Source organism: Carettochelys insculpta, chromosome 2, assembly GCF_033958435.1.
Source record: "Carettochelys insculpta isolate YL-2023 chromosome 2, ASM3395843v1, whole genome shotgun sequence".
Classification (NCBI taxonomy): Eukaryota; Metazoa; Chordata; order Testudines; family Carettochelyidae; genus Carettochelys; species Carettochelys insculpta.
Genome location: NC_134138.1, coordinates 214,317,373 through 214,887,495, shown reverse-complemented (window position 1 = coordinate 214,887,495; position 570,123 = coordinate 214,317,373). Strand labels below are relative to the sequence as shown.

General features: G+C 43.3%; 2 protein-coding genes across 10 annotated transcripts; one reads left to right on the top strand and one right to left on the bottom strand.

The window, feature by feature from the left end:
- Positions 1-92,326: 92,326 nt before the first annotated feature.
- On the bottom strand, positions 92,327-118,097 carry LOC142008310 (uncharacterized). The gene is made up of 5 exons (XM_074985492.1): positions 117,962-118,097; positions 96,549-97,829; positions 95,978-96,164; positions 95,643-95,875; positions 92,327-92,433 (listed from the first exon to the last, which is right to left on the bottom strand). Exons 1-5 carry the CDS (start codon positions 118,095-118,097, stop codon positions 92,327-92,329), a joined length of 1,944 nt encoding a protein of 647 aa, XP_074841593.1.
- A 19,870-nt stretch (positions 118,098-137,967) lies between these two features.
- CREB5 (cAMP responsive element binding protein 5) lies at positions 137,968-511,962 on the top strand. 9 transcript variants are annotated; one of them, XM_074984564.1, is made up of 13 exons: positions 138,015-138,054; positions 145,718-145,766; positions 199,774-199,814; positions 200,236-200,307; positions 203,351-203,444; positions 216,722-216,843; positions 265,035-265,207; positions 422,255-422,381; positions 424,828-424,938; positions 499,676-499,999; positions 503,444-503,671; positions 506,387-506,495; positions 508,465-511,962. In XM_074984564.1, the coding sequence occupies exons 4-13, from the start codon at positions 200,254-200,256 to the stop codon at positions 508,626-508,628; spliced, it is 1,506 nt and encodes a 501-aa protein (XP_074840665.1). In that variant the 5' UTR covers positions 138,015-138,054; positions 145,718-145,766; positions 199,774-199,814; positions 200,236-200,253; the 3' UTR covers positions 508,629-511,962. The 9 variants fall into 9 exon arrangements, with proteins under 9 accessions (XP_074840663.1, XP_074840664.1, XP_074840665.1 ...); XM_074984563.1 differs by lacking the exon at positions 145,718-145,766 and having other exon boundaries at positions 137,994-138,054; XM_074984565.1 differs by lacking the exon at positions 199,774-199,814 and having other exon boundaries at positions 138,019-138,054.
- The last annotated feature ends 58,161 nt before the right edge of the window (positions 511,963-570,123 follow it).

The following is a 570,123-nucleotide window of genomic DNA, read 5'->3' as shown; positions in this document are numbered from 1 at the left end:
TGCATCGTTGTTCACGGATCAGTTTTCTAATTTTCATGTAAATTAGCACTGATTGTCCCTCTATGTAGTATCGCTTCCAACCAAATAATTGTTCCCTGTGTATGTTTACATAATTGTACTGTTAAAAATGCACAAAATATATTTTCCAAAAATACAGATTCTAGGAAATTTCCTCTTCACTTCCACACTGTAAGACATTCCATATAAAAGTTAGACTTCTCCTGAACAATACATAGGTTCCTGATATTTAACGCCTGTTGTTTGATCTGTTTATATAAAGTATATTCATTTCAGAAGCCACTACTCTTTTCTTTTAAATCTGTCCTCAAGGCCCTCTTCTATGATCCTTACCAGAATTTAGTCAACTAATAATTGACTCAGTGGAATGGAAGTTTAGGAGACAGGTAACTTGCATTGAGACACCAGACCTTCAAACATTGATGCAGATGCTTAATTTTGCTACTAAATTTTATTGGATTACTCATGATAAATTTGTGTAGGTTTGGGATTTAGAACAACATGCCTTAAACATTTTTCTTAACCAGAGAGATCTGATTTGTAGAAGCAGATCCTAGTCTTATACAGATCTCTATTAAAATCAGTACAGCTCTATGAAGGTGCAGCAATCTACAGCTCAGTTTACAGCCTCCTGGCCTTAAGTATTTACTTTTACAGGTCAGGCTCTGGATCTTTTTTATGAGATAACATCTAGCAAAACATTGTAAATGCTATAGTATATAAATAGTGAAACTGTACAGTGACAGGACACTGATACTCAGTAGGATGAGTACTGTGTATGTGAATTGCATTAGGGGTTGATCCTGCATCATTAAAGTCAATGGGAGTTGTCTGTTATGTTCAGTGCAACATCAAGCCCACAGTGACACAACACTGTAAATACTACTGCTTTGTCAACACTTTTCTAGCATGCTTTCTACTTATAATCTACTGTCACTGGAAAAAACAAAGAAATAAGTAGGTGCTTATATGTTCCCTGGATTTCTAGAACTCCATGACTTCAAGAGAACACGATTCCCATAGAAGTCAGCTGGAGTTAGAAGTTCCGAGCATGCTTCTCAGGGCCACACAGTATTCCACAGACAATGAGCCACATAATGCCTTTGATTCAGTCAGTGCTCTCTAGTATTTTAGGGCCTGATTTAGCAGGTGTTAAGCAGTTGTAAGTTCTCATGATTCCACTGCAAGTTAAAGCAGGTCATCACACTAGGTCCTGATTAGTAACATACTCCGACGACATAGTCTTAGGGGGGTAGTTGTATTAGTATGTAGCTTCACAGATGACAAGCAATCCTGTAGCACCTTAAAGACTAACATTTACTAGGTCATGAGCATTTGGGTAAGACCCACTACTTCAGATGATTGTAAGAGAAAAGATGTAGACACTTTTTTCAGACCCATCTTCTCACTATTTTCAGACAATCCATTGTTTATTCCCAAAGTAACTAACGGCCTACTCATGTAAACTTCAATTAGGGAGGATCAGGACCTATATGCCAAAACTGCTTCTTTTGTTTCTTTGTTCATGTTTGTCTGCCACAAACGTCCCTGAGCTCACTTTTTCTTCATGTCTTCAGTTTGGGCCCCCAGTTACCTTTCTCTATAGTGTATAGGAGATGCTACTCCAACTCCTGAGGAAAACGGAGTCCGTGTGCCAACACTGTATTTATGAGGAAGTTACTCATCTTGTGCAGTAATGATGGTTCTTCAAAATATGTGTCCCTGTTAGGGATGTAAATTCTGGTTAATTGGTTAACCAGTTAAACAGTAGATGAACCTACCATTTGAGTGGTTAACCATTTAAAGGGGAGGGGGCAGCTGGGGAGGCTGGTCCAGCCAAGCTGGGGTGCGTTGGCCTCCCCAGCCACCCCCCCACCCATGGCACACCAGGGTCTGGGACCTAGCTGGAGCTTTCCTAGTCTGTGATGCTGCCAAGGGTGGGGGTAGTCCAGCCAGGCCAGAGCAGCCCTGGTTCCTGGCACCCTGGGTGCTCCACGTGGTGGCGTTCCAGCCGAGCCAAAGCAGCCCTTTTCCAAAGCCAGGGAGCTGCTGCAGCCTGGCTGTGCTGGAGCAGTCCCCCCGGCAACCACCTGTAGCGGATTTGCAGGCTTGGAACAACATCCTGCCTGTGTTTGCGGGGAGGGGCTGTTTCAGCCCCTACTGGTTAACCAGAACTGGTAGGCTGTTAACATCCCTAGTCCCTGTGGGTGTTCCGCTCTAGGTGTCGGTGCATCCTTGCACAGGTGATTGGAAATTTTTCCTTAGCAGTGTATGTGGTGTTTCCTGGTGCCATTGGCACCTGCTCACTCTGGCTGCATCTACATTACAGCTCCCTTTCTAAAGAATCGCTTTCAAAACTAAACGTCGAAAGATGGCCTTTCGAAAGGGAGTGTCTACACTGGCAAATGGGTAGCAAAGGTCTGACCCATCCAGTCGTAAGGCCCCCACCTTACTTTCAAAAGAGAGGGTCCACATGTCCCAGGACACCCTTTTGAAAGTACAGGGACAGGAAACACCATAGGCAGGATTGCAGAGTGGTCGAGCCATTCTGGGGCTGATGCCCCTTTGAAGCTGCCACCTCCCCTGAGCCTCGGCCTGCACACGCTGAGGGCCAGCTAGCTGTCCCTAGCCACGCACAGTGGGAGCAAGTGGAGGAGGCACTCCAGGGCCCCATGGACCCTGAGCAGCTCCCCCACACTGCCATCAAGGTCATGGCTGATGCACTGGCCATGGTCCTGTCCACTGTGCACCAGCAGCTTCAACTGGCCATCCTGGTAGCCACCATCCTGGAGGCTGTCCTCAGGGTGTGGTGCCCCATCTGTCCCCCAGGTCATCCACCACTTGTGGGGCTTTCCCACAAGCAATGACTGGTGGGACTGGCTGGTGCTGGAGGATGAGGACGATGACCGGTGGCTGCAGAACTTCAGGATGACCAGGGGGACGTTCGTGGAGCTGGGCTACTGGCTCGTCCCAGCCCTCCAGCACCGCAACACCCACATGAGGCAGGCGCTCCCACTCCAGAAAAGGGTGGCAATCGTCCTCTGGAAACTGGCCACCCCAGACAATCACTGATCTGTTGGCCACCAGTTAGGGGTGGGCAGGGCCACTGTCAAGGCTGTCCTCAATGAGGTAAACCATGCCTGGGTCACACCCACACTGCATGTGGGGGGCAGGGGGTACCCGGCCAAGGAACACTGTCAGGATACCCAGGGGCAGCCCTGGACGGGGTTGGGGATGGGGAAGGGTGAGCACATAGGGGCTGGGGGTGGGTGCCCCAGGGAGGCTTGCCCTCCAGGGGATATGGGGGACGGGTGGGCATCCTGAACCCCACCCCACACTCACAAGTGTGTCACCTCCCATGTCCTGCAGGTCGTCTGGCCATCAACAAGGTCCTCCTGTGGCAGTTGATCCATGTCAGGTACCTGGACAATGCCATCCAGGGCTTTGATGATCTGGGGTTCCCGAACTGCTTCAGGGCACTGGATGGCACACACATCATCATCTGGGTGCCAGAGCACAGTGGTGGACCCTATGTGAATTGAAGGAGCTACCACTCTATGGTCCTGCAGGCACTCGTTGACACCAATGGTCACTTCCAGGACATCTGTCTGGTCTGGGCTGGCTGTTCCCATAACGATGAGGTGTTCCAGAACTTGGGGCTGGGCCGCCAGATGGCCAAAGGGACCTTCATCCCCTGGCGGTAGCTCCCCGTAGGGGACACCACAATGCCACCCTGCGTCATGGTGGACACAGCCTACATCCTGCAGGCCTGGCTGATGAGGCCTTATACAGGACATGCGCAGCCTAGCCAGGACGTTTTTAATGAGCGGCTTAGCTGGGCCTGCAATACAGTTGAGCGGGCATTTGGCTGCTTGAAGGGGTGATTCAGATGCCTCCTAACCAGCCTGGAGGTGGGCCTCCACAGCGTCCTGATGGTCGTGAGGGTCTGCTGCACTCTGCAGAAGCTCATGGAGGCAAAACATGAGCCGTTAATGCGGGGGGGAGGGGGCTGCCGAGGTGAGGCAAAGGTACAAGCAGCTCCCTGCTGCTCTGTGCCACCAGGGCCAGCAGGACAGGGTGGGGGTATGGGAGGCCCTGTACCAAGCCTTCAGTTGGGGGCCACAGTGACCCACACCACTCCCATGCATACAACCCACACCACCACCACTCCCACACATGCATAAGGGGACATGAGGTTAGCCTCAACAATAAACTTTTCAATTGCAGCTGAAACCTGTCTGTGCCTCTGCCAACTCCCAGAAATAATATACAGGTGGGTGGGGGGACTGCAAATAGCGGACCTGGGAGCATGCCCTGCAAGCCCTGGGAGGGCTGAGGGTTAGGGTGGGGGGCTTTACCTGACAGCAAGTCGATGGCTGGGATTCCCATCGACTGCATCCGTCCTTTCCCCCTGTGTCCGGGGGCCCCATCAGGGCTCAGCCAGGGCCAGCAGCACAGGGAGGTAAGGATGTAGCTGGGGTGAGGCCCCTGCAGCCTCGCTGTGGTTGGCACAGGGGGGGCTGTGGGGTGCGGCCTCCTCCTGGCCAGCAACATGCATGCCAGCTGCACGAGACCAGCTGGTGAGAGGTGGGTTGGGATCAGGGCAGTGAGGTCAGGCTAGTGGGGGGAATCTACTGTAGAGGGTGGGGTGGGAGAGGGGACTGGGGCAGGGTGGGAGGTCAGAGTCAGGGAGAGTCACAGAGACTGGGGGGAGGGAGGAGGATGGTCAGGGGATGGGAAACGGTGAGGTGGGGGTGGGAGGGATGGGTGCAGGAGTGGCTCGTGATGGAGTGGTAGCTGGGGCCAGATGGCTGGTCACAGCCTGGGTCAGGGCATCCAGGTTCGCTGCCACCCGGTCCCAGGCCTGGCGCTCCATGGTGAGCCACTCCCACAGCATGCCAGTGAGGTCGCGCAGGGCTGCAGTGTGGGCAGCGTCCCCTGCCTCCTCCCCACCCTGGTGGCACTGGTGGCGGTCCTGCAGTGTCCCTGCTGGGGGTCCAGGCTGCTTCCCCTTGCCCTTGGTGGTGGGGCTCCCTGGGTCCAGAATGTGGATAGTCCAGCTGCTGGCTGCTGGAGCTGTGGAGATGGAAGGGGAGAGAGGAACAGGCTGTTAGTCCTGAATTCTGGCCCCTGTGTCTCTGGCCACCCTCTCGTACCAGGGGCCCTGCGATGCCCACATCCTGGGGTTCCCCATATGGGTGTCACAAGCACGGGTTCCTCTCTGCCCTCCCAGTCCCTCCAGGCCTGGGCAGCCTGTGGTGCTGTCCCACCCCCATGGTGCTGAGCACCACGCGTTGGCCCACTGGAGTCCAGGGAGTGTGGCTGTCTGGATTCCACGTGCACCAAGGCTGGCAGCCATGTGGGTGGCCTGCGACCAACCCAAATGGGACACAGCACCCCCTCCCCAGGCCCCATGGTGGCTGGTGTGCACACCACCTACCTGTGGGTCCCTCCAGGATTTCGGGTGAGGCACAGGTGGATGGGACCCGGCTAGACAGCTCAGATGCGATGTCAATGACAAGGGCCCCCTCAATTAAACCCTCATCATCACTGGTGGGGTCCAGGCGCAGGACTGTCCACAGATGCCTGGTGCTCGCTGCCAGTCCTGGGCGGTCCTTTCTTTCCATTGCTGTCTCTGGCCCGGTCTTGGGCTCCATGGCATCTAGGATGATGACCGGAGGTCCCACTTCCTTGGGCCCCAGGAAGCAGTGTAGTTCTTTATAATAGGAGCAGCTTACGGGCACTGCCCCTGACTGCCTGGCCATATCCTGGGCCCTGCCACAGTTCTTCGACTTTGGACCTGACCTGGTAAGGAGTGCAGGTAGGGTGACCCCAGCCAATCAGGCCCTTGGACAGGTACTCAAACACCATGGTGATGTGGTGCCGGACCCCCACGTGGTGAAGGATCTCCTCATCCTTCCAGAGGGAGAGGAGATCCTGCGGCTCGGCCTCCATCCCGGAGAGGGCCTGGCACTTCAGGGCCTGGCTCCCTCCTGGGAAGACTCCCTGGTGTCCTTCGGGGGCTCCTTGGGTGGGCAGGGGGGCTGGCTGGCTGGCTGGCTGGCCGGCTGGCTGGCCGCGCGTCTAGGTAGCATAGTGGCCTGACGGAGGCATCGTGCAAGGGAGTGGGCTGTACAGCAGCGTGGGCTCCCTGCTGCCTGAATGCTCTCAGCTTTCTGCCTGGGGGTTTGTGGGAACCTGCATCTTTAAACGCAGCCTCGACGCTGGATCCATACAGCTCTGCTTGTGCTGTGAGCGGCACCACCACCTGCCAGCTGATTGGGGCCATGGAGAATTCCCTCTTTCAAAATAGCCATCCATGCAGCACCTACACTTGCTCTCTTGCAAAAGAGTCTTTTGACAGAGGGTGCTCTTCCTATTGCAGGAAGGGAGGACCGGCTTCGACGGAACATCCCCATTCTTTCAAAGTTACATTTGAAAGATCTCACTGTGTGTGTAGCTGCTCTGCAGATAATTTCAAAAGAGGGCCATCATTCGAACCCAAATTCAAACACGTGGTAGTGTAGACACGGCTTGTGTGTGGCCTGGCTCCTTCTGTACTATGGAATCCTCTTGACAGTACTCCAAACCAGAGAGGTGGAGGAGGAGATAATGGAACACCTACAGGGGCACATATTTCAAAGAACTAAAATTACTGCACAGTGTCAGTGACTTTTCTTCTTAGAGTGATGTCCCTGTGCGTGTTCCACTTTATATGATTGTAGAGTGGATCCACGCTGAGGCAGTGGGCTTTTGAGCTGTGCCCACGTAATGCACAAGGAAATGGCCCATCCTGTTGTAGTTTGGGGGATTGGTCCATTCATAATTACATAGTTTTCTGCAAAAGTGTGTTTGGCAGGTTATGTTGCTTCCCTACATATATCTATCAATGGAGCATCTCTGAGGAAGTCTGTGAATGCTGCCATGGAGCGTGCCATTACTCTTTGCTGTGGCTGCTTATTGTGTATACTGTAACAAGTATGTATACTGGCTGAAATCCATTTAGAGGGAAGTTAAGCTGAGATCGCTTTGCCTTTGGAGCATTCAGCTGTGGGGAGGAGAAGCCCAAGGTACTTATGCCATGGTTTGGTCCTCTCTAAGTAAGAGGCCATCAGACATCAAAAATATGAAGAGAAATTTGTAGCGCATTCTCCTGTGGTTTGGGGAAGAAAATAGGTAGATAAATCAGTGTGTTGCTGTGAAATGTGAATATTACCTTAGGCATGAATTTGGGATGCCCGCGTAGTGTGAATTTGTCCCTGGTAAACACAGTGTATGGGAGGGTCTGCCATGAGGGCCACTATTACTTCCACCCATCTGGTTGATGTGATTGCCATGAGAAATGCCACTTTCATGGGCACATGGGGGAGGGATCCTGTGGTTAAAGGCTTGAATAGGGCTCTTGTGAGCCTCTTGAGTACATGGTTTAGGATGTTTCTGATTTCTGCAGATGGCGAAGAGGTCAATTTGAGTGTTTCCTCATTCATGTAATATCTTGTGGATGATGGGATCTTTTATTTCTCACTGGTATTGTTCAGAGAATGGTGACTGAGATCATATTCCATCACGTTAAGGGGTCCAGTAGGTAGCCGGCTGTTGGTGTGATGTGGTGAACACACAAATTCCAAAATCTGACGGCTTCTGGACAGACGCTCCCTGTTGTTGGTTTCTGTAGAACATGGACTCAGTATTGTCCGTTAGAATTTCATATAGTTCTGCATTGCTGGTAGAAAGTGTTGCTAGATGTTGTGTACTGCTCTCAGTTCCAATAGATTGATGTTGAACTGAGATTCTTGAGGTAACCATTTGCCTTGAGCTGTCAGGTTCCCCAGACACACTCCTCATCCCAGAAGTGAGGCACCTGTAATTATGACACAAATCACAGTGTCTCATGAAAAGTCTTGCATGATATTTTGTGGTTGCGTAGGGAAGAGAAGACCTTTGGGGGGAATTGTGACCCTTTTGTTTAGACCTGTTGTACGATAAGTATATATCATAGTGGGCCAACCTTGGAAGCAGCACATATGACACCTTGCAAAAGTGACAACATATGTAGTGGCTGCTGTGTGTACAAGGTTTTTAAAAAACATCCTTGTGGTGTTAAAGAGGCTGAACTGAACTGTAGTAATTGAGAAGTGAGGGTCAATAAATCTATAACGAGGGAGCGTTGCTCTGGCTTGCATGGAGCCTAGGTAGGAACACAAATTGTCAAGTAGTTCTGGCATCTATTTTTAGAAGTTGATTTTTAGGCCCAGGCTCTGGAACAGCGATATCACTGTTTGTATCATCTTCAGCATTTTTTGTCGGTGTAACTCTTGATTAGACAGGCATCCATGTAGGGGAATATTATTAACCCTTGTCTTCTAAGATGTGCCATAATCACAATCCTCGGAGAAGACCCTAGGAGCGGTGGATAGGCCGAATGTTAACACTTGGTTCTGGTAGTGTCCATTTCCTTCTGAGAAGCATAGGAAGCCTCAGAGAGCTGGATGAAAGGTAATATGAAAGTAGGCATCTTGGAGAGTTGAGAGCTGTCCAGTGGTGGGATGACAGTCATGAGAGTGATAATCTTGAATCTGTGGTTGTGTATGAACTTGTTGAGTCTTCTGATACCGAGTATTGATCTCCATCCACCAGATTTCTTCTGAGTGACTCAACCAGTGTCTCAAAACTGTTGTTTTTATATGAAAGGTTGATTCGCAGAGGTTTGGGATTGCAGGGGCCTATGTCTGTGAGACTGTTGCTTTGATCTTTGGTTGAATGGCCCATGTTGCTGATGATTATATTTGTTCCTGGGCTTCTGGTATGGAGTGTACTGCTTTTGTTTGTTTGGTGAGGTGTATATCGCAAGTGCTTTGGGGGGGGGCTTGAGAGTCTTTCATCATACATAGGGCTTCATCTGTTTTTGCTGAGAACAGCAATACCTTGTTGAAGGGAAGGTCCTTGACTTTCATTTGAAGGTCCTTCGGGATACGCAAGTCATGAAGCCATGAGGCGCTACATATCACCACTGCAGTTGCAGTGGTATAGGCTGCTGTGTCCACCACATCCATTGCAGCCTGGGGGGCTGTATGGGATATTGTCTAACCCTCCTGAATGATGGCTTAGGGTTGTGATCATTTGTGCTCTGTTAGGTGTTCCAGGAGCTCGTGCAGTTTTGTGTAGTGTTGTCATAATTTCACCCAAATAAGCACCGGCATTTATGGTCCTTATCTTCCAGAGTAGATCAGGGCCATGGCAGCTTTGAGTGGTTGAGGACTGCATCAATCACAGGGGAATTTCATTGTGGGTAAGAGAATAGGAAGTCCATATCCTTTATAGAGAGAAAGTACTTCCTGAAAGTACTACATTTACTTGCATGGGAGATGTCACAGGTGTTCACCATATTGTTTCCACTAGCTCCAATATGGCTTCATCCATGGGAAGTGCTATTTTCCTGTTGGTGGACGGTTGTAGGATTTTCAGGAGCTTGTGTTGCTTCATCTGCACTTCTTGAAGATCTATTTCCTGAGCAGCAGCAACCTTCTTGAAGAGGCCCTAAAACTTCTTCAAGTCATCTGTTAGCATCAGTGTACCCAGTTTCACTGCTTCATCTGGTGAGAAAGATTAATTGTCACAGGAGGACCTGTCATCAACTTCTGTTTGATCTTAGTCCTCTTCCTTGCAGGTGGGGTGGGGGTTACTCTTCCTTCCCCTTTTTGGATACTGTGCCTGGGGTTCAAGATGGGGAGGACCTGATGACTCTCCTTATTGGAATGGATGGTACCAAGTGGTGCCTATATGAGGCCGATGGGTCCCATGGTGGCCAGTACATCAGGTATGGGTGTGGTGGACATGGCCATGTTCGCTCATACTGTTGCTGAAGGGATGTATTGCGTTAATTCGGGATGTAATAGAGTATCCAGTGACATGAGTAACTGATAAGTATCTGCTTGTTAATTAGTGCTACCTGTTACTCACAGCCCCACTCCCCAGGTAGACAGGGAGTGGCTGGCTCTGCCTCTGTCCCTGCTTGTGCTGAGATCCATCAGTTCTCCCACTGCCAGTCTGCATTTAAAATGTAAATGCAGAGTAGCAGGGGAGGGGGGAAGAGCTTGATCACCACAGCAGGGACAGAAGCTGAGCCACCCTTTGTGCCATCTCAGCCTTTTACATTCAGCAGCGGAGGGCAGGGGCAGGGGTGTTAAAGGAGTAACCAACAGAAATTTTGGTAGTTATTTTGTTACCAGATGGCTCACTTTTTAACTTCCCTAATCTTAACGTGCCCCATCTCCCGCAGAGGGTGCCTTTGCATAAGGGATGAATGTTTTGAAGAGACCCTGCAGTCCTGTCCTCCAATGTCTGGTTCACTATGTGAAACCAACGGCAGGGAAGATGAAGGCAGTTGTTCATGTGTTCTCAATGGCGAATGCATGGTACTAAGGATAAGTGACTTCGGCAGCAAGTGGACTTTAATGTCCTTATCCTGTAGAAACTGAGTCTGTGCCAATGATTGTTTTGGTGTTGTGGGCTTAGGTGCCACTTTGGTAGTGGTCTGTGCTGTCTGTGGTTTGCCTGTTGGTTCCATATTTTGTTACAGTACAGGTGCTGGTGGAGCTGGTATGCCAGCATGGGTCGGCTTTGGTGCCATTCCCACATTGGCATCATCTGTGCCATAGTGAAGCTCCTATGCCTTGGATCTGATTCTGCCCGTTTGTGCACTGTCAGCACCGGTGCTGAGGCAATGCCAGTAGTGCCCTGTTTGTCACCAGATCAGTCTCTGGAAGTTGGCACCGTGGCAGTTGATTAGCCAGGGAAGCTCTCAATTCATGAGTCCTGCTCTGGCATAGGAGAGGCTTGTTTCCTCATACTGGAGGAATTTTGAGCTTTCTTCCTGGCACCAGTTTTGTGGTGGCTGGAGGAGTCCTCCTCTGTGGCTGAAGGAATTTCTCCAGCGGGATCATTTTGAGGCACAGCTTTGTGTTTCATCTGGCTCTGGCCTTCAAGTTATTACAGTAAGATCACTTCTGCAGTATATGGGTCTCTCTGAGACCTCTCATGCAGGAGGAGTACCTGTCAGAGACAGGCATTGTGTCCTTACAAGTGTCACATTTCTTAAACCTGTGTGAACCAGACGCAATGTGACTGAAGGAGATTGTAGGGGGTGGGGTGGGATTTTGAAGGCAGTTAGGCTCTAAGGACAGGGAAAGGGCACAAAACATTTTTTTTAAATGGCTGAAGTGGGAACTCAGAGAGAGAGAGATCTATGAAGAGATAAGGTATTTGAAGTTTCTATTTGTTTTTGCAAAACAAAGAGCAACTGGAAGGAGCTCCATCTGCTGCCACGTATGGTAGAGAAAGAACTGAGGGAGCCATGCCACATGCACAGGCAACAGGTACCAATTGCACCACAAGACGCATACTTCTCACGTACAGCTCAGCAGAGCACTGCTAAGGAGAAGTCTCTGATCACTGGCGCGAACAAGGATGCACCAACAGCTAGGTTACGTCTACACAACAAGATAAATTCAAAGTTATTAATATCAATTTTGTAATTCTGGAATTTATAAGTTTGAATTTACCATCTTCACTTCCCATGTGTTCCTCACAAAGTCGAATCATTGCTGCCACACTCAAATTGGCTAACATTGACTGTTGCAGTAGTGCATTGTGGGAAGCTATCCCACAATTCCCTCATACCCATAGCATTCTGGGTATGCTTACTGGTCTTGACATCATCTTCCCACATTGCATTTTCCACAATCCCCTCCTGATCCCTGAAAATATGCCAATCCCTGGAAATAATGCAGGGACCCTCAAAGTTAGAAGAAAGAGGATAGAAAAGTGTAGGAAAAAAGAATTTTTGGTTTTCCCCCACATTACATTGCCAACACGGTTACAGTGATTGTATTCTCAACTGGTCATCCACTGAATGTGCTACCTTTCATCATTGCATGTATGTGATCCCTGAAAATAATACAGGGGCCCAGACTGTATTTCAAAGTTAGAAAAAAGAGGATAGAAAAGTGTAGGAAAAAAGAATTTTTGGTTTTCCCCGTCCATTACATTGGGGAGGGTCTTTGGCTTTCCGCTGCACTGTAAGGCTTCTGTGCAATGAGCGTATTCTCAACTGGGATCATTGCATGTGACCCCTGAAAATAATTCAGCGGCCCGGACTGTATTTTAAAGTTAGAAGAAAGAGGATAGAAAAGTCTAGGAAAAAAGATTTGTTGGTTTCCCCCCTCACTATATGGCTGTGAAATTAGTCCCACTGGCAGAATGTTTACACAAGAGAGAAAATAATACAGAGGATAAGAATGATTTAAATCATCTGTGTTCTGTAAATGATGTCCCCGGAAGAACCTTTGCCAAGGTAGTTTTGGAACAAAACAGAACGACACAGAATGTCACTGTACATATAAAAACGTGATGGTGAAAGCCCCAAATCTCATTCATGGGGGGTCAGTTTGTGTTTTCGGGGGTGGGGGGACAAGTGCTGAGTGCCCAGTTGACATGGTCCCTTCATGGGGAATCAGCCCCCCAGCTCATGAGACTTCCCCACAAAGGCAGCAAAAAACCCAGGATCTTAGCCGCCAAGAGAGACTTTTCCCCAGCAGCAGCAAGTCCCACTATGGTCGTGGAAGGGTTCACTGGGAGGCCAGGTGAAGTGGTCCTTCCCTTCAGCAGCAGCAAAATCCCGAATATCTTAGCCTCCAGGGGAGACTTCCTCCCAGCGGCCGCAAATCCTGGTATGGGCAAGAGGGGGGCAGTTGAGATGGTCCTCCCCAAATACCTTAGCTGTTTGAGGGAGACCTCTCCCCAGCAACAGCAAGCCCCCAAATATCTTAACCACCGGGGTAGACTTCCCCATGGCAGCAGCAAAACCCCCAGTATCTTAGCTGCTGCGGGAGACTTCCCCATAGTGGCAACAAGCACCTGAACATCTTCCGCACCCTTGGAGTCCTAAATGCATGCCTGGCAGCTTGATCAGCGCTGAATGGCAAGCACATGCTTTTACTGGGTTGGGTTGAATGGGCAGATGTGCTCACAGCACCAGTAGCAAAGAAAGAAAGACATTTCTCAGGCTCTGATACTAACATGAGCCGACAGCTGAAGGCTCACTATTCCCTCTTGGAAATTCACCATCTTCTGATATTGGAGAGAAAGGGCCAGAGCAGATCGGTGGGAAGAGCCTTGTGGATTACATACGGGACGCCTCTGGAGGATAATGAATTTGATTTTAAGATGTGGCACTTCCACACTGGCCTTTCATCGAACTTCTGAATTTGAGCTTGACGCTGTACCTGTCAGGTAATTGCGATTTTTGTAATTTTGAGATTAGTGCAGCTTAAATCAAGCTAATGGTGTTTACAGTGAAGACAATCATGTGGTGATATCGAGCTAATTGCCTTAAATTCGATTTTATCTCATAGTGTAGACACAGCACTAGAATGGTGCACTCGTAGGGACGTCATTTGAATAAGAAGCACTCTTTCCCCCAAACTGTCTGGAAGACTGTTGTTGGATTGCCTTGGTGCTTCTTATAAAATTATTTTCTCTACTGCAGCAGCATATTTTGAAGTGCTATATCTTTATCATGAATACTGTTATGAATTCACTACACTTCTCACTCAGGCTTTTCAAACCATTCTAAACAGATAATGATACATGTCTATTTTTACTTTCCAGGTTTGGAAAACTAAACCCTGAGGTAATAATGACTGAACTCCCACTGACATATGTGGCAGAAGTATATTTAAAAAGATTAGGCCTAAAAATGTTGCAGAGTTGAAAATACAACCCAGTTCTTCCTGTACCTAATTTCTGCCGGAAGCACTAGTTACAAGTGCCTCCCTTGTAAGAATCTACGCTTGAAAAATACTTGTAACATCCCAAGCTACCAATTTCCTCCATCACTGTCCTTTATTTTAGAAATGTTGTTTTAGCTGTTGGTAACATTATCAATCTGTATTATTCTTCTGAAGAATTTATAATGGACAAATATGGACATACTTTCCATGCCCACTAAATTATATGTCTCAGGGTTTGTATGAATAATCCAGGAATGCAGAAGTCTTCAGAAGTTAGTAAGGGCTGTCTCCTTGTATCAAGTTCTTAAGGCCAGGACCCTTGCACATTCAGGATCTTCCCCAATTAGATTCCCAGCTTCAGTCAGTATTTCTGTTTTAGGCATCATTAGGGAAGCCTGAGTCCACTCTCTCCATTTGACTGCAGTCCAAGACCTAGTGCTAGTCAACTGAGACCTGAATTTACGATACTGTGCAGCTGCCTCCTTGGATTGCCTCCTGCCAGTGTCCCCCATTTTCCTGGGAGGAAGTACAGAGCTAGAACACACAATTAAAATTTCTGACTTTTCTCCTTTGCAAACTTTGTCAGGTCAGTGTCTCCAAGCCTCAGCTAGCAAGAGCTCCCAGGGCACACCTTCACAGGAGACAGGTCTCCTTCCTTCCACCCTCTTCCTCCTTCTGATCTTCAAGTCTTCCCATTTTAAGTTCTGCCTCCAGCTTGTGCAGGCTTTGCAGATGTGGTGAGGTGGGGATGCAGGGGTTCAGAGCTACTTTTTAGCCCTTTCATATACCATTTGGGGTTTGTATAGGCCATCACAACCATGGCTTTTATGTAGGCAAAAGTTTAAATTAGGTGTCTTCTGAAGAGTGTAAAGAAAGTGTCTTGAACATTAGAAGTGGTAACCAAGTAAAGAATTATTTTTAGAAATAAATACAGTGACCTTGGAGAGTTGGAGGATATGCTACTAGAGGGAAAGGAAAACTTAACCAGTTGTGTGAATCCTTAATTAAAGAGATTCAATAAGAGGCAGGTAACAGAAGCATGTTCTGGAGGTAGCAGGTGGAGGCATGGATCAAATACAGGCAGAGTTTTAGAAGGTCAGGAAGGAACTATAATGATAATTTAGAGTAAGATAAGCATCAATGTATATATCAGTACAGGGCTGCTAGTAGATAATGCTAATTATGAAGATTTAGAAATATGTACCATCCACATTGTTACACTATAAATAGACAAAAAAACCCCATACCTAATGAGCGAGCAGCATAGGATCTGAGTGCCAAATTAGGCTTTTATCCAGTAAACAATTACCTTTGCTCTGATAGACAACACTGGTGCTACTCCTAGTAATAATGTTAAGTGTTTGCATAATCAGAGCCTTAACTCCAATCTTGTGTTTTTTTCTGTTCAGGCAGTCTGCCTGCATGGAACAAGTCACAGGGTAATTTAAAATTGTGATATTGTTTAAATATTTCTTTCCTTAGTCATATGTGTATTGTGGATGGAGAGGGCTTGGTGGTAAAGTGTAGTGGGGACACAGTTCAAATTGTTTCTAAGGTTACAGACAATAACAAATAATACTGAAAATATTTTTTTCAGTGCACCTCACAAAACCACTGCATAGTTTAGCCATGCTGGCAATTTCTGCTGGTTCCAGGCTGCAGTAACAGGGTTGCAGCAAATCTGTAATGAGGTGTGTTGGCAAAGCTGTTTTGAAGGCTTGCAGAAACTGAGCTGGATCCTATTCTCATTGAAGTCAGTGAAGCCTTTCCATTGACTCAGTGGGAATTGGATCAGGTCTTGCACAATACATCTGGCTGAAGTCAGCACTATTCTTCTCAGCTTTTTGGGTACCTAGCACTAATTTCATTCAGAAACTTTTTTTAAGAAGTATGTGAATAAACAGTCATTTCATTTGTTCATGGTAACTTATTGGAAAACTTTTTCCATGCTTCACACCATTTTGCACTGATTCAGTACAAAAATATACTGGTTTCAAAAACTTGCAACTCATATAGTTGCTTTCTGTCTCTGAAGTAGAATATTGGCAATTTCCAAATGAAGTGTTTTCTTAATTTTCATCTAATGCAGTCAATAATTTGGCTTCTGTTTTGTTTCAAAGGTTATATGCACAAATATTTTAAGTAACATATACAGATTGGATCAGATTTTACTTTTGAGCCCTAAAGAATTTGTGAGAGAGCTTCTATTTCTGTGGTTTTATTTACAGGGGATGTGATATTGCTTATTGGAAAATCCTAGCTAATATAAAAAATGGCAAATTAATCTTGATACTAAGACAGTTTTTTCTGTAGCTGTTATTCACTTCAGCTGGTCTCACTTAACAAAAAATATCCTTGCCCTTAGCTTTTTCATATGAGACACTCAAAGGCTTTTATCCTCATTTGTGCACATTTAAGGATCTGGGACAAAGTGCTCTGCAAATGTTGATAAGTATTAACCCCATTTTGTAGTTATGTATGTAAATAAGACATGAAGAGATGGAGTGGCTTGCTCACAATGAGCTCGAAGTTCATTTGAGACTACTGTTCCCAGTGTCTTTCCTAGTCATGAGAGCATGATCGGAGGTCACAGTGATGCAGTTATCCATAAGAGAAAACCTCAGATGGTTTGTGATGCAATCCAGGAGTAGAGATGAATAAAAGAGATTATATTGGTTTTGCAAAGTATTTTGGAAATTTTACCAATTTTTCTTTTACCTGTTTTTGTTGTTTTGTCTGTATCAGAATGTCACTTGAATTAATGAAGTTTGGTTCATTGTGCAGATGAAATTAAAAAATAGTTTGGTGACTATTTTGGATGCTCTTTTGGGCAGAGAAAGCACAAAGGGAGAAAAATAAAAAGACAAAGGAAGAAAATCATGGGGTGAGAGGAGCACAGAGAATGTTGGGAAAATATATGAGCCCATTTCAGCGTTTGAAGGGGATAAGACCTGGAACCTAAAGTCTGCAACTGATTATACACAGATAGGGGTCGGCAGCCAAAATAGCAAGAAAAGCCATTTTTCGGAATTCAGTAAAAAACCTCAATAATTCAAGAGCCACAATACATGTGAATACAAGACAGTCCTAAATAAATAACATCAAACCATACTTTTTATAACCCCTATTTTAAGAACAGCGTACACAGTGATTTGTAATGTGATATATGTTTACTGCAGGACATTCACAAACTTACTGCATATTCTCTCAAGATTGCATTTTTTGTTGGCGAATTTCTCATTGCAAGGGATACACAAAGGGAGCTCGGCCAAACTTGTCATAAATGCGAAGGACTGGGTTCAGTCACTTTGAAATTCTTTGTTTTTATCTCTGCTTTTCTTATTTTTTGAAGCCATTCCAACCTCACTTTAATTATGCCAATTCTGTTTCACGTTTAATTTCAGTTGTCTTTCTTAAAACGCGTGTTGCCCTTCACAGCAGGAATGACATGTTTCTTTTTCAAAATCAAGACTATTTTTGATTATCAAAATACAAATGCAGTATCATATCCTATAATGCACAGCACATATTAAAAGGGGATTTATCCAACATTTTGAGATCACATATTATTTGCTATTTAGATATGAGTTGTTCAGTTTGGGCTTTTAGATGTTCACCATTTATTGGCCATAATCAGAAGGGTTTTTTGTTTGTTTGTTCATTTGTTTGTTTGTTTTACTTTGCAGTTATAGCACAGCGAGCCACAAAGAAGTCCTTGAAGAGCCACATGTGGTTGCAGGTACATAGACAACCAACTGAGGGTAGCCTGTAACTAGGCTCGATGCGTGTTTAAGGGTCTGCCACGTGGATCCAGTTACAGGACAGAGACATATTTGACGGAACAGTAATTCTGAGTCAGTTTTTTTTTAAAGTTTAAAATTCTTTATTTAGGAAAAAAAGTTAAATGTCTTTTTCTAGTTACTTTTTATCTCACTTAGGTTCAGTAAATCTCATAGTTCCTTATGCTTCTTGGATGCTAGGAGAATGCCTTTGTCTACAGAACTTAAGCAGGAAGAACTTGAAATCCTAATAAACAAACACAACCATGACATAATTAGTATCACAGAAACTTGGTGGGATAATACACATATTGGAATATTGGTGTAGAAGGGTACAACTTACTCAGGAAGGATAGGCAGGGTAAACAGGAAGGAGGTGTTGTCTTATATATCAAAAATGCACACACCTGGACTGAGGTGGAGATGGATGCAGGAGACAGACATTTTGAGAGTCTCTGGGTTAAGTTAAAAAGGGTGAAAAACAAGGGTGATGTGATAGGGGTCTATTACAGACCACCTAGCCAGGTAGAAGAGGTTAGACTTTCTCTAAACAATTTAAAAAGTATCCAAAATACAGGATTTGATGGTGATGAGGTACTTCAGCTATCCAGACATATGTTGGGAAACTAACACAGCGATGCACAGACTATCCAGAAAGTTTTCGGACTGCATGGATGACAATTTTTTATTTCAAAAGGTGGAAAAAGCTACTGGGGAGGAAGCAGTTATAGATTTGCTTTTAACAAATAGGGAGGAACTCGGTGAGAATTTGAAAGTGGAAGGTAGCTTGGGAGAAAGTGACCATGACATCAGAGAGTTCATGATTCCAAGAAATAGCGAAAGGGAGAAAAGCACAAGAGACAACGGATTTCAGGAAAGCAAATTCTGGCAAACTCAGAGAGCTGGTAGGTAAGGTCCCATGGGAAGCAAAATTAAGAGGAAAAACAACTGAGGAGAGTTAGCAGATTTTCAAAGGGATATTATTAAGGGTCCAAAAGCAAACTATACCACTGCATAGGAAAAATAGAATGTATGGTAAAAGACTGCTTTGGCTTAGCCAGGAGATCTTGCATGATCTCAAAATCAAAAAGGAATCATATAAAAAGTGAAAATTAGGAAAAATTACAAAAGATATATGCATCTAAGGAGACAATGCATGTATGCAGAGGCAAGATTAGAAAGGCCAAGACACAGAATGTGATCAAATTAACTAGAGACATAATGGGTAAGAAGAAGTCATTCTATAAATATATTAGAAGCAAGAGGAAGACCAAGGACAGGGTAGGCCCACTACTCAGTGAGGAGGGAGAAACAATATCAGGAAACTTGGAAATGGCAGAGGTACTTAATGACTTCTTTGCTTTGGTCTTCACCAAGAAGGCCAATGTAGAAATGCCTAGCATAATGCATGCTAATGGGAAGAGGGCAGGTTTAGATAATTGGCGCAGAGAGTACGCTTATTAAATTTGCAGATGATACCAAGCTTGGAGGGTTTGCAACTACTTTGAAGGATAAGCTCATAAGTCAGAAAGATCTGAACAAACTGGAGCAATAGTCTGAGGTAAACAGGATGAAATTTAATAAGGACAAATGCAAAGTACTCCACTTAGGAAGAAACAATCAGCTTCATATGTGTACAATGGGAAGCGACTGTCTAGGAAGGAGAAATGTGGAAAGGGATTTAGGGGTCATAGTGGACCACAAGCTAAGTATGAGTGAACAGTGTGATGCAGTTGCAAAAAAGGCAAACATGATTCTGGGATGTATTAACAGGAGTGTTGTCAGCAAGACACAAGAAGTCATTCTTCCACTCTACTCAGCGCTCATTAGGCCTCAGTTGGAGTATTGTGTCCAGTTCTGGGCACGACATTTCAGGAAAGATGTGGAGAAATTGGAAAAGGTCAAGAAGAGAGCAACAAGAATGATTAAGGTCTACAGAACATGATCTATGAGGGAAGACTGAAAGAACTGGGCTTGTTTAGTTTAGAAAAGAGAAGACTTAGAGGGGACATGATAGCAGTTTTCATGTACCTCAAAGTGGGTTACAAGGCGGAGGGAGAAAAATTGTTCTCCTTGGCCTCTGAGTATAGGACAAGGAGCAATGGGCTTAAACTGCATCAAGGGAGGTTTAGATTAGACATTAGAAAAAACTTCCTGTCACAGTGGTTAAACACTGGAATAAGTTACCTAGGGAAGGTGTGGAATCTCCATCTCAGGAGATATTTAAGAGCAGATTAGATAGACACCTGTCAGGGATGGTCTAGATGATGTTTGATCTTGCCAGGAGGACAGGGAACTGGACTCGATGCCTCTTGAGGTCCCTTCCAGTTCTAGTGTTCTATGATTCTATGCATTTTATAGCCTTTATGGATAAAGCTCTGTTATCTGGCATGTTGCCGGCATAGGGGTGCTGGTTTATCAAATAATCCGATTAGCTGAGAGTTCTACTTTACCAATGGAAAACCAATTTTCAAAGAATTAGTATATAGTAAAATGCATAAAGTATAAAGTACAGGCTGATTCTCTCTAGTTTGGAACCCTTGGGACCTCACTGGTTTCAAACGAAATAATTTGCCAGACCATGGGAGGTCAGTATTGTCTAGCAGCATTACCAATGCTTCCATTGCTTACTGGGCTCTTCGAAGACATCTAAGGGTAAATTACAGCTGAGTAACAGCACAGAACACTGAAAGCCAGGACTGGTGGCTGTAAACAAATTTTATGGAACTACAGGAGGCTTGCCCACACCCATGATATGTGGTGCTCCCAGGTTACTACCGTCATGTTGGATTATGGATGTTGCCAGGTGAGAGAATGCTGGATTAAAGAGATTCAACCTGTAGTGTATAGGTAGTCATGAGTCCTGCAGCATGGGGCTGGTTTCTTGAAGCACTTGGGTACACTTTTGCACATAGTAGGTCAGTGGTGTCCAATAGGATTTTCACAATCACCACAGCCCCTCCCAACCAAGCCACGTACCAGTTACCCCTCCTCCCCTGAAGATCCAGCAGGCACCATTCCCCAACCCCCACAGAATCAGGCACCCCCCACCCCCCAAAAAAGCTGGTGACTCACCAGAGCTGCCACAACTCTGGAACTGCCAGACCCCATGACTGGAGACCGCTCTGGTCCTGTGGCTGGTGCTGTGGCTGGAGCGGCACTAGCCGTTCCAGGCCACAGCTGGAGGCACACCAGCTATACCAGGCCGGAGCTGCCACGTGCTTTTCCCACAAAGTGGTGAGGCACATGCATGGAGTGGGCAGAGGGCAGGCAGAGGGTGCTCCATTCACCACACCACGGCATCCCATTCGCCCTATGTGGTGAACGGGAGATGTATTGGGCACCATGGGAGTTGGTTATATGGCACTGAATATCACTCTGGTATCACTATGGGCAAAAGGTTAAATCAGGACACACCTGGATCACTAAAAATACAATCAAATACAATTAACACTTAAACTATAGTGAACATCATTTGGTCTTTCGTTGGTTCAAAGGCACTTCAGGGTCTTGCAGAGTCTCAGAGTCATCATCATCAACATTGTTTCTTATAGATGTAGAAAGTGTAGGAGATTGGGCTGAATCTGTAATGATCTTTTGATACACCCTGTAAGCTGGTTTTCAAACTAAATTCCTGATATCAACTTGTTCATATGTCTTCTGGTTTTTTTTTTTTTTTTTTTTTTGCTTAAAATTAGAATTCAGATTGTACAATTGCATAGCATACAGTATAACATGCAGTATAATATATAGTTACAGTTAACATACTGAAGATTTGTATTGGGAGATAACAGAAATATTGTTTAATTGAGCTTTCTGGTTAACTGAGTGCTGGGTAACAACTGTACTGGTAGTATTATAATTGCAATTTAATAGCTGACTTGCAGTAAATTAAATGTAGGGACTTATTTGAGGCTCCATATCCACTATCTTCTTGCTGTTCTGGGTTGCTGAAGCCTGATAGTATTCTAATGCTCCTTGGACGTCAAAAGTCCTGTTTGAAGCATTCTGAGTTTCTTTTCTGATGCCTTCTGAGTGACAAAACCTTTGCTCCTGGCATAGTTTATTCTCAAATAGCAAATACATCTTTGTATTATAATTTATAGCTTCCTTTAAACTGGGATATAAATGCATGCTTCAGAAGAACATATACTAAAACTGGAACAAGGCAAAGACAAGGATGATGTAACTTTGTGAAGCAGTTTTAAGAAAAACTATTATTACAGCAGTGGATGTTATAATATTGCAGTTATACATGAAAATGGTTTTTGGTTTTGTTTGGTTTGGGGTTTTTTTATTTCATGTCTTTAAAAAAAAAGAAGAGAGTAATTGCAACAATAAAATGTAATTTTATGCAATATTGCCATTAAACAGAGAAGATAAATAGCGTCTTTTTGATTTAAAAATGCCATTTCCACTTTGCTATCTGCCACTGAATGTTGGCTATATATGATGCCTTTCCTCTCATGACTCAAAAGGCAATAGCAGAGGCTGTTAGTGCTGCAAAGTCATTAAACAACTAAGATATGTTTATGCAGTTTGCGTCATGGGAATCTTATTTTAATTTATACTATTGAATTAGTTTTCTCTTGGTGCTGCGTGCCATGGCTTCAGGGTGCAATGGAAGAACAAAATACTAAATTGGACTAGCACTGTATCCCCCAACAGTTCCAGATGACTCAAAACAGTAGACCAAAACTATTTAGCTGAAGTTTTGAGAGACTATGCATTTTCAAAAATACTAAATTGTGGGTAAACATGAGCTCAAACCCTGCAAGGCATTGCTTGGTGGGAAGGAGGTTGTGGGGGAGAGGGGATGACTATATCCTGTTACCTGTGGTCCAGAACAAAGAAATCTCTCTACTTGGTTTTGATTACTTTAGACTAAATTTGGAGCTGAACATTACATTATTGTTACAGAATTAAAATGATAAAAGACAAGCTTTTACAAGGGCATCTCAAAGATTTGTAAACTTACAAATATAAACTTACCCACTCTATTCTTATTGCAAGCAATATTTGGAATACTTAAAAAATTAAGCTAAATCAATTTGTTTATCTAAGGGATTGTCTAAAACAATTGGTAAACTTTTTAGAGTACCCACTGGAGTTGAACTTGTGGTAAAAATGTTTGCAAATTGCCTGTAATAAAAGACAAATTTGCTTTTAGTAATTATTTATAAGTTCATAGTAAGTTTTTCTTTCAGTGTAATTACATTATAACATTTTAATACAAAAGTCTGGTACATAGCAATTGGAAATTTTTGCTGTTTCTAATGTATTCTTTTTGTTTTCAGTTCATTGAAAGGAACTGTATGACATGTCCTCACATAATTGACAAATGTACCCCAAAATTAACTAGACATAAGAGAGCTGTAATTGATTTTTTTTTAAGAAGAAAAATCTTAAGATAGAAAAGCAGTTTCTCCTATCATAAAAAGAAGGATTGGCTCATGTTATCTATCATATGGTATTTGTAATTCATATTCTTTACTTGTTTACTTCAGACTTTTTTCTTTAACCAGTAAAGCCAGCCAAATCTGAATAAATGTTGCACTTGTCTTAGAAGACAATGAACTTCTATCACATTCTAGAAAATGTATGGATCACCAGGAGATTATAAGTAGTTGATAAATATGTTTCTTATTTAGAATGGTTTTCCTCGTTTTCCTGCAAGTTGCTTCAAGCTGTCCAGGGAAGAGTTAAAAATATAATCCAGGGGAAGCAAGTGGTAATGTGTACACAAACATCACATATGGAAGTTGTATATATGTGACAAATGTAACTATGTGTCTTTGTCTACTTCACTTGTGCTTTGCCTATTAATCTACAGCCCCAGGACATATTCTAACATTGCAAATCCTCCCAAGCAGCTTCAGACAAGCACTTTTGTTTCTAAAAAATCAATTTGTGGAGGAAACGTTTCCTATTTCTCCCTTCAAATGTTCAATTTCTTCTTCATACTTACACCTCTTGAGCCCCATGATTAGCAAAATTTGGCTCTGGACCTCTAGCAGGTATGAATATCAAGTCTATTCTCTATTTTTCAATATTGGGGGATGGAGCACGTGACTTATGAGGAGAGGCTGAAAGATTTGGGATTATTTAGTTTGCAGAAGACAAGAGTGAGGGGTGGATTTGATAGCAGCCTCCAGCTTCCTGAAGTGGGGTTCTGAACAGGATGGATAGAGGCTGTTCTCCATAATGACAGATGGCAGAACAAGGAGCAATGGTCTGAGGTTACAGTCGGGGAGGTCTAGGTTGGATATTAGGAAAAACTATTTCAACAGGAGGATGGTGAAGCACTGAAATAGGTTACCTAGAGAGATGGTGGAATCTCCATCCCTAGAGGTTTATAAGTTCCAGCATGCCAAAGTCCTGAATGGAGTGATTTAGTTGGGAGTGGTCCCACTTTGAGTAGGGGGCTAGACTAGATGACCTCTTGAGGTCTCTTCCAGTCCTAGGATTCTATGATTTTATGATCTGTAGACAATCATGGGAGTCAGACCATAAGATAGAGCACTCCTGAGGCTTCTCTAATTTATACCAGTGGATTGAGGGCCTCTGCAAGGACCCAGAACACAGGAAGCACAAAATTGTTTTAGTGTTGTCTTACATTTTTCGATTTCCTACCATCTCTTTTCTGCCCCAAATACAGCAATGAAGTAATTAAGAAGATCAGACCAAGTCTTTATATCTACCAGTTACACAGAGAACTCTGTAGTTTAAAACCTGCAGTTCCAGCACAGTCTCTCCTCTGTTTAGCCTGAGAATATCTCAGTTAGATAGAAAATTCTGCATTGAGCCAAAAATACCAATTACAAAGAGAATTCCGCACTGACCTATAGATTCCAGTAGAATTTCCCTTCTGTTTAGCAAGTGAATAGTATATATAGTCACAAGTCAGAACATTTCCCAGTTACATAGGAGATTGTATATTTGGTATACCAGCAGTTACACAGGAGAAGTCCTCTCTTAAAACAAAAATTCCTTTAATAGATTAGGGGAAAGCAGAAGATGTGAAAGAAATCAGATGACAACATAAGGCACTAAGAGATGCTTTGCAGTCCCTAACAAAATAAGGAAGTCTCAGGGCTTGACAATTCCTGTAATCTTTGTGCACATTGACAATAATGTTAGTGGAGGATGCTGTGCGGAAACATTCACAAACTAATGTTCAGTATAAGTTCAGTTTCCAAACAAAATACAAGATCGGCTTAATAAACATATCAAATGATCCTTAATATGTGATGAGAATCCACAAGGCAAAGAGAGTGTCAGAGAAGATCTCAAATCAGTTGCAATCACTGCCAGCTGGGGCTTGTCAAGTGAACTTGTATATTTTGTGACAGCTTAAGCTGGTGATACAGAGAGCATGCCACTTGTCATCAGACTGATCTAGAGAACTGACTACTGGAACTGAAGGGCAGTAACAGGACGTTATATCTTCAACTGGTGAAAATTGACATAGTTTCAGTCCAACGTAGGCTTAAAGTCTAAATCCGTGACTAGATCTTCCTCTCAGTTGAGCAGAGTATTGACATTAAAGAAAAAATTAGCCTTTAGTTTCTTTAACAGTTTTTCCTCTTTTTGTGCCATACTAAGGTCTTTTGGAATCACCAGTGTAGATTAATGAATACAATGCCTCTTAGAAATAGAATTTATAAAATTTAGAGGGGAAATGTCTTGCACATAACTGAAGCTGAGCCACTGATTTGTCAAGAAGATGAGAGACACAAATTACAGAATGAACAGAAAGCTGTCATGTTTGAACTAAAACCCTCAGGCCTATATAAAGTAATACCACGGAACAAAGTATAAAGGAAAATACGATCCAATATGAGGGAACATGCAGAGTGTAGAGCTGAATGATACGGGAGAGAGCAGGTGTAGTAAAACAGAGTTAATACCATGGCCAGAAACTTACATTGCTTTCTGTCTCCATACATGAAACATGCCACTCCATGTCATAGGAAAACTACCATTTAACTTATGCCTGCCCATAAGACTCAAATGTACATTCACATCTTGACCATTTATCATATTACTAATATAACTAATTGTAAGTAGCTTGTAGCGTCCTGCAAGATATTTTCTGTTCCTCATCATCATGGCCATATATCCCTAAACAAGGGCTGGAACATTTGAGCTACTGGCCAACTTTCGTCTCCCAGGCTACGTCTACACGTGAAGCCTACATCGAAATAGGCTATTTCGATGAATAACGTCTACACGTCCTCCAGGGCTGGCAACGTCGATGTTCAACTTCGATGTTGCGTGGCACCACATCGAAATAGGCGCTGCGAGGGAACGTCTACACGCCAAAGTAGGACACATAGAAATAAGGGTGCCAGGCACAGCTGCAGACAGGGTCACAGGGCGGACTCAACAGCAAGCCGCTCCCTTAAAGGGCCCCTCCCAGACACAGTTGCACTAAACAACACAAGATACACAGAGCCGACAACGGGTTGCAGACCCTGTGCCTGCAGCATGGATCCCCAGCTGCCGCAGCAGCAGCCAGAAGCCCTGGGCTAAGGGCTGCTGCCCACGGTGACCATAGAGCCCCGCAGGGGCTGGAGAGAGAGCATCTCTCAACCCCCCAGCTGATGGCCACCATGGAGGACACCGCAATTTCGACGTTGCAGGACGCGGATCGTCTACACGGTCCCTACTTCGACGTTGAACGTCGAAGTAGGGCGCTATTCCGATCCCCTCATGAGGTTAGGGACTTCGACGTCTCGTCGCCTAACGTCGAAGTTAACTTCGAAATAGCGCCCGGCGCGTGTAGCCGCGACGGGCGCTATTTCGAAGTTAGTGCCGCTACTTCGAAGTAACGTGCATGTGTAGACACAGCTCCACTGATGTAAAGGGTACTTGTGGGTACTCATCATGTTGTAGCATCCCATCTGTAAGCTTAAGGTGTTCCCACTTTACACTCAACAAGAACTATACTCTTGCAGGCTCAAATAGACATCTGGTGGGGCCTGATTTATTAAAAGCAACAGCAAAACCAAATCACCACACACCTAAGCCTATCCATCCCTGATGAAATCTTTGGAGATAAAAATACAAATCGTTAATTTTTTGGAACATCTTCCATGATCTGATCATCCTTTGTGAGAAATGAGTAAGTAAAAAGTCTCACTGTCTATAAAGCATAATTAATGCATCAATACTGACTATACTGTCTTAATTCATGATCTTTTGAACCAGAAATTTTGTGGTGACAGATTCTGGTGGCAGGTATGACATGCTAGCTGAATAAACTGTTCCTGTTAGAAAGCACAAACACACCTGTGAGTAAAAATATCCAAAAGTCTCTTGCAGCTTCACTCTGATGTTTATTTCTGTACCTTGGAAATACCCCCTATTTCAACCAAGAATACTTACTATTCAATCACAAACTAACTCTGCCATGAAGCCTCTAGGGGTTCCATGCTAGTCCCAAGCCTGGATAAAGGAGGAGGGTTGGTCAGATGAGTGACAATGCACTGACCGTGAAACAACAATACAAATGAAATCTGATGCCAGTACAACTAAATGATAAAAGATGCTGGCTCAGACGTCACCCGGATAAACAAGGTCTATGACACCAATCAAGTGATCAGGGTTGGGTCAATAAGTTGGCTACCAAAAGAAAATTACAACTAACACATAAGCTATTAATTGGAACATGGAATGCCTGAACACTTTAGGTGACTGGAAAATTAGAGCTGCTTCAGAAGGAGATGGAGAGATACCGATGTGATATTCTTGGACTGGCGGAGATGCGTTGGACAGCATTGGGAGAGATGTGTGGTTGCAAAGTCATTTGATCAGGGAACAAAACAAAGCATGAGGCAGGAGTTGGATTCCTTCTTAACAAAAGAGCTAGAAGAGCATTGTTAGGATACAAAGGGGTGAGTAGTGAGATTCAAAGAAAAACTGTTTGACATCTTGGTCATTCACATACCAGACAGTGTGGAGGTAGAGATTGAGCTATTTTATAAAGACTTGACAAAGATGCTGGAGGGAGATGCCAGAGAGAGATGTGTTGATCGTTGGAGGAGATTGGAACATGAAGGTCACAACAGGTGACGAAGGATGGGAGAGAGTCATAAGCTGCGTCTACACGTGCACACTACTTCGAAGTAGCGGCACCAACTTCAAAATAGCGCCCGTCGCGTCTACACGCGTCGGGCGCTATTTCGAAGTTAACTTCGACGTTAGGCGGCGAGACGTCGAAGTCGCTAACCTCATGAGGAGATAGGAATAGCGCCCTACTTCGACGTTCAACGTCGAAGTAGGGACCGTGTAGACGATCCGCGTCCCGCAACGTCGAAATTGCTGGGTCCTCCATGGCGGCCATCAGCTGGCGGGGTTGAGAGATGCTCTCTCTCCAGCCCCTGCGGGGCTCTATGGTCACCGTGGGCAGCAGCCCTTAGCCCAGGGCTTCTGGCTGCTTCTGCGGCAGCTGGGGATCTATGCTGCAGGCACAGGGTCTGCAACCAGATGTCAGCTCTGTGTATCTTGTGTTGTTTAGTGCAACTGTGTCTGGGAGGGGCCCTTTAAGGGAGCGGCTGGCTGTTGAGTCCGCCCTGTGACCCTGTCTGCAGCTGTGCCTGGCATCCCTATTTCGATGTGTGCTACTTTGACGTGTAGACGTTCCCTTGCTGCGCCTATTTCGATGTTGGGCTGAGCAACGTCGAAGTTGAACATCGACGTTGCCAGCTCTGGAGGACGTGTAGACATTATTCATCGAAATAGACTATTTCGATGTCGCAACATCGAAATAAGCTATTTCGATGTTGGCTGCACGTGTAGACGTAGCCATAGAAAGGTTTGGACACGGAGAAAGAAACAAATGAGGTGAGAAAACTACTAGAGTTTGCTATGGAGCACAAGATGGTGATCTGGAATACTAGAGTCCCACAAAAGGACTGTAGGAAGTGGACACGGCAATTGAAAGACAGGAAGTCCAAGAACATGACAGATATGATTTTGATAAGGAAAAGATGCGTAACATCAGTACAGCAGCACCGAACTTTCCAAGGAACAGATATAGACTCGGACCACAGTCTAGTGATTGCAAACATCAAGATAAAACTGAAGAGAAAGTGTAAGACACAGGAAATGTAAAGCCAAGGAGGTGTACAAGATGATTAAGAATATTAATGGGAAGTGGTACCCGAAGCAGATGGTGATCAAAGATGAGAACAAAAAGGTGTTCATGAACAAGGAGAAGATTGTGCAGCAATGGACAAGATATTGCACAGATCTATACAAAGCACAGCTGGACCAGAGTATCTCAGAGAGACTGATAGAAGAACTGAAAGAGATATCTCCACTGAGCATCAAGAATGAGACTGGTATTTCAAAAGAGGAAGTAGAAAGAGCAGTGAAATGACTAAAGAATAACAAGAGCCCTGGAAATGATAAGATCACAGGAGAGGTGATTAAATATGGCAGAAAAGTATGATTCAGGAAAGAAGGGAGGCACCTAAGGAATGGACAAGTTCCATGCTAGTGACAATACACAAGAAAGGAAGTACGTCGGAATGCACAAACTACAGAATGATTGCCCTAATGAGTCATATAGGCACGGTGCTGATGATGATACTGACGGAGAGACTATGATTGTAGATTGTAAGATTGTAGCAGATGAACAACCAGGGTTCAGGAAAGACAGAAGTACCATACAGCAGATATTGGCACTAAGATTGATAGCGGAGAAAGTTCGGTGAAAGAACCAGAACATCTATACTTGCTTTGTCAGTTTTCAGAAGGCATTTTATAGTATAGATCAGAAAGTGACTTGGGCAGTGTTGGAGTTGTATGAAGTGGATAGCAGACTGATATGGTTGTTGAAGGATATCAGTGACGATGTGGAGGCAGCAGTGAGAACATGTGGAGAGTTGTGAAGTTGGCTCAGAACGAGTAGAGGTACAGAACAAGAAGATCCAATATTGCCTAGTATCTTCATCACACATCTAGAGGGTGTGATGGAGAAGATCAAGGAAGAGGTAGAAGTGATAACTGTGCACAGGATAAGAATGAACAGCTTGAGGTTTGTAGATGATATAGTTATAATTGGGGAAGATGAGAAGCCAGCAAAAACGGTGCTAGTGCTAAACAGGGAAGGGAAGAGGTATGGACTGATTATGAACATTGATAAAGCAAAAACAATGGTACTTGGAAGTAGGAAGGAAATTCAGCGTAGATGGGATTGAACTAGAGAACATAGAGAAGTTCACATATCTGGGGAGCAACATAATGTATGATCTAGACTGTAAGAAGGAAATAGCAACTAGAACAGTGAAAACAAGAGGAAGTTTGCATGTGATGGATAAGATCTGGAAAAGCAAAGTAATTAGCTTAGGGATGAAGCTGAGCATCTTGAAAATGTGTGTATTAAGCAGCATGTTGTAAGGATGTGAGACATGGGTGATAATGAAAGATTTGAAGGGAAGAATATTGGCATTTGAGAGGAATTGTTATAAAACGATCTGAGAACAGGATGGATGCAGAAGGTCACCAACGAGGAATTATATAGAAAGATTCAGCCAAAAGAGAACCTACTGCAGAAGGTTATACAATGGAAGTTACAGCTCTTCGGGCATATTTGCAGAATGAACGACAAATAAAAAATCAAGACCCTGGTATTTGGCATAATAGACTGTTTGAATAGAAGAGGTAGACCCCACAAAGAATGGGTAGATGATATTGTGGGTTGGTGTGGAGCTAGTCTACAGAAAGTAAGGCACTCTGCACTGGACAGAGAAAGATGGAAGGAAGTAGTGAGAGAGACATCAGGCACGAATGGGCACTGAGGCCATGGTGGTTGTTGATTAGAGCTGCGTCTACACGTGCACGCTACTTCGAAGTAGCGGCAGTAACTTCGAAATAGCGCCCGTCACGTCTACACGTGTTGGGTGCTATTTCGAAGTTGAAATCGACGTTAGGCGGCGAGACGTCGAAGTCGCTAACCCCATGAGGGGATGGGAATAGCGCCCTACTTCGACGTTCAACATCGAAGTAGGGACGTGTAGACGATCCGCGTCCCGCAACATCGAAATAGCGGGGTCCTCCATGGCGGCCATCAGCTGGGGGGTTGAGAGATACTCTCTCTCCAGCCCTTGCGGGGCTCTGTGGTCACCGTGGGCAGCAGCCCTTAGCCCAGGGCTTCTGGCTGCTGCTGCTGCAGCTGGGGGTCCGTGCTGCATATACAGGGTCTGCAACTAGTTGTTGGCTCTGTGTATCTTGCACTGTTTAATGAAAGTGTGTCTGGGAGGGGCCCTTTAAGGGAGCGACTTGCTGTTGAGTCCGCCCCGTGACCCTGTCTGCAGCTGTGCCTGGCTCCCTTATTTCGATGTGTGCTACTTTGGCGTGTAGACGTTCCCTCGCTGTGCCTATTTCGATGTTGGGCTGAGCAACGTCGAAGTTGAACATCGACGTTGCCAGCCCTGGAGGACGTGTAGACGTTATTCATCGAAATAGCCTATTTCGATGTCGCAACATCGAAATAAACTATTTCGAAGTTGGGTGCACGTGTAGACGTAGCCGATGAATCACAAATTACCAATTTCCAGCTACAGAGAGAGGTCCATGGAGCTAAGGGAAACACACCTCTGTCCATGGACCTAAGGGAAACACAGAGAAGAAGAATTCATTCCTTCAGGAAAAGGGAAAACATTACTAGAGAGTCCTGAGACCAATGTGTTATAGCTACACTGATGAAATATTAATAGGCAGTTTATATCCTAATTTGTCAATCAGTAATTAAAAAAAACAACACAAAATGGGAAGAGCTGATCATAAGTGTTGCTGTAGGTCTACCACATATATACCCTGATGCCGTAAATTACTTTTCCCTTTGTATTTATTCATACTCTTGTATATATAACCAGCTAAACCGGGGGTCAGTCTCCCCTGGCACGGGTGCACTGAGTGGCACATGACCCAATTTTCATTGGCTACCAAGGTGGGAGCTTGGCCTTGCCCCTGCCTCCCTGCAGTTGGGAATTAGCTCAAAGCCATGTTATCTGTGGATTAACAAAAGACCAGCTAATGTTACCTACCACTGTCTAAATGGTAAAGCTCTGCATCTTCATTTATTTATTCATGATGCTCATGTAAGTAGGACTATTAGTGTCTTTAAAAATGATCATGGGCAGTTGGACTGTACATAGAGGTCAAAAGGTCAAATTTTGGCACTCCAGTTTGGAAATATTACTGACCCTGAACAAGACTGAAGCCAGTCCTCTCTACCCTCCCATCCCCCGAACTACTAAAGTGAGACATCATGCAGGGCTCTTTTCACACATGTTCAAGCGGTCAGACATGACGGCTGTCCTTAAGGTGCTCTATAGAATTTCTGGCTCCTTGTTCTGTGCTTGCGTCATATCAATGCTCCACATAATTCCTTCCTCACAGCCTAGAATACTCACTCCTTACTCCTGTTCAGGAAAAAAAAAAAAAGACTGCAGAGGGCTGGGGAAGGGGGAGGCCTGCAAGGGACTGGAGAAAGGGGCCAGGCAGGAACCTGGGAGGGAGGCTGCTGGCCACACACTCAGAGCCATGCACTCACGGACGTGTCTGTCTTGCACCCGATGGTGGTCATCCAGGTGATAAACACCCTCCTCCTGTGCCAGGTCGTTGCTGTAGGGTACCTGGAAATCACTGTTGCCAGCTTTGCGCAGCTGGACTTCTTGAACTGTTTCAGCTCTCTCAATGGGACACACATAGCCATCTATGCCCCAGACCACGGCATGGGCACTTTTGTGTACAGAAAGGAGTACCATTGTGTGGTCCTCCAGGCTCTTGTCAAGGCCCAGGGCTGGTTCATGTATGTGTGCATGGGGTGGTCAGGCAGGGCCCATGACAACTGGGTGTTTAGGAACTCATGGCTGGGGCTCCGGATGCAGGAGGGCACCTACCTTCCCTCACAGAAGCGCCTGGTGGGAGACATCACCATGCTCCCCTGCATCGTGGCTGATGCCGCATACCCCCTACACCTGTGGCTCATGAGGCCCTACAGTGGACACGCCGACCCATCCCAGGACATGCTCAATGTGTGCCTGAACCAGGCCAGAAATACCACTGAGTGGGCTTTTGGCTGTCTCAAAGTACACTTTCACTGCCTCCTGATGAGGCTGGAGGTCAGCCTCCCTAATGTGTGTGGGGAGGAAAGGCTGATGACCTATGAGGAGAGGCTGAGAGTTTTGGGCTTGTTTAGTTTGCAGAAGAGAAAACTGAGGAGTGATTTAATAGCAGACTTCAACTTCCTGAAGGGGAGCTCTAAAGAGGATGGAAAGAAACTGTTCTCAGTGGTCACAGACTGCAGAACAAGGAACAATGGTCTGAAGTTACAGAAGGAGAGGAGTAGGTTGGATATTAGGAAAAACTACTTCACCAGGAAGGTGGTGAAGCACTGGAATGCGTTGCCTAGGTAGGTGGTGAAATCTGCATCCCTAGAGGTTTTTAAGTCACAGCTTGACAAAGTCTTGGCTGGGATGACTTGGTTGGGGTTGATCCTGCTTGAAGCCAGGGGCTGGACTTGATGACCTACTGAGATCCCTTACAGCCCTAACATTCTATGATTCTATGTACTCACAATTGTTGCAGCATGCTGTGCTCTCCACAATATGGTGGAGATAAAATAGGAGCCCTTCACCCAGGGCTAGACTGCTGAGACCAGCACCAGGTACAAGCAGCCACCTGGTGCCCCATGCTGCCAGACACAAAGGGATAGGGTGCAGGTCAGGGAGACCTTGTGTGAGGCCTTCACCTGGGGCCCACAGTGATCCACCCCCAGCCATTCTCCCCCAAGACACACCCCTTGCTGCACCCCCTACCCCTCACTGCTCCCACATGACACACCCTCTCCCACACTTCTCACCGCTCCCCTAACACGCTATAGGGGCATGGGAATAGGAGTGGAACTTCTACTATATAAAACTAAATTGTAGCAAAAATAAACTTTAGATTACAGACTTTATATCATGTTCTGTCAACTATATACAAGGGAGGAGCTATATATAAGAAGGATCCAGGGATGACATTGGGGGAGGGTCCAAACTTGGGGGAGGGCACCAGGATGATGGAGGGACTCAATCATCCATCTTGGTAGGGGACCAGGAGCCACAGTGGCTGCAGTTGTCTTTACTTCCCTGGGACTAGGGTCTCCTGTGGAGCTGGGACAGGGGCGGGATCATGGGGAGGTAGGGGCGAGTGGGGGGTGCTATGGTCTCAGCCTCACCAAGATGTGTGGGGCAGGCCAGGAGGGCTTCAGACGCTTGTGCTGGCGGCCTGCACTGGCCACCAACCACCACACCAGTTCTAGGCTGTCGGCTGGGGAGAGGTCTGGCAGGATCAGGACAGCACTGGGAGGAGCACGTGGGTGGGGGGAGCTGAGGGCAGAGGCTGAGGGGTGGGCTGGCGAAGGAGGCAGAGGTTGGCTGAGGTGGGTGGCCACAGCCTGTGTGAGGTTCTCCAGGCAATCTGTCACCTGCACCCACACCTTCTGCTCTGTCACCAGCCAGTCCCAGATCATGGCCGTTTGTGTCCCGCATGGCAGCCTGGTTCACTGCCACCTCCTCATCCCCCCATCGGTGATGGCATCTGGCCCAGTAGTGACTCCGCACTGCCTCAGGATGGGGTGGGGTGCTGGCCTCTTGTCCCTCAGCTGCTGGGTGTGGTGGACCTGTGGAGGCAGAAGGGGCCAGAGGGATGGCCCGTAAGTCCTGCATCCTGACCCCAGGGTCTGGGGCCCCCACTCCAATGGCCTCCCACTCCCTGATGGTCTGGGGGGCCCCATGGGATACTGGATGTGGATGGGTCCCCGCATGGTAGGGATCACCCTGGGGGTGGGCACCCCCCACTTCTCTCTGTGGCCAAGCAGAATGTGGGCTGTGCAGGGGGGGTGGGCGCTGAATATTATGCAGGTGAGTGGCTGCCTGCCAGCTGTGGCAGGGACAGGGCCCCTCTCCCCAGCCCCTGAGGCATCCTGAACACCCATCCTGAACTTGCTGCTTGGAGATGTTCATCTGGAGAGGTCCAAGAGGGATGATCCAAAGGGGATTGTGATGATGAAGGTCCCATTGCTGGAGCCTTCATCATCACTGCTGGTCCCTTGGGTGGGGGGTGGTGTGGCACCTGTGGGTCCCAGCTCCTCCTCCTCCATGGCCACCTCGGTCTCAGTCTTGGTAGGGGGGATGGCTGTGTCCAGCACGTGCTCAGGGGGTGGCACCTGCGTGGGCCCCAGGAGGAGGTCCAGCTCCTCACAGTGTGGGCACTAAGTGGGAAGTGCCCCGATTAGCTGGCAGCATCTCTGCTGTGGCAGGATGCCTGCCTCAGCTCTTTCACTTTGAAGTGCATCTGGTCCCCGGTGCAGCTGGGGTGCCCCTGGCACTGAGGCCTCTGGAGAGGCAGTTGAAGGTGTCTGTACTGCGGCAATACAGCCTGATCCGGAGGAGGATCTCCTCTTCCCCCAAGAGGCTGAGGAGGCCCTTGAGCTCTTCCTCAGACCAGGAAAGGTCCCTTTTGGCTCACCACTGGCTCACCTTCTGGAAGCCCTGGGAAGATTCACCAGGGGACTCCTGGGGGGCACGGGGCTCCTGGCTGTTTGCCATTGATGCAAGGGAGGGTATCTATCTCTGCCTTGTTGTCTGTGGGAGGGAATGCAGCTGGGAGCTCATGCTCTTCCCGGTGCTAGCACGCTTTCAGCTTCCTGCCACAAGTTGCTGGGTGCATATTTTCTTAAACGTGGATGGCGGTGACCATAGATGCCTGCCTGGGGCAACTAGAGCATCTCTGTGCTCCTGAGAGCTGCTGCCATGGTGGACTTGCTAATTTGAAAGAGCAGACTGCAGAGCGTCTACGCACTTCCTGTTTCAAAGTTACACTTCGAAATAGGGCACTATCCCCAATATTGGAATGGAAGAAAAACTTTGAAATGCGGTCCTGTTACCTCGATCCCAATTTCGAAGTAGCATATAATGTGTGTAGATGCTCTATGGGACTTTTCAAAAATGGGAACGTATTTCAAAGTTATTTTTGAAATAAATTGCTAGGGGAGACATGGCCCTAGAGATGATGCAAAAGAAACATCAGCACATCTCAGTTTGTTTTTCACATGCTTATGTTAAATATTTCTGTTGTATACTGGATATACACCTAGCTGTAGTTTAAAAAATTCCAAGTTCACATTTTTTTGCTTTGAAAAGAAAAACTCTAAGTACACACAAATAGTTGTCTGACAAAGTTACTCAAAAATAACCCTTTAGGATTATAACAATAACAATGACCCTGACATAGACAATGACAATGCCAGAAAAAGGATAGATAAAAACCCACAGCGCTCAACAGCTATATCCAGCTGCTTCCTCATAGGGTTGAGGAGTGAAGAACCAGCAGGACGTGACTGTTGAACACTCTTTTTAATGTATACTTTCCTTTGAGGCTTACAACTCTAGTTTTAATATTTTGGACTGAAAAAGAATGTTTAAACATGTTGTACAAGGTGACTCTGTATGTGCACTTAGATTGGAGAAGGCCCTCAGCTACTGAATAGTGACCTAGTGCCATCAAATTCAATAGACCTACAACACTTAACCCTTGGACATATTTTTCTTCCATGTCTGGCTTGTTAGGCTCTGTGATGGGGTGGATATCACAAGGGTGCAGGAACAACTCTGGGTTGAGGACGTGGGCACATGTGGAGGAGGGACATAAAGGGAATCTATTCAGTGCCGGGGAGAAGGGGAGGAGGGAGTGGATGAAGAGAGACAGACTTGTGCTCACAGTCACTGCAGAACTATACCAGCAGGGCATTCTTAAGGGGAGGTCTGTTGCAGATTGCCAGGGACAACCGAAAACCACAATGCACTAGAAGGGGTGGGACAGAGCCTTATGAAAAGACCTAGGGGAAGGTATTAGCTAGACCTCAGAAAGCAGATGCCTGGCTTATGGTGCTCTTGGGGACTCCTGGATTGAGAACCCATGAAGTGGGAGGGCCCAGACTCCCTTACCCCATAACTTCTAGGCAGGGCTGTGGCCACAAACTCTTACCCCTGGTGGGTAGGCTCAACCCACTTACAGGCTTGAGCAATCTGCATCAGTTTAGATGATCTATGGAGCGCATGTTTTTGGATAAAGACTTCTTCTGTCTGAAGCCATATACATTTAATTTAATGAATGCCAAATTTCACGTGGTTTTTGTGTTCTCTTTTAATTAAACCCATGTGGGGGAAAAATTACAGTGGTATTTTAAAAGGAAAGGCATGTGTGAAAAAAACAGGAATAATTTGTTCACCTCATGTTTTCGTTAAAGAAAAGGAACATGGATTTAAAAAAAGATGAAGAAAAGCAGTGATTCTTGAAGAATTTTATAGTGGAGGTGCTGAAAGCAGGAAATCATGAATTTGATGGTTGTTACTACTTCAAGATGGGGGTAATGCTGTACCCTCAGCACCCTAGTTCCAGGACTTATGACAAAACAGGCAAACTATGAAGCATATGGATCTTGTAAACTTAGGCATGTTGAAAACGACCTTTAAAAATTCTCTGGTAGGCTTCACAAACTCCAGGTGGTGCTCTGCCATGCTTCTGGCCCTGCAGTAATAATAATATGGTGACTTGCTTCTGACTCCTAAATAGCTGTTATACTAGCATTACTGAGAAAAAAAAGTTGTTTTTGTTTAACTTTTGAACTACATTTTAAAATAATGATGTTTTATTATTCTTAAAGCAGGATGGAGTTCTTTGGGCAGTGGGGAGTTTAGCAGTGTGACGTCAGGCACTCATGTAATGTCACATTGCAACAAGATCATTGTCAACAGAAATTAAAGAAAGTCCAACTGTAAATACAGTTTTGGTCTGTGCTGTACAATGGCGTTTTCATAGTGAAGAGCAACTCCTACCTTTGGTACTTTCGGTAAACTGGGCTGAGGAAACTGGGAAGTCAGCTTAACCTCTAAGGCTGAGTCTACACGATGAGATAAATTTAAATTTATTAATATTGATCTTGTAATTCTGGAATTTATAAGTTCAAATTTCACCATCCTCACTTCCCACGTGCTCCTCACAAAGTCAATTTATTGCTACCACACTCAATTGGCTAACATTGACTGTTGCAGTAGTGCATTGTGGGAACCTATCTCTCAGTTCGCTCATCCCTGTAGCACTCTGGGTAAACTCATTCATCTTTGACATCATCTTCCCACATTGCATTTTCTTCATTTCCCTCCCATGGTAAGCAAGCATCCACTTTTCCTGTTGGAAGGAAGGAAAAGTAGGGCGTCCACAGAGATGGCAAAAAAGTTAACAGAAATGTCTTTCTTGTGTAGCTGAATTCTCAAGTGGCCGTCCATTGAGTGTCCCCCCTCCCGTGATTACATCCGGTCCCTAAAAGTAATACAGGGACCTTGAAAAGCTAGAAGAAAGAGAAGATATGAAAGTTTTTGAAAAAAGAGTTGCTGAGGGGGAAGTCTTGGCTTTCTGGTTCACTATAAGGCTTCTGTGCACAGGCTGTGTTCTCAACTGGCCATCCACTGAGTAGACCCCCCTCCCATGATTCTATCCAGTCCCTGAAAATAATACAGGGACTCTGACTGTAGTCTCAAAGTTAGAAGAAAGAGGAAAGAAAAGTCTAGGAAAAAAAATTGACTTCCCTCTACTACACAGACACTGCCAACAAGGGGGATAGCAGATCTAGAGAAGTAGTTATTCCTCTTTATTCGGCACTGGTGAGGCCACATCTGGAATATTGTGTCCAGTTTTGGGCCCCCCAGTATAAAAAGGATGTGGATTTGCTGGAGCAGCTTTAGCGAAAGGCAACAAAAATGATTAGGGGTCTGGAGCACAAGACCTATGAGGATAGGCTGAGGGATTTGGGCTTGTTTAGTTTACAGAAGAGAAGACTTAGAGGTGATTTAATAGCAGCCTTCAACTTCCTGAAGGGGAGCTCTAAAAAGGAGGTTGAGAAATTGTTCTCAGTGGTTTCAGATGGCAGAACAAGGAGTAATGGTCTGAAGTTGAAGAGGGAGAGGTGTAGGTTAGATATTAGGAAAAACTACTTCACCAAGCGGGCGGTGAAGCATTGGAATGCGTTGTCTAGAGAGGTGGTGGATTCTCCATCCCTTGAGGTTTTTAAGTCCCGGCTGGACAAAGTCCTGGCTGGGATGACTTAGTTGGGGTTGATCTTGCTTGAAGCAGGGGGCTGGACTAGATGACCTCCTGAGGTTCCTTCCAGCCCTATGATTCTGTGATTCTATGATTCTGTGATTCTGTGATTCTGTGAAATCTCATACGCTGAACTTATAATGGAAAGAGGAATCTCAACTAGCCCTCCCCCCTGTGTTTGCGGGGGTCAAAGGATAAAGACAGATAGGAAATGTTAGGAAAAAGATTTTATAACAAATATCAAACCAGCAGGTGTCTGCAATGGACAGCAAGTCCCGGAAATATTTTTGGTGGGTGGCGGGTACTGTGGTTTGCGACTTCAGAGTCGGTTGGAATGTTGAAGTAGCTGAAGTAGTTCACCCCCTCCCGACTATCTTAGCCACTGGGGGAGACTTCTCCCAGTGGCTGTAAGCCTCAGTGGTCCCTTGCTAGGGAAGTGGGGGGGTTCAGTGAGGGACCACTTGAAGTGGTTCCCCCCCCACTATCTTAACTGCCAGGGGACACTTCCCCCTGGCAGCTGCAAGTCTCTGAAATTCTTTCCCCCCTTTGGAGCCCTAAACGCACGCAAGCTAGGACATGGTGCTGTCTGGCAGCATGGTCAGCACTGAACGGAAGGCATGTCCTTTTATTGGGTCAGGGGCTACCCACGTGATGTGGCTGAGTGCACGAAAGACCTCGACCGTCTGCGGTGCCTGTGAGGGAGGGAGGAGGGTTTGCACACAAATGTAAACTTCCCAGAAGAAGTTCCTCGGTGTCTTATGCAAGCACGACCCCCACAACAGCCCCACGACCCCCACAACAACATGGTGTGGCGGGGCAGCGGCTGATACCAGGCAACACAGAAAAAAATACCAAACGTAGAGACAGACCCATGAACTCCTTGCAGGGAATCTTTGTAAGGGGTAGATGTGCTCACAGAGCTAATAGCAAAGAAATAAAGACATTTCTCAGGCTCTCATACAAACATGAGCCCACAGCCGTAGGCTTGGTGCTCCCGCTTTGAAATTCATGGAATTCCTGTTATGTAATTCTGGTGCTCCAGGAGAACAGCAAGCAGAGCGGAGCACCTAGGGGCATTGTGAGTTACATGCGGGACACCTCTGGAGGCTAATAAATTCAACATTAAGATGTGGTGCTTCCACACTGGCCTTTAATCGACCTTTTGAATTTGAGCTTGACGCTACGCCCATGAGGTACCAACGATATTGTAATCTCAACATTAGCGCTCCCTCAGTTGAGCTAATGGTATTTGAAGTGAAGACAGTCACGTGGTAATATTGAGTTAACTGCCTTACATTCAAATTTATCTCACTGTGTAGACATACCCTGAATGTTTAGGTCCTGCTTTCTGTTATGAATTCCATGCAGTCAGTCCCCTGAGCCTCCACAGAGCCAGACTTAGATTATGTTCATACTCGATCAAGAAAGTCAACCACAGATACACAATTCTAGCTAAACCGATTATGTAGCTAAAATCAATGTATCTGCACTTGACTAACTTGTCTGTCTATTCAGGGGAAGGTCGATGGGAGAGTTTTTCCCTTTGACCTCTCGTACCCCTCCCCTCCCCGCATCTCACAAGGAGTATAGGGGCTGACTGCGACCGCCTGAGAGCTCAATTTCACACATCCAGACTAGATGTGCAAAATCGACCCCCAGAAGATTGACTCTGAATGGGTTGATTTTCTGTGGTAGTGTAGATAAGCCGTTAGTGAACTTAAAAGGATCTCCACACATGCATAAACCCATAACATTGTGGCCTTTATCTTTTCTGACAAAACTGCTTGTTTTTGACCTCTGCAGACACCTGAAGTCAGTGGTGAAATTCACAAGACAGGCAGACAGGAATTTATTTTATAAACTAGGATAACGCACTTTGGTCGTTGCCAAAAGCCACTAGAGCAACCAGGCTTTATAACCCAAATTTTGGTGTGTTTTATGATTTGTTCAAAAGATACTTAACAACTACATAGACCAGATCCTCACCTCTGCTATGTGTGGATGGTAATAAAATACCCATAACATTGTCTTAATCTGATTTGTGAGAATTCCATCCAGCTAGAGGAATCATCCAGTAACAACCATATTGATTCCTCCCTACCCCTTTTAGCAAGAGCTTGGGAAAGCTTAAAGGGAAAGAGGGCAAGGCTGGAGTACCCCATGCTCTGGTGAACCCCGGTTCCTATATTAGCCTCTCGACATCCACAGACAACTGTTGTTGAGTATTCCCCAGGCTGCTTTAATTGTGCCAGGAATACAGATTGGTGTAGATCAGTGGCCAGAATAGAATCAAAGTTTGCAAAGGAAGAAGCTTAAGGTCATGTTGGTGCTCAGTTACAAGCATGGTTTGCTCAGACCAGAGAAATGGACTCTCCATTGCAGAACCATTTGACATGCATTTTTATACAGGCTGTGGCCACACTTGGCCAAAACTTCAAAATGGCCATGCTAATGGCCAAATCGAAGAATAATAATGAGGCACTGAAATGAATATTCAAAAGTGCCGCTTTCAAATGTGCATGGCTCGGCTACACAGGGGTCCATTTCAAAAGGACCCCACACATTGTGAAATCCCCTTATTCCTCGCAGCTGAGGGGATTTTGAAATATGTGGGATCCTTTCGAAAAGGACACCCCATGTAGCCGAGCCACACTTGTTTGAAAGGTGCATTTTCGAAGCGCTGCAGCTGGCAGCATGCTAATGAGGCACTGTATATTCATTTCAGTACCTCATTAGTATTCTTTGATTTGGCTATTAGCATGCCCATTTTGAAGTTTTGGCCAAGTGTGGCCGCAGCCATAATATGTGCACCAGAATGACCATCTGTCCTTGAAAACTGGGAATTATGGTTAATGGTACATTTCACAAAACAGTGTTGTGTGCCAGCAGGCTACTGAGTTCAGGATTTTGTGCTGGCATGCATCACCTTAGTTGGCTTGTCCATCAACAGGAGTAGTCAGTTTGCTGAGTCAGCAAAAGCGAACATAGGCTGAAAGTGTTTCACAGACCACCAGCTGACACCATTCCTACCTTCTTGCAAGATCAGATTGACTCTAATACTTGAGTCTTCAAGCCAGACCTCCCAGACATGGGATATGTCTGCCCTGGAGTGGGAAGTATAATTTCTAGCATCAATAGATACACCACCGCCAACTTTGATTGAACTACATCTCTAAAAACAAAAGGGTAGCCTCAGTTGCAAGTGCAGTGGGAAGAGCTAACAACCCAAATACATATAGGAGTTTTGGATGGGAGCATACTCAGGGTAGCTAGCCAGTCCCACCACTGCAGCTAGCTTACTTTTCTTACCACACTTGGTTGCCCAGCTAGTGAGGGCATGTGTACCCAACGTGGAAATTACGCCTTCCGGTTCCAGTGTACTTATTTACAGACCCATGACCACTAGCAGTGCGGGTTTGCTTCTACCACAGCATCTGCAAATCTTATCAGATTTGGTTCTGATGGAAGATAAGCTCTATGAATTCAAGTTGTCTTTGCTCTACAGCTAATTCAATAACCTTCCATTTCCAAAAAACAAAATAAAACAAAACAAAACCAAAAATCAAACCAAAAAACCCCAACCCTCCCCTTATATTTCGTGGATCAAATTGCTCTGATTGAATAAGAATTGTTTGCTTCTGTGGGAGCAGAGTATGGAGCTGACAAATGCCAAACCCACTTTGCCTGAGGTCATGTCCACACTACAAATTTTGTATCAGAGAGGTAGCCGTGTTAGTCTGTAGCTTTGAGAACAAGAAGTCTTGTGGCACCTTATAGACTAACAGATATTTTGGAGCCTAAGCTTTCATGGGCAAAGACCTGCTTTGTCAGATGCAAATACTTCATCAGATACAAATTTTGGTTAGCACAAATTAGGTCAGCATACAGTTGCCAAAGTTTGTCTTTTGCTTGTGCACATGAATAGTCGCTTCCATTGGTGTGGTGCATGCCCACAAAGAATGCTTGCACTTACGTAAAGTGTGGTGCACCGCAGCGAAGTTTCCCATTATGCCCCATGCTGCTGTGCCTGTCGGGATCCTTTCAAAATGTATTGCGGGATAGAAATGACTCACCCAGGGATCTCTGGGATCTAGAGGTCAAGTTCCAAGCACGCAATTTTCTCCATCCCACAATGCCATCTATATACCATAATTTGTGCCCTTTAAAAAAAAATATCCCACAGATCTTGGGTGTGGGAGCTTTGTGTGTCTACCATCTTTAATGGAAGCATAAAGCCTGCAGAGCTCTGCACAGTTCTCATGCACGTGTAAATACAGGATGGCAGCCATGCGATCATCCTGTTCCAGGTGCAACATTTGTTAAACCCAGCCCTGGGAGAGTCTGTGGAGCCAGCGGCTGAGCCAGTTAGCTGCTAATTAGGGCCTGACTGGGGCTGAATAGGTAGAGGCTCAGAGAGAGGAGGGGAAGAGAAGACTCTTACTCCAGCAGAGGAGCAGGAGGGCCTAGCTGCAGAGAAGTTACAGAGGCTTCCTGTGACAGAGTAATGCTAGGGGAAGGCTGGTGGAGCTCTGGCCTGATCCTCCTTCCAGGCTATAGAGCCTGAAACAAGGCCTGAGGGTGTGAGGGCTGCAGGGAGGCAGCAAAGGCAGGAGAAAGCAGCAGGCTTATAGCCCCATGCCAATGATGAGTGACCATTTCAGACTGCAGTTTGCCCTTGAGGTCAGGGGATAGATAATAATTGGTAGTGGGTCACTGAAGCAATATGGATACATGGGATTGAGGGTCCCCTACCAGGGGAGGACCCCAGAGGTACTGACAGATGGCAGTGTCCTGAGGGAAGGGCACCACAGGGAGGGATATGGGTCCTGATAAAAGGAGGTAGAGAACTGATGGTAGGTAACAGCAGTCAAGACACCTGCCTGAAGGGGAAACCTCAGAGGCTGCGTTGAATTAATTCCCAGGTAGACCATCTTGTATTTGCAGACCTGCAGGAAGCATCACAACAACCAAGGCCATGAGAATTTTTTCAAGATGGTTTGCAAAGGACATAATGAAAAGCAATTCAGGATTGCTAGTGGCATTCACAGAATACATGTGCTTGATGGATTGTCACTTCTGTGTTTGCAAAATGAGCACTGACTGGTGAGACCACATTGTAATGCAGGTTTGAGGTGACAAGTGCAGTGGCTGAAGAACTTTCAGATGCAAAAGGCCACCTTCCTGGCATTCCAGGGATGTCGGAATGAGAATGGAAGTGACAGTGGAGAAGCAAGTTACAACTGCCTTCTGGAAGTTAGCAGCACTGGATTGCTACTAGGCAAGAGTGTTCCCTCTAATTTTTGAATGAATTTAGTTGTGTACCAATAGGAGATGGTGCACAAAACGTCCTCTTCGTATTGGAGCATGTAACAGAATTCACATGGTGGGAGTGGGGCCAAAGGGGTCAGAATGTGGAAGCGGGGTCAGGCCTGGATCAGACATTTGTGGTGCAGGAGTCTGGGGGCTCCAGCTGGGGGGCGTGGGATCTGGGGAGGAGCGGAAGTTGAAAGGCTCAGAGTAGGCTTAGAGGTTTGTGCTGCTGGGGGTGTGGGCTCTGGGACGAGGCCGAGATGAGGGTCTCAAAGTTGGGACCGAGGTTGTGGTGCAAGGACACTGGCGGGGGAGGTGGCTGTTGGGTAGAGCAGAGGATCAGGAGCAGGGTGTGAGTTGGGGCTGTAGTGCCAGGCCACAGTAGGGGGACTCCAGGAACAGGCCTTCACAGCTGTGGTGGGGAACTCTGGGGACAGGCCACCTGCAGGCTGGGGCAGAGGTGCCAAGTTCAGGCCATTCCTCCCACAGCCATGGCAAGCTGGAGGCCAGGCTAATATGGGGTAGGGCAGCCTTCTTCCCTGGCTTGGGCAGGTGCCTTGAGCATCTGCACAGCTGCGCAATCACACAGATTACTTAGTTAGCAGGTGAGTGGGAAACCACTTCAGAACTGGGGAATTCATGGTGGAGACTGTCATGCAATTGTATATGGTCGCTGATAGTTCCTATGTGATTCCTTAGCAGTGTGGAAGACAGATCGGATGGTTTTACACTGATACCGTTCATGAACTGTGGTGAGGCAACAGATGATGTGCAGATCCCTATTTTGGCACTAGCCCGTCTTGCCTCAGCATGCTGCTTCTGGAAACTGCTTCAGGAGTGAGAGCAGGCAGGAGCCTGCATCCCACCCAGAAACCCATTCCTGATTCCCCTTCAAGTCCCCTGGTTCCAGCCCAGAGCCTCCTCCTGTACCCCAACCCCTCATCCGCGGCTCCACTCAGAGTTGCAACCCACCCTCCCCAAACTGGAGCCCTCAACCCCACCACCCCTACACTTCAGTCCCCTCCTCCAGCCCTGCTCCCCCTTCTGTCTTCTCAACCTGCAAGTCCTAACCCAGACCAATCTCATACACCCTAGAGCCCTCGCATTCCATCACCCTACACTCTAACCCCCAGCTCCAAGCCCCCTTCCATCTTCCACACCCTGCTGCCACAGCCCAGAGTTCCCTCCCACACTGCAAACCACTCATCCCCAGATCCACCCCAGGCAGACCCCCACCATACCTGCCTTCCACCCCCGCCCCCCGCCTCAGAGCCCCGTCCAACCCTGAATGCCTCATTTTTGGCCCCACTGTAGAGCTTGCAACCTCAGCCAGAGACTTCACCAACTCCCATACGCCAATCCCATTTCAGAAGCATTCATGGACATCCATACAATTTCCCTACCCTGATGTGGCCCTAGGGTTTGCCCACCCCAGGCTAGACTGTGGAGTAGTCTCAGAAAGTTCTTTGCTCTCAGCGTGACTGGAAATTCCCCACTGCACCCTCCCACCCGGCCTCTCCCACTTCATAGTAGCACTGTCTCAGGCTCCTTTGGGGATCTCCAGTAGTCTGTGGGGCAGGCCAATACTGTACAGGAGATGATAGGTGGGAGCAGCAGGTCTGTAGGGCACCACCAAGTCTATGTGGCTTTGTGCTATCCTGACAAGGTGCCTTTGCTTTTGTACAGCGTTGTTGCTGATCTCTGTCACACCCTTTTGCCTGCATCCCCTGTGCAATCTGTCCATGTTTTTACAGCTGTTCTGTAGCTCTCTTTTCATGGTCCCTTTGCCTTATACGTTCAGGTTATCCACCACACCTGTCTATTCCAGGCAGAAACGTGTCTAGCAGATGGAGCCAGCATGGTTGCTTGGGCAGTTGCAAGCAAGGATGAGCTCATGGAGGTGGGCACTCAGTAAAGGTCATTTCACTTCAAGAGATACATCTGTCAGCATGGACCAATAGATTCATCAGCACAGGGCAAGCCTGCCAACCAACTGAGTGTCAAGTCTTCCATTTTGGTGAAGATTGCTGAAAAGGTCATCTATCTGTTGCAGCTTCAAAACACCTTGACCCTTATCATTCTAGTTGCTGACTTGGTTACAGTGCAGACACAGCTCTGGTGGATAACTCCCTCCTGGCAGTGGATAAAGATCAGGCCGGGGTGGCAGGTTTTCAAAAACTTTGGTGTGCCCAGAGTCCCCAGAGCCTGCACCCTCCCCACACTCAAACTCTCCCCCACCCACCTGCCTAAGACACTGAGAAGGAGTTTGGAAGAGAGAAGGGTGCGGTGCTGGAGGGAGTTTGGATGCTGTGTGTAGGGTCTGGACTGGGGCAGGTTATTGGAGGCTAGGAGTGGGGGCAAGCCTGGGGAGAGAGTTTGTGGATTGAGAGGCAGAAAGGGTACATGATGCAGGCTCCGGGGGGGAGTTTGGGTGCCTGTGGGGTTCTGTGGTGCGAGCTTTGGGAGGAACTGTGGGTGCAGGTGTGGGGTTTGCGGCAGTATTCTCTCTGAGCTGGGCATCTGTGCAGCCACTCAGGAGAGATTTAAATGCTGCCCAGCTCATTGTCGGAGAGCCTGCAGCTTGGGTTTTTTGTGCACACATTTGCACATGCCTGGATGCTCTTAAAATGTTTATTCTGCGTATGGATGGAAGACGTGAGAGGGAACATTAATGGGGGTGCAGGATCTGGGAGGGAAAACGGGTGTGGCTCTGGCCTGGGGCAGGGAGGGTGGGAGTCCTGGAGGCAGGTTGTGGGAGGAAGTTGGGGAGCTGGAGGGGAGAGGGTCCAGGCTCTGGAGGAAGTGGAGGTGTGGGGGTAGTGGATGGGGGATGCCATATTACCTTTGGCAATGGCTTTTTGGGATGTGGGGGGTCTCCAGGTGTGGCTGCCCTGGTGTGCTCCTCTGGCCCTCGTTCTGCCCCTCCCCATGCACTCCCTGAACATCATCCAGCCCCGGCTGATACTCAGGGCCATTTAAAAGGCATGTTGGCAGTACAGCAGGGGTAGAGCAGGTTCTGGCTGCTTGCTCACCCCTGCTGCCGATACGTATGTCCCTGCGGTGGGGGGAAGTGGGAACAGCACCTCTGCTGTGCACTGCTCCACATCTGTGTCTTCACAAAGCAAAAAAAAAAGCAGTCCAGTAGCACTTCCATAATATAATTTATTAGGTGAGGAGCTTTCGTGGGACAGACCCACTTCTTCAGATCTGGAAAATTCTGATAAATGTAAACAGAGACAAAGAGAATTTAACGGAAGCATAGGGAGAAAAGTTGAAATAAAAACTGACAAATCAGCTAGATAAGAGAGAAAGAGGGTGGGGAGGGAAGGGGAAGAAAAATAAGTTTTTGCAAGTGTCTATTATGCTGCCTGGGATCTCTATGAATATCAAAGATGGGGAAACTGTCTTTGTAATGTGTAAGGTGTTGGAACAAAGTCTGGATACTGTATGTGAAACAACGAAGGCTTTATTACGAGCAGCTGGCAGAGTGATTCTGAACTTTCTTGATTTTCAGAATGCATTGACAGGCATCACGTTATAATTGGTTGTATAGAGAGCTGATAGGCGGAGGAAAGAATAGGAGCAGACAGTAAGGAAATGAGCATAATCAATGAGCAATCCAGGTGAATTAACAAACATTCTGGGAGTTACAGAGAGTTTCCGCGTGCAGTTTACAGAACGTTTTATCCATAAACAACAAGTCATTTGAAGAGTGCAGTCGTCAACACCATTGTGTACAGCCATGACGTCTTCTCTCGCATCCTGCACAGACATACCCATTTGTGTTATCTCTACAGAATCAAAGCAAGCGGGCAATGCAGGATCAAAGCAGAAGGTAGTGAAAGAATCATGTCACTTGCCTTTTAACTATAGTCCAGTTCCCCTCCCTGCAGGGTCCCTTCCTGGAATGTGGCTGCCTAGGGAGCTATTTACACTGGCTGGGATGCCCTCCCTAGATGTCCAAGGGGCTGGGAGGGGGGGCGCTTACCAGACTCCATTTTGGAAGAGGGTTCTTAGCAAATATCATGGCCTGCTTAGGTAATTGTTACCTTTGAGTCCAAGGTGAGAAGTACCAAACCTGCGAATGAACTCCAATTCAGATGTCTCCCTTTGCAGTCTAGTGTTAGTCTTCTTGTTTTAGAATGCAGACCTTATAAATTTTGAATGACTTAGAGTGGGTGTCGTTGCTAGAACATAGAGGGAGCGCATACAATTCTGTGCCCTAGAAACAAGAGTACATCTTTTCTTTTCTTGCAATCATCTTCTTTTATCACTGTCAGTCCTCTGCACCGAATGAGGAAGGGATCCTGTGGAAGTAGTATAAAGTGTATGTATTGAATGTGCACGCCTGGCAGGTAGGCGGCAGAGATGAGGTTGCTGGAGTAACATTAATTCTCGTAGATAATTTTAACAAAAAATACACCTAAATTATGGCAAACAAACTGAACACAGGGTTTTGGAGGGAAAATATTAGGCAACTTCATGTATAAATATCACTCCTACTACAAAAAAAAATGAACCTTATGTGTGACATTACGGGGTTTTTAAGTAGATATGAAAGCCATTTGTCACCTTTGTATATATCGACTCCAAATCTTGTGCCAGAGAGGTCAGGTAAGGTGTCTAATGAAAGCTGGTAATGCCCTGAATCTTTGTGCTACTTGTATGTCTGTGCCATGTTTGTATGTGAAGTTACAGATATTGGCTCTAGCTGTATTAGAAATGTTTTAAAGCTAAGCAGGAGATGTGGTCATCCTCCTAGCTAGAATGGTGGACTAAACAACAAAGACCCAGATATCGATTCCACATACTATCTAAATGGATTGGGGCTTGCTGGCGAACTCAGCAGCCAAGGGCAACATGCCACAGAAGCCCATCTGGTCAGGTGATACTCCATTGCCTATGGAAGAAGAAAGGGTTTTTTCCCTTCTCCTGTCAAGCTGTAAGATGGACTTGGCAGTGACCATCTTTGTTCTTTCAGTCCTTATGAACTAAGCTGATGTGGACTGAGGCCCATCCCTCAGAAGGATGTACCTTCAGAGACTGTCAAGAAATCTGCATACAACATCTCCGGCGTGCATCAATAATTGTAATTGATGTAAGTAATGTACCACTTTAACAATTATTCTCTCACCTTAGTCTTTCTTTTTTCATTCATAAACTTTTAGATTCTAAAGGATTGGCACGGTGTGCTGTTTTGGGTAAGGTCCAGGTATATATTGACCTGGGAATGTGGCTGGACCCTTTGGGGCCCAGAAGAATCTGTGTGGATTTGGTGAAATAGATTTTAGTAATCTCTCCCCTGAGTAAAGGGGGCTGCTGGTCTGGCCTTTTGAAGCAGCTGGAGAATCTGTGGGTTTGCTTGTCTGGCTTCTGGCTGGCCAGTGGAGCTGACAGAGGTACTTTTGTAGCTGATTTGAGTTGTCTTAGTAAGAAGGAAATCACAGCCTGGGCTGTAAGTGGCCCAGTTTTAAGCAATATACCCTGGATTGGTTCCTTCAGCTGTGCCCAGAACCCCAGTCATATTACACTATGTAATTAGAGTCATTAAGTAATTTAAAATACATTATTTATATAGCCACTGCAGTTGTTTCCTAACTAGGAATGAATCCATATCTTATTCCAGGGTTTCTCAAACTGGGGGTCAGAACCCTTCAGGAGGTCTCAAGGTTACTAAATGGGGGTCATGAGCTGTTAGCTTCCACTCTCAAATCTACTTCACTGCCAGCATTTATAGTAGTGCTAAACTTGAAGTGTTTTTAATTTATAAGAGGTAGGTCACACTCAGAGGCTTACCCTCTGAAATGGGTCATCAATATAGACGTTTCAGAACCACTCCTTCACTTCCTACCCTGAATTAAATATGCTACGGAATTCACCTCTCATGCCTGTCTCATTCCTTTTCCTTCGCTCCCAACCGTAGGGCTATGTCTACACTAGACCCCGCCTTTCGAAAAGGGGATGCTTTGGGATATGCTAATGAGGCACTGCCACAAATATGCAGCATCTCATTAGCACAATGGCAGCTGTGGCGATGCGAAAGTGCTGCTTTCGAATCGTGCGCAGCCCATGTAGACAGCGGGCTTTTCAAAAGGAACCCCCGGTCTTCAAAAGGCCTTTATTCCTAACACCAAATAGGAATAAGGGGGCTTTTGAAGACTGGGGGGTCCTTTTGAAAGGCCGCTGTCTACACAGGCTGTGCACGATTTGAAAGCGGCACTTTTAAATTGCCGCGGCAGCCATTATAATAATAAAATGCTGCATATTTGTGGCAGTACCTCATTAGCATATCCTGAAGTGTCTCATTAGCATCCCGCTTTCAAAAAGGTGGGAGCTAGTGTAGACATAGCCTAGGTGAAGATTCAGCAGTCCTGGTGGTCTCTCCCATCTTGGTACTGCCACTTTTTGAGTAGCTATATAATGCAGCTGAGGAAAATATTATTATTATTATTCTCCCCATGAAAAATAATTCCATGTTGGGCTGAGAGGGTGGCTGGCTTCTTCCTAATGATTTGGCCTTCATATAAGAAGATTGCAGTGTGAGAGAATGAGTAAGCAGTTCCTAAAGAAACCCTCCTAATGTCTCCACATTCTGTTGAAGTGCAGAAAAGCTGAGTCCTTGCTGAAGGCTCATTCATTGCTTCCCATATAACCCAATTATGATGTGCTCCTTAAAACATTTTTTTATTGAATTTAGTATTCATGAAAAGTGCCAGACTGATAATCCTCTAGATCAGAACAAGTATCATGCATAAGCTTATACATTGCTCTATGAATGTTCCTCGACCCTGATCTGGAGAGGTCTTCTCTGAGGGTATGAGAAGAGTTTAATCTTCAGGCCCATTCATTCTTCAGCCTCTCAGCTGAAATTGCCCCAGTAGGGGCCCAGCTGTTGTGGTGATTTTGAGATATGGACAGTTGTTTACTAGTAACTGGGCTAAGACCAAACAGATTTCACATATATCTCATATTAGTCATCACATGGTAAATCAATGTTTGATCATCATCTACCTATACCAGACTGGAACGAGTGACTATAGTTGAAAGGTCACAGGTCCCATCATCAATAAAATGAGCTATTCATTCCCTGACTTGATTTTTTTATATGTATTATATCATTAACTCATTTTACAGTTAAATCATTTTACATTGGGTTCAGCTACACTAGCTAAGGAAAATTCTGAAATATTGTGGATCAAATATTAGTTAGTTACACCATTTTAAATACCATCAAAACAAAAAAGCAGTCAAGTAGCACTTTAAAGACTAGCAAAATAGTTTATTAGGTGAGTTTATTAGGTGACTAATAAACTATTTTGCTAGTCTTTAAAGTGCTACTTGGCTGCTTTTTGTTTTGATAGTGTATAGACTAGCACGGCTCCCTCTCTGTTACATTTTAAATATCTGTAAGGAAATACAGTTTCTGGATTTAATACAGTGTAAATGAGACAAGCCTTTGGTCTTTTTATTTTTTGATTTTATTCTAATTTTCAAGATATGTAAAATATACGACGTGTTACTTCTGGAGGGCATTTCCTCACTCAGAACTCGTGTGTCCTTTCCAAAGAATTTGTTGTCTACTCCCAACACTTGCAAAGTTGCTGCCATTAAATTACGTTACGTTGGAAATATTTGTCACTAACTTCATATGCTTTCCTGGATATTGAAGTGAACTGTGTTAAAACACACACATAAATGTTGGCTTTAGTTTAATATAGTTGTTTGTCTCTTATACTCCGATTTAGAACCTGTTGCCCTCCCCCAACACCCATCAAATCAATGGACTTCAAGAGGACTTGGACTGGATCCTTAACTTACTGAAGAAGGTTATGCCACTTGCTGTGCTTTTATATTATAGAAGTTTAAAGATAGAGGACAACTGCATTTTTATAAATATTGAGGGAAATAGTTGTATGAGAATACAGAAATCCACATGTGGGAATAAAGGCTCTGAAATTGGGAACTTTCCATACCATGGTCAAATGCATTTGCAATAAGCAACACCTAGCTTGTGGGAAATATGGGCATGAGGGTGTTATGATGCTCAAGTTATATAATACATCCGCAGAAAACAGCAAAATCAGTTAGTGATGTCAAGTTAGACTGGTGACTTGGAAATATTTTATTAGGTAACCATATCTTTCTTTCTTTCTCCTCTGTTTTCCTACAATTCATAAAATCACTGTGATTGGATAAAATTAATCATTCTTTTTCTAAGAGCGCTCCAGGATTGCCATCCTTCGGGATGGACAAAATTGTCCCCAGGGACCAGATCCAGCCCACTGAGCATTTCTTTCTGGCCTGCCCAGCTGATTAGCAGGGTGTGGCTACTTACAGCAAGCAGCATGTGTTCAGCTGTCCCTCCCGCACCTTGTCCCATCTGCCGCACAGATGCTTCTTGGGTTCTCCTGCCAGCTGTGCAGAGGGAGGAGGGGAGAGGGTAGTGCTGAAGTCAGGATGTTCCCCTGCCCTGTACCCCATCTCTGCAGAGCAGGAATGGGGGAGAGAGACACACAGCAGAGCTGCTCTAGTCCAAATCATGGATGGTAAGTGAGTCAGGAGTGCAGAGCAGGGGAGAGAGGGAGACAACAGACCAGAACAGGTGGCTTCTCTCAGAAGCTTATCCAGCAGCAGCCAGCGTGCACACTCTGTGTTACTGTCACGCATGCCCAGTCTGTGCCAAACACACACAGTCACTGTCACATAAATGCTGCAGCACACACTCAAGCTGTGTCACAAAGTCTGCCGCACTCTCACACACACACTTTCTCTTTCATACTCACACACCCTCTGCCTCTGTCAATAGCTCCAGCCCCAACCCTTCTGCCCAAGGCCCTGCCTCTTCTGGACAGGGGCTGGGGGGAAGGGCAGAGGCAGCCTGCACCCAGTACCAAAATTAATGGAGTGGCCTCTCAGTGAGAATTATTGCCCAGCCTTGCCATAGAGGCATGTTACAAATCAAGGCACCATTTAGGGAGGGCAGGAGGGGCTACAGCCCTGCATATGGGAATGCTGCTTTTTCTTCTTCCTCTTCCCTTCGTTATCGGGGACCGAGAGGAAAGTTCAGCTCGTGTCACTTATGCCCCTGCCCCATCCCCTCACCAGCTGGGAGTGAAGGGAATGCCCACAAACTGTGCATTTTCCCCGCACGCCCTGACCATGAGGGACAGGGAAGAACAGCAAGCAGCATCTGGAACACACAACTGTAGTCCATCCCACATCGTCTCAAATTGGCACCATTGGCTGCAAGTGAGGACTGAGGCCATTTAGCAGAAATGAGTTGAGACATTTTCAGTCTCTGCTCACAGAACGTCTGAGCACGAAATACCAAAGCTATGTCTACACTAGCATTCCTCTTTCGAAAGAGGCATGCAAATGACAGAAACTGAAAATGCAAATGAGGCATGGATTTACACATCTGGCAGCTCATTTGTGTGTTCTTTTGAAAAAGCATCTTCTCTGTTAGTTTTTAGGAAAAAGGGCTCTTTTGAAGATAGGGTTTACTTTTGAAAGAGCTGCTTCTACGCCGGTTTTCTTCTTTTGAAAGAAGCTCTTTCAAAAGAAGAATAGGCAAATGAGGTGCCCCATAGGTAAATCTGGGCCTCATTTGCGTTTTTGATTTCCTTCATTTGCATGCCTCTTTTGAAAGAGGAATGCTAGTGTAAATGTAGCAGAACAAAATAAGAAGACCGGTCCAGATCCTTAACACATTCAAGAAGAGAGGACGCATCCAGAAGAGAGGATCAGCTGCTATACTACTAGAAAAGACTTGGTGTTGGTATGTGTAGCATTCTATGAGGTACTCTAGGTAAAGACATGGTATCTTGGCCCTATTGAAGTCAAAGACTATGTCTACACTAGCCAAAAACTTCGAAATGGCCGTGCCAATGGCCATTTCGAAGTTTACTAATGAAGTGCTGAAATACATATTCAGCGCCTCATTAGCATGCGGGCGGCAGCGGCACTTCGAAATTGATGCAGCTCGCCACCGCGTAGCTCATCCAGATGGGGCTCCTTTTCCAAAGGACCCCGCCTACTTTGAAGTCCCCTTATTCCTATGAGCAGATGGGAATAAGGGGACTTGGAAGTAGGCAGGGTCCTTTCAAAAAGGAGCCCCATCTGGACGAGCCGCGTGGTGGCGAGCTGCGTCAATTTCGAAGTGCCGCGGCCGCCTGCATGCTAATGAGGTGCTGAATATCTATTTCAGCGCTTCATTAGTAAACTTTGAAATGGCCATTTGCATGGCCATTTTGAAGTTTTTGGCTAGTGTAGACACGGCCAATGTGAACTTTATTCTTTTCTGACTTCTGATGGATTACTGAAGCCTGCTGGGACTTCAGTGTGACAGAATTTGGCCATCATTCAAGATTTATGATTTGATTCAGGCAAGTTTAAGCATTTTAATCAGAAAACCACTACCGCAACTCGAATTAATTGGGACCCTACCTCACTGTCTCTGCACGGAGGTCAAGAACTCCAAAAAGAATATGAGTGAAGCTGGCTCTGTTGTATAAATTGACAATACCTGGAGATAAGCAGAGACTTCAGAGTCTCCATAGCCATCAGTACAGCACTTGTCAAAAAGGCCAGAAATCTCTCAGGAAAAATTATATGATTCCTTTCATGTCCTTAACTTCTATCTTTTGCATAAGGTCACACCACTTCTTCAGACAAGGTTTCTCATAATCTGTGGGACACCTTACTTTTTTTCCCCCTGCATGTAATCAATTCATCCCCTAGGAGATTGTCTATCTGCCCTCTTGTGGTCTTCTTTTTGATCTTTCCAGTTTTACATTTCTTGGGGACTTCTTGACTATTTTAATATTCCCTATTTTCAGACTGCTAGATGAGCTCATGATTAAAGCAACACCATCCTACAGCGTTTTCTAGTTCAATTGATTCTATAGTTCATTTTTAGTATTCGATGAGCGTAAGAATTATTTGCAGTCATTAAAAGAAGGACTTATTGTATTATTCACTGAGGTGAACAGTTAGGCTAAGTTTAAAAAGTGCTTCAATTTTAAATGACTCTTTCTGTTATAACTGCCCGGAAAAAAATCCTTCAAGAATGAAACTTCACATTTCACATGGCAGGATGATTCTGATGCAGTTCAGGGTTCAATCCAGACCAGTAACAAGTTGAGTCATCACTTGCCCTTACAATGGTTTGTTGCTTAGCTCCCAACCAAGAACTCCCAGAACCACCCCACAAGCATGCAGGTCAAAGCCTAAGGATCTATATGCTAAATCTCCCTGGTTCAGCAGCTCTGATGCCAGCAGCATGTCTACAGCTCCACTCTGGCTTCCACCAGCCTCCGTTACTATGTTCAGGGTGAGCCCAACGTTAGGGTGACCACACTGCCCTATGGCAAATACAGGACACCAGCCTGTGGGGATGGGGGATCTGCTGTCCCATGTCAGGGCTCCTCCACCAGTGGGGGCTGCTGCTATGTGGCGTGGCACTGTGGATAAGGGTGTGCAGCCTCCAAGCAGGGGGGAAACTAGGGAATGTGGCAGCCATGACAGAGAACAGGACAGTTGCCCCAGAGAGGCGCTCCCTGCCCCAAGGCACAGGGCACTGGGGAACTGTGCAACGGCCCTGCAGCAGATCTCCTCAGCAGTGGAGACTGTCACCCCAAGACACCAGCTGCAGGGGAACAGGAGCCCCACAAAATATGGGGACAATCTGTCCATTTTCTTCAAAAAGTCAGTATGCCTGTGAGACAGCTTAAATAAGGGACTGTCTTGGGAAAAACAGGATGGGTGGTCACCCTACTCAACATGCTCCCAGTCCCAAGTCTCAGCTGCCCAGGACCAATGGGGGCTGCCCACCCAGGGAACCACTCCCTGCCAGCCTGCAGCCTGCCACCAGGAGCCAGCCACCATCATTTCAAAAAGGATCCAGGCAGCTCCCCCTCCCTGCACGCCTCCCCTTTCATGACCCTCCCCGTATCGTAATTTTCAGGAAGAAGGGGCTTCCAGAAGGAGGGTTTCCTTCTGGGAGATCCCATGGGGACCATGCTTCTACACGCTGTTTGGAGTCCAGAAGAACTTCTTCCGAACTCCAAATCATGTGATCGTATGCTAATGAGGCGATGGAAATTTACATCCATGCCTCATTAGCATTTTCTGGACCGTTTATTAGCATGTTGCTTTTGGAACAAGTGGCGTGTGTAGAAATGGCTATGCTGTTTGGAAATAAATTCAAAATAGCCAGAGCATTGTTTTAAAATAGCTAAATATCATTGCAGGAGGAATAGCACCTATTGGCTACGTCTACACGTGAAGCCAACATCGAAATAGCTTATTTCGATGTAGCAACATCGAAATAGGCTATTTCAATGAATAACGTCTACACGTCCTCCAGGGCTGGCAACGTCGATGTTCAACTTCGACGTTGCACGGCACCACATCGAAATAGGCGCTGCGAGGGTACGTCTACACGCCAGAGTAGCACACATCGAAATAAGGGTGCCAGGCACAGCTGCAGACAGGGTCACAGGGCGGACTCAACAGCAAGCCGCTCCCTTAAAGGGCCCCTCCCAGACACAGTTGCACTAAACAACACAAGATACACAGAGCTGACAACTGGTTGCAGACCCTGTGCCTGCAGCATGGATCCCCAGCTGCCGCAGCAGCAGCCAGAAGCCCTGGGCTAAGGGCTGCTGCCCACGGTGACCATAGAGCCCCGCAGGGGCTGGAGAGAGAGCATCTCTCAACCCCCCAGCTGATGGCCGCCATGGAGGACCCAGCAATTTCGACGTTGCGGGACGCGGATCGTCTACACGGTCCCTACTTCGACGTTGAACGTCGAAGTAGGGCGCTATTCCGATCCCCTCATGAGGTTAGCGACTTCGACGTCTCGCCGCCTAACGTCGAAGTTAACTTCGAAATAGCGCCCGACGCGTGTAGCCGCGACGGGCGCTATTTCGAAGTTAGTGCCGCTACTTCGAAGTAGCGTGCACGTGTAGACACAGCTATTCTGAAATAGCTATTTTGAAATAGGTGCTATTAAGACAGGCTGGCTGTATCTACACTTGCATTACTCTTCTGAAAGAGGCATGCAAATGAGGGAAATCAAAAATGCAAACAAGGTGCAGAAGAAATGAAGAAAACCAGTGTAGAGGCAGCTTTTTTTAAAGTAAATCCCATGTTCAAAAGAATCTCTCTTCCTTTTTTTATGGAAGAAGGATTCTGTTGAAGATGGAGTTTACTTTCAAAAGCGGGACGTCTACACTGCTTTTCTTCTTTCAAAAGAAGAACATACAAATGAGCTACCAGATATGTAAATCTGCACCTCATTTGCATTTCAACTTCCCTCCTTCAAATGCCTCTTTCGAACAAGGAATGCAAGTGTACAAACAGTCACACAGAATAGTGTTATTTCAAAATTAGCCATAATGGCGTTCAATGGCACAATTTCGATATAGCGCTATGGCTATGTCTACACTTATGAAAAACTTTGAAATGGCCAAACCAAAGAATACTAATGCATCACTCAAGTGAATATTCAGTGCCTCATTAGCATGCTGCTGGCCATGGCACTTCAAAAGTGTCGCATTTCGCTCACTTGCGGCTTGTCTACACAGGGGTCCTTTTCAAAAGGACCCTGCAAACTTCAAAATCCCCTTATTTCTATCAGCTGACAGGAATAAGGGGATTTTGATGTCTGTGGGGTCCTTTTGAAGAGGACCCCCATGTATCCGAGCTGTGTGCGAGCGTAACACAGTGCTTTCGAACTGCTGCGGACAGCAGCATACTAATGACGTGCTGAATATTCATTTCAGCACCTCATTAGTATCTGTTAATTTGGCCATTAGCACGGCCATGTCGAAATTTTGGCCAAGTGTGGCCACAGCCTACATGTTTGGAACTGCTACTTTGAAATATCTGGGTCCTATTTTGAAATATATTTGTGTACATCTACAATAGAAGCATCTGTTTAGAGAGGTTGCTGTTGGAAGAGATATTTCGACAAAACTTCTGTCGACAGATCACATCTACACATAAAAGCAGATTGATCTTTTGAGCCTCTCTGTCAACAAAAGAGCACCTGGAGCATCTACATGGCTTTTTGTCAACAGGTTCTGTCAACAAAATGTATTTTATGCGTAGATGTACCACAAGTTTGGTCTACAAAACCCCAGTTTGGTCTACCAAACTCTCTAGTAGAGAAGTAGCCTTTGTGTGTAGCTGTGTTATTTTGAAATATGAAAATAGCTGTTTCAAAATATCTTATTTCAAAATAACTCTGTAATGTAGACATAGCCCCATTGTTTTGATTCCATCACACTTAATTTACATAGGAGACAGGTATATAGCTGCCTTTTCTCCTGTTGGGGCTGAAACCTGTTACTCCTTGTTTGACTACAAACTTTAAAAGGCAATATCACTAAGTATCCATGTCTGCCCATATACTGTTAATATGTGCGTTTGACAATTATATTATTCCCCAGTGTTACTAGCTTTCAGAAAAGACCTCACTGTATATATACTTTTTTCAGATGACTCAGTTGCTAATCACTTGGGCTATGTCTACATTAGCCAAAAACTTTGAAATGGCCATGCAAATGGCCATTTCAAAGTTTACTAATGAAGCGCTGAAATACATATTCAGCACCTCATTAGCATGTGGGCGACCGCGGCACTTCGAAATTGACGAGGCTCACCGCCGCATGGCTTGTCCAGTTGGGGCTTCTTTTCGAAAGGACTCCGCCTACTTTGAAGTCCCCTTATTCCCATCTGCTCATAGGAATAAGGGGACTTCGAAGTAGGTGGGGTCCTTTCGAAAAGAAGCCCCGTCTGGACAAGCCGTGCAGCGGTGAGCCGCATCAATTTCGAAGTGCCGTGGCCGCCCACATGCTAATGAAGCGCTGAATATCTATTTCAGCGCTTCATTAGAAAACTTCGAAATGGCCATTTGCATGGCCATTTCGAAGTTTTTGGCTAGTGTAGACATGGCCTTGATGTTCAACCCCATATCTTTATAGACAAGAAAACTTAAGCAATGGATTCTTCCATGACTTACCCCTCAAAGTAAAGTTTATTCATGCTTTTAGAACAGTAACAGGAAGTCTTGTGGTGAAGTAAGCACTATGTTTTTTGTTTGTTTTTATTTTGCTGAAAAGCAACTGGTTCTTTTTCTTGACATCTTCTTCCCCTACTGTTTTGATGGTCCTATTTACTGCTTATGTAAAATGAGGTAAACACAATTCCTTTGTGTATATAAACAGGTTTAGCAACTTACAAGCATACCTAGTTTACACACATTCACCATAATTCCAACATACGTTCATAATTCTAAATATACATCACAGGTACACACCTTGCAAGAATATTAATACTCAAGAAGACATGAGTTTTCAAAGGACACCTCACAAGACATATTTGACAAAGATTATTGTAATTGTGTGTAGGATGTGGACATAGGGGTATTTAGAGTTATCATGATTTATTATTATTTGTTACTTGTCTTACCGTGGAGCCTAGGAACGCTACAACAACATTGCCCAAGAAGAGCTCACTAAGTGGGGAATGGGTGCTAGATGAATTCAGCAGTTGCAGATCACAAAAAAGCAGCAGTGGAACTGGGAAATTTGCATGCAGCTGCTGAGATGTATTGCAAATAGAGATGCTGACGAGGAAATGGGGTTCAATCTATGATCTCCCACGCTCAGTCTGAACCTTTATTCACATGGATTAGTACTAGGCTAGTTAAAATCTCATGGTAGACAGTGGGGCCAGACTGTGCAAACCTCACTCACGCTGAGTAATGCCTTCCTCTCAAATACTTCCATTCATTTCAATGGTACTGTCTGAGAAGGAAATGTAGTAGGAAAGTGTCAAGTGTAAAAAAAAATTAATAAAAAAGGGGGTAGGGGGTAAAAAAGGAAGTGTAACAGCTTGACTACCCTATCCCAAGTATAGTGCTGTTCATGAAGGTTAGGTTATAAGGGTGATCTGACCCCTAGATTATTATTTTAATTTTTCCATAGATATTTTCTCTCATTATTTTTTTCCTCCCAGGTGACAGAATGACATCATCATGCAAATGTCTGTCGGCTGCCAGGGAAGGCTTGTGGGAGGTTATTACTGACAGCTCCAGCAGGGCAGTAAGGAAAGTGGGGTGGATCTGGACCACCTCTGGCCATGGGCAATCAGAGGAGCTGGAAGCAGCCTCCAGGAAGCAGCCACCAGGCCATGGTGGGGAGGGAAGGTGATGCTCTGAGCTGAGCTCTGGCTGCTGCTACTGATCCCCCTGCTTCTGGGCTGGGCAGCAGGAAGTGGTTCCCCATCAGGAGCAGCAGCCACAGCTTGTCTCAGAGCGGCACCTTTCCTTGACAGCAGAAGAGACCTGGTCCTGCTCAGAGCCCAGCTCTGGCTGCCACTGCTGATGGGAGCTGCGTCCTGCTGCCCAGCCTTGGGGTGGGGGCAGTCAGTAGTGGCAGCCATAGCTCAGATCTAAGAGGCACCTTCCCTTTCTGCCATGGCCCCACAAGTAGGACCCATATAAAAATATTCACTGCTAGCAGCCTACACATCAGAAATGTAGTGTTTAAGGAAGTAATATAACCGGTACTCTGTGAACAATACCGCAATTAACTGGTGTTTTCTACACAGCTTTGTTTCTTCACTTCTCTATATAACCAGTGCAAGATTAACAGGTATTCTCTTAATCTAACCCAAAACTAGTGTTCCCGAAGCTGGTGCATTGCTTCCAAGGGCAGGCATCAACACAAATAGACATAATCCACCACATTTCAACTTTTGTTTAACTTTAGTAAATCACAGGTGGCTGTTATCTGTGATTGTTTATTGTTCAGTAGAAGGTCTTTTAGAATAAGATCCCTAAAAAGAGCACATAATTCTTACTCCTCTTCCTTCTGCAAAGCAAAAATGAAGTGATGGCATCAGAGAGAGACACACTTCTATATGAAGTTGTTCAGGCATGTGCTGGAAAATGCAGCATTTTCTATGAAGACAGATACTGGAAGTACGTAGGTGTAGGAAAAGAATCATGCCATCTGGGGAATTGGTAAACAAAACACAAAATAAGAAACCCAGCCAACCCAGATCCCTCTTTTTCAGTTTGTTTAAAAAAAAAGGCAGTATTTTTTGCTGTTTCACCATTAAGCTTTTATTGTTGGCCACCAAAATGAGGGAATAATTTATGTTGGGAGAGTAGGGGTACACAGACAAAATATTAATTGTGAAAATCTATTTTCACAGCAAAAATAGCATGCCTGAAAATGAGTAAAAAGTTGTGCAAGGCAGGAACTTAACTGTAAACTCCCATTCCTCCTGCCTTGAAAAATCCCTATGGCCATAACTGTTGAAATGGTGAAATTTTATCCTTAACTGCAGTTGTGAAAATGGACAGAAATTTTAGCTTTCATATGCAAACATTTGTGATGCAAAAGTTAAGTTACCTGTAGGGAAACAAACAAATGTAATGTGAAAAAAATCGTAGGCTGAAATCTCTGTGGATATAAACTGGGACACCTATGCTGACTTCAACAAAAAGTCAGCCATATTTAGTACCTGTATCACACAAATTCATTCTTCTAAAATTAGGTTCATTACAGCGGGGTGAGCAAACTTTTTACGTCAGGTCCCCACCTGTCTAATGTAATCCAAATCGAGAGAAATTTTGGTTATGTTCATATCCAAAAAAAAGCCCTTTTGGCAAGTGTAAGAAAATAAGTATGTAAAAACGTCATTAATTGGTATTAAATATGAATACGCATACATAAAAACAGTAACATATTCGAACATTTTTAATGAGATGGATGAGGCTGACACCCTGCAGCTGACCATGCTGTGCCCCCGCTTAGAAAATTTCATGCCCCGCCGAGGAGGCCCACTCTCCACTTTGCTCACCCCGGCATTACAGCTTCTTTGGCTTTTATAAATTCAGCAGTGATTTTTCTAAGCAAAAGTGAACACAGAAACTCTTTCTTATCCAGTGGCCCTGGGACTGGGAGGGCGCCAGATATTCAAATATTCTGGATAATAGAGAGGTCTACCTAGCAATGCATAACACGAAAGAAAAACAAGATTAGGTATTAAGAAACAAAAATGTATGCAGAGTACTTTATTTACCAACAACAGTAGTATTGAACACCGTAAACTTACATTGTATTTGCTTTCACTATTTTGTACTTATGGAAAATGTAGCTAACATTTACTTATGGTTAAAGTGCTGGTTATTTGAGAGTTCCAGTAGAATGGCAGTTAAGTCAGAGTTTACTGCAGTATTCATGCTCAGTTTCTCCTTTGACAGTCCCTTGGTAAAATATGGAGTTTATACAATATTTTAATCCAGTGCATGACTACCAGGGTAATTTATCTTTGGCTATATGTGGTTTGTATGAAACCAAGCACCTAGGAAGAGACAGAATGCGAAACATTGTTGTGATGTTCTTCTAGCTTGCCTTTGTGTTCAAACTGGAAACCTTTAGAGCTGCTTCTGAGATTCAAGGCTGTTGAAGAGGCTGCACTGTCAGAATTTGTTCTCCAGCTTTTAGCAATATTTTTCTCTGCTTAAACAGATGCTGCACATTTATTGAAAAAATACAAGTGGCTGCTCTGTGATCAATATACACCTTTGATTATCCAAGGCCTCTTTGCAAGCTGTCATAAACTGGTGAGGTCAGACATACTCAAATGATCACACTTGGTTCATACACCAACTCAAGTATTCAACATTGGGCTTCTTGAAGGCTGATTAATAGGATATAACAGCAGATTACTTTAAAAAGGAAGCCACATTCTGATCTACTTTATAGTAGAAAACTCACCCTCCAAATACATAAGCACCACACCAAGAAGTAGAGAAAATGTCCTATATATGAAATCATATAAGATCAGTGTACAAGTAGTCCACCCAGTCTACACTTAGTGCCAGTGGCCCCACTTCCATTCCCCCCAAATCTGGCACCATTCATTTGGCAGCAAAAGTATCACGCACAACACTGCACAGTGAGTGTCTCCATAAATGTCTGTAATCATAATGGAATAAAGGGACAAGGATAGCTAAAATTTCTTGGGCAAGTGTTTGCAGCACCACAAAACAATGAGGCAATGTCCACGCTACAGCGGTCCTTTGAAAGAAGTTCTTTCAAAATATCTCTTCTGGAAAAAGCTTCTTTCGAAAGATCATGACCACACACAAAAAGTGGATTGAAAAATCAATCTGCTCTTTCAATAGAGAACAGCCACAACCCATCTGCTCTTTTGAAAGAATGGGCTAGGAAATCGAGCAGATTGAAAAATCCAGCACCATGGAGGCCTGCTGTTTTGGAAGCAGAGCCCTGGGGCAGAACGCAGAAGCATTCGCCTGACTGGCCGAGGGCCTGGCTGCCTGGGGTCACCCTGCCCGCACTCCGGATCATGTCCAGAGTAAAGTGAAGGAGCTGCGGCGGGGTACGCCCCGGCCCAGGACTCGGCCAGCTGGTCTGGGGCTGCCCCTGCCACTTGCCCCTATTACAGGGAGCTCAGGGACACCTCCTCCTCCCCCCCAGCCACCCTTGACACCATGGCCGACGAGCCCCAGCAGGCCTCGGAGCCGGAGTCTGGCCCGGAGGCCAGCCCTGCACCCCAGGACCCACCTGAGGAGCCCCCCCTTGAGACAGCAGAGAAGGGGTCCAGCGGGGTCGGGGGGGTGGGGGGCTCTCCCCATCGGCCTCCCCTCCTGGAGCACCAGCTGGGCATCCGCCCACCGGGCTTCCCCCGACCGCGGCAATAGATGGTCAGGTACTTACCCCACAGAGCACACACCCATGGGCCACAGGGCGGGGGCACCAGCCACGACCGGGAGCCTCACACACCCCCAGCGGACCCCAACCTGCGAATGCCCAGCCACAGTACGGTCCCAGGACGGCAGCACGGCCATCAGCGCCCGTCAGCACCTGTACCCATGGACAGAACTCAGTCTTGACCCCGGGGGTGGGGGGACAATGCCATGGCGACAGCCAACAGGGACATCAAACCCACTGACAGGGACGGAGACCCAGCACCCAAGAGAGGGCGGGGAGGATGGACCATGGGCCAGGGCACTGGACTAACAGCCTTCCCCTCCCTCTCTCCCTCTCTCCAGCTGCAGCATCTGACGCCCCATGCAGCCAGGCACCCTCTGTTGTCCCCAACAGCCCCTTGGAGGCCAGCCACTGCCAGCACCCGGAGACACCCTCAAGGCCAGCAGGACGGTCCCGCCACCGCCGGACTCTGGGGATGGCCCTGGTGGACCCAGCAGCTCTGGAAGCTCTCCAGCAGCCAACAGAGGTGGCAGAGGGAAGACTCCGCTTCGAGCGGGAGGAGTCCACCCGGCGGTGGGAGGCATGGGAGGACTTTATGGGGGTTTTCAGGGACATAGCCGGGTCGATCCGGGAGGCCATCGCCCAGCTCCCACCCACCGCTGCCCCCTGGGCTGCCCTCCCTGCCGCTCCACCTGCCTCGCCGCCTGCTGCCACACCTGTCGCCCCACCCGCCTCACCGCCTGCTGCCCCGCCTGCTGCCCCACCTGCCTCACCACCGGCAAGCTCCACAGAACCCACTGGGACTGAAGACCGGCCAGTGGAGGCATCCCGGCCATACCTGCTGGTCCTCTCAGCCCCCAGCCGGCCACGCCGGGGACTGCGGACATGGGGAGGGGGGTTGCGAGCCATACCTGCCGGGGTTCGCACCCCTCTACCCCAACCCTGGACTGATGGGGGCTCGGCTGTTGGCCCACGTACATAGCTGTCCCCCTTTTTGTACATAGTTGTCCCCCTTTTTGTATATAGTTGTCCCACTTTGTGTAGATTAGTTGCAGTTTCTTTGTTGACCCAAACAAGTTATCCGGTTAAAAAAAAAAAAGGTTTTATTTTCCAAAAAGCTGGAGGTGTGTGCTTGTTGGGGGGGGTGGCATGCGGGTGTTGGGGGCGGTGTGCGGGCATTGCGGGCTGTGTGTGTGGGGGGGTCTTCTGGGGAAGGCCAGGGAGGTGCTCAGGGGTCTTCCTGATTGAAGTGGGCCCGCAGGGCCTTGTGGACCCGTATCCCCTCATGGTGGGCCTGGTGGCTGGGTGCGGCAGCCAGCTGGGGGAAGCCCGTGCTGGTGTCAACCGCCCACCCCTGGATGAAAGCCTTCCCCTTGCTCTTAACGATGTTGTGGAGCGTGCAGCATGTGCCCACAACCTGGGGGAAGTTCTGGAGGCTGACATCCAGTTGGGCAAGGAGGCACCAGCAGCAGCCCTTCAGACGGCCAAATGTTCTCTCCACCACCTGGCAGGCGTGGTTCAGGCGGGCATTGAACCACTCCTGGCTGGTGTTGAAGTAGCCGGTGTATGGGCGCATGAGCCAGGGCTGGAGGGGGTAGGCCGCATCCGCCACGAGGCAGAGAGGCACGGTGGTGTCCCCCAGAGGGATCTCCCTCCGGGGGATGTAGGTCCCTGCCTCCAGCCGGCGGCACAGGCCCGAGTTCCTAAAAACACAGGCATCATGTGTGCAGCCGGGCCAGCCCATGTACACGTCCTGGAAGTGGCCCCGACTGTCCACCATGGCCTTCAGGACCACGGAGTGGTAGCCCCTGCGGTTGATGTATCTTTCTCCGCTGTGGTCTGGGGCACAGATGGGGATGTGGGTCCCATCCAGGGTCCTGAAGCAGTTCAGGAACCCCATGGAGGCGAATCCGGCAATGGCTGTGTCCAGGTCCCCAAGTCGGATGACCCTCTGGAGCAACATGGCATTAAGCGCATGGACCACTTGTTGGGAGGGAACACAGTTGCCCATGAGGCTGTGCACAGTGCCCCAGCGCCCTTCCCCCAGGCCCCCCTCCCAGGCACCTCCCCGGGTACCCCACTAGCCCAGTCCGTCCCTCCCTGGTACCCCTCCTTTTCCAGCCCCACAGCTGGCCCCTCCCTCCCCAAGCCCACAGCCAGCCCCCCCACCCGCCAGTGGGTGCATGCCTGGGCCTCTTTACCTCCATGACAACAGTGCCAACCGTGGCCTTTCCCACTCCAAACTGGTGTCCCACGGAGCGCTAGCTGTCTGGAGTGGCCAGCTTCCAGACGGCTATTGTGACCCTCCTCTCGATGGAGAGGGCACGTCGCATCCGTGTGTCGTGGTGCCTCAGTGCTGGGGTGAGCCACTGGCAGAGCTCAAGAAAGGTCTCCCGGCGCATGCGGAAGTTCCAGAGCCACATATCGTCGTCCCAGTCCTGCATGACAAGCTGCTCCCACCACTCGGACCTGGTGGGGTAGCTCCAGAGGCGGGGGAGCAGCTGGTGAGGGAGGAAGAGGGGAGCCCAGTGGTCAGGGGCGTCCCCGTCTGCCTCCAGGGTGGGCTCCTCTGGCAGGAGCCACTGGGCAGCCTCCTGGGCAGCACCTAGCAGGGCGCTTGCCCCCTGGATGACTACCTGGAGGGCCTCTGCTTCTTGCTGCTGCTGCTGCTGCTGCTGGGTGTCCATATCTGCTGTGACTTGGTCTGTGAGGGAGTGGCTACTGCTCTGCAGACCTCATGCTGGGCAGGCTGGGTGTGTCTGGGAGGGGCCCTTTAAAGGAGCGGCTTGCAGCTGCCCCGGAAGGGCTAGTGTGCTCTGTGACACAGTCCGTGGTCTTTCCTGGCCCCTTATTTCGACGGGGAGCGCTTGTGTGTGTGGATGCTCTGCATTTCCTTCCAGGGCGCCTCCTTTCGATGTTCCCTGTCACTACTTCGATGTTGAACATCGACGTTGCCAGCCCTGGAAGACGTGTAGACGATAATCGTCGAAGTAGCCTATTTCGATGTTCTTACTTTGAAATAGGCTACTTTGACGTAATGTGCTAGCGTAGATGTAGCCTTTGTGTGTAGATGTGTCACACGATTTTGCGAAAGAGCCCCAGTTTTTTTTAAAACTCACCACTGTAGACATAGCCTGAGAGTAAAACACATAAGTAAAGCAGTAGCTAATTGGTTTATAATAAACTGGGCTAGCTAAGCATATTTATATAGGCAAGTAATGTAATCTTAAATTGGCACAGTTCTATCAACTACAGTGGGGCTGTATAAATTACAGCACATCAGAGAATGTGGCTCTTAAACGTCAGTGGAATCAAAACTAAGTTAACGTGTGTTCTTTAAAATCATGTTTATTGAAAGGTACATGAAGCAAGCTGTGAAGGTTTTTTATTATGATTTTTATTAGGAAATAACCAACCTCAATGTCCATTTTCAGTATGGTGTAGATTTATCAGCCACATGTCAGAGCACAAAGGCAATATCTGGTAACTAATCTGAAAAATTCTGAATTGCTGTCTCAAGAGATTCAAAATATCCAAGGACAATATTTGAGAGAGTTGATATTTTCTCTCTGAGAAGTTTAATGTCAACATTCCAACTGGATAAAATGCCATTTAAATATCGTAGCTGCATACTTAAGATAACAATTAATTGATCTTTCCACTGCTGGCGTGAGTCCCGCCTTGGCTTGTAGTGATCAAATATTGTTGTATTTGATGACTGTTTATAAAAGAACTGTATACTCTCATTTTTCACCTTTCCAAGATCTTCTCTGGGGACTTCCAGTTCTTCCCATGAGCTTGCTCTCTTCCCACCAAAACCATAAACACACACACACACACACACACCATTTGATAGACTATTAAATTGTATCTTTACAATGTACAACCTTCTTTAGAAATATCCATTCAAGTAACACCAGACCAATTACAGTATATTATCATTCCTTTTCTACTAGCCTAATCAATAATTTCATATATAACTTTGTACTTGATGAAGTGGGTCTGTGCCCATGAAAGCTTATGGTCCAATAAATCTGTCAGTCTATAAGGTGCCACAGGACTTCTTGTTGTTTTTACAGATAATTTAAATACCAAAGTTATCATTAAATTTCAGAATTAACAGTTTATTTAAATTAATTTGAATTTTATACCTCCTAGAGTCATTTTTAAGTCTCTCAGTTGGAGGATCCCAAGTAACAGCTTATTTGGTTTGTATTTATATGGTTATCCTCCTCAGTTGAAAGGACTTGAAATTTAAATGGAATCTTAAAATACACAGAAAACACTATCAGAAGGAAAGCGTATTTTCCCAGCCATATATTTCACTTTGTAGTAGAAGCAGTTTCCCCAGCCAACTCAGTGAGTTTTAGGGTGGTTTGTATACAAAGGATTAACAAACCAGCAGCAGAGCTTATTACGAACATTTTAGACATGTGAGTATAGCAAACAAAATAGTCACTCAAAATATTTTTTTTTCTGTGAGCGAGAAATAACGCACCAGGTACAGGAGAAAGATGTTAAAGTGTTATATTTCATTTTCACACACAATAGGTCTGCTTTCTCTCCCCAAAGCATAAAACCACTAAACCAGTGTTTCCCAAAGGCTGGGTCTACACTATGGAGTTTTGTTGACAGAAGTTACTGTTGGGGCATATTTACTGACAGAAGTTCTGTCAGCAGAATGTGTCCATACCTAGTAGAGCATCCCCTTGTCAATGCTCTCTGTCAACAGAGGGTGGCCAGACTGCCCAGGCCTCTGTCAACAAAACAGCCAACCAGAAGCTTTGCAAACAGGGCTGTCCAGTGAACTGGAAGCCCCTCAGTCGACAGACGTCCCCCAGAGTGTCTACACTATTTTTTGTTGACTGAATTTGTCGACAGAGGCGTTATACCTCGTATGGGAGCAGCTTAACTCCACTGAGAAAACTGGTGCATTCTGTCAACAGTTTCTTGACAGATCACATTTGTAGCGTGGATACTCTGTGGCTGTGGCCACACTAGCAGCTCATTTTGAAAATTATTTCGAAATGAGGGGCAATTTCAAAATGAGCAGGAGAGCGACTACACGGCAATTGCACATTTTGAAATTAATTTTGAAATTAAAAGGTGTTCATTTTGAAATGGTTATTCCACTCCTGTTTTGGGAATAACGCCTCATTTTGATGTTACTTTTGAAATTAAATGTGTGTAACTGCTCCCTGGCTGCCATTTCGAAATGAAAAGTCCTCCACGGAGCCAGACTCTCCCACGAGCAGCCAGAGCTCTATGGCTGTCAGCTGCGGGTGCCTTAAAGCTGCAGGGACACAGAAACCCCCTGCAGGAAGCTGAGAGTGTGCCGGCAGCCATAGGAGCATGAGGTGGCCAGACGACACTCCCTAGCACCCCCCCAGGAAGTGACACCCCACTGTGGCCGGACCAATGGCCAGCAGCCAAGACTCCCAGGACCCCCGTGGAACCAAGAGGTCGAGGCAGCAGGGCTCCCAGGGCTCTGGGCAGCCCCCAAAGGGGGGGGGGCCTCTGGATGGAAGCTGAAGTCTAGGACCCGCAGGCTGTCTGGGGGGAGGAGGACATCCTGCTCAGGGTGGAGGGGTGAAAGAGAAATGTGGACATCTTTGCCTGCCTCGCCAGCAACCTCGCCACAAGGGGCCACCCCCTCTGGACCCCCGACCAGGTCCGCTCCAAAGTGAAGGAGCTGTGGCAGGGCTATGCCCGAGCAAGGGACTTAGAAAGGCAGTCAGGGGCAGTGCTGGCCACCTGCCCCTGCTTCAGGGAGCTCCACCAGCTGCTGGGACCCAGGGAGGCTGCACCACTCGGGGAGACCCTGGACACGGGGGAGCTGGAGGGGCAGGGCGAGGAGCCCCAGCCAGGACCCTCAATGCCCCCACCACTGCAGGCCCCAAAGTAACTGCTGGCACCAGGCACAGCAACAACGAGAGCGAGGAACCACTGAGCACGGCCAAGCCCTCCGAGGGCCCTAGCTAGGCTACCTCCACCCAGGCCTCCCATGAACCACCCGAGGAACCCTCAGGTAGGACTGGGCGTGGGGTGCCCTGGTCATGCGGGGGAGAGGGGAGGGCGGTCCCCAACACAGCCGGTTACAGGCCTGGGCACATGGCCATGGGCCAGGGACCCAGGGATGGCTGTCGTCGTTGCGGGAGGGTGGCAGGGCACGTAGGACCCGCAAAGGGCCATGGCCTGCCATGAGGGTCAGAAGCCCGGGAAGGCTGGGGCAGCCACTCTAATGGCCTGACATTGACAGACCCCACAGAAGACGGGCTGCCCCAGAGCCCCTCATCACAAGCAGGGTGGGATGGCCGTGGGGATAAGGCCGCTGTCCCACAGTACCTGGGCCCATGAATGACAGGGCACCACCCTCTCACCTTATGTCTTCACAGCCTTGGCATCTGTCAGCCACCCCAGCCCCCTGGACATGCCCGGGAGCCCCACAGCAGCAGAGGAGGGTGAGGGGTCGACACCTGCCCAAACCGGGTGCTGTGGTGGGAGGAGCCGCTGCCGCAGCTGGGCAGATGATCTGGCGGCAGCCCACACGGCTGCATGGTGGGAGCAGAACCGCTTGCTGTGGGAATGGCTCTCCATAGCGCGGGCGGCCTGGGACTGGGTGGCCAGGTATCTCGACACCCTGACCCAGGCCATTGCCAACCGCCTGGCCCAGCTGCCTGCCCCATGGATGGTCTTTCCTGCAGCACCCCCCCCACCGCACCAGCCCACCCTTCCTCCCCGGTACCCTCCTCTTCCCCAGCCCTCTTGCCCCAGCCTCCCCTTCTTCCCCCCACTCTCTCAGATCCTACCTGTTCCCCAGCCCCCCCGTGCCGCTTTTGCCCCCTCGGCCCTTGCAGCTCTTCTCCTAGCCAACATACCCCAGCCAAGTGGCAGGAGCTGGCACGCTGGCTGTGGCCAGGCGAGCCCTGCCTGTCTGTGGCTCCCCTCTGTCCTCCCGGCGAGTCCGAGCCCCTAGATACCCCGGTCTAGCCCTACCTCTCTGCTCCACCTGCCCCATCCTCGCCCCGCTGTGGTCCCTGGACCAGGGGTGGTCACGGCTCCAGGGGCCGTCGTGGCTCCCAAGCAGCCACTCCGATGGAGGATTGAGGCCCCCCACCTCCTAATGTATATAACTCACCCCCACCCCTATGTAAATAGTTCACCTCCGCTTCCCCATAAATAGTCACACATTCTTTATGTTCCAAAACTAGTGGTTGAATTTATTTAACAGTGCTATGTGTCCTGCCTCAGGTGGGGATGGCAAGGGGAGTGCTGGTGGGGCAGGGGTGAGAAAGGAGAGCGGGGGTTTACATGGAGTGAGCCGGGCCAGGTCTTGGGGGCCCCCGGGCAAAGGTCTCCTGGAGGGCCTCCTGCACATGCACCCTATCCCAGTGCACCTGGTGACACAGGACTGCACCTGGCTGCTCATAGTGCGGCATGGCCTTGGCTGCCCAGTGTGCCACAAAGAGCTCCTGCTTGCTTTCCACGAGGTTGTGCAGTGCACAGCAAGCACACACGACTGCGGGCATGCTGGGCAGGCCTACCTCCAGGTGCATCAGGAGGCACCTGAAACACCTTCAGACAGCTGAATGCCCGCTCCACGGTGTTCCTGGTCTGGTTGAGGTGGGCATTGAAGAGGTCCTGGATCTCATTGGTGTGTCCCGTGTAGGGGCGCATTAGCCAGGCCTGGAGTGGGTAGGCAGCATCTGCGATGATGCCCGGGGGCATGATCACGTCCCCCACCGGCAGCTCCCATGGGGGGATGTAGGTGCCTTCTGCCATCCTGCGGCTGAGCCACAAGTTCCACAGGATACGGGCATCGTGGGCCCTGCCTGGCCAGCCCACGCAGATGTCAGTGAAATGTCCTCAGGCATCCACGAGGGCCTGGAGGACGACAGAGCAGTAGCCCTTTCGGTTGATGTACCATCCCCGGCTGTGTGGTGGGGCCCGGATGGCGATGTGGATGTTGTCCAATGCACCGATGCAGTTGGGGAATCCCACTCCCCGGGGCCCCACACCTTGGGACCCTCCCCCGCAGGACCCTGATGTGGGTGTGTGGCCCTGGGTGCCTTACCTCAAGGAGGACAACCCCAACGGTGGCCTTCCCCACCCTGAATTGGTGGCTGACCGAGCAGTTGCTATCCGGGGTGGCCAGATTCCACACAGCGACAGCCACTCATTTCTCCAGGGGGAGTGCGGGCCGCATGCGGGTGTCCTGGTGGCGAAGTGCTGGTGCCAGCCAATGGCACAGCTCCATGAAGGTGGCCCGAGTCATCTGGAAGTTGTGGACCCAGTGGTCATCATCCCACTCTCCGAGGATGATATTGTCCCACCATTCTGGTGGGGTACCGCCAGAGGCGACGGTGGGCCTGGAACAGGGGGTGCTCCGGATGCACCATGGGGGGAAACCCGCGGAAGGTTGGCCGCTTGTTGGGCAGCACGCAGCCTCATATGGCATGCTGTCAGGATGGCCATCAGGCTGGCCATGGTGTCATAGAATACTAGGACTGAAAGGGACCTGGAGAGGCCATTGAGTCTAGTCCCCCCCATGCCCCAATGGCAAGACCAAGTACTGTCTAAACCATCCCTGATAGACATCTATCTAATCTGTTCTTAAATATCTCCAGTGTTGGAGATTCCACAACCTCCCTTGGCAATTTATTCCACTGTTTGACCACTCTGACAGTTAGGAACTTTTTCCTAATGTCCAACCTAAACCTCCCTTGCTGCAGTTTAAGTCCATTGCCTCAGAGGCCAAGAAGAACAAGTTTTCTCCCTCCTCCTTATGACACCCTAGCTGCATCAACACGTGCACGCTACTTCGAAGTAGCGGCACCAACTTCGAAATAGCGCCCGTCGCGTCTACACGCGTCGGGCGCTATTTCGAAGTTAACTTCGATGTTAGGCGGCGAGACGTCGAAGTCGCTAACCTCATGAGGAGATAGGAATAGCGCCCTACTTCGACGTTCAACGTCGAAGTAGGGACCGTGTAGACGATCCGCGTCCCGCAACGTTGAAATTGCTGGGTCCTCCATGGCGGCCATCAGCTGGGGGGTTGAGAGATGCTCTCTCTCCAGCCCCTGCGGGGCTCTATGGTCACCGTGGGCAGCAGCCCTTAGCCCAGGGCTTCTGGCTGCTGCTGCAGCAGCTGGGGATCCATGCTGCAGGCACAGGGTCTGCAACCAGTTGTCAGCTCTGTGTATCTTGTGTTGTTTAGTGCAACTGTGTCTGGGAGGGGCCCTTTAAGGGAGCGGCTTGCTGTTGAGTCCGCCCTGTGACCCTGTCTGCAGCTGTGCCTGACATCCCTATTTCGATGTGTGCTACTTTGACGTGTAGACGTTCCCTCGCTGCGCCTATTTCGATGTTGGGCTGAGCAACGTCGAAGTTGAACATCGACGTTGCCGGCCCTGGAGGACGTGTAGACGTTATTCATCGAAATAGACTATTTCGATGTTGGCTGCACGTGTAGACGTAGCCCCTTTTAGATACCTGAAAACTGCTATCATGTCTCCCCTCAATCTTCTCTTTTGCAAACTGAACAAACCCAGTTCTTTCAGCCTTTCTTCGTAGGTCACATTCTCTAGACCTTTAATCATTCTTGTCGCTCTTTTCAGGACCCGCTCTAATTTCTCAACATCTTACTTGAACTGCGGTGCCCAGAACTGGACACAATACTCCAGCTGAGGCCTAACCAGCACAGAGTAGAGTGGAAGAATGTCCAAGGTGTCCTCGTCAGTGAAGTGCTGCAGGTCCATGGCAGGCAGTGGTGTGCTGGCTAACCAAGGCTCTGCCAAGTGCTGTCCTGGAGGTTGTGTGCTGCAAGCAGCCAGGGTCCTCAGCATGTGCACGCGGGATGTGTTTGGGAGGAGCCCTTTAAGGGGTTGGCTTGCCCGTGCTCCAGGAAGGGCTTGTCTGCCATTTGACCCTGCCCTCGCTATTTCCTGCCCTGTTATTTCGAAATGAAGCTGTGGCTGTGTAGCCGCTCCATTTCAAAATGACTGGGAGTCTTTTTAATGTGGAGCACAAAGTCAAGCCGCATTTCATGTGTAGTTGCTTCCATTCCACTTATTTTGAAATAGCTTATTTCAAAATAACGGACAGGGATAAGCCATTTCGATGTCACTCTCTAGTGTGGCCACAGCCCATGAGTTTTGTCGACATACACTGTGTAGTGTAGATGCAGCCAGACTGTGTTCCATACAACACTGGCATTCTGTGCAATGTAAATAGGTGATTCATGAAAAAAATTTCGATTCTAGCTGTATTTTTCCTTCTAAAATATTAAGTAAGAAATTATGTGTGTATCAAAAACATTAACTTTGTGTCTACACGTGCCCCTTCCTTTTGAAAGGGGCATGTTAATGAGCAGGTTCGCAAGATGCTAATGAGGTGCTGCAATGAATATTCAGCAACTCATTAGCATAATGGCAGCTGCGGCAATTCGAAAGTGTGGGTTTTCAAATCGTGTGCTGCCTGTGGAGACGGGACCTTCCGGAAGGACCCCCTCCCACACACTTTTCGAAAGCCCTTCTTCCTTTATTTAATGGGAAGAAGGATTTTTCGAAGACGGGGTTTACTTTTGAAAGAGCAGCATCTACACTGGCTGTCTTCTTCCGAAAGAAGCTCTTTCAAAATTAGAATATGCAAATGAGAGGACAAATACACAAATTTATACCTCATTTGCATTTTGATCACCCCATTTGCATACCTTTTTCAAAAGAGGAATGCAAGTGTAGATGCACCCTAAGGCATTTGAATAGTATTTAAATTGTAGGTATATTAATATATATAACACATTCGTAATAGTATAGTTGTTCTTATGCAACTCATGCTGAAACAGAGGTGCAAAAATACTGTTCCTGTTTAAAAAAACTGTCAAATGGTGCTTATTTGTATTTTCCATTATTTTACTGTAAAAATAACAAATGTATAAAAACACAAAATTTAAAAATAGTTTCCATACCTAATTTGTTTTGTGTTGCTTTGTCATAAAAATGTTTTTTAAGCTTTAAGGAAGGACAGTTCTTTTTTGAACAACAGTGTCCGTCCTATTTTTGTAAAAAAGAACGACACTAACTTCTTCTTCCTTCCAGCTGTTACATTGATATTTTGTTTAGGGTTTCTACTTAATTTTTAATTCTTATGCTTAATTATAGGGTTGCTAACTGTCCTCCTGTGCGAAGGACATTAGTTGCTCATTCAGATGATTTTCTCTTGTTATTTTTTGTTCTTTGTAAAATAAGACAGCTAAAAAAACCTCTTTTAAATCAACTCTTTAGCATTATGTGCAGCAATTTTGCAGTATGAAACACACACATGCACGCGTGCGCGCGCACACACACACACAGACACACACAACATAGACCACCATGTATGTGTTCCGTCAATGTATTCCAGCTCAAAAGTGTTCCATGGACAAATTGGTTTTGGAAATGCTACACTAAACAAATACAAGTAAAAACAAATGCTTGAGACTTAAGAATAGCAAAGGAGCTCTAATCTTATTAACTTCAATGTACACAAGTGCCCACTCCATTAAAAAAAGCCACCACAGCAGCTGATGCTACAGTGGGCAGTCTCAGCAGCCGAGAACAGACTGGACAGGGAGAATGAACTGCCTGTTCATCTCAAGAGAAGGTCCCTCCTGGCCAGCTGAGGGCTGATGTGAATTGAAAAGGTAAGGAGCACTTTCACCACATCATCCCCGGGGCACAGGGGAAGCTAAGATAAAGTGCTGCCTACCTAGGCTGGAGGGGAGAGGGGAGTTCTCCGCCACTTTAAGTAGAACAGGACAAGTTATATTTCCCCCATTTGCAGGGCAGTGAAAAGGAGCTTCTAGCATGACCACTGCCCATGCTGTCATTCTTTTGTGCCTAACAGTCGTCGGCCTCTAGAACATCACCCAAGCACTAGTTCCAGGCCTGGCCTGTGGGCAAGGCAAGCAAGTCAAATGCCATGGGCTCCGTGCCTTCAGACCCTGTGTTCAATTCACTATAGCATCCACCACCCACTGGCCAGGCCTTGCTGTCAGCGTGGCACTGCCCCACCCGCTGGCCGGCCACACTCGACTAGCTCTGACTAGTTCCCACAGCCACTGAGTTCCCACAGTGAAACAACAGAGAAAATATTTATCATCTGTGATCAATATACACCTTTGATTATTGGAGGCCATACCTCCCTCTGTGGAAACTGGCATAAACTGCTGAGGTCAGATATACTCAAATGATCCTACTTTGTTAGTACACCAACACCAGTATTCAGTACGCTCATCCCTCACTATACGAGCACAGTTGGCTCCTAATTTTTTGCTTGTAGGTGAAAACTCGTAAGAGGGACACTAAATTCCTATTAAAATACTTGTAAAAGACTCTGATGGGTTCCAAGTGCTTGGAGGGGTAGCAGGTGGCACTGCTTTTGAAAACTATGTGAACCTGGGGTTGGGAGGGGGTTAAAGGTTGGGGACAGCCTGGGGACATGAGCGGGAGGGAAAGTGGGTTAAAACCTGTAGGCAGCTCAGGTGGAGGAGGTGGCAGCTTGTTACTCCTGGCTGCACCAGAGGTACCTGCGGTGGGGGAGGCCAGGGGGTTTGGAACTGAACAGGATGGGGTGGGTGTTGGGAGTGGGCTGGGGCGGTGGGTTGTGCGGGGAGTTGTGAGCTGGGGGGGCTGCGGATTTCCCCGTGCCCTGGCTAGGGACCCCATGGCCGGCTCGGCTCCAGCCGTGGGGCTGCGGCTCTCCCCATGTCCTGGCCAGGGACCCTGCGGCTGGCTCGCTAGAGCTGTGGGGCTGTGGGTCTCCCCATGCCCTGGTCAGGAACCCTGAGGCTCGAGCGGAGCCAGCCACGGGGCTGCTGGACTCCTCCACCCCCGCGGGAACCCTGCTTCTGCAGCAGAGCCAGCCGCAGGGCTGCCAGTCTCTCCACTCCATCCCCCTCCCGGGGACCCCTGGGGGCTACCAAACTCACCACCTGCCGGTGACCTTGCGCCTCGAGCGCAGCCAGCCACAGGGCTTCCAGTCTCTCTGACCCCTGCCGGGGATTTAGCGGCTGGAGTGGAGCCAGCTGGGGGGCTGCGGAACTCACTGCCGCCCTCCCCCCAGAGACCCTGCGGCTGGAGTGGAGCCAGCCACAGGGTTGCTAGTCTCTTCGCTCCCTGCTGGGGACCCAGTAGCTGGAGCAGATCCAGCCACAGGGCTGCTGGTCTCCTCACCGCGGCCCGTAGCTGGCTCATATTAGCAGGGGAAGTTCACTTGTCTAGTGAACATTGGTAGGTATACGTCTCCCTTGTTTTAGCCAGTACTCGTAAGTCAAGTACTCATTAAACAAGGGATGAGTGTATTGGGATTTTTCAAGGCCTGATTAATAGGATAAATCAGCAGATTACTTTAAAAAGGAACCTACATTCTGATCTATTTTATAGTAGGAAACTTATCCTTCAAATACATAAGCATCACAGCAAGAAGGAAAGAAAATGTCCTGTATATAAAATCATACAAGATCGATGTACAGGTAGTCCACCCAGTCTACAGTTAGTCCCGCAGCTGTGATTGTACCATGCACAGACACTGGTCACCATTATGTACTGCTCTTCTAGGCTACGTCTACACGTGCACCCAACTTCGAAATAGTTTATTTCGATGTTGCGACATCGAAATAGGCTATTTCGATGAATAACGTCTACACGTCCTCCAGGGCTGGCAACGTCGATGTTCAACTTCGACGTTGCTCAGCCCAACATCGAAATAGGCACAGCGAGGGAACATCTACACGCCAAAGTAGCACACATCGAAATAAGGGAGCCAGGCACAGCTGCAGACAGGGTCACGGGGCGGACTCAACAGCAAGTCGCTCCCTTAAAGGGCCCCTCCCAGACACACTTTCATTAAACAGTGCAAGATACACAGAGCCAACAACTAGTTGCAGACCCTGTATATGCAGCACGGACCCCCAGCTGCAGCAGCAGCAGCCAGAAGCCCTGGGCTAAGGGCTGCTGCCCACGGTGACCACAGAGCCCCGCAAGGGCTGGAGAGAGAGTATCTCTTAACCCCCCAGCTGATGGCCGCCATGGAGGACCCCGCTATTTCGATGTTGCGGGACGCGGATCGTCTACACGTCCCTACTTCGATGTTGAACGTCGAAGTAGGGCGCTATTCCCATCCGCTCATGGGGTTAGCGACTTCGACGTCTCGCCGCCTAACGTCGATTTCAACTTCGAAATAGCGCCCAACACGTGTAGACGTGACGGGCGCTATTTCGAAGTTACTGCCGCTACTTCGAAGTAGCGTGCACGTGTAGACGCAGCCCTAACATGAGTATCACTGCACACACTGCCAGTCTTTGTAAACAGGAAAAGAGAAGTTACATACTTACGGGATTAGCTGCACTTCTGTCCCCTGACTCCAGTTATTCTGCATGTGTTCCTTCACACCTTTCCTCTTTCTAGGACAGAATTACACAGTCCTCCCTCTTTTTTTGGCCTAGTCCTTGAGCCACAATACCTTGTATAGTCACTGTGCTTACGCAGCTGGTGGGATGAGTTCACGTGCCTGCAGTTCTGTAGAGAGTTAGTGATCGGACACCCTTACTGAAGCCAGCATATTGTTTAGTGAGAACACTAGGAATGTACCACCTGTAAAAGAAAGAAACAGTCCAGTAGCACTTTAAAGACTAACAAAATATTTTATTAGGTGATGAGCTTTCACCTAATAAATTATTTTGTTAGTCTTTAAAGTACTACTGGACTGCTTTTTTGTTTTGATAGACTAACATGGCTAGCTCTGTTAGTGTAAAAGAAAAAGCATTTTAACACCCTGGTCTATGTATATGTCTGTCTTATCTAGGGGTTTACAATATCCCAGTGGAAGCTTGTGAAGCCTGACTGTTTTAGAGTCGCAGTGAACACCTGTGTATGTCAGTCTGATACCTTCAACATCTCTCTGCCAATTGTCAGCTATTACACTAAGCCATCATATTCCAATAAAACCAATATTTAATCCAGTCTTTATCCCAAAATAGTCATGTTGTAAACACCCCAATAACCAGAGCGTCTGCAGTATAAAGTATGATAGAATAACTCCTCTCTTGCTCCAAGAATGGGTGGAATCCCAACTTCATCTATGAATGATAATATAGCAGCATACGTTGGCCATAGTGGAATGCCATTCTTAATTTTAAGCCATTATTAAAAGAGTTAGTCAATGCCAAAAGAACAGTTTAGAGGTCAAATGGGATTGCATGCATTATATACATCTTAATTTAGCACTAGTCATTCAAATAGTGAACAGTGAAAGTTGTGTATTATCTGTCCAAGAAGACTTCTTTATCTTTGAATCTCTGCCACTGAATGTTACAGATATGTAAACACAGAAGCTCTCAGCTGTTCTTTTGTTTCAACTGTTATCACAAATGTTGGAATACAGGGGTGAGTCTCTGGCAGCTGAGGATTCTGAAGCAAGAAAGGTTTCTGTCGGCTTTTGGAAAACAAAATCGAAAAGGAAATGATTTACTAGAAAAAACTTTATTTTCAATATATTTGTTCCCCTGCTCATAAACTCATGGACTTTAAGGTCAGAAGGTCACCTAATCTGACCTCCTGAACATTGCAGGCTACAGAACCTAGCCCATCCACTTCTCTAACAGACACATAATCTCTGGCTGAATTAACAAAGCCCTCAAATTTTAGATTTAAAGACTTCAAGTTATAGAAAATCCACCATTTATTCAGGTGTAAACATGCAAGTGACCCATGTGCCATGCTCGGGGGGGGGGGGGGCGGGGATAGCCTTGCCAACCCCTGGACAAGGTGAGGGGCTGCCAGCTTTGCATTCCCAGAAGGGGCACGGGGCAGCCAGCTCTCAGATCCACCTGGAGCATGCTGAACTGCACACATAATCTTCTCCCCAGCCAGCTCTTGGTGCTTCCTGGAACCTGTGCTGTACATCACTCCAGTGGTGCTTTAAAGGGCCTGGTGGGGTCTGGCCACCGCTGCTGCCACAGGAGCAGCAGCAGCAGCTGGGAGCCCCTGGGGCCTTTTGAATTGCTGGGCACCAGGGCAACCGCCCCCTTTGTGTCTCCCACCCCTCCTTTGTCAGGCATGCCTGTGCTGCAGAGGAAGATGAAAATCCCCCAGGGTCCTTGCCAATCTCACCCATGGGAAAAATCCCTTCCCAAAATATGGTGGTCAATGGATTCTGATCATTTCAGTAAGACCATAGCCAGAATGTACTAACCCAGAGACCTCCCCATGTACTGTCCCCTCTCTGGCTGTTGGGCATTTTTTGCTACTAGCAGTTACACATCACTTGCATAGCACTGAAGGCAGTCACAGCATATTATCCCCTCTATAAACGTATGAAGTTCAGCCTTGAAACCAGTGATGTATTTTGCATACACTGCTCACCTTGGGAGACTGTTCCAGAACTTTACTCCTCTGATGGTAAGAAATATCATCTAATTTCAAGATTAAACTTGTTGATGCCCAGTTTACATCAATTTGTTCTTGTGTCAACACTGGCCCTTAGCTTAAATAACTCTTCTTTCTCCTTAGTACTTATCCCTCTGATGTATTTATAGAGAACAAACATATTCCCCGCCCCCACCGTCAGTCTTCATTTGGTCGGGCTAAGCAAACCAAGTACACTGAATCTCCTTAAACTATAACTGGTTTATAGCTATACATTTAAACTGCAGCATTTCATTGTCACATGGACTTTATAAACTGCTGAAGACATGTTACTGCATGACTAGTTTATCCAAATGGAATGGAAATGTGACTTAAGAACCTCCGCAATATATTTACTTTTTTACTGTTAATTAAATCTCTTTTACCTAACAGTGCAATTCTAGAAAAACAGCCATTCTGGTTTGTCATAAAGGCATTGCACAAACAATACCGGTGTCTTTCATCATATGAATTTGCTACCACTCAGTGAATCAGACTGTGCAAAACTCCCCAAGAATAATGGGTTTCAAACTTAAACATGTAACTCTTCAGTGGCATTGTAGCTATTTGTCATATTTCCAGTTGCTGGAATTCATGCAGCTTCTTCAGTAGAGTCTATTCAATGCTCTGATCTTGAATATCAGATATAATAATAAGTATTTAAATCTAAAGCCACTACCTAAACTTGCCTGAATCCAGCAGGGCTGAAATTAGCCCACTTCTCTGCCGAAACACCCATGGAAATTAGTTCTGGGACACGTAGAAAACCTGCAGAAGGAGTTTGCTCTCCTTCTGACGAGATAGTGGTTAATACTCAAATCCTATGGATCTCAAGTGTGTATGTGTGGGACACAGAACTTCAGAGATCTCTTTACATAGGCCCTGTGCCTCTGTCTGGTTCAAGGGCTCCCAGAGTCCTCTCTGGTCACCAGACATGGCTGCTTTGCAGCCCAGTTGTCAGGATTTCCATTTACTGCCCTTTCCCCTCAAGTCATCTTTTACCCATTGTGGAAGGGGTTGCCATTAACTCTGTCTCTCCTTTTACAGAACTTCCTAGTTTAGCTCTTGACTTTTTCTGTTATAACCATGGCTCGCCCTGATCCAAATCTGCCCTTTTTGTAGCCTCATATTCTTGGCCCTGTGTAGGGGGCTGTACAGGGTTGATTGAATGAGTTGATTGTTAGGGAGAAAGCTTTGAATACAACTATTCCCTTCTTTTGTGCATGAAGACCTATTAATGGGGAGGCAACGCTCTGAAACTGGAATTGACCAGGTGGTCTGGTCCCTTTTGATTTAGTGTTTCATTTCAGCACATGAGCTAACAAAATAAATTATCTAATTTTTCCAGTGTAAGTGCCTTCTTTGAAATTAGTAAATCTGAAGCACTTATTCAGAGCACAGTATTAAAGAACCATTAGTGGCTCCAAAAGTTGATCCTTCTTATTACTGGACAATTTGGTCTTGGACATATGTTTTCTTTAAAAAATGATTAGTTGAAATAAACCACTACAGTTTGTCAGAAAACAGAACAGAAACATAGAAATAATTTAAAAATCATTTGTGTTTTTATTAACATTTAATATTATTTTAAATCTTTTAGACCATTTACACCTATGACAGTAGGGAAATAACAACCCCCGCCCCATCTTATCCTGCCCACATCCCCCATGTCAGTTTTTCGAGTTGTAATGTACTCTCCCTCTTCCCCCCAAAAAGACCAATTGCAATTGTATCTTACTAGCTAACACTACAAAATAATGACTAAGGATAGTGACCCAGAATAGCCTGTTGGAATAGACTAGAACTAGGTTGGATGATGTAACTAAATTGCTATACTATAAATACTTAAGACAGATTATAGGTTTCTGTAAGACTCCTTGTGAAGTCTGGTTCATATGAGCCACCTTACAACAACAATTCAGACAATGCCCCATTTCCTGTTTGGGTTCCAAGACGGGAAAAAAAATCCTGTTAAGAGTCTGAAGCATAACAAAAGTAGATTACCACTGGCTGGCACACTGGATAGCCTGCAGAGAAATGCCTTGGTTTACCATCACTTGAGAGAAGGAGCGCTTATTAGGTGATGTACTGCATTGGCTGCTGCAGCTCGCTTTTCATATAATATTTTCTGTATTGCTTTAGGAAACGTGCTAACCGTACATTTGGCAGGTAATTTGGGAAGATGAAGAGTAAGAGGTTTTGGGCAGTTTTCACTGTCTTGGAGGAAGTTGTTTTGGAAGACAATCCTTGCATGAAGTGTGTAAATCATAAATTGCTGCTGAACCATTACGAACACAAGCGCTACAAATAAAATATTGATAGCAAATCGTGACACCCTTGATAGGTTGCCATTGTCCTTTCTTTCCCTTTCAAGGAACAGTGCCACATAAATCTAAGGTTTTTGTTGCTTAATTTAGGGCTAGTATCATGCATGAGGCTTTGATTATAGGGTGCTCAGAATTTTAGAATACTTCAGTCTGTATCATGCAGGTAACTTATACCTTAAATGAATCTATTTCTTTCATGAGTGTTCAGAGGAGGGTGGAGAAGAGGAACTAATTCTCAGGACAGACATATCTGCAGGAAGACTGCTTCCTCTCAGGGGTATGGTGCCCTCTCTGCACGCTACCAGCCATTTCAATAGGTATGAATGCCACAACCTGAATCTGATTCTCAAAAAGACCAGGGATGGTGGCTGGGGGTGAACTTGGTGAACCAGGAGACTTGTGTTCAACACATGGTTTCCTGAGTTTGATCTTAGAAAAGCCACTTCATTTTTCAGAGCTGATGTTCCCTTTCTGTGTTAGAGAAATAGAACTATTGTTATTTCCATAGGTTTTGTTTGTCTTGTCTATTTATATTATATTATAGCTCTTTGAGGTAGGGGCTGGCCATTATTATGTCTCCTAACACAACCTTGCGTGGATGGACCCTGATCTTAGTGTGGCCTCTAGACATTAGTGCAGTAATAAATCTACAGTACCATTCGTTTGTCTGAGAATATGTATATTATTTTATGCCTCACTTTCATTACACTATAGCTACGTCTACACGTGAAGCCTACATCGAAGTAGCTTATTTCGATGTAGCAACATCAAAATAGGCTATTTCGATGAATAACGTCTACACGTCCTCCAGGGCTGGCAACGTCGATGTTCAACATCGACGTTGCGCAGCACCACATCGAAATAGGAGCTGCGAGGGAACGTCTACACGCCAAAGTCGCACACATCGAAATAAGGGTGCCAGGAACAGCTGCAGACAGGGTCACAGGGCGGACTCAACAGTAAGCTGCTCCCTTAAAGGGCCCCTCCCAGACACAGTTGCACTAAACAACACAAGATTCACAGAGCCGACAACTGGTTGCAGACCCTGTGCATGGAGCATGGATCCCCAGCTGCAGCAGCAGCAGCCAGAAGCCCTGGGCTAAGGGCTGCTGCACACAGTGACCATAGAGCCCCGCAAGGGCTGGAGAAAGAGCGTCTCTCAACCCCTCAGCTGATGGCCACCATGGCGGACCCCACAATTTCGATGTTGCGGGACGCGGATCGTCTACACGTGCCCTACTTCGACGTTCAACTTCGAAGTAGGGCGCTATTCCCATCCCCTCATGGGGTTAGCGGCTTCGACGTCTCGCCGCCTAACGTCGATGTTAACATCGAAATAGCGCCCAACACGTGTAGCCGTGACAGGCGCTATTTCGAAGTTAGTGCCGCTACTTCGAAGTAGCGTGCACGTGTAGACATGTCTTATGTGTGGTTTTTCACAGATACAGGTTGAACTTCTCTTATCCAGTGCCTGCAGGATCTGAACGGTGCTGGGTGAGAGAATTTGCTGAAATATAGAGGTCAATGTTATCTAGCAACATTGCCAAAACTTCTGTGGCTTACTGGGCTCTTAAAAGACATTTATGGGTAAGTTACAGCTACATAACAGCACAGACCACTGAGAGTCAGGACAGTTGGCTGTAAACAAACTTAACCGTGTGAAACTTGGCCACACCCATGATAAGTGGTCATCTAGCTAACTAAAATCATGTCAGATTATGGATATTGTCAGATAAGAGAGTTCCAGATTAGAGGGGTTCAACTGGTGTCATTGTTTCCAGAAGGAAAAGTATTGCTGGAATCCTTCCCTGCACAGCAGGGTACAAAACAGTGGAAAGGCTATTGAGAGTGACCTGCACAGGACCTACCTGTGCTATCCACCTGCTACTTGTCTGCTATAGCCAGTGCTCCATGTTCCCTTTGCAAAGGGCTCGAGGGAAGGGCATGGAGACACTATTGTGAAACAAGGACATTATGTTGTTCTGCCCATAATTGCTGCTACAGGGAAAAACAAACAAACTCTGTCTCCTTTGGTTGAAATGCATGGCAACCTGGCAATCCACAGGGCCAACTGGGTTCTGTTTTTCATGCTCAACACTTGGAATGTTATTATAATATTATTATAAACTCTCTAAAAAGGAGTTGTACTACCATCTGCTACAGTGACTACATCTCACCAAAATCATGTGCAGCGCACGTGTTTTGTCAATTTGGTATCTATGTGGCATTACAAAGTGAAAAAACTTCTCTTAATAAAAGATATCTAAAAGCAAAGCTCTCTTTGCAGATTCCTGTGCATGGAAAGACGGTGTTACACTAGAGTGCCAGAAGTCTCAAGAGGGAATTTAAAGGATTAACAGAGACAGGAAGAGGCTGGAGCAAAGAGAACCTAAAGAGACATGAACTGAGCACCGGCTTTCTCGTTTGGGATCCTTTATAGGGATTTCCAAGAAAGAGTAGAAGGACAGTTCTCCAATGTAATTTTATAGACGTGTGGGGGGTGGGGAGAAGCGGTGGAAGACTGGACAAACTCACTTTGTCACAGCTACACTGTTTCCTCCCATTTGACTGTCTTCTTACCGCCCCCCAAAAACACCCCACATTCTTCCCATCATCATCATATTTGACCCATCCTCATTCAACTTCCCATTCTCTTCTGCATAAAACTTACATTTTGTCAGTCTTCTCCCTTATAGATCTCTTTCAGCCCTCACCTTCCTTTTAAGAACCCTATTAAAGTCCTGGTCTTCACAACATCCTCTGACAAGGAGTTCCACAGTTCGATTGTGTGTTGTATGAGAAAATACTTCCTTTTGTGTTTTTTTAACCTGATACCCATTAATTTCTTTTGGTGACCCCTAGTTCTTGTGTTATGGGAATAATTAAATAACTTTTCCTTATTCACTTTCTCCACACCAGTCATGATTTTATAGACCTCAGTCATATTGCCCCACCACCAGTCTCCTCTTTTTTAAGCTGAAAAGTCTCAGTCTGTTAAATCTTTCCTCATATGGCACTGATTCCAAATCCCTAATCACTTTTGTTGCCCTCTTCTGAACTTTGTCCAGTGCCAAGATATCATTTTTGAAACAAGGCAACCAATCAGCATGCAGTATTCAAGATGTAGGTGTACCATGGATTTGTATAGCGACAATAAGTTATTCTCTGTCTTATTCTCTATCTCTTTTTAAATGATTCCTAACATTCTGTTTGCTTTTTTGACTGCTGATGCACATTGAGAGGATGTTTTCAGAGAACTAACCACAATGATGCCAAGATCTCTTCCTTGAGTGGTAACAGATAATTTAGTCCCCATAATTTTATACATATATATATATATTCTTGCATCTTGCTCCTCTCTGCCCTTTCCATCTCACAAGCTCAGGGGCACAGACAGTGTAACTCTACAGAAGAAATAATTCTTCCACGCTGCTTTGTGATGATTAGGCCTCAACTGGATCATGGTATCCAGTTCTGGGCACCACATTTCAATAAAAATTTGGAGAAATTGGAGAAGGTCCAGAGAAGAGCAACAAAAATGATTAAAGATCTAGAAGAAATGACCTATGAGGGAAGACTGAAAGAAGTGGGTTTGTTTCTGACACATTTGATGAAGTGGGTCTTTTCCCATGAAAGCTTATACTCCAGTAAATCTGTTAGGCTGTTTCTACACATGCCACTTTCTTTGAAAGTGGCATGCTAATAAATGGCCCAAAATATGCTAATGAGGTATGGATGCAAATTCTCTGCACCTCATTAGCATAAGGTCATGTGATTTAGAATCCAGATGACGTCCTTCCGGACTCCAAAACACCATTTAGAAGTGCGGCCCCCGGGGGGAGGGAGGGTTTTCCAGAAGGAAGTCCTTGGTCTGGAGGCCCCTTCTTCCTGAAATTTTTGGGAAGAAGGGGCCTCTGGAAGAAGGACTTCCTTCCAGAAGACCCTCCTGGGGGCTGTGCTTCTAAACAGTGTCTTGGAGTCTCGAAGAATGTCTTCTGGACTCCAAATCACATGACCTTATGGTAATGAGGCACAGGGAATTTGCATCCATGCCTCATTAGCATATTTTGGGCCGTTTATTAGCATGCACTTTCTTTGAAACTGGCATGTGTAGAAACGGCCTTAGTCTATGAAATATGTATATATCTCCATATTTTATGTAGAAATATATGATCTGTGCAATACCACAGAGTATGTAGTGCAGCTGACTTAGATGTATAAAACTGGCAGGTCATGAGGAACAGACAATTAAACATGTTGCTTATGGTTACACTGCAATGATCTGTCAACAGAAGTCACTGTCAGAAGAGATTTCCCACAAAACTTCTGTTGACAGAGTGTGGCCACACACAAAAGCCAATCAGAAGAATACTCGGCAAAACAGGCACCAGGAAGCACAGCAGACAGGGCTGCCCATTGTTCTGGATGTCCTGTCTGCTGAAAGAAGGCCCCCCCCAGTGTCCACATAGCTTTTTGCAATGTTATGCCTCATGGCAGAGAGGTAGAACACTGCCAGGGAAAGTGCTGAGTTTTGTCGAACAACTGTCGGCAAAACACATTTTGTATGTGGATGTTCCACCAGTTTTGTCGACAAAACCAGGGTTGTGTCAGCAAAACTCGCTAGTGTAACCATAGCCATTATGTATGAATGCTAACCCCACTGTCTTGGAAAGTTCCCACCTTACATATAAGCCCACCTAATTTGTCTCTGACATTTCAATTAGATATAGCGACAGAGTCTCTGTTCTGTTTCAGTCAGCATAAAAAGGAGTGGAGACCGATATCGAACCTATTGGCGATTAATTTCCCATCCACTCTGGAGGTGTAGATCCAGTGAAGCCACCTCCTACAGCAGAGAGAGTGGCAGTAATATGATGCACTCTGGCAATCCTCAGTTGACATACGTCCTTTGGTTTAACTTGCATTCAGGGATGGGCAGGAAAAAAAACAGAGTTGTAAATGACTCTCTGACAAGTTCTGATGGAGCCAGGTATTTAAATAAATATTTAATTCCTTAGTGTTAGGTAGTATTACTCCCTGCTGTTAAACAGGTCCTGTTTTTTATCCTAGAACCACTTGCAATGGGCACACAACTGAAACATGAAGTTGTTTTCTGGTTGAATAAGCTCTGTGAATACAGCGTTAGGGTTGCACAGTTACACATGAAGAAGACCTAGGACTGAGGTGATGTTATACTTTTTCTCCTGTTGTACAACACTAATTTTGTTTCATGGGCAACTAAGACACTTCACATTCTTACACTTCTTGTTGCTTTGGAAGATACAGACTACTCGGCTACCCCTCTGATACTATTAAACTGTTTCACAATTCATATGCAATTCATACATTAGCTTTAAAGATACATGGTTAATTTTTGTATTTCCTATTCTCATATGTGCAGCCTTAATATTGCGTTAATGTGATACTGTGCAATTAACTTGATGTATTAAAAAAGAAAACAGTAAGCTCCCCCTTTAAGTAAGAGGCACCAGTCAGACAAAGGCTGACTGCCATCTGTTGGAAATCCAGAAGCATGCAGCTAAAACTTGTACACTGTACTTTATGTTGCTCATTTAACACCACCTGGTTCCTTCCCACGAAAAGCTGATCTCATTGCAGTATTTGGAAGGGACACAAGTTCCTTGCACAGCAGATTCCGCTTCTATGCACATCTGTCCTACCTATGTAGCTAATAAGCTCATCCAGAAATGTGATTAACATTTGCCTGGGTCTGCAGCTAATGGGCCATTTACCTGCTTTCATATTTGTACTATATCCTGGGGCATGCACAGGAATTTAAATGTGACCACTTTTGGAGTGTCTTGTTGGAGCAGAGGCTGGTGGCTGGAGCAGAAGTACATATTTTGGATGAATGTGGGTGGGGGGGAGGAGGAGGAGGTGGTTTGTGGCACTGCCTCCCTAGCCCCATGCATGACCCTGCATCTTTAAGTGCTAGCAGTTTAACTGAATTTGCAGCTGTGTATGCTAGGTCCCACTCTTTTAAATATTAAAAAAAATTACAGTCAAATATTTTCAAACTTTTCAAAATGTCCGACTTCGACAATTTTTTTCTCCAGTTGTCTGTGTTGGTGAGGGAGGACCAATGATGTCCATAATTGCTTTCTGAAATATTAATGCTAAATTCACTGAAGTTAAGCGATTTAAACTTAGGATGCTGCAACTCCAGGAATGGAATTGGCCCACATTCTTATTTATTTTTTTATTTATTATGTTTATTTTTCCTGCCCACATTCTCAACTTCAAACTGTTAAGTTTTCCGAAAGTGCAAACACGTACATTTAGACAGCGCCTTTTTTGTGAAAAAAAAATGAGGTGTTGGTACTCGGGGGGGCTCCCCGCTCACTCCCGCCAGCCAATCCCATGGCTGAGGCTGCCAAGGTGTTGATACTCAGTTCCAGCCAAGTACCAGCACTAAAAAACACTGCATTTATACTGAGGGAAAATAACCCCTGTCATTGGAGGAAAGTTGCATAAGTCATGTAAAAAGTTCTTCCTCCTTCTGAGAAGACCTTTACAGAAAGGAGGCATGCTTCCCTTTCCTAACACTGTTTAACAGTGGGCAGATTTTTCATATAGAAAAGTCACTAATCTTGTGACTGTTCACTTGTCTAAAATAACCTACAACTGTTTTTCTGCACTGGTGACAGTGCCGTTTGAGACAGGGAGATGTGCAATTTGATAGTGGAAGACTGTGTCAGTCCTGGCTCTCCGTGATCAAGAGGAGTTTGAAAGCTATTCTAAATTATGGCAGTTGCCAGTGGCTATAAGGGGCGAATTATAGCAGGTGGAGCCAACTAAGAGGCAGGAATTGGGGATTTCAGCCATGGCTCTTTCTCTAACCACATCCTCTATGCTGGTTAGAGAAGGAGAAGGAGTGATGTTGAAGCAGCTCTTCGTATTCAGCAGACCCTGTGAAACAGCATGGCTCAAAGCCCAATAATGCTGGTGAGGTTCTGGGCCTATATTTGTAATCTTGCCTCATAATTCCAAAGTTAGTTAGGAGGCAAGTGCTCTTGTTTCCCAAAGGAAGGCTTAAAGGCTCTAGGGTCTATTTTCAAAGTCCTGTGCAGGGTTTCAGCCATATGACTCATTAATGTCAATGCAAATCATATTGTTAAAACACTGTGCAATGCTTGAAAATGTGTTGTATATGTGAATTCTCCTTTTGAGCAAAGTTATCAAAAATAGACCCTCTGGGCCACTTTTTAAATTAAAAAAAGTGTTCTTATATGTTAATAAATCAACTTTTAGCAGGCTTGAGCTGACCTCTTCCTCCCCTCATAGGCCATTTAAATCAATAACTTTGATAGGCTGCAGAACTATAACAGGCAGTTCCTGCAGACATTGCCTGCAGAGAGGCTGTTGGAGCCTGAGAGGTGGATTCATGTAAAAAGGAAGAATTATTGTACAGAGGAGCAGCAGTATTTTGTTCTACCACCTCTTCTATAAAGCAGAACCCATAACAGATAATGCTTTAGATTATATGTGATTAAGTACATTAACAACTATATCAAATCCCACAATTGGACGTACTTTCTAAATACCCTATTGCCTTCTTTGTTTGCATTTCATAGGTAGCACTGGGATATACTGAGTAACAACAAAGTGTTACATGACATGAGCATGCAAAGCATAAACCAAACCTATGTGATAGAGCACTGAATTCCCCTAAGAACTGATGCCTCTTTTGTCCTCAGCTGCGTCTACACGTGCACGCTACTTCGAAGTAGCGGCACCAACTTCGAAATAGCGCCCGTCGCGTCTACACGCGTCGGGCGCTATTTCGAAGTTAACTTCGACGTTAGGCGGCGAGACGTCGAAGTCGCTAACCTCATGAGGAGATAGGAATAGCGCCCTACTTCAACGTTCAACGTCGAAGTAGGGACCGTGTAGACGATCTGCGTCCCGCAATGTCGAAATTGCCGGGTCCTCCATGGCGGCCATCAGCTGGGGGGTTGAGAGATGCTCTCTCTCCAGCCCCTGCGGGGCTCTATGGTCACCGTGGGCAGCAGCCCTTAGCCCAGGGCTTCTGGCTGCTTCTGCGGCAGCTGGGGATCTATGCTGCAGGCACAGGGTCTGCAACCAGTTGTCAGCTCTGTGTATCTTGTGTTGTTTAGTGCAACTGTGTCTGGGAGGGGCCCTTTAAGGGAGCGGCTTGCTGTTGAGTCCGCCCTGTGACCCTGTCTGCAGCTGTGCCTGGCATCCCTATTTCGATGTGTGCTACTTTGACGTGTAGACGTTCCCTCGCTGCGCCTATTTTGATGTTGGGCTGAGCAACGTCGAAGTTGAACATCGACGTTGCTGGCCCTGGAGGACGTGTAGACGTTATTCATCGAAATAGACTATTTCGATGTCGCAACATCAAAATAAGCTATTTCGATGTTGGCTGCACGTGTAGACGTAGCCCTCATGTGACAAATACATGGGAGCTCTCTGTCTGAGCTAACAGCATTTGGAGAGCCACAGTGGGAAAAAAATGAGTAAGTTTTCACTCATGTCAGTGAGTGCTGAATTACTGTAGTATTGTGTATATTTCAAGTCCTCACATTTTGTAGCTGTGTAAAATAGACAGTGATGACATATTAACCTTCTAATGGGCCAACATTTTCAGCATACAGAGAAGTATCACTTTCTGCTACTGGGGCTACAAAACATTTCGTTTCTTAGAACACTGGTTCAGAAACAGCCCAGGGGCCAAATCTTATGTGCCTTTCTTACATGAGCAGTGCCAAAGATGTCAGCTGTACTACTTACGAAGAGCAGGCTTTGGCCTTTGCGACCTGTCCAGTGGCATGTTCTTCTACTTCCACTTCCTAGAAGGCAGATGTTCTGTTTCAGTTACCTCTTCTAGTAGTCATAGCAACAGTGGGAGCTTGAATTACTCTCATGAGGTGATTGCACCAAAATGGTTTTGAAATACAGTGGTTGGCCAGTGTAAGGGAGCTTGTGTGGCTACTGCCTAGTAATCTAATTGTCTTGGTCTTCAGAATTACTGACTCCTTCTCACACATCCTTTCTGTAAAAAAACCACCACCACAAGAATTTCTTAGACAAGAGCAATTATGGACAGAGGCACTGAAAAATTCAAGGAAACAGAATTTGTTTGTCCATTTCCCTATGTTAAAGTTAATTTGCGCTTTCATCACCATGGAGATGTAATCTTTCTTCCAGAAAGAAAATTCATAATTCCTAGTTCATGATGCTTCTCAGCTTCTTACCAATACCAGATGTTAACCCACCTGCATGTCCTTACTTACCAGAGCAAAGTTATCCCAATTCATATGTTTTTCTACTTTGTGCTTCTAGGACCTAATGTCTACAGCTCTGAAAACGTATTTCTTTCAGTGACCTTACTGATGACATAGTGACATGGAAAACTGGTTAATTTGAAAGGAGGTGTGAGCGAAGATTTGGAATTTCAGAGCAAATAAAAGAACAACAGCTGTTACTTCGAAGAGACAAGTCCCAATACTTCTTGATGCCAATAATGTTCCTCCAAATAGTTGTTCATCATTTACAACAAAATGAGTCTTTCTGTTCTGCACTAGAAATTAGTGCTGCAGTAATATTATAGCAGTCTGTCATAAAACAGCAGCAAAGGAAGGTAGATTGTTTTGTATTAAGAACAGGAATAATCCTGGAGTCAAGACCATGTTAGATAACAGACATTACACTATGATACAGTTGCTATACTTACACCTTTCAGTATGCTTAACCTGCAGTATTTCACAAAGTCCATCCAAAAGGTTTTTCTTCAAGTTTAATATTGATTTTAGGGAAGATGTTAGCAGTTTGTTTATAGATCAGTCCATGGAAGTTTTGTAGATCGGTCACTGGAAGCAAGTGCACCCAATAGACATTAATGATTAAATGCAGAAATATTTCTTAGAATGCCTGGGAACAGCTGAGTAGGAAGTATTTGCTTGGTGCTTGGGGGAAAAGTATTGCCAGTAGCAGTTACTTAAACTGGCACTGTAGTAATGAGAGAAGCGAGAATAAATCAGGATGGAAGGGCTACAAAATATTGGTCTTTGTAAAGAGTAAATTAATGCAACAAACTTATAGTGTAGTCTGGTTCTTGACAATTCCTGCAAGCCAGGCATCTATGCATATTTTTACACCTGACAACACATCTTGCCTTGCTCAATCTACAAGACTTCTATCATGGCTGCGTATGTGATACTGTTATTTGGTAAGAATGCCATTTCCAATGCAGGCAACGTCTACTAGCGTGTTCCTAGTTTCTGACTGCCAGAAGCTGAGAGTGAGTGGCAGGGGATGGATCACTTGAAGGTTGCCTGCTCTTTTCATTTCCCCTAAGGCATGTAGCATTGGCCACGGTAGGTTTTTAAAAAATAATTGGTGGTTTGTTTGTTTTTTCATATTGCACCTATCAAGATTATAGGTGCACTATAAACTTGAATGGGGGGCAGGAGAGGAGGAGGTAGAGTGGGAGAGAGAGAGAGAAGTAAGAGATGTGAGGAAGTTGATTTTCCAAAAATGGGATCCAGTGAAAAGCTTTGAAGATTTGTGTGTGATGGGATTCAAAAAAAATCACTTTTCTATAGTATTGGCGAACTGTACTTTCCTTAGTCTTTCCTCTTTGCTTAATTAAGCTTACTGCAGTACTTCCTGTCCTGGGAGGTACCTGCCATGGCAACATTACTTACTTTCAGCCAGGCACTTTTAATGACAACCTGGTAGAGGACTTCTAGAAATGACACATGCACACAAAATCACGTAGAGCTATGTAAGTTAGGTTTGGGGAGGCTACCAGGTAACTATGTTCATCACTGGTCATAGACCTCACTCAAGTAAAGGCAAGAACTACAGAATTCCCCAATGGGAGAGATAAAGGACTGAGACCAGACGCCTAAAGAGGTGTACAGTCTTCCCCCGCCTTATGAGAGTAATTCGTTCCTGAAAAACCCCTCTTAGGGCGAATTCTCATAAGTTGAAAATGTAATTTCCATTCATTTCAAAGGGGAAAAAAAGTTATGCGTTCCTGAGCACCAAAATTTACACCCATTTATGATAAAACAACACCAAATCCCATTAAATCTGGTGCAAGGGGGTGGGCAGGGCAGAGCAGGGCACGGGGAGGCAGCCCGGCCTGAGCGTAGCTCAGGCTAAGCGGGGAGTGGGCGCTGCCAGGGGCTGGCCGTGCAGGGAGCTAGGCATGCACAGGGGGCCCCCAGCTGGTGAGGGGCAAAGCCTTTCTCATGTGGGGCTGCGTGGTGGAGAGGCCCCACCAGTGGCAGCTGAGGCGGCAGCGGCAGGCGAGCCAGGCGCTAAATGGGAGGGAGCACCGCAGACAGCAAGCGGCGCCCGAGGCAGAGCTGCACAGGGTGGGCGGCAGCGGCACCCTAGCCCCCCCAAGGGTGAGTAGCAGCAGTGGGGCTGGGATGGGCTGCACACCCAGCATCCACGTCTCGCAGAATAGCGTGATCTACTGCCAGGACTTGGACGAGTCTACCTCCCTGCACCAGACTGCCACCCTCTCGCAGAGCGCCACCGCGCCCCTGCACGGCCTTTTCATCAAGACCAATGCAGCCAACTCCATCTCCTCGGTGCTTGCCTACCAGAGCCACCAGCCTCCAAACTGGTCCTCATAAATGTGAAGAAATGCCTCGTAAGCTGAAGTAGGGGTATTAAATGAAACTCCTTGTAAAGTCAAATTCTCATAACTCGAATGGGCATATCTCGGGGTATGACTATACTCAGAGAGACTTGGAAGGGGCCAGAATTATAGCTAGCCCTGCAACTGTGTCGGTCCGTCCTGGTTCTATGTGCTCATCCGGTGATTTATCTTAAACCATTTTTTCCCTTTCCTCCTTATATTCCCTAAATTCCCATTGATTTAACTCAGTATAATCATACAGTAAACAACCCACTAAATAGGTTAGCAGACAGCATCTATAAATGATTACAGTGCAGGTCCATGTCTACGATGGATCAAACTACTTGGGATAGCACATATACAATTAGATTTATGGTTTAGCCATGAGAACACTGGAGTATGTGAAAACACTGGGGAGCAATAGCAGATGGACTTCACATTTCAACCTGAAATAATAATCAGCCCCTCTACCCTCAATTTTTTATTTGGAGGGGAATGATCATTGTGTCAGTGCAAAAGAACATTTTGATGCAGATTAACTCTATGTTGAACAATGCAGATCACTATTAATTGCTATTAATTACTATGTTTGATTTGTTATACAATGTGAGATGTTTGTTTTGCCATTACATGCATTACATTACATACATGCATTACATTACATACATCTTACTTAGACTTAGACTTAGGTCTGCCTGTGCATCTGGGCACATTGGGCAACAAGTGCTCACCAGCGATTTCGGTCATCTGCAAATAATTCCGCCTCCTCCCATGATATATCAATGTTTAATAACTCTTCCTTAAATGTGGTGTGCCAGGTCTTGAGTGGTCTGCCTCTCTTCCTTCTTCCCTCTGCCGGTATTCATCTCATTGAAGTCTTTGGGTGCAGTTGATCTTGCAGACGCAGAATGTGTCCAGCAAACCGCACGCTGCGCTCTGTCACAATAGCCTGCAGTGCCCGTGACCCGCATCTTTTTAGTATCTCCTCATTGGTAACATGATCACGGTAGGTGACACCCAGGATCTTTCATAAGCAACGCTGGTGGAATACATTGAGCTTTCGTGCTACGCTTGACGTTATTTTCCACATTTCGCTAGCGTAAATGGCGACTGGCATGATGATGGTGTTATACAGTCGAATTTTTGTTGCAGTGTCGATTGTTGGTGCAGACCAAATTGGGCACCGTCTTTGGAACACGGCTGATGCCTTACCGATTCTGCAGTTAACATCTGCCTCGACACCTCCGTCATTAGACAGAGTGCTGACAAGATAGGTGAACCGCTGTACTTCTTCTATGGGTTGGCGTCCGACCACTAGTGGTGTGTTTGTCTGAGTGTTCCCAACCCACATCAACTTTGTTTTATCACTATTTATCCTCAGTCCAATTTTGCTGGCTTCTGCTTCCAAATTTGTCGTCATACCTTGCAAGCATTCACTCGTTTCTGCTAGCAGTGCAATATCGTCTACAAAATCCAGATCCGTGAGGCGACGCTGATCTTTCCATAAGATACCTAGATGTGCGTCGTTCATCGCCTTTCTCACAATGAAGTCCACCACCAGAAGGAACAAGAATGGAGACAGGATGCACCCTTGACGCACTCCGGAGTCTATGTTGAAGAAATCTGTCATCCCATTATCGGTCCTCACGCAGCAGCTAGAGTTTAGATAAAGATTTCGGAAGATGTTGATGTAGTGTTGTGGGATGCCATATGTTTACACTATGTTCCATAATGATTCTCTATGAATGCTGTCAAACGCCTTTTTAAAGTAGATGTAGTTAATTAACAGCGGCCGTTGGAACTCGATACTCTGTTCGATGATGTTGCGCAACATGAAGATCTGTTCACTATGATTGTCCGCAGTGAAATCCAGCTTGCTCTTCACGCAGTGTTTTATCCACCATGCTCTGCAACCTCCTGAGTAGGATGATGCAGAGACCTTACCTGGGACCAAAAGGAGCGTGCTACCTCTCCAATTGTTACAATCAATGACATTCCCCTTCTTTGGTAACATGACAATCATTCCCTTTCTCCACTTGCCTGGGACGCACTCTGTTCTCCAACATTCATTCGACAGCCCTGTCAGTTCCTGCACCATGGAGTTTCCACCATACTTCAATAGTTCAGCTGCAATTTGGTCTAGGCCAGCAGCCTTGTTCTTTAGCACCTTTATCGCTCTATGTGTTTCCTCAATCGTGATTATGTCTAGGTCTACTTCCAGCTTGTCAGGAAGATTGAAGTTACTGAAGTCGTAGGTTGCGGTTGGGTTCAGTTGATTCAGTGTTTCTTTGAAGTGTTCTACCCAGTGCACATCTTGCTCTTCTTTACTGAGTAAGATCTTCCCATTCTTGTCTTTGATGGAAGCGTTGCTATTGCTTTTTGCTCCTGTTAACTCCTGGACAATACGATATAGTGTCTTGGTGTCGCATTTCTTCGCTGCCTCTTGTGCTTCAGCACCTTTATGTTCTGCCAGTTCTTTCTTGTCAGTGCGACAGCTTTTCTTGACTCTAGGATCCAGCAACTGGTACTTCACCATAGCTTCCGCTTTCTCACCTGGCGACTTTGCCTGATCTCTTTGCCTCTTCGCAAACTTACGTTCATCAATCAACTGCCAGGTCCTGTCCTGTATCCAGCGTTCTTTTTGTGTGCCTCTCCTTCGACCAATCATCCCTTCTGCGATCTCAGTCACTGCTCTTTTGAACTGCATCCACTGGTCTTCGAGTGAAGTTTCACGTTGCATTTGTTGAAATCGGTTTCTAAGTTTAAGTTTGTACTGTTCAGCTATGGCTTGGTCTCTTAACTTTTCAACAGCATAGGGCCGAGCTGTTTGCCGTTCTTGTTTTCTTTTAAGGTGAAGACGGAGCAATGCCAGCAAAAGATGGTGGTCTGACCCAACATCAGCTCCACGGTATACTCTCACATCTAGTAGAGCTGGTCGCCATCGTTTGCTGATGCAGAAATAGTCTATTTCATTGTTAGTAATACCATCAGGAGACCGCCATGTTTTCTTGTGGATATTCTTGTGTGTGAAATAAGTGTTTCCAATGCACAAGTTGTTCATGCTACAGAATAGTAGTAAGCATTCTCCATTGTCGCTCGTTTGTGTTGATAATCTGTATGGGCCAATCACATGTTCCCATCCCTGTCTTCTGTTATCTATTTGTGCATTCATATCACCTATGAGTAACTTGATGTCATGATTGGGAAAATCACTGATGGTGTCTTGTAACAGATTGTAAAATGCGTCTTTTTCAGCTTCATCAGCATCCTTGGTTGGTGCATACACTTGGATAATTGTAGTTTTCGCATGCCTTGACTTGAATCTCACTGTGATAATACGTTCGTTCACTGGCTTCCATCCAACCAATGCTCGTGACGCTTCCTTACTTAATATCAGGCCTACGTTGTGTGTATACTGACTATTGTTCCCTGAATAAAGAATGGTTTTCCCATCACTAACTAGCCTATTACTTCCTGTCCATCTCATCTCACTAGTGCCTAAGATGTCCATTCCATAACTGTCAAATTCACAGAGTAATTGCGCTAGCTTTTCACATTGGTATAAGGTCCTTACATTCCATGTTCCAATTTTTGTTGTGGTTTTGGGCACTCAAAATCGAGCTCTGCATCGGGTACTGAACTTCCTTTTGCCTTTCATTCAGCACCGTCGTAAAAAAAGAGTCGATACCTTCGAGCAGAGTTAATTTTTGTTAATTTTGTTTGGTTGCACTTGTTGTGTCTGTAGCCATCGGTAGGTTTTACGGCATTGAGTTGCTAGCCCGACGCCCAACCTTCCTCCTTTTCATCCAGGCTTAGGACCGGCAATGGCGGAGTTATTACATACATACTTTACAATTAAAGATGTTTATTACATACATACTTTACAATTAAAGATTATACTGTGAATAGAAAACTTTTACACACTGTTTCAGAAAATATACAGACTAGGGCCGTGTCTACACTAGCCAAAAACTTCGAAATGGCCATGCAAATGGCCATTTCGAAGTTTATTAATGAAGCGCTGAAATACATATTCAGCACCTCATTAGCATGCGGGCAGCCGCGGCACTTCGAAATTGACGCGGCTCGCTGCCGCGCGGCTCGTCCAGACAGGGCTCCTTTTTGAAAGGACCCTGGCTACTTCGAAGTCCCCTTATTCCTATGAGCAGATAGGAATAAGGGGACTTCGAAGTAGCCGGGGTCCTTTCAAAAAGGAACCCCATCTGGATGAGCCGCGTGGCGGTGAGCCACATCAATTTCGAAGTGCCGCGGCCACCCGCATGCTAATGAGGCGCTGAATATGTATTTCAGTGCTTCATTAGTAAACTTTGAAATGGCCATTTGCATGGCCATTTCGAAGTTTTTGGCTAGTGTAGACATAGCCTAAGAAAGGAAACTGGCATACAACTAGCATTCTAAGACAATGAACATTTTATTACATTTCTGACCCTTTATGAAAAAAAGAAAACAAAAAAAAATAAGCTTTTAACCTTGGTTTTCTACCATTTTCTTTCTTACTTCATACCTTTTTCTCTTTGTTTCTATGCATCTTTGTGTCTTCTGAGACTTTATTATCTCCACATGATTGCTTTGCTCCACTTAATTTTATTGTTTTCTTAAAATTTTGCTTCTCAGCCTTTTTGCTAAGATCACAACCCCTTCATTTTTCCCTATTTACTCTCTTGGCACTAGAGATAAAAGTCCACATGACATTCCCTCCAAAATAAAGAAAAGCATAGAATTTACTACTGAACATCTAAATCTGGGTAGACTTCTGATTCCCTGTACATAAAGTTTTCACGTCTCAAACTGGGTATTAAAAAGATAATACTACTGACATTTCAAATGAAGGTTTCTGTCTGCTAGAGGAGACTGAGTTGGGTAACTGAATTACTTTGTTTTCCATTTTCAGTAGGGGTTTTTGCCAGCCTGATTTGGTTTCAAGTATTTTTGAGCACTGTTTCCCGTAATGACTGTTATTACATTTAATTTGTTCCCATATGTCAGAAACTGCTAACCAAGAGATCAAAAGTAAAAAGCTATTCTGTGCAACAAATTATTTAAATAGCTGAATGCTCCTTATGGTTCTGCCTCTACCGTACACATCTGAAGGACTCAGTATCCAATACAGGCAAGTGCCATCTCATTTATTATTTGGAATTCACTTCTGAGAACAAGTCAGCTCTTCAGATGGCAACTTTCCATAACTACATTCAGTTTTGGGTACTGCCATTATGTCTGCTTTTTGGTAAATGTTATTTGCAAATTTCATTTTCATTAAGGTTCTTTCATGCCATTTCCATTATCCATCCCAATGGAGAACCACTCCCTAGGAGCTTTGAAATACTAACAAACAAAAACTACAATAAATATAATACAGAGACGTGGATTTTTAGTCTCTCTCACCAGTCGAGGAAATTATTTGATAACTGATCCAAAGCCCATCAAAGCTGAATGGAGGAAACTTCTGTCGACTTCAACGAGTTTTAAATCAGTTTCTTGGAAATTTGTTTCCATATTCTTTGTACTGATAGTGGGTTTGTGAGGTTCAGGCTGTGGGGGTGTTTTATTGTGGTGCAGTTTCAAGCTGTGGCTGTGTCCCAAGTTCTAAGACCCTCCTACATTGCAAGGTCCTCGGTCCCAGGCTGCATCCCAAGCCTGAAAGTACACAGTGCTGTTAAACAGCCCTTTAGCAAGAGTCTGCTGGAGTGAGTCAGCCGGGGGCATTTAACTGCAGTTTTGACAAACTTATTGTGTCCTAGCTCCCCTGGAGGGGCCTGTGGTTGGCTGTCCTCTCACACTTCTATTAACTGTTCCAGGTGAACTGCCCATCACAGACCCTAACACTAATGACACTTAACGAAGCAGATCCTCAGTGACATAAACAATCATTATTGTCAATGAAGAAATGCAAATTTACGCTTGCTGAGGAGCTGTACCCATACATGTCCTTTCCTGATATGAGAGTAAACCACACAGCCTTGACAGTGTCAGACATGTGGGCCCATATTAAGCTGACAAGGAGTTGCACCCAGTTACACCAGAAGCCACACCCTGATCTCACTTAGACCAATAGACACTTGTAATAACTGCACCAATAGACACTTGTAATAACTGAGTTCAGAGTAGTTGCTTCAGATTTACCTCAATGTAATATAGCAGATTTTGGCCTCAGGTCTGAGTCTTCATTATAGTGCTGTGACCATAATAAATTACTGAAGCTATAACGATAACAGATGCCTAAGCATATTTAAACTAATATATTTTATGACGCTGTTTTCTTTCAAAAACGAATAATTTGAAACCCCCTGGAAATGTTCATTTAATCTGGCAAAAGCTAAGCTGTAACATTTAGTTCCAGTCAGCATGCAGCGACTGATAGGTCAGTTCCACCCAAAGCAGAAGCATGTCAAGCCTCTTATAATTTGGCCATAGGTTTCAGAGGCCATCTGCAAATCGTTGTGTGAATCAGAAAAGTACAAATTCACAACAGCTACACTCTCTCAAGTTGTGTTTGATATTTCCTGTTTTTGAGGTTTCCTTGGTGTCTAACACATAGGCTGCTGAGCACCAGATGCACCAAATGACTCAGACCCTTTGATCAAGTATCTTGTCATGATTAACCAATGTCTGTATAATTGGAGAGGGAGGGGCAATACTTTATTTTAAATTTTTAAATATAAATATTCCTAGAGCTTTCTATGAAATAGGAGCCACGGACTTGCTGCAATAAAATTTGTCCATCACATTAGTTTTCTATATCTAGGGATATTCTGCTAGAACAGCTAGACCTCTTCCTCCTAGTTATACTAAATCTTATTAGAATGGCTCTTAGCATTGGATTATTCTGAGCCTGAAATATTGTCAGTGATAGATTGGTGATTTGTGACCTATGTGGGTCTGCTGTTGAGGCTCTCTATTTTGGTGGGGTGAGGAAATGGAGAGCTTGTATTTGTTTTTGTCTTGGATCACTTCATTTATATGTTGGGGCTCTTCTCTGAAAAGGGAACGGAAAAAAAGGTAAGTGAGATAACGGTGCCATAATAATTTAATCTTGCTTCTGGGATAAACTATTCCGTTTTTCATTAACTGAAAGCTTTCTGTATAGAGTGTTCTGAAAACAGGTAGATAATGTTTGCTGCTTACAGCTATAGTTAGTCTGTTAATGATTTTTCCGTATGTCTCAGAATGTCCTGAACATTTAAGCGGTAACAGATCTTTCAATATATATGTGTCACAATTTTCCCCCTGAATAACTCAAATTAAATTTCACTGGATAAATCAGACATGACTATACCAGATTGTGGAGGGAATTTGTCTGTCTAAAACAGCATGAATTCATACGAGAGTAAAGACAGCCAGCTTCCCAAGTGGCATTTTTAAGTTCCTTAAACCAACTTAATCTAATACATTTACTGCTAGATGCTTTTATAAACTTAATGACTTTTTATTGTGACTACTCAGTATGCAATTTTCCAGTGGTTAAAGCTTGGATAAATTGACCTTTTTTTCAGATCAGAGAAAACATTGTTCCTCAGTGAAGAGCGCATGCCTGCCAAATATCTAGATTTAGATATATCTAAAGTTTAAAAAAAATTGCAAAGGAATAAAGTGCATTTTTCACTTGCTTGAAAAGACTCCTCAGCCTTTAAAAATACAGAAGTATAGTACTACACAGAACAAGCATTAGCCCCAAATGTGAATGCTTCAGCAAGGTAGGAAAACAGGGCATTATAATGGAAACCATTTTGCACTGCTGTGTGTGTTGTTGAACAACCGCCATAAGGGACACATGCTGGAAAGATGGGTTTGAACCACTAAATCTGAAATGCATCTCCACACTTTCAAAGCCTTCAGGTAGGTATTCAAATACAGGATGTGGCTTTCAGCCTTATGATAGTTACATGGCAATTCCCTCTCAAGTGCACCCTTCCAGAGAGGGTTGGCTTCCTTCACCTCTATTAAGGTGACCAACCATTCTTGGATTGGATCTTTGGGTGGCTTCTCCTGTATTTCCCAACCACGTTACCACAACATACCCATCTGTGTTTGGCACCTCTAATCTCTTTTTCCTTTGTGGGGGGATGAGGAGAAAGGATGCTGTCAGCAGCAGGTGGTTTAAAGTGACTCAAACAGTTTCTTCTAAACCAAACTTTAGTAGAGAAAAAGATAAAACAACAGATGTGTATGCATTTATTGCATCTTACCTAACTTTAACCTTTCCTTGCAAGCTTTGGTAAATTCTACGCAACAGAACTGTAACAACAAAGGTAATTCCTTTGTACCTTGCTGGGAGAGACAAACTGTCCCTACAGTTTCCTCTTAGTGTCTTTCTGCATCTCTCCTGGAGCAGTTGCTGACAACCTCCTCATCCACCCCTTCCTCTCTTTGGCTACATTTACACTACAGAGATCTTTCAAAAGAAGCTCTTCCGGAAGATCTCTTCTGAAAGAGCTTCTTTTGAAAGACTGCAGGCCAAGGATCGAAAAATCAGGCCCCACAAGGACTGCACTTTTGAAAAAAAAAAAAAAAAAGACCTGCAGAACATCTACACATGTTCTCTTTTGAAAGATGCTTTTAAAAGGAGGCACTCTTCCTGACACGGGAAAGGAAGAGTACTTTTGAAACGAGCACCACGTTCTTTTGATTTACTTTCAAAAGAACACTTTTTGTGTGTAGACGCTTTCAAAAGAGCTCCCTTCTTTTAAAAACTCTTCTGAAAGAACTTACTAGTGTAGACGTAGCCTTTGATCCCAGGGAAAAATAGATTTTGCCATCCTGGTTGCACACGAATGTGGGCAATGTCTCATTAATAGCTTCCTTCATTGTTCCCTTAAGGACTGTTTGTATTCTCTCTGTCACTCTGTCATTTTTTCATTTCCTCTTTATTTCTCTTAACAGCCTCCTTTGACAATCAAGCTAGCATTGAGAACATAAACTGAACTACAAGAGGATGTTTATAAAAATAATACAGCTATTTCTCTCACAGTTAGTCTTATTGCCTGAATTCTCAACATTCACCTTCACCCTTACAAAAGGAACTGAGTGGGTCACCTAGGGAGGTTCTGGCATCTGCTTCCTGGATATACTATCTGCTATTATGTCCACTCATCACAGATGACACCTCTCAAGGCTGCCTCCCCACTCTGACGTTCCAAGTACAGAAAGTGAGGAACCACAACAACCTTAAAAATACATTGCTTCTATAGGCTCTGCTTAAAAAAGGCTCCCCAAGGTCACAGATCCCCTGACCTTGGGAGAAAGCTGCCCCCAGCCGAGTAAGAAAACCCCTCTTTGGAACCCAGGAAGAGACACTTGGGATGTCTCCCTGTGGGGTAACCCCAAGCTCTTAACCCTCCTTTAGGAGAGAGTTTGAAAACAAAGAGGAAGAAATTAAGATGTAACCTGACAGCTGACCTTTCAGTCCAAGGCATGAATATACACAGAACCTTCTCTAGGACACAGGAATCAAATTATTTCCTTAAAAATGTAATTTATTCACAAAGGCCATTTCTACACAGGCCACTTCCTTCAGAAGTGGCATGCTAATACACAGAGCAGAAAATGCTAATGAGGCATGGATGCAAATTCCCCTGCCTCATTAGCATAACATCACATGATTTGGAGTCCGGAAGATCGTTCTTCCTGACTCCAAAATGCTGTGTAGAAGCGTGGCCCCGGGTGGGGGGTGGAGCGGGGGGGCTTCCGGAGGCCCCTTCTTCCCCAAAATTTTCAGGAAGAAGGGGCCTCCGGAAGAAGGACTTCCTTCTGGAAGCCCTGCCCCCAGGGCTGCGCATCTACATGGCGTTTTGGAGTCCAGAAGAACGGTCTTCCGGACTCCAAATCATGTGACGTTATGCTAATGAGGCACAGGGAATTTCCATCCGCACCTCATTAGCATCTTTTGCTCTGTGTATTAGCATGCCACTTCCGAAGGAAGTGGCCTGTGTAGAAACGGACAAAATGAGAGATGGAAAAATAACAACAAAGTAACTAAACATACTTAGTTGCTTGATGTAATAAAACAACTCAAGACATTATGGTTGCAGCACAGGAAATTACTTCCCTGGGATTCAGCTTACAAGTTATAGAGTACAGGGGAAAGAATCAACCATCAACCGGAGAAACTCCCCACTAAGTCCCAAAATAAAAATAACCTGATCATGTCTAACTAAACATTTCCTTTCTACTCACATATCCATGCTCTGATTATGATGTAGCCAGGAGAGTTACTGGATTCATTCCAGCTGTTAAGGATCATTAATTTCTGCCTGCCTCCTCTGCATCTGCCACACAGACAAAGACCCTTCACACTGTAATCATCCTCAGTTCCAAATAATTTCTCTTCTTCCCATTGGCTTACCTGGCTGCCCCCAAGAGAAGGAGGCCTCTAAGGGTTAACCCTTTTCCTGCATTCATTCATGACACACACCTCTTCTGGGAATCCTTGGGATTAGCTCTGCCAGAGTGTGCTCTTCCTCCAAGGTTGTCTTTTCCATCCAATCTCACTCTACTGCCCCACTCAATCCCAGCTTCTTCTGTGTGGTTTAGGCCTCTGGCCAGGTCACTGAAGTCCTCCCCTTCCAGAGCATTCAGTCATTATAAACCTGCTTGCTGGCCGGCATCTCCAATGCCTGTGCCACTCCCAAACCATTAAGATTGCCAAGCATCCAGTTTTCAATTGGAATACCTGGTTGAATGAAAGGGGACCCTGGTGACTTCAGTCAGCACAGAGGACCAGTCCAATGTTGGCTGCAGCAGCTGGCTCTGCAAGGCTCCTGGAAGCGGTTGGCATGTACCTCTGGTTCCTAGGCACAAGGGCAGCCATGGAGGCTCCATGAGCTGCCCACTCCCATGGCACAGGCACCACCCCAAGCTCTGGCACTGCAGCTTCCACTGGACGGGGTCAGTGCGTGGAGCTCCCTGGCCACATGCATGCCTAGGAGCCAAAGGGGTATGTCAGTCACTTCAGGGAGCTACCTGAGGTTAGTGCTGCCTGGAGTCAACACCCCTCATATCTCAATTCCCTGCCTCAGCTCTGAAGCCTTCAGCCTCAGGCTGAAGCCCCCTTCTTTGTCCCAAACCCCCTCATCCCCAATACCATCCCAGAACACACATCCCCAGCTGGAGCCCTCACCCCTCCTTATCCTTTGCACCTTTGCTGAAGCCTGGAGCCCCTCTTACACCCTGAGGCCCTCACTTCTGGCCCCATCAATGAGGTCTTACCTGCAGCCCAGAGTCCATACCCCTCCTGCACCCCAATCTTCTGCTCCATCCTGGAGCCAGCTCCCACACTCTGAACCCCTCAATCCCACCTCACAGCCCAAGGCCCCTTCCTGTACTCCAAACACCTCATACCTGGCCCTCTCCTTGGCCCCATCTCAGAGCCCGCAATCACCCAGTCAGAGCCCTCCCTCCCTCTCACACCCAATCTGCTCCACCCCTGTGAAAATGAGCAAGTGAGTGAAGTTGGTGGGAGATGGGGAAAGGAATGACACAGGAAGAGGGGACAGAGGAATTCAGCCCAGGGCCCTCATAACAACCTGCCATGGTGCAGCCTACCCCTTGCCACTGTTTTCCTGAGCTTCTTCCTACATACCCGGCTTCTTCACCCTGATTTCTGGGTTCGCCTCCCTCCACTCAGCGTGTGACTGACATATTTCCCTGCAGCCTGAAAGGTAAAACCAGGAACTCAAAAAGTCCTAATGGGGCAGTAAATGCCAGTTTAGCTTGAGCCTCCAAAGATGCCTGCCAACTGACAGCCTTTTGTGAGGTGAATCATGGTAAGATTTTGTGAACACTCCACTTTGTCTAGTACTTCATCTGCTTTAGGCATGTGGTAGGCATGACATGCTGATGACAATGAGCTTCTGTAATCCATATGGAATCTGGTAAACCTAACCTTCTTGGGTGCCTCCATCGCAGGGGACGTTCAACCACTGTTGGATAGAAGAAATATTCACAAACCCAGCACACCCTTGATTTTTTACCTCCGGGTTTTGTGCTATTTGAAGATCTTTGTGCATTTAGAAAACTGATCCCTCCCTTTCATTAGGGCCAAATCAAAGAAATGCAGGATTCCACTATGATGAATATGATTCACATCCTGGGTTTTGATCATCTTAGATAATTTTAGACAATTTTTCAAGATTTGTTTTTCTTTATGAACATCTGTTTCACAGACTCAATTTTTAGAATTAGTTGTGGAGTTTAGGGATTTCCACAGCAAATGAAATCTTTTCTTCTGCAAGCATTACATTAATCATGCAGTCTACAGACAAGTGAGCTTGCATGTCTGTGAATGAGAGTAGAGTATGGCCATTAATATTTCAATAATTTAAAAAAATATTCATTAACATATGAGAATTCTCTCAGTGCTCCCAGGCCAATTATATTTTGAAGAGTAGACAAAAGTTTAGCACAGTTTCATTGGGTCCCTTATAATTTCAGGATCTGGAATCTAGTTGAAAATGTTTGTCCTTGTTTTTTAAACCCTTGAACTTGCTTAAGTGAATTTCTAGTATCTTTGTTTTCTGCATCCATCTTTCCCTTTCCACATGTGCTCTTGCCATAATATTACCACTGGTGGTATGAGGCCTGATCTGTAGTTTCTTTTGCTCAAACTTTTGCTTTACTATATTTTGCAAGCTCACCAGCTTCCCATCTAATTTAAAGTATCAAATGGAAAACATATTTACACCTTTGTCTAGCCTTTTCCCTTCAATTCCTATGACTATTACATATTGTCTTACTCTGTATCTGTATCATCTAAGTTTATTTAATGTTAATAACATTTTGGATAAAACTAATCTCATGCAATTAAAGATGCATCATATTTGTAGCAAGTGACGAGTAAAGGAGAAAAAATATAAATGAACATCCCTAATATAAACTTCAAAAGAAGGAATTCTAGTCACCAGAAATAGCTCTGTTTTGTAAACTTTCTTGAGTATCACTTTGAGGATTATGTTTCCAGTAAAAATTACATAGCCAAGATTTGGTTTGGTGACCTGCTAACAATATATATGGAGATCAAATGGTTGAATTATGACAATGATCGTCAGATAACTGTAGATGGTTCCCAACAATGAAGCAGTGTCTCCGTTCTGAAAAAAGATCTGTTCAGCTGGCCAGAAAAGTAGGAAAGTAGCTTAAAAGTTGATACATTGATGTTTGGGAGAAGCTAGATCAAAATCCTCTCCTCTGAGAAGATGACTGATTAGATGAAAGCCAGGTCTACATTAGATCTTAAAGTCATTTGTAGATACACAATTCCAGCTACGGTAATTGCATAGCTGGAATCAACTTATCTACAATTGACTTATCTAGCTGTCCTCATTTTCTCCTGTTGACCTCCCTTACTCCTCATGATATTGAGGAGTATAAGGATCAACCCCTGGCAGTTTCATTTTGCACATCCCTATTAAGCATGCAAAATTGAACTCCCAAAGATCAGATTTGACCAGGTCATTCTTCCAGGCAGTCAAGCCATACTCAAGAACTCTCTAATCAGGAGCAGGGAAAAAAAGGCATTTTCTTGCAAGAGGCCTCATAAGGTGCTGACATAGGAGAAAAAAGCTTTCCTAGGATGAATGGTAAAGCAAAAGTTTTCCTCTAAGCAAAGACTAATGTCTTAAATTACAACATCAGGTCGTATTTTCACTCATACAGGCCTAGGGAATGGTGAGACAGAAGGGCCAGATTCAATGGTGGTTTATGATGTCTGTGGAAAACATTGCTTCTAAGATTGTTTATGATGTCTGGAGATAATACTGGTCCTAGCATATTTTTTCTTAAAATAACTTCTTTTAACAGAAAGATATCTTAGAGAAAAAGTAAATTCAGCACTCAGGCATTTTTAATCTTCTTCTAGCGGACATGCTACTCCTTTTGGAATTCTACTTAAAAGCCTATCTGTAAAATCTATTCTTCTCCATATTTCAATATGGCTGCTTTTATAGCTATGTGATACCATAACTTATGACCATAGATTAATGAGTAGATTAAAAGTCTGTTGTAACCTGATGGAATAAAGCTAATCCAAATCAATTACACACCATGATTTTATGACAGCCAGTTATTTAAAAACACAAGAATCATTAAGTGGAAACATAGAAGTGGAAGCATTTTCTGAGCTGAGGGGTTGTCACGGCATCTAACACCTGATATGGTTACTCAGAATAGCAGGTCCAGTGCAATCACACATTTTATTTTACTTTCTAAAGGAACTGTGGCTGAAGTAGTCCATCAATTAAATTCATTCTGAAAAAAAATGACAGATGTGGCAGTTTTACAACAGAGGTGCCTTGTTTCACTGAGTGACACTAATTATAGATAAGAGTTTTATAAACACACCTCTCTGTTCTCAGGACACTGAACAACATACAGTGAAAATGGCAGAGCAAAAATGATGTCTATAAATAAATAGAAAATCACTATACTTAGCTAATTGAACACAGATATAAAAATAAATCAGGAATATAAGCTCATTTTTTATACTAAGTGTAATTTTCTACTCTTTTGACAATGCTAAAAGTGACCGGTTCCATTGGAGTTCTTCCATTTGTGGTATTCCAAAGCCTGGTGTACATACTAACATGAGCTCTTTTAATTAGATTCGTTTCCTAAAAGTGATTTGGTTATTTTGGTGCAAGTCTATGTATGGACACTCTTCTTTTAGAAAAGATGTGGCAAAGCACCTTTAACCACTTTTAAGCTGAAATAAGTGTCCACACATAGATTTGCACCCCAATACATAGATTAGGCACTAGAAAACTAACTTGGTTAGATCAGTGTAGGTATTATGGAGACTAGGCCTGTGGCTCTCAACCTCTTCAGACTTCTGTACTCCTTTCAGGAGTCTGATTTGTCCTGAATACACACACAAAAGTTTCACTTCACTTAAAAATCTACTTGCTTACAAAATCAAACATAAAAATAGAGAAGTGTCCTCACACACTGTTACTGAAAAATTGCTTACTTTCTTATTTTTACCCTATCGCAAAATAAATTAATTGGAATAAAAATATCGTACTTCCATTTCAGTATGTAGTATATAGAACAGCATAAAAATGTCATTGTCAGTACAAACTAAAATGTCATACAATTTGGCTCGTGTGTAGTTGCTTCTGAAATTATGATGTGTAGGAAGAAGACTTCCCTCTTCTCTCTGTCTGTCTTTCTCTTCTCTTTCTGTATCAGATCTATTGAGTGGCTACTCATCAGTTTTGAACAAGAGCTGTAGCCTGCAAACAAGAAGAACCTAATGCTTACTTCCAAGGGTTATGCAGAAGAGGTCTGAGACAATCTGGCAACTCAGTGTTTCCCTGACCATTAGTATGCAGTTTCACTAATATGCATACAGTGTGGCACAGAGCATTGGTTACTAAAGTGACCCCAATCAGCTGTGGGGGCGGGGTGCTTCCTCTAGGGGAACTCACTGCAGGGGACTCCTTAGTATTAGAGGAAACATAGGAAGAGATGAGACCAGTTCTATACAAAGCTGGTACAGCAAGTACAAGGGGACAAGTCTGGGCTAATTGTTTTTTGGAAACACAAGGCTATGCCAAGTTTCTCTGTTTCTTAAACTGAGGAAGTACAAAGTTTAATGTCTTTAAAATTACACTATTTTATTTGAAGAGGAGCAGTATTATTAAAACAATATGCCCTAGTTATTTCTTATATAATATAAGATTTGGGATATTGACAATTCTTTTTAATTACCTTTCAAACACTGATAATCTTACATGTTCTATTAAGGGCTTTCTCAAAACTCTGTGGTGTTACTTGTGGAAACATATTGACTAGCTGACCTGAGTTCTTATCTGAAGAGATGAACCGTGTTTAAGGTTAACCAAGAGACAGGATAGGGCATGCATTGTTTTCTACAACTGCATGCTTTTAGTGTGAGCCAGGAGGTCAAAGGATAAGTGTATTTAATTATCTGAGAAGCACAATTGCAGGTCAACATATTCCAGAACACTTTATTGGAATCAGAAAATCAGTTTGTGCTATTTTGGAGTGTGGGGGAAACAGAGAAGAAGATTGATAAAGTAAAATTATTTCAGAATCTATATTGCCACAAGCTTGCTGCACACAGCTTTAATATTCACACAGCTTTAATAACCCATGATTAACCAGTTAAGTTATCCAATTTCCAAATAAATTTTTACAACATTTAGGTTTTTTGGTTCTCTAATATGTGAGTACAGCACTCTAAAGAAATTGTAAATGAACTTCACTATGAGATAAGGTAAAACAAGGCACTTAGCTTGACAAAGACCTAAACAACTGAAACACTGCCAGCCCAGGCAGCTTGCAAAAAATGTTGTTTCTTTGATCTTTGTTACACAGAAGTAAACATGAAGTTCCATGTCCCTTTTCTATAATATTAAGAAGTTTATTTTAAACTCCAGTTTGCCCTGGAGTTGTAGAGACCCTTAAACCCATGCCATTTAGAAATATGACTGTTTACTTTGATTTACCTCTGTAAATGAAAGCCACAAATAAAAACATCAAGGGGGAAATTCATTAGAATAGAATAAGTGCACAATAACCCTTATATAAAAAGGGATGGTTTAAAGAAATGCTAAATACTTTAACCTCATTCTATAGCTTTTGATTCATTATGTCTAGAATGGTCATAACTTAAAATGCTCTATATATTTCAGTTACTATTTTTAGACAGAAAACACCTCCCCCCAGTTTTTTCAAACCTTATTTTATTGAACTTGTCTTTGAGTTTTTGGAAAAGTCATTCTATCATGTCTAGAAACAATTTTTACTGAGAACAGGTATCTGGGGAAAAAAAGCAAACAACTATTCGTTCCTTCTCTGGTGCATCATTTCAAAACTCTTTAGACCAATATAATTAATTCTTGAATATAAAAATCCTCAAAATGGAACAATATGAGTTCACAGTTATGAGCTGTGAGGTGTTATTTTATCTTAACTGCTTTTTCTACACCTGCATCATCTATTCAGACAAAAAAAGCAGCCCTGTAGCACTTTAAAGACTAACAATTTATTAAGTGATGAGCTTTCATGGGACAGACCCACTTCTTCAGATCTGGAATCTATGCATATCAAGTGACTGAATTCTGCAACAAGCTCATCAGGTTGAAAAACTTCTGAAAATCTGATGAGGTGGGTCTTACCCGCAAAAGCTCAGTACCTAATAAATAAATTTGTTAGTCTTTAAGGTGCTACAGGACTGCTTGGTTTCTACTCAGTGTTTAATATACAGTTTTAAATTAGTGCACCAGTAAAACAAATTATTAAAGCATTGTGTCAGCTGCACTAAGTACATTTGGGATGATCTGAGTGAATTACCTTAGACTGATGCTGGTAGAAAGGAGATTGAGGGAGAGGGCATTCTCAGTGGAGGGCTGAGGGATGCAGAACTTGTTACTACTGGAGATGAAGCAGAGCCACAATCAGATGTAACCTGTATCCTCAGAGTGGTGAAGTGCACCTGTTCAAGAAGACTTTTACCAAATAGCTGAGTGATAAATCAACCTGACTATGCAGCATTCACTGAGGAAGACTGAGGAGAAGGTTGTCCTTTTAGGATGATCTGTCAAATGTTTGTGAAACCACAAAACTCCCCAGTGGTGAGCACAATAAAATTTGTGTCTAATTGCAATTTATGAAAGAAAAAGTAAACATTTTATAACCTGAAATTTTCTATGTTGCAGTAGTTTTGTCTTACATAAAAGTTACTTAATAAAGAATATTTTTTGAATTTTTTTGAAGTAAAGATAGAAGGTCAAATCCTCAGCTGATATAAATTGTCTTGGCCCCCTCATTATCAATAGAGCTACACTGACCTACGCTACCTAAAAAGTCATTAATATTACCCTTTTAAAAATACCTTAGATAAACAATTTAACATTATTTCTGTCAAAGACATTCATATTGTCAACATGGTCTACAATGAAATAAGCAGTTAATCTCAATGCACCACAAAAAAGAAAACAAGAATCCATCTGAAACACTGTTTGCCATAGGCAGGGAACTTATTCTGGGAAACTTGAAATAAAAGAAGGTATGTATTTAGCTCTGAAGGTGACAGGAGATGTGGTCAAGGGCTGACAGACCATTGCTAAATCTGATCCTGTGTATTGTATACGAGCGTCTTAGGAAACATACAGTACACTGTACCTGAAGGTCACAGCTGCTGAGGCAGGTCATGATAATAAGATGTTTCTCAAATATCTGTCAAAACAAGAAGCAGTCAAGTAGCATTTTAAAGACTAGCAAAATAATTTATTAGGTGAGCTTTCGTGGGACAGACCCACTTCTTCAGACTTTGGTACCAAAGTCTGAAGAAGTGGGTCTGTCCCACGAAAGCTCACCTAATAAATTATTTTGCTAGTCTTTAAAGTGCTACTTGACTCTTTTTGTTTTGACAGTATATAGACTAGCACGGCTCTCTCTCTGTTACTACTCAAATATCTGATGAAGATCATGGGTTAAATACCTGCCCACTGAAATCAATAGAACTCAGGAGTTTAAATTATATTTGGTACCTGCCAGAGGACAGAGATGTACATGAAGCACTGCGGTTTTGGTGGATAGGGTGAAACTTTTCATGTGAATTCTAGATATTCTTGTGCAACTTAGAAATTGACTCACTTGTGCTTGTAATGTCACGACCACTAAACAATAGTGATCTCATTTAAAGATTTAAAAACATAGAGTAGCAAAAATATATATTGAATACTGCCATTAACTTAAATAAAATAAAAAAACCATAGAAATATTGGTTATCTAGGAATAATTTTATAATGAGCCCAATTATAGGAAAGTTGTGGAAGGTCTAAAGAATAAAAAATATTCTTTGGCAATGTAATTAAGTTTTATCTTTTGTCTAATATTGTCTGTGAATTTCTCTTGCTAAAATGTGGAACACAAAAGATTGTTAGGTGTTGAGTTTTACTGTAGAGGGTGCTATTGTTAATGACAACCATGCTGAGAAGTATAAAGTATAGACAAAAAAGAAGAGGTAGAACTATTTATACGTGCTCTTTTCCTTAATAAACATGGCTCAGCTGTTTTTTGTCTGAAGAGTGCTTATGATTTTTTTTCCAAAGACTTGTTTTTCTGGACTGTACTAATAGAATGCTTTATGTCCTGCCTTTGTACTGTATTTTATGACCATTGTAACGTGCTGAAAGATTTGTTCATCACTGAGAGTCCAATTACTCTGATTAATCTGGAATTCTTATTACAACAATGATTCAGTAAGAGTCAGTGACACGGTAAGCTATTTTATGTCAAATGGATTTTTTAAAAAAGTATTAATTTTATATTAAAATACAGGGCACAGCAGATTGTTATGGAATATTATGGATGAATGAACAATTTATTTCTTTATTTTTAGCATTTTGCTTTTTAATATTTAATATTTAGTTTTTTTGCTCTCTGTCATTGGTAGCATTGATGCAGAAGCGTGACAACAGGTTTGCTTGTTGCTTTTATTCTCTTCAGAAAGTACATTTTTTATTCTTTGTGTCTTATTGGCATCCCAGACAAAAAAGTCATACTTTATTACCTTGGATGGCTGCATCTACACTAGCAAGTTCTTTCAAAAGATTTTTCAAAAGAAGGAGGCTCTTTTCAATCTTGCGGAGAGGATAGAAGTGTTCTTTCTGAAGTAAATCAAAAGAATGCAGAAGCATTCAAAAACACTTTTCTGTTCCCATTTCAGGCAGAAAGCCTTCTTTCGAAAGCTTCTTTAGAAAGAAAATGTGTGTAGATGCTTTTCAGGGCCGTTCTTTTGAAAGAGCCGTCCTCATGACAGCTGATTTTTTTTTTGATCCCTGGCCCATTCTTTTGAAAGTGTAGGGGCTGTGTGGATGCTCTCTTTTGAAAGAGCAGCTCACTCTCTTTTGAGTGTGGATGGACTCCTTTGAAAAAAGATCTTTTGAAAGATCTCTGTAGTGCAGACGTAGCCAATATGTCTATACAGCAGCCTTATACCAAAATAAGCTATTCCAGAATAGCTATTCCAAAATACAGTAAACTTTCAAAATGCACAATTTCGAGTTGTGCTTAACTCGCATTAACATGAGTTAAGTGCAACTCAAAATCCCCCTCTCCTCCCCGCAACCCTGGCTCAACCTCCCTGTCCCTGCATGGCCCCAGTTCAACTCCTCCACCTTGCACGACCCCAGTTCAACCCCCACTGCCTCAGTTCACACTCTCCATGGCCCAGCTCACTGCCCCGCAAGTGGTGCTGGCTCACTCCGCCTCCCCCAGCCTGGCTTACTACCTGAGCATGGCTCTGGCTTACCACTCCCGTGCATGGCTCTGGCTCAACTTCCCTGCACCAGTTCAACCCCCCGTGCATGGCTCTGGCTCACCATGCCCACCCCAGTTCAACCCCCTTCTCCCCCTGTGACTGGCTTCAGCTCATCTCCACCCCTCTGCAGCGCTAATCCACCCATGGCTTAACACCTCTGCCCTGCTCCCATGGCCTGAACCCACCACCAGGCTTAACCCCCCCAACTGGTCCCACAACCCGAGGACTTACGTTTGAAAAGGAGCACCAGGTGCTCCTCCTGCTTCCCCAGCTTCAGAACGTGCGTTCCACCAGGAAAAGAGACACCTCCCCCAACTTACATGAAATTTGAGTTATACAAGGGTGCATGGGAATCTAACCCTCCCATAACTCAAGGGACTACTGTAGCTTATTTTGAAATAGCACAGTTGCACACAAACTTGCATTATGAAATAGCACTTAGTTATTTCAAAATACATTGTCCACATACATAGGCTGCATCTACACTACCGCATGCTTTTGAATGGTGATCTTCCAGAAGACATCTTTTGAAAGAGATCAGGTTTTGAAAGCATGTGCATACACCCAAATGTGGACCAATCTTCCGATCTATTCTGTCAAAAGATCGAGGTGCTCTTTTGAAAGAGCGTCCACATAGCAATGGTTGCCCTTTTTAAAGAACGAGCCAGGAAATGCCGCAGACAGGGTCTCATGGCAGACAAGCCCTTTTGGGCTCTACAGCCAGCTCTTGAGCCAGGATGTTCTCTCAAACACCCCACCCAGCACACGCTGAGGGTTCCTTGGCAAGACACAGCACCACAGACCCTGTGCCGAGAGCTAAGCCAGGATCCTGCAGACCCCCATGGATCTACTTCAGTTTCCTGATGGGGATGCCACCGAAGACCTGGTCAGACTGCTGGCCATGATTGTCCTCGCTGTCCTCTACCTCTTCCTGCAGCTGACCTCTCCTGCCCCAGTCCTGCAGGCCCTTGCCACGGAGTACTTTCTGTGCCTCATTCCCCATGTCACTTACACATGTGGTGCTACCCACAAGTGCCAAGTGGTGGGGCTGGGTGGTGCTGCTTGAGTGGGACGATGAGTGATGGCTCCAGAACTGGTGGGTGAGGAAGGAGACATTCCTGGAGCTATGCCTCTGGCTGAGCCCCACCCTTCAGCACCAAGACAAGCGGATGCAGCATGCGCTCCCTCTGGAAAAAAGGGTTGTGATCACCATATGGAAGCTGGCCATCCCAGACAGCCACCACTCAGTTGGCCACCAGTTCAGGGTGGGCAAGGCCACCACTGGGGCCATCCTTCTGGAGGTAAGCGATGCTCAGCTCACATACCCACTATGGGGGGATTGGGGAACAGGGGCTCCCAGGTGAGGGGAACTGTCGGGGACTGGGGGCAGGGCCCTGGAGGGGTCAGAGGAGGGGGAGGGGCCTGGGGGGCAGGGGCTGGGGATATGGGCCTCCATGACACACACTCTCAGTGTGCACACCCTCCACTCCATGCAGATCAGCCAGGCAATCAATGACATCCTCCTGCAGAAGTTCGTTCAAGTCAGGGACATTCAAAGCCACTATCAAGGGATTTGTGGCCTGGGTTTCCCCAACTGCTTTGTGGTCCAGGATGGGATCCATATCCCCATCTGGGTCCCAGAACACCGTGTGGGGGCAATATATCAATAGAAAGGGGTAACACTCCATGGTACTCCAGGCCCTCATGGATGCCAAGGTCCAGTTCATGGATGTCTGCATGGGCTGATCTGAGTGAGCCCACAAAGCCCGGGTTTTCCAGAACACCTGGCACAGCTGCATGATGCAGGAGGGGACCTATATCCCCCTGCAGGAGCTCCCCATCAGGGACATCACCCTGCCTCCCTTCATTGTGGCCAATGCTGCCTACCCACTAAACCCATGGCTCATGCGGCCCTACATGGGACAAACTGATCCCACCCAGGAGCAGTTAGATGGGTGCCTGAACTGGGCCTGGAGCCCATGGTTGGAGGTCAGCCTCCGGAACTTCTCTGTGGTGGTGCAGGCATGCTGCTCTCTCCACAAAATTGTGGAGAATAAACAAGAGCAATTCATAAAGCGATGGGCCGCTGAGGCCAATTACACGAGGATGGGGTGCAGGTCAGGGAGGCCTTTGGTGACCTTCACCAGGGGGCCTCGATGACCCTCTGCCAGGCACTCTCCATCATGACTCCCCCACACATGCCCCACTTCTGACCCACACACACAACCCTCACAACTGCCCTGCCCACCCTTCGCTCCCCCACCTATCACATGGGAGTTGTTGTAAATAAACTTGTTAATGCTCATTACATAATGTCTTTGACTAACTACATGAAGGAGGGGGCGATATACAGGGGTGAGTGGGGGGAACTATGCATAGTGCAGGGGTGGGGGCAGGGAGGTGGGGGTGGAAGGGGAGGTGGGGGCCCTCATTCTTCCAGAGGGGTGGGGGGCTGTGACCCACATGCACTGCAGAAGCCCCTACACTGGCCCAGGTCCAGAGTCCCTGGCAGGGTTGGGACAGGGCTGGGACTATGGGGAGGTAGCAGCATGGTGGGGGTACTGCAGCCACAGGCTCAGTGGGAGGGATGGGGGGCCGGGGGGAGTCAGACTGGTGTGGCCTGCATTGGCCATGAGCACCTGAGCCAGTTCCAGCAGGGCAGCTGGGCGGAGGTAAGGTGGAATCAAGGAAGTGAGGTCAGAGGCTGCAGGAGGTGATGGCAGGTGACGGGGGTAGTGGCAGGATAGGTGATGGGGGATGCTGCAGGGGGCAGGGGGCAGCAGGGATAATGGCAGGTGGCAGGGGTGGGTGCTCAATGTCACCCCAGGCCTTCTGCCACCACCCTATATCTGCCTCCTCCAGTTCCAGCCACCACCGGAGCATTGTGGTCTGCTCCTGGATGGCTGTGGTCTGTGAGGTGGCCTCCTCCTCCTTGTGGTGGCAGCAGTGTGGCCTCTGGGTACAGGCCCTCCTGGACTTCAGGGGTTGCAGTGCCCTGGCTCCCTTGGCACTTGGTTGGGGGCTCCCCTGCCACTGGACAGGGCTTGCCTGGCCCTTAGATGGTGGTGTTGTGGAGACAGAAGGGGAGAGGGGGCAACCCATCAGCCCTGTGACCTGGCCCCAGGGGCCGTGACCCCGGCCCCCTGTGGCCAGTCTCCCCCCTGTAGCCTGGAGGCCCTGGGGGATCCCTGCACGGGTGGGTCACATGCCAGGTGTGGTCTGTGCCCTCCCCTGACTCCCATCTCTGGGCTCCTGGGTTGTGGCACTGTCCCAGGAGGGGGTGCTGACTGGCATGCATGGGCCACTCTGTGGCTGGGGGCTGCAGCTGGCCAGGATGTGTCAGGACGGGGCTGGTGTCCATGTGGCCAGCCCACTGCTGGCTGTGCTGGGGCGGCCCCACCCCCAGCCCAGGGTGTCTGAATTTCCAGTTACCTACCTGAGAGTCCCTCAAAAATGTTGGGGGTGGCCTGTATGGAGGGGGCCTGGCTTGAGGAGCCAAAGGGTATGTCTATCACCAGGGTCCCCTGCTCATCTGAGGATGTCTCCGGCTCCTGGGCCTGTGTCCTGGTCATGGCTCCCGACCAGTTGTCTGGCACCAGCTCAGGCTCCACTTTGGGTGCTGCTGGGTCCAGCATCCTTTGGCCCCAGTAGCTGATTGAGGGCCTTGTAGTGGGAGCAGCTGGTGGGTGCTGCCCCCAAGCAGCTGGCTGCATCCGAGGTCTGGGTGTATGCCTCCTGCAGCTCCTTTACCTTCAACCTAACCTGGTTGTCCATGCAGGGGGGAGGGGGTGGCTCCAGGTGGTGAATCCTGTAGACAGCTGGACAAAGGCCATAGCATTCTGGCCATCCGTGGATTTGGAGGAACACCACCTCATCCACCCACAGTCCAAGAAGGTCTTTAATCTCACCCTTGCTCCAGCAGTGGACCCTCTTCTTCAGCCCCTGACTGGCCTCCTGGCTCCCTCTGGTGGGTCAGTGGGGCGGGGCAGGGACACGGGTGGGTCCTGTGTGCTGGCGATGGGACTGGTGAGGCACCTCACTGGGCTCTGGCGTCGCCAGATGAGCGTGCTTCCTGCAGCCAGAATGCTCTCAGTTTCCTTCCGTAGGGTTTCTGGGTCCCTGCATCTTTAAAGGCAGCTGGACACGGTGACCATAGAGCCCTGCTTGTGCTGGCAGAGGTGTCTCTGCATGCCAGCTGGCTGGCACCATGGAAGACTGCTCTTTTGAAAGAAAATTTTGAAATAAGGGGCTCTTCGTGAAATGGGAATGGAAGACCAATTTTGAAAGGAATGCTTCGTTTTTTCAAATTTACTTTTGCAAGAACACTTTTTATGTGTAGACGCTCCATGGGATCTTTTGAAAGGGGCCCTCCTTTCGAAAACTATTTTGAAAAAACGTGCTAATGTAGATGCGGCCATAGAGTCTATTTCAAAATACAGCCATTGGCTATATTATGGTTTATTTCAAAACAGGCTCTACTCCCTGTCCATTTCTACACAGGCCACTTTCTTCGAAAGTGGCATGGTAATACATGGCCCGAAATATGCTAATGAGACACGGATGCAAATTCTCCGCACCTCATTAGCATACAGTCATGTGATTTGGAGTCCGGAAGACCGTTCTTCCAGACTCCAAAATGCCGTGTAGAAGTGCAGCCCTGGGGGAGCTTCCAGAAGGAAATCCTTCTTCCAGAGGCCCCTTCTTGAAGAAAGGGCTTCTGGAAGAAGGACTTCCTTCCAGAAGACCCCACCCCCGGGGGCCGTGCTTCTAAATGGCATTTTGGAGTCCGGAAGAACGGTCTTCTGGACTCCAAATCACATGACTGTATGGTAATGAGGCATGGGGAATTTGCATCTGTGCCTCATTAGCATATTTTGGGCCGTGTATTACCACGCCACTTTCGAAGAAAGTGACCTGTGTAGAAACGGCCCCTGTCTTAAGACCCCTATTTTGAAATAGCTATTTTAAAATAGGTGCTGTTCCTCCTGAAATGAGGTTTATCAATTTTGAAATAAGTCAACCACTATTTTGAATTTATTTTGAAATAGTGGCTGTGTCTTGTAGACACTGGTACAATTATTTTGAAATAATGGCTGTTACTTTGAAATAACTTTGCTGTGTAGATCTACTCCTTGTTTCCCTATAGTAAATTATGTTAATATTTCTCAGAATAGCATTTCTTTGTGAGGTTGGACTTTCCTTTAGTGGCTGATTCTGAGAGAGCATAGCATAAAATATTTTTCTTATGAAAGATACATTTAACAACAAAATCTCAGATAGTACAGTAGTTGCTTGACTAAAACAAAATTTGGAGGATGTTACTCTTCAGTTTTAAAGCACTTGAAATTTTGCTCTGAAATTAATCCAATTCTCTAATTATGTGTTTGATTTTATTTTGCTCTTTTTACATTAATACTTTACAAATAACAAATTTTGACTTAGACTAATACAAATGGAAAAGGTTCTTTTATAAATGTGAAAAGTCATTACAGACTTCTACATTATTTTAACAGCAAATAAATGAAATTAGGAACTGACCATTAACCATTCTGTAAGAGGAAAATGGCCATTAAGTCTAAAAAAAAATACAGTAGTGTTATTTGGTAAGCATGCTAAAACAAAGTATATAGGAATATCCTGATGTGCTGTTGCAGGCTGTACCTACACTAGCAAGTTCTTTTGAAATATTTTTCAAAAGAAGGGGCTCTTTCAAAATATCCAATGAAGCATCTACACACAAAAAGTGTTCTTTCAAAATGAAATGGAAGGAATGCAGTGCTCCTTTTCCGCAGTTCTCCTTTTCCAAAGTGCTCTTCCACCCCCTTTTCAGGAAGACCACCATCTTTTGATGTCTTCTTTCAAAAGAAATATGTGTAGATGCTCCACAGCACCCCCCCCCCGCTTTTTTTTTTTTTTAAATAGGAGTCTGCATAGCACCTGGTTTTTCCATCCCTGGTCCGTTCTTTTAAAAGGGCAGGGGCTGGGTGGACACTCTCTTTCAAAAGAGCAGGTCGCGCTTTTGATCGACTTTTTTGTACGTGTGGATGCACTCTTTCAAAAGAAGTCCTTTCACAAGAGATCTTCTGGAAGAACTTCTTTCAAAAGATTGTTGGACTGCATCGACATGTGCCCCTTTTTCTGCAAGGGGCATGGTAATGAGCAGCCCAGAAGATGCTAATGAGGTGTGGATGTAAATTTCCCACAACTCATTTGCATATGGCCAAATGATTTGGAGTCTGGAAGAACCTATTCCGGACTCCAAAAGACACACGTAGATGTGTGGCCCGCAGGGATCTTCTGGAAGGAAACCCTCCTTCCAGAAGCCCCCTCTTTCTCAAAAAGAGGAATGCAAGTCAGGGAAACCAAAAATGCAAATGAAGTGCTGATTGACAAATCTCATGCTTCATTTGCATAATCTCTTCTGATTGCTTTTTCGGAAGAATTTTTTGGGTAAGTTTGATGGCTTGTTCTGTATACAAGATCAGATAGTCACAATGGTTGCTTCTGGCCTTAGAACTATGAATCTCACACTAGCTAACCATTCCCTTTCCATTCTGGCTCCTGTGGTCTTTATAGCCTCATATATTTCAGATGCTGTTGTGATGAGTGTTTTGTTCAAATGGACTGTTCTGGCATAAAAATAACGTCAGTCTCCCCCTACAAGAGTCAGCCGTGTTTATCTCAACTACTAAAACAGAAATACAATGCAGTTTAGTTATGGAACTTCAAACAGATCAGTTCTGTCTCTTTTCCCCACGGCGATCCAGTTGTCCCTACAGATCTATCAAGCCAGCCCTGGCTGTAGAATAGTGTTGCCTGATTTTCAGATGCAGTATATGGTTAAAGGCCCACAAGCAGCCAGATTAACAGAGCTCCAGCCTGCAGACAAAACTTGAGGATATTTAGGTGCATGCATCTTCTCTAGCTTTCCTCACTCTACAATGATACTTAGTTCTCCATTCTAGGTTCTATTTGTACCCTAATCTTTCTCTCTGAACTGAGCAAGTAGTTTCATTGGGCCTGATTTTCACAATCCTTAAAGCAAAATTCCTTTGAAATCAATGAGAGATTTTTCTGAGATGGGATTTCAACTTGATTTTATCATGTTGAATTTGTGCTATTCATTAATATCTTCTACAAATCCTTCTCTATTTCATTGTAATGCAAATGCGTAACCCCTTGAGAAACTTATATATAACATTACATTCTTGTAATTTTATTCTTGCTTATGAGAAGTAAATGCATCACTTCCAAAAGGGGATCATAGTTTACTACTTTGTTCTGGTGTATCTATTTGACAAGTGAAATATTAGAATTTGTTTCTCCTTTTATTTTAAAATGCCACAGCATGTTACCATCTCCTTTGACTTTGCTAATGACCAAGGTTCAGTTATTTCTGGATGGTAGTCTATCATTTGCAAAGTTTGAACAACTCTTTGGAATGCGCTATTTTCACAGCTTACACTGTGGTTTATTCCATTTCAATGTTTCTTTAGGTAATGGACTTTATAATCTCATTGATATAAGCTTTTTTATGAGTTCTTGCATGGCCTTTTCATCTGCTCATCTTAAATTCTGCATTGTTAATGCACTGTCTTCTGGATATGCAACATGTTCGTTGATGTAGGGATTTGCAGAAAAAAAAATCAGAGAAAAAGAGCACATCCTGTACAGCTTGTGCAGCTGTTTTACTGCCTGCTTTTCTGTCATTTTCATGCCTTGTTTTAATTTTCTCCATACTACTGCAGTCACGTTGTCAGGCAAACTTTCTGTTGCAAATCACTGCAGTTACAACTCTGAGGAAAGCAAACATCTGGCCTGCACTATTTTCAGGTATTACCTACTGCAGGTAACCAAACCCATGAATACATTATCTTCCAGGGTACTTGAAAATACCTAGGTAGGCTAGATATTTCTCCACATCAGCCCAAGAGCAAAAATGTTATGCGGTTGACAATGATTTACACAGATTACAGTAAGGCTAACATATGTAATTTAACATAACATAGGAATTTTGAGAGATGTTTGTTCATTATCAGCTATTTACAGATACAGTATGTTCTGTAAAGAGTCCATTTTACGAATAAACTGGGCATGTTTGATGTCTACAATTTTGAAACAATGTTCTACAAATATAAATCTAAAATTCAATGTGTACCTCACACACAAGTATCAATTTTCTGTAATAATATTCTAGGAGTAAGAATAGTGGGATTATTGCTAAAATCTCTGTTCTCAAGTATTTTGCTTTATTTTTTTCCTGTGTGGTCAGTAGCTAAACATTGTCACCTCATAATGATTGATTGCAAACTTGGGATGATACTTTTCTCCATGGAAGTTTGTGGAAGTTTTCTTATAAACTTCAGCAGAGGCAGAATTTCACTGATGGATTTGTGGCAGTGAAACAAATGTGATTATATAATTTATTTTAATAAAAAAGCTTCCAGAGGTATGATGATGTTTTTGGACAGAATGTAGGTCTTTTTTTTCTCTCTAGCTGTCATTTTTGTATGTGTTGGAGGGACATATAAAAAAAAGTCAAACGACTGTAGAGCAGCTGTTTTCCTATGTGAATTTAATACTACAACCCTACAGCAGATCATGCTAAATTAAAAATTGTAAATTAAATATTTTTCATAAACTAGTAATATGATCTCTGTCACAAATATGCAAGCAGCGTGTAATTTATATGGTGATGATGTCAATAGTATATTATTTAAGTTATTAATGGGAGATGAGGCTTAATGATACAGGCACAGTTTTACAATGTTTTCTAAAAAATGGAAAAGAACTTTAAATGCTAGTCTACCACTATTTCTTTTTTCATAAACTGAAAACTGTACATCAATTTTGAGTGAAATCTGGTCCCACTGAAGTTAATGGCAAAACTCCAATTAACTTCAATGTGCCAGAGCATTATCCTTATGTTTCTGATATTTTGTTTCACACTGACTGTTGTAATTGAACGTTGATTCTTGAAGTGTCCTACTTCAGAGCATTGACTTACACTAAAGAATATGGGATAAATGCAGTGCCCTCTCTGAAAAGCCCAACACAACAGACTGTACAGAGAACTGTAAAAGAGGTGGTAAATTCACCACTTCTAGGCTACATCTATATGAGAGGGTTTTTCCAGCAATACTGGGCTTTTGTTGGAAAAACCCAGAGCGTCTACACATAGAATAACAAAAAGTCCTGTGGGACCTTATAGACTAACAGATATTTTGGAGCATAAGCTTTCATGGGCAAAGACCCGCTTCATCAGAGGCGTGAGTGGGGGAATGGTTTCAGAGGGGTAGTTAAAGAGTGGGGTCCCAGTAAAAGGGAGGGCCAGAGCTGACGAGGTCTATTCAGTCAGGGTGGAAAAGGTCCTTTATCCGTAGTATGTAAGAAGAAAGGAAAAACACGTCAGATAAGACGGCCGGGGTAGGGGGGTGGGGGAATATGGCCCATTCTCAGTCTAATGTGGAGATGTTAACACCTAGGGCAAAGAAGCTCCTTTTGTAAGGTGCGAGCCACTCCCAGTCTCTGTTTAATCCTTGCTTAATGGAATCAATCCTTGCTTAATGGAGACAGAAGTGACTGCAACAACTACCGTGGAATCTCCCTCCTAAGCATCACTGGTAAACTGTTCGCTCGCGTCATCCTTGGCAGACTCCAGAAGATTGCTGAGAGGGTGTACCCCGAATCGCAGTGCGGATTCCACACAGAGAGGTCAGCCGTTGACATGGTCTTCTCTCTAAGGCTACGTCTACACGTGAAGCCTACTTCGAAGTAGCTTATTTCGAGGTAGCGACATCGAAATAGGCTATTTCGATGAATAATGTCTACATGTCCTCCAGGGCTGGCAACGTCGATGTTCAACTTCGACGTTGCGCAGCACCACATCGAAATAGGCGCAGCGAGGGAACATCTGCACGCCAAAGTAGCACACATCGAAATAAGGGTGCCAGGAACAGCTGCAGACAGGGTCACAGGGCAGACTCAACAGCAAGCCGCTTCCTTAAAGGGCCCCTCCCAGACACAGTTGCACTAAACAACACAAGATCCACAGAGCCGACAACTGGTTGCAGACCCTGTGCATGCAGCATGGATCCCCAGCTGCAGCAGCAACAGCCAGAAGCCCTGGGCTAAGGGCTGCTGCACACGATGACCATAGAGCCCCGCAGGGGCTGGAGAGAGAGCGTCTCTCAACCCCTCAGCTGATGGCTGCTATGGCGGACACCGCAATTTCGATGTTGCGGGACGTGCAATGACTACATGGTCCCTACTTCGACGTTGAACGTCGAAGTAGGGCGCTATTCCCATTCCTTCATGGGGTTAGCGGCTTCGATGTCTTGCTGCCTAACATCGATGTTAACTTCGAAATAGCACCCGACACATGTAGCCGTGACGGGCGCTATTTCGAAGTTAGTGCCGCTACTTCGAAGTACCGTGCATGTGTAGACACGGCCTAAGGCAGCTGCAGGAGAAGTGCAGGGAGCAGAGGAAGCCACTCTACATAGCCTTCATCGACTTGACCAAGGCCTTTGACTTGGTCAGCAGGGATGGTCTGTTCAAACTGCTCCACAAGATAGGCTGTGATCCACGGTTACTCAAGATGATCCAGTCGTTCCACAAAGACATGAGAGGAACCATCCAATATGACGGCGCATTATCGGATGCTTTCAGAATCAGGAGCGGCATCAAACAAGGATGCGTGCTTGCTCCAACATTGTTCGGGATCTTCTTCACACTCCTCCTGAAGCATGCCTTTGGATCTTCAACAGAGGGCATCTTGCTGCACACAAGATCTGATGGGAAACTGTTTAACCTTGCAAGGCTGAAAGCTAAGTCTAAGGTGCAGGAAGTCCTCATCAGAGACATGCTGTTCGCAGACAATGCTGCTGTAGTGTCTCACACAGAAGACCAGCTTCAAAAACTGCTGGATCAGTTCTCCAAAGCGTGCAAGGACTTTGGGCTTACCATCATCCTAAAGAAGACAAACGTACTCGGTCAGGATGTTGCTGAATCCCCATCAATCAGCATTGACAACTATACGTTAGAGGTCGTCCACGAGTTTGTTTACCTGGGTCCACCATCACTGACACCCTGTCATTGGACACTGAGCTAAATAGGAGGATCGGAAAAGCGGCCACAACTCTGTCCAGACTCAGCAAGAGAGTGTGGAATAACAACAATCTGTACAATCACACCAAAATGCAAGTCTACAGAGCCTGCATCCTCAGCAACCTCCTTTATGGCAGCGAGACTTGGACCCTGTATGCCTGCCAGGAAAAGAGGCTGAACGTCTTCCACTTGTGCTGCCTCAGGCACATCCTTGGAATATCATGGAAGGACAGAGTGACCAACACCGCCGTCCTTGAGCAAGCTGGAATCCCAACCTTGCACTCCCTCCTCAGGCAGCGTCGGCTCCGCTGTCTTGGCCACATCCACCGGATGAATGATGGAAGGATTCCAAAAGACATCCTGTATGGTGAGCTAGCCTCTGGCAAAAGACCTCCTGGACGCCCCCAGTTGCACTACAAAGATGTCTGCAAGAGAGACCTCAGAGAGGTAGACATCGAGCTGGACAACTGGGAAGAACTAGCAGATCACCGCAGCAGATGGAGGCAGGGGTTACACAAGGGCCTTCAGAAGGGCGAGATGAGGATCAGACAGCTAGCAGAGGAGAAGCGAGCGCACAGAAAGCACACTAAGGACTTGCCAGACACCCACTACATCTGCAAGAGATGCAGCAAGGACTGTCACTCTTGTGTGGGTCTTCATAGTCACAGTAGACGCTGTAAATGAAGTCCTCAATTGAAACTATAAAAGGCACGATCCATAGTCTATGCAGACTGAAGGATGCCTACTAATGGAGTCAAATTTGCAAATAAATTGCAGCTCAGAGATTTCTCTCTCCATTTGATTTTTGAAATTTCTTTGTTTCAGGACTGCCACCCTAAATCTGCCACTGCGTGTCCAGGGAGACTGAAGTGTTCTCCCACAGGCTTCTGTACATTACCCTTCCTGATGTCTGATTTATGTCCATTTATTCTTTTACAGAGAGACTGTCCAGTTTGGCCAATGTAAGTTGCAGTGGGGCATTGCTGGCACACGATGGCATATATTATGTTAGCAGATGTGCAACAAACCTTGCTGCCAACTCTGCTCACATATCTACACCAGTGATATCATCACAGGACCTAACACCAACCACACGATCAGGGGCTCCTTTACCTGCACATCTGCTAATATAATATCTGTGTGTAACTGCAACCTGCCAGCCACACTTGGGGTACGCTCTGCTTTTTACCAGCTTTGGTTATTTCTGCAAGTTCACTTCTCCACTCCCCACAGTCTGGGTTTTCCCCGAAAACGTGTGCCTTGTACTGCTCTCTTTTAGACAGTAACTATATGTATTAAGTCTGTTATTCCTTTAAATTAAGGCTCTCAAGCTATGGGACAAGCCTCCCAACGGAGGTTTGGAAATGTGTCAAGGGAAGCATGAGCTGTGTGCTTTGCTAACCAGCAAGCTATGAGTTTTCAAATGATACCTCATGAGGCATATCTTGTGCAAAATTTATTACAGTAGCACGTAGGGTGCAAAGACAGGAGCAGTGCATCACATCCAGCCTATCTGGTCCTCTGTACCTCGATGCAGTGCACAATTCCCTTTGGCTATGACAGAAGTCTGCCACTCAGGGAGCTCTCTTCTGACACCCTGCTACTCCTTGTTCCACAGCTCCTTTGGTAGACAGTGCCAAATGTTGGGAAAGCTTCTCCCGACAGAACCACTGGCAGGAGATACGCAAATGCTTTGCACAAATTCCATCTTTTCCCAACAGATCTCTCAAATCTAGACATAGCATTCCTGATTTGCAATGGTCTTTCTGAAAGTCTACTCTTGATATCCCACATACACAGTGCTTCTGTACTGATGCTGTAGACAGGAAGGCCTTGTATGGGCCTTCAACAAGGGGTGTTTTTTACCCAAGGGAAATTACAAAATTCATTTCTGACCTAGTTAGTTTGTGCAGGAGTTTGAGACAACATGTGTATGTGTGCAGATTTTCATAAAGAACTTCTCTATTCCCTTTTTGATACCTCTCACACAAAATGTAGGATTTTTCACAAAATTCTGAGGTAATGATATTTTTTCTATCGAATCATGTCAAAATTCAAGCAAACCATCTATCTTCACAATATATTTTGGGAGGAAGACAGTGGTATAGCAAGTATGATATACAGTTTGTGATTTTTGTTACATTTTTCCAGCCACTTATGACCTTTCTGTGTAAAGTAGCAGCTAAATACAGCTGTGGGTCAGCTGCATTAAAAGTTAGAGAGAGGACAGGCTGAGACAGATTTGAATTCATGAAACAATGTGACTTCCAAAGTAGGCATGCAGATGCCAGACCAACTGGTATGCTACAAGGACCTAATTAGTATAGAAGGGGGAAAAATCCCGCTTTCCTCATTTCGTTATCTTGTCTCTAGAATGTCAAGAACAATAAAATATACAAATGTGGACTCTGATTACTGTTACTACATTACCTAAAAAGCATGCCGTAAACCAGCCTCTCCATGCATGTAACAGTAAACCAGTGCTTAGTCACAAACAAAACTGCAGCTAGGAATACTTGTTAAATCAGCCTCACATTGCAAAAAAGAAATATTAAAGAGTGAATTAAATATATATTTATTTTACAAAACTGGTCATCTGGCAGCTATTTTGAGGCAATAGCAATGCATTCTTTTGTATTTGACAAATGCCCAACAAATCATCCGTGCTGCCAAAAACATAATATATAATAAAAGACTCTCAGTGTGCAGATAGGCATTCAAATGACCTGATATTTCAGATACTTCTCTGAACTGTCTGAACTTCCTTGAACTCAGTTAAAACCGAAAAGATTTTGGTGAGAATTTTTAGTTGAATACTTGTTCTATGGGGGAGAGAAGTAATTTTTTCACAATTTTTTCAAAAAATATGACCATCCTTGCGTGTGAGTAGTCCCTTTGACTTTTGGCAATACAGTACTTGGATGCTTAAACTTAGGCACATGCTTTTGCCTTTTGTAGAGAGAATGAATTGTCTGCTACACCCTTTCATCCTCTTCCAGTGGCTTCAGAAAGCATGTTAAAATGACCTCTGCTGGTCACATGGAACTGTCTCACTCAGTCAAGGACCTTCAGAAAATATAGAACCATGGATTAAATCCAACTGTCCTAATTGTCCCAATCAAAAATAATTCTCAAAATATCCTCACATTAAAATAATGCTAAATAAGAACTTCTGAAGGCAGATTTTAAAAAAATAGATAACATGATTCCTTAAGCATAAAACTGATTTACCCTTAATCTAGCATTTCAAGATTGATGATGTGCAATAGTTCTTTTAAAGGATCTTGGAACCTATCAGTCATAACCAGGAACCTGCCAAGTTCTTATCTAATGCTCAGCAGGAAATATATTTCAAATTGCTCCGCTTAAAAGGATTCAGAAGAGATGTCTTCTATTTACAATAAAATCAGGGGCAATAAAGATAAAAATATGCATTCTAGTCACATATAGAGCAAAACGTTAGCTGTTAAAAGAATTGTACGACACTCATTCCTTGTTTAACGAGTACTCTACTTACGAGTACTCACTAAAACGAGGGAGGGACACATATATTTACAATTGTTCACTATGCGAGTGAACTTCCCCGCTTATATGAGCCAGTTGTGGGGTCCCTGGCTGGGGTACAGGGAGACCTGCAGGGCCTGCTCCCACCATTCCCCTGTGGCCACTCCCCGCGCAGCCCCCCCGCCCAGACCCAACATTACCCCAGCCCACCGCTCCCCACACAATGCCCCCAGCCCATTCCCAACACCCCCCCATCCTGTTCCGAACCCCCAACACCCTGCACTCCCTCCCCAGGTACCTCTGCTGCAGCCAGAGGGAACAAGCACCCACCTAGTCCACCTGAGCCGCCAGCAGGTTTTAACCCTCCCTCCCGCTCATGGCCCCAAACTGCCCCCAGCCTTTAACCCCCTCCCAACCCCACATTCACTTACCTTTCAAAAGCAGCACCACCTGCTGCCACTCCAAGGACTTGGAACCAATCAGAGACTTTTAAACATATTTTAATAGGAATTTAGTGTCCCTCTTATGAATTTTCGCCTACGAGCAAAAAGTTAGGAACCAATTGTGCTCATACAGTGAGAGATGAGTGCACTGTTGCATATGTCTTTTACTCTCTTATGATGTAAATTTAGCTCAACTGTACCCTCAATAGCTCTTCCAGTTTTTTCTTTGCATGAGGCAGCACACATCACTGGATTACCAGAAACATAACACACACAACATTCAAAAATTATAACAACTCAGCACTATAGTTCAGTGCCATCCCTGCCATCCCTCAACCAGTGCTTAAGGTTGAATCTCACTTTCTGTTCAGAGGATGATCATTCTAAGTCAGTGGTGGGCAACCTAGGCTAGTGAGTGAGTCACATGAGAGGCCCTTCTTCATCTCAGTGGGCCGCAAGATTGTAACCAAGATGATCCCCCAAAATAAGGTAGTTTTGCTAACTGTGCTTGTGTATCTAGAATCCGAGGGACATGCTGATTGAAGTGGAACAGCACTTTGACTGGATTCAGAGCGCACAGTTCCCACAGTCAAGTAGCGTGCCATTAGCACTCAGCTCACTTCACATGCCATTGTTTTATGTGTGTGTCACTTTAGAAATATTGGTAGAAAAAAGTGACGTGGATGAAAACTAGCTGAATCTGGCAATCCTGTGCATAGCCAATGGTAAACAAAATACCTCACAGGCCACACCCCGCCCCAATAGGATCTACAAGTATTACATCACTCTTCTAAGTGCACTAAAATCCACATGCTTACTCTGTCTTGAAATTTGCTGTGCTTCATAAGAGTGTGGTGGTATGGTTGTGGTCCACATTTGAGGTCTTTTGAAGAAAGTGTTCCTGATAGACAGGCCCCCTCAAATAATCATCTGTTTACAAAGTCATCCAGTTCTTCTGATTGTTATTTCACACATCCCATGGTTCCAAGCCTGGCTCTTATCTTTCCCCAAACTAATTTCAGCCACTCTTGATTTCACTCAGCTATAACTCAGCACCCACTGCCCCTTCAGGGAACCAAGCATTGTGGGGGGGTGTAAAGTTGGAACTCCAGGTTAGCATGAGCTACATTTATATGGTTAGGAATGTGAAATGAAAGTAACAGCAAGAGTAGGGCTCAGTTAAAAGTCTTAGAAAACTAGCACACAATGGCTCAAAGTTAAAAACTGAGCAATACCTCTGGACTGTGAGTTTGAGCCCAATGCTTTGGAAGCCTTCAGAGAAAGTGTGCTGTGGGTGTCTATTTTTCTCTGCCTGCATTCTGCATAAGTTTCTTTGGGAAGCTGTGCACTGAGACCCAAATTTTTAGTTTAAGAGCAATATTTTAAAGGGTTCTACAGTCCACATGTAGACTCTGAATTAACTTAAGTAAGTTTTCAGGAAATTAGTTTTAATTAAATAGAAGGAAGATGAAATACTCTAGTATGTTTTTAGGTTAATATAATTATACTCTACTCATACATACGTTAGCATGATCAGAACAAAGCAAATTGCTGGGTCATTTGGTGACAGGATTCCTCACATGCAGTTCAATGTTGCAGCAGTTCAGCATGTTAACCACTACATCGTCCTTCCTCTCTCTATATTGGTATAACCAAGAGTAAATGTGTCGTCCAAAGGATTTTGTGGCAATTTCAAAAAGAATGTGAGATGAAAGGAAAGCAGTAAGCAAAAAGGGATTTTGTGTTGATTTTTGGCTCATTCTCCACCTCATTTCTCACCCTTGTTTCATATGGCAAAGATTACTACTGTACTTCTCAATGATCTCCTGAGATCAGAGAAATTAATTTCTTCCCTTTCCTGGTACCCATGTTAACTGGATAATTTGTTTATTAACACGGCTAAAGTTAAGCAGAAAGGGTAAGGGGATCTGTTAATGCAGATCTAATATTCAGGGTGTGGTTGTGTGCTGTCTAGAGTTTGTTGCATAATAACAGTCTGTTCACATTTGCTCAGGAAATTGCAGGTTTAACTAATTACCAAATAGCATCATTTATATCCCCCTTTAAAACAACATTTATTATAAATATAGACTGAGTATTTTAAAAAGGGGAGCAAAAAACCTTTCCTCCTAGCCTTTCATTTCTATAGCTTTACTTTTATTGTGACTAGTATGGATCTTTGATAAAATTTCACATGCTATAAATGTCACTGCAAAGGATTTGACAGATGTGAAATGTTTAGAGGTTTGTAAAGAAGAGAATGAATTACTGTTCGATTAGGTTAAAAGCTGCTGAGATTCTAGTGAAATACTAGATCGTAAATGCCAAAATTGATGAGGGTAACACTCAGCACTGGCACCACCTTGCTTAACCATGTGTTTAATGATGTTATGAGAAGAACAGGTATGTAAAATATGAAACTAAGACAGACAGCACTAAATAGTCATTTTATGTGACATCAATAATGTCTTAGTGAAAACGGATTTTCAACCCACACAACTCAAATAGTTATTGTAATACCTTTACTTTATGCCCACCATTGATTTTACTGGAATGACTAAGATTCTGGGTGTTTGCTGAAACAGCATTCCTGTCCTTTACCTTTACTCACATTGAGCGTCACCCCAATTCATCTCAGCAGACTGCAAAAATCTGACTAGTTTCCATTATCATTAAGCTTCTTTTTATTTCTTCTCTCCTTTCACACACTGTATGGCTACGTCTACACGTGAAGCGTACATCGAAGTAGCTTATTTCGATGTAGCAACATCGAAATAGGCTATTTCGATGAATAACGTCTACACGTCCTCCAGGGCTGGCAACGTCGATGTTCAACTTAGACGTTGCGGAGCACCACATCGAAATAGGCGCTGCGAGGGAACGTCTACACACCAAAGTAGCACACATTGAAATAAGGGTGCCAGGAACAGCTGCAGACAGGGTCACAGGGCGGACTCAACAGCAAGCCGCTCCCTTAAAGGGCCCCTCCCAGACACAGTTGCACTAAACAACACAAGATCCACAGAGCCGACAACTGGTTGCAGACCCTGTGCATGCAGCATGGATCCCCAGCTGCAGCAGCAGTAGCCAGAAGCCCTGGGCTAAGGGCTGCTGCCCACGGTGACCATAGAGCCCCGCAGGGGCTGGAGAGAGAGCATCTCTCAACCCCTCAGCTGATGGCCGCCATGGCGGACCCCACTATTTCGAAGTTGCAGGATGCACAATGACTACACAGTCCCTACTTTGACGTTGAATGTCGAAGTAGGGCAGTATCCCCATCTCCTGATGAGGATAGCGACTTCGATGTCTCGCTGCCTAATGTCGAAGTTAACTTCGAAATAGCGCCTGACGCGTGTAGCCATGACGGGCGCTATTTTGAAGTTAGTGCCGCTACTTCGAAGTAGCGTGCACATGTAGACACGGCTTATATGTGGTATTTGCACCTCTACCATTTCCCTTCTCCATTGTTTGTTCCTTTAATACAAGTAATCAACAGCATTCATAAGAAAACACAATGCAGATGTAAAAATGTTTTAAAAGACACTTTCATCCACAAGGACAGACAAGCAATTCATTTCTACATAATTGTTTCAGAAAATCTGATGAGAGAAAAATGGGAAAAGGCTGGGTTGCTTTATACGTGCTATTACTTATGGAACACCTCCATAGTGGTATAGATTAAGTGAGCAGAACTCTTTAATTAAGGATACTCAACAGTTCCCAGTATAAGGCCCTATTTTAGCTTTAACTGTTTTGGGTGAAATTTTCTATGATGGGTGTCTGCCTCAGGCTGAGTTTCTTTGGAAATTTTCTGCTAAAATGATTCAGCCATTTCTGAGAATCATATTGCCTAAATTTTGTTTATTAGAACATGAACTTTCATGGGTAAGATCCCCTTCATTAGATTATCCACAAAAACTCATTACCTAATAAATAAAATTGTTAGACTTTAGGGTGCTACAGGACTGCTTGTTTTTTTTTTGTGAAGCTACAGATTAATGTGACTGTTGACTCTGCAACTATTTACCTAAATTGTTTTCCCCTTATTAAAAATAATAAAACTAATTCTACAATTGTTTACTGGAGTAGGTAGGTTTTATGCCGCCATAGTTTGTAGCAGGAACTTGAAATTTGACAGGATGGAGATCCTGGAGTCAGTGTATACCTTTTGCCATCCCAGATTTGGCCAAATAATTAAAATTGCAGTTTGCACATATTTAGTAGAAACCTAGTAGAGTTTTGCATCTAAATTTGCCAAAGATTCCATCTGCACTGAGTATGCTCTAAACTGGGACCACAGGGATGGAGCAGGACTTTGCTTGCACTTGTTCCTCCCAGCTGCCAGCTGCTGCTATAGCATAGGTGCTGAGCACATGGGAAATACAATTTCTTCTATACTCTATGCTCCTATGCAGACACCTAGAAAGCAGGAGTTAGGAGGACTAAGGAGCAGAACTCGAATGCAGGTAGGCGTGAAATTTGCAGGCAGAGCCATCGCTTGGGTATGGCAAATTGGGGCGATTGTTCTAGGCCCTGTGATTTGATGGGCCCCCACAATTCAGTGTGTGTATGTTGAGCAAGGACTGCTATGCCACTACAGAGAAGTGGGGTTAGTATGTGGGGTGTGCTAGGATGGCTTGGAGGATGGGCTTAGGAGTACCTGGGGGTGTAGGCTGGCCAGGGGGACGGGACTAGAGCTTTGGGAGGCCAGGCCAGCCTGGGGGATTTGTGGGGCTTGATGCCAGTGGCAGGGGTTGACCCTGCATCCACTGGTGACAAGTGCACATTTTATTTCTTTTCCTTATTTAGCATGGTGGAGCTTGGGCTCTGTCTCTGGCAGTGGCGGCAATGGCATTAGCCTGCCCCACTCTGTCCACTGGCTCTTGGTGACACCCACTGCCGTGGAGTTGCCAGCAACCTTGTGCCACCTATGGCACACTCACCAGTGCTATGCTGACCCTATCTGTTTCCTTTCCATCCTAGAACCCTCCATCTTTGGGACCCCCCAGCACACAGGGCCTGCTCACTCCTAATATGAGCATCACCTTTTGACTCTCCATTGTCCCTCACGTTCCAGCACTGGCGTTCCCTCCCCGATCAGATTTCACTGTATAAAAATGTTAAGTGAGACTTATACATGTTGATTTGTCCTGGACCCCGTATCCCTGTAGGAGCCAGAATTCAGGGAGAAGGTGGTAGTTGGGAGACTGCTAAGGGGATGGGAAAAATCATGGAGAGTGGTAACTGGATAAGTTCAGAGTCTGAAGAAGAGGGGAACATATAGGCTGAAATGGAGATGATATATGTATCATTGTTTTTTGAGTGGTGTATTGGAGCTTGCAGATATGGGCAACTGGGAAAAAGCAAGGCCTAGATTTAAATGATGTGGCTTCTTGGCTTGATAAGCTTCATATCTGGAGTCTGGTCTAATGAAGTCAATGGAAGGACTTTTGTTAATACAAGTGGGCACAAGACTGGAAAGATAGATCATTAATACCCTGAGCCAAATTTGCATTGAATGTCCAGTTATTTCATAACCAGTTATTTCATTTTCTATTTTATATAATAGAAAAGAATCCATGAAACTGTTCAAGTGCAGTGAATTCATGCCCACAACACACTGGATCGATTCTACTTAATGCCAAAGTAAGTTAACCAAGGTGACAGCATGCAAAATATTTGAGCAGTTATAGCTAGCATTCTTAGCACAATGCTAAACAGAAAATGACAGTTAGTATAGACCCCAAATGGAATCTAATTTCTATTCATTACAGTCTAGCAGTAAATCATTTGGGCTCTAAATATAACTCTGAAAACAAAAACAAACCTACGTTCAATTATAAAACTCATAATAAATATTGATCAAAGATAAATATTAGTCACAATTTTATTCTGCCCCCGCATGCCCCAGCCCAACCAAAACCATTCCCACAGCTAGCCTCATTCCTGATGCCATCACCAAAGATGTTGCACTTCAGGAGGGAGCGAGATTAGTGCCAAAAGAATAACCAGCTAATGATCTGTTTTATTTTGGGCTCTTGGAAAAAGAAGCTCTTATTTCACTACTCAAATGCCATGAGTTTGGCATCGGTACATGGAAGAAGTTTTCCGAGAATATCAATTGTATGATAACATAACATTTCCTGACTGACAAAAAGATGGTTCCACTTTGCCTCCCTCTACTGGTCCTAATATATAGTCTTAATTGTTCAGCATTCCTGTGTGCTGTTAAATGACTGCCATGTTTCACCCAGAAGTAGCCACAATTGTGAACAATTCTCTTGTTCTAGTTTGTAATATGAATTGGGAACATGTACAATTAAAGGCCTTTTATAAGCATAGGCTTATTTATCAATTCCCAAGAATAATACCAACAAAATAAAGGCAAACTATACTGCAGATAGTTCCTTCACCCATACCCTAAACAGCTAAATTATCTCAAAGTCCATGATCAGGATATCTGTTTCCTTCTATGAGCTTTAAACCCCATATAAAAATTCTGGTAAAAGTCAAGGACAGTAAGCATTAAGTAGGTGTATAGCAATGCAGAGCTTTTATGTTGAATCATGCTTGGCTAAGGTGTGGAAAGCCTGCATCGAGAGTCTGAATAATTAATGCTGAGTCATAATGGTGGGCTCCTCCAATTAGCTCCAATCAGGATATATGGAGGGTGAGAGTATCTGTTTGGGTCAGAAGAAACTAGAACATGGGTAGTTAGGTTGCTCCAGGAACACCCAGGCTTGGGGAGCAAGTTTAAAGAGGGTGGTGTATTTTATTGTTGTGTTAGTAAGAAGGCAAGCTACAGCCAGGGAAAGGGTTGGGACCGTTCTTCTGTGTACTAAATGGGGTAGGATCTCACATGTTCAAAAGGCAGCAGAGTCAACTATATCTCCAGATAATTAGAAGGATCCAACGCTGACCACTATAAATAAAAATTAGTATCTGGGATCACTGGCCAGAGGTACCAGGGCTATAAATTGCCAAGCCTAGAAGTGCTGGGAATCGGCATGTCCTGTGTGTAACTTTAGTCCTTGGAGTAGTCTAACCGACTCCTGGGACTAAAACTCACACATATGCTTACACACACTGTTTGCAGCCTTGGGGCAAACATTCTATTTTTTTACATCTTTTCTGACGCTGATCATGTTGGTGCTTGTGAATAGATAAGGTACTATCCTCACAGAACAACAATTAAGGAAATTGAGTCTACAGAAAAGTTAATTGATTTGCCTAAAGTAACACAGCACCATAATAATATCAGGAATAGACCCTAGACCCCCACCTGATTCGTGTTCCTTTCCGTCAGCCATTCTTCCCCCGGCTCCCACTAAAAGGCTGATCCAACCCCTACCGGGAGCCAGTAGCAGTTGTTTGTGTGGTAGCAAGGTAGCTGTAAGAAAGAGAAGGCAATGCACTTTTTTTTTTAACTTTTATTTTGCCATTGTGCCCTTTAATGCTGCACATGCAAGACTAAAATGCCTTCTCTTTCTTGCACCGTGAATGGTCAGAGTTGTAGCCAGCCGTGTTAGTCTGCATTTTCACAAAACACCTGCAGCACTTTAAAGACTAACAGTATAATTTATTCGGTGATGAGCTTTCATGGGACAGACCCACTTCGGTGCTCATCACCTAATACGTTATTTTGTTAGTCTTTAAAGTGCTCAGGACTGCTGGTTTGTTGTCTCCCTTGCCATAACGTCTGATCTCCCCAACTATATCACTTCTAGGAAGAACAGCATGTTAATAAAAGTCCTATTAGAAGCCCCCTTTGTAAGGGAAGTAGTTGCGTGTATCAACAGCGGCTGGTAAGGAATGAACTGGATGTCGAAACTATAATCCCCTAGCAAACCCCCTACCCCGCAAGTTCAGATATGGGGGTCGACAGCGCTCTTTGAAAGACAAGTGTCCTTAATTCCCCCAGGAGGTGGGGAGTTCGCTTCCTTCGGGCCCATCAGCCGACACACTGGCAGCCCAGGAGCCTGGCATCCTTCTTGATCTAGGGCAGGGGAGCGGAGCGCCCAACCCATCCAGTTCGGGAACCTGCCCTTGCCCAGCCCCGGCGATCAGTGCAGCCGGGCAGGGAACCCGCCTCTTTGGACTCGTCCCTGCTTCCTCCCGAACTCCGTAAAGCAGATTTTTTCCAAGCTGACTCACGCGCCTAATGTCAGTCCTGTCACAGCCAGCTCGGCAAGCTTCAGCTTGCAACACTGCTGCTTCGCGCTCGCCTCCTCTCCACCCGCCCGCTCTGCTGAAGAAGGGGCGGAGCCCAGGGAGGACACGCCCCTCATGCCCGCCTATCGCCTCCACTTTCCCCCGGAGCAGGGACCGCAATGATTTAGAAGTTCAGGAATCCCACGTGACGTCACGGAGGGTGATGTAATGCTTCTCTAAATAGAACGTATTGTAACCTTCTCTCAGTCCAACGTGGTTCCTTCACCCAAGCTGCTGGTCCTTTCCCTTCTACACTTGTTTGGTAAGTTCCTCTAAACGCTGCGCTGGCTTTAGGAAACTTACTTTGCAGTGCATGTAAACCCGCGCGTCCTGGACGCTTCCAAGCACTTGTGTGCATGGGACTGATCTTCTGGGGACGGGGGGGCAGGTGATAATTGACTGGGGAGCGGGGGGGACGGGGGACGGACGGACGGGTCTACAGTCAGGAGGGAGACATCAAAGGGGGTTATTCCGTGGGGGTTCTTTTGGGGGGTGTCTGGTGAGCAGTTTGTGCTACTAAGCCTGGGACTGCGCCGGCGGGGGCAGGGGGGGAGCTGTTATACACTTATATTTAGTTTGTTTTCAATTTACGCTGGTACCCGTTAGAGCCACCCACCCCCAAGTCCCCAGTGTTTCGTGGCTGCGATGCCGGCTCAGGCGATGCTGCTCTGAAGATGGCTTTTTGGACGAGTGCGTGATCGCTCCCCCTCGCTCCTCCAAGTGCCTGGGCGGGGGTGTAACGAATCGGGGCGGGAGGGGGCAGCGGAAAAGTTGCAGCAGCCCCGGAGAGCAGTCGGAGGGGAGGGCGAAGCAGCAAACGCTGAGATGGTTCAGTTCAGCACAGCGACCGACAAGTTGGAAAGTTCGGAAACTCTCCGGCTGCGTGTGCGTGTGTGTGGAAACGAGCGCTCGTCAAGCCATCAGTATGCGGCCGAGACCGCATGCATCTGTGCCGGGCTGCTGAGACTCAACCGCCGCTGCCACCTCCCGCTGCCTGCCCGGAGCATGTAGGTGCCGCCCGGTGCTCGCAATGGGCGCTCCTGGTTTACGCGCTGGGGGGGAGAGGGGTTGTTCTTTTAACTAGACACAACAGTCTGGTAAGCTAACGCTGACCCCCTCCCCCAACCCCATCTTCGCCTGATTTCTTTCCGGCATGACATCTTCCCTTGCCGCTGCTGCAAGGACAGCTCTTTGGCTGCTGGAATCGCTCTGCGGAGCCCCCCTCCCTTCCTCAGGCTTTCGCTTTCTTCGGAGCTGAGCTTGCTTTCAGCCGCGGCAACTTTGCTTCAAGTTTGGGAAGAGGCATCTGAAGCCAAAGTACCCGAGGCTGAGCGGCGCGCGGCTTGCTGCTTCCCGTGTGGGGACTGTCTCTTAAACGGACTTTTAGGGGTAGCCGCACAACAAACTGAGCTTCGCCCAGCCCCTTCCTCAGCTCCAGCCACCACAGGATGGCTGTTGTTGAGGCTCAGCCCTGGACTGGGCTGTGTGTATATTTCGTTGTTAGGTGTCTGCATCTCGATGTTTGGTTGTCTCAGCCCCCTTCTGACATATCTCTGGGAATAAGGTTGGATACTGGGCCATTACGTCATTCTGCAGGCTAGTAAGTGTTTGATTAACAGCCTTAGATACTGTAGAGTTCAGAGGGTTAGAAGTGCTGACAAAGCAACTCTCCCTTTTAGTCCCACTGGCTAAACACATCGCTTTTACCCCCCCCCCCATCCCCCAGTTCAGTGCAGATCTCCTTTACCCCACCACTGATTTAGATTTCTCTCTTCTCCTTGGATAAGTTTTGTCCTTACGGAATTATAAGGGCTCCTGGAATGTAATGGGAATACCTGCAAAACCCTGCCTTTTCTGCTATTTATGTCCAGGCATGATGAGTGATTCCTCATCTCCAGAGTTTAGTATAATAAATGTTACAGTCTGAAAGACATGGCTCAAATATATAATATAATAAAATGAATGTCCACGTGTCTTTTATAATTAAACACCTAGAGAGTACTTACTTTAAACAGCATGACCAGAGGATTTCTGAACTGTATCAGTAGGAAACAATATACAGACGGATGAAAACAGAGGCTAGAGCAAAAGACAACAGAGTTCTTGGGTTTTCCTTGAGACCATACATTTCAAAGATAACTCTTCTCCTAACTCATTGAATTGCACCAGAGTTCCTTTGCCTGGTTACTTGGAGAAAATACAGTGTGTCAAATAAGACTGGAGGAAGAACTTTCTTCTAGGAAACTGTCATGCAGAAATAATCCAGAAACCAGACTGTAATTATTTTTAACAGGCTGAGAACAAAATAAAAGAAAATCTCTGACATACTTTGTGGGAGTTTGTCTGAAGTAGATGCACTTTGGTAGAAATTAAAAAAAAAAAGTAGAAAATGTACAAGTTTGAATGCCCCCTTTGGCATGTCTTTGGATGAATTCAGTACTGCAATGTTAAAAATACTTTAAAAATGTTAATTTTTCATTTGTTACTCCTTAGTCCTAAAGGGAGCAGTGCAGGTTGCAAAGTACTAGAGAAAAGTGTGGTTAACGATCAGTGATTAGTGATAAGTGATTAGTGGTTTTATTCAAACTGTTACCTCTGACCAGAAGCACACATCAGAGGATTAACAGGCTCTTTAGATAAATGCTCATTAGTGGAAGGAGAAAAATGAAGATAATAGGCGTGCACACAGGGACAACTTTCTAGGAAAATCATTCCTGTCTCTGGAATAATAAGCTCTATTAGCAGAAAGCCTCTTTAGTTTAAAAGTTGCTTTTATCTTGTAAATCAAAGTTAGATGCGGAAGGTCACCCTGCTATTATAAGCTAAATTTTCCCATATCCACTGGATGTGGATAATCCCAGCAGTGATATTTACTTAAATGAATAATTGAATCTTTAAAGAAACTGAAAATTCTGAAGTGCCAAAGCTCTGTATTTTAAGGTAACCACTTCTAATGTAGAAAGTGAAGCCTGCTGTCAGCTAACTAGATGGTGTAGTACTGTTCTCTGTGAACACATAGCTGTGGATTATAAACTGAGCAAGTTGCTCCTTGCTAGATGTCCTTCAACACTTACTACAAAGTTGATTTTGTGCTGGGTTGGAGGCTAGACAGTTTGACAAGTTTTTAGTCACATTTTCCACATCAGTTAATCTAGTGAGTTAAAGGTTATTGGAAAAATTAGTCTCATTACGAAAAGAAACTGTTAGAAGCAAGTAGAACTACCTGCGGTTAAAACAAAAAAGCAGTCATGTAGCACTTTAAAGACTAACAAATTTTGTTAGTCTTAAATGTGCTACATGACTGCTTTTTTGTTTTGAGATAACACAGACTAGCACGGCTATCTCTCTGTCACTATTCTACCTGGAGTTAAGCTCTTGATTGTAAAGTATGAGACCCATCCTTTATTGGGTTAACAAAATAAGATTCTGATGGTCTTCTCTTAAATACAAACCCAACACCTTTCCCCTGGTTATCACAGGCAAACTGCGCCCCTTTTTTTTTTTTTAAAGTCACTAAGCGGGAAAAGTTGACTTGGTGACTGAACAAAACAACTCATCCTAATTTTACTCTACGGATAATGGTAAGGAGTCTCTTACTTTCCTGTTAACTAAGCAATCTTTAATTATTGATAAGAAAAGGATAATGGGTCAGCTTTGTTCATGTGTGGTTTGTAAAGAATTAGTGACCGTTACAAATTCTAGGGACAGTAATGTTTCTGTTGTCTTTATGTGTATCCTATCAAACTTCCAAAATTTAAATTATTTCATGTATGCATTTATGGAATAGATAAGAGAAATACTAAAAATCTGAACTGAACAAACTGAAATGGTCTGCTTAATTGGACGCTTGTGAGTAGTCAGGTTACATTTTATGTGACAAAGAGATTTCGTCTAAAGACAAAGAAATTTCTTGATATTCTGGACACGAGGTTGAAAATAACTTGGCCTACTTGGAAGGACAAAAACATTTATTTGCCTTGGACTACTGAATATTGGATGCTGTTTATTCTAGATACTTACTGTGTTCCCAAAACTTAACATATATTAAAAAAATAGCAATCAGAGAACCAAAACTATCAATTGATAATATGGGCTGTTTTTACAGAAACCCAATTCTCGGAACAAGGGAAGGTCTGATTTCTTTATTTAACCTATGGGAAAAGAAAGGGAAGAAAAACAAGCATTCCCACTAAAAAAGAAGGTAAAATGGGAAGAGGTTGTGTCCGTAACTGCGCTCACCTTCGAATGCAGTGGAGCTGCTGAATAAGAGGAGGAAGATTTGGCCCTGTGTGTATAAATTTTGTATTTTACGCACTGAGCTTATAAGAGGCTCTGAAGCATGCTGAAATTTCCTAAGGTTGTTCTTATCCTTCACAGGAGTCTTCTACATGATAGTGCGTCTGTGAGGCCTAGCGTTCAGTCGAATAATGTGGATCTTGAATTGTCTTGAGAAAACAACTGGGGTTCAATCCTTCTGTCCTCACTCAGGGAAATCCCTTAGGGATATCTCTGAGAGTTTTAAAGGAGGATTTGACCCTTAACTATTAACAGGGCTATTTTAAGGCACTTTTTACTTCCTTCTGGGACCCGTCGGCAAAATGTGGATCTCTCCAATTATGCAGAGTAGTATTGTTGCCCGACTTCGGACTACGCTCTTTTTTCATCAAAGATCTTTTTCCCTAGAAATCAGTCACTTTGTATTTCTTTTACTAGTTAACCACCAGCTGACCTGTTGCTTTGATTTATTAATAAACCTTGAAGTTTTATTTTAGCTCAAAGGAACTTTTTATGTTTAACTCTCTGCATACATCAAATCGTTTTGCTTTTTTGTGAAATAAGAGAATAAAATTTTCGTCTCTTTAGTGTTCAGTTAGTTGCTAAGGTCTGCATCATGTGATCTTTAACATGGGAATTGTTTCTCGATAGAGATTATACAAAATTTTAGCTACTTGTATACTTTGCTGACAGAATTGCTGGAGACATGGGTCTGTATATAATAGCAACAGGTCTTTCAATTATGCATACAGCTCTTTTCTATGACTAAATGAATTTGTAAATAGCTGACTTAAATTTTCTTTGGACCAACTTTTCACATTCATCATGTAAGACAGTATCTTCTTTTAAGTGGAACCATTGAACATGTTTTTGAATTCACCCTCTTGCAGACTTAGTCATAAGAGACATTGTCACGGCTGATTAATTGGTTAGTTGTCTAGAGGGCCATTCTACTTTATCCCAACACACTATTTCTGCAGGTTGTTCCTCTCTGACAAAGTGCAATATATTCTCTCTGAAAAAGTTTGGCAGCAAATTAAATGTAAACGCTATACGATACAGTAGTTCTTTGCTACAGATGTACTTGAAGAGTTCTCTGTTTTAAGGAACTATGGATTTTTCTTGTTTGATAATAAATGGGCACATTAATATAACTTTAGCTTTTAGTAATTTCTAGCATTAACCATGAGCACATCTTTCCCTCTTGCTACAAATTGCATTGTTACATCAATTTAAAATCTTTAAAAGCTTGTTCTTTAACGCAGACAAAACAATCATCTCAATTTATTTTCTTACTTAATTTGAATATTAACTATGCTCAAGGAATAAGACTAGCACTTTTATAATTTGAGATACATTTTACGTGCTTTATATAATATTTCTAGAGAACATCTCAAATATTACATTTCTACAAAAATAAATGTATGTATACTGTATGACATACATAATGTATAAATAAGTGTTGTAAGAATGGTTGCTGAAGCAAAAACTGATATGTTAGTTTAGCCAAGTAATTATTTTGTTTGTACGCTGATCATGTTTAAACATTGATCAACCTATGCCATGAGACAGATTGAAGCGGTCACTTGGATACTTTAGTGAATGCCCTAGATGTGCTATCATTTAAAAAAGTTATATTACTGTATAATTAAAATATTTGCAGTCAGCATTTTTTCTATTACCCATCAAAGGTTCATTACTGGGAACTGCAGCTGCAAATCTGGGTTTAGAGATTTTATAAAGGAGATGCTTGTATCTGTTTGGTAGATTTCAAGATGGAGATACCAAATACTATTTTATAAACAAGAAGAGATTTGACTAAAGATTTTACTGAGGGGTGTAGGATTTTCAAAGTAAAACATTCAAAGCTTAGTACAATTTCCCTAGCTTATTAGATGTTATGCTTTGGTTTTTGTTTCTGCTTTCTTTTTTGAGAATCCACCCAAGAAGTCAATCCCACACATACTTCAAAATAAATATTTCCGAAAGTTACACTTACTGGGGTTTGTTTAATTTTCCTGCTTAGAATGTCATATTTTGAATTAATTAGGACTTGCTGTCATGGCAATAGCTCAAGGAGATCTTAGGATGCTATATAATCTTTCACAGTAAGAATGTATGTCAGGTGCTTTTATGCATACATTGGCCATTTGATCACCCTTTAATATAGATTCAATTTCCTATTTAAGAATGCTCTTTAAATAAGAATTGGTTCAGCTTCCACTTCTTTTCTGTCTTCTACAAGTGATGGTTGCTAATACTGCCACTCTCATTTGCCCTCCATTTCAATTCCTTTCCTTCCCAAGGATTTCGATGCCCTGCACTCCATTTCAGTGGAGTAATCTACTTGACCCCCAATTACTGATTCTTGAAGTTTCCCAACTAGTAATCCCTGGTACTCGGGTTACTCTCTTTGGGCATGTCTACACAACAGCCTTATTTCAAAATAAGCTATTTTGGAAGGCTACACACAAAGGCTATGTCTGCACTAGAGAGTTTTGTCAAAAAATGTCTGTCAACAAAACTTGGCACTTCCACCCGCAGCATTCTGCCTCTCCGTGATGAGGAATGACACCTTTGTCGACAGCTTCTGTCGACCAAAAAGCCTTGTAGCTCCTCTGGGGGGCCCCTCTGTCGACAGACAGGGCCTCCAGTTTACTGGGCAGCCCCATTTGCTAATCTTCTGGTTGAGTGTTCAATCAAGAGAGCGGTCGAGCAGTCAGGACACTCTCCGTCAACAGAGCAGATTGCTCTTTTGATTTGCTTTTGTGCATGGACGTGATCTGTTGACAGAAGTGTTGCTGGAAGATATCTTCCAATAGTAACTTCTGTTGACAGATCACTGTAGTGTAGACATAGCTAAAATGCATTTTGAAATGGCACTTGGCTATTTTGAAATACAGCGTCTATGCACATAGAGCCTATTTCGAAATGGAGCCATTGGACATGCTGGCTACGTCTATACTAGCATTCCTCTTTCGAAAGAGACATGCAAATGAGGCTCAGATTTACATATTGGGCACGTCATTTGCATGTTCTTCTTTTGAAAGAAGAGCATTGTAGATGCAGCTCTTTTGAAAGTAATCCCCATCTTCGAAAGAATCCTTGTTCCTATTTTTTTTAGGAAGAATGGTTCTTTCAAAGATGAGGTTGACTTTTGAAAGAGCCATGTCTACGCAGCTTTTCTTCTTTTGAAAGATCTTTCAAAAGAATAATATGCAAATGAGGTGCCAGATATGTATAGCTGCACCTCAATTGCATTTTCAATTTCCCTTATTTGCATGTCTCTTTCGAAAGAGGAATGCTAGTGTAGACAAAGCCACTATGGCTTATTTTAAAATAGGTTCCATTCCCTGTTTTAACAGCACCTCTTTTGAAATAGCTATTTTGAAATAGATGCTATTCATTGTGGAATGAGGTTTACCTATTTGGAACAAGCCAACTGCTATTTCAAAATAGTGGTTGTGTTGTGTAGATGCTAGGATACTAATTTTGAAATAATGGTTGTTGTTTCAAAATAACTTCACTGTGTAGACCTACCCTTTGGCTCAGTGACGTGTTTTTTTTTAAGCGTGTGTGTTTCATTGGGTAGGAAACAGACGGCTTCAGAGAAATTGTTTAATTAAGCTGAAAAAATCTTTTTCTTACAGCAGAACAGTTGCAGCCTTTTTACCTGTTGGACATCAGGACACCACTGCTGTACGTTGTGTGTGATATGGCATCACTTATAACCTGCTTCTTTGTAACTCGTTGCAAGTACTTGGAAATTTATTTGACTACTGTGGGAAATATACAGGGGCCAGCAGTTCCCAGATTTTTGTTCTTCAGTACCTGAGTGGCAAGACTAGAGTAATGGTAGCTGAAATAAAACATTCAACAAAGGGGGCATGGTAGTGCAATAAATTGAACTTAAGATTAGGCTGTGAGGATATGTTACATGAAGTGGCTGTAACAAGATGAGCTAAACTGCAGCATTACCTTGTGCAATCAAGTAAACTGTGGTTTGTTCATATTGTACTTGCTGCTTATTAAGTGACCATATTAGGTCACTTTTCAACTTTAGAATATGGATGTGTTGTGTTTGGAAAATTACTATCAACAACAGAGTTACCTCATGAAGCAGCAGTTATTATTATACATACGTTTATACACATATCATAGAGCTAGAAGGGACTTTGAGATGTCATCAAGTTTAGTTCCCTGCCCTCTTGGCAGGACCAAGCACCATCCCTGACAGATTTTTTTTTTAATCTAATTTTTTTTAAATTATATCTATTTGCCTCAGGCCCCATATGGCTTCCTTAAGGATTGAGCTCACAACCCTGGGTTTACAAGGCCAATGCATTGTATAAATTTCAGTAATTTGTACTCTGTGTGCTCCCAGACAGATACCTGAGTAATGAGAGGTGGGGTGGGGGCGACTGCTGGGTATTTTATTAATTTGGACTGTGTATGTTGAGCTTTGAGGTTACAAACTAATTGCTTTTAGTGCAACGAGGTGTGAATTGGTTCACCATTATTCACAATTAAGTGTTTACAGCAACTAGATAATTAGATTTTTAAATAGCATTTATATTTGCTTGATGAAATTCATAAATTGCAAGTAGTAAATAGCTCAGTGGTCTGAGCATTGGCTTGCTAAGCCCAGGATTCTGAGTTTGGTCCTTGAGGGGGCTATTTAGGGGCCTGGATCAAATAGGTTTAAAAAAAACTGTTAGGGAGGTTGATAGGGTCTGTTGTAAGGGCAATAAACTGGATTTGATGACCTCTGAAGGTCTCTTCCAGCTCTATGAGATAGGCATATCTCCATATAAAATCCTGGTATATTTATAGTCACCACTCAGAATTATTTTTAGTCAATCATATCACTCCCAATGAAGTCAATGGGCGTAATAGTCACTAAACTCAAATGGCAGGAGGTGCAGGCTATTAAGGTTGACCTGTATAAGGCCATATGGATATATGCATGTGCGTATATATATGAAGTAAATCTCTATGCTTAGATATTAAAGAGTTTAGGAGGGTTTTTGTATATGAGAAATTAAAATCTTATCTACTGTGGAACAAACTGTGGTCACTGGAGAAACAGCAGAAGAAAAATACATAAAGAAAGTGAAAAATGAGCAGTTGAGAGAGGAAGGGAGTTTTAGTCTGATTGTTTAAAACTCTTTTTTGTTGCTGTTAACCTCTGACCATTCAGCTTCAATGTTTAATGAATTTTTTTAGGGAAAATTCATCTTTGTTTAAAAATTCAACATACTCACAAATTCAGAAAACTCCCTCAAGTCTAGAGACTTCCCTTGCCCAGGTAACCTAGCAAGGCTACAAAGGACTAAATTTTAGAACTTTATGCTGAACCCTCCCCCCTCCCTCCCCGCAAGCTGGGGAATTCTTACAGTCTTGCCCCCATTTGCTTCTCCCCAAAGGCACAAACATGTGCATGCACACACATGCACGCATATCTTGTGTCTATATCATTTTAAACAGATAAACAAAATAGAAAAGGGTTTAAAGAACAGATTAAAAGTTTAGGAAGCTCAAAATGCTGACATGTCTCTCATTACCTTTTCTTAATAAATTAGGCTGTTTCTACACAGGCCACTTCCTTCAGAATGGCATGCTAATACACGGAGCAAAAGATGCTAATGAGGCGCAGATACAAATTCCCTGCACCTTATTAGCATAACATCATGTGATTTGGAGTCCAGAAGACCGTTCTTCTGGACTCCAAAATGCTGTGTAGAAGTGTGGTCCCCGGGGGTGGGCTTACGGAAGGAAGTCCTTTTTCCGGAGGCCCCTTCTTCCCAAAAATTTTTGGGAAGAAGGGGCCTACAGAAGAAGCACGTCCTTCCGGAAGCCCCCCGGGGTGCACTTTTACATGGCATTTTGGAGTCCAGAAGAACAGTCTTCCGGACTCCAAATCACATGACATTATGCTAATGAGGTGCGGGGAATTTGCATCTGCTCCTCATTAGCACCGTTTGCTCTGTGGGTTAGCATGCCACTTCCAAAGGAAGTGGCCTGTGTAGAAATGGCCTGAGTGTGTACACATGAGATGGAGAGAAAAAAGACTTAACAAGGAAGCAGATTTTAATTTCAGGTGTCCAAATCAGGGATGGTCAATCTAGCCGAGCTAGTAGGCTGCCCGAGTGGCCCTCCTTCATCTCAGTGGGCTGCAAGATTGTTGTAACCAAGATGGCCTCCTAGGATAGGGTAGTTATGCTAATTGCACTTGCATATCTAGAATGTCTGGAATGTGCCAGTGGGACAGTGTTATGTGCAATCAGCATGCACATCGCCTCATGTGCCCTTGCTTTACCTGCATGCGTCTTTCATAATACCAGTAGAAGAAGCACCATGTGGACGGAAACCAGCAGAATATGGCAACCCTGCATGTAGGCAACAGTAAACAAAATATCTCATGGGCCACACACGTAAAAACCTGATGGGCTTCAGGTTGCCTACCACTGGTCCAAAGTGTAATTACAGAAAGTAACGGAAAAGAATGTTTTTAATATTTTGGAAACTTCCTTGACAGGGACCTTTAAATGATGGAAGTGTTTTGTTAGTGACATATGAATCCAGGAAGAATCAAAGGTAGACCTATAGAAATGTACAGATACTAGTCTTGTGGTAGAAACCCAAAATATTTATGATAATAGCACATGACTCCGATTCTCTTCCTTTCAGAAGAGTTGCTCCTGATTTGTATCTGTGTGTGAACACTTCTAGGCTCTATCTTCTCATTGTGGCATACTTTGTCAGTTGTATGTTTGTTTGTGCAAATGCTATTAAAGCAAAAGCCTGACTCATCAAATTGAGGATCTATGTGTTTTCTAGTTGAACATGTTTATGTAGCTCTGCTTCTGTTGTGACTAGTCTTACTAGCTAGGTCTTCTGGAAGCAGCGTGGTAATGAGCTGTCTGGGAGATGTTAATGAGGCACGGATGTAAATTTCCCACACTTCATTAGCATATGGGCACATGATTCAGAGTCCAGAAGAAACTCTTCTGGGCTCCAAAATACATGTGTAGACGCGCAACCCATGGGGATCTTCCAGAAAGAAACCCTCCTTCTGGAAGCCCCTTCTTTCCTCAAAATTTTGAGGAAGAAGGGGCTTCCGGAAGGAGGGTTTCCTTCTGGAAGATCCCTGTGGGTTGCATGTTACATGTGTATTTTGGAGTCCGGAATTCCGGACTCCAAATCACGTGCCCATATGCTAATGAGGTATGGGAAATTTACATCTGCACCTCACTAGCATCTTCCAGATGGCTCATTACCATTACTGGAAGCATGTGTAGACCTAGCTACTATGTTTGGGAAGAGAGAAACATTGAGAATACATATTTGGTGCTCAATTCAGATTCCTTGCACTCTCCCTATTCCTCTCACAGGCTTTATGTGCAGGTGCTCCATTTACTTATACTGGCTCTCTCTGATAGTCACCACTCTGGCCTCATGCTTGTATATCATACACCAAAATCCCACAAAGTTTTTCTGTTAAACGATAGGAGGTGAATTTGACTCTCACCACAGGTGCAAATTTTGCTCTTAATTACACCCTGCTAAATTGGGGGGCAGCTCTACTGACTTCAGTACAATCATATTTGTATGTGGAAGCCGGTTAAGTAAGACAGAGATTGCGCCTAATGTGATCTTGTTTGGAAAGCTGGTTCACTGTCCTGTAGCCCCAGAGATTTGGTAAATTATAATATTTTGATTAGTGGCAAAAGTTTTTCACTCTTTGGAAGGAATGCTTTTGCTCTATTGTATTTCTACACCAGGGGTCAGCCACCCCTGGTATGAGTGTCAAGAGTGGCATGTGAGCTCATGTTAATTGGCATGTGAGGTGGGAGCTCAGCCCTGCTCCTTGCCTCCAATGCAGCCGGGAGCTTGCTTAAAGCCATGATGCCTGTGGATTAACAAAAGACCAGCTAATGCTACCAACCACCACCTAAAGAGTAAAGCCTTGCATCTTCATTTATTTATTCCTGAAGCTGTTGTAATTAAAACTATTAGTGACCTTAAAAAGTATTACTGGTGCTTGGACCCTACGTAGAAGTCCAAAGGTCAAATCTCAGAAAGATTGCTGACCCTGGTCTATGCAGTTACGACCCAAGACATTTACAAATATGACATTCTCTACAAGCTCAAATTGCAATCCAGATATATTTACACAGCAGACTTCGGTGTGTGCTGAAGCAATGGACCTGATGCTCTGATATACAGAGTCAAGATGAGAAATTTTAACATAAGTGGTATCTCTGTAGCTCTGTTGGCTTAAATGAAACAACACCAGCTGAGGATTTGGCGTCTAGTGTTTGCCAAATTGCATACAATTGCTAGATAACTTTTGCGCATTCTCTGTTGTAAGAGGATCCTATGAACAGTTTTAGGCATCAGAAATGAAAATCTTTAAATCTGGAGGACTTTCTCCCATCAGTCTAGATGCGATAATAATAAACTCTATTATTCCGTGCCAAAATGTTTTTAAAAGCACTATTTAAGTGCACATTGTTTTGTGTTCCCTCTGCTGTCTCTGTATTTGACTAAACCATTATTCTCAGAGCAATGCTGTGCTGAGGTCATCAGTGATGATACTGTGAAAACAAACAAGTTTTAGCAAGAGAAACCACTATATAATTTAACAGGGATGTTGTGTACTCCAGAACATCCATGTTAATTTCAGCTCCAATCTAAGCAAAAGAAGAAAACAGATTGGCTGACTCATAACAAATACATATTCTGTTCTCTGCTATGCTAATGTAAATCTAAAATGACTCCACTTGGAGAAGTTTGTTCAGATTTATACTAATTAGCTGAGAACAGAACTTGACCCCATGCTTTTATCTGAAAAATAAAAACAGAATTCTGCTTCCATTAATGTAGTTGTAAATCAGGACCAGTTCTTCTGACTGTTCTATTTTACACCAATGAAACCAAGAACATAGCTTCTTCCCCATTCACTTTTAAAGGTAGTAACTCAAAATAAAGTGTTGATTTGAGACAGAGGAATTGCACTACTCATATGAATCAGAGAGGTAGCCATGTTAATCTGTATCTTCAAGAACACCAAGAGGTCTTGTGGCACTGTATAGACTAACATATTTTGGAGCATAAGCTTTTGTGGGCAAAGACCTGCTCTGTCAGATACATGAGTGCGGGGGAGGGATTTCACTCTTTCTCTGAAATAGTCCTCTGAAACCTCCCCCGTCCCCATGCATCTGATGAAGCAGGTCTTTGCCCACGAAAGCTTATGCTCCAAAATATCTGCTAGACTACTCACAGAAGTGTGTGATAGCTTTGAAACTTGATTTTGTCATTAAATGTTTCCCTCGGTATTTTCTGATAAAATATTTACCCATGTTCTTATTCATTGTGGTGGGTTAGATATATGGGCATTATTGGGTGGATAATTATAGTGGAAGTTAGTGGGATGAGATACATGGATATCAAGACACTTCATTTATAAATGTCAAGTCACTTCCTTCTTTCTGAGGACAAACTTGGAGAGAAGATACATCTCCCTTATGCCACAAACTGAAACTGAACATCTGTGCCAAAATCCCAAATGCATCTGTTGTGGATGCTAAAACTAGCTGCTGCCCTTTGCTTGGATATCAAGCTTTTCCGTTTGAATCTCACAACTTCTATTATGCGTTGTCAATACAAAATCTTGCAGTACATTGAAGAATTAGGGGTAGCACACTAGAAAAACATTCCAAAATGTAAGCTTAATATTAAATTCGAAATACCTAGCACAAGGGATATTACAGTGACTTTATTATTTAAATACAGAATGAATATAGATACAAGCTTGTTTGTTGAATTCTTTGTTTTAATAGTGTTGGGTATTTTCTATGTGCTGCAGAGTACATTACCAATATTCCACAGAAGCTAGGATAGCTTACAGGAAAATTTAGGACCAGTGTGCTACAGAGGAGATGGTAGCTGCTAGTTTGCTCTCTGTTAAAAGGAGTACCCGTTACATGATGCTGGTGTATTCTCTTCCCTCTGCACTACAGGTCTTCAAATTACATTCTTATTTGTAGCCAGTACCCTCCCACAAAGATATTTATTGTGTTTTCTGATGGGCAGTTCTAGAGCCAAATCATGGTTCCACCATGAATATGCGTAAGTGAGAACAGTGTGATCGGGCCTCTAAATGTAAAGAATTTTACAGCTTCTCTTCTATTGCCCATCCACATTACTATCACAAATAGGATCTTCTACCTCTAACGCAGGAAGGGAAGCTGACTTCCTCTTTACCTAAGCCCAGTCTCAACAGATAGGACTGCACAGGATTAATGATCTGTGACTGGAGACTTAGCTAGAGCTGTGGACTTGAGGGGGAAGACCAGTGGCAGGCCTCCCTAAACTGCACAAATAATCTACTAAGGAAATCAGGCTTCATTAACTTTTTCTTACCCCTTCTTCACTGAATAATCCCATTGGACTGAATGTGTTTGATGGTGGGCAATTTAAGCTCATTTCCACACTATTGTGGAGGATTGACCCATGGTTTTGTTTTGTGCTTGTGCAAAATGGTGCTTTCTGGGGTTGAGGTCAACCCCAGAACTCTTCACGAAAGGCACAGATTAAGGAAGGTTGATGGGAGAAATGTTCCATTGACCTTCTTCTGTACAGGTCAACTCATGTAGCTAAATTCACGCTATGTTTAGTGTAGATATAGCCTAAGTCTGGTGAAAGCATCTGTGAAATCATATTGAGTGTGAGGTGACTAGAGTGGGGGTGCACCCTCAGATGCAATAGAGACTCTGTTTCCAACAGATTCCCCCCTGCACCCCGCAGAGGTTTTTTTATTTGCCCCTATGGTTGGGGCAGGAGGGAACTACCTTCCGTTGTTTAGCCTAATGGGCTTGGGAGAATCTGTATATATGTTGTATCCCAAAATAGCTGCCCTGCGTCTATGCAATGTGCCAATCCTTCTGAAATATTTTTTGAAATGACGGGCATGCTATTTCGACATCCCTGTACACCTCATTGCAGGAGAAATAAGGGATTCCTTGAAACAGAACTTTATTTTGATATGTGGTGCTGTCTAAACAGCATCACATGATGAAATAGCTTATTTTTAGTCAATTTCAAATTGACTCAAAATAAGCTATGCAGTTTGTACTACACAAATTGCATATCTTATTTCGAGTTAAAGCTGTCCTGTAGACATAGCCTGTGAGACTTGTGTCATTGACTTCAATGGGACCAGTATTACACTTATTACCTTTTAATTAAGTTACAGTTAAATGGATCATACAATATGTACTTCATAACCAATGTTTACTTTTGGTGCTGTAGCTTCCTTACCTCAGATATACGTCCATTTTTTTTACTATTCAGAATATGCTGAATTCTTCTAGACATTGTTTCAAAAATTAAGAACATAAATGGACTGGAAACATTCATGTAACATTTTTCGTTTGATTAATGATGTGGAGTTTCTTTTGGTCTATGATCTTTAAAGTACCAAGATTGCAAAGTCACACACCATTTAAAAAATCCTCTGCCAGTACATGGAAAGTATTTGACCTTATTGGCATGGATATTGTTTGAAATTTAAAAGAGAGGAGGGTATATGCTTTTTCCCAAAACCAAAATATTTAATAAAGGTTAAGGCACCATCCAGGAGGCTTAGTGGAATGCACAGAGATTTCCAACTTGATATTTTTAAAAGTGCCTAGGGGATTTAGCAACATACCTTCCATTAAAAATTAATGAAACACCCTTTAGAGTGCTTTGAAAAAATGTTAACCCTGGGTTTTATCAGTGGAGAGTGCTGATTTGTGTGCGATTATCAATTATTTACTGTATCTTGTACCTGACTCTTTCTTTTATGTTTGTAGATTTAGAATGTATGTAAAATGGTGGTGCACCTTTCAAATATTTGCATAAAAGAAAAAAGTCAACAACCTAACAACAGAGGTACAAAACAGCTGACTGAAGCTTAATTTCAAGTTGACAAAATAGTCCCTCTTATCTTTAGAAAACAAAGTTTGGTTGAAGATTTGAAACAACTTCCATTTCTTGATTGTGTTTCAACCTATGATTCATCTCAGGCGGCCAGGGTATGTCTACACAGCAAGGTTATTTCAGAATAACAGCTGCTATTTCAAAATAACTTTGTGAGCATCTACACAATGTAACTGCTATTTCAAAATAATTTTGCAATAGCGGTTGGATTATTTTGAAATTTGTAAACCCCATTCCTTGAGGAATAACACCTGTTTCAAAATGTGTATGGCAAAATAGGGGCTGTATAGACAGGGAATAAGGGCTATTTTGAAATTAAGCTATTCCAGAAAAGTTTATTTAGAAATAAAGCTGCTGTGTAGACATAGTGTTTCAGATTAGAGACCCTGCAAGCACTGCTTCCAGGGTCTCTACTCAGAAATAGGCTGTACTGTGTGTGGACACACTCTTTCAGAATAAATTCTCCTATTTTGGGACTTCCCTTCAGTGTAGATGGGTTTTTCTGGAATGGCTTATTTTGGAATAATAACTCCAAAATAAACTGTTCTGGAGTAACTCTGGGTTTGTCTACACTTGCCCCCAGCTTCGAAGGGGGCATGTTAATCAGGGTGATGAGAGATTGCTAATGAAGCGCTGCAGTGAATATGCAGCACTTCATTGGGCTAATTCTCTCCTGCGGCATCTTTGAAGTGTCAAACTTCGAAGTGTCGGCATGCGTGTAGCTGTGGGCACTTCAGAATGCCCACACTACTTCAAAGTGCCTTTACTCCTCAAAATTTTGGGGGGTAAAGACGCTTCGAAGTAATGTGGGCACTTCGAAGTGGCCGCGGCTTTACACACATGCCGGCACATCAAAGTTTGATGCTTCGAAGTTGCCGCGGGGGAGAATTAGCCTAATGAAGTGCTGCATACTCACTGCCATCACCCTGATTAACATGCCCCCTTCAAAGTTGGGGGCAAGTGTAGACAAACTGTCTGTGATGTAGACATACCGCTTCTGAACAGAGCATAGTAATGAGCGGAATGGAAGATGCTAATGAGGCACGGATTAAAATATCGCCCACTTCATGAGCATATCCCCATGACATCTTGCTTCTAGAAGATCCCCTTCCAGAAGCAAAGCTGCAGTATAGATGGGGCTCTTTGGAAGCACACGGGGGTCCTTTAGAAGGAAATCCCCTTTCTGGAAGACCCTTCATCTGCAAATGTTTGTGGAAGAAGGTCTTCCAGAGGGGGGAATTTCCTTTGGAAGGACCCCTGTCCACACAGCATCTTTGCTTCCGGAAGGGGATCTTCCATAAGTGAGATCTAGTGGGGATATGCTAATGAGATTTGAGATATTTTAATCCAGGCCTCATTGGCATCTTCCACATGGCTCATTACCATGCCCCTTCCAGAAGGTAGGTGGTGGGGGTGAGGGTAGATGTGGCCAATGGCTATCACACTCTTTTCTTAAAAGAAGCTTAAATCAGTTTTTCCTGACACACTTGAAAGCTGCATCAATACCATACAAACTAGTGCATGAAATTAGTTTAAATCATTTTTGTAGCATTCAGCACTATCTTCATGTGAAGGAGAAGGTTGTGTACTGTCAAGAAAGTTCTTGTTTGGAATAAAATCAAAGGGTGGTTGTAAATAACTATGAAGAAATGTCACAGAGAGGGAACCGTCTGGATTTCTTGGAAGATGAGGTACAAGCAAACAGTACTCCTTGCCACATGGCTAGAAGTAGATGTATACATTTGGGAACAAAGGATGTAGGCCACATTTACAGAACTGGAGACTCTCCTGTGTGAAGTAGTGACTGAAAAAGATTTAGAAGTTCTGGTGGATAACCAGCTGGATGGAAACTCCTAGGCCATTTCTACACATGCCACTTTCTCTGAAAGTGGAAAGCTAATAAACGGTCCCAAATGCTAATATGGTGCTGGTGTAAATTTCCCAGTGCCTCATTAACATAGGTCACATTTTCAGGAAGAGGGGGCTTCCTCAAGGAGGATTTCCTTCTGGGAGATCCCCCAGGGGCAACACCTCTACACTCTGTTTTGGAGTCCGGAAGAGCTTCTTCTGGATTCCAAATCATGTGACTGTATGTTAATGAGGCGCCAGGAATTTACACCAGTACCTCATTGCATTTTTGGGCTGTTTATTAGCATGCCACTTTCTCTGAAACTGGCATGTGTAGAACAGCCCTAGTGTGAGGATGTGGGTGAATGAAATACTGTGAACTTGAAATGTATACACAGAGAAATCTCAAGTAGGAGTAGAGAGGTTATTTTACCACTATCGACAGCATTGGTACAACCATTGCCGAAAAATTGTGTTCAGTTCTGACGCCCACAATTCAAGAAGGTTGTTTATAAATTGGAGAGGGTTGAGAGAAGAGCTATAAGAATGATTAAAGATTTAGAAAATATGCCTGATAGACTCAAAGAGCTTAATCTGATTAGTTTAAGAGAGTCTAAAACAGTGACTTCATTAGTCAATAAGTATATGAAGAACAAATATTTAATAAGGGGTTCTTCAGTCTAGTAGAGACTTGGGCTGCTAAGCCAAGGGTTGTGAGTTCAGCCCTTGAGGGGGGCATTTAGGGATCTGGGACAAATAGATTTAATAAAAAAAAAAAGATGGTGCTTGGTCCTGCCAAGAGGGCAGGGGACTGGACTCAATGACCTCCCAAGGTTCCTTCCAGCCCTGAGATGTGTATCAAATAACTGGAAGCCAAAGCTAAACAAATTCAGACAGGAAATAAGGCAGATATTTTTAAAAGTTTGTGTTATTAGCCATTGGAACAGTTTACCGATGACTGTGGTGGATTCTCCATGACAGACCATTTTAAAATCAAGATTTGATGTTTTCTAAGAGAGATGCCCCAAAATTATTTTGGCGGACTTCTCTGGCCTGTGTTTTATGGGAAATCAGACTAGATGATCACGTGGTCCCTTCTCGTCTTGGATCTCTGAATCTGTGAAAATCAAGAACTGAATGAATAAATAAGAACAACTATACTTATATAAAACGTTAACACAGAAATAAAAATATTTATTGTAACCAGTGCAAAATATATAAAGATGGAACCGCAACTTCCTTACTATGCCATAAAGCTTCTTTATACTGTGTTTCTGCTTCCTGTCAGCAACCTTCCAAGTAAATAAAATCAGGATATCTGGTCACCATAGGATAGATTAAGTGGAAGAATTTGCCCAGAAGTCAAAAGACCTTTGTAGGGAGTGGTGGGGAACAATGCACTTATGTTGGACCCAAACAAACCCTGTTTAAACATAATCTACTCCTACAAAAGCAGTGGCCTTAGAGAACCCTAAATTGGTATAATGGACTCCATAGTAGGATTTATACATGCTAAGCTGTAAAACTCTGATATTCAATAGGGTGCTACCAAAATATGCAGAGGTTTTATTCCCCCATGCCAACCCCCTTAGCATCCTGCTACAGCAAATACATGTAACTTGTGTTAATAGAGAGATAGTGGAGAATACCTGATTTACAGCATTTCAAAAAAAGAGTTTAGGAATTTTTTTTCCAAGCCAAATAACCAGCTCCTTCTGGTGCTGTTCCGTTTATGTCCAGGGAAATTCCATGTTGTGAACAATTATAGGAAAGTTCCTAAAGCCAATAATTCAAGAATGACCTGTACCTAGGAAAAATCACTCTCTCACACTTGTGCTTTCTCACTGGCTGTTGTTTTAGATGATCATATATAAGCATTGCCAATCTTTAATGTTTGTTGTTGGAGGGGCTAACTGTATTCACATGATGAAGAGAGTTTGCATCAATTTCGTCATCTGTAGCAGACTAGACAGACACTCTGGCACTGTGAGCAAACTATGATTTAAAAGCAAACACCTACATATATTACTTTTCTCAGCCAAATTCTAGGTGGCACACAGCCTTGCATCAAACCCACTCTATATAGTCTGAAAAGAATCTCCTGTGAACAAGTAAACCTTTTATTAACATGGGAAGATTATGAAGCTATAAATGCCGAGAAAGTGGTTGAAAGGCCAGAACATTTTAGGAGTGTTTTCTGTAACAGCACAGGGAAAGACATCTGGGAGTGTGGTTGGGAGAAGATGAACATTCTTCTTCTTAAACCCATGTAATCCAAGTGGAGCATAGGTCATCCACAGGTCTCTTCCAGTTCACTCTGTCTGAGGACAAAACCTCTAGCTGACTCCAGGAATACCCCAGTTGTTGACCTTCAGTCTTAGTAGATCTTTTCCACGTTGTCCAAGGTCTTCCTCTTTTGTGTTTTTCTTACAGGTTCTGTTTGAGAGCTTGACAGACTATGCTGGATGATGGTTTTCTGAGAGTGTGCCCTAACCATCCCCACTTTCTTCTCTTGATTTGAATGTCAAGTTGTTCTTGTCCTGCTCTGTTCCAAAGCTCTTCATTTGTGACCAAGTCTTGCCATTTGATATGAAGGATGTACCACAGGCATCAGTTTACGTATGTTGTGATCTGAAGACTTTTTACTACCCCAGGTCTTGCATCCATACAAGAGCACACTCTCCACACTTGTGTTGAAGGTCCACAGTTTTGTCTTTGCAGATATTATTTGTGAGCTCCACATGGGATGAAAAAATCTTGGATGTCGCTGTTGCTTTCCCTGTCCTGGCATTGATATCCTTGTCTGTTCCTCCATCTCTGCCTCAAATATTCCTCAAGTAGGTGAGCTGCTCCACAACTTCCAGGTCATCCCCTCCCAGTGTGATGGTGGTGTTGTTGGACTGGTTGATCCTCATTATCTTGGTCTTTCCCTTGTTAATGCTCATTCCAGTCACTGTGGCAGTTCTGTCTAGTGTCACGACCTTTTCTTCCATTCATTCATGCTGGTGTGAAAGGAGGATGACATTGTCAGCAAGCAGAACAAGCTGCAGGATGGAGAAACTTGAAAGAGCCCTATGGTATCACACACAAGCTAGCTGAGTCACAGTGTACAGTGGATCAGCCAGTACAGGATAAGGAGGGGCATGTACTAATAAACCCAGGCGAGCAGCTTAGTGGATGGAAGGAAGACTTTGAAGAGCTACTGAACTACCCGACCCATATGGAACTTCTGGATTTACCACCTGCAAATATACCTCTGCAAATTACCAGCAACAGATCTACAAAAGAAGAAATCAGAAAAACCATTGCCCATCTCAAGAGCAGAAAAACACCTGGTCCAGACAATATCCCTGCAGAAGCAATCAAGGCAGGTAGTGAGACATCAGTCAACATGATGCATAAGCTGTGTGGGATATTGAGGAGATCCCACAAGACTGGAAACATGGCTACCTTATCAAGCTTCCCAAGAAGGGCAACCTGAAGGAATGCAAGAGCTGGAGGGCATCATGTTATTGTCTATTCCAGGAAAAGTGCTCAATAGGATTTTCTTGGAGCGAATAAAGACAGAAATTGATATGCAGCTCAGGGAAGAACAGGACGGCCTCTGAAGTGAGAGATCTTGTACTGACCAAATAGCAGCTCTCAGAGTGATCACAGAACATACACTTGAGTGGAACTCCCTCCTTCACAGACTTTGAAAAAGCCTTCGACAATGTTGATAGAGACATTTTATGCAACACTGTGGCATCCCATCCAAAATTGTTAACCTGAAGATGAATATCCTGGATGGTTAATTTTTGTGTCCTTCTGTTCAGCAGAAACTGGGTCAGCTTGAAAATATACATTTTAAATATGCTTTAAAGAGCTTTTGTAAAATCCGTATAGATGGAAAAAGTATATCTGCAAGTTTGCCATATGCTTGTATACACCAAAGAAACAGGCATATTTTCATTGTGGTGTTCATGCCATCTTTTTTGCAATGTGCGCTAAAAGCAATATGTTTCAAAAACAATCACAGGGCTCCAAGTTCCATCAATATTGCATTTAGCAGAACAAAGCACTGTTAGCTGACTGGAAACTGAAAAATGGCAAGCTAGTTTTGCCCAGCTCTGAGCTCACTCAAACCTGGAGAGGTCAAAATTAGGAATGCAAATTGAATCTGTATTCTGTTTACAGCTGGCAAAACACAGTTATGGGCTGCTGGAGCCAAAGAAGGTTGCAGTTCTTGTTCTCAACACATGTTCTACTCATGACTTAAGTAGAGTGAAAGCTAGAGAAGTGTATATGTATCCCCAGTTTCCTGTGGGAAAGGAAGAAAAGACCCCAGTTAAGACCCTCCTCCTCATAAAGCATCCCTCTAAGGGGGCTTGAGGTTACCTCTCTCATTCTTTTGTTTTCTGAACTGCTTGATTGCCAAGACACTACATCTCTGTTACTACTTTCTTTCTTAACCCCTGATTACCAGGAAGGTCTAATGTCTCGTCAGTCAAAACAGATATCCTCACAATAAGAATAAAAGCTGGAAACCACTCTTTCTCCAGCTCCCTAAGGACAAGACCTTTCTGGAGCACTGAAAAAAGGGTGAGTTCCAGAAACTTCCCAGAGTTAGTGCGTCTTCTAAGAGGAGTGTGCAATGAAACATTTCTGTCCTAGCGTGCAGAAAAAGCCAGAATAGTGAAAGGGCAAGTTCTTGTAAGTTTCTCAGAAATGGAGGGCTGTATGGGGGATGGGAACGAGTATGTGTGCAGACGTCTGCTTCTCAGGAACTTGTTTCTGGATTAAAGGTGGGAAGTAGGCTTTCCCTTCTTGGTGGGCCCCATCCAAAAGAGGGAGGTAGTTTGTGCCCCAAGAAGATAATGGAAGGGTGAAGTTGTTTCATTAGCCACCTTCTTCTCTGCCCTCCAGGAGACCACTGACAAAAGTAATGTGAAGTGTTAGGAATGAGGGAGGGCAGGAGATTTCAGGATCAACACATTCAGCTCTTCCTGACTTGTTAAGATCAAGTTCACCCATCCAGGTTAATATCCCTTGCAATGGAACTTCCTCCACAGTGGGCAGAAGGCACTGAAACAATCTCAGTCTTTCACTTCTAAGCCAAGTGTCGTGTTGGTTAAAGTGAATCTCTACAATGTTGTCAAAAAACAACCAATTTCTTCACTGTAAAGAGTAAACAAGATTTAATATCAAGTACTATAAAAGTACGTCATTATGAAATAAATATTTTAAATGTTTTTATCTGTTTTTTTTTGTAGTAGATATCTTGGATTAAATAACTTTCTTGTGCTAGATGAATAAAAAAATTGAGTTGTAAATTGATTTACAATTTACAATTGATTTGGTAGTAAATCAATTTGCTGCTATTTCTATGGTTGTGCTGACCCTGATCACTACGGCTGTGTCTGCACAGTAGCTTTATTTTGAAATAATCCATTCCAGAATAGTTGTTCCTAAATAGCTTATTTCAAAATAATGTAGCTACACACAAGAATGTATTTTGAAATATAATGTCTGGACACATAGTGCCTATTTTGAAACAGCACCATTGGACACCATTATGACTTATTTCAAAATAGGACTATTCTGCATCTTAATGGTGCCTATTTTGAAACAGGCATTATTCCTCCTGAAATGAGGCTTACAGCATTGGAAATAATGCACCCACTATTTCAACTTTATTTCAAAATAGCATGTGTGTAGCATAGATGTTTGCAAACTTATTTTAAAATAATGACTGTTTTCTCAAAATAACTTTGCTGTGTGGCCATAGCCTACAATATTTTTAATTTCTGCATTTCCAAAGCCATGAAAAAATATTCATAGTGAAAACCAAACTTCAGCGGGTAATGAAGGTTAAAATTATTTATACAAATCACATGAACTGGAAAAATTATCTTCATTCAGCAATTCGCTGCCTATCAAATTAAAGCAACAATGAACACATTGGTATTGGAATGTGTAATCAGTAGCTTTAATGAGCCTTTGTTGTCTGCCTTACATTTAATATCAGTTTGCTTGAGTTAGTAACTTGCTTCCCCATCCATGTTCTATCTAAAATAAAATAAATATGTGTGTTCTTGTAATCTGATACTGAATGCCAAATCTAGTAACAAAATCAATGTTTGTTGCTTAGGCTTCCAAGATTGTATGTGTGTGTCCTTGCTTCGTTTCTGTTTCCTGGCATCTCTTAAATGTAGTCTTGATCCCTGCCACACCTGTACACAAAGTGCATTTTTACCAATTAGTTTGGAAAGAGCTGAAAGCCTAGTGGACTTTGCTTTTAGTGATCCAAGTTTGTCACCCCAGTCTTCTCACAGGCTGCTTCCTTTGGAGGTTGGAAGAATTGTAGCACTTTTATGCAAACTCTTGTTATTCCTGACTAATGTAAACATAAAATTGGCAAAACTTCATAGCAGACTGGTTATTTCTTTCAGTTCTTTCTTCATGAACATAAAGATGCCCTGCCTATATAGCACAAAGTCATTTCTTGAATTTACTCTATGAAGTGGATTATAAATGATGAAAATAAAGCAGGTTACTTTTTTCTTGTTACCCAGATGTGACATTTTTTGTGCACATATTCACCAGCAGAGGCTGCTGCCACCATGTACTTCACTAAATAAGTGGGCACGCATGGCATTGAAATTCATCTACAGGAGGAAGCTAGAAGTGGGAATGAAACAGGGTTTCTTGCTTAGTCAGGTAAAATGCACTCCAGCTGAGCTAAAGAAACAACTTGGTTAGAATCCTGTGACAAAGAACTTTTAAATTAGATTATCCACAGTACCTGTCTGAGACTAAAATACTTTCAGATACAGTCATTTAGTTTCAGAAATTAAGTTTATCAGTTGCATTTCTCTGTACAAATAACTATTTTAAACATCAACCAACAACTGATTTCCAGGTCAATTTAGGAAACTCTGGGCATTTTCTCCCATATATATTTTAGTTATGATTCATGATTAGGCTGTGAATTTTTGCAGTAGGACTTAGTCCAAACATGATTAAAGTATCCATTTCTTGCCTACATACGTTCTAGCCCAGATCTTGCCAAGACTACTCATGCTGCATAAAGTTAAGCACATGTGAAAGTCCCTCTAAAGCCAGTGAGGCTGTTCATAAGCTGCGTCTATATTAGAACAATCTTTCAAGAGAAGTTCTTCTGAAGAGATCTTCTGAAGAAACTTCTTCCAAAAGATCAGGTCCACAAACAAAAAAGTGGAACAAAAGATCAAACTGCTCTTTCAATAGAGAGCATTCATGCAGCCCCCGCTCTTTGAAAGAATGGACCAGGGAATCAAAATATCTGGCACCATGAGGACTGCTCTTTGGGGAAAAAAGGGCCCCTGGGGCATCTACACATGTTTTTTATCAGAAAGAATCTTTAGGAAAAAGACGCTCTTCTTCATCTGGGAAAGGAAGAGCGGTGCTGGAAAAAGTGCTGCATTCTTTCAATTTGAGATTGAAAGAGCGCATTTTGTGTGTAGATGCTCCATGGATTCTTTCAAAAAAGGCCCGTTGTTTTAAAAAGAACTTGCTAGTGTAGACACAGCCATAGTGAGTAAACTTAAGTACATAAAACCATAGAAACAGAGTTTTGGAAGCCCCACACAGGTTAATCTAATCCAGCCCCATGCACTAAGGAAAGACCAAGTAAACCTAGACCATCTCTGGTATCTGGTCTTAAAAACCTCCCATGAAAGGTCTTGCATCTGACAAAGCAGGTCTTTGCCCATGAAAGCTTATGCTCCAAAATATCTGTTAGTCTGTAAGGTGCCACAGGACTTCTTGTTGTTTTTGACGATACAGACTCACATGGCTACCTCTCTGATACTTGCTCCCATGAAAGGGATTCCTTAACCTCCCTTGGAAGTTTACTCAAGTGTTCAACTATCATTATAGTTAGAAAGCTATTCCTAATATTTTACCTCAATCTTTCTGTCTGCAGATTAAATCTGTTACCTCTTTTTCTGCCTTTAGTGCACGTGGAGAACTATTGATCGAAGGCCTCTTTATAACAGCCCTTCACTGTCCTTGTAACAGCCCTTAATACAGTTGAAGACTGACATGTGGTCCCATTTGTCAGCTTTTCTAAATGTGCCCAGTTTGTACAAACTGTGCTCATATGTCAGGTTTTCTAAACCCGTTATTTTTTGTGTTGCTAGCCTTCAAGCTGTCTTCAATTTGTTAACATCTTTTTTTTTAAATTTGATGCCCAGAACTGGATAGAATACTCCAGATGAGGCCTCACAAGTGCCAAACAGAGGAGACCAGTTACCTCCTGTGACTTATGGGTGTTGCTCCTGTAATAAATTTTGGAATGATATTTTTTGCAGCTGCATCATACTGTTGATTCATTTTTCTATTTGTGATTGAATATAACCCTCAGCTCCTTTTCAACAGAACTACCACCTTGCTGGTTATTCCCTATTTTGTAATTGTATATTTGATTTCTTTTCCTTCTGAAGTGTCATGCTTTGCATGTATGTTCAGTGATTTTTATCTTGTTTATTTTGGAACTTTTCTCCAATTTGTTAAGGCCGTTTTGAATTCTAATACTGTCCTCCAGAGTGCTCGCAACACCTCACAGCTTGGAGACACTTGCAAATTATATACACATGCTCTCCACTCCATTATATAAGTCATTAATAATAATATTGAATACTACCAGACCCAAGACAGACTCCTGTGGGTTTCCACTGCCTCCCTCCACAGTTTGATAGTGAATCAGTCATAACTTTTTGAGAACAGTCTTTCAACCAATTATGCACACTCCTAGTAGTTGTAATGTAGACAAAATTTCCTTAGTTTTTATAACTTTTTGGAGGACTGAATGTTGTCGTAGAGCCTAGTAGGCAGTGGAGGTGTTGGTGATGCTGCTAGACAATATTGACCTCCGTGATCTGCCAAATTCTCTTGTTCAGCATCGGTGAGGTCTTGAGGGTGCTGGACTAGAGAGGTTCAACCTGTAGTTTATCATAGCTTTAATTGTCTTTCTCAGAAACTTCCACATCTCCTGAACAATTTTCGTTTAGACTTTTGTCCAATAGGCTGTTGTCATAGTGTTCAAGGTCTTTTTCTGGAAGATTCTTTTTAGAAACCCATTGTCCTTATTCTGCTGTTTTCCCTCATTGCTTATCATGGAATCATGAAATCTGTCATGTGGAAGGGAACATCAAGTTCTGTTTGTTTCCTGTATACCTTGCATTGGTACATAAGCTTCTAGATATTGAGCATATTCTCCTGCTGTTGTATCTTTTGCACCCGTAACTCATTGTAGCTATCAACCCCCACCCATTTCCTACATTTAGGGTGCATCTACACTAGCCAGCTACTTCGAAGTAGCCAGCTCAACGTTGAAATAGCACACGTCGCGTCTACACGTGCTGTGTGCTATTTCGACATTGAAATCGACGTTAGGCGGTGAGACATCGAAGTCGCTATTCCCATCTGAAGATGGGAATAGCGCCCTACTTCGACGTTCAACGTTGAAGTAGGGCGTGTGTAGACGATCTGCGTCCCGCTACTTCGAAATAGCGGGGTCCTCCATGGCGGCCATCAGCTGAGGGGTTGAGAGATGCTCTGTCCAGCCCCTGCGGGGCTCTATGGTCACCGCATGCAGCAGCCCTTAGCCCAGGGCTTCTGGCTGCTGCTGCTGCAGCTGGGGGTCCATGCTGCACGCACAGGGTCTGCAACTGGTTGTCGGCTCTGTGGATCTCGTGCTGTGCAGGGCAAATGTGTCTGGCAGGGGCCCTTTAAGAGAGTGGCTTGGGGCTTTGCTGGCCCCTTATTTCGGCGGGGAGTGCTTGTGTGTGTGGACTCTCCACATTTCCTTCCGGGGAGGCTCCTTTTGATGTTCCCTGTCGCTGCTTCGACATGGAACGTCAATGGCACCAGCCCTGGAGGACGTGTAGATGACACACATCGAAGTAGCCTATTTCAATGTCCTTACTTTGAAATAGGCTACTTCGACATAGTGTGCTAGTGTAGACGTAGCCTTAGTCTTTTTTTTTTTTTTAAGGTCACCTGCACGCATAAGTCTTTGTGGGATGCAGGCTTAGGTTATTAAATTATTTTGTTATCCTACATGTTCATCCTAGATACTATAAAAAGAAACACTGAGGCTACGTCTACACTAGCCCCAAACTTCGAAATGGCCATGCAAATGGCCATTTCGAAGTTTACTAATGAAGTGCTGAAATTCATATTCAGCGCTTCATTAGCATGCGGGCGGCCGCGGTGCTTTGAAATTGACACGGCTTGCCGCCGCGTGGCTCATCCCGACGGGGCTCCTTTTCGAAAGGACCCTGCCTACTTCGAAGTCCCCTTATTCCTATGAGCAGATGGGAATAAGGGGACTTTGAAGTAGGCGGGGTCCTTTCGAAAAGGAGCCCCGTCGGGATGAGCTGTGCGGCAGTGAGCCGCGTCAATTTCGAAGTGCCGTGGCCGCCAGCATGCTAATGAAGCGCTGAATATGTATTTCAGCGCTTCATTAGTAAACTTCGAAATGGCCATTTACATGGCCATTTTGAAGTTTGGGGCTAGTGTAGACTTGGCCAGAATATCCTGAAATAGCCCATAACAAAAATGTTAGGCAATATGTTTCCCCTTTTAAGGAACAGTGTATGGTAGATGGTAATGACTGTTCTGCAGTATAAGAGTACATGAGCTCTATTCTTCCCAGGAGTGCATAGAGTTTAATCATCTAGACTTAGATCTCGGGCTTGTAAATCACACTAAGAATATGTGCCACAATTTCTGCTGACTATCAATGCAAAGCTTTACATCTCACAGTATTGATTTATTTAAGTATATGTTCTGGGCCCTTTGAGAGCTTACCATCTGCTTAGATTGTGTTTACTGTATGTAAAAGTCAGCGTTTTACTAACAAATGGTAGAAAAATGATAGCTTTATTTATTCTTTCAGTGAAACCTTGTTACAAATAATCTGTTACTACTTGGGATTTGATTCTTGTTTCCTTCTATTTAATAGGTTTAGTTAGTATCACTGAGAGAATAGCTACTCTAATGCAACAATAACGTCTCTTGATTACCTACTGCAGTTACTGTAGTTTGCTTGTGGTGTTCAACTCTCTTGAAGGAAAAAAAGCTGTATTTTCAACTGGTGTAAATTAACATTGGTTCATTTAAGTCAATGGCACTTCAGTGCTTCACAGAGATTATAGGACGAGATTTGATACCACAATGGCCCAGTCCTGCAAGCTGTCCTCATGTGGAACTCACACAGAGGACAATGCAATTTTATACAAGGAAAGTTTATAATGATAGGCCCATATGTTCAGTATTCTCAAATGGCATAGCACATCAGCCTAAATCCTGAAACTTGGACCCATAAACGTCTTTTGTTTAGTTGCTAGAATGTTAACAGTTGAGCCATGTAGCTAGCACGCTATGAAAAAATTGTGCTATAATATTTTTGTGAAGTCTTACAGATTCTCCTCTTACTGTACATCTGATGCACAGCAAAAGTGTTTGAACTGTTTGAGAACATATTAAAATAATGTTCATGTGTTTTTGTTGCTGTTAGTAGTGCTTACTTAGCATGTGTCAGAATGGTGCCTCTAGAGAACTAAAGACTGAATAATCTTTATTTTTTGGGGTAGGTGCATATTCACATCACTAATCTTGTCAAGAAGACAATGGGTCTCATTTTCACAGGTGTTATGTACCAACTTCGGTGAGAGTTGTGTGAAGGCCCTCTGAAAATCAAACCCAGGGAAGACCACTTCCAAGACCAGGTCTAAATACTAAATAGCCAAATGTTTGTACTTAAAGTAGAATTGCTTACAATTGTAAATATGGTAGGGTAGTTTTATTGCCATGTGTTTAGTGAATGTTATTTTTCTTTACACCATTTGTATGAATAACTACAACACTTTGTATCACTTTATAACAATGATATGCAGACATATTGCAATGCATAGAAGGGCGTTTCAGTGCCACGCATGTGCAAGAATGTGTTCACATAAGCCGCGTCTACACGTGCCGGCTACTTCGAATTAGCCACACCAACTTCGAAATAGCGCCCGCCATGGCTACACGTGGCAGGCGCTATTTCAAAGTTGACATCGACGTAAGGCGGCGAGATGTCGAAGTTGCTATCCCCATCAGAAGATGGGAATAACGCCCTACAGTAGGGAACGTGTAGCTGTTGCGCGTCCCGCAACATCGAAATAGTGGGGTCCGCCATGGCGGCCATCAGCTGAGGGGTTGAGAGACACTCTCTCCAGCCCCTGAGCTCGATGGTCGCCGCGTGCAGCGGCCCCTTAAAGGTCCCTGCCCCCTGCCTTCCTGTGCAGGAAGCTGAGAGAGCGTGCAGGCGGCAGCCCAGCCACGCGGCCAGCCTGCACGTCTCTGAGCAGCCACACCAACCCCCCACCGCTGCGATGGCCACCCCCCAGCCCCCTAAGCGCCCCCAGGGCACCCCCCCACAAGGGGAGTCAGGGCTCCCAGACCAGCAGCCAGGCTGGGAAGGGGCAGTGGGGCCCCTCATGGATGGAGGCTGAGCTTCGGGACCTGCTGGGGCTCTGGAGTGAGGAGGAGGTGCTCCAGGTAATGGGGAGCAAGAGGCGGAACGCGGCTGTGTTCGCTCGGCTGGCTGAGGGCCTGGCTGCCAAGGGTTATCCTGCCTGCACTCCTGACCACGTGAGGAGTAAGGCGAAGGAGCTGCGGCAGGGTTACGCCCGGGCCTGGGATGCAGCCGGCCGATCTGGGGCCGCCCCCATCACTTGTCCCTTTTACAGGGAGCTCAGGGCCATCCTGGGCCCCCGGCACACCTCCTCCCCTCCGGCCACTCTTGATACCTCAGCCAACGAGCCCCAGCAGGCCCCGGAGGCGGAGTCCACCCTGGAGGTAAGCTGCGCACCCCAGGGGCCCCCCCAGGAGCCCACCCCTGGGGCATCGGAGGAGGAGGGGGAGTCCTCCTCCAGTGACGCTGGGCTCCGGACCCACATCCCGTCCCGGAGCTCCAGCAGGGCATCCGCCCACCGGGTGTCCCCCGACCGTGGGAGTGGACCATCAGGTATGTACCCCCCGGCGCACACCCCAGGGTTGAGGGGTGGAGGTAACAGATATGACCAGGGCCCTCCCCATGTCCAGATGACCATGGCCCCAAGGACAGCAGTGGCATGTCCCTCAGAAGAGTGTATCAGCCCCAGCCCCCCCAGCATGACAGTGCCATGCCCCATCCCTGGGGATGGGGGGAGCGGAACCTAGGGTCCCCCGGGGGGAGGGGGTGGGACACCCATCATCATCAGCAGCAGCAGCAGCATCTCCCGGGGACAGGGATGCGGAACCAGCAGCAGAGGGGTGGGGGGACAAGGGCCACAGCTCGGGGCCCACACTAACAGCTGTCTCCACTCTTCTTCCCCCCCGTGTTCCGCAGCTGCACCATCGGAAGGACTGGAGAGTGCCGGCGAGGTGTCAGTGGTCCCGGAGAGCCCACTGGGGCCATCACTCCAGGCCAGCCCCTCAGCGGAGCACCGACCGGCCCCAGGGCGGGGATGACGGCGGAGCCAGCACCATCCGAGGACGGCGACAGACCCCCAGCTGCTGGCCATCCTTCGTCGGCAGCTGGAGGTCTCCGAGCAGTGCCTGCGGGTGGAGGAGCGGCGCCTCCAACTCCAGGAGCGGGCGCTGGCCTGGCGCCAGGAGGCATGGGGGGCCTTTATGCACACATTTGAGCGCATCGCAGACTACTTGGCCCCCCCATGCCGCGCCGACCACTGCTCTGCCAGCCCTGCCTGCTCCACCTGCCGCTCTACCCGCTGCTCCACCCGCCGTCGCACCGCCGTCTGCCACCGAGGGCCCTTCCGCCGAGGGGGACCTGGGGCCAGCTGACACCCGCCGGCCTTATCTCCCGGTCCGCCCGGCCCCCAGCCAGCCCCGGCGTGGGCTGCGGCCGAGGCGCGGCTCGCAGCCGCCCACCCCCAGCGCTGGACATTAGGGGGTGTGGGGCCCAGGACGTGGCCCCCCCCTTCCCCTTTGTATATATCCCCTTCACCTATTTTTTGTAAATAGTTTGTATTAGACCCCTGTTCTGTTATGTTATGATGATACCTGCCTCCCCATGTAAATAGTTCTCCCCTTCCTTGTCTTCCCCTTTTTTTTCCTTTCATCTTATAATACGTATATATATAATATTTATTTTGGCTGTACATAGTTATGATATGATAATGAGTTCAACATATATATTCTGGTTTCACGAAAAACATGTCTGTTTTTATTTACAAGAAAAGTGGGGGGGTGCTCTTGGGTGCTCTGTGGTTTGGGCGTAGGGGCAGGGAGTGTTGTGGAGGATGGGGGGGGTGCAGTGGGGGGCCTGCCAGCATTCACCCTGCGGCCTCCTCGAACTGGGCCCGCAGGGTCTTCCGGACCTGGGTCCCTTCGGGGTCCACCTGGTGACTGGGGGCAGCGGGTGGCTGCACATCGGCCCTGCCGGCCTCCACAGCCCAGCCCTGAAAGAAGGCCTCTCCCTTGGTCTTGACAAGGTTGTGGAGGGCACTGCATGCGCCCACAATCTGGGGGATGTTGGTGGGGCCCGCATCAAGGTGGGTGAGGAGACACCTCCAGCGCCCTTTGAGGTGGCCAAATGTGTGCTCCACCACCTGGCGCGCGTGGTTCAGGCGCATGTTGAAGCGCTCCTGGCTGGCTGACAGGTGGCCCGTGTAAGGGTGCATGAGCCAGGGTCGGAGGGGGTATGCCACGTCTGCGATGATGCAGAGGGGCATGGTGGTGTCCCCCCCAGGGATCTCCCGCTGGGGGATGTAGGTCCCTGCCTCCAGCCGGCGGCACAGGCCCGAATTCCGGAATACCCGGGCGTCGTGAGTGCTGCCAGGCCAGCCCACATATATATCCAGGAAGCGGCCCCAGCTGTCCACCAAGCCCTGGAGGACTACTGAGTGGTAGCCCTTCCTGTTTAGGTAGCGTCCTCCACTGTGCTCTGGGGTGCGGATGGGGATGTGGGTCCCATCCAGAGCCCTGAAGCAACTGGGGAAGCCCAGGGTGGCAAAGCCCGCGATGGCGGCATCCGGATCCCCAAGCCTCACGAGCCTGTGGAGGAGCAGGGAGTTGATGGCACGGATGACCTGCAGGGGAAGCACATGGGAGAGCACCAGTGAGGGGTGTGCAGGGTGTGTGTGGCCCTCCCCTGCCAGGGCTCCCCTCCCCTCCCCTCCCCTGCCAGGGTCCCCCTCCCCCCGTGGGTCCTCTTACCTCCATGAGGACAGCCCTGACAGTGGCCTTGCTGACGCCAAACTGCTGGCCCACGGATCGGTAGCTGTCTGGAGTGGCCAGCTTCCAGACAGCGATGCCGACCCATTTCTCCACACTGAGGGCACGCCGCATGAAGGTGTCCTGGTGCCTGAGTGTGGGGGTGAGCCACTGGCATAGCTCCAGAAATGTCTGCCGGCTCATGTGAAAGTTCTGGAGCCAGCGGTCGTCGTCCCACTCTCCGAGCACCAGCCGCTCCCACCAGTTGGTGCTCGTGGGGTAGCTCCACAGCTGGTCGTGTATGAGGCTGGAGTGGGGGGTGCTGCAGGGTTGGGGGTTGCTTCCTCCTCCCCTGCGGGCAGCTCCTCCTCTGTGGCTAGGATGTGATCAGCTGCCTCCTGCATGGCATTGAGCAGGGCGAGCACTGCTCCTACAGGGGCGGCTGGGTGGACCTCTGGCGGCTGCTGCTGCTGCTGCTGCTGCTGGGGGTCCATGACTGCGTCACTGGAGGTGTGCGTGCCTATGGCTCTGCAGACCGTGTGCTGTGCAGGCTGCGTGTGTCTGGTAGGGGCCTTTTAAGGGAGCAGCTAGCTGTTGCCCCAGAAGCGCTAGTCCGCCCTGTGACCCTGTCTGCAGCTGTTCCTGGCACCCTGATTTCGATGTGTGCTACTTTGGCGTGTAGACGTTCCCTCGCAGCGCCTACTTCGATGTGGTGCTGCCCAACATTGACGTTGAACGTTGATGGCACCAGCCCTGGAGGATGTGTAGACATTATTAATCAAAATAGGCTATTTCGATGTCGCTACATCGAAATAGGCTATTTCGATGTAGCGTTCACGTGTAGACGTAGCCATAATGTATAAAAGAAGCTATAACTATGGAATAATAAACTGACAAATAAATACATACGTGAAAGTATGAATAGAAAGTAATTGTGTTGTGGGAGGTGGGGAAAGTACCACCCACAATATACATCTGCTTAGCTTCCCAGACTTTGGGAACTTTTTGTTAAGGTAGCTTGTGTAGTTCTCTAGCTAGTACGGAGGAGAGAATGCCTTGTGTCACTCAGTCTTGTATACGTAAACATGGAACAGCGCTGACACGCTCGAGAATAATTTCTCTTCAGTTCCATGCTGGAATGGGGGAGTGGCCACTCCAGAGGACAATGAGCATAGACAGTGAAATAGACCATCTATTTTTTGATGAGAGACAGGGAATGATAGTGGGAGGGCCTGTTAATGCCAGGGAGCCCAATTCATCATTGCTTTGCATTTTGTTTAGTCACTTATGTCTGGTAAAGTGGGAGTAAAGTCAACTTCTATCCTCTCTCTCTCTCTCTCTCTCTCTCTCTCTCTCTCTCTCTCTCTCTCTCTCTCTCTCTCTATATATATATATATATATATATATATATATATATATATATATAAGGCCCCAACTCATCAAGGATTTAATTATTTGCTTAACTGTGAGCATATGAGTAGTCCAAAATGAAGTCAATGGAACTACTTGTGTACTTAAACATGTGACTAAGGGTTTACTGAATCCGGAACTAATGACTCCACAAAGACAAGGCAATACTGAACTGGGATCAGAATTTTTAGAGCCCCTGCAAGGTTACGGACAGACCAAATCAAACTGCCAACAATACAATAAATTACAAAGCAGTGATACTTTGTTGATCTGACTAGGGGACTGGTCCTGCAAACACGTGTGGTTGTCCTTGGAAGGCTGGTCACATTAGTGTAGGTTTGTTGGACTGAGCTCTAACTCGTTCTTCAAAATCTTTTTGATTATATGGTCTAAAAAGGTCTTTGAGGCTCAACAGAATTTTGTTCTAATCTATTCTGATACTGTTGGGGCTTTGAGAAAATCACTTTTGCCTGACGTGCACAAGTCTGTAAAATGGAGACAATACGTGCATATGTTCCTTGGGCAATGTGAGTGTTAATATATGTATAATGTTTTGGCATAACTGTGTAAGTATTATTATTATTATCAGGCATGACTTAATCCTCAGATCCTGGAAATCTGGTAACTTTCCAAATGTGCATTTCTCCTGCATTTGCAAAATATTAAAGTGCACTCCAGAGTCATACCCAGCGACATTATCCCTGTTAGAACTTGCAAGGCAGAAGAACTGGGCTCTGCAATGACGTTCAGCAACTGGAACTTCTTGGCCCTTTTCTGAACACCACTTAATATAACAGCCTTGCTACAGAAAGGAAAGCAATTCGCTGAAAATAATCATTTCTTTAAAAAAATTAAAAGTCATGATGCTGATACTCTTTAAGGGTATCATATTTTCTTTATTTTAAATAATTAAAAATAATTAAAGATACACACTACAAAAGCTCTCGGTGCTGTTGCCAGGCCTTCCACAGCACTGATTGCATTGTTTGCAAAGGCCATTTGTTTTAAATAAAGTTTTATTTCTAGTGAGGGCTGTGGCCATCCATTTTGTACACAGAGAGATTAAAATCTCATTGTTTATATATCTTAAAGATGAACGTCAGTTACATCAGGAGAATGGAAATATTCCCCTGCGTTGGATGGGTATATATCCAGAGAGTAACTAGGCCAGGAACGCTTTCAAAATTCTAAATCTGTTTTATGTGGTGTACAAGACACCTGTCATCACTCAGATGCAGGAAGTGCCAGTGCAGGATGAATGGGGGACCAAGAAAATTTGACAGTGGACTGAAAAGAAAAATAAACAGCTAACCAGTTTTATTGCTTGAGATTTCTCTTGCTTTAACATTCACCTTCATTTATCAGACTTCTGCATCACATCTACATCAAGCCTCAAACTCATTCAAACTTAGTTTAGGATCAAGGTTCAATTTAGTCTATGTAAATGAGGATTTTACGTATCCATGCAACCTTCCATTCTATTCAGCCTTCTCTCCATGTCCCAGAATGACTCTCTTGCATCACTAAGTTCCCAAGATAACTTACTATATATTTTTAATTTTGGATATGTGAGATCTTAGAAATTGTAGGAAGTTAAACAGTGGGGTAGGGTGGGGAAAAAAGAAAAGGAACTCAAAGGATGAAATTTGGGATCAGCACTCCAAAATAATCTGCTATATGTATTCTCCTTTAACCCCTAGCCTAAATAATTCAGTTTGCAAAATCCTCTCAGAAAACAAACCCCACAACATTTGCACAACTCTAAAATCTCTGTTGCCCAACCTCATTTGTACAATCAGGACAACTAAAAACTGGCATGAACCTCATGTTAAGTAAGGTGTCCTCCTCCTTCCATTTTTCCAATAGCACTTATAATTTTTAGCTGCCCCACAACTAGTCACATACAACTGGCATTTGGAACAGATTTGGAAAGGTCTTTTGCCAGCTAGAGGATCAAAATTATTGAAGCCTTGGGACCACAAAATAAGTTTAGAAACTTGTTGAAGTTCCCCAGCACAGTTTGTGAGTGTAGCTTTATCACTGTATCATAAGAAACAAATTTTTTCTTAAATAATCAGTGAAAAATAAAGGAATATAAATATTGTAAGAATCATAGGTGGTACCTTCTACAGTTATCTATCAGGAAAACTGCACATTTGGGAAGGAAGGAGATATAGATTCTCTTTGTTTTTGTGGGGATGTTTTGTCTTGTCTTCACCCATTTGAGCATGTGTCAGTCTCTTTGCATCCTCCCATTCCACTCAAGGCCTGCAACATAGCTGCCATCCACTTGCATGAGATTGGCACATACCTCCCTTCAAAGACTTTCCTTTTTCCTTGGGTAGATGGGTCACTCAGAGCTCTTGTTTCTACTCAGGTTGTACAGAATGCATCCATCTATGGCTATCGCTACACTAGAGAGTTTTGTAGACAAAACTTGAGGAGTGGCTACTCAGAAAGGCTAGTGCTACACTCACCCCTTGTGCCAGCAGTGTGATGCGAATGAGCAGTCTCAAAAATGCAAAATGGACACTCATTTGTATATTCGAGCAGCTCATGTGGATAGTTGTGGCAGGGGAAAAAAAGCAGGGAAGATGTGGTTCTGCTGCAGAAACTCACTTTGTTGGCAGCCCCTCATCCCTGATGTTTTTCCAGGCATAAGAGACTGGCAATGGAGTGTTTTGCCAGCAGAACCACATCTTCACTGCTTGTTTTCTTCTGTGAATATGCAAATGGACATCCATTTTGCATTTTTGAGACTGCTCATTTGCATGAAGCTGCCAGCACTGAGAGTGTGCTTAGCACTAGCCAAATATGTTTTCTTAACAGAAACTGTCGACTAAAAAGCTGTGTAGATGCTTTGGGGAACTTTTTTGTCAACAGAGCGGATAAAAGCGGATTGATCTTTTGATATGTAGATGCAATCTGTTGCCAGAAGTCTTGTTGGAACATCTTTCTGACAGTAACTTCTATAGACAGATGCTTCTAGTGTAGAGGTAGCCTATTAATGCTAACCAGTGCCAGAGATGATTCATGGAAGTGTGATGAGTATTTTAATAAATTCTGCTCAGTTACAGATAAAACACAAATTACTTTAGAGAGGCTCTCAAAATTTTAATGAGGTTTTTAATTCCTCCCTTTGTATTAATAATACCACTGCTTTGCAGTTGTTTAGCACTTTTCATCTGTCATCTAAAACCCTTTTCAAGCAGAAGGGTTGGGGTTATCCCTGTTTTCAAACTGGCAGAACAGAGACGCCAAGTTTTGGCCAAATAATAGGGAAAAATGGGAACAGGCATAGAACGTGGGTCTCATGACATCGGCTGTGCCCTTCTCACTTCACTACTTGAGATGAATTCAGAGCCTCTCCTTAGAATCCGCAATTAAAGAATGTGCTGATTTGTCTTAATGATAAGCAGAAACACTTATTGTGTGACCAGAAGGTGTTTGGTGACATGTAAGTCTGGCTTTGTGGGGTTAGTAATGCAGCCTCCTGGTCCAGCGAAGCATTTACACATGTGCATAACTTTAAGCATACACATAGTTCTATCGCACATGCACACCCTTAAGTCTCTTGCTGGACTGTGGTCATAGGTACCTGGGCCCCATTTCCCTAGGCGCTCTAACAATACGTAGCATATCCCTACTCCAAATAGCTTATCAGTTGATATTTACATAGTACCACAAACGTTCACAGTGCTCTACAAATCACACCTTAGGTATTTGTTTTTGGACACTTTGGCTATGTTTCCACTAGCATTCCTCTTTTGAAAGAGGTATGCAAATAAAGGAAATTGAAAATGCAAATGAGACACAGATTTACATATCTGGCACCTCATTTGCATATTCTTCTTTTGAAAGAGCTTCTTTCAAAAGAAGAAAAGCAGTGTAGATGCAGCACTTTCAAAAGTAATCCCTATCTTTGAAAGAACCCTCCTTCCTTAAAAAAAATAGGAAGAAGGTTCTTTCGAAGATGGACATTTCTTTCGAAAGAGCTGCAGCTACACCGCTTTTCTTCTTTCAAAATATATGCAAATGAGGTGCCAGATATGTAAATCTGGCACCTCATTTGCATTTTTATTTGCTTCATTTGCATGCCTCTTTTGAAAGAGGAATGCTAGTGTAGATACAGACTTTATCATCCAGAGTATATGGATGAAGCCTCGAGAATTTAAATAATTTGGTAGTGTGTTGGGTGGATAAAGTTCTTTAAGTTAATCAATGATCATTCCAACTAACCATGTCCATTTTTCCTACCATTTAGGAGAGTTAACTCCTCTGCTTAAAAGTTGATTCAAAGCCCGCTAAACTCAATGGGAAGACCCCAGTTTACTTCAGTGAGCTTTGGTTCTGGCCTTTAACCTAGACATTTATGCTTAACTGCCCGCATCTGAAATGAAGAGATGCAGGCTGTGTCCACACTTACTAAAAACTTAGAAATTACCATGCTAATGGCCAAAACGAAGAATACTAATGAGGCACTGAAATGCATATTCAGCACCTCATTAGCATGCTGCCGGCTGCAGCACTTCGAAAGAGCTGCGGTTTGCTCACCTGTGACTTGTCTACATGGGCTTCCTTTTTGAAAGGACCCCGCCAACATCAAAACCCCTGTGAACATCAGCTGGTAGAAATAAGGGGATGTCAGTGTTGGTGGGGTCCTTTTGAAAAGGACCTCCCGTGTAGACGAGCTGTGGGCAAGCGAACCACGGCCCTTTCGAAGTGCCGTGGCTGACAGCGTGCTAGTGAGGCGTTGAATATGCATTTCAGCATCTCAGTTTTCTTGGATTTGGCCATTAGCATGGCCATTTTTCGAAGTATTTAGTAAGTGTAGACATAGCTGCAATGTAGTGTTTGGGGCTTTTTTTATTATTATTATTATTATTTATTATTATGACATCAAAACAAACTACAGTTAGAGAAAGGGACCAATAGATCATCTTGATAGGAGTGTTTCAGCTGAATTGTAATGGGCAGAGAAAAAATGGGGGTGACTGAGATAGAACAAGCACAGTAATCAGAATGGGATATAATTGGATTATGAACCCAAGATAGGTAGAAAGCACCCTGGGAAAGGGAGATGCATAGTCACATGGCGATAAAGAAGATAAACGCTGCTCAGCCCTCTTGATTTATTCCATATCTTTCATGATGGATTTAAAAAATGGATTTTTTAAAAATTAATTGGATTTTTTATTTTAAATTACACATCTTTTTTAAAATAAAATTATTTAAAATACATTTGAGAAAAAATAAAAATATATTAAGATAAGAAATTAAATTACATTAATAGACTGTACTAAATTAAAATGAAAATTAAAATTAAGTAATATATTTTTACTGTTGAAGTTTTAAAGAAAGTCAGATTTGGTCTAAACTGGACCTTACAGTTGACTTCAGATATGCATTTCTAGCTATGGCAATTGTGTATCTAGAGTGGATGCATCTGCAGTCAACTGTAAGGTAAGTCCTCACTGATGGGGGCTGATGGGAGCATTTCTCCTGTTGACCTCACTTGCTCATCGCAGCAATGAGGAGTATAGGGGTTCAACTGCTGACCCCAGAGAGATCGCTTTCATGTGTCCTTATCAGACATGTGAAATTGAACTCCGGAAGATCGACCCTGAATGGGTCAATCTCCTGGTAAGTATAGACAAGTCCTCAGACCACTGAAATGACAGAAGTCTCTGGTTAATCAACTAGAAACAGAGTTTGTTGATGTGCTAAACCAGCTTTGGGGGTGGACTGATTAAAATGATCAAGTGGAAAGCCTTGATTTTAAATAATTTTAATAAATATTTCCATTTGTAGTTGTTTTCTAAAGGAAGTTGCATTTTTATTGTTTGCACATTTATTTACAATTACAAATACCTGTGCATTTATTTGTACCAGGATATGCTTAACATTTTCATATTCTTATTATTGTGTATTTTTAGTATGTTAGAAAATGGTGAATGATGGGTGGAATCATAAATATTCATAATTTTGAGAACTAAGCCCATCAGAGCTCAAGGAGGGAGAAGCTATAAAACATGAGAACAAGATCTTAGTGGATTATCCTCATGAGAGATATGATAGTGTCTCCTGGTATGGGCAGCTAGGTTCCAACTCATGTGGTGACTTTGCCAGTCTCTTGTACCCTGTAATACAGCCCTGGGATCCCCCATAGGATCAAGCCCTTAGTATGGTGCATGACTTATTGTGACATATTTATAAAGCATGATCTCAAAAGTTTAGGTATTTTCCTCCTGAGTTTGTCTTTATAAAGAAGAGCAGCCTTTAACTCAAGTCTTTGATGCAGACTCATGGATTCACCATATCCATTTTTACTTAAATATTTTAAGTTATACTAATAAGTTTAGACATTAACACATTTATATTAAATTTAGATTTTATTTTACACTGGTATATTTTTAAAAAGCCACTTTAAATACAAAATAATTTTTGTCAAGAAAATCATTTTTTAATCCACTCTGTTAATTTTTGACTAAAGTAACTTTTGACAGTGAGGAGAAAATATTTTCTTCATTTCAACTTATTCGGCTAGTGCAATTCAATAACCACTTCATTTAAAAGTGAGAAATTGATTTGGAATTTAAAAAAGCTGGATGAGAGGTCTTGTTTTCTTCTTTCAATTTCTGAATAAAAACTGCATGTGAATGAATGAGATTTACTAGTCCTAAAATCTTGAGGGCCAGTGTTTCAGGCACCATCAATTCAATTCACTAATTTCAGATAATATTTTCTTTGTTCCTGAGATCAATTTTAAATGTAAAAAATGTTTTGGTAAAACTTTCTTAGCTATCCTCCACACTTAAGACTTTTATTTTACTAATTTGACTAATATTGGTTAAAATTAACTAATTTCTGGCTACATCTACACTAGCACACTATGTCAAAGTAGCCTATTTCAAAGTAAGGACATCGAAATAGGCTACTTCGACGTGTATCATCTACATGTCCTCCAGGGCTGGTGCTGTCAACGTTCCACGTCAAAGTAGCGACAGGGAACATCAAAAGGAGCTGTCCCAGAAGGAAATGTGGAGCATCCACACACAGAAGTGCTCCCCATCAAAATAAGGGGCCAGCAAAGCCCCAAGCCACTCCCTTAAAGGGCCCCTGCCAGACACACTTGCCCTGCACAGCACAAGATCCGCAGAACTGACAACCAGTTGCAGACCCTGTGCGCGCACCATGGACCCCCAGCTGCAGCAGCAGCAGCAGCCAGAAGCCCTGGGCTAAGGGCTGCTGCATGCAGTGACCACAGAGCCCCGCAGGGGCTGGACAGAGCATCTCTCAACCCCTCAGCTGATGGCCGCCATGGAGGACCCCGCTATTTCGAAGTAGCGGGACGCAGATCGTCTACACACGCCCTACTTCGACGTTGAACGTATGTATGTAACGTTCAACGTTGAATGTAAATAAACATGTTTTAGTGGTTACTGAAGGGAACCAACTTTTCAAATATTTGCCTAAAGACTAGGTAAAAATGATTATTTCAATCAAGGTTTCCTGCGTGTTGATCTACATCATGATTAAAACTGATGATTTAAAGTACCTTGATTTTAAAAGAATCTATCCTGTTTTCTTTGCCTATAGAGTAGCACCTATCATGGAGCACATGCTAGATCACAGCAGAGAGAGCTGTGCTTGCAAGCTGTTGTTGTAAAATCCCCTTGCCTTTTTGGCAGGTTTTCTATGGTATAGTATTTATTACATATGACCTTAGAGAATGCCATGGATCATGTTTTCTAACCTTTCTGCAAAGAAAGGAAATATCCTTTCATGTGGTCCTAGCAAGAGTATTGTGGCAATTAACCTTCACTTCTTTAAAAAGAAGCAAAAAAACCTCTCCCACCCTAAACAACCCCTGACAAAAACCCTATAGAAGATATGAATGTTATGGTCTGTTTAGAGGAGCCATATGCTTAAAAGTTTCCAGTTATTAGGCAGTCAAAGACGTTTGGCTTTGAAATCAGTGTTCATCAACTGAATGCCAGTATGTTCAGAGAAGTTGACTTATTCTGTGTTTTTTATTTCTAATGACAAAAAAGCTCTCTGCACCCTGACATCAACTAAGATTATGCATATTTAAAAAAATAAAATAAAAAATAGAAACCACATCTACACTCCTTTTGAAAATCTCTGCTTTAATCTTTGTGCTTCGGATCCTGGCTTGTGTTAATGTCCGTATTTTACAATTTGGCTTCAGAGCAGGCTGTGGAAAAGAAGGAAAATATATGTAGAATTATGTATGGAATAATATATATACCTCAGTTTGCCTGTAATATTTATTCTGCCTGACTATGTGGAGGTTCTCCCTCTCCAAAAGATTAGAGCCTACAATCAAAAGAACACAGCTGTTAACCCCTGTTCCTCCCCAGTAGAAAAAGCATGTGTGGGAGCTGAGTGAGCTGCAGCTCAGGGACAGGCTCTAGGGGTGGGAGTGAGAATAAGAAACTTCAAGAGGACAGTGTGTCTCTTCCCACACAGAGGTGGAGGTAGCTGGGCTAAGTGAAACTGAGGCAGAGAGGCATGTCTGAGGCACCTCAACTTGCCTATGCATTGAGGAGAATGATTGGCTTCAGGCAAGGCTCAGGTATGCTGACCTTCTTCTCTGTTTACTCTTTGGGTGAATGAATAAGATGGTTATCTGGAATCAACTGTTTTAAAAAACTTTAATCAGCCACTGCTCAGAGGCCCCGGGAGAGAAGGTTCCAACAGGTACCAATTACAGTTCAGCCTATCATGTGAAGGTGCTCCTATGTGGGTTTCAGAATAGTTGAAGTGTGGGGCTTCACCTAGGGAGAAGTGAAGGTAGCAAAGCTTGTCATATGGCAGGTTCGCTCAAGGGAACGCAAAAGGGTCAAATCTAAAGAAATGAAGTCGAAAGAGAGATGAAGTGTGGATTGAGAGGTATTCTGAAAATCAGTCAGCGTTTCTGAGGGAGTTAGAAATTGTGGTAATGACAAGGGGGAAGGATATAATTAAGCAGAATCAAACCAGCAGTGCAAACAAGTCTTCTCTTGTATCTGAGAGGTGCATTATTTTCCTCTGAATGCGCTTGAGAGGTACTACATTGCATGGAGTACTTAACAAATGTCATGTGAGAAGGTGGCTGAAACGTAGGATGTATTTTTTGCCACACGGGTACTTCTTTTGTTTCCAGTTAATAAGCTTCAAATCAAGTCTGCACACTTCACTAAGCACTTGATTCATAAAGACAGACTGTGAATTTTCTATTGCATCCCAGTTTCAGATCTACAGTCCTTTAAAAAGAGTCTCTACCATTTTTTCCCTCAGTGCTTTCTTTGTATTTCAGGGAAAAAAAACTATGTGGGCAATTTGACTGGGTACAATAATAAATAGCCTGGTGTTTTCAGCAGTGGTCCAGTGTTTCTTCTTTCCTAGTAGATGTAGGGCCCAGTCAAGCAAGCTGTTGGAGGATCCCAAAAACTCAGTATCAGAGAGGTAGCTGTGTTAGTCTGTATCTTCGAGAACAACAAGAAGTCCTGTGGCACCTTATAGACTAACAGATATTTTGGAGCATAAACTTTCATGGGCAAAGACCTGCTTTATCAGATGCATGAGGTGACTGATGAGATGAGATGAGATGACTCATGTCTTTGCTGAAGTGGGTCTTTGCCCACGAAAGCATATGCTCCAGAATATCTGTTAGTCTACAAGGTGCCACTGGACTTCTTGTTGTCCTAAAAACTCAGTGACTTCTCTGGGAGCTGGGGGGTGCTTGTTTCCTCTCAGGAGGCCCTGGATATCTGATCAAACTTTAGTCCCCAGGTAACAAAAGCCTTTGCTGTACATGTATCAAATAGAGAGGCTAGCTAAAGTTGTAAGTAACTGCTACAGATGCACCATATTTTTCCATTATATTCCTGTTATAGATACTATGACTTCAGGAAACATTCAGCTTTTACCCTTTCTAGGCTTCTGGCTCAAGATGAATTCTCTTGAAATTTTTAACCATAGTTCCTTCATTTTTTTTCTCCAGTAACAGGGGAGTGAACAAAACTGAACTTTTCCAATTATTTCTTTAAAATAAAGACTCTGTAAGACTCTGTAAGACTCTGTTTCTGATCTCTTCGGAGGGAGTTGCTCAGTACTTTCTGAAAATGAAGCCCCCTTAAGGTGCTTCAGGTTGGGACCCTAGAAAGTGAGGTGCACAAAACGATGAGTTACCCTTCATAATCTTGGCTGAGAATTTTTTCTTGAAGAACTACAGTTCTGATGGCTGAGACTTGAAAGCTGCGGGTTTACATAAGGACACATTACAAATCTGGCTTTTAGAGAGGTTTGAATTTCACCACTTTACACTTGCAGACTGTGAATGTGCAGTCTGTGGAGGAATTATGCCCAGTGTGTTTCCTTATCTTCTGGAAAGTGAGACATTTTCTCATGGGCTGTTTTTAACACTCCTTTTCCTAGTAATAGCTTGGTCACTACCAGAAAGTTGGGGCTACTCACTAGCTGAGAAGTTGTTTCATTGTGATGAACTGCTTTCTTAATTCCTTTAGCAACAATGGCTGCTATTTAAAAAAAATCCATTTGGCAATGTAGCAATCTTTTCTGATCAGGAATTCTGAGCAGTTTTACAGCTAAGGCTGTGTCTACACTTCAGGGAAGTTTGACTCTCCCGTTGACCTCCCCCTGTGGTGTTGGCCAGGGAAGCCAATTACAGATAAGTTGATTCTAGCTATGCAATTGCCATAGCTAGAATTGTGTATCAGCAATCAGCTCACCAGCCTAGTGTAGACTTAGCCTGAGGCATATTTGCAGTTGTTCAGGGTGGTTGATGAGGGGTGGGGAAAGAAAATGCCTTTGTGCATACATGCAGGGCAAAAAGCTGCAGCACCAGCAAAAATCTCCTTTCAAATCTGCCTCGGGTGCCAAGTGGATCTGGGTGTTGTGGATGTGACTTTGGGAGCAGCTTTTGGATCTGCTCCAGCATCTGCACTGTGTCCAGGCACTGGCAAGTGCCATATAAACACTTGAGCCTCCAGGGCAGATTTTTCCGCATTCATAGTAACCATAGTCTGGGTAGCTGGGTTTGGAGGAGTGGTTACTACACAAGAGTGGAATGACAGGACCCTTCCCAACTTCTTTCAGGTTGCTAAGGGTATGTCCACATTACACAGAAGATCGACCCAGAGAAGCGCAAAATCTGAACTATCTGGTGTCGGCAGTCGACTCCTGTACTCCTCAATATTGCGAGGAGTAAGGGAGGTCAACGGGAGAATTCCTCCCATCGAGCTCCCTCTGTGGGATGGTAAATTGATTGTAGATAAGTCTCTTTTAGCTTCGCAATTGCCGTAGCTAGAATTGCATATCTACAATTGACTTTAATGTCTAGTATAGACCTGACCTAAGTGACAGTAGATTTGCTTCTGCATTTGTGCACTTTCCCTCTGTTTCCCTTTTTCTAATTTGAGGTGAGGAGAAGGGAAGGGAGAATAATGGCCTATGGACCTTCTTAGTAAACTAGTGCCCTGAGTGAAGAAGGTCAATATGTTAACTGGATAGCTTATCTTTTTAAATTACTATAATATGCGTAAGGTAATTCCAAAGGTCTTACCTACATGCCTCCAACTTCCATCCAGAACATGTCACATGGTCCATTGTTTATAGTCAAGCCCTTAGATGCGACTGCATCTGCTCCAATACTACTGACAGAGACCAAAAGCTGCAAGATCTTTACTGGGCATTTGTAAAACTTAATTACCCACTGGGAGAAATAAAAAACAGAATGACAGGACCAGACAAATACCCAGAAATCAGCTACTTTTAGCTAGGTCCAAGAAGGTAAATAACAGAACACCACTTGTCATCACCTATAGCCCTCAACTCAAACCCCTCCAGTGCATTATCGACAATCTACAACCTATAATGGAAGATGATTCTGCACTTACAGGCCCTGGATAACAGTCCTGTTCTTTCCTATAGACACGCACTTAACCTCAGAAAAATTCTCACCATCAATCACATGCCATGCAACAGAAATACCCATCCTGGAAGCTTTCCTTGCAACAAACCCCATTGACAACTCTATCCACATATTTACACTGGAGACACCATCGCTGGACCTAATCACATCAGTTTCAGGATCAGAGGCTCATATTCCTGCACTTTCACGAATGTTATATATGTCATCAAGTGCCAGCAATGCCCCTCTGCTATGTATATTGCACAAACTGGACAGTCATTTGGCCAAAGAATGAATGTTCACAAATCAGAGATTAGGACTCTGAATGCACATAAACCTGTCAGTGAGCATTTCAGTCTAGCAGGTTATAGCATCCAAAATTTGAAGGTGTGCATTCTAAAACAAAGAGTCTTTAACACCAGATTACAAAGGGAGATGCCTGAACTGGAGTTCATTCTCAAGTATGACACTTTTCTCGTTGGACTCAACAAAGGTATCGATTACCTTATGTATTACGAGGACAGTTTCCACACTTTTGATGTTCGTAGTGATCCCAGGAAGCCCACTTAACTTAATAGACACTTGGGCTGTGTCTACACTAGCCCAAAACTTTGAAATGGCCATGCAAATGGCCATTTCAAAGTTTACTGATGAAGCACTGAAATACATGTTCAGCACCTCATTAGAATGCCGGCAGCTACAGCGCTTCGAAATTGATGCGTCTCGCAGCCGTGCGTCTCTTCCAGACGGGGGTCCTTTTCGAAAGGATGCTGGCAACTTTGAAATCCCCTTATTCCTAACAGCAGATAGGAATAAGGGGATTTCAGAGTTGCCGGGGTCCTTTTGAAAAGGAGCTGTGTCTGGACAAGCCGCGCGGCAGTGAGCCGCATCAATTTCAAAGGGCCGTGGCTGCCAGCATTCTAATGAGGTGCTGAATATGTACTTCAGCGTTTCATTAGTAAACTTCGAGATGGCCATTTGCATGGCCATTTCGAAGTTTTGGGCTGGTGTAGACATAGCCTTGGAGAAACTATTTTCCCCCCTCTTTCTTCCCCCTTGTCCTAGCTGGCTGATTCGTCAGGTTTTATTTCATTTTTTAATATCAATGGGTTAAATTTCACGGGGGAGGGATAGCTCAGGGATTAGGGCATTGGCCTTGTAAACCCAGGGTTGTGAGTTTAATCCTTGAGGGGGCCTTTTAAGGTTCTAGGGCAGCTTACAGTAAAAAAAAACAACTGTTAGGGATGATAGGACCTGCTGAGTGCAAGGGACTGGATTTGATGACTTCTCAAGGTCCTTTGCAGCTCTATGAGGTATGTGTATCTCTGTGCCTCAGTTATCATTCATCAGGATTTTCCAGATCTGAAGAAGTGGGTTGGTCCCACAAAAGCTCATCACCTCATAAATTATTTTGTTAGTTTTTAAAGTGCCACAGAACTTCTGTTTTGTTTTGTGAAGATAGCGACTAACACAGCTATCTCTCTGAGACTATTCATCGACTTCAGTTGAGTTAGGTCAATAGAGCCTGATCCAAAGATCATTAAAGTTATGGGCCCAATCCATAGCCCAGCAATATCAATAACAAATTTGGCCCATAGAGATTTTGAGCCAAGAGGAGAGCATGGAATCTCTGCAGACCGGAGAAGCTACCACTTACTGAAGTGTGTACATACCAGAGGGCTTTTGAGACAAAGTGATTTTCATGCTTTGTAGCTTCCATGAATATCTCTGTATAAAACTCATACACAATCGTACCTATGTGATTGTCTTCTAGGGTCTAGTCCTGGCCATCTGTACTCAACAGTGAAATTACAACTGATTTGCACTGGACACAATTACATTAGCTGTTTGGGTGGCTGCTAGGATGGTTTTAAAACTTAAGCTTCTACCTGAATGAGATGAATTGCAATGGATAATTAAATTGTTCTGCATTTCTATGCATATCTGCCAGAACTTAAACCCTGTGTCTACACATGCCCCTTACTTTCAAAAGGGGCATGTTAATGAGCGGGTTCAAAAGACGCTAATGAGGTGCTGCAATGAATATGCAGTGCCTCATTAGCATAATGATGGCTGTGGTGATTTGAAAGTGCGGCTTTTTGAATCGCATGCTGCCCATGGAGATGGGACCTTCCAAAAAGACTCCCCCAGTTTTTGAAAGCCCTTCTTCCTATCTGGTGATCGGAAAAAGGGCTTTCGAAAACTGGGGGGGTCTTTTGGAAGGTCCCGTCTCCACGGGCGGCGCACGATTTGAAAAGCCGCACTTTCAAATCGCCGTGGCCGCCATTATGCTAATGAGGCGTTGCGTATTCATTGCAGCGCCTCCTTAGCGTCTTTCGAACCCGCTCACTAACATGCCCTTTTCAAAAGGAAGGGGTACGTGTAGATGCAGCCAAAGTGAATAAGGTTTAGATGACAGAGGCTATTATGCTGGTATTTGTAATGTTAAATTAAGAGTATCTTAATACATGTAGGCCGTGTCTAAACTAGCTCCTTCCTTTTGGAAGGGGCATGGTAACGAGCCACATTGGCAGATGCTAATAAGGTGCTGCCATGAATATGCAGCATCTCATTAGCATATTGCGGGCTGCATGCGGTTTGAAAGTGCTGCTTTGGAATTGCGCGCTGCCTGTGTAGATGGGGGGCCTTTCGAAAGGACCCCCTGGACTTTGAAAGCCCCTTCTTCCTAAAACTAAATAGGAAGAAGGAGCTTTCGAAGTCCAGGGGGGTCCTTTCGAAAGGCCCTCTATCTACACAGGTGGTGTGTGATTTGGAAGCAGCACTTTCGAACTGCATGTGGCCGGCGTTATGGTAATGAGGTGCTGCATATTGATGGAGCAGCTCATTAGCATCTGCCGATGTGGCTTGTTACCATGTCCCTTCCGAAAGGAAGGGGCTAGTGTAGAAGTAGCCCTAATGTGCATCAGTGACTCCCAGACATATGTGTCATATGTCTGGATGTCAAGGCCAGATTTGGAATGGATGTTTTAATTTTTAATGTAATGGTTTGTGGTGCTGAATATTGCCTGATGAGAGTTGAGGATTGTCATGGCTCTCGGGAAACAATCAACACCCCAAGGAATTGTACCCTATGATACTATCATTAAATGTACACACTGAGGAATTTTTACACTGCAGCGGACACCTGCATCTGGCTTGTACTAGCTGAATAACACTTGTGTCTGTTTAACTGTGGTGTAGGCATTCGGGGTCGGACAGGAGCCCAGGCTTTGGGACCTTGAAATGTGGGAGAGCCCCAGCGTTTGCACTGCGGTCTGAACTAGAACATCCTACACTGCAGTTAAGTGTCCCCGTAGCTGGGACTCTTTAACCTGAGCTCCTTAGCCCAAGTCAGCTGGCTCCAGTCAGCTACAGGTGTCTAATTGCACTGTAGATAGAGTCTGATTCAGATCTCACTGAAGTTAATGGGACCCTTTCAATGGCCTTTGAAATATTTTGGTCATTTTAAATGGAGTGGGTCTCATTCTTTTATACGATATAAAACTATATTCCTCTGACATGGCACAAAAAATGGTTAAAGGCTGGGGCTGAGTTATTCATACTCCCCTTTTCCTACATGAAAAAACATTTATTTGCCACTTAAGAGTTCAGTTATGAAGAGGTTGGTCTGTGTTTGGAGGTGTTTAGATACATATCATGGTGAATAGACTGTGTTACTGTCTGATGACAGAATTTTTGTTTAGGACTATTTCATAATAAACCAGATGGAGAATTTTGGCTGGCAAAGTTTTGCTGGCATGAAAGTCAGCTAAACAGGCTCTTGTTGTTGTTTCCCCCAGGATGTCTTTCATGCATTTTTTTTCTCTTCCCATAACAATACCATTATTTATTTGCATGCAAGGTTGGTGATTTCTTTTATCTATTTGTGTATCATAAACCAAACAATTAGTACACTGCAGTGACAGTGTGCTTAAAAAAATCCAACCCTTCCAAACCCTTTAGTCAATATTATGATTGGAGGACAAACTCTTGAGTAACTGTATGCAATCAACAACAATAAGCAGAGTTGTTTGGTGTTTAATAATAAATGTTGCTCTGGAAAACAAAAGAAAGTGACTTCTAGCACAGAGCTCCACATGCCGTGAACCCAAGGATAGAAATAGGAGGTCAGGCTTTGAAGGGATGGACAACACTGGAAAATCCCAAAGGATTAGTTTATTTGCCAGATGTTATTGGGAGTTCATCACTGACACCCTCTGCTTTATAGTCTTCATCTCTCCCTGTGGTTGCTTTCACTGCCCTTTGCAAAGTTCCTATTGCTCTCTTCAGTGTGCCTCACTCAACTTCCTCCTCGAAGTTGATGTTTTTGCTTCATAGCAATAGACAAGTTGTCCTGTGGACTTATGAAGATGATCTCAACTCTTTCTTGTTTTCTTTAATACACCCACAATAACTCTCTTGGCATTGGCATATGCATGAAAGGACCACTCTTATGAAATGTTCTTCAGCTTCTTTTGGTTCCTAAAGCTTTGCTGTGCTTGTGGGCTAGGTGGGATTACACTGCACACAACTCTGTGAGGCTGGGTGGTCAATGTGTACATTGGGTTGGGTTATGTCTCATAAGGTATAAATCTGCTCTGTCTTTTTTATTAATAATCTTAGAACCTAATCCACTAATCCTGCCCATCTCCAGTAATCAGTTTTATGCTGCTGTGGATTGCAATCCTCTTGAAAGTATATGAAGCATTGTTCCTTACTGGGTGATACTGATCAGAATACATCAAAACCTGATATTGAGCATAGGGAGTCTCAGACCAAATGACAGCAGACAAAAATGTTTTAAAGACAGGAATCTGCTTATATATTTCCTCCTTAAACCTGCAGGAGTTTAGTGGTAAATATTTCAACTAATAGAAGTTTTAATTTTGCTGCCTCTGGGCTTATGTCCCAGATAATTATGTCCCAAGGTAAAGGCTTGCTTAGCAAAAGAACAAAGTGAAACATACCTCTCTTTAAGGTGTCGGCTGGTGATGGTTTTTCTTAGTAGAAGATTGTTGTTGTTGGTTGGCTACCTATCAGAATTGTTTAAAAATGGGGTGAGCAAAGTGTGTGTGTGTACGTGTGTGTGTGTAGGGGGAGGGGGTCAGGCCCCCTCCCGGGGGCGTGAAATTTTGTAAGAGAGGCTCAGCATGATCAATTGCTGCATCTCAGGCCCATCCATCTCATTAAAAATGTTGAAGTATGTTACTGTTTTTTTGTGTGTGTGTGTGTGTGTGTGTGTGCTCGCATTTATATACTGATTCATAAAGTCTTTACGTTCTACATACTTATTTTCATGCTGAGAGGGTATTTTTTCATACAAACATAACCAAAATTTTCATCTGTTTGGATCACATTAGACAGATTGAGGGTCCCTCCTAGTTGCAGGGATGAAAAGTGGGGTCTGACTTGAAAAGTTTGCTCACCCCCAGTTTAAATATGTAGAATAATTTGAGAGGGAAAGGCTGTATAATTGTGTCATGATGAGTTGAATATGAGATTATGATTTTGTATGATTGCCCACAGATATGTAAAAAAACACTTTGCTTAACTGTGAGCATATTGGGTACCGAAGCTGCCACTTCTAGTGACATCACTCCCGGAAGAAAGTCCTGTAGCTCTTCCAAGAGAGGCAGTCAATTCATTGAAAGAGAGAGCGAGAGAGAGAGAGATGATTACCTCACTCCCAGAAGGATTGCTTGCAGTGTTAGAGTCATGTCTCTTTCCTTATAAAGAATCAGTTTGCATTTTAAAATACTTGTGTGCTGAGGCAACTTTCATGAACAGTTTCAGTGCCCATGTAACTTCTTTCTTAACCTTTAACCTCCATTTGTCTTACTGTTTTGTGATCTATCTCCTATTAGTTAATAACTCTGTAATCATTTCTAATAATAAAACATCTTTCTTCTGTATACATTTTAAAAAATAATAGTCTACTGCTTTGTGTGTGTCCTCACTTGAAATGGCTTCAGTAGATCATCAAAGCACCCATGCTTCTCATAGGCACTGAACTCCAGTGTCTGGGTTACACAGATGCCATATTTTGTCATGGTTCTGAAATATTCCAAAAGCTGTCAGTGGTGGGAGACTGAGCCAAGAGACACGATGGTGGGGGAAAACCAAGAGTCTAGATAAGTAGCCTGTGCTTATGTCTATATTTGGCACTAACGAGGCTGCTGCTGGAATGCTGTGTCCAGTTCCTCTGTTCACAATTCAAGAAGGATGGTGACAAATTGGAAAAGGTTCAGCGAAGAGCCACAAGAATGATTAACGGTTTAGAAAACATGCCTGACAGTGATAGGCTCAGGGAGCTCAAAGGTTCTTCAATCAAGCAGCTAAGGGTGCAGCACAATCTAATGGCTGAAAATGGAAGCTAGAGAGAGTCAGAGTGAAAATAAGGCACAGGTTTGTAACAGTGAGAGCAGTTAACTATTGGAACAATTTACCAAGGTTGGTGGTGGTTTCTCCATCACTGATAATTTAAAATCAAGAGCGAGTTTTCTTCTAGGAGAGATGCCTTAGGAATTATTTTGAGTAATTTTGATGTCCTTTCTTGCCTTAGAATCTAAAAACCAATGAACTTGTGAAGTCTCCCACCAGACTCTGGGACCCTCCCATACTCAATCACTGGTCACTAAAGCATGGCTTCGTTTCCCCCTGCCTGATATTGTCTTCTTGGGTGGGGTGAAACATAGTGGCAGTCTCTCTCTGTTTGCTGCCACCAGGCTGACTGGCAGCAATCCTGGGCCCCAGGACAGAACAGTTAATGGGCCCCCAGCAAGTACAAACTGTTCCTGCTATTTGGGTGGTGCTGGCTGTGGGAGAGATTTTGTGCGAGGGACGCAGGTTCTAGGCTGGGGCAGGAGATAAGGTTTCAGCGCTTGCTTTTGATCACTCCCCACAGCGACCAGCATATCTGTCCGGCAGGAGCTCAGAGGAGCAGGAGGTCTTCATGCACCATTGCCCCCGCCCTCCACTGGCTGCTGTGGGAGAAGCAGAGCCAATGCTTAGGGTGGGGGAAGTGCCTCTGCAACCATGCATGGAGACCACCTGATCCCACAGGGGCTGCAGGGACATTCTAGCTGCTTCTCATAGCAGTGCAGAGTTGGGAGGGCAATCTGCCCTAGCCCAGATGTGCTGCCAGCAGTGGCTGGGGGGTTGGGGGCCCTTTCAGATCACCCTGGGCAGTTGCCCTTCCTCCTCACCTTGGTGGGCCTGCCTTTGACCGGACACAAACAGTAGATACGCGGTTTCCTACAGCATGTTTGTTCCCCATTTTTCTTTCCTTTCCCTACCCACATCACTTCTTCTTTCACTTTTGGTTCACTCTCCCTATCCCTCCTTGCTATTTCACTCTCCTTTCTCCCTTCCTCTCTTATTTTCTGGGAGTTTTACAGTCTTCCTCCCCACTCTCCCTTGGAGCTCCTGCCTTTGTCCCCTTCCCTATTTGGCTGTCTCCAGGGTTCATCCTCCAAAGCCACAACATGGAGTAAAAACTGAAGAAATACTAGAGAGAGCAAGCAGTAGCTGCTTTTTCACATAGAGCAGGAACAGTGGCTCCCAATAATCAAAAACAACGGTAGCAGCAAACATTTTGTATCTCTTCTATCCCAGTTGACATGGGAGAGACAAGCAGACCAGGAACAAACAGGGCAAAAATTCAGGACTGTGGTAAAGGGCTACGTACCCTGTATTCTATTTTGTCCAAGCCAGTAGTAAATAAATTAAATCACTGAGTGCTCATGTAGTCGCAGAAGTGGGAATCCTTATGTGCACATGTATTTTGGAATTCACAGTGAATTATGTAGCTGGTCACATACTTCACAAGTAGCTGTGGGGAGAGGGACAGCTCAGTGGTTTGAGCATTGGCCTGCTAAATACAGGCTTGTGAGTTCAGCCCTTGAAGGTGCCATCTGGGACAAATAGGGTGTGTGTGTGTGTGTGTGTGTGTGTGTGTGTTTTAAATCTATCAGGGATGGTGATAAGTCCTGCTGTTAGTGCAGGGAACTGGACTTGATGACCTCTGAATGTCCTTCCAGCTCTATGAGATAGGTGTCAGTGGCTGAATGCTATTGACACACCTTTCCTGTGACACAGAAGAGGTGTTCTGTGGGGTTGAGTTTTTTCCATATAACAAATGTCCTGTAACAATAATCACAACAATGTCACTAAAGCACTATTGAAGATCTGAACCCTTGCAATCTATCCTGTTAAAGCCTACTTGGGGGCTGCAAACTACTTTCCAGAATGCAAAACCATTTGGGAATGTCGTAATTTTGAAAACAGCAGGTTTCTATTGGAAATGCCAACAGAACCTTCTCTGTAGCAGCCCAAGCAGTCAGTGCAATAACAATTAGTCGTGTATGTGGAAAGCATGATGCTAGTGTTAGAAAACAAGCATGTTGGCTGAACAGACTGAGAAGGAAAAACACCATATTCCATTTCATTGCAGTGAGCCTGAAAATTGGCAGTTGGGTTCATTCAGGCAAGGAGAAATTGGTAAGAAAGTTGGTCATTAACCCAGTGCACACGGTATTTCCAAAAATAATAGTTTGTAATAGTGATTGATCCTAAAAGAGCTGGTATTGCCAGCTGGGGCTGTTCTTTCCACTTTAAAAATCACCATGGTCAGGAAGTAGCTTTTTTATCCTAGTGTGTTTTTTTCCCCCAAGGTTTAATTTAGTTCCATATTGCATAGTTCCCCAGCCTCTTCCACTGCTGCTTAAATTGTGTGCGTGACTCGGTGAATAATTACAGGTTATGCTTCTCTAGTCTGGCATTCTCCAGTTTCACAACATCCGTAATCTAGCATGCTTTTAGATAGCTGGACAACCAGTTATCATGGGTATGACCAAGTTTCCCGGGGTCCCATAAAATTTGTCTACAGCCACCACTCCTGGCTCCCAGTGTTCTGTGCTGTTATTTAGTTGTAATTTACCCATAAATGTCTTCTAAGAGCCCAGTAAGCAGTGGAAGTGTTGATAATGCTGCTAGACAATAGTGATATCCCAGGGTCCAGTAAATTCTTTACTTTGGCACCCATCAGATACTGAGGGTGCCAGACTAGAGAGGTTCAACCTGTAATACCAGATGTAGAGCTTGCTACCATGAGTACTGCCACAGATGTCTGTGACATACTTGTGCTATCATTTTGAATTCTCACTGTCATTAGTCTGTTAGGGGAATAAGCAGTACCCTCACAGATAATTTCAGGATTGGGTCCTATACTGAGAATGTTAGTCTGTATGCACCCTACCCTCCCGCGAGCATTCATACAGGTGAGTAATGTGAACGGTCTGTATCAGTGAATGTAATTACATGTCTGAGTAAGCATCTGTAGAACTTGGGCCTTGACTTACCTTCACTGCAGCAAACAATCTATCTTTTCTCATTGTTCATCTCAGGGTTGAAAACTGCAATGTTCAGTCAGTCTGTGATTGAAGGCTGAAAAGTCACTGTTTAAATGGTCAGAAAGGTCGCACAGCTGCAAATAATAATGGCCCAATGAAAATCAGATTCTGACTGTAACCCACTTTAACAATAACACTGAAACAGGAAACAAGCCTGCTTGATACTTTTAGCAGCTAAAGCAATAAGAATACCATTGACCTTTATTTATTTATTTATTTATAAAGTGAGAGAGAAAAGAGAGCAGACTTTCTGGATGTGAATTTCTTGAAGTGTTTTCCTAATTGTAGAAACGACAATGATAAAGCTCTGTGCAACATTGTTGAGAAGACTTTTAGGCTACTTCTACACTACAGAGTTTTGTAGATAAAACTGGGGTTTTGTTGAAAAAACTCACAGAGCATCTACACACAAAATGCGTTTTGTCAACAGAAACTGTCAACGTAAAAGCTGTGGAGATGCTCCAGGGATCCTTCTGTCAAGAGAGTGGATCAAAAGATCAATCCACTTTTATGTGTAGATGTATTTTGTTGGCAGAAGTTTTGTCGGAACATCTCTTCTGACTGTAACTTCCGTAGACAGATGCTTGTAGTATACATCACCAAAGTGTAGCAGAAGAGGATGCTGCAAAGAGGAAATGTTTTGCTTTATTTTGAGGGTAGTTCTTTTTTTGTTTTTTTCATTCTGTGGGATTCAGTGTTATTAATTATTCTAAAATGTGTTTGCAAGTACATAATGTACAAACTGAAAAACAAAGCCAAACCCTTTTCTGACCCAGAACTTTGTTTCTCTGATAGGTAGCATTGGCTGAAGCAGCCTCTGCATGTTTGTGTTTTAATCTTTTAATATGACAGCCTCAGCTTCTCCTAGGCACAATGATATTTCCGGGGAATGGAAGGCTACAACAATGTAGCAGATTTCCTCACATATGTATCCTGCCAATAAGACTCTTTACGCAGTCACACTAGGGCAATAAATGTTGACAGATGTTGTTAACATCGCTATTAAAACTCAGCCTCCTTTTCAGACACATAATACATTCAAACCCATGTTAACGATAGCAGAATGATGGTGATATGTCAGTATCAGTTGTAAGTACTCACTTATATTAATAATTCCTATGTGCAGCTTTGAAGCTGCCAGATAGCTGAGGAATTGATAACAACAGAAGCCAAGAATCCAGACTTAGTAACTTTTTAACCAATCATTCTGGATTCATTTGATGTTCATTGTATGAATTAATTTGGTGGTATGGTGGGTTGTCACAAGAAATTCTATAGAAAATCCATTGCAAGTGTAATTTGAGTTTTAAAGGCATTAAAGGTTAATTTAGATGGAGGTGTTAATATGATTTTTATTAGATGCAGCAGCCCTTGGTGGGTTATATTCTCATGCATTCTGGTGCACCTGCACACATTTGTAAAGCAGTTGAATTACATTCGGTTGTGATGCTCATGCATAAAACTTACACTAGGAACCATATGCTATAGGTGTATGCAGCTGTCACTTCTCTGAACTTAGGGTTATGAGACCTACAGCCACACCTTGACAAGCATTCTGTATAACTAGCATTCTGTAAAACTTCTCCGAAGTACAACGGAGAAAAAAATCTTTTTACTGAGAGTTGTTGGTATTTTTCAGTTTTAATGATTATCACACAGGTAGCAGTGTAGCTACACTGCAGAGTGTAATTTGACTCTAGAAGTTTGCAGTACTTGATAGCACATTTTTAGGGATTTTAATAATCATCTAAGTGACTAATTGTGGGTTTAAGTATTTAAACATTTGGCTTTGAAAAAAATTGGCCTGATTAGCGTACAAAAACAACATTTGATTAGAGAAGGAAATGGAATAAGAATGGCTGGTAGGATTTTTAAATTCACTTGTACGCTGGGATCAAAATTATTTCACTCTGTTCCTTTTCAATAAGCATTATCCATTCTTCTATTGAAAGTGCCATTGTCTGTCTCCCTTAAGGATGAGGGAAAGGGGTGTCTCGAGTGTTTACTCCTGGAACTGAAGCAAAATCAATTGTGATATAGATGAAGTCTTTCATAATCCATGCATGGTGTTTTGTGTGGAAAATTCTTTCTAGCATTCTCCTTAAAAGCACTTTGGGGAAAAAAGCAACATTCCAGCAGCAAAGAAAGGAGTTTTAAATTGAGTTTACCAGTGCTATTTTTTATCTACCAATTTTCTCTATTGCTTCATTGCGTTAAGATGGGACAGTAGAAAAATCCTCTGAATCCTCCATCTTTAGCTCACTAGGTAAAATCTAAAGGGCTTGTCTACACACAAACTAGACTATGCACAAATAGCTAAAATTGGTTGTAATTCATTTTACATCTTCACTTATGTTGGTACAGATCTGTATATGGATATTATTTCTTATTTTGGATTGACTACCCCCTTTCAATTTAATTTAAAAGTGATTTGAGTTAAATCAAATTAGGACTTTCATAGCCTGAAATAGGAGTGCCCACACGCAGATTTATACAAAAAAAATTGACTGTGAATTGCAACTGAATATAGTTATTTCAGTTTCAGTTTGTGTGTAGACATGCCTGGACTTTGGTCTAAAATATATACACTTCTGCTGACAATTCAGCAAAATAAGTTGCTGGTTTCAGTCCACTTTAAGGGCGTATTTGTCCACTTCACAAAAAACAAATGACACTGATTGTCATCTTACGGACAGCCTTGGCAGAGAGGTTAAGGGCTTAATGGAAATGGCAACTGACTTCTTATTCATAGCAATTGTCTGTCTGGATCAGGTTTGAAACCCACAGGCTCTGTGCACACAAGAGGGCCACAGAGTGTTTACATGCCAGATGTGCTTTGTCAACAGACTGTTGATAAAACCCAGCACATCCACTGGCAGCATTTGACTCTTAACATTAAGAATAAAGCCTTTGTCAACAGTTGCCTGTTGACAAAAAGTCTGCATAGAAACTCCCAGGGCTCCTTTGTTGATAGACAAGGCTTCCAGTTCCCTGGGCAGCCCTGTTTGCACCACTTCTGGTTGGCTGCTCTGTCGAGAGAGTGGATGGGAAGTCTGGCTGCTATCTGTTGACAGAGTGGATTTTTGTGTATGGCCGTGATCTGTGGACAGAAGTTTTGCCAGAAGATCTCTTCCGACAGTAACTTCTGTTGACAGATAGCTGTAATGTAGATGTAGCCACAGACAGGACATCATGGGAAAGTTCATGCTGCTGTCTGGTATGTAGTATCTCGTCTGATAAACAGGGGAATATGCCTCCCTGCCAATTAAACCAGCACGGTTTAACAGCACAAAATTAATTTAAAAGAAGAAAAAGCTGGAATAAACTAGGAATCTACTGTCTGGAATTTTCACTGCTGCAGTAAATATAATGGGGAGTAAGTGCTGATAGGTACAGGCTAGTAGTTCTGTTCAAGGCAAGAATACAAACTGTTTACAGGATATTTACGGTTCTTCAGGGTGCTCTCCGAACTTATAAGTGAATGATGCTATTTTGAAATTAGCATTTGTTCTATTTGGTTGTATATTTGTAGATTCCTATTTGTTATGATAGTGATAAAGGGATATATTTAACTTGAAGTCTGCTCTGTTTTTTCTTTAAAATGGGTTCAATTTATGGGTTGATATCTGCCCTGGAGGCCCTCTGCCAATTTTGGAATCTTTGTAGTCAAATTTTCCTACTTATTAAAATGTCTTTTTCCCCTCTTTCTTTGGATAAAAGATTTACAAACACAAATAAAATTACCAGCTAGGCAGAGGTAGAGTAAAACTGAATGCACTCAAAATGCTGTCCAGTTAAAGCAAACTGTGAAAGGAGTGTGTTTTTGTTTTCTAATGTAGTTAATTATACTCCCAGCTATTACTTGTAGATATAGTAGATTCAAAATAGTGTGGTAATTATCCATTTTTTAAAAAAAGGCTTTATAAAATAATTAAAGCTATGTCTACATTACCTGGAAGATGGACCCGCTCAGGTTTGATCTTCCAGGGTTTGATTTTGCACACCGGATGGAGACGCACAAAATCGACCTATCAGGGGTCAGCAGCTGACCTTAGTACTTCTCACATCAAGGAGTGAGGGAGGTTGATGGGAAAAACTCTCCTGTTGACCCTCCTTAGTGAGGACAGCCAGGTAAGTCGATTGCGGATAAGTTGATTCTGGCTATGCAATGGGTGTAGCTAGAATTGCATATCTGCAATTGACTTTCCTTCGTAGTGTAAACCAAACCTATGTCCAAATCAGTCAGAAGCACTGCTTGAGTACTGATACAAAGTCAGCTGTAGTATTGCACTCTGAGTTGCATACTATATGGGGAGACAAATATTTATTTCCATACCTCTTATTGTTCTTTTCTCATCTGCTAACCCAAGAGCTCTCCCCCAGTGTCTGGTCCATAATTAAAACAGCCAGACTTCAATGTCCTATGGTAGCATTCAAAAACAACAAGAAGTCCTGTGGCATATTTATAAACTAACAGATATTTTGCAGCATAAGGTTTTGTGGGCAAAGACCCGCTTCATCAGATGCCTGAGTTTGGGGGTTCTGGAGGAGAGTTTAAAGAGGGAGTTTCAGTCAAGGGGAGGACCAGAATTGACAAGGTCTGTTCAGTCATGGAGCACGTGGCCCATTATCAGCAGTTAAAGTGGAGTTGTGAACATGAAGAGCTGAGAAACTGCTTTTGTAATTGGCCAACCACTCCCAGTGTCTGTTCAATCTGTGGTTGATGGTGTCCAATTTTCAAATGAACTGCAGCTCTGCAGTTTCTCTTTGGAGTTTATTTTTGAAGTTTTCTTTATTGTAGGACTGCTACTTTTAAATCTGTTACTGAGTCCAGGGAGATTGAAGTGTTCTCCTGCAGGTTTTGTATGTTACTGTTCCTGATGTCTGATTTATGGCCATTTATTCTTTTACTTAGAGACTGTCCAGTTTGACCCATGTAAGTTGCAGTGGGGCATTTTTGGCACATGATGACATACATTATATTAGTAGATCTGTAGGTGAAAGAGCCCCTGATGGTGTGGTTGACGTGGTTAGATCCTGTGATGATATCACTGGTGTAGATATATGAGCAGAGTTGGCACCAAGGTTTCTTGTAGGGGTTGATTCCAGGTTTAGAGTCACTGTAGTCTGGTCTGTAGTTGCTGATGAGAATTCGTTTAAGGTTGGCAGGCTGCCTGTAGGCGAGGACTGGCCTGTAGGAGAACACTTCAATCTCCCTGGATACAGTCCTAGAACAAAAAAACTCCAAAAATAAACTCCAGAGAGAAACTGCAGAGCTGCACTTAATTTGCAAATTGGACACCATCAACCAAGGATTGAACAGAGACTGGGAGTGGTTGGGTAGTTACAAAAGCAGTTTCTCTGCTCTTGATGTTCACAACTCCACATTAACTGCTGATAATGGGCCACATCCTCCGCGACTGAGTAGACCTTGTCAACTCTGCCCCTGAAGCGGGTCTTTGCCCATGAAAACTTATGCTCCAAAATGTCTGTTAGTCTATAAGGTGCCACAGGACTTCTTTATTGTTTTTGAAGATACAGACTATCTTGGCTACTGCTCTGATACTATACAATTCTGCTTTCTGCTAGATTTCAAATCTTCTGATCTTTAGGATCTGGCAGGACTTCATGAACAATGCTGTATGTTAAATATTTACCTAAAACAATTCACCACTCAAAATGTGGGCTCTTCCATTAGAAGAATTCCATTTAGTCTGGCTTAAATGTTGTTCAGTCAGGAACTGCAGGAGGAAAAGTGAAAAGGCTTAATTTCAGGATCTTTGTGAGCAGGCATGGTCTTATCTAATAATAACATGGAACATGTGTTTTTTCCCCTCGGCAGGCTTTCTGTTCTAACAGCCTAACGGCTTTTTTCTTTTTTCAGAGTAAATATATGCCCTGGAAAGAGCAATAAGAACTTAGACTGTAAGTAGCCTGATGAATAGGTGTAAGTTAGGACCCTGAAATGATGATCAGTATCGGAGGGGTAGCCGTGTTAGTCTGGATCTGTAACAGAAACGAAGGGTCCTGTGGCACCTTATAGACTAACAGAAAAGTTTTGAGCATCAGCTTTCGTGAGCACAGACTCACTTTTTCAGATGCTGGAGCATCTGAAGAAGTGAGTCTGTGCTCACGAAAGCTCATGCTCAAAACTTTTCTGTTAGTCTATAAGGTGCCACAGGACCCTTCGTTGCTGAAATGATGATGAATTTTTTCCTGTCAGTTTTTGTGGTTTTGAAATTAATTTTTTTAAACTCTAAAAATGCTTCTATTTTGCATGTTTCCTGAAGTTTAGGGTGCATATATTTATGGGTTCCCTTTTCTTCCCCCACGTTTTAACATGTAGATTTATGAGGAATCAAAGATGAACTTGGAGCAGGAGAGGCCTTTTGTCTGCAGTGCCCCAGGCTGCTCACAGGTGAGTGGAGTCAGCGGCAATATTAACTGAGCCTTCAGCACTAGCTCTGGCTTGTATAATGCCTCCTGATATATTAACACAGGCCTAATAATAGAGTTTTCCAAAAAGCCCTGGCTTTTCCCAGAAAGATATTATTACGGAATAATGAAAACAAATATGCAGCTATTCACATCTTTCACTAAATGTTTTTTTCAAACCTTTCTCACCCCCAAACTCAAACCAAGTATTTAAAGTAACGCAGCACGCTCATTTAACTGTTCAGGTGATAGACAACATTGAAAGGGAATGTGCTGGCTGAGTAGGGCTACAGCTCTTGTGATATTTGTCTTTGCTTCTCATACATTTGTATGAACATGTAAGTTGTGTGTGTGTGTGTATTTATTGCTATTTCTATAGATAATGCATATTACCTTATAGGACATCTTTATATTGAATATGCTGCATTTAATATGCATTTCATGGCCAAATCCTGACCCCTATTGTAAACATGGGATTCCAGCTGACTTGAGTGGCAGCCCCATGTATGCACCTGAGGACATAATCTGGCTCATAGCATTATGTGTTTGATCTTTCCTCTTTAGTAGTGAATTGACAGGTATTTTACCCACTGAGTTTTACCCACTTAGTTTGGAATTCAGTGTTTCTCTGACACATTTGATAGTCGGTAACAACATCAGTAATCCCTAAAGCAATTTAGGAACCTCCATCCCTTGCATTTCCCTGTACTAGTTTAGTCTAGTGACTAGAGTCCACAACTAGGAGTAATTAGATATGGGCTTCCTTTCAGGTGCTATCATAGACCTGCTGTGTGACCTTGGGTAAGTCATTTAACTTTGCCTGCATCAGTTTCCCTATCTGTAAATGAGGCTAATACTGCCCTAATTTGGTGGGGTGTTAAGTCTTAAGGTACAGTCCTTAATGTCTGTAAAATCCTTTGTGTTATTCTGATGTGAGCTATAAGAGTGCAGTGTATGTTATTACTATAGTTTTAGATGGAGGTAGTTTTGTCACAATTGGAGTACAAATGTGGAAATCTTGAATTCACATGTTGGCACATAACTAATGTGCTCCGCCATTTAAATTAATAGGTGTCTTACTAATGACTTCCATTGATTTTTTTTGGATCAGCCCCTAAATTAGGAAGATGTCCATTTGTAGTTTTAAGTCTGTGTGTACACAGCTGAAGCATCATTAGAGGCTCTGCCTCTAAGAGATTAATTTTAAAACATCTCCAAAGTCTTCAGAAAAAAAATTATTTACTCTTTTGAGGAGTTTGGGCCAAGTTCACAAGAAGCACTAATGGACTGACCTTTCATTAAAATAAATGAATTTGAGCCCACTTATGGCTGTGCTGATTTTTGCTTCCACCTCTAGCGGACAAAGAGGAGGGAAATCAAATAGTCTCCTTATTGTCTATTTAATTAAAAATCTTTTAAATTCACTTTTAAGTTATAGGGCATCTTCTGTTTACTGTAAAACATCAGTTGCATATTGTAGTAATTCAAAGTAGTTCCTGCTCAATCAATCAGTTTAACTATTTGAAGAATGGGTTAGCCAGCCTTATGTACCATGAAGGAACTGTGTTTACAGAAAAATCACAAGTCTGGATTAAAAGGAACGGCTCCCTCCCCCAAGCCCACCAGGCTTTCTTTAGGTCCTGCTGATTTGCACACTGAAGATGGAAGTGTAGCATTCCAGGGTGGAGATTTCATTTCAGCAATGTGTTTCTGCTCACAACATTAAGCGTGGAGAGGGTTTCCCACATTCCATTTGCTCACAATGTAAATTTTTAGTGCTTTTACTTCTTCCAGATGAGTAAACACCGAACCAGGATTTCACAGTGAGAAAAAGCCCCTTCCCCGCCTTTCTTGGATCTTTATATACATTTTTGACAACTCATCCACATTATGTATTCTCTGTGAATACCTATAGGCATATACGTGCTGCAGAGTATAATGTACTGTAGCTGTGTTTAACATGCCATAGCCACCAGCAGAGGTACTTAGTCTGGGTTATGTCATTTTAAAAGCACCAAATCATCTCAATTTCTACCAGTTGTTGTTGGTCTTCTAGGGATCTGTTGCTTTAAAATGCCACTCTTTACAAAGGTATTCAAACCCATCTTAGTATTCTTTCCTACTCCTTGACTAGTCCTGTTAAAACAAACATTTATCATAACTACTAGCAAAAGTATTCCATTTGGCCAACATGTGCAAAAATGTTTTCCCAGATTCTTTCACTTACATATTTTCCTCTCTCTACTTAGTAAAGTTGTGCCCACCTGCTCTTTCACCAGTAAAAAGTTTTTAATAGGCACCATTCAGAACACAGTGTGCCCAGATGAAATTTTTTAATTATTGTGTTCATTCAAGTTTTTGTTGTTTTATTATTTTAAAAGAAATAGTTGAGATTTATAATTCTTTTATCAGGACTAGAAATGCAATTTCATGCATTAGTATGTTGTGTAAGGTTTCTTATAAAACATAGCCTGACATCTTGTCCTCTGTGCAAAGAAAAGGAAATTAGTTTAATATATCTTCCTGGTTGTAAATACCCAGTAGAAATCAAATACCACTGTACAGTGGCTGGATTAAATCAGGTCTGATTAGAACCAAGTTGATCTGTTGCAGACATAAATCACATGGTAACACAAATTGTGTGATACCTGGGTACTTTTGGGTAGCGGAAGGCTTCCTGTTTTAATTATATTTTTATTCTTCTGGACAAACAATTTGAATTTTGCTACTTCTGGTGTGTATTTTGGGTATATGACTAGATAGGCCATCTGCATTTTAACCCTTTTACTTGGACATTGTCCAAGAGATCACTGCAGCAAATTTGCTTTCTCACATAGAGTACAAAGATAGTTCTTACTTACGCTCACTTGCATTTTAGAATTGTTTTTGGCTGTTCCTATGCCATTTGGATGTCCGGATGCTTTTTTTCTTTTCTTTTCTTTTTTTTTTCAAATCCGGTTTGTTGTCAACATTTATTAGAGAACTAAATACTTCTTTCTTCCTTTCTCTTTGTGCTTGCCTGACAGCGTTTTCCAACGGAGGATCATCTGATGATTCACAGGCACAAACATGAAATGACTTTGAAGTTTCCTTCAATAAAAACAGATAATATGTTATCAGGTAAGAAGACATGAAATATAAGAATCAAGTGAGATGCCTAATTTGATGTTGCTACTATGACTTCTGCTGGAAAGCTATTGCCAAAATAGATTAGAGATTAATTTCAAAGTTGCTCCAATGAGATGGAACAAACTATCTGGGAAAACTCTGGATAAGGTAGTAGCTGCTATTTGTTTGTCTTGAGGATTAGTGTGAGAGAGATAGGGGAGACTGATGAACTTTAGACACACTGGTTTTGCCTCTGTACCAGGTCTATGGGGTAGAAGGTGTACCACTGGTGTGTGAATTTGTCGGCATTCCAGTGAAATATACACACTTACAAGTGGCACTGCAGAAATCAGCACCAAAAGGGTTACTGAAGTACATTTGTGAAGTTCCTACAGGAGTCATTATTTTAATTTATGACAAGCTCACCTCAGTACTCATTGTATTCTTTTTATAATAGCCCCCTTCTTAAGATACTGACATACTTCCATAGCTATGAATCAGGCCATTGAACAATGTTAAAACAGGTTCAATAGCTAAAGTGCTTCTTGGGCTAAAAACATTACTAGCTAAAAAAAATCATACTTGCATTCCTTTAGTCTTCAGCTACTTGTGAATCTTTTACACTGGGGTGTGTACATCAATGCCCATAGACACATTGGTAGCTTGCTAGCATTGCATATTTATAGTAGTTTCTGCGTCTTTCCCTTTTGTTTTCCCTGTCTCATGTTTATCGTGTGTACTTTTAAAACGTTGAGCATATGCTTCAGATTTTATGCATATCATCTTTAAACATCTTGTTTTTCACTAGCTGAAGATTCCAGAAGAGAAATGTAAAAATAAATGTACTAAATGATGATGCCTAGGCAGGGTTTGTATTAACAATTCATGGAGACAGGTTTTCTTAAGTGGGCTCCTTCTGAGTAGGTAGTACCATCTAAAAATAGTAATGCATCTGTTGCATACATGAATTCTGTCCAAGTGTGTTCACTGTAGGTACATCAATACAGCAATTGGATAAATATGCAACAGGCTCAGACTCTGTGTGCATAAAATCCAAAATCCCCATTTTAAAGTATGACTCTAAGCTACGTGTGCATTGAAGAAAAACTCAAACCCTAGTAGTAGTGGTAGAAGAGGACTTTGGAAACAATAGTGAGGCAATTTTTCTTCACATATTCTCCTTAAATAATTAATATTCCAGGAAATATATGTTTACTACTCTACTTCACTGTTTTGTTTTTTTCACAGTGAATCCCTTAAAAATATTTAGCAGAGGTACTTTGCACTGAGGAATAAGAGTGTTCACAGGTATTCAAACTCTCATCTCCACTGCTGTGACGAAGTAGTCTGGAGCTTGGCCATTGGGCTTTATTAGGAGGGGCATGGAAAAGATGGGCCAGGTCTTGTTATATGTTTTTCCTTAGAGCTGTGCTTGTTTTAGTCGCTAGTATTCATGTTTCTTTAGTTTTGCCTTTACAGGAAGAGACATATTTAAAAAGGAGAGGGCAAGCAATTCTAAGAGATTAGCTTCAGGCCAGCCAATTCATATTGCTCATCACTTCTAAGGAATCACTTCCTCATTCTCTGTGGGTGAAATAAATGTTGTAATCCAGTGTCTTGCCAAAATGCCACAGGTGTGCACCATATAAGCAGATAAAAATGTATTTGTAAGAGGTAGAATGACATAATGTATTTTGCCAAGGTGCCCCTCTGTATCTATTATATGCAAGATTTATTGAGCTGCTAATAACTTTGAAGATATTTAACCTAATTAAAAGACAGTTAAAAAAAATGAAGCATTAACCTGAGCTGATGAGTATCAGAGAGATGACAAGTACTCAGCTACGTGCTATTAGGAGCAGTAAAATAAACTAGGTAGATTGAGATTACACATTTACTCTACATATACATTATGGAACATTAAGGGCGTGTTTACACGTGCACAGTATTTCGAAAAGACCAGCCCTCTTTCGAAAGAGTGAAGGGAGCGTCTACACGTACCATGCACTCTTTCGATGTGAAATCGAAGGAACGCAGCCCAGACATCAAAAGGTGGACCCCGATCCTGCATGGGAAAAGCGCCACCCATCGAAAAACAACATCGAAAGAAGGCACATGTAGTCACGCCATGGCCCGCTTTTTTGAAAGAAGAGTCCTCCACGGCATCCAGTCCATGCGCGGAGATGCCCTGCACCACCAAGCGGAGCTCTATGACCTGTGCGTCCAGCTGCTCTTAAAGCCGCATGGACCCAGAAACCCCGTGGCAGGAAGCTGACAGCGGGCAAGCTGCGAAAGCATGAGCTCCAGGCAGCACGCCCTCTCAGCTGCACCTGACAACACTGACAGGCACATGGCCCGCGTCCAGCAGTCCCCTGAGCCCCAGGGTCCCCCCTCCGAGCCCCCACGGGTCTCCCAGGGGTCTGTCCCCGAAAAAAAGAAAAGGGCTCCCTCCTGGATGGACCATGAACTGAGAGACCTCCTGGGCCTCTGGAGGGAAGAGGACATCCTGCGGGAGATGGGGGTAAAGCGGAGGAACGCCGTTACCTTTGCCCACCTTGCCCGGGGACTGACCAGCCAAGGCCACCTGGAGCGGACACCAGAGCAAGTCCAGAGCAAAGTTAAAGAGCTCCAGCAGGGCTATGTCCGGGTCTGGGGCAAGGCCGGGGCGCTCTGGGCGGGCCCCTCCACCTGCTCCTACTGTAGGGAGCTCCGTAGCATCCTGGGGCCCCTGGGACAGCTCCCCACCAAAAGTGGTCCTGGACAGCTCGGCAGACCAGCCCAAGCTGAAGGAGCTGCAGGAGCCAGGACCTGCCAGCCCAAGCCAGGGGGCAGACACCACCCAGGACTGGTCCAGTGAGAAGGGTGACCTCGTCATCGATGTCCGCTTGTAGTCGTCCAGACGGGCCACAGGGAGCTGGGCGTCCCTGGAGATCCTTGAGGTCCCCCCAGTAAGTGCACAGTGGGGCCAGCACGCCTGCAGGCAGGGCAGGGGTGGCACCCCTGACAGTAGCCTGGGCACAGGCCTGGAGGCCCAGAGCCACACACCCCGGCCGGCCACAGCCCGGAACACGCCCTCTGCACCTGCCACGCCACCCAGCACCCGGACCCATGAGCAGTTCCAGGCACCCAGTTTCCCAGTGGGATGCCTGCGCCAGCCCATACCTGGGGATGGTTCCACCCGGGGGGAAGCCCATGTGCACTTGATGCCACAGGGGTGCCATGTCCACCATGGCCAGGCCCTGGGAGGGTCAGAGAAGGTGGGGCCCCAGGGGGTCAGGGTCCCGGTGGGAATGGGGACGAGGTCCTGCTTGGAGACTGACATGCTATCCATCACCCCTTGCAGGTGCAGCAAGTGAGGGCCCACACAGTTCATCGGCGTTGGTGGTCCCTGAGTGTCCCCTGGAGGCATTGGACAGGGACCGGGCACCCTCAGCAGCAGCGTTATGCTGGGCGCGCAGCCGGAGGTCACAGCGGCGCCCAGTGGATGACCCCACCAGCCTCCGCCAGGGTGGAGGAGTCTGACCTGGCGTGGCAGAGGGAGGCCTGGGACAGGCTCATGTCCTGGCTGGACACCATTCATGGGACTTTGCAGGAGCACGTGGGCAATGTGGCCCAGCTCCTGGCCCTCCGCACCCCCCCAGCTACCCAATCCCCTGAGCCCCCTGCAGGACCCCCCCAGAAAGGTCCCACCCAGGTTCCCCTGCTCACCCCACACCCTCCACAGAGTCCTCCACTCCACCTCACACAGATGCTCCCTCTACTGTCCCACCACGCCCGTACCTTCCGGTGCTCCCCGCCCCATCCCAGCCCCACTGTGGCACCCGCTTCTGGGGGTAAGGGGATCTCGGGGCTGGCATGGCTCTTGGCCCACAACCCCCTTGCCTGAGTGACCCTCCCAAGTCTGGCCCCCTCCCCACCCCCTTCCGAGTTCAGGCCCCCTCTATCAGTTCTAGCCCCCTCCCCACCCCCTTCCAAGTTCAGGGCCCCTCTCCCAGTTCTAGCCCCCCCATACCCCCCACATTGTACATAGTTGTTGAACTTTTACACCAGTTTTTTACAGTTTATTATTTATAAAGGTTTATATTGTGCACGACTACCTGTGTCCCGTGGTCCCATGGGGGGCAGGCACAGCACGGTGGTGGTGGTGGTGCATGTGGTGGGGGGTGGACGCATGGGGGGAGGGGGAGGTGTGGGCATCGAGGTGCTCAGTGCGGCCCCGGGGCAAGACTTGCACGAAGGGCCTCCAAGATCCAGACACTGTCGTGGTTTGCCTGGTGGCTGGCGACAGCAGCCAGCCGCTCGAACCCCATGGTGGCCTCAGCTGCCCACCCCTGTATGTAGGCATCCCCCTTGACCGCAGCAGGCGCCCACCACTTGTGGGACATTATGCATCCCCACCTTGAGGCAGGCAAGAAGGCACCGCCACCGCCCCTTGAGGTGCCCAAAGGCCCTCTCGACCACGTGCCGGGCCTGGTTGAGGTGCGTTTTGAAGGCCTCCCTGCTGGGGTCAAGGTGGCCAGTATAGGGCCGCATCAGCCATGCCGGTAGGGGGTATGCTGCATCCACAACTATGCATAGCGGCATGGTGGTGTCCCCAACTGGCTTTTCCCGCTGGGGGATGAAGGTGCCGGCCTCCATATGCTGGCACAGACCAGAATTGCAGAAGACCTGGGTGTCATGGATTGTCCCCAACCAGCCCATGTAGATGTCCATAAACTGGCCTTTGCGGTCCACCAGGGTCTGGAGGAGCACCGAGTGGTAGCCCTTCTGGTTGATACAGTGGCTGGCGCTGTGTGGTGGGGCACGGATGGGGATGTGTGTCCCGTCCAGAGCACCAAAGCAGTTCGGGAACCCCAATGAAGAGAAACGCTCGACGATGGAGTCCAGATGCCCGACGCAGATGACCCGGTGCAGAAGCATGGTGTTCAGGGCATGGACACCCTGCAGGGAGGGAGGCCGGGCACTCTTGTGAGGGTGTGTCAGGGTGTTTCCAGCTGGCGACCCTCTCCTGCCCCCCCAGCTGCCCCCAGCTGGCGACCCCTGAGGGGTCCCTGTGTCCATGGGCCCCCTTCCCGTGGTGGGAGTGTGCCCTGGGCCTGGCTTACCTCCATGAGCACTGCTCCGACAGTGGCACCCCCCCACTTGTCCACCCCAAACTGGTGACCCACTGAGTGGTAGGAGTCCAGGGTGACCAGTTTCCATACCACAATGGCGACTTGCTTCTCGAGGGGAAGCGCAGGCCTCATGGTGGTGTCCTGATGCCTCAATGCAGGTGCCAGCCAGTGACAGTTCCTGGAAGGTGTCCCAGCTCATGCGAAAGTTCCGGAGCCAGGTGACAGCATCCCATTGCCCCAGCACCATTCGCTCCCACCAGTCCGTGCTGCTGGGGTGGCTCCACAGGCGCCGGGGTGCAAGGGGGCAGGGGGCAGGCTGGGTGTGCTCTGTGTCCTCAGGGGGGCTGTTCTGTCTCCCAAGGAGGAGGGGAGCGGCTGCGGCGACCGTGCAGACAACATGGGCAACAGTGCCCACAATGTCCACATCCAGTGCGAGGAGCAGGGTGTCGTCGGCCATGGTGCTGCTGCACTGGGGTCCTGCGTTGCTCCTGACAGCTCGGCAGGCCTTGTCTAGTGCAGGGCTGGCGGGGCAAAGGGGGGACCTTTAAGGTGGCGGCTGGCTGCGGGCCCCGGAAGGGCTTGGCAGCCATGTGAACCCATCCACGGCATCTCTGCCTCCCTTCTTTTGAAAGAGCGCTCGTACACGTGTGGACGCTCTCTTTAGAAATAATGGGATGGGGTCTTCGAAAGAGTGGGTCGGAACTGCGATCCGCCTTTGCCGTGTGGTCGTGTTCTTTCGAAACATATATCGATTTCTGAATTTTGATTTTGCTCTTTCAGTGGTGGGCTCCTGTATAGACACAGCCTAATAGTTTTGATAGTGTATAGACTAGCACAGCTCTCTCTCTGTTACTATTCATTATGGAACATGTAGTAAATGAATAGGATATATGTCAAAGGTAGCTGAGGTATACGTTCTATATTTCATTCCGTTCAGATCAAATATTTCAGAACATCTCCCTCCCTATTACAAATAGCAACTGCTTGCAAACATTTCATTTGGCTGTACATGTTTCTTTTTCTTTTTTCCTTCTTCAAAAAAAAAAAACAAAACAGTCATGCCTTTGGTACTTAACAATTCAAGGTTGGCAGATGCCAACACTGAGTGGATTCTTCTCTCCCCTTGAAAACTACATTTAGGAAAAAATTTCAACTCAGGATAGGCAAAAAAAGACATTGCACAAGACACTGAAAAGCAGGACACACAAAAATGCATAGCTGCTTGCTGTGTCCGTGGATTTAGAACAAGGTGAGAAACTGTTTTCTCATCTCACAAATGTTTTGAGATTTTGCAAAACTTTCCTGCCTTTGAGAGAGAAAAAGATAAAACCTTAAAGACTTTTTGTGAACCAGAATTATGAAAAATATTCAGTGCAGGTCAGTTGAAACATTGTGTGTTGATAATTTCAAAATATTTTGTTTCAATTTTGACTATTTTTAAAACTAAGATTAGCTTGCACTTGTAAACAAAAAGGCCCTTATAAACTGGTAAGTTGGAATTTTTCACTGACAATTTTGAGACATTTTCCAAAGATTTGTGGTCCAAGAAATTTATTGAAACTGACCCTTCCCTATGGGGGGAAAAATTTATGCAGCAAATTATTTATGCAAATTGGCATTTTTTGAAAAAAAAAGGAGAAAGTTTTTAAAAATTCTGTCTTTGCAGGTGACAGTGTCCTCTGGCAGTAGACGTACTTCTATCCACTGTACTGGTGTGTGTACACTCCCAGTGAAATGCGGAGTTCAGCTTCAAGAGAGCTGCCTATCATGCAAGGCATGTTTGAGGAAAGTTGGAGTGAGAGGAAAGACTAGGAACTTCAACATATGCATTCCTGGTCTTTTCTTCCCTACTCCAGTCAAATTAGAAGCTATATACTGTAGGGCCACAGAGTTGGCTCCAGCCATCTGGAGTAACCTGAGTGGAGTGGCTCTCTTGCTACTCAGCATCCTCTGGAGTATGATTCCTCCATTTGTTTCCTTGGGCTGATCTCTGAGGGAAGACGTGGCTGATTGTTGGGAACTAGCTATGCACCCAGACCAGTAGCTGTGTTCCCAAGGCACATGGTTGCTCAGCATATATGTGGAAGTGCAGAGCTTTGTGAGCTCAATGGACATGTGATCATATTTGAGGGACTCACTTTTGGGTTTTAAAAAACAGCCTGGTATCGGTAAAACCAGGGAGAGCGTAAGGATACGTGTGCGTGCACAAATTAAGTCTGTATGTGCATGTTACCCCAACCAGGAAAATATCTAAATTTTTCTGTAGGAAAGTCACCCTGTCTGTCAGTTAAGAGGTTGTTTTTGTTTTGTTTTTTTCTCTTTTTTTCATACCTTTTGCATCCTCATTGCAGAAGAGCTGATAGTTTTCCCACCCTCTGGAAAAAAACTGAGGTGCAGTTATTTCATCATCCAGCAAAATCCTGGGGAAATTTAAATTCCTTAATGTTCAAGATGTTGTATTCTTGCATTTCACAAAGAAAAAGAAATGAAATGATATATGGGAGGAGGAGACAGGCTTTCCCCTTAGACATTTGTCTGCCACCCCCCTTCTTTTTTTTTTTTTTGGCAAAGTTGTTCTAGTCATTAGTATCTTTCAAAGATTTGAGGCTGCTTGTGCCTTATAGCAAAACCAGGTGCAGCATTTCCAACAGTATAGTCAGAGTCAGGCTTTTCCATTGTTTCCCAATATAACATGTATAAAATCCTTACGAAAGAACAACCTTTTAACATGTATTTATACATTTGTGACTTCCAATCTTCCAAAACAAAAAAAGAAAAAAGAAAAGGAAGAAAAAATAAGCTGGTCATGAACGTTTCAACAAACCATTTTATTATCAGAAAATGTTGATTCAGTTTTGAATAAATTTTCTCAGGCCTAGGATGATTTTAGCGTGTGAGATGGGCAGCCGTTCAAATCTCTCAGTACTAGTGCTATTACTCTGACTTTGTTATCATTGCATGAAAGTAAAACATCAATAGGTATATAACTTTAGTGCTGTTCCACAGCTGAACTAGCCAAATTCCAGTTATTAATGCACAGAAGACTAAACATTTTTTTTTGAGAAATGAAGCATCAAGTTACAGCCTTTGGCTCAGTGCCGCTCAATAGCTATATTATGGATGAATAATATTTGCAGTGGTTTAGTGGTCAATATAAACTTGAGAAAGCTGGGGCTCTGTAAACTACAATGACCATGATTTAATTTTGCAGTATTTTCCCCAGCTAGCATCATGCTGAAATATTTCCATTTCCATCTTGCTGGATGATATCTTATAAGTTTTGGGGTTGCAGAACACATTTGGGTTGACAGTTCAAATAAGTGCTCAGCAGAGCAATCTAATGATGCATTTCCTCCTAGCACGATGCTTTACTGGGACTGCTGCCCATTCTGGTTGGCCCTCCTTTGGCGGAAGAGGGAGGCACAAATTTGGCCATTTCAAAAAATGGAAGAAAAAATGGAATATGTAATAGTGGGTTTTTTTAAAAAAATTTTGATTAAGACCACAGATCTCCTGTCACCTCACACCGTGAATTTTAAACGAGTCTGGAGAATCCAAGTGCCAGATTTTCAAACACTGAGTGTGCATAGTTGTCACAACGGTTTCAAAAAGAAGTCTGTTCCCATTTACCCAATCAGATAAGGGCTAGATATTCAAAGAGGTCAGCACCCCACCCGCGCTCCGTGTACTGCATATGGAAAAAAAATCAGCCCAGAGGAGTGGGTACTGCGGCCCGAAGGGTGAGAGGGGGTGAGATGGGGTGGTGTCCCCATGCTGTGCACAGCTCTAGCTGCTGGGAACAGTGCACGGAGACACCCCCTCATTTGGGCTGCAGAGACACATGCTGGCAGCCCTGTGGAACAATCAGCAGGAAGCTGCTCTCGCCCTGTTATACAGTCAGCGGTGGTGATAGGGCACCTCCCCCTGGGGCATTTTATATCATCTAGGGGTGGCAGAGGGACCAAAGGGCTCATGGGGAAAAGCATGTGGGGGCAGCACGCAGACTGACCACCTCCTCCCAGGAGCCCCTGCCAGAAGGGGGTTCTCACAGATAAGTGTGGCACTCCCCACATATCCCCCCCACACTCTTGTGCACTCTGCTCTCTCTAGAGCCTGCCCCCTTTCTTCTCACTCCGTCTCCTGCCCCCAAGCTCTCTCACAGAGCCTGCACCCAAGACCCCCACTCCCTGCTCCAGGCCACAGCCTGCACCCTTGACCCCAGCCTGCACCCAAGACCCACCACCAGAACACCACCCCTCAGCTCTCCTGTACCCAAATTTCCAGAGCCTGCCCTCGTCGATCCCCTGCTCCAGCCCACAGCCTGAACACAGGACCCAAACTGCTATCCACTCCCCAACTCCCTGACTCAGACTCCTTCTCAAAGCCTTAGGTAGGTGATGGTAGGAAGAAAGATTGAGTGAGGGAGGGGTAAGGGCACTGGGCATTCAGGGCACCACTAAAATTTCTGCAAACCTGCCACATTGCTAGTGGTCTCAGAAAGTCTGTTTTAAAGATATATCTGGTTCCAGATGATACCCAGGAAGACTGTGAATCTTTGTGAGAAATCCTGATCTTGTCAATTTGCTACATCACAAAACTCCAGTTGGCATTGCTTGTCATAGACCTGTTGACGTCAGCAGGTGCATGACAGTGTATACCAGCTGAGGAACAGAGCCCAGACCTTTGGATAATTCAATATATCTTCCAGAAGGGCAGATTCTGCCACCCATACTCACACTGAATAATCTCGCTCCATTTCTTTACCTGGGCCTGCTCTTGAGGCATATATGCACCATTCAACCCATGTAAGGGTAGCAGAGTGTGGCTGTCAATTCTGTGAAGTTACTTCATCACTGCCGATCACTTCTAAGCTTTTGACATGATGCAATACTTAATCTCAGTCTCCTACTCACAGAATACTTACTGGTGATGCTACTCCTTGGCAGCGTCTACTTGCTGCATTCAGCCATGTGTGCCTTAGAAATGCTTTGTTATACACCTGACCTAACAAAGCAGATTGAAACAATGCATAACTTCTCGACCAGTCATGTATCTTAATGACACACGCCCAAACCTTAGCTGCACCTATTCTCTTCAGCTTTTGTTTTCTAGGTTCTGATGTAGGTAGAGCAGGGAGGGCAATTAGAATTGCTGTCTGTTTGTTCATTTAATCTGATTTCTGTATTTATTTATTGCTAGTGGTCTAAGTCTGTTACTGTGTGATGGAGGCCGACCTGTGATCCCATGTTAATATTTGATGATAGCTATTTATGAGGTTTGCTTAAAAAAGCTGATTAACTTATTTCTGAAACTCTGCTTTTTGGTGCTGATTCAAATGGAATGGTACCTCCCTCATTTAATATGAACATATCACTGAAGAAGCTCAAAAGATATTTCATGTGTTTACTACAGGTTCTGGATGGAATGCCTCCTTTATGCTGAGGAAGGTTTGATAGTCCTCGGCTTGAGTTACATAACAAAGTAAATTGCATTTCAGTAACTTGAGTTATTGTTCATCCCTTTGGATATAAAACCTGCTCCTCCCTTCTTTTAGAGCACTTCCAGGCTGTGTGCCAGATTCCTCCCTGTGTAATACCACTGAGTTCAGTGTGGTTAGTAGTTTGGTTTAATCCTGAAGCATCCTCAACTCCCACTGCTATCAGTAGCTCCTGAAATGAGCTCTCTATACCCAGATTTCAGTGAAAATGCTTGAAAGCTTCCTGACTCTGGTATAATATATACACATATTCATAAACACTAGGTTTTTCTTTACTTTCTCATTGTATGTTAATTAAAACTTACAGACATAACACATAAGCCAAAACTAGAATTTGAAGGATAAAGATTTGCTATTTATATTACATAAATATGTTCCATCAAATCAGTATCTTAACAGGGTGTGTATCGATTTCAATTACAAACTGAAGCCACTAAACTTACCACATTTAAAAAATAAATCAGAATTCAGGCCATGTCCTCTCCGGCTGTGAATTGACTTGTTTGAAATCAGTTTACTCTGTGCTTTACACCATTGCAGGATCTGGGCCCTGATATACAAGTGGAACGGCTAATTCCTTTTGTGTTAGGCATCACTACATGTGTCTGTGCTGGTCATATAACATTCACTCTGTCTGGCAACAGAGATGTATTAGAATCTTGACTAGATCCAAAGCATTAAAATTTTCCCATAGAACTTACTTAGATTGGATGTTTCTAAACCAAGATCTGAATTTGACCCATTATATGCTGGTGGGATCATTGAGTGTGACACTTGTTTTCATCCATTATGGGATGATTTTAACCAGTATGGGAGTTGACAATGACCAAGTAGGGTAACAGGTTACTGTATGAATGTAGGTCAAAACATACAAAGGAACTAAGTAGCTGCTTGAACTAGACAAGTATCGGAGGGGTAGCCATATTAGTCTGTATCTGCAAAAAGAATAAGAAGTCCTGTGGCACCTTGTAGACTAACATTTTTTTGGAGCATAAGCTTTCATGGGCAAAGACCCACCTCATCAGATGCATGTTATTTTGGACTAGACAGGGAGTCATGTAGGGAAAAAAGGGGTTGGGATTTTTCTGGATATTTGGATTTAACAGATATGAATTTCTCCCACGTTGTTTATCCCCTTTTGAGTATGAATGGATGGTACCCATGAAATTTATAAACTTGCCACTGTACCATGCCAGTTTACTGTTAATATGATACTGTAGTGATTTCATTGATGGGAAAACAGAGGCAGATAGGTTAAAGATCTGCCCTGACCACAGAGGGAGGTGGTATCAAAGCTAACATTAGAATTAGGAGTTCTTGCACTCATTGAATTAGACTATCTCCTTGAAACTGAGGATGATTCTAGACCAGATTCCCAAACTGTAATTCTCTGTATTTGTGTGTATGGGGTGAGTGGGGGAGCACATGTGTCATGAGAAGCTCCTTGTGGTGGTGCTGACTTCAGAGCTGGACATCTGACCAGCAGCCACTGTCTTCCAGCCACCCAACTCTGAAGACCGCACCAGCAGCAGTATATAAGTAAGGGTGGGTTGGTATGGCATCGCATATATACTTAAATGGCCCTGTTAGAATCAGTGCATTACTATTTTGAATATTTAGTGAGAGTTGCTTTTTATCTTTTGTAAGTATTTTTACTTATGTAGAGGTGTGTGTGTGTGTATGTGTGTAAACTACTGTAGACATAGAGTAGGGGAGATGATCAAATAAGTTTGAGAACCACTGTTTTAGAGGAATCAGAAACTTGGGGACAGTCCTGTCACTGGAGGTGAAGCTTTCAGGGCACTTTGCAATTGCCTACAGGAAAAAAAAAATCAGGATCTTCAAATCAACCCTGAAGGCTATTTCCAGGCCACTTACCTTTTTTCAACCCTTTCTGGGTGAACATTAAAGAGAATCCTGTCCTGCTATTAATTATTCTGATGAGGGTGGGGGAGAAGTGCTGTGGGATTATTTAAATCTCATAAATTTTTAAATGAATGACAAGACAAGTTGACCCTTTCTCCATATATTCTTGGTGTGGTCAGTGGCTCAAAAATCTTTTCACAATGTTTCTGGCATGATCTCAACCCCTCCCTCAAAAAAAAAAAAAAAGAAAAGGAAAAAATCTGGACCAACTCACTCAGTAATACTCCTCAGCATTGCTGCAACTTGACTGCATGGACAAAACTATGCATGAAGGAGCCAATTTTCAGATAGTTCAGGTACAGAGTTGCATAGTTAATCTGCACATTCGCTCATTGCACCGAAACTCGTGCATCAAGTCTGCCTCGAAGTGCATTTAAATCAATTATCTGCACACAGTTATTGGAGTTTTATGCACACATTCAATGTAGATGTGTCCAAATTAGGGGTACTCATTTATCCATCTGTATTGTCAGGGCTTCTGGCCCTTATTCTCTTTATCTGTAGCAGCCTTCAGCTTGATATAAGAAAGTATGGCACACCTTGTGAAATGCTTCAGCCAGCCCTGCATCTCACATACTTGGTCAAAAAGCATAGTCTTCTGTTTTTAATTCTGAGAGGTTGCAAGGGGGGACAACAAGGAGCAGGTAGATATTTATGTGTCTGCTGGGAAAATGTCATCTCGGTGTGTATTTTACTTACCCTTGTTTTACTGCAAAACATCCATTGTAGATCCTTTTGATATCTGTTCTCAGACCAGACTCCTACACCAACCCGATTCCTGAAGAACTGTGAGGAAGTGGGCCTCTTCAATGATATTGACTGTTCCTTAGAACACGAGTTTAGAAAGGCACAAGAAGAAGAGAACAATAAAAGGGTATGTTTTAGTGCAATGGACTCTTTCCCTTTTCACACCCTCGAAGTGTTTATGGATGCTGTATGAAACCACATAGGTCTCCCTTAGCTGGCAGACACCTTTTTGGTTGGAAACTAGGTGGCACTATAGATTGTGACATGTTTTCTAACCATTGTAATCATTGATAAAAATGTGTAACCAAGATTAAATTTCCTGAAGTGTGTTAGCCAGTTTTTATTACTAGGTCCCATATGTAAGTAAACCAGTGCAAGTCACATGGTTCTTGATGGAGAGACTTGGTAACATCTAATGTTCTGACAAATAGGATTGCTCACTTGATTCCTTTCATTGGTTAAGAGTTGTTTTGGGAGAACGTGGAGAGGACGCAGGAGAATGGAATTGGCACAGAAGTAGCTCTGACCTCATTTCAGCTCTTATTAAATATCTTCCCACTCTACTTCTAGATTTAGTTTTCTGCTACTTTTGTCTGATACAGAGTGTATTTTTGGTAAAATATTCAGAATTGAGGAGGAATCCTTCCTTAAGGGTGGGATGTAGGTAAGGAGAAACTATGGTTCATTAGGTCATGCTTCCTATTTCCATAAGTTGGAGAATCCACATCACTTTACAGTGGGCTAAGTAAGCTAACCTAACCTGAACCAACATCCTTGTATATGGGTTCTCATGAAGTGTTGTCATAATTAAAAGGTGGTTACAATGAATTTCAATACAGTTCAGGGCGAGAAAGAAAGATGGATGAGCTTCTAAAATTTTCAAATAGACACCCAAAGGTGTTGTTTGCTTCCCTGAACTGAAACATGCCTGAATACTGTGAGGCTTACAGCCTCCTCCTCCTCCTGTGGGATCTCCTAGTTGACCCACAGCTTCCCTGAACCTCCCTTTGGGCCTCAGTTGCCTTTCAGCAATCCTCACCACTTCATCTTTAATCTATCACTTGGCAAATAGGCCTCCCTACTACTGAACTTCTTTTTACAGGCCTGGCTAGTTTGATGGTGGTCTGTATTTGTTAGTCTAATTTAGGTCAATATTTGAGGCTAAACTAAAGGATGGGGGATAGAAATTGCTCCCCCCCTCACTGCTAAAAGCAGCAGAAGACCTACCCATACCGCTCAAGCTCTGTCTTGACTAAGCAACAGTCCCCCATAGAGCCCCTGCCTCTTTGGCTGGGATAGTGACTGCTTACAGTTTATGCCAGGTCCATATTAAGCTCTGTGTGGTGTCAGTCATGCCGGGCCTGGCTGCTGCTGCATTCAGACTCTAGAACTGTGCATGTGGAGGGCTAGAGTTATGGGAGTTCTTAGAAGGGGACCGGGGCTTTTTGCCAGGCTGTGAAGAGGAAAATGAGATGTGTTGAAAGGTCATCCAAGGGGAGTCCAGGGGGTTATTTGAGACTGGTTTGGAGGCAGGAAGGTGGCTGGAGTGAGATACTGGAGAGGAAGGGAGTCACATTCAGGATGAGGGCAGGAAGGGGCATGATCCAAACATGAAGACACCTAGGGTCTGGTTAGGGAATGGGAAAATGTTCCAGACAGTTCAGTTATTACAGATTCATCTCTGCGATGAGTGCTATGAAACAGCCATGAAGAGAGAGTATAAATGCATCTCATCTTAGACTGAATTCAGGATTAGTGCTACTATACAGAATGTTTGCAGAAACAGCAAATTAGGACACTTTTATGAGTTAATATTTCTTTACAAATTATCAGTGCTGAGGAAGATTCTCATGCAGCACCTACAGCATGGTATTTATCTTTCAGCAATACGAGACAAGTGGCAATCTCGTGATCTTGAGCTCTGTGAAGTTAAGCACAAATGATACAGTATGATGTTGCAGGGTCAGTTTCAGCTAGCTAGGGGTAGCTGCAAAATCTGATTAAAACCTAGACGAGGGCATCATGTTACTTGATAATTGCCAGTTGTTTGAGGTCCTCTGGAGGTCTTATTCTGCCTTCCTTCTGTCAGCCACTGGAGCTGCCATGAGCTATCTCCAGGGAGCACAATGTGTGTTTTTTCAAAAGAAAAGCAAAAGTCACAGTGGCAAGTTAACATGGAACATTTGTTCTGTGTTTCCAATTAGCCAGCTACACATTCATTCCTGCATTACCAGCCGACTGTGAGATATGAATCTGAGCTGGCCTCAGTAGGGACATACGCAAATGCAACAGACAAAGGGTACAAAGGAACGTGACTCCTTCACATGTATTACTCATGACATGCTCTTAAGAGTTCCACTCTGAAGTGCAAATGTCGCTTGTGTAGCCGTCTCAGATGGTAAGTAAGTACATTTAATCTGAGCAGCACACAGATATGTTGCTCATGACTTAGAAAAGGCTTCCAAAATATTTTTGATCAGGAAGATTCTTTTTTTCATCACCTGATGAAAAATATATGTTTATTTTAGTTCATTTCCCTGTGTCGAAGACAGAGCATAGTGTGGCAGAGATTCTGTGAGAAGACACTGTTTTGTTTTGCTTTTAAACCTGCCAGTTTCCTTATTTGAAAACTTCAAGGCTACAGTCCAAGAAATTATATTCTTTTTAAACCATGAGACCATGTGCAGTCTGTAGAATCATAGAAACAAAGGGCTGAAAGGGGCCTTGAAGTCGTCTAGTTCAGTGTTTCTTAAATGTTTTGGCCACGTCTTCTGGCAGATCGTGTCCACGTGTAAAACGCGGTCCAAAAGAGCTGTCCCTGCTTCTGGAGGATGACATCTACAAATCCATGGATGCTCTTCCAGAAGAACAGGGCAGGAAATGCCATGGACAGTCTCATAGCCCGAGAGCTCTCCCGGGGCCGCCGGCCACTCAGCGCGTTAAAGGGACTCTCCCAAACAGCCCCTCCCTGCACAAGCTTCTGAGGCCTGCTGTGATGCTTACAGCAAGGCTGAGCCAGTCCCTAGTCTTGACTCCCAACCATTAGTCATGGACCCCCAGCAGCTGGTGGGACAGGGTGGTCATGAGCAAGTGGGACAATGTGTGCTGGCTGAAGAATCTCCTGATGAAGAAGGAGACCTTTCTGGATAACTGCAGCTGGCTTGCCCCCATCCTTTGATGGCAGGACACTTGGATGTGGTCAGCCCTCTGTCGAGAAGTATATGGCCATTACCATGTGGAAGCTGGCCACCCCCGACAGCCACCTCTCTGTCAGGCAGCAATTCGGGGTGGGCAAGTCCACCATCATTGCTGTCATCATCGAGGTAAGTCATGCTCCGTGCCCTGGCCCGGCTTGGGGAGCAGGTAGGGGGCTGTTGGGCAAGGGGAACCCTCGGGGTTTGGGAGGGGTGAGGGCTTGGACCAGCGGGGCAGGGATGCCTAGACCAGGGGACCCTGAAACTCCACCCATACACAGGCCTGCTGCCAGAGGGGTGCTCAACTTGGGGGACAGAGGGCCCTGTAGGGCAGGATGGGGGCCCAAGGAGGGGGTAGGGGCACCCCGTGCATACCCACAAGTGTGCTTGCTCTCTGCCCCCTGCAGGTGATGAGGCTCATGCGCATCAGGGACCGGGATGTGGTTGTCATGGGCTTCGCCAACCTCAAGTTTCCCTGGTGCTTTAGGGCTATTGACGGGACACACATCCCCATCAGGGCCACGGGCCACAGCGTTGGCCACTACATGAACCGCAAGGGGTATCATTCCATTGTGCTCCAGGTCTTGGTGGACTATTGAGGGCATCATGGATATCTATCTGGCCTGGCCGGGGCTGAGCACATGATGCGCATGTCTTTCATAAGTCCACTCTACCACCAGATGGAGGCTGGCACCTATATCCCCCCAGTGGAAGTGCACCATCAGGGACATCACCATGCCGTTCTGCTTGGTGGGTGACCCAGCCTACCTCCTGCAGCCCTGGCTTATGCGTCCGTACACAGGCCGCCTCACCCTCTCCCAAGAGCTGTTCAATGCCTGGCTCACATGGGCCCAGTGACCCATGGAGTGTACCTTCTGTCGCTTGAAGGTTAGGTTTAAATCCCTCCTCACGTGCCTCTAAGTGGGGGTGGAGACTGTCCCCCAGGTTATGGGTGTCTGCTGTGCCCGCCTTATCCTCATCGAGGCACATGAGGAGACCCTTCCCCAGAACTGGCTAGCCGAGGCTGACCCTGGATATGAGCAGCCCACTGTGGCCCCAACTGCCAGCTCAACCACAACAGGGTCAGTGTCCTGAAGGCACTCTGGGAAGCATTTGCCTGTGGGAAGCACTGACCCTCACCCAACCCTGCCTTACCACAGACCCCTTTCCACCCATTACCGTTCATCCCCTGCCCCAAGAATCTGAGACACAGGGTTTTGAAAATGTTAAACATTGTTTTTTAAAAACTAGAAATAACATAACAGAAAATGTTTAACCAATAACTCAAACAATAAACATATATGTTACAACTAGGGCGTCTTAACTATGTACATAGGGGGTCACAGAATGGGGGGAACTCCAACTTGGGTAGGGGGGACAGGGACGGGGATGGAGGGGGACCTACTCAAGGGATGGAACGGAGGGCTGTGAGTGCTGGCACCCACAGGTGCCTTTCCTGCCCTGGGTTAGCAGTCCCCATCAGGTCATTGAAGGGACTGGGAGCTCAGGGAGATAAGGGCATGGGGCCGTGGCTTTGGTAGGGGGAGGATTTGTGGGATGGGGTCCCTCTACAGGGCCCACCATGGCCACAAGCCAGTCCCTGAAGCTTCTCCGGGCAGCCATAGAAAGGCCACCTGGCAGGAGGGCAGCTAGGGCCTCAGGGGCATCTGGGGGGCAGGAGCAGCTGCAGGGGTGTGGGTGGGAGGCTGTGGGGGCAGCTCTGCGAGGGCCCTGCACACCATGTGGAGCATTACTGCAGCTTCCCTCCACATGTCCCGCTGCCAGGCCAGTTTGGCATCATCCAGGGCCAGCCACCTCTCAGTGGGTGTTTTTTGGTGCTGCAGGGTAGCTGAATAAGCTGCAGCCTCCTCACCGCAGCCTTGGTGTCGGGACCTCCAGACGTGGACCCATTGGGCCGTGGGTGCTGGGGCTGCTCCAGGCCTGGCTTAAGGACAGGTGGGCCCCCTGGCCTGGATGGGGTTGGTGGGCCTTGAGCTTCTGGCACAGCTCTCCCTTCCCTCAGATAGTGCTGCTGTGAGACATGGGGGGGCAGAACCACCTCCTGGCCCTGGTTGCCAGGCTCACCCTCCCCCGCAAGAGTAGCTATCCCTAACCTAAAGTACAGGCATGTCCCAGGGATGCCACCATAGTAGTGGCCCTTGTTCCCAGCACGCTGGCCCATGCAGCACATGGCCTTGGGGATGGTGCTGGTTTGGTGCCCCCCAATGGAACAGGCTAGTGGGTGAAGGGGGTGTGTTTAGACACGAGGAGTCCCTGCCCAAGGGGTGGGTGGGCTGGATGCAGCTGTGCACCCCAAGGTCCCCAGTGCATACGTGCAGCTCGCAGGGCTCTCCAGGGAGGGTGCCGGATGTTACCTATGGGTTTGCCTAACGCCCCAAGACACACACTGTGGTGGGGCATCTGGGGTTGGGTCATCACGTGGAAGCCCAGGTGTGCCCCCTCTAGGGGATGTGCCATGGCATGTGCTTATCTAGGCACCACCAAAAAGATCTGGGGATGCCCAGCTGGAGGTGGTCTGGCTGTTGGAGGCAGAGAGCAGCTTGATGATTAGCAAGCCCTTGGAGGACTCATCCCCAGATGGGACCTCCAGCTGCAGGGCACTAGGCTTTGGGGCTGATCCAGATTGGTCCAGACTTGCCTCCCCCTCTGTTGTGGTCTCCATGGGGGTGCAGGGTGGGGAGGTGTCATCAGGAGCTCTTATAGCTCCTTGGAGTAGGGGCAGCTGGATGGGGCATGGCTGGAGTGGCAGGAGCTGTCCCAGGCCCTCATGTAGCCCTGCTGGAGTTCTTTTACCTTACACCGGACCTGGTTGGGGTTCTGGGAAGGGTGGCCTTGGGCAGCCAGGCCATTGGCAAGGTGGACAAGTGCAGCGGCATTCCTCCAGTGCTGTGTGGTGTCCCGGAGCACCTCCTCATCCTTCCCGAGCCCCAGGAGTTCCTGGAGCTCTGGCTTTGTCTACAATGGGGCCCTCCACTTTGTGGGCTGGTCAGGGTCCTGGCTGCCCTCGGCCGGCTCCTTTGGGGTGCCCTGGAGGGGGCGCAGGGTGGATGGCTGCTGGCCATCTGTTGGGCTCTGGTCACTGCAGAGGTGGCTGTGAAATGTGAGCTTCAGCCCTGCGTGTGTTGCCTGTCTCCATGCTCTCAGCCTCCTGCCAGAGGGTCTCTGGATCTTTGCAGCTTCAGAAGCAGCCAGAGACCATCCAGCCCTGCTGGGGCTGCCTGGAGCATCTCTGCACTCCAAATGACCACCTCCATGGTGGACCGCTCTTTCAGAAGAAGTGGTCATGGAGCATATATACAAGCCTTCTTCCAGGAGAATTTGTGGAAGAAGGCACTCTTCCTGTTTTGGGAGTAGAGTACAGAATCTGGAGGAGGCAGTGTGGATTCCTCCTGGAAGAGCACCTGTTACATGCAGACACTCCAGCAATCTTCCAGAAGGGCACCTTCTTCTTCAGAAGATTGTGCATGTGTAGGCACAGCCTTTGAGACCATGGAACACCAAGCAATAATACTTCTTTATGCAGAACACCTATGGAAATTATTTTCAAAACACTGTCATACAAAACAACCCCCCAAAACAAACAAATAACCCAGAATATCATAGTAATTCAGAAGTAACATTGTATCCAGTTTTAATAACAGAAAATGTATACTGTAGCCCCCCTAGATATGCAAGGATAGCATTCCAGGCAGCCCTCAAGTACCTTGAATTTCACGTACGTTGAGGGGCTTGGGCGGTGGGTTGGGGCATGGGACTTAAGCCTGGGGTGGGTTAGGGCTGAAGGGAGGACAGGGGGCGGTGGAGCTGAGATGGGCTATGGCGGGTTGAAGCTGGAATGTGGGGATTTGGGAGGGGTGTTGAGCCGGCCAGGGGGTTGGAGCTGGGTCCGTGGGAGTGGTGAGCATGGGGTAGGAGCCAAGCTCTGCAGGTGCATGTGCGCTGGGGGGGCTGGAGCCTGATCCCTGTGTGCAGGTTGGAGCCAGAGCCCTCAGCATGGGTGGGGGTGAGGTGGGGCTGTGGGGGGGTTGAGCCTGGTGGGTGGGAGGAAGGGGGTTTTAGACCTCCTTGTTGCCTGCAGCAGTGGGCAGCTAGGTGGGCTAAAACCCTTCTCCCTACCTTCCCAGAACAGCTCCGCTGTCACCTTGGCAACAGCACTGCTCTGAGAAGGGGGTTTTATCCCTCCTGGCTGCCCGCAGTTAGGTGAGCTAAAATCCTTCCCCCACCTTCCCAGAGTAGCGCCTAGCTTGGGGAAGGGGCTCTTAGCCTGAATAGCTGCCCGCTGCTGAGGGCAGCTAGGCAGGCTGACAGTCCAGCAGCTTTACGTTGTGTGAAACTTACATTTAAAATGAGTTCCATGCACCATGAAGACCGTGAGGCGAGGGTTTACTGTACCATCAGGGTATTTTTCCAAACGCACATGGCACACCTGCGAGTTGTTCACAGAGCACCAGTATTCCATAGATTACAGTTTAAGAAACGCTGATCTAGTCCAGCCCACTCTTCTGAGGTGTTACACCTAGGCCATCCCTACCAGCCATTCATCTAAGCTGTTCTTAAAGACGTTCAATGATGAGGATTCCACGGCCTCCTTTGGAAGCCTTTTCCAGTGCTAAACTTTCCTTATAGTTGGAAAGGTTTTCCTAATATCTAACCTAAATCCCCCTTGCTGCACAGTTTAAGCCATTTTCTACTTGTCCTGCCTTCAGAGGATGTACAGAATAACTGATCAACATCCTGTTTTTAACAGCCCATAACATTTCTGAAGACTGGTATCAGCCTTCCTCCGGCCCGCAGTCATCTTTTCTGAAGACTAAACTTTAATCTTTCCTAATAGGTCAGGTTCTCTTAACCTTTTATCATTTTTGTTGCTTGAATCTAGCCTGAATAGTCTCCATTTTGGTCACCACCTTGCTAGAGTGTGATGTGAAGAACTGGATGCAGTACTGCAGCTGCAGCCTGACCAGTGCAAAATAAAGAGGGAGAAGTGTCTTTTGTACATTACTTATGACACTTCTGCTAACATGCCCCAGAATATTAGCCTTTTTGGTAACCACATCACAATATTAACTCGCATTCAACTGGTGCTCCATTATAACCCCCAGAGCTACTACCTACCCAGATATTCCCTCATTTTGTAGTTACACATTTGATTTTTTCCTTTCTAAGTGTCGTGTTTTGCACCTATTTTTATTGAATTTCATTTTGTTGATTTCAGGCCAATTCTCCAATTTCACACGGTTGGTTTTGAATTCTAATTTTGTCCTCCAAAGTGCTAACAGCTCCTCTCAGCTTGGTGTCATCCACCAACGTTACACAGACCACTTCAAGTACCAGACCAGGACAGGTCCTTGTGGGACCTGACTAGATACATCCCCTCTCCTTTTCCCTCTAGTCTGACAACAAACAATTGATGACTCCTTGTTGAGTTCAGTCTTTCAACAAGTGTTTCACCCACCTTCAAAAATGTCAACGCTAGACTATATTTCCCTAGTTTGCTTATGAGAATGTTGTTTGTGACTGTGTCAAAAGCCTTACTGAAAGCAAGGTATATCACATTGGCAACTCCATCCCCTCTCCTCATCCAGCAAGCCATTAACTCTATTAAAGAAGGAAAGAAGATTGATTTTGAAGGATTATTTCCTTATAAGTCCATATTGCAGAGGTGGGGAACCTTTTGCAGTTTGGGAGCCAATGATTCATAGAAAAATCAGTTGGGGGCCACACACAAGTGAGAAGCAAAAAAAAAAAAAAATTAAAACAACCCTGCACACAACCCTCACTGGACTGGGCCCAAAGTGAGAAAGAGAAAAACCATTCTTCACAGATGTGGCCTCCAACTGAGAAGCAGGAAAAAAGACACTCCCTTCAAGTTTCAGCCCCACAGAATAGGGTGGAGGGAAGGCACCAAAGCTCAGGGATTACCCTCAATGCTGGGTTAGCTCTTCCGAATGCTCAGAACTAGTGCATTTCATGGCCCCCCCCCCGAAGCTCAGATGTGCGGCCAAAATGAGGGTTTCAGTGTGCAGAAGGAGAATTCTGGGGAGCTGGCAGGAGATAGGAGTAAGTGATCTGCATGGGAGGTTGGATGCATGAGGGGTATGGAGTCCAGAGTGTGGTGGGGTTGTAGGGCTTGGGTGGACATGGGGTGTAGGCACAGGCTGTATGGGAGGGGTGCAGAGGCTAGGAGGGAGGGAGGGTGCAGGTGTAGGCTGGGGTTGGGGGTGCAGAGTCTGGACAGGAGGGGGATGCTGCAACTGGGTAGGGGTCTTGGGTCTGGGCAGGAGGGGACACCTAGCTGGCACAGCTCATGGGGGCACAGGTGTCTTCACATGTCTCCGCCTGGTGTGGGTTCTTGGCCAAGAGGAGCAGTGCAGGTGATGCCTTCGGGGAGCACTTCCCTACAGCTTGTAGAGCTGCTTCCTCCTGCTGCCCCGCCAGTCAGAGCCCACAGGCTGGATCCAGCCTGGCTTGCCTTGATTGGACTTGTGAGGTTCAGGCTTCAGCCCCCATCACCCTGCAGTGGCACGAGCTGGTGTTAGTGCCACTGGTGGTAGAGAGGCGAGCCCTGTGCCTTGCAGGCCAGATCAAGGCAAGCCAGGGGCTGTAGGTTCCCCACCTCTTTTGTATTGGCTAATCCTTAGAACCCTCTTGTCTTCTAGATGCTTAAAAACTGATTGTTTAATATTTAGGTCCAATATCTTTCCAGTGTTCAGGAAATTATGGGAGGTCAGACAATAATTTCTTAATGACAGTAGGCCTGTGTCTACACTAAGACAAAACTTTGAAATGGCCATGCTAATGGCCATATCGAAGAATACTAATGAGGCACTGAAGTGAATTTTCAGCGCCTCGTTAGCGTTAGGATGCTTCCGGCTGTGGCGCTTTAGAGCTCCGCTTTTGAATGCGTGCAGCTCGGCGCGGCTACACGGGGGTCCTTTTCAAACAGACCTCGCACATTTCAAAATCCCCTTATTCCTCTCAGCTGAGAGGAATAAGGGGATTTTGAAATGTGCATGGTCCTTTCGAAAATGACCTCCGTGTAGCTGTGCGGAGCCGCGCGCGTTTGAAAGCAGTGCTCTGAAGTGCTGCGGCCGGAAGCGTCCTAATGCTAGTGAGGCACTGAATATTCAGTTCAGTGCCTCATTAGTATTCTTCAGTATGGCCATTAACAAGGCCATTTCGAAGTTTTGTCTCAGTGTAGACACAGCCTAGGTATTGAAGTTCAGAAAGTAAAAGCTTTATAACTATTAAAACACAAATTGTCAATATCACATGTCAAAAATCTATAAAATATTTAAAAAGTCATAATGTAATAAATTCTCAAGCAGCCATTTTCTTACTTTGCCTATCTGTACATTTCAATTATTAATGGCAGACATATTTTTTCATTGGTTCGTATGTGGGCTGTGAAATTGGTATTTACTGACCTCTAGCATTAAAAAAATGTAACTCTTCCAAGTCTACGTATGCCACAGCGAATGCACTGACTCTTTTAAAGGACAGTTAGTCTTGTAGTCACTGCACTGGACAGGAACTCAACATCATAGTTCTATTCTCAGCTATGCCATAAACTTCCTGTGTGACTTTGGCCAAGTCAGTCACTCTCAACTTCAATTCCCCATCTATGAAATGGAACAGCAGTCATGTAGCACTTTAAAGACTAACAAAATAATTTATTAGGTGATGAGCTTTCCTGGGACAGACCCACTTCTTCATGAAAGCTCATCACCCAATAAAGTATTTTGTTAGTTTTTAAAGTGCTACATGACTGCTGGTTTGTTTTGTTAGAATACAGACTAACACAGCTACCTCTCTGTTACTATTCATCTACAAAATGGGAATAATAACCCTTTCTTTTTCCCTGTGTGTTGAAGCCTTTTTAAACCACCCTCTCACTATGTGTTTATGACAGAACCTAGTAGAGTGGTCTTCAATTTTAGTCAAGGCCATTGGTGTAGTATAAATAGTAATAATTGAGCTCCAAGACCTGAACAGGAGTGAGAAAAGGAAAGTAATGAGTAGAAGTGAGTTTGTGGTTTCTTTCTATTCTCCCTATGTACTTGTTGTCAAATTGCCTGTGTAGTCTGGCATAATTTAATGTAATGGGAAGTCCGTGCTCAAGAGAGGCTGAGCCCTGGAAGACCAGGGATGCTGCAGGTCAGAATTAAGTATATTGACAGAGCCATGTGGAAGAAGCTTTCACCGCATCTGGCTGAACTGTTCCTGATTCAAACATCCTGGCCACTAAATTCAATAACAAAATTTAAAAAAAATTAACTTCCAGGAGCAGGAAAAAGAAAAACTTAAAACCTAACAGTGCCCAAGCCATGGAGACGTTGTGTCTTTGACACTAGACAGCAATTCATGGCTCTGCCTCAGAGTCTGCAACACAAACCACAAGCCAACAAGGTAGGCAGTGTTGGCAGATCAGATGATCATCTCAGCCTGCAAGCAGCAGGTTTTAGGTTTACATTGATCTGAGCATTAAGTATCCAAAGCTTTTGTCAGGGATTATGTCTGCAGCCATATGACCTTTGCTGCTGGTAGATAGGGCTTGCAGGCAAATCTGCTCATGAGCATGTGTCTGAGAGATCAGTGTCAAAGATGGAAAGAACCAATATGCCTCTCCTACCACTTAAATGGAGCTAGCGCGTTAAAACTCACCTTACCTGCATTTTGTACAGGTTTAAACTAAGTTGTATTTAATGCATACCAGACCTGTGAAGCATGTTGTAGGTCAGCACATAGTGTAATTCTGAATTTTTCTATCCAGCATCTCTGCGTATATTTGCACAGTGACTAGATACCTGTGGCTGGCCTGTGTTTGCAGGGCTTAGGCTGCAGGGCTGTTTCACGGCTGTGTAGACTTCCAGCCTTGTGTTGGAGCCTGGAATCTGTGACCCTGTGGGAACTCTACATAGCAAAGAAACAGCCCTGAAACCCATATGCCGTGAGAGTAGGTTGGCTGATCTGGGCCAGCCATGGATTTTCTTTGCTGTCTAGACATGGGACAGGTCTATACAATAAGGACCGGTCGATCTAAGCTACACAATTCAAGTTGTGTTAGTAGTATAACTCAAATCAACATAGCTTAGTTCTACTTACCACTGGGCTCCACACTGCAGGTTGACCAAAAAAACTCTCCTGTCTACTCGCCTTACTCATCTTGTTCTGCAGAAAAACCAAAGTTGACATGAGGGTGATCAGTGGTTCATTGATTTAGTGGGTCTTTTCTAGACTTGCTAAATCGACTACTGGTGGATCAATGCTGCAGCATAGTGGAGACAAGCTAATTCCCTCTGTGTTCCAGGAGTATGTGCAAGCCCTGGAGGTGGGGTGGGCAATGGTTCTATGGTAACATCATTTGTTATCCCATCAACTCAGGAAGCAGAAAGTTAATACTCCCTTCTTCTATTGCATTAGCTAGGATTATTGTATTCTTTTCTAGGCACTTCATTACTAGAAAGGTATTGACAATTTGGCAGGAGTCCAGTAAAAAGAAACCCAAAAATGACTTATTGGTGGAAGAATGACTGAACTGTAACAAAGGATTTTAAAAAACTAAATATATGTAGTTTGGCTAAATGCCAACTAAGAGAGGACACAGCAATCTAACATGCAACCATATAACAGGGCTTCTTCCTAGCTCTCCCAGCATATTCATTATATCAACTGAGATTCTTACACACTGGTAGATGGTAATTAGATCTAGTGAAAGCTGCATCTTTCTGATGCCACCTTACCCATCAACAAATGGTCAATAAATTTGACCTTATGATTCTGTGTTCACCAGAAAATACAATATCAGTATCAAATATTCTATGAAATCTTCACAATAGCATACATCACAGCAAGGTGTGGTGGGGGAAGTGAGGGGGCTAGGGGAGTTGGAAGTTTAGCACCAGTTTGCAGTGAAGAATGTGGAAACGTCTTTAAAGTATCTAAGGTAGATGGTATGGACCTAAATAGGAAAGAACAAACAGATACTTTTGGTTGTTGCAAAATCATTTTTAAAGGCTTTTATTGTGGTCCATTTAGGACAGTTATATTGGTTTGCAGTTAGTACTAGTTTCATACTATAATCTTGATTTGTCACAAAATGCAGCAAGGTTTTTTGTATGATGCTCTCAACGCTGCTTGTTATAATAGTGAACTGCTTGTGGGGCTGAATGAGTAATACTTCTACAGTTTCAGAAAGGAATTGCGAATGTTCTGATCAATGTTGTTTAAGGGCTAGTCTGCGCTGATGTAGCTTTGCCACTCCAATGTCTCTGGTGCAGACTTTCTGTGCCAGCAGGAGAGAGCTCTCCCTTTAGCATGATAAATCCACCTCTGCGAGAGGCAGTAGCTTTGTTGGCAGGAGAAGCTCTCCTGTTGACATTGTGCTGTCCATGCCGGCACTTAGATTGATGTCATTTTTGTAGCTTGGGGGACCCTGGAGCGATGTAATTATACCACAGTAAGTTCCTGCCCCACACATGCTGAGAGGCGTTATGGGTGTGTGTAATATTCTTTTTGTTTGAGGCAAACCTTTCTTTAACCATAACCCATCCACGTTCTTCTGAATTCCACTTGATGAGTGCCAGTGCTCTGAGTAAGGTAGCTGGGTTGACTTTCTTTCTCCCTTTCATTTTTCCTCCGTGTCCATGATGCAATTGAGAAATCCTCTTCAAATGTCCCTACTTGGTTTGCTTGCTGCAAAAAATGAGCCTGCTGATTTCATCCCAAGATTTCTTTCATGACCATGTAGCATGTTAATGAAGCCATTCAACCGGGCTTTCTCTATGTGATTTTTAAAGGATAGCTTTCTTATTACCTGTTGATATTTCAGCAGCCTGGACATACTGGGGGTAAACCTTTGCTGCAATCGCTTACTGGTAAGACTATCTCTTGGCTAAGGCTCTTAAATCTTGGCACTCTCTTTATAGTGAACACTGTGCTATTAAACACAAACTCTTCACTCCCCAGAGCCAGATTGTAAGTCGAGTAAATGCAGCATACGTGGTTGGGTAATAGGATACTGCTGATACATTTTAGAGCAAGGTGCACTTTTACTTTATTTATGAAGATAGACATGGTGGTTGAGGGCTTAATCACAGCTGATAAATCATTTTAAGAAAGCCTATTAGAACCATATGCTGATTCTTTGCATTAATCTGATATGTCTGTTGCTAGTCTAATAAAACAAGGTTCTCTCCCTCTCTTCCTCTCCCTTCACCCCCACTCCTGCCTGTGTGTGAGCTCTTTATCTGTTTAAGTGGTATCATTAATAAAATGAGGTAAAAGGAAGAGGGACAAAATGCCGGCATAAGCAAGGTATATGTATTCTGTCCATCTTTGTTCAGATGGAATTCCAAAGCCAATGTAAAAAAGCTGAGAACAGGAAACATATCAAAGTTTTGGAGAACAGCGGAATGGCCTTTGCTCAGCATGAGGTAGTCATTTTAGCCCAGGTGGTTACAATACTCTAACAAGAGAGCTGGAGAGGGAGCTGGACACACTAACATTTCAGTTACCTCACCTTTCCTGCTCTCCAAGAGGTCTGTTGCAGGAACAGGTTCCATGGCTCTCTAATGAGAGACACATTGGTTCAGTTCGTCAGTGCCAAGCCTTAGTCGTTGCTAATTGGTGCATTTGTTTGCCGATCCTTTCTGTTATTTCCTGATTATCCCCTTACAATTTTTACTATCTTGCCAAAATTCAAATGCTAATGATTGCACAATTTATCATTCATTTATAGCTTTGTCTAATGCATAAATGAATATATTTAAAGGATTTGAAAACAGGAACCACTCTTGTGTGGACTGGATTTGTTTCATTCTGAGTACCTAACAGTCATCTCTTTGTAGATCTCTCTGGGGACTATTAAAGCTTTACAGTTGGGATCTCTACTCTGCCTCCCCTCTCCCTACGTTTGTTACTATAAATAATGGTGCTTGTTATTATATGGAGAGACTGTGTGGGTAAGGACCTTAATTTGTGCTCCAGGCTCAAGGCAAATCTAGTAAAATAAATAAACAGGGCACATCGTAAATCTACTGGTGCAAGAGCATTTTCACGGCAAGATAGAAGATCCAAATCTGAGGCACTGGGGGTCTGTAGCAGTGCAGAATAGGAAGTTTGAGAAACTAGCCTTGAGCCATATTTATATACAAATTGGAATAGGACTGTCTTTTTCAACTAGCCTCTAAAACCTTTGCAAGATACATGTGTGAAAACTAGTGGAGAGATTGTATTGTACCCTCTATAGCAGTGGTCCTCAACCTGGGTTCTGCTGCGGGGCAGTCTCTAAAAAAAATAAAAATTAAATGATCATAGGAGACAAGTTTTAAATAAATTGCAAAGTTTCAATCAAATATTATCTTTAAATGAAATATCTTTCAAAGTTATTAATTGCTGTCTGAAAGTCTGTTTTGGTTTCCTTTTTCATTTAAGGAAGTGTACACAGGGGCTAGAATTAGCTTTGATGGGGATCTGTGAATCGTTTGGGGAGATGATTGGGGGACCAAGAATAGTTTGGGGGTTATTGGGGATCCACAAATGGTTTTGGGTGGGGAACTGGGAGTCTGCGCTAGTGAAAGGGTTCAGAACCATTGGTCTGTAGAATTTATTGGAGAAGAACAAGTAACTATATTGTCCCACCCGCTGTCACTGTTGTCACCCCCACTGTTCAGTCAGCATCACTCCACTGTAGGTGAGATCCTTCTTGCACACTGGGGTCATATAACAATGCCTGAAAGGGTGTGAGATTGCAGTATTGTTCCCCATGTCTGACTTTGGTCAGACATTTTTGTAACCTAGCCATGGACATCCATGAGCATTTCTAGTGACCTGTGCCTTAGTCTAGTTCTTTCTAGGTGAGTGCTAAATTGGTTTACCTGGTCTGTACAGAGAGGAACTAAGAATAAAGAGCTTGGGTCATAGGCCCTGTGAAATGTGCAGTAGATATCCAGAAATACAGAAGGTCAAATCGCGCAGAGTTACTTTACTCAATGTCCTCTTGAAGAGACATGTTTCCTCTGGTGTCCTGGTGTTTGTTCTGGGAGCTGTTATGTTTCTAGTGTAGCATAGGAATTTGGGGACTGATTTCCAGCACCGAGATTAGGACTAAGGAATACTTTAAACTGCCTTTTGCCCACAACCACCTGATTTGCATTTGTCCTAATATTGCTGCTGCATATCCCACCCTCCTTAGGCTGTGCTGGAATAGCCCACAGGCTGCTCTAATTTATGCCAACTTTCACTAGCCACAAGGGGCTGCTGTAGTAGTCCAGGGACAGTGTGATGAACATCTCTGTTCTCTGACCACGGCCCATTTTGTTGCCAGGCTCACAGCAAGGAGGGCATGTGCCCGATCAGTAAGGGTAATACTCACACACAGAGCAGCACATGCATACTGGAAATAGGCTCCAAGCTCAAAAATCAGATCCAAACTCCAGACTGGGTTTCTGTTTGCTGCCACCCATTGTGAAGAGGGGTTGGATCTGGGATTTTGGTGTAGCCTGTTATTACACAGAGAAGGCAAGAGTAAGGAGTGTTCAGATCTGACTAGTTGGGTTAAGTCCATCTCGAACCCATATATTCAATCTCTCTTGACCCCATTGACCTTAATCCCAAACATCCTTTGAAGTGGTAATAATTCATGTAATTTTCAAAAATAGTATAGTATACCCTCAATATAGCAGGCCCCGTTTTACTGGACATTGGTAATAATGGATGTCCACTATCATCCCCCCAAAAGAAAATAGGATCGCTGCAGCTGCAGGGTCCCTGGCTGCAGCTGGGTGAGCCACCACTGCGGCTGCCAGGTCCCTCCACAGCCCCCACGGCTGGGATACCCACTGTCATGGCGTCTCTCCCTTCCCGCGCCCCACGACTGGAATCAGAGCCTGAGGAGCCACCACTGCTGTCAGAGTAAACACTCGGGATATAACACACTTTCTGTTTTAATGGACTCCCCTCCCCACTATTAGTCTGATATATCAAGGGGTTACTGAATTTCAGTCTGGGATTTATCTTGTCTTTTATTTTCCCTTACCACCCCCCAAGTGGACTGCTGAGAATGAGCTTATGGTTCTCATGGGCCACATTGACACTACAGTGATCTCTTGAAAGGTGATTTTCTGGAAGATCTTTTCTGAAAAATCTTCTTTCCTTAGATCACATCCATGCACAAAAATGCAGATCGAAAGGTCTCTCTGCTCTGTTGAAAGCGAGCGGCCACACAGCCCTGGTCCCCCTTCCGAAAAAAGAGCCTTTCCGTGAGACCCGGCCAGCCACTCCCTTAAACACCCGCTCTCTGCACATGCTGCCGAGGCCTGCCCTGCTACACACAGCACAGCAGAGCCTGGGCACGGTCCTGAGGCTCACAGCTGAGAGCCAGGAAGTGACAGCAGCTCACCCTGGCTGGGCTGCTGGCCCCCACCATTGGGGCTGCCCTTCACTTCCTTGGGCGGCACAGACCTGTCCCTGGGGGCCCCAAACCACCCCTCACTCCTCTCGCCCATCCACCCCTCATTTCCCTCCCCCCGCCCCCAGTAATGAGGGACATGGGAGCGTTGAACAAAGAAACTATTTACGAACAGAAACGAAACATTGCAAACATGAAAAATAACCTGACAGCTATTTACAAGGGTGGAACTATATACAAGGGGGAGGCTTGGGGCAGGGCGTGGGGTCACCTGACCCTAGAGGTGGGGCTTCAGACAGGAGGTGTGCGGGACTCAATCTTCCAAGGGCCTTGAGCTGCTGTGGCTGCCAGACGCCCTCCCGCCCCGGGTGCAGGGGCTCCGTCAGGGCTGGGATGGGACAGGAACCACGGGGAGATACTGGCTTTAGAGGGTGTGGCGGGCTCTGAGCCATTTGGCCAGGCCCTGCATCGCAGCAGGGGTGAATTCAGGTGGGAGCAGGGCAGCGAGGGCAGGTGGAGGCTCACGGGGGGCAGATTGGTCCCCAATGGCTGTGCAGACGTGGCGCAGGGTGAGCCTCTCCCCACACCTCCCACTGCCATGCCAGATCAGCGCAGTCCAGGACCAGCCACTCCCAGAGCAGCTGCTTCAGCTCCCAGAGGGCAGCTGTGCAGGCCGTGGGCTCATCGGTCTGGCCGTGGTGATGATCCCTCCAGGTGTGGCCCCATCCATGTGCTGGTGGTTGGGGTGGCCCAGCTTGCTCCCCTAGCAACTGTGAGCTCCCTGATTCTGGGAGGTGGACAAGGCTCTCCTGGCCCTCAGGTGGCACACCTGTAGGGATGGAAGGGGAGAGAGAGGGGTCATTCCCGCAGGCCAGCCCTGAGGGCCATGTCCCCCACCCTCTGTGGGGAGCAACCCCCCGCCCCTGGACTGAGGGATGGGGATGTCCCGGGAGCAGTGGCGTGTATGCCCTGCATGGCATTCCCTGCTGCACATGGACTCTGCTGTGCCTTGGGGATGGGGCTGACTGTCATGGGTCCCCCTCGCCTCCCCGGGGAAGTGGACTAGAGGGGAGTTGGGGGTATGTGGCCACAGAGGGGGTCCCCAAATGGGTGGTGGGTGAGCCGGGCACAGCCTGGCCTTTCCTGGCCCCCCTCACATCCATGCAGCCTGCGGCAGTGTCCATGGAGGTGGGTGCTGAGTGTCACCTGTGGGTATGCCCACATACTGGGGGCACACTCCTCGATGGTGTGTCCAGGGTCAGGCTATCGCCCATGTAGCTGACCCACTTCCAGCTGTGGCAGGGGCAAGCACACACAAGCCCCAGGCTCAGGGGTGTGTGAGGCACTGGGCACTTACTGGAAGGTCCCAGGGTGATGTCCAGTGATGCCTGGCTGGAGGTCACCTGTCCGGATGTCCCCAGTGGGATGGTGATCATGAAGGTCCTGTCGGTCAACTAGATGGGGCCTCAGTCTCTGGCTCCTGGTGGCTGCCCTGGATGGAGGGTCCCGGCTGGTCTGGGGATGGCCTGGCTCCTCCTTGCTCACTGCCGCTGGGGGCTCCTCTGCCACCAAGTCAAGGAAGGTGGGTGGGGGGAACTTCCCTCGTGCCTGAGGAGGGCATGGAGCTCCCTGTAATAGGGGCAGGTGGTTGGCCTTGCCTCCCGAGCACCTGGCAGTGTTCCTGCACCTACCCCACCTCGGTTCTTTTATCTTGGAACAAACGTGCTGTGAGGTGCATGCAGGGTGGCCTGAGGTATAGAGGCCGGTGGCCAGATGGCCATATGTGGGGGTGTTCCTCCTCTTGCTGCTGCTTGTGCAAAGGACCAGCTCCTCCTGCGAGAGCACCAGCAGGTCCCAGAGCACAGCTTCTGTCCAGCAGGGTGCCCTCCTCTTTGTGGTTGGGGCTGGCTCCTGGGATCCCTCAGCTGGCTTGTTGGGGGACAGCTGCGGGCTGGCTGCTCACCATGGGGTGTCTCTCGGCTGCAGGGGATGGCTGGGAGGGCCTGCTGCTGAGCACCTCATGTCTGTACTCCGGCCATGGTCTCAGCTTCCTGCCCTGGGTTTCTGGGTCCCTGCGGCTTTAAAAGCGGCCAGATGCTAGACTATAGACTGTAGAAACCTGGGGCTGCTGGCCAGGGCGTCTCCGGCCTCTAGGTAGCTGGTGCCATGGAGGACTGCTCTTTTGAAAGAACGGCCTGCGGATATTCTAAACATTCTTTTTTCGACAGAATCTTTCAAAAGGAGGTGCTCTTCCTGATCCATGCATGGAAGAGCAATTTCAAAAGAAGAGCAGCATTCTTTTGATTTTCTTTTGAAAGAACTCATTTTGTGAGTACGTGCTCCGTGGGATCTTTCCAAAGAGCCCCAGCTTCTTTGCGAGTGTAGACACGTCCATGCTGTCTCCACCATTTTGGTTGCTTAAATTTTGCTTTTATGATGGTTTTATTGCAGAATTAACTGGTGAAGATTCCTTGGCCAGCAAACAAAAAACAGAAAAATTACGTAACAAATAAGGCAAATTTTGTTTACATTTGTCAGACTGCAAATACTGCTTTTCAAAAGTCTTGGCTGTGGGGGAGAGTAATTTTTATCTCTTGTTTAGGCTGAGAGAAGGTGGTTCAGCAGGTGGACATTGTAGGAGTTCTGTTAACTTTATTTTTAATTTTGTAGTGCATCATGGTAATAAAATTAAAGGACCAAAGAGAAGTGCAGCTACTGGCACTTCTGCAGCTTCTGAGAGTGAGCAATAGCAGCAAGAGAACTGTGTGAGTGATGCCTGTTGCTGGGGGTTTATTGTGTTGGTGCCTTTGGACTGGGTTATATTTATCACTGGGGCAACTCTCCTGGCTTCAGTGGAGTTTCACAAGGAATGAATTTGGCCTAGCACAGCCTAAGGAAAGATGGGAAGGAAAAGTCCTCTCAAAGATAAAAATGATGATCAGGTTTGGAAGAGTGCGGTGGCTGAGTGTTTTAGGGAACCGGTGAGCAAATCTTTTTTGCCAGGCCCCAATTTTCATCCCTGCAGTTAGCAGCGCCCCCCCGCCCCCATCCCCGCCACCTGTCTAATGTCATCCAAACCGACGGACATTTTGGTAATGTTCATATTTAAAAGGAAAAAAACCTTTCAGCATGTGCATGAAAATGTCTGTAGAATGTAAAAACTTTAGTAATTGATCTATAAATGTGACTACAAATACATAAAAAAGTAACATGTATCAGAGAGGTAGCGGAGTTAGTCTGTATCTTCAAAGACCACAAGAAGTCCTGTGGCACTTTATAGACTAACAGATATTTTGGAGCATAAGCTTTCGTCTCACGCATCTGACGAAGCATCCCACAGAAGCCACAGGACTTCTTCTTGTTTATAAAAAAGTAACATAAGTCAACCTTTTTTAATTAGATGGTTGAGCCTGTGACCCAGCAGCTGATCGTTCTGCACCCCCTTTATGAAATTTCCTGCCCCCCAAAGGAGGCTCACCCCCCACTTGGTACACCCCTACTTTCTGGATTTTCTGGAAACATGTGCCGCTAAACATATAACTGCATCAGAAAGCAAGAAGAGTCCATTGCAAATGCTATTTCCCTGTTCCAGCTTCACTCTCTCACACACACTTCAATAAAATAAGAGCCTCTTGTCAAAAAGAGAGTAGCTTGCTTTCTTCCCTGAGATGAAGATGACCCAGGAGTGTGACTTAGGTATAGTCTCTGGGAAGGGAGTATGTATTGGCTCATCATGTGAGTGTACATGTCAAAGTGCAGATCTGCCTGTCTGCGTGGGGCCTAAGCATTGGAACACTTAAATAGTGGAGACAGAATGCATTCAATGGTACAAACAGTCTCTTTTGAATTTCTACAACCTATTAGTCACAGCAAGGTGCCCTTATTGATTTTGGGAAGAGAGGTCACTTTTAATCCTCTAAAGTGAAAAAACCTGCATACGTGAGCTCTCCATGGCATGACATTAAAATTGACGTTTCTGGCTCTAGGAAAATTCCCTAACGCTAGCAGGATTATGGCCTTGTCTTTCAATGGGTACAAGCTCCCATCCATAACACACCAGGACAGAATCAGCACGAAAGGTTCAAAATGCTCGTGAAGAAAAGTGCAACCCCCCACCAAAAGCTGAGAAAACATATGACCGCACTAGAAAAGCTGCCCCTGTGGAAATGGACTATTAGTCTTTTTTTTTTTCCTGTTTCTCTTTCTGTGTTAAAAAAGTCAGTATAGAGTTGTGATTACCATATAAAAGGATAAGTTAAAGCTGACCTTTCCCTGTGATTATGAGGCAAGCTTTATCCTGGCTCTTGGCCCGTGCTAATTTTGTTTATATTCTTCAGAATACTGAACCTTTGAATGCAATTTGAATAGTCCTACTCAAATCATAAGTGAGTCTCAAAATAAACAGGAGAGATGAACTCTCAATAGCTGCCTTTTCATCTCCTTCACCCCTGCCCTGGCCTTGTACCCTTTGCTTAACGATATTCTGTGGCATCCCATTATTAAGAGAAGATCTTCCTGAGGAAAAATGTGCTTAATGAGGTTAGGAAATACCTCATGGTCATGGAAAAGTTGCTGATCTTTTTTCTTTCTTTGGAGATTAGGAAACCATAACTGTCCATTTTGATTTTATGCCAGATTTTATTTGGAAATCTGTTCTTGAAGGTCAACAAGATTTTTAAGACTCTTGGTAAAAATGTATATGCTAATCTTTAGGAATGTTTATTTGGCTTATCGTGTAAGCTTTGCATTCCCTCTCTGTTTTCACTAGCACTAGCTTCTTTTTTATCATCCCCTCCAGAGGAAGGATTCTCTGCCTTATTCAAACACTGTGACAGACACTTGCACCTGCTTCTTTTCAGAAGAGTCCTATAAAACTTTGTGCTGTCCCCCACTGGAAGGGGAGATGCTGCTAACTTTGGCACAATAAGTTGTGAGGCACTCTTAGCACTGGAGAATCACCACTTGCAAATCACTGTGGCTTCTGTAGAAGACTAGAGAGGGAAAAGCAGCCGACTTGAGACCCTGTTGAAAGGTGGTGGTGACTCCCAGAGACAGGTGATGGTGTGGATCTGTGGCTCACAAGTTGAGGGCCCTTGTCCTAGTGTTTCTAGTTAGTAGGTTGAAACTTGCCTTCCTGAATGAGGGAAATCTGGAATAAAAATCACCCCAAATCTTGAAACCAGGGAAGACAAGGCCACATGGACTCTCTTGAAATTCCATGTATTTATTATCATACTTGTGACCTCAGGCGGAAGCCTAGCTTTTTTTATAATTATTGCTTAAATAAGCCTTTCAACATCCTTGCTGTTAGAGTTTAAAATAAGAGGCGAGGTAAGAGTTTTCCCTTCTCTGCTAAGAGAGAGCACCTCTCTCTCTCCTTTCCCTCTCACTGCTCCTTCTTTTCCAGTCTGCTGAAGGGAAAACGAGAGTCTGAAGAAGGAGCAGCAGTGGGAGCTGGTGACTGGGATAACGCAGCAGGGATAGAGGATAAGTTGTTCCAGCTGCAAGTGCTTTGTCTAGTGGTTACTGTGGACAGGAAGCACTATTCTCTCTTCCTGCTTCTTTTTCCTTTCAGGATGGGGGAGACTACCATCTCTTCTCCCTCCCCTGCAAAGGGGACAAAGGACAGAAGACACCTTGCCTCATTGCCAGTTTCCTCTTGTCTCAGAATTGAAAAGACAGACTAACCAGGTCTTTTAGTTCTTTCTACCTCACCTTGCTGGTATGAATGGGAATGGAAGTCAGGGTGGAAAGGCATTAAGGGGCAGAATGGAGAACAGCCATCAGCTTTAATGCTGAACTGGCAACCTCTACCCTTCACTTCATGTGTCAAGATGAAAGGCACAGACAGGCAATCCGGGATGGTAAGGGGAAAGAACTGAACAGAACACTCAGGTATACACCAAACAAATCAACTTTTTATTTGTATTGGAATGGTGAGGCCAAAATATTGGAAGACTGGGAGGTCACAATTGTGAAAATGCTGTTGATATTTTTTTCCTTTTATCAAAGATTCCAGTTAAGATTATATTTGAAAAACTGAAATTCTGAAAATTTCAAAACTTGCTTTTCTTGTGGATTTGTAGTTTAAATGTGAGGGAACAAGACTGCACAGGAAAGGAAGTGACATGAGACCTGATGAGGGATGGCAGATAAGAATGAATTTCCTGCATTAAGGGAAAGGAAGAAGTTGCTTTGATTTTATATACACAAAACAAAGTAAACACTCCTGTAGTATCTTAGAGACTAGCAATATTATTTATTAGGTAATGAGCTTTTGTGAGAAAAACCTATTTCTTCAGATTCTCGGTTCTGCTCTAGAATGTGAAGAAGTGGGTTTTTGCCATGAAAGCTCATTACCTAATGGATAATATTGTTAGTCTTTTAGGTACTAGAGGACTGATTGCTTTGTTTTGTGATGATACAGACTAACACAGATACCGCTCCGATTTTATATTGTTTAGGTTTTGTTATGTGGGTTGTTATGTTTTTTTTTGTTTTTGTTTTTTTATTCTTCCTGTTTTTCTTCCCATTCTATATGGAGCATATGTTCATGTGCATGTCTCAGGGAACATAGGAGTGTATTTTGTGCCTAATGATTTAAAAAGCCAGTAAAATTTGCCATTGGCAAAGAGTTACAAATAAATACCAGTAAACGTTCTTTGCAGTTGACTTTTATGTGTGCATGAAGTCTTTTTAAATGTCTCCCTAATACAGGAATGTGCATTAGGTTTTTCAGAATTTTCAGAAGAGCCTTTAATCCTCCTGTCCATTCAAAATCCTGTTAGCAATGGTACCGATTTTCCATTTTGGTCAAGTCTGAATGATGGAATGTGTAGGGACAGGGGCCAGAAGCACTGGGACTGTTCTGCAGTATACTGTCCTCTTTGGACATACTCTTCTTTGGCTGAATATTGGAGTGAATCTCTTCCAGGAACATTTCTTCTTTCTTGTTGCATCTCATCCTAACTACCCTTTCTGCAAAGCAGCTAAACATATGCTTAAGTCCTATTTGTTTACATGTTTCTTAAGCATATTCTCAGCTTTAGACATGTGTGAATGCTTTGCTGAATGGGAATGGACAGCTGAAACAGAAGTTTAGTATTGAGACCTGTAATGACAGAACCCAAACCGGATTGTGTGTCTGTTTTTTTTTTTTTGTTTGTGTGTCAGTATCATCAACCATATCAACACAATACAAGAAATGCATGATGTCTGCGCTCATCCCTTGTACAAATCATGTATATTTTCTTAATTCCTTAGCGAGGAAATGAAATGTTTATTGGCCAAATCCTGCCCCAGCATGCAAGGTGACAGGTACCCTGTATTTTCTTGCCTCAGCTACCCGTGGCACAGACAATAGCATGGGGGTAGGAAACAGGCTGATTAGAGCTATTATATCCTTCCACTATGCAGGTGAGTGGAGGAGTCAGGGAGCAGAAAAACAGCTCTCATGGCTGGGTGTTTAAATAAACGTCCTGCCCGTGGACAGGGACAATGGCAGTCTGTATGGAATGAGTATGTTTTACATTTTTTGGAAAAGTGTTCAATCTAATGTTAAAAAAAGAAAAAGAAATGCCATTGTTTTGTTTTAAATTACTAGGGTTTCTCTTTGTTTTCCTGTCACATTTCAATATTTAATTCCACTCATCCTATCTCAAGAACAGCTAATCTGTATCCACCACTTGAATAGCATTATCCTGGCAACATGGCAGTGAAAGGAATCCAGACAACAGGGCTTCTAACAATGCCTGTGGGCCCCAGGAATAGGAATGCCCTGAAAAAATGTGCTCTAATCCAGCTGCCCTTAGTATTGTTGTCCCCCCCGATCCAATTTACTAGAAAATTTCCCACTGGCTCTTGGCTTGTTCCCAAATGAGAGTGTAATCTTTAAAAGATTACACTGCATAATGAAGGGACAAGGAGCTCTTTATTAACTGGAATGGGGAGTCACTTGCTGTTAGGAAGGGCAGATGGATGGACTGTATCATTGTCTCTCAGCTCTGCTCCCTACCCGGTCTTGTCTCTGTGATAGGATGGTAAATTGTGTGTGGGTAACCACTGCAACCAGACTGTAGGGGAAAAAATGGAATGTAGGTTATGATTAAGGCATACTCCTACAATGTGGTGGATTATACCATAACTATTATATTGCCAGCAGAATTAAATTACTAGCATAATACCACAGCATGTTTAAAATTTCCCTTCATGTTCCAAACTTGATCCAGTCAAGGTTAATATCATTTAAAGAACCTGAACGCGTTATGAAGGACTGAGAAGATAAGTAATTTACAGCACTGTCTTTATACATACTGTGTGGGCCAGATCTTTTTCATCTTGTCTTCAAGAGATTATTTATGCCATTTGAGGGTCTGGTCTCCTTCTGGAGAGGTTTTTCTATACTTTCAGAACGGGATGTTTTTAAAAACTCAGTGAAAGGGCCAAACTCTCTGTGTCATTGGCTTAATAGTTGCACCCTGAGAGAACTGGTTCCAAGACTTGTACAGCAAAATATGTTAATGCTGTATTCTTCATTAAGTGTCTTTCAGAATTGTTATTTAATGCCATGAAATAAGTCTGGTGCCAGGTCACTTCCAGGACATTGTGCCTTTCACCACCACTTCTGGACTTTCTACAGCCTGCAGCATGATTTCAGTGTCACTTCTTAGGCAGGTCTCAGGTAGGACTGTGTCTAGGAAAACTTGAAGCTACTATTTCCAATAGTATAGACTGTGCAGGGCTGGGGATGATGAGCTAAGTTAATTCTTCAGGGGTGCTGATTTCTTCTTGTTCATCAACTTACAATGACTATGTAATACCCATGTGCAAACTTCAGAAACACAGCACAGAATAACTGTATGTGTTGGTTAAGGCTGTGGGCATCATGGAAACACCTACTGACACCTGAGAGAGAGTGGTGGGAGGTATCTTAAAAGCCTCTCTCATTCACTGTTGCCTGTAGGTTGAAAACCACTGCCATGAAGGGACTCTTTCTAAAGATGAACTAGAGTTCTGAACATCTGGCAGCTGAGTGGGTCAGGGAATGTCAGTGCTCTTCCTGTTTCTAGGGCTGGATTTACCTATTGTAATTTTTTTTCCTTTTTTTCTGTGTGAGTCCTTAACAAAAGTTCCCAGGACACTTCAGGATCAGTGTCAGATGAAGTCAAGTTGTCTTGTAGAGAACAACTGCAGCTAGTGCCATTGTGGCTGCACATTCTCAAAGACAAACCAATCTGTATTTTGAACTTGCTGTTCATGTGACCTTCAAAGTGATGTCTGAAGCAAAATCTTCTGTCACTATTATGCTGGAATTAGGGAATTTGGTACTTCTGATATTTCCAAAGTTTGTTTTACAATTCCCATTGCATAATTTTACAGTTGTCTATAACTAGGGTAAGAATTTTTTTTCTGAATCTTCTGATTTTTTTTTATTATATTACATCATTTATATGGACTAACTCATCACTGGTGTCTCTCTGTCAGGTAGGCATTTCTTGCCATGCCTTGCTTTACATTCTGCCCATTTGTTCTAAATGTAATGTAAGTTCATCCAAAGGTCTTTTAAGCCAGGTTCACTCCTGCTGTACTATAACTTTTTGATGACAAAGGCATTGCATAATGTATCAGTTTGGCCCCTCATGTGTAATGACCATATGTTTAGTTAGTCAGCTTGCTTAGTCCATGGTGGTTGCGCTCCTTCACACTGGTGATGTAGACCTAGAGTCCGTCTTGGCTTTCTGCCAATGTACGGAAGAGTACAGAGTCCTAACAGTGGCAAAACTGCACAGTAGGGGTACTTGTGATGCAAGGAGCATGCTCCTGTCATGAGTCGGGGCTTGAGGCTGACCCATGCAGTCTCAGAAGAGGGGAAGTGCTGACTTGGGGGAGGTGTGACCAGGAGGTGGAAGGTGCAGCCCTTGCTGCCTGGTCTGTCCTGGGTCATATAGAGTCCTAATCAGAATATAGCAACTTTACCTTGCCCTAAAAGACATATAATAGATATGTCATATATGTATATATGTGTGTGTGTGTGTGTGTATATATATATATATAAAAACATAAAAGATTATATATAATAAAGTTATAGTATATATAAAAATATATAATATATAAATATATATAAAATATAAATATAATATTTTATATTTGTCTATCTATCTATCTATCTATATATACGAATGATAAAAATGGATTTTTTTTCTTAGTTTCAAGCTATTTGAGATGCCAGCCTCCCTTTCAGACACCTCTCTTTGGTAGCAGGAGATTTACTCACTTCTCTGTGATGGGTGAAGGTGCTTAAGAACTTTTCTAAAAACCTACCTTCATAACGTGGCCCAGTATTCTAACCACATGCTGTAATAAAATAGAAGAGGCTGGCAATTTTGAAGGCTGTTGTTATACAAATATGTGTGGACTTTTGTGTGTTCCTTCTCACTGTTAATAAGTAGTAAAGCTTTTTTGTGTGTTTTTATGCTACTGTGCTTTTAATTGTTGTAAAGCTAGACATAACATTTTCCCAACCGTATGAAATAACATTGTAAATCCATCTGTAGCTATTGATAACTTCGTAAGATATCACATGAGAGCTAGCGTGATTTTATTCTTGTTCCCAGAACACAAAGATAGAGGGAAAGCCTTAATTTACTCTGGGCCAGTTTTTGGCATATGCGATTTAAAGTTATTTTCTAGTGCAACTGGTAGATTATTTTTCTGTAAAGTAACTGTAATTGAAAAATTCTGGTTTGAATCAATATATGTATCAAAATTGCTATTGAAACCATTTTCAAAATACATGACTGAAATGTTTGGTTTATCCCAAACCTGGCTTTCAGTTTAAAAAAAAATTGGGTGGTGGGAAATCAAATAGTTTGGTTACAATAATTTATGAAACAATTTCTGTTTTAAAATAATGACATCATTAACCTTTTTGATATAAAATCAGAAATATTTTTGAAAATAGAGAATTGCAGCCATTTTGAACCCCACAAAACAGAAATAACTAATTGTGTGTGTGTGTTTGAGAGAGAGAGAGAGAGAGGTCTCTCATTTTCTATACTTCTATCTTAGAGCCCCGCAAATCCATGGGTATCCGCTTTCTATCTGTAGGTATCAGCGTCCTCAGATGTGGATGTGGGATAGCCTCATCTCATTTTTGTGGATATGGATGTGGATGTGAATGTGAATTCAAATTTTGTATCCACACAGGGCCCTGTCTATACTATAGCAGTTTAAACAAAAACTATGTCCCATAGTTTGTCACTTTGTATCAGCTTCATGCATACTCCAGGGCTGGAGCACTCCAGGTGGCCCTACCCATTGGTGGCCCCCCCAGTCAGCTTCTCCCCCTCCCTCCCAGCACCTCCTGCCTATTGGTAGGCCCTGCCAATCAGCTCCTCTCCACCCAGTGCCTCCTTCCCACCTGTGATCATCTGGTCAGCAGCATGCAGGAGGCAATAGGGGAAAGGCAGAGGAGGGGTATGCTCAGGGCAGGAGCAGAATGGCAAGGGAAGACGCAGGGTGAGGTATGGCCCTGGTGAGGAGGTGGGGGTAGGGTCTGGGGTGACATAGGAGAGTCAAACAGCCCTGGGGAAATTACAAAATCAGTGGTTATAACTTGGTCTTTCTTTCTTTCTTGAGCTTTACAGCTCTTGAGTTTTAAAATGTTCCACATTCTTAGGAATTCTATGTAAAAATGAGTTTTATTTTATAATTTATTCTGTAATTTTCTGCTCTCATTTTTATTGGAAGTCAGATATTGTACAGCAACAAAGACATAGACTGGGACTGTCAGTTGATTCTAAGGGAGTTAGGCACTCTAATCCCACTTAAATTCATTTGCAGTATTTATTTCCTATCCCTTCTCCTTTGAAAATTATAGCTGCAAATATTAAGCATGGGTAAATCAATTCTGATAAAATAAGAACTGATCTAAGCCTTTCCCACTGCTGGAACAAAACCTTTGAGGTCCAAAGATTTCAGTTAACTGGTTAAAGTATGTATTTTTCATTCTTATTCTCCTCTGAACCTCTGAATCCAGCTGGGACTAAAAGCTGAAATAAAGCGATGCTGGGAATAGAGCTCCTCCTGTACTCCCAACATGACTGAAATCAGAAAGTCCTGCAGATTGTTTGTGAGACAGAAGTTGTGGCTTTCAAGGTCTTATATCTCAGTTAACTTTTTTTGGATGGGTGGCAGAACCAAACTTCTTTAATTTTGTTCGTAGTACAGTATAGATTGTCAGTTCTTTTGTGGGCATCTGTTTTCTCCTTCATGTTAGTGCAGCAGCTGTCACATTGGGCCCCAAACTATAGTGCTACTTTAATATGTCATATATAAAAATAAATATTTGATGGGCCTTACTTGCATGAGCAGATTCTTTGAGTTGGTTTAGTTGCAAGAGTAAGATTTTGCATAACCAGGCCCTACAATGGCATCTAGTTTCACAATAAAATACTGGTACGTAGACAATTTAGCATGCTGCAGCTCTATCACTGTGCCTGATAGATGCTAATACCATATAGCTATAACAAGCTAATACAGTCAAGTGAAAGGATGTAAGAAATCATACAGGAACACAGGGAAACAACTATTGCCAAGAGTGTGTTTCCTTAGACTGAGGGAAAAAAAGTAGTTGTTTATGAGAAGGGGAAGGTAATGCCTGGACATGTCTTCTAAAAAGAATAGAGCTGCAAGTACAGAGCTGTTTCATGTAGATATTGCCCTGTAGAACTATAACAAGAAGGAGACAGAGAGAAAGAGAGATTAACGTACATAGTCTGCTGATTAGAATACACAGTATAAATCTCTGTCCTGTTCTGAGACGTGAATGCCTCTGCAGGAGTTATAGTCATAGACAAATTAGCATAATGTAATTGGCTGGCAAGGTCAGCCGCTCTCCAGGAGTATTAGCAATGTGTACTGTAGGAAGAGACAACATATTGTAGAATAGTATTTTGCCTGCTCCTTCTTGAAGGGACAGTCGTCATTTTAGATTTCATAGTTCACAGTAGTCTTTACAAAACCTTGGTAATATGTTAACTATCATATTTCTTCCATAAAGCAAAACAAGAACAGCAAAAATTTCCCGCCCCGTTTCTCACAACTTTTAAAGTGAAGACAGGGATATTTTCCTATTCAAAAATTTTTGGACTTGTATTTTTCTCATGAACAATTGTTCTCAGATGATAAACTAGCATCCTGTCTGATGACTGGAAAACATTGTCTTGGAGCCTTACAATTTCAGATCTCATGGTTTAAAGTTTCATTAGGAAAGCTGGTGAATGCAGCCAAATCTGCACTGATGTATTCTGGAGCTTTTTAAAAAATATTTGTAAGCTTCAGAGACATGTGAATTTACACAACTGAAATCTACTAGATTAATTCACAAAAGTCACTCAAACCAAACTGTTTTATCTCATGCAGAAATTTAAGATATGATCCCACACCTTGCAAGTGGCACTATATTAAGGTCTACCTTCTCCAGTTTATTATCCTTTGGTTTTTGTCTTGATCAGATTGACAAGCAAATAAATAGTTTGAACTGACTACTAGTCTATATTATTTCGTTTCCTATAGATGACCAGCTGCTTCAAGCAGTTTTGGAAACATCACTTTTTGGGATACTCTGCTTTCTGACCCTTCTCTTCTGGTGTGCCTATAAGCTATTGTCTCCATGGTAGACATTGTGTATAACCTCTTCATGTAAATGGCTGACGTCAGTGAGGTATTGTAATAGGGAAACCCTTTCCCATAATACACCTGAAGAGTGATCAGATGGATCTCTAAAGCAGACTCCTCTAGCAGTTTGTTAAACACCTAAGAGGGCCTGACAACACCCATGGGCGGGGGGCGACCCAATGGCTTGAGGAGGCAAACACCCCAGCCTCACCCCTTTTTCCTGAGGCCCCACCCACACTGTGGCCATGGGCCTCTGCCCCGTCCCCACACTCACACAATGGGATAGTGTGGCCCTGGGGCTCTGGGGAGCTGGTGAGCAGCATGGCTGCAGCCTGTCCCAACTCCCAAGCTCCAGGAAGCCAGTAGGCAGAGCCGTGGCAACCTGCCCTCGTCCCAGAGCTCTGGGGAGCTGGTGGGTGGTGTGGCAGCAGCTCCCAGCTTGCCTGCGCCAGCCTGCGCCAGCCTCCGCCACCCTAAGAACAGGCTGGGGGAGGAAGACTGGGGTCCTCCAGTAGAGCACAAGTGGCCCCAGGAAAGGCAGTTTGGGGAGGCGTTGTCTTCCTATGTCTACGATACCCACCAGCCATGACAACAACTATAGACTTGGTCACAGGTAGTTTTACAATAGGTACTTTAACTACTTCTGTTGGTCTCAGTACACTATTTGCTTTCTTCTTACACAATCAGGAGTCTTTTGAAGACTGGTTTGTTATCTTTAAATATCTGGTCACAGCAGTAACCCACTAATTCAGCCAAAATCTGAGGCTAAGAGGCTGTCCTGTTCATACATTATTAAACTGTCCTTGGGTATGTTATTTTATCTGGGCTGCAACAGTTAGAAGAAAATATCATTCAGCCGGAATGATGTGGGCTGTTCTGTTGATATCTCCTTTATCAAAGAAATGTAACTACCCACCTCGTCCTCACTTGAAACTCTGGACCTGAATCGTGTTCTGTTCTCCCAGATGAGAGTGTATATCCAGCTACAGCACAACATTCTGTAAGCTGACAAGTTATTTTCTTTTTATGGAGGTGTGAAAAATGATTAACTGGTTCCTCTGTAAAAATCTTCTGTTTTCAGTGACTTTACTGTGTTTAATTGATTCTGTAGGTATTTGATGTTGTGTTCAGAATACGTTAATAACTGCTTTTCATCCATTGCTTTCTAAGTGCTTTAGCAACATTATTAGTTGTATTTTAAATTGTAGCACACCAGCATTAAGTGACAGTGACTTCCCCAGGGTCATGCAGTGATTCTTAGCTGAGCCAGGAATACAAGGCAGATCTCTGTTGCCCTATCCCTCATAGTATATTTGACGTTTGACAGCTTTCTTGTGTTTCTTTGAACCAGCCTCATGATCTCAAGTTCTCAAGTACACTTAATAACATCTCATTCCATATTACTTTCTGATTATTGATCCAGCTACCTTTTACTAACTCCTCCCTCAGCAATCTCCAGCTAGAATGTGGCCTTTCTGATATACTTTGAGATCCAGATTGGAAGGACAAATGAAAGACAGAATTGATAACAAACAGCCCATTGGCCTGGAGGCTTTTAACTCCTTTACCTGAAATAGAGATGAAAGAGGGTTGTACTCATGCATTTTCAGTTCTTTCAACTATATTTATTTCCTCACTGCTGTTAGCCAGACTTTCTCCTGGCTTCCAGTATTGTGGTTAACAGTTCAAATAGTTCATTGATAGGATGTACCAACATTTTTTCTCCTTGGCCTCCTAGAAGTTGTTTCTAAGTTGGTTACTGTATTTGAGTATTTCCTGTATTTCCTTTAAACCAAGTCAGGAGCTGTGAAAGCACCCTAAAAGTGCTGGATCAGAGGTACCTGAACCATCATGCTGCTCTTGAGATTGCCTTCTCCCTGAGATCCCCACCTTGTGTCACCTCTTCTTCCCAAATCCTGACCCTTGAGCTGCCTCTTCTCCCCACAAGACTCTGCCCCCTTCTCACTCCTCTCTTGCCCATCCTCCATTGGTCTTCCTTACAGCTGGAAAAAAGTGAGAGGTCCATGGCCCCCTGTTCCTCCTTTCTGGTGCCTCTGGACTGTATATGGCAGAGGTACAGTTCTGTGTGGCTGGAAATTGGCACCTTGCTTTCCTGCTGAACTTAGGGCTATCAGCACCTCCAGTAAGGCATGGATTAGAGAGGTATTGCTATTGTGCTGATGCGTGATGCAAGGAAGTGACACTGAGTGTATGCACAGGGCTGTTAAATGCGTATTGAAAGGAAACTGGAAAAATGTTTTTTCCTTAATAGTAGTAGCGCTTGTAGGCATCCTTCAGCCTGCATAGACTATGGATCACGCCCTTTAAAGTTTCAATTGAGGACTTCATTTACAGCGTCTATTGTGACTATGAAGACCCACATGAGAGTGAGAGTCCTTGCTGCATCTCTTGCAGATGTAGTGGGTGTCTGGCAAGTCCTTATTGTGCTTTCTGTGCGCTCGCTTCTCCTCTGCTAGCTGTCTGATCTTCATCTCGCCCTTCTGAAGGCCCTTGTGTAACCCCTGCCTCCATCTGCTGCGGTCGTCCGCTAGTTCTTCCCAGTTGTCCAGCTCGATGTCTACCTCTCTAAGGTCTCTCTTGCAGACATCTTTGTAGTGCAACTGGGGGTGTCCAGGAGGTCTTTTGCCAGAGGCTAGCTCACCATACAGGATGTCTTTTGGAATCCTTCCATCACTCATCCTGTGGACGTGGCCAAGCCAGCCGAGTCGACACTGCCTGAGGAGGGTGTGCATAGTTGGGCTTCCAGCTTGCTCGAGGATGGCGGTGTTGGTCACTCTGTCCTTCCATGATATTCCAAGGAGGCGCCTGAGGTAGCACAAGCGGAAGACGTTCAGCCTCTTTTCCTGGCGGGCATACAGGGTCCAAGTCTCGCTGCCATAAAGGAGGGTGCTGAGGATGCAGGCTCTGTAGACTTGCATTTTGGTGTGAGTGTACAGCTTGTTGTTACTCCACACTCTCTTGCTGAGTCTGGACAGAGTTGTGGCCACTTTTCCGATCCTTCTATTTAGCTCAGTGTCCAATGACAGGGTGTCAGTGATGGTGGACCCCAGGTAAACGAACTCGTGGACGACCTCTAACGTATAGTTGTCAATGCTGATTGATGGGGATTCAGCAACATCCTGACCGAGTAAGTTTGTCTTCTTTAGGCTGATGGTAAGCCCAAAACAAAAAAAAAAGTTTTCCTTAAATCTCCCTTATAATAAAAATCGGTGTTGCTTATAACAATGATTGCATATAAAATGTTCAGGCAGAAAGGTGAATTTTAAGTTGGTGTCTTTTAATTGAATTTTGAGGGTGATGTGACTTTATGATTGAAACAAAACATAATTATATCATCGTATGCCTCCTTGCATCTCCACAGACCATTAACATCATTGTCTGTCCTATCAGTTTATCTATCCCCAGCCCTAACTATACTTGTTCTGAGCTAAGAGTGCTTCAGTGACCAAGTATCAGAGGGGTAGCTGTGTTAGTCTGTATCCGCAAAAACAATGAGAAGTCCTGGGGAACCTTATCAACTAACAGATTTATTGGAGCACGAGTTTTTGCGGGCAAGCACCCACTTCATCAGATGCACCTGACAAAGTGGGTCTTTACCCACAAAAGCTTACGCTCTAATCAATCTGTTAGCCTATAAGGTGCACCAGGACTTCTCTTCATTGAACAGTGCCTCTAACCAGGAGAATTTAACTCCTGAAAATTTCCATTCCAGTTCCCTAGACCTAGGTAATCCTGTCACCATCCTGCACCAAAACATTTTTAAAAAATTGCTTGTGACTAAAAAAATTACTTGAACCCTCAGTTTGTGCTCATGATTCTAAAAGTTCCCATCAAAACAATAACTGCAAATTGGCTAGACACTGGATCTAGGATGTAAAGTCCATAAAGTGTCTTCATGAATCCTACTCTGGATCTAAGAAGACTGAGAGGTGAACTTAATCCTCAAAGACACAGCAGAGCAACAAAATTTGGCCCTGTTCAGTTTCACCTTAAGAGCATCCCTTGACTCACTGATCCTTAGCTAGCCCAGTCCTTTGACTTCTGGACCTTTGAACAGTAGTTAATAGTGACCGATGGTGTTTTTGGTCAACTTTTGGAAACTCTCCCGATCCTCCTCTGCTTTTCATTGAAGCCTATGCTGCTTCATGCTGCCAGTTCCACCAAAGGACTTATATAACCAGAGGAGCTCAAGAGATTTTTTAGTTTGAGAAGTTAATCATGGCCCTAGAAGCATTTCCACTGGACCTCTTATCCGAAAAATTACAGTTATTGGTTTGCTGTATGCAACTGCCCGAATAAAAAATCACGTGTGTGTGTTGTAGCTACCAAGCTCACACTTCTTGACCCAGCAATCTGCCGGAAGAATGCTGTTGGCCAAGGGTGATTAGTGCCTACAGCCAGAGGTTGTGCATGGGAGGGCCACTCAAAAAGGAAGGGAGGGGGCATGTGGAGGCACCCCATTTAGCAATTAAAATTTTGGCAGGGGCATACGAGGGTGCTGCACTTCCTGGCTACGTCTACATGTGCACGCTACATCGAAATAGTCTATGTCAATGAATAATGTCTACACATCCTCCAGGGCTGGCAACGTCGATGTTCAACTTCGACGTTGGGCAGCACCACATCGAAATAGGCGCTGTGAGGGAACGTCTACATGCCAAAGTAGCACACATCGAAATAAGGGTGCCAGGAACAGCTGCAGACAGGGTCACAGGGCGGACTCAACAGCAAGCCGCTCCCTTAAAGGGCCCCTCCCAGACACAGTTGCACTAAACAACACAAGATCCACAGAGCCGACAACTGGTTGCAGACCCTGTGCATGCAGCATGGATCCCCAGCTGCCGCAGCAGCAGCCAGAAGCCCTGGGCTAAGGGCTGCTGCACACGATGACCATAGAGCCCCGCAGGGGCTGGAGAGAGAGCGTCTCTCAACCCCTCAGCTGATGGCCGCCATGGCGGACCCCGCTATTTTGATGGTGCGGGACGCAGATCGTCTACATGTGCCCTACTTCGATGTTCAACTTCGTATGGCGCTATTCCCATCCCCTCATGGGGTTAGCGACTTCGACGTCTCGCCACCTAACGTCGATTTCAACTTCGAAATAGCGCCCAACACGTGTAGCCGTGACGGGCGCTATTTCAAAGTTGGCGCCGCTACTTCGAAGTAGCGTGCACGTGTAGACACAGCCCCTGTGTGCTACCATAAGTCACCTGTCCTGGTGTGGTACACAGTCAAGGAGTCACTGCTGTAATTCAGGCATAATGCCAGTAAAATCAGTTAAGTGAAATGTCCCAACATTTCTGAATAAAGGTTATGAAAAGAGATGCCATAATGTAATCCAGTGAATTTGCTAATAGTCTAGAAATTACTCACCTAACATTGAAAAGCACACCTATAGCTGGTGGTTACTAAAGGTTTATAATCTTAAGATTGGCCCAGGATTCCCACTTCATGTGGATAAGACACAAACTTCTCATAAAAGTGAAAGGAAAGTCAGTTTTTCAGCAAGCTGCTAACTGGTTTCCAAATCGGGCAGTCACTTCTGTGTGTACACAAGCACTCAGTTCACAGAAAACAGGGGCACAAACCTAGACCACAGTAGCCTGCTGCTCACTAAATGTCTATGTGGGCCCTGCAGCTGCACAACAAACATTCCCTAATGTGCTTTGATCTACTCCATTTTGAAATGGGAGTGTGTGATGGTGCTGTTCACATGGACATTTAGGGTACTTGTATGCAGTGAAACCAGACCCACTGTGCTAAGTCTCAGAGCCCAAGGAAATTGATTGGACTGAGGCCAGGACCACTCCCCCTCACCCTCGGTAGTTGGGCTCCTTGGGCCTGTTGCAGGGCTGGTCCGGCTGCTGGTTGCTGGATCTGTGGAGACATAAGGGGAGAGAAATGGACCATTAGTCCTGGTGAGGGACCCTCTGAACCCCTCCACCCGAGCCACCCCATCCTGGTGGTCCTGAAGGGATCACATCCAGGGTTCCCCATCTGGGTTGCAGGAGCGCTGACTCTCCTCTTCCTCCCTCGGTCTCTGTGGCCTGGCAGCCCATGGTGCTGTTCGGGCCGCATGGTGCTGGGTGCCACATATCAGCCCTGTGAGGCTGGGGTGGTGGGGCCATCTGGCCTGCCCCTGCCCTGGGGCTGATGTTCTTGTGGGTGGGTCTGCGGCCACCCCGGGTGGGATTGCGCACCCCCTCCCGCAGCCACCAGCATGCATGGTACCTACCTGTGGGTTCCTCCAGGAACTCGGGTGAGGTGTGGTCGGAGGGGGCCAGGCTGGATGGGCCTGAGGGGATGTCGATGATGAGGGCCACCTTGCTCGAGTCCTCATCGTCGCTGGTGTCCTGGATCCATGGGGGGTGCCTGTGGGTGGCTGGTGGTCTGGGGTGGTCCTCCCCCTCAGTGCCCATCCCCATCTCCTCTGGCTCGGTCAGGGGGTCCAGCATGTTGAGGTACACAGCCGGGGGTCCTACCTCCTTGGGCCCAAGGAGGTGGTCGAGTTTTTGAAAGTAGGGGCAGCTGGTAGGCGCTGCTCCTGATTGCCCAGCTGTGTCCCAAGCCTGGCAGTAGGCCTGCTGGAGCTCCTTGACCTTGGACCTCACCTGGTCCGGGGTCCAGGTGGGGTGACCCCGTCTGGTGAGGCCCTTGGCCAGGTGCTCGAGCGCCGCGGCATTCCAGCACTGGACCCCCCGTCTGCCACAGGACCTCCTCATCTTCCCACAGGGTGAGAAGGTCCTGTAGCTCAGCCTCTATCCAGGAGGGGGCCCAGTGCTTGTGGGGGGCTGGCTCTCTTCCTGGGAGGACTCCCTCCAGTCCCTGGATGGCCCCTGGGGTGGGCGGGAGTCCCAACTGCTGGCCTTGGTGCCGGAGGTGCTGCGGCTTCCCCTGAGGCGTTGCGGCTGGGAGCGGTCGGAGCAGCAGCGTGAACTTCCTGCTGCCTGCACGCTCTCAGCTTCCTACCTGAGGGCTTCTGGGCCTGCGTGCTGAAAGGTGGCCGGATGCTGAAGCCATAGAGCTCCGCTTGTGCTGTGAGTGGCGCCGCCACCTGCCAGTTGATAGCGGCCATGCTCTTTCAAAAGAGCAGGCCGCGGAGCATCTACACTTGCTCTCTTTTGAAATTGTCTTTTGAAAGAAGGCGCTTTTCCCATCCCAGGGAGCGGAGGACTGACTTCGAAAGAACGGGGGAGTTCTTTCGAAATTAATTTCGAAAGAGCGCCGTGTCAGTGTAGACGCTCTGCAACTTCTTTCAAAAGAACTCGGTCTTCCAATCCTAATTTCAAATGTACTTGCTAGTGTAGGTACACCCATAGTGATGTAACTACAGTGTCATGTTGATGACTGAGTGATTTAATTACATTAGGCATTGGACTGGGAGTCAGGATCCTTGAATTCTGTTCCTGACTTTGTCCCGGACCTGCTGTGTGATCTTGGACTAGTCCCTTCCTCACCTATACCCGCTTTCATCTTTTGTCTCCTGTCTATTTATATTCTAAGCTTTTTGGGACAAGTACTGGCTCTCTTAATATGACTATATCCTCCTAATTGAGTGGGGATCTGATGTCAGTTGAGGTCTTTGGATGCTAAAGTAGTATAAATAATAAATAATAAGCTAATAAGGTGCTAGCAGATTTCTTTTTCCTTTAATTTTTTTTTACACTGATCTAATGGGGCCATGTTCAGCCCCTCAGTATAACCTTATAGTTGTAAACAAGGTTTTATACAGAATGCATTTTCTTTTTAAAAAGGGTTGTTTGTTTGGTGCTCAGTCTGCTGAAGAAAGTAGATGTTTAAAGAATTGAACTCCAGCATGGCATTTAGTGTTTCATTAGCAGACATAACCTTGTTTATTTGCTTTTGAAAATTCTATTTAGAAAAGGAAATCAGTTTGCACCACTGACATATTGCCAGATCCCTATTTGTAAATGCTACAATACGCACATTGGAAAAAAATACCCAGCTTATTATTATTAAGTTTGACAAAATTTGTGTACGGAACCATGCAGCTAGTTGTATTTGCCCTACTCTGCAGCCTGCAATTAACAGGATGCAGTGCAATATCCTAGTGCAACATACACTAAATGACCCTAATTGTACCATGTACGTTTAGTGTTATTGAGGTTTATTTGAACATAAGAAGCTCTTTGTTTTCTGTACTGTTTGAGTGACTATCCCAGGCAATTGATGGCATGTGAAATAAATAACTCTTAGAAAAATGCAGCATAGCTGTAGTAAACTTCACATCATTAACATGCAGTATAATCTTCTTTTGCCCCATAGGAAATTGTTTTTTCTTTTAAAATTTAATCTGTATTATTGACATTGGTGAGACCTAGCCCTGCTGTTCCAAAATTTCTTCTTCCTTTAAATGCTTCCACTAATTTCTCCCATACTATGTTTCTTTTTATCTTTCCTGTAGTGTAATGGCTTATCATAGGTATATCTGGTGCATACTGCGTCTTGCTGTCTGTGCAAAGAAGGCTTCAAAACATATGTCAAAAACTTAGTCTGCAGAGACATGCCAAAAAGGGCAGGGGGTGGATTTTGTGTAGGGGGAGAGAGCTGGAAGACAAGGGGCATCTTTCACTATTCATTTCCACTAGTAATTAGAGGGCACAACTGAATGTCTGTAATTAGATCATGTCACAAAAATTAAGATAAAAGACCAAAACCACTAAATCCCTGGCATTTTCATCAGGATAGTGGAGGAGTCAGAGAGCATTTGGTTAGGCCTAGTAGCCACAGTGGGAATCCAAACACACCATGGGAAGGAGTTTTCTCATGTAAAAGTTTTCTCTGGAGGGCCCAGAAGGAGGAGCCCAAGGGAAGTGACTGTGCGATGCAAAGGTAGGAAGCCCAAAGGAAGTGATCGTGTGATGCAAAACATACCAAGGCAATGGGAAATCCTGTGGCACCTCATAGACTAACATATTTTGGAGCATAAGCTTTCGTGGGCAAAGACCTGCTTCTTCAGGTGCAACGTAGTGGAAATTCCAGAGGCAAGTCTAATTATACAGGCTCATGAGAAGGAGGGAGTCCCAGTCGAGAGGAAGGCCAGAGCTGACAAGGGCAATTCAGTCAGAGAGGGAGTGGCCCACTTCCAGCAGCCACAGGACTTCTCATTGTTTTTGCAGATAAGGACTGACTCGGCTACCCCTCTGATACATACCAAGGCAGATTCTCAGCTGGTGTAAATCAGCAGGGGCCCAACAGAGCTACACTGATAGACAACTGCTGCGCATCTGGCCACAAAAGCAATTGTAAAACGACTGATATTGGGAGACTGGTGATCTGGAGAGTGGGGTTGTAGCCTGCCAGAAACAACCATTGCCTTGGCTCTTTAGTTCATTGGCAAATTTACCAACACCTTCTGAGGGCCTGCTCCTGTCCCACCGAAGTAAATGGAAAATTGCATTTGAGCGAGATCCCTTTGCATTGTCTAAAAATGCTAGAGCAGCATAAAGGAGCCCTAAAAGCCCCAGCTGCTCCCAGGTGAGAATTCTGCCAGCACAGCACTGGGGAGAGAGCTACAAGGCTGCCTCTGGAGAGAAGCGACCCCTTCCCAAGCCCTGGTGTAGAGGATATGCTAGTGGGAGGAGGTGTTAAGAGAAGCGTGTTGGGGAGGAACTACAATATGCAGAACTGCAATGGTTCCAAGCAGCCCTGTATCCTATAGGACTGGATGAAGAAGATTTCTGTTCTAAATTATGATGGCAGCATCTCCAGACCCCTGAAGTGGTCCAGGTTTGGAAGGGCACAAAGGCGACTTAAACCTCTTTTGCTCCTCCTCCCCCTGGGCTAAGAGGTCTGTGCTCTGTGCTTCTGAGTGCTTTTATTGCAATGGTAGCTGGAGCTGTGGCTTGGCATTTCCCCTTAACCCACCTTCCCTCGCACACAACAATCTCTAGCTTGAGTTAGGGGTACCTTCTAGCAGGCCCATCAGGGGCAAGGATTGAAGCTCCACAGCTGCTAGTGCACCAGCTGCTGGTAATGTAGTGGGGCTTCAGCAGCTCCAACAACTCATCTGCTGCTAAGCCAGTCACACTGGGCTGCTAAAAAATCACTGTGTGTCACTAGAGTATCGCTCTGCGATGCGGTCATTCTCACTTGAGCTAGATGAGGCTGGCGAATGGAATAGCCCAAGTGTGGTAAGACTAGCTGACTTTTTCAGTGAAGAGATGCAGCGCAGAATCTCACCTGCTGACTTCAGTGGAGTGGGAACAGGCATTGGTTTTTACGTGGAGAAAGATAATTTCAGTATTATTAGAGGATGTCTTAAACTGACTTTTGCCCTCAGAAGGTGGTTTGCTTCAGGAAGGCTTTCTGATAATATCTGGTAGAATGTATTATGTAACCCAGCATATAATATATTTTACAAGTGCACGCATGCAACATCAAGGATAAAAAGAAGAACTTTCAAAAAGAGTTCCTTGTTTGTAATGCCTCACAGTAAACTGCTATCTCATAGCACTTAGGGACTGTTTTCTAAAATTATTGAACTTTGCTTTCTCCGCCACCTTTAAATGAAAAGAGAATTTCCCACAGGGTCTATGATGGATTCCTAGGGTACAAATTTCAGAATTGCTAGAATAACTTAGCCTGCAAAATCCCATTTTTAAAGTAATTTGTTATCTAGGCTTCTGAATCCTTTGGCTTTCAGTGAGAGTTGGGCTCTTTAGACTGAGCAACTTAGGTGTTTTTGAGACTGTTATCTCTCATGTCCAGATGCAGGTTGATAAGCATAGCTTCAAGGCCTAATGGTTTCAATGAGAGTAGGACTGGTCCTCCTCTGCCCTGGTATATCTGCTTATTGCCTGTGGTTCTGGAGAATACAGTTTATTTTGTAACATTTTCCCTCCTCTATAAAATCATATTTGTAACATCTGACTACAGTCTCGCCAGAAGTTCAAGAAAGCAGAAACACAGTTATTGCTCCTGGCCACTGAATCTTCAAGCAGTTGTACAGCTAACTGTGATGTGTATTCAGGGAGAAAATACCTCTCCACAACCCACCCTTAAAAAAGCATTTCTCAGTTCTGTGATGTGTCACTAGCAGCTTCAAAAAAAGTGTCACTTTTATATTCTGCCTATTTTGTAAGTATTTCATTCTCTTTGAAACGTGTGAGAAATAGATCCTCTAGCATCACCGTGGTACTTTTATGTGTCGACCTCTTTTAATGACTTCATACCTAGCGCTAAGGAAGGGAATTAAGTGGATTTAAGCAGGCTGCAATAGGATATTCCTAGTGCTCTCTCCTTATGCTTAATGTTACTACACAGCATTTTTGAAAAGTTCTTTGCTATGTGCTTAATGTCCTTTTCACCTTTTTAGTGCCTTTTCCCATACAAATGGTACAGATGTTATAGTTTGAAAATGTATTTTATTACACAATTCATCTACTAACCTCTATCCTGTTTCCTGCATGCATTCTTTTCTTATTTCCTATAAACTTTAAATTGACTTTTTCCCTGTCTCCTTTCCATAGCATTAGCAAAAGAATTTTTACTTTATTGCTGTCAGGTTTTTTTGTGCCAGTAGTTGGGATTATTCAGGGTGTACGGGCTCATGCATAGTGGTAAAAAATTCAGTCCCATGTTTGTGGTACTTCAGTGGAGGGGCTTTGGAAATGGATAATGCAGCTGTATTCTTTGCCTTTACCACCTTGTCTTAAACAATGAGGAGTTAAAATATCAGTTTTATCGCCAGGCAAGTGTAGTGAAGAGATTTGGTATCTGGATTTTAAAACACCTTCTTTCCCCAGTCCAGATAGAGAGAGAGAGAGAATTAACATAGTTAGTTAGTGATTCTGGTTTCTAGTTACATATGGCTGAAAGCACTCTGGTGAAATATGCGGCTATTAAATTACCTTAGTTACTCTATAATTTTATTTGACAGTGGTCTCTAAATTCCTGAGAGAGAAATCTGTACTTGTATTCTAAGCAGGTCACATTTAATGACAATGGTACCTGGTTTCTAATCCAAGTCTTCAAGCAGAGAGAAAGAGAGAGAGTGTGTGTGTGTGTGTGTGTGCGCACGCACGCACGGACACAGTTGAGGTTGTGTTGACAATTCTGTTTTAAATCTTATTTGGAGGTAATCACACACACTTCTCTTGTTTAATCTCAATAAGTTAACAATTTGAAAATATCTTTGTATAAAGTAGGTTAGAAGAATTTTTCAGAGTTATGAGTGTTGGGAGGATGGTGGTGACTTAGGATGTTTTTCCTTAATGGTATATATGGGCCTTAAGGTTGGTATCAGAACTGACTATGTAATCTTACTGTAGCTTGTGATTTCCATCATTTTAATGGCTTTCAAGTGGTACATTTTCACTTGAGTTATGCTTAACAACCTTATTGATATTTTCTGGTTTGGAAAATATCTATGCACGTGATCCATTTATTGCAGAAAAATATGAAGTTGCATTGAACCAGATTCCATTAATGTCAATGGCAAAAATTCTACTGACTTTAATGCGTATACAATATTTTGCAAATACCCATAAGTAGCGTGCAGATGGCCTGTCTAGGTTAGAGGTGGGAGTCTTCTTTCTGGAAGATGGGACTCTTCAATCACTGAAGAAAAGCTCACTTTAAAGAGGAAACTCCTATACAATTTGTTGCCCATTTATATAAAGGAGGTATGTGCTATACGTAAGGGTGCAAATCCATTACAGAGGTCATGGAAATGATGGATTCTGTGACTATGACCTCCATGACTTAAGGAGCCATTGGAGTGGCTGACTTGGAGGCTACTTCCGCTGCTCAGGTGGCTGCCAGGCAGGCTGCACCAGCCCCTGCTTGGGCAGTCTTGGGCTGCCCAGCATTGCCCCTTCCACCTGAGCACTGCCAGCAGCCCTGGGCTGTGCACCTTATGCACAAGTGGCAGTTCTGTGCTGTCCCCTGTCCCGGAGCATCGAGAGCACCCATGGGCTGCCATCCACCCCAAAGCACCTCCAGCGCCTCTTGAACCTCACCTTCAAAGCACCCAGCGTTCAGTCAGAGGTATGCAGTACAAGTCAGGGACAGGTCACAGGCTGTGAATATTTGTTTACTGCCTGTGATCTGCCCATGGCTTCTACTAAAAATACCCATGACTAAATATTAACTTTAGCTATACTCACTAAAACCACGTTCTGAAGGCTAGATAGCACAAGGGAATAGTAAATGCAAAAAGAGTGAGTCTGTGGTCTAAAGTCCAGGTCCAGAAGTAGCAAGCAGTGACTGAAAGTCAATGTAATCTGATCAGCACTTAGTGGCTAATAAACAATGAATCCCTGTTCTGTGTTCTGTGTGCTAATGGACAGTGCCAGGTTATATTGCAAATTATATCAATTGGATGCCTATTGGCAGTTTCACCAGAGAAGTCAGTGTTCATTGGTACTACAAAGAAAGGAAAGAGTAGTTTATCCTCTGTGAATGTTGAATTGCATGGAGCCCATGAGACTTCTGCCACTAGAAGAGTTATCTATCAAACAAGCCACTGAGCATGGGAGAAAAGTGTCTCTTGTGGACAGGACTTCAAATGAGGTTAGAAACCAATGAACACTGAATTTAGCCCCAAATCAGTCTTATTCTGTGATCTATCCTCTTCTTCCTGGAGACAGGGATTTCTCATTAGTTTCACAGGTTTAGTTTATATGGTCTCATTGTGCACCAAGTTTATGTACAATCTAAGTATCTGACAACATAATTAAAGGCTAAATAATATTAAAAATGCAATGGAGAATATCTGGTCAGGGGCCTACAGTACAGACTTTATGTTGTTACCCAGGGAACAATGGAGATCTAGTTTTTTTCATTTCCACTCCTAGCCTCTCTTCCTTGTTGAGAGTTACTGGGAACTTGAGCTGAGGCACTGTCTTTAGCCCCATGAGAAAAGTAATCTTCATGTAGCTCTTCTGGGCAGAGACTGTCTTTTTCCATGTCTCTTAATGGCCTAGGTCAACAGATCCCATTCCTGTTGGGAATGCCAGGTATAATAAAATGATTAATAATAATGTAGCTCAAAAATGTCCTCTCGTGGATGATCTGGAATCGTGCCAGTGAGAGCTAGCTGAGAACTTTTTAACATAATAGCTTTTCCTTGGGAAAGGTTTCTCAGGACAAGAATGGGATTACTGGTATGAGAGAGGGACCAGAACAGGCAATAGCCCATCTGTTAGCTCTCTCGTCTCTCAAGTGAGTGCGTTGTTCACCAGACTGTTGTCTGTGCTGGGTGATCTCTCTCTCTCTCTCTCTGCGTCAATAAACTTCAGCAAAGGATTCAGTTGGGATGTATATTTTGGGAACCCACAATATGCAAAGGGAAACAGGCCAACAAGCTAAAGTGTACTAATCAGTCACTGGGAAAAAAGACACTTACTGATCCTGCAACAAGCTCCAGACATGCAGACCCCTGTGTCTGTGCAGATCCTTGTTGGATTTTACATCTGCTCTACATAGGAGGAGCTCATTGCAGGATTGAGGTCAGAGTTTCTGTTCCTTTATTCAATATTTTATTTTCTTCCACTTGTCTCACAGTCTCTGTTAATTTCATCCTTCCATGAGAAGGAACCCAATGCTCTACTTGGGTGGAATGGGCAAAAGCAGAATTGGAGTGTGGAGAAGAAAGTGTTTCTGTTGCTTTCCTCCCTGCCCTGAGTCCAGGCAGCACTACCCAGCCAAACCTGCAGGGCATCCTCAGGCAGGAGGAGGAGCTTAAAAGGAGTTCACCTGTGGGCAGCTGGTGGAGGGGAGAAGCTCTGCAAAAGGAGCACTGTGCATGGATTCTTGAGGGTCTACCTCACCTGCTGTGGGAAAAGGATCTTGGGGACTGACAAGGGTGGAGGCTTCTTCTTTGATCTGTGTTGTTTACATGTGTTTGCTCTTCCCTGTTGCATGGGATGGCTGGTAAGAAGTGATTGAGGGAGGCAGTTGCATATTACTCCAGGGCGCAGGCCTCAGCCCCCTGCCCTTAGGCCCCATATTGGAAATAGGTGGACTGGGAGGCTCCAAATTCCCCAGCTCACCCGCTGATGGTGCTGAAGGAACAAAAGGCAGTCCCTGATACTAGAGACTCATGACTACAAACAGCCATATCTCAAAGAGCCTTGACTCTGGTACTTTGCCCAGATGAAGCCGGAAGCTGCCTGCTGAGCAGTGAAACTAATATTTCTGGGGCTCTACAGACTCAAAAAGTAGGGCAAAAATTATGGGTCAGCTGGAGGCCTGGGTCACAGAAGATCCCTGCAGATCCAGAGTGGCTATCAGTTATGGGCACTAAGACAGAAGGTTGCCTATGGCATCCTCATCAGACCACTAGCAGCGTTTGTAGGGAGCAGACCCCTTCCTAGGCCTAGTGAGCAAAGGTTGCCTGAACTTCAGAGATCTGAGTGGGAATGTATGCTGCTGCTTCATGAAGTTAGCTCCTTCTTGACAGGAAGTATATGCAGGGAGAGGAGTCATACTGCCAGTGACAAGAGGAAGCCGGGTGGCATGGCAGAGGGACCTCATGTTGCGAGGATTATATGTAATTTCTCCGTAGCTCCTACTTAGATCCCCAGGGTAGGAACGTCATACCTCACTCCCACTCTTTAAAGCACCAGATCTCTCTACAGAGAGGGAAATATTTGTCGAACTCCACAAAGGGAACAGGGATCTGTGTTAGACCTGATTGCATGTAGCATTGCCCGTGAGCTAGAACAGTGAATAAATGTCATGTTAATAAAACTTGTAGGTGATACTAAATTGCATGGAGTTGCACTAAAGAGAACTGAAAGAAAGCAGAGAGACCTGGAGACATTAGAAACATTGGCAGAAAGTTAATTGAAATTCAGCTAAAAAAGCTCAAGCAAATACTACTTACTGGTGGAAGACTAATGCAGGAAGAAATCCTGGAAGCTGGCAGTGCTGAAAGAGACTTCAGCATGACAGTGGAGAGCAAATTAGACATGATTTTTCAGAATGACATGGCAACAAAAAGGTCAGCATAGTTTTGGACTGCGTATAGAGTGGCATGGGAAACCCTGCTATGGAAGGAGGAGGGAACAGGGGCACACCCCCACCTCAGCTAGAGGATGATTGGGGAACTCTGATATAGGTGAAAGAAAGGAATGGAGGGGAGAGTAAGGGTGTAGACAGAGCTCTGTCATTGGTGGGGAGGGGAAAACAAAGGGGGCCTTGAAATGAGGGAAGAGGAACTATATGTCATTGGGAAGGGAGGTGGCAATGGGGGCACACACAATTACTGGCAGGAGACCAACTGCAGGGAGTCCCGGAAAAAATGGCACGGTGGCAGACAGAGAGATTGTAAGGGGTGGAACAGAGGGATGCAAGAAGCTCCCGGAGTGCATTGCGAACGCAGTCTACATAAGCTGCCTAGCCTGGTGACCCTTTATTAGCGGTAGGCAGAAGTGGAAGGCTACTGCTGAGCCTCTTGCAAAACAGTCCATCGACTGGTGGTAGAAAGTGCCCTCACAAGTTATTTTTTTTTCATCACCTTCAATGGACTCTAGGACATTATTGCTGTAAGACACTTCCAACAGCTAGAAGAAATGGCTCTCCCACGAAATATCACATACTGTTTGTTGCGCTAAGACTAGAAAACTCAATTCCCTTGTCATTCTAAGCAGGTATAGTTCTCAGTGAACAGCCAGAATAGTAAATCAAAGTGCCATGTACTCACCCAAGAAAATAATTTTCAAAGAGAAATATATATCTCATTCAATCATGGGACTATGAGCTACACATCCCCATGATAAATCATGAGTCAGAACCATGGAAGAGTGATTGGTCAACTTCCAAGTAGTTTCCATTTGCATTGCCCTGTAAAAGCGAATAGATATTTTTCATTTCTTTGTAGTGGTTAGAGTAAGATATATTGATGGGAGGCATGCCAGAAGCTAGTAACTTTTCACTTTTTGTTGATCCCTGATTTCAGGCATACAGAACATGCTAACAAAATAGAATGTTTATTTTTCTCTCTTCCCACTTCTCTGCCTTTCACAGAATATCTCAATGCATAACACAGTTGGAGGAGCAATGGCAGGGCCTGGAACCCACCAGCTCACAAATACTAGGATGCCAAATCATGACACCAGCGTTGTGATTCAGCAAGCCATGCCATCTCCACAGTCCAGCTCAGTCATTACACAAGCACCTTCCACTAACCGTCAGATTGGGTAAGTCCATTCTCTTTGTTTCTGTTCTTTCTCCCTGGCAGTTGTGGCACAGGTTTGTATGTTGTGCTCTAGCTCCTTAAAGGGTATATATAAGCATGTGTTGATCACATCACCACCCTGGAGAGACTCCTGTTGTATGTGTTGCACGGTGTGTAGACAAACAACCCCAGTTCATGCCACTGTTCTAAAGCCAATGTCTTTGGTTCTCAAATACTGGATCGCTGTATTTGGACGGACTTTCTGCTTCATTTCCTCCAGTTTTTTTTTTTTTTATTTTATGCTATTAAATTCCAAGTTTAAAACTGTTCTTAAAACTCTATTGGGAAGAAGGAAGACAGATGATATCTCTGGATCTAATCCTTACAAGTGCTGAATACCCTTACTTCCCATGTACTCAGCTGGGAGAAGAGGATGATGCTCAGCACATGGCAGGACCACTCAACATCTTGCAGGATTAGATGCTCTGTGTTCAGAGTGCTATGTTTATCTGAGGTTTGCCAAGAGACAAAGTACAAAGGCAGTCTAGGAAATATTAAGGTAAATGCGGTTTTGTTACTGACCAGCAGCCAAGAAAACAAGCAGAATGTTAGGAATTATTTTAAAAGGGATAGACAATAAGACAGAGAATATCTTGTTGCTGCTGTATAAATCCATAGTATGCCCACATCTTGAATACTATGTACAGACATGATTGCCTCATCTCAAAAAAGATATATTGACATTGGAAAAGGTTCAGAAAAGGGCAAAAATGATTCAGGATTTGGAGCAGATACCATATGAAGAGAGATTAAAAAGACTGGTACTTTTCAGCTTCAAAAAGAGGAGACTAAGGGGGGATGTGATAGAAGTCTATAAAATCATGACAGGTACAGAAAAAATTAATAAGGAAAAGCTATTTATTTGTTCCCATAATGTAAGAACAAGGGGGTCACCAAATGAAGTTAGCGGGTAGCAGGTTTGAAACCAACAAAAGAAAGTTTTGTTTCATGCAGCGCACACTAGGCCTATGGAACTCCTTGCCAGAGGATGTTGTGAAGACCAAGACCTTAACAGAGATTTAAAAAACAGAAACAAAAAAAAAACAACCCAACCCTAGATATATTGATGCAGGTTAAGTCCATCAAAGGCTATTAGCCAGGAGGGGTAGAAATGGTATCCCCAGCTTCTGTTTGTCAGAGGCTGGAAAGAGATAACAGGAGAGGGATCACTGGATGATTACCTGCTCTGTTTGTCCCTCTGGGGTATCTGATGTTGGCCTCTGTCAGAGACTGGATACTGGGCTAGATGGACTTTTGGTCTGACCCATTGTGGCCATTCTTATGCTCTTATGTTTAATATTTATTCCCCCACAGGATGATCATCCATCCTGTTTTTAGCGGGATCAGCCCTGTATTTTGGGTGCCAGAAAGGCGTTGCGACTTATTTTAACAAAGGGGCTAGTTGACCTGTATTCAGCCCCCTGCTGGCGTGCGGGAGCAGCTGCTGGCCGGAAAGCAAGTACTCACGTGCTCTCTGGCCGCACCAGAGGGAGTCGGCAGGGGGCCGTGCATAGAGAGAGGTATGTTAGGGCACTGGGGGTGTCGGCCTTCTCCTTCCCAGCTCCCTGAGGCTCAGAGAAGCTGGGAGGAACACCAGTGCGGCTACTGCCTCCTTCCCAGCTCCCCACACCTTAGGGAGCTGGGAGCCCAGCTATGCCTTGGAGCACTGGTGCGGCTGCTGCCTCCTTCCTGATGCCACAGGGCATGGGGCATCTGGGGCCATCAGCCGGGGTAGCAACCCTTGGCAACCACAGCTGGAGAGCCGCCCCCCACCCCATGTCTCCCTGTCCCATATTTGAGATAGGGAGATATGGTCACCCTATTACCACATGACTGTGATTATAAGTTCTTTTGCTGACTATCGTCATGCTATGAACTGTTATGGTGTTCACATAAGCTTCATGTTATCTGTGTCTCAATTTTCAGAACTGCGTGCAAAAAACATATGCAATGTATTGCAGTCTACTTTAATTACACAGAAAGTCATCATTACTTAAGATAAAGAGACTAGTTATTAGCAAATGTATACACGTGATATATGCCAATTGTGTGCATGATTTTGCACATACAAGTCTGAAAACTTGGGCCAATGTACTTGTGCAAAATATAAAAACAGGCATAAAAAGCTGTAAAAGCGTGAGTGGCTCCAGAGAATGGAACAGCATTAGAGAGATATTGTGGTTTATCTTTTGTAGTTGGACAATGCCTATTATATGCTTGGCACAGTCCACATACATGAAGACAGTAATTGCCTTAAATTGTGGTCGAAGTAATAGTTTATCTACTTGCAGATGCCTAAAAGTAAAATTTTAGGGTGAAATCCTGGCACAGAAGACCACAGGTATAGTCGTACGGTACAGCTTCACTCTGCTGGATTGGGGAAGCTGTGAAGTGCCGGACTCAACATGTTTGCCCTTTTGTACTAGAAAGCAGTGCTCCAGAGGGACCCTATCTGTGGAACTGGAGAAGGAGGTTTGTGGTCTGGCAGGATATGGCTAGAGGGTCTTCAGACAACGTAGATTCACCATAGTGCTGGAAAGTTTAGGCAATCTGCTAGAGAGGAGTCCCTCACCCTAGCTACGCAATGGGGAAGAAAGTTTTAATTAAAAGCCCAATGTGGATTCTCCACACAAAGCTCTCTTATTACTCTCCTGGAGATTTCACTGAATGCAGAGGTGTTTTAATGTATGAGTTGTAGGCGTATATTCTATGTAAAGAACCCAGCTATAGTCCATGGATTTCCATTAACTGTATTTAGTATATATTAATGTTGGCTCATGTGGTCACTCAGTGATGTAGGATTTAAATACCTTCCACCTGCATCTCCCTAGATGACAGCACTTCCTTTTCCATGTTCTGTCTTCTAAATACTTCACAGGGGTGCTGGTTTCCAGTGCGAAAGATTTGCAGTTCTGATACTCTTTTTCTATTTTAAGAAACAAAACAGGTAGTTACTTTATTTGTGTACGAATAAGCCAGCCATTCAGCTTCTATTTTAATGTCTCTAAGGCCGTGTCTACACTAGCCAAAAACTTCGAAATGGACATGCAAATGGCCATTTTGAAGTTTACTAATGAAGCGCTGAAATACATATTCAGAGCCTCATTAGCTTGTGGGCGGCCGCGGCACTTCAAAATTGACGTGGCTCACCGCCACACGGCTCGTCCAGACGGGGCTCATTTTCAAAAGGACCCCAGCTACTTCCAAGTCCCCTTATTCCTATGAGCAGGTGGGAATAAGGGGACTTGGAAGTAGCTGGGGTCCTTTCGAAAAGGAGCCCCGTCTGGACGAGCCATGCGTCAGCAAGCCGCATCAATTTCGAAGTGCTGCGGCTGCCCGCATGCTAATGAGGCGCTGAATATGTATTTCAGTGCTTCATTAGTAAACTTCGAAATGGCCATTTGCATGGCCATTTCGAAGTTTTTGGCTAGTGTAGATGTAGAGTTATTATGACTCTAATTAGAAAATGAGTCTTCAGTGCTCAGTGATTGTGTTTCATATTGCTCTGATCTTGACTTCCAAGTAACTGTTTAAGAACAATGACCAAGAATTAAATGTGGTTTTGCAAGATCCTGTCAACGAGATTTTGGGTTTGCAATGGTTGGGATTCAGGTTCAATATTCCCAAAGTTCAAAAAATTTCAGATAAAAAGACCTGTTTCCTGAACAACTACAGGTGTCTGCACTGGGGGGACCTTATATAATGATCAATATCTCAGTTCTGTCAGATTGTATCTGTTGTTTTGTTCTGCAATAATCATACCATGCCGTAAAGTTTGGGAATGAATTTTACAACCCATTCATGGTCCTTTGTAAGGTTTCAATACTAGGTGTTGAACAGGGTTCCCTCTAATTTTTTTCTTCCATGGATGGAGTAAATTGTCATGTACACCAAGACATGTACGGATGTGCACCACCAATAGAAACACATGCTGTTAACTGTGGACACTCTGCTAGTGGGCTCGGCAGCTCCTGAATCTCTCCTGTTCAGCCTCCCATGGACTCAGCTTACAGGGAACACTGGTGCCAAATCTGAAAAGCTTCATTTTCTTTACTATGCACTTGAACCTCTTTTATCCGGCAACCTTGGGAAAAGATTTTGCTTGGTGAGGTGTGAGGGTGCTGCCGGTTCTGGCCATGAGGGGGTGAGGATGGGGCACTTATCTGGCACCTTGCTCCTGGTGACACACATAGCGCTATGTCTCCCGCTGCTTCCAGGCACTGCCCCACACTGCTAGGGGAGCAGGAAGGAAAAGCCTAGGGGGAAGCAGCTCTGTGTGCTGTGCTTCCCCCAGCTGGCGGGAAGGGGAGCCAGCAGTGTGCAGAGCCACTTCCTCCTCTGTACCACAGGGGATTCTGGATTAGGGACACCTGGAGTACAGAGGTTCAAGAGTATTACATTAAACACCCTGGGGAGGTATTAAAGCCTGGTCCCAATGTATCATGTATCAGAATGCATTTATCTTGGTCCCATCTCTACTTGCATTCCTGCGGTGTGCCTCCGTTGTAGTCTCAAAATAGCAGATGTTATTTTCCAAGATGCTTTGATACCAGTTAGAGGATTTTTCATTTTTTGTGCATGTCAGCTAATATAGGCTATCAGTGTCTTCAACCATCGCCGTTACAATCTGAGTTCCTGATCTTCCCATTTTGGCTAATAACTGCTATCTCCCATACATGCCAACGTGCGATGCCAAAGACCACCTCCACCCTGGCATGCACCAGAGGAAATCTCTGGCTCTTAGGGCTTTGGCAACCACATTCCCACTACTCACCATTCTGGCACATGACTGATAGGAGAGTGCAGAAAGCTGTGCTAGAGATGCTCTCTTGAGCGACATTGTCAGCATCTTTGGTTCCTGTGTGAATGAGGCCAGTGACATGACTCCAGAATATCTCATTCTTCCCTCACTGATTGAAGGTGTTTTTTCCCTGCCCCCGCCCCTGCCCCCGCCTCCGCCTCCCACCCTCCTGGTGTATCCTAGGACAGGGGCATGCAACCACAATAGCAAGAAGAGCCATTTTTTCAAATTTGGTTACAAAATCTATTTTTCAAGAGCTGCAATGAATGTGAATTTGAGACCGTCCTTAATAAATAACATCAAACTGTACTATTTGTAACCCCTGTTTTAAGAACGGCACTCACACAATAATTTATACCAGTTAGAAATTTTAAGTTACTTTCACCCCTGGATTGTTGAGCAAATGAGGACAAGGAAAACAATGCGCCTGGGGATAGGCTCTTAAGCAGGAAGGAGCAATGTTTGCATCAGCCCTCCACACTGAGGAGGAAAGGGCCAGCAAGTTCCCTGCAGGTGGCACTCAGTGTCACGCCTGTTCTCCCTGCCGGAGCTGAAGTTCTGGCCCCACTTGGCATCCCAGGAACTGATTCTGCTGCTGGTTTGAGGCAGCCCAGGTTCCTGCGCTCCCAAGAGCAGCAGACCATGGATGCAGCAGCTGCTCTGCACGAGACCTGGCATAGCTCCCTGCCTGCCACCTGCAGCAGCTTGCCCTTCCTCCTCCCTGCCTGTGCGCTGCTGGCAGAGTGAGGACCCAGCTGAGGCGAGCTCTGCAGCCAGGCCTTGCCCAGGGGACTCTTGTTGCCCACAACAGAGACAGGAAGGCAGAAGGGCCAGTTCCCTCTCCATGTACCTACACCAGTTCCACCTTCCCCTCCCCTCTCAGCCCCTGGACCTGCTGACCTGCACCAGGTGGAGGGAGCCGGCCAACTTGGAAGATGAAGGTGGGCAGGGGAGGGAGAATGATAGAACTGCTCCCTCTAGTTCCCCCTCCAGTGCCAGACCTCTCTCTCCCAGGGCCCAAATGGTATCATTGCAGCTCTGGATGCTGCTGCAGCTGACTCTTCTGTGGCTCCCTGCCATCACTGAAATAATAGAACTAAATTCCTTTGGTTTAATGGCCAGCAAGGGCAGTGGGAGGAATCTGGCTGTTAAACCAGCTATATTTAGTTTTACTGTTTCAGCGGTGGCAGGACAGGGAGCTGCAGAGGGGTCAGTGGCAGTGGGGTCTGGAGCCGCAAATGACTCCTTAAAGAGCTGCATAAGGCTCCGGAGCTGCAGGTTGCCGACCCCTGTCCTCGGAGATAATTGCTGCATTTTGGATGTCATCCATTTTGTCAAAATCTTGAACACCCTTGTCAGATGCCTCTTTTTGGTTAAACTCTTCCGTGTGGGGTTTGCTGCCTCAGCTCAAAGAACATATCTTATTATTTCCATTACCTTCATTTTACCAATTCTAAATATGGTAAAAATTGTCACCAGAACCTTTCTTGGAGGAATGCAGACTAGCAAATGGTGTAATAGTAGGCAACTGATGGTAAAGTTAGTGATTCAGAAAATTCAGAACCTAATTACAAGCACACTGAAGTTTGGTAGTTTGGGTTTGGACCTTAAAAAAAATTAAGATCAAGATCCTGGTTGAGACTTTGAATGCTCCAAAGTCTGACTTGTTTGGCGCTTGGGAGTTGGCTTGGGCCCATACATGTGTGAAACTTTAGGAAAGTTTGCTCCCTCCTTCCCTTGAAAGGGAAGCAAATACTTACCTTAAATATGAGAGAATGTGCCTCTTAATGAACGTTAACAGTAAAGTGAGCAACCAAATAAAATTTCTTTGGCTTCGGTGGGAGCAGAAGCAGGCCCCAAAGGTTTTATAGAACGGTCTTGTAGCAATATTCTGATTTTTATCACAACCACAGATATTTAAGTGTCAAAATATGGCCAAGCCACCTGCAAATGTTTTCAATGGCTGGAGTCCAATGAAAACAGCAAAGAGCAATGAAAGTCTGCCTTCAGACCCTGCACTTGGGCTCTGATCCAGAAAGAGAGGCTGGGACCCACCTGTGCCCATGCACGTTTTGGTTCATCCTGCAAAGTGCATGTGTTCACAACAGCTGGGACTCTTGATGGGGTGTTGTTTGTCCTCCTTCCCGTCCCCCCACTCTCTCCTACTGCTGTCCCATGCTCTCGCTTGGACGGCTTGCAAATAAAATCAGAGATAGACCCAAAGCATGGAAAGCATGACAGGATGAGGATAGTTAAGAAAGGCTGACTGAGACAATATCTACACATTGATATTAAATAGATGCTACCACTGAATGGGCACTGAGCCAAATCAATCAGAATAGGGGAGAAACATGCAGAGTAATAGCTTAAAAATGCAGGGCATTGAGTAATACCTTACCCACCACATACCCAGTTGAGAATATACAGCAGCATTATTATTGCAACAAGCTGGCAGGCAGGTATAAACATCCCAGATAGTATTTACGTGGTTAGGCAGTCCTTACCCAAGGGAAAAAATAACGTGGGCGGGATCCTGTAACTAGTAACTACTTGTGCTATAGAAAATCAGTCAAGGAACTCTCAACAGTGAAGAGTGTCTTAAGTTGATTAATAGCGCATTGTTCAGCGCTTAGCTACACAGTGTCACAACGGTAAGGCATACCCAGTGAGGGGAGAGAAATCATAGAAGATCAGCATTCGTCAAAAGTAGGGAAAGACAGATCAGCTGAATCAGCACCCTACTCCAGCTGTGAGACTTCATATTAGAACATACAATGGCTGAGTTTGTCATTTTATTATAACTACATTTCATGCAGTCTGTTCAGTTCCATAAGAGCGTGTTAACCTATGAATGGAAAGGCAACCTACTTGAGAACACAGCATTCTTAGTGCTTTGTCTGTGGACTTCTTTGGCTGGTGTCAGACAGATTTTTCCATAGTCGTTAACAGTCTGTTTAATAGGTGGCTACAGCTTTCCTGGAAAATGTAAGTTTCTTTTTTTAAAACTGTGTGGGAGACATAACTAATGCTGTCTCTGTAGCAGAACCACTGGTGCAGCTCTACAGCTGAAATGGAACAAAAAGAGAGGATTTAGTGTTGTTGTCGATGGGGAACCAACAGTACACTTAGCACTTTACTAAACGTAAAGGGAGACCTGTCCCATACACCAATGAGCTTAGAGTCTAAAAATGCAGTTCACATAACGTTAACAGAGGAACATTTCCAAGACAGATGGACACTTTTAATGAAGACAAGATGGCTATTTGTCACAACATTGTGAAAGAAATTGTAGCAATATCTGGCAGAATGGAAGAGAGTGAAGCGAGATAAATGGAAGTTATTTTAGGAGAAATCTCCCATGTAAGTGTTTTTATCCTTTGAGTCTGATATCCTTTTGTGTACAGTGGTGCTGTAACTTTCTCAGCCTTCAGCCACTGTTCTTCCTCCATTTATCTATACAACTGATGCTTTCTATTTCAGGCTTGGCTGGCATGCCTAGGCTTGGTCTCAGTCTGCCTGTGGAGAAGAGAACTTTAAGTTTCCTGTTTATAAAACCTGTTCTGACACTCAGCAATACTGTGATGTTGTTAAAATGTACTTGACCTGTTACCATGTCCGACCTAAAGTAGAACTCACAAAATACCTTATAAAATTGGGTCAATTCTCACATCTCAGTAACAGTTATAATGTAGATGATGCATTTGACAGTCATGGAATACAGATTTACTTAACTCTAACAATCTGTACCTCTTACCTACATTGAGTTGGATATGTGCGCTATACAAAGTTCTTCTAAAGGTGTCCTCAAAAATTATAGTCATAGCTTCTGATTCACGCAATTCTTTGGCCTAAAACAGATGCAAAATCAGTTTTGGGGAGAAAGCATCTTGGAGTCTCAGTGGGTTTGATACAGTAGGTCACGTTTTTCCTAGACCAGGGAAGATCATTAGATTTCTGCACAGCTGAAGCACACAGCATTGTTCTTCATCCCACAGGCTTCCACTTAACATGTTCTAATGTGTGATCCCAGTATGTGATTTATCCAACTGTCAGCCCCTTTTGATTTGTGCCTAATCTGAAGTAAAATGCTAACTTAAACAATATAGACCTTAGTTTTGGGTCTACTGCAGTTTTGGGGTCTGTTCTACCTTTCTGCAGCAAAGAGAATTCATTTGTAGGTTCCAGATAGCACGCATGCCTTGAATGCTTCCTCATACCATATAATTTCAAAAAAATGATAAAAAGTATGGTGCTGTTGGCTTGTTGTAGAAGAGAAGGTACAAAGCAGAGAGGTGATTTATGTATTCTGGAAAACCCCGATTATTTTCTCGTTACAATACTCAGTAAAAAGTTATAGACTACTTTGTTTTTCCAAGAAAGGAATAGGATTCAGCATTGATCCAGTGAATAATAATACCTGCCTGTCTCATCAGTGGATCTTAAAAGACTTTACAAAGCACATAAGTATCATTCAGTAAAGCCTTAATGATTATTTTCTATCTGTATGTGATTGAAAATGAGTGGTGATTGGTCATAGAGAGAATCTAAGAAAAAGATGGGTCTGTGAACGTTTATGGGTCCTATTTTACTATCTGCTCCAGGAATTATTTGGGGGAAGTTCTTTGGCTTGTGTTAGAGAACCAGTCAGACTAGAAGATCACAATGTGCCCTTCTGGCCTTGGAATCTATGAATAAATATAACTCCCCATAGATTTTAATAAAGTGTACTGCTTAAAGATCAATCACAGCATGGCCCATACGAAGAAAAGTTTGGTATGGGAGTTATGGATAAGTTAAGTATGCATTTTGCAAAGCACAGTTTAGTGGGTATGAGTTAGCATGTTTATCAGACAATTACATCAGATGAATATTTTTTAAAAATTAGACAACTATTAGTGATAGAGAACAAGTATGTTTATTATATATGTTTTCAGGAAACTTTTCTCAAATTTCCACAGGAAGGGTTAATATTTTAAACTGTCTTCATATGGTACTGACTATTAGGAACCTGATGGTGACTTTAAATATGTGGATTCTTGATGAATGGAAGGCTGGTGCCCATCAGAGAGAACTAACTTTAGAAGCGGGGCAGTGTGACTGTTTTTTTTTTTTTAAGAACACTCTCCTCCCTTAATCTTCTTCCTGCTGTCACAGGATCTTACTCATGTGAACACAGTAGAACTGTTCCAGGGCATAAGATTTCATATTTATTTTAAAGAAAAAGAAAGGGAGAAATTATTTGGTTGTTACCAACTTTCTCTGCTGTAAGTGAAGTACTATGATAAGGTCCAAAGCTATTTAGCAGTGCTTCAAAATGTTTTCAGTAGACATTTCTCCAAATAAGCTAAGGAGCTGGTTTCCACTTGGCTGTCAGCCATTGGAAAGTTGTGTGTACTTGCTGGGAAATTCTTTTTCTTTTTCTAGCTGTGTAACCATAGTATCCCACATAGCCAATAATATAAGATAGCCATCCACCCCTTTTCCCTAAAGTAAATGAGGTATAGGATGCATGTCAGGAAAACATAATAAAGGAATGTGGAATCAAATTCACTTTCCTAAATGTTGTTTTATTTTTCATCTTCCATGCCTAATCATTGTACCTTCTCTTCTTCTCATTCTAGCTCCAGTTTTGTTCTGACTAGATAGAAATAATATCATTAGCATCAAACTGTTCTATACTTGAAGATTCTGTAGCCTGCTTTCAGTTTCTCACACCTGTGCAGCTGTTAGGGTGGACAGCGAATTGTTTATTTGATTAATATGGCCAGATTTTCTTTTTTCCTATTTCCTCAAGTGGCTTATGATATGGAACTTGGAATTACTGTTGAACCAGATTATTTCATTGAATGACTCTTCTTCTCTAAGCTGTTGTGCTCTTTTGAGAGTACTGTAGTTTGTAGAGAACTTGATCTTGCAGTCACTGAAGTCAATGGCAAATTATATCAGTGGGGTGCAGGATGAAGGCCAGACTTAGATTTCTGGTTATCCTATTTTAGTTTGTGAATTCATAATTTTCTTTCTCTGAAGATTCTCTAGAGTAGTATTTCTTAGGCTACATCTACACGTGCACGCTACATCGAAATAGCTTATTTCGATGTAGCGACATCGAAATAGTCTATTTCGATGAATAACGTCTACACGTCCTCCAGGGCTGGCAACGTCGACGTTCAACTTTGACGTTGGGCAGCACCACATCGAAATAGGCGCTGCGAGGGAACGTCTACACGCCAAAGTAGCACACATCGAAATAAGGGTGCCAGGAACAGCTGCAGACAGGGTCACAGGGCAGACTCAACAGCAAGCTGCTCCCTTAAAGGGCCCCTCCCAGACACAGTTGCACTAAACAACACAAGATCCACAGAGCCGACAACTGGTTGCAGACCCTGTGCATGCAGCATGGATCCCCAGCTGCGGCAGCAGCAGCCAGAAGCCCTGGGCTAAGGGGTGCTGCACACGGTGACCATAGAGCCCCACAGGGGCTGGAGAGAGAGCGTCTCTCAACCCCTCAGCTGATGGCCGCCATGGCGGACCCCGCTATTTCGATGGTGCGGGACGCAGATCGTCTACACGTGCCCTACTTCGATGTTCAACTTTGAAGTAGGGCGCTATTCCCATCCACTCATGGGGTTAGTGACTTCGACGTCTCGCCACCTAACGTTGATTTCAACTTCGAAATAGTGCCCAACACGTGTAGCCGTGACAGGTGCTATTTCGAAGTTGGCGCCGCTACTTCGAAGTAGCGTGCACGTGTAGACACGGCCTTAAAGTTAAAACTATATTCTGTGGAACACCAGTGTTCTATGAACAACTCATACGTATGCCATGAGCCTCTGACACTTTTTTGATATCATACCCTGATGGTGTATATTTTCAGTTATCAAAACCCAGATACAATGTGCGTCTTCATTGTTGTGATATCTGATTAAATTACTTCATTTTGTTTTTGCTGTATATGTTGTTGCTGGGTTTTATTTTAGGTGGAAGTAGGGCTTTTTGGTCTGTCAACAATTATTTTGAAAAAAATTTTCATAAGTGTTCAGCATAAAAATATTGTTTGGTGTTCCGTGGTCTCAAAAAGTTTAAGAAATACTGCATCTTGAAGTTCCTGTTTCTGTGAATTTTATGGCTAACGAATTTATTTGTATGTAATATTTTCAGTAAAGTAACACAAAAGAGAAATATACACCATCAAACTAAGCTCCTCAGTGATTATTTTTATGCAGCCAATTGTAATAATTACATAATAATGAACTGAACTTTTTTACCTCTAACGAAGATGTAATTGGTTCATTTATAGTATACAGTGCACTGGTTCAGTTGAAATGTATAACATAGGGTTTGAAAGTATTCAGAAATCAATTAAGCGCATGTTTCTGCACAGAATCTTGTGTTAATGAAAATCATATCAGTGCTGGAGCCATGGGGAAGTAACAGATCCCACTGAACATACAAGACAGAACTTTGGTGAATAATATATGGACTCTATTTCCTTTTCATTCAGTGCTGATGTTAAACTCAATGGGATTCTCACACAGCTCCCATAAGGAAAGGAAACAGCACGTTGTATCAATAGGGAAGAGGTTCAGGGTTTTCTTTGTTACAATGTCTAATATCTACTGGAATTTTTTTTATCTTGGACAGCGTATAGAATGTTTTAAATCTTACAGAGTTGGAAATTTACTGAAAACTATAATCAAGTGCAGTTTCTAAGGCCAGCTTATATTAGAAATATAGCACACCAATAATTTAGATTCTGATTGAGTTTATTAATGGAGGGGAGCTCGATATTCTCACATGTGCTCCCAGGGAATATTTGTCCACAGCACGAAAGCACCACAAGTTTAAGCATGGCTAGGCCTGCCAAGGGGGAAGGGGGCAAATGGGGCAATAGCACAGGGCCCGGAGATTCAAAGGGGTGAAGAGCTCCTGTCTGTGGCCACCTCTCATGCGGCAGTGGCCAGACCCCTGGGTCCCATTGAATTTCCACTGGAACGCTGCTCCGCATGTCTCTGCAGACTGGATGGGTAGAATGATACTGTGGGCTGACTGCCCTTGGCCGTGCCCCTTCTGCTGTTGGCCCAGCAGGGCCTGTCTTATGATGACTGGCATTCGCTGTAGAAGAGAGGTTGGAGATTTGAATGACATGGTAATATGGAGGTATATAGGCAGAGTTTTGGGTGGAAAGTATAACACCTCCGTGCACTGGGTTTGGCCTATGTTCTAAATTCCCTACTTTGTATTGTACAGATACAAACTGTGAGTTCAGTGTTCCTGTAAAAGTTTCCTCTTTTGATATGCTGAGCTTCTTCTAGAGACTATTAATGCTTCGGGGCATGTTAATAAGCATCAGATGAATGGGCCAAAGATAGTAAGAGTCGTTAGTAGTTAAAATATTTATTGTTAAATTTAATTAGCCATTATATTTAAAATATTTATATGCAATTTTGAGAAACAAGTCACAATTTAAATGTGTAAAAATGTGGTCAAAATTGAGCCAATTTCCTTTAGAAACTCATTTAATATTTTGGACTTGAGTTCATTTCAGGTGATTTTTTGGCCTGAGGTTACACAGCACAGGTTTTAAATTCAGCCTGGAGGGAACACACACACTTTCGAGGTTACTAAAATGAGAATTAGGTCATACACTAGTGCATCTAGAGAAAACTGTGGTGGAAATCTTTACCTCTTCTTGATTTCTTAAAATTTCCTTGCAGCACATTTTAATCTTGTCTTTCCTTTCCACCAGGAGTTCCAGGGCCATAAAAGAAAGAGAGCTAGAATATCCCTGAGTTTTTATATGCTGTCTGGGACATCAGAAATAGAAGTAGGATAACATTTCTGCAGTGAAGTAGCAAAGCAGCCCACTGCATGCTGCACAATTACAAAGCCCAGCACTAGATGAAAATTGTGTTAGTGGGTTCTCTTGTCTGTGTCACAACACTTGCTGAAGTGATGCTAAGAGGGATTATGAGGTATGAATTCTGGGCTCCATGACAGAGATGAAAATCTGTGCTTTCTGCCAGCTTTCCCTTGGGCACTTTCATAGTTCCATTGTTCTGATATGGAGTTTGTGACTCAAAGGATTTGTTCAACACCGAGTTAAAAAGGAGTAAACAAGGTTCGGCCCAGTGACCATGAGAAAGTGGGTGTCAGTTTGCAGTCTGGGTTCTCTTTCTGAAGTTGTCTGGGGCTAACTTGCCCCTTTGGGTAGGTTGAGGAGCAATTCACAGAAAGTTGTTAGAGAATTTTTCGCCTGTTCAGTTTGCCTTGGGTAACAGAAATTCCTCTTTCACAGGTAAGATAGAAGAGTTCCTCTCATCAATCAAAGCCACAGGGTCTGCAGCTGCCCATTTTCCTCAGTTCCAGAATTTAGATGAAACAGAGACAGAATTCTTACACATGTCTGGTACTGATTATCTCTTGCCAAACAAAATATTGAAGATCATAACAACATTTTAATTTCATTTTGGTTTATAATTTTGTTTAAATTACTAGTAGTGAGGAGTAAATGAGAACTTTAGATGTTCTCATAGGACTTCATACAAGAAATCTGGTATCGGTCAAGGGGGCTGACTGCTTCCCCAGGCAAGGTGTATGTGGGGGACAGTTCTGTGCTCTGGAGGGAGCAGGGCTTCAGGCGGAAGGGGCAGTGGTGGAGGCAGCCAGCCCTCAGTACCACCCAGACCACAGCGCTTGTCCTCCTTCTTCCCTCAGGTTTCAACATGGATTTATCAGAGACAATTACATTGGATGAATGTATTTTTAAAATGAAAATAATTATTGGTGATAGAGAACAAGTAGGTTTATTATATATTTATTATATGTCAGGAAACTTTTGTGAATTTTCCACAAGAGGATTATTATGTTAAACTGCTTTGTCCCTCTGTCTCCCCCAGCCTTCAGAGCTATGTGGGGCATGTGGCAAGGTGCTCCTGGGACTCCAGCCAACACCACTGCTGCAGCAGCAGCAACAACATTCAGGTGCCCCAGGCCCTTTTGAAGTGCCAGGCCCTGGGGCAACTGCTCCAAGCCCTCTTTCCCCCCTCCCCCTGCAGTCAGTGGGCCTGCTGGCAGTGGGGCTACATCTACACTAGAGAGTTTTGTAGACAATACTGGGGTTCTGTAGACAAAACTTGAGGAGGGTCTACACACAAAATACATTTTGTCAACAGAAAAGTTGACAAAAAAGCTGTGTAGTCACTCTGGGGGCCCTTTTGTCGATAGAAAGGATCAAAAAAATGATCAGCTTTTATGTGTAGATGGGATCTGTCGACAGAAGTTTTGTCCGGACATCTCTTCCAACAGTAACTTCTGTAGACAGATGCTTCTAGCATAGATGTAGCCTGGTGGTTCAGCAGGAAAGTGTGGATGTTTACTGAAAACTTGTTTAAAGCAAGTGAGTCACCAAAATTAAATTTGAAAACCCACAGTAAGAGTCTTTCCAGTTTAATTCTTGTGCATCCAGTCTACTAGACAGTGAGTTTGCTATGGCAGGGATTGTCTTTAAATTGCTACTTCCTTTTACACCTCTGTTTTAGACCCCGAAATAAGTCCTGTAATGCAAACAAAATATAAACATATCAATCCCCACAAAAATGTGGAGCACACCAAAAATTAGATGGGAAAAATACAAGGAAAAAGCTAGTAATGTTTTCTAACCTCAAAAAAAGGTCATTTCAGATTTCGTTTGAAAAAAGGGTCCTCAAAGACAGCAGAATAATCCAAAGCCAACAGGCTTTTACCAAAGTGGCATTAGATAATGAATAATACTTATCATTGTTGCATTAATGTGTTTTCAGCCCCTGCCATGCTTTGACATGATTCAGGCAGATACTCCCGCTATGTTTACTGACTTTTCTGTTGCATGGCTCTATAGTGGACAGAATGCCAAAAACAAGGTCGCCTAGAATGCTTATTTGAAAAAGCTTGTGAGTTTAGTGGTAGAGCTGTGCAATGGTAAGAGCATGTATTTGTGTGTCTATGCACAGTAGGAAGTGACTCTCTGAAGAAACTCACTATTAGAGAGGAATGTTTGATAAGAGACTCCCAGGACACTATGGATAGACACATTTTGGTAGATTTGTGATGAAAGATTTAGAAGTTTTACAAAAGTTTAGAATTTTTGTTTTGAAAAGCAAACCATTTAGTCAGGTGTAAAAATTCCTTTTACTAAACTAGATGACTTTCTGCAATATTTTTTCACCATTACTAATTTCTTTGGACCTGATCATGCATCTGGTTAGCTGGATAAAACTTTTTGTAACTGGAATAGGTACTTTAGCCAAAGTGAGGACTGCAAGATCAAGTCTATAACTTCTAATAAATAAATCTTTATCTTTAATTTCTATGAGCCTTTAGAATAGTGTGAGCTGTTCTAATTTCTATGAACCCTCAATTTCTAGACAGTTCCTAATCGGGGTTTTAAGGTGACCAATAGTTTTCAGTATTGGATATTAAACTAATTATTTGTTGCTATCTCCACTGAGTTTTTCTTTCTACAGTAGAGGAGTCCCAAAATAATTATGTGTACCTTGAATATTTTTTCTACCATGCTTCAGAAATAAGTATTGCCTGTTCCAAAAATCAGAAAGCATCCTGAATCAAAACAACTTGCAGTACTTCTACTGTTCATGTGATTTTTCAGAGCATCAAGAAACTGTAAAAAGATGGCCAAAGAACGTCCTGTAACCACATAAAGCTCATCTGATGCTTCTTATAAGCTTACCAGACTCTGTTCAGAATTGCATCAGAGGTATTCTAACATGCAGACATACTCTGCATCATAACTGGATTACAGTGTAGCAGGGAAGTATGAAAATTCCTTCTTCAAACAATGAGAACAACGAGAAGTCCTGTGGCACCTTCTAGACTAACAGGCTATGTCTACACTAGAAACATCTGTCGACAGAAGTGTCTACACTGCACTTTTGTTGACAGTACTTTGTCCACAGATTGTTAGGCCTCTAAGTTTTGAGGGATAATACTGTCGAGAAAAATGCAGATTTCTGTAGAGACTTTGTCGACAGAATGCTTTAAGTGCATGGACACTCCCTGTGTTATGTCGACAGAAGGCCCCTTCTGCCAACAAAACTCTGTAGTGTAGACCCAGCCACAGATTTATTGGAGCATAAGCTTTCATGGGCAAAGACCCACTTCTTCAGATTTATGTGACATGCAAGTGACATGCATCTGACAAAGTGGGTCTTTGCTCATGAAAGCTTACGCTCCAATAAATCTGCTACTCTAGAAGCTGGCAAAGGACTTCTCATTGTTTTTGCAGATACAGACTAACACGGCTTCCCCTCTGATGCTACTTCAGTATGCTTAACTTTTTAGTAGAAGGCATAAAGACCCAGCACACAAGCAGAACTACTAGCTACAGAAGAGAATCGGGGGGAGAAGAGACTACAGCAGAGGAGAAGGGACGAACAAATAATGAGTAACACTCTTCGGGCAATATGGGCTACGTCTACACGTGCAGCCAACATCGAAATAGCTTATTTCGATGTTGCGACATCGAAATAGTCTATTTCGATGAATAACGTCTACACGTCCTCCAGGGCCAGCAACGTCGATGTTCAACTTCGACGTTGCTCAGCCCAACATCAAAATAGGCGCAGCGAGGGAACGTCTACACGTCAAAGTAGCACACATCGAAATAGGGATGCCAGGCACAGCTGCAGACAGGGTCACAAGGCGGACTCAACAGCAAGCCGCTCCCTTAAAGGGCCCCTCCCAGACACAGTTGCACTAAACAACACAAGATACACAGAGCTGACAACTGGTTGCAGACCCTGTGCCTGCAGCATAGATCCCCAGCTGCCGCAGAAGCAGCCAGAAGCCCTGGGCTAAGGGCTGCTGCCCACGGTGACCATAGAGCCCCGCAGGGGCTGGAGAGAGAGCATCTCTCAACCCCCCAGCTGATGGCCGCCATGGAGGACCCAGCAATTTCGACGTTGCGGGACGCGGATCGTCTACACGGTCCCTACTTCGACGTTCAACGTCGAAGTAGGGCGCTATTCCTATCTCCTCATGAGGTTAGCGACTTCGACGTCTCGCCGCCTAACGTCGAAGTTAACTTCGAAATAACGCCCGATGCGTGTAGACGCGACGGGCGCTATTTCGAAGTTGGTGCCGCTACTTCGAAGTAGCGTGCACGTGTAGACGCAGCTATGATGTATTGGCAAAAAAGAGTAGAAACTCAAAAGTAGTTGTAATCCAGAACGCCATTCAGTGATTGCAGATTTCAAGTTTGGCTGCAGCTGTTGTTTCCAACTGGTCCTGTTTGCATTGCAACAGAGAACATGTCAATGTGTGACTGATATTTGATGCATGATATTTGATGATCTAAACCACTCTCAGAGGGGTAGTCATCTTAGTCTGAATGTGCAAAAAACAGTGAGGAGTCCTGTGACATCTTAAAGACTAATAAATTTAGCACTCTGATTATGCACACCATACACACATGCTCTGAGACTGCAGGGTTGCACAGGAGCAAGGCCTTTTCTTTCTAGATGTGACACGCACTACTTCCAGTTTGATGGTGGCTGTAGCCCTAAAAGAATCTGAATTTGTAATCTCAAAAGGGACCAGATTAAAGTGCTGTTACAGTAAAGTGGAAAGCCATGTACAGTAACAGTACGAGCAGTTCAGACTGTACTCTCAGATTCTTTGTATTAGCCTTATCAGGCTGGGCCATCAGAGAGCAGATAGGTAAGTCTGAAAGACCGCTGAACCCAATTAAAGTTATACCACAAAGGAATCAGATTCATGTGGTTTGCATTTCAGAAAGTTACATTTGCTGGGTTGTTCTTACTTTTATTCAGTAACCTAATCTAGACCATGTGAACATTCAAAACGCCTTTAATAGTTAAACCAGCTCAAATAACACAGAACCAGAACAGCAATAAAGAATGAATTAAGACTGATTGCAACTGAAGCCAATATTTTTTCTCTGTTCCTTAAAGACATATTTATGTTTGTTGTAATTGTGTCTTCAGCTTTTAGCAATGCAATAAGTATTCTTTATCTTTTAAATAGATGTTTCAAATGACTAGTTTGAAATTTGGCCTCAATCAGCAATTAGTTTTTATTTATGCATAGTTGGAGGATAAATCTGGATACACTGTGGAACCAACGGTTTGTATTGGTGGTCAAACACCTGTAAAATGCTGGAGTTGAAAATCTTGAGCAGAATAAGAACAAAAGTATGTGAGGCTGAGAAAATTGGTGTTTGGTTTGCAATATATACATATATGTGCTTGGTGATTTTCTTGTTTCATAAGTGCTTTTAGTCCTCTGTCACTGTCCATTCATTTCATATACATAACAAATTAATATCAAACTGGTATTGGGGTATTTAATTTCACATTTTTCTTGCAAAGAGTAATTGCATAAAGATATAAAGCTCTTCCCCTATGCAGAATATTGTGGTGGGATATGTGAAAAGCCAGATAATTATAATGCAGGTTGAACCTCTCTAGTCCAGCACACTCTTGCTTGGAAACATCTGTAATCCTGCATGATTTTAGTTATCTGGACAATCTCTAATCATGAAAGTGGCCAAGTTTCCTGTGATCCTATAATGTTTGTTTACAGCCACCAGTTCTGGGTCTCAGTGTTCGGTACTGTTATTTAGCTATATTTTAACCCTAACTGTCTTCAAAGAGCCTAGTAAGAAGTGGAAGTGTTGGTAATGCTGCTAGACAATATTGACCTCCCATGGTCCAGCAAATTCTCTCATTCGGCACCAGTCAGGTCCTGAGGGTATCAGACTAGAGAGGTTCAACCTGCTGTGCTTCTCATAGGTAGACTTCAAAGGTCTTCACGCCATTTAATACATTTACCCTCACTATACTCCTTCAAGGTAGGATAGTGCCCATTTCACAGATATGGGAACTGAGGCATAAGGAGACTATGTAGGCCTTGCCCAGTTTCACATAAGAAAGTTTACTGATGCCTGTGGAATCAAACCCAGCTCTCCAAAGACCTATCCTTGTGCCCCAGCTACTGGACCTCCCTCTCTCTGTTGCTATATACCTTGCCCCTGCCCTAGTGCTTCTAACTTTGTAAGGTGATATGGTCTACAGTGGAAGACCAAACTGCTCAGGAAGGATCTTCTGGGGTTTCATTTCACGCATGCACAAAATGACACTCCCAGGGGTTGACATTGACCCCTCTACTCCTCACGAGAGGCAAGGAGTGAGGAAGGTCGAAGGGAGAAATGCTCCCTTTGACCTTCTGCTGTGTGGACAGACATGGAAGTCAACTGCAGATAAATCTATTTTAGCTATGCAATTGGCTTAGCTAAAACTGTGTATTGGCAGTCGACTTCTATGTCTAGTGTAGACACAGCCTTAATTTCCATCCAAAGGGAATAGGCAGAGCCAGTGTTAGGCATAAGCAGCTCAAGGACGCCCCATTTTGGGTTGTGTGTGTGCATGTGTGTGTTTGTGTGAGCACGTGTGTGTGAATTTCCCCTCCACCTTCTGTCTGTCTCCAAAAATATTCCCGATTAGCACGCTCGCTGCCTCTGGGAGGAATACAGGGGCTTTCACTGGGTAAGTTTCACATTATGCGCTGTCTTATCCTCTGCCCCACAAAAACTCCCAATGATTTCAGTGAGAGTTTTATCTGATTAAGAGAAGAGCATCAGGCCTGCAAATTTTTGTAAAATGTGGATTGGTCTCATAGATTCCACCCTGAAGGAAGAATTTTTGGGAGGGGAAAAAAATGAGAGACTTAAGGGGGCAAATTCCCCTCTGTTCCATGGCACAGAGCCAGTTGGAGATCAGTGAATGAGCCAGACTTCCTCACTACAGAGCGTAACTCCAATCCTGGGTAAGAGCTATTTCCCTCAGAAGCTGTCTTGATACGGCTTTGTAATAGCTGTAGTCCAACTACTGCCCCACGTGTGAAGTCTGGAACTTTTATTTTCTCTATCCCTCTCAGGCCATTGGGGATGCTGGAGAAACCCTGCACATGCACAGAACTTCTAATTTAGTTTCAAAATTGGCCTCCTTTTCAATTGCTTCAATTGGAGGCGGATTGATCTCTGCATTTAAAGTATGCACCTTGCGTGACTGAGAATTTTGTTTTAATGGCTGTTCTTTTTAATGAACTTGCAAAATTAATGTTCAGAACTCCCCTGCAGACTCTTCCAGACCACATGCACACTCAGGTCCTAGAACTGTACTGATGTTTGTTTCCTTTGGACAAACAAGTCAGTTAGAAACTTTTTGGATGGGGAAAAATCATGCTTTTCAGGAAATATAACAAACCATCAAACCATAATAAATAGCAAGTCATTTGTAGAGTTCACTGTTCTCTAAGCCTTTACTGAGGATCATGCTCATTCCCATAAATGGAACTGATTCCATTAACTGCAAAGTATTTTTACTCTTTCTTTATCATCTTTACTGAAGACAAGGTGATGTGATTAAACCTGGATGCTGGACACTGCGCCTGATTTGTCATCTAGTCTTGCACAGGTCACTTAGGCTAAGATTTCAAAAGTGCCGAAAATACTGTCAGGCCCAAACATCCAAAATCATGAGGTTGGTTTAAATATCAGGAGATATTATAACAAACAAACCAGGAGTGTTTTAATTTGCCTTTTGGCTCTTTAGAGCACACTGAGAGGACATATGGGAGATGGGATGGATCACTTGATGATTACCTGTTCTGTTCATTCCTTCAGCTCCACTTGTTTCTCTGGTTAAAATTAGTGGATCTGAGATAAGAATTGGGTCCACAAGGGTGTTATGACTTTTCCAAGACCACACAGTGAGTCAATAGTAAAATGGCATTTGAACTCCTAACTTTATGCTATAAAGCAAGCCTACAGTATAGCTATTCTTGAAGTATTGTCTTCCATTGCATACAAATGCTACTTTTTCTGTCCAGAACATACAAGCTGCATCTACACTAGCATGGTCTTCCAGTCGGTAAATAAAAAACCAGGGGCACTTTCAAAGGAGCACACGGAACACCTATACACAAAATTCACTGTTTTGAAAGTAGATTGAAAGAATGCTGCACCCCTTTCAACAGCACTCTTCCAATGCCGGATCAGGAAGAGTGTCCCCTTTCGGAAGATTCTTCTGCAAGAAAACGTGTAGGCACTCCACAGACTGCTCTTTCGAAAGACAAATCCTCAGTGGTGCCAGCCAGCTGGCACACGGAGATGCTCTGGCCAGTGGCAGAGGGGTTCTGTGATCTCTGTGTCCAGTTTCAGAGGGGTAGCCGTGTTAGTCTGTAGCTTCGAGAACAACAAGAAGTCTTGTGGCACCTCCCAGACTAACAGATAATTTGGAGCATAAGCTTTCGTGGGCAAAGACCCCCTTCATCAGATCTGATGAAGGGGGTCTTTGCCCACGAAAGCTTATGCTCCAAATTATCTGTTAGTCTGGGAGGTGCCACAAGACTTCTTGTTGTGTCCAGTTGTGTTTACAGCTGCATGCACCCAGAAACCCCAAGGCAGGAAGCTGAGAGCATGCCAGCAGCAGGGACAGCATGAGCTGCACTGAGCGCAGCCTCACATCCGTCACTGCAGGCCAGACTCAAGACAGCCAACAGCCAGCGACGTGAATGCTAGCATCCATACCATCATCAATGTAAGCATTTTCAGAAAAACTGAAACAATCAAATCAAATCTTTTAGCAGGGAGGGAGATCCTGTTTTAGCAGACAAGGAGATCCTGAGCTTTTTGTTACTTTATGAGTAAGAATATTTTAGGAATACATGGTTGGATTTTCATATATGGAAGCTCTCAAGAAAATGCACTGAGCACCCATTTTCAAAAAATCAGATCCCTTTAAGATTGACACTGTAAGAGCCTAATACTGGAGCGCTTATAATATAGTATCCTATTGCTAACTTTCATGAGAATCCTGGGACTTTTAATATTTTTCTTAAAGTACTCGTTTAAACACTGAGCATTTGAATTATTTTGTTTCTTTGAAGTGCTACTGGACTGCTTTTTTGTTTTGAAGAATTATAGTATTCCTTCTGTCTTCTACCAACAAAATGATTTAAGTTTCGAAGTCTCTCACAGAGATTGAGTGTGAGAGACTATTTGGCTCATATCTCCTTATTTCAGCAGATGTACCTTGGGAATAACTTTAAATACTTCATTTCAGACCTGTTTTGCACACAAAGTGAAGTGGAACAAAACTGAAGCTTTTGTATTGAAGGTGGGGGGAGGGGTAGTAGGAAGGAAGTTTTGTTAATCTTTCATTTTAGTTCTATCTGAAGTTTACTGGATTCATGAACATAGCAAACAATATCCCAAGGATTACCTGGCTCTCTGGGAAATCTTCAGCTGAATCTTTTTCATCACATCTACCACATTGTGGTATGCCAAGTTACCTAATCAAGACTTAATGCATTCTAAAGCTTGCAGTGGGGCATATGGGATCCTTTGAAAGGGGAAAAAGTGTTTCTTTAGACTGACTAGCTATGCTCAAATACTGTATGTGGAGAGGCTGGTGGCGTAAAGGGGGCACTCTGATAAAAGTGAATAGCTGCAAAACATTTGGAAACACTTGTTTGAGCTATAATGCTCTTCCACACTCACCCCTCTCAGCTTCCCTTTCGACATGCAAGGCAGGAATGGGTGAAAGGTTGAAATGAACTCCTTTGGGGTGGGTTTATGTTTCATCAGATTTCAGTTTCCTGGAGCAAAGCAATATTGTTTGAGGGAAAACCAGAAGAAGGTATTTTATTTAGAATTAGCTCTTTCTTAAAAGAGAGCTTATTTCAGATACCTTCCTCCCCCTCAAGGAATGGGAAGGAAGCATCAGTCTGGTATAACCCAGTGTCCAGATTGCAGCTCACCTGCTGAGCTGCACTGAGCAGGAAATCCCCACTCACTTCCTTTCTCACTGACAGGCTGCTGGCTGGCCCAGGGCACAGAAACTAACATCTCCCAATGTTTTAAATGGGAGAAGTAGTTCTGTGGACTGCTGCTACTTGCACCCCAGTATATTGAGCAATAGAAGTTGGTAGTTCATAGAACTGAAATAAAGCTGCCAGGGAACAAGTTCATTTGGATTCTTTCTCATCCATCAAATTGGAATCAATTTGTACTTGGCACAGCAACTAGTTAGATACCAGGAACAGTAATTACTCTGTGATCCACAGCATAGCCACTATGCATTCACAGAAATCCACACACAGCCTTGAATTTTAGTGCCTCTTTCAATAAGTGAAGGAGTCCTGGGCAAGAGACCAGGTTTATACCCCATGCTGCAGAAAAAGGGCCATAGACTGGTAAATTTCCATGTGAATTGTCAGAAGGGACCTCAGTTTAATGTCTCACTGTAGAGTCAGCATCTATAATCATATTATATATTCCTTCTCACCTACTATTGTAATGCAGAGTCAGCACTGAAAATAAGCCCAAATCTTCATGTGGAATTTGAACCTTATGACCTACTTGGCCCAGAAATGAATGAAAACAACAGAGGTATTGTGACAATAAAACAAACAAACAAACAAACAAAAACACATGCACAAAAAATACACACCCAAGAATTGTAGATCAAATTAACTCATTTGCACCTGCAGTCCCAGCGTTTATCTTTGTCAGCAATTGGATGCCTGGTGAAAAGAGAGAGCTGGTGCCAACGGGCTGCATAAATGGGAAGTGGTGAGTTCCGCTACATGATCCTTTATCTTTGTTTGTTGGTGAGGTGTAGGCCCTTGGCTGTTACAGATAGACATCTCTCGGTATCAGAAGAGTCAGAGAGTGCAGTGCTTTCTAAACAGAGGAAAGCTGATCTCTTGGGATAGTTTGCTTCACCGCATTTTTAATGCAGCCAGGGATCTCTATTCTATGTCATCTTCATATCTTTATCCACCAAAAAAAGTTGGTTACAGTGCCTAGCGAGTAAGTCACCAATCATGGGAAGAGGAAGAAAACATGCAACATTTATTCTATATTTTAAAATTATTGATCAGAATATGAGTGAGTACCAAAACTGGGGACTAGAACAGGCAGGTGTTGATGGAGGCTGGCAGATGTTTGGTCCTAGGTTCCAAGGCCAACAGACACCTCTGTAATCATATTATTTGTTCTCCTGTATAACAAAGATCATAGGACTGCCCCAAAATAATTCCTCGAGTACATCCTTTTAGAAAAAAAATAATCCAGTCTCCTAGTAATACAGCTCAGTTGTCACTGTTCCAACTCTGGGCCTCTCTTAAGTGGCAAGCGCCTCCATGGTAACAAATCCACTGTTTTTCCTTGATGACATTCTTTGTAGCAGAGCCTTCAAGCTTGGCTTCCTGCTGAAGGTGTGAAAGGGGGTCTCACTTGGCAGGGCAGCACACGTTTACTTTTTCTCTTAACATTGTGTTTCATTAGTCCACTTCTCTCCTTTTTAATGAAAGAAAAATGAGGCCATGGTTAAATATGTGCTACAGAGGAGTTTGCCTTTCAGTAAATTAAATTGAGCTATATGTGAGCCATCACTGATTCGTGCAAAGCACCACAGAGGAGTACACCTCCTAATGCCGCTGCATTTGCCACAGTGAAAAAACTTCCGATGTTTGCCTGCTAAAGTCAATTGTATGAGATTAGACATGCTGTAGGGTCATTTGGTTTTTTTGTTTTGGTGATGTGTTTGAAGTTTGAGCTACACTACCTTGATTGATGGCTGGGTTTCGTTTTTAACAGTGTAAATGTCTGACTGATGATATTGTTATAAAGTGCATAAGGAAAACACCAACCCTCTTCCATACCTATAATATCCTCACAATCATTATATATTTTCAGGATTATTTACAAATAGGGCTGTCCTCTGAACATGAAAACCAGCACATTCTTTCCTTCTCCACAGGACTGAAATGTATGCCAACTTGTGGCCATTTCGTGCTCCAATTGACATATACTGGGTGAATTTCTGATTCCACTGAAATCAAAGGGCGCTTTGCCATTCATTTGAGTGGGACCGAGATTTCAACCTCTCATGCCTAGATAATACAGTGATGAATGCAATAGAAAAACTTAAGATTGATGGTGTTGCCCCTTTTTGTCCCAAATGGCTTGCTCATGTTCGAAAGACTGTTGATGTTCTTAGTTGGAGCAGAAATTGGTGGTAGTCAGATATTGTTTTGATGGTTTGTTTTTCATGGGCACAGAAGGCACAGTCCTGTGTTTCTGTGTGTAGAAAGCTCCAAAAACTGTTTCTTAGTTGATTAGACTCTTTAACCAGTGAGAGGCCCAGAACCTCTCTCACTTTTTTCAGGTGTAATCTACAAAACTACTAGGCATGGTTGATTGTCCCATGTAGTGGCACCTAGATCTCTTACACAGAGAGAGACTAAGTCTCCTCTACAGCCTTATTTTTGGAATATGGGGAATGTTAGAGCCCCAATGTGTACAAAAATTATTCACTACTAGCTGTTCAAATGTTACATCAAAATGGTACAATTTCAAGAGCAGCGTATGTAGTTACTCCACATTATCTGAGGTAAAAATAATTAGAGGAGGAGAATAATGAAAATTTTATTTTACATCTTCAGCTTTTTCCAATTTATCCCAGTGAAGGTTTTGCATTATTAACATGTTCACTAATAGTGCTTTTGTAAACCTTCAGAGAATTGGTATCTTAATCGGCTATGAGTTATTTCATTTTATTCATGGTTGTTAGTGACTGGGATTCAATCTCTGTGAAGTACATTGGCTACCAGGTAGAATAGGAGCATATAAAATGCATCCCTAAATCAGGGGCAGTTTTGTAAGTGTCTGTCTTATGTCTCTTGTGACTTGTACAAAGTTCAGAATGACTTCTGGGTATGTACAGAATGCTAGTAGTCCTGGATACACTTGCAGAGTTCAGAGCCAGTTGGTTCCGGTGAGGGCTTTGTCAATAATGCATGGATTTTCAGTAACCATTTTTGTTTTCTTCAGTCAGGCAAAAGTGTCATGTAAATGCCTATACGAAAAAAATGTTTTGGTTTTTAGCTACGTTTTTGTGTATGATGTTATATAACAAAATTATGTTAAAAGAATGCTATTAGTTTGGGTTGTCCATGCAGCTTGAGTTCCCTGTAAGCTGTGTGGCCATGCAGCAGCTTAGTTAATGCCATAAAGGCACTCAAGAAATCTACCTGCTGTACCTGTGGGAAGGCTGCCTCACACCTGGCCCCAACCTAGTCGAACCCTCCTTCTTGCTGTAGTCCAAGCTCCCTCCCATGGTTAGAGCACCGTGGCCACACTCCCACCACATAAAAGAATTCTTTCCACTCTGGGGTGGGGAATATTAGAGGAAACACTTACAAAACTTCTACTTCTACCCCACTTTGTGCCTATATTTTGTTACATACTTTAATTACAAGCTCACACACAATTCCCACAGGCTCCCACCTCAGCTGGTACACTGAACGTACTGTTTCGTACTGAGTCAATCTGGCCAAGTGTCTGAGAACAGCATCTGCCATAGGACAGCCAGATGTCCATCCTGATATTAGGGATTTTGTCTTAATAGGCAACTGTTTAATCCCTGATCCTTCTCCTCAACAAAGTGTCCTGATTTTTCACACTTGTTATCTGATCACCCAGTCTTCCAAAGTGGAGAACTAGCTTCTCTGCGTGGATTGGATAACCTGAGATATCTTGCTTAATATTAAAGATAGGGGAGAGTATTACTTAATAGAAATGAGCCTGTCCTTCCAGTTGCTAGTGCAGTGCTTTTTCCCTTACATGTAATCAGCAAAATGTAGGGAGTGGGGGGACTGCAAGTCAGTCTGCCAGCTGATGGGTATGAAAGAATATAATAAGAATGGACACAGAGGGCAGGTCTACATTACTGAGAAAAGTCAATGTAAGCTTCACAATTTGAGTTACGTTAGTAGCACAACTCAAGTCGATGTAGCTTTCTACTTAACATGGGGTACACAACACACTGGGTCAAGAAGAGAAGGTCTTCCATCCACTCTCTTCCTCTTCTCCCTTACTCTGATGAAGTAATTGAGTCAATGGAAGAGCGGTTGGTGATTGATTTAGGGGGTCTTCACGAGACTCACTAAATCAACCCCGATGGATTAATGGTCACAAAATCAATCCCATGGATAATAGAGACAAGCCCTTAGTCTTTCTACTGCAGCAGAAGGACATAGATCAGTGAATCCTGCAAAACCGAAGTCATAGCTCTGTCTGTAACATGACCAGCTCTTAGACGAGATTGAGAGGGCTCCAGGAAATCTGAGGGCTCAAGATAATGCTCTAGATAAAGCCAGAGCTGCTTCTCAGTGACCTTTTGGATAACCTTCGTCCAAAAAAGAAAGGTTGCAGGCAGTGTGACAATTGAGAAGATTAGCTGTGTTGATATGACAGCATTAGGATGTTTTAAAAAAAAATAGCTCAGCTCATGAATCACAACATTTTGCTGATGTTACTGGACTGGGACAGCTTTAAGTGGTTGTCATAGCCCAGAAGACTGGTGGGAAATACTTTATGTTTGTGTCCTGTGTTGTTTTAATTGTTCTTCATGTGTTGTTACCAGATTGTAACCGGTAACTGATATGATATGCAGTGTTTTTGGAATAGTCTGTCACAGTAGTCTAGAATCCATACTAGTGAAACTTTCTAGAAGAAGCTATTTTTTCTGAATAGTTCATTTCAAATACCTATAGATATCCTTGTATAAGAATTTATGTTTGGTTTGTAGTTTCTCCAAAGAGCAGGGCATTTTCTAGCATTTGTTTTATTTTGTATCCTGACTGAAAGTGCAAATCCTCTGTTTTGAGGGTGTGACAAGCACTTTTTTGTATTCTCATTTAGTTTTTAGCTGCTCAATAAAGATTTGATCTAATGTCCATTGAAGTCAGTGGAGAGAATGCTATTGCGGTCAGTGAGTGTTGGATCAGACTATGTGTGGATAGAACAGTAGTGAAAAATACACCAGAGTTGATTTTGACATTGGGGGAAATTTAATCCTGTTCTGTGTAGAAGATCTTGGATAATTCAGATGGTTTCACAGAGATGCCACATTAGAGTTTTATTAACTGCTGTTGCATTTCATGACCAGTCCCATTTAGAAAACAGAATTTTCAATAAGGGAAAAGTAAATTCCTTCTTTTTTTCCTTTTTTTTAACATTGCCATAGTTGCCCTAGGTCTCTTGCCCCACCAAACAGTGTGTGTCTGGGTGATTTTTGGGAAGGTAACAGGAAAAATTGTGTAGTCTGTGTGTGTGTGTGTGTGTGTGTGTGTGTGTGAGAGAGAGCGAGAGAGAGGAGATCTTTGTGACGGATAGCAATATTGTTACCTTAGACCAAAGTACCGTAACTCTTGTCTGAAGGGAAGGCATTTTCAGTTGTTTTGTATAGAATCAGACACAGCAAATGCTGTTTTATGTCATTCTAGTTATGTAACAAAAATGTGGGGATTATCTAGCAAAAGGAGATCATCATCTGCAAATAGATAAGATGGTTTCATTTGTACGCTTCAGAACCTGGAATCTCTAAATTTGTGGCTGTGTCTGAGGTATATACTTGCACACTATCTCTTCCTGACAAGTATGGATTATTTTATCTTGCCGTCTTGTTTTTTTACCAATCGCAGCACCAGAGTATTTCAGTGCCTGAAAACAGTGAAGGGTTTGACTGAGAAGAGAAAAGTAACAGTGAGAAGTGATAGCATTGCCGCACAGCCTTCATAAGTGGACATGGATTAGCCTGTATCCTGTTAGTGATGAGCAGCGTAGCATTTGAATGTGATCCAAAACCTAATCCCGTCTCTTTCTCAATCCCAGCCAGTTTGTGGATCATGGCAAACAGAAAATCTGTCTCTTGCCTGGGAAAGTACAGACACTGAAAAAAAGTGAAAATATATGTGTCAAGGTGTAAAAAGGAGAATAGAGTATGTGGAAAAGCAGATCAGAATAAAAGGGGAGGGTTATATTTCTTTTAGACAGAGACCACATCTCCTCACAGTGAGTAATCCATTGAGGATCTGATTGGAATCTTGGTGCTATTATAATATAAATAAGTAATGATAATGATAAAGGGGAAATGAGGATGATATAGTACTCTACTTTTTAAAAAATAGTTAGTGGAAAATTTATTTTATGCAGCATTTTTGAATCTATGGTTTACCAATAAATTTTCCATTTAAAAAAATCACACATCCACATATGTATGCACACACAATCTAAAAATTGACCAGGCTCTAAAGAGCTGCTTTTCCTTCCAAATGTTTTGTTGTCTTATTCTGTTGAGTCTATAATTTTGAATGGAATTAGTCATGATGTATAGTTCTGGTGTATTTATGATTAATTAATATTGCTGTTTACCAGCTTTTTCATTTCCCTTTAGATGAGCATTTCTTCTTGAGCAAGTTTGTTATAAATCAGTCTGTTTCTCACTCTAGTCCAACCATATTGTGTCCTAACCTCCAACTCTTACTGCATCAATAGTGCATCACTCTAGAAATCAATACTCAGTGCCATAATTCTGCCTAATCACTGTGGCTGTGTCTGCACTACAGCTCATTTTTGAAAGGCAAACTTTCAAAAGCCACCTTTCAAAAGATCAGCTTTCAAAAGTGCACCTCTGCAAACCAAAAGCGGATTGAGATTGTGATCTGCCCTTTTGAAAGACTGGCTCCCTCTTTCAAAAGGGAGCATCCACACATTCCAGGGTGCTCGTTTGAAAGAACGCATCAGGAAATGCCACAGAGAGAGCTACATTGCAGACAAGCCCTTCCAGGGGCTGCATCCCGGCACTCCTTTAAAGGGCCCCTCCCTGACACCCTGACTTGCCACCTAGAGCACTGCAGACCCCAACCATACGGAAGAGCCACTTCAGGGCACACAATGGACCCCAGCAGCTCCCCATGCCCTGCCATGGAGGACCCACTCTTTTGAAAGAATGAAGTGCGGAGCATCTACACAGGTTCTCTTTTGAAAGAGCCTTTCAAAAGAAGGCACTCTTCCTGGAATGGGAAAGGAGGAGCAATTTTGAAAGGCGGGCTGCATTTTTTCAAAATTGCTTTGGAAAGAGTGCGTTTTGTATATAGACACTCCACAGTATATTTTGAAAGGGCCCCTCCTTTCGAAAACTAATTTGAAAGAACTGGCTTATGGAGATGCGGCCTGTGACAGAGAACTATACATTTAGAATGTTTCTTCATGTAAGAATTACTAAAATGAATAAGACTGGCCAAATTCTAACTTCCTTTATTGTAGTACAGGGGTCAGCACATGGAGTGGCACATGAGCCGGTTTTCTTCGGCACTTGAGGTGGGAGTTGAGCCCCGCGCCCTCCCATCTCATGCAGCTATGAGCCGGCTCAAAGCCATGCTGCTTGTGGTGTAACAAAAGACTAGTGAATGCTACCAACCACCACTGAAATGGCAAAGCTCTGCATACTAATTTATTTATTAATGAAGCTGGTTTAAATAGGAATATGAGACAATGTCTATGCAGCAGCATTATTTCAGCATAAACTATTTCAGAAGAGATTATCTGGAATAATAGCTTGTCTACACACAAAATGCATATCAAGTTTACGCTCAGTTATTTTGAAATAGAACCTTCACACTGGCTGGCGGGGCACACTGATGGGGCTAGAAGATCCCTATTTTGAAATAGCCCCTATTCCTTGTGTATACAGCCTTATTCTGAAATATCTATTTTGGAATAGGTGCCATTCCTTCTGGAATGTGATTTACAGAATTCAAAATAAGCCATCCACTGATTTGAAATTATTTCAAAATAGCAGTTTTGCTGTGTAGACACTTGCAAAGTTATTTCAGAATAATAATGGCCATTATTCCAAAATAACTTTGCTGTGTAGACACTCTTTTAGTGACTTTAAAAAAGTATTACTGGCACTTGGACTGTACATGAAGGTCAAAAGGTCAAATGTCATCACTGTTACTTGGAAAAGTTGCTGATCCCTGCTGCAGCAGCTAGCTATCTTTAATGTGTTTATCTTCACAACACCACTATATAGTAGGGAAGTGCCGTTCTGCAAGTGGGGAACTGTGGCAATGGCTCAGTTACTGATGTGCAGTGTAGTACAGGAAGTCTGTGGTGCAAGGTTTTGCAGCTAGCTTCCCTGAGTCCAAGGTAACCTTCCTTACTGTCTGCCAGCCAAAGCCTATCTGACTTGATTTATTTTAGACTTTTCTCTTGTCACCACTATCGCAGCATCTAAATGACTCCCATATAAACAAGATTGACTGAATGAGCTCGATAAAGTTTTCTGTTCTTCTCCCCTCGTTTGTAAGAGACTTTGCTTGGATAATATAGAACATTTTTCCCTTTAAAATTCTTATTATGGTGGAGGTACTTTATCAGAGACGAGGATTTTCTACTATGTCCTAAATTGGTTAGGGCAGGTCTACACCCAATGGGATGGTCAAATTAGCATACGCCACTCCAGCTACTTTAATCGTGTAGCTGGAGTCAATGTACCTTAATATGAACTTCCATGACATGTCTGCTGTGGGAGGTTGACAGGAGCAAATGTTCCTGTCATCTTGCCTTACTTCTAACAAGGAGCAGGAGCACCAACACCAACTTGGGTGCCCTGTAATTTTGATTTTTAGCGTATCCCAGGTCTGCAGTGTCAAAGCCTGGAAAATCAACCACAGTAGCATCTATCTTTCTAGAAGTGTAGATGTAGACTTAGGCTTTGGATAAGACAATTCTTTTCTGGAAACTACTTTAAGGCTGTGTCTGCACTAGCCCCCTTCTTTTTAAGGGGCATTGTAATCAGCCTGAGAGGGGAATATCAATGAGGTGCTGCAATAAATATGCAGCACCTCATTAGGCTAATTCTCACCATAGCAACTTCAAAGTTGCAAACTTTGAAGCATTGACATGCTGTGTAGCTGCGGGCACTTCAAAGAAGTTTGCAATTTTGAAGTGTCCATGGCAAGAATTAGCCTAATGAGGTGCTGCATATGCATTGCAGTACCTCATTGCTATACCCCACTCGGGCTGATTACCATGCCCCTTCAAAGAAGGAGACTAGTATAGACACAGCTTACCAGTTAAACCCCTTAACCAAAAAAAAAAACCCACCCAATCTGTGCCTTTTACTGAACCATGACATCTTTATTGTTCCAGAGAATAAAGCACTTTTGGTGGGTAATATATCTTAAAAGAATCTCCGTTAAAGTCAGTAAATGTTTGGTTTTGTTCTGTTTCTTTTACTGTATCCGCCACCATGACAATTTTTTGTATGCACATCTCATGGCAGACTTTGGTCCTCTATTAATGTCAGTTCATATGTACGTATTTATTTACTCTTCGAAAGAATGTGCTGTAGAAAACTGAGTAATATTTGATATCTGCTCATCCTACCAAAAAAGGCTGGAATGAAAGTTGTTATAGTTAAGAATCCAAGGAATCTAGAAGAGTTTTCTAAGTGAGGATTGTAGGATCGGTTCCAATATTACTGTTACTTCTGAAAATATGAGGATAACCTCTACCTTCTACTTTTGAAAAAACAGTGTCAGAGAAAAACAAGAAAACACACCCTTGCCTTATTACACTGACCTTCCTTACATACTGCATGATTTGCCCTTTTTTGAGCAAAACAAATAAGTAGTAATGACTGCCTGAGGTTTACTCCCCATTTGGTTTTGGCTATAGAGAAAAGTACACTCTTGCGGTTTCCAATAGGGTCATAGGCAAGGCCTCTGCAGTTGTCTCTTTAAAAAGTTTAAGTGAAAATTCCTTCTTGTCATCTCTTTCTAAATCTTCAGGCACACCCAGCAGATGTAAGTTTGATTCAAGCCTGTACTCTAAGTCTTCCATGTTTAGCTGGAACTTAACCAGGACATTTACTGAGCACAGAAACACGCTCCACACAGCCTGCCTTTCCTTACTCTATCCCAGAAATACTGTTACTAAATGTTTTAAATCTAGAATCCTTTTCCACAATCCTCTCCATAAACTCACTGACTTTTCTTGCATATTTTTATTTCTTTTAAAATGTCCTTAAAAGTAATTTCTTGTGCTTCCACATTAAGATATTCCATGCACCTGCATCATTTCAGTGTAACATATTAGTTGCACTGAAGGAATGAACCCACCCTATTCATGAAAAACCTTGAGTCAGTCATAAGATGATAGATTTGGGATATTATTTTTACTTTGTTGGTCTGGCTTTTGCTCATTTGGGGAAGAGTTTGGTCATGTTTTCAAGCTTTCCTCCTCCAAAATCCGTAGCAAATGGGTTTCTCTTTACATGAAAGCAGAGATTCTCAAGTTATCCCTCGATTCCAGTGCTGGGGCTTTAAGAAGAACACTAAGGCTGTGTCTACACTATCATCTTCCTTCAAAGGAAGGATGGTAATTAGGGTGTTGGGAGTTTACTAATGAAGTGCTGCTGTGCATAGGCAGCACTTCATTAAGCAAATTCCCCCCCGCGGCAACTCCGAAGTTTTAAACTTTGAAGTACCGGCACGCGTCTAGCTGCGGCGCACCTGCCGATACTTTGATGTGCCGGGACAACTTCAAAGTCCCCTTACTTCTGAACTGAGGGGACTTCGGAGTTGCCCCGGCACTTTGAAGTACTAGTGGGTGCACCACGGCTAGATGTGTGCCAGTACTTCAAAGTTTAAAATTTCAGAGTTGCTGCTGGGGGGGAAAGGGGAGAATTTGCTTAGTGAAGTGCTGCCTATGCACGGCAGCACTTCATTAGTAAACTCCCAACACCCTAATTACCATCCTTTCTTTGAAGGAAGGTGGTAGCATAGACAAGCCCTAAATATCATGAGACTCACAGTAAAGTGATGAACCTTTGACGAAGTGGGTCTTTGCCCACGAAAGCTTATGCTCCAAAATATCTGTTAGTCTAGAAGGTGCCACGAGTCTTCCTGTTGATTTTGTATGTAGAATAGCTCAGAGGTAGCTTCCCATATGCTGAGTTTACTCTGAACTAATTCTGAAAACTAATGGTAGGTTATAAACTCATACATCAAGGATCTCTCCCTCTCTTTCTCTCTCATCAGTACAAAAGGAAATTTTCATTTGGAAAAAAACAAAAATGGTGTAAAATATAGTTCAAGGGTTCTGATTCGGGCAAGTTTCCAATCCAGGTCCTGTGTTTGTGAACACGTACTGTGTCTTTTATATACAGACTTCTTCTTTAGATTGTTTTCCACCCAAATTAAGGAACCTTCCTTCCACATAGGATGATAGAATGGAAAGAGTGGTGGCACCTGCCTTAAAATGCAGCACTGTCTGTAAGGAAAAACAGACAAGTAGGTAATTCTTGCTCATTAGGCCAGAAAGCTTGGGAGTATTGCATGCCCAGCTCTGGTAGGCAGGGCGTGACTTTGTGTGGCTGACACAGTGGCCCTGGCATGCTGCAGATGGACCTGTGTCCACACTTCCTTGTCCAGAGGGAGAGTTACAATGAGTCAGAGGGCCTTTGGGAATGGGTGGGAGAGCGCAACAGGATACAAGTGAAAACATGGTAAAAGTTCCTTCTTTCCAACTTTGCGAAAGACCAGAAAATTAAAGTCATGTATATCTGCAGTAGACATGAAATACTGCAGTGTCTCATTCAAAACAAACTTTGCTGGCATTTAGAAATACCATCTGAATTACTGTACATGTAAATATAACTGGGTTGTGGCTTTCAGGAGGATAATTAGCTGAGCCCAATAAATATCACTATGCTATCCATTTTGGAAGTGTTTTTCTTGGGCCAAATATTGGTCTCATTGAAGTCAACAGCATAGCATTTGCTGGCTTCAGTGGGATCCAGCTTTGTCCCTTAGGGTCTTGTTCTGCCAGCACATTCAATGGGATGCTCAATGTGGTACATTTAAGAATAGGTGTAAGTGCGTGCAGGATTTGGGCATTGTGTGCACATTTTAAAATAACATAGCCCTTGAATGAACACTTTTTGCTATGAAACTGGTTGCCTTTTTTGATAGCTCAGTTTAGTAGACCTAACTGAACTCGCAAAAAACTTGAGATTCTTGGAATCCTGCTGGGAAACAAAATCAACCTGTGACTCAACAAAAATTCATCAAACTCAGAAAGTTTCCATAGAATCATAGAATGCTAGGACTGGAAGGGACTTTGAGAGGTCATCGACTCCAGCCCCCTGCCCTCATGGCAGGACCAAGTACTCTCTAGACCATCCCTGACAGACATTTATCTAACCTGTTCTTAAATATCTCCAGAGGTGGAGATTCCACAACCTCCCTAAGCAATTTATTCCAGTGTTTGACCACCCTGACAGTTAGGAACCTTTTTCCTAATGTCCAACATAAACCTCCCTTGCTGCAGTTTAAGTCCATTGTTTCTTGTTCTATCCTTGGAGGCCAAGAACAAATTTTCTCCCACCTCCTTATGACACCTTTTAGATACCTGGAAACCACTATCATGTCCCTGCCTCAATCTTCTTTTTTCCAAACTAAACAAGCCCAGTTCTTTCAGCCTTTCTTCATAGGTCATGTTCTCTAGACCTTTGATCATTCTTGTTGCTCTTTTCTGGACCCTTTTCTCCACATCATTCTTGAAATGCAGTGCCCAGAACTGGACACAATACTCCAACTGAGGCCTAACCAGCGCAGAGTAGAGCGGGAGAATGACTTCTCGTGTTTTGTTCACAACACACCTGTTAATGCATCCCAGAATGATGTTTGCCTTTTTTGCAACAGCATCACACTGTTGACTCACATTTAACTTGCGGTCCACTATAACCCCTAGATCCCTTTCTGCCGTACTCCCTCCTAAACAGTCGCTTCCCATTCTGTATGGGTGAAACTGATTGTTCTTTCCGAAGGCGAACACTTTGCATTTGTCTTTATTAAACTTCATCCTGTTTACCTCAGACCATTTCTCCAATTTGTCTAGATCATTCTGAATTTTGACCCTATCCTCCACATCAGTTGTAACCCCTCCTAGCTTGGTATCATCTGCAAACTTAATAAGCATACTTTCTATGCCAATATCTAAATCGTTGATGAAGATATTGAACAGAACCGGTCCCAGTACAGACCCCTGTGGAACTCCACTTGTTATACCTTTCCAGCAGGATTGAGAACTATTAATAACTACTCTCTGGGCTTGTCTACACTGCCACCTTCCTTCAAAGGAAGGATGGTAATTAAGGTGTTGGGAGTTTACTAATGAAGTGCTGATGTGCATAGGCAGCACTTCATTAAGCAAATTTCCCCCCGCAGCAACTCCAAAGTTTTTAACTTTGAAGTACCAGCATGCGTCTAGCCACGGCGCACCAGCTGCTACTTTGAAGTGCCAGGGCAACTCTGAAGTCCCTTTAGGCCTCAAAAAAAACAAAAGTTGCCCCGGCTCTTCGAAGTACCAGCGGGTGAGCAGCGGCTAGACGTGTCTTGGTACTTCGAAGTTTAAAACTTCGGAGTTGCTGCGGGGGGGAATTTGCTTAATGAAGTGCTGCCTATACACGGCAACACTTCATTAGTAAACTGCCAACACCCCAAATACCATCCTTCCTTCGAAGGAAGGTGGTAGGGAAGACAGAGCCTCTGAGTAGTGAAATACATTGGGTTCAACAAACTGGGATTTTCCAGTGAAACGGAGTTTCGTTGGATAATTTCCGATGAACTCTAAAAGAGGTAACGCTATATTCTCAGTCTACTCTCATCTCTTTGGTCTTTTATACAGATTTTACTTGATGAAAATAACATCACAGGATACAGTATTTTCTGGATATCATAACTGACTGTGAGCTTTGTCTATCCATCATGATATTAAGGGATTGGAGATTTTCCTGTATTATTTCATCTTCCACCAGACAGATTGCACAAAAAACTTTGTGTATTTAATTTCCATTCATATCTGTTGTTCCTCTTTAGCAGTAATGGATTGATTCAAAGTACCATTAGCACTTTTTCTTTTTCTTTTATTCTGCAACTTCTGAGAAACTTAATTAGTGTAAAGGTAGAGAAAGTTAAAATATGGGATTAAATAGCATGTTGCCTTTGTGAACAAGGAGCTAAAACATTTGGGTTGTTTTTGGAAGAGGATGTTTATCAAACAGGGTTTGGATAATTTTAATACAGTTGGAATCAAAATGAATTAAACATCTTCCAAACAAACAAAAGTTGTATTAAAGTATGTCTGTGTCAAGTGCTGTTAGCTTTTCCCTCTCAGCTCTGTACCTCCCAAAATTACATTTTATTTATACAAACCCCCAAAACAAAAAAGCTCAAGGCATGGCAGTAAAGTCCATTTCCTGCAGAAGTCATTGCAGATTGAGAGCCTAAATACGAAGAGGAAAACTAAGTGATCCAGTCAGTTCCTCACTGTTATTCAGTCCCACCAAATTCATACTGTTGACTAACCTTAAGTTTGGTCCCTTATATCCGGAAATATTTTCGATGTTCTACAGAACTCAGTTTTTTAATAATGTTGCCAGAGAATATTGATTATTTTAAGCACTTTTCATGCATTTATCCATTTCAATTTTTGTATTTGTACATAATTATGGGTTTAAGCAATTTTTATTTATCAATTTACATGTTCATGATTGTGTGAACAGACAGTAGACCTTGAGCTGCAAAATTTTAAAGTTTTGAAGCTATTTAAACTCAAATTGTCAGCATCATATTTCAAAATATACAAAGTTCTCAGGCAGCACTGTTCTTACTTTGCCTATTTCTAAATTGTGATTGGTTTGTTTGTGTGCAATGAAATCACTCTTTACTAACATTTACTAATAAAACCTCATGTTTCCAACCCTAAAAGACCGTATCTACACTAGCCAAATACATATTCAGCGCCTCATTAGCATGCGGGCGGCCGCAGCACTTCGAAATTGACACGGCTTGCTGTCGCGCGGCTCGTCCAGACAGGGCTCCTTTTTGAAAGGACCCCGCCTACTTCGAAGTCCCCTTATTCCTATCTGCTCATAGAAATAAGCAGAAATAAGCAGTGTAGACACGGCCCTTATGTTGTAAAAATTTCAAAAGGGTTGAAAAATGGGACAAAAAGTCACCAGAAAGGTTTAGCTAATTGGAATTTATTAGATCCTGTTCAAGTTACATTTAGAATGTTCGGGTTTTTTTCATTCTGAATTGTTTACTTGAATTACATGTATTTCAAAATCAGGAAAAGTATCAAATTAGACCATATCAGCTTCAAAAAAACCAGCCATAGCCCCATCCTGCCTTTCCATAAGCATGTTCATAACTTTAGTCATGTGAGTAGTTTCATAGGTAATTTGTTTAAGGGCCTCAATGAATTATGTTTCCAAATCCCATTTTCAGAAATAGTTTAGGCACCTAGTAGTCTAAATCCTTTTAACTTTTAAAGAAGTTTCATACATGCTTAATTGTTTGCAGAACTGGGGGTCAAGGTCCCTGAGTCAACAAATTCTTGAGCATCAGCCTAACTTTCATTGCATGTGTAGTCTCAGTGACCTCCACAGGTATAGCCCCAACTCCAGCTGAAGTCACTGTTTGGCCGTGTCTACACTAGCCAAAAACTTCGACATTGCCATGCAAATGGCCATTTCGAAGTTTACTAATGAAGTGCTGAAATACATATTCATCGCCTCATTAGCATGCGGGCAGCTGCGGCACTTCGAAATTGATGCAGCTCGCCACCGTGCGGCTCGTCCAGATGGGGCTCCTTTTCAAAAGGACTCCAGCTACTTCGAAGTCCCCTTATTCCCATCTGCTCATTCCCATTTGCATGGCCATTTCGAAGTTTTTGGCTAGTGTAGACATAGCCTTTGTTTGTTTTTTGATTGAAGTTAGACTGGCACTTCAGTGCCTTGCTCGTAGACTAAGAATTCAACATTTCACATTGGCTGTACATGAAATACCCTTCCCCTTCAAGACAACACCCAGTAATGCCAATGCGAGGTGTGTATATTTATCAATGGCAGTAGACTGTTATTATTTGTCTTGTACAGTTCTTGGAACAGTGAAAATTCTTTCCCCAGCTTCTCTTATTTTGTGCGTTAATCGAGTATTCTGAAAAGTGAGACACTGACAGAGACTTAGCTGTACTGGGAGATAGTGCAGACTGTCACTGCAGACTCACTCTACTGTTGCTACCTTAGGGTTGCACCTTTAGCACCTTTCAGTCCTGATCTTTGATGAGCTAATTGTCACTCAGCCTAAATTGTGCCAAATTGTCTTCTTGCACAATATTGCTGGACAAAATGTCATGTGAAACAGCTGCTCTTTGTGGTTCTCTGCTCCTCATGACACGAGAGTACATTCATAAGAGGCGTAAGTGTGTATTAATCTGCATATGAAGATCCTTTTCTAAACAAAGTGAGATACAATGACTATTCATGACTCTTTAACCCTAGGGAATAACAATAACTATGATATAATAGTAGTTATAGAGCATTTTTATTCATATATCTCAAGTGCTGGTGAATGAGAGAAAAAGCCAATTCCCTTCAATGTATTTTGCTACATAAAATATTTTAATGTATAGCTTCCGTAGGATTTCTGTTAGCAGAACCTGCACTAAAATGAGCTACTTTTTTTCACTGTGTGAGTCTAGTCTGGCAGGAGCCATCCAGCACTCATAAAATGAGGTGCATTCGTGGTATTTAAACATTTTGAAATGCTGAGCCATAAACCTTGGGTACACCTTGACCTCAGCCCAGAGCCATTATGTGCACCAGCCTCTTTTTGTGGAGTTAAAATTAGTGGGGTCCATCATGAGTGCCAGATAGGGGAAGGTGGGTGATTGTTGAGAGAAGGGGAGAATGGAGGGATGAAGCCTGGTGCTGCCAATTGCAGAACTGTGTCATATGGCAGGAATCTCTGCCCTGGGTGACAGACAACACTGATTAGAAAGGCTAAATGTCAGCATTGTTCTGGACTGGTAGTTGGAGGTATTCCAAGAACATTTTAGACAAGAGACTTTGGAGTTTTTCTTCTCCAAAACTTCTTCTGTGCCCCTTCCTCCCTCCCACCCTGCAGTGCTCTAAGTCATACTGTCAAGTTCTGAGTGCCGTCTCTTCAGACCTTCAGAGAAATTCTTCAGAGCACCAATTATAAAAGCAGCAATGCAGTTTCCCTCCCTTTTTCTTATATTTTTCACCCTTGTAAATTTATATGGCCCACTTTGCCAGCCTGGTAAGGTGGGGAACGTGGTATGGAGGGGGAGAAGGCAGTGGAGTGAAAGACATGTTTTGACATATGGGACTTCGCATTTTTGCAGAGGTCGATAGCTCTCTTCTTAGTGACCACAATTTGATTACAAACACTGCATAGCTGTGACACTTTGCCAAAAATGCTTTGAAAGGTAGCCTGTGTTTTTGTTCCCCTTGTCTGATTCATTTTTAAATATATTTTTACCAGAAAGGTTTAAGGACAAATTTATTGCTTGCAAAGAGGATCCAAAATCCCCAGGGCTGAATAAACCAAATGAAAACATGAGAAGTGCATTTATAGGCCACTTGAAAATAGGACTGCAATCTTAAAAAGGTTTCTTTAAAATGAAAAATGAATGGACTGAGTTGCCAGCTGCCATTGCTTTAGAAGTGAGTGCCTTTGTAGCTATGCCGGTTGTAATGCCAAAATCTTTAGCAGCGCTATTCGGTGGTAGGGCAGGAGGGTTTCGGAGAAAATGTGCTCCCCTTTGGTTTAGAAACCATGCCTGTATATGGAATAAATGCAGCAGAAGTAGAGTGTGTTTTTCACTGCTCTGTTGTTTCTTGTGAGTGTGCACATGTAGTGTTGGGGCTGATACTTTCAGATTTTTCAGGAGTCAATCCTTGCAGAACTTATTTTATATGGGGAAAGCTTTGATGTCTAAAGTTCAGAGCAGGAGTACAGGGTTGCCTGGTCCTTTTGCTGGCTCTCCCGATGACTTATTCTGCAAATTTTGATGAACCACATCATTTCTCTGTACCTAAGTTTATCTTTGTTTAAAAGGGGTATGATAATATATGCTTTGCCCCATGTTCTGAGACTTCTGTTATAAAAATCTGAAAAAACAGTTGGAGTTCCTGAGATGTCATGTACTAGAAACTGTACATTACTGTACCATGACAAGTTTGAATCTGAACATTTTTCCCTCACAAGGGAGGAAACACCATGGCAGAAAATAACTTATCTTTTCCTTGTTTATTCAGTTTTATGGCATTCTAAAATATTATGGGCCAAGTGTGGTTTACATTTTTGTTAGTAGGGGTTTTGCTCTTGACTTCAGTCTAGTAGAATCTGCTCTATGTCTGTAGGTCTTATGTCCGCTACAAGATATGATTTCAAGGATTGGACTAGCATGGCTGAGGATCAAAAGCATCAGTCATTATCAGATAAGTAAAATTCTGAGTAGCCAACATAGTAGTAGGTAGTCCATCGTGTCTGACGATGACATCTTGAGCTTGCACAGGCTCATCGGTTGTGGACTTGCGTGTGGCTGAGGAGTCCAAGCTTTGAACGGCATGGGCATTTGTAGCGTGGGCAAGGGAAATGTTCTGGCTCTGTTGGTGTGGCTGCTGCTGTTGCTTTCTTCCTCTCACGAGCATCAATGAGGCGTACGCGTTGCTGCTTTTCAAAGTTGTCATATGCGTGTCGTACGAGAGCACGCCAGCCTGTTCGGTCTTTTGCATGCTGCTCTAGCTGATCTGGTTTTAAACCAGCATCAGCAATGTTGGCCTTCATGCAGTCTTTATATCTCTTGAGAGGCCTACCTTGATTCCTTTTACCCTGGAAGAGTTCACCATAGAGGAGGTGCTTAGGGATTCGCAACTCCTCCATTCGTGTGACGTGCCCTGTCAAGAGAATCAGGTTTTTCAGAATCAGGGCTTTGATGCTCATGGTTCCTGCTCTGTCCAGGACTTCCAGGTTCGTAACTCTGTCCTGCCACTGAATATTCAGTATTGACCTCAGGCTGCGTGTATGGAAGCGCTGCAGCAGTTTTATGTGTTTCTGTACAAGGTCTAGGTTTCACAGCCATACAAGAGACTGGTCAGGACTAAAGTCTTGTACGCTTTCAGTTTAGTGGACTCTCAGATATTGTGCTGATTCAACACTCGCGCTGTCAGACGTCCTAATGCCTGGCTGGCCTGGCAGATTCTGACATTGATTTCTTTGTCAAGGGAGCCAGCATTGGCTATCACGCTGCCAAGGTACTTGAACTCCTCTACTGTTTTTAACTCTGTTCCACCCAACATAGGTAACATCTAAACCATAATATTTTATTTTCAGCATTATTTGCTATTCTGTTTGAACCATATCGTCTCTCATATACAAGCCATCCTGCTCTTGGGAGAGCCCCAATACAGCATGGAGGCCAACAACTCAGGTTTCCTTACAAATACTCTAAGAAAGGAATTTAGATGAGCAGATATTAAGTGGGCTGGGGAGCCAGTGAAGATGGGGTTAATTTGAACTCCATGATCCAGCTGTCAGATTTTTTTAAAAGAGCAATGAGATGTGACCGGCAATGAAGAAGACAATATATATCTCCTCACTAGAGATTGTTTGTTTGTCCTGTGCAAAGAGGAGGATTCTCTGTGTGATATTTTTGATTGTACCCTAAAAGGGAGAAGACATTTTATTATTGTTATTTGCTTGTAGATTAAAAAGGGGATTTTTTTAAAAAAGTGAAATATAACTCATTAAAGGGGAAAAACAAAACTTTATGGTGGTTCCTGGTTAGTTTCGTGAACTACCCTGACTGTACTTGAGCGAAGGCCCAAACTGTGACAATGTAAAATTCATTCATTTTGTCACGTATTGATGGACTACATCTCTTTTTGTTAATGAGATGTACAGTGACTAACACAAGGGCGCTTGGATCCACAGTGAAGTACCCCTAAGCACTTTCACAATGCAATTAAGAATGATCCCCTATGTCAATTGACATTTTGAAGTTGACAGTGCTGATAGTAGGAAAGTAAACAACTCACTAGGAGCCACATCTGTAAGTGTAAAGTCACAAGGATAGTTTTGCAGAAGCAGGGTTTTAAGACAATATACTGCATAATAACACAATATATAGTTTTGATTGTCAATTTCAGTCAGTCCAGCCTGAAGCCATACAGAAAATCCATGGCCAGTCTGGTAATGGAACAATCCCTTCTGCCCAGGTGCAGTGAAATTAACTCAAGAACTGTACTTATATTGTAAGTTTGCCTAATGCGTCTCTGACAGGTTCAATCACAGAGGTTCCTTTGGGGCTGTTGCCTGCTATGCTGATTAAGCCACTCTACCCTCTGCCATGTGCCCTCTGAGGCTTCCTCCCACACTTTGCTCTTCTGAGCCAGAAGCTCAGGCCTCCCCCTCAAGCCAGGACACAGAGTTGGAGGTAACATTCCCCCACCTCCCAGCAGAGCAACTCGGGTGCTTAAACAGCTCAGCTCTGGGGGGGCTCAGCTATAAGGCCTTATCAGCGCCCATGAGCACAAAACCCAAAAGGGACCAAAGCTTCAAATCCATCTTACTCTGTGTAAAACTTTACATATAGAAAGCTCATAAAGATGTTCACCCCCTTTATCAGTGAGAGATGTACACAATGATTGCTCCCCCACATAACAATTATTTACACTGATTTTGATATTAAAGAAGTCTTTGTATTATGTATAAGAAGTAGGATTTAAGTGATTGCAAAAGAAAATAGACTGATCAAAGTAAGTTACTAAGCCAAAATAAACAAAACATATAATTTTAGCCTAATACACTAAGAAAGAACATAATTCTCACCCTGCTCCTTGTTCCAAGTAAAATCCTTTAAGACTGAGATGTTCTTTTCTCTCTGGCTTAATTCTGTAGCTCCTTGTGTCCTTAGAATTCTTTGTTTTCAGATTTCTTCATGTGTGTCCTCTTAGGGTTGGGAGGTCGTTTCAGAGACCGGCTGAAGACAAAAGATTGATTGCTTTCAATTCCATAAATAGAATTTCCCAAGAATGGGGAGTTCATGAATCTTGGCTTGTGATGTTCTGTTGCGTTTTAACCCTAACCCTCTACCTGTAATATCCCCAGTGGTGGTGCTTGAATCCTGTTGGGTTGTGTGATAACTGAAAAAGGCATTGTCCTCTTCTGTTGGTCTTTATATGTTTGCATAGGTAGGAAATTATTTTGTATTTCATGCTAATTAGTAGCATGACTTGATTTGATTCATGAGGCCTCTAAATGAGTCACAGACACAAATACACATAAGGTAAAAGAATCTGTATTTCATAAGGGCTGAAAGCCAAAGCAGAATATCATTATATACCAAAGACAGCCCTTTAGTTTATGAGAGTCTGAACCTGTGGCCCTCTTTGTTAATGAGCTGCATAGAAATCTAATGGCATATAACGGGTTGTAAGCAGTAGCTTGCTGGAACGGTCATGTTAAATTCATGTTTACTTGATTGAATTGCAAACTAGCAGACATTTATTTAAAATGTACGCCACATGAATGTCTGAGATAATAGGTGGATCTTGTAATGTTTGTTTAAAATATTTTACTAGGAGCGTCTTTGGAGGTGAAATATTTCATTTTCAAGTGTGTCATGGGTATTAGAAGAAGAGGAGGGGGAAATAAAGAGGCATCTGGGGAATGTAAAATACCACAGAAAGCAAGATTTTCCAAGGAAAACATGAGGAAGCTTGGTATGACCATTTAATGCATGCTACAGTTTTTAAAAGGAAACATTAATGGTGAAATGTGCCCTCAAAGGACAAGTCAGTCATAAATTTCATGTCACAAAATTACCTGTCAGTGAGATTATGTTAAATAATATAGAATTGTTACTAGTTTTTGAGGGAGGGGAGGGAAAACATTATAACTTTACGGGAGAACGTTCAAAGTGTTTGGAGCATACAAATCCCATTATTGTTAATAGGATTTGTGCGCAAAACTCCCCTGAAACTGCATTAAAAATGTAGCTGTTGCAGTTCATTCCTAAAATATGGATATAGCAAGAGAGCAATGATAGTCAAAATTTTTCACTTCAGGAATTTTTTATTCTGCTCTGCAGACAGTATCTTACTAGCAACTATGCGTACTGTAACATGGTTAAAGACTAGAGGCCTGTCTTTCCCCTATGTACAGAAGTACCTAAACAAACAAAAACTGATTTGACATGCAAAGAAAAAAATCAATTAATATTACCTACAAAAGTGAGGATTATTATTAAATAATTAATATTTTTCATCTCCACAAGTGGTTTTACCCACAAAAGCTCATGACTTAATAACTTCATTAGTGTCTAAGGTGCCAGTGGACTGCCGGTTATTTACCCCAGCTACAGTGAGAGGTACGGTGTTGAGCACTTTCGTCTTCTTTGACTCAAGATGTTCTAGCACGGTAGGATTAGAATTGTTAAAACATGGTTGAGGGGCACATGTTGTTATATTGTGACTAGAACTAAGACCACTTTCTAAGTCAGAGATCAGACTACAGCAGAGAACGCTATGTAGGTGGAAGGCAAAGGAGGAAGGGGGGGATAAAAAACATACAATTAAGGCTTAAATATGAATGAACATATCACCCTGGAATTTGATCTTATCCTCTTTACACGGGGAAACTTATGACTCATGGGTGTTAAATGATCAAGTCATTACTCATTTTGGGAATAACAAAAAAAAAAAAAAGAACAACAACCACCCCCTTGATGCCTTTTATGGGATTTTTATAAATAATGATTAATGCCCACTGTTCAGGTATATGAATACCACATAAAGATGTGCTGCAGTCTAAAGTTCACTACATGCTTTACTTTTCCTGTATGATTGTTGAGAAATATCTATGGTTTGTATTGTTGATTGATTAATTACCCTCATGTTCTTTTTGAAAGCTGGTTTATTCATTCATGCATACCATGTTAAAGTATTTGCTAAGGAGCACACAGCTTTTAACTCAGAAGGGAGCTGTGCAAAGATAATATGTAAGCTACCTTCCCCTTGCCCAACACTAGGCTGGCTGTGCAGTCTTCCAGATTCTCTAGCAGAACTCCAACTGCCTGAAGAGCTGATGCCTCATTTCCCACAGCAGTGCTATCCGTGTCAGTTGAGGAGGATGGGAGCAGGTGCCATTATGTTGTAGGATTTCCTTACATTGAATCCAATTGTGTGCTGCTTTGTGCTTCTGGTGTAGCATGGCTTAGCTGCAGCTCAGCCTATGAAATGGACTAGTTGATGCTTTGTTTTTGCTCTAGAACTATTCACATTCATGTGGTTTTTAAAAATCTGCTTCAGTTCAATTTATGATGCTAACGTTTATGTACAGGAAGGGGGCCAACTTATCGTAATGCCATATGGTCCTCCTGTGGATTCCGTGGATTTCTGTAGATAGGGTCCAGATTTATACTGGTGTAACTGGAAATTAAAACTGACACCTGATCTTCAGGAAGACCTCACTCTCCTTCCTTTCCCTTTTTATCTTCTGGCAGCCTTTCATGCCTCTTTTCCAAATGCACACTGTGTCTTCTGGCTCCTGGGCAGGTATATATAGAGAGAGCATTCATCTCTTGAGCTGGCCAGGAACCACTGCAGCAAGTTTCATTTGGTAGAACTTCTGCCAACCACATTCTCACCTGCTTCTTACTAGGCAGCCATAGTTTTGTCCTCCTTTTTCTCCCCTGTTCAGAGCAGTCTCTTCTGCTTCTACTGCTCTTTCACTTGCCTTAGCTTTGCTGCTACTGTAAGGAACCCACTTACCTGCCCATCTTTGCACCAGTATCACTGACTTTCTTGTTCATTTCAGCCTCCTTCTAACAGGTTACCTGAATCTTCACTAGTTTACCCCTGCTGCACTGTTGCTCTCCCATCTCCATTACCCCTTTGTCCTTGGCCCTCCAGATTCCTTGTATATCTCCTCACTGCATGAAACAACAGCCCCACCACTGCAGCCATTACCTCAGCTCCCTTCCCTTTTCACCTCCTCCCAGCTGCCCCTGGTTTTATACTCTCCCCCCTTCAGTCCTGAACTTAGAGGAATTAAAAATTAGGAAAGAGGAGTGAAGAAGAGGTGTAATGGTGGAATCTCTGGGGGTCGGGGCGGCAGTGGGGAAGAGAAAATGGTGAACTTTTCAAGTGCTTGCACCATTTTCCAACATGACCCAGAGAAGATGTGAACCTTGGCCATGATGATCTTTCAAGTTCAGGTTTGCTGAAATTAGGCAAATATACCTAACCTTATGTCTCAGGGGCTTATCTGCGTCATGAATTGCAAGCTGATTCGGTAGGGGAAACATTTAGTTGTGTGCTTCAGCAGTCCATAGCACATGGATGCTCTGGAAAAGCTAAACCTCACAAGGTTTGGTATGTGGAAGCTGGGTATATTTATTACAAAATAGGACCCTTAGGGCTTGTCTATGTTTTCCCCCATCTTCAAAGGGGTATGTTAATCAGGGTGATGGGAGATTACTAATGAAGTGCTGTGGTGAATATGCAGCACTTCATTAGGCTAATTCTCCCACGGCATCTGTGAAGTGTCAAACTTTGAAGTGCTGGCATGAGTGTAGCTGCGGGTACTTCGAAGTGCCTTTACTCCCCAAAATTTTGAGGAGTAAAGGCACTTCGAAGTAGTGCGAGCACTTCAAAGTGCCCACGGCTGCATGCATTGCAGCTTTGAAGTTTGACACTGTGAACTTGCCACAGGGGACAGTTAGCCCAATGAAGTGCTGCACATTCACTGCAGCAGTTTATTAGTAATCTCCCATCACCCTGATTAACATGTGCCCTTTGAAGTTGGGGACAAGTGTAGACCCAGCTGTAGTGTGGCACAATTGACTACATTTACTCTTTCACCTTAATAATTCACTTTGCTGCAACTGAGATACTGTGTTATGACATTCCAAATGAGATCTAAACTTATCACAGATTTATAGAGCCATAAGACAGGAAGGGACATTGAGATGTCAGCTAGTCTAGTCCCCTGCACTCATGGCAGGACCAAATATTATTTAGACCATCCCTGACGAGAGTTCGTCTAGCCTGCTCTTAAAAATCTGCATAGACTGAGATTCCACAGTCTCCCCAGGCAATTTATTCCCATGCACAGCCACCCAAACAATTAGGAAGCTTTTCCTAATGCCCAACCTAAACCACTTGCTGTAATTTAAGCCCATTGCTTCTTCTCCTATCCTCAGTGGGTAAGGAGACTATTTTTATTTCCTATTCTTTATAACAACATTTTATGTACTTGAAGAGTTTTATCATGTTCCCCCTCCCAGTCTTCTCCAGATTAAAGAAACTCCATTTTTTTTCAATTTTCCCTCATAGGTCATGTTTCCTAGACCTTTAGTACATTTTTCTGCCCTTTCTGGAATTTCTCCAGTTTGTCCATATTTTTTCTGAAATGGAGAGCCAAAACTGGACATAGTACTCCCTCCATTTGAGGCCTAATCAGCACAAAGTAGAGCAGAGGAATTACTTCCCATGTCTTATTTACAACACCCCTGCTAATACATCTCAGAGTGCTGTTTACTTTCTTTTTTTTTTTTTTGAAACATAGTTACACTGGTGACTCATATTTAGCCTGTAATTTGTTATCACCCTGAGATCCCTTTTTGCAGTACTCCTTCCTAGGCACTATTTCCCCATTTTATATGTGTGCAACTGTTTGTTCCTTCTGAAGTGGAATACTTTGCATTTGTCCTTAATGAATTTTATCCAATTTACTTCAAACAATCTCTTTACTTTGTCCAGCTCATTTTGAATGTTAATCCTATCCTCCAAAGCACTTACAACTGCTGCCATCTTGGTATCATCTGTAAATTTTTACATGTATGCTCACTTCCGTTATCTGACAAAACAAAAGCGCAGTCCAGTAGCACTTTAAAGACTAACAAAATAATGTATTGGGTGATGAGCTTTTGTGGGACAGACCCACTTCTTCAGATCATAGCCAGACCAGAACAGACTCAATATATGAAACACAGAAGTCCAAGAATTGTTATCAGGGTTGACAAATCAGAAAAATTGTTATCCAGGTTGGCAAGTCAGAGGAGCAGAGGGGTGGCAGGAGGTGGTGTGGGGCTGGGAAGCTAAGAGTTAGATAAAAAAGCATATAAAAGAGTCCTCATAATGGGCCAGGTAATCACTGTCCCCGTTGAAACCATGTTCAACCACGTTGAAACCATAGTTGAATCTGAATATAAATGACGGTTCTGAGGACTCCCTCTTTTTGGGACCTATGTGCTTTATATATTGAGTCTATTCTGGTATGGCTAAGATCTGAAGAAGTGGGTCTGTCCCATGAAAGCTCATCACCTAATAAATTATTTTGTTAGCCTTTAAAGTGCTACTGGACTGCTTTTTTCTTTTGATAGAATACAGACTAACACAGCTATCTCTCTGTTGCTATTCCATTATCTGAATCACTGATGAAGGCCCAAAATTAATACCTATGGGACCCCACTTGATAATGGTCTTCCAGCACCACTGTGAACGACTGTGAATGGCTCCCAACCAGTTATTCATCCACCTTATAGTAGCTCCATCAGATTGTATTCTAGTGCTCTGGTCCAGGCCTTCTCTGGAGATTATTCTAAGTTGTGAATCACTTCAGAACTATTCCATAGTTTTGTGTGGCATGTTCACGTGTTTCATTTAAATCTGGGGTTTAAGTCCATCTCTAATTTTTATGCCATCTTCAAATTCATGAAAACGACTCTTCAGGAAATCAAACCCCTAGTATCTTCAAGGGATTCTTGAACATGGTTAAGGACTGTAAGGTTAGGAGTTGGTCATGTCAGGCAAGGGATTGTGATATTTTTTCAAAGTTTGACCTGCATTTCTCAGGAGGAAAAAACATTTAGCAGGAAATCTGTGGAACCAGTATTCTTGTCAGTGAATAATTACCAGAAACTGGGATGTTAGAAAATCCTTACTGATATTAATTACCACCCCCTTGTTAATTAGTATTTAATCCAATGCACAAACTGTATTTTTAGGTCAACCTATGCTTGATGCCAAAAAATTTATCTGATACCTGTTTTCTTAGTGTGCAAGTGTGTGTGCTAGGGTGACCATATCTTCCTGTCCCAAATATGGGAGATATGGGTGGAGAGGCGGCTCCTCCTGGCCGCACCAAGCCCCAGGGAGCTGGTGCCCCCCGCTCAGCCCCGGGAAAGTGGCGGTCATGGGCACTCCCCTCCTGGAGCCCCAGGGAAACAAAGGCTACAGGCGCTCCCTGCCTGGACCCCCAACAAAGTGGCAGCTGTGGTGCTCCTGCCCCCCACCCCTAGCCCCCAAGCTCCTACATACAGGACACTTTGTCCCTTTAAAAAATAAGTAGGGATGCCTTTTTGGCATCGCAAATATGGGACCTTCCCACCCAATATGGTACGGTTGATTATCCGTGTGTGTGCGTGCGCACGCATGTGTGTGTGTGTGTGAGAATCTGTGTGTGTGTGCGTGTGTGCACGTGCACATGCGCACTCGTGGGGGATAATGGGTTTTAAAATATTGGACAGCAAAATCTAGTACTTTTCTCAATGTGAGCCTACCTAGCCTACAATATCCCAAGTGGTAATTATTGTGATTGTTCTAATTTGTACAATCAGACATGAAGATGAGTGCCTCTATCAATGCACCGGCGGAACCTCTGATACTGAGAATTTGACAGGTGTCTATTGGTGATAAGTATCAGAGGGGTAGCCGTGTTAGTCTGTATCCACATAAACAGCAAGAAGTCCTGTGGCACTTTATAGACTAACATATATTTTGAAGCACAGGCTTTCATGAACAAAGACCTGCTTTGTCGGATGCATGTAGTGGGAATTTCTACTTCATGCATCTGACAAAGTGGGTCTTTGCCCATGAAAGCCTGTGCTCCAAAATATATTTTAGTCTATGAGGTGCCACAGCACTTCTTGTTATTTTACAGGTATCTTTGTAAGTACATAGAAGATACATATTTCATTGTATGAAGTGCAAAAAGTAGAGAATCCATTGGAATACACAGAAAATAATTTATGGGAGACCGTATATAAAATACAGTATATAACAGAGAAAAGAGAAACAATACCTTTCTTTTCACTTGTTAGGAAGACCTCATGTGTTGAAATTCATACAGACTATACCAATGAAGAATGATGTGCTCATTGAATGCTTTACTGAAAAAAAGCGTCTTTCAGACTTTTAGCATAAGAGTGCTCTCTCTGTTGATACATACCTAACACCGGCTGTCTGGTTTTTGCTGCTTGTGATCGCAAGATCTGTTGGTGTTGGATGAGATTTAGAGAGACAGAAAAAATGTTGAGAGAATCCCTTGTTAAAAGTTTGGCAGCATATTGCTGTAACAGTCTTTCCCAATTAAACAAAGTAGTATTGCATGGTTTCTTGCTGAACAATGAACAGATAATACTGAGATTATTTTTGTGTCTGCTCCCAGTGCTCAGAGATGCATTTTGTAAATATAGTAAGAATTAAAACATCACACGTACTGTAGCTGCAGGATGTTGATGGAATCTGTTCTACTCTGTAAGTGTCACACCAAATCCAATCAAATTATTAGGCCTCCTTGACCTTTATTAAATATGGACAAAAACTTTATCTGAACTACCAAACTCATATTTCATAGCTGTCCTCATTAGGTCATGTGATAGCTATATCATTGCAGCCTAAAGTGTTTTAGCATTCAGTTGAGCAAATGTTAGTTGTGTTCAGAGTGGCTGTTGGCTATCCCAGCCAGGCCAAAAAGTGAGAATTTTTTTGTTGTTGACATGAAACTTAAAAGGTAAAAAAAAAATTAAACATTCTCATGCAAAAGCAAATTTATAATAAGTAGAATGTACAATAATACATATACTGAAAAGCCAGTCTTGCACCTGTATTTAATGCAAAAGGTTTTTCTTGTCACACCCCGTGGAATAAGTACTATTATATTTCATAGAAGGAGATGACTTCTATACCTGTTTTTTAATCAGCTCCTAGGGACCAGATTCCCGTGTATACAGAGGTCCAATTAGGTAACTCTGGCAGCTTAAAGGGGCCTTAGTATAAATGAGAATCAGGCCCAAAGAAGTTGAATAATTCATTATTAAATTCTGTCAGGTAGTTTAAAAAATATACTGAAAAAATATATCATCCACTCTAAAAAGTAATAGAATGTTACCATCATAACTATAGAATCCAATTGTTTAATTCCTTTTAACTTCCGGGTTTTTCCATATGGAATAACTTGTGTAAGCTATTGAGATTTAAAGTACAGCACAAAAAGACTGAGAATAGGTCTCTGTAGATTTGGCAGTATGTTATTCAAATGAATCTTCAAACTGGTTTTAGAGGCAAATCCTGCTGGCTTTACTGATTTCTATTAATGTTATGACAAAACTGCATTTGGCTTGTACTCACCTATCTGTGTTGGTAAATCATCATCTGATTAAGAATTGTAGCTGTGACACAGATATTTGACCTTGATTCATATTAGTAATGTGGCTGAACCCTTTTTTCCCTTTTGCATTTTTCTGAATATTTTATACAACTCTCCAACTCCTAATAATAGTACCTTAAAGAGCCCTCATATTATGATACTGTTGAAACACACCATGAATCACTTCTGCATATACTGCTTAAAAGGATGCTGAACTGAAGTTGTTGCATCTCAGGGTATCTCCATTACACTGCCTTTAATTTGCCACAGCTAGGTAAGATGAGAGGCAACTTCATTTAAGCAGCTGGAATGGTAAGAGCTGACGTTGGATTTAAATCAGGGTTCTTGTGGTTAAAATCAGACCTCTACTACAATTACTTGATAATATCTTTTCACTGTTCTGCAGATGAGTCATTAAGTTGTGTTTAGAAGCAAAGGTCCAGACCTAATTTAAGCCTGATTCTCTGCTGTCTTGCCACTTATACAATGTGGGTGCGTCTACACTTGCATTCCTCTTTCGAAAGAGGTATGCAAATGAGGTAGATCAAAATGCAAAAGCTCTATAAATTTGCATATTTGGCACCTTATTTGCATATTCTAATTTTGAAAGAGCTTCTTTCGAAAGAAGAAAGCTAGTGTAGACACTGCTCTTTTGAAAGTAAACCCATCTTCGAAAGAATCCTTCTTCCGTTTATTTAATGGGAAGAAGGATTCTTTCAAAGATGGGGTTAACTTTTGAAAGAGCAGCGTCTACACTGGCTTTCTTTGTTTGAAATTAGAATATGCAAATATGGTGCCAAATAAGCAAATTTATACCTAATTTGCATTTTTATTTACCCCATTTGCATACCTCTTTTGAAAGAGGAATGCAAGTGTAGATGCACCTTGTCCCCCCCTGTGTCTACATGAGCTCCTTCCTTTTGGAAGGGGCATGTTAACGAGTGGGTTTGAAAGATGCTAATGAGGCACTGCCATGAATATGCATAATGGCGGCTGTGGCGACAGGAAGGGGCTTTCGAAAACTGGGGGGTCCTTTCGGAAGGTCCCCATCTCCACGGGCAGCGTGCTAGATACAAATAAAAATGCTTGTGTAGACCCAGCCTGTAAGTATAAAACATCACAAGATCAGAATGGTAATGGCACTTTACACTCCCTTTGCGGGGATATAAATAATGACATATTGGCTGTGTCTACTCTATCCCAAAACTTCGAAATGGCCATGTAAATGGCCATTTCAAAGTTTACTAAAGAAGCGCTGAAATACATATTCAGCGCCTCATTAGAATGCCAGCTGATAGGAATAAGGGGATTTCGAAGTTGCTGTGGCCCGTTCGAAAAGGAGCCCCATCTGCACAAGCCGCGCGGCGGTGAACCGCAGCAATTTCGAAGTGCCGCAGCTGCCAGCATTCTGATGAGTCGCTGAATATGTATTGGCCATTTCAAAGTTTTGGGATAGTGTAGACGTAGCCATTAAGGGTCAAAGGAGTGGAGCCTCAGGCCCTATGGATGTGCCTTGCTGAAGGGATCACCTTTGCTTCAGAGCCAGATTCTAATGCAAATAAAACTTCATACAGATTAGAAAAAGTGTTCCTAGTAATTGTTGAACTATAGTATGTTAGGTGATCTTGAAACAGCATTAAATTTGTGCTTTTTGTATTACATCTGTAGGTAAAGGAAAATATATGCACACACTTTTGATGGGGCCTCGTCTGACGGTTTGTAGATGATGCTATTACAAGTACTAAATTTAAAAATGCTACAAGTTTGAAAACAGTAAAATGAGTCAAGGCAAAATGGGTCCAAATGGAAGCAGTCTATCTTAACTGAACCCATAATCCAATACAAGCATGTGTACTCTTGTACCTTTTGTTGGTTGCTGGTGGAAGTGTAAGTATTGCCAATGGCTGGATTGATGTAAAACTGGATTTAGGAGAATTAACTAAACAGTCCCTTGTAAATGTCCTATAGTGGTCTATCTGCATATTTGTTTTGCTTTTGCATTTTTAGGGGAATAATAATAATAATAATAATAATAATAATAAATTAAAAAAGGAAATGATCACTAGATATTAAAACATACATGATATAAATATACGGTAAATAAAAAATAAGGGATTATTTTTGCTTATTGTTGAAATTATGACACACTGTCAGCCAAACCTCATCCAGATGCTATTGTGTGGTCATGCATTTCTGTCTGCTGAATTCCATAGTGTCAATGTAATAGTCTTGCTGTGCAGAAGATTGACTGTGGAAAAAAAAATTACATGTACAAATTTAACTCCCCTCGCCCTCTCCCCACCAAAAAAACAACAAAACTACAACCCTGAATAGAACCCTGTAAGATTAGATTAGATCTCTTTTGGTTGGGAATTTATGATACAACATTGCCTGCATGCATGGAAAACATACCACTCATAGAAGTGGTGATTAATACCAGCCATCTCAACTGGTAATTGGTAACTTTTCATTTTGTTAAAGCAGCATAACCTTATATATCAGAGACGTGTCTGGTACATGAAGAACGCTGCAACAGTGAAATTTTGTTAATGTGAAATAATATCCTTTATTACAAACTTATGGCACTTTTATAAATACATATGTTGTGCATATTGCCCCTTTTCCATGTCTAATTTCACACAAAATACATCATGTTGTTGTCATCTGAGGCTATATGGCTGCGGATACGCTACAGCTATCTGTCAACAGAAATCACTGTTAGGAGCGTTTTCCTGACAAAACCTCTGTTGACAGATCGTGTGTACACATAAAGCAAATCGGGAGAGTGCTCTGCTCTGTCGACAGAGCAGCCAGACTACCTGGCTGCTCTCTCCACAAAACAGGCACGCGGAAGCACAGAAGACAGGGCTGCCCATTGCTGTGGATGCCCCGTCTGTCGAGAGAGGCCCTCTGGGGGCGTTTACATGGGTGTTTAGACCACAGAAATCTGTCAACAGCAGCGTTATGCCTTAAAGTTTTGAGATAGAATGCTGCTGGTGAAAGTGCTGGGTTTTGTTGACACACTGTTGACAAAATCCATTTTGTGTATAAATGCTCCACGAGTTTAGTCGACAAAACTCTCTAGTGTAACCGTAGCCTATTATTTACACAGCAAGTCCCAACAATAATTTCATTATGAGTTAAATGGACATACTGGCTATGGTTACACTAGCAAGCGTTTGCAGGCAACACCATGGTTTTTCTCAACAAAATGCACAGAGTGTGCACACGCAAAATGGGATTTGTTGACAGCATCTTGACAAAACATAATACTTTTGCCAGCAGTGTTCTGCCTCAAAGCTTTGAGGCAGAATGCGACTGCCGACAGATTCTGTTGACAAAGAAGCCGTGTAAATGCCCCCAGGGGCATTTACAGACAGGGGATCCACAGCAATGGGCAGCCCTGTCTTCTGTTGCTTTCAGGTCTCTGTTTTGTCGCGAGAGCAGCCAGGCAGTCCAGATGTTCTGTCGACAGAGTGGAGAGCTCTTCTGACTGGCTTTTGTGTTTGGTCCCACTCTGTCAACAGAAGTTTTGTTGGGACATCTCTTCCAACAGTAACTTCTGTTGACAGAGCACTGTAGTGTAAATGTAGCTATTGTGTTTGTAACCAGACTATATATTTCATTATCATTATCACATTCTAATAGATGTGTAATATTCTTGACGTGAAAGGAGAATATATCAGATTGAGCTACTTACAACACTTCAGACTGTTGCTTCTACCTTCTCCCAATAGTCCTTGAGTCCTTTTTTTATGCCAGGGAGACATTCATGGGTCAGTATTCTAACTTGTGCTAACTGATATGTACAAAAAGGCATAAGATGGAAACTTTTCAGAACACAATCAACATGAAGGGGGGGAAACCCCCGTGTTGTTCTTTCACCCTTCCTGTGAATGTTACTGACCCGCCTTTCCCACTCATGGATCAGCTACACAGGTGAACTCTTGTCAATTTAGGAATATCTCAGCATTAGTCCAGCCTCTGAGAGAGAAGCAGAGGTGAATCAGAGCACTCAGAGAGCTGTATTTGATAAAGTGATGGGTAGCCATACTGCATGTATTAGATTCTCACTGGCGTTAGGTGATAGCAATAATGGTAATGATAGATTTCTGATAGTTTTGAAAATTCGCCAGCCTTCAGCTGGAGATTTAAGACCTACTTGTCGAGGGGCATTACCTTACTTATTGACTTGCTTTTGTATTTAGCAAGGACATTAAAACTGATATCTCTGCTAATTAAGTCTAGATGAGTAGCCTAGATGAGATGCCAAATTGATGTACTTAGTTTTACACAATAAAAGAACAGTAACAGTACAAAACATTGTCTAATACATTGTAAAGCTAGGATTAATCTTTGTGTTGGACTGTGTCAGGTTTCAAAAATACTTAATGGATGTCTCATTGCATTGGATTTATAACATCAGTAAGGAAAGGAATGGTCCAGTATATCTTGTTTGTGTCATACATCTGACCAGTGACTAGCCAGAGGTTGTGAACTTAAGATGCTAAAAAATGTAAAGACTGTGTGAGAAGTATAAAGTACTGTACTTGTTAATCTGGTAATGCAACAGACATTTTATTGCCACTCATGCAGTTTGGTTGACCAGTGCCATTTCAAATTGAAGGAGAAATCCATTCAAAGTGAAATGTACAGTGAAGGTAGTATAGGTTGGACCTCTCTGGTCTTGGCGCTCTTGGGATCTGAGCTGTCCTGAAACAGGGACTTTGCTTGATCAGGGAAGGTCAGGCCACTCTTGGTGGCTCTGCTCCAGCTGGCAGGGTTTCCTGCCCCTTACCACAGCTGATAGGGATCTCTCCCAGTTGCTGGGGCTCCCTGCCAGCAGGGCCAGCAGGGCTCTGCATCCCTGGCAGCCAGCAGTTCTCTGCTCCCAGCCACAGGGGTTCCCTGGCACCAGCTGCCAGCAGCTCTGTGCCCCCAACAGCCAGTGGCTCCATTCCCCCCAGCTTCTGGGGCTCCTTGACACAGACCCATGAGGGCAGATTCACAGGAGGTGGACCTGCTTGCTGCCTGACTAGCTGAGCTCCCAACTACTAGAAGACTCTCTGGCGGGATCTCTGGTCTGGCAACAGCTGTGGTCCTACTGGACCGTGGAGGTTGACAGACGAGAGTGTTCTGAACCAGAGAGGTTCAACCTGTGTTCCTTTTGTTTTGAAACACTCTTCTAAAAATTTGTTTTTCAGTGCCGTCAACATTTAAAATCTCAAGTAATGAAAAAAAAATCACGTGCTTTTACCTGGCATTTTGCATCTAGAGGAATCATGCTGGACTTGTAGCAGCCAAAAATTTTATTTTTTTTGAAGTGGAGGTGAATAGGAGACAGCTATGACCTTTCCAATGGATACCAATGAAAAGACATATGGTTTTGTACAAAACATTACTGTGATGATGAAAATATTTTTCTGGTTTTAAAAGAGGAAAGATGAGTGGATGGCCGCAAAGGGTTAGGGTGGCTGAGCAGTGAAAGGCACGCTACGCCTCTTGAAAGTATGACAGAATTGCTCCTTCAGTGTGTGCTCTCCCCATGTCCTGCAGCATGAAGTTTGGCTAAATTAGCAAGGATTTGTCCTCCCCCTCATACTTAAAAAAAACCAAAAACAAAAACATACGGTTGGGCTTGGACTCATTAGAGAGAGTCTGAGAAGTCTAAGAAAGCTATGTGCACTCTCAATGCTGTATTCCAAAATTGATTCACTTGCAAGATGCTTCAGTAAAGATAATGGCAGTACAAGATTCCTGTGCTCTCTTGACAATGTGCCTCAGGTTTGACCTGGATCACAGTAAAATCATGAGTAGTGTGGAGAAAGTAAATAAGGAAGTGTTATTTACTCCTCATAAAACAAAATCCAGGGGTCACCAAATTAAATTAATAGGCAGCAGATTTAAAACAACCAAAGGAAGAGTTTTGCTTGGTTTTGTTTTGTTTTGTTTGAACACAGTACAGTCAACCTGCAAAACTCTTTGCCAGAGGATGTTGTGAAGGTCAAGACTATAACAGGTTTCAAAAAAGAACTGGATAAATTCCTGGTGGACAGATCCATCAGTGGCTAAGAGCCAGGGTGGGCAGGGATGGTGTCTCCAGTCTCAGCTGGCCAGAAGCTGGGAATGGACAACTGGATCATTGGATGATGACCTGTTCTGTGCATTCCCTCTGGGGCACCTGGCCTTCGCCAATGTCAGAAGACAGAATAAAGGGCTAGGTGGAGTCTTTGGTCTGACCTCATATGATAGATCGTATGTTCTTAACAGTAAGAAAATGGATGTTTTCTCCAGACCTTTTCAGACTTTGGCCTCTCTTTCAAGATTCCCAAAAGACAAGTTTTATATCAGTTATAATGTTGCCATTAGGAGAAGTCGTCAGCTCATTTCCGTTAGGCAATCTATCAGCAGGCCAACCATCAGGGGCGATGCATGGGGGTACACATGGGGTCACATGCATCCTTCCCTGCATTGGCCATCAGTGCTGAGCCACTTCCAGTAAGTGCAGGGATAGTCCTGCCCCCACCCCCACCTGCCCAGAGCACAGTGGCCCGTGAGCAGCATGAGTTAGAGGAAGCTTATGCTGATTTTGGGCTGTGCCACTCTGGGGGAGGGGCAGGGTCACCCCCTGCCCCATCTTGTCTTCTGGCAGTGCCAGGCCGCTTCCAATGAATCCAAGGGCAGTCTGACACCTCTCCCAGGGAAGCACGAGCTTGCTCTAGCTCATGCTGCTCTTGAGCTGCACTGCTGCAGAAGAAGGGCAGGACAACACACACACTCTCCAGAAGCATCTTGGTGCTTCCGGAGGATGAGGGGGAGGGGCAGAGCAGAGGCAGGGAGTGGGCTGTGGAGGGTTTGTTCTGCTCTTCCATAGGCTGAGGGGAGGCACACGGCTGGTCCTCCTCCACCAGAAACCTCCCCGCCACTGCCAACCATTACTGATCAAGGATGAATCTGAGTTGGCAGCTTAGCTTCTGAAGGGCTTTACATCCCATTACTAATCCCCAATCCAACACTTTCAAGTGTGAGTGCCTAACCTAGGTTCCTTAACCTATATTTTAGCATTAGCCTTCCAGCAGATCTGAGCACTTGTAGTTGTCACTGACATCTGTTGGCATGGCAGATGCTCACACCTCTGAAAATTTGATTTTTAAATTAACCTCAGATGGGCCTGATCCTAGACGTGTGCTGTCTGCAAAGCAGCGAAGGTTTCACACTCTAACAACATTTCCTCCCGGCACTCACCAAGATCTCACCCCCTTCATTCCACAAGGTTCATTAGGGAACTCATCTCTCTTCATCTTCCAGTCACCAGCAATCTGACTTTCCCCAGCCGCATGATTAAACTTTCCTTGACACTGCACTCTTCTAATGCTGACTGTTGTGACCACCTTTGTTCATTTCTGCCATGGCTAATAGCCTCCACCCAAAATGTACTGCAGAATTTGTACAACTATATGTGAGATCTACACATCATACTTCACAAAAGTCCTAGGGTTAGGCATGGACTCATTAGAGAGAATGTGAGATGTCTAAGAAAGTTATAAGAAGTCCTGTGGCACCTTATAAACTAACAGATATTTTGGAGCATAAGCTTTCATGGGCAAAGACCCGCTTCATCAGATGAGGTGCCACAGAACTTCTTTTAATTTTTGAAGATACTGACTAACTTGGCCACCCCTCCGATAAGAAAGTTATGTTATCGTACTGTAGAAAACAAGCCAAGGTAAGGCATAGGACAACAGGATGAGAGACACTATTGAGGGAGACAGAAGTATTAGAGATGGGAAATCATGAGACTAGCTCCTAAGCTGCCTCCATTTGAAGACATGGGGATTATGCTGCAACTTCTATTCCCTCCCTCCCAAATTGTGAATTCACTGAAGTTGATGCTATCTGTCTATAAACCACAGTGATTTGTCATTTTCATTTGTTAGAATCCAATTATTTATCTGTCCATGTTTGAAAACAATGAACTCTCCCCATACATTTGCAATGGGCCATTTTAAATACCTGAGATCCTTTTCTGTCTGGTGTATTTTTAGGGCTATAGCTAATTAGCTTTATGATTTGCTAAGGAAATCTTTCTTCACACCTTCAAAGTATAGGAGCCTTTTGAATTTTCAGAATATTTTGTTGAACTTAGTCATGCTGGCCCTGATCCAAAGCCCACTGATGCTAATGGAAGTCTTTCCATTGACGTCAATGGGCTTTGGATTGGGCCCCCACTCTGTAACTTGATTCATAATCTAAGAACACTGCCTTTTTAGAAGGCAACAGCGGCACAGCTTATGTCTGTTTAGCTTCTGGAATTTCTTTCATGCAGTTCAACTCCAAAGCACCCTCTTTTCTCAGGTCTAGACCTGCCCTCACATTCTGGCTTAGTGATGTGTATTTTGTTCCCACAAGAGGAGGTAAAGTCTTTGTCCCTCTACTGAAGCTTTGGATGAGCAAACAGAAGCAGTCATGTTCTCACTCCTTTCCATCGCCCACCAAAGAGCAGCTCTTCCTTCCTTTCCCACCCACCCAACTTTTCCACTTCCTCTACTTCCTGTCTTTGCAGATTTGGGCAATGACTGCTGTATATTTCCTGAAGTTGACGAATGACAGGACATTGATGTCTGCCTCCCGAAAAATCTGGCCAGACTAGGGATGGATTCTTCAATGAAAGGATTCACTAGGATCCATATGATTGGTGGCCAAAAAAGTCTAGTCTGGATTTGATATTCCATTGCCTGTCCAGGGAATTATCTAGGACTGTCCTGAGTAGCATCATGCTCAACTGAATACACCCTGTTTTAATGCTTTAGATACTTCTTACATTACTACTACCTTTGTTCATTTGGATTGAGGAAACCTATTGAAAAGCTGTGGCTCGGCTACTCAGTGGAGCTGCACCAATATGTAATCTGCTGATGGTCTGCTCTTATAACTCATATGTCCATGGTGCTTTGCTTCTTTGCTTCTTACAGGTTGTACCTCCCTAGTTTGGCATTCTCTGTTCCAGCAATGTCTGGCACAATTTTAGTTAGCCAGACTACTTATCATGGGAATGGTCAAGTTTCCCATGGTCCCATAAAGTTTGTTTACAGTCACCAGTCCTGACTATCAGTGTTCTATGCTGTTATTTACTCTAATTTAACCCTAAACATCTTCTAAGAGCCCAGTAAGGAGTGGAAGTGTTGGTAATACTGCTACATAGTATTGTCCTCTTGTGGTCTGGCAAGTTCTCTCATTCGGCACTAGTCTAGTCCCAAGGATGCCAGGTTAGAGATGTTCAACGTATATTATCTCACCTAACAAAACAAATCAGCAGTCATGTAGTACTTTAAAGACTAACAAAATAGATGATAATAATTGTTAGTCTTTGAAGTGCTACATGACTGCTGATTTGTTCTGTTAAAATACAGACTAACATGGCTACCTCTGTGTTAATATCACATCTAAGGCAAGGTGCTAAGAGAATATTTGTTGAACAACATTTTCATTTTAGGAATCAAACTGGATGTTCATTAGCTCTAAAGTTATGAATGGATTTAGTGCCACTCTCTTTTGGGAATTGGAAGGTATTTCACGGTAATGGACAGGCCAAGAGTTGAAAGGCAAGGAAGAAAATCTTAATACACGTTGGGGGAGATTTTTAACAGTGCTGAAGAGATTTAGGAGCTTACGTACTATTGAAAGAAAATGGGTCATGTGCTCCTCAATCTTAGATGCTTTGGAATATCCCTCTCTCATTATAATGCCCTCTTTTTTTGTTCTGCCGCAGGTTTAGTAAGCTGCTGTACTCTTCCAGTTCTGCCAGTGGGATGAGCTGAAAACTTGGAAATAAATCTGGGTTGTGTGCAGAGCGGTGAAGAGTACTACCATTTTGTCTGCATATTATTTCTACTTGGATTCTTTTCAAGGTTGACAGTCTCAAGATTGGGAATGCAACTCAGATTTTGACTGAGCCTGTGTTAGAATGGCTCTTGAAATAAACTGACCAATCTCAGAAGAGAGAAAAACTGAGGTTTAGTTGGCATGAGAGAAGAGCTAGGGAATTCTTTTGTAAGAGGTCCAAGAACAACCATGAGACCGACGGAGTTAAATGTGGTTAACCATCCACCAGCTCAGAAAGTGTTAGCTTTTCAAGCATCCTGAAAAGCAAAACATCATTAAAGATGGGCTTTTTTTTTTTTGTCTTCACAAACCTGAAAGCAGTTCCTAGGATATGACTTGAGATTCATAAGAATAAATGTTCATGAGGGCATCTATTTTTCTTGATCTCTTCTTGTCTGTAGCCTTTCTTTTCTAACTGCTTCTTCCTTTGTCATCTTTTATTTCCTTTCTTTCACCACTGCAAATGAACTCTGGTGAAAACCTGAAACCCAGAGGTCTCTGCAATAATTGTGGAACTGATACTGTAAACCCTTACTCACATGAGTGGTCTCATTTAAATCATTAGAACTGCTCATATGAATAATGATTTGGAGTATCAGGAAGAGGGAATTAAGAGTGAGAGAAATATACAATACTTGAAAACAGGGAAAACCCTCCTACAGCAATAGATTTCCAATATGAATAGGCTTTTGCCTCACTCTCTCATCCCCAGCACAAGGTACGGTATCAGACTATGGAAAACTTTTCCAACTCATATAACTAGAATAAGGTTGATGCTTACCTGTGGTCTAGACCATTTCTGATAAGCCTCTGATAAGCTCAGCAGCTGGCAGTACTTGAAGAGTACAGACACTTACTAAACCTGAGGCAGAGAACAAGTTCAGTATAATGCTGAAATGCCCTGGGAATTTGACAAATTGTGGGTTTGGGTTAAGAATCTGTTAGTGTAGCCTGCAAAATGGATTCTTCCTAGTAGTAGTAGTAGTAGGCATCCTTCAGTCTGCATAGACTATGGATCGCGCCCTTTATAGTTTCAATTTGAGGACTCTATGTGCATGTAAAACTTCTATATACGTTAGTTTTCAGAGTTAAATTTTGAACTCTTTATTTTTTATGTCACATTAACTACTTCTGTAAGGTACAGAGAACTCTGAATGAAGGCAACTGTGTTTTCCTGAAAAGTGAACCTTACATTTTTGGATGTATGTGATGAAGCAGGTCTTTGCCCACGAAAGCTTATGCTCCAAAATATCTGTTAGTGTATAAGGTGCCACAGGGCTTCTTGTTGTTTTTGAAGATACAGACTAAGTTGGCTACCTCTCTGCAACTATTCATGCTTTGGTGCTTCGAAATATTTGAACCTTGAAGTCTGAATTACGTTAAAATGGGAAAATTCTTGCAACTCTGCATTGTATTTGATTGAAAAAAAAGACATCAACTCCCCTGCTCTGATCAGCAATACCCATAAGGTTGTTTTGTTTGTTTGTTTGTCTGTCCTTTCAACAACAAACTTTTCTTACGTCAGTTTGAACTATTAGTTCTTCTTCAAGTGGTCCCCATGGGTGCTCCACAGTAGGTGTCGGGCTTGCCACGGCGCCGCAGCTCGGAAAATCTTCAGCGGTCTCCGTTGGGTTGCGCATGCACCAATGCGTGTCAGCTCTTCACGCGCTTATGGTCACGTGCGCGATCCGGTCCCCGCCAGTTCCTTCTCAACCGCCAATGGCTGCAGACGGACTCCTCTCCGGCTCGAACGCCCGAGACAGATAAATCTTATTTTTTCTCATGTTAATAGTTTGTAACAGTTCATAGTTAGCAGTTCTATAGTTATTATAGTTAGTTACTCTGTTAAAAGTTGTTAAAAGCTAAAGACTATCTTAGAACTGCAGCGGCCGCCTCCAGACGGGCCCGCTGCTTTTGTTGTCAGCCTTCAAAGGCCAACAGTTATTAACATCACCTAGTAGACTGTTAAGTGTGCTATTAGCACCTAAGGACTCAGAGTTAAGTTTTAACAATGCCATCCCCCAGCTTTAAGAAGTGTGAATCTTGCCAGGAGGCCATGCCTGCTTCGGATGGCCATAGCAGATGCATACGGTGCCTCGGGGAGACGCACGTTCCCCAGAAGTGCTCCCATTGTTCTAAGTTGACTAATAGAGCTAGAAAAGATAGAGAAATGAGGCTGAAGATGCTGCTAGTTGACAAAGCACTTCAGCCTGCTGCATCGGAGACAGCTCATGCGGAGGGCTCTTCAGGATTGCACAAGAGGAAGGCTGCCTCTTTGACCTCCTCTGCGCAGAAGAAAAGAAGAGCCCCGCCTACTCAATCCCTGCCCCTTACTGTTGGGAGCGGGACGAGTGTAACAAAGGGCCCGCGCATGCTGGCTTCCTCCACTGGTAAAGCCACGGCGCATGCAACCACTCAAGGCCCTGCAGTTACCGGGGAGACGGCACCGAGAGCCGTGCGGGCACTAATCAGTTCGGCACCGGCTACTGCGGCACTGATCGAGACTTCCCCAGAGGCACCGGAGACATTGGCACCGAGGACATCGGCACCGAGGATGATGGCACCAAGGACGACGGCACCGGGATCCAAGGCACCAAGGACGACGGCACCAGGATCGACGGCATCGCCGCCAACGGCACCGGGATCCACGGCACCGGCGACGACAGCACCAGCAACAACGGCACCGGGAGCAGTGGAAATCAGCATGACACCTGCTCCGGTACCAAGTTCACCAATAGGACCACCTGAGAGGGTAAAGGCTAAAACGAAGACCAGGCACCGCAGCCCCTCTCCTGAGGTAATTGCGCTGCCTCTGTCACCACGATCACCACCGGAGATTCGATGGGCAGCAACACCTTCAGCCTGCCGCAGACGTCCTTCTCCTTTTCTTTGGAGCCCATCACAGGGATCTGCACGCTTTTCTCCAGCATCTAGCAGGGATCCCTACGAGTCTTCTCGCAGAGGCTCTCCTCGTATGTTGGTATCATCTCGGAGGTCTCGACATTCCAGGCACCACCCTGACATCCTTGGGTCATGGTCCAAGTCTCCATCACCGGGCCCCTGTCCCTGTTGCTACGACCGCCATCATTATGTGGGGCGTCATCATAGGAGGTTGACGTCTCACTATGGATCCCCGTTGACCACTCCTCAACACCACAGTGTTCTGCTTCCACCTGGGGGAACACCACGGGTTCCCCAATCAGAGGCTGGGTCTAAAGACATTGAATCCCACCTCGAAATTCCACAAAGGCAATCACATCAATATGGCCAGGATCCAGAGGAATTGGAGGAGAGATACGATAGTGATGCCTCTTCATCCTCGCCAGACGAGGCCGTGGTCCCTGGAGACATTTCTCCCCCAGATGACCTGAAACAGTTCCAGGAGCTGTTCAAATGGGTAGCCCAATCCCAAGATATTCAAGTGGCGGAGGTGTGGGAGAAACACCACAGACTCCTTAAAAACGTCAGGCCTCCATCTTCTTCTAAAATTGCTATTCCTCTGGACGATGCAATCATGGAGGCAGCCACTAATATATGGCAGACCCCAGCATCCGCTCCTCCTACCAACAAAAGAGCGGACAAAAAGTACTTCGTCCCTGCGAAAGGTATGGAATTTCTATTTAGTCATCCACAGCCAAACTCGCTAGTGGTTGAATCGTCCCAACACAGGTCCAAATCGTCCCAGTACAAATCTGGGGGATTGGACAAGGACATAAAGAAGCTGGATCTTCTGGGTAGAAAAGCCTACTCCTCCTCTACTCTGTTGCTCCGCATGGCCAACTATGCCGCTCATTTGTCGAATCACAATTTCGACAATTATTCCAAGCTTACTGCCCTCATGGACTTCCTTCCAGAGGAAAAAAGGCCAATTCTTAAAGCAATTGTGCAAGAGGGCTACGCGGCTTCTCGAGCAGGCGTGCAGGTTGCACTGGATGTGGCGGACACAGCGGCCCGTGCCATGGCCACTGCAGTGGTAATGCGGAGAGATTCATGGCTTCACACATCCGGCATTCCAAAGGAGTTACAGGTCACAATTGCAGACCTCCCCTTCGACAAAATAAAATTGTTTGCTGAATCGACCGACTCAGTCCTACACTCGAGCAAAGATTCCAGAGCGACACTTCGGACTTTGGGAATATATACCCCACCGTTCAGAAGGAAGAAATTTTATCCTCAGCAACGCCGTTATGGTTACCAACAGCAACGTACCCAATTTCAACGGGGGTATGGTCAGGGACGTCATCAACAAACACATTATAAGGGCCCTAGGCGCCGGCCTCAGCAGGGCAGCACCTCTGCAGGGCAAAGTGCAAGACAGCAAGTTTGACGGGTATGTCGAGGGCCGCTAAGCCAAGACCGTACCTCAGTGCCAATCTCAGTACATGTTCCATCACCGACTCAAGCCATTTTACCCACAATGGAAAAGCATCACGTCGGACAAGTGGGTATTGGAGATCGTAAACACGGGATACACGATCCCCTTCCAGTCTTTACCTCCACCAAATCCTCCCTCCGCACCCATGCTCAGAGACCCCTCTCACCTACCGGAATTAAGGCGGGAGGTGGACCACCTCCTATTCATAGGGGCGGTGGAGAGAGTACCGGAACAATTTCAAGGCAAAGGGTTCTACTCCAGATATTTGCTGACGGAGAAGAAGACAGGAGGGTGGAGACCCATTTTGGATCTATGCGTACTGAACCAGTACCTACGCAAACAGCGCTTCAAAATGACTACGATGGCTTCAATAATCACGGCACTAGACCATGGCGATTGGTTTGCAGCCCTCGACTTACAGGATGCGTATTTTCATATCGCAATTCATCCAGCCCACAGGTGTTTCCTCCGGTTCCTTGTGGGTACAGATCATTTCCAGTACAGAGTCCTCCCATTCGGACTCTCTTCAGCACCCAGAGTCTTCACCAAGACCTTAGCGGTGGTGTCAGCATACCTACACAGACAGGGAGTTTTCATTTTCCCGTACCTGGACGATTGCCTGCTAAAGGGAGCTTCCCGGGAGGAGGCATTACAGATGATACACATCACCACAAACACATTTACCTCACTGGGCCTCATCATCAATTTCTCAAAATCAAAGACCGACCCCATGCAAAATATAGAGTTTATAGGGGCTCGGATAGACTCAGTCACGTCAAGGGTGTATTTACCCGAGGCTCATTTTCGTGCCATCGAATCTCTCGTACAACTACTAACGTACAGCCCCACTGTTCCAGTTCTCACGTGCTTACAACTGTTGGGGCATATGGCAACCACCACGTTTGTGGTGCAAAATGCCAGGCTGCATATGCAAGGATTGCTGCATTGGTTGGCAACCGTATACAAACCCTCAATCCACACCATCCACAAGAGGGTATCACTTACAACAGAGGTACGAAGCTCGCTAACATGGTGGGGAAACCCCAAGAATCTCCTAACAGGGGTGCCCTTCCACCAACTGCAAATTACGGTGTTCATTACAACAGATGCCTCCCATATGGGATGGGGGGCTCACATGGACAACAAAACCACTCAAGGATTATGGTCCCCCGCGGAGAAGACACTGCACATAAACATATTAGAGCTCAGGGCAGTGTTCAATGCGTGCAGGCATTTTCACAATTATCTGCACGGAAAAATAGTCGGCATGAATACCAACAACACCACCACCATGTTTTATATAAACTGACAGGGGGGAGCCAGGTCTCGTACGCTTTGTGCGGAGGTGGTCCGGCTCTGGAACTGGTGCATCGCCAACAATACAACCCTAAAGGCATCATACCTACCGGGGGTCCACAATGTCAAGGCGGACCAACTCAGCAGACACTTTGCGCCCACTCACGAGTGGCAGATCCATCCAGACCTACTCCACCAAGTGTTCTGCAGATGGGGTTTTCCCCAAATCGACTTGTTCGCCACCCGAGAAAACAAGAAGTGTCCCCAGTACTGCTCCAGAAGGGGCATGGGACACGGGTCTTTGGGGGACGCCTTCATGATCCCATAGAAGGGCCCTCTACTTTATGCGTTCCCTCCCACGACACTTATACACAAGGTCTTGGAGAAGACCAGAAGGGAGAAAGCACACATGATACTCATAGTCCCAACCTGGGACCGACAACAGTGGTTCCCATTGCTCTTGCGCATGGCTCAACATCAGCCATTTCCCCTATCAACAGTACCGGACATTCTCTCTCAGGCTCGGGGGTCAATACTGCACCCACACCCGAAGAGACTTCGGCTACAAGCATGGCTAATCCATGGCTAAGCGCCTTAGAGACTATATGCTCAGAGGGAGTACAACAAGTCCTTGAATGTAGTCGGAGAACTTCCACCAGAAAGACTTATCAGCACAAATGGTCGCGTTTTTCCGAATGGTGTTCCTCCAGGCAACTAATACCCCAGGACGCCACCATACCTACGATTCTGGATTATTTGCTACAACTCAAACAAAACGGACTTTCACTATCCTCTATAAAGGTGCATCTAGCGGCTATATCAGCGTTTCGGCATGAAGAGGATGGATCACCCACATTAGCCCATCCTGTTGTCTCGCGTTTCCTAAAGGGGTTGGTGAACCTGTACCCCCCTCGGAAACCAATACGCCGTCATGGAGTTTAGACCTAGTTCTACATACCTTCTCAGGACCGCCCTTTGAACCATTGGCTATGGTCCCCCTCCGACTACTTACCATTAAAACGGCTTTCCTCCTGGCAATCACGTCAGCTCGCAGAGTGAGTGAGCTCGCGGCCATAATGTCCACACCACCCTGTACAATCTTCTCAAAAGAAGCGGTGGTCTTACAGTTACACCCAGCCTTCGTTCCGAAGGTCTTTTCAGATTTTCATATCAACGAACCGATAGTGCTTCCCTCGTTCTATCCTAAGCCTCACAACTCAAATGAAGAGGCACGGTTGCACTTACTTGACATAAGAAGGGCACTGGCCTTCTACATCGATAGAACTAAACCTTTCCGGAAAACGGACAGACTCCTGGTGTCCATTGCATCCAGGTCAAAAGGAGAAGCGCTATCTTCACAGAGGATTTCAAATCACATTGTGTCTTGCATAAGACTGTGTTACGAGATTCGCAAGACTCCTCTGCCAGTTCTGCCAAGAGCCCACTCTACGAGGGTGATGGTGGCATCAACAGCCTTCTTCAAAGGCATCGTGCTGAGAGATATCTGCAGAGCGGCGACGTGGTCTTCCTATGACACCTTCGCCAAGCACTATGCCATGCACAGGATGCTTGATGAGGATACATGCCTGTCGACAGCAGTCCTTTCATGGGCAAGCTGTGCATAAATCGGGTACCCACCTCCTTTTTTGGGGGGGGGTTACTGCTGGGTAGTCACCTACTGTGGAGCACCCATGGGGACCACTCGAAGAAGAAAGAGAAGTTACTCACCTGTGTAGTAACGATGGTTCTTTGAGATGTGTCCCTGTGGGTGCTCCACTACCCACCCGTTCCTCCCCACTTCGGAGCTCTGTTTGTGTGTTTTTCAGGGGCGTCTGGAGCGGTTGATCAGGAACTGGCGGGGACCGGATCGCGTATGTGACTGTAAGCGCGCGAAGAGCCGACACGCATCAGTGCATGCACGACCCGACGAAGACTGCTGAAGATTTTCCGAGCTGTGGCGCTGGGGCGAGCCCGACACCTACTGTGGAGCACCCATGGGGACACATCTTGAAGAACCATCGTTACTACACAGGTGAGTAACTTCTCTGTTTCTAACAAACCCTCGATGAATGATTAAGGTTCCTAATCCCTTAAACCTCTTTGATGTCAAGGAGGACTGTCGCAGATCTCCATTCAGCGATCATTAGGGCTTCTCCATGTTACCCAGCTAGAGTAGTTCCTGTTGAATGACGTTAGAAAGGTGCTGTCACTTTGCTTATCCAAAAGCTAAGTAAAAGGCTTATTGACCTCCAAAACCAATACTGCTAAAACAGTCATCAAACAAGAAGACAAGCTCAAAGCAGTGAGGTCTGATGTGAGAACTTGTTCCTGGTGCATTGGACAGCCAATCTATGGCTCCTTGTCATCTGAACGTGGGTTTTGAATTCAGTGGGATTTAAAAGAATTCAGAACCTCAGAGGAAACATGTAGCACCTCACATGATGGACCCCAAGGCTGCATCTACACTAGTCCCCTCTTTTCAAAAGGGGCATAGTAATAAACAAGTTGGGAAGTTGCTAATGAGGCACTTCCATGAATATGCAGCACCTCATTAGCATAATTGCAGCTGTACGTGATTTGAAAGTACCACTTTTGAATTGCACGCTGCCCGTGTAGACGGGGGCCTTTCGAAAGGACCCCCCAGACTTCAAAAGCCCCTTCTTCCTAAAACCAAATAGGAAGAAGGTTTGGGGGGGTCCTTTTGAAAGGCCCCCATCTATACATGTGGAACACGATTCAAAAGAGATGTTTCAAATTGCACGCAGCCACCATTATGCTAATGAGGCACTGCATATTCGTGGCAGCACCTCATTAGCATCTTTGCAACTCTCTCGTTACCATGGCCCTTCCAAAAGGAAGTGGCTAGTGTAGATGTAGCCCAGGTGATTTTGCTATGGCGAGGCATGGCATCTTCATGCGTGTAATCTCAGTTTTTAAAGTCTAAAATCACCTCACAGTTTCCCTCCCATCCCTGGCTTTCTTCTCAGGCATCTGGGCCCCTCATACCACATGATTGTTGGGATTAAGGTTTGTGGTGCTGCATTAGTGACTCTGAGAAGGAGTACAATACAGTTTACATCTTCTGCAAAGCTTTCAGTAGAATATGCACAAAAATGCTGTCTTGGTAGAAACCCAGATTGGAGCCTTCTGTTTGTTATTAGCAACATTTGCTTTCAGTTCAACACCATTTTTTTCAGGAAAAACAAACCTGAAAACAATAACTCTCGTTCATTGACATAAACCGGCTGTCTGTTCCTTGAGGGACCTGGGCTGATGAACACCAGGGAAAAACTATTTTATTTGCAATGTAAAGAATTTTAGCCTGTGGAGATTTTTAGTTCAACAGCAGTAAAGGTAGGAATAGCAACCACTGAGGCTGTTAAAGCTTACATTCCCTCCCTCTTTTTTCCCAGTCCCTTGAGTCATAATTAAAACTCCAGAAAGTGAGAAGCTGTTACCAACACTAACAGAGAATTTATAACAGGATCTTGCATTTACCAACTTTTGTGCTTTATTTTATTTTATTTGTATAGGTCATGCTGAAATTTTATTTTCCTATTTGGTTTACAAAGGACTTTTCTGAATGTGAAACTTTCATTATGAGTTGACAGTTGCACAATTATAACAATTATGGAAACAAATGCCTTGTTTAGCAACTGGATAGTAATTATCTCCTATTGATACAATTACACTCTCTAATGGGATGTGAACTTAGCACCTATAAGCTGAAAAAGCCAGAACAGGTCTCTTGTGTTTTGGACTGCTTATACTGCCTTTTCTTCAGTAGATAAACTGGACTCACAGATGAGTTAACTTCCCACCTTCTGGGGATTAGATTAGATCCCACCTTCTGGGGATTAGAAGGAACAGTTTTGTAATATTTATACAGCAATTTTCAAAGTGCTTTACCGACTTCAGGCATAATTCTGAAATCCTTACTCAGTCCTTACTCAGACAACACTCCTAATGCATTCAGGGAGTAAACACTCACTATGGAGATCAGGATGTGGTAATCTCTAGGCACTGTAGTCTCTACAGTGTATTTAGCACAAAACCCCTATTCCTATAGAAAGCGTCTTTTGATAACCTTAGGTGATCTGAATGTGTGTTTTGTGCCTCATCTGAAAGAAGGAATCGCTACCAGCACAATGCATCTTATATTTGCTGCTGAGGGTATTGAATCAGTTTGCAGGTTTTTGTGACAGTGTCCTGGACACTGAAGCCTGTTTTAAGTAACTGCACATGGAATTCACAAAAAGCAGTTGATCAAGAGAAGAAGCCCTCCAACAAAGGTCAAGTATTCTCCATGGACCAGATTCTTGGGGTCACTAGATTTACTTGTCACTGAATAAACAACACAAGGTTAACTTACACTGTCCAGAGTAACTTCCTGGAAAATACTCTGCTGTAGGTATTTACATCACTGCCATCACCAATTGAATTGCCACTTCACACAACACTTAGCATCTCCTTCTGTCTTTTTAAATATATGGAGATACACATCTCATAGAGCTGGAAGGGACCTCGGAAGGTTATTGTGTCCAGTCCCCTGCCCTCTTGGCAGAACCAAACACCATCTCTTTTTTTTTAATCTATTTACCCCAGATCCCTAAATGATTCCTTCAAGGATGAGCTCACAATCCTGGGTTTAAGCAGGCCAATACTCAAACCACAGAGCTATCCCTCCCACCCTGTTCAAATACTGGCTAAACCAAACTTTGCTTTGAGAGCTGTGTCAAATGCAGCCCAGATTGGAATAATGGGTAAGAGTTGAGGAAACTTTTACTTTTACGTAATAATAAACCATAGGCTTTTGTTACTGCCACTGTCATTGTTCTTTATAGCTACTTGGCTTGTGTCTCTTTTTCTCCCTTACTTGTCTCTGAGGTAACCTCTCTTAGTTCAGTTTCATTTGGGCTCAAAATGAAATTTTGCCTATTAGGGGAGTGAAAGTTGTGGGACGCACAAGCTTGAAAGGGTTTTAGGCATACCGAGGACGACCATATTGCCCTGTCCCAAATGTGGGCCAGGGAGATATGGGGGGTGGGGCAACTCCTCCCAGCCCCAGGGAGCTGGGAAGGAGGCAACAGCCACCTGCCCTTCCTGAGCCCCAGGCTGCGGCAGCCCCGAATGCTCCTGGGAGCCCTGAGAAACTGGCAGGGACGGGGCAGCCTTGGCACTTCCCTCCCACCTTCCCCCAGCCCCAAGGAAACAGCAAGGATGGGGCTGCCACTCATGCTCCCCCTGCTTCCCCGAGTCCAGGGGAAGGGGAAAGTAGGCTAACCTGTGCACTTGCTATTCTCCATCCAGCAGCTGCACAGCCGCTGGCGGAAAATACAGGACCATTAGGCCCTTTTCCAGTAAGTAGCGACGCCTTTTTGGGGTCCCAAATACAGGATCATCCAGCCAAAAATGGGATGGATGGTCACCTTAGGCATACCTGAGAATAAATAGGTCACAGCAGCTTTTGTCCTGTCTACTGTGAACTCTCTTAAACATTGCAGTCGCAAAGTTTAAACCAGCCATCCCATGCTTCCTGTTTTTATGTTTCTGTGCAAGATATAGCTCATGGTGAGACAAGCGTTCTCTTCGTCTTACTGTAAAACCTCTTGCCACTGGATGGAACCACACTCATTGATAGTAATGCACCACATTCTTGAAAAGAAGCTTTAATCTTTGGAAAGTACTTCAGCAGCTGCCTTCATAATAGTATGTCTAGGTGTGACTGCGCTCCAGGAAGACACTGAATGTAGAGTAATAGGGAAAGCTAATTTTATTTTTATTAGAAAGGAGGCAATTTACGGGGCTTGATCCCCTTCATAAAGTGGGAATTATTCAGGGCTATGTAAACAAACCAGTTACAATGTACAAAACAGTTAATTCGCTACTGAATAGGAAAGGACACAAGCCCTTGTTTTTGAAACAATGCAAATTTTTGTTATTGTTCTATTTTACTCATCTACTATATATTTTAGAATGTTTGTCTGTTGGATCAAGAGCTACTCCTAAACAATAAGGCAGCATCTACACTAGCAAGTTCTTCCGAAAAATTTTTCAAAAGAAGGGATCTCTTTCAAAAGAGCCCACAGAGCATCAACACCCAATAAACATTCTTTTGGAAGTAAATCGAAAGAATGTGGTGTTCCTTTCAAAATCACTCTTCCGGTCCTGTTTCAGGAAGAGTGCCCCCTTCAAAAGAAACTGTGTAGAAGCTCCACAGGGCCCTGCTTGTGAAAGAGCAGTCCTCATTTTCGATCCTTGGCTTGTTCCTTTGAAAGAATGGGGGCTGTGTGGATGCTCTCTTTGGAAAGATTAGATCACTCTTTTGATCCACTTTTTTGTGTGGATGCACTCTTTTTCGAAAGAAATTCTTTCAGAAGCGATCTTCTGGAAGAGCGTCTTTTGAAAGATCTCTGTAGTGTAGACATAGCCTAAGAGTTAGGACCACTAAATTCAATATACAGCTTCTTCTTACCATAACTTAAAACAACGTAAGGGTTTGGTTGTGCCAGGAAAAAGGGATGTGTCTGGAATGGGATTGCTTCTCATAAACACCCAGAACAGAGACAGAATCAACAAGTCAAGTACAGTCCTCAAGACTGACATAGCTGAGCCAATGTTAAAAGAGACTGAACCAAGATGAGCCAGAAACATAGGATGAACCTGGAATAGGATTGATTTTCAATAAATCTTACAGAAGAGAGATAAAATGGAGAAATTTAAAGTAGCACTCCATTTTGACTGTAGCATTTTTAAAAAATCATAGAAAATGTTATGAGTTTATAGAGAGGAAGGGAAAAAATACACTTGATGGAATTCTCATTTTAAAATGTACTAAACATAAAATGTTACCAATGCCCTTTTTAAAGGCATCTAAAAATATTTAACTTCATAAAAATAGCAGTGCATTTTAAAAAGATACTATCATTTAAATAAGGCATGTATTTATCCTTTTATTTTCCGAAAAAACAAAATCTTAATTGAGTTAAGGACTCGAACAACACTGGTAAATCTGCTAGTGTTCAATAAAATACATTTGGCCATTTTTTAAATGAGAGCAAACCTAAGTTACTTGTTTTCAGATTCTTTCTTGTTTTCCTGTAATTCATTTATTTTAATTTCAAAATGCCGTAGCCTAATATTCAACTATGGCATCTCAGGAGGTTTTTAACACAATAACCTGGAGGGCAGCTTGGAAAGAGGCATCCTGTCAAATATTCCTTCAGTGATTTCTCTGGAACGACACAATGCACTTGTTCCTAAAGACGCAGTAGGAGCCAAATAAATAGTCATACAAAATGAAGGACAGGTCTTTAAAAAGTGTTTTCAGAGCCTTCTCCTGCCCCACTTAAATCAAAGACTGTTTGGAATTGATTCCAATGGAAGAATCTACTGAAGTGTTCAGGATAGTAACAATGAACCAGAGCTGTTCTTTCTTGATTGTAAACTTTTGGGAATGGGAATGTTTTTCATATGTCTGCACAACAAGGTCTTGACCTGGATTGGATCCTTTAGGCACTGCAATAATATAAATGATAATAAACAAGCTAGTGTACATCTGGAGTAACTCTTCAAATGCCAGTGGTGTTACTTTAGTGTTAGATCCGAACAGGGGCTCTTTTTTCCCTGTAAGATACCAAGCACATTCGTAGCCATGTATAAATAATAAGAAATAGATCAATATATCATTTACAGTTTTCATCCAGTTCCTTAATAGTATATTTTTGGGAAGCTTTCCTTTTTTTCTGTTTCAGTGAAGGTTAAAGCAAATTTAAATCCACTCATGCAAACCCTTGCATCAGAATTTAAATACAATCTGTGCAAGCTCTTTAAGTATTGCTGATATTACAACACCTTTCCTAGCAGTCTCCTATGTCAGTAGCATTTTCCATGTTCTTCAGTGCTGTTCATGAACATTCATCTGAGATTGCTTGTACTTTTCATTTGCATGTCCTGCAATGGGATGGTGCTTGGATTGACATTCCAATGTCTTCATTAGTCAGTACAGTAAAGTTTTGGAATTGCCAGATGATGCTTTCTTTTTGCACTGGGGCTTAGTGTGTATGTCTGCCTCATGTTCTATTTTATGCACCATTTAGCCTCATATAAGTCCAGACTGAGGCTGGCCCTTACAAGGGTATGCAGTGGTGAGGGAGTGGAAAAGGCGCCTCTCTATTCTTTGCACAGCCTGTGATAAAAGCCAGACACAGCTGCAGCCCTAACACTGGAGACGTGTCCACTCCCATTTGTACTAAGGGAGGTGCGGAATTCCAAAGTAGACAAGGAACAAGTGAGGCTATGGCCTCACTCCATGAACCAAAGGGAGGATGTTGCACTATTTGAAAGGAGACACTCTCCAAAAGGCAATGCAGCTCTGCACTGCCTTTTACTATGGGATGAGCTTCAGTGACGCAATTGAACCTGAAGATGGTAGAATAGTTTTCAAGCTATGAAAGTCCATCTCATCACTTGAACTTTTTACCTCTGGTTAGGTGCCCGTTAAATGAAGGGAATTAAAATTCCAAGGAGTGTAGAGTTATCCTTAATGATTACTGTATATTCCCCAATAACCAGAATGGAAGAGTGTGCGATGGAGTGATGCCCCTCAGATAAGCTGAGTGTGCAAGGTGCCTTTCCAGGATGATGAAATGTGCAAGGAAATGCTTTGAGATATGTACAAAGGTTTGCTCTGTTTTGAGACTACACGCCAGAAGAAGGCAGGGCACAAACATGAAGAGACATAAAAACAAACAAACAACCCCCCTTCTCTCTCTTAACTCAAAGGACCACTTTTTTTTTTTTTTTTTTTTTTTTGTCATTCATGTGGTTTTGCAGTACCTCTAGTCTACTGGATCAGAAAGGAAGTGAAAAAGAGAAGTGTCGGTGGCACCTTCCTGCTGCAGATTTCTCTGGCTATTTAGCTGCTGTTGTCTCCCAACATACTGCAGAAACACTAGGCCTGCTCTTCAGAGCCACACAAGAAGCTGGCTTCCCCAAGTCAGGCAGGCTTGAGCTTGCTGTCTGGTTGCTTTTGATAATATTACCGAGAATCATCCTGAAAGTGGCTGTAGATCAGGGTGGTCAAACTGTGCAGCTCTTTTACAGTTAATGTGCAGCTCTCAGTCCTGCCCCAACTCAAAACTCTCTCTCCCACTCTCCATGTATCAGACTGAGTGGAGGGGAGGGAGCTCCAGATCTCTACCTTACAGCAGGACAATGAGGTGCCAGCTTTCGCCCAGCGGGGCGGGGTGGAAGGGGAACTCAGGGCTTCAATGATGCAGGGTGCACCTGTGGGGGCTCAAGGCTTTAGCAGAGCAGGGCAAAGCAGGCATCTCCCAAGTTTCTGGAGCCCTGACTCCTGGTACGCATGCCCTGGCTTTCAAATTTCTGAGATTGTCATAGGCAGCTTCGCAGGCCAGTAAGTTTGGCTACTCCAGCTATAAATAATGGAATTTTGTGCTTTCCAAAGGAAGGAGAGATTTAGTAAAGGGATTCATTTTTTTTCAGTGCTGTTGATAGTTAACTAGCCTAGCAGAAAGCAAGCCATTAGAACATGGAGAAGGCATTATTGCCGTGCATGTTGCAAACAAAGCATTAGAATGAACTGAATTTGCTCTTTGGTCACCTTATATTAATGTGGCTTCACGTATTCAGGTGTTGAAGTTTCTTTCTCTTTTTCTATAGTATTTTATATCAGTGAGATTATTTTTCTTTGTCAAATTTTAAGTAGTGAGTTAACAACACAACTGAATGGCGAAAAAAGTCTAAAAGGAAGGACAGAGAATTTTTCATCTATACCTTGAAACAATTATGGGAAGCACAGCCTTTGTCTTACAATACAAGGACCTGCTCCATTAAAGCAGACCATCTAGCCTGACCTTCCACATGGGATGCACCACTAAACATCACCAGCCATCCCCGCACTAACTCCAACAATCAGGACTAGACCAAAGCATTATAGCCCTCAAGAAAATAAACTATTGTGTACCAAAGTGAGAGAACAGGAGGGACCAAACTGCCCCACTTGCTAAGGCCCCTGCGGTGGCAGATAATTGGTCAAGTGATATATACCCAGATCACCCTAGCAAGTGGCCATATCCCATGCTTCAGCAGAAGGCAACCCCTCAAGGTCCCTGCCAATCTGACTTTGGGGGAAGTTCCTTCCCAACCTTGAAGTGCCTTTTGACTTGAACGAAAGCGGGACTGATACCTTTAAAAAGTAGTAGAAATCATTATCCTTTTTATAATACAACCATTGTATTATTGTATTGGTGAATAGCTAGATGAAGGCTCCAGACCATGTCCTGCTGTAAATATAAATCTCGCTAGTAAGGGCTCATGAAACCATTGTGCCAGAGGTGACCATGAAAGCTCTGGTGCTGCTAAGATTGACCACCCAGCAGGGACAACCACGGAGCCTGTGACCACTGCTGTGCCCTTTAACAGCTCAGCCTCCATAACATCCCAGCTCTAGCTGAGTGCGTGTGCCCTTAGTCTACTTCTTTTGGGGAGTCTATTGCTGCTGTTGGTTTTTAACTGCAAGTGCATTGACCTTGGCCGTGTCTGATTTCCGCTCAGCAGCAGAGGGGGGTAGAAAGGGTCCTTGTCTCTTCTCCCCCATGGACACCTTTATTTTTATTAATTATTAATATTCTCATACTGCCTAGTCCCTGACCAGGACATCAATGTGCTAAACCTGTTCAGAGCTAGATACAACCTGTTTTTAGATATAGTACTGTGTATGAAATCACTGTTCGCGTCTTAACTCCTGTAGTCTGAGTGAGAAGGGAGCACTGAGTCCATGTGTTTAAGCTATTTGAAGGGCCAGAGAAGAAGAGCTATATATATATCAGAACTGATGTTCTAGAACTCAGAAAAGAGTTGCCCTCTTCATTCAGAAAGACAGCAGTGAAAACACAGGAAATGAGCTGACGGTCAGGTGAGGAAGTGAAAACCGGAAAAAGGTTCCTGTTCTTCGTAGTCTATTTGGGGAGGGCCCTGTCGAATGCCTACCACACTGCCTCATCTATCTACCTTACTCCTTCATGAACAGAGGCCAGGTCTACACTAAAGAGGAAGGTCAAACTAAGATATGGAACTCCAGCTATGTTAATTATGTAGCTGAGGTCCATGTACCTTAGCATGAGTTTCTGTGTCATCTCCTCTGCAGGAGGTTAACTGGAGCAAACACTCCCTTCAACTTCTCTTATTCCTCATAAGGGCAGCAGTACCAGTGCTGTTGGGGGCACCCTGTGAGTGCAATTTAGTATGTCCCTAAAATGACCTGTAGAAGATCAACCGTGGCAGCTTTGATCTTCCCGAGTCAAGCTGCCCCCAGATATTCCACTTTTTCCAGCTTGCATAGCACAAATAAGGCTGTACAAAAATCCATATTTTCAGGACCTACATAAATTTTCACCAGTTCAAATGACCAAATTGAGCTGAACAGTTTTGCCTTGTCTTAGCTAATCATGTATTTCACAATGCACATTCTTTTTTCTTCTTTAAAGTTCCAGCTGCTTTAGCACGATACATCAAAAATCTCATCTAAAAGTTTCTGGCCCTTGTGATTATAGAGTAGAGCTCCAAAATTTAAACTCCAAAAGACTCAAATATGAGAAGACAAACAAGAAAAATTAAGAATTAGAAAAGCCTCACAATTTTTAATTAGTTTCCTCATTTTGGGGGACTTCTCACTAGTGATTTTTGAACACTTGGGATCAACAATACTACGTAATTCAGAGTACTCTGAATCAAAAAAGTTAGCGAAAGAAAAGGCACAGTAGGTCCTTACAGGTGAGTGCTTACCATATAACAAAATAGCAGATTGTTTCAAATACCCAAAAATTCTTACTTGACAAAATATTCATAAATAGGAGTTGCCAGATCCTGCTGCAATATCCTAAAAAAATATACTCTAATGTCCAAAACTGCATTATGAAAAACATCTACAACTTTTTGAATATATATTTAAAAAGGTGAAATGCCCAACCTCTTTTAAAGCGATGATTGGTCGAGGGAGGGAGAGTCATGAATTTCACAAACTATCAGTTTTCAAAGTAACTGCATTAATAAGTGACTCAACAGGAATTTTTATTCAGAAGACTGTATGGAAGAAATCTTTGTGCATTTTCATTATACTGAAGATTGAATATAACAGAAAGAAAGTAGTTGCCTTTAATTACTTGAAAGCAGGTAAACTGTTACAAAGAAAATTCCTAAACCGGTTTTAATTTTTACTGTGCTCCGATTTGTCACATCTGTTCTGATTTTACATTTGAAATGTAAAGTCACAACTAAGTTAAGTAGCAATTTATACTTTACTGTTATTGTGCCTCAGCCTTCAGGCCTTACTCCCAAGAAATGCTTATTGCTTCATTAAGAACTGTACACTGAATACTACAAAGCTTTATTTCCACTGAAATATTTTCCTTTGGTGTTTGCAGCCACATATGCATGATGATGTTGCCTGGGAACCAGCAAATGAAATTATTTTTGTTTACCATTGTTTAATATTAAAAAATTGTTGTGCTCTCAGGCAAGATTTGTGTTTTAAAACAATGTGGCTACGTCTACACGTGCAGCCAACATCGAAATAGTCTATTTCGATGAATAACGTCTACACGTCCTCCAGGGCCGGCAACGTCGATGTTCAACTTCGACGTTGCTCAGCCCAACATCGAAATAGGCGCAGCGAGGGAACGTCTACACGTCAAAGTAGCACACATCGAAATAGGGATGCCAGGCACAGCTGTAGACAGGGTCACAGGGCGGACTCAACAGCCAGCCGCTCCCTTAAAGGGCCCCTCCCAGACACAGTTGCACTAAACAACACAAGATCCACAGAGCTGACAACTGGTTGCAGACCCTGTGCCTGCAGCATAGATCCCCAGCTGCCGCAGAAGCAGCCAGAAGCCCTGGGCTAAGGGCTGCTGCCCACGGTGACCATAGAGCCCCGCAGGGGCTGGAGAGAAAGCATCTCTCAACCCCCCAGCTGATGGCCGCCATGGAGGACCCAGCAATTTCGACGTTGCGGGACGCGGATCGTCTACACGGTCCCTACTTCGACGTTGAACGTCGAAGTAGGGCGCTATTCCTATCTCCTCATGAGGTTAGCGACTTCGACGTCTCGCCGCCTAACGTCGAAGTTAACTTCGAAATAGCGCCCGACGCGTGTAGACGCGACGGGCGCTATTTCGAAGTTGGTGCCACTACTTCGAAGTAGCGTGCACGTGTAGACGCAGCTTGTGAGTTTAACCTTAATAAAAACTAAAAACTCAAGCACTGGACCAACGGCAATTTTCCCTGTTTTGATGTACTTATAATATGGGATATTCAACGTAACCTTGCAAGTAATATTTACTATGCAATACCTATAATAATTCTATTTCTAATTAACAAATGAAGAGAAAAAATCAAGCAAGCATGGAGCTAGCAAGCATGGAGTTTTCTCTAAAAACTTTAAAAAAAAACACTTTGGGTGCATCTACACTAGCTAGCTACTTCGAAGTAGCTGGCACAACATCGCACTATTTCGACGTTGAAATCAATGTTAGGCGGTGAGACGTCAAAATTGCTATTCCTATCTGAGGATGGGAATAGTGCCCTACTTTGACGTTCAACATTGAAGTAGGGTGTGTGTAGATGATCCGCATCCCGCTACATCAAAATAGCAGGGTCCTCCATGACGACCATCAGCTGAGGGGTTGAGAGATGCTCTGTCCAGACCCTGTGGGGCTCTATGGTCACTGTGTGCAGCAGCCGTTAGCCCCATGCTTCTGGCTGCTGCTGCTGCTGCTGCTGGGTGTCCATGCTGCATGCATGGGGTCTACAATCAGTTGTCGGCTCTGCGGACCTTGTGCTGTGCAGGCTGAGTGTGCCTGGGAGGGGCCCTTTAAGGGAGCGGCTTGCTGTTGCCCCAGAAGTGCTAGTCCACCCTGTGACCCTGCCCTCAGGCTTTCCTACCCCCCTTATTCCAATCGGGGCTGCTCTTGTGTGTAGACGCTCCCCTGCGGGGCCCATTTCGATGCAGCACTTTCCTACACGGCACCAGCCCTGGAGGATGTATGGACGCTACGCATCAAAATAGCCTATTTTGATTTCACTACGTCGAAATAAGCTATTTCAACGTAGTGCCCCAGTGTAGACGTAGCCTTTGTCTTTAACTTTGCCACCTAGCACAGCACACCTCCTGCTGCCAAAAAGTGGACAGACAATCCAGTTTACTGCTTCCATATGCATGTGCACACATATGCACACATGCCAGCAAAAAACCCATAAGCAGTCCAGTTCACTGTGCTAGGGAGCCAAAGGAGGTACTGTAGAGAGAGAGTTTAAACTCTTTTTAAGTTAATTCTCCACTGACTGAGTTTCTCTGATGGATGGATGTTGGCCTCTTATGCTGATGTTTTCTCCTTTGCCAATACTTATGTAATAGAAGAGCCAAATATCCTGGTTTGAAAGAACAGAAAAAAAAATGATTAGGTTATTTTCAGGGATGATGACAATAGTTAACATTAAGCAGTTGTGTGAAGAAGAGGGAAAAGAGGTGCACAAAGAAAATTAGTTGCTGAATGACATTATTTTGTTTTTGTTGTTAGAATTCTGTATTTGCTTGGTTTGGGGGTTTTTTTCAGTTACTTGGAAAAACAGGACTGGCATTGGAAAACAAAATTGTCTTCTAACAAATATATATCAACTTGTGCCAGGGAAATTTGTGGGGAAGCAAAATAATGAATGACCCAACCCTGCAACCCTTCCCTCCTCCCATTTACTCACTCACATAATTAGTGGATTACTCAAATGTTTCAGTGTTACTCAACCCAAGAAAAGGCAATGGAATTGGACCCTGGGGGCAGGTCCTAGTAACTCTAGTCTGGCCTGTACTTAAAACTTAGCTCAGTGTTGTTATGACTTTCCACAAATTGATATCCCTGAGTACCATAGCAATGCCAAACTAACCCCAGGAATAGACACAGCTAAATCAGTGAAATGGAATTACACTTCTCTCCTCCTAATGCTTGGGGAGATGGTCTTCATATATGGATGGAAAAACCCCTTCCTTCATTGTGCGCTATGTCTACACTATGGCCGTTTCTACACATGCCACTTTCTGCAAAAGTGGCATGCTAATAAATGGCCCGAAATATGCTAACGAGGTGTGGATGCGAATTCCCTGCACATCATTATCATAAGGCCGCGTGAATTGGAGTCTGGAAGACGTTCTTCAAGACTCCAAAACGCCGTTTAGAAGCACGGCCCCCGGGGAGTCTTCCGGAAGGAAGTCCTTCTTCTGGAGGCCCCTTCTTCCCAAAAATTTTTGGGCCTATGAGATTATGTTGGAATAATCATAGTGCTGTAGTTATTATGCCTCTATAGTCCCCAGAGTGTAGACATTACCTTTTACATGTATGTTTAACTTTATTCACAAATTATAGGGTGGCTTCCCACTTGAGTACACTTCAGTTCCCATGTAAGTGTTCAGTGTCTCAGTAAGAGTTAGTGAAGTTGGTAAAGAACGCTGCTATCGTCACAAGACCAAACTCTGTGAGAATATGGGACAGTCATCTGACAAACGTTTTATTCTTTTTTTGGTGTGTTTTTTTCTCTACCAACCTAGTCATTTGTAACAATAGAAATAATAAAAACAAAAGCAAAACAGAATTTAATTGGCACCTTGTTTGTGGAAACCAATGCATAGCAAAATTCTTTTTTTTTCTTTTTGTTTTCACTTATTAAAGAAGCAAAACTCACTATAAAATCTGATTTGTATGAAATTATGTAGACATATAAATGTTAGGAACTAAGGGCAGGTCTACACTACAGGGAAAGGTTGAATTAAGATACACTTATTGCTCGTTAAACAAGTACTTTACTAAGGAGCATTTGCTTAAATGAGAGACACCTTTACTTACCTTCGTTCACTCTATGAGTGAACTCCCTCGCTAATACGAGGTTAATCCCCTCCCCCGGCTCCAACCTGCCCTAGTCTGACCCCCCGCCAACCACGCGGCCCCAACCCGCGGCAGCCTGACACCCCCCCACCAGCCCTGCGGCAGGCAACCCCCCCCCACAGCTCATGGCAGCCTGATCCCCCCCATACCTCTGCCAGCCCCGTGGCAGCCTTATTCCCCCCTGCCCTCCACCAGCCCCACAGCAGCACCATGCCCCTGCCCTCTGCTGCCCCTCGGCAGCCCAAACCCCTGCCCTTCACCACCCCTTGGCAGCCTGATCCCCCTGCCCTCTGCCAGCCCCACGGCAGCCTGATCCCCTGCCCTCCATTGGCCCCACGGCAGCACGATCCCCCTGCCCTCCTCTGCCCCGCGGAAGCCTGATTTCCACCCCCCCTCCACCAGCCCCATAGACTGGCCCCGCAACAGCCTGACCTGCGCCTCCCCGCCCTGCCAGCCTGATAGACCTAACCCACCAGCCTGGCCGCCTCCCCCCCGCCCCCGCCAGACCGCACACCCAACCTTCAGCAGCCTGACCCCCGCCACCAGTCCTGCGGATCCAACCAGCCATCAGGTTTAACCCTCTCTCCCACTCATGGCCCCAAACCGTCCCCAGCCTTTGACCCTCTCCAAGCCCCCAACCCAAGATTCACTTACCTTTCAAAAGCAGTGCCACCTGCTGCTGCTCCTTCACCCAGCTCTAGGAACCAATCAGAGACTTTTAAGTATATTTTAATGGTAATTTAGTGTTCCTCTTATGAGTTTTCCCCTACAAGCACAAAGTGGGGAACCAATTGTGCTTGTAGAACGAGGGGTGAGTGTATACAATTTCAGCTACATTAATTACCTAGCTAAAGCTGACATACCTTAATTCAGACTTCCACACCATCTCCACTAAAGGAGGCTGATGGGAACCTGCAGTTCCATTGACTTTCCTTACTTCTAATGGGGGAGGGAGGGCATGCGTACCATGGTTGAGAGGGACACCCTGTAAGTTTAATTTAGCATGTCCCCGCTATGCATGCTAAATCAAACTGTAGAAGATTGATCTTAGCAGGGTTGATCTTCCCTGTAGTATAGATGTACCCTAAGAGATTTTCCTTTAATTTCATAGCATTTCTATTAATTTAGTAAAAATTTTTAAATTTAATTCTCAGTATTTTTCTGGTAGATTCAGAGTGCATTAAGAGAGCTACCCAGTAGCTCATTAACCTTTAAAATTTGTCCTTGCTGTAAGTGATAGACTCTGGGATAGAGGCTATAACAAGTGTTAATTATATTTCCAAGAGTATGTCCTAATCTTGTAAAAGTTCAGCTTCTCTGGAGGAAAAAACTTTTCCAGCAGTTTGATTATAGACTAATTAATTTTCTAAAGCAGAACAAAAAAATTAGATATTTCATGTGTATTGAAAATCAAATTAACAAAAAGAGTTCTGCTATGTACACTTGTGACACCTGTAAAAGCAGCCATGTTAGAAAAAGATTGCCTATTTGAATAGCTGAATTAAAGTTAAAGTGGCTTGCTCCAGAAATTCAGTGCCGCAGACTTAGTATTTCCAAAATGAAAAGGGGCAACTACTTAACCCTATTTTTTGTCTTTTGTCTTGCCTGCTTATGTGGAGAACACAATGTTATCATGGCTGAATTGCTCTTTTAGCGGCTCTTTTTTAATCCCCACAGATGAGATATTTTGGATTGAATATAAATCATTTCTTACAACCTGTAGATATGAAGGCATTAATGTAATATTGTGTGATTCCTATTTGAAACTAATAGCCCATAAAAGATACTATTTTTTTCTCATTTAGAAAGTAGAATTGGAAACTGACAGCTACAGACAAAAATATCTGACTGATAGCTTTTGGAGTACGTCAAAGTGATTTTATTGAAAAATTCAGGCTATTTCTTTAGAACAGAATTTTTCTCTCTCTAACTATTAATTAACCTTGTTCATTTACCCTTGCTCTAATCAGCTACTATACATACTGTAAGTGTTCATAAATATGAAGTTTCATTTGAATTCTGAAGATAGTAGCACATTAATTATACGTTTATTTGATGTCTATACCCATCCCTTTTCCTTTACAATAGCTTATTTCATTATTAGAATTCCCTGAATTTGCCTTAGGCAACTGTAATTTTATTTCCCCCAATTTTCAAGGATGTAGGAATCACTTCAGACTATTTATAACTTGAAGAAGACAAGCTTATTCAGAAAGAATAGCCATTTGTGAATCAGGGACTAGATTGTACTCAGTAACCAAAAAAGATAAACTATAGTGGCAATATCATACTTCTCTTAGAAAGGCTAAAATCTTTTGGATGAGCTATAATATTGAAGTCTTGACAAGATGGCATCATTAGGGCCATATTTCAATAAATAAATAAATAAATAAGAGTGTGGGCAATTGTATGCTTAAGATGCATTTACCTTTGTGTGTACAATGTTTGGCTAAATTGTGTGACAGGAATCAGCCATTTGTGCCTGCAGCTGCCTGTAGAAAGCGTACAGCTGTGATTGTGTGTTCAAATAAATTGTACACTTTCAGTTACACATCTAATATTCATAAAAATCAGGCTTAATTGAACTTTTCACAAGAGCAAAGGGATTTATATTATCATCGAGGCCAAATTCCCATGTGGGTTCTTACATTGTTCTTACCATCCTGTGGTCTTTGACTGAGAGGGTAGGCTTCTTCCTTTTTGATTCCTAAACCAGTGTACAGCATAGCTGTTGTTTGTTTTGCCTTGGTTAGTGCTGCTTTCAATTCCACGGAAGAAGAGCCACATTTTGTTAATGGCTGAATGTCTGCTGGTGAGGCTGAAAAGCAGGCAAATTTGATCTGGGGCAGGACCCAGTAAGAGATGACATTGATTTAATTTCCCCAGGCCTAGAGAGGCAGGGACCAAGGAAGCTGAGGCCAGAGGTCAACTCGCTGCCATACTGCATACCCCTTTTACAGGCCTGCAGGAGACTTTGTGAACAAGATAACGCAGAACATTCTAAGTGATGTGCAACTCCCCTTCTGTTCCCTACCCTCATCCCAAGTAGTCTCCAATATCCACCCACAGCTAGGTGCACATGAAATCTGCTCTATTTAACAGGATATTGCAGCACTACACAACAATTGAAGGCTGGGTTAAGGAGAATACGATATGCATTTAAGTTGCAGTAAGTTTGTGTGGACAAAATAATAAGAACCCAAAGTGGTATTTAACCAGGAGAGCTTGATTATAATCTCTACTCTTGTGAAAAGGGTTATGGGGTCTTTAATTGGTACTTTAAGTAGCTAGGACTTCAGATGTATTTCTCATTGGAAAGACTCCCTTTTTGCCACCTCAGGCTCCATATGCCAAACCACTGGACTATCAATAGTCAATCTCTTTTAGAATTTACTTGGCTATCAAGGTTTGGTTAATTGGCAAGGGTCTTTGCACTGTAAATTGTGGTGATTCCAACATTTGCGTCTTAGCTCTTTGGGTCTGTTTTCTGACTCTGACAAAGGCTATGTCTATATTAGACATAGAAAGTCGTCCGGAGATATGCAATTTTAGCTATGCCAATTGAGGCCGCGTCTACACGTGCATGCTACTTCAAAGTAGCGGCACCAACTTTGAAATAGCGCCCGTCACGGCTACACGTGTTGGGCGCTATTTCGAAGTTGAAATCGACGTTAGGCGGCGAGACGTCGAAGTCGCTAACCCCATGAGGGGAAGGGAATAGCGCCCTACTTCGAAGTTGAATGTCGAAGTAGGGCACGTGTAGACGATCCGCGTCCCGCAACATCGAAATAGCGGGGTCTGCCATGGCGGCCATCAGCTGAGGGGTTGAGAGACGCTCTCTCTCCAGCCCCTGTGGGGCTCTATGGTCACCGTGTGCAGCAGCCCTTAGCCCAGGGCTTCTGGCTGCTGCTGCCGCAGCTGGGGATCCATGCTGCATGCACAGGGTCTGCAACCAGTTGTCAGCTCTGTGGATCTTGTGTTGTTTAGTGCAACTGTGTCTGGGAGGGGCCCTTTAAGGGAGCGGCTTGCTGTTGAGTCCGCCCTGTGACCCTGTCTGCAGCTGTTCCTGGCACCCTTATTTCAATGTGTGCTACTTTGGCGTGTAGATGTTCCATCACAGCGCCTATTTTGATGTGGTGCTGCCCAACGTCGAAGTTGAACATCAACGTTGCCAGCCCTGGAGGACGTGTAGACGTTATTCATCGAAATAGTCCGCTACATCGAAATAAGCTATTTTGAGGTAGTGTGCACGTGTAGACATGGCCTGAGAAACTAAAATCGATGTATCTGCACTCGGCTAACTTGTCTGTCTTTACAGGGGAAGGGGATGAGAGAAATTCTCCCTTTGACCTCCCTTACTCCTTGTGAGGAGTACAGGGGTTGACTGCCATACCTGAGAGCTCAATTTCATGTGTCCAGACTAGATGCATGATATCGAACCCCAGAAGATTGACTCTAAACGGGTTGATCTTCTACAGTAGTGTAGATATGTCCTAAGAATAAGGTGATCTGTCTTCCTTTGCATCGGTATCTACACAGTGAAGGAGCCATCCACAGTGCAAGATTGTGTGAAAAGACAGCCATATGCACAAATTGGCTATATTATCTCTGCTGCTGGTGTGAGGGCACAGAACACCTAGGGCTTGACTGACCAGGAGTTTCCCACATCTGTGAACTCATGTAAGTGCCCACCTGCGTGAGTTTAAGTTGTACCAGAGGGCTCCAAAGTAGGCTTCAGTGTGGCTTCAATCATATGTCCGTTCCCTTAAGTTCTTCAGTTTTTTTAAGCCATGTCTACAATTTGTGTTTTGGTCTGTGGTTTCATTGTGTGTGAGCTGATCCCCTTGGTGCCAGAGTCTGACATGACTTCTCTTTTAGGAACACAAACAAAGCTTGCGTGAGCAAATTCAGTAACAATACAAACCCAATACCCCTTTCTTCCTTAAAAGGAATCCCAAGCGCTGCAATGCAACCTATCTGTGTGGCTGCTCAGACATTTTCTCACACACTGTGAAAGTGACTCGTACCTGGCTTCATTGGCATGCTGATGTTCAAAAGCAGCCTGTCAGATTAATAACTAAATGACCTAAACCAGAGCCTCCTTTCATAATTCCTACCACTGGGCCTTTAGCGCCTACCTGTGAGTCTGCTCTTTCTCTCTTTCTTTAACTTACTCTGCACAATTCTAGCTGCTCAGTTTCTCTTTTCTAATATAGTGGAACTGTTCAGCAATCTTAAACCAGCTGGTTAGCTGCATGCTGGCATAGCTCATCATTGCAGCCATAAACTTGCTCATCGGAATATTCTGGGGATGTTTTTATTGCTTTATTATGTTTGTAAATCTCTTTGTTTGCACATGCTGAGCACTGATTGAGATGAATGATGATCTGCTAGTTATAACTTCTGGGATGTTTACTGAGCAGGTGTAACAGGCTGGCTTGCGACGCTTTCACGCTTTTAAATCAGTTGTTGCTGACATCATTCACTCTGTACCTATCATCTCTTTAATGAATAGACACCAAATCAACTATGTGTACAAGACCATGTCATATCCAGTTTGAGCTCTGGCAGTAATTGTTGCTAATGAAATAATGCAAGGAGCTGCTGATTTTCTGGCTCAGCATCGTCTCTGCAGGCAATTGTCCAACCATGTATTTCCTGGACCAAAAGATATTGCTTATCTCATGTACTAGGATTCCAAAAGTAGGCCCTCTTTCAGTGTCTGCATTATAACGTTGAGCAGCAGCTTGCAAGAGAAAGGGAGAAGAGTGGATGCTATCCTATCTATCTGCCAATGGCAATAAATGAGATAAAAAGCCATTTTCTTCAAAAACATGTCCCTTGTCGAGAATGTCTTCCCACTGCTTTTCACTCTGCTACTATTTCCTCCCTGCTCCTCAGTCTGTCTGTGTCTTCTTTGTAGAAGATTATTCAGATTTCACAGCTGTACCAAAGAGCTTCAGCATGTACCAAAAAGAGCACGTCTGCATTAATTCACACAGAAATGCAGGCGGCAGTATCAAATAGACAGCTAGATGAGGTCTAGCCCACTGGCCCACCAGAAGTTCAAAGTATTCCCAGGAGGATACAAGCTAGGTTTCTCAGGCTCCAAGCTGATTAGAACAAGGGTTAATGTTAAGGCCATATTGAGCCTGTAGTTGGGGGTTAGGAGGGTTAGTGGAAGCGGGTGACAGCTGCCTCGCAACTGGAGGTGAAGGGGTAGAGGCAGCAGCTGCTAATTTGGGAGTAGCAGAGAAAGGTGGTGAAGAACCAGTTATATCTAAATGTTTGCTTTTTCTTATATTACATGTTTGTGTGCATGCATATGCACAGGGGAAATTTATCAAAATGTCCAAATGAACATAGAAGACCAAAGTTAGACGGCAATATACTGTGCATACTGCTCTCTTAAAGCACTGAAGCTGCATTTCAGTTCTTTTGTATTTATTATTCTTGTTTAAGTACCAAAAGAGCACTGAATGCTGGGCAAGACACAAAATACAGACATCTCCTGTCCTAAAGACCTTGCAATTTAAGCAATGCCTCACACAAAGCAGACGGGACCCACTGGGAATAACTAGCGTGCTTTTTAAATATGTAGCTTATGGGTTGGGATTTTCCAAGGAAGCTTATTATGGTATTGTTGATTAATTCCTGTGAGCCACAGAGATGTGCATCTTTGTGAGGGATTTTAATGAACAGAGGTTGGCTGTTCAAAATTAGAATGCAGCAAAGACTTTGCTGCTGGATGGTACAAAGAGTAACTACCATTTTAAAACTGGAGAATGAACCCCACCATGGATATAGGCAAAAGTTATCAGGCTAAAATCTGGTTCCAAACTTCTGAGTGTTTAGATCCAATTTTTCATTGGGCCCTTTTCTAATTAAAAGCATAGTCGACTGGTAGGTTCCATGAGATTTCACAACAAATAACCCAGGAGGGACCACAAAGCTCTTTTGGTGTTGCGGTGTGTTCCTGTGGACACTTCCAAAGCCTTAAAACTTCATTTTCTTAATTGAATGTCTCTGACAGAGAATTGCTGGTGCTTTCAGCTGTGTTTTTAAAGGTCTGTTACAATGAGAAAAGTAACTGTGGGGGACTCTTTCCGCTAAGTTCAAAATTGTGGACAAGAAAGTCTTTGGGAGTATGAAAGCCTTAAAAGCTTCTAAAGTAAGATTCCTTTTGAGAAATTGGCAGAGCTCAAACAGACCTTTAAAAATACAAAAATGAATGAAGTTTCTGGGACTTCAAGCAAGGATCAGTTAATGGGATTGCATGGTACCTGTGATACCTGCCGTTTGTCCAAGAAAATACAGCAAATAGCTTCCTGCTAGCAGCCATGCATCAAATTTACTCCTTGTTAAGCTCCACTATAGTCAGACAATAGATCTGACTAAAAGGCAAAGAAAACTGAGAACCCCTGAAGTGTTTTCCTAAAATCCCTAGTTCTACTTTTTAATTCTAAACCACATAAAATACTCACACTAAATGGGACAGTACATTAAGTTATTGTGAATGATAAATGGGAGGCTTTGTGACTATCTACCATAAACTTTTAAATTCCAAAATGTGTTTGTTATTTACAGAACAAAGCAGATTTTGGGTTCAGGTAATATGCACCCAAAGCATTATGTCTAACTGATATAAAGATTATGAAGTGGCTCTTGAATTCTGGACATAATTAGAACTTTCTCTTTGGCTTCCCACGATGCCAGTAATGCCTCCTAAATACTCTGATCTGAATTTCATTTTTATGGCCAGATTCCATTTCATAATGTCAGTAGAGCAATTCAGGTTATGCATTTCAGGGAGATTATGCACCTTTTGCAGCTGTGGGGAGGGTTAAATTCACCCAGTCTTTGGCCTGAAGATGTATACAGACACACAGAAGAAGAAAAAACCTGTTGCCCGCTCCCTCCACTAACCTCTTGCTCTTTGCCTACTTCTTCTGTATACAAGTTGGAGCTCCCTGGTCTGACATCCTTGGGACCTGACTGGTCCCAAATGAGGGCTTTTGCTGGACCAGGAGAGGTCTATTCCAACCACCTGCCACCAGCCCCAGGTATGCTTTTGGTTTCAGCCACTGGACCAGCTCTGCTTCTCACCCCAGTCACCGAACTCCAGCTGCCAGCCATGTGGCTTCATTCCCAGCCCCAGCCAGGCTGCTGGCAGCCGGCAGCTGGCTGCCCTGAAGCTGATCTGGCTAGGCTCCCAGTCACTGGCCCCACTGCCACTAGCCCTCCTCCTGCCTGAAGCCCAATTGTTGGAGCTCTCTGGTCCAGAAACATTCATGGTCCTGTGGGATCACTGATGTTGTCGTTCCAGGAAGTCCCAGTTTAGAGAGGTTCAACCTGTACCATGAAGTACCTTACGCTACTGAAAACAAATACACAGGCATGCACGTCTCTTTTTGTGGCGGGTTAGTTGTTGCTCCATTAAGCTACAGCAACCTATAAAACATTTCCTTCTCCATCATGAGTAAATCACACTCAACATAAGAATCATGCCTTCTGTACTTATGCCACTGTCAGTTTATTAGACACTTTTCCCAGAAAATAAAAATGCTCTTTTAAAAATTGGCTCTATGCTTTTTACAGATTCAGAACTTACTTCATTTTGGACTGTGAATGTTACTGAAAAATTAGACTCTTCACAGTGACAGAACCTTGCTATCAGTGGAAATAAAATTCTTTCTAAGACCCACAGAGGTGGCATACCTCAGTTTTTTGCAGCTTGAAGTCTGCTGAACCCCCATGAGCTTGCTGAGGTTGCCTGTTTATCCTCGTGTCAGGTCTTTGAGTTATGAACAGGAGTTTCCTTCTGCTGGGTGACATGGTAACATGCTGTGTTTGTGTCGTGAAAGTGGCTGTGATGGTACGCATTGAGCATGCTGACTTTACAGCAGTGTGCAGGCGAAAGCAAAAAGACCATGGGAACAGGTGAGCCCTATATCTGTGATGATTAGCAAATGCAAGAAAATGTGAGTAAAAAAATTGATAAAAGTCTGGTTTTTTATTCAGTAACTGTAAGTTAAGAGCCAAAGCACACTGCCCATTAGTTTGTGTGCCATTACTTCTGTGCAATTGTCACTTATGCAAAACTTTGTAAGCACCAAAGCCCCCTTGTGTAAGCAAAATGAGCAAAAGTGTTTACATACAAAAATGTATAAATTCCTTCATTGTAGCCACAAGTGATTGTACCCAGACTTGCACATACAAGCAACTTGGTTATATGCAAGTAGAGGGCAGGTTTATTGCCTTTGAAAATTTTGCCATAAAAGATTTTGCCAGTCTGACTGTCTCCCCCACTTTTTAAGGTAACTCACAGAGATTTTTGCACATTCTTTTTCTAACATTGTTTCTTTTTCCGGTGGGGGGTGGTAAATTTGTCCCTTAGGATAACTTGCATGCATGCCTGGAGGGAGAAAATTACTTAGAGAACTCATAAAAACAGAATGTAATTCTACTTTGAAACTGAGTCACAAAATGCAAGATTTGCACTTTCTTATATTCTTTCTTCATAGTAACAGTACATTGATTTAATTGTAATAATTAATTACACTGACTGTATCATTATTTTGTGCTTTCTTCCTTAGGCCCAAAGGACACATCACTTCATTTGCCTTTTGTGATGTGCTAACCTCTTTGTTACACGATTTCCCAAGTATGCCATAACTTAAACAGGTCTCTGTCTGTCTCTTTCTCTCTCTCTCACATACACACATATGCAAGTTTGTTACATAAGCTGGAGTGAAAAGAATGCTACAGGCATCCTATCATAGTTGCCTTGTGAAACAACAGGCAAATCAGCCAGCTGCGAAGGAAACTAACATGTTGTACTAAAGCAGAAACACAATATAATAGGGAAATGCAGTTCTTTGTTCAGATCCGTTTCCTATTAACACTTAGAATGTTATGCTTGTGTGTGCCACCCCCCCTGAGGACCACTTGGTTGGCCTTATATGAATAACAGCGGAATATGTAGAACAGTGAGATGCGTAAACAGCTAGATGCATAAAACTTCTGGCAGCCGTAAAGAGCTGGGTAGGTAGGGGTGTGTGTGTGTGTGTGTGTGAAAGGAAATCTCCTGTCTTTGTGTGTGTGTGTGTGTGTGTGTGTGTGTGTGTGTGTTTTAAAGGAAATCTCATCTCTTTATTGCATGAAATTCTGAACTAAATATATAATGCCAGTTACCTGGGCTGCTAGTAGTGTAGATGGGCTTCAGCCAAGAGTTGAGTCTGATGCAAGATGAAAATAGGTGTTTCTCTGTTCTGTAGATACATAGTAGCTAGTAGTAGTAGTAGCATCCTTCAGTCTACGTAGACTATGGATCGCGCCCTTCGTAGTTCCATTTGGCATCCTCATTTGCAGCGTCGGCTGTGACTGTGAAGAACCACACGAGAGTGACAGTCCTTGCTGCATCTGTTGCATATGTAGTGGGTGTCTGGCAGGTCCTCACTGTGCTTTCTGTGGGATCGCTTCTCCTTTGCTAGCTGTCTGATCCTCAACTCACCCGTCTGAAGGCCCTTGTATAGTTCCTGTATCCATCTGCTGTGATCATCTGCCAGCTCCTCCCAGCTGTCTGCTTTGATGTCTACTTCCCTGAGGTCTCTCTTGCAAACATCTTTGTAGCGCAGCTGGGGGCGTCCGGGAGGTCTTTTGCCAGAGGCTAGCTCGCCATACAGGATGTCTTTTGGGATCCTTCCATCATTCATCCTGTGAGCGTGGCCAAGCCAGCGGTGCCACCGCTGCCTGAGGAGGGTGTGCATAGTTGGGATTCCAGCTTGCTCAAGGACAGTAGTGTTGGACACTCTGTCCTTCCACGATATTCCAAGGATGCGCCTGAGGCAGCACAAGTGGAAGACGTTCAGCCTCTTTTCCTGGTGGGCGTACAGGGTCCAAGTCTCGCTGCCGTAAAGGAGGGTGCTGAGGTTGCAGGCTCTGTAGACTTCCATTTTGCTGTGAGTTTACAGCTTGTTGTTATTCCACACTCTCTCGCTGAGTCTGGACAGAGTTGTGGCTGCTTTACCGATCCTCCTATTTAGCTCAGTCTCCAAGGACAGGGTGTCAGTGATGGTGGACCCGAGGTAAACGAACTCATGGACGATCTCTAACGTATAGTTGTCAATGCTGATTGATGGAGAAACAGCAACTTCCTGAGCAAGTACATTTGTCTTCTTTAGGCTTATGGAGAGCCCAAAGTCCTTGCATGCTTTGGAGAACCGATCCAGCAGCTTCTGAAGCTGGTCTTCTGTGTGTGACATGACAGCAGCGTCATCTGCGAACAGCATATCTCTGATGAGGACTTCCCGCACCTTAGACTTAGCTTTCAGCCTTGCAAGATTAAACAGTTTCCCGTCAGATCTTGTGTGCAAAAAGATGCCCTCTGTTGAAGATCCAAAGGCGTGTTTAAGGAGGAGTGCGAAGAAGATCCCAAACAGTGTTGGAGCAAGGATGCATCCTTGTTTGACACCGCTCCTGATGCTGAAAGCATCCAATAATGTGCCATTGTATTGGATGGTTCCTCTCATATCTTCGTGGAAAGACTGGATCATCCTGAGTAACTGTGGTGGACAGCCTATCTTGTGGAGCAGTTTGAACAGTCCATCCCTGCTGACCAAGTCAAAGGCCTTGGTTAGGTCGATGAAAGCAATATAGAGTGGCTTCCTCTGCTCCCTGCATTTCTCCTGCAGCTGCCTCAAAGAGAAGACCATGTTGACAGTAGATCTCTCTGCACGGAATCCGCACTGTGATTCAGGATATACCCTCTCAGCAATCTTCTGGAGTCTGCCGAGGATGACGTGAGCGAACAGTTTACCAGTGATGCTTAGGAGGGAGATTCCACGGTAATTGTTGCAGTCGCTTCTGTCTCCTTTGTTCTTATACAAGGTTATGATGTTAGCTTCGCGCATGTCCTGTGGATCCTGTCCCTCTCTCCAGCATAGGCACAGTAGCTCATGTAGGGGTTCCAGGAGAGTGTCTGTGGCACACTTGATTACCTCTGGTGCTATACCATCCTGGCCTGGGGCCTTTCCTACTGCAATGCTGTCGATGGCTTTCTTCAGTTCATCCACAGTTGGTTCCTGGTCCAGTTCGTCCATTACTGGTAAGAGTTCAACGACATCAAGGGCTGTATCGACCACAACGTTCTCGCGTGAGTACAGCTCGGAGTAGTGCTCGATCCAGCACTCCATCTGTTTGGCTTTGTCAGTGATGACTTCACCAGATTTGGATTTCAGAGGTGCCATCTTGTTCTGGGTAGATCCTAATGCCTTCTTGATGCTCTCGTACATTCACATAGTAGCTACAGGTATATGATGCAGACTTGGTGGATGGTTCACCCTGAGGCATCGTTTCCCACTAAATAAGTGAGGTCAGAGTGGGAGATGAAAGAGTCAAAAGAGCAGCCTGTGTGTCAGAGCCAATAATCAGGGGTTAGTTACCTGCTGATGTCAGAGGAACAGACTGTTGCCAGTTTGAGGGAATGCCCAATCCAGATATAGATTGGGACAAAAAGAAGGAGCGGAGGAAAAAAACAAACAAACTTTGGAAGTTTAGAAAGATAATGACAAATCTACAAAGAGCCCTTTTCTCAAGGATACTTCAGTACTTATACTACAGATACACAGGAATAATCCCTTTGGCCATTTAAAGGCATGCAGTCACACTCGGTTAGGGGAACCGACAGCCTCCTTGGGCCCCTGGCCAAAGTGTGTTGGGAGGGAGGGGCAGCTCTGTGCTCCCGGGAGGGGCAGAGCCTCAGGAGGAAGGGGCAGAACCTTCTGTGGTGCCCTTAGCACCCTGCACACCCCACCTTCAGCCATCAGAGCTGCATGGTACGTGCCACATGGCACTCCAGCAGAGATTTAAAAGGCTCTGGGGCTCCAGTAGCAGTGGTGGCCAGCAGCTTCAGGCTCCTTTGCATTGCCAGACCCCAGGACAACTGTCCCCTTGGCCCTCCCTTGGCCTGCAGGCAATAGTTGGGAGACAAAATAAATAACACTATATACAGTGAAATACAAAGTAAATGGCATGAATGTAATTATCTAAACCCAGCACTGATTCAGGACACAAAGGGCATTCTGCAGTTCGGTACTATTCCATGAGACATTTAACCTCCACAAGGGTCCAGGTCTGTCTTTTATGCCTCACTGAAAAAAACAGCACTTCTAGCTACACAGTGGCTTGTACTCTACTGGGACCTTGATTCAAGACTGATTCAGATAAGCAAGTGTCCCCTGCTGTCTCACAAGCACCGTTCCCTGTAGCTCCTTGGTTTTTCTTGGCCATTTCTCTGCCGATGCCCGATCCTGCCAAGTGTGACCTTCTGGTCCACAAGAGTATCATGTACTGAGGCACCCAGACTATGAGGTAGCTCCCCACCATCTGCCTGTAGTATGAGGAAGTTTTGTTTGTGCTTGTTGATCAGCTCCCTTCTGGCAACAAATCTTCTACCTCTTGGATGGCTGCAGGCCTCACTCCTTCTTCTCAAGTTAGCAACGGGCACACACCAACCCCTGAGACCTCCCAGTGTTCCCCTCTGTGTTCAGCCCCTTATCCAATGAACACACAGAATTGCCAGGCCTGCTGGTCCTGCAGGAACAATTGACTGCAGCTTATTAGTTATACTCCAGAAGACAGCTCTGCTGGACACGCACAGCACTTAGATATATTTGTAGTGAAAACAGGAATAAGTTTATTGTCAAAGGACAGAGATTTAAGTGATGGTGAATAAGGGAAACAAACGATTACATATAAAAACAGAATCATTTTCTAAGTTCTAGAGACAAGCTTATCCAACACGTTCTCCTCCTGTCCACAGAAGCTTTTTTCACCCAGCATTCTCCCCAGCATTTTCAGCCAAGTCTGAGTGAGAACCCTTTCTCACAGATAGGGTCCTACCAAATTGTGTTCTGGTCAGTTTCACTGCCGTGAGATGGCATGTTATGGTATTGTCACTCTTACTTCTGCACTGCTATTGACAGGGTGCTGCCTTCAGAACTGGGTGCCTGGCCAGCAGCCACTACTGTCCAGCCCCTCAGCTCTGAAGGCAGTAGAGAAATAAGGGTGGCAGTGCTGTGACACCTTAAAATTACCTTGTCCCTGTCCGGCAACTCCCTTCTGTGTCAAGACTTATTTGCAGAATGCTGGTTGATGGCATGAAAGCTGTGTGGTATAAGATAAAAGCACACAAAAGGCCAGATTCTGTGAATGAGGGGAGCACCAGGTTTCAGGGTCTATGATGCATTTTTCATGGCAGTGAATTTGGTAGGGCCCTATTCATGAAGCAAACTTCCTCGGTTGAGGGATGCCACAATGTCCCCACTCCCTCAGATATGCCAGGAAAAACCTTTGATGGGCACATCAAGGAAGAGCGTCCTCCCATTTAACTTCTCCTGTTAGTTTCCTTCTAAGGGCTCCACCATCTCCTCATTAGCATTTGACTTAGAATGCTAACGGTTGCCCATTGTGAAATGAAAAAATACTTAGTTGACATGAAAACTGATAGCTGGATTAACAGCTCTTGTGTGGAAAAGCACCTGCTTTTCATTTTTGCTAGTGACCAGTCCCTAGATACTGACCTTAGAAACATAATTTTCAATGTATACGAATAACTCTTTGTACAACAACCTTACATGCATATTGCTGACACTGGCTCTTATTAGAGACCGTATGTGACACTCTTGTGAACCAGAATGTAAATACCAGGTCCAGTGGAGTCCAGTAACACTTGGGCACTCCTTATGCCCTCTGCCAGTTGGCATCAAGCGGTTTGTAGACCACACACAGTTTATGATATCTGACAAACTCACAGGCCAAGACTGTGGTGCTGCAATGGTATTTGTTGAGTTTTCTGTAGAAATTTTGTAAGAACATAATTTTCTGGGCACTAGACAGACATGAGGTAAGCTTAGAGCAGTGGTCCCCGGTCTTTTCATGTTGCGCCCTTTCTTACCCATGTTCTTGCCCCTCTAGAAACCAGTGCTGGGAGCTAGGCTGTTGGCTGAGGGAAGCACAGGTGGAGTAAGAGAACTAAGGCTAGGCCACCACCAGGGGCCATGTCTGGGGGCCAAGACTGGGAATGGGGCTGGGAGCTGAGGCCTGAGGGCTGGGATCAGAGCTGTGGCCAGGGCTGAGGCTGGAGGCCAACAGCCAGGGATACAGCTGGGTGCCAGGGCCACAGACGGAGATAGGGCTGGAGTGGAACTGGTGAGACAGTGGTGCAGGATGGCTCTCCTACCGCCTTCCACTATGGGGGCTGACTAAGTCTCCCCGCTACCCCCTGACATTTCTCTGTGACCTCCTATTTAGATGCATGCTGTAGTTGGGGGATTACTGGCTTGGAGAGTCATCTGTTGACTTTTCTGCACTGGAAAATACGCATCTGTATGATATATTCACTTTACATAATCTCATTGCGCCATTCACCTCCGTGTTAGGGAGGGCATGAGCTGGGAAAGGAAAGTATATGGAAATAAGGTGAAGATTTAGAGAGTGGTCTCATAGTTTGTAAATGCAAAGGAGAAATGTATCTTGGATTATAATGTCTACTGGTGCGCTTATTAGAATCCCTCTGGGAAGCACAGCTTGAATATAGCGACAGTTAAATGCAAGTGCTCTGCTACAACTCTTTACTACAAAGTATTGTATCTGTGTTTTTAAGTGTAGTTTTCCTAACCTCTCACCACTTCTGCTTTTCTGCGATGAGGTTTGAATAACTGACTCTGAAGAAGTTTGAACAGAAAATTGTAAGAACTTCTTTTAACGTGATAATGGTGGTTTGTTGAGCTAAGGGAGATGTAATTTCCAGTGTGCAGCATTTGTTATGTATCCTAAAGGGCTCCCAAAGTTTCCTAACAGATTAGTGAACATGTCCCTCCAAATCTGTTTTAATGCCTTCTTTGACAAAAATTTGACAAAACCATTCAGAAAGTGAGGTGGAGAAGATAAATACAATGCAAAAGCAAATAGCAAAGGGAAGAGGGAGTTTAAGTGATAACATATTGTCTCTAGATGTCATAGAACATGTACAAATAATGAGTGCACTAAAAGAAAGAGAGGACCCGGTTAAGTATGGTGTCAGTAGCATCTGTGAACCCAGGCTATTAAATACTGCAGTGCTCTTTCAGACAGCCATAATTCAAAAGTACAGTGACAGTGTGGTAGCTGTGTGCCAGGCTGCAGCCTAGCCTGACTGAAAAAACAAGAGAAGATCAGAGTGTGCTTCAGGATTCAGAGAGCTTATCTCATGTTCTTATGAAAGGCCCCTAAAATACCTGCCTTGACCTGTTGGGTAGCAGAGTAATTTTCAGTGATGGAAAAAATGGTGACAAGCTGCCCATGGTCCAACTTTGAAGAATGGGCAATGTTATGTTAAAGCGTGATTGGAAAGCTCTGCTCAATACATTTTAACTAAACATCTTCCAGGAACATCAGCCTCCCTTCCTTCCTCCCCATAACAGTAATGAATCCAAATGGCTAATAAAACATTGGAACTCAAAAGTGTTGTACATGTGCCATGTTTCTGGACTGATTATTTTTAAATGTCAGTTTCCCCACAGCTGTGAGCACACTATGTTTATTAAGGTATCAGACTTACTAGCTACAATGAAGGGAGACTTTTCTTTAGGTTATTGATTTCTAAGAACATTTTGTGAAGAGGGGCTTCATTTGGCCTGTTTGTTTCTGGGTAACAAGCAGCGATCATGACTCCTCAGTGCTTGAAAGGCAGCTGAGAGCTGTTCAGTAAAGAGTAAATTCTTGTTTTTGAAACTTTCCTGCAAAATCTGTTCACTTGAGTGCAAACCAACACAGGCAACAGGCAGAAAAGTACAGGCGTAAAGCACTTCCTGCATTCTGACACTCCTTTGTGAAAATAGAGGAAAGGTAAATTAGAATTTAAAGTTGGAGAAATGTTCCTATGTTCTCTGTGGGTTGTATTTGCTCCTGGATTACGTTAACTTCTGCCAGTGTGACCGAGAATGTCAGAGTCACTGGCAGTGGTGAAACTCCCTCAATCTAGGGGTGTGTTAGTGATGCAAATTACCCACAACCTTTGCTCCAGTTGGAGCCAGTAAGTGGCCAGCTGCAGTGGGTTAGTGATGGCTGCAGGTGAGCGTAAAGCACACATAATATGTGATGATACAGTTATTATCCAGAAAGCCTGGACTACTAGGGCTTTCATAGAGCTCCAGAACTTCAGACGCTTTTTAAGCATGCCCACCCCAATGGAAACCATAATAGAAGATAGCAATGCTGCCCCACTTAGTAGAGTGAATTGCAGTTTATAGCCTGTTGCAACATTGGGAGACAGTCTATCTTCCATCTGTGTGTTTGTGCATGTGGAGAGGGAGAGAGAAAGGGAGGATATGGCAAATGTAAACATTTATGAAGCTGTTAAGTGTGTGCTTTGCCAAGTAATGTATTTTAGTTCTCTAAGTATGAGGTTAATTGTTTCCCAGTGTATGTACTTGTATGTACTCCCAGTGTATATACTAACTGGGGACTTTGAGTTACTGTCCTCCAGATGCATGAAAGGATCTAGAAACAGTAAAGAAAGATACTTAGATTATAAGAAGAGCTAATGGAAGATTGGAGTTTTGAGTTTTTCTGGTGATTCTGAAAAGGATAAACAAATTGAAAAGTTAATTCTGGGTCAGACATATATGTTTTCTTTGCTCCAAAACATAACATTTTACTTGGATTTAAGCATTTTAATAATGAAGAAGTTTATATAAAATTAATGGAAATTTTTGAAAGAAAAGATTTTTCAAAGAAAAAATCAGTAAGCTTCATTTAGAAATTGGTAAAATAAAACATTTTGGTTTTTTAATGAATGTTGGGAGGCTCATTTCTTAGATGAACAGTTTAGTAAAGACAACAAAAGCTCGTTAAAGATTTGTGCTGCCAAATCAGTATTTTGCGCTGAAAAAAGTTTCATCCAGAAACTTTCACCTTATTCTAATGGGATTTAAGTATGTTCTTAAGCACTTTGCTTTATCAGGGCCTATGTGACAAGGTGCCCAAGTGACTAGTACAGCTTGGAGCTGTACCATCTCAGATGATGATTTCATAAGCTAAACAGGACTGAGCTTGATCTGCAGTTGGCTGGGGAACCTCCAGTAGGTGGCACTCTTTTTATTTTTCATAGGTACTAATCTCATACCTATTATTAGTGGGCATTGCTCTGTCATCGGCTGTGTCTTCCAGATGGGACGTAGAGCTAAAGTCCCCCCCCACCTATGACCATTACAAGAATGGTGTATTTGTTCAAAATTAGTTCAGAATTTCAAAGGACCTTGAAAAACCATAGAAATGGCTCAAATAAATAGGATGAAGCTCAACAAGGACAATTGCAAAGTACTCTACTTAGGAAGGCACAATCAGTTTTACACATACAAAATGGGAAGTGATTGCTTAGGAAGGAGTACTGTAGAAAAGGATCTGGGTCAAACACTAAATATGAGTCAGCTATGTAATACTGTTGCAAGAACCAGCAAACATCATTGTGGGATGTATTAGCAGAAGTGTTGGAAGCAACACAAGTAATTCTTCCACTTTACACAGCAATGATAAGACCTCATCTGGAGAACTGTGTCTGGTTCTGTGCACCACACTTCAGGAAAGATGTGAGCAAATTAGAGAAAGTTTGGAAGAAAGCAACAAAAATTATTAAAGGTCTAGAAAACATTAACTATAAGAAAAGTTTTCTTTTAAAAATGGGTTTTCTTTAGTCTGGAGAAGAGAAGATTGGGGGGCAGAGGAGGGACATGATAACAATCTTGAAGTAGAAGGCTGTTATGAAGAGAAGGGTGGTCAATTGTTCTCATTACTCTCTGTGGATGGAACAATCAGTAATGGGTTTAAATTGCTGCGAGGGAGATTTAGGTTAGAAGTTAGGAAAAACTTCCTACCAGTAAGAGCAGCTAAGTACTGGAACAAATTACATAACACCATTGTGGAATTCCCATCACTGGATGTTTTTAAGAAAAAATTAGACAAACACCTGTTAGAGATCATATAGCTAAATACTTAGCCCCGTCTCAGTGCAGAGGAGCAGGCTAGATGACCTGTCAATGTCCCTTCCACTATTACAATTTTATGATTCGAGTTGTGGTTATGTGTGGCTATTTATAATGGGAAAAAAATGGCAAAATCCCAGCTTTGCCATGCTCCCTAATGCAAAAATTAGAACTTTAGGTAAAATGATCCTAAAAGCTCATTTTTTCAAACATACCCAATATAGAGTTTTATGTTATAAACTTTAACCAATTCAAATGGGAAAATGTAAAACACAAAATATTGCTGTAGTTTTACTAGAATGGTATTATGCTTGCTTTGGTAAAATAAATGTGTACAACTCTGACTTATATGGCTTTATATTTTTACCTTTTATATCAAATAAAATAAGGCTATGGAGAACCACTTACTGTAGGTGAGACTCAGAAAGATAATATTGCATTGGTAACAGCTGGTTTCCATTTGGCACATTGTTTCAACTAAAAGAACTAGAAATTAATTCTTTTTAAAATGAAAGGTAAAACAGTTCTGTGGGGTAGCCATGACTTTGAAAAAATGCAAGCCACTCTGTATCCCTAAAAGATCATGAGTGTGTGACAAATGGCCACCCTCCACCATGGTGTCCTGCCCAAAATCCCATTTGGGAAATTACATGGTGTCTACCAAAATTTCCAGTGTAGGGTTTGGTTCAAAAATGACTCAGATGAAATTGTTCCACTTATTGAATCACTAACACCACTTCCTGCAGCACCCTGGGATTTCCTTGGAGGTCTCCCACCTAAGTGCTGGCCAAGACCAACTCTGTCTAGCTCATGAGAGCAGAGTAGAACACAACCTGGGGATACTTTAGTTAGCTACATCTATGAAAGGGCACTGTATTGTATTAAATGTCCCAAATGAGTTCAGTATATTTTATTTGTAAATTATTATAATGAATCTTTTTTTAAAAAAACTTAATGAACAGAGTGTACATTTTGGAAGGTTTACTATTTGCACCATATTTGCACTCAATATTTAAGGCACAGAGAACCAAAAATAGTAAACAAGGTTGACAAATCAGAAAAATTATTATCAAGGTGAGCAAATCAGAGAGCAGAGGGGCAGGGAGAGTCAAGAATTAGATAAAGCAAATTATGTTAAAGAGCCCCTATAATGAGCTAGAAAATTGCCATCCCGGTTCAAACCACATGTTAATGTGTCGAATTTCAATATCAAAGAGAGTTCAGCACCGTTTCTTTCCAACTCTCTCTCTTGCTGAACTCTCTTTGATATTGAAATTCGACACATTAACACGTGGTTTGAACCGGGATGGCAATTTTCTAGCTCATTATAGGGGCTCTTTTACATACTTTGCTTTATCCAATTCTTGATTCCCACCACCCCTCCTTCTGCCCCTCTGCTCTCTGATGTGCTCACCTTGACATTTTTTCTGATTTGTCAACCTTGATTACTATTTTGGTTCTCTGTGCCTTAAATATTGAGTCTGCTCTGGTCTGGCTATGGTCTGAAGAAGTGGGTCTGTCCCACAAAAGCTCATTACCTAATAAATTACTTTGTTAGTCTTTAAAGTGCTACTGGACTGCTTTTTGTCTTGATAGTATATAGACTAGCACCATGAAAGCTTATGCTCCAAAATATCTGTTAGTCTATAAGGTGCCACAAGACTTCATGTTGTTCTCGAAGCAGCAGACTAACACGGCTACCTCTCTGATAGGTATCTCTCTGTTACTATTCAAAAAGTAGGAAGATGGTCCCTTTTAAGGTATGATGTTTTAGGACTATATTATTTTTATGTAACTCTTGAAAATATGCTTTTGATATCTGTAAATAAACACTGATAAATCTTCACTGGTATGTTGCTTAAGTTGATCATCAAGGGCTCCAGAGCTAACCATGACCAGCTAATGCGTTTTTAAGAAATACTGTATTTGTCTACAGGAGATACTAACTGGTATTTGAGAACATATTAAGTAAGATGTGTTAGCTAACGTGTTTACAAAATATACCTCAATTTCATTTTCCTAGGCCAGACAGGATTCTCTGAAGTCTTGTCTAGACACACACAAGGCATATGACATTGAGGATACTGGTATAGTAAAAGTTATACAGCTCTCATAGTGTGAATGTAGTTATACTGGTTAAAAGGTAACAAAGAGGAAGCCGTGCTAGTCTATATGCTATCAAAACAAAAAAGCAGTCAAGTAGCACTTTAAAGACTAGCAAAATGGTTTATTAGGTGAGCTTTCGTGGGACAGACCCACTTCTTCAGACCATAGCCAGACCAGAACAGACTCAATATTTAAGGCACAGAGAACCAAAAACAGTAAGCAAGGAGGACAAATCAGAAAAAGATAATCAAGGTGAGCAAATCAGAGAGTGGAGGGGACTCTCTGATTTGCTCACCTTGATTATCTTTTTCTGATTTGTCCTCCTTGCTTACTGTTTTTGGTTCTCTGTGTCTTAAATATTGAGTCTGTTCTGGTCTGGCTATGGTCTGAAGAAGTGGGTCTGTCCCACGAAAGCTCACCTAATAAACCATTTTGCTAGTCTTTAAAGTGCTACTTGACTGCTTTTTTGTTTTGGTGAAAAGGTGTTACACTGTTATAGATTATTCCATTCTGAGAAGGAATATGTAGTTTACCCATAGAAGGCACTTTTACACCATTATAAATGTGTCCACACCAACAGTTATAATAATAAAACTATTTCAGTTTAAGATGAGACCCTCAACTGACAGGTTATGCTGGTACAGAAAAACTCTCTGTAGATCAGACCTGAATTTTCTTCCCTTGATCTTTGCTGGTAAGGGTATTTGCATGAGAACACAAAATATTGCTTTCTTCAAATTTCGTCTCATCCCTACAATTTACTCCCCTTTTGAATTCTTCATTTAAACTCCTAGTTCATGATTATGGCACTATTTTAAAAGTAATAACAGAAATGAAAAATAAAAAGCCCTAAAGAACTGCTGGCACCTGGTGGTAAATATCTGAAAAACATTTTAAACATCAATGTGGATTGTAAGGTGTATATTTGCTGAAGAGTTTTCCTTATTCATTATCACCTAAACAACTTTCAGAAAAGAAGCTCTTAACCCTATTATTTCCTTTATCACATGTGCCTGTTTCCCATCTGCACCCATCTTATATGTGATGTCCCAAACAGAGTCTTAAAGTTAGATTTTCAAAAGGTGTACCAGATCTCATTATTTCCGAACAGTGGAATTTCATTAGAAGGGCATCTAAGCAAGAACAGAATCATTTGGAGGAAAAAAATCCAAGTTTCATGCAAACATGCTAATGAAGAATTGGGAAGGAAAGCATGGCAAAGTGCGTGCACAGATGCTTATGTGTACATGTGTATACAAATGCTTTAAGGAGGGGGTTGCTTGGAAGGTCATTTTAGTTTCCTGCTTTTTAGTTCACAGCTTATACACACACCATGAAACATATGAGTTTTATGGGGATAGAAGGAAGAGATGGTAGTCACTTAGTGGACTGGCTTGGGAAGTTTTCATGAAGGAAAAAGATATGAAAATTGGCATTGTTGGTGGAGGGAAGGGATAGAAACTTGTACAGGGTGGATGAGAAGGGGAAGGTAAAAGTTAACACTATGGGCAAGGGGGAGCAGTATGCAGGAAAGAGGTAATTTTAGCAATTGTGTTTTGTATGGACTAGAAGGTAAGATGCATATGTGGAAGAATTCTTTGAGTATTGTCCGAGGGAGAGATTCCGTATTCTGTGATGGCCCTTGTATGCCACTGAGGTTTGTTAAGAGTTCCATTGTCGCAGTGATCACAGTACCTCACAGATTTTGTGCTGCTGCATGCTGTGGAGTAGCCCCTGGGCAGCTCTCGAGGGAGTTCCATGAATTAGGTACCCAAGATGCAAAAGTGCTGTGCCCAGATTCAAAAGGACACATGGAGGACTTAAAGCCACGTTTGCCCCATTTCCTGCACAGCACAGAATCCGAGCTCCATTGTGGGTGCCTGTATAATATATACCTGTAACAAAAAACATCTCTCATAACCCTTACAAGCTGAGCTACTACAGTGTTTCAAAGCACGTCTGACCAAGTGTACCTTGCAAAATATGCACGACCAGCCATTTTATTTCTTACCTTTCTTGATTGTCCACCAAAGATACACAAGGACCAAGTTAGCCAACATGAGTGCGTAGCATGGTTTTCCTCACTGCATGTTTCATAAGCTTAGTGAGAAAACATGTGCAAAACATATTCTGTATGGGTGGAACAGAATTTTGAAAGGCTCACAGCTCCATCAAATTAAAATTAATTTCCAACAGTGCCCTCAGAACCACTTTTTGTTGTGAGCTATTTCCATGGCAAAGTTCAGCTTGGAAATCTCAAGATTTCTGAGTGCAGAGTGGTTTAAAATAAAAAGGTCTAGGGTTTTTTTTGAATAATACGTTTATTTTTCACAATCCTGCTCAAAAACATCTGAACAATTTCAGCAAAATATTTCCAGAAATATTCGCTATGGCTGTATTTACACTGAGGAGCTTGATGCAAATGACCGATATCAAAAATGCAAATAGTCACTTATTTGCATATTCACACGGTTCATTTGCATATTCACAGGAGATCATCCTGCTGGAACAGGCTGCTATCAGCAAAAATAAGCAGCATAGACATGGGTCTGCTGGCAAAAAACAAACAAACAAACAAAAAAAACCTTCGTCAGCAGCGCCTTATGCCTGATTTTTTTGCAGGCATAAGGAGCTGCCAACAAAGGGAGTTTTTGCCAGCAAAACCACATCTACACTGCTTGTTTTCTTTCATGATCATGCAAATGAGTCATATGAATATGCAAATGATTGTCCATTTGCAATGTCATGAGCCGTCACTTGCATCGTGCTGCCGGCAGAGGGACTGAATCTAAACACATCCTATATGGCAAAGTCTAAATGTGGGGACATTTTATCCTAAAACGTGAGACAGGGTGAGTGAAACAACATCTTCTGTTGAACCAATGTCTGAAGGTGAAGATGAGAACCAGAGAAGAGCTCTTTGGAGCTTGAATGCATATTCCTTTCAAAGCACAAATTGGTCCAACAAAAGGTGTTACATCACTCACCTTTTCTTTTTCATATCCTGGAACCAACAGGATAACGATGCTGTAGATTCTAAGAGAGAAGTATTTTGGTAAAAAAAACAAAACAAAAACCTTTGAATAAAAATGAGGATGTAACCTTAATAATAATGGTTTCTGCCACTATTAGTGTAATAATATTTGTCTCTTAAATCATTAAATCATTCTGTAAGTGCATTTATATATATTATATTTGTAATAGGTATTTATATTGTGCATATATATATATTTGTTTGCATATATAAAATGCACTGCTGTGAATCTATCTATCTATCTATCTATCTACCTATCTATCTATCTCCCCAGAGCAGCTAGGGTATGACAAATTCTGGAGACTTCAGTTTTTTCAAAGACACCAGATAAAACTCTGCTCTTTGTTAAAATTCTCAGTGTTGTTGAGCAGCTTTTGAGCATTTGCAATCCTATTGGTTCTAATGCTCAGCTTTTCTCAGTGTCAGCCTCATGAAAACCTTGCCCAAGTAAAGGGTCAGTTCAAATTGAATAATGACTTCATGCTACCCCCCGCCCCTTCAGAAAAACCCACAGAAGGACATGAATCCCACAAGCTGTCCTAATGAAGTGATCATTAGATTACCACCGTCGTAGACTTCATACTATGCCACTGATTGTTGAGGAGGCTGAAGATACAGAAGAACCTAAGTTGATAACGCAAGTAGAATGAAAACAAACAAAACACAATAAAAACAAGCCATGCCAAAAAAAGAAAAAATGAAAACACCATCAACCAAATACTAAACAGGATAAATTGGCCTTAGAAGTTTGTGCTCTGAAGGTTGCCAAACTCCAGGAGTTTAGCAAGCCTCCAAGGATAGCGTAGTCCAAAGGCTAGGGGCCCTCATCTGAGAAAGTCCTGCTGCAGTCTTATGCCCTAAGAACTGACAAGAACACACCAGCCAATTTCAACAACTGTTCTGGGATTACAATGCCAGATTTCTGTACAGTGAGATTAAATTAAACTATTTTGTACAAAATTTAGATTTAAATGAAGGGATTTTTGTTATTGTTTAGCAAAAACAGTTTCCTTGGTTACACTGGAATCATTTTTACTGTGTAGTATGATGTAATTGGCTTGTTTGGCATTTAAAGTTGCTAACGCATGTATACTTTTCTTAAAAGAATGTGTCTAATCACTTTTATTTCACCCTAATTAAGGTTGGTCTTCATAGCTTGTACCAACCCAACTTCCCTATACATCTGTGTGTGGGTGAATTCTTTGCAGGTTTACATGTGTGGACAATTATGTAGGTGAATTATCTGAATCTGGTAAAATATTGTTTACAGAAATTTGTCCTTGAAGAGGAGTTCCAGGCCAACTGGTCAATGCATAAGAAACAGGCTCTGGTAGTGTTCCCAAGTGTTTCAGTACCTGATGTTTTCACAAGAAGGAGCTTTGGTAAAGGATAATAAGATCTACTTCTCCTGCATTGTCATGGATGTTTAGATGGGTTCTCTTTATATAATTTACTGATAACTGTCTGCTGCACCAGAAGTAAAGCTGCCCTGTGCTATTAGAACCAAGTTAGGATCAGATTCCATTAAGTACTTAAGTCTGATCCTAGTTTGCAATGAATTCCCTGGGTTTAATCACATTCTTAAAGTTAAGTATGTGCTTAATTACTCTGTTGAAATAGGGTCATATTACATTTTACCAGGAAAATGTTACCTAAACTTTGAAAATACATGTTACCAGGTATGTATTTGGAAATAGGCACGAGGACATTTTTATCTCTCTCTGTGATGCTTGAAGTAGTACGAGTTTAACCCCTAAAATCCATGACACTCTGGTCCATCAATGTCTGTGGTCTGGCATGACAATGGATGTTGCTGGGCCAGAAAGTCCCAGTGGTCTGGAGTGGGGGCCAGCTGAGAGTCGGTATCTGGAAGCCCCAGTCTGGGCCCACCTGAGCCGCCAGTGACACAGGAGTCAGTAGCATACAGGGAGCTGTGGCTGAGACACCACGGCTGGGGAGTGGCAACCCACAGTGGGGCCAGAAACCAGGGACTGTGGCTGGAGAGTGGCAGTCTTCAGCCAGTCTGGGGAAGTGGCTGGGGCTGGTGGCTTTGAAGAAGCCAGCAGCTGAAAGGGGAGCCTGGGAGCAGGGCCAGAGGCCAGCAGGGTGTCACTGACCAAGTCTGGTCTGGCAAAATCCCTGGTCTGAGACCAATCAGATCCACATACGCTGCCTCTATGGGTTTCAATCTTTTATATGAGAATCTGCCCCGTAACCTTTGTGTGTCTTCCCAACCATTCAATCCTAAATATTTGATATATTCATGTAAATATTAAAATTAACGATATTTTTAAAACATGGATACCGCTTGCCATGCCAATTTTGGAAGTGGGAATATTCATCTTTTCCCTCTTCCCTGTCCCTCATGGGCAAAAATGTTGGTGGGATAATTCTAGACTATGGCTCCTGCATACATACTGGTACTGGAAATCTTCTCAGTTTGAGAAAGCGTCACTGATCAAAAGCACAGATGGTTGCGTAACTGTAAATGTAAGAAACATATAAGGCAAATGCTTCTTTGTTGGCAATTCAGCTGGCCATTGATTATTTCCTGCAAGAGAATCAGTGACTGTCCTCAAACATAACAGGAACCAGTCTTCATTTTTACTCCCATTTTATAAAGGAAGGTGGAAGATAGGTGTTTTCCTTATTAAAATGTGTTCTTTTAGATCACAGTTTTTGTTTTATTAGTCAGAAAGCTTAGATTGTAAGGCCCAATTTATGATGTCCTTTCTAACATTGGTGAGCTCTGAATTCCATGTGACAACTCCTGTTACTGGGCACCATTGCAAGTAAAGGGCTTACAATGCAGCCAGTATTTGTGGCTTTGTCTCAATGCTCTTGCCAAAGCCCTTGTTTCTCAAAAGCAGAGTACAATGGTAAAAGAGACTAAAGAATGCTGCAGTTGTGATACCTAGACATGGGATGTTTGACATAAATTAATTTGGAATTCTGCTGGAAGGCCGATGGAGCCAAGTACAAATGGTGTCACTTGGATTCATGGAACTTCTTGTGTTGATAAGAATCACTGAATGGCAAACAGACTAAAGGAGTTTTATTGAGCAAATGTCTACAACAAAACAAAGCCAAATTGCACAGGATAAGAAAGAAAGCAAGCACATATAATTTATAAGTCATCCTGGTATAGAGATGGGTTACAGCAGGAACAAGCATTTAACATGGTTAATGAGTATACATTGTAGCCTGCCTTGCCCCAGATACATATGTTTTGTGAATTATTCTTAAGCCAATAACTAAGTAGCCCCTGGGTAAACCTCCATAGCATGTAGCATAGTAATACAGTAATGGATGAATTTGCCCCTATTGGGGATAAGTCCTAAGATTTTTTTTTTTTTAAAAAAAAACCTCAGTCCAGTTTAACTCAATGGAAGCCAATGCTTCCCCTGACACAGTCCCTCATTGTTTCCATCCCCAATGTGCTCCCTCGTTGTCCTGTTGTGTCCCTCATAAGCCATCTCACGTCCTTCTGTTCAGGTGTAGTCGGTTGAAGTCCTGGCTATGGTCTTGTCTGTCACCTGAGTGGGAAGCAAGACCACAGGGAGAAAGTGGTTCAAGCCCTGGCCATGTCCTTTTTCGGTGGGAGTCCAAGTAAAAGTTTCATAAAACCAGATACTATTTTTGGGACCAATCCAATACCACCTTAATCAAAAACAGTACTGCCATTAGCTTCAGAGGGTAAAGAGTTCAATGCATTCTACACATTCTAAATTATTAATATTTGAAAAGTATACTTAAAATCCTTTTACATCTGAACTTAATCCTATATTTTCTAAAAACTATTTGTTAATTGGAGGGTTGTTGTGCGGTGACTTCTGAAATAGAAATCAGGTTCAGATTTGTCCAAATTAGAACCCAGTACGTGTTTGCTAATGGTTGTGGACGGTCACTGATTCTCATGCAGGATACACTAAATGACCAGCTGAATTGCTAACAAAGAAGGCACTTATTTCTAAGCAAGCACTTGTCTGGTATTAGTAGAGAGTGCCTTGAATTTACAGTGCCAAAGTGAGAAATATCTGAGCTCCAGAATTTGTCTATTATCTCATGCCCCAACAGGAGTTAAGTCCATGATTTAAAAAAATATCACCAGGATATAAAGTATTATTTTATTTTGCAGACTGATGGACTAAAACAGGCTAAAGAAAACCTAATAAGGAAAATAATTTAAGGCAAACACTCAAATTACTTTCAGAGTCTGATCTGAACTGTTATTCAATGCTCACTCCTACAGTGTCACTTATCTTCTGCGCTTTGTTCCCCAATTCAGACCTGTCTTATGGGTGTTACTTCAATTTATTCTTTCCCAATTTGACCTTCATGAGGAGACAGATTCTATTTCCCATTTCTTATGAAAAGCAAGATTGAGATACCTCAGTTAACAGTGACAAATCTTCCTAGAGTAAGAATAGAAATAGTTATGGCTCCCATTGCAGGCTAACATATACTGGTGTAGATAAATAACTTTAGTGAAGCAAATGGACTTATGCCAGTGTCAGTGAGCGAAGACTGGGTCTCGTTTTGCTCTGGGTGAGCATTAATAATTACACAGCCTTTTTAAAATAGTGGGCGTTTATATTTGGCCTCTCCCCTCACCCAGTTCTTCTTGAGCAATGGGCAGACTGGCTGGCTGGCCGCCACCTTCCATGATAGAGGTGGTTACATTTTTTTCCCTTAGATGTGTAGCCTAGGAAGGGCTTTGGGATCCTTTAGGGTGAAGGGTGCTACAGAAATGTAAAATGTTACTATTTTGCATATACTGCTGCATTATTTGGTGTAAGCATTTGTGGTTTGCAGCTGTAATACAATAGCTAGCTACTCAGACTGGCTGACTAAATGAAAGGTAATAGGATTCAGAATTCTTTGCTTTCAGGTCACCAGCTCAAAGATGGCCCAAGGCTATTTGGCCTATGCGTAATGAGTAGGTGATGTTTCATTCTGTTTCCTAGTGGGTTGAATATCCACATCACAAAAAGCTTTAGCACAGTTGTCATTAACTAGCTTAACAGTCTCACCTGAGAGGTCAAGAATGCTATGGGCTAGGAGACATTACTATTACATCCACAGTGGTTGTCCCTTAGAGGTCATGGTTGAGATTCATGGTGAAATGTGGGGGAATTTTGCTGCCATTTGTGTCTGTGTTGTGCCATATATTTTGTAGACCATTAAAGAGCATCAATCTGCAGGGCTATAAACCCCTGCCTCTTTCCCAAATACTATATACTATATTCACTTCAAATTAGGTGTGTGTGTGCATTTGCATGTATGTGTATGTGTGTGTAAGAGAGAGACTATAAACAAGAATGTTCTGGTTTTTGTTGAGATTTCATCAAATCAGTTTCCTACAATACAAATCAATAAACTACTCAAATACAACTTAGATGGGGCTACTATAAGGCAAGTGAACAACTGGCTGGATAACCGTACCCAGAGAGTAGTTATTAATGGTTTTTAATCCTGCTGGAAAAGTATAACTAGTGGGGTTCCACAGGGGTCTGTTTTAGGACCGGTTCTGTTCAATATCTTCATTAACGATTTAGACATTGACATAGAAAGTACACTTATTAAGTTTGCAGATGATACCAAGCTGGGAGGGGTTGCAACTTCTTTGGAGGATAGGGTCATAATTCAAAAGGATCTGGGTAAACTGGAGAAATGGGCTGAGGTAAACAGGATGAAGTTTAATAAGGACAAATGCAAAGCGCTCCACTTAGGAAGGAACAATCAGTGTCACACATACAGAATGGGAAAGGACTGCCTAGGAATGACTACAGCAGAAAGGGATCTAGGGGTTATAGTGGACCACAAGTTAAATATGAGTCAACAGTGTGATGCTGTTTCAAAAAAAGCAAACATGATTCTAGGATGCATTAACAGGTGTGTTGTGAACAAGACACGAGAAGTCATTCTCCTGCTCTACTCTGCGCTGGTTAGGCCTCAGCTGGAGTATTGTGTCCAGTTCTGGGCACCGCAGTTCAGGAAGGATGTGAAGAAATTGGAGAGGGTCCAGAGGAGAGCAACAAGAATGATCAAAGGTCTAGAGAACATGACCTATGAAGAAAGGCTGAAAGAATTGGGCTTGTTTAGTTTAGAAAAGAGAAGATTGAGGGGGGACATGATAGCAGTTTTCAGGTATCTAAAAGGGTGTCGTAAGGCAGAGGGAGGGAACTTGTTCTTCCTTGCCTCTGAAGATAGAACAAGAGGCAATGGACTGAAATTGCAGCAGGGGAGGTTCAGGTTGGACATTAGGAAAAAGTTCCTAACTGTCAGGGTGATCAAACACTGGAACGAATTGCCAAGGGAGGTGGTAGAATCTCCATCACTGGAGATATTTAAGAAGAGGTTAGATAGATGGCTTTCAGGGATGGTCTAGAAAGTGCTTGGTCCTGCCATGAGGGCAGGGGGCTGGACTTGATGGCCTCTCGAGGTCCCTTCCAGTCCTACTCTTCTATGATTCTATGACATATTTCTGGCTATATAATTTTGTATCACAAAGAGCCATGCTTTACCTCTTTTAGGGCTTAGTCTTTCAAAGTGCTGAGTGCTTTGATACCTATCCAGCAAAAGACTAAGAGTATGTCTACACTTAACAGGAGAGCAACCCATTCAGGGCTGATCTCCCAGAGTTCAAATTTGTGCATCTGATAAAAACATGCAAAATCAATCTCTCTGGGGTCTGTAGTTGACCTCCTGTACTCCTGCTCTTGTGAGGAGTGAAGGAGGCTGATGGGAGAAACACTCCCACCAACCTCCCTCAGTGAGGACAGACATTACAGTTAGCTGCAAGAATGTCGATTCTAGCTATGCATTTGCCATAGTTAGAATTGCGTATGTGCAGTCAACTGTGAGGTCTAGTGTAGACCAAGCCTCAGAATGGAATTTTCAAATGCACCTAAGTGACTTAGGAGCCTTAGTCCTGTTGAAATTTAATAGAAATTGATGGTTCTAAGTCATGTTAGTGCCTTTGAAAATTCCAGTGCCCCAAGTGGAATTTTGAGCTTGCGAGTAGTTCAGGTAAAGTAAGTGGATGCACTTGTACTTCAGTTAAGCACACGCTTGCATCCTTCCTGGATTGGGGTCAGAGGACTCCCCACCTTGTGAGATCGAGCCCTTGAATGTAGGTACTTGTACAGACTATCTCTCAGACTAGGTCCACTATAAAAATATAGGACACCCACGTTGAACCAAATCCTGAATAATACCACATGGGTTTTCAGTGGTCTGTGACTGAAAAGGTTCACTGGAAGCAATTTGCAAAGAAATCCTTAGGAAACCACCTGGACGGTTATTTTAAATTTAAGAAGGAAGAGATGCCACTTTTTAAAAAAATAATTTTTAATTCTAGGTTTAAGGCTATATACATGTGATAGTCATTAAAGCTTACTTAACCCTGAAGTTATCTGGCCCCTTGCTTCCATAGGGACTTTTAAGAATTTAGGTTTAAAAATGAAAATAATGTGTGGATGACAAAGGGTAGATGTAGAATAATTGTCATGAAATATTGTTCTTAACCAAGCCCATAAAAAAGCCAAGTACTGTATTCAAAATAAAGAGGAAATAGTTTTACTAAATTCACACTTATGTATAGGGCTTCTGTGGTGCCCACTGCCAATTATTTCAACAACAGACAAAGGATCTGAACCATGGAGATTGTGGGTATGCCCGTGCATATATGTTTTCAGAACCAATGATTTATCCAGTCGCATTCTTAACCTATTTTCACACACTGCTCAAGCAGTCCATGCAATTTCCGTATTATAATATTGCTGCTTTTGAGATAATCCTAGTGTGCCCTGAGATCTGAGCTCTCGAAAGTCAGATGTTGTTCAGACTGGAACCTTTTAGCAGAAACAGTAAATTTGTAAGTTTTTGTTACACCAAACAGCTGTGGTGTGCCTCACCACCCTTTCCCTAAGGATGAACTACGCAGTAGGGAGGGTGTTGTAAGCATTCCAGAGCTAGCCAGCTAAGCTAGAGTCATTACTGGAGTGGCTTCGGTTCTGCTTTGAAGACGTCTCCCATTAGAATTAGAACATCCCACAATTCCCAGTACAACAGACCTATTCTTGAGAGGAGCTGATTGCTGAAAACATACGGATAGTCGCAAGATGTGGGGAGGGAGAAGAAAAGGAGGCTCATAAACAGATAAAAAGGGGCAGCTTTTGTATGTGAGTGGAATTTCCTCTGAGTACAGGATATTCTTTATCATTAACTGGTCACAGGAAGGAAAATGGGAAAACAGTGTTTCCTGTAAGGGGAAAAAAAATCACTGGGCTTTGAAAATACCTGAAATGGAAAAAAAGCTTTTGCATTTCTACCAACAAGTACAAATGTTTTAAAATTTCTTTGATGTGTGAACTTTGTATAAAATAGTTTGCCTTACAAAATGAGACTTTAAATGTACATGCACCCTATTAAAGCATCTTCATGTGCTGTCCATGCCATACTGGTCATATCTGGTGTTCATTTTGAGACATCTCTAATTTATGAGACTGTTTGGATCAGTGCTGTTTCTTTAAAAAATAAATACTGATTTCAGGGAGTTCTTTCCTTCCGAGACCACATTTCTGTAAGTATTAGTGATTTAATGGACCACTTGGCATTACTATATTGTCACTCCCATGCCCGTTAGCAAAAGATAGCCAGACAGGGAACAAGAGGTCTGTGCTTGAATTGAGCAACCAGAATTTTCTCTTGCAGCTACTTTCTGCTTGGAGTGAGTGGCAGAGCTATGGGCCTTACTCCTGTGAATAATAATGCTGGAGCCAGTGGTATTAATAATGAGTAAAGGCTGTAGGACTGCATACATGTGCAGGGAGATCTGTAACACCTCATTGCTCAGTATAATAATTTTACTGTCTGTAAATATTTTTCTGGATGGCAGCTCCTCTCTTATTAGAAATGGACCTGAGCCTCCAAGTTTATGCCAGTATCAGGCCTTCCTGAAAAATTGGGAGGGGGTTGTTCGGGGCAGGGTTCTGCTTTGGAACCAGCTCTTGTTTATAGCAATCCCAATGGCATAGCTGAAAGGCAGATAATGAGGTTAAGCTGTGTAACCCAGAGCTGCAAGTGTAAGAAAACAAAATAAAAGAGGAGTGGGAGGGGAAGATGAGATGTCGCAATTTCACAAGAAAATGAATATAGCTTTTTTAAAAGGAGGAAGAAGAAGAAGAAGAAAAGAGAGGATTGGGATTAAAAATAAAGCAGCCAGAAAGGTCTGGAATTAAAAGAAAGCTTTAGGAATGATCTAACTTTTATTTTATTACATTACAGAAGTCCAAAAAAAATCAATAGCTAGTAATTCAGACATAAATGAGTTATACAGGCCACTGACACAATGGACTAAACTTTATAACAACCACATCTGATGCCGTCAAGCCACAGGCTTCAGTGGCGCCACTAATAATTATGGCCGATCACCTCTAATTCAATGCTGTCTCGCTTGATAAAGGTGTCACTCAGAGTGGCTGCAGCATCAATATCAATTGGAGATGTCACACAGGAGGGCAGCTTGCTTTCCCGGTTGACTGGGACAAACCACTGTCTTTTTCCCTGTCTTACCCTAACAGTGTCCTGCACTGTTGTGCCCAGAAAATTAATCATTTAAATTCATGGCTGAAACCAACCAAGCTGAATTAGCAGCTTTGACCCCTGGAAGTGTATATCTTTAAGTTCATTGATAGCCATAACAGTATCCAAGGAAAACTTGGTTACTTAAACAGTAATCTCTCTTGCTTTGCAGCATATGGGGCATTAAATGGCTGAAGTGATCAATCATTCTGCAGCAAAGAGCCACTTATTGCCAAGAAGCTACTAAGCAATGGAAAATATTCTGCTGTAAAATGAAGCCATAATCAGAACAAAATATCATGGGCTTTTGTGGTTTCACCTGTTTTAATGACAGCTCTGGGTGTCTCCCCAAAGTCTTTTATAAAACTGAAATTTACCATGAGCAGTCTATGTGATCTGTATGGAAAAGGTGGATGTGGCTGGCAACCGAGGTATCAGTAAAAGCTTTTCAGTTTTAGTTGTACAGGGTAGTGTTTGGGTTATCTTAGCTGCCTGTTGAAATTCATCTCTTGACCTTAATTAAAGAGGGCCCAGTCTGATTATCCATGCAATGTTATAAGTGCAAATCATGCTGATTTTTCTGTAGTTCAGCAATTCCTGTTTTCACATTTGGCATATTCTAGGGATAATAGATCTGACAGGAAATGTAAAGTTACTTTTTAAAAATGCAAACATTACATTTTACAGTGGAGCTAAGTTTTTAGTCTGCTGACTAAAACTAATTTTGAATGTTAAATTGTAAAAGAACACTTGGTGACGTTAAGATGCCGTGATAGATGCGTTGAGTATTTCCGTCCTATGCAATATGGCTTCAAATGTTGGAGAGACTGGCATCATAAAACTACACTATTTCACAGCAATGGTTTGAAACATTATAGCTTAGAATAGTTTCACTTGAAAAGTTTCTTCTTTTTAAAGCAATTATTACTAGTTCCAGTCTATTATCTATTTAAACATAAGGAATATTTCTTAAACTTGTGGAAGACTCAAAACAGAAGAATCTCTTTAAGTTCCAGACTTGACAGATAGTGGTGCTGCAATGGTGTGATTGAATAACGTAGGATTTGGCTTTTTTTTTAACGATAAAGGAGAGCTGATATTCTCTGGAAAGAAAATACCTGCACATTTCAGTTCACTGGTAGCCCAAGAAATTTAGCTTGAGCCCCACAATTATCCTACAAAAATGTGGGACCTGATTTCAAGCTTTCACCGGGTTTACCGAACTTGAAGTCAGTGAAGTTTCTCTGGCTTAATGAATCAAAGCCATACACATATAAATGCTGATACTGTAGTGAATATTGATTCTCCCCATGCCGTAACAGATCCAACACCACACTCAGAGTTTTCTTTCCTACCCTGTCAGTCTCCCTTTCTCCTCCCTTTTCCAATTGCTCTTTCTCCCTGAGCTCTTGAAACACATGGGCATTTTCGTGTGGGTCATGTCTTCTGATCAAAATCAGTAAATCACAGACAGCCCCATTCCCGAGTTTTTACTCTGATTTTGCAGGCAGCTGCTCTGGCCATTCTGAAACTGCACTGTTTCTTTCTCTGTTTACCCGTTTCCAATGGCAATTGCACCACTAAGTCTCAGTACGTCTGGAACTTGGCTTGGGGCTGTTTTGGTTACATTGAAGTTTTTGCTTCAATTCTGCCAGATTTAAATGGTGACTTCACCAGCACTGAGCTAAAAAGGAGAGCAGGGAGGCGGGAGGTAGTGTAGAGAGAGAGAGAGGGCCAGAACATTACATCATCATTTGGACTGGAATCAAATGGGAAGGATATGACTCACACGGGCTAGTTAAGCTTTGGCTCAAGTTCTACATACACTCATTCCAGGGCTCTCATGTTCTGCACCTCAGCAGGGAATTCAGGCTCAGTGATGTCCATGAGGTTTGTTTTTAATTTTCTTTTCCTTTTTCTGATTTCTATATACTTTCCTGCAGCCCCTCCTCCTTCCCTTTCTTCTCCTCCTCCTTGTAGTTCCCCCCTTTTCACTTGATAGAGTTTGTTTTCTGGTGAGTGTAACCTGGACTTGTGGAGCAGAAACTTGTTTTAAAATGAACAAACCCAAACAAGTGAGCAGCTAACTTGAGAGAAGTTTTTCTCCCCCCGCCCCACCTCCCATCACGGTGTCGCTCCTAATCGGAGGAGACAGGGAGAGAGTTAAAATGCAGGAACCAATCGCTTGAATGGTGATGTAATGCTGGAACGGCAGGGTTTTTAAGTAATGTGAGAGCAAGGGGGTCAGGGTTGCAAAGCATTTACCTGCTCCCAAGGGGGTTTAAGTTTATTATCAATTGCAGTGACTGTAACCAGCTTCAGACTGCAATCTCTAATTGTTCACAGACTCTCCTTTTTTATCTTTTATTATTAAAAGTAAAACTATATTATGGTATTTTTAAAAAAAATGTGATATTATCACAGCTGCAAATTATTTTCCACCAGGGTTTTGATATTTTTAAATGGTTTGAAATTGGGTGCCTTTTCCACAAAAAGGCCAAAAAAGAGAAAAGAAAAAAGAAAAAGAAAAAGGCAAGCGAGGATGGTTCTTTAAGTGTAATTGATGAATTTACAACTATTTGAAAAGAGCAGCTTAGCTGCTGTCTAGTAGAGCAAGTAAATGGTTTTACTGTTAAAGAAACCCTCTAGAAAATAAATCATTTAACAAGGCTATTTATGTAGCTCATCCCTAGGAACTTTGATGCTCCACAGTAATGCCCATTGACATAATTTGGACCCTGCCTTTTTTTTTTTTTAAACTACTGATCACTGAGGCCCCAGTTCTTCAGAGAAAACCACATGGACATAAACTGCACCCATCCAGTACCACATGGGATTCTGTGGGGGGTTGCGCCTACCTGTGCCTTTGTGTGCTTTTAGTTCGACTTTCCATTAACAAACTTCAAAGTTTTTTTCTCAGACTTAACCATATATATAAAAAATGTGACATTTCCTCACCAGATTCATGGGGTGTGGAAGCATCATGTGTGCGTGTTATAATTCACGTGGGACAAGTCAGAATAAATATTGAGTAAATACCTAGCTATATTAGCTGAGTGATTACACTTAGATGTGATCTCTGGTATCTCTAGGTGTCCTTAAAGTACTCTTGTCTCCTCACAGGAGCACTGAGTCAAAAGTTGTCTGCCATTAAGATACCCTTCCTGTAAGAGACCCCCTCAGGGGATTTACATCACTGATGATGGTAACAAGGAGTGTGCCTTCCGTTGGTTCCGTGGTAGATAGTGGACTTACTTTGGCAAAGCATATCATAGTGCTTTCTCAAATAAAGATGGTCTTAAGCACACATTCCTGTTTTTCTGAACTGGACTAGACAAGGTAAAATATCAGCTACTGTCCTCGGTTACAATCAGGAAATCCCGTTACTCTGTTTGGGACCAAATTTAACTCCTGATTCTGCCCTGATCCAAACATCCCTCTGCAGATTCCAGTTATAATTTTCCACACGGTAACCATGTAGCCACGTTTCCATAAGTACCCTGGTTTTCAAGCTGGATAGCTAGCTGTGCTCATGCGCCAGACTTGTATACTTTTAAAGGCCAGCCTGAGGCCACACTAGGTGTCGGGCAAACAGTGCCACATGCAATAAAGACATGCTGCAGGGGTTGCATTGCCAGCCCTTCACTGAGGGTCTGGGTCTTGCAGAGGGGACGTGTGCTGCTTTTGGAGTTCTACTAGCAAGCTTGTATTTTCCCCTTGTAGCCTTAGGAGGTGCACACAGGGATATTTATTGCATGCAGCGCCACTACCCTTTGGGGAGATGCAGTGTGATCTTCCCTACACTTGACCAGTTCTGGTAGCTGGCATTGCCTTTCACTCATCCTTCCTCTTCCTGGCACTGCTTGGGTGGGGCATGTGGGGAGGGGAGAGAATGACTGTCAGCGTTTGTGCAGTGCCTGCTTCCTCCAGGCACCCTGTGGCTGGTCTTGTGCAGAAGTACAAAGTGGAGGGTGTGACTGGTGCACAGATACAAGTCTTGCCACGATCTCTTTGCATCTGTACAGAGACCTATCCTGGTGCACATAGCGTGTGCATGTTTTTTCTCTTATCATAATGAAATGTATATAAAGCATGTTATATAGGCTGGCCTAGTAATCCAGTGAGAACAGAGAGAGAGAAAGAGAGGTCATTTGGATCTCAAGCCCCCCAGTAGTAGTGCTGAGGAAGCAATGTGCCACATCCCCTACAGGGCTAGGGAAGCATATTGTATTGCTCTTTAGGAACATGCTATGATTGATGCATGCAGCTGCCCTGAGGAGTAGAGCCCTACAAATCTATGGCTATCTGCTTTATATCCAGAGGTATCCACATCTGCGGATGCGGATGCAGATATCTGTGGCTAATATTTGTGGATACTGGTACAATATTTCTTTTTAAACCTCATATCCTACAAATGTGCAGCTGTCTATTTTATATCCATGGATGTGGATGCAGATGGCCGCAGGTCATTTTTGCAGATGCAGGTACCAATTTTGTATCTACACAGGCTGAACTGATGGCCTTCACACAGAGCTGCTTCCAGCCCACAAGCAGTTTGAAGTCTGGTTAAAGGAGTAAAGGGGAAATCCTAAAGACTTCCCCCTTTAAAAATACATTGCGTGTCAGATTTCTGTGTTCCTGGTCACTTCTACTGGTAGTGCAAATTCACTTTAGTGTAACTATAGAAAAAGAAGTTGAATCTTTCTCTAGCTGCATATGCTTTGAACAGCTGTATTTCTGTCTTTCATGTCAATCCCAACCATAAAAGCCCATGACCAATGAGACATAACTGCTCCCAAGAAAAATCAATACTAGGTGTGCTCAGAAAGGAAAGGCGCCAGCATGCGGGGTGCTTTTTGCCAAAGTAGGGCAAAACATTTTAAAGTACTTCTACTTATGGGATCTTCCAGTTTTGGGTGCCCAGCTTGTAACACCCTGGGACTGCTTTTTGTTGTTGTTGTTGTTTGCTTATTTTGTTGTTGTTGTTGCTTGATGTGCTGAGCACCTACAGCTCCACTGGTTGGCAATGGGAGCCATGGGTAATTGGTATTTTCCAAATTCCGGCCAAAAGTATTTCAAGCTGGGAACCCAAAACAAATTGGTGCTTCTGAAAAATGTCAACCACAGTTATTACAACACTAAAAAAGGTTTGCAAAGAAGCTTAAATTCACAAGGTTTCACGGTTCATTTTTAAAACAGATTTCTTAGACATTGGTGCCAGCCTGCAAGAAGATTCAGATGCGGGAGGAAGGGAGCCCCAGAGAAACATCAGAGGCAGAGACACATAAATAACAAAAGTCATCTATGTTCCTCACACTCCTGGGTAGAGGGGAGGCAGGAGCTAGCATCTGTGGGGGAAATGGGGATGGGCTGCTGCCTGCTTGCCCCACCTCCCATGAGGCCTGTGTTCTGGGACAGCACATGGGACTTAAATGTGCAGATTTTGTTTCAGAACTAAAAGATTTCACTGGATTCCTTTCAAGATTCCAGATTTTGTGAATCCAGAATGCCAGCTCAGTTAGGTCTGTGTGCTCCCTTGAATGGCAATGTGTGTGAGGCTTAAGCTACCATAATCACTACCTCAACCAAAATGAGAATTACTCTGGCTCCAATGCACCCAGGGCTACAAGAGTTGGCTAAGCATGAGTAGGAGTATACCTGCCCCTTACTAAGATTGGCACAGCAGCTGAAAGTTCCAGACACTTTGGCCATTTGAAAGTGGCATGCCAATAAACGGCCCAAAATATGCTAATGAAGCACGGATGCAAATTCCCTGCACCTCATTTGCATAAGGTCACATGATTTGGAGTCTGGAAGACATTCTTCCAGCCTCCAAAACGCCATTTAGAAGCGCGGCCCCTGGGGGGAGGTTCTTCCAGAAGGAAGTCCTTCCAGAGGCCCCTTCTTCCCAAAAATTTTCAGGAAGAAGGGGCCTCTGGACGAAGAACTTCCTTCTGGAAGACTCCCCCCGGGGCCATGCTTCTAAACAGCGTTTTGGAGTCCAAAAGAATGTCTTCCAGACTCCAAATCACGTGACCTTATGCGAATGAGGTGCAGGGAATTTGCATCCATGCCTTATTAGCATATTTCGGGCCATTTATTAGCATGCCACTTAAGAAAGTGGCATGTGTAGAAACAGCCAAAGTGTCTGGAACTTTCAGCTGCTGTGCCAATCTTTGTAAGGGGCAGAGTACACTCCTACTCATGCTTAGCCAACTCTTGTAGCCCTGGGTGCATTGGAGTCAGAGTAATTCTCATTTTGGTTGAGGCAGTGATTATGGTAGCTTAAGCCTCACACACATTGCCATTCAAGGAAGCACACAGTCCTAACTGAGCTGGCATTCTGGATTCACAAAATCTGGAATCTTGAAAGGAACCCAGTGAAATCTTTTAGTTCTGAAACAAAATCTGCACATTTAACTCCCATTAGCTCTCTCAGAACACAGGCCTCATGGGAGGTGGGGGGGCCTCATGTGTAGAAATGGCCTTTGTGTCTGGGTTTTCTTGACTACTTTTTTCAAAAATAATGCACCTAATAATGTTGCCATGAAGAGAAATTCTCATTCCATGGGATGGCATGAAGACTTGGCTATAACTTTGGCAGAGAAGGAATAAAGGGTAAAAAAATACAATGAAGACAGAAAATGGTAAATATGAAGACAGTTTTATCACCAGATACAGATTACCGTAAGGGCTAGGCCACAACTCCCTTGTTTATTACCCACCAGTTTTGCTATGGTATAACTCCATTGATTCACTCTGTTAACCCTGGTGAAAATCAGGCTGATAGTTCATTATTTCTAGGAGTATGGAAAAACACACCAGTTTTCCAGAAAACTATCATGATGGTGGTCACTGGTGCGAAAGGGACAGGGGAAGGCTTCTTATGTGCTTCCCATCCATACCTCCACATGTTCCCATTTTACTTACACATGGCTGGGCATAGTCCAGCCCCAATTGTTAAAATTACCTTCAGTTTCCATGAAAACTACAGTTTGGATAATGAATTAAGTTAGTATAGTATTATGAGATGGCTGGATCTTTCTCTGCACTTAAATAATAGATGGACAAGATAAGTAGCTAATTGACTCCTTGCATCTATCTCCTATTTGCCTTTAGTTACTTACCATAATCCCTTTTAAGCCATTTACTGTTCATCATAATAATGGTAATCTCCATGAATTCATTTGGTGTTATGGCCTTTATAGTTTAGTGTTTGTCAGTATGCCCTTAACTGTGTTATTTCCTCTCTATTGCAAAAGGATTTGTCTATCTTTTAATTTCCCCACCTGGCTGAAGGGATGAGTTTCCTGATGGAAATTTGCCCCTCTAGTCATCTATATATATATATTTGCCTTCTTACCAAAGAAAGGTGGAGCTCTGTGGAAATGCTCCAGTTGATAGTGACTTTCTGCACCCTGCCACTTAGAGTTCAACCCCAATGTCAGGGAGCACATGTCTTCCTGCTTTTGGCTCAGATGGCACTCCTTTCTAGATAGCCTCAAAGATACAACTTTTCTACAGCCTTTATTTTATTATCTCAGAGGGTGGGCTGGTTGGAGAGACAAGCCTTTATCTTGGCTTAGAGACAAAATATTTGTTGGCTGTTTGTGCATTCTCCCCTGCATCCTCTGTTTATGGGTGGAGTACTCTGTCCCATTGCTCAAAACATTTCCAGTTTGATTGGCCAGTCCTGCAGAGGGAAGAAAAGCCTGTTGAAATGAATGGGAATCTTTTCAGTGACTTCAGATAGCTTGTAATGAATCTATAAAGCTCTCCTCTCTTTCCTCCCCTAAATGCCTGCATCTTTGCAAATCCTCCACCTTCACAATGTTTGGACAGCTACTTTGTTTCAACAGTGACTAAATATATTGAGACAAATTTTGGGCACCATTCTTCCCAGAAGAAGAGGTGTGTCTGCACTTAAATGTGCCATTCGGAGTCTAATAGGTTGCTTCCTTTCTTCTTCCCTCACCTTCTCCAAACAGATTGTAAAGCCTTGATTATCAAATAGTGCTACCCAATGAAATGACACGCTTGGTCCATTTTGTTTTGTAGAATTATGAGATGCACATACAGCTAGTAAAATATCACCCATTCAAAAGAGGTTTTTGGGTTCCATACTCACTACCATGATTAATTTAGTGTCTTGGTGTTCCCTGTATCAGAGCAGTAGCCATGTTAGGCTGCATCTTCAAAAACAACAAGAAATCCTGTGGCACCTTATAGAGTAACAGATATTTTGGAGCATGAGCTTTTGTGGGCAAAGACCTGCTTCTTCAGATGTATGTCTTCATCTGATGAAGCGGGTCTTTGCCCACAGAAGCTTATGCTCCAAAATATCTGTTACTCTATAAGGTGCCACAGGACTTCTTGTTGTTGGTGTTTTCTAACAGTCACAGTATGAGTTTCCAGTATTACAATGAATAACAGTGGCATGAACACCCTAGTTACAACTGTGAAAGAAAGATGTAGCTTTCTGCACATCAGAATTGCAACCAGGCAATTTAATAGGATATATTGGTAGATAAAATTACTCTTCCAAGTGGCCATTTTATGTTGCTCTCAAATGGTGCAGTAAGTGGAATACAATATATCTTATTTTTTTATTTTTCATACAGCAGTTTCACATGGTACTTCATGTTTCACAGCCATTTCTTCTATACAGTCATACACCAGAATGCTGTTAGGAACTATTGCCTACAAAAGACATTCATATAAATAAGGTAGGATTTCTGACTTTGAATTATATCACATACTCTCCTACAGTAAGAGAAAGATGTTGAGTTACATTCTGGCTTGGTGTACAGGAGGGGCAGCAAAATTGCCAGGCCCCTGGGCATAGGCAGGGGGGACTGCGTATTCCTGGAAGAGGCAGGACCTTGGATGGGCTGGACTCTTCCAACCAGCCTATCGGTGCTGCCCAGAGTGATTGCCCGGGGCTCAGGCAACAATTTAAAGGACCCAGGGGTCCAGCTGCTGCCACTACTACAATAGCAGCAGTTGTGGCCAGAGCTCCAGGCCTTTTTGATCACTGGGCCCCAGGGCAGTTGCTTACTTTGGCTCCTCTTCATTGTCATACCTGTAGGTGTACATGAGTGCTGCTCTGCAAAGGCTGTTAGAACTGTGCCCATGTACAGTAGAAGAAAACCTGTCCCATTTTCTCTTGCGCTATTGCTCCCATGACTATAGAAATAGAAGACTATAAAAAATGGTTGATATCTCTGAAACAGTGGGAATAAGCTGACTTCTACTATTAAAAATACACACACACACCCCCAAGGGAGCAAAATAATTAAGGCCAAATAAGGGCCCAACCTAAACTGTTATTGGACAACTCCAGAATGATGAATTAAGATGTACAGCCCTTCCCCCCAGTATTGTGCTGTGCTGATGAATATCTGAGTCATATATGATCTCATTACAGCATCAGGTATAAAATCTTTGCTACGAAGTGAGAAAGATATCCAGTATTGTGTGGAATATAAAGTGTCCATTTCACCAGAGTGGATTAATAAAACTCTTCCTGGTATGCAAAGTAACACGGGACAAAAATTTTCTCACAAAACTTTTGATTAAAAATTGTATTTTTAACAAACTTAATATTTTTGAAAGCTTTCAACTTTTGTCAGAAAACTAAAAAGGTTTGCCAAAATCAACCTAGGTTTGCAATCTCGATGGGACTACTATCAGGTGGGTGCATAACTGGGTGGATAACCATTCACAGAGAATAGTTAGTAAGAGTTCACAGTTGTGCTGGAAGGGAATAACAAGCTTGGTTCTGCAGGGGGCAGTTTGGGGGCCAGGTCTGTTCAAAATCTTCATCAGTGGTTTAGATAATGGCATGGAGATTACGCTTATCAAGTTTGCAGATGGTATCAAGCTGGGAGGATTTGCAAGTGATTTGGAAGATGGTGGGAGATTTCAAAATGTTCTGGACAAACTTGAGCAATGGTCTGAGGAAAATAGGGTGAAGAATAAGGACAAATGCGAAGTACTCCACTTAGGGAGGAACAATCAGTTTCACACATACAAAACTTGGAAGTGAATCCTCAGGATGCAGTACTGCAGAAAATGGATTTATGGGTCATAGTGGACCACAAGTTGAGTAAGAGTCAACAGCATGACTCCATTGCAAAAAAGCAAACATGATTCTGGATGCATTAATAGGGGCGTGGTGATAAAGATACAAGAAGTAATTCTTCACTCTACTCTGTAGTGATTAGGCCTCAGATGTACTGTGTCTAGTTTTGGGATTCACATTATAGAAAAGATGTGGAGAAATTGGAGAGGATCCAAAGAAGAACAACTTAAATGATTAAAGGTCTAGAGAACATGACCTGTGAAAGAAGATTAAAAAATGAGTTTGTTTAGTTGGGAAAAGAGAAAGCTGCCAGGGGATGATAGAATCTTTCAAGTATCTAAAAGGGTGTTAGAAGCTGGAGGGAGGAGAATTTTATTGTCCTTAGTCTCTGATAGGACAAGACGCACCAGGCTTAAAATTGCAGCAAGGGAGGTTTAGGTTGGACATTAGGAAAAATTGTCTACCTGTCAGGGTGGTTAAGTACTGGAATAAATTGCCCAAAGTTGTGGTAAAATTTCCATCATTGAAGATATTTAAGAACAGGTTGAATAAATATCTAACAGGACTGATATACAGTAAGCCCTCGAAATAAGCAGCTTCAGGTTGCACATAACTCATTTTAATGTGAGTTAAGCACAACTTGAAGCTGCTCTGTGGCCCTTTCCACCTGTCTGCCCCAAGCAGCACAGCTGTCAGTCTTACAGCTGCATGGCTGGAGGATAGCAAAGGGAAGGCTTTTAGCTTGCCTAGCTGCCCGCAGCTGCAAGCAGCTAGACATGCTAAAAGCCTTCCACTTGCTTTCCTCCAGCTGCGTGGCTGTCAGGCTGACAGCCGCACAGCTGGGAGAAGATGGGGGAAGGGGCTTTTAGTGTGCCTAGCTGCTTGCAGCTGTGGGCAGCTAGGCAAGCTAAAAGCCTTCTCCCTGCCTTCTCCCAGCAGCGCAGCTGTTAGGATGACAACCATGCCACTGGAGGAAAGCAGGGAGAAGCAGCCAGGAAACTGACAAGCCCACCAGGGCTGGTCAGTTTCCTGGGTCTCACAAGCAGTGGGGAGAAGGGAATCAGGCTGCCCCCTGGTTGCTTGCACTCCGCCACTCTGAAGCCAAGAAACTGACCAGCCCTATTCAGTTTCCTGTCTCCTGCAAGCCCAAGGAAGCCTGGAACCGTGGTGCAGCCTGATTACCTCTCCCCCTCGACTTGCACGAAAATTCAACTTTTACTGAAGTTGCAAGAATGCAACCCCTGTGTAACTTGAGCATTTACTGTAGATGGAGTTTTTTGGTGCTCTGAGGGCAGGGGATTGGAGTTGATGACCTCCTCAGGTTCCTTCCAGTTCTAGTACTCTATAATTCTATGTTTTTCAGTTGTGAGAAGACAGAATGTGGTCAATTTTGAGGAGGTTTTTTTTGTGACAAAAGTAAAAATTTTCTGAAGATAATTAATGGCGATAAATATTGTGTTTCTAAATTTAAATTCTCCATGGGGTAGAAAAATTTTGACTACCTTTAGTGCTAAGCGCAATGAAGTGACAAAGCTAATGTTAGGGCATTCATATCTTTTTAGATTCTCGAGGGCCTTAGCTTTTGTCCTTAACCAGTGTTCCCTGTAAGCTGGACACTTGGATGGCCACCCAGGAGATTCAGGTGCTGCCCAGCTGATTAGCAAAGTGCACACAGAGGACAGCAGGTGTTTCCACTGGTGGTGTCCATGCACACATGCCTTAGTGCACATAACAAAATTTATTCCACATATAGGTGGAAAAAATTGGATGGAACATTGGTCTCAACCTCTTCACCTTGTACCCAAGAATTACGGTTAGCATCAGTATAGTTAGTAGTGGCATTTAGATATCCATACACTACCTAAATGATCCCTTTCATCTCTTTTAAATATTGGAGTATGCATGTTATCAAGAGGCAGCGCTACTATGAGGTGATATTTTAGAGTGGAGATTCAGTTGAATTGGGTGCAGAGGGACATTAGCTTGCTTTGTCCGAGAGTTTTATATTGAGGACAAACGTACTGGATTTTAGAATAATTGCTGAATGTCTGTGTGTTGCAATTATCAAATGGGATAAACATTAAATACCCAAATGAATTAACTCATTGGCTCCAGGTGAAATAAGAGACTCAGTCAAAGTTCCCAAAAGAATTAAAAAAAAAACAAAAACAAAAACAAAAAAACCTGGAAAAAAACCCTTTCTCTTTACTACAAAAAGAGATCTAATCCACTCTGGCAAAATCCTGATCTGATTTGGGGGCCTCTGGATTCTATAATATATTACTTCCTTTTTTTCTTCCCCCATCTCCTCCGAGCAAATCATAGAGTTTTGATTATCCGGTTGCATGGCCCAGTGAAACATTCTAGTGCTGGAACACAGTTGACATGAACCTGTGTGAGCTAAATCTACAATGTATCCTGGAGGCAGGGTAGAAGGATAGAACTAGGGAGCAGATGTCAATATTGGGTGGGTAGCAAGAAAGGAGAGAATACATCTGGGTAGCAATAGCAGAGGTGGTTGTCTGGGAAGAGGGACATTCGATGAATTTTGGTCAGATTGAAGTTTAGGCTATGGATGAAAGAGCAGCTAACAAGACACACATTTATCTCAGTCATTTTGTTTGTGTATTTGTTGTCTGTTTTCTCCCTGTGTGTGATTATGATATATCATAATTTAAGAGATGTTGTCAGTGATGGTATTTGTTAACCTTGACTATTGTAATGATATTCATTTAAATTATAGTAAACAGTTGACAGAATGGTTAAAATAAAACAACTACCCCCTACTCCAGGAAAACAAAAAAACAAAAAAAAAAAAACCTTTGAGGAAAACTTGAGCTCATATGAAACCGAGATGGTTCAAAAATATGTGGAGAGCCTTCTTCCATGCCCAGCTTTTGTAAGCATTAGCATTTTATTTTTCAAGCCAGTAGGAACAGCAAGGGAAATCCCAAAATGCCACAAGACAAACTGGCAATAAGATATTTCTAACCTGCCTTGAAAGCTGGCTCTTGCTTTCCCAAAAAATGAAAACAACTCAGAAAAAGTTAGGGCTGAATTTTTCACTGACTTACGAAACTTCACTAAAATCAACCCAGTGTTTAGCCTTGAGTAGAGTTATCAGTATCAAAGTGTTAATTATTTTTATGTATGATTTTTAAAAAAATATGTGTATAGTGTGGAAGTTGACTCAGAAATTAGATGGGATAATCACGTGATTTCTTCTATGTTCTGTTTTCATCTACTGCACATCCTCTTTACTACAACACACTTTCATTTTAATCATCTTTTAAAATGCCTCTGTGCTATCTCCAACTGTCTAGTAAAAGTCAGGGATCTTTTCTTTTAAGCCATTGTGAGCAAAGCATTAACCTGGACATTGTATAAACTTCCTGGCTGGGGACTGCCAATGCTCCTGAAAAACAAGAACTTGCTTTCCTGTAGGATACCTGGCTTTCCTGTGCATTGTAAAACTGCCATTCCTAGCCCCCAAGTCCAGTAGTGAATCTCATAAAGCGTTCTTTAAAATGTCCTTTTTTAAAAATGCCAGAATTATTTTTAATGAATAAGGACAAATAATGTATAGTCAAAGCTGATTAGGTTTTTTAAACACTCCTCATGTTCCTTGCAGAGAAGGGGTAAGGAGAAGAAGGAGTAGGAGAAAAGGAGATGAATTTTTTTTTAACAGAGGAAGAAAGGCAAAAGAATGACAAATTTAAGGGGACTATTTTTCTCATCATTGTGTTTGTGGGCAGGTGGGACATAGCTGTAACTCTTCTTAGGCATAATGGGAGTTTCCTGTGTAAACCCTCTGCACGTCACAAGGGGGCTACATCTACATGAGAAGGTTTTGTGAACAAAACTCACCGAGTGACCACACAGCAAACACTCTCTGTCAAGAGTTTTCTCATAGAAGTGGGCTCATTCGCCAACATCATTGTACCTTTTCCCATTGAAATATAGGGCTCTATTGACAGTATTCAGTCGACAAAAGTGCCATGTAGGTGCTCCAGGGCCCCTTTTGTCACCAGAGTGGCTTGTGTACGTGAACACTCTCGGTCGACAGAGTGGATCCCTATAGCAATCTGCTTTGCCACATAGCCGCACTCTGCTGAGAGATGTTTTACCAGATAATCTCTGCCGACAGTGACATCTCTTGACAGGCTTCCCCTGTAGGGCTGTGTCTACACTTGCATTCCTCTTTCGAAAGAGATATGCAAATGAGGGAAATCGAAAATGCAGTTGAGGTACAAATTTGCATATCTGATACCTCATTTGCATATTCTTATTTCAAAATAGTTTCTTTCGAAAGAAGAAAACCAATGTAGACACTGCTCTTTCGAAACTAAACTCCGTCTTCGAAAGAATCATTCTTCCCTTTTTTATGGGAAGGATTCTTTCAAAGATGGGGTTTACTTTCGAAAGAGCAATGTCTACACTGGTTTTCTTCTTTTGAAAGAATCTATTTAAAAACAAGAACATGCAAATGAGGCATCAGATATGCAAATATGTACTTTATTTGCATTTCCGATTTACCTCATTTGCATACCTCTTTCAAAAGACGAATGCAAGTGTAGACACAGCCTCAGTGTAGCCGGGTGAATTCCCACTGCTGATGAGAAAGTGAGACTAATAATGGAAACAATGTTTGAAAAATATTGCTGAAAAGTGTAGAGTAGATAAGACTGGTAAGATTTGAGAACAGTGGAGACAGGGCACCTCACTGCTGAAAGCTTTAAATTTCATTGCAATTAAATTCCTTTTACTATTTAGTTGAGGACTTAATCTCTGTTCTCCAGACTTCTGTATGGCTGTAAAAATGTCATCCATTATCTTCCCTACCTTTTTTAGCCTGGAAAATGTCATCACCAAAATTTGCCTGCATCTGTAACAATTCTAAGTTTGAATGGGATCACTGAGTCAAATTATATTTTAATTAGACTTGCTCTGGGCAATCTCATTTAAATCAACTTCAAGGCCCCAATCCTGCAAACACTTATGGATGTCTGTGCCTTGAAATTTACACACCGTTTTTGCAAGACCAGGACCTAACGGCCCTAGAAAAAAACTGTATGGAAGAGATTTGGGGTTGCCTTTTTTTAATATGGTTTCAAATACAAAGGTATTCCATGGGGAATCTTAATATTTCCAGTCCTACCAAAACCTTGACATAAGAGTTCCCGTTCACTTCAATGTCAGTCCCATGAATGGACTTTGTGTATTGTTGTGCCTTTTGTGTAGGCTTGAACTTTTACTTAGCATGAGATAGCTTCTAATTTTTCAGAGCTGAAGCATTTACCCAAGATTTTCTAATGTAACTACTGATTTTGGTGCCTGAAAGGGATTGGCTTTTCAGAAATGCTGTACCGGATTCTGAAAATCAGGTCTCTAAAAGGAGTCTGAAATTGGGCATCCAAATTGCGAGAGACTTTTGAACGTTTTGATCTTTGTTCCAAAGGAAGAATCTCAGATTATTTTTCTTTTCTCTCTTTTTCTTGTGGGATTAATCATGAGTTAATGAAGAAATCCATGAAATTCAATTTAAAAGTTGGGTTCCATTAGTAATAAAAATTAAGGTCCTTTGGGGGAGAGAAAAAAATACATGAAACATTAAATATAGCATTTTGAAGGGATTTTAATGGACTTTCTTTTTCTCCAGAAAGATCATAACTGAAAAATATGTAAGCCTAATTAGTATTGGAAGTCTTACAGAAGCTGTTAGAATTGCAGGTGTTATTTGCATGTCTTACCTAGCAAACTCTGTTTTGTGTATTAGTATGCCATTTGTTTGTTTCTCTCTGTAGTGATCCTTGGCACATTTTTTTAATAAAAATATTGTCAGATTGGCCGAAGCGTGATTGCTCCTAAAGTCAGAACTTCCTATTTTCTTATTCTGGAAGGGGACATACATCTTGTTCCTGGATGTCATGAAAACAAAATATTTAAAGTATGTTTGAACTAAAAGAGAAGAAGAAGAAATACTTAACTTAATAAAAATGTGAGATTAATTTATAAAGGAAACACAGGCCGCAGACCAACAGCAAAGCAAATATTTTGCCAACAGTTTGCAGTTCAGTTATCTTTGCTAATCCAACCTCAGTCATGTGCCCCGTACTTTTAAAAGTGAGACCTGTCTGGTTTATTTTGAGTTGAACAAACTGTTTTTTGGTTTACTCAGTTTAAAAACAAAAATAGGGCCATATTTTAGTTCATTATTCCCAGGAGTAAAGCGGGTCTTGGTAATTACAGCCACAGTGCTGTTTTCTCTGTCTTAATTAAAGAGGGGGTTTGCACCTCGGATTTTGCACAACATCATAAAATAGTTTGTGGTTTGGCTAGCCTCAGCTAAGCATCACAAGAGCCTGCTCACAGTCACATGAGAAAGGCCTTCTGAAAAGCAGGACTGTGGGGATATCATGTAAGAGGGAGAGAGAGAGGAGCTGTTTGTTAGCACACAGGTAGCTTGGAGTTCTTGACATTTAGTATAGTTTACAGTCAGAAGTCATCCAACGAACAGCACCTCGTGCAAACCTATATGTTAAATGGAATGCTTCTCTGAATAAATGAGTATGGGTTGCAGTAAAGTCTGCTAACAAAAAACATGTACAATAGAAAATCACGACAGTGGTCACACACCTGTGGCCAATACTTCTTATTTCTGAGGCTTTTCTATGAATGTTTGGGATTTTTTCCTCTCTTGCAAGTAATCATGATTTATTTCCTCGCAAATCCTTTCCATGAGAAAGCATCAAAGGGTGCACTTGTGCTGGACATGAAAACACACAACGCAAGGCAAAGCTAAGATGGGCTGTAATTAGGTAAGTCAAATTGGGTGTGTTTGCTGGTTAAGTAAATAAATTCTCCCTTGAAAAAGTAGCATAGTTAAAAGACTTCATCAAAAATGATTAAGTGTTAGTGCTTTTTGTCACTACATTAAGTTCTCTGTTCTGCTGCTGTTTGTCCTGCAATCAAACTCAAGATACTTACCTATGTTGCTTTAAAGACTCCAGCTGTGACTACAGCTATTAAAATCACTAACCCAGTCGCTTGTTTCAGTAGTATCAGAATACAAGCTAGTTATTCTTGTACATAAATTTCATTGAAACCTACCTGTTCTTCAGCTGCCCTGAACTTGTAGGGTTGCTCAAATTTATATCATTCCAATTTTGCAAATCCTGTTTGGCCAGATCCTCAGCTGATCTAATTCAGTGTCTATCCATTGACTCCAATAGAGTTGATTTATGCATAGTACTAGCTGTAGTATTTTAAAAGTGCACGTGTGCCATATATTAAGCTCGATCAGGCATGTTGGGTCGTTGTCACAATGTGCTTTACCTCGTCCATTCTAGTCAACAGACAAAGATCATGTGTGATCAGCATCATGCTAGTAGGGCTTCAGGATTGGAATACTAATGTTCAAAGTTCCCTAGATGTCCTACTGGGTGACCAGAACAAGTTCCCCAGGTTGCTTTTGTGACCAGTGATGTCGTCCTTGGGTTTGGACAAGCTGATACATTTTTCAGCCAGTGTGGGATTAATCAATTAATTAATTAATTAATTTTGTAATTTAAGGGTCTTGATTCACACCCCATCCCTCCCAACAGTGACGCTGAAACATTGTTTACAATAGGGATATAGAAAGTCAGAGGTCCCCACCAGCACCCCTACTGTACAAATTGTTCCAGCATGCCTACTCCTCCACGCAAAGTCATGTCCAAGAATAGGGCCATGGCTCTGAGTGGGAAACGTGGGCAGAGTTAAGGGGGCCAAGGCTGGGAATCTGGGACCCCATGTGTGGGGCTGGAAGCTGGGCTTCCTGTGTGTGGGGCCAGCAGTATCCAGGACCCCATGTGCAGCCTCCAGATGCAGGGCACAGGGTCAGTGATAGCTAGGAGCTGAGCCCTGGATACAGGGCTGGCACAGGAGGAACTCTGCATGCAGAGCCCTGGGCATGGGTCCAGAGGCAGCTGGGAATCCTTGTTTTGGATTGGGTATAGAGCCAGCAGTACGGGACCAGCAGAAGCCAAATCCATGCAGCCCACATGTGTAGTCAGGAGCAGAGTTGCAAGCAGAGGTCCTGCAGCCAGGACTACAGGTGCATGGTCAGAAGCAGAACTCTGGGCACTGGGAATGCAGCATGGACACCATGAGAGCAGGGTGATGTGTGGGACCCACACACAAACTAGGTGTAGTGTAGCTCTCCTTGTACCTGTAGTTCCTGCACCTATGCCTTCTGATATGGATAGTAGGAATTTCCTTCAACTCCATGGACTGGCACAGTTGTCTGCCCGAGCACGAACTCACTCAGGAAGCATACAGATTCTTTTGTATTGCATCCTGCCAAATGGTTCTGCCCCGGGAAGGGCAACTTTATATCACAGTCAGGGCTTCATAGAAACCCTGCTCTGAGAATGAGTTGAATTAGCATACACTGTGTTTGCCTTAGAGAGTGCCATCCACTTCCTGAGGCAGCCTGGGCTGCTTGAATGGCATAGTGATAGAAAGATGAATGTGCCCTGAATTAAACTGTGTAAATGTGAGTAACTCTAGTTTAAATCAGTCTCATGGACTCGATTGCTCAGGGGAATGGCCATGGATTACAGAACCTGACTTAACAATGGCCTCTAGGTAGCCTACAGGAAACAAGTTGTTGACTTCAATTAAATTCCTAGTAGACCAGTATAAACAAGACACAATAACACAAACTGGCATCCCTGAGGCACACACAGCACAGCAGCTAGAAGCCTGCCAGGCAAACTACAGCATCAGTTCTCAGCTCAGTAAGCATGGTGTTTTTTGTTACGGAATGAGGAGGCATGGTGTCATCATGGATTTGTGGTGGGGCTTCCATGTGGAACATATCTTTATTATATGTATGTTTTATATGCATAGCCTTGAATGTACAAGAAAGCAGTCGCTTTTTATTTCCACTTGCATTCACGGGTTCTCATGAATATCTGAAATAGACATTTATTGTGACCATAACCCTACCACAAATTCGAATCAGATCCCAAGTCCCTCATGAAAAGATGCACATTATCTTGTATGGAGATATCAGGAATGATCCTAAGTGACACTTAGCTCTAAACCCCAAACACCACAGTTATCCAAGGCTTACTGTTAAGTCTATAGTAGAAATAATACCAGGAACTAAGAATTTTTCTTCTGGTAGATGTATGGCCACAAGATAAAGAACAAACAGCTGGTCTCATACTTCTGCCAAATGCAAAGTATCATTCACATATACTGCTTGCATTTCCTTCTTTTAAGAGACTGAATTCCATCTCTAAGATAGAGATAAACAGACTCTGTGGCATTATATCAGATATAAATTTGGCTCACTAGCCATAAACCTTGGACTTCTCTTTAAGTTTTGGAATCAAACTTTTTAAAAGAATTGTTAGGTTGTATGGTGACTGAAGTTCTAAATTCACCCTTCTCAAGATTCATGATCATCAAGAAATTATGCTGGTTGCCCAACCTACAGCCATATTTTACCAGTATTTTTTGTGTTCATCACCTTTGTTGTTCCTTTAAAGCCCAGTGAAGTGAGTAAGCTGTGCCTTCCAACACCTGGAAATCAGGTGAGCGTACTGTTATGCAGATTCCTCCTCTTCTCCAAACTGAGCTCATGTCTTGGGAAAAGACTGTTGAAGGTAGTGCACTAGGAATTGTTCCATTACAGAATGTTGCCATCAAAATAAAGATGGAAACAAAACAATGGGCTTTCACCAGGACATGTTTGCATGTGCAGGTAGTATTTAAAAATTTCCCCAAAAGGTTGACCATAGATATCGCTCCCCACTACACAATATCCAGTTTATTTTGAGTTATGCCAAACTTGATAGAGTTGTCACTTTGTATCCTTCTGTTAAGTTACCTATTTGTATGTCTAACAAGAAGTCCTGTGGCACCTTATGGACTATCCCATGCATCTGATGATGTGGGTCTTTCCCCACGAAAGCTTATGCTCCAAAATATCTGTTAGTCTATAAGGTGCCATGAGACTTTTGGTTGTTCTCGAAGCTACAGACTAACACGGCTACCTCTCTGATAGTGTTCTGTGCTGTTATTTAGCTGTAATTTACCCCTAAATGTCTTCTAAGAGCCCAGTAAGCAGTTGAAGTGTTGGTAATGTTGCTGGACATCCCATGCTCAAGTAAATTCTCTCGTTCAGTACCAAAAGGTCCCAAGAGTGCATGACTCAGGACACGTGCACATAATGTACAGAAGACATAAATTTTTGACTCTCTTACAAAAGAGAGAGGAAAGGACTTCCTCTTTCCCAAAAAACAAGCTAACAAAAATACTTTATCCCTTCTCCACTTTTGGTGCTAAACCTAAGGGCTCTGGGAGTGCTGCCATACCCTCTAGCTTAAACTTATGTTCCTTATATAAGAAAATAAGAATGACCATACTGGATCAGACCAAAGGTCCATCTAGTCCAGTATCCCATCTTCCGACAGAGGCCAATGCCTCAGACCCCAGAGGGAGTGAACAGAACAAAAGCTATCCCTCTCCTGACATCCCTTTCCAACCTCTGACAAACATATACTAGGGACATCATTTCTACCCCTCCTGGCTAATATTCATTGAAGGACCTAACATCCATGAATTTATCTAGTTCTTTCTGAATCCTGTTAAAGTCTTGGTCTTCACAACATCCTCTGGCAAGGAGTTCCACAGGCCTACTATGAGCCGTGTGATGAAAAACTTCCTTTTGTTAGTTTTAAACCTGCTACCCATTAATTCCATTACCCCTAGTTCTTTTGTTATGGGAACAAGTAAATAATTTTACCATATTCACTTCTCCCACACCAGTCATGATTTTATAGACCTCTGTCATATCGCCCCTTAGTCTCCTTTTTTCTAAGCTGAAACTCCCAGTCTTTTTAATCTTTCTTCCTACAGAAACAGTTCCAAATGCCTAATCATTTTTGATGCCCTTTCCTGAACCTTTTCCAATGCTAATATATCTTTTCTGAGATGAGGCAACCACATCTGTACACACTATTCAAGATGTGGGCATACCATGGATTTATATAGATGCAATAAGATATTCTCTGTCATATTCTCTATCCTTTTTAATGATTTGTAACATTCTGTTTGCTTTTTTACCTCTGTGCAGGAATTATATACAAGGTTCCCAGTTTGGTTCAATGGCTCTCAGCACCCCTACTGTACAAATTGTTCCAGCGCGCCTGGTCCCCACCCAACCACTCTCCACCCCAGCAAGCAAATACTTGACAAAAGAAATGGGTGTTGCACTGTGCTCTGAATGTCCACTTGCTCTTATTCTGTCAGGCCAGCAGGGGAAGCAGGTTATGCTGTGACAGGCTTTCCACTGACAACTCCATCGTACCAGTCCCAAGCTTTTAAATCTGCAAAGGTTTAACACACATGCCTCCATCAAGTTCAGCTATTATATTAATTCTTCACATAAAAGGCACTATTCTGGAGTGTGATATCAGCGTCGGCCAATCAATGTTAGCTTAAGCTATATCACTGATCCTGGAAGGGATGCCTTCAGGGGTAGGATTTCAATGCGTGGTATGCCTCATAACAACATTCAGCAAGACTGACAGACATTGCAGGCCCTGGAGCAAGCTGGCAGGGGGCCTAGCTCCACACCGGGGGGTGGGGCGGGGATACAGGGCCTAGGGCAATCAGCGCTTAGCAGGCCCCTCCCTCTGACCCACGCAGAGCAGTGGAGCAGCACTGCCGTGTCATTTCAAAGAGGTCCAGAGCTTGGGGCCCCTTTGAAAAGCTGGGCACAGGACTAACTCCCCTTTTTGCCCCCCCACCCTTGTTGGTGGACCTGACAGCATCACAAAGCTGATGTAGATGAAGCCATGTCTAAACAATATAATGTTATCACTAAAAGAGTTAGTTATACCCCCACCCTGCTGCTTACAAGTAGGGATACAGTTGTAGCAGTATAAAAATTCTTATACAATATAAGTTTGTTCCTGTGTGACGAATAAGCTTATACTGATAAAACTGTGTCCACACTAGTGGCTGTGCTGGTATAACTTTCTTTCTTTCTTTCTTAACCAAAATAACTGCAGAAACTACAGTGTTTGTAACAAGCCTGAGAAATCAGAATTTCTAGCCTATCCATCTATAGACCTCAAACACTGCATATCCTCTCTCCTTGTAGAAATCCGTATTTGTTTTTAAATTGATTGGCCATTAAAAATAAAATGTGTTTAAATAATGAGAAAGAAATTACTTCAGTTTGATCAAACTTTGCAGACCCTACAAATACAGCGGCTTTGAAAATCTCAAACAGTAATAGACTGTCCTGCACCCATGAGTTTTCAAAGTCCAATCAGAATTATTTCTAAAACTGCAACTTACTTTACTAACATTACAAGGGAATATGTTAGGCAAAGTATTGTCTTTCAGCAATAGTATTCACAAAGGAAATAGAGAAAACTGGAAATAGAGTAAAATTAATTTAAGTTACTAACAGGGAGGAATTCAAGGGCCACCTGAGGAATCCTTTCGGGCAAGAATAGATGAAACAAAACAATAGGAATAAATTGTGAATAGTGATATAGTATAGTGTGCTTTTGCGTTTCTTTTTTCATGACTGAGGACTGGCCTTAAGTCTCTTATGATGAATTGAGCAATGGACTTTATCCTGATCTTTAATATGAAATTCTGTCTTGGTAAAATACTTTTTTCTTTAAAATATATTTTTAGGCCAGAAAAGGGTCGGGGAGAGAGGGGGAAAAAAGAGTTGCAGAAGTGAATTGCCAAGCCAGAAAAAACATTAACATAGATTAGAAAAATATAAATTAAAAATAAACTACATTTTTATGGAATATATTATATCCTTTACCTGTGTAAGTCACTATTTCAGAATATTTTTAGGAAGGTATGTTAAATATCAACCCCATATTAGATATTCATCATTTTGATCCTCCTCTAATTAAAGTTAATATCACCATTCACCTAAACTTCAGTGAGAGAAGGATTATGAAGATATAAATAAGATATATTATCCTCAATTATTTGAGACTCTGATCCATTTATTATTGCTGTTGTTTGTATGTATGTTGATAGTTTTATACTATTTTCTCAGGATATTATGAGGATGACTGGTCACAAGTTTTGCTCTCTCTATTCAGATTTGCATCTGTTTAGTGACTTTTGCATCATGAAAGTATTACACATAAGTTGACACACTTTGGAGACTACCCCATATAATGGTGTATAGAATTATTCAGGAGAAGTTCTGAACATACTTGTTAATGCATGCAAACTGATATATCTCTGATTCTACCACTTTTCATGAGGTGGGTTCTGAGAATTTTACAGAGAATTCTTTCCCAGGTGTCTAGCTGGTAGGTCTTGCCAACACACTCAGAGTCCAACTGGTTGCCATATTTGGAATGGGGAAGAAATTTTCTCCTAGGTCAGATTTACAAAAATTGTGGACGTTTTTCACCTTCCTCTGCAGCATGGGACACAGGTCGCTTGCAGCTTTAAGCTGGTGTAAATGGTGTATTCTCTATAACTTGAAGTCTTTAACTCAAGAGTAACTCAAACAGAGGTTATGTGTCTATTACAGGAGTGAGCCAGCAATATTCTGTGGCTTGCAATGTGCAGGAGGTCAGACCAAACAATTGTGATGGTCCGTTCTGACCTTAGCGTCTCTGAGTCTACATTCTTGAGAACTGTTCCTGGGAGTACAGTAAACTCTTTCTATAAAATCCAGAGGCTTTATATTCATATTTTTCCCTTTTAATTTTTTAAATCACATTTCCTCTCTCTGGTCTTTAAAACATTTGATAGCAGTAAACATCCACCTTGACTTGTTGTACTGTACATGCCATAAAACTGTGCTTGGGATCCAGCAGGTCATATATTACTTTTTATTACGAGCATTAGCTTGGGTTGGTCATATATATTCATTAAGGAAGAAAAACACTAAGATTTAAGATTTTCACATTATTTGGAACTTAATCTGCAACATGAAAGGCTTCTGTAGCTACAATAAGAATGAAAGAAAGAAAAAAAACACAAGAAACCTGAATTGTTGCAAATTTAACTTGGTACGCTCACACCGGGAATCATTGCAAAAGTAGTTTTGTCAATATTTATAAGTCAATGCAAACCAGAAACTGGATGTTTTAATTTACTAGGGTTTAAATGTAACTGATACCCCTAAGTTTAAAGCTTTCAGCTTTGTGAAGTGCAATGTTATTGCAGGGCATGCATCCAATTTTTAAAACATTATATAGATTGGAGACAGATGAGTTTTCCAGAATTATTTCAGGCCTATTTTGATTAAATGCCCAAGATGCAATTTCCAATGGAAATTAATTGCATTGATGTGAAAACAAATGAACTCCAACCTCAAAATCAGCTGCAGCTTCATGTTCAATATAGTACTTTAAAGAGATGGAACAGACACAAGAAACACTGGTCTGAGTTACAACTTTAAATCAGTTTTCCCCCATTCCCCTGGAATATTGCTGGATAAATAGATGCTAGTATGCTAGCACATATGTTTCAATAGTATCTTAATATTTGCATCTAAAAGGCAATACTTCACATTATAGGCCTCATCCAAACATTGGTGAAATCAGTGGGAGCTATTTTATTAGCTTCATGGGGCTTTAGATTATGTCCTGTGATTCTGCATGGAGGGGCATTTCTGCTAAGTACATCATCCAGCAATATACAAGGAGATGGGAGATTTTTATAGAACAAGTGCAGGGGACTTGATTCTATCTCCCAGTGAGCACTTGGTGTTTTTGTTACTTTTGGAATCAGATTAGCTCAGTCTTTCCAGTGGTGCTTTCAGTGCCATCCTTCGGTCAAAAAGTTGCTTCAGATACAGATGTGCCCTCACACAATGAGGGACAACTCCCTCGGACATCCATTGCATATGTGGACCGAGAAGACGAAGTATACTCCTTTAAATAATGAGAGCAGTCAACATTTGCTCACTCATCTGTGCTGAGCTACATTTTGAGCATTTCTCTTTGGCTTTTTCCTGTTCTTTTAATGATTTTCTCTCAAAAGCCATCTTGTCCCTCTCATCAGGCCCACAAACAGGATGTCACTAGGAACTTCCAGCATGTTTAAAAGATGCAGTTGGCACAAAGGTTACTTCCAAGAGATGGTTTAATATTCATTTTGATCTTCACAAAAATTTTAAAGGAATCAGGAGGGAGGCTGGGGTGGGCTGACCACAAGCAGGTTCTTGGCAGCCCTACCTTTTGGAGATAACTTACTAAACCTCCCAACCTTCTCTCTCTCTCTCTCTCTCGCATTGTTATGCACACACGCACAAACCCAAAGTCCCACACATTACTTCCAAGGAAGAGGTTTTTGAACAGGTGAGGATCCATAATGCACAAAATTAAGAATTTTTTCCCCTGTCACAGGGCATAGAATGTTTGAAATCATAAGAAGTTATAATGGCAGCAGAAGGATCAGGGAAATTAAGAACAATATGAAATACATAATACATGCCATATTCTGGATAGTATTATTAAGGCACAGGATTAGAGGCTAGGAAAGCTTTATTTGATCTGCCACAGACCTCTGATATCTCCTTGGGCAAGTCAATGAGCTCTGTATCTCTTTTTTGATAAAGCGGGCATAAAGGAATTTTAAAATTTGCTAAGTCATAAATCTTGAAGATAATTTTTAGTCCTATTTGTTGGATTTAGATCCATTAATAATCTAAATGTTTTTGATAGAAGAGTTAGGCATACTTTACCTTGTGTTGGATGTTGCGCAATTTTCTGATGAAGGCATTATCTAGAATAATTTGGGCTGGTTTGGTGTAGATTAGGGAGAAGTTTGGACATTTTAGTGGCTCAGGGTTTTTTTGTTCTGGGTTTTTTGTTTTTTTTTTAATACTTGTATGCCTCTCGATGGTTTTCTGACATGAGCAATGTTCCCGCTAATCTTTCCTATGTACAGAATAAATTTTTATGTGTATTAAGTTATGGGTGGAAGTATAGCTCAGTGGTTTGCATGTTGTCCCCCTAAACTCAGGGTTGTGAGCTTTATCCTTGAGGGAGCTATTTAGGGGTCTGGTCAAGTGCATTTAAAAAAAAAATCTGTTGGGGATGGTGATAGGTCCTGCTCTGAGAGCAGAGGACTACACTGGATGACCTCAGAAGGTCACTTTCAGTTCTCTGAGATGGGTGCAAATGTGCACCACCAAATGAAGCAAAAAACATAGCTGTGGGTGCTCTGGGTGCCTTTGACTCCATCCTGCATGGCCACACAAACACACGGTTTACAGAGAACACTGGTCGTGTTGTTTATCTGATATCTGGCTTTTGGAAAAGGACCCTTCACAATGCTTATCTATTTCCTAATTATAAATGTATCCAATCTGTATACTACAGGAAATCCTAGGTACTCACATATTTTCTTCCTCCTCAGTTGTCATTATCTCTATCACATTTTCCATTCTATTGCTATCACAGTGATGCTCCAGCTTTTATGTCCATTTGCTACAACTACTGTTGTTTATTATTTGTGTTACAATGGCACCTTCAGGCCACAAGAAGTATTGGAGCCCCCGGATGGTAGGCTCTATACAAATATAATGAGGCAGGATTCTTTCCTAAAGGGCTTCCTGTCTAAGTCAATGGCAAGCAACCTGCAGCCCATGGAGGCTCCACCTGTGGCCCATGAACCCCCTACTCCACCCCCTTGTGCACCTCACACATGGTGGCACTGCAGCCCCATACTTCCTACACTTCTCTCCTCCCTCCCAGCACTTTTGGAGGAGCCATGAATCATCTGACTCTGCTCCATCTCCATTCCTCCTCTTCCCTACCAGAACTGGAATGCCACGAATCAGCTGTTTGCAGCATTCCAGCTCTTGGGCGGAGGTGGGAGGAGCAAGGATGGAGCATGAATCAGGTGATTTGTACTCTCCAAAAGTGCTGGGAGGAAGGGGGAAGAGCAGGTGAGTGCAGAGCACCAGTGCATGAAAGGCACATGGGGGAGGGGGCAGCCAGGGTATCCACGGACTGCAGACGAACCCCTGTGGCCTGCTGCAGCAGACTGAGGTGAAAGGGCACTACTTATGTGGCCCACTTGCAATTTGTGGTTGCTCATCCCTTGTGTAAGTAGATAAAATGGATAAAACCTGGGAAGCATTTTTCCAATTTTAGGATTCAGGGTACTGAGGCACAGAGATTTCAGGGGAATTGCCCTTAGATGTCTAAGTCAAAATTAAACTCATATCTCCTGAGTTCCAGCCCAGTGCCTTACCTCTAAGCTGGCCTTTCACGTGATTTTGTGACAATATCCCTTATTTGGGTAGTATCTGAGAAAGAAAAGTGGCAAAGAGCCCTTAAGCCACCTGAAACACAAGCCTTTGTTTTTTTCATTACAGCCTAAGGGCACATAAGAGAATCAACAAGTACATCATTCTTAGACAACTCAGGCAAGCAAACATTTCTGAAATATGGGGCATGAAACTCCTGCTGCAGCATCCATCACCCAGTTGAGGACACTGAAAACATGTGCTGTCATCTTTGACATTTTAATTGAAAAGAAAGCTTACACAGATTTGAACCTTAAGTAGTGTGTTTATACAAGTGTATACATAGAAATAATCTGTCGGTTCAGAGCAGGCTCTGTGCTACAAGTTTTGGTTTAGTCACTGAACAATCCAACATTAGCTCACACACCTTGCCTTGTTCCATGTCTCAATAATTTTTAGTAGAAATACTTTGCCTAGAGGCACCCAGTTATTAAAAAAGAGGCTGAGCTTGCTTAAATTATTAGCTCATGGTAACAAGCCTGCACTGGAGAAACTGTTGGTCCTTTGTTTTCATAACTTAGCTGTAATTCGCCATCTTGTTTTCAGAGACAAACTTCTGCTTTGTTTAGCAAGTTTAAAAAAACTGAACAAAGACAGGAAGAAAAATAATGTCAAAAAGGAGGCAGGTTTTTTTTTCCTTTTTAGAAAAAAATTGTGTTTTAAAACCCAGTTTTATTCATATTTTATTAACATTTACTGGCTTAATACTAATAGTGAATAGAATCAGAAAAGTTAATTAATACATTTGTTTTCCCAAATATCCAATCTAAGGAGCTTTTGCTTCTAAGTGCTCAGAGAAATGCTGTTACCCTGTTAGCCTGCTGAAGGCAGGGAAAACCTTTTTCTTCATCCTTTTTCTCTTTCTGAGAGCAATAGTTGTTTTGTGATGCAAAGTTATTAAAATCAGATACATATTTATGCTTCCGTAAAGCACTCAAGATTATTCAAGTGACTGTGTTGCTGGAGTGGCTGAACATTCTAATGCCTATATGGCTACGTGTACACGTGCACACTACATCGAAATAGCTTATTTCGATGTAGCGACATCGAAATAGTTTATTTCGATGAATAACGTCTACACGTCCTCCAGGGCTGGCAACGTCGACGTTCAGCTTCGACGTTGGGCAGCACCACATTGAAATAGGCGCTGCGAGGTAACGTCTACATGCCAAAGTAGCACACATCGAAATAAGGGTGCCAGGAACAGCTGCAGACAGGGTCACAGGGTGGACTCAACAGCAAGCCGCTCCCTTAAAGGGCCCCTCCCAGACCCAGTTGCACTAAACAACACAAGATCCACAGAGCCGACAACTGGTTGCAGACCCTGTGCCTGCAGCATGGATCCCCAGCTGCCGCAGCAGCAGCCAGAAGCCCTGGGCTAAGGGCTGCTGCACACGGTGACCATAGAGCCCTGCAGGGGCTGGAGACAGAGTGTCTCTCAACCCCTCAGCTGATGGCCGCCATGGCGGACCCCGCTATTTCGATGTTGCGGGACATGGATCATCTACACGTGCCCTACTTCAACGTTCAACTTCGAAGTAGTGCGCTATTCCCATCTCCTCATGGGGTTAGCAACTTCAATGTCTCGCCACCTCACGTCAATTTCAACTTTGAAATAGCGCCCAACACGTGTAGCTGTGACGGGCGCTATTTCAAAGTTGGCGCCGCTACTTCGAAGTAGCGTGCACGTGTAGACGCAGCCTATATAGCACAAGTGTTCCAGAACAGCCAGTACATGTTCCATTGTCACTTGAGGCTGTCATTTAGGGTTCAAGTTCTTCCAGCTTGTGTATGCCTTTGACTTTTTCATTCAATGAGCCCCAGATTTTTCAAGTGTCCAGAAATTCTTCATGCCTAACATGTGGATGCCCTGCTTGAATAACATGCATGTCTCAAACTGGATGCTCCAAGTTAGTGGACACATTTTAAAATTTCTTCACCTTAACTATTTTTAAAATTCATTTTAAGGTAATAATGCTGTATAGAATATTCAGATATCAGTACATGCAGTCAGTTTTCTCTCATCCCTTCCTAGATTATTAGCTTTTATGCGACAAAATCATTTGTATTTCTGCATGATCAAACTTTTGTTCTGGCTTGATCTGAGAGCATACAACAACACGTCAGTCAAATAAAGCTTACTCATGCTGTCAACACTTACTAGTGCCCTCAACATACCTGAGTCATACTGCGTCATGTTTTTCTGCATTCTGGGTTTCTCTAGATACTACTTTTTATTATATCGTAGGTTTGATCTGAGCCAGTTCTTCATTTAATCTCTCCAGCCTGCCTTTAGCTGTTTACCCTAGTTTTTCTCTATTCACTTACATATGAAACAGTAGCATAGGAAACATTTGCGGAGTCCCAGCAATGTACAGAACTTAGAGTAGACAGTGTCTGTTCTGAGGAGCCTAAAGTCTAAGAAATGATAAGCTCCCCTCCTCTGCTCTCTTTTATTATTTGACTAATGGATCAGGCGACGAGACCAAGTGAAATATTTAGAGAAAAAGGAAGATTGAAACCAGCAGTTTCTAAGACCCGCAAGAGCAAAAAGACAAATGTTAGTAAGTTCCGTGAAGGTTTCAAGGACCTGCTGTTCCTTGTACTTATGCTGAAATCCCAGAGGTTTGTAGAACAGGTGTTCAGGAAATATAGGTGGTATTTACACAATTTGAGTTCCTAAAGGCACATTTTATTATTAACTAAACCCTTAAACAGAGTTTGACCCAGGCCTGGTGCTAATGAGACTGTATGTGTGCATGTGGAACGTGATATTGCCCCTTCCCACCCCCAAATAATCTTCAAAGGACTTCAAATTGCTGTCAGGCCAAAAGATGTATGAGGTTGTTCATTGTTAAACGGTGGAACAGCAGCAGACTGGAAAATCATCATCCTTTATATAAGCTAATCTTATATAAATCTGTCAGGGTAGTCAAATTTTACTTTTTCAATCTCTTAAAATGCAAGATTTTTCCAGAGGCCTAACTACCACCTAGCCTCCTGTTTGTTTGTTTTTTTAAAATAACAAATCTGGGAGACCACCCCTGAAAATGTCCCTTCAGAATAGAATCCTTAAACAGACCCTGATGTGGCCTTCTGTATACTCTGCAGAGCCTGATTTGTGGTGCCCTCCTTTCATGAGGGCAGGTGAAAAGCCCAGCACTCTTAGGAAATTTTGAAGCTGTTACTCTATAAATCAACTGTTATAAGGATTATAAATGTTGTTCCAAATCTTCTGACCCTGTCTTCTGCCCAGTCCTTCTGCTTCAGTACTTGAGCACTCCATCTCTACTATTGAAAAAACCACCCTACAATTCCCAAGGAGTGGAGTTGTTCCTTGTACTCAATTTCCTTCATATCAGCACAGTGACTTCCATCAGTCTGGTAGCTATTGACCATTCCCTCATTATTTCACATATTAACTACAGGTTGAACTCTCTTGTCCAGCAAACTCTGTAATCTGGCATGATTTTAGTTAGCCGGACAACCACTTATCATGGGTGTGGCCAAATTTCCCATAGTCCCATTAAGTATGTTTACTGCCACCAGTCCTGGCTCTCAGTGTTCTGTGCTGTTATTTAGCTGTAATTTAACCTTAAATGTCTTCTAAGAGCCTGGAAAGCAGTCAGAGCATTGGTGATGGGCTAGAAAACATTGACCTCCCATCATCCAGCAAATTCTCTCATCCAGCACTGATCAGGGCCCAAAGTTGCAGGACAAAAAAGGTTCAACCTATACTACAACTTCCTGTGTTCTCCCCCAGTCACTGTGACAGTGCTCCAGTCAAATCCATTCAAAGTGCTCCTGCTAAAGTACATCTTCCAGGCTTGCTGCTCTAACTACAGAAATTACCTTTTTTCAGCCCCTTTTTTCATGTCTTCATTTCAAATCAAACAACATTCTTATCTTTACTTTTGAAGACCTTTCATGACTTAGCCTCCTTAGCGAAATGCTCTAGTAACTGTCGCATCAACCACAACTTTCCCCTTGCCAATTTCCTGCCTTTACCATCCAATAGTCGGTTTCTTCCCCAAACACCTCTGAGCTTTTTCCATGCCATCTTTTGTGCCCAGGGAAAACTCTTCTATAATGCACACAGACACAATCTTAAAATCCATCTATGAGGGTCGCATTCACTACAATGCCTACAAAACTGTGCTAACTGATTGTAAATAGACAGGTTCTGAGCTGTGACTGACTGCCCCTCGTTCCTTTCCTTCCTTTTCATACCCCCTGGTTCTTTCAAACTTCCTGTCATTCCCCACCATACCTCCATTGACAATTAAAAATACATCTAAAAAGACAAAACCAGTAAGAGCAATGTAACTTGTGTATTATATCCCCATCCACGGTCCTACATCTGTTCTGTGTCTTTCGGATTGAAGTATCTGAAGTAGAGACTGTTTATTGAAGTAGAGACTGTTTATCTAATTTGTACAGTGTCCAACCATTTATGACCTTTGAGCTACTACCATAAGCTAAGCGTTTATTACAGATGATAACAAATCTATCACAGAAAAGAGTTTGAATTGTCTATGAAACACAAAGATCTTTGTACTGGAAAAGATTTGCACCACTTGGTGCCAGTTTTCTTCTTCCTAGAATACAGTTCAGTTCTGCACCTCACTTGGATAAACAAAGCCCATTTTTCGTAGAGAGTTCTGCTTGTTGATGATGTTAGAATCATAACACTGTAAAACCACAGATATTATAGGACAGGTGAGTTTTATGGAATTACATAGCGGATTCCAAAAGGGTGACCGATGCAATGCTTTTCTCCTGTGAGTGTAGTAGTTTGAAAGTGGATAGAATCACACTTAAAAGTGTCCTGGCTCTTAAGGATAAAAGTTTCTAAAGCACTAGGCAATAATTAGACAAGTGGAAAAGTAAGTCAGCTTCCGTATATTTTAGAATTGTCATTGTAACTCAAGTGCTTGCAGGCCATCGCACAATGAGTCAACGCTTAAGGCAGGGGTGGGTAATAACATGATAGTGATTCACCAGGGCTAGCCCCTAGCGGGCTGCTGCCACTATATTTACCTGCTCCTGCACAGGGATGGGTGATTGAAACTCCTGTTGGCCATAAATCACCATTCCTGGCCAATGGGAGTGGCAGGAAGAGGTGTGGGAATGGTGGGAAATGAGTGGGATGCAGCTTCCTGTAGCTCCCGTTGGCTGGGAACAGTGATCCACAGCCAGCTGGAGCTGCAATCCTCCATACCTCTGCAGGTAAATATAGCAGCCGCAGGGGCTAACCCTGGGAAACTAGACCCAATCTGTGGGTCTGTATTTGCCCACCCCTGACTTATGATCAGTGCTCCTTCTCAAATAACATTACTGGTGCAAATGTTTCCCCTCTGCCTGAAGCTGGGGGTTTTATCTTGTTGTTTGTGCTTCATTTTTCAGATACTTAAGCCCCAATGGTAGCACTGCAGATGCCCTAGGTTTGAAGGTGGTAGTACAAATATATGGTAACACTGACAATCTGCAGGCAGCTGGTATACTGCAACGGCTGCTTATTATGCTGATAATTGTTTGGGACTGGGATGTGGACAGTTGTGCTTGGGACTGGGATGTGGGCAGTAGTGCCTTATGGACACAGCAGTGGTGGTCAAGCCTGCTGGCTTCCTGAAACTCCTGCAATGGGTCCAGCTGTGAACATTTTTCACTGGTTTCCAGAATCATCTCTTTGAATTATAACCTTCCCTGTCCACTAACTACTGAGTTTCCCTCCAGTGCATCAAGAATCACAGTTGTTGCATCAAATATTCCTCCTGCTCCTATCTGTTGATGGATGGATGGATGCGGGGGGTGGGGGTGTGGAGGATCACATTGAAAACAGTTTTTTTATGTAAGTCTTCAGCAAAGGCACGATCCACCTTACAGATCCTAAGAGACTCAGGCAACTGAAATCTGCATGCCACAGATCTGGCCCATTCCATAATCTCAAATGGCTGTAGATACTGGTGGCCTCATTTAGCTGATGGACATATTCCCGCAAGGTACCAAGTAGGCAGCCATAGTTGGTCATCTATGATGAGGTCAGCATGGTGGTGATGAACCCTTTTAGTAGATGTCGGATATTCCTTCCACTCTTGGTGTATCTGGCAGAGGTGACACATTCAGTCCACAGCAGTGGGCGTCAAAAGCTGTGGAAACGTCCAGGGCAAATTGAGGACAAAAGGCAGGAGGGTTTTTTTCAGGTGAAAAGGCACAAATTACACCCAAATAAAGCAGGGAGACCCCTTCATCTTGGTGAAAGATCAAAAATCAGCAAAGATATTGCTCCCGCGTAGGTGACACAGGAGTGTTTTGTCAGGGGACACTATATTCTAGAGTGGCAGAAGCTCCCTAGAAGTGGTATGGGCACAGGCACCCTGCCTGTGCTCCACCCTCCCCACCCCATTGCCCCACCAACCATTCGCTCAAGAAGCAACTAACAGCAGGGGGGCAGGGCAGGGCAGTGTGTCAGGGGAAGTAGCAACAACTGCAGGAGGGATGTGATCCCATGGGGGACTATAGGATGGACCAGAGAATAGTAAGGGTGCAGTACATAACCAAACAAGGAGATGAAAGTGCATTGGGAGGAGGATAGGCAGGAAGAGGGATGCGAAGGCCGACTAGGCCATCATGACTGACGTAGGAAGGGGAAGGAGCTCTGAGGGAGAGCACTTGCGTCCAGATCCAAATGTGCACGGACAGTAAAGGAAAGGTGGCAGCTGCAGGGTGGGGAAAGACTGCTGGACAGAACATACTTCTTATGAAACGTGTCAACAGATTCTTGGTGTTTAGCTATTATTGCAGAGGTGATAGGAGGGGATGGGGAGGTGCCGAGATTCAATGTAAAATAATAGCCTTGGGCTCAGTTTTTCCAAGGAGGAAGACTGAGCCACAGAAAGCTTTTGGCCTCTGGCTTAATTTTCGGAGACGAGACTGCTGACAGTGCAGGGACCTTACATTTTCTGCCCACCAACAGATATGCAGAACCTGTGTTGTGAGCCAGGGCCATCAAAGATAATGGGAAGGTGTTGGCTCAGATGAGCCCAGCCTGGAGGGTTTCTAGGACCATGGAGAATGGTGTCCTCCAAAGGACAACCTGGTACATACAAGATTTCAATGAGAGGAGAAAGTCTGCCGTATCTGGAGATCTTTCCCACTTGATGGGAATTGTACGTACTTATTTAAAGTCCAAGTTCATGGAATTACTGGAGGCCTCTGAATCCAATAGTTCTGACAAAGTTGGTGGGAAAGTCAGGTATGTGTTAAGTTCTGGTTGGTTGTTGCTAGAAGACCAGGAAACAAATATAGTTGTAGGATACTGGAGTGAGTGGTCAGAGCTCTGGTGGTTAGAGCCAGGAATCATGGTAAAGGGTCATGTGTAGGGTCAGAAACCTGGCAACAGAGCCAGGAGCCAAAAGTCAGAATGGGAACCAGGACCAGAATGTCAGAACCAAGGCTCAAGCCAGAGTCAGAGCTAGGAAATGGAATCCAAAAGATGGAACCAGTTATCCAGGGTAAAGGAAGGCAGCATAAAGGTTCCAATGCAGGAGTGAGGCTGTGATAGGGCGAGAGCTGAAGCTAACACAGCCATAGGTGAAAGCTTTGAGCAGCCACAGCCTGCTGCTACTGATGATCTTAAGAGCAGGCCTGCTGAGCCCCTCAGGCAAAAATGGCAGTTTCACCAACCAGGTGTCTCCCTTGCCTTCATCAGAGTGCAGGGGGTTAAGATAGTAGGTAAGAAGGACAGCTGTGGGCCCATACTCCTGGCACATATCCATAGACTGTAAGCCCTGTAGGGTAGTACCTGACACAGTGAACCCCTGCCCCCTAAATGGGGCTTCTTAGGCGTGGTTCAATACAAATAGTAATTATGAACATTAGCTGTCATTTGAATTGGAGCTGTTAGGAGGAGCAGTATGGGACATACCATGGTTAAGATCCTTTCATCTGGAATTTTTCCTCTGACATGTTTCTGGTAGCTGTAGTCCTACTACATTTAAAGGCATGAAGATCTAGGCCTATGTGGCTGAAAACTACCCAGGGAACCACAGCTAGAATTTTCTGTGAACTGGGAAAGCGTGAGACTGTAGTGAAGATAAATGTGCTTAAGAAGTGAAACATGGTTACCAGACAATAAAGATGGATTCTTCAAATGGGATTGTCATCATAACTGGCAGCATGCTTAGTGTCGGGAAGAGATGCTTGGTGAGCTATGCATAGTGTTGCACTTATGTGCAACTGTGAGAGTTATCTTTATTTTAGTCTGTCTATATGGATCTTTCAGCAGGAGTCCATTGAAGCCAAGGAGAAGTTACAAGTGGTAAAATGTCTCCACTGGGTTCACTGATGGCTAGATTTCCACAAGAGTTGAGCACTCCTCAGAAGTTCCATTGAAGTCAAACAGCCATGAATGCTTAACATCTTTGAAAATTTGGTCTCATTAGTGTCTAGACAGGATGTTGCTTCTTCTATAGAACAGTGCCCTATTTGCAGGCTGTTTGTCCAACAAATCTATTTGCTAGAGTAGTGCTAAGTGCCTGAAACCTTGTGAGTCAGCAGCATTGACTGACAGCCCAGGGGGCTATGCATTATCTTCAGCATTTTATCAAGAGTAAAAAGATGAGAAGTGAATGGAGGCCAATGTGCACTTTCAGTGTAAAGAATGATAATACCTGTCGGTCATGAGAGCATCACTTACTGTTTCCCTGATTTATCTGCTGCTACTGAAGGTTAAAAAGAAACAAGAGAAAAAGAGCACTTTGTCCTCTGAAAACAAGTGATAAATGGGATGGAATGTAAGAATCAACAAATTTAGTGTTTCAGGCAATTTTAATCGCGTGCGCGTGTGTGTGTGTGTGTATGTTAATCAGTGGCTTGTTTCCAGCATGCAAGAAATGCCTGTGAGTCACTGACTATTGTTGAAATGACTCTGCTGTGTACATTATGTCACATTTTGTATTAGTGGCAACAGTGGTGCAGGCTTTTTTGTTGATGAGAATCAGCCTTGAAAAAATTTCTGATTGTACTCCAGAGCTGAGAAAATTGTACTCAGGGAAGGGGCAAGCAGAAGGGGAGCCCCTAGAAGAAGAGAGGTGTTGGAAAAAGAATCTTTCGCCAAGTATAAAGCATATGCAGACCCACCAAGCTAAGCTGCATGAAAGGTGAGACTGGGTACAGCGAGGTAGCTTATTTGCTATTTCAATAAATACAAATAATTCCCTTTTGACTACAGTCCCATATTCCCAAGCTCATTAAATCAATTTTAAAAAATATTTTTGGCTCTGGAACATACAAACAGAATTCAAGCCACGCAGTCCCTGGAGGTTCACTAGCATAAATTGCATGGGTCAGGCCAAAATAAGTTTCTGTCAAACAACCTAACACCTAAGGTTATTATGAAGCTGGTGAGTTGTACAAAGGGCCTGTGTATGAGATTGTCAGTGTGAATGAGTGCAGGGGGTTAAGTGCTATTGTCACAGTAGTTGTTTCACTTCAGATGCATTGAGAGTTAACTGACTAGGATATTTCCATGAGCTCACATGAACACACAGAAGTTATAAAATGGAAAATCTTTTAGGTCATGTAATCTTTCTCTCCTTCTGCAAGATTGTACCCTACAATACATAGATTCACCCCTTGGGGATGAAGGTGGCTTCTGTTGGGAGAAGACTTCAGCCTAAGAAACCCAAATGAAGTTCAAGTTTCTCTCAATATTCAGCCTTTTTTCCTCATTTTTTGATTTACCTCACTTTCTTAGTTACATCTCACTGTGCAGTCCCACCCAATGTAACCCCTCTGTATCCTTCATGATTGATGCATTCTCATTGTTGCTAGTAGCAGCTGCACTCCAGGCAATGGGAGAAGTTCAGACCCTGGGGGGTTAAGCACAAATGTTGCCTTATTCCTTTTCACTGGGGTACGGAGATTTAAAGTGCAGTCTGATTTCACATTGGAGCCCCACTGACAGGGGATAACCATGGTGTAAATTGAATTATGCTGCTCCCAAGCACTGCAGTTATGATCTCCAGCCCTCCCTGGCAAGAATAGTCCACTTCAGGGGTTTCGATACCTGGCAGTGGACCTCTCAGTGAAATGCTGGGGCTTATTTTAGTTATTGAAATAACACACTGGAAGTGTAGACGCTTCAAATATTTGTAAACTTTGTTATCCTCTCCCCATACAGATTGCTTACCTAAGTCATAAACAGTCACTCCAGCTTCTTAATTATTTACATTCCCTCTTAACTCCTTCCAATTCCTTTACTGATATCTGTCTGTTAATGAATTGGACAGGATACTGCGGGTGCATCTCCGATGTTTTCTCTCTGACATCCAAAATTGCACTGGCTTTATTTGTTGTCATATTAAGTGACTTCTTTCCTGGTTTTTGAAAATCAATATTGTACTTTACTTTTTTCAATCACTTCTCCAGACTTCTCTTTTAAGGTGAATAACTTGATAACTTGTTAACTAATTCCCCTAACACTGAAGGCTGCATAAGATCTGGATGGCCTGATTTTGTCTTCACATTGTTTGCTTTCCCTCTCTCTTTTCATGGGAGCCATTACCTCCCAAATATTTTTCTTCTTGGGGGCAGTTATTGAAAGGTAGTTTGTTACTCCAGGTCTTTTTGAATCCATTCATTTAATGATCTTTCTCATTTACTAACCAGTCTGCTTTCCTCTAGTATTTCTTTTTCCCCCAGTATATTTGTAAAAGAAATCCCTTTAATGCCTTTTGCCATTAACCCATTCTGTTTTTTGGTGCTCTTCCCCTCCCCCGGCTTTACAAGCTCCTTAATCTGACTCTGACTATTCTCCTGCTCCCATTTTCATTGTTATGAGTGACAGGCTGACCAGTAAAATCAAGGCTGTTGCTTTGGAAGGGGGGAATCAGTTTTTTTTGCAGAAGATATGTTCGTATATACATGAGCGACAAATGTTCACATAAAAGTAATTTGTAGGTGATAAGATTTTTCTGAATTTATGCATGTTTAATTGTCATTCATGCACTGTTTTGTGTCTGGGGGCTCAATTTTATACCAATGCATTGACTGTAGAGAGTCTGTAGCATATGTGCCAGGAAATGCAGCAAATTAGGGCATTCACTAGGAAATAGCAAAGGAAGTCAAACCTGGGTTTTACTTTCTGTGTCCTTAATGCTTTTGTTACATGGCTCTTCAGAGGATGGCACTAATACTATATCCTACTTCTATTGAGCTATCTACTGCTGTTTGTGATAGTAATTTCTGGGACTGCAGAACTTGCTTTAAACTTCCCACACAATGATATTTTCTCCTTTTCTCCTAGGCCTGTCCCAGGTTCTCTGTCTTCACTACTACACCTACATAACCGACAAAGACAGCCCATGCCTGCCTCTATGCCTGGCACCCTGCCCAATCCTACCATGCCTGGATCTTCTGCAGTTCTAATGCCAGTAAGTATTTTCATTTTAATACTGTGTGGCAGGGAGTATCAGAGGCAAAGGTCTACCTCACAGTACACCATAAAAGTGAAGTGATCCAAAATAAAAAAACTGTCTGTTATTTTGCACTAATTTATGCCAGTTTTACACAGCTGTAACTCAATTAACTCCAGTAGAGTGACACCTGATTTGAATCATTTTATGTTATTCTAGAATCAGGTCTTTATTCTATATTACAGTTTTTTTGAGGGGGGTCCTGATATTGACCTTACTTATTGGTGTAAATCAGCATGTGTCTTCATTGAAGGCAGGGGAGTTACATAATTATGAAATTAGAATTGGGCCCTTACTGAACAAGTTATATGCACAATGCCAATATAAACTCAAAACAATCATCACCTGCTGTGCGGATGTTAGTCAACAATCAGTAAAAGCGATTTATTTTTCAGACCCAGTTGTCAGTCATTTGTTATAAATGTGGATCCAGTCCTAGATGGTTACCCTTGCCCTCAGCTCCTATTGACTTCAGTTACCCATCTTGCAAGACACAGTCCCTATTTTCAAAGTATTTTAACAGCCCAGTTTAATATCAAAGAATTTGTGAAACAAAGGCCGTGTCTACACTAGCCCCAAACTTCGAAATGGCCATTCAAATGGCCATTTCGAAGTTTACTAATGAAGCACTGAAATACATATTCAGCGCTTCATTAGCATGCGGGCGGCCGCGGCACTTCGAAATTGATGCAGCTTGCTGCCGCGTGGCTCATCCCGACGGGGCTCCTTTTCGAAAGGACCCCACCTACTTCGAAGTCCCCTTATTCCTATCTGCTCATAGGGGGGACTTCGAAGTAGGCAGGGTCCTTTTGAAAAGGAGCCCCATCTGGACAAGCCGCATGGCGGTGAGGAGCGTCAATTTCGAAGCGCCGCAGCCGCCCGCATGCTAATGAAGTGCTGAATATGTATTTCAGTGCTTCATTAGTAAACTTCGAAATGGCCATTTGAATGGCCATTTCGAAGTTTGGGGCTAGCGTAGACGTAGCCAAATGGAAGAAAATGAATGGGGACGGGGCTAGAAGTAAAGAAATAAAACCCTCACTTCACTGTACTGAATACGTTCATTTTGCAAGGTTGTCTCAGAGCAAATGTTTATGTCGTTTCTAAAAGAAAAGGGTACTCCTCTACCTCTGGTAAGGAAACAACGTGCCATTTGTTTTCTGTGTTAAGGGACAATGAAGGGAGTGTGGGCTTGATTCACCCAGCAGGATTGGGCTCTTATTTGTATTAAGTCTTCCAGAAAAAGTGTTACCAGCAGTGGGGCTGACAGCCCCACCATGCTCTTGGGCAAGGTGGGCAGGGAAGCCCTACTGTGTGCCCCTGGAAGGGGCAGGGCTTCTGGTGAAAGGGGAGGGGATGGGGCAGCCAGCCCTCATTGTCTGCCTGGAACACAGAGCGCCCAGCCCTCCAAACTGCATAGAGCTAATTGCATGGTGCTCCAGCAAAGATTTAAAGGACCTGGGGCTACAGGAGTGGCTGGGAGCTCCAGGACCGCTCATATTGCTGGGTCCCAGAGCACTTGCCTCTTTGCCACCACCATGAGCAGGCCTGATTGCTACACTCTCTTTGGGAAGATTCTCAAGAGTAAATGTCCATTTTTGGTACGGTTTTTCCCTGGATACATCGGGTGCAGATTACTCCCACTTTTACTCATAGACATGAATCCAGTCATTGGTTGCTAAATGGAATGAAGCATTGAAATCTTACCACATTGCTGTACATGAAAACGTTAACGAGAAGCTGTTGGACCCAATAAATTCTTCTTATTTCCAACTCTCTTTCAGATTTCTCAGGGTACCTTAATGTAGTGAATTGAGCTTGCAGTAGGAGCTCTAAAGGCTAGATAGGGTGGTTTGGTCTGGTTTTGTTTAGACTTCAGAGGTTCACTACTATGATATGGGACATATGGAAAACTCCCCTTGAGTGATCAGGCCCAAAGAATTAAAAAGAACCCAACTCATTTTCCATACATTCTAGATCATGGATTTTTATTTACATTTTCAACAGGCTCAGCTGGCCTGCAGTGACAGCGGAAGCCACAACTTTATACAGTTATGCTATTAAAACCACTTAACTCCGAGTGTTATAATAATAAAGGGGGAAAATCATTACCAAAAAGCTCAGACCTGGGTGGCTAATATGTTTGTTTTAAAAGGAAACCTTTTTTTGAATGGCTCTTGAGGAAAGCAACATTTGTAGGACAGATTTGGAGAAGCAAATATAAGCAGTTCACAAAACAGGTAGTTTTTTTGTTCTTTTTTTTGTTTGTTTGTTTGTTTGTTTTTGTTTTTTGAGAGCTAACTCAAAGAAATAAAGCTGGGTCTCTTTGAAGGAAAAATGAACATTCGTCCTTAGACTCCATTATATTGTCTGATTTGTGTTTCTTTTTTCCTTCCTTTTAAAGATGGAGAGACAAATTTCAATGAACTCCAATATCATGGGAATGCAAGGCCCAAATCTCAACAATCCCTGTGCATCACCCCAAGTCCCTCCAATGCATTCAGACGCCAAAATGGTAAAACACCAATTGCAAAATATTTTTTCAAAATTGCTTTTACACAGCAGTTACCCGGTGCAGTGGGTAAACATTGCTTACCTCACTCTTAGTCATGAATTCTTGCTTACCTGATTCTTAGTAATGGATCATGTGATCTTTATCAATGCCTGTAATTGACTGTCAGCATACATGCACTTTCTTTTGTTACCAGTCTCTACTGACTATGGGTGAAATGGATTTAAAGAGAGTGGAGTTTCTGATCCTTACCAGGGTGCAGATAAGTGGAAAATCAGCATGTGAGCTGGTTGGTTCTGTGATGGGCTCAGCAACTTGAGTTGAAAAATAGTAAGTAAACAAACGGTAGAGTGAGGGGAGTCTGGTACCGTGGGCCTGGACATATTGCCTGATTTTTCCAGGCAGAGACGTGGCATGCTGGGGTGATGTCAGCAAACAGTGTCAGAAGCACAAACTGAACAATGCATGGAAAATCAGGGCTATTTTTTTTTCTCTTCAGGGCAGCTGACAAAGTGATAATTTAGACAAAACGAGTTAGTATTTGGAATGAAAGAGTTAGTTCTAATCAATGCTTCATTTGTGCCAGGACCTGCTGGGACTGAGTGACAGCACTTCTGGACTTTTTGTGTCAGTTATGAAATTAAAAAAATATTCATTTGAGCCCCGACACTTCTTTTATTACAAATTAAATACTGTTCCTCACATTTCCTGAAGTGACTGTGATGTGGGTTTTGTGCACTCAAACCTTTTCCTGTAGGTTGAGGAGGGTTTATTTGTGTGCATGCTATTAGCATTGAGTTTGTAAATCCCTCAGCCCCATAATCCATAATCCACTGGAGCATACAGTAATAATACCTCTTAGTTGTGCCATCAACCTATGTTTACATTATAATTGAAGCACTAACATTTTATTTCAGTCCTGTAGTAATTGTTTGTTGGCAACTGTAAGTGTAAAGTCACAGGCTGCCAAATTAAATATGTGGGCTCATTTCAAGATACAGTAAACTCTTTCAAATCCGGCAGCCCCAGGACTGGTAGGCTTCCAGATATTCAGATAGTCTGGTTAACAGAGAGCAGCTAGCAGGAGGTACAGGAGGGGTTCACTGGCTGCCCACCTGCAGAGCTGGCTGCTAGGAGCTGGCCTGGGTGGTCTGGGACTCCACACGCCAGGATCAGCAGCAGCTTGAGCCCTGGGATTGGCTGGGGCTCCACACTCCAGGCTGGTGGGGGCTGCCCACCCAGAACCAGCTGGGACTCCATGCCCAAGGTGCTGGTACTCCAGCCCTGGAGTCAACTGGGGGCCCAGGCAGCCCCCCTGCTGGCCTCCCCCTCTGCAGCACCCCACCATAGCCCAGATTATCCAACACTTTTGGGTATCTGACCATCAGTCGGTCATAATTATGTCAGATAACCGGGATTTCCTGTATTTCTTAATTTGGTTAGGAGATACAGTGTCTGTTTGTAAAATGATTGTCATTCATCCCAAGCCCAAGGCAAAGGAAAAGGTTTACCCATCAGTGAGTACACCATATGCAAGAAACCCACTGTGCATACAATATGGGACCAGAAAACATACAAGGTTTTCCTGTCTGTATTTTCTTAGTCATGATAGGCCACACTATTAGCTTCAGTTAGACAGGGTCTGTTAACCCACGCTTTGTTAGCACCCCATCTACAACCACACTTTGTAAACAGGAAGTCAGTTGGTTAGAAGAACAGAGGTAGCCAAAAATGCCAAATACTTCAGCCAAGCAAAATCTGTGGTCTAGAGTTCTTTCTGTGCTGCACAGTAATGGTGACATGCCAAATGCCAAAAGCATCTGCAGCAGAGCCTGTTAAAATCTTTTTGGAACAGGCATGTGTTTTTTCTACCCACGTAATGTTAAGCCAAACCAAATACTCTTTCTCTGAATAAATCCAAAGCTGGCATCAGTTTTGGAGATCAAGGTTTCTTTACGCCCCCTTTCCTTTTTGCCTCACCTTTTTTTTTAACTGAAATTGTGGGGCTACTAAAAACAAAATTAAATTATTGGTACATATGGTAAGAATTCTGTGCTGTAATATCTGAATTACACTTCAGAGCTCATCACTCTTCAGATTAAAGAAACATGTTTTGTCCAAAACTCTGATACATAAATTTATTGCTCTCTGAAATCTTCCCCATTCTGAGTTAGTAACAGGTCCAACTCATTACAAAAGAAAATGCTGCCTAGGCAACTCTTTGATGCCTCTTCCCCTTGCTTCTATGCAGTTTTCTGTCCCTCTCTCTTAGAAAAGCAGCAGTACACATATTAACCGATAGAATAGACACAATGCTTATAGACTGTGATCTATTACTTTGTTTTGAAAATGTATTCGCTCTTTATTTCCAAATGTATTTATGTTGTATGTTGCAGTTAGTATAAATATAATTAATGGATGATAAAACACACAAGGGTGTCCAGCAATTAAAAATAATCATGATTAATCAGACTGATAAACAATATAGCAAACCATTTATTTAAATATTTTGGATGTCATCTATATTTTCAAGTATTTGGTTTCTATTACATAGAATACAAAGTGTACAGTGCTCAGTTTGTATTTGATTTCAAATATTTGCATTGTAAAAACAAAAGACATATTTTTCAATCCACCTATTATACATTCTTTAGTGCAGTCTCTTTATCATTAAAGTTTGTTACAAATGTAGAATTATGTACAAAACTAACTACCTTACAAATGTAAATCTTTAGAGCCTGAAAAGTCCACTCAGTCCTATTTCTTGTTCAGCTAGTGACTCAGACAAAAAATTTTGCAGGAGATAATGCTGCTTGCTTCTTGTTTGCAATGTTACCTGAAAGTGAGAACAGGCATTTGTTATAGCTGTCATCACAGGATATTTACATGCCAAATATGCTGGAGATTCATATGTCCCTTCATGCTCCAGTCACTATTCCAGAGGACATGCATCTATCCTGATGATGCTCAAGCACAATCCAAATCTGTGGGAACCATTGCATATTCATTTTTGTCATCGGAGTCAGATGCCACCAACAGAAGGTTGATTTTCCTTTTTGGTGGTTCAGGTTCTGAAACTTCCACATCAGACTGTTGTGCTTTTAAGACTTCTCGAAGCATGCTCAATGCTTTGTCTCTCTCAGATTTTGGAAGGCACTTCAGATTCTTAAACCTTGAGTTCAATGCTGCAGCTATCTTTAGAATTTCATATTGGTACCTTTTTTGTACTTTGTCAAATGTGCAGTGAAAATGTTCTTAAAATGACCAAGACAGGCTGTTCCATCATCTAAGACTGTTATAAAATGAAGTATGTGGGAGAGTGCAGGGGAAAACAGCAGGAAACACAATTCTCCCACAGGTAGTTCAATCATAAATTTAATTAATGCATTAGTTTTCTTTTAACAAGCATCGTCCACATAGAATGATGGCCAATGTGTAAAGAGGGATATGAGTGTTTACCATATGTGGTACACAACTACTTTGCAATGTCTAAAGTACCATGTGAATGCCTGTTCTTACTTTCAGGTCATATTCAGAGCTAACCTCCCTATGCTCCCTAGCATGTTCTGTATTTCCCATCCTTCTGAAGTAATATGTACCTTTCAAATTACTAGGTAAAAATGCATAAAACGTATCTAGCATATGAACATGTAGCTAAATACACTAAAGGTATTACAGACCTTACATTACCTGACCATATTAGCTGCTCCCATACTATACCTGAACCTAGTTGAGTTTGCAATTTTAAAGACAGTCATATTCAAACCTTTGCTTAGCCCTAGTTTTGAAACCTTGTGAGCCATCCTGGGAAAAAATGAGTACTATGCATTGTCCCACTGGAAGTCTGAATATCAGATTTGTAAGCATTTACAAGTCCAATTGATTTAAGTAGTTGCTATTGTAATACTAACAGACCTGGGTGAGATTGAATCTGGGACTACTGAAGCTTAGGCTACATCTACACTAGCCTGGAAGATCGACCTTCTCAAGGTTGATCTTCCAGGGTTCAATTTCATGCATCTAGTAGGGGTGCATGAAAATCAACCTCTCAGGGGTTGCTGTCAACACGTGCTGCAAGGCATGAGGAAAAAGGGAGGTCGATGGGAGAAACTCTGATCTAGTTTTGTGGGAGTAAGGGAATGTCGAAGTGGGGTGTTTATTTCAAAGCTGCCCCCATCCACACTGTCAATCTGCAATTTGATTTCTGCACTTTGAAATTTGCATGGCTGCCGTTATGCTAATTAGGTGCTGAATATGCACGCTAGCCCCTCATTAGCCTGCTTCAAATTGCCTCATTATCATGCCACCTCCAATGGGAGGCGGCAAGTGTAGAAGCAGCCTAAGTCTATAAGCTTCTGGCTCTTAGCTAATGTTGTAGCTGGGATAGGTGACCCTAGAGTTGGACACAATCCCTTACTACCTGGGGATAAGTTATGCAATTACAAGAAGTCTTAGAGCTAGAGCTAACAGTATATGTCACATGAAAATTTTGAATGCAAACATTCAAATAATGCAAATCATAATCTCTGACTCTGTGGTTACTGGACTGTTTGCTGCTAAAATCATGCCAGAATTGAAGTAGAGGGTGAAGAACAAATTGCTGCTCAAAAATTTTAATTGCTGCTCAGATTTTTAAACTGCATTTTTTCAGTATTTTTCAAATTAAATGTTAATTGTGTACAACTTTGCAAAATAAGAAGATACACTATTTGGCCTCCTGTTCCTGGCAGAATCTAGGGAGCTAGGTGAGCATCAAAACCTGAACTCCCACAATTTCAAAGCTATTTTTATAGTAGTAGCATGAGCCTCACTACCTGGTTGACCCAAGCTAAGAGATTCATGCCCGCAGGTGGTATAGACATACTTTCAGTGGCCTTTCTCTCCCTCCCTTCAACTGTTTCTTATTATCTTTAAGGAGTTGTGAACTAGTGTTAGTGCACTTTAAGCATTAGTAGGACAAGCACTAATGATATAAAAGTTACAAGATATTTTATCATATGGAAAAAGTACGCACATAATATATTAGAAAAGGAAAACCCCATAAGCCAATAATTAATATGTTCCTAATTATAATGACAAGACTAACTATATTACCTAGGCCTAATATAATTTATCTAAGAAAGCTTTTAGAATTTTAGGGGAAAAAGAAGGGCATAAAATGAGACACTCTTCAGATATGGAAAATAACATAAAGTTTATGCATGGAAGAGCTGAGATTTCAAAGCCACAATTCCCATTGCAATTCTTGGAAAATTGAACATCTAGATCCTCTGTATGGCTTTAAAAATCAGCCCAGTTGTAGCTAAATTCCGCTTCCAGCAACCTCATGGCAGTTCAGATAGATATTTGTTCAGCAGGTCTGCTGATGGCGGCCTGGGGGACAAAGGGGCAGATGCCACAAGGCCCAGCTTTTCAAAGGGTCCCAGATCTTCAGTCACCACTGCTGGTGAAGTAGCAGCAGGAGTGGCCAGAACTCTGGGCCCCTTTGAAATGACAACTTTTGAGGCCACAGAGCCAGCCCCCTGACCCCACCACCTTGCCCCCCGGCTGCAGTGTCTGTCAGCCCTGCTCATGTTCAGTATAGTTATCAGATCTGAATCTGTAGTCTCGTGGTAACTACAGAGTTTCAAACATAGTTAGAAGGCAAGAGTCACAGCTTCCATTTCATTATATGTTGCCTTTCTGAGTGACGTATTAAGTTTGGTGCTGCTTCAGATGTCATAAATAGTACCTGTTTCCTCATCCACAAGGAGTTATGATGGCCTAATTAAGCTAAGTGGAAAGAATGTTGACTTTAACACATTCTCTTAAGTCTGATATTTTCTGCTCTTACCTCAATTGGACTATTGTAGCTTCTCTTTGAGCATGGAAACAGGACCCCGTTATGATATCAGCAACATGTTGGGACACAGCTGGTCTCTAGAAATTATTTCAAAACAAAAGCACTGCAAGGTACAAATCCTGGCCCCAGTGCCATAATTTATTTGTGTTCACTTCAGGTGGGAGTTTCACAGGAGTACCAGAAGGAGCAAATCTATTAAAGTTCTAGTTTTACTATTAACATTGTGCAGAATTGCAGAATTATTGAAAAAATTGTTTAATAAATTCAGGGATTTCTGTGCTTTAAGTTTGAACCCACCAGGACTAAAATCACGCTTGTGGACCAATAAAAATACTTTCCAGGACATAAACATTTCTAAGCACTGGCACAGGACCAGTGACTGGAAAGAAAAATGTTTTCTCTCAGCCAAGCCTTCAACAACCATTTATCACATGCCCCTTCAAAATCTAGCAGAGAAATCTGAGCAAGAGAAACTAGTGGCGTAAATTGATGTCTTGCTTTACAGAAAGATCCTCACATAAACTACTACATGGTAGATTTTTAAGGCAGTTCAAGGGTTAAGAAGTGTGGAGCTTTTACAGTTGTTAATGTGAATTGCATATTTAATTCTCTCCTGACTTACTGAAAATATATCGCTTAATATGACTTAGCATTTTGAATTATAAAAGGTCAACTTTTCAATGTGATTTTGCTTTAGCATTTCAAAAGTTCGCGGGGCAAAATTCAGTGGTTTTTCATGTAGATGGTATGTCTGCCTTCTTTTGGAATATTTAACACTGGGGCTAATATAAAAACAACTGGTAAAGCTAACTGCATTTTATTTTGTGTGCCATAATGAGGCCATACACCTGTCAGGTCTAAATGCTGAATGACTGAACTAAAGTCAGCAGAAATTAATTTTTCTTCAGCCTTCAGCAGCTTGACAAGTGAAACAGAGGAAGAGCCAGTTTAGTTACACAGGCTCTGAGTACATGTTGAATATTTAATCTCACTTTTACCAAGGGTTCACAAAATATTGCCACAATTCATAGCAATTCTTAGCATTTTGCATTCTTTGTATTGCTTTATCTGCAGTGATCTTATTGACTATTTGAGTGGAAGAGCTTGGGTTTGTGCTATGTTGTTTGCCTTTATTCAGCTGGGTGCTGAAATGACCTCTGTCTCCCCCCATACGAACTTCTCTTCCTCCCCTTTTATTCCCTCTCCATCCCATCTGTTTTCTCATAGGATTTACCATCTCTGCAAATTTGTTTCTCGTTCCCTGTCTTCCTTCGGTGTCCACCCTGATTTTGTAACCATAGCAATAAATGAAATACAATCCCAATATTTATGCACTGTAGCTATCATCTAGCCAAACACATGAGCTGCTGGATCTTGTTTTTATGTTTGTTGTACAATTCTGAAGACTTGTGTCAGATACATCTGTGTGCATGGACTATGGCAGTCAGGTTCAGAAGTCTCCCTTCCAGACAAAGTCCTGTTCATGTAAACTTACATATGGGTGTGTGTGTGTGTGTGTGGGAACTGGTGCAAATACAAGCAAATCCTTGTGTCAGTGAAGCCAGGAAAAAAAGGAAATCAGAAAAAAAATGTTGTGTTACGGGGAAGTTCTGCCTCGCCGAGATATATTTCAGTCTTTTGCTTGGAATTTGTACAGCTTTCACTTTCCAAGATTTTTTGCAAGAGTCACTAATAATGGAAGTTGTTTTGCACTTTAGGCAGATCGGCTGAAGTCTGGCATTCTCTTGGGATGTACAGTAAATCTCCTCACAACATAAATGCTCTCAGAGGTAGGGGAAGATATTTAATACAGCATGACCCACTCCAGATTTTATCAGCCAAGGAAACTTATTTTACTGTAAACAAATCCTTGTGTTAAACAAGTTAGAAAACACTCTTCTTCACTCTGTACCATTTCTAGGCTTTTCTTGTTATGTTACCATCTCATCTCTCTCCCTATTGTATTGTGTGCCACGTATGTTTTTAAAGCTCTGCACAAATATTAACTAATTTTCATCTGGGAGTAATTAATGTTTCTTATAAAGTGGCAGTTTGGGAACTGAAGTAGAGTGATGAATTGAGTTGCCTACGGGTACACAACTTGTCAGTGGCAGAGATGAGATGGGGGAAAAATAGGAGTTCTTGGCTTCCAACTCTGAGTGTTGCCCATTAGATCATGTTACTGCTCTCTGGCTAGAAATTTGTTTTCAATTAAAATAATCAGCATTGCACATGTCATGTGTTTTATCAATAGAGGTGACAATAGATGGTTGACATGTCCAGTGCCAAAGTGGATTTGGGGGTCAAAACCAAATGGAGATGGGGATTTCAGTTTGGATTCAATAGCACTGAAATCTTCTGAGATGTTTTGGCTCAAAGATTGTTTAGTTCTTCTTGTGAGATTTTTATCACCTCAGTGATGGTTTGTGAGATCAGATTTCCTTATCTTGGGATTCCACCATTTTTAGACTGAAATCTTATGAGAGGACTATTTTCATAAGATTCAAGCTGCAACCAAACCATGCTTGGAAAACAATTTTGTTCCCATTTTGAATGTAATGCAAACTTGAATTCTTAGGGATCGGGGGCAGAGGTGGAAGGTATTAGGATCCAAGGATTCAGATCCAACTCTGCTGCTATATAAAGGTATTTAATATTTGCGATTTATCTAGAAATAATAAGCGCTTTCTCATGTGCATGTACATCTATTACAATTTCTTTAGGCAATGAAAATGTAATTAGCGGGTTACTTACTTAGGTAATAGAATTTGTCAGTAGGGGCCCCAATGCCACAATGAACTCTACAAAGACCCAGAATTACACCTCTGTGGGGTTTATTGTCAGTTAAGAGCCATAGTTCAAATACAGTATATAAGCTGAGTGAAGTTTGAAGTTTGACATTCATACATTTCTACCCATCTTTGGTTTGGTGATTTCAGAAAAGTACAGTGACACTTTCCAGAAATGAGAGAGGATTATAGACTGTCCTCCAGATGTTTAGCGGGCAGCTTTTTCTCATTTACATTCAGCTAGTTATCAAGGAGGTAATTTAATGCCTTGGACAGACTGGGTCCCCCACCCTGGAAACACTTACATAGCAAAACTTTACTGTGCTACACTTGCTGTTTTTACAAGCAAAACTTTGGCCTATTAAATGTTTGTCTGAGCTTTGAGTGTTAAGAAGTGCCATGAATAATGTTTTGAAATGTGTGTTTCAGGCAAACTACACAGGATATGGCGTAGATAGTTACATCCTCAGCATTATGTATCCCACCTATAATGGAACATATTTCATTGCCGAACCAAAGCACGGCTTAATGAATTCTAGTGACACTGTGACCAACAACCACTCTCCTCTTTATTAGGGACATTTTATTAGCATGCAGGGGACTGTCGGCTTGCTAGGTCATGCTCTGTTATGGTAAAGGCAGCTACAGTTTGCTTCATTTCATGTAATTAGCTGATGCCTTGGACTCTGAGCAAGTTGGCAGTATGTCTCTCAGATTGTTTAATGTCTGGATGCCCCATGCCTCTCTAATACTGTAGGGGAAAGGCAAAGGGTATGTCTGGTGTACTTAGGATGCTTGATTGACTGTTCCTAATTCCTTTAAGAATAATGGATGGTTAAGTGAGTCTCCTTTTTTCCAATGTATATAATTTCTTCCATATATAGACAGATAGCTATAGATTTATGCATCCTGTTGAAACCAGTCAGGACTAAATGCAAAATATTAGAAAATGAAGCTGATATTTTAAGATCCCTTTACTAAATGATTATTTAGATATTGTCAGAGGGGATGTACTTTCACTGATAATTAAGTTCCACTTATTAGATCTTCATGCATCCAAGTTAAGATATAACTTCAGGTATAATCTGGCCCCAGAGTTAAGTTTTGTTAAAAAAGAGGCGTCACAAAAACAGAAAAAATGTTGCATGAATTTTATTTTTCAGTGGAGGGAAACAGTTTACAAGCAATCAAACAAATGAAAATACCAACCACCATCATTGCAATTTTGTGCTGTTGCTTCAGAGCTTGCTTTGAAACTGACTAGAAGCAAAAGTGAAAGAGACTGGTTTGTTTTCATTTTCCAAACAGTGCAAGAAAAGGAAACAAGCAGCATAAACAGTTTAAATTAGATTTTTGAGTCCTCTGGTTTTGATAATCTGAGGTGATGTTGGTGACATATTTTTTAAATATATAGTCCAGATCACCAGCTGCTGGAAAGTGGTTTAGCTTCATTGACTTCAGTGGATCTATGCTAATTTACATTAACTGAAGACTGGTTCATGTTTTTTAACTTCAGATGATACATTCAGTTGACAGAATCCTGAAGCTTCTCAGCACAAACAACCAGAAACACATGGGCCAGGTCTGCACTAGCAAGTTCTTTTGAAATATTTTTTGAAAGAAGGGGCCCTTTCGAAATGTCCAGCAGACTGTCTACACACAAAAATCATTCTTTTGAAATCAAATCGAAAGAATGTGGCACTCCTTTCAAAAGCGCTTTGCCATGCCTGTTTCAGGAAAAGTGCCTTTTTTACAATAGCTTCTTTCAAAAGAAAACGTGTAAATGCTTCCCAGGCCCTTTATTTCGAAAGAGTAGTCTTCGTGGTGCCTGATTTTTTGATCCCTGACCTGTTCTTTCGAAAGAGCGGGGGCTGTGTGACGCTCTCTTTTGAAAGAGATAACCTTTTGATCTGCCTTTTTGTGTGTGGGCGCACCCTTTTGGAAGAAGTTCTTTCAGAAGAGATCTTCTCGAAGGACTTCTTTCGAAAGATCGCTGCAGTGTAGATGTGGCCATGGGCTGTGTCTGCAATAGCAAATTCTTTTGGAAAATCTGGCCCTTTTTTGAAAGGACATGTGGAGTGTCCACACACAAAGGCTATTTCTACACATGCCACTTTCTCTGAAAGTGGCATGCTAATAAACAGCCCAAAATATGCTAATGAGGCACTTATGTAAATTCCTGGCACCTTGTTAGCATAAGGTCACTTGATTTGGAGCCTGGAAGACGGTCTTCCGGACTCCAAAACGGCGTTTAGAATGTGCCTCATTAGCATATTTCTGGCTGTTAATTAGCATGTCACTTTTGGCTAAAGTGGCCTGTGTAGAAACAGCCAAAATGTGCTCTTTCAATCTGAAATCAAACAAACTCAGCTCTTCTTCTGGAAGCCCTGGAGCAGGAAGAGCACCTTCTTTCGAAATCATATGTAGATGTTCTGTGGGCCCTTTTTTTCAAAAGAGCAGTCCTCATGGCACCTGATTTTTCAATCGCTGACCCGCTCTTTCAAAAGAGCCGGGGCTGTGTGGACACTCCCTTTCTAAAGAGCAGGTCATTCTTTTGAGCCGCTTTTTTGTGTGTGGACACACTCCTTTGAAGGAAGTTCTTTTGGAAGAGATCTTTGGGAAGGACTTCTTTAGAAAGATAACTGTTGTGTAGACATAGATGGGGGAGTTAGAACAGTGATAACACAGTAACCTGAGTATGTCTTTGCTAGGGGGACCCACATATGAGCTGGGTCAACACGTAAGCATCTTTTCGAAAGCACAAAAATCGAAATTCAGCAGTTGAAATAGTGGGTGTCAAAAGGGAGCACCTGCCGCCGTTTTTTGGGATTGGCATCTCAATCCACTCTTTCAAAGTGCTGCTGCAGGTCTTTCGAAAAAGAGCGTCCACACGGCTCCAAGCCCTCTTTTGAAAGAAGGGAGGCAGGAAACGCCACAGATGGGATCCCATGGCCAACAAGCCCTTCTGGGGCCACAGCCAGCCACCTCCTTTAAAGGGCCCCTCCCTTCACCCTCCTCTCTGCACAAGCTGAGTGCTGCCCAGCCTATCCCAGCCCGGCAGAGCCCACTCGTGCCCACAATGGAGGCCCAGTGACAGCTCCTGCAGGAGGACACCCTAATTATGGATGCCTTGCTGGCAGTGCTGTGCACCATCGCCGCAGCTACATCCAATCTCATTGGGTGGCTGGGCGGTCCCCCTGGAGCCATGGGGCTCCCCCAATCAGGGCACCGATGGGCATCTCCCTGGGTGCCCCGCCACCTCTGGACCCACCCCAGCAGCACCGACTGGTGGGAGCGCGTGGTGCTAGGGAAGTGGGGCGAGGAAAGGTGGCTGCAGAACTTCTGCATGTCGAGGCAGACCTTCAAGGAGATCTGCCACTGGCTCGCCCCCGCACTCCGGCACCAGGACATCTGCATGCGGCCAGCCCTCACCCTGGAGAAACAGGTCACAATCGCCATATGGAAGCTGGCCACCCCAGACTCCTATCGCTCCGTGGGACAGCAGTTCAGGGTGGGCAAGGCCACCATCAGGGCTGTACTTATGGAGGTAAGGTGGGGCCGGGTGGGTAGGGGGGCTGGGGCAAGGGAAACCCTCCACTGCAAGGGGCTAGATGGGCCAGGGGCTGGATGGGTGGGGGGCAAGTGGCTGGGAGGGGCGGGGGCTGGAAGGGAGGGGGCAGAATGGGCCCAAGGTGGGGGAGACAGCTGCCACACCCGCACTAGAGCACGTGTCCCCCTTTCCCTCCTGCAGGTCGTCAGAGCCATCAAGACGATGCTGTTCCATAGGGTCGTCCGCCTTGGGGATCTGGACAACACCATCTATGGCTTCCAGGACCTGGGCTTTCCGAACTGCACCATCACTTTGGATGGCGCACACATCCCCATCCGCGCCCCGCCACACAGCGCTGGCCAGTACGTGAACAGGAAGGGCCGCCATTCGGTGGTGCTCCAGGCCCTGGTGGACACGAGGGGCTGGTTCACCAACCTCTGTGTGGGCTGGGCTGGCCACACCCACGATGCCTGAGTCTTCTGGAACTCCGGCCTCTGCTGGCGCATGGGGGCTGGTGCCTTCGTTCCCCAGCAGGAGATCCTGGTGGCAGAGGACGTCACCGTGCCGCTCTGCATGGTGGCAGATGTGGCACACCCCCTGCAGTCATGGCTCATGAGGCCCTACACGGGACACCTCGACCCCACCCAGGAGGCATTCAGTCAGCACCTCAGCCACGCCCACAACATTGTGGAGTGGGCCTTTGAGCGCCTAAAGGGGCAGTGGAGGTGCCTCCACATGAGGCTGGAGGTTGGGGTCCTCAACATGCACCAGGTGGTGGGCGCCTGTTGCGTCCTCCATAATGTTGTGGAAGGAAAAAGGGGATGCCTATGTCTCTGGGGGGCGGTCTCCAGCCGGTGCTGGCTATAAGCAGCCGGGCACTGCCCCCATCCGCCAGGCCCACCAGGATGACCACCGCATCTGGGAGGCCTGCAGGCAGGCCTTTGCCAACGGCCACCTCTGACCCACATGCACACCCACATCCCATGCACATCTGCCACCCACCATCCCTGCCACCCTCACCCCCACCAGCACTGCACCCACACATCCATCACCCACCACCCCCCTGAGGAGCACAGCATGGAGTGGTGAACAATAAAAGAAACATTTATCTATACTATTTTTGTTGCTAACTATGTACAAGGGGTGGGAACCTAACTTAAAGGGGGGCGGGGGAACCTAACTTAGAGGAGGACGAGGCACTCATTCAGGGGCTGGCGTGGTGGGCTGCAAACCCCGTTGGCCCCTAGAACCCTGGGTGCAGGGAGGAGAGGGTGCAGGGAGCACCAGCAGATATTGCCAGTGGACCTGGTGGGGGCGGAGGGTATGGGCTCAGTGGGGGCCAGGGAGGGGACAGGCTCAGCAGGGGAGCTGCCAGGGGGACCAGGAAGTGGGCAATGGTGGCCATATGGTCCCGGAGGGTGTGGCCAATGTCCTCCAAGGTGGTCAGCAGCCTCTCCCAGGCTGCCTTCCTCCACTCCATGTCGGCCTGGGTGAGCGTCAGGTGCTGCTCGGCCCTTGGCCTGGTACTGAATGGCTGGGTCCTCGTCGGCCTGGCAGGGGGCCCTCCGGCCAAAGCCCCGACAGCTCACCGCCTGGGGTGGCGTACAGGCACCTCTGAGGGCTGCGGGGTGGCTCTCGGGGACTAGGGACAGTGTAGGGCTCTCCCGGCCCACGGATGGTGCGGCTGTGTGGAGAGAAGGAGAACATGTCAGTAATGTGCCCCAGATGGAGGGGACCAGGCTGTGGCCCACACACCAAAGCCCACCCCTTGGGGCCTCCACCCCCCCCAAAGGCCACTGACCTCTCCCAAGGGGCACTGACCCACCCCCCAAGGGCTGGGCCTCCTGGCCTGGGGGTGCATCCAGGGGTCTCTCGTGCAGGTGGCCCTTCCCAGCCTGCGGTGTGCAGGCCCCAGGTGCTGTCTGGAACTGACCGGCCACCACCCTGTGCGGCTTGCGGCACTGTCCACTGAGGGCAGGTGCTGGGCATCGTTGGTTGCCCCCACGGGGTGCCACATCCCATGTGGGGAGTGGCCTGTGTGCAGCCCGGGACCACCGGTCCTGTGTGCAGGCGACTAGCTGCTGCATCGCCCCCACCCTGTGGAGTACGTGTGCACCCCTCCCTGTACATACTGGAGGGTCCCTCAGCAATGTTTGAGGATGTCTGGCTCCCAGTCGCCTGGCTGGAGAAGCGGGAGGGGATGACAATGGTGAGGTCCCCCTCCTCACTCGACCACTTGGGGGTCCCCTCGCCCTCGTGGGTCCCCAGTCCAAGCTGCTCCTTCTCTTCCTCTGTCTGCAGCTTCTCGCCGGATGTGTCCAGGAATGCCGGGGGTGGGGAGCTCTCCTGGGGCCCCAGGATGCCCTGCAGCTCCCAGTAGTAGGGGCATGTGGCTGGAGCTGCCCCAGAGCAGCCGGCCTGGTCCCTGGCCCGGGCATAGCCCTGCTGCAGCTCCTTTACCTTGGAGCATACCTGCTCTGCGGTACACTCCAGGTGGCCCCTGGTATGGCAGCCCTGCTCCAGGCAGCCGAAGGCAGCAGCATTGCACCCCTTGACCCCCATCTGGTGCAGGACCTCCTTGTTCTTCCACAGGCCAAGGAGGTCCCGCAGCTCGCGCTCCGTCTAGGAGGGGCCCCTTTTTCTTCTCCCCCTGGGAGCCCTGCGGGGGCTCAGAGAGGGGGCCGTGGGCTCCGGAGGGGGCGGGGAGCTAGCTGCTGGCCATGCTGCGGCACTGGAGCGTGCAGCTGGAGTACATGGGGAGGCCGCTGCTACCACACTGTCAGCTTCCTGCCACGGGTTTCCTGCGTGCGTGCGGCTTTAAGGCAGCCGAACGCAGGGACCATAGACCCCCACTGCTGCTGGCTGGAGTAGCCCTGCGCTTCAGCTGACTGGTGCCATGGTGGACCCGTATTTCAAAAAAGCGGACTGTGGAGCATCTACACGTGTACTCTCTCAAGTTAGTATGTCAAAAGGAAGCAATCTTCCTGATACGGGATTGGGGTTCAGATTTCGAAGTCTGCGCCCCGTTCTTTCGATTTTTCTTTCGCAAGATGGGTTTACATGTGTGGACGCTCCTCTCGCTCTTTCGAAGAAGGGCCACTTGTTTCGATTTTTTGTGCACATGTAGACACAGCTATAGGGGCTAGGCAACCTGAATGCTCAGACCCAGTGCCAAACACTTGGGTTAACTGTGCAGTGATGACCTCTTTGGCTCTGTTCTAATTGGCTGTAACAAACTGAAGGAGGACAAAAATTAATGTTCAGGTCTATTTTTGGTGATGTCACTTTGCTTAGATGTCTTTTCTTTTCATGCATTGATATTTTACCCTGTCTTCCATCATCTCGTATGATTATTTGACTGTACAATTTTCAGCATTCTTTAATTTGTTTATATGTAATCTTTCCAAATAAATTCCTTTCTGCTGTTCCAAATAGACAATCAAGGTTTAAAAAGTAATCTGTAACTTTGCACAGTTTCAGAAAATATTGTCTTTTATGTCTGGTATTTGTACTGGTGAAAATGATTCTGAGCCAAGAATTGCCAGCATTTTCCCAGAAACATTTGGATAATTCAGGTTGTTAAACCTAAGCCATATTATTCTGGCATGTTTAAATTAACCTGAAAACTACTTCTCAGTGCATACACAACCAAAGTTCATTCTTCCTTCTGCATCTGGAAATATGTATATAATTCAGTGCTGCTTTTCAAGTTTGCAGGAAATATTGTGATATTTTTATTATGGTATTTCAGGTGACACTCACTGTAATATGAAAAGTTTAGTAATGGCATATCCTGACTGCTGCCCTCAAGTGCCAAGGTTAGACATGAAGCCTGGTGGGATCAAACAAATGTACTAAAGCCTAAAATAGTCTTTACTAGACCTGTACAAATTATTTTAAATTATATAAATATTTTTAATATGTCTGGCTTCTGACAGAACACTACTATACCCCAAAGTATGACATTAGCTGCCCTCTGCCAACTTTTCACATTTTTTTCCAACATACTTAGCATCATTATTGGCTCAGTGTAGAGCCTGCTTCTTGTACTGTATGTGGTTCAGCAAAAATACTCGTGAAGATAGACCTAGGTTCTCCAACTAATGAAGACACAGACTTCTTTAGGTCAGGGTTCAAAATGATCTTTATTTTTGCTACCAACATAGGCTGTATCTACACTTGCACTCCTCTTTCAAAAGAGGCATACAAATGAGCGAAATCAAAAATGTAAATGAGGTGCAGATTTACATATCTGGTGCCTCATTTGCATATTCTTTCAAAAAAAGAAAAACAGTGTAGATGCAGCTCTTTCAAAAATAAACCCCATCTTCGAAAGAACCCTTCTTCCCATAAAAAAATGGGAAAGAAAACTGCAAGTTTAGACACAGCTATAGTAACTAAGTAGAGATGAATGTTAAAAACTCCCGATTTGCTTTCTCATCCAATAACCATGTACAGTATCTCCGTAGGCTGGTATGGTGTGTCTGTGGGAGTGTAAAGGAGGAAAGAGTATACATTTAGGTTCCTGCAACCAACTTCTTTATCTCTTTTTACAACTAGAATGAACGTTATCTCCTAAGATTCTCTTAACTGGACCATCCTGGAAAATCCATGGTTTAATAACAAGCAGTTGTTAAAATGTGGGAATTCTGAAAGCTTCATTTTCACAGAAGGTAGAGTTTTGAGATTTTATGAATGAATATATTGAAGACCCATGTGCATTTTAACAATCTTTTAGTTAAGTAGCTGCTTTTTATATTTTTCTTTTCCAGTATGAATCATTCCTTGTGTTTCTTCTGCACAATCTTATCTATATAAATACACTTCATTTCTGCCATTTTATTTATCTGACCACTGTTTTCTTGTTCTCGTTAAGACAGAATTTAAATTTCATTAAATACTTCAGAATGTTAAGGATCAGTAACTGAAAAGCATGGGTATTACCCGTCTATCTGTGGTAACTTCCATTTACATCTACAATGGGAAATTTGTTCTGCTGCATCAATTTATAGTGAACTGTTTATCTATTAAATGGTGGTTAGTGGTGGATTAGTTTGCCAGGAAGCTTGGTCTAAGTACTCCTGGCATTAAATGATTGAATCAAGAGTTCTCAGAGGAAGTTTAAGGATTATGCAAATAACTTGTGAATATATACATCAGCACAGGGAGAATTCATACAGGAGGCTTTCTTCTCCCATAATGAACCTAGAAGCTACAGAGCCTTCCAAGAGCACTGGGATCTGTCACTTTAGAAAATTGGGCAGACTGTTCCATTTCAACACTTGAAAAACTAAATGTGTTCCTTGCCGATACTGAAAATTTCAGGATGCCATTATGTTAATTGCAGTAAATTTACAGGTAACCTAAAGCAGCCCTGCCAAAGTCCCATGTCAAATGGCTTTGCAAAGAACTCTGGAAATATAGGGGAGAAGAAATGCAGAGGTGGACAACATGTGCAGTGATGCCTTGGTCACTACTACAATTGCTATAATTCTAGCATGAGGGAACCTGTACTTCACGTTCTGAATGCTGGTTCAAATCTAGAATTGGTCATAGAATTAGCCAGCCCTTTTAAACTGCCTAAAAATCAGGGGATCAATAAGGTACAAGTGAGAGAAGAATGTGACTGTAACTTTGTTTGTAGAACAGATGAATTTTCTCTTCAGTATATAGCCTTAAAAAGCACAAAACTTACTATACTGGGTCAGACTAGTGGTCCACCTCACCCAGTGTCCTGTGTCCCCACAATGGCCAATGCCAGAGGCTACACTGGGGAGTGAATAGAGTAGGACGATTATTGAGCAATACAGCTGCAGATATCTAGTCCTTTCCTGTTGGCGTCAGAGCCTTAGGGGGAGACAGGCCATGGAGTTGCATCCCTGACCATCTTAGCTAACAGACACTGAATTCACCTATCGTCCCTGAACTTTCCTAGTTCATTTTTGAACCCAGTTATACTAGTGGCCTTTACAACATCCCCTGGACAGTCGGTTCCATGGGTTGAAGTACTTCCTATTGTTTTAAACCTGCTTCCGATTAATTTAATCTGGTGACCCCAGGTCTTCTATTATGACAACATATCCTTATTTGCTCTCTTCAAACCAGTCATGATTTTATAGACCTCTATCATATCAATCTTAGAAAACCAACCACCAACATTACAAGGCAAGCCTTAAATTGGAATCGCAAGGAAAAGAGGGAGCCCAAGAAACACCTGGGCCGCGTCTACACTAGCAAGTGCTTTTGGAAAATCAGGCCCTTTTTCTGAAGGACATGTGGCGCATTCACACACAAAATTCACTTGTTGAATCCGAAATTGAAAGAATTCAGCTCTTCTTCTGGAAGCCCTCTTCCACTTTCGGATCAGGAAAAGCACCTCCTTTCAAAAGTTTGTGTAAAAAAGAAATAAAAACATTTGCAGATGCTTCGCCGTCCCTTTTTCTGAAAGAGCAGTCCTCATGGTGCCAGATTCTTCAATTCCTGGCCCATTCTTTCAAAAGAGCAGGGGCTGTTTGGACGCTCTCTATTGAAAGTGCAGATCGATCTTTCAAGCCACTTGTTTTGTGTATGGATGCACTCTTCCGGAAGAGATCTTTCAAAAGATGATCTTCTGGAAGATCATCTTTCGAAAGATCGCTGTAGTGTAGACATGGCCCTGGTGTAGAGACCTGAAGGCAGACACTAGAAAGACTGGAATACACCTGATCTGAACAGGAAAAGATCACCCAGAACAGGGGATGTTCGTGAATGGTTGTCAGTGGTCCATGTTCCAAGATGTAGGAGTGGAAGAGGCTTACTATATATTGATCTTTTGGGGTTCATTTATACATGCTGGTAAGTACATGTGAAATCAAACTATCTGGGGACAGCAGTCAACCCCTGTACTCCTCAATGTCAAGAGGAGTAAGAGAGGTCAACAAGAGAGTTTCTCTTGTTGACCTCCCTCTGTGAGGATGGCCAGGTAAGTCAATTGTAGATAATCTGATTCTAACTATGCAACTGCCGGAGCTAGAATTGTGTGTTTACAATCAAGTTTAATGCCTGATGTAGACCTGGCCTAAGCTGCTTCTTTTCCAAACTGAACAGTCCCATAGTCTCTCCTCATATGGAGGCTGTTTTGTACGCTTAATCACTTGTGTTGCCCTTCTCAGTACTTTTTCCAGTTTTAATACATCTTTTTCAAGATGGGATGAGACAATATGATATTTTCTGTCTTATTAGCTATCCCTTTCTTAATGATTCCCAATGTTCTGTTTTGCTTTTTTGACTGCCCTTATATATTGAGAAGTTGTCTCCCGAAAATTATCCATGGTTATTTCACAATGTCTTGAGCAGCTACAACTTGTTTAGACACCATCATTCTGTATGTAACATTGGACTTAGGTTTTCCAATGTACATTACATTACTTTGGAGTTATCTGTACAAATTATTTTATATTAGATAACTTTCTGATATTTGGCTTCTGACAGAATATACTGTAGTACGACATTAGCTGCCCTGTGCACTGGAGTTCTAAAAATGTGAGGTGGAATTTTGTAGTTTCTTTAGGAAATAATTCTAAATGGGAGGAAGGAGGGCAGTAGACTTGTCAGGCCCCTGGACAAGGTGGGAGGGGCCTCTAAGTTCTACACCCTTGGAAGGGGCGGGGCCTCAGGTGAAAGGGGCAGCCAGTCCTCAGTGCTGCCTGGAGTGCATCACGCCTCTCTCCCCAGGCCTAAGAGCCTCTGGGAATATGTTGCATGACATTCCAGCTGTGACTTAAAGGGCCTGGGGCTCTGGCTGCCTCTACTGCTGCTGTAGCTGCAGCTTGGAGCCCTGGGTCCTTTTGAATCACCAGGCCTCAGGATAACTGACTCCTTTGCCCCCTTCCACTGCTCCTCTCTGTTGGCAGGCCTGCTAAATGGATATCTGGAGAGGCCCTGATTCTCACTTCCACTATGGCCTCTTTACTCGGGCACTGATAAAGTGTGTACATGTTTACAATAATAGTTTTGGAACCTGCACACGGTACTGGAAGTTTGCCATTATACAGAAGATTTTCTGGGCCAGATTCTCATTCCCATTTTGGCCTTATTTATGCCATTGGTGCCTGAATATGAGGAAGAAAACTTGCACTGCATGGTTTTGTGCTCTTTTATAAAATTGCTCTGATACACGCACAGTGTTAGCATGGCACTAGTGAATACTATACCTGCCCTCTTTAATCTCCACATGCCATTCAATGTGTCTCCCTTAATAAATTATGTACTTAAGAAGCAATAGCAATAGCTGAGATTCTTGAGGCAGGAAGAGTCACATTACTAGAAGTACCAGAAAGGCTGATTAAAATTAAATTGTAGCAGACAACAGTTGTGTTACAAAGGAAGGCTCTATTACAGCCAACTCACTTTCTTAGCTAACCTCTGACTTATTTATTTCTCCTGTATGGTGCAGTCTGCATACTCTTTCTGGCTGTAATGAGCATTAATTGATTAGCTGGATCTATGAAGAGCTTGAGCACTAGTAAGTACTATCCCAGTGGGTACACACTAAATAGTTTATGAGGTAATTAGTATTTTAATGCCTTCTCTAATGAGCCTTTTCAGTAATGAAATCTCATGAGAATGTTATGGGTTCAGATATATTTCTTCAGACACAACAGAAGGTAAGCTAATGCCGTTAAGAGATTTGAAAGCTGGTTTATAAAACTGCGTCAGTAACTTATTTCTGAATACTTGCCTGATTCATTTTCCTTTATTAAAAACAAATGCAATCTTTCCCTTTTCCCTCAGTGCTGTGTAACTTGTATGCCCCTCTCCCCACGCTTTCATACAATATTCTGCACTTTCATATACTTGAGATAATTTCTGAGGCTGTTACCCGAGCTCTTTGACTCTTCCGTAAGTAAATAATACCATACTGTCTAAGTGTGTTGTTTCAGATGTGTTCTCATCTCATCCTGGGGAAAAAACCAACACCCAGTGCCTGGCTGCACTGTTACTTGAATTTATGGTTGGTGTCAGGTTTGAGAGGATGACCAACCTTTAGAAGGTCTTTCAAGGTCAAACCAGCTCCTATATTCTAGAAGCTAGAAAATGGCATATAGACTGTGGTCACACAGGCATCCTTAGCTAATCTCCACTTTCAGAACTGGGGGACTTATGATGTTCTATCCTGGATTATCCAGTAGCTTTAAGGGCAAGTACTCTGCCTGTTCTTTTATTATTATTATTAATTCTAAAGCCTAAAAGAAGCAGCTGTAGCAGAGCTTCAGAGGAGTTTGCTAGGAAGAGCTTTTTGTGATAGATATTTCATATATAACTATGGTAATATAATCACTTTTTACCGTATAGAGGCAAGGCACTGTCAGAGAGATGCATGATTTAAATCATTTTTTATTCTGCACCCATAAATACACCCCAGATGAAAGGAACGAACTATAATATTAGTAGTAACAATTAACTTTTGTATAGTTTCTTTCATCCAAAAATCACAAAATGCCAGACAGACCTTGTAAAGTGATTTACAAACTGTATCTAGCTATCTCGGCTTCTTGCTCTGAAATGCAGCTTCCTCTTGGGTGGGAATGCAGCAGCAGTTTAAAGGCACATAAAATGTGACAAAACAATGCAGTTTAGAGAGTGAAGAATGGATGCTTTGGAAGTCTGTGTTTCACAAATCATTCCTTGCTGTTTCAGAATGACACATCCATTAAATGCTTTTGGAAAAATTAATTCTAAAATAGTTATAATGTCTTACCTAATGCTAGAATAAATAGATTTAATGAAAACAATATGGAACACTCACAAATTGTCCTCATGATTTAAGATGTAATGGTCCTAGTTTTTCACTGTTGTAGCTCTATGTAGGCATGTGGAAATTCCCCAAGGATGAATCTGTAACCCTGTTGTTATTGTAATACTGTTATTAAGATATTACTCTGCCTTTCTACTGGAAATGTCTTTGTATCTCTGTAGACACCTACCAGTTTAGCTCTGTAGCTAAGTATTGGTATCTGTCCAGCTCAGGTGTTCCTAAGGCAGCTATCATTGTGTCTCATTAGCATCTAAGTGCTAATCAGTGATATTACAGATGGATACTAAAATCACTGAACACGTTCCGTTTCGAACACTTCTCCAAATATTAAGCCTTCTGACTAATTGTTATTTGTGATCTCACAATATGATGAGTGATGAGTAACGCTCCGAGAAATAAGATCTTCCAACACTGGTCAGGTAAAGATAGTCTGCTGTCTCCATGTCCTGCAGCACACAGTCAGAGGTCTCAATAGTAGTGGAGAGGTTGAAGCTTCCCAATGACCTGTCAAAAACACATGCAGCTCCTTGGGCCCAGATTGATCCCTGGAACTGATTGTGGGGGGTACCTTTATGAACCGCTCCTTCACTCAGCCAGGTAGAAAAAAAGCATCCATTATCTCTGCTAATCTGGTACCTCTCTGTAAGATCAGAGGAAGGTGGGGAGGGTGCAGGGAAACGAGGCATTTCAGGTCCTGGAGAAGAGAGTTCTAGGAGTGCACTGTGCACATTCCCTAAGGTCCATGTGTATTACAGTCCCACCCCTGACAACCAAAAAAGCCCCCACAGAATATTTTGATAAAAATTCTCTGTCCTGTTCTGTACTTCAGATTTTTCCCCATAGAGGAAATGGTCTGGCCTTGAGCTGTCCAGGTACAGGTCAGTGGCCAAAGTTTGACTTGGGAAAACCTGAAGCAATAGGCTAGTATGTACAGGCATAAGTTCCTATGAGATGACTGCTCCAGGGTTCAAGCGCCTATTGGAAAATAATAGGAGCTGCTCAGCACCCACGAGCCACAGCATGGGTGAAAGTATAAGAGGCTCAGAGAGACTAAGCCTTCCCTTACAGGGCAAGAAATGTTGGGTGCGGTGCACCTCCCTTTAGAGGCATGCCAGCCTGCCAACACTGGAGCTTTGCTGCTGGAAGCTCCCAAGAAGTTGGGGGAGCTTCTGGTGCACAGGCTATGTCCCCGCTCTTGCTCCCACCATCAGGCCCTGCACCTGCTCAACCTCTTCACTCCAGGGGCCTTTCTGCTCTGCACCTTTTTCCACCCCCATTTTGCCTCTTCCCTCAAGGCCCTTCCCATGCTCAGCCTCTTTCCACAGGTTCCGCCCTCGTTCCGCCTCTTCCTGTACAGCTTCCTCCCTCTGGTGCTTCTTTTCACCGCCACGCCACCTCTTCCCTGAGGCCTTGCCCTTGCTCCACCTCTTCCTGCCCCCCTGGCAAAACCAAAAGTCAATGCCTGTGTGTGCAAGTGATTGGGTATCTGGCCGGTGAACTCATATCAGAGGCAGTCTGGGGCAATTGTATGAGAGCTCATAAGGGTCAGTAGCCAGGAGATACAACCCGAGGGATTGTGTCAATAGGTTAGGAAGGCAATGGTGGGCACGTCAGTCAGGCAAGGTCCAGTGACTTAGCAGAACAGCAAGACAGGGTCAAGTGAGGCAGTGAGGTGGCCAGATGAAGTTACACAAGTTAGTGAGGGAAGATGACCTCTTCATCTTGAGGTCATTATATAGTCCAGGTATCCAATGAGAGTATTCTCTGTCCAGCTAGTCAGGCTTGGAGCCTGTCTTTGAGCATTCAGACCATTGCATCATTGTGGCACAGAAGCTGGAGGCCATCTAGGGAGCCCCAACACCAGTGTTCAAGATCAGGACCCTGACTCTCTGATGTTGCTTCTTAACATAATTGAAGTTACTATTATATTTTGAATGTACAAACAGAGGTGATGTGGGGAGTGGGAGGGGTTGGAATGGGAGTCACATGCACCCTCAGTATCGTCCCCCCCCCCACAGGCTACGTCTACACGTGCAGCCAACATCGAAATAGGCTATTTCGATGAATAACATCTACACGTCCTCCAGGGCCGGCAACGTCGATGTTCAACTTCGATGTTGCTCAGCCCAACATTGAAATAGGCGCAGCGAGGGAACGTCTACACGTCAAAGTAGCACACATCGAAATAGGGATGCCAGGCACAGCTGCAGACAGGGTCACAGGGCGGACTCAACAGCCAGCCACTCCCTTAAAGGGCCCCTCTCAGACACAGTTGCACTAAACAACACAAGATACACAGAGCTGACAACTGGTTGCAGACCCTGTGCCTGCAGCATAGATCCCCAGCTGCCGCAGAAGCAGCCAGAAACCCTGGGCTAAGGGCTGCTGCCCACGGTGACCATAGAGCCCCGCAGGGGCTGGAGAGAGAGCATCTCTCAACCCCTCAGCTGATGGCCGCCATGGAGGACCCAGCAATTTCGACGTTGCGGGACGCGGATCGTCTACACGGTCCCTACTTCGACGTTGAACGTCGAAGTAGGGCGCTATTCCTATCTCCTCATGAGGTTAGCGACTTCGACGTCTCGCCGCCTAACGTCGAAGTTAACTTCGAAATAGCGCCCGACGCGTGTAGACGCGACGGGCGCTATTTCGAAGTTGGTGCCGCTACTTCGAAGTAGCGTGCACGTGTAGACGCAGCTACACACACATACTCACTGTCAGTTCCACATTGCTGCTTCCACTGAGTGAGAGGGCAGTCCCACCTCTCCCCCAAGCAGCACAGCCCAAGAATTGGGCAAGCTTCATAGGAAGCAGCACATGGGAGCCAAGCGGGGAGGGGGGACAAAACATGGGCAGGGAGGAGGTGGGATATGGTTGAGGAGGGGATGGAGCATAGGCAAAGCAGGGTGAGGATGGGGTGGAGCATCAGCATGACAGGGGTAGGGGCACATGGCCAGTCCACACCAAATCCCTTCACTAGTCACCTCTGTGCAATGGAAGTGTTTTATTGACTTGCACATAGAGTTGGTGTTTTCATTCCAAGTGCTTGACCGTGGCTTGTTTTTTCTGAGACTTGTTAGGGTATGTTTGAAACCTGATGTATTAGTGGTATAATGTGGCGTATCCTCTGATGTTAATCTGAAGTTCACTGAAGTCTTTCAGGGCTGGACGTGGCTTTCACTCAGGTTCTTTATCTCTTTTTCCATTCTTAAAAACAAAATTGTCTCTTGAAAAACTCACTAATGATCAAGTTCTGTTTTTTAATTAGATTGGGCTAAATGGACCCAGGAAACCAAGGAGCATCTGCATGTTGAACAAATTCCCTAGACTCCTGACAGAGCATCTCGAGTTAGAGATATAATGAAAATGAACAAAGGAAAAAAGAATTCGAGATGCTCTGTCAGGAGTGGAGACTAACAAGTATGGAGGCAGCAATAGCTCTTTAATATTGCCTGTTCTTGGCAGCTTGAAGCATCATCTGCTGATGTTTAACTTTTCAATGTGCTGCTTACTTTAATGGAACCACTCACGTGCTAAGTTAGGCTGAAACAAGACCTAAATTAGTGAATTAAATGACTGCGTTTGCAAGTCGCAAAAGTCTGAGTGTTAAAGGTGAAATGTAGAATGAGGCAGAGAGATTAAGAATGAAGAGACGTAAAGTCTAGTAAAACCAGTCCAAGAGAAATCAGAAGTGGGCACTTGAGTTATGAGTTGGAAGTGCAATTAGGGAGAATTAGCTGGGACTTACCTGTTTTTCATTTAAATTGGCACAGGACAACCATACACTTCCTCAGATCTAACTTGCTGCTTTTGGGAATATGGCTATACTTTATGAAAGTGTGTCATGCCATCTTTAGGTAGCTATGCATCTCCTATCCGTCATCCTCAATTACATGTCACTCAAAAGCTTGTCACAATCTTGTTATTTTTTTCCTGGAGCAGGGAATGCAATTGGCTTATAATTGAAATAAAGTAGCTGCATTGTCCTATTTGTTTTGGAAATAATATAAAAATCAAAGATGCAGAGCACATACTGGTTGATAGACTATGATCCTTTCTTTACAAGTTCTGCCCCCTTTGATCTGATAATGGGTTTGCTACTGTGAAAAGAAAAGGTTCCTGGCCTATATTTGTAGATGCAGCTGAATCCATTGGGATCCCAATTTGCATGCCATCATGAGTACAATGTTCACTTTGGTCTCTGATCTGTTACACAGAATGCTAGAGCTTTATGCCAGAAGCTAATTAATGAATTCCAACTCCACCATTTCAGTCTGTTACTAAATACAATGGCTAGGCACAAATTATAGTTTATCAGCTGACTATGTGCACCAGGAAAACATTTACCTAACACTAATAATCAGGCTGTTATAATGACGGGAGTTGTAGATTTCTTTGGAGTACTGAGACAAAATAACTCTAACACCTTATTGGCAAAACCACTGTAATAAAACTGGAAGAATAAAAAATAATCCAAATAATAAGTATTCATTATTGCAAATACTGAACCATCCTGAAGGCTGCAAATTTTCTTTATTGAGCGCTAAAGTAATAAAGTCATGGCAAAGGGATGTCTTTCTGATTGAGGTTACATTAATGCCAGAGTACATGTCGCTTGACCATGTGGATACCTTGTTGCTAAACCCTATTAACAGTGAAGTTAGTAGAGAAATCACAATTTGCAGAGTAGTCCAGCAAATCGCCAGGCAGCCAGTGCTGCTGACACACTTTCGTTCCTGAGCAATGACTTCATACCTTTTGCTTTTGTATTCTTGGGAGGAGGAATCCGTAGCACAGAGAGCTGCCAGAGGAGCGTGGTTAAATGAAACCTCAACAGTAAGCAACTCGTGTTACTGAAGCATGCCCTTGTAATCTGGCACAAATTCAAACTCTGGGCCTGTGCTATAGATTTGTTTCAGAATTTGTCATCCGTGGATACTGCTGAAAACTTTCTGCATTTTCTCTCTTTTCTTGCGCTGCCTAGGAGAATAAATGAAAAATAAACATCTGCATTCCAGTTGGGTTTCCTCTGTTGTCTGTGGTTCAGTTTCAGTAGCATGTCTCTTAGATGAATGAGGTTGTACCCTTGTCAGACTAAAATTCCTAGTGGTCCATTATATCCACTGAGCGGGTTGGTAGGTTGGTTTGTTTTAAAGTTTGCATGAATTCAGAGTGTGCGAAAGCAAGGGAGTAAGAGCATGTCATGGTTGCAGTATGGATGGAAGTAAGCACACTCTGCCAATGTGTATCTATCCTGACCTCTAATCTTACATTTTACTTCAACAGATCACAATCCAAGGCCAAAAGGGGCAATTGAGATCCTCTAGTCTGATCTCCTGTACAACAGAGGCTATGAAATGTCTTTGAAGAGCAAGGGTCTCAAACTCCCAGTCCATAGGCCATCCCCAGCTGGAGCATTTGTGCAGTCAAGCTCAAGAGTACTGGGGAGGAGGGCTGTCCATTACCGTCCCCCAAGTCCCACCTCTTCCTGCCACTGCTCCTTCCCCTCCCCCTTGGCACTCCAACCCCCAGGATGCAGCATGACAGACTGGAGAAGCTAGTGCAGGGCGCAGCATTAGCTAGGCCCTGCCACACTCTCCATGTCAGCAGGAGCCACGTGCAGAGCAAGTGTAGTTGCTGAGTGCTCTCCGTTTCCCTGTGGCTTCTGCCACCACGGGGAATGCAGGAGAGGAGCTGACCGTTGCTGCCATCCCCTGCACCGGGCCCCAGTAATCTCTGAGGCTGCATCCATGAAGGATGGGGTGCTGTGGGGGAGCCGTTGGGGCAGCAGGAAGGGGCAGGGCTTGGGGGACAGTACAGACAGGCCCCAACATGGACCACCAATACTCCTGTCCTGGGACGGTCTGTGGGCCTGGAGTTTGAGACCCCTGCCCTAGAGCATCTCTTCTAGAGGCACACCAAATCACAATTTTAAAATTGTCAATAGGAGAATCCACCGCTATGGTTAATTATTCTCACTGTCAAATATTTTCTGCCTTATTTCCCATCTGAATTTGCCTATCTTCAATTTCTAGGCACTGGGGCATATAATACCATTCTCTGCTAGAGTGTAGAGACCCTCATGAAATATTTGTTCCCCATGTAGGTACTTACATATACTATAATCAAGTCACCTTTTACCCTTTTCTTTGTTAAGCTAAGTAGATGGAGCTCTTTGAGGCTGTCACTGGAAGGCATTAGTTCTAATCCTTTAATCATTCTCCTGGGTCTTGTCTGAATTGTTCTCAGTTTTCCAACATCCTTCTTGAATTGTGGACATCCAGACAGAGACAATAATGAGGCTGAATTTGATAGTGATTTTATAATATCTTCAAAATTGGATGGTTTAGATTAAATTGCCAAATTCATCTTTGCATTTGACCTAATCAGCTTTTAAACCTAGGTCTCCAGGTTCATGATTTATGTTAATAATATGTTTAGCTCCATGACTGGGTCATGACTTCATAGGTACGTAGGTTATGAAGTGTGTCCTTCCCTGCCTGTTTAGGTTGCTGACATGTTATGAAGCATGTTTATCCCATACATGCTGTTTAAGTGGTTGACATAAAACAGAATATATGCAATAAAAGACATTGAAATATTAAGGTAGGGATTGATTAGCTTGGATATATTAAGTTTAGAATATAGTAATGAAGAGAGAGAGAGGCCATTAGGGCCCTTCTCAAGATTTAAGTGGAAGAATTCTTTAAATTTGTGCAAATGATGAGAATCTATTAAAGCTGGCTGAAAATATCAATATTTCAATTTTTCAGCAAGTGTTTTTATCACATATTCAATTTTCAGTGGGGGGTGGGAAGCCCTGAAAAATTCCTTCAAAACTTTTGGAGTTTTGAATCAGCTCTATGTATGACTTTGGAGAAACCATCAAGAACTTTCTAATCTAAAGTTATTTGCAGATTTTGGAGTTGCATTCTTTAATCACAGATCTGTCCTCTGTCAAGGATCCATAACTGTGCCCTTGTGGAAGAATGGCATGCAGAGACATTAGATGTAGGATGTACAGGTATATGCTACACGGGTACATGATGATTTTACCATGAATTGCCTACGAAGGTTGTGCCATCTCCATCATTGGAGATTTTTAAGAGCAGGTTACACACACACACACACACACACACATATCTGTTGGCGATTGTTTAGATAATACTTAAGTCATGCTGTGAGTGCAGAAAACTAGATTAGAAGGTCTCTTGCAGTTTTGTCCTATGATTCTATGAATCTATGTAATAGGAGGATGGATAGTAGTTTCAAAGCATGCATTCTATTTTAATCAGTTTTCATTCTGATAACCTTCAGTAGATCTATCTATGGATAAAAGTATTACAACACTGGCCTCATCCTGCACTCATTAAAATCAATTGGAATTTTTCTGTTAAATTCTGGATACATGGGATTAGGCAGTCCCTATGTAGAACTTTAAGAAAGAAACCCACCCCATCCCTGTTGAAATCAACTTCAAAAGTCCCATTGACTTCAGTGGGGCAGGATTCCTCCCTAGTTTTTACCATCTGTAATTGACTGTCAATCATTAAACAAGTATTTGTATTTTTCTGAATTCTAATTAAAACAATACCTGTAAATTAGGTCACTAGTTAAGGCAATCTTCAACGTTATTTTATGTTTACTGGGTTGCTAGGGGTATCTAATACATCAATATGAGTGGAAGTGTTTAATGCAATTGCCAGATTTTTAGAAAGATAAATAGTCTTGCATGTCTCAGAAGTAGAATCCAGTTGGCTGAGGAATTGGCTAAAGACTAAAATGTGACATCATTCTTGGCAACTGTTAAAAATAATCTTTTTTTTAACATACGATATATATATAAAGTGCACTATATTTCTAAGATGCAGACTTGTCTCTGAGAGCAATGATAAGCGTTTTGATTGAGAATAAGTTTTTTTAAAAGAAAAGCAATTTAATGAACAACCTGCACAAATCTTCATAGAATTGCATGCCTATGCTTAAATATCATTTGTCATTTAAATGCAGTTGTTGCACATCAAACATAAATATATTACTAAACTGAAATGTAATTATTCAATAGATAAATAAGTATAACATAGAAATTCTTCCTCAGATCCATACATGTTCAACAGTCATAGTAATTGTCTTCTGGAATCTAATGACATAATTCAACTTTCAGTAATTATGTTTTTAGCTTAATTTCAGTCAAAGATTAAAACCATGTGTATTCTGGTTCAGATAGATGTGTTGACTACAGGGCTGTTAAACCTGAAGAAAATATGTTTTTAATAATTCTTCAGTATTTAATTAGCATGCAATAACTGTCTTATTAAATCTAAATTAAATTCTTATTTGAAGCACATAATTGAAAGTGCCACTGGGTTAAATCTAATCTGTTAGGGATGATTTGGAGCAACAATGCCAAGTTTTCTTTTTTGCAGTTTTCAGGGTCATCCCAAACATTTGCTTAATCATCACAGTGGAATCTTGCAACAATCAGTTTTACTCTAAATGTGGCTTTTGAGATGCTTTTAAGGTCAGAGTTGTCATCTTTGGAGAATACATCTCGATTTAAAAGGTGATTCTCAGTGTGAAAGACAAGGAATTCTAAAAACCTTTGCCAGATGCCAGAATGTGTGTGGGAGATGAGTGAATGGCCTTTTCTAGCCAGTGAGGAAAGGACAGTTTGCTGTGCAGGACACGCAGGCAGGAAGAGTATTTCTCTATGGTAACTTTATATTGTAAACTGACTTACACATGGGTAGCCCCAATGTTGTGTGTAAGTCAGTGCAGAATTTACTATGAGGAATGTTGCGATGTTTATTACTGCTTTTTAAAAAGCAGTGATTGTAAAGACAACTTGAATTAATCAATACTACTAATGATTTTGCTTCAGTGAAGACAGCTGAAGGCGTCTATGTAAATTAAATTGAACCAAATTGCTTGTAAAACTCTCAGCATTGTTTTATGAGGCTAATAGCTATTCAGGCAGACCCTTGTAAAGATATGTTAATTAACTGTCTAAAATAATTATAGCAAAATTGTCCTCTCAAATCTTTCTCATGGAGTTCAGTTCTGCTCACTCACCTTGACAGCAAAGGGAGACATGCACATTCAGGAGATTTGCCATTTGGATCTGAGAAGAGAATTTTCCCCCTGTGTCATAGACCAAATAATTTCTTAACTAGGAACTTATGCCTGCTTTGCAGGACTGTTTTTCATGTGCATCCAGAAAAAAAGAAAAGATCTGATTTGTGAGCCAAGCTTGTAATCCTGACATAGACAAAATTCTGGATCGGAGGATGTTGAGTAAATAGCGACTCATCTGCAAACAACATGGCGGAGTCTGGATGTCGATGAAGCAGCATGGAGGCACAGAAAAATAGATGTGAAATGCAGCGTTGCTGGAGCAAAGCCTAGAGAGCAAGGAGAAGCAGCAATGCTTTTTGGCTGATGCCCTGGTCCTTATTGCACACTGGCTCTCACCTCTGCTACAGAACCAATTCCCTGCCCCTTGTTCAGTGGGCTCCTCCTGCATGTGTACCTCCCTAGTCTCATTCCAAATTCAAAATGTTGTCTTCTTTATTTTTATTAATGGGCTGCAGGGCTGAGAGGAGGAAGAAGCCTATAAAGGAAATGGAAAGGGGCATTGTGAACTGTGGGTAGAGTTAGGGACTGTCTAGGGATTTCCAGGGAGAAGTATGGCTCTACATGGAGAAGACAGCATTGGCGGGGCATCAGGGCTGTGCAGAGAGTGGTCAGAGAATAGTACATGTCAGCATGACAGTTATCCATAGGACCTATCCAAAGCCCATTAAAATCAATGGATGTATGATATGAGCTGCATGAGAACACCTATCAGCCCTGTTGTGTACTTTTAAAATTCCTAATTTCCAACACAAAGTTTTGATTTACTCTGAAGGCTGCCAGACGCCCATGCAGAACCATGCACAATCTCATTTATGAAAGCCACAACAGTCATTAAAACCCATAGAGACTTAACCAATGGGATGGTGAAGTATGCACCCTAGCAACTGTAGCTGTAAGTGTAGTGCTTGTCACCACAGTTATGTCTGTTAACACCGCTGAGGGTCACCAAGAGGGATGCAGTAGCTGTTTTATGAAACAGCATTCTAGAGGCCTGGGGCTGGCTCTTCAGTTGGTGTAAATCAATTTAAACTCCATTAGCTTCAGTTACATCTATCTATAAAAATTGCTGAGGATCAGGCCTAGATGTGTAAATTAAGATACGTGTTTTAGATTTCCACTAACGTTTAGAAAAAGAAAATCTCGGAAGAACATAAGAAATGGGATATAAAAATTAATGAAATAGTTATCAGTGAAAGCATGAAATGCATTTCATTGTATTACCCTTTTCAAGGCTGATCAATAAAATTGGGCTTATAAGAAATCTCCAAACTGCAAAAGGCAGAAATATTTGGCTTCCATTTTTTAATCAAACAGGCTAAATATTCATGTTTATGTGCCTAAATGAAACTTTTGTATGCGGTCTTCCACCCCATCTGCATGAATAGTAGCATTGTAACAGGATGAAGTCACTGCAGAAGGGAAAGTGAGGTAAGAACACAGCTGAATCTACAGGCTTCTCCGCTACATGGTGCACCAGCTTGTTCTTAAAGCAGCAGAGTCTTTTTTCTTGTGCTGAAGTCTCTGTGGGCACTGCGTGTATGGCTGAATGCCTCTCACAGGGCTCTAGGTACATGTGGTGCTCTATGGTCTGATGCACAGTATACACTTTCCTCAGCTATTACAAACTGCCCTTTGGAGACCTCTTTACACTTCTAATATAAACGAAAATCCACATGGTTTATTGTGCATTTAAAAACTTAAACAGCTATTGGGACATATTCTGCTCTTAATTACGCAGCTTTTACCCTGGGATGAATCCTGAGCAGCTGCTTTGTAATTACCAGAGCTGCTCTAGTTTTACCCCACTCTGAAGGAGAGCAGATTATGGCCCATGAATGAGCCCCAACACCCCACCTTGGTTCACTTAAAAAGAAATGAGTCAACCTTATAAAGACTGATGGTTTCCTACTGGCGTCACCTTTGTGCCTAGTGGGAACTTTTACAAATGTGCAGTATGGCAAAGCCCAGAGTGCCTCTGATTTAAGCAGTGGGTGGGGTGAACACAGCACAGCTACATGGAAAAAGGAGTGTGAGATTTGTGAGATCCGTTTGTCAGTTCATATTTTACCCAACTCTTCATGCTAACTTTAAAGGATGTAGCAATGGGTTGCCAAGGGTACACTGGCAAGTAGCCTCTTCTCACCCACCATCATAATTAGAGCTGTGAGAACCTGGAAAAATCGGCGCGGTGAACAAGCTTTTCTCTCCCTTTTTCCACCAGTCCCAGCCAAGCTCACAAACCTAGGGAGACTTTAAGCCACTGCTGTTTTAAACTGGGAGATGTCTGCTCTTGCCTTGCTGCCCAGCATAACCGCCTCACAAGCAGGACTAGTCTCATCCTCTTTGATCTTCTCAGTTTGGCTATCCCACAGCAGCCTCAGAAATGGTAAATTCGTTCCTTTAGAAGAGAAATGAGGTTCTGCCTTTGCCACCATTTCTCTTTCCCACTCCGCCCAGCTGTGGAACTTAAGTCCCATCTTTGCTCCAGACTTGACAGAAATATCTTCCTGAGTACAGCCCCATCCCTTTGCTTCCACAGCAGCTGCAGCAGCCTGGAACCACTGTTGGCTGACAGGACCTTCGCTGGACACAACCCTATCAGACCACTCAACAGTGAATTTCCTGTAACAGGAGGGTTTTGACCAAGCCAACATCAGGTTTTCTTTGCATGTTTCCCTCCCGCTGCACCCCCACACCTCTTTCACAGGCAGTGACTTGACCCATTTAAATTGGTTTTCAAAGTAAAATTAAAAAAAAAAAGATTTTGAAAGACTTTGTGGCTCATTTAGGCACCTTCATATTTGCCAGCACAGACAAACAAGGTAAGAGATCAGGAGGCAGACACAGGGCACATGCAAAGTCACAAAATGTTCTCCCTCCGTTGAAGCCTTTAATATATTTTTTGTTGTTACCTGAGGCACGACCTCATCTGTCTGGAAAAATCAGGCAAGATTTTGAACCATGCAAATGATCCATGCGTCCCTGAAAACCAGGAACACTCCAGTTTTTCCTGCCCTCCCATACCCCCAAGTTACCTTATCTTTCCTCATGAGTCTGCCAGACAGAGCACTCTCTCTCTGTTGTAGTCTCAGACCCATATGGAATTAGGCAATCTGATTGCAGTGGTGAGCTGCAAGCTTCCATACAGTTCAGCCACATCACTGGTAGCAAGCAGCTCTGGCCTAGCGAGCAATTGCATTTCTCACCAGAACTCCTCCCTCCAATGTGTATTCTCCATTGTGGAACGATGCAGTGAAAAGAGGTGGAAGAAGAGAAGACAAAAAGCTGAGAATGTGCAAAAGGATGACAGGATGGGGAAGATAAAAAGCTGAGACCTGGAAAGCTAAAAGGATGGAGGAAAGATGGGAAGGAGGGGAGGGGAAGGGTGAGCAGAAGATAAAATGTGGGAGAAGACAAGCATATGGACTATGTAAGCTCTGGAACTAGACCTGCAAAGGAGACTGGAACTGGGAGAAAACAGTGAAAAGGACACAAAAGAGTAAATATTATTTCCTCGCCAGTGTAATTTGACCATAATATCACCTGGATTTTGCTCTGATAAAGGAGATGGTTGTGCGGCAGAAGAAAGAAAGAAGCTGCTGTAGTGAAGAGTGTAAAGAGTGGTAACTTTCTCTTTCACTTTCTCTCCCCGCCCCATCAAATTGCCAGTTCCCCCAGTGTACGTCTCTGTGTGCCCACTCAACTCATCCCCAGTTGTACCAACACCTCTTCTGAGATGGGCAAAGGGAGGAAGAGCAGGCAGTTAGGAATACATGTATCAGCCTTTCACACCCAGAGCAGTTGTTCATATCCAGCCCACATCAGTAGTGTCTAAAAGTAAGAGTTGTCCGAGAGCCTGGATGTGTGCATTCCTTGGCGGTTTCGTTCCAGTTTCTTAGCAGAGGGGTGTCAAAATCACTGTTGACCATAACTGGCGTCTTTGGTGATGGTCTCAGAAGAGAAGGTGAAGAATGAATGGTCACAAACCCTCTCCTAGTGGTCCCTGTAAGTCTGGGTTCAAGCAGGTAGGAAGAGCCGCAAAGGAAGGCTCACACTGTTGTTCTCTGTTTTTTATTAGTTCTGCAGATAATCAAAGAAATTCAGACCAGAAGATTGTCTCGCCGGCATTAATTTCACTTGTAAGATTCTCCCCACATACTCCACCACTCCCTTATTTTGATTTCATATTTTCCCTTTAAAAATAAACTTTTCTTTAAATTAATGGATTAAAGATATGGGGCTAAATTCAGTTTGGGTTATGTTGGGCTAGTGCCGTTTGGGGAATGCTGCTCATGGCAGAGGAATGGCTGAGGTAAGACAACTAGGCAAAGTGTTGATGCGGAGCAGCCGCTGCCAAGGAGCTTCCTGTGGAGTTTGAAGCTGTCTTCAAGTGGCAGACATCCCAAGACAAGATTGCTTGCTTAATTACCCCTTGGGGTATAATAGGCCATGAGTGGGGAAGGAGGTGTGGGTTACTCCTCCCATATCTTGATTGATGAATGTTAGCCAACCTGTGAGTTGGATGTAAGTTCAAGTCGGAGTGTGTCTTGCCCTGGCAGCTCTCTGCTATGGACCAGGTTTGTTTCTCCTTTTGAGAAAGCAGCCACTTAAATACCAAAGCCCCCTGTGAATTCTGCTTGTGGCTCTGTGACCCGAAGCAAATCTCATTCAAAAACAAAAAAGACCTGGTGTTTTTGTGATTCTGGCAGCTTCCCCCTTTGACTTAGTTCTGTGTGTATGTACGACAGCTTGCCAGGAATCATTACTTGTAATATGGGCAAAGTAAACCCCCAAAAATCATTGTGGAGGGAAGAGATCTTCACTGACTGATCTCCAGTCAGCCCAGGCAGAGTGTTAACTGAACCTTAGCCCAAAAGACTTTGGGATCTCCCTGACATTACTGAAGCAATTGAGGGGCGTATTTTCAGCCAGGATGGAGGACTCCTACCCTGACTGGTTTTGGGGAGATTTTCTGTATCTCTTCCACTATATTTTTGTGACTCCATCACACTAGTTGCATGGATGTTCAGTGGCCTGAGTTTTCCAAGGAAGACATTTTAGATGACTCAATCAGTGAGTGCTCAATCAGAGGCCTATTAAAGAAGCCTGATTTTTTTTTCCCCCCCACAAAAAAAGCCTGAATACCTGCCTTGTGAAATTCTGGCACCTTTATGATTGTTTGGTACTGTGCACCCAAAATTACTGATGGCTTTTGAAAGTTGAATTTCATTTTTGAGCTCAGAAGGGCAGTTCCTCGGCTGGTATAAATTGCTGTAGCTCCAGTGATTTCAAAGCTACTCTACCTTTGAGAAAATTAAACTCAAGTTCCTCTTCTTTACTGAGCAGAGCTGCTGTGATTGCATTTTTCAATTATTACATTGGTCCTGCCACAGCAAAATATTGTAAAACTTGTTTTTCCTCATATACCAGGTCACCGTGTGTTAGCTCTATATTTCCATTTGCAAATTCTATAGGTCTGCCTTTAAAAAAAAAAGTCCACGAAAAATAAGCCCTTCTTGCCAAAATGCCTAGCTACATAGTAAAGATTGATTAAACATGTTTATGTGTAATTTAAAAATGGTTCTTTCAGGAAGCATATGGTTTTCTAAAGACAAGTTTAAGAACCTGAAATTTTACATGGGTTTATTTATACTAGCAAAAAGGGCCTGGAGTACTAAGAAAAATCCCATGATATATGGGGTCCACCATGTGAATTGTCAGAGCTGTTTTATATAGTTTTACTCTATCAATATGGTCTTTCACAGCTCCTAATTAGTTTTGTTAGTTGACTTACAGAAAAGCGTATTTAAAGCAAGAAGTAAGTAGCGCTCCAGCAGTTATAATATTAATGAAAAGCACGCAGTCAGAAGGCAATTGTTGTAACAAACTGGTTCAACCAAAAAGCAATCTTCATTTGCATCAGCATGATTAATTACATCACTTTACCTTGTCACAGCACACTGCAATAGAAACACTCAGGACTTTTTAAAGCTTTCTGTGTATATTTGTAACATAGGTTAGCTATAGTAGAAAAATTGCATTTCAATGCTGTATACGTCTCTATAAAAATAGCCTACCACTGAAGGGAAAACAAAATGAAAGGTAACACTAGTCAATAATTATGTAAGTTTTTTAATCAAGTTGGAAACAAAAGTGGCGGTAAATTGGATTTAGCGGTTTATATCTGGGTGTTAGGTGAAAAGACTTAATATTTCAAAGGCAATAATTCAAGATGCTTAATATGTTGTGCTTCACAAATTCAGAGCCCATAGGCACTGAATACCAAAACTGTACTGTACATGCATGACTGATTTACAGGGTATACATTTATATGGCTTAAACTATTTTTGGCAGGGGGAGATTTGTTTGTGTTTTTTGTTTGGGGTTTTTTGGCTATCAAATATATTATTTGCTAACAATGTTGCTATATAAATAGCTTTGCCTTAAATAAGTTCCCATTTAACTTGCTTAATGGTGGGACATGGATTGCTTGCTTGTAAGAATCTAAAACAGTTGTAGTGTATGTCATCATTTTTTGTCTATACATGTGCGCTAGAATATGAGTTGTTCTTATTTTAAATACTATGGTTCTTTTTGGTTTTATGACATGCACAAGTTACTGTATACCTGTGACATGGCAGGGGTGTTTAGTATGAGGGGAGGAGAGGAAGTCCTGCTGATCTATATCACTAATTCCAATTTGTCAAATGACAGTAGCAGCAAACTAGGACTTTCTTCCTAACCACAAACAAATAAGTCCCACACTGCTGATTACGCCATGATGTCAGCTCCAGTCCCTCATCCATTATTGGATGCACTGCAATAGGTGAATGCCAGCTACATCCCATCTCAGGTTTTGTTTTGATTGTACTGGAATACAGTACATGTTTTGAAAAATAAGCATTCCTCCTTATTAATAGCTCACTTCAGAGGTGATTTTTCAACACTGTTCATTACATTTCCCATGCAAGCAGCTTTAAGGCTTCACTGTAATATTGTGTTATCTATCAAATAGTTAATTATGAAATCAAATACATTTTTTTCCAGGGGAGTGCCTTACTACTAATATAATTACATTAAAATATGGGTCACTTTTCCAAGTTTCCTTTGCCATGATTGAACAAAATTTAACTGCATCATTTTGGCATCATGATATTAAAAACATACTGGAAGGGACCTCAGGAGGGCATCAAGTCCAGTCCCCTTTTCTCAGAGAAGGATCAGGTGCCATCTAAATCATCCCTTATAGAGGTTTATCTAACTGTATGAATGTTAAAGAGTTCTAGAAAAGAAGTGGGGAAGCTCAATTTCTCACTGAACCACGTGTAGAAACCCTGGACCAGCCCCCACACCTGCTCCTCAGTGGCCTAAAGCAGTGGTTTTCAACCTTTTTCTCATTTGCTGACCTCTAAAAAATTTTGAGTGGGGTACAGACCCCTTTGGAAATCTCAGAGGTAGTCAGTGGACCCCACAGGTTGAAAACCACTGTTCTGTGGTAATGTTAACCATTTGTGAACCCCCTTAGACAGAGTTTTTGGACCTGCACAGGTCTGTTAACCACTGGTTGGAAACCACTGTTCCTAAGGGGATGTTTTCCTTCAAAATTCTTTTCCAATCTGCTTTATCTGATAACTGTATTCACTCCAGAGTAAGTACCTGAACTCGACATCTGCAAAAGGTTTATGTATTAAGTTGTGACATTATAATATAAGCCCTCCTGTCCTGCCCCACTTGATCCCAAACCTGCTCTGTGGAAGGCATAAAAAACCCTACCCCACCTTGGCCAATCTGGCTATGAGGGAAGAATTCCTACTCATGTCCCAGAGAAAAAAGGGCAAGTACTGTAGTGTGATGTCCACAGCAGACCATGAAGGAACCTAGTCCTTTTTCGCCTTTCATGAGTGGATGGGAGAGTGATACCAGCTTTAGCCAGGTGAAAGAGTTTCCCTGGGACAGCATGGGGTAATAATAACCCCACAACAGGTCTGCTGCAAAAACAGTGTCCCAGGCCTGGCTCAGCTGCTTCTTGGCCCTACCCACTCTCAGGCCCACCAGCTGGGGGGATGGGGTGGGGCAAAGGGAACAGTTGCCCCCAGGACCAGCATTTTGAAGGGCCTGGAGCTCCAGCCACCACCACTGCCGAGGTAACAGTGGCAGCAGGAGTGCCAGGCCCTTTGAAGTGACACAGTCTTGCCACTCTGCATAGCTATTGGTGGGGGTGAGGCGGGATTAAGGGCTGACTGCCCTTGGCCCCACCCCTTCTGCCATTGGCCTCACTCTGTCCAGAGGCATGGAGGTGGGCCCCCTCCCACTTTGCCCCAAGGCCCACGGTGGCTGTCAGTCCCGCTGCCCACTCTGTCTGTGTAGTCTCCCACTCTCTATATATTTTACCAGTTGCAGGGCAGCCCATAAAGAGACAGCAACCCCTTTATTCCTGCCAACCCCACAAGGACCACTCAATAGAATCCAGCTCAAGTCATTAATGGTTAACAAGTGTTGCCATCAGATTGTTCTGTTTGCCGCCTTTTTTAAAAGAAGCTTAATACAGTAAACTCTTTCCTATCTGGCATTCTATTGTCCGGAACTCTCAAATAACCAGCATTTTAACCATAAGTAAATTTTAGTTACGTTTTCCATAAGTACAGTGTAGTGAAAGTAAATACAAATAAATACAGCAAATACAAATAAATAGAGCAAATACAGTATAAGTTTACAATGTACAACACTACTGTTGTTGGTAAATAAAGTACTCTGCATACATTTTTGTTTGTTTCTCACTATCTAATCTTACTTTTCTGTAGTGCTATACAGTGCTAGGTAGACCTCTGTATTATCCATAATATTTGAATATCTGGCAACCTCCGAATCCTGGGGCTGCCGGATATGGAAGAGTTTGCTGTAGTCACATTCTAGTTCCAGTTGTCAAGTACCTATATCACCCTATTGGTAACCTATTTGATCTCAGTCAGTAGAGTGGTCCAAGTCTGAATGGACCTGGAAATGTAAGAAGCAGTAGAAGTGGGACTACTTCACATGACTTGTCTGGTCTTTGGATTGGGCCTTTAATCAGAATTCTAGAGGTATTTCTTCCAACTCAGGTGTGGGACACAGTGAGGAACCTTTTACTCATGCTATCTATGTTATACTTGGTGTCTGTGAAGCGGATGACTTTGGTCTCCAGGTCTGTTAATCAGTCACTTTCCCGAAGCAGTAAGTTCCAGCTGATTCTTTAAAAGGTGGCATGTGTGTAATAGTAACTCTGAAGTTTGAAGCTAATGAACAGAACAAAGGTATTAAAATCTGTTTCTGTTTGTACATTTGTTTGGTAGCTCTGCAGCATCATTATAGACTCTGAAATCAAAATACTATAGGTTATCTACGTTTTATAGGCTTGTGCTAGATCCCTCCCCACCCCACTATGAACAATACAGATGTAATTAATTAATGTCTACATTGCCAAAAATAGTATTTTGATGATAATTATTTGGAACAAGAGGCTGAAGATTATTAACTATAATTTTGAATTGTTCTTTCTTAAGGCCCCCAAAGGCAAAAGCAGGAATGTAACCACTATAAATTGTTTGGAGGCAGGGGAAGTTGGGTCTGATCGAGTCATAGAACTCATATATTGTGCAACTGGGAGACAAGCCAAAAAACATTCCCAGTACCAGTGGCTTTAAATGATGCAAGAGGTGTGTTTTGTTTTTTTTTTCCTTTTGGTTTCATGGAAGTGTCTCTGGATTGGCAAAAGGCTTGAGCTGGAAAAGCTGGCCTACTGTGAAATGTGTGCCAGGCTTCAAGACCAGTGTAGCCGGTCCATTGAACATATTAGAATTATTTCCTTTATGTTGGAATTCTTCATTTTTAAAACCAGAGACTCTGATCGGGAACAGAAGGGACTAAGCAGCATCTGACTTCTGGTGTGGGAGGCAGGTTGTGGGAGCTGCAGCTGCACAGTGTCTCTTCCCTTCATAAGAAGAGCCCTCGAGAAGCTTCTCTGCTCCATGGTGCTTTGAGGGTGTGGAGCAAGGGACCCACCTCTCCCTGTGACCCTGCTAATGTCTGTTTGTGAAATCAGAGAGTTCATGGTTCTTGAAGCAGTATTACGTCTTGCCTCCCTCTTCCGTCAAAAGGCTGCTATGGCGCAGTCACTGTGCCAATGGCAGCATACTGTCTCATGAGAGGATGCTCAGAGCAAGGAAATGTATTTTGGTGGTGCATTCTTCGCAGAGTTTAGAGAATCACAGGCATAGGAGCTCACACTCCCTGCCTCCTAAAGGGGAACCCTCATGCGTCCCTCTTGGGAGGAAGATTTCAAGGAAACTCAAGAGAGGGGAAAGTATGCACATAAATGGGACCGCTTGTGGGCACAAATGAAAGAGAACTTGGGCTTTCTTTTTAATGGGCAAATGCCTGAAACAGAAATCATAGAATATTCTCAGAATTGTAATGCAAGCATTTCACATAGTTTGACTTACAGTAGTACTGTGACTCACAGTGGATTCAGTAACCAACATTGTAGTTCATGGCATTTATAACCTACTGGGTACACGCAGTCGCAAGAGGTAAGTCTTATTGGATTCAGCTTGGCGAGTGCTGTGACTTTATTCTGATGACCATTAGGCAGTGAAATGTCAGAAACTTGCTACATAGATTCTTGTAACTTTTTCATGTGCTTGTTTTTTCAACACTTTCCTTTGCTAAATTCATCAGAAACTCATGCACTGACTGAAAGGTTTGACAAAACCATTACAGATTATTGGTTGTAATTATTAAATAAACACCTCATATGATTAGAACTATAGGACATTATTTATAGCACTATATAAAGAACAGTATGGTAAATTAGGTTGGGAGGGGGTTCCTTCACACAGTTTCTATGGTAACTGTACAGCTTGCCAGATGCTAGGAAGAGTATGTAACTAGCCAAAATAGGAGTTTAACTTGAGAGTGATTCTTGTGTGTCTGTTTTGAAACTATTGAAAAAAATTAGGGGGTCTTTTAATTGCCTACAAACTTTTATGAATTTTTATTTTGATTCATATATTTTAAAGACGTGCTTAGCATAATAGACCTAACATTGTGGTTTCTGTATTTATTATTATGTTGGATTTCTTACTTTCACGCAAGCTTTCATCTATGTCTGATCTTATTATGCCTACACTTGTTATCTTACACTCATTGATGTGACCAAATGTTTAATTAGATGCTAACATTTACTGACTCTCATTGAATGCAGTGGGCTAGGATGGCTTCTCTGTTTACAGAAGCAGAACTCCATTGACTTTAAGTCCCAGCTTGACAAAGTCCTGGCTGGGATGATTTAGTTAGGGTTGATTCTGCTTTGGGCAGTGGGTTGGACTCCATGACCTCTTGAGGTCTCTTCCAGCCTTAGGATCCTATGATTCTGTGATTCACTGGCGATGCACCAGTATAATGGAGGAGAAAATATGGCCCTCTGTGTTTAGATGAATGCGCATGTTAGCTTAGTAAACGCACCAAACATAGAGGTGCAACATGGTTTCAAGTTAATGCTATTTCTGTGCTGTGATAGTTGAAATTGATAGTTGTGGAAGTCTAGGCTTCTTTTATTTACTGAATTTTGTGGATTTACATTTTTAATCATAATGAGGTTATATACCTTTAATATATATTGATATATAAATAAATCTCTGAATAATTAATATTACTGTGGTTTCCTTTTAAAATGTTTTTTTCTAGTAATAAAATAAAATTAAAGAATATCCAAAATATTTAGCAGCTAAACAAGGCTTCAACACAAATACTGCTTTGGAGAAAAAATATGAAAATCCACTAGATAACATTGTTAAATATCTATTTAAAATAGTTTTGTGTTAAGTGTTTGGCTTCCCCCCCCTCCGCCTTTGAGGTCAGTGGCAAAATTCCCATTAATTAAAATGGGAGTGAGTTCAAGCATACTATATGGAATTCAGGTTTTACTTTTGTTTAACAAGAAAAAGGACGTTCAAACCAGTCAGTTTATAAAGCCTTGTCCTCCTGTGCAGGAGTAAATGCCTTTGTTGTTAAATTACCGTGTGTCTTACCAGCTTTTGTAAGTTTAGTTTCTTTTGTACTTTGCTGAAGCAACTGAAGATTGCAAATTGAAATGCTTATTCTTTTTTCCACATTTTAGTTGCCATCTGGGAATTTTTATCTATACTTAGGACAGTAAGATTTAGTAAGGCCATTTGTGTGCTTTTGGTGTTGTATAAATCAAATGTATCCACTTGTATAACTTACTATCTTAAGATTTGTGACTTTTACCTTTTCCCACAGGGATGAATATTTTATTCCATTTATAACTATTCATATTCTCTGTTTATAAAACCCAGAAAATAGTATTAATGAAAACAGTAGTTGGTAACACCAGGTTTCCACCATTACAAAATTTATTAGCTGAAATGTGGCTTTCATTATTTTATATCATTAAATCTGTGAAAATATTTTTCGCATTTTAGTATTTAGTATTTATCATTTTCTGATGTTGAAGGATTGTCACTGTGCAGCAAACAGTCATAACATATACTTGCTATCATTACACACAGTTGCAAGCAATTGTTTTGTCAATATGAGATTGTTTTAAAAGTGCAGCAGTGTGGTACAATACATGCTTCATTTAATAGCCATTACAATTTCACTGTGGTTCTCTGTTTTAAAATAGATTCTCCCCTGGCCTGCCCTTCTTACACCCCAAGAGGCATTTCACATAGATTGTGAGTTTGGAGACTATCAGCTGGATCGCCCCCCATTCCTTCATTCAAAGGTGTTTTCACCTCCTCGCTTTCCTTGATAATTCAGAGCCCATTTTCCAGGCAAGCAAGAAGATTAGTAACCTTTTCTGATGTTTATTTCACTATTATTCTGTGAATTGGCCTTCAATGGAGCACCTTACAAATGGCTGTCCAGGGCTCTTTCTCAAAGATTAGCTACGCCTTGTGTGTAGATAGTACAGCATAAAAGTTCAAATTTTAGTTTGAGCTGCATATAAACTTATGGCAGAAAATCTGCTCGCTAGTGGGAGGCAATAGACCAGGGGTCAGCAACCAAAATAGCAAGAAAAGTCTTTTTTTTTCATATTCGGTGAAAAGCTCAATACTTCAAGAGCCACAATGCACATGAATATGAAACTTTCCTTAATAAATAACATCAAACCCTATTTTAAGAACAGTGCACACACAAACATTTGTAATATGTTTACTGCAGGACGTTCACATACTTTTTACATATTCTATTTCCTCACACTTTACATGTGAATGTTTGTACCACTCTCTTCCTGACTTTCATTCCCGAACCTATTTTAATTATGGCAATTTTACTTCATGTTTAATTTCAGTTTTCTTTCTTAAAATGAGTGTTGCCCCTCACATCAAGAATGCCACAAGCTTCTTTTTCCTTTTCAAAATCAAGACTTTTGTAGCAACATGATCAAAACAAAGATACAGTATCATATCCCACAATACACTGTGCATATTAAACGGGGTGTTATCCATCATTTTGAGATCACATCGTTTGCTATTTAAATACGAGTTGTTCATTGTTGGGCTTTTAGACGTTCACTGTTCATCAAAAATAATCAGGAGGGTTTTTATACTTTGCAATTATAGCACTGGGAACCACAAAGAAATCCTTAAAAAGTTGCATTCTGCTCCAGAGCTGCAGGTTCCAGAACCCTACAATAGACAGTGTTGTCTCTCTCCAGCCCATGCCCATAGCCTTCCCATCCACAGCTAGCAGCGGTGAGCAAAATCGTTACAGAAAACACTGATCTTCTCACTTCAGTAACAAGGCATAGTGAGCAATGTTTCCTCTAATAATTTCTACCCATGTGCAGAATGATTTTTGTTATGTGCACTGAGATGTGTGTGGAGAGCACCACCAGAAAAAACAGAAGCTGCAGGCTGTGGATGCTGCGAGTGCTCTACTCATCAGTGAGGTGGCACTTGAATCTCTGCTTGCTGTCTGCCCAAGTGCTCGGCTCACAGGGAACAATGATGGTGAGCTATTGTAGGCTCTTCAGTGTAACAAGCAGTTCTAGGTGTCCCAGTGTTGGCTGTCTCTTCTCTCCAGTCTGAACTCCTCTGAATGGACAGCATTGACACATGTATTGATTGTATCTTAAAACAAACAAAAACAACCCACCCACACCCCAAAAAAAACCACCTAATTAGACTGTAAGCTCACTGGGGACAGCGGCCTTCTTTGTTACGTATCTGTATAGCAACTACCAAATAGGGTTTTGATCTCTTATGGGGGCCTGCAGGCACTTCTAGTATTAAACAATAAAAAGTTAATTAAAACTCTTCCTCTCCAAAGGTCAGAAGGACATGTGCACATTCATGTGAAGAACTGACCAGATAGTGGTCTTGGCACAAACTCTCCTTACCATCTATCACATGCTGATTTTTAATAATCTTAGTAAGAATACATTGCATGATGAAGAGGCCAAGGGTGGGAGTGATTCAGCCAGAACAGGAACATCCCATTGTATTCAATGTCCCATAGCATAGCCCATCTTCAATCTTTGGCAATATCCCAATGCAGTGAATTGGGCTAAGAAAGGAGTCCCAGCTAAAAATGAAATTTTGTTTGTCAATGTAAGTGAAGAGTCTCAATATTACTTTGTCACGTTTCTGTAGCTACAGTAATATGAATTAAGGGGAACCTGGGAAAATGCCTTACTAACAAACATTCTTGAGGTCTGTGTCTCCTTCTTGCATTGTATTTACACAGTTGTCCCATTAAACTTAAATTGTTTTGTGTATTATTTTTATCGTTCATTCGCCATGCATTACAGGCCTGATCCAGCTCCCACCAAAGTTGATAGGAGTTTTTCCACTGACCTTAAAGGGTGTTGGATGAGTCCCTTAATGCCATATTAATGAGCATATGTACTGTAATGGTTTGTGGTAACATATAATGCCAAATTACATAGAGTCAGATTCCTTCTGAAAAGTAGTTTCTTTGTGTTAGCTGCTTTTTGACCTTCATTAGCTTGGTTGTTTTGACCAGGGAGAAAGGGGAGGGCTGTTAACAAAATAAATCAATCCACATTATGGTCTAATTATTTGGAAATGTTCATAAAATACATAAAGATTCTAATTAAAATATAAAAAGGAAAAGAGTAAATGCCTACTTCATTTGCTCTGCTTTCAGTTTTGTTTTGTTTTTGACGGTCAGATAGGGAAAGACCTGAATACTACAGACATGAACATCCTCAAACTTGCAAAACTACTAGAACTGGACAACTATGTTGAAATAGATCTACTTTGAAAGGTAGAAACTCAGTAGTGTGCAGAATAATGCTCATCCTGATTATCTTAACAAACTTGATAGTTTACTTTAGTTTACTTGGCAGGAGGTCTGATTAGAACATTAGCCGGCAAGGTAAAGAATAGACTTTCAAGCAAAATGCTCCCACTGGAAGTCTTTCCGTTGACAGTAATGGAAGCAAGAAGAGCTCAAAATTTCCAATATGAATTAATGGTAGACACATTATAAACTTGAAAAAGTCATTAACTCAAGGGAAAATCACACCAAGAAAAACTAATATTATTTTCATTGTTTCTTCTTTGGTCAGGTACAATGGGCTAACTGAAATATTTGGGGTAAGATATTCCTCATTTGATCAGGTATTTTCCTGTACTGATAGTGAGGAATATTGCTACAACCAGCAGTAACTACAAGTGAAAGGAAGAAAGAAAATATTTTAATAGCACTCAGTGGAAAACGGCATTTACCGTAGTTTAACAGAAGTTATGCTGCCTTTCAGTTTCTGCAGCACTACCAAGTTTTTGCTCTCTAATGGATTATTGTAGTTATCAGTTCTTTTTAAGGCATCAAAGTTCAATCTTTCAGAGATCTCAGTTCCATTGGCATCAAAGTATCAATGAGTGCATGTGAGGAAATTCATTCAACGTCTGATGTAGCCTAGGTACATGTCACCAAAAAAAAAAGCAGTTCCGGTTCTTTTGTGACATCAGATAGCCTCAGCAATCTTGAACTTCTTATGAAAATCAGTAGTGTCATCAAGGATTTTCATTATTTCCTAGGCACCCCAGAGACTAGCAGAACTTTTTGCTTTCATTTTAATTACATATTTTATAATAATTTTGTGGGAGCACCATAAAAATGTCAATATTTTCCCACGTTACTACACAGGGACATTAGAAATAACATGGTAATCTCCAAACGTAGCATCTCCCTATACCAAAATGAGGGATTGTGGTATCTCTGATACCACAGTGCAGTAATTGAGGGTAAATGCTGACTTACAGGAGTGACTACCATGCTTGGCCTCTGAAAGAGTTCATAGTTTTTCAGGAGCAGAAAGCTTCTATGAACTTTCTTTGTACCAGTGCTCTCAAACAGCAATGATACTAGCACTGGTACCCTCAGAAAGGTTGTGTGCTAAGATTCACTATTCCACCAACAAGGACTATAGTAGGAGCAATAGTTTTGTGATGTTGATGATTCCCACCCATCCACCCCAGAAGTTGTTCCAATCCCCAGAGCTGCTTTTTTTTTTTTGGTATTTTTGGGTGGTTGTTTTGAAGTGGCAGGTTTAGTTAACTTACTGTAATGTCTAGCCCTAATTACTATCAGCTGTCACCCAGCAAGCTAACATTCTGTGCTAATCTCCTTGTTTTTAAATGCTCTAACTACAGATATGCACAAACATTGTCACATGATGTTAAGCCATTTTGGTGTACTGGACCCATGTTTAAAAAAGGATGAAAAAGACCTTTTTTCATCAGATGCAATTTAGGAATTACATCTTACAGTGGAAAGCATTATATTCCTTTTGCTAAGATAGAAATGAGTGCAGTCATTAGGTGTACTGAGGTTCTGCAGTAGTGGCAGCTCTGTAAATACCATAGAGACATACAGTCTAGTGTCGGCCAGGCCTGTGCTAGTCATTAGAATTGGCTGTAGATGCACAATTCTAGCTACTGCAACTGCGTAGCTAGAATCAACTTATCTACTATTGACTTATCTGGCTGTCCTCCCTGAGGGAGGCCAGCAAGAGAAACCCTCCTATTGACCTCCTTTGCTCCTTGCAATACTGACTGCCAACCCCAGATAGTTCAATTTCACACGCCCCTACTAGACATGTAAAATTGAACCCGAGAAGATTGACCCCAATCGGATCAGCCTTCCACATATTCAAGACATAGAATCCAGCTAATTTCTTCAGAGGTCTCAGTATGGCTTTTTTCCCCATGGTTGGAAGCAGCTATTGTCCCAACAAGGGAAAAGTTGGACAATGACAGCTCAGATGTTAAAAAGTGGTTTTTGAGTTCTTCTTTGTAAAGCAGGTAGATTTCAGGGGCTGTGGGTGATCAGATAGAAACCTAGGAGGACAGAAAATGCTATGAAATGAGAGAAATTCTAAAAAAGATGAATCATTGGCCACTGCAAAAATAATTGCCAGATATTTCCTCTAGAATGCATTGGGTCTGATTCCATACCATCTTCACCTTCTGCAAGATGACTGTAAGTTGTAACAGATTGGAATGGTGGCATTTTCACCCACTTTGCGTTCAGCTTGAACATGTCTAAATGACTAAACAAGATAAAAGGCAGTAGAGAAACAGGCCACAGACAGAATTGTTTTCTCTACCACTAAAATGCAGCTATCTTTCAGATGAAATATGGCAGCTTCTAATAATTCTGAGCAAATCTACACAGTAGTTTAAAACAAGAAAGAAAGAAGGATACCATGTCCAATTGGGTTGTAGGTATGCTTTTAGGTCGATAAACTACAATTCAATCTGAGCAGCTGTATAAACCCAGCTGTGTTTATACAGCTGTGTTTATACAGCTGCTCATCTTCATAAATGCCAAGACTTCATTCCTCATCAAAATATGGCATCTCCAACAGTAAAATGCCCAGGCAAACTTGTTGAGTAACTATGTTTTGCTAATGCAGAGAAGAATGCTAATGGAATAACTAAGTTCCTGAGATAGTTATATTGTCCTTGGGGGTTTACCACTGAAGTACTAACGAGGTCTGACTGTGCTTGGCTTATGAGATTTGAAAGCATCCCAACTAAAGATGCCATGACTATAGGCAAAATGAACATGGCAGGGAGTCAGCAGCAAATAAGCAGGAATGATTAAAATGCAGAGATCAGTTGGCAGACACAGCTCCGTCTCACACTATGTATTCATTGGGTCTATTCCCTTTCCTTCATTCTGTGTATGAATCAACGCCCACAAATGAGCAGCGCTGGGCAAAGAGAGTTCTGTTGCTATGGAGGGAAAATGCAATGGTTAGGACATTACCAATATATTTAGTACAAAAATCAGAATTAAACTTTAAATTATGAGTCATTCATTCCAGTACACATGAAATGCCCTGGGATAGAGAGACATTGCTTTTTCTGATGTACATTTGATTTCCTAATTTGTTGAGTACTTGTGTTCATCTCAGCTCTACCCAATGAGTAGATTATTTTTTAACAGTCTGTTTAGTGGCCAGTTGGTAAAACAATCTGCAAGGGGGCTAACAGTGGCACATAACTTAATATGTCAGCTCCCAGTTTCTTGAGTTGTTAAGATTTGATTTAGAGTTCCCATGTGTGTTTGAGTGGATCAGACAAAGCTTTTTGTTCCTTAGTCTTTTACTTTGTAACCTTGTTTTTAGATCCACAGCTATAGTCACCGAGCACAGTCCTGCCTTGGGTTAGTGGTATGGTTTTTAAACTCTGCAGCATTGTGTCCTCAGCAGCAGGAAGTCTTCTCTGGTCTCCTACCTATTTATGCCATTTCTTTTCCTTGGTATGCCAAACGGGGCAACGCAATAGCAGCTCTTTGGTGCTCCCACGCTCTCTGTCAACTGTTGCTTTCTGACCATTACAAACATTAACAAACCCCAGCCATGTTTTAATATTAATATTCCACACTTATCCATATATAAAATCATAGCTGTGAAGCTTTATGGAACTTTCAGGATTCTACAGAATCTGGGAAACACTTCCATTTACACTGTCGTAGTAGTACTAATATATTGTACGTGCAAAACACCTTCCATCCAAGGATCTGAATCCACTTGGATATGAAATGGTCTGATGCAGGAACTTCATAAGTACCTAGCATGAATGAGGGTACAGAGAGAAAGTAGATAATTGCACTAGGTGGTGAGGAGGTGTTATATACAGCAATGGAGGATGGGTGCACAGGATGAGTAAGGTGCTCAGGTGGTTGTGAGTGCACAGCTTGAGTGCTAGTGAGGCATGAGCAGAAGTTGGATGAATTTACAGGGAGAGAGAAGGGATTGAAAGAAAAGATGGTGGAAGGAAGCTTAACTCCAGCTATTAATATAGTACAGTAGCAGGTGCACACATACAGGTTTCAGTTCAGTAATCTCTTCATAAAATCACTGACAGCACACATCATCCACTCACTTAAGTTTTCCTAAACAACATAGAAAAAGTATATACCACAACCACCATTTGCAATCTAACACTGTATCTTGCAGTATTTGCAGGCACCCGTTAAAAACCACATACAGAACAATGTAGTTTATTAAATCCATGTAAACCTTCTACTAACCATCAATGCCCATGAAGGCATAACCAGTGAACATAATCAAAGTCCAAGGGTGCCTGCTGGTGGTTCAGGGTAAGATTGGGGTTATGGGGTAAGGTGGTATTAGAAGGGAAGTAGGCTGAGAAGAGAAATGGATCAGTGGAGTATAAATGCATTGCTAAGTAAATTAACTTACTTCCTTGCTTGCTTCATCATGTACTGGTGACATATGCATACAGGTGTGTTTGTGAGTCCAGTCACAGTGCCTGTCACGGGACATAGGATGTCAGTCTCAGTGCCAGGGTGCCAGAAAACAGGGCCTGTATCCCAAATTGGTGGCATATTCTGTCATTTCACCAAGCCAGGAACAAATGTGTGCTTCCAAATTACTCCCTAGTGATTGTGACTCTCCCCTTTAGAGCCTTTAGCCCCTCGTGCACCACCCAGGCAATCCAGACATCTGCAATAAATGAATATTTATAGTCAAAATCACATTTAGTAGATTCTTCCAAAGGACAAACTATTTAGTCTCTGGTTAAAACATACAAAACCATGCTAGTTGCCAATCCTTTCATGAACTGAAGATTTATTAATATAAAAGAAAATAAGTGAATTGTTAAATACATAAAGTGAATCATACACATGACAGCTGATTTCAGAGTTTGTAGATCAGGATAACAGCAGTGGTGACAAATCTGCTAGCTTGCGGTAAGTCTCTCCCTGGATAACCCAGAAGACTGGGGGGTTCTTGGTCCATTGTTTAAAACTTTCCTGTCTTAGAAATCATAACCCAGAAATGTGGAGCAAGGATGTGATGTCAATCTCCAATTTACACCTCAGCCCATGTGCAAAGAATGTTACTGGGTCAAAAATGGATGCTTGGTTCACATGTGCTATGTGCCTTGCTGGCTCACTGAGTCTCCATTGTCCATACCTTTTCAGAGGCATCCTTGGAAGTGGCACATTGGAAGACTCGATTCTCCTTAATTATACATAACTTCTTGTACATTCATATAAACCAGATAACATTGTTCAACAGATTACAATTTCTCCAATCATCCCGTAAAAGGCATACTTTGTATAAAATTGTATAAAGGCTTACTTCATATAAAACAGTTGTGCAATAGCGGTGATACAGCAGTGATTGCAACATTGTTGACACATCAGTGGTGATAATTTAGTGTAAGTGTGGCCATCTTTCTTTTTATATAGCATCACAAGTATTATTAGAATTTTGTGTTTTCATACAGAAGGAGAGATGTACACCACACATACACAAAATTCTAACATAACTCTCTTCAACTGCCAAAACCATCTGTGATAATTTCTAAGACAAAGCTCAATATCTTCACTCATTCTTGCCATTCAAATTATTTTCCAGTTTCTGCTGCACATTGATACATTAAGATAATGCTGAGAATGAGTGTAAATCTACCTTTCAGAAGGCAGTTTAATTCAAAACAAGATACAAAAAGCATTATATAATTTCTAGGCCTCTTTGTCAAAGCCTTCCTTAAGACCTCTAGTGTTTTCGCAGTTACAATCTAGACCACAGGTACCAACATTTAAAACAAAATAGTTCCAGGGACAATTCTTCAAGAGCTGAGGTTGCTAGGGAAGGGGAAAGTATGGATGTGGGTAAAAGTTCACACACTGTGAAACTTATATTATTTTAAATAAAATTGTCTTAATTATCTAGCACCTAAATTGTTTCAGATCCAAAAGTTTGGATGCTGACACAAATCTCTCATAAAGAGTCATGTTTGATTCTGACAGCAGATCCTTCCTCAATAGTTTCTGCTTGAGGGGACGCCCTTGTGATCGTTTTCTCCTTTTATTAAGGGTTTTGAAAAAGGTGATCATTGTGATCATCACTTTCTGAAGAACATCCTCTAACTATCTTTCGTTTAAATCCAAATGACAATAATGTAGAAAATCTATGGGACATAATTTTAATCTGGAATAGAGTCCATGCCATTTCTTTCTTATTTCCCATCCCATAATGATTTTTCATTAACTGATGGACTTGTGCAAGAGGGCTCCAGATTCATGACTAATGAAGAATTGTCAGCTTTAGTTCCATGCCTTAAACATTATGGTCACCAGCTAGAGTAATTCATATTGATTTATGATGAGACTGTGACCCCCTTACTCACACTGATGAGAAGTTACTCACCCAAATAGTCCTACTGAGTAACCCTCATGCTTGCAGTAAGGAGATCACAGTTTAGCCATTACTTTCGATTGTACTATTGCTGTCAGGGCGGAAGCAGTTTTCTGCTTTCTATCAGTACATCACTGATACTTGAGGAGTCAGACCGGGTAAAACTAAATGCTGCTTCCAACTGAGCAAATGAGGCAATAATAGAAACCCAGATCTCTGGATTTGGTGATGATGTTATTTGTAAAAGCAGTTGCTCATGATTGTTTTGTAAATGTTTTTCTTTCCTAGCATTCTTCTATATCCTGCATAGAAGACCCATTGTGATAAAACATTCTGACTCACTTAGCTGAACAGTATCACAGAATAAAACCTTCTGTTTTGCATTGTTTCACACGTATTTACTGGTTTTCATTGACATCCTAATGTGCTGTTGTGTAAATCGGTAAGGTGGGGGTGCCTAAAGAACATCAAAACACAGTCCCTATTGCTGTCAAATGTTACTCCATAATTCTTGTGGTGGATAATCAGCACTGCAACAGTTTGGGTTGTTTTTGTTAATAGAGAAGAAATTATGTGTGTAACTAGCTGGCAGTCTTCAGACAGACCTTTGCAAGCTGTTTACTCAGCTGTCCCTGGGCGGCAACTTCATATATGTGGTGAAGTCTATTCTCCCATCACCTCTACAGTGGATTCCATTTATCCCATTTTATTCTGAATATAAGGGGGAACAAGTTTAGAGAAAATAAGTCTAATACCACTGATATTGTATAATCCCTAGGAGACTATTTTGATGGGAATTTGGTGTTCATTGTTCCCAAGCATCAAAACCATACTCTTGATATCGCTGATGGTCATTTTAAATTCCATTATTGCTAATCTTTCAGTCATTTAAAACTCCAGAACAGCAAGGAAAACAAGGACAACTTCATATAAGGCCTGGTCTTCACAAAATGTGTATTGTATCAATTTAGCTAAAATCTTGCTTTTCATAGAACCATAGAATCTTAGGGCTGAAAGGGACCTCAGGAGGTCACTGAGTCCAGCTCTCTGCCTCAAGCAGGATCAACTCCAATTAAATCATCCCAGCCATGACTAAGTCAAGATGGGACTTAAAAACCTCTAGGGATGGCGATTACACCACCTCTCTTGGTAATGCATTCCTTTTAAACTTTTGAACAGTTTTATTTAACAGGTGAGCTTTGTGAGTGGACATGTTTATAGTAGTTTAAATCAGGTTTACATTGGTTTAAAACTATCTTAAAATGATATAGGCATGTCCATGCAAAGGTTTGCGCGGCTTAAATACCTACTTAAGATATACCAGTGTGATTTCTGTATGTAGTTAAGTCCTCACAAAATTTTCTTTATTGTTCCTGAAGTTAAAAATTTCACTTTTCATTAACAATTATAGCAAATTTAAGGTCAAAGGTGAAAGTCGTCCCTTTCCCAGTGTCAAAACAAAAAGCAGTCAAGTAGCACTTTAAAGACTAGCAAAATAGTTTATTAGGTGAGCTTTCGTGGGACAGACCCACTTCTTCAGACCATAGCCAGACCAGACCAGACTCAATATTTAAGGCACAGAGAACCAAAAACAGTAATCAAGGAGGACAAATCAGAAAAAGATAATCAAGGTGAGCAAATCAGAGAGTGGAGGGGTGGGGGGGAAGGTCAAGAACTGGATTGAGCCAAGTATGCAGACGAGCCCCTATAGTGACTCAGAAAGTTCCCATCACGATTTAAACCATGTGTTAATGTGCCGAATTTGAATATAAAAGCCAGCTCGGCTGTTTCCCTTTCCAGAACGGTGCGATAATTCTTCTTCAGTAACACACATACCTTTAGGTCATTGACAGAATGCCCCATTCCATTAAAATGTTGACTAACTGGTTTGTGGATCTGGAGTGTTTTGACGTCTGTTTTGTGACCATTGACCCTTTGTCTAAGGGGGTTAGAAGTCTGTCCAGTATACAAAGCATCTGGGCATTGTTGGCACATGATGGCATATATGATGTTAGTAGAGGAGCATGTGCCCGTGATTCTGTGAGTAACCTGGTTAGGTCCAGTGATGGTATTTCCAGAGAAGATATGTGGACAAAGCTGGCAGCAGGCTTTGTTGCAGGGGCTCGTCTGCATACTTGGCTCAATCTAATTCTTGACCTTCCCCCCCACCCCTCCACTCTCTGATTTGCTCACCTTGATTATCTTTTTCTGATTTGTCCTCCTTGATTACTGTTTTTGGTTCTCTGTGCCTTAAATATTGAGTCTGTTCTGGTCTGGCTATGGTCTGAAGAAGTGGGTCTGTCCCACGAAAGCTCACCTAATAAACTATTTTGCTAGTCTTTACAGTGCTACTTGACTGCTTTTTGTTTTCATAGTGCATAGACTAGCATGGCTTCCTCTCTGTTACCTTTCCCAGTGGTTTTTAGTCAGAAAATAATACATAAAGACTAGCCTCTCAGAGGTATGGACTTTAAAACACAGTAAAAGAATATTGAAGCCCTTCCTATTCTTTTTATTTAAATAGCAAGTGCAGTAGAGGTCAACTTTATGAGTTTCTATTCAAAAAATCTGTTTCAATAAAAGAACATAAATTGTGTACAAGATTCTCGGGTAAATGCTGAGATTTTGTAGAAATTGGCAAGAACCGGTTACCATTTAAGTTTCTTTTGTTTCTAAACAAAACCTTTCAAATTTAATCTGAAATTAACCCAAAATGTCTTAATATTTCAGCCACAAGAGGCCATTGTCATGTGGTACAAAATGAGAAGGCAAATCATTGTTCTGATGCAGAAGTGTCTGAATGGAACTTTGCCTCTGGTGCTACAGGTGCATGATGGATGTTAATTTGCGTTTGCTAACCACAAAGTATAGGCTGCTTCCAGAACTATAAAAGTGAATTTGATAAATCTGTAGTCCAATCCATTCAAATCCTAAACATGTTCTTTCCCCTGTGTAGAAATAAAGGGAGTGAGAAGGTCAAAGGAGCTGAGACAAGGTGAGAGAAGTGGAAAAGAGGCCAGTCAATCATGTTTATCAGCTGTAAAAGGGGATTAATGACTTTTCATTTCACTAATGTATGTGTCGTACTTGCTAGATCTATTACAATAGAGGAGGAGCACCGTAGGTTGAGGATAGTTTGCTGGTTTTGACCCATAGTATCATGTTTATGGTCGTTATGTGGCATTGCCTTTTTAGTTGTTTCAGAGAATTCAATTGAAAAGAACTTTAGCTGATTCCTCTTTTTTATAACATGCCCTTAAAGGCTAGATAGTTTTCTGACACTGCCAAACAGTTTGACAGTAGCCTACTGCAAGCAGTTTCTTGTAGTTCATACAGTACTCAACACCAGCTTTCTAAGCACCAGTATTTGGGCTAACAGATTTTCTCTGTCATAAAGGTGATTAAAATGTATTAAAACTAAATAAAAGCTTTGACTGGCTTTTGAGAAATCAGCCACAAGCAGAACCCTTGCTAACCAGCCATGCTGACATAGGATTAAAATAAACAAGGCCAGATTCCAAGCTGATATGAATCAGCACAGTTCCATTGCTATCAGTAGGACTAAGCCAAATTTCACCGGCTGAAGGGAAAATACATATATATCATATTTTCTGCACAAAATTATTTTGTGCCATGTGAGGGATGGATGCTGCCTGCAGGAACTTGTCTGCCAGCACCAAATCTGTATAAGAAAATAAACTTTAATAAAATTGGGCTTATTGCATTGCTTTTCCCAGTTTTACAGCGCAATTTATGGACTGCTTTGCAATTTTTGAACCGTTGTTTATAAATTGGGGAGGGATGAGAGAGAAACAAAATTGAAGAAAAAAATCAAATAGCCAACTACTCAAATGAGGAATAACTCTGTTCTGCCAGGTGATGACAGAGTTGCCTCAGGCCTTCTCTTTGAAGCTACTTACTTTGCTCTGCTGGCCAAAGTAAAGGGAATGAATTTATTAGTGGCTGAAAAAGGTGCCTTTTCGAAAAGAGAGAACCTGGCAAACACAGTGAAGAGAAAGTGAGGGGGTTCCCCATCACCCCACCAGAGGCTGCTTATCTACCTTGGGTGAATAATAATATATCTTAGTCATTGCTTGGGCTGGGAGTCAAGCAAAATCATTGAACTGTGACAAGACAAGAGAATAGCCTATATTGGGTGTGTATGGCCTGATCCACCCTTCAGATCATCTCTTGTGAGTAAGGATTATTCATGTGTAAGGACACATAATTAGACTGAACTTTTTTTATGGCATTAACTTGCAAAAATAGTGAATACAACCAAAGATAAAATACATAAAAGAGAATATCTTGTAACAGTATATTTGTGTTCTAACCTATAAGAAAGCATGATGAAAATTATAAACATGGATAACAAATGACTGGAACCTATTGTATCATAAAGGCTTGGATTCAATTTTTGGCTTTGCCACTAACTTACAGTACAACACTGGGAAAAGCTCCGTTTCTCAGTTTGTGCTTTTATAAAGTAGGCATAAGAGTACTTACATTCACCTCACCTGGACAGGCGGTGATGTTTCATCAATGAACAGCCCTTACTCACATTAGTAGCCCAACTCAGGCACAATTTTATGCAATGCTTAGAGATCCTTGAATAAAAGCATGAAGTGTTATTATTTCATCATAAGAGATTGTGGTTTTAATTCCCTGGCTAATTAACTCATGGTTACCAACCAAAGCATGAATTTACAAATTAAATACAGGTTAAGCCTTTTGAATGGGAACTCTCCTGTCTGGCAACATCTGTAATCTGGCATGATTTTAGTTAGCTGGACAGCCATTTATCATGGATGTGGCCAAGTTTTCAGTGGTCCCATAAAGTTTGTTTACAGCCACCAGTCCTGGCTCTTGGTGTTTTGTGCTGTTAATTAGCTGTAATTTACCCCTAAATGTCTTCTAAGAGCCCAATAAGCAGTGGAAGCGCTGCTAATGCTACTAGACAATATTGACCTCCCGTGGTCAGGCAAATTTTCTCATCTAGCACTAGTCAGATCCCAACATGCCAGATGAGAGAGGTTCAACCTGTACTCAAAATAAAATAGCACATTAGAGATATAGTCATGCAGACACTGTGGATATTCTACATCACAGTAATATCATTTTGCTGCTGAGTAGTGGAACTTTGCAGGATTGAGCCATTAAATAAATGTATACATTTATTCACTATATATATATATAGTCTAATATATATAGAATAGAATAGAATATATTCTAACTGTATGACAGACTCTGGAATTACAGCAGCACTCTGATTTCTCGTTAAAAAAAACAGAAATGCACATTTGACAAGTACCAAAAAAAAAAAAATAAAATCTGTTCCTTAAAAGTTGGGCTACATCAGGTAATTCTAGTTTTGTCCCTTGGCTGGTGTGTTGTTGGCTGAAGAAGATGATTAGGTGCAAGCCCATTTAAAATCTGGCCCACTATGATGTTAAATAAAATCATCACATTCCCATAATTATGCAGCACAGCACTGCATTTAAGTTTAATAGTTTCTTTCACATGCTGTTGAACAAACTAGATTTTCTGCAGCACAATAGTAAATACTTTTTCTGGCAATGCTATCCCTTCAAATTAATGCTTTTTTCCCCCCTCTGACCATCATTTATATTTATGATGGTAGGGAGTAAAACATATTGAAACAGTCTCAGTTACAATATTTATAGATTCCGAATGTACATAAAATTAATAGGCAAAGAAGGAATGGAATTACATTCATTTTGTAACATGGTGCTCCAACAGCAAAATTCATTCCTGCCAGCGCATCTGCAAATGTTTTAGATCAAAACTGAGAACCAGGATAGCATTGCTGAACATATGTAGATGGCATAGTGTACAGCAGATATGTCACCTACTGAATATAGAACCCTACAGAGAATCTAACTGGGGTAATTAATGAATCCATTTGGAAAAGTCAGTGCCCTTCAATTAGCCTGAATGCAGTGAAGCAGATGGGATCCCATCCTCCAGGGAGTATATTGAGAAAGATCCTAAGAAATACTACATTGGACTGATTTATCTGGGTAATTATAAGCCTCATTTGCACAAAACTGTTCAATATGGTTGCAGTGAGAAAATTAAGAATTTATAAAATGTTGATATGTGGCCTAAACTATCAGCATTAGTGTAACCATCTGTCAAACAGCATCTCAGTTCAAACATAAAATTAATCCTCAGACATGAGAAGCAAAAGAAAGAAAACTTCAGAGGTGGTAGGAAGGATAATCGGGATGAGGGGGCAGGTTACACTTCTTCAGAACCCTTTGTAAATGCTCAGGTGAGTTCATCTACAAGGAAGATGTCCATTGTCATTCTAAATGGATATGGGTTTCTGACTCTGATATTTACAATCTGACCTTTAAGATTTTTACAGATTCATAGTACTAAAGTTTGCCTGGAGAAACTTTTATTTAAAAAAAAGCAAACACACAAACAACAAAAACGCAGATTCTTGCTTTAAATAACCCAAGACCAGAAGGGTGAGAGGGGGAATCAAATGAACAGAGTGACATGTACTGCTACCAAGTGACTATGGGCCAGTTCCTACTCCTATGAGAAACACATGTTAATTGTGAGCAGTCAGTGAGTCAAAATACTAATTGCTTGAGTGATGGTTGTGATAATGCACCCTGGTTTTCTTTAAGGCCTAAATTAGAACATTGTGCGTGTATGTGTGTGTGACGGAGATAAGGAAGTTTGATGCTTTTTCTGAGCCACAGGGAAAAAAATGTAATTTCTTGTTATGGCAGTGGTGAACTCTCAATGAAATTAATAATATTTAGTGACATGAAGTCACTAGATTAGTTTTCATGCTATGGGGGGTTCTGTGTTGGTAAGGAGAAATTAGTCACAGGTGCAGTGTTGTACAATTGTAATTTAATGTAGCTAGACAAAAGTCTTTTATGCAAACACAACTAAAGAAGACTTAACAGGACCAGCTATGATAATATCATATTGTTATGTATACCTTGGAGATTACAGGGATATTACAAACTGGCACATCAGATCTTGGATAGGTATGTGCATTTCACATTGCTGATGTAAGGCCAACCAACCTGGGGTGCCCACAGGAGGGGCTGAATCTGTGACTTGATAGGCGAAAGCTCTGTGCGCTACCACATGAGCTAAGAGCCAGCTGGTGTTCAGCCAAGGCTGTAGAGAAGAGACTTCACTCTCCCTTGTCAGTGGTCTCAATGCCTTTGAGTTTACATTAGCAACAGCCCTGCTCACCTCTGGTCACTCAAAGGACTGGCTCTTCCCTCAAATTTCTTATCCTAGAGCTTTGAACCAATAGTTCCAGAAATCTCCAAGTGTGGAGTGGACCAGAAGTTGGAGGGTGGAAAATTTACAAACAGGTAAAATAATTGAGTGGTTTAATTAGTTCTTCCATTTTATTTAGTTTGCAATTTTTAGCAAGAGATTGTGGAGAAACATTAAACATGTCCCAGTATTTGTTCCCACAAAAGTTTACTATACCCTAACCTAATTAAGGATGGCATAAGGACTGCTGGATTTTGGCTTATTGTCACTGATGGATTAAAGTATTCTTTCTTCCTCTAAAACCTCATTCCCACGTGGCCTTTTTTTTTTTTTGTAGCTTCTGAAAACAAAGCTGAGCTAAAAGAGGTGCCATTTTCAGGGGGTCTGTGAGGTCTCTGCATTCTGTAGAACCAATAAGATAGTAAAGAAACTTCCACGTGTCGACTGCGTAGACAATATTCATGAGCTATACATTTAGTTGAGGACTGGACGTGCACCTCAAACACCCGTTGGTAGCAAGGGTACCGCTTATTTTTTAACAATACAGTCCTCACTTGATCACTGTACAGTACATGTGAAATCCTGTTTTTTGAAAAAAGAAATGCACACGTACACAATCCCACTTTGATCTGGAAAAAACTGCTCAGGTGCCCCTGCTCACAGATTGGAGGGGTGACTGGTCAGGTACTAGAGAACCTATTCTATAGTGAACAGCTGCTTGTAGAAAAGTCTGAATTTGCAGGTGATGATAGCTGCTAATGGAGGGAAAAAAAGCAAGAAAACACTGACCCTTCCTTCAGTCGTGGCAGAATTTTAACAAGGGTCCCCTGAGAGCTCCTGTCCACACATCACTGCCATCCTCTGAAACGCTTGCCCAGTTCAAAGGAATTCAGTGGAGTTATACATTTGCTTATTTGCTTGTTTCTCCCTCACAAATATCTCCTGTTTGTAGATGTCACATCCTGGCAGGTAACTACGGCACTTCATCACCCTAAACATCAACACAGTGTTATAGTAGTGAGTCTTGGAACAATATCACCATTGAACTTGAAATTAACAGTGTATTCATTGGTTTTCATGAATTAAAAAATTAGTTCCGGGCAGAATGTCAGACATAACAAAAACAGTTGTAACACTGTCCTGCTGGCACCTCAGTTTTAGGCCCATCCTGAGCATTCATCAAAAATGCATGGGGTTTTGGTTTTTTATTTGATTTTATTTTATTAGTTTTGTTTTAATTTTCACCCCTTTTTCACATGAAAAAGCTTTGGATAAATGCAGTGATCAATGCACATAGTCAGAGCTGCAGGGGTGAGAATGTTCCATCTTACTGTTTCCCTGTAGATCCAGCTGCAGACAGGCTGAAACTGGCACAGCGTGGCCTGTGACTGCACCTTTTAGCCCTCCACTGATAAATAAGCAGGCTAATTGAATTAATAAACAGATAGCTCTTTTTCCTGCCAGCTGGAGCACCATCAAAATGTGTGATAAATTATCTGTCGCTGCTTTAACCACAGGGAAAAAAGGAAAAATTAGCTGCCTTAAACCTTCCTCCCTCCCACCAAAGCCCCTGGTATGGTTTGGCTTCACCCTCCCCTCTCCTTGTCTTCTATGCTTTGGCAGCTTTCCAAGGAGAAGTAGTTGTGAGAGAGGAACTTATTTGGCCTGGTTGATAATGGGTCATTAAGCTTCTAGACTGTGGTAGGATGCTAACATTCCATGCTCTGCTGTGGGAAAGAGAGATTGTCTGCTCCACTGGCAGGGTGGGTTCAGAGCTGAGCCTGCTGCGGTTTAAGCACACGAGATAGTTGCCCAAAATGTGGCATGCATGATGTGGTTCACCAGATTAATACTACAGTGTCTGCTTTCTCTAGTTCTCTCTTTGTTCATGCCAAACAGCTTTCAGGCTGCTCTGATATCAATTCACATAGCATGAGAACAGAGACAAAGGCCTCGCTATCCATTTCCCTAGCTAATGGTACAAGGTGGTGTAAAGACAAACCCTCCCCTCCCCCCCAGAAACCTTTTCCACATTCTGCAAGCTTTCTGTGTCAACACTTCTCTCTCTAACAGCTGCCCGAAGGGAAATCCTCTATCTAGATACTCCTAAACTGTAGGGAAATTTGGATTCAGATGCATTTGGATCCAGATAAATTCACACCAAGCCACAGGTTAAAGACAGGTTGCACGATCCCTGTCCATTTTCCCTGCACACCTCGTACGTGAGGAAATGATTGTGCCTTGCACACGCTCCCTGTCCCACCCCATTACACAGCTATGCCTATGTGGCCCTATTTGTCACTTAGCGTGTAAAGTCTGTTGAGTAATGACTTCTATAACTACTCATTAGCACTTCAGTATGGCTTTTCTTCCACACAATTCAAAGCACTTCACAAAAAAGTGGATAAGCATCTTGATCCCCGTATTACAGGTGGGGAAACAGAGAAGCAGAGGTTAAGTGTCTTCCATATATACAGTAGGAGGTAACCTCACCTGCATCTGAAAAGCAGCCCCCTCTGCAGTGGAATGGGAAGCGACTATCTAGGAAAGAGTACTGCAGAAAGGGCCCTAGGGTCATAGTGGACCACAAGCTAAACATGAGTCAACAGTGTCATGCTGTTGCAAAAAAAAGCAAACATGATTCTGGGATGCATTAAGAGGAATGTTGTGAGCAAGACATGAGAAATCATTCTTCCACTCTACTCAGCGCTGCTTAGGCTTCCATCAGAGTGTTGTGTCCAGTTCTGGGAACATATTTCAGGAAAGATGTGGAGAAACTGGTGAAGGTCCAGAGAACCTAAGAACTTATGAACAGTCATACGGGGTCAGACCAAAGGTCCATCTAGCCCAGTATCCTGTCTGACGACAGTGGCAAATACCAGGTGCTCCAGAGGGAGAGAACCAAACAGGTAACGACCTCTCTCCTGCCATTCATCTCTAGCTTCTGACAGACAGAGGCAAGGGGCACGATTCCTTACCCATCCTGGCCAATAGCCATTAAAGGACCTAATCTCCATGAATTTACCTAGCTCTTTTTTAAACCCTGTTATAGTCCTAGCCTTCACAGCCTCCTCTGGCAAGGAGTTCCACATTTTGACTGTGCACTGTGTGAAGAAGAATTTCCTTTTATTTGTTTTACATCTGCTACCCATTAATTTCACTAGGTGACCCCTAGTTCTTATATTATGGGAACAAGTACATAATTTTTCATTCTTCACTTTCTCCATACCACTCATACTAGGGCTGTGTCTACACTACAAAAATAACTTCAAAGTTGCTCACTTCAAAGTACAACTTCGAAGTAAGCAACTTTGAAGTGAGAGTCTACACACCCCCTACTTCGAAATATGGCACTACTCCATTCCCGGGAATGGAGTAAGGACTTCAAAACTGGGCTCCCTACTTCGAAGTTAACTTCAAAGTAAGGGAAAAATGTGTGTAGACTCTCTGCTGGCTACTTTGATATAGTGCGTAACTTCGAAGTTAACTTCAAAGTTAGTTCCCAGTGTAGATACACCCATAATTTTATATACCTCTATCATATCCCCCCCGAAAAAGTCCTAGTCTCTTTAATCTCTCTTCATATGGGACATGTTCCAAACCCCTAATCATTTTAGTTGCCCTTTTCTGAACCTTTTCTAACGCCAATATATCTTTTTTGAGATGAGGTGACTACATCTGTATGCAGTATTCAAGATGTGGGCGTACCATGGTTTTATATATGGGCAATAAGATATTGTCCATCTTATTCTCTATCCCTTTTTTAAATGATTTCTAACATCCTGTTTGCTTTTTTGACTGTCCCTGCACACTGTGTGATTGTTTTCAGAAAACTATCCATGATGACTCCAAGCTCTCTTTCCTGATTAATTGTAGGTAAGTTAGCCCACATCATATTGTATGTATAGTGGGGGTTATTTTTTCCAATGTGCATTACTTTACATTTACCCTGATTAAAGATGATCAAAGGTCTAGAGAACATGAGTTATGAGGGAAGACTGAAGAACTGGGCTTGTTTAGTTTAGAAAAGGGAAGACTGAGATGAGACATGATAGCAGTTTTCAAGTACCTCAAAGAGGGTTACAAGAAGGAGGGGGAAAATGTTCTTCTTGGCTTCTGAGGATAGGACAAGGAGCAGTGGGCTTAAATTGCAGCAAGGGAGGCTTAGATTGGACATTAGGAAAAACTTTCTAACTGTCAGGGTGGTAAACACTGGAATAAATTGCCTAGGGAGGTTGTGGAATCTCCATCACTGGAGATATTTAAGAGCAGGTTAGATAGACATCTGTCAGAGATGGTCTAGACAGTGCTTGATTCTGCCATGAGGGCAGGGAACTGTACTCTATGACCTCTCAAGTTTTCCTCCAGTTCTAGTGTTCTTTTATTCTGTGAGCAGGTGTTTTATAAGTGCCACAGTTAGGGTGTGTCTAAGCAGCAAAGCCACTATTTTGAATGCATTTTGAAATAGCGGAAGGCTTATTTTGAGTTTGGTAGACCTCAGTCCATGAGGAATAGTACCTACTCCAAAACAGATATTTCAGAATAGGGACTATTTTGAAATAGGGGGCCTCCAGCTTCATGAGAATGTGACTTTTTCTGGTGCATGTGTCAGATGAATCACCCCCAGTACCAAAGAAAGACTAACACTGATGGCTAATGCAGAAGCTGAGTGTAGACGAGAAGATGCATTAAGCATGAAAACAGATCTTTACAAATGGTTCCTCCCACCCGCTTTCAAAGAACATTGTCAAGGTCTACAAGCCCCTTCAAAGTCAATGAAGGTGGAGGGGAAATCGAGTCCCCACAGTGCATTTCTAAAGGCTACATTGTGCCATCTAGCATAACCCATAGTAAGAGACAGTGAACAGCTGGAGGCAGTTGCCATGCACCACTACACTCCTGCATGGGGGATATGATACAGTTTCACATAAATTTGGCAGGTGCTGCTGGCCCATACATGGTAGGGGAAAAAGAGCCATGATTCCACTTCCTCCCCACTTTTACTGGGGCACTGCAGGAAGCAGGGAGAGAGCAGTCCCTGTGCTTGCCAGAATATATGGGACTGCAGTTCTGCTAACCCCTTTGTAGTGATTGCACAGGGGAAGGCTCCTTATAACCTCTTGTCTGTACACAGTACCTCTGCCTACAAATTTGGCCTTAATTGCTTAGAGCTGTTTCTCCCCTGTGTTGCATGAACAGACAGGTGTGATTTTAAACATGGTTTATCTAGCCACTGTGTCATTTAAAAGTGCAGACAAATGTTGCATCATCAAGGGTGCTGAAGTGCTTTTAAACACTGTTAGGGTGTGGCCACACTAGCCCCCTGCTTTTGGAAGGGGCATGGTAATGAGGGATTCTGGCAGATGCTAATGAGGCGCTGCCATGAATATGCAGTGCCTCATTAGTATAATGGTGGCCGCGCGCTATTCAAAAGTGCTGCATTTGGAACGCACGCTGCCCGTGTAGACAGGGGCCTTTTGAAAGGACCCCCTGATTTCAAAAGCCCCTTCTTCCCATTTGGGTTTGGAAAGAAGGGGATTTCGAAATCAGAGGGTCCTTTCAAAAGGCCCTGGCTACACGGGCAGCCTGTGTTTTGAAAGCAGCACTTTCGAATCACGCGCAGCTATCTTTGTACTAATGATGCGCTGCATATTCATGGAAGCACCTCAGTAGCCTCATGACCTTGCCCTTCTGAAAGGATGGGGCTAGTGTGGCCACAGCCTTTGGCCATGTCTACATGAGCCCCAAACTTCGAAATGGCCATTTCGAAGTTTACTAATGAAGCGCTGAAATGCATATTCAGCGCTTCATTAGCATGTGGGCGGTCGCGGCGCTTCGAAATTGACGCGGCTTGCCGCCGCACGTCTCGTCCAGACGGGGCTCCTTTTCTAAAGGACCCCGCCTACTTCGAAGTCCCCTTATTCCCATGAGCTGATGTCTTTCAAAAGATCCAGCAGAACGTCTACACACGAAAACCGTTCTTTTGAAAGTAAATCAAAGAAATCAGCACTCCTTTCAAAGTCACTCTTCCTTTCCCATTTCAGGAAGAGCACCCCCTTTTGAAAAAAAATGTGTAGATGCTCCACAGGCCCTTTTTTCAAAAGAGCTGTCTTCATGGGCCATGATTTTTCGATCCCTGGTCTGTTCTTTTGACAGAGCAGGCACTGTGTGGTCACTCTCTTTTGAAAGAGCAGATTGCTCTTTTGATTCACATTTTTGTGTGTGGACACACTCTTTCGAATGAGGAGTAGTCTTTCCAGAAGGTCTTCTTTCAAAAGATCTCTGTAGTGTAGATGTAGCCAAAGTGTAGTAGTGTTATTTCAAAATAAGCTCTTCTGAAATAGCTTATTGTAAATTAAGGCTGCTGTGTAGACATACCCTTAGTATGAATAAGTTTAGAATGGGTCAGCAGATACATTTTTCCCCAATTGAAGATAGATCTGGATTTATAATGACAAACCAAGCCATGTAAATTTGGATTTCAATTTAAACAGGTTACTTTATTCTTAGCTTAACCCTGCTGTATGGTTTTGAAAGAGAATATAACTGATATACAAATATATAGTGTATATCGCTCATTTTATTCCTAATGGCAAAAAAAGAACATTTCTACTTTTGACAATATGGTTATTGTGGGAGAAAAATTCTGATATAAGTATTATAAAATATTTGCATTTATCTCTCATGTCTCATTCTTTGCATTTCTTAAAGTACATTTATGACCCCAGAACCCCCAATGCCAACTGGCATGATGGTTATAGGAATCTCAGACAACTTTGGCTGAAAGCTCTGTAGAGAAATTCAGGTGAAATAAGTGCTTCTTTAAACAAGTTTAACTTGTTAGTCAAGTTTACACTCTAGAAAATGATATGATTTTGCTTTGCTGTGACAAAATGGGGATTTGATTGTCCTTGTTATATTGCATGTGTTTCCTGCTGTCCTGTATCAATGCCATGCAGGTGCCTCAGTTCTCTACGCACAGCATCACTGAATAGTTGGTGATGCGAGTTGCAATGTGATGACTTTTCATGCATGCGCAGTAGCTCTCCATGGCCTTTGTAACCTAGGCAGCCAGGTGCCACCTTTTCCCCAGAAGAACAGAAGAAAAGTAGATGGGGCCTGGCAGATATAAATTTGACCCAGGCAGGTGGGGAGTGGAGCAGTCTTGGCTGGCTGGAGATGGAGAAAGGCAGGCTAGGGCCCCTGCTCAGGGACACCCTCTGGGCACCCTTGCCCACAAGATTGGATTGTGCTGACTGCTTCTGATGTCTGTGCTGACAAGTCTCTTCTATGCTGTTTCCCTGTCACCTAATAAACCTTCCACTGTACCTGCTGTAAGAGAGTCACATTTGACTGCAAGTGGGGACTAGGGCCTGGAGATTCCCATGCTCTGGGATGTGCATATTACCCTTAGTTTCCAATGTTCTTATTCACTGTCGCTTGAATCTGTGATAAACTTCTCCCTGTTTTCAGTCCACATACATCTAAGTGCTGTGATATTAAACCAGAAGCTGATCCTGAGCTGGATCACGAAGCCTTGTGTACGCACTATTTCTTTGAGAACAGCAGAATCATACAACTGTAGGGACCTCAGCCGGTCATCTAGTCAGTCCCCTGCACTGATAAGTTTCTGTAGGGAGAAGCTTGTTTATGGATGAGGACTGGCTTGAAGGTGCAGATATGAGGCTGTGCACAGGGGTTGGGGTAGACGAGGGGCACTGTACCAAAGCCCCTGGTATGAAGGGATCAGGAATTTGTGGCGTGAGGTGGTGAGAGACATGGGAGCGATCTGGTGTGGCGTAGTGGGGAGATGTACCAGGGCACAAAGAAGGTGTGAAGTTCTGTGGGAAGAAAAGCTGTTAAGGAGGACATGGGAGACATTGGTCTTTGCATGGAGCCATGGAGGGGACAATACATATTGATCCAGATACCTATCCACATGAGTAACTATCCACATTGGCATATTTGTTTAAGAAACGGCTACATTTCCAAAAATAAACTTGCTTAATTTAAGGTTGTTACACAATACTGTCCATATTTACATCCCATGGATTGTGCATTTGGGTATTTAGAGAAAACAAGAATATTATACATAGTCCCATGACAGGATTTCCTATCAGAAGCGAGTAATTGAAAGCCATCTGCTTAAATGCAGTTATAGTACTTTATTCATACTGGACTTCAGTCTTTTCCTTAAAAACATGAAATAATCCTAAAAGAATAGTGTCACTTTTAGTTTATGATAGTGTTGTTTCTCCAGAAAAAAATCTCTTAAGTACTGTCCAAACAATACAATATATTTAGCAGCCACTTAGTTATAGAAATGAAAAATACTTCACCTGAAACTATTAGGTAGGCTCAATCTAATTCCCAGTTGTTTTGTTCTCTTTTAATTAATCAGGATGCTAGGCTAACAAACATCAATACTCTTTGAAATAGTGCAATAGGATCTTTAATGCCTGTAAGCAGCCACAGCCGTGGTTTTTCATGTCAGATATTCATTGGTATAATCTTGAAACAAAATTAAGGATCTGATTGTATGCTGTGTAGAAAGCAGTGTTTGTGAGTTTGTGTATGCACATGTGCACCCTTGAATACGGTCATATTTGGAAATAAAACAATAAAATGCATTTTTAAAATGTACATACATCAAATTTTGAGATTCCCAGGGCACCTTTAAAATGTGTTTAATCCAAAATTACAGCAGCAAAAGAAAAACTTGTCTGACATACATGGGTATTCAATCTCCTGAATAAGGATGACTAAATATGATTAGTGTTGTTAGGAATTATGCAGTGGGAAATATATAGTTGTCATCTTCTACTGAGCAGTCACAGAGTCATTCTTTCCGTGGGTTAGTGCTGTTTGGTTTGAGAATTCACCAAGGGACTAGAATATTTTCAGCTTCTGTTTTGGAGTGGAAAGATACCATGATGAAGTTGCTCAGATACCATGATGATGGGCATGGGACAAAATGCAGTTCTTTTGTGTGTGTTATATGAACATACATGGGTTGATTATTTTCATAATGCTCACAACTGAACTCCCATGGACTTCCATTAGAATAATGGATGCTCAGCACTTCTGAAATCAGTCCAGTAGGATACATCCCTTTCCTTATCTGTACATCAGAGGAAAACAAATCCATCATTTACTTTTTTGGGGTTCACCCCTAGCAGAGGATGGGGAGTTTCCTTCGTCCCCCTCCCTTGGTTTAATCTCTGTCAGGAGCTCATTTTTAAAGCTCAGCCAATGGAGGCTGCTGAGGGGACACAGAAGTGGCATAGACCCCAAATTTGGGGGCAGGGCTGGTGGTTCTCCAGAACAGTGTGGGTGACTGCTTGACACTGTTACAACCTCTCTTCCTCCCATGGGGTGGATTTCTGCAATCCATGTCCCACCATTGTTACATCCAGAGTTGTGAATAGGCATTTCATAGAGCACTAGTCAGCGATCTAAACAACAAAACTGGGATCAGAATCCAAATTTCTATTCCCTGTGCCTGCTTCAGGGGACCTGAGGTGTCGGTGCCATTTTTTAATAGAGTTATGAAACCCTGACCATGACATTCAGATCCACTTTTGGGCTCAGATTTTGAAACACCCTCTCACAAAAGTTAAAGCATTGTCTGAAGCGAGGTTTTAATTCACGTCTGCTCTGACTGGGACACATCCTGCAGCCCCTATTCCTCACTGAGATGAAACTCCCAGTCTCTACTTGTTTTGCATGATATTCATTGCATGATCAAGCAATGCATATCTAAATATATCATGCATTAAACTACCTAATGCCTGATCCTAGATATACTATCTCACTCAAGGATCAACACAGGGATAAAAGAGTTAGTCTCTGTTATATTATGTGATATTATTTGCTGCTAGCATGTCCTGCTTCTCACTCTTGTGATCATGTAGCTAAATACAATTCAAATAGGAAGCCATCAACCTTTTGTCTTCAGCTGGCCTTTGAAACTACCTGGCCCACCCTAAGAGGATACAAAGAACTTTAAAGAAGTTGTAAAACCAGGCCAGAGTACAGGTCAACTCTAACTTGGTATTTTTACCTATGAACAGCTGTTTAAGGTAAACATTTGTACATAACAAGTGTCTAGTGGATTAGAATTAGGTAGTGTTTTTTTGTTCATTTTAATTCAGTAACTTACGTTGATCTGACTGTTTTCACTTGCAACCACTTAAATCCTATTGTTTGTACTTAATAAAAACACTTTTTTGTTCATTATCAAACCCACTATAAATACTTATTATCTGGGGGAAGAGGGAACAACCACTGTGCGTATCTCTTTCATTGACAAAGTGGATGGACCTCACAAGTTTTCCCCATGTAAAACTTTTATACAGAGTATTAGACAGATTTATTCAGGGGTTTGGTGCCTTTTGGGGGTCCCTTATTTCTGAGTCCTCATGGAGCTGAAGTGCTTCAATGTCTATGTTGCTGTGCAGTAGGGCAGTAATCCCAACTCTGTGCCTTATCTGAGGGAGACCAGAAAACCTGACCCAGCAGAACAGGGTGATGGGGAGCCCAAAGGGCAAGAAGGCTGGCATCAGTGACGTGATCTGAACATCGAGGAACAACCCCACGGGAGATTCTGTGATTCAGCCCATCACAGTTAGTATCCTTATTCCCCTTTCATAGACAGACAAACTGAGACACCCAATTGCTTAAGGTCACCCAATTAGAAGATGCGCAACTTAACTTTATGACTGTGTGATTTGGGGTTAAATCCTGCATATTTTGTACTCCTCAAACATCTCCTGAAGTCAGCAGGATTTTAAATGCCCAACGAATGCAGGATCAGGCTCTCAATGTTTTGAGTTCAAGTAATCTCTGAAATGTGGTCATTGACTGGATAGAGATGAATCACCACTAATTTGCTTTTAGAAAGGTAAGTGGCATGTAGATTTGCAAGAAGTGATTTCTGGTACCTACGGTAAGAAATATTTGTAAACATACAAGAAATGAATGAAATTTGTTTTCATGTTTCCCCATCAGAATCATTGCATGAGGCAAGGAGGAAAATCCATTGTAACACTTTAAAGTACCCCATGCCAAATTCTGATCTCTGCTTCTCCATTGCAATACTGTTGGCTAAGGTAATCTTGTCTATGACCATACAGTGATTGCTTAGGTGGTTATTGGTATATGGAGATGTCGTGCTTATCAAGAAACGTTACGGGTTAAATTCTCACACCATTAAAGTCAATGGGAATTTTTCCATTGACTTCAAAGGAGTCAGGCTTTCATTCTGCAGATTGGTGCTACATAACTATAGATATAGATATCAGGAAGGCCAGCATATAATTTTTTTCCTGTTTTTTTCTAGTGCTTGTAATACATCATATTTTAGCAAGTAGGACATAGTAGTTAGAGCTAGGAAATACCTTTACAATCACATTCCATCTATTTGTAAGGTCATGTTACAGTCTCTGGTAAAGGACATTGCAGCCATTAATTATATATATAACTGGTCATGTTTTTTCACTGATTTTAATGAGATTTAGGCACAAGCACAATGCAGGGAAAAGAAACAGATCGCCTGATATATAAGTGCAGTAGCACAAACTGAATTAGAATTAGAAAAACATCAATACTCCTCTCCTTATTGCTTCCTCCCTGACCTAACCTGGAGTACTGTTGTGATAGGAGCTAGAGAAAAAATGAAAGATGAATAAAACAGTACAGTATTATTTCATGCAGTGAAAAAAGCTTAGGGATGATAAAACAATTTATTTAAATTTCTTTTCAACAAAGATAGCTTTAGAAGGACACAAATATTTTCACTTATTCTGCTTTCAGTCCATGGTTCAAGTTGTTTTCTTATTCCAACTTGCAATGTTTAATGGCAAATTATGATTCGTTTTTAAAAGCTTAGTGATCAGAAAAAAAATTCATTTTTTCACTTTGGCTGCTTCTACATTACTCCCATCCTTCTGGAAGGGGCATGGTAATGAGCAAGCTGGAAAGATGCTAATGAGGTGCTGTCATAAATATGCAGCTCCTCATTAGCATAATGGCAGCCACGCATGATTCGAAAGTGCTGCTTTCAAATCACACACCACTAGTATAGAGAGAGGGCCTTTTGACAGGACCCCTCAGACTTCGAAAGCCCCTTCTTCCTATTTGGTTTTAGGAACAAGGGGCTTTTGAAGTCCAGGGTGTGCTTTCAAAGGCTCCCATCTACATGGGCAGCATGCAATTTGAAAGTGGCACCTTCAAATCACATGCAGCCTCCATTATGCTAATGAGGCACTGCATATTCACGGAAGCGCCTCATTAGCATCTTCCTGACTCACTCATTACCATGCCCCTTCCAAAAGGAAGGGGCTAGTATAGACATACCCTTTATGTTTCTTCTAAAAACACTGAAAAACATCAATTGCTTTTCCAGCAGAGATGTTGGGGGAAAATTTCTGGTGGGAAAACATGTCTTATTTTTTTTATACTGTTAAATTATAGATGTTGAGATTTGGAAGACAAAATGTCAAAATACAAAAAAGAAGGAGGAAAACTGACAGACAAATTGCTGATGCATGCAGGAAACCTATTTTATTTCCAATTCCTCATCTTAGGCCCTTTCTACACATTTATGTTAGGGAGCAAGTTTGCTCACACATATAGAATGGGAAGCAACTGTCTAGGAAGGAGTACTCTGAAACGGGATTTAGGGGTAATCATGGACCCCAAGCTAAATGAGAGTTAACAGTGTGATGCTGTTACAAAAAAAGCAAACATGATTCTAGATAGTAAAAGAGAGGTAGCCATGTTAGTCTGTACTCCAACTCTGGAATGTATTAACAGGAGTGTTGTGAGCATGACACGAGAAGTCATTCTTCCACTCTACTCAGAGTTGCTTCAGACTCAGCTGGAGTATTGTGTCCAGTTCTGGGCACCACGTTTCAAGAAATATTTAGAGAAGGTCCAGAAAAGAGCAACAAGAATGATTAAAGATGATTAAAGGTCTAGAGAACATGAGCTATGAGGGAAGACTGAAAGAACTGGGCTTGTTTAGTTTACAAATGAGAAGACTGAGAGGAGACATGATAGTGTTTTTTTGAGTACCTAAAAGAGTGTTACAAGAAGGAGGGAGATAAATTGTTTTCCTTGGCTTCTGAGGATAGGACAAGGAGCAATGGGCTTAAACTGCAACAAGGGGGGTTTAGGTTGGGCATTAGGAAAATCTTCCTAACTGTCAGGATGGGCAAACACTGGAATAAATTGCCTAGAGAGGTTGTGGAATCTCCATCACTGGAGATATTTAAGAGCAGGTTAGAGAGACATCTATCAGGGATGGCTGAGATGGTGCTTGGTCCCACCATGAGGGCAGGGCACTGGACTCAATGACCTTTCAAGATTCCTTCAGTTCTCATGTTCTATGATTCTATGCTTACGAGTGGTCCCTTTGGTTAACTAATGATCTACAATGAGGGTCTCTTAAAGAAATGTCTTGCAGTTGTTTTTAGCTAGGTGGCTGGTTGCTTTGAGCTAAGGCATCTAGAGGTGGCATATAAAGTAAGGAAGCAGTGTGGGGATCTTCAGAAATGGGAGTGCTGCCTACTTCCAGGAAAAAAACAAAAACAAAACAGAGCTCTGAGTACTGACTTAAGTTATTTCTTAGCCCAATTTTTAGAATTGCTGAGTACCAGGCACTCCTTTTAAAGTCAGTGGCATAACGTCTGCTGATATGTATGAGAACACAGTTGCATATTTTATTGTATCTTTGTTTGAGTCCATTTGCCTTGTAATGCTTTAGAAAATAGCTAAGTATGGTGCCATCACATTGTATTCTACATGACAATGAACCAGCAGTTTGAATGAACCAGACCCAAACAAATAACAAAACTGAAGTCTCCCTCTTCCCTTAGCGCCCCACCGCCCTAAGACACACACAATGCATAAGAGTTTACTCAATTCTTCAGGATTTTTTCAGCACTCTACAACACAAATAGTTGATCTTGCTGAAGACAAGGAAAAATGTTTATAGTTCCCCAAATGTTTCTAATTGGCAGCAGCGTCTCTTTAATGAAAAATAAATTGTCCTGCGGCATGTGGCTGGGTGTGTGAAATTAAAAGGATGCAGAGGCTGGACAATGTGCAGTTGCTGCACTGGGGCAGGATGAGGTGGATAGCTGGTTTCTTACCAGGATCCAGATCCAGGGCAGCTGGCCCACCCTCCCACTGGAAAACGTGTACAAGGAGCTTGTAAAATGCACACACCAAGTGGAAATGACCCTTACTGACTGAAACCAGCTGCGTGTCAGGTTTCTCGCAGTCTCTCTTGATTTGCTGTCTCAAATAAAAGTTTGTGGGAGAGGGAACTATGGAAAGAAAACAAAATAATGTACTCTGCTGCACTTCACATCAGAGTAATAGCCACAGATTTTGCAACTTAAAAAAAATGTTTATTAGCACATTAGGTTTCTCCATTTTTGACTTTGAAAATTATGCCATTTAGAACAATTCACACTGCAGTTCAGCTTCAGAATCTGCTGACAAATATGGAGTGGGCACATTTGTTAGGTGTGAATACGATTTATGAAAGTGCTGGCTAGCCAGTGTTTTATATTATTGATTTCAAATTCTCTACTCCCCCAACCCCCTCATTTTTCTTCTGTTTCAGAGGCTGAAGGCAGCATTGACTCATCATCCTGCAGCCATGTCAAATGGAAATATGAACACCATGGGCCATATGATGGAAATGATGAGTTCCCGACAGGACCAGACGCCACATCATCATATGCATTCACATCCACATCAGCACCAGACGCTGCCGCCTCATCACCCATATCCACATCAGCACCAGCATCCAGCACACCATACTCATCCTCCGCCCCATCACCAGCAGAACCATCCACACCATCACTCCCACTCGCACCTTCACACACACCCAGCACACCACCAGACCTCGCCGCACCCGCCCCTGCACTCAGGCGGACAAGCACAGGTAGATCTGCTTCATAGGTTGTCATTCTCTGTTGTGAAACTGCTTACAGACTTAAAACAATGATTATACCTGCATGACTTTTCAAAGGCAAGTCTGCTCACTGCTAATAGTTTTACTGTATTGTTAGCTGCTAGGTCACAACCTTCCTCAGAAAGCTTGAAGTCAAAAATCCCAGATCAAAACTTCCTTAGAAACAAAGAAAAGAAAATATTGCAAATATCTAATTTACTACAAAAAAATCCCCAGAGGTTGTTCAAGCCGCAATCTCTGCAACTTGCCAGTTGTACATTTATGCTGTTGGTGTGTTATGCAGTTTGGCACCCTATGTGGCTTGGCACACTAAGGATACATCTACACTGCATTTTAAAACATGCAGCAACAAGTCGTAAGGAGGGGGTCTGCAGAATCACTGGCTGGAGACTAAGTAGGATCTGTAGATCAGCTGTTTCCCTTGACAACATAAAGGTCTCCTCCTGAGACACAACAGCAATGATGCTTTTTCTGAAGGGGGCATTAACAGGGATAAAAGAAGGGTTGTGCAAGCAATAAATACAGGGTTATTACTTTCTAAACCCATCCATAATCACTCTGTATTGGCCTCTTTGAGGGTCAGATTGCTTCAGCAGACACATTAATTTTTATGGCGCATTTTACTAATTATTAACTTCCTGTTTCTGCGGAGCCTGATTCTTCAGTTCCATGCCTCCTTTCAAAGAAAGGCACGATCTGAGCTGCCGGCACTGCCTGCCCCCTTGTCATAACTCCTATTATGCTACACTATGCCCTTGTGTAACATCAGAATTAATTTCATGCTTTTCAACAGGCATTTTAGGACAAACATGGACCTAATGAATTATGGTTTGTTCAAATGGATGAATGTGTAATAATCTTGTGTAAGTTGCAAAGGATAGAGGGCCAGGTATTGGATCAAGGATCAAGGTAGAAATAGTCATTTAGTGTGTCCCTTTCTGAATGATAGATGCTTTGCTTTGTAGTAGGTGCTTTGCCGCAGGTATTACAAAAATGATGTGAGTATTGTTATATTTTTCACACTGAAATTTCATTCAGTCAAACTTGCCACAGTGACAGCTTAAGCACAGCAGGATCATTTGCATTTTATTTTTGTTCCTTTTCTCAATCTACCACTGTGTTGCTTAGGATACATAAAAATCAGCCCTTAAAAATGAATGAGTCCTAATGGGGCATGCAACACATAGGGAAGAGAGGAGTCCTGCTTGGAGAATAATGCTTAGACAATTATCAGGATAAGGCCTAATAGACTTTCAGGGTTGTGATCTGTCTGGAGAGATTCAATTAATTATCCCATGTGATATTATCAGTGATGCAACTGTGCCTTTCTAATTAATATCTATCAGAGATGGAAGGAAGATGTTCTGTTAACTGGCTCTTGATATCCAACTAATGAGCTCTTCTTACTGAAAATTAAGCTATCCAGATTTTATTCAGAATAAAATCATCCTACAAAAAAGTTCTGTAGCTATGTCTGTGCAGCAGACCTGACTGACAGAACTGAGACACAGAAAAGCTTTTTATGCTGGATGGAAACAGAGAGGGTAATAGGCAAAAGAAAACATTTGGTGTCCAGAAACATAAATAACCGATCTTTGAAGTTTCAAAAGGTGGTGTATATGAAAAAGTGAAAGACCTTTGATTTTATGTTGACATTAAAAGCGATCTCTGAGGCCCCTACATTTCAGACATGTTGCTAGGGAGGTAGCAAGGTCAGCCCCACCGAATGGGGAGCAGCTGGTATTGCTCAACGATAACCTGCTTTAGCCAGTTAGGCACACTGCAAGCTACAGGAAGTCCCAAACTTTACTATCACAATACTAGTAACTCCAGTTACTGCACCTAAACTAGCAATCTAAGGCCAGGTATACACTAGACCTTAAAGTTGATCGTAGATATGCAATTCCAGCTACAGCAACTGCATAGATGAGATCAACATATCTGCAATCGACTTATCTGGTCATGCTCACAGAGGGAGGTCGATGAAAGAAGCTTGCCCATCAACCTCCCTTTCTTCTCGCAAGATTGAGGAGTACAGGGGTTGACGTTGACCCCAATAGTTTGATGTTGCACGTCCCTATTAGGCGCGCAACATCAAACCCCAGAAGATCATCCCTGACCAGTTTGCTCTGCCAGGTAGTGTAGCCTTATCCTAATTCATTGTTGATGCAGCTCCACCAGTGGTGCTAACACTGGAGACTAGTTAAGACTCAATAGCAACATGCATAAGAAGAGACTGAAAATCAGCTTTTAATAAACATTCTGTAAATAGTATAATTCTGGCAATTTTTTAAAAAAAAATCTTTAAATGAATTTTTTTCATTGGGACTTTTCTACTCATGTTTCTTTTTACAGGGTTTTTTTTTTTTTTTTCAAGAACTGAGGAATTAACCCCATAAGTTATAAAGGACAAATTGAAACTCCCTATACACAAAGTATCATCAATGCATCAAATAAACAAACTGGAAAATAGAATAATCATGTTTGCTGATTTCTGTCAATGACAATCAGAGGGAAACTTTCCTCCAACAGTAATTTTTTGCAAGACCATGGCATGCTTTTAATTGCCCCTGGGTGTCTGGCAGATTTGAATTACTCAAGATGAAATTTAGGGCTCATTTCTACAAATTGCTGAGTGCTCCCACCCCTATAGTCACCAGACACACCTTTCAGGATTTGCCCATTAGCCAGAATACCAAGATTAGTTCTCATGTAACAGTCCAAGCTTTGAGTCCTATATTCCACATTGAAGCTGCAGCAAAATTAAGGCTGGAATTTTCAAAGGTAAGTACAGATGTTAGGAACTGTATTCCCCTTCAATTTTGATAGGAGCCAGCCATCTAAGAGCCTCAGGTGCCTTTGACAATCCCAGTCAATGATTTTAAGGGTTTTCTATAATACCACTACACCTGGCCTCTCCAAACATGTGTATGAGATTTGGACATACATTAAGGAACGTGTGAAACAGAGATGTCCTAAAACTCTACACGGCATGAAAAGAATCCTAAGTTTTCCACAGTCTTTTCCTTTGATTAATTAAATGTCACTATGAGAAGCCTCATATTTCATTCTTCAGTCAGGCGCTTTCTTTGTCACAACTTAAATCATTTTAATTACCAAAGGGGGAAGTAATTTCCCCTACTGCTATTCAGGAGGCCATTCAAAAAAAAAAAATCTCTCCTTGACCATGCTGGCTTTTTGTCAAAGAATAATTTAAATGGCATGTGGTGGAGTCTTTCTACTTGTGCCATTTTCATATCGTGCCAGAAAGTCTGACATCTCAGAGTACCCCCTTCTCTGATTTTTGTGAAATAGTTTGCATCACTTTTTCTTCCTTTTTAGAATGCTCCGCTTTGACTAGAGCCCATCCACTCACCATCAATGTTGAATTTGTTTTTGTTGTCTTCCCATTAGGTTTCACCAGCGGCACAGCAGATGCAACCCACTCAGACAATACAGCCGCCTCAGCCCACCGGGGGTCGCAGGAGGAGGGTGGTGGATGAGGATCCAGACGAGAGGCGGCGGAAATTTCTGGAACGGAATCGAGCGGCTGCCACACGCTGCAGACAGAAGAGGAAGGTCTGGGTGATGTCACTGGAAAAGAAAGCAGAAGAACTCACCCAGACAAACATGCAGCTTCAGGTGCGAGCTACTGTCTCTGTTCCCAGGACACAGAGGCACTGTTTGAATTCAAGGGCATTTGGTAAACCACCAAGCCCTGGTTGTCGTATGTGCTATCACTGCACATTAGGTTAATAATGAGAACACAAACATAATTAAATTTTTTGTTTCAGCCAAATGAGGCAGGAAAATCTGTCTTGGGATTCAGAGGCTTTACTGGACTGAATCATATATTTGTTTATTTTTCTTGTCACACTTTTTTTAAGCAACCATAACTTAGCCGTAAAAGACTTCTTCAGCAAAGGATATGCATCTAATCCTAATTCTAAGATAGTGGGACCTGATTATGAGTAGCAGGGCTGGGTGGTAACAAAATGGTGGGAGCAGAATGTAAATATAGTCTAAAACCAATGAGCAGTAAAACGTCAGGTGGCAGCAGCATCTACACCAAAGGTACCTTGATTTTATCTAGGTAACGGCTGCTCTTTCACATTGCCAGGAGTCAGAAGTCCATGCTCATTTACATAATTGTCTATTATTTTCCTCATTTTCAGTATGAAGATGTGGCTTGCCTTGAGTGCAGTAAACATTGCTCAGACCAAGTTGTAGCCCTGGGTACTGGGACTCATCCCATCCCTTGTAGCAATGGCACATTCTAGAATCTATCTGGCCACGTCTACACTTTCCCCCTCTTTCCGGAAGGGGCATGGTAATGAGTGGAACAGAAGATGCAAATGAGGTGGGGATTAAAATATCTCTCATCACATTTGCATGTTCCTACAAGATCTCCCATCTGGAAGATCCCCTTCTGGAAGCCATGTAGATGGGGGTCTTTTGCAAGGAAATGGGGGTCGTTCCATAGAAAACCTTCCTTCCAGAAGACCTTTCTTCCGCAAATGGGGCAAGTGTAGACGTGGCCTCTGAGAGCAGCCAAATATTGCATTGTAGAACTCAGTCAGACATATTTGGTCTGTGGACTGTGCTTTGGCCTCTACTGGTGGCACAGTGTCTGTTAAAGGAATTAACGTGCTGAGGAAAGTAACTGTCTGTGTGATGGTGAACCGCTCGCTCACAGCACATGCTGGCTGGCATCAGTACATCCACTAGCAAATTTGCCTAGAGTGAAAGAAAAGTTATAAAATAATTACCAAAATCATAGAATTGTAGGACTGGAAGAGACCTTGAGAAGTCTTCTAGTCCTGTCCCCTGCATGCACTGCAGGACTAATATTATCTAGATCCTCTTTCATAGGTGTTTGTTTAACCTGCTCTTAAAAATATGAAGTAATGGAGATTCCATAACTTCCCTAAGCCATATATTCCAGTGCTTAACTGCTCTGACAGTTTGAAAGTTTTTCCTAATCTCCAGCCTAAACTGTCCTTTTGTAATGTCCTCAGACTTTGAGATGAATCTTCTATGCAATATCTAAATCATTGAACAGAACTGATCCCTGTTGGATTCCCCTTGACATGCCTTTCCAGTTTGATTGTAAACCACTTATAACTCCTCTTTGGGAATGGTTTTCCAACCAGTTATGTTCCCACCTTATAGATGTGCCATCTAAATTATATTTTCCTCATTGTTTGTGAGCGGGTCATGCAAGACAGTATAAAAACATTTTAAGGTCAAGATATGCCACACATATATCCCCCCATCCACAAAGCCTATTATCCTGACAAAAACAGCTATTAAGTTGGTTTGATGTGATTTGTCCTTGACAGATCCATGCCGACTGTTATTTATCACATTAATATCATATACTGGAAATTGATTGCTTAATTATTTGCTACACTGCCCCTTGCAGGTGTTTCTCCTACATGTTCTTAACCTCCAATGGTAAGAATTCCACAGTCTCCTTTGGAAGCCTATTCCAGAGTTTAACTACCCTTATAGTTATTATTGAGCTTTACAGGTAATGAAGTTAAGATGACTGGTCTATATTTCCTTGGGTAGTTCTTACTCTCCTTTTTTATAGATTGGCCCTATACATGACCTTTTCCAATCCTCTAGAATCTCACCCATTTTTGCATGACTATCTGAAGATAGTTGCTAATTTCTCAGCTAGCTCCTCAGTCAGTTCCTGCAGTATTTGCAGGTGTATTTCATCAGATCCTGGTGAATTATAAACATCTAACTCCATTGGACAACCTGTGGCCCATCAGGGTAATCTGACTGTGTGCAGCAAAACATTTTGCTGACATACACTGTGAGCAATCACCAGCCGCCCCGCTCCGCCCCCAGCAACTCTCTCTGACTGTGGTTCTCTGTTCCCAGCCATTGGGAACTGTGGGAAGCACTGCCCAGGACATCTCTGCAGCTCCTTTGCCTGTAGGCACTGCCCCCCACAAATGCAGGTGTGGGGAACGGTGGGAGTGGTGACTGTACATGGTCAATATCAGCAAAATGTCTCACATCCTACAATCAGATTATCCTGATGCATGCTTGCTGCTTAAAGAACACCAATACTATGGCAGTAAATGCAATCAGAGGCAAGACTAGTACACTAGATTACTGTAACTGAGGTTGATGGAGATACCCAAGACTGCCACTGACGTAACAAAAGGAAGCGTCCCCATTGCTACTGTGTAAAAGAATTCTCAGACAGCGGGCCAAATTCTGTGCAAAAATCAGTCCTAGGCTGCTCAGTTTTCTTAGGTACAGGGACAGGAGAAGTCTCACTTGTTTGTTAACTTTTTGCCACTGCCTTAAGTAAAAGTCTCTCTTTCTTTTCCCTAGAATGAGGTCTCCATGTTGAAAAACGAGGTAGCACAGCTGAAACAGTTATTGTTAACACATAAAGACTGTCCAATAACGGCCATGCAGAAAGAGTCGCAAGGATACTTAAGTAAGTAACCAGTATATTTGTATGGTCTACAATCATTCATAGGAAGAGCAATCAAAGGTACCAGGCCCTTCCACCACCTTCAGTGCTTTCATTTACACCAGTCTTTCTGTACACGATAGAATTCATATTTAAAATGAAATAGCTGGGGTATGAGCACATAAATTAAAGGAACACTCTTAAGTTGACCCTAATCCTACAATGATGTATATGTATAATTGGAGATACACATCTCCTAGGACTGGAAGGGGCCTTGGGAGTTCATCTCGTCCAGTCAGTCCCCTGCCCTCTTAGCAGGACCAAGCACCATCCCTAGCATCTATTTGCCCCAGTCCCTAAATGGCCTCCTCAAGGATTGAACTCTGAACCCTGGGTTTACCCAGCCAATGCTCAAATCCCAGTTGATTGATTGAAGGAAAACTACTGCATTTGCCCGGAGACTTCTGCATCAATCAGTTGCTGGATGGGGACTGTACATTTTAATGACTAATAGTTTGCTAAATGAAGTTGTGCATTTAACAAGCAGGAACCAAAAATGATATAGGCAGTTCATGCATAAAATAAAATGAGTTTCTGCCCCACAGTGCTTGTGGGAATGGCCCTGCACCTGCAATGAAATGCACACAGATAGACACTTGTTCCCAGGCAGAGGTGCCTCATTGAACGCAGGGCTCCACTCTGCCAAATGTATGACACGTAATGATGCTGGTAGATGAGCCAAGTACCTCAGAGCAGATCTGTAACTTGCACTTTGATAAGTGGTGTAATAGTGGAACCCAAGAGAGTCTAATCATGAAAAGAAAAACTAAGCAGGAAAAAATTACAGCTTTTCCTCCAATGAAAACGGTGCCACACTCTGAACTTGGTAAGTCTGATGCATGCAAAGCTCCTTCAGCCTCTTCTTCAATTCTCATTCATCATTAACAAAAGAAAAAGCTAATGAAAAGGCTGTCACTGACAGGACAGAGGAACAACCCAAATGGACATAGGCTGCATGCAGGAACAGGTTTTCTGCTGTGCTAAGTTTCTGCTTCCTGCTTCCGTGCCTGGCTCCAGAATAAGTTAGAGCAGCCTGAGAGCTGTTCTAATACTTGCCAGATGGCAATATTCCTCTAAAGCAACAAACAGCCAGAGTTAGTATATTCCAGCTGTATTCCTAACGTGCTTGTGTGCATGCCCACACACATACACACACACACACACACATACAGTCACCCTCCCCCCCCTCACACACACACACTGGTGCCCCAGGAATTGTTGCAGAGGTGATGACTGTGCCCATTCTATGTTCTCTGGGAGTTTTTTTACATGAGAAGCACCATCAGTATGGGAAATAGGACCAGACTGCATCCCCGCTGCCCCAAAGTGACCCTGGCCCTTAAATATTTGTCCTGAAAACAATGGAATTTCATTACCTTTACGACTAAGTCTTGCTTAAATTAATGTTTCTGCATTCCATTGTAATACACATTGCAATCCCTTCTGTTGAAGTAAATTAGGGAGTTAAGCGTCCAGTTGGTAACTCATAACTTCAATCAAAACCCTTGTGGTATTTGGCCTTTAAGAAAAAAGACCCAGCTGTGGAGTCCAACACGCTAGCTACTAGCCACATGTGGCTGTTTGGCTCTGGCTAATTGGCTTGAAAAACAAACATATTTCAGAATAATGTGGCTACTTTGCTTCAGAACTGGTTGGAGACCATGGACCTACAGTCAGATTCTTACATGACTCATTTTTAAAAGAGTACGTTTCTAGCCTGCATGGAGAAAAGCTTGAAAATATAATCTGTAAAGGCTTAAAAAACCTCAAAGCACTTCATATCTACTACTGTTAAAGTTTCATGGGGTTTTGAACGATGGGAGTTAGCAGTACTGCCCCCTAGGTGGTCCATGTTCTATTAACAATAATTTGACGCATCTCTGACGTTCTGCATGAACACACCATTTTAGTTTGTGTGTTCTTTTCTTCCCAGGTCCCGAGAGTAGTCCTCCTGCAAGCCCCATCCCAGCTTGCTCACAACAGCAAGTCATCCAGCATAATACCATTACAACTTCCTCTTCTGTCAGTGATGTCGTGGGAAGCTCCACCCTCACTCAGCTTGCCAGTCATAGAACAGACATGAACCCAATTCTTTAAAATGGATTGGTCAGAAACTGCTGTGGCAGCATAATCAAATGTCCTTTGTGTTAAGGATATTTTCAACACTAACTCAGCCCTGGAAGACTCCGCAGTCCTTGGAAGACTCTGGCTTTCATTTTTATCGTTATTAAAATATGCCTTTTATACTTAGTTACAAAAAAGGGAGTTATGCAATTACTATACTATCAGCTTGGGAAATGCTTTGGTGCTTTCTCTGATTTTTTGGTACCAGTTACTTGTTTATAAACTGAAATGTTTCTGTACATAGTTGTGTTTCCTTCCTACCAATCTAACCCGAGGCCTTGGAAGCATGGAGTTTTGTTTAACAGCAGCTTGTTAGCCAAAGTCACATGTAGGTAACTAGGAACAATTAGGCTATGTAGGCTTTCAGGGAGTCTGGTGATAGCACATCAAAAAGCAAGTTAGCTTTGCAATATCATCAGAACCCCACTGTGTATTTGGAGCCTCTTTCTGAGAAAAGAATGGTTATATAATACCTGGCATAAGATATCAGAACGAAATCAAACCCACATAATATGTCTGTCGCTTTCCTCTTTCACTTCTCTATTGTCCCTCTTAAACTCTCTTTTTTGTCCTTCAGTTGGCCTTGCATCTTCCCTCTCTCAACTCTGTGGCTCTTTCTCTTTCCAGCTCCCTCCTTTGCCTTTTATCCCAAGTTCTTTGTCCTCTCGCCTTTTTACTTCTGAGAATACTAAGTGAAGAAAAGAAAAAAAAACTTCAGTCCAACCCTATATTCCCCTCCCCTTCCCTCCCTAGGAAAAAAAAAAAACAAAAACTGTTGGCATGGCCACGGCTTTCAATAGTCCTTCACCCACAGTTGGGCTGCACTGAACTTTTGCTTTTTTTAAAAAAGAAATAGGAGTTAAATGCTCCTGATTTAGTGTTTTTAATAAACAGTGAATGTAGTTTAGCCCCAGGTGATGCATGATTGAAAGTCAGCTCTGCTGGTGCTCGAGGGAAGAAGCCTTGTAAGCCTCTGTTGTAAATGTCCCTGGCACAGTACAAGAATAGCAAATCACACCTATTTATTACAACTGTTTTTTTTCACACTGCCAATTGTTGATGTAGAAAAGCCATGTAGTAAGTAATAATTCAGAAAGATAATATTTACTAACCAGTGACACTGTTCCATCGTCAACTGCTAATAGCCCAAGATTTATATTTCATTTATAGCCCATTACATCAGAGTGACCAGCAAGGAACAGGTTATTGTTAACTACCATTCTTCACAGCTGATCTTTTAAACCTGTGCCTTAGCTGGTACAGATCAGCGTAGCTCCATTCACTTAAAGCATCAGTTCCAGTATGACATTAAAAAGCACGTTTTAGCTGCTGTATGCTACAAGAATGATATGAACGCTACTATATGCTGTGAATGAAATTTACTCTATCAGAAGGTCAGCAAAAAGCCTAGGCACTTCTTATACCCAAACTAAGCCCTTTGTTGAATGTATAGGCCTTGCAGGCCTTGTCCTGGCACTCCGCACACAAGTGATGGGACACATTCACCCTGAGATAGTACCAGTTACATATGGGAAATCCAAGCATTAAGAGCACAATAGACAAAAATTATATTATTCTTCAGTATGATTAGACTTGATTCTGCTCCCATTTGCATCAGTGGGAACAGGTCACAGCTCTTATTCTATTGTGACAAATGTTTGGAACTCACTCTTTTAAAAAATGCTAATTAATATTACTCCTAGCAAATACTCTACTTCTAAGCACTCTTCATTTTCAAGTAGAGTTGTTTTCCTCAAAGGCTGTTTCATTGTTTTAGAGGAATAATAGTTTTTTGAAGGGTGGCTTTTATTTAAAAATAAAAACAAAAAATAACCAAACAAATGAAGGCCCTACACCCCACTCCCCCCCCCCAATGAAGCTCTGCAGTGAACAGAGCCAGTTTTGCAATGGAAAGCAGTTTCTAAGAATCACAAATCATAATGTCTGCATTAGTTTTTATCTTGGTAACATCTAATTTTAGCAGTTTTCTTCAACATCTTTCCATTTATGCAAATATTTTTGGAAGAAGAATTTTGAGTGTACAGTATATAAATCATGACTTGATTGTATAGTCTGAGAACCAAAACAATTAAAAAATAACAAATATAAATGATTTTCTATTATATTTTAGACAAACATATACTTTTAAAATTTTTTTAAGTATTGAATCTGTAGTTCATTTTAAAGTCCAGCTGTAATAGCTGAATGGTTTTGCTTCCTCATTGCTACTAAGGAAACTTTATTCAAATATACTTTAACCGTAAAGTTCTATTAAAGCTCCATTTTATATATTTATACCTCATATGTATATGTGAGGTATTATCTGTCCAAATTTAATGCCTCACCATCACCCTGTACCCCATGCCACCTCTCCCCAAAACTGCCATGAGTGTTAATTTAGTTTAAACATTTTTTGTATGGATAGCACTTACATACATTATAAAAGAACTGTTGATAATATTAGAAGGACAAATGAGTTACACTGCACTAGGATTAAGGTTTGACTTTACTTTCATTCAGACTCAGTTGAAATATTCAGCTGTTAAAGCCTCTACAGTAAAAAAAATTGAATAACTTGCTTGAGTTTTGTTAAATCTACAACTTCACGACAGTTTGGCTCGTGTATTATATATAGCTCAATTATGCCTATGCTAATGAGGCAAGCCAACCATGCATTTGCCTAAATGTGTATTTGTAATGAACTGTCTCCTCTCTGTACTATTGGCCTATAGGTATAACTGTTATTAGGGATGTGGAAATAAGGAAAGGATTAAAGCATGCGCAAGGTTCACAGGCCAAAACAACATGCAGCGTATTAATATCAGGTATATCAGTAAAAGGACCAACCATACTATGCACATTTCATTGCTCAACTGATTAACTTCCATCCTGTTTAAAATACATTTGCTTTTTGGAGGAATGACCCCACAGCTTTTATTTAGGGCAAGTCATCTCACTGGAGATTCTGATGTGTAAGGGCTGCAGGAAGAGGGCCTGTGTCCTTCTCCAGAGAACATCTTCTGTTCAGCAGAAGCAACTTGCATTTAAGCCCCAGTATTGTAAATACATTTTCTGTACTGTTTCATTCAAGGATAAATTCTAGTTTTCTGTGAGCTGCTGCTGGAGACTGATACGTGTTACACCTCCCTCTCTTCAGCCTGTTGCAGCTGTCGTCAATCACTGCCAGTGAGCTATCAGAATAGCTCCCCAGCCTTATTTTCTGGGAGTTAACAGTACGCATGGATGATCCTGACCACACTTCTCATTCAAAGGACTTGTTTACACTAGCTCCCTATTTCAAAAGGAGGATGGTAAGTAGGGTGTTGGGAGTTTATTAACGAAGTGCTGTGGTGTACATGCAGCACTTTATTAAGCAAATTCCACCCCTCCCACCACCCGCCCCCGACGGCAACTTCGAAGTGTTAAACTTCGAAGTGCCGGCTTGTGTCTAGCTGTGGCTCACCCACCGGTACTTCAAAGAGCCTGGGGCACTTCGAAGTACCGGTGGGTGAGCCACAGCTAGACGCAAGCCGGCACTTCAAAGTTTAACACTTCGAAGTTGCCGCAGGGGGGAGTTTGCTTAATGAAGTGCTGCATGTGCACCATAGCACTTGGTTAATAAACTCCCAACACCCTACTTACCATCCTCCCTTCGAGGCAGGGAGCTAGTGTAGACAAGCCCAAAATGAAGCATCCACATTTTAAACATTTCTGTTTACAGCATCTCTCACTGTGCGACTCTGAAAGTCTGTTGGAAAGCCCAGCCTCAGACAAATGCAATACTATCCCCAAAGTGCTGTGTTGTGATTCAAACATTTCGTCCCCCTTAGTCAATTTATGCAAGCCATATTCATAACACTGCCTGTGGGAAACGAGTCGTTTGTGTGCTACCATGTTGCATTTTAGAAGGACAATGAGGATCATGTAGTGAATTTCATGCTGTTGAAAGTTAATTCATACTGTATAACTGTGTGCAGTCCATGTTCTGAATAGTGGAAAGTCAAAGGTTCAACTTCAGGTGGTTGTTTGCCTCAGTATATATGAATTTTAGCATGTAAACTGATCTTGTCCTGTTAACTAACGAAACCAGCTGTAACTGTTGTAAAGAAACCTATCTTTTGGGGGATTTGTATTTTTTTAAGCAACAATATTAAGTGTTTTAAACAGCCTTTAGTTAGCATAGAGTGTGCTGTTTAGCAGCTAACAATACATTTTTTAAAAAAAGTATATAGTGAATTTATGAAAATTCATGAGGACCAAAGCAAAATTTAAACAGGAATCTATTAATGTAGTATTCACATAGAATTTTATAAAGTATTTATTAATAAATGTTATTTTAACACATTCCATTTGAACAGTATTCTTGTATGGAATCTGTTTTTGTTTTTTTTAAGTTACAATATTAGTTTTGCAATAAACTACTCTAGGTGTATGTGTATCTTAATCTTTTAGGGTCTCGAGCGGAAGTCGTCCATCTAAGATGGAAAGGTTTGCTGAGGTCTATTGTATAGAAATGCCTATGATTAAGTGTTTTCTTTAAAGCAGCATCTGCTTTTTGTAACAACGAAAGTTATGAACTTACCATTGTTTCCTTGTTTTGAAAATGTGTTCTCTCATTTTAGAAAGCACAGGTAAGCTAAAGGGAAATAATACATAAAACTGGAAAGCCTCTTTACTAAGCTGATTAATACCATTCTTGCTTCTTTTCTACTATTACATAGTGAGTTGCACTATACTGCCTTACCATTGCCCCTTCTGTCCTTTACTAAGCAGTATTGAGTGGCTTTAGACCACTGAAGCTCCATAGTATGCCAGATAAAATTATTGGAGGGGGGGAGAAAAACAATTTTAATTTGTATAAATAAAAACTAAACAGTGCCTATAAAACAAAACCAGTTACGGCTAATTAATACCATATATCTACCTTTCCGTTATTTATATTATTTTACAATTGCACTTTAACTCTCGCTCTCTCTCCCTCTCTTTCACCCTTGTTGAATCGTTTAACCATTTGCACCAGATAAATTTACGTTCCCTGGTGGCATATCTACCATTTGTCTGTCATATCTGCCCAAATGGAGGATGGCTAAAGAGAAGCTGAATGCAGTCAAATCTGCAACATGACTTAGACTTTACTCCTCCTTCATGATGGCATATAAATATTTTATTATGCAGAGTATGTGAGGCAGCATCTAACGTATATTTACTTATGCGCTAGCTCATCCTGAGAACCAATGTATCCTGTATACTGTAGGGCAGGAGACTGGCTCTTTTGTGCATTATGATGCCCTTTGATTGTTGTTCAGCCCATGATAGTAGCTATTGAGCTACAGTGATAACAATGGCCATACAATGTGCTTGAATTATAAATCTATAAAATATCTTGCCACTTAATTGGGGATAGCACCTTTGGGGTCGGGGGATGCGGCGGGGGGAGGACAGGGGGAGGGCAAACCTAAGGATAAACAAAAGGAATAAAATCTTCCGTGAAAAAAAACTCATCATCTAAACCAGTCACCAGACATGGTGAAGTTTGTGTTCACATGTGAGCGTTTCCTACTGCTTGTGGTTATCCGGCTTTTATCAGTGGCTTTGTGCTTGGAATTAAATTGCTTCCCAGAGCCTGTTTTCTTTTCTGTGTGTCTTCCATATCTTTTGCAACTACTTTTCCAGAAACTTTAAAGATAACATAAGGCTGAAATGTCAGTGAGGGTTGAAAGATTAATTCTCTACATGGGAAGTCTGATCCCTTTCCAAGGTTTTCTTCGGCTAGGAATCAATAGTTATGATCAATTATTTTTAGACCAATGTATAATATCTGGTATATAGAATCTGTAGGCCCTGTCTTAGTGCAAGTTAAACATTGCTTATATTAAATTTATGAGGCACAACCATCTCAAAATCTTTGTAATGCTGTATAATGTAGTGTTGGCCTTTTGTCACATCCCCAAACAGAAGATTATCCTCTGCGACTACTTCACACATTCAAATTGTCTCAGAGGGTTAGCCGTGTTACTGTGTAGAGTCACAAAAAAGAAGCGGTCCTGTGGCACCTTAAAGCCTACTAAATTTATTGATTAAGTAATGAGTTTTCATTGGTAAGAAGTGGGTCTAACCCGCAAAATCTCATTACCTGATAAAGAAATTTGTTAGGCTTTAAAGAGCTACATTGAAAAGTGTACCTTTCCAGTGACCACAAGAGAAGGGAAGAAATCAGTGTTGCTAGCAAAGGGAAATTTAGAGAGGAAATAGATTTTACATCCCTCTCTCCCTAGCGCCTGCTGACGGATTCCTGTCACAGACAATTTTTACCATGGCTCAGAATGATACTTCTGAAAGCCAAGCCATTTCTGCACCCAGGTTTGAATCTGCAGCTCTTCTTCAGGCAAACTCAGTGAGCCTGAGTACCTGAATAAGGACTTCAGGATTGAAACCCTGGTGTCTCTCAATCCATATTCATGGACTTTCCTTCCCCCTCCCATATGTTGCTCAGATGAAACAGCGATCAGTTGCTTCTTTTAAATATAGTTACTATACAGGAACACTGATTTTTAAAGAAACTTTTGGCACTGCTTGGAGTAAGCCTAAACTATGGAAGTCTATATATTAAAAATAAAAGGTGCTGTCACTTTAAGTTTTGGGTTTGAGGTTGTTTGTATTGTACTAAAGGTTTGTGTTTGTCTGTCTGTTTTCTGTAAAGTAACCACCTTCCTGGCTGGAAGGAGAGAATCTTTCTTTTTGTTTTGTTTTGTTTTGTTTTGTTTCGTTTTGTTTTGGGATTTTTTTTTTTTTTTGGTACATAAGTGTAAATATGTGCTACGGCATTTAATATGTTTAATTTTGTTACGCTTTTTGTTGCGTCCTGAACACATGTATTGTTGCAAATGGACAACTCGTTCATCGAGACTGTTCACCTAGTTCAGACTGTTACGTCTCTTTCTAGATAGAAGAGACAAGACTGTGTGCATTTGTACAAATGTTAATAATATCACTGCAATTCCAATATAATAAAGCACTCAAATGCAACCACTGCCTCCAGTTTTGTTGCGTCCATTTGCATGAGCGGGGGATGGGTGGGCCTGGAAGTAGGCTAAATTGGTCAGCAGAGACATGCTTTTTCAGACGTGGAGATACTGACGAATGAAATCTGCAACATGCTGAACCCTTCATCCTTTACTGACATCAGTGGAAGAAATTCCTCTCTGTGCAAAGGCCCAGCATACAGCCAACAGTGCATTTAAGCTCTGTATTAGAGTCAGATGCTGCAGAGCTGCATGGTGGGCTTCTCCAGAGAAGTACATTTCACCCAGCGATGATGGTGAGGGCACTCAGCAACTTGCAGGATTAAATCTTAGAAATGACTTTTTCTTTCCTGCAGAGAGCCTACTTGGTCTCAAAGGTTGGTCTACTCAGCAAAAGCAAAAAAGCCCACTGCTGGCCTGTACCCAGCTGACTGAGGCTTGCAGGTCTCACCTGGGGGGGGCAGGGATTTTCGCCTCTGAGTAGACTCCAAGGATCATCTATGGTGCAGGGTCCTAGAGCCCAGGCTCCTTCCGGAGCCCAGCCATCTACACAGCAATGAAACAGTCCTGCAGCCCACACCCAGTGAGTCCAAGGTGTCTGGCACAGGCCAGCTACAGGTGTCGGGTTGCTGTGCAGACCTACCCAAAGCGTCACTAGGCCTTATATAAGCCCTCTATGTAAGTAGCAGACCCAGCCTTGTTAGCAGCAAACCCAGCTTCAGGAGAGTTCCTGTGCTTGACTGGAAACACCTCTAGTAAGAAATGAGCAGGAGAATGTTCTTCCAAGAGCTGAAAGGCTGGGAAGACGTTGTTTAGAGTCAGAAGTCCTCTGTTGCCTTTTCTCCATGTCAGCATGTAGAGCTAGCCCTGAGCGCCAACCTCCCTTAGCCATAGGACTGCCAGCTTTCTATTGGCACGAAATCAAATGCCTTCTAGCATACCTCCTCCTCCCTTGAAGTCTTCCCCTCTTATTCCATCCTCTCCCCTCATTTTCACAGGGCTGGGGCAGGTGTTTGGGGTGTGGCATGGATGAGGGCACCAGCTGGGATTGAGGGCTCTGAGGTGGAGCTGAGGAGATTGGGGTGTAAGAAGGAGTTTGGGGTTGCAAGGGGAGGGGGCGTTGGTTGCTGTTCCCAGCCAATGGAAGCTGCAGAGCTGGTACTTGGAGCAGGGGCAGCACACTGAACTTACTTGTCTTCCCCATACACCAAGGAGCAGCAGGGACCTGCTGGCTGTTTCCCAGGAGCTGCATGGAGCCAGGGCAATAGGGAGCCTGCCTTTGTCCCACTGCAGCACCACAATGCTAACAGCCTTCTCAGCAGGGCTGCCCAGAGCCGCCAGGATCCATTTTGGACCAGACTTTCTACTCAAAAATCAGATGCTGGGCAAGCCTTCCTATCTATGCACAAGGTGCCTCCTCGTCCCCTGCCCCCTGGGCAGGGTCAATCACAATTGCAGTGCACTCACTCTTTCCAAAGGTTGATCCTGACCAGCAATGCCAGCCACCCCAAAAAGGCACAGGGAGAAGTTAGAGCCATCCCTCAACTTCATTCACCATGTCTTGCAGAGTACACTGACACACACTGCGCCCTTTTTCAGGATGACACAGTAGCTGTGTGCCCAAAAACTCAGCATCACAATCGCTCCTGGAGCTTCTAGCAAGGCAGGAGAGCTTTGCATTATCCCCAAGGTACAGGGGCTGGATGTACGCCACCATTTAGCTTCTGCCTGTCCAGCAAGACTGCATTGTTCAGTGCCCAAATCACTGAAGAGCAGGGTCATACCTTTAAAAGAGCTGCTGCTCATGAAAACATGGCACAAGACCATGGCATTACATTTATCCCTGCAACGTGAGCTAGGCAACATATCTATTCTCAGACACAGTGGTCCTAGAAACCACACTCTGTGGCTTCCTTCAAAGAACTAAAACTAGAGTGTGTTGTATTCATTCCTGTCCTGCGCAGACCCTGTTAGGCTTCATCGCTGAATGTTACACCATGCAACATACATCTAATAAGATGTTACACGTAAAAAAAAAAAATCAATGTTGCTTGTGCCTCACTTGATCCTGAGGGCAGCTGAGATCCAAAGCAACACTAAGTGGAAACTGGATTAGCCCTGGAGGGTTGCACTAATTTATAGCAGCTTCTCCTTCGTACTTGTTCCTCTAGCCAAAGATAGATTAAATCACACTGTACTTTGTGGCAGTCCCTTGTGCCTCTCACTACACCTTTGCCCATGCCAGAATGCCCTTCTTCTGCTGAACTAAGGGTATGTCGTCACTATGCCAATGATCGAGTCAGTCTGGGTTCATCTTCTGGGGTTTGATTCTGATTGCCTAGTAGGGCTGTGTGAAATTGACCCATCGGGGTCAGCAGCTGATCCCTGTATGTCGCAATATCACAAGGAGGAAGGGAAGTTGATAGGAGAGTGTCTCCCGTCGATCTCCCACAGGTAAGTCGGTTGTAGATAAATAATTTTAGCTATGCAATTGCTGTAGCTAGAATTGAATAGCTATAATCAACTTTAGTATCTAGTGTAGACCTGGCCTAAGGCCCCTTTAAGTTCTAATGTTCTTTTAAATGTCAGGAGCTAGGGGTGTTGTGCGGGGGGGCTGCCTCATCCCCTGTCTTGGAGTGGGTTCCATGATACACAGAGTTTACAGATTGGCTCCGTGGCCCTCAGCAGTTCAGTACCGGATGACATAAAGAACTAACCACATTGCAATTGGCTGCAAACTGCAATATTAAGGGCAAACCATGCCACATGACTTTGGCAAGCTCTTAGATCAGTGGTGACTGATTAACCACCAGGATAGGCGGAGGCAAAAATTTGGCCACCCGCACACAGTATGCCCAAATGCCCACCGATCTAGAAGCATAAATTTGAGGGTGACCATAACGTAGGAAGGGCAACCACACCTAAAGATGTGGTACAGACACTAGGGCTGAAAGTAAACAGAGCCAAGAGCTGCTAAACTGCAATTACATCCATAGAAAAAAACTGGATGGCGCATGTGAAAAAAATAAAAACAACAGAAGAAGAAGAAGAAATAACAAGGCTCTACCTGCCTTCCTTTCACACACAGCCAAGTTATGGATGCTGCAGAACTGGCCAGCATGGTGTAGCGTCCTGGATAAAATAACTGTAAGCTGCAGAACAGTGAGCAGGATAAATGACCTGGGCAGGCTAATGGAAAGAAACCTACAGCTGCCACTTCACTGTCTCACTCTGTTAGGACAGTAAACTATATATTTAATTGCACAAAATAGAGGAATAATGTATAAAAGAGGGGAGAAATCACCATGGTATTGTTCAAAAAGGCTGTGCTGCCAAGCCAGGGATGCAGGGGGCGGGGCGGGGGGGCTTACACATGATTTTGGATGTCATAATTCAGGCCGAATGAGAAAAGTTACAGGAAAAAAAAAAACCACAACAAGCCAACAAAGTGCCTGGTTTATAGCCACAAGAAGTTAGAAAAATCAAGCTTGTAGGTATTATGTTTCATGTGATGCCACCAAGAGAACCATATGCTGCCATCTGTGGGCTCTCTGCTACTTAGTTGGGTAGTCACCCAAATATGCAGCTTACAAGGATCACTGATGATGGGTACAAATCACCTAGAAGTGAATGCAGGGGTAGTGATATATGGTTCTCACTATCGTAATTATTATAGGAATCTGGGAAAGCAGGACTGTGCTTAACCTGTCCCAGATGAGAGGGAGCCATTCTCAGTTCAAAGGACACCCCCCCACCCCGCCCATTAAGCCAAGGGCTTGAATGTCAGAGCCCTGTAACATAGGAATACGGGGATAGCGATTTTAGCTAGAAAGCTACAGATCCACACCCGGAGTCCTCCTAAGACTGGTTTTACCTCTTCCTCTCTGCTATTCAAGGAATACAGTTAAATGGCCTTTAACAGGTGCCACATCGCTAGTCTAATTGCTCAATCAGCGTGGAAGCTAGGTGTGGTAGGACAGCCTTTCTGCCATGCTTACAAAGGGCTAATAGGCTTCAGCAGTGAGGCAGGCAGCAGCAGAAGGCAACTGACAGCCAACTGGTGACTGAGTGGCGAGTGAGGCGATGGTGGAGAGGTAGCCAGAAAGGTGACTGGTAAAGAGCGGCAAGGGTCAAGTGTTCTAGCAGTGGAACAAGTAAGATGCCTCTTTGTTCCTCCCTCGTACAGATGCACTTCTGGCCTTTGGGGCCACACTGACAAAGGACAGCAACTGTGAGCGGGGTTCCCGAGACGGGTCAGGCATGTGAAAGGGCCTTTTGGGTTGCAGGACTTATGGACTTGAGGGGCAAATGAACACTACCCAACATACTTGTGGATGGGTCTTTTACTCGTGGTTTCTGTTTATGAATCCCATTTGAGATGGGGTCCCCAAATTAGCACCGTGTTACTGCTCTCCTTTTATTCATAGTTTCTTTTCAACACTAAGACTCTGTGCTTGCAAATGGAACTGTATTGCCTCTCAGCAGTGCCCAGGGTGGTGTATAGGTTTCCCAGGTTGCTGAGTGGGAGCGTGAGCTGGTGTCTGTGTGGTATCAATGGAAGAGATGCACCAAGCTGCTGCTGGCTCCACCTGGCAGGAGGGTTATAGCCATACAAATATACTTACATGTGGCCATGCCAGCAATCGGGTTACAGGGGCCTTGTACAATATGGATTATTTTTCTAAATCACATAGTTCAATGTGTGGGTGTAGAAATGGCCTTAAAAAGGAGACAACTCTGGTGAGTTGAAATGCTCAAAGCTAGAACCTCTGGAGCAATGCAGTGTCATTTTGCTGCTCAGTATACCCCTGCTCCCCTGCATGGAGATTTCGCCAGCATAAGGGAGTCCCTGCCACCCTGGCAGAACTGCTATAGGTTTGGCATAGTCCGCTAGACCCCAGGCAGAGAGACATGAGCAGACCATGCCGTGCTTCAGCTATCTCTGACTGGCCCATAGCCCCTCAAGGACCTTACGAAGACGGCTAAGTAATTCAGAGCAACATCTTGACTGTTGTAGCCTATGTTGGGGTCAAGGTCAATGTAAACTTAACCAGAGTCAGGAACCCGCACTTTATTTCTTTGCAGTGCCCCACCCGGACAACCTGGCGCACAGGTCTGATTCTGCAAAGGAAAGCACAAGGAAATACACTGAAAAAACACGTCAAAAAAGGGAGCTGAGCAAGTAAGTAAAGGGAGAAATTTCAGTTATTTGGTTTGCATGCTGTCTGGTCTACTGCTACAAATTACAGGTTAGAGCTTCTTTGTACGGGGGGCAACACTGGTCTCACCAGAAGGTGTACAGCTTGAATGGCCATGTGCTGGAAGCTCTTTTACCTCAGTACATTCTGAAGTCCCTTTTGCTCCAGCCGGCTTTGTATTCTTCAGTGCACTGTTCTACTATATTACGAAAACGAGCCTTTAAAGCTGATAAAATATTTAAGGCAGTTCTGACTGTGTTATGTAAGCACATGCCAAGAGAAGTCTGACCATTAGTGACCCTGATCAGCCCAACCTCCAAGGACCTGCTTTGAGAACAATCAAGACTAACCTTAGATTCAGGCAAAAGAGGAGGTGGCCACTCATGCAGACAGCAGCAGAGAGGTGTAATCTGTAGGGGATCCAGGGATTTCAGCATGATAACACCCTACTGAAAAAATATAGACCTCTGGGAAAATCAGAAGGTGCTTTTACAGGGCCTTGCATTTATTTGAGAGTAAGAAGCATTAAAAGAAAGAAAAATACATTACTAGAACTGTTTAGTTTTATTAATGACATTCAGAATAAATAATGGGAGAAACAGAACGTTAAAGCAGGGGCCTTTGGATTATACCAATTGATGGAATTAGGTGCAGTAATAACATTTTTGCAGGGGGCCAATACTTTTTTCAATCACGTTTTTCTGTCTACAGATCACTTACCAATGCGTCATTGTAGAGCATCAGCTCTAATGCGAATCTATGAAAACGTCTTGTTATTGAATAAGGCCATGCCAAAAAGGCAATCTGTGTGGGCGCATGCACCCATGGTTTGGAGAGAAATTTTGTAAAATAGCAATAAGTATATAAACATGCCCCATAATTCACTTTGCCTGACATTTAAGTGCACCAGTGTGTGTACATTTTGGCAGCCCACACGCTTTGTGCTGAAAAAAATCAATCTTTGCAATGAAACAGCATGACTGGAAATTTTGAAAATATAGAGGGTTTTTTAAAATTCAGAAATGAATGGCTTTTTGAGGGGAAATGATTCTTTTACAACTTTGCCCTGAAGCAGCCGCGAAAAGCGGCAATCCTACACGAGGGCCCCAGTGCACAAGGTTTTGTACAAACACAGAACTCAGCTACCAGCCCCTCTCCCAACGCACGGCAGAAGATGAACCAAAAACTAGAGTCCTACCTTTCAACGATAGTGCTAGCTAACAGTGAAATGCAGTATGAAGCATATAACACTTTGCAAGTCTTTCAGCCAGCCCTACAATTAAGAACAAATCTTGTACAGCATCCAGCCCAATTAATCATGTAAACTATTACATGCGTTCACAGCTGGCCTTTCAGGTAAGTGACCTGGGTGACTGTCCAGGGTGCCATAGTCCGGGGGGGAGGGAAGCAACACAGTTAAGAGACTTGGATTCACCCTTGCAACCTACAGGGTGCAGCCTGGAATGGTAGCCCCAATCAGTTAACCAGCTCAGCTGCTAGTTCTGCCTCTGCACTCGATTAGCTGACAGTATCTTCCCTCTGTGACCTCTGGGAATGTCCCAGCCTGCCTGTTCAGCCTTTCCAGAGTGGGCTGAATAATGCAAGGCCATGAGTGTGGCGACTTGACTAGACAATGGGAACTGGAAGTTGCTGGCCTCGTTAAGGTTGGGAGCTCAAACTGGACAGGGGAAGAGAGGGGTGGAGATCCTAACTCTGCACCTCAGCTCCTCAGAGGCCCCCTCTACTCCCCCCACTTGCTTCTCTCACCTGCATGCACTTTCACTGGGCTAGTGTGGGCTCCTGCCGGGGGGGGCGGGGCAAACTCTGTGGTGGGGCTAAAGCTGAGGGCTTTGCGATGCAGGAGAGGGGGGCTCCAGGCAGGGTCAGGCTCAGGTTAGCCAGCTGGCCTTCAGCTCAACCTGTAGAGGTGCCTGCACAGAGCTCCCAAGTTCAAGTCTGCTCGTGGGTGGCTGCAAAGAGGTTTGGCATGTGGGTGCAGACTCAGGACTCAGACAGGGAGCTGGGGTAATGAGGGCTCTGGCTGTGGTGAGGGAGGGTAGCCTCTGTAATGGGACCATGGATGAAGGATTTGGGGTGAAGGAGGGTGCTCAGGACTGGAGCAGGAGTTTGAGTGCCAACTTTATACTTGTACAAAACTGCTGCCCTGTTCTCTGCCCAGCCTCTTCTCTGAGACCCTCACCTCCACCCCCATCTCCTTCTGTCCCTCGCTGTCTCCACCCTCACTTACTCATCTTCACGTTAGGCTTGATCATGGCATTTCCTGGACATCACAGTAAAGACCACTGATGGCCAAATCAAGACCACTCTCTACTGGAAACCCACTGACCGCTACATTTGCCTACACACCTCCAGCTTCCACCTGGGACACACCACACGATCCATTGTTTATAGTTAAGCCCTTAGATACAACCGCAGCTGTGCCAATCCTACTGACAGAGTCCAAAAACTTCAAGATCTCTACCAAGCATTCATAAAACTTAATTACCCAACAGAAGAAGTGGAAAAACAGATTGACGGGGCCAGACAAATACCCAGAAACCAGCTACTTCAAGACAGGCCCAAGAAGGTCAATAACAGAACACCACTTGTCATCACCTATAGCCCCCCCAACTCAAACACCTCCAGCACATTAAAAACAACCTACACTAGACCATGATGCCACACTCTGGGCCAGAGGCCTGTGTTGTCCTACAGACAACCACCTAACCTCAGGAAAATTTTCACTTACAACCACAGGCCATACCACAGTCATTCTAATCCTGGACCCTTCCCTTGCAATTAACCTTGTTGACAGCTTTGTCCACATATTTACTCTGGGGACAACATCACTGGACCTAACCATGTCAGTTACAAGATCTGGGCTCGGATTCCTGTACATCCACCAATGTTATATATGTCATCCTGTGCCAACAATTCCCCTCTGCTATGCATATTGGCCAAACTGGACAATCACTCCACCAAAGGATGAATGAACACACATCAGACATTAGGGACCTGAATATATGTAAACCTGTCAGTGAGCATGTCAGTGGAGAAGGCCATAGTATTAAAGACCTGAGAATCTGCATCCTACAACAGAGAGACTAAAGGAAGCTGCCTCAACTGGAATTTATTCTCAAATTTGACACGTTTGCCTTAACCTTAACAGAAATAGCAATTGCCTTATGTATTACAAAGACAGCTTCCCCAACTTTGATATGCAGCACCTCATTAGCATAATGGCAGCCATGCGCAATTTGAAAGTGCTACTTTTGAATCGCATGTCATCTGCATAGCTGCAGGCTCAAAGTGGGATGGGCGGAAGGCTTGTTGTTAAGAAGGATTTTTATAGTGAGGATGTGCTACATAAGCCTCCAGTGCTTTTTGCCCATTCCCCATTGCTGTATCTTACCAACCTACTGGAATTACTGTAGTGCTGCAGCTCGCAACCTTTTCACTAGTGCAGACCCCCAAACAATTCTTATTTGCCAGACCATGGGAGGTCAATAACATCTAGCACATCTCAAACACTTCCACTGCTTACTGGGCTCTTAGGAGATATTTAGGGGCAAATTGCAGCTAAATAACAGCACAGAATACTGAGAGCCAGGACTGGTGGCGGTAAACAAACTTCATGAGCCCACAGGAAACTTGGCCACACCCATGATAAGTGGTCATCTGGCTAACTAAAGGGAATCACTTGAATCTCACAGTCCACACACATTTATAGTTGCCTCCAAAAATGGTTTGAGAAAATATTTTCCAGCTTTAGGGGGCTTTTGCTGTTTAATTTTTTTTTCTTGGTTCTGTAAGCTACATTGAAACCAAGGTCAATAGGGTTACGCGATATGGAAGAGGTTTGGACAATGGGGCGCTCCCTGCGTATTTTTACACATTCAGTTCTTCATTGTTGCTTGCTGTTTACTTTCAAACTCCAATGAGTCTGGTTTTTTAGACTACATCTTTCTACACCTAATAAGTCATTCTGTCAAGCCCCAGTACTTATAACAGACGTCATCTTATCAGGCTTGTAATTTTTTCCTTGGATTATTTTAAAGCTATCTTTTGGGGTTTCCCTTCTCTTTGCATATATACTTACCCTTTATAAGGGTTGTTTATGTGGAATTTCTTTTCCCCATACACGGCAGAAAACATCACCTGTCTTAGTAGCAGATTACTGATCTGAGTACAAAAATATTTTGAGGTGTTAACTCAGCACCACTTAATGGAAAATCCAGTAACCAAAACTCTTTTTTTAAACTGCAATACATTTTATACTTGTTACCTCTGGATTCCCATTAAATGCATTAATTACAGCAACAGTTAATGAAGCAAATAAAAGACATTATATATAGAGCACTGTGAAAAACAAGGTATTCAGCTATGTGCACTCTCGTATATTCTAAATAAACGCCCTCACCTTAAGGTAAAAACCCAATAAAATATACCATAATGTACCATAGGACCTACTGTTGATTTGCAATATGTTACCCATTTAGCCGTAAGCAACTTCTGCAGAATACACAACAAGCTTATTTATATGTTAGATATACATAAAAGAGCTTTTTCCTCTTTATAAAGACTTACTGAATTTCCCCAGAGTATATTCAGTCTCTAAAAAGTTATTTGTTTCATTACACCTCACTGATTGTAATAAAGACACTGATATCCTTTCCTAATCCTGTGCTTGCAGTATTAAAAATCCAAACACGCAAGTATTGAAATCATAATAAAATATAGAGTGATCTTGACTCATGTAATTTGCTTTTAGTATTTACAGAGGTCATTTCACTAATATTTGTTGCTTTACTTAATCACAGCCCTTTAGGTGAGGCTTGGAAATACATAGTGAAATACCATAACATTTTGTTTGAGGACTTAAAGTCTCAGTGTTTCTTCATCTAACAAAATTTATGTTCACTGTTATTAATTTGTTAGTAAAAAAACACTTATTTTCAAAATAAATTCATGCACTTTCCCTTTGTGTTGTTCCCATCATATTTAAATGTCTAAGTTAAAACAATCTTAAAGCGAATCATAATTACAGTCAAAGTTGCACTCTATGTGATGTAAAGAATTCAAACTCTTTAAGGAATAAATAGGGATTCCCTGAAGTTCCGTCTCCAGTGCTGCCATGAGTACCACGAAGCACTACACTTCAAGAATGATCAGCAATTGTCTCCATTAAACCGTATTCTCATTGTTTCATATTGGCTACATTGATTATTATAACAGAGAGTAAGCTGTGCTAGTCTATACACTATCAAAACAAAAAGCAGTCAAGTAGCACTTTAAAGACTAGCAAAATAGTTTATTACATTTTGCTGTTCTGGTCTGGCTATGGTCTGAAGAAGTGGGTCTGTCCCACGAAAGCTCACCTAATAAACTATTTTGCTAGTCTTTAAAGTGCTACTTGACTGCTTTTTGTTTTGATTATTATAATTGTATCACAGGCAGGCAGTCCTCTTCCTTTTAATTTCACAGAACAATTGAGAAGCTTGAGAATTTATGGTTTAATTACCACTGAAGTGAAGGGTAATTCTGCTATTAAACTCAATAAGAGAAAGCTATGGCTTTGAAGGGCCCACCCCATCTGTGTTTTCCCCTACCACTGTCACGCAGCCTAACTCCCCAAGGCTGTGTCTACACAGCCGTATTTCGAAGATTACTAATGAGGCGCTGAACTGAACATTCAGCACCTCATTAGCATTAAGATGCTTCTGGCCGCGGTGCTTCGAAAGCCCTGCTTTTGAAAGCACGCAGCTTGGCGCAGCTACATGGGCTCCTTTTCTAAAGGACCCTGCACCGTTCGAAATCCCCTTATCCGGATCACTGATCGGAATAACGGAATTTCAAAAGGTGTGGGGTCCTTTTGAAAAGGAGCCCGTGTAGCTGCGCCGAGCCGCGCGCTTTCAAAGCGCCGCGGCCAGAAGCTTCCTAATGTTGATGAGGTGCTGAATTGAATATTCAGCGCCTCATTAGTAATCTTCAAAATATGGCTATTTTGAAGATTTGTGCCCTTGTAGACATAGCCCAAGTGTGTAAGCGTCTATGCTTAACCTTATGTGTACGAGAAATCCTACTGAAATCTTTGGATTACTCGAGTATCTAACTGTTAAGCATTTGTGTAAGTATTTTCAGGGTTTGGGGCCCAAGCTAGAATAACTGCAAAAAATTAGGGGAAAGAATGTCTCTTTTTTTAACTCATTACTTTTTTCACTTGACACCACCTTGTGCTTAATCAGTTGCATTCTACTACCTACTTCTGCACAGTCATGTTCTTCTCTTGTTTATGAAAGTCTTTGACTAGGAAACATGGGACAGAGTTAAAAAATATGCTGATAGTAACAGAGTGTGCAAAGGCAAACACGTGGACTGGGGGTGGGAGTGGGGGCTCAGAAACAGGCGTGGTACCTGGCAAACTTCTTTTACCCAGTTTCAAGAAAATTATTAGATTGTGAGTTCTTAGTGTCCTATTAGTGCCTACTGACAAATGTAAAAGGCAACTCTTGAGACCAAGAGGCAACTAACAAAGACCCATGTCAGCACAGGTCGCCACATTTCAGGTTTAAAGGCTCATGCTGAAATCCATGAGGTTGGTGTGAACCCATTTGCCAACTCTTTCTGCTGACTCGGGATTCTGAATATCTGTGTAGAAACTTAGCAGTGTAAGGCTATGTCTATACTACAAGATAAATTCGAATTTATTAAAATCAAGTTTATAAGGCCGGTTTTTCTAAATTCGACTTTGAGTATTCTCACTTCCCACAAGCTCTCAACAAATTCGACACATTGCTTCTACACTGAAATTATCAAACATCGACTGTTCCTTCAGCCCCGCATTCTGAGCCAGGAGCAATGGTGCTGTCAGTTTCCTGGGTCCAGCAGCTTGGGGAACCCAGGAAAATGACAGCTCAGCAGCCCTGGTCAATTTCCTGGCTCCGGCTAGTGCAGTAAACCCTCCATTTAATGGACTAATTGGGCTGTCCATTCTTCCCCATAGTCCTTTAAATGTGAGGGTTTACTCCTCTTCCCCATAGGTTCCCCCCAGTCCCAGCTCAGTGGTTTAAACATTGGCCTACTAAACCCAGGGTTGGGAGCTCAGTCCTGGAGGGTATTGTTAGGTGCCTGGGGCAAATAAGGGAGGGGAGCAGAAAAAAGGTGCAGTACCCAGAGGCACTGAGATCTCATACTAGGGTGAGTGAAGTCTCTGCTCTACAGCCTCACCTGAGGGCCGGCTGACCCTTAGTTCATGCAGTGGAGCCCAGGGCTTTAGACACTATGATCACAGGTTCAATCCCTATTGCCAGCAAGCCAGCTCTGTTGGGCTACGTCTACATGTGCCCCAAACTTCGAAATGGCCACGCAAATGGCCATTTCGAAGTTTACTAATAAAGCGCTGAAATGCATATTCAGCGCTTCATTAGAATGCGGGCTGCCGCGGCACTTCAAAATTGACGCGGCTTGCCGCCGCGCGTCTCGTCCAGACGGGGCTCCTTTTCGAAAGGACCCTGCCTACTTCGAAGTCCACTTATTCCCATGAGCTCATAGGAATAAGGGGACTTCGAAGTAGCCGGAGTCCTTTCGGAAAGGAGCCCCGTCTGGACGAGACGCGTGGCGGCAAGCCGCATCAATTTTGAAGTGCCGCGGCAGCCAGCATTCTAATGAAGCGCTGAATATGCATTTCAGCGCTTCATTAGTAAACTTCGAAATGGCCATTTGCATGGCCATTTCGAAGTTTGGGGCACATGTAGACACGGCCTTGGTGTTACAATTGGTACATTGGCTAGGAAGAACTGCTGGAAGGTCTCAGAAGCTCAGGATGCGCTCCCTGAGCCCAGGAAAGCATGTAGGGCACTAAGGCCTCATACTGGGGTGAGTGAAGTCTTGGTTCTACAGCCTCTGCTGAGAGCCAGCTGACCTTTAGCTCATGTGGTAGAGCACAGGGCTTTAGCCCCTGTGATTACTGGTTCTATCACTGGTGCTGGCAACCCTTACAAAGGGATGGTGCTTGCTCCTGCCAAAAGGGCAGGGGACTGGACTCAATGACCTCCCAAGGTCCCTTCCAGCTCTGTGAGATGGGTAACTTCCCCCAAAAAAGCAACAACTCCCTTCCCCTGCAAACCTCTGCCACTCACCAGTTCTGGTGCAAAAACACTGCTGCGAGCTGGCTGGGGTAAGGAGCCCTGATGCAGCACCAGCTGTACAGATCCCAGCAGTCTCACAGCTGCAGGATGCCCAGCCGGACAGGGAGGAGCCCACCAGCCATGCACAGGAGCCCTGCAGGAGTGCCTTTTCCCCCTCCAAGAAAGAGGCCTGACCTTGCCTCATCAGGCACCACTCACATCCCAAAGATGCCAGATGAGGGTGGCACAACCTGTGCTACACTTACCTTTGGCAAACAAAATGTTTGCTAATGCAGAAAAATGCCATCAGCGACTGAGCTGTGACTCTCAGGGACTGGCATGGGAGGAGGGTGAACTTTTTACATGGCTTCATGTATAAAAGCTGGGGAGAGATTAGACATTTTAAAGTTAAAGAAATAGCCAGGAAGCAGATATGTTTCCTTTTTAGACACCACTTACTCTGCCTAGTCACTGGGCTTCTGCTCAGTTATGCCACTGAAGGAGGAGAAAACAAAACAGAGCCACACCAGAGCCAAAGAAAGCAGCAGTATTTTGTTTCCACAGCCCACCATGCCCTCTAGTGATGGAACGGGGAAGTTTAGCCCCACTGCCTGTTTTGCACATCTTCAACCTGATTGTTTTGCAGTTCCATTTTTCACATATGAAGGCTGCATCTACACTAGTAAGTTCCTTCTAAAGAGTTTTCAAAAGAAGGGGGCTCTTACAAAAGTTCCCACAGAGCATCTACACACACAAAAAGTGCTCTTCCAAAGTAAATCGAACGAATGTGATGCTCCTTTCGAAACTCCTCTTCCACTCATGTTTCAGAAAGTTCACCCCCACCCCACCCCACCCCACCCCACCCGCTTTTGAAAGCACCTGTTAAAAGAAAATGTGTATAGACACTCTGCAGGGCCCTTCTTTAGCAAGAGCAGTACTCATGGGGCCTGATTTTTCGATCCCTGGCCCGTTCTTTCAAAAGAGCAGGGGCTGCGTGGACGCACTCTTTCGAAATACGTTCTTTTGGAAGAGGTCTTCTGGAAGGGCTTCTTTCAAAAGATCTCTGCAGTATAGACGTAGCCGAACAGTATAAAGTGTCACAGAGTCATAGCCGTGTTAGTTTGTAGCTTCACAAAGCAAGCAGTCCTGTAGCACCTCAAAGACTAACAATTATGTTTATTAGATCATGTATACTTATTAAGTAATGAGCTTTCATGAGTAAGCCCCTAACCGAATCAAAAATAATTAAGATGCTTCAGGACTGTGTTCTTTGTTTTGTGGAGTATATATGTGACTTTTCTGTAAACTAGTTTCAAATGTTTTCTAACATATGTTGCATTAATTGGCAGATGGCCTGCCTTGAAGTCCTTTGTTGTTCACACTAATAGAATTGGCTCATCCTGGGAGCCATTAGACCTGCCTCTGGAATCTCCACTCCAATGCATCTAACAAAGCAGGTCTTTGCCCACAAAAGCTTATGCTCTAAAAATCTGCTAGTTTATAAGGTGCCATAGGACTAACACCACTACCCCTCTGATACATGGGAGTCAGTAGCACAAACTACCCTTCTACCACCAAGGTGCCTTATTCTTTAACTGCTCAGATGTAAGAAAGTTAATTCTGCCTACCCATTAACTCAGAGGTGAGCAACCTTTTTATGCTGGGCCCAATTTTTTGCCCCTGCAATTAGCATACACGCATCCCAAACTGCCTAATGTAATCCAAACCAGCCAAAATTTCTGTGATGATCATATGAAAAAAACAACGTTCAGTGTATGTCAGAAAATAAGCCTGTAGAACGTAAAAAGCATATTAATCGACATATAAATGTGACTGCATATACATAAAAACAGTAACATAGTTCAACATGTTTAATGAGAAGGATGAGCCTGAGACCCAGCAGCTGGTTGTGCTGCACCCCCCCCCCCCCCGGCCCCAAGAAAATTTTAAACATCCACAAGGGGACCCACCGCTCCACTTTGTGTACCCCTACATTAACTCATGAGTTCTTAATGCGGCATGTGACCACAGCCTACTATGCTGACCAATACTGTCAGGTCATTTCCTTAGATACACTCCTGTCAGTCCTATCAGTTCTCTCTTTTCTTAGACTGTAAGCTCTTGGGGGCAGCGGCCGTCTTGTTCTGTGCTTGCAGATTGTGTAGCACAGTGGAGCCCTGGTCTACTACAGGGGGTACTCAATGCTATGATAAGACAAATAATAAAAGCAGGCCATCACTTCCTTTGATCTAGACCACCAAAGAGCCATTCAGTTGTAACAACAACCAGTCATTACTATATCTCACACTGCAATGTTAAAAGAAAGCCAGCCAGTCCTATGTGTATCTGTTGTCATTTTAGCTTTTGTAGCAGATGTCCTTTTGTATTTGTAAGTGAATAACAACAAAGAGAGAAACCAAGCCAAGTGCTAAAAAAGGGATAAACAGTCTTATTTGTCCACTTTCGTGTTTGGTAACATGTAGCCTCGTCAACAGCTGAGTCCTAACAGAAGGTTTCTAAGGCTGCATTTACACTATGGGATAAATTTGAATTTCTTTATATCAATTTTCTAATTCTGGAATTTATACGTTTGAATCTGACCATCCTCACTGCCCACGTGCTCCTCACAAAGTCAAGTCATTGCAGCCACACATAAATTGGCTAACACTGACTGTTGCAGTAGTGATTGTGGGAAGCTATCCCACAATTCCCTCACCCCTGTAGCATTCTGGGTATGCTCTCTGGTCTTGACATCATCTTGCCACATTGCCTTTTGCTCATTCCCCTCCCAATCCATGCAAACATGCTGATCCCTGGAAATAATGCAGGGACACTCAAAGTTAGAAGGAAGAGGATAGAAAAATGTAGGAAAAAAGAATTTTTGTCCCCCCCACCACCCATACACACACACTACATTGCCAACACAGGTGCAATGCCTGTATTCTCAACTGGCCAGCCACTGAGTATCCCACTTTCCATCACTGCCTGCATGTGATCCCTGAAAATACTACTGGTGCCTGGTCTGTTTTTTAAAGTGAGAAGAAAGAGGATAAAAAGTGTAGGAAAAAAGGAGCAAGCCAAGTGCTGAGGGCCCAGTTGGCATGTTCCATTCATGAGGATTCAGCCCCCGCAGTTCATGCGACTTGCCCCCAGCGGCAGCAAGCCCCATTATGGGCTTTTCTTCAGCGGCAACAAAGCTCCCTGTGTTTCTTAGCCATTGGGGGGGAGATTTCCCATGGCAGCAGCAGGACCCTTAACTGCCAGGGTAGGCTTTTCCCCAGTGGCAGCGAGGCCAGGTATGGGCAAAGGGGGTGGGGGGGGTGCAGTGGATAGGGGACCAGTTGAGGTGGTCCTTCTCCATGGTGACAGCAAAGCCCTCAGTATCTTAACTTCCAGGGGAGACTTCCCCACAGTGACAGCAAAGCCCAGAATATCTTTCCTGCCTTTGGAGCCCTTAACGCGTGACTGCCAGCATGGTCAGCATCAAATGGCAGGAACATCCTTTTATTGGGTTGGGTTGGGGGCTACCCACAGGATGTGTCTGAGTGCGGGAAAAACCCAGAGAGTGTGGTACCTGTGGGGGCGGGGAGGAGGGTGTTTCACACACAAATGTAAACCGCTGAGAAGAAGTTTCTCGGTGTGTTATGCAAGCACAACCCCCAGCACAGCCTTGTTGACAGGTGGTACAGCAGGGCACAGGTTGGCGCCAGACAGCGCAGAAAAAAATAGCAGTGTACAGACTGATCCGTGAACTCTCTGCAGGGGCTATTTGTATTGGGTAGATGCGCTCACAGCGCTAATAGCAAAGAAAGACAGACATTTTTCAGGCTCTCATACTAACATAAGCCCACAGCAAAAGCCTCGCTGCTCCTGCTTGCAGTTCATTGTCTTCCTGTTACTGGAAAGCACTGGCCAGAGCGGAGCCCTGAGCGGTATTGTGGGTTACATATAGGACACTTCTGGAGGTTAATAAATTTGATTTTAAGATGTGGCGCTTTCACGCTGGCCTTTAATTGAACTTCTGAATTTGAGCTTGACGCTATACCTGTCAGATCACTGCAATTTTGTAAGCTCGAGATTACAGCAGCCTAAATAAAGCAAATGGTATTTACAGTGAAGACAATCACATAGTAAACTCAAGCTAACTGAATTAAATTTGAATTTATCTCGTAGTATAGATGCAGCTTAAGTGTCAGAGGGGTGAGGTTCTGGAAAAGCCTCCCTGTAGGAGCACTGAAGGCTGGAGTAAAAGATTCCAAGATTATGGCACCTACAAAGGGAGAGATTTGTATGCGACAGTGAAAAAAGAAAATCTTCACTCTGATCTGTAAGTGCCTAGTGCATCTTTTTTTAATTCAGGCTCTAATACTGCAATAAGCTCCTCACAAATTCGATTTCAGTAAGTCTGTATACTAGCCTAGCAATCTGTCCAAGGGTCATTACAGGATGAAGACCTAAGAAAACAAGTACACAGTGTGTGCTGAGTATTCTGGCTTGAAAACTACATCACTTCAAAAACAAGATTCTTTTTCTACTTCAAAGGCATTCCTCCTCCTTTACATATCAGTATATTGGACGTTTGCAAGTTTGATCATTTTAGAGTTACTGATGCACAGAAAAAATAATCAACGTTTTCTTAGCATGTGATTAGCATTGCTTTTCATGCTGAGATAGCTACTTGTTTTTAAGAAAATATCCTAATAGGGTTTGTAAAAAATTTGCTTCTGTAAAAAAAAGTAGTTTTGTTTCTGTTTTAAGAAACTTACAAATAAGTAAAAGCTAAGGTTTAAGCTTGCAGTAGATTACTGTCATCTTAAACATAATTTTTGTATTTGAAAAAATGTGTACATACTATAGTTAAAACTAAATGGAAAGAACTTAAACATTTTCCCCTATTGTTCCTATATATTTACTTGGTGCATTTTACAACATTTTGCGTTTAGCCCATTGTCATCTTTCCCATGTATGGTCAGTATAACCCCTGATGAAAAGAACCGTATTAACGTCAACAGAGGTTCCGAAAAACCCTTATAAATCTCTTTTTGGTGCAATTTTTAAAAGAAAAACTTGAGGATGTGCTATTTAAAGCACATGCTATCAGAAATTGGTATTTGTATTTTTTGTTAATTTCGACAAATTCAAGCAGTGAGCCCCCTTTTACAGCACAGTTACTAGTACTACAAGAGAATGGGCATACTATATATGCATGTGCTGTACATGACCCTGTTCTGTAAATGTTTATGCCTGTGCCACTTCATGGTAAAGTTAAGCACAGGCATAAAGTAAGCACTGGAAGGCTCAGTGCTTACATCCGTATTAGGAAGTACACAAAGCACTTAAGCAAATACAAACTGCTTTCTCTCAGAAACTGGGGAATCTGAGTAGACACTAAATTTGGGATCTTTTTGTATGACTAACTTTAAAGCTAATAATTTTCAAAAGCCTCCAGTAAGAACCTCTGGGAATTAATTCATTCTTTCCCATCACATTGTGGGTTTATTAAACTATGTTCAGCACAACTGCAATGACTTGGCTGGAGTCAACTGTTTCAGTTTATTTTAACAGGGTGTTTACTTTAAAGTAATAACAAAGAAGAATGATTGTATTAATTATTACAACAAACTGGTTGCCACAAGTCTCCACACCAACTCTTAACAATGATTAGTTACATCTGTGAAAAGTCAAACTACTGAAGGTCTCTATTTATTTTCAAAAAAAAAAAAAAAAGGGTCTGGAGATGAATGAATTATTTTCAGATGAAAGCTATTGTTCTGCACTGGGACAATCAGAAGAGGCAGTTTCTTAAACTTTTTGAGACCATGGAACACCAAACAATAATATTTTTATGCAGAACACATATGAAAATGTTCTTCAAAAAAACTACTGTCAGACCCCAAAAAAACCAAACAGCAACGTACACAGCAAAAACAAAATGAAGTAATTTAATCAGGTACCATAGCAATGAAGAAGTAACATCGCATCTGGTTTTAATAACAGAAAATCTATACCATCAGTGTACGATATTAAAAAAGCGTCCGATGCTCATGTCACACCTGCAAGTTGTTCACGGAAAAAAACAGCGTGCCACAGAACATAGTTTAAGAAACACTGGCCTAAAGCACAGCAAGAGATTTACACCTGGCTTCACTGAAACTTTTGTAGAGTGATTCTAAAACGAATATTATTCTGTACTGGTAGCATTTTTAATTCACTTAACACAGGTGTAGTGGTCCATACTAGATGCATGGCAATGGTGAACAAAATTGGGACCCAGTTCTTCCCCTGCACTCAGTGGAAGGACATTGAAGTAAAACATAAGCATAAGTGAAAGGAAAGCCAAGTGCTGATTTTTTTTTTAAAAAACATTCTCTGCCCCACCACACACATATCTCCTGAATCACAGGACAGATTATACCTCTGAGCAGTATGCACGCTGTTCCGCACTTCAAACTTTGGACACATACAGGTGAGTTTGCGTGGAAGTAGGATTTCACCGTTAATTATTGATACAGGCATTTTCTCTGGAGGTGACCTCCAGAGGACATAGAGAGCAATTTGCACTTTATTTTTTAACTCAGTAGGGCTGACAATGTTATGGGCATGCTCAGCCGTACCCAGGAGAGGTTAGGTGCAGCTGATGTGATGGGGACAACAAAAGCGCTTGATGTAGCTTCCTAATTCTTATGCTGCTTCTATGCCTATTCGGGGGTACTTTAGAGAAGTCTTACGCTCAGTTTTACCTTACCCACTAAGGACAGATCTGCCGGGTTTCAGTTTCAAGCATCTGGTAGGGACACAAAAATTGACCTATCGGGGTCAGCAGTTGACCGCTATACTCCTTGTGTATGGCGAGGAGTAAAGGAGGTTGATGGAAGAAAGTCACCCATTGACCTTCTTCAGTGAGGATGGTCAGATAAGTCAATTGCAGATACATTGATTGTAGCTATGCAATTGCTGTAGCTAGAATTGTGTATCTGCAATCGACTTACTTTCCCTAAAGTAGACGGGTCGTGTAGAATAAATGACCAACTGGGGCAACTGCAGAGAATGTTAAATACAACACAGAAAAGCTGTCTTAGCAGGATCCCCTATGAACCTTTCTACCCCCCATACCAGTAAAGCCTGTGTGAACCCTAGTTCAATGAAAAGATACTTGTGAACAGGAAGGAGGAGAGGCCTTGGAGGAAAAGGAGGTTGTAAATCTTTTCTGGTTTACAACTGAAAATAAGGGTGAACTATTTCCAGTTGGCTTTTAGCTAAAGCACCAATTGGCTATCAAACCACGTGTTTTTTGAGGGTCTGAGAAGAATTATGAATCTGAGGGTGCTGGGACAGCTCAGACCTGGCTGTTTTAGAGATCATCAGGATAAGAGAATTTCCCCTCATTTTGGCCTATCTGTAAGTATAGTGATCAAAAGCTTAGGAATGCTGTGTTACCGTGTTGGGTGTAGCGTCTACCTATTCTTAGAGTGTTAGGCATGTTTAGAGCAATTGTGTGAAATACTATTTGGCTTCTGGACATAATAAAGGAATTATGATTAACATTAGTGTGTTTATATGCCTATATTATCGCTAATTCCAAAAATATTATTAATAATTCCAACAGAGCTCCCCTAAACTATATCAGATGGTTATATTCACCTAATGGTCATTTTACCAGCTGAGAACAGCTGGCACAGGCTACAGACAGGCCCTCACCATGTCACCTACCAGACGTTGTAGGCTGGGTGATGTAGACGCTACCAATGCCAGAGCTACACTAGCTAAAGATTCCTTAATGCTGGGATAAGTCCCAAACTGGGGAGATCTGCCTCTTGCCAGTCTCACTGTGCTGCACCAAAGACTCTACCTCTATGTTTCTCTTACCCAAGATGTATTAGCTGGTATTCGAAATTCAGGTGAGGATAACAGGAGAGTGGTCATCTCTGTAGTTGCTGCTTCTCCACCACACAGCCGATGCTTCAATGATACTGATGCCAAGAAAAGGGCTAGCTTCTTAGTGCTGCATATGCACCATGCATCAGTCTCTTCATAGCATTCAACTAACAGTATTTGGGACTTTTTGTTTTGAGTGGCATGTTATTTTCTGTGGGCCAAATTCTGCCCTGGGATGCTTCCATGTGGCTCCCATTACTGTCAACTGGAGTCTCATGCAAGAACCAAGAAAAGAATTTGTCTCAAAGGGAGGAATCAGCTCCACCATTATATATAGGCAGCAGCATCTGGTGCCTCATGTGGGATTTTATTCCTGCATGGAAAAGTCTGCAGAAATCAAGAAGGTTTATTTCGGTTACCTACAGATTTAAGATGTGTTAATTTGTATGGCTTCATCTTCCAACACTCATGTGGGATTACTAAATTAATCTAAAGGAGAGAGTGGTAGCTGGGGCTTTGGAGAATGGGACATCTCAGACAGACAGTGCTTATGTATGCTGGGATTTACTGCATTAGAGGGTTTAATGACAGAGCCCACCCACCGTCTCTGAATCCTGGTATTTGCAATATTATACCATGTAAGTAAGAGAGGGTATGTTTGTATTTAAGTGAGGGTTTCAAAGCCAAATGTGGTGAAGAAAATATACAACTAGATAATGAATTACATGAAACATTTGGAACTGTATAAATCAGGGATTCTGTAGAGATTTCATGTTTCTCTCCATCTCTCTTTTCAAGGGAAAAGAGAGAAACATGAATTTGTATTATTCAAGATCACACTCTTCATGTGCTTAATTATGATGGCAAGAAAAGCCTACCAAAATCTGCCTCCAAATCAAACCAGTTGTAGTCAGTATATGTTGCTATACTAAGGGAGAAGAAAGCTGTAACAGAAGGGTGAGACAATGTTACTTGAGGCAGTGAGCTATATGATGCAGCAAATTATGGTGTAACCCCATTTTTTCATGAAGGTGGAAGTTAATTTCTAAAAATGTTCACAGCATCATGGAGCTTGCTGCTTTGCTATAAGCTAAGTGTTTCTCCAAATGTCCTTATTATGAACATAGGTGCCTTATTTGAGTCAAATACTCCCAGCTAGGCCTCTCAAACTATTCCAGTGCCGTGGAAGATTTATAACCCTGTCCTACACATTCTCGTATTGATTACTGAGTGATAGAGCAAATATAGATCAATAACAAAAAAGCCATGATTCCATTTGCATCTTTCCTTAGTTATAATGATAATGATTATAATAATATAAAGAACTGTGACAGTTAGTCACAGTGGGCCATATTGTTCCATATATTAGGGAAAAAAATCCTTCAGATTGTTTTATTGAAGAACTAGGGTACATGAGCAGAAACCCTGGGCTACCAAATCCATGAATGGGCTCACATTTCAAAGGGGAAGTTTAAATACACTCTGGTCTCCCACAAAGGCCAAGGCTCACAGAAATAGTATGCCATTCCTTTCTGAATGCTGCTCAGCCTTTTCCCTACATCCCCTCATATCCCCAGCAGAATGCGGAACCATCAGGAGTTCATTGCAGGTAAGGCAAGCTAGGCACAGACACAAAAAGAGGACAAAGAACGGGTGGCCAAAAGCTTAAAGATGGGAGAAGCAAGATCACCAATAAAAATTAAGTTTGCTACACTCAGGCCTGCCAATGGTGTGAGGCAAAACGGACAGCTGCCCCAGATCCTGGAGACTTAAAAGAGCTGCAGCAGTAACGACAGTGGCCAGGGCCACTTTAAATCACCTCTGGAGCCATAGGTGGCATGCTCCGGGCAGTGCTGAAGGACTGGCTGGAGGAGGCTAATCCCAGCCCTGCCTGAGGTCCTACCCATTCCAAGGGCATGGAGCCAGCCCTGCACACAAACACATCTTGCCTAGGAAACAGACAATTCTGTCGGACACCATGGTTACACCCGAACAGCAAGAGTCATTCAGTCTGCAACAGATGTCACAGTTATGCACCTGTGTTCTCCCTCCATGGGTCCATCTAGGGCACCTACTTTAGACTTCTGGCTTCCAGCAGTCACCTTTCTTGGCTGGGGACCTGTGTCTCACTCCTTCCTGAATGGGGAGTTTCAGCCTGCCCAGCTCCCTGTCTTCCAGTCTAATATCCCCAGCAAACCAAACTGCCTGCCCTTTGCTTTCTCAACAAAGGGTATAGCACTGAGAATTATTTTTGTTCAAAACTTTGTGCATTACATGGACTGTACAGGAGAAGACTCTATTTCCCAGAATCATGAATTTTAGCAATTTATCAGTAATTCAGTACATGACTGTCTCCTATGATCTCGTATAAGAAGAATATCCTGGAGACCAAACTTTGCCCTGACAGGAAACATGCAGCTCTCGCTGATGTCAGTGGCAATCCATACACAGACCTGGTAACGTGCCCTACATGCTTATAATAAAGACCAGTGCTGTTTTGTAGAAAAAGAGGTGTCAGTATTTGCCTCCCAGCTGGGACTGGGGGGACCCCACAGTTAACGGCCACAAGGCAACCCCAGTTGGAGGAACCCTAGCCACAGGCCAACATTGATGCAGAGGTGCCGATACACAGTACCTGCACATACCATCACAAAAAAGTACTGATAAAAGCTGGTGGTAAGAAAAAGATATAGGGATGTAAAGGTATCATTATGTATAAGTACTGAATATTTCAATGAGTTGGGGATCTAATCTGATGATGGAGTATAGTTAAAATATGTCATGTTAGAACTCAGGATAACCTTTTAAAGAATTTCTCACTGTCTCATAACTCTCTGGAGTCATTAATCATATATTTTGGAGGCTAAGTCAAAGGCCATCCTGAGTTCTTCTCAGATAGGCACAGAAATCCAGTTCAGATGATTCTTTCAGCACTGCAAGCCAATTAAAAGACTGAGTGAAGTTTCCTTGGCTAACACTCTTCACCTGTAACAATTGCAGGTATATTATTTTGCCCACCTGACTTGGATTCTGGATGCCCATATGGGGAAAACCTTTTCTCCTGGTTCAATAAAATTGGGCATACATTTCTCCCTTAGAATTTAGATCTTTCATTCAAAAGGTGCATGGCAGCAAGAGGCGATGCCTCACATTTGAAAATTAGTCCCCAGAGATGGGGTAGTACAGCAGTGATATCAGAGTGCAACATTATTCTGGAAATGTGAAGTGAGTCCTGCCCAAGTCTGGTTTCAAACTGGGAGCAAGGAAGTGAGCCATGGTCCTGCCAGAGAGTCCCAGGCCAGAGAGGTTCAACCTGTAATAATAATCTGAGTATAATAAGGAACTAGTCCAATAAGATAATATAGCCTCACACAGGGTGCTGTGAGATTTTTTCCTTAAGTATTTGTAAATCTTCATATTAAATATTACAATTAATATCATTAGCAAAAAATGAAAACAATTACTAATTTTAACTTCAACCCCAGGAAAGGCAGCCATCAGCATGAGTAGCCAGTTGGTTGTGTCATTTGCCTCCTGAAGACTCTTCAAAGCCCAATTTTACATACCTGCGGACAATGGAATTACTTTAACTAGTTAATGGGCATGGTAATGTTTATTTCAGTAGTAGAAGTTACTTTTTGGGGCATTGTTATGTCAGCTAATCATTAACAGGTTTGCCCTTAGGAAACTGGGTTTAGCAAACCAAAAATATTTCTTTCTAATGTGAAACAGTTGACATGAAGGATTATATAAGCAAGATGAGAGTTTGACTAAGAAGAAATTGGAAGCTAGAGGCCTCAGTGATGCATATTCTTGGCATGTCTGTTGTGCCAGCTACTCAAAAATAAGAGAGCCAAAAAACCACTCCCTTTTAAGCCAATGGGAATTCTTGCATGAACATTAAGGCAAGAAGAGCTAGCATTAGGAACCTGCCTCCTTTTGGGGAACTGGCAAAATAATAATATTTGAAGCATATTAGTGATCTCTATTTTCCCCCTAGACATAGCCACCCACAGTGACTGCTTATCAGACACAATTGATGCTACTGTAACTCTAAGTAGTTCACAAACTTTACTGGGCATGTTGGAATCTGGATGCTAGGACTAGTATGGAGAATGGAAACATGTATATTTGTTCCACCTCCTGCTCAGAAGTATGAGGGGTTCTTTTCTGAACTCTGGACCTGGCAGAATTCCATCACTGATGAAGGCTATGAGGCAAAATGAGAAAGGATTCTCATGTTCTGTTTCATCTGCACATCAGATAGAACACACAGTTCACTGGGGATATATAGAAAAATGGCCAACTATGACCCATGCTTCCTGCACACTTGTCAACATACTGGTGATTTTTTTTTTTTGCTCAGAAAGCACCTCTTTTTCCTGTGGGTAAAATCCAAATCATATCAACATTTTAAAGGTTAAATATGCATATTTTGGACCTAGAATAAGGAATGGAAAGGTAGCTAGTGAAGATATGCTTTAGAGCACATGAAACATGAAAAAAAAAAAACCTTTTCTTAAGCCCAAGTGTACATCACTCACAACCTTGTAACTGGAAACAACTGCTAAATGCTCATATGAAGTTCATGGCTGGGGCTGCCAGAGGGACGGGGTGGGGGGGGCCCTGCTGCTGTGGGGTAAGCAGGGGTCCTGCTCCCAGCCCTGCTCTGCAGAAGGGGTTCTAGCTCCAGCTCCATGGCAGCCTCCCATCCCCCACACTGCTGCAAGGCTGGCAAAGGCTCTAGCTCCCAACCTCATGCTGCTGCAGGGTAGTGGGGGCTCCAGCTCCCGTTACCGTGCTGCTGTGACATGGCTGGGGCTCCAGCTCCCGACCCCGCACCGCTGTGAGCTGGCAGAGCTCCGGCTCCTGGCCCCTGGGTTTCAGAGCCAGCTGGGTCATGGAACTCATACTGTCAGAAAAAAAGGCCTGGGAATCTCACTCTGGGCACTGACTGTGTAAAGGCAGTGACTGAGTCCTCTTATGTGTGTGCAAAGCACCATGCATACTGATGACACTATATAAATAAAACTGCAAACAACTCTATAAATTGAGCCTCTCTAATCCAGAAATCCATCATCTAGTAACATCCGTAATCCAGCATGATTTTAGTTAGCCAGGTGACCACTTATCACGGGTGTGGCCAAGTTTCCCAAAGTCTCATAAAGTTTGTTTCCAGCCACCAGCCCTCAGTGTTCTGTGCTGTTATTTAGCTGTAATTTACCCCTCAATGCCTTCTAAGAGCCCAGTAAGCAGTGGAAGTGTTGATAATGTGCTAGACAATGTTGACCTCCTGTGGTCCAGCAAATTCTCTCATCTGGCAGCAGTCAGGTCCTGAGGGTGCTGGCCGAGGGAGGTTCAACCCGTATTATTTATTTAATCTGAAGAAGTGCGTCTTATCCCCGAAAGCTCGTCAGCTAATACATAAATTAGTTAGTCTTTAAGGTGCTACAGGACTGCTTGTTATTTGTGTAGCTACAGACTAGTATTACTACCCTTCTGAACCTATTATCTAGCCACAGCGGCTTTACTATTCCTATCCACACCTCCCCTGATACCTGGAGTGACAGCAATGAACTCTGAAATCTTCCAGATGTGGAAGAGGTCTGGCATGGGCAGGAACAATGGGAAGCAATACATTATCTCACCAACATGTGTCAGTGATGACTTGCAGATATACAGGCCTCAATTCTTGCTCAGAACAATGCACATCTGTGGATGAAGCAAGCATGTTTGTTATTAGCACCAATGTGCATGGTGCTTTACAAGTACACAAAATTATGCAGCCCCTGCCCTGAGCACGTTATAACATAAGGGCCAGATTCTACAACACTTCCTCTCTTTGAGCACATGGGAGACACAGGATATAAAATCACAATGAGAGTTAAACACCTCCATTGTGCTCTCTCAGCACTTGTGCATATCAATACATTACATGCAGGGCACTAGTGAATCAGTCCCCAGGTCCCTATACCCAGAAGATGAAAGATAGTTCAGATCCCCTGTCAATTCAAACCTCAGTATTTCCATAGAACCTGCTAAATGGGTACCAATGGTGCTGGCAGTCTTTTGCATGGTATAAACATCTGTCTACTGAAAGCAAGACTAAGGTCACCCATTTGTTTAGCCTACCCTAGCCAACAATGGTGCACAGCTAATATCTTTCAATTCTACCAACTTGGCCAGGCTTCAGCCTTGCATCCTAACCATGATCCCCACCAGACCTGTGACTTCCATAACTAACTGTGTATGTAGACACCTCCCCCCCCACCACCCGCTCAGGGGGATTGTTTGTGTGTACAGGTGATCAGCTCTTATCCAGTGAGTGAACTCCAGGTTCTGTTGGTGGCAATGCCAAAACTGAGTCAAGGATTTCACCTCATAACTTCAACGTGAACTAAGTGCACTGCGAGAGGTGCTTATTTCCCTAATGATATATTGCCGTGTCTACTTCAAAGTACTGAAAATGAGAGGAAACTTCATTACCATTAATTTGGGAAGAGAGCATAAAATGGGAGTTAGAAAAGAATCTCATCCCACCTAAAAAGGTGCAAGTAAAAAGAGCACCACTGTAATTCCATGAGGACAGGGATGGGCAATCCCATGAATGGCCCTTCTTCACTTCAGTGAGTCGCAGCAGCCCACAGCCCACCGGGCTTCTACCGGTGGGCCTGCTGGCCCCTCCAGCTGCCCTCCTCCCCCATGTGCCTTTCATGCACCAGAGCCCCCACACTTACCTGCTCCTTCCCCTCCCTCCCAGCACTTCTGGGGTGCACAAATCACCTGATTCACACTGTCCCTGCTCCTTCCCCTCTCTCCCAGAACTGGAATGCCATGAACAGCTGATTCATGGTGTTCCAGATCTGGGAGGGAATGGGAATGGAGTTTGAATCAGGCGATTTGCAGCCCCAAAAGTGCTGGTAGGAAAGAGGGAAGCATAGAAGGTGCTGGGCTATGGTGCCCCAGTGTGTAAGAGGCGAGGGCAGGAGAGGGCAGCCAGGGAGTCTGTGGGCTGCAGATGGAGTCTCAGTGGGCCTCATGCAGGTTACCCACCATTACGTTAGGAGAACGAAAGTGACATCTGCTGGGTTTCTACCATGTTATTGCTAATTAATTCCATGTTTATAAATTAAGCTCTATAGTGTACAGGCAGGATATTTTCCTTATGGTGTCATGGGTATTCAGCTATACACTCCTGCACTTTTACTAGGCCACACTTTTATAAAACTCATCCTGCATAAACAATACAAATCTTCTAATCATTTTCCATAAAGCAAAAGTCAGATAAATATTTTTAAAGCATGACACTGAATTTTCATGCTGTTTATTTGCACTCCCTTGGTACCACACTTTTACAAGCCAAGGATCCTGAGTGTCAAAGCTCAATGCACATTATGAAGATATTTATTAGTGGAATTTTAAAAGGTGATATTTTTAAAGAGAATACAGAAAACATACAGCATATTTAAGTGGCCCATTTAACAGCCAGTAGCTATAACCTTCAAATAAGATGTCTCAGCAATTTAGCTGGGGGGCGGATCTAGTTAGAATTCTGATGGCAGAACTCACAAGAAATCTCAAGTGCAACAAGTGATAGCGATTGTTCATTCTTGTTGCTCCAGTTCAGCACAGGGCCAATGCTCCAGCTTGGTGTTACAGAGCATTGTGTTGCTGAATGTGTTGTTTTTTGAATGAGATATAAAATCAAGGTCCTGATGTCCTGTGATTATTGGGACTTTTTGCAAAATTAAAAATCTTAGCTATAATAACCTGGCCAAATTTTAATTTGAGTAATAACTTACCAGCTACCCAAACTTCTCCTCCCGCCCCGACTATTCTTTACCTCCTACTGTAGACTCTACTATACTGCTAAACAGCTGCTGCAGTCTACTGAAAGGGTTGACAAAATTGTATCTTTTATTATTAAAGTGAAACCCAAATCAAACCCCCAGTTCTAAAACTGTCAAAACCTAGGGAATGTTTTGATGCTAAATTCATGCCTGTCCCCATCCCATGAATGTGCTAAATCTAAATATCAGGTCCAAATCCCACATTGAAATATCACCAAACTTGAGCAAAGTTTAAAACTGGATCTTCATATGGTGGGTTAGGACCATTACTAATTACAAAATACAGAGCTACTATGAATTCAAGTGGCATTTTGAATGCCCATGCAAAAGGGCAGCACAAATTTTTTTGCTGGAAAGACATAAAACGAATTTTCTGCATGGTCCAGAAAACAGGTATTATAAATAAAGAGCCCTACCATGCCCTTGATCTACAGTATAGGAACAGGCCACACAGTTGCTCACTTGACTTCATTAGGCTTTCAATAGGACATAATGGCTATGTCTACACTAAACTATAGGGGCTCATTTGCAGACTTGGTTTAATCTAATTCTTGACTCTTCCCCCCTGCCCCTCTATTCTCTGATTTGCTCACCTTGATAATTTTGTTTCTGATTTGTCCACCTTGATTACTATTTTCGGTTCTCTGTGCCTTAAATATTGAGTCTGTTCTGGTATGGCTATGGTCTGAAGAAGTGGGTCTGTCCCATGAAAGCTCACCTAATAAATTATTTTGTTAGTCTTTAAAGTGCTACTTGACTCCTTTTTTTGTTTTGTCGACAGAAGTTACTTGGAAGAGATCTCCCAACAAAGCTTGTGCTGACAGATTGCTGTTTCAATCCGCTTTCATGTCGACACAATCTGCTCTGTTGTTCGAGAGAGGCCAGACTGTCTGGCCACTTTCTCAACAAAACAGGCCCCAGAAACCCATCACACAGGGTCACATGGACCAGCCAGGGGCACCCTTAAAGGGATCCCCACATACCTTCCCTGTCCATGCTGAGGCTTGCCTATCTTGTTGGGGGACAGCATAGTTTCTGCAGGGTTCACATGCTTTCTGTGAGAGTTTGCACTTTCCAGATAGCCATGGTACCAGAGCAGCCCCTGGTTGCTCGAGCTGATGATCACGCTGATCATAGCCATCCTCCTCCTCCTCTGGGGGGATGTGCCCAACACCACTATCGAGGTGCATGTCCTCAATGTCCCAGGGCCCCCTGCTTGCCTGCCCCCCCAGGTGATCAGGCAGATGTGGAAGTACTAGTCGGACCAGCTGGTCATGGGGCAGTGGGATGACCAGCAGTGGCTCCAGAACTTCCACATGTGGAAAGACACTTTCCTGGAGCCCTGTGCCTGGCTCACCCCCACTCTCCGCCAACAGTCTGCTGTCCCCATGGAGAAGTGGGTCACCATCACCCTCTGGAAGCTTGCCAGCCCTGACAGCTACCACTCTGTCGGGGACCAGTTTGGTGTGGGGAAGTCCACCATCGGGGCCCTCCTCGTGCAGGTAAGGCACTCTCGGGCTGCAAACCCTGCATGGGGAGGGAAGAGGGGAACAGGGAGCCCAAGGGGACGCTAGGAATTGGGGTTGAGGGTATGAGGGGTGAGGTTGGGGAAGGGAGGACGCTTCCCTTGTTTCTTTACTATTCTGAACAACTGAAGATTGGACATAAGAAAAAATATTGCCCTCTTGTAAAGGAGGAGGGAAGAAATAAGTGTTATGAAACCTGGAAAAGACAAATACACCCACAACTGAATACAGAAAAGAAGAAAAGATTTTGCAATAAAGCTTATTGGATTGTACCTTCATTTTTGGATAGTCAGCATTACACCTTGCCAATTCATAATTAACATCTGCTGTAGCTAGATGATCTGAAGCCAGCTGCAAATCGCTAAAGTCCTTTTAAAACCTGGCACTACAAATGCAAAGACCAATTTTCCAGCAAGAAAGACAGAATCAGCACATGCACATTACAGAATGTATTACCTACAGGTCAGATATAGATGATAGGCAGTGAAATTAGTAATTCAATGATCTTACAAATAACCCGAAAGAATTGCTTCATTGGAATACTCTGCACTGTCAAAAAGATGACCTAAACTGGATTCCTAAGCCTGGTATGGGATAACGAGCTGTCAGAATAGCAGGTTTTTTGCCTATATCTTCCAAAAGAAAGAGAATGTTGTGTATCACCCAAAAGGGATCCATTTGTCAGTTAAGGAGAAGGACTGTACAAATCCAATCCAGACATTTTAGATGGCAATTGTTGACATTAGATCTTAAGAAGCAGCGGCAGAAAAATATAGGATCCAATAAGACCATTATGGGACCATGTGTTTGCTAGGGTAATTTTAAATACAATAGGAGACACTTCCTTGACTTAAACCCTTGTACTCCATGTAGAGCATAAGTCATCTACAAATCTCCTCCACTTCATTCTGTCTTGGGCCAAAGTTTCTAGCTGACTCCAAGAGTACCCCAGAGGTCCTTCAGTCTCAGAGCATTCTCCCAATGTATTCTTCCTCTCTATGACATCAGCATGGAGATAATGGCAATTCAATGCCTGGAAAATTAACACGGTACAACTGTGAAATTAAACAGCATTAGATATGTGTATGGCTCAAAAGCTTGCCTCTCTCCAACAGAAGCTGGTCCAATGAAAAATATTACCTCACCCTCACTGGCCTCCATTATTTCTTGTAATGTTGCTTGCTCATTCCCATATGCATAGTCCTCACATCGATCAACTCAGAAAAAAAATCTAATATGGCCCAAATCCTCCAGTGAGTTGTGTGCACTGACTCTTATGCCTCCAAAAGACCTATCGATAACTAATATAGATACAGACATCTATGTTAGCTGTAGCCGCAAAAGGAAAAGGATTTGTTGCTAGCCATCTCGAATTGCCCAAAATGATCAAAAGTTGCCCACACGAATTGTGTTTAACAATTACACATGACAACAAGCCCATGCACTTAGTTGCAGGATAAAGGAGGAAATTTTTGTGGGCGCTCAAAGCTGCTATTTCTCGAGATCCATTTTGCCTTTGAAACATATGGGTTAGTGTAGTTCTATCTATGCTATCTATGGAATCACTTCTGGAGATCACAACAAGAACTACTGGAGTGAAATCACTCTTTTGGTAAACTACACAACTCTCCCCAGTGCAAAATGCTGTTATAGGAATTCCTGTTTTGTACTAACCTGCTATCATCGTTAGAGATGTCCCGCAGCTCTCACACCCAGTCAACAGGCATAAAGATCTTGGCAATTACCTGGGAGATAAGGATTTATGCAGACAGAGTGAAACCAAACAAGATCTGTTTTAATAAGAGTAAAATAACTTTGTAAATTGCTTATAGGACACTGTCAGGGTTTCAATACAGTATAAGCAGCATGTAGACAATAGATTTTATCTTGACTACTCCTATTGACTATGCGTGACAGTCTTTTTTCATTCTGTCCCTTTGGCTGGCAACAGACTCCCAGTTGTTACTCTCCACGCATATTTTTTCACTCTTCAAGAAAGCTTTGGAGATCCCACTGTTTCTGTGAAATTTCCCTATTATAATAAAGGCACATTTTCTCTTCTATGGGCTTGGTGTTGCATTACACTGTGTTATACTAAATTATGCTGTCAGGCTGTAAGCTCTGGGGCTGAGCTACTCTTAGAGCAGAATATTTAACTAAGGTGCCACCATCTACACATACAGCACACCAGGGCCATCCTCAGGGTAGTGGGACCTGGGGCAACCCACACCCATCGTGCCACAAGCCCTGCCTCTTCCCCACACCACATGCACCCTAACCCCTGAGCCCCCTCCCCCACCAGCTTGGCCGGGGATTACTTAGGCAGGGTGCAAGCGGCGGGGACGGGTAGCGACAGCAGAGGAGGGATTACTCCCCACTTGGCCTCCACCCCCACACTCACCATGCGGGGGTGAGTGGCAGCCTGCTCTTCTCTGCAGCAGCCTCCCAGCCTGCTGAGCCTGGCTTCTCCGTGGGTGGTGAGGAGCGCTGCTTCCCACTGCTGCAGAAAGGTGTGGCTCAATGGCCAGGAGGCCACAGTGGAGCAGAGCTCATGCCATGTGGTGAGAGCAGTGGGGCAAGAGGCTTGGGGGAGGTGGCCCCTTGCTGCTGCTGCTGCTGCTGCCTGCCCCTCCTGCTTGCACCCTGCCTCAGGTAATCCTTCCCCCTCCTGTCCATAGGCTGGCTGGGGCAGCTCCCACGAGGCACCCAAATGTCCTATGGATGGGATGGCTCTGCAGCACACCAGCCTAACCTGTACTTTGCTTAGCCTGTAACAACCAGCGAGCGCCAGCCCCTGAGCCCCTCCAAGAGGTTCTCTGCAATGCACAACGCTTATCACTGTACATTCACAGAAGGTATTAACTTCACAGCTCTGTTAAATCAATGAAGTAATATACTGATTAATTGGGGTATATGAAAACAGCACTGAATTGGTTTATAGTAAGACAGGATTTGAACAAAAGAGCAGGGATTAAGTGCTATCAAGTAAAAGAGATGGTTACAAGCAAATAAAAAGGAAAGCACTCATCTGAAAGTCTAAATTTTAGTCTAGCAAGATGCTGTCTTTGTTCAAGATGGTTTCTTTTACTCTGAGTGTTTCCTTTCCAACTTTTTATTGGCTGGCTTGACTGGGACCCATCACAGAGTTCAACTACTTTGTTTCTTTGTCTCCTTAAAGTGAAGTATCATGATGGTCTCCCTGTGGTCATTATATCCCCAAAGGGGCTGTTTTTGTCTGGCAAATCAGGAATGTCTCCAAGGGATTCAGTTTCCTGCGTCTCTGAAGAGTGTAGGAGCCACTTTAGTTCTTTGTGTTTCAGTGTTCAGATAGTCTCCCTCCTTGCCCCCCACCCCTTTGGTTTAGATCGATAGCTTTGTTTCCTCCTGTAGTGGTATGCACTCCCTGCTCATGAGCAGCTCCTCTCTCTGTGTGTGCCTGCAATCTCTTTGTGGTGGCTCTTTGGTGCCTGAGCCGTCCAGCTCCTCAATAAGTCCAGCAGGGCCTATGACAGAACCCAGCTCTGAACTGTTTCTCAACCCCTTCTGGAGTTTTTCAAACTGTCTCTGCTCCTCAAGCAGTCCCAGTCCTGCTGTGGAGACACACTTCCCCCCAGGGCTTCCTTGCTGGAGACTGTTCACCCCTCCAGGCCTTCCTGTCCTCAACTCTCTAGCTAATGGAGTTCAGTTCCCCTTCTGGAGTGTATCAAAGTCCAGGCCACTTTCCCAGTGGCTGGTGTGAGGGATCCATGCCTGTCCTCTACAGCAGTCCCAGCCCAGGGGCCCCAGAAATAGCAATCATCTAACACAACCTTTCAAATAAACTGTTGTTGCTACCGTTCCCTGGGCCACTTGCCCATGGCTCCAGCATATTCTTCATCCTTACTTCAGGGCATTGTCCTGGTTGAATCTCAACAGCCAGCCTGGAAAGCCTTAGTGTTCCCCACAGCCTCTGCCAGCAATGCTCTCTCCATCTGTGGTCCTGCAGCTCCCTCAAACCAGCCAGGCACACCATCAACACTACTGCAGCTCCAGCAGGGAGCTGAACTCATGCTGACCCTGTAACTCCTCTTATACTAGCTTGCTGGGCCCTGATTGGCTGTCTCTCATACAGCTATTCTAGACAGCTTGTAGAGCGTCTCTACTGCCCTTTTGGGGTGGGGTATGGCAGAAGAACCTCCAGACATCATCCAGCCCATCACAATGGTAATATGTGAGCTGAGATAAACCCACATTCCTTTCTCTACCACAGATATGTTTATCTCCTTAACCTAGGCAAGGCTGTCTTGTCCTAAACCAGCAACCTACAGTGGGAATTCACAACCTCACCTATTAGGTCGATATGTACATATTAATAACCAGTATGTTCTTAGCTTTCATATGCTACCTCACAAGGCATATTTTGTACTAATACAGTAGACCACTGAGATACATGCAATCAAGTTGTGTGTATCTCAGGTTAATGCGACTCTGAGTGGCGGAGAGCTGGCATCTAGCACCCTGCTCCTGTCAGAGGTAGCAGCTGCTCCTGTCAGTGGCGGCAGCCAAGAGTCAGGGTCTCAGCTGCCGCCATTGACAGGAGCAGGGAAACTGCCCTGGTCAGTTTGCCAGGTCTGCAAGTGGAGGGGAGTCTGGAGCCAAGCTGTCACCTGGTCCCCAGCTCCCCTCCACTTGCTGGAGCCAGGAAACTGACTAGGGCTGGTGCCCTCATCAGTTTCCTGGCTCCCTGGAGTTGCATGGGAAATTTCACTTATGTGGGAGTTGCGAGAATGCAACCCCCGTGTAAGTCAGGAGGCTACGGTATTATTCCATTAGCATGTAGAGTGCAAATACAGGGCTGCCTAGTGTTACACCCTCCCACTTCAACCTGTAGGATGTCCCAACAATAGTCCACCAAGGACCAAGATTTCAAACCAAAATGGATCTATTATGCAAGACGTCATACCCAGAGAGAAGCAGCACAATTCTACACATAACCCCCATGCCTGGGATCTACAGAGCAGTGCTTCAAAGCAGCTGCCTTGGATACTACAACCTTGCACCAGTGGAGGAGCACAGAGAAGTAAGGGAAGGTGGCAAGTAACTCTGACTTGGCCCAGATCCAATTTCCTATGCCTCCCAGCAGTGGGAGAATACAAGATCCCTGCATGCTGCTTTAGCATCACAGCTGAAGTGGAAGCCATGGGAAGGAGTCACTGGAGCACCACTGACTCCCACAGGAAAAAAAGACCATCTATTCCAGCTTTGCACAGGGATCAGGACCCTAGTGTTAGACAGGAGACAAATAAGAAGGGATATGGTGCAAATAAATAAAACAATATGATACAGAGAAGGAAGCTCAGGAGCTTCTCTTTGGCCTGTGTGACAACAGCAGAAACAGACATTAAATTATGTTAAAAGTGGCAAATTCAAAATTGATTAAAGAAAATACTTTTCTCACATCTTGTGAAATTAGACTATGGAATTCCCTGGTTGTGGGAGTGGCTGAGGTCAAAAATTTAACAAGTTTGGAAAAAAGATTAGACATTTATATTAAACCTACAGTTACCAGAATTAATTATGATAATTTTGGAAGGGATACTAAACCTTATGGTTCAGAGTTCAAGCAAATCCCTAATTATGAACAAATAAGCTAAAACCTAAAGTGAAGGGTAGATTATCACTTATCCATTAAATGCAGGGTTCTCACACCTTCTTTTGAAACACTTGGGCTGGATCTACACTTGCCCCCAACTTCGAAGGGGACATGTTAATCAGGGTGATGGGAGATTACTAATGAAGTGCTGCGGTGAATAGGCAGCACTTCATTAGGCTAATTCTCCCCTGCGGCAACTTCAAAGTGTCAAACTTTGAAGTTCTGGCATGCCGTGTAGCCGCGAGCACTTAGAAGCAGTGCAGAGTAGCAAAGGAATAAAGGCACTTCAAAGTAGCACAGGCATTTTGAAGTGTCCACAGCTACATGCATGCCAGCACTTCGAAGTTTGACACTTCAAAGTTGCTGCAGGGGATAATTAGCCTAATGAAGTGCTGCATATTCACTCTCATCACCCTGATTACCATGCCCCCTTCGAAGTTGGGGACAAGTGTAGGGAAGCCACTGATGTTGGCCACTATCAGAGAGAGGATACTGGATCAGAGGGAGCGATCATTGTGGTTGCTACAGTCTGGCAGTGCACATGAGTTTTTACATTATTTTGTATTATTTGCAATTTTTTGCATCTGTTTGCCTTTCAAGAAGAGATTTACTATGTGTCTCTTTCTATTTTTAATAAGAATAAAAGTAATTAAGTGTAATGTAACTTACTGTATACTTTATTGAGGGGAAGAGGGGAATGAAATGATTTGCTGGTTTGGAGGCTGTAGTATTTTGCCTTATTCAGGATTTTGATTTACTGACCATCTCACTACCTCCTTGTTATTAATCATGATAACTAACCTGTGAGAAAGGGATGGAAATGTCCAGCCAATCAAAAAGAAAAACATTGAAGAAGTCAAAGCAATAAAGCACAAAGCATTACTCACAGAGTCTGTAAGCATTACAGTTATGATACTCATGGCAAAGACTTTAATAATAGGAGAAAATCACACCAAATGAATCCATCCAATTAATGGGAATCACACTGAAAAGGGGAAATGGCAAAATAATTAACCCATTGAATCTGTCACTTATAAACACAAACCTGAATTATGAATCTTTCTGGATGCCAGATCCATGAAGGAAGCCTCATCAATCTGGTAATTGTGGGGATTATTTTCAAGGAAACCTGTCAGTTTAAATTTAGCCCAAAATTTTAGTTTTCGATAAATTGAAGCTATTAAAAAAGCTATGCCCAACAGAAAATTCTCCTTTTTTGAATTTGTAGTTTAGCCAATTTTGTTTCAAGACACCTAGGCCCCACACAAAACAGTAAATGAGTATGCCTCTGCAGCAAAGAAACACTGCATAGCAATGATAAGGCCTGAAGATCAAAAGGCAAATAGCACTAGTAGAAATTATGAAAATGAATAAAACTAACTAATCTCTTTTCATTGTGCACATATAGAGAGAGTCAAACAGCAAGCAAGCAGCTTAGATGGTGAAAAGTAAATTAGATTTTTTTTAAAAAAATTCAGCTTTAATAATCAGTGTCATCAGAAATAATGGACCAAATCCACATCCACTTACTAGTAAGTGTAATGCTTAGTATAATGAGTAGTCTCTTTGCATTAGATCCGATTTTCACAGACAGGACTTCTCTGTCCAATGGGCTGAAACCAAGCCACCAGAATTGAATTTTAAACTGTAGAGGAAGTTTAAAATCCAATTCTGAACTTTGCCCTTTCCTTATCATGACATCATGAAACTGACTTTATACAGGTGCCAGAGGGTTCACCAATATTCATACAGTGTCTTGTGACTACTCGATGAGAGCACTGTAGAAATGCAAAACATTATGAGTACAGTATTATGAAATACATATATCATACATACCACAAAGGCATAAATCCTTAGTGGTTCAGCTGAGGCCAGTGGGTCTACTCAAGAGAGGAGAGACAATTTTCATGAGAAAAAGTGCAGGATCTGACCTCAGACAATTTATTTGGGGAGGGGAAGGAAAGGGGAAGAAATTTGTGTGGTATTTTTCTTTGATATTACATTTCAGCATAGTATACGCCACATAAGAGAGCACATATGAATTACAGTAACTATTGCACAAATGCACAATCATTTGCTTGATTATGCCCTTTTCTGCCAGCCATGGGCAGGGACATTCCAGGGACATTCATCACATGTAGCACCAGACCTGGTTCTTATGGAAGTCAAAGGAAGTTTTGCCTTTGCCCTCCATCAGCATATCAGTGGACCAGTGGACTTTGCATATATTTATTGCAATATTTCATGTTTCCATTAGTAAAATATGTGACTGGGGTATCATCAGTCACCAAAATAAGTATTTTACATAGTTTCTTTGTGCAGTTATTTACATAGCCAAACAACGAAGAGTTGGGCACAAGCTGCTAATGAACATTCTCTGATCCTCTCAGACTCCTTTAGTGCACGGCAGCCCCCACTCCACAAAGGAAACTTTTAAGAACAGAGACCTACTGTAAGAGGATGAAAGGAAAACCCAACATACTGTTTCTTCTTTGCTGACCCAAGAAGAATCTTTACCAAATTTAAACTGACAGTTCATGGAACGTAAAAACAAAAACTTGTCTTGTTTCTAGTTCTTAGAGACCCAAGCCAGACCTGAAGAAGAGCTCTTTGAAGCTTAAAAGCTTGTTTCTTTCACCAACAGAAGAGGGTCCAATAAAAGAGCTTACCTCACCCACCATATCCATCTACAAGTCCTCCATGCCACATTTCATGTTCAAGACAGCACATAAAAGTATGGGAAATATTTTTTTTACTGTACTGTTAACTCAACTTTGAAATGAAATGTTACTCCTAAGCCAGTGAATTTTAACAGAAGCTGCTAGAATCATCTTATAAATCTTTAAAATATGTGACCTCTTTTTAATCTTTAATACACTTTTAAAAATTTCATCTTGTCCTCGCTTTTATACCATGATTACATTCACAGTTTTCAAACCACTCCTCACATAGTTTAAAAAAAAAAAAAACACCTGTATGGAAGAATTACAGATAAAAAGCTCTAGTGAAAGAGTCTTTAATAAAAGTAAAGAAGACCAGTTGAATCTCTTTTGTACGGCAAACTCAGGACCTGACCAGTGTCGGACAAGAGAATTTGCCAGACCACAGAAAGTCAATATTGTCTAGCACATTACCAACACTTCCACTGCTTACTGGACTCTTAGAAGACATTAAGGGGTAAATTACAGCTACATAACACCACAGAACACTGAGAGCCAGGACTGGCGGCTGGAAACAAACTTTATGGGAGCACGGAAAATTTGGCCACACCCATGATAAGTGGTTGTCCGGCTAATTGGATTACAGATGTTGCTGGATGACAGTGTTCTGGATTAGAGAGGTTCAACCTGTACTTCTATTACAGTCATGTAGCACTTTAAAGACTAACAAAATAATTTATTAGGTCATGAGCTTTCGTGGGGCAAAAACAATTCTTCAGATCTGGAGATAGTGCTGTACTGGAAATAGTGCTGAAAATGACTTGGCATGACAATTATATAACAGAGAGATACAAATAAAAAAAATTGAAATGAAAACTGACAAATCAGGTACATAGGACAGAAGGGGGAAGCAGAGTATTATTCTATTGCTTCCCAAAGTCCATAAACCAGGAAAACTCGGACGCCCTATCATTTCCAGTATTGGTACACTTACTGCCAGACTATCCAGCTATGTAAACTCCATCCTCAAACCACTCCTAGCTATCTCCAAGACACCACTGACTTCCTGAGGAAATTATAAAACATTTGAAACCTTCCTGACAATACCATCCTTGCCACCCAGGATATAGAAGCTCTCTATACCAATGTTCCACATGAAGATAGACTACAAGCTATTGGGAACACTATTCCTGATGTTACCATGGGAAATCTGGTGGCTGGCTTACGTAACTTTGTTCTCACCCACAATTATTTCCAGTTTGGGGACAACTTATACCTCCAGATCACCGGCACTGCTATGGGCACCCGCATGTCCCCAAAGTATGCTAACATTTGTTTGGCTGACTTCAAACAACATTTTCTCAGCTCTCGGCCCCTACTATCCCTCCTTTGCTAACACTACACCAATGACATCTTTATCATTTGGACCCATAGTAAAGAGACTCTGGAAGAAGTCCTCAGAGATTTTAACAACCTGCACCCCACCATCAATCTCAGCCCTGACCATTCTACATGAAGGATACATTTCTTAGAATCACAGTACAAATCACTGATGGCCAAATCAATACCACTTTCTACCAGAAACCCACTGACTGCTACGCCTACCTACATGCCTCCAGCTTCCATCCAGCTCACACCACATGATCCATTTATAGTCAAGCCCTTACATACAACCGCATCTGCTCCAGTTCTACTGACAGAGACCAAAAACTTCAAGATCTCTACCAAACACTCGTAAAACTTAATTACCCACCAGGAAAAGTAAAAAAGCAAATTGACAGGGCCAGACGAATACCCAGAAACCGACTATTTCAAGATAGGCCTGAGAAGGTCAATAACAGAATATCACTTGTAGAACACCTACAGTCTCCAGCTCAAACCCCTGCAGTGCATCATCAGAAACCTACAGCCTATACTGCAACATGATGCTACACTCCGAGAGACTCTGGATGAGAGGCCTGTCCTTTCTTAAAGACAACCACCTAACCTCAGGAAAATTCTCACTAGCAACCACAGGCCATACCACAGTAATTCTAATACTGGAACTTTTCCTTGCAACAAACCCTACTGCCCACTTTGTCCACATATTTATTCTGGGGACACCATCACTAGACCTAATCACATCAGTTACAGGATCAGGGGCTCATATTCCTGTACCTCAACCAATGTTATATATGCCATCATGTGCCAGCAATGCCCTCTGCTATGTATATTGGATAGACTGGACATTCGCTTCACCAAATAATAAATGGGCACAACGCAGTCATTAGGAATCTGAATACACAGAAACCTGTCAGTGAGCATTTCAGTGTAGTGGGCCATACTGTTAAAGACCTGAGAATATGTGTCTTAAAACAAAGAGACTTTAACATCAGATTACAAAGGGAGACATCTGAACTAGAGATTATGCTCAAATTTGCTACTTTGCTACTTGGATTGCATCTACACTAAAAGATAAAATAAATTTTAACTCAGTTAGCCTGATTTTTCCAAATGCCTGGCCTCACTGTAAATTCCCTTAGCTCAATTTATGGACCACTGAAATCAACATAATATCGAAATCCTAAAATCATAGTAACCTGACAAGTGTAGCGTTTGGTTCAAATTTAAAATTCCGAATGAGGGATAATGAGGATGTGCCGTGTCTTTGAATCAAATTCATCCACCTCCATAGATGTCCTGCATGTGCCCCACAACACCCCACAGTTTTCCGCTCTGGCCTTTTACGCCTCCGCTGCTCTCAGGTGCGAAGGAATCAGGCAACAGAAAGACTGTTACAATTCAGCATGTGGAAACCTGTGGCTGTAGGGTCATGAGAGGCTGAAAAATCTTATTTCTTTTTCTTTGCTAGTAGTGTAGCTGTGGGGTCTGTGGTTCTGTGTATATCCCTGCTAGCTGCCTTTTTTTCTGTGCTGCCTGGTGTCAGCCACTGCCCACCCCACCTCTTGCACCGTATCATGTGTCAGCTAGGCTGGGAGTGGGGGTTATGCTTGTCTGGTAAGATAAGAAACTTCTTTTCAGCCGTTTACATGTTGTCCTGATCCCTATATCCCTTCCTTTCCCTTCCCCTGGAGGCACCACACTCTCTGGAAGATTCCCGCGCCCAGCCGCATCACATGGCTTGACCCCAAACTAATAAAAAGATGTGCTGCGCAAGGTGCCAGGCAGCTTGCACGCAGTGAGGTTCACAATTTTCGGGGTTGGCTGTAGCCAGGGGTCTTTTAGCCACCCTGAGCCACACATGTTTCAATTAAGGCATTACATTTACCACAGTTATTGAAGTAAGGCTTGCAGCAGGGAATATTCTTGTTCTAAGGATCTTGTTTTCCAGGTCCAAACTTAGCTGTAGTCTGGGGTCTTTTAGTCTCCACGAGCCACAACTGTTTCAATGAATCATTCGAGTGTCAATGTAGCAACCATGTCTACTTAAACATAAGGGTCTTCTTTCGTAGGAAACCTAAATCCAGATTCAAGTTCCTAAAAGGGTCTCCGTGGGCAGTCACAAGTTTCATGGCTGTCAAAAGTCTACTGTCTTTTAGCCTCCTTGAGCCATTTCTGACTGATTCATTCATGTTTCAGTGTAGCTCCCATGTATACTTTGAGTCCTCTTTCCCAGGAGGCCTAAAACAATATCCATGCCCAAAATAAAGCCTAGGCATGCTGGTCATACGGGTAAGTGGTGGGTCTCCCTGGGCAGTCATGGTTTTGGGGGCTGTCAAACGTCACGATTTTCAGGTGCTGGCAGTAGCTGGGGGTCTTTTAGCTGCCCCAAGCCATACATGTTTCAATGAAGGCAATATATTAGCTATACAATTACCTCAGTTGTCGAAGTAAGATGTGCAGCGGGGAATATTCTTGTCCTAAGGGTCTTCTTTTCCAGGTCCAAACCTGGCTGTAGTCTGGGGTCTTTTAGCCTGATGAATCATTCAAGTTTCAGTGTAGCAACCATGTCTCCTTAAACATAAGGGTCTTCTTTGGTAGGAGGACTAAATCCAGATTCAAGTTCCTGAAAGGGTCTCTGTGGGTGGTCACAATTTTTGTGGCTGTCAAAAGTCTACTGTCTTTTAGCCACCCTGAGCCATTACTGATGATTCATTCATGTTTCAGTGTACCACCCATGTCTACTTAAACACTTAACATGGCAGGGAAAAGAGGGGAGTGAAATGTGGGAAGATGTTCTTGTACACCCACATCTACTTATGGGGACAGAATGCAACAGGACTCAGGCCACTGTGGGATAGGCTCCCACAGTGCACTGCTGCAGCACTCTATTTAATCTCGAGTTAAGCTATTTGTGTGTGGCAGCAGCAAGTCAATTTTGTGGGGTGTACGTAGGAAACTGGAGATGCTCAAAATTGCATTGATAAAACCCAGTGTTAAGAAATCGATTTTAATAAAATCAATTTTACCTCACAGTTTAGATGCAGCTTTGGTCTCAATAAACATAGTAATTACAAAGACTGCTTCTTCATGGTTGATATTTGTAGAGATCTCAGGCAAGCCACCTAATAGACACTTATCGTAAGAAATTTTCTCCGCTCTTCTCCCCATCCTTACTTTGTTAGTCTTTAAACTGCTACAGGACTGTTTTTTTGTTTTGTGAAGATACAGACTAACATGGCTACCTCTCTGTGACTATTCTATTACAGGACCACTGAAGTCTGAAGCACTGAAGGTTCCTACCAAGATTCAAGCTGCATTGTTGTAGGTATAGTACAATGTACATTTTTAAAAATGGGTTTAGTAGTTATGTCTGCCATCAAAGCTTCACTGCAATTTCCATGGTTAGATGTCACCAAAACAACATTTTGGTTAAAGATACACATCCACAGCTGATCAAAGACAATCTCTTTATAGCAGTGCTTCTGGATTCCTCATTAATGCTAAGTTCTCATATCACAGCAGTCACATGTAATGCATTCTATAATTAACTGACTAGGAGACAAAGACACTTTCTGGCAGCAAATGACCTTGCACCAGTAATAGATGCAGTTCTCACTTCCCACACAGGACAAAAATCCTGCAATCTATCTGGCTATGAAGCCATAAATCCTCAGGAAACTCCAACCAGTACAGAATGCTGCAAGAGCATCTCCTCAGCAACGTGATCGCCTCCTACAAGCATACCACACCTGTCTTCCATTTTCTATACTGGTTTCCAATAGAATATGGAGCTAGATTCAAGACTTTACTTATTATCTTCAGTGATGTGGGGGCAGGATCCCTACAGAACTGCTATAAGTTCTAGGAGGAGGATGGTTATTGACACAAAAAAATCTGTCTCTTGCAAGGATAAAACCTAGTCTGTGCACTACCAACCACATTTGACAGATACTGGTCATATCACTAATGCACTTCTAGAAGGTGCTCAGACACTACAGTGATAGATTATATAGGACCCTGAACAAGTGTATTAACGTAAAACTTTTCTGTTAGTCCATAAGGTGCCACAGGACCCTTTGTTGCTGTTAACGTATGTAGTTATTTATGTATGGGGCATGATATTAAAGGTGAAACTAGCTGCGCTGCCTATCACTGAGGTTTGGTTATATAAGCTGAGAGGTCTCCTTCACAGCATTTTAAGAAAAAAATTTAGCATAGAATTTTTATCTCCTCATAACTTAAATCATTCATTAGAGAATTGAGTCTTATGCATGTGGTGTGTCTGTTATTTTTCATGCAGGCTGTATATTATGAAATCAATACCAGAGATTATGAAAACAACAAGAAGTCCTGTGGCACCCTATAAACTAACAAATATTTTGGAGCATAAGCTTTTGTGGGCAAAACCCGCCTTGTCAGATGCATGAGTGGTGTTTATGAACTGATTGTCAATAAGCGAATTGACATTTGCTTCTTGAAGACAGATTACATGAACACCATGGCTATGTCTACACTAGAATGATCTGTTGACAGAAGTTTTTGTCAGAAGATATCTTCCAACAAAATTTCTGTCGACAGATCGCGGCCATATTGCCAAGCAGATTGAAAGAACAATCTGCTTTGTTGGCAGAGAACAGCTGGACTACCCAGCTGCTCTCTCGACAGAACAGCAAACCAGATGTATAGCAAACAGGGTTGCCCGGTGTCCCAGAAGCCCTGTCTGTTGACAGAGGGCTCCTGGAATGTCCAGACTGGCTTTCTGTCAACAGAATCTGTCAACATAGGAGTTTTGCCTCATGGGAGAGTGGCTGAACATTATCGACAGAAGTGCCACACTTTGTCAATTTATTGTGACAGAACCGCCTTGTGAATCTGGCCGTTCTTTAGGTTTTGTCTACAACAACAGAGAGTTTTGCAGTTAGCAAGCCTTTAACAATTCTTCGCATTTCCTTGTCTGGGTCCACATCCAATATGCGTCTACACTAAGAGATAACGAATTTCAAGGTGTTAGCTCAATATTAAAATGTGACTCTCTTCATACGTAATAGTGTTAACTCGATTTATTGAGTTGTAATACCAGTCACAAGATATCAATATTATGGGATGGTCATAGTGTCAATTTAAAATTTAAAATCTCGAATCAAGGCACGTGTGGAAGGACCATGTCCTTAATTTGAATTTGTTAGCCTCCAGATGGGTCCCGTATGTATCCCACAATGCTACTTGGTGACCCTCCAAGTAGGGCCACTTCATTGTGCACTGCTGTCAGGTGTGCAGGAAGAAGGTCAAAGTAAGCTCGCAAAGTTTTGATTGAATTTGAATTTGAATTAAAATTTAAATTTGAATTTAGCAGCACAGCCCAGTAAATATAAAGGGTGCCCATTATGAAAAAATCCCTTTGCCCATTGCGTCGCACCACATCAGTAGCCATCACACTGCAGTGGTAAAAATTTTCAGTAGCCTTGTACTGCAATCATGAGCCCTCAGGGTAGTGACCTGACTAGCACTTCTCAGGCTCGCAAAAGAGCCGCAGCTTGGACCCACCAGGAGATTCTGGATCTCATTACCATTTGGGGAGACCAATCAGTGGCCAAGAGACTTCAGGTTGCCAAGAGAAACACGGCCATCTATAATCAGATGGCATGCGAGATAGCTGCCTGAGGTTACTCCTGAGACTCTGTGCAATGCTGGGTGAAGGTTAAAGAACTCTGTCAGATCTATCAAAAAGTCTGGGAAGCCAATCATGGGTCAAGGACAGCTCCACAAACCTGACGCTATTATCAGCAGCTGCACATGCTTATGGGGAGTGACCCCTCCACAGACCCCAGACTGAATTACAACTCTTGTGGAGGCCCTGAAATGGAGTTCGGGGTAAGCCCAGAGGAGTAGGATGGCCCAGAGAAAGAGGGCAATGGGGAAGAGGAAAGAAGCAATGAGCAGGGGACAGAGGAAGTTGTTCCAGACAGCCTGGACTTCTTCACCATCAACCTGGACCCAGTCCTCTCCATGATGGGCCCCTCCATGGCATTCCCCTCCACACCGGACCCTCCATCGCAGTCCCCTCAACACTGATCACCTCCACACTGGTCCCAGAACCCCTCGAAGCAACAGTTCAGGTGATTATTTATTCTGCATGCTAAAAGCAGGTTGGGGGTTGGTATAGCTATAGGGTTGTATATAGGTACAGGTTTGCTAGCTGTGCTTCTGTGTCCTTAATGTTTCTTGGGATGGAGCCCTTCTCCTTTTTGGAAATCTCCTCAAAGTTCTCATCCAGGCACCCTTGTATTTTTTTCACTAGGTTCTTGGGCAGGCCTGACTTGTTGCAGCTTCCACGGTAGCACATCTTGCTATGCCAGGCAACCAGATAGCGATCTGGTGTCGTGCTATTCTAGCAAATTTTCTGGGCTTTTCGTCATACCGCAGGAGATGCTGCTCTTTTTCAATACCTGTTAGTTTTAGGAGGGTGATGTCTTCTTTGGCAACCTGCAGAACCATGAGAATTCACATCTGCTTTTTTTTAACATGCTTCCTGCCCCTTCACATTTGCCTGCAGCAGCCGGCAGGTGCACCATTCCCCACCCCACAACGCGGTTTTCAGGCTCTATGGTGATTTCCCACCCGTCCTTTCCAAACAGCTTTTCTTTTCATTTTTCATGACTCCCCCGTGCCATGCTGCTGCCAGGCTCTGCTGTACTTTTCCCTCCCATGTCCCTCCCATGTTCTTTTCCACCATTTCTTTGCATTATCCCATTATCCAGGACTCCCTGGTACCCCTCCCATGTCCCTTTCCAAGCACCATTTCTATTCAGTTTTCAGGAATTCCCCACACCCCACAGGGAATTTCTTTGCTGTGCTTTTCCCCACCCTGTCCCTTTACATCCCGCATATCTTTGGATTATTTTTTTTCTTTACATTATTTTTATCGTACATCGAACCCCCACTTTTCATTTTTCACTGCCGCAGGACACCTGGCAGCTGCCCCTGCTTTGCAGACTTCCCAATTCCCACCAAAACAGGACAATTGCTTATAACTTTCCATATCCAAAAAGCAATGTGCTGGATAAGTGATGGCAAGTGAGGTATTGTGAACTGCATGCTTACTGTCCCATCCTTAATAACCATGTGTCTTTCAAAAATATACTTTCAGTGATAGTACACACAGACCCATTCATTGCACTTCAAAGCACATTATGTGAATTGTATCTTAATTTGACCTTCATTTTTCAGACCCAGTGCCCAGAGTTCCACAGAAAACCAAAAGACATAAGAAATGCAAACAAGATATGATCCTCCAGCAGATGGAAAATACAGAGGCAGAACACAAGAACCTGACAAAGGACGCTTGCTCAGTGGCATCACAGTACAGCTGAGTGGTGTCAGAATCAAATAAACTTTAATGAGAGAATGCTTGACCTCCGGCAGCAACAATTGTCAAAGACGAGTAAGGCCATGGCCAAAGCAGACTGAGGTCATGGCTGTCAAGATTGTGAGACGGGAGTGTACTTTCTAGGTACGACCACACTCACATTATAAGGCATATTGCGCACCTATCCTACTTAAATAATTAAGAAAAGGGGCTGCTATATTGGTGTGGTTATGAAAGGTAGAAATCAGAAAATGTTTACCTCAGAAAAATCATTTAAATCATGTATACCCACTTCCCCATACGACTTCATTGTACACAATTCTAACTGCCAGAATTCAAAAAGGCAGCAGTCTTCAAATAGGTCCGCTTTCCCTCAGAGAGCAGACACCTCCCTATATGGGCATGCTTCCAGCAACTTCTGCATAATAATGAGCTGGGCCTATATAAGGAGGGATGGTCAGTTATTGCGGGGGTTCTCTCTCATGCTCCTTCTCTTCTTCTGGACAAGACTGAAATCACTTTGAGCTGACTAATCACTAGCACTGCTGGCACTTTCGAGCTGCAGTTGCATCAAGACTGCATCCTGTAGGGGGAGCCTCTTCTGTTCCTGTGCTGCTTCTTCATTTAAAGAGCCAGCAGAAGAGGACAGCAACAGAGCAGCAGCATCCGCCGCCTGTGGCGCCACACATCTTGGTGCGCCCCTCCCCGACGCTGACCCTCGTTAACCTGCCGGCGTCGCCGTGACCAGCTGCACCAACAAGACTCCATTGAAGGCCTCACCTGATGCGGCGCCTAGCACCAGTGAGGCAGGCCTCTCAGACCACGGCTGTTAAACTAAAGGCCTTGTGCCCATAATTTAAAGCCAGAAGAAAATTATATCCTTTAAGAAACTTGTTTATAATTGTTAGTAGTAATAAATATATTCAACTGTTTAGTAATTAGCATTATAATAGTTGGTGGTGAAGGGCATTTAAGCAATGTATAGTAGTTATTAAATAATGTTATAGTTGTAATAGAGTTTATAGTGTAAACATAAGGGATAATAGTATAGGCACAATTTAATATTCGGGTATCTAACTGTATTGAGGACCATTTAGAGGTGGGTACACCAACCCACCTAAATATTCAGTGGTGGGCCAGCAACCCCCAACCGCAATAACCGGTTCTGGCCAAAAAGCCAGAAGCTACCTTAATCTGACACAAAAAAATCAGACCTAAGGGCTCCAATCTAGCAAATTGGAAGCCATAACAGGCTCTGGCACAGCCAGATAGCCATATCACGGGCCTAAAAGCCAGATAGTTAATTTCAGTAGCCTAGCAAACTACTGAGATAAATGGGTCCTGGGCCAAAATAGGCTGGCCTCATAATTAGCCTGGGTAAACTGTCCCTAAAGGCATCTGTCTATTAAAAGTGTTCCAACAGAGTCTCCAGTGACAGACACCATGGTCTTCAAACCTGTGATAGCAATTCTAACTGTAAGTTAAAAACCATGAGTATTGTCTCTTGTTTGTGCTATAGTTTTTGCTGTTTACTTGTATTTTGTTGCTGTTATTAACAATAAACCGGTTGATTTGTTCAATTTAAACTCACTGTTATTCTCATTTTTACCCCTAAGTAGAGGGATTACTCAATTGTCTGGGCTTCCCCTCGTGTAAATCTGGTTATTTTATGGCTGGGTCAAGGGTAGTCGAACCCGTGACCAGTTAAAATAACACATTGAGGCATCCTTTTGGCCACCCCCATTTTATTAATTTACCATTTCTGCCTCAACAAATGGCAAAGCAGACCAAGGTTGCGGCAACACTTGTAACAGCTGTTACTGAGCAGACAGAGGTCTGGCACTCCCTTCTTCAGATGCTGAGGCACTCCCAACACAGCAGCGCAGCAGCTGATACCCGCTGGGAGAGATTGCCCAGCCCCGGTCGTCAGGGTCCCCACGTCGAGTCCCCTGAGGAGGGGGTGCCCACCCCTTGTCATCGTTGTCCCCACATGTGGGGAGGGAGAGCAGGGCTCACTTGCCACTTCAGCCCCGTGGCCACTGCAAAAGGCTGTTCAAGCACCCTTGAGAAGGCCTCTTTCCTCAGCCACTTAAACCTCTGCTCCCCACAAAATAAAATCATTCCTTTGAGCTTGGTGTGATTTCTTGGCCTGCAGGAGTACGGGGGGAGGGTGAGTGCCGCTGAAGGCACAGCTGCCCAGTGATACTCCCTGGTCCACAGCAGACATGCAAGTGACGGAACCGAGAGGGTTGGGGATGGGGCTGAAGCACAGCTGCCCACCACATGCATTCTATTTACTGCAATTTAACCCCCAACCAAGTAAAAACATTAATTCATTATAGTGCAGTATGATTTCTTGGCGTTGTGGCAGAGAAATACATAGGTAGCATGGGCATTACAGATCAGTCATAAAGCTGTTTTTTAAAGTGTACCTTATTGCTGAAGCCTGAGTGTGGCTACTGTAGGTGGATGGCAGTGAAGATGGCTGTGAATAAGCCCTGCCTGTTGCCTCCGCTTCAAAATTCTAGATATGCAGAAAAGTCTCCCACATTGATTAACATATGTTGTGCAAAATAGCGCACACTGTAATAACAGTGGGGACATTAGCTTCAGAAACATCCAAACAGGTCAATAAACATCTGAACCTCCCTTTTAAACATCCAAAGGTGCATTCCATGATCATTCTGCATCATCTCAGTCTGTGATTAAAGTTTTCCTTGCTGGGATCCAGGGCTCCTGTGTAGGGTTTCATCAGGAAGGGAAACAAAAGATAAGCAGGGTCGCCCAATATAACAATGGGCATCTCTACATCGTTAATCTTGATTTTCTGATCAGGGAAAAAAGACCCATCCAGGAACTTTCAGTACAGTCCCGAATTTTGGAATATGCATGCATTGTGAACCCTCCCTGACCAGCCAACGCTGATGTTGGTAAAATGACCTTTGTGATCTACCAATCCCTGCATCACCATGGAGAAGTACCCGTTTCTATTAATATACTCTGAGGACATGTGGGCCAGGGTCAGGGCCATGATGGGGATGTGTGTACCATCTATTGCCCCACCACAGTTAGGAAATCCCTGGGAAGCAAAACAATCCACTATAGCCTGTACATCTCCCAAGGTCACGGTCTTCCTGAGGAGATGCCAACAGATTGCATGGGCTGCCTCCATCACCATAGACCCTCACTGTAGATCTGTCCACCCCAAACTGTTTCCCACTGACCAGTAACTGTCGGGGGTTGCAAACTTCCATGGTGCAATTGCCATTCATTTATGAACTGTTAAAGCCGGCCTCACTTTGATGTTGCTGTGCTTCCAGGAGGGCACCAGCACATCACAAAGTTCCATAAAGGTGGATTTGTGCCTGCAAAAGTTCTGCAACCACTGCTGGTCATCCCAGGACTCCAAAATGATGTGGTCCCACCAATGTGTGCTGGTCTCTTACGTCCAAAACTGCTGCTCCACTGCCAGCAATGCAATCATAGCAGCTAGCAGCTCTGAGTTCTTGGACCACAGTTGGGAGAATTGCTCTTCCAAACCATCCTCATCAGCAGCAGCAGCACCACCACCAGTAGGACAGCCAAGCATCATTGGGCTTTGGAATTGAAGGACAAGTTGCGTGACAGCTGCTGTGGTTGCTGAAATGATCTGTGCTATGAGTTGGAGCGTTCGTGGATCCATGCTTGCACTGGAATGCTGCAGGAGAAAATGGTATGATCTCCAGTTCTTTTTTCATCTAGTTAGTGATGCAGTGAATTCTGGGACAGTGCTTGGAATTCTGGGATTCCAACATGAAACACCCACAAGCAACCAGGGCTAAGGCACTGTGGGATAGGGACCCACAATGCACTGCTCATGCTGTCAAACTTGCTCTGGGCAAAGGGGACATGGCGATTCGACACGGAAAAAGATGGGTTGAATTTCAAGAAGCTTTGTGGACACTTTATTCAAATTCATAATATCAAGGTTAAATATTCAAATTGATTAAATATCGAATATATCTCATAGTGTAGACACAGCCTGTTTGTTGTTCTGTTTCCTGCCACCTCCTCTCACTGCTGTTTTGAGGACCCTGTTTACGACCTGTGTGTAAATTGAGGTAAACACACATTCCTTTATTTAGAATACCTCTCCCCCCCATGTTTAACAGGCCTAATCATACAGTACTTGACAAGAATGTGGTTTTGTTGTAGAAGGTGTTGAGTTCTTCCTAGATGGGTTGCTGTGGCAAATGAACTGCTGCTCTGAAGTAGACATTTTCAGATGGCTCTGCATTACAAAACCAACACATGTGGTTTCCAGGAGCATGAACTCCTGTGAGCCTCAGTGCTGGCACCACTTTTATTTTATGTATTCACCAAAGAGCTACAAATCACCGTCTCCACATGATATTGCCAGGAACTCAGCGGGTTGTGACTTTCAAAAGATTGAAAAGCACCCAATGATATGGCTGCCACAAGTGGCTATTGCAAGAAATGGAGACTGAGCACATAAGAATGACCATGCTGGGTCAGAATAACGGTCCATCTAGCCCAGTATCTGGTCTTCTGATCATGGCTAATGCCAGGTGCTTCAGAGGGAACAGCAAGAACAGGCAATAATCAAGTGATCCTTTCCCTGTTGTCCACTTCTAGCTTCTGGCAATCAGAGGCCAGGGACACTCAGAGCACTGGGGTGCCTCCCTTACATGTATAGTAGCTACTGATGGACGTATCCTTCGCAAACTTATTTAGTTGCTTTTTTAAACACTGTTATAGTTTTGGCTTTCATAACATCCTCACACAAAAAGTTCCATGGTTTGACTGTATACCGTGTGAAGTACATTCTTATATTTGTTTTAAGCCTACTATCTATTAATTTCATCTGGTGACCCTGGTAATTTGAAAATATAAACAATATTTCCTTATTCATTTTTTCACACCAGTCAGAATTTTATAGACCTCTATCATATCCCACATTTGTTGTCTCTTCTGAATTGAAGAGTCCCAGTCTTTTAAATATCTCCTCTTATTAAAATTGTTCCATATCCTTGATCATCTTTGTGGCCTTTTCTTATTCTTTTTCTACTTCTATAATATCATTTTAGAGATGAGGCAACCAGAACAGAAAACAGTATTCAAGGTGTAGGCAAACCATGGGTTTATATAGTGGCATTGTCATTTTTTCTGTTTAAAAGATTCGAAAATTTGCTGTTAGTTTTTGAGTCTTTTGCTAGTCACTTTTCTAATTCTTTTCTGGGCCTGCCTAATTAGTAATTATACCTTTACATTTGACTTTCCACAGTTCTTGCTCCATTCTGTTTTTCACAACATACTTAAGTATAAACTAAATTAAAGCTTTTTGCTACAATCTGGAAAAATGTGTTGCAGTATTTTATCCTTTGCAAAAGTCTGCAAGCCATATGTGTAGTGGAAAAGTTATGTTCACTGGTGGAAATGGGAGAGATTTAGCCTGAACTGAATGTGCAAATAGCCATGAAAACTCCAAATTTGCAGTGCATGCATGTGAAGATGTCATATTTTGCATGATAGCTCAGAAACACAAAACTAATGGCTTGACACAACTTTATACAGAAACTATTCATGGACCTCAGGAATGACTAACACCATATATCTCTTTCCATAGTCTGCTTTTGCTTATTTCAACACTGAAGAAACATTTAGCAGCTGAGAGCCAAGACTATTTCTGCTACTATAATCTTGGCAAGATTTCTCATCTGTTCTTCACTACCAAAGAGAGTCACAATGTAGTAAACAAACAAAAATCAAGATTGCAAGAAAAATGGGCTAAAACCTTTTTCAACACATGCAATAATTCCAGAAACCACACAGTGGCACTAGCTTTCTTTAAGTGAAGTACAAACAAGGAGGAAATGATTTCTTCCATAGCTGTGGTGTCCAATACGCTCCCCATTCCCTTCGTGTACGGGAAGAGGCAGTGGAGAGTGGTGAAATGTGACTCAGGAGAGCTGCACACATGGGGAGCCCCTCTGACTGTACTGCATGTGCACCCCACCACATGGTGGTACAAGCACATAGTGGCAATAGTGGAAGGAGCTCTTACAACCCCAGTGGGCTCCAGTCACAACACAGCTTCAGCCCATGGCAGCTTGCGTAGTGTGGCTTCTGACCGGGGTGGCTTCAGCTCATGGCAACTTGCATGGCATGGCTTCATTGAGTGATCTTGGGGCGGGGGGGATGTCTGGCTGCAGGGGGCAGTGGCATCTGGCTGGAGGGGGACCCTGGGGCAGTCCATTAAATTTCTTTTGGACACCAATGTTCCATATTGATGCTGAGGTGGAAAAGAAGAGAAACCAACGCAGAGTTGGCCCAGAAAGGCTAGGGACTACTGTTTTAATGTTCACGTGCTCCACCAGAGGCCAGTGTTGTAGAGGTAGAAACGCTTTATTTTATGAACAGCACACTGAGGTTTTCTGGGATCATAATTTACTAGATGATTACAGCTTATTTAGAGAACTGTGGTATATTTCTCCTACAAACAGCCTCTTGCTACTCACAGATCTGCAAAAGGAACATAAATGCCCGTCTAGTCTAATAGGGGCTAAATATGGCATTGCATGGTTTTCATCTTTATTGATCACATGGTTTCTAATGAAGGGGAGAGAGTTCAGCTTGCAAACAGAAATAAAAGCATTATTTTCCAAATATCAGCCCCACAAACTCACCCTAGGATCTAGTAATTAAGCTAGATCTCATACATCACACCATTGAGAGAGCTCAGGTAAGAAAAAAACCATGCTTCCTTTCAGTTACACTTTTGCAACCTGGGTCTCATACAGTGTTCCCTGTGTGCTTGTGCAGCCATTCAG

Coding starts and splice junctions, on each gene's coding strand:
- LOC142008310 (XM_074985492.1), bottom strand. CDS start 118,097: ATGACCAGGACACAGGCCCAGGAGCCGGAGACATCCTCAGATGAGCAG. Junction 97,830..117,961: donor CATTTTTGAGGGACTCTCAG/GTAGGTAACTGG, acceptor CTCGATTTTGAG/TGCCCAAAACCACAACAAAA. Junction 96,165..96,548: donor GAATGGGAAGATCTTACTCA/GTAAAGAAGAGC, acceptor TTTTGGTCCCAG/GTAAGGTCTCTGCATCATCC.
- CREB5 (XM_074984561.1), top strand. CDS start 138,734: ATGCATCTGTGCCGGGCTGCTGAGACTCAACCGCCGCTGCCACCTCCC. Junction 138,800..200,235: donor CCGCTGCCTGCCCGGAGCAT/GTAGGTGCCGCC, acceptor TTTAACATGTAG/ATTTATGAGGAATCAAAGAT. Junction 200,308..203,350: donor GTGCCCCAGGCTGCTCACAG/GTGAGTGGAGTC, acceptor CTTGCCTGACAG/CGTTTTCCAACGGAGGATCA.